Here is a 576716-nt window from a genome sequence, read left to right as displayed (position 1 = left end):
GGGCAGGTCCCCTGAGGTCAGGAGATTGAGACCAGCCTGGGCAACATGGTGAAACTCCGTCTCTACTAAAAATACAAAAATTAGCCAGCCATGGTGGCGGGCACCTGTAATCCCAGCTACTCGGGAGGCTGAGGCACAAAAATCGCTTGAGCCCAGGAGATGGAGGTTGTAGTGAGCCAGGACTGCACCACTGCACTCCAGCCTGGGCAACAGAGTGAGACTCGGAAAGAAGGAAGGAAGGAAGGAAGGAAGGAAGGAAGGAAGGAAGGAAGGAAGAAAGGGAGGGAGGGAGGGAGGGAGGGAGGGAGGCAGGGAGGGAGGGAAGGAAGGAGGAAGAAAGAAAGAAAGAAAGAAAGAAGGAAGGTAGGAGAAAGAAAGAGAGAGAGAGAGAGAAAGAAAGAGAGAGAGAGAAAGAGAAAAGAGAAAGAAAAAGAAAAGAAAGAAAGAAAGAAAGAAGGAAGGAAGGAGAAAGAAAGAAAGAAACAAACAAACAAACAAAGAAAATAAATAATCAGGAGTTAGAGACTGTGTAGCCGACACCATACTCATCCCTAATATCCCCAGATCGGGAGAAGAGACCAGCTACCAACTGTTATGCACTCTGGGAATTGTCTGGTTCCCAATCAACACAAAAATTAGTCCTGCTGCTGCCGTGTTCAATTTCTCACCTCCAAGGACAGATCTGTTTCTCCTCTGTCCACCTTTGCATGTCCCTGTGATGGCTTCCATTCATGTCAGAGATGGAAAAGTGGCAAGCCCTGTGTGTTAAGGATTTCAGCCGCTTAAGAACTACTGGAGAGCGCAAAGGTCAGAAGTGGGACTCCAGAAACCATGAGGCCTTCCAGCATGACAGCAGCCAGCTTAACCGGGGCATGGACCTGAAACCTCCCTGTTTCCTGGATGATTGCTCTATAGAACACCCAAACTTCCCACTCAGAGTTCCTGGGTTTTATGAGCCATCTGTTGTATGGAGTATGCAGCGGTTCTTTCTCTGGGGAGACAAGAAGAGGAAGCAGATAGAGTTTAACCTTGGTACTAGTTGCACAATCTGGACAAGCTGCTTAGGCCCTTGGGGTTTCAGCCCTCCCCTCTGCCAATTGAGGTGGCTTCCTCTTGGGGCAACTGAGAAGAAGGAGTGACGTCATATGAGTGAAAGTGCTTCCAAAGGGCAAACCATTGAACAGGTGGTTGCAGTTGGTTCCATCAAATTGGAGACTTCTGGACACCAAGACTAGGAAACGCTGGCCCTTCCCCCACTCCTGAGTGTAAAGGACTGCATGGTATAAGTCCCCTCCAGGAGGAATGCCTCTGCATTGGGAACCCCCAGTTTGGGTGTTACAGCTGATCCCTGGTATACTTTAACCAAGATATAGTCACTGAGAACACCCAAGTCCTTCCAAGCATTCCCTAACTACAGAGTTTGTGCAACCGAGAAAATGGTAGCTTTCAGATGTGAAAGTGCATACAGGCACCGAAGAATGTTATCTACTGGGGGCCAATAACCAATAAAAATGAAGTGATTTGTTTTCTCGTAACTTGAAAAATCCCACTAAGTGTGGGCCAGATGTGGTGGCTCACGCCTGTAATACCAGCACTTTGGGAGGCTGAGGCGGGTGGATCACCTGAGGCCGGGAGTTCGAGACCAGCGTGACCAACATGGTGAAACCCCGTCTCTACTAAAAATATAAAAATTAGCTGGTCGTGGTGGCGCATGCCTGTAATCCCAGCTACTCAGGAAAATGAGGCAGGAGAATTGCTTGAACCCAGGAGGTGGAGGTTGCAGTGAGCCAAGATCACACCACTGCACTCCAGCCTGGGTGACAGAGTGAGACTCCATCTCAAAAAAAAAAAAAAAAAAAAAATCGTAAATCAGGAGGACAACAGAAGAGAGAGTGGAAAGAACAGCTCAGGACCGGGACTCTACAAATAAGAGTAGGAGGATTTCTCTTTTAAGTAAAATAATAAAAACAAATAAGACAGGCCATGGAGAGACCATGTTGTCTAGACTAGCAGTGCAACTCTGAAAATAAACATCCCTACGCTAGCCTGGGCAACATAGCGAGATCCCATCTCCATTTTTTTTAATTGTTTTTAATTAGCCAGGCATGGTGGTGTGCACCTGTAGTCCCAGCTACCCAGGAGGCTGAGGTAGAAGGATCACTTGAGCCCCAGAGTTTGAGACTGCAGTGAGCTATGATTGCACCACTGCACACCAGCCTGGGTGACAGGGTGAGGCCCTGCCTCCTAAATAAATAAATAAAAGTTAAAAATCATAAAAATAAATAACACGAAAACAAACATCCCCAGCAAAACTTTCCCTCAAGGTTTTTACTCTGTTTCTCTGAAATAAGTCAATCCAGTAATCATGGGTCACCAAGGATGGAGTCTAGGTTGGTGGGATACGGAGGAATGGAACCCTGTACTCAGTGAGCTTAAAATGAGAGAAGAACATTCTGAGAAGCATTGCAAACACTGCGGAAGACAGGCAGAGGGTGCTCATGGGGTTATTGGGGTTAGAAGCAGCTTCAAACAGTCTGGGGAACTTGAACTAGACCATGAACTGGGGGTCTATAGGGATTCTATCCAAATAGACCCAACACATGCCAGAGAACAGGAATATGAGCTGCAACCAGGCTCTTATCCTTAACTCTATAATGTAGGTCTTCACAAAACACTTGAATGGAATCTTAAGGTCAATGCACAATTTTTGGAAGATGAAATGTTTTGAGTGATTTATGCAAGGGCAATATGTAAAGTAAAATTTACTACAAAGGCTAGAACCTGGGAGAATATTCAGAATATCATCCACCAAATAGAACACACACTGGACCAGTCATGATGGATGCCAGTACAAGTACATCAGACATGCAAATATATATGAGAAAAGTGTAATGATAGAATTCTGGGACATCCAAGATGGAGAGTATCGTACAGATCTTTCCCTAAATCACCCTTTGGAGGGCTCCCATTTTCCCAGGGTTTTATCCACCCCATGCATTATGTCTGCCCAGAAGTTCAGCTCACCAGGTTTTCTTTTGTTGCAATGGAAAGATTTTTGTGTTTTGCCCATGGGCAATGAGTTAATACTATTAGTAAACATAATTACACAGAAGCGTTTTGTTCTAAAATCTATTTATTGAAAGCAAGCTGATCTGAGTCTCCTTCCAAGGATGAATTATGATGCCAGACACTGAAACTTATAATATCTCTATTGAATGGGAAAGCCGGCCTAGGGTTTTGTGATTGAGATGTATGGTTCTGTTGGAGATGATCCCCAATCAGAGGGTCTCCAGGGTTTCTGTGCTGGACTTTGGGGTTGAGATTCTAGGGTTCCATTAAAAAATGACTATAGCAAGAGCATGTAATATTGACCTGGCTGGGAAACTGGGGCATGAATTTTGGACCTGGAAAGATGCCATTATCCCAGGGTGCCAGTGAGGACTTGGATCCAGGGGAGTAGGTGCGGCTGAGAACACTTCCCAAATGCTCATTGCAGATCAATGTGAATCTAGCCCTGCCTTCAGACTTTGAAAGCTAAAGGCACATGGAATTGGATACCAGGCCACAAACCCAGGAAACCAAACATCTCAGGGCAGATGCCTACCACTGCTCCCAGAGAGCAGGTGTTGAGTGATGGCTTCTTGCTGTGGAAGATCAAGACTCCATCCTCCTCATTCAGGTCCTATTTATCTGACAGTGGCCAAGTCTCCTAGTTGCCCTGACCCCATTCCATATTAATGCATTCATCCAAGCCCCCTGCCACCCATTCAGACAGGAATAAATCTTGATTCTCATTATCCACTGGATGTACTACTTAGTATGGACTGCTGAAGACAGCCAAGATGGTCTCAAAGCACTCCAAATGTGCTTGCAGTGTGATCAGAGAAAGAGGACGTGGACTGTGGAGGGCTGGGATTATTAAGAAGAAAGCATTTTATTTTTATTTATTTATTTATTTATTTGAGACAGGGTCTCACTCTGTCTCCCAGGCTGGATTGCTGTGGTGTGATCATGGCTCACTACAACCTGGAACCTCCTGGGCTCAAGCAATTCTCCCACCTCAGCCTCCCAAAGCACTGGGACTACAGGCACGAGCCACCATGCCCACCCTAAGAAAGCTCTGTTTTTTGTTTATTGTTTTTTGTTTTTTGTTTTCTGAGACGGAGTCTTGCTCTATCTTTCAGGCTGGAGTGCACAGTCTCAGCTCACTACAACCTCTGCCTCCCGGGTTCAAGCGATTCTCCTTCCTCAGCCTCCTGAGTAGCTGGGATTACAGGCACATGCCACCAGGTCTAGCTAATTTTTTTATTTTATTTTTTATTGTTTTTTTTTTTTATTTTTATTTTTTAGTAGAGATGGGGTTTCACCGTGTTGGTCAGGCTGGTCTCAAACTCCTGACCTTATGATCCACCTGCTTCAGCCTCCCAACATGCTGGGATTACAAGTGTGAGCCACCGCGCCCAGCCAAGAAAGCATTTTTAACCTAGTGAATTGCTTAAGTGGAGTTCCCTTGAATATGGCCAAAACATAATAACGTCCACATCGTACAGAAATAAATACACTAAAGTCAGTGAGGCTGCCTTGAATTCAGAAGTAAGATAATTATATCAACACAGACTGGGAGAGGTCCATCCTCTGTCAAATTGCCTGGAAATGGGAAGCTGATGGATGACTGATTTGGGATCTATCAACAGAAAAGCACTCCAGGAAAGGGTTCAGCCTTCAGGAAGCCAGTTGACTACAGAAATAATGCAAAGGTTCAGAAATGGTTTAGACACATTGTGAGAGATAAGAGGAATAAGGTCAGGTGTGATGGAAATGAAGCAAGGAAAGGAAGTTAAGGGCCAGACCATCTCCTGGAGAAAATAAGGAGAGATAAGGAAGAGGGTCTTCAGAGCAGCTGTTATACTGGCGTGGAGGTGGCCTCTTGCGGGCAAAGAGGGGCAGGCCACTGCCATATACCTACCCAGCATGGAAGTCAGAAAAGCTACTCCAAACTGAAATACAAATAATGTCTCTGAATCCAAATGTACCAGAACAGTTCGGGTCTCTGTGCAAGCTGTCCATCACATCTGGCTATAAGCATGTTTACAGCAGGATGTAAACTGATGTTCAATTACCCACGGAACTTCATCATTAAAACAGAACTTTAAAATATGCATGTAGATTTAAAAAAAAATAGCTTGCGCTCACGAAGCCAATTTTTAAAAGTCTGAAACGGGGCTTTGCCAGGTTTTCAAAGCCATCTGTTTTCAAAGCCTACCTTCTTCCTTGTTTACTGCAGTCTGTCTGCTGTTTTAACAACCTCCAGTGGGATTTCACACGCCTCATTATGCAAAATCACTGCTTATGTATTCATTCTGCCACTTGCCTAACTAATCTCAACTCATAACATCGTTCTGAGGAAGATTCCCCAGTCTGGAGTTCTCCTACAGGGCCGTAGATCAAGAACAGTGGTAGAGCGTCAGAGCAAGATAAAACGCAACCCCCAGTGTATTCTTGTTAGGAGACAGGCTTGATCTGAGACCCTACTTGAGGTGAGAAACAAAAAATGCAATAATGATTATAACATACATTCAAAATCCATTTTTTCCACCTCCACAAATGAAGATCTTGCATCGAGTATGAGTCAGAAAGGCAGGTTTACTCCCTTTCTTGTCTATTATTTCCCTGCTATCAATGATCTATTCAAATATTTTTAATTTTTCCCCTTGTATAAAGCTTTGGATCTACCATTCTTTGGTTCAGAAAAGTCAGGAGCCTAGATCCAAACCCCAGCACTCCTGGATGACCTTAGGCAAGATACTGAGACCACTAGATCAAAGCCTGGATTTCCCAAAGGTTAGATCAGAGCATCCAAATCCATGATAGTGGTGATTCCTCAAAGATCTAAAGCCAGAAATGTCATTTGACTCAGCGATCCCATTACTGAGTATATACCAGTGCTATCACTGGTGCCTATCTGCCTGGTTCACCATTTAGACAATGACTGAATGGATCTTGTTTTTTTTTCCTTCAACTTTTGTTTCAACTTCTGGGGCACATAGGCAGCATGTGCAGGTTTGTTACATAGGCAAACGTGTGCCATGGTGGTTTGCTACACAGATCAATCCATCACCTTGGTATTAAGCCCAGCACCTATTAGCTATTCTTCCTGATGCTCTCCCTCCCCACTCCCAACAGGTCCCAGTGTGTGTTGTTCCCCTAAATGTATCCATGTGTTCTCATTGTTCAGCTCCCACTTATAAGTAAGAACATGCAGCGTTTGGTTTTCTGTTCCTGCATTAGTTTGCTAAGGATAACGGCTTCCAGCTCCATCCATGTCCCTGCAAAGGGCATAATCTTGTTCCTTTTTATGGCTGCATAGTATTCCATGGTGTATATGTACCACATTTTCTTTACCCAGTCTATTATCATTGACGGGCATTTGAGTTGATTCTGTGTCTTTGCTATTGTGAACACTGCTGCAATGAACATACATGTGCATGTGTCTTTGTAATAGAATGATTTATATTCCTTTGGGTATAAACCCAGCAATGGGATTGCTGAGTCAAATGATATTTCTGGCTCTAGATCTTTGAGGAATCACCATGCTGTCTTCCACAATGGTTAAATGAATTTACACTTCCACCAACAGTGTAAAAGTGTTCCTTTTTCTTTGCAACCTCACCAGCATCTGTTGTTTCTGGACTTTTATATAATCACCATTTTGACTGGCTTGAGATGGTATCTCATTACGGTTTTGATTTGCATTTCTCTAATGATCAGTGATGTTGAGCTTTTGTTTCATCTGTTTCTTGGCTACATGAATGTCTTCTTTTGAGAAGTGTCTGGACTGAACAGATCTTACTCATTCTCAGTATCTTGCCTGTAATCCCAGCACTTTGGGAGGGTGAGGCGGGCAGATCACCCAAGGTCAGGAGTTCAAGACCAGCCTGGCTAACATGGTGAAACCCCATCTCTACTAAAAATACAAAAATTAGCCGGGCATGGTAGTGGGTGCCTGTAATCCCAGCTATTCGGGAGACTGAGGCAGGAGAATCGCTTGAACCTGGGAGGCAGAGTTTACAGTGAGCTGAGATGGAGCCATTGCACTCCAGCCTGGGCAAAAAGAGTGAGACTTTGTCACACACACACAAAAAAAGAATCACCAGGGAAGCCAGACAGGTACCTTCACTCAAGCTTCAGTGTAGCACCCACATTGTCATTCAGTTAGTCTAAGGTGAGGCCTGAGTCAATATATATTTGATACCTGGTCTCACTCAGTTACCCAAGCTGGCATGCAGTGGTGTGATCTCAGCTCACTGCAACCTCAGCCCCCTAGGCTCAAGCAATCCTCCCACCTCAGCCTCCTGTAGCTGGGATGACAGACGTGTACCATCAAGCCCAGCTATTTTGTTTTGTTTTGTTTTGTTTTGTAGAGACAGAGTCTCATGTTGTCCAGGCTGGTCTCAAACTCCTGAGCTCAAGCAGTCTGCCTGCCTTGGCCTCCCAAAATGCTGGGATCACAGGTGTGAGCCACCACACCGGGCCCATTTTGGATTTTCTAGTGGATTTCTCTACTGAAGAATAGTATAATGCAATAAATTACACAAATCTTCAATGTGCTGCTCAATCAGGAGTTTTAGATAGTAAAAATACCCAGGAGGGCATTGCCCAAAACAAGATACAGAACATTACCATCATTCCAAAAGCTTCCCTCCTGCCATTTTCTCCATCCTTAATCCCCATCCCTAAGGTAACCATGACTCAGGCTGTAGTGCAGTGGGGTGATCTCAGCTCACTGCAACCTCCGCCTCCTGGGTTCAAGCAATTCTCATGCCTCAGCCTCCTGAGTAGCTGGGATTACAGGCACCCACCACCAAGCCTGGCTAATTTTTATATTTTTAATAGAGACGGGGTTTCACCACGTTGGCCAGGCTGGTCTCAAACTCCTGACCTCATGATCCGCCCACCTTGGCTTCCCAAAGTGCCGGGATTACAGGCATGAGCCACCATACCCGGCCATGACTCTGACTTCTATCACCCTAAAACTACCTGCTGTCCAACTTTGTATAAACGCAGTCATTCCATATGTTTTCCTTTTTTTGTCTGACCTCTTTTTGCTTAGCATGTGTCTGTGATATTCATCCTGAGTCATGGTGGATAGCAATAATTGCTAAGATAGCATTGCATTCTCTGTATGTACCACAACTCATCCATTCTCCTGATGATGAATTGTTGGTTTGTTTACAGTTTGGGGCTACCATCAATAATGTTGCTATGAACATTTCTGTACGTGTTGTTTGGTGCTCATGTAGATGCATTTCTCTTCCTGGATTCCTCAAAGGGTCCATAAGAAAATGGTGACCAACATTAGAGAAATGCAAATCAAAACCACAATGAGATACCATCTCACACCAGTTAGAATGGTGATCATTAAGAAGTCAGTAAACAGGCCGGGCACAGTGGCTTACACCTGTAATCCCAGCACTTTGGGAGGCCAAGGCGGGAGGATCACGAGGTCAGGAGATCGAGACCATCCTGGCTAACATGGTGAAACCCCATCTCTACTAAAAATACAAAAAATTAGCCGGGCGTGGTGGTGGGCGCCTGTAGTCCCAGCTACTTGGGAGGCTGAGGCAGGAGAATGGCATGAACCCGGGAGGTGAGCTTGCAGTGAGCGGAGGCCGCGCCACTGCACTCCAGCCTGGGTGACAGAGCGAGACTCCATCTCATTAAAAAAAAAAAAAAAAGTCAGTAAACAACAGATGCTGGAGAGGATGTGGAGAAATACGAATGCTTTTACACTGTTGGTGGGAGTGTAAATTAATTCAACCATTGTGGAAGACAGTGTGGTGATTCCTCAGGAATCTAGGACCAGAAATATCATTTGACCCAGCCATCCCATTATTGGGCATATACCCAAAGGATTATAAATCATTCTACCATAAAGACACATGTACACGTATGTTTATTGCAGCATTGTTCACAATAGCAAAGACTTGGAACCAACCCAAATGCCCATCAATTATAGACTGGATAAAGAAAATGTGGCACACATATATACTGTGGAATACTATGCAGCCATAAAAAAGGATGAGTTCATGTCCTTTGCAGGGATGTGGTTGAAGCTGGAAACCATCATTCTCAGCAAACTAACACAGAAACAGAAAACCAAATACCGTATGTTCTCACTCATAAGTGGGAGCTGAACAATGAGAACATATGGGCACAGGGAGAGGAATATCACACACTGGGGCCTGTCGGGGGGTGGGGGGCTAGGGGAGGGATAACATTAGGAGAAATACCTAATGTAGATGACAGGTTGATGGGTGCAGCAAACCACCATGGCACGTGTATACCTGTGTAACAAACCTGCATGTTCTGAACATGTATCCCAGAACTTAAAAGTATATAAAAAGAAAAGAAAACGGTGACCAAGGCACAAGCTCCAGACCCAGGAGATGCTCAGTGGTACAGCAGGTAAACACTCTTCAACCTTGCCCAGGAGCAACTAAGCAGCTTTGCGGAAAGAGAAGGAGTTGCATCCCAACTCAGGAATCTTGTTTCTTCTAATGATTGGTTCATGTGAGCTCAGTGAAGAACCGCTCCCTTCTCCCAAGAGGGAGGTTAAGATACTTGCCCAGTGTCACCAACAACCTTGCGTCAGGGCCAAGCCATAATGAATTTCAGGGAAAACAAGTTCCCAAAGGTGGCCATGTTTCTGAGCCTTTCGAATAAAGCCTCTGTTCTCAGAGGAGCGACTTTCCTTGCCAAGGCCCACTCGGGAGACTTTAGTAATTAATTACTAGTTGCAAACTAGTAAATTGGAGTTAATTATCTGGACAGATCTAATTGCAACTACAACTTTGTTGAAATTAAATAAAACACCACTTTAAAGTGCATAGAGCCTTTAAAGACATTACTTAAGGGTGTCTGAACATGTCCAGCCGTGACCGTGAGCTTGCTGGAATGAGGAAGCTGGAGAATTGTGCTGTAGATGCTCCATTTCTTCATGGAACAACCTCCCTCCACCTCACCTGCCCTCCAGCATTCCCAAGGTCCCAGGAAGGAGGGATATGGCCCCTCCTTCCTGCCGTCTATCCCATAATATGCCTGATTCAGCTCAAGGGACTGGCGTAGCCTGCTGATTTCTCCCTTGTTGTTCCTATGTCAGGCTCTCCTTGAACATCACCTTGTTGTGGGGCCAGATCCAGGGACATTGGGTCTTACTCCAACAGAACCTCTGCAGGAGGGGCAACTACCTGAACAGCCTCAGGAATTCAGAGACAACAGCTTCCAGGAGGAGACACTGAACCCGGCTGATGCCTGGAGGAAGGCTCAATGTTAGCCAGACAGAAGAGATAAGGAATCCTCACAGAGGAAACAGGATGTGCAGAGGGCTGAAGGCAAAAAAAAGTCTGGGAAAGATGAGAACCTGCTATGACAGGGGTCACCAACACCCAAGCCATGGACCTGTTTCTGGCCTGTTACGAACTGGGCTACACAGTAGGAGGTGAGCGGCAGGCAAGTTAATGAAGCTTCTTCTGTATTTGCAGCTGCTCCTCATCGCTTGTGTTACAGCCTGAGTTCCACCTCCTGTCAGATCAGTGGCAGCATTAGATTCTCATAGGAGCTCAAACCCTATTGTGAACTGTGCATGTGAGGGATCTAGGCTGTGTGCCCCTTAAGAGATTCTAATGGCTGCTGATCTGTCACTGTCTCCCATCACCCCCAGATGGGACTGTCTAGTTGCAGGAAAACAAGCTCAGAGCTCCCGCTGATTCTACATTATGGTGAGTTGTAGAATTATTTCATATATTACAATGTAATAATAATAGAAATAAAGTACACAATAAATGGAATGAACTTGAATCAACCCAAAACCATCCCCCAACCCCATCCTTGGAAAAATTGTCTTCCATGAAACCAGTCTCAGGTGCCAGAAAGGTTGGGGACCTGCTGTGCTACGAGTTCAATGTGGATGGAGAGTGAGTGAGCTGTGGGTTGACCAGGAGCAGGGCGAACCTTTTAGGTCATTGTAAAGACTTAAGACTGCACCCCAAAGAACATTCTCACTGTTGAGATGTATTTAAGGAAGGCAAGGTCGGAGGACTTCCCACTGGAAGAAAAAGTTGTGCAATTGAAAAACTTTTGAATGAAGAACCAGGACTTCTGGATTCTTGTCTTCTGTGAGTTGGTGAAGCGGCTGCATCATTTCTCTATTCTTAATTTCCTCATAAAATGGGAACAAGTCAGGCATGGTATGGCTCACACCAGTAATCCCAAAGCTTTGGGAGGACAAGGTGGGAGGACTGCTTGAGGCCAGGAGTTTGAGACTAGCCCGGGCAACTTAGTGAGACCTCATCTCTGCAAAAAAGTTAAAAATTAGCCAGGTGTGATGGTGCCTGCTTATACTCAGGAAACTGGGGCAGGAGGATCACTTGAGCCCAGGAGTTAGAGGCTGCAGGTGACAGAGTGAGACCTTATCTCTAAAAATAATAATAGTAATAATTTAGAAATAAAATGGGAACAGGCTGGGCACGGGGGCTCACACCTTGGCTCACACCTGTAATCCCAGGACTTTGGAAGGCCAAGACGGGCAGATCACTTGAGGTCAGGAGTTCAAGACCAGCCTGGCCAACATGGCCAGGCTTTCTCTACTAAAAATACAAAAAAAAATTAGCCAGGTGTAGTGGTGAGCACCTGTAATCCCATTTACTCAGGAGGCTGAGGCACAAGAATCGCTTGAACCTGGGAGGCAGAGGTTGCAGTGAGCCGAGATCATGCCACTGCACTCCAGCCTGGGCTACAGAGTGAGAAACTGTTCAATGACACAGTAAGCAAATGCTCTCTATTTTCACCCAGGAACATCTATGATGAGGTCATGCATACAAACCTGAAAGCCGTGAAGAACTACCCAGCCTGATAAGGATTGCAAATAGCTTGCATTTGAAGGCGTAGACCACCAGGTACACACGACTTACCACGGCCGTAACCCAGAAGGCCATCCAGCTCTGAAGCTCACCCGAGCAGAGGATGGAGAATATCACAGCGTGGACCTCACCGTCCGGTCAGGTGTGGAAATCGCTCTGTGGCTGTGTCTCTCCAGATGATGGTGGAGTCCACACCTACCCATTCCTCCTCCTGCTTCCACACCACTGAGTTGGCCCACACCGGATAACTTCTAGATGCCACCTCTCTCTAAAACTCTGATTTGTCACTGAGGTTGCAGCCTGCGAAACCACAGCCCACTTGCCGGGGCCATGGCATCATTTCTAGCTCTGTCTTTCCCGTCCCTTGAAAACAATTCAAACCAGACACCACACACAGGGCAAATAGGATTGTCCTTTGCCAAGAAGGATGCAGGGCTGACCTCTCCCCAGAGGCCAAAGCATGCAAGGGTTAGTTCAGCCCATCTGGTGATAAGTGCCAAACTCAGATGACCAGGGAGGCTGAGAGGCAAGAAGGGACAGTGGGTCTGAGGGGCAGAATTCCTGGGTTCAGTGACTTTGAGCAAGACACTTAACTTGTCTGAACTCCCATTTTCCAGCCTTCCCAGTGGAGCTTTTTAGCTTAAATTTTCCTGAACTCATTTAGTAGTTTGATGATGTTCACCCAAAAAGAATAAAGATACACTGGGCATGGTGGCTCATGCCTGTAATCCCAGCACTTTGGGAGGCCAAGGCAGGTGGATCACAAGGTCAGGAGTTCAAGACCAGCCTGGCCAGCATGGTGAAACCCCATCTCTACTAAAAATACAAAAATTAGCCAGGCATAGTGGCGGGCGCCTGTAATCCCAGCTACTCAGGAGGCTGAGGCAGGAGAATCTCTTGAACCAAGGAGGCAGAGGTTGCAGTGAACCAAGATCGCACCATTGCACTCCAGCCTGCGTGACACAACCAGGCTCCATCTCAAAAAAAAAAAAAAAAAAAAAAGAACAAAGATGCACAGCAGAGCCGAGAGAATCTTGAGGTCCAGATTCACCTTTAATTGCTCTGAGCAGAGGTTGTCTTATGTGGACAGAGACCAGCAGCTGTGCAATTCCAGTGCTAGCAAGGTCACGACACCTTGCAGCTGACACCCACCTACCTCCCAATGGCAATGCTGCCACCATCTGCATTCATCTCTGAGCACCCAATGTCCTAAACACCAGCACCATGCAGAAAGAAGGAACCCTGGCCTGGACCACAGCATGCTCCAGACTTTTCCAGTCCTCCCACACTGGCTTTGTGATTTTGTAAAAAGTTCCCCTCTGAGAATGTCAGTTTCCTCAGTGATGAACTTAAGGATTTGAACTCTTCTTTCCAGCCCTGTCTAGCTCTGAAATGCTACAAATTGATGACACAAGGAAAGGCAATAATGAGCCAGGCATGGTGGCTCATGCCTGTAATCCCAGCACTTTGGGAGGCCGAAGCAAGAAGATTGCTTGAGATCAGCCTGGGCAACATAATGATACCCTACCTCTATTTTAAAAAGAAAGAAAGGAAAGAAAAGAAAGAAAGAAAGAGAGAGAGAGATAAAGAGACAAAGGGAGAAAGGGTGAAAGAGGAAGGAAGGAATGAAGGAAGGAAGGAAGGAAGGAAGGAAGGAAGGAAAGAAGGAAGGAAGGAAGGAGGGAAGAAAGGAGGGAAGGAAGGAGGGAAGGAAGGAGGGAAGGAAGGAAGGAAGAAAAATGAAGGAAGGAAGGAAAAGGAAGGAAGGAAGGGAGCGAGGAAGGAGGGAAGGAAGCAAAGGGAAAGAAGGGAAAGGAAAGAAAGGAAGACAGAAAACAAAGGCAATAACACAGCTAACTTGGAGTGCTTACTCTGTGTTAGACACTGAGCACACTGCACATATAAGCTTAATCAACCTTATAGTGACCACAGAAGCGAGACACTGTGTTTACACCATTTTAGACATAAGGAAATAGGCACAGAGCAATTAATTGCCTGCCAAGTTCTCACAGCAATGAGTGCCAGCCTCTCTCTCCAGCTGCGAGCCTCACTCACCATCCCACACTGCAGTAGGTCACCGTTCCCAGCACTCCTTTCTCCCCAGGCCGTCCAGGCGTGTGGCTTCCTACATCCGGGCACCAGCAGAGGATGTGCCATCTTTGAAAAACACCAGCTGGAAATATAACGTGGTCTTGAAATTCAATAAGCTTCAGAAAGAAACTTTAGATAGGGAAGAAGACACCCCCTAGAGAAACTGCTTGTGGTTAGCAAGAATTCAGAAAGCTGAATTTACAAGTCCCCAGCAGCCTTTCAGGACTGTGGGAATAATTGGAGTGAATCAAATCTAGCAACAGAATGTGAATAAGACCAAGAACTAGAAGCCTGACCAAGAGCAAGAACAGCCCCTGTGAGTGTGCCTGGGAAACCCAGGAGAGGATGGGTGCATCGGATGGGACCCTGCCTGGGCTGGCGGGTCCCTCCTTCCTGCCACCACCGACAAGGCAGCTATTACAAGTTGTCCCTGTGCCAGGCACTGGGGCTGCATCAGGCAGATAGGGCAGGTGTGAATGCAACAGTCTAGGAGCGAAGGCGAGAGCCAGCAGAATGAGCAGAGGGTTGAGGATGCTTCAAGCTGGAGAAACTAATTCCACCTGCCAGGGTTGGAAAGACTGCCGAGAGGAAGTGGCTTCTGAGCAGATAATAGGATTTTACAAGGCGATAAAGAGCATTTCAAACTGAAAAGAAAGAAGACGGAAAAAGTTGCAAAGATGTGGACGGAGGCATTCAGAGAAGATGTTACGGGGGGAGGAGGTGACCCACTGGGGCTGGAGCTGGATCTTACCTTGCACTGAAGAGACAGAAGGTCAGTGAGGTAGTAAATGACACGTGCAAGACTGTGGACTCTCATTCCTCCTTTAAAGGTTGTAAACAGAAGAGTGTGTTGAGGGCAGCCAACCAAGCAGCAGAGAGCAGAGTGGAGAGTGATTAGGGCAGGAATGGCTGGAGGCAGGGAGATCACTGGCCAGGACATTTGCAGGCAGGAGGCCATGGATCCAAGAAGCAACTCAGAGGCCAAGTTGTCAGGACTCGCTGTTGGTCACACTGGTGTCAGGCAGTGGACAGAGGAGTTGACTGCGAGTTTTCTCGATGCCCGGCTATGCACAGCAAGGTAGCCATGCTGTGGGTGCAGAAGGGCACGGCCAGCCTGGGGCTGAAATGCAAGGGAGGTGGCTGCTCACTTAGCTTCTCCTGTGACTTGCTGCTGCCACTCAAGGCAGCTCAAAACTGGCACTCAAAGATCTGGGACTGGCTGCCTAGCAACCTGGCTTCTCATTACTGGTCTGCACACACACACACTCACACAGTCACCCACGCACACACACGCACACTCACATGCACTCGCACACATGCTCACCGCATGCACACCCAGGCTGCCCCTCCCTCCAGGCAGGTTCAAGTCTTCTGGCCTTTGCCCACCCAGGGTCCTTCCCTCATCCCTTCCTGCAAAGCCCACGGCCCACCTTGACTCACCCCAACCTCCCCTTCTCTGAAAAGTCACCCCTGACTGCACCATGCTCACTACTCACCCTTGGGACCCCGTGATTTTAGACAACTGTAGAATGAGTAATGAGGGGAGTGAGAACTGAGGGATCCAGGGAGGAAAATGAATGTTGTGTGGGGCCAGGGGAGACGGCAGGGTGGAGGGATGTGCCCCCAGGAAGAAAAGATTCTATTCCATTTGCTGGGGTTTGGATACAGGCTGGTCAAAGGGTGCACAGAGCAGTCCCTGCCCAGATCTCTTGTGCTTAGAAGGTTCGCAGGCCAGCAGGAGAGACATGAACAAGAAATGGAAGAAGGTAGGAGGGACCCTCAAGAGCTCCATGACAAAGGAGGCCAGCAAGGAAGTTTCCCAAGAATAGCTCAAGGGGATAGAAACCCTGGAGCCTTCCCTTCAGGAAGCCCCACAGACACAGGGACTCAGTGCTTTGCGGGATCCCCCTAGGCTCCCAGAACTAGGTCAACCTGGGTGCCATGGCTCATGCCTATAATCCCAACATTTTAGGAGGCTGAGGTGGGAGGACAGTTTGAGGCCAAGAGTTTGAAACCAGCCTGGGCAACATAGCAAGACCCCATCTCTAAAAAAAATGTAATAATAATAATAATTAGCCAGGCATAGTGGTGTATGCCTGTAGTCCAAGCTCCTTTGGAGGTTGAGGAGGGAGGATCACTTGAGTCCAGGAATTCAAGGCTGCAGTGAGCTAGGATAGCACTACTGCACTCCAGCCTGGGCAACAGAGCAAGACACTGCCTCTTAGAAAAAAAAAAAAAACTAGGTCAGAGAAGTACTCCTCAGCCAGAAGCCCAGGCCCAACCTAGGGCAGCTCAGCTCCAGGGCAGCCTGCCTCCAGAGCAGGGGTTGAGACCACCACCCTGGGCTGCCCAGGATCTGGATTCAGATGCCCAGAGCAATATCAGTCACATGAAGCAAGAGAGAGGTGGAGATGTAGAATGTCCCAGGCCCAGGGAGGAAATGTTGAGAGTGACAGTGGCCACAGCAGGGGCAGAGGTGTCCAAGTGAGCAGAGAGGGGACGAAGCAGCTAAGGTATCAGCCAAGGCGAGGCAGCCACTTGGGAACACGGCAGGAGGTAGAAAGGGCTTGAACAAGGGGCCCAGGGTCGTCGATTCAGCAGGTAGGGCTAGAGGCAGTCAGTCTCACCTTCTTGCTGTCACAGGGACTCATGTGACTGCATCCTCAGAATGCATCTGTTCTTCCTCCACAACTTCTGCAGAGCCCTTTGGTGTGCCTGCTACCCCACCGAGCCTCTGCCTGGAAGAGCTGACAAGCCCCCTAACGCCGAGTGTATCAAGATGGTGCTGCGAAGATGATGGCCACATGAAGGCAGCAAAAATATCCATGCTACTTTCAAAGATAAACAAAAGACAAACAGATTTTCAGAGAAGTGGAGGTGGAGCTAAAGGTATTTCTGTTTCTTCCTTTAGCTCCACCAAGCTAAAGGAAGAAACAGAAGTAAAAAAAGAAGCACCTCTATAATTTAGAAGATGCTTGGGATGACATCATTCTTGCAGATGACGATGGCTTAATGATACCTTATCAAATTGGTAATGTTTTCATTAGTCATTCTCAAGAAGAAACATAAGAAGGATGGGTGCAGTGGCTCATGCCTGTAATCCTAGCACTTTGGGAGGCTGAGGCAGGAGGATCACTTGAGACCAAGAGTTCAAGATCAGCCAGGGCAACATAGCGAGGCCATATCTCTACAAAATACCAAAAATCAGCAGGGCATGGTGGCATGCATCTGTAGTCCCAGCTACTTGGGAGGCTGAGAAGGGAGCATCAGTTGAGCCCAGGAGTTCAAGGCTGCAGTGAGCTATGATTGTGCCACTGCAGCCTGGGCAACAAAGCAAGACCTTCTTGTTGAAGAAGAGGAAGAGGAAGGAGAAGGAGGAGGAGGAGGAGGAGGAGGAGGAGGAGGAGGAGGAGGAGGAGGACGGGAGGAGGAGGAGGAGGAGGGGGGGAGGAGGAGGAGGGGGGGAGGAGGAGGAGGGGGGGAGGAGGAGGAGGAGGGGGGAAGGAGGAGGGGGGGAGGAGGAGGAGGGGGGGAGGAGGAGGAGGGGGGGAGGAGGAGGAGGGGGGGAGGAGGAGGAGGGGGGGAGGAGGAGGAGGAGGGGGGAGGAGGAGGAGGAGGAGGAGGAGGAGGAGGAGGAGGAGGAGAAGAAGAAGAAGAAGAAGAAGAAGGAGGGGAGGAAGAGGAAGAAGAAGAAGGAGGGGAGGAAGAGGAAGAGGAGGAAGGGGAAGGGGAGGAGGAGGAGGAGGGAGGAGGAGGAGGAGAAAAGAAACACAAAATATGTTAGAAGAAGCAAAGAAAAGAAAAAATTGCAAGAAGAAATTGACGCCTCAGTGTCCAGAGTAGGATCAATTCAATGGGTGTCAGCAGATTTAAGAGTTCAGTTCTATGTAAAATGTAGGAGCAACATAAATGCTGAAGCTGATGAAAGTTAAACATTTTTAAAAACTTTTAGAAATGTGTTTAATACACTTGAATATTGTTTTTTTGTTTTTGTTTTTGTTTTTTTGAGATGGAGTCTCACTCTGTCACCAGGCTGGAGTGCAGTGGCTCAATCTCAGCTCACTGCAACCTCCGCCTCCTGGGTTCACGCCATTCTCCTGCCTCAGCCTCCCGAGTAGCTGAGACTACAGGCACCCGCCACCGCGCCCGGCTAATTTTTTGTATTTTTAGTAGAGACGAGGCTTCACTGTGTTAGCCAGGATGGTCTCAATCTCCTGACTTCATGATCCGCCTGCCTCAGCCTCCCAAAGTGCTGGGATTACAGGTGTGAGTCACCTCGCCTGGCCTGAATATTGTTTTTATTAAGTGGATATTGCAAAGCCAAGAGCAATTTTGCAGGCTGGTTTGATTTGTCCTTGGTACTTCCATTCTGAGTCCTTCTAGATTAAAGACAGCGTCACTTGGCTTCATCCAGTCTTCCCTACCCTGATTATGAGCAACTAGAATCAGCCCAGGTGGTCCAGGAGCCCCTGGTTGACAGCAGTACTATGTTTATCAGCCAATTCCCAAAGCCCAGGGCACTTGCCTCCTCCCAAGATCGTTGAACCATTCATTACAGGGGCTTTTTTCTGAGAGGGGAATTAGCTTACAGGGTGTGGAGTTCCTGGAGAGCCTCCTCTTTTCCTCGTTGCTATAAAGATGGTCTTGGGGACCAGGCACGGTGGCTCATGCCTGTAATCCCAGCACTTTGGGAGGCCGAGGTGGGTGGATCACGAGGTCAGGTGATCGAGACCATCCTGGCTAACACGGTGAAACCCCGTCTCTTCTAAAAATACAAAAAAAAAAAAAAAATTAGCCAGGCGTGGTGGCGGGCGCCTGTACTCCCAGCTACTCGGGAGGCTGAGGCAGGAGAATGGCGTGAACCCGGGAGACAGAGCTTGCAGTGAACCCGGGAGACAGAGCTTGCAGTGAGCCGAGATCGCGCCACTGCACTCCAGCCTGGGTGACAGAGCGAGACTCCATCTCAAAAAAATAATAATAATAATAATAAATAAATAAATAAAAGATGGTCTTGCAGTGAAGTGGTAGTGAAGAATCAGAGGAGCTTTTATCTCAGCTCTGCCACTTCCTGGCTGTGCAACCTGGAGGAGGCTGCATAACCTCTCTGAATCTGAATTTCCTCATCTATAAAATAGGGCTAAAAGTAGTAGGACAATCAGGATGAGAAGAGATAATGATGGGAAGAGCTTAGACCTGTGCCTAACCTGTGTCAGGCACTCACTAAAGATGACCTCTCTTCCTCCCTTACCCTAGTCTTGCTGCTGGTAAACTCAGGGCAGCTAGGCATGAAGAAAATGTCCTATCAAGCGGCACTTCCCTGGGTTCAACCCTAGCTCTGCCATTTGCAAATCATCCTAGCTGCCAGAGCCTCAACTTCAGCAACAGTAAAATGGGAATAATAATGGAGAAACCACAGAGCTGGCATAAGAATTAAATATAAGGATCCTAAAACCAGGCCAGGAGCATACAAGCACCGTGCCCCATCTGGGGAAAGTAAGACAATAACCATAAGAGTGGGCTCTTTAGACCTGGTACGGTGGCTCACACCTGTAATCCGAGCACTTTGGGAGGCCGAGGCAGGAGGATCATTTGGGGTAAGGAGTTCAAAACCAGCCTGGCCAACATGGTGAAATCCTGTCTCTACTAAAATTTAAAAATAAAAAAAAAATAGCTGGGCGTGATGGCACACACCTGTAATCCCAGCTATTCAGGAGGCTGAGGCAGGAGTATCGAATGAACCTGGGAGACGGAGTTTGCAGTGAGCCAAGATCACGCCACTGCACTCCAGCCTGGGTGACAGAGTGAGTAAGACTCCGTCTCAAAAGAAAAAAAAAAAAAAGAGTGGCTCCTCTCCGTGTCAAGAACACAGTTCTGAACCCCAGGATTTCCTGGCAGTTGCCTCCCTTGCAAGGACGGAAGCAAGTCTCACCAGGAGTTCTCTCCATTCTGTCCTAGAAACTTGTCCACCTTCTACCTCCAACAGCTTGATCCAGCCCTCCATCCCCTCCATGAATTCTAGTAAAAATATAATGATGAGGCATTGCTAATATTAGCAATAAAATGCTTATGATGTGGGATTCCTAATGGACAATTTGTAAGTGCTTCCACTAAGAGGCTATAGACAAAACCAGTCCTTGCAATTTTCAGCCTGTGAAATCCGTCTTTAACAGCTATTGTCTTTGGAGTACTTGCACCCTGTTCGGTGTGAAGCAGATTCATTGCAAAAAGTGGCTGCCGTTTGCAATGTGACTTCCATCAAGAGGTAGAATCCATGCTGCAATCCCATGAATGACTTGCTTTGGCCAAGAGAGCATGGTAGAAGGGATGCAGTGCCAGTTTGAAAAGCTGTACACACTTCTGCTGCTCTTTGAGCCTCTGCCATGTGAAGCAGCTCAAGCTAGCCTGCTGGTGGCTGACAGACATGTGGTCCAATAACTCCAGCTGCCTCCCAGCCCACTGCCAGACATGCAAATGAGGCCATCCTAGATAGCCAACCCTCAGCCCACCCATCAGCTCAGCACAAGCTCATGAACAAGCCCAGCCAAGATCAGCCAAGCCTAGCCCAAGCTAGCAGAATTCTCAGCTGACACATACACATGTAAGAGACCATAAATGCTTCATGATTTTAGCTTCTGAGTTTGGGCTGCTTTGTGACCTAGTCACAGCTAACCAATCCACCATGCTAAGTCCCTTGAGTACACTATCTCACTTTATAAGAACGCTATGAGCTGGGAATATTTATCCCAATTGTACAATGCAGCAAACTGGAGTCCAAAAGGCTTTAGCAACTTGCAGAAGTTGTCACAGCTAGAAATTAGTAGAGCCAGGAATAAATCTCAGGTCCTACTTGACTCAATAAGGGACACTCTCCTCCAGCAACTTCTCTCTTTCCCCGAGGTAAGAATAACAGATGACTACTTAAAAGGAGGATTGCAGAAGCCCAGACCAGGGCAATCTTCCTCATGAGGGAACAAATCATCCTACATAGCTGATGTTCCTGGCCCTACTTTAAAAGCATCTTGGAATTTGGGGGACAGGTGTTTTTTATGTATCTTTAAATGTGATTTGCTTTTAAGAATCTCAGTCCCGGCCAGGCACGGTGGTTCATGCCTGTAATCCCAGCACTTTAGGAGGTCGACGCAGGCAGATCACCTGAGGTCAGGAGTTCGAGACCAGCCTGGCCAAAATGGTGAAACCCTGCCTCTACTAAAAATACAAAAATTAGCTGGGCATGGTGGCAGGCACCTATAATCTCAGCTACTCAGGGGGCTGAGGCAGGAGAATGGCTTGAACCAGGCAGGCGGAGGTTGCAGTGAGCTGAGATTGTGCCACCGCACTCCAGCCTGGGCGACAGGAGCAAAACTTCATCTCAACAACAACAAAAAGAATCTCAGTCCTTTTCAGCAAGTCTAAAAGCTGTAGCTTTGACCTTTCCTTGCCTGTTAATTAGGGTATTGGAGGGGAAACAGAAAAGCCACGTGGATGGGCAGAAGAGGAGATTGCAAAAATAAGTATTCCTTAGGACCACTCGACTGAAAAATTTCATTAATTCATTAATTAAGATATCCAGCATGAGAATTCCAGGGGAAAGAACAAATACCATCTGTACTGTGGAGGGGCCAAATTTTTCTTTTAGCCTCTAAGACCCAGTAATGAGCACATGTTCTGAATTATTCTTCAAATTAACTGCTTCATGGGAGAAGAGCAGCATTGACAAATCAATGAGATATCAGACAGTGCTCAGAAAGCCACATCTGTGAGGCTTCCAAGTGATCTTCTTGTGCCTTAGGCATGGGGAGGCGGGTTACAGCTCAACACAAGAAGCTTCCTTCCAAAAGTCAGAGGTATCTTGAGAAGAAATGAGTTGCTTCACAAGGTAATGAGCTCAACATCACCAGGAGTATGCAAGTAAAGCCTGAGTCTGGCTGGAGGAATTGCTGTTTTGTGTAGGAAGTTGGAGTCTCCACTAAATAATCACTTGGCACCCTTCCAATTGTGAGATTTTATTATTATTATTATTATTTTATTCTTTGTAGAGATGGGGTCTCACTATGTTGCCCAGGCTGATCTAAACTCCTGGGCTCAAGTGATTCCTCCTGCCTCAACCTCCCAAAGCGCTGAGGTTACAGGTGTGAGCCACCGTGCTCAGCCAAGATTCTATCTAATGTCTTCTAAAAGGTGAGCCCTTAACTCATAGAGAATTATTTCTCTGACTAGCTGATTAGCAGCATATCAGTGCTCACGTGGTCTCAGATACTGAACAGCTACAGTGGCCGTCACGGTGAACATCTGACAGGGAACATCTTCATTGGCCATGGCACTGCTGTTATCAGACACTGCAGATGACTTTAGAGCAGGACACTGGGTTCGATGAATCATTAAAGTCAGAAGCATTTTCTCACTTGGTTTAAAATTTCCAGCTTTGATAGCTCAAACTGGGGGCCCAGCAGGAGACATTTCAAAAGCAAATTGTAAATGATGATATTATTTTGGCCTCATTTGGGCTGGCACAGTTTGGGTGACCATGAGGCATCAGGCAAGAAACCTCTTTGGACACCTTACAAAATGTTTAGATTACTCAAATTTTAAGGCCAGATCCTGCATGGGGAGGACGGAGTGTGCAGGAGTGGCTGGAATATTTTACCACATCTGAGTTGATCACAGAGGACGATGTGTTTGCTTTTTGTAGCATCCATGAATATTGAGTCAGACAAATGTTGCATTGGTATGTTTAATTGGTTAAAAAATACCCTCATTAGATCTTTAATAGATGGCTTCTGACAGCATAAACAACAAAGATGACTGATTTTTCTCGCAAAATCTTCGGAGGGGAAAATCTCCTGCTATCAAATTTGTTTAGAAGCCATTTCTCTGAAGCCCCTTCAGTTAACGTTTGGGCTGTAGCAAACCTCTCCTGTGCAGAGTGTGTTTCAAATATTAATGGAGGTCTAAATCTGTGCTCTTTCTCAACTCAACCTTTTGCACTCAAAATTCATGAGTGTATATTGATTTAGGCAGCCTTCCCAGGACCCTGGTACCACCGGGCTCTTTTGTTCAGTGTTAATTTGCTGCCCCAACTTATCAATTATTAACTTGCTAAATGAAAGCAATATAAATCTAGCATTCTGAGCAAAAAGAACTGTTCTTTTCATTCCCTAAAAATACGATGGCAGCAGAGGCTGGTGACTTAGCCAAACTAAGGCTTGATTTAGTGGCTAACAATGCCTGTGGGTCTCATTGTGTTCTCTTCTGTTGGAGATGCAAATCCAAGAACACCGGAGTAAACTGAAATTAGCAAATAGACACTTCTAAGACAGGGTTTGTGCATCATACTTGGAGGGGAAAGAATGAAAGAATGAGAAAGGAAGATTAGCATCAAGATTTAATTTATACAGCAGATGGGCATGGTTGTTCATGCCTGTAATCCCAACACTTTGGGAGGCTGAGGTGGGCAGATCACTTGAGGTCAGGGGTTCAAGACCAGGCTGGTCAACATGGTAAAACCCGATCTCTACCAAAAATACAAAAATTAGCTGGCGTGTTGGTGTACGCCTGTAATCTCAACCTCAGGGGGGAGCTGAGGTAGGAGAAATCATTGAACCCAGAGGGCGGAGATTGCAGTGAGCCGAGATGGTGCCACTGCACTCCAGCCTGGGCAACAGAGTGAGACTCTGTCTCAAAAAATAAAAAATAAAAATAAAGATAAATTTGGCCAGGCGCGGTGGCTCACACCTATAATCCCAACACTTTGGGAGGCCGAGACGTGCAGATCAAGAGGTCAGGAGATAGAGACCATCCTGGCTAACACATTGAAACCCCGTCTCTACTAAAAATACAAAAGAAAAGATTAGCTGGGCGTAGTGGCGGGCACCTGTAGTCCCAGCTACTCGGGAGGCTGAGGCAGGAGAATGGCGTGAACCCAGGAGGCAGAGCTTGCAGTGAGCTGAGATCGTGCCACTGCACTCCAGCCTGGGCAACTGAGCAAGACTCCGTCTCCAAAAAAAATAAAAAATAAAAAATAAAACATAAATTTAATATAAAGGGAAATGTCAGGGATTATCGTAAATTGAAGGCCTCTGCCAGGTCTTTATCATAGCTCATCTCTGCTCCCCTAACAAGGCCATGGGCCTTGCCAATGATAGTCATCAAGCCAGATTTCATACAGAATCCATCTGTGGTCCCCCCTCCAAGGTAAGCAGTGCTACATTTTGCAGATGAAGAAGCTGAGATGTAAAGATGAAGAATTGTTCGCTCAAGAGCACACAACCCAGAAAATGGTAAAGTGAGAATTTGAACCCAGGATGGTTTGCTCAGGGTACATTCATTCAATGACCCTCAGCTTCGTCAAGGTCGCCAGCAAGTTGGGGTGAGGATCAGAGCTTATTAAAGGGGGAACACTCTAGTCTAAAACCTCCACTTGACTTGACACTAGCTTTGATATCTATGGGGAGGCTAAAGCAACTTCATCTTGGATGTAAATCTGCCATGTTGATTTCTGATTAATCTCAGTTCCAAGAACGTTCTAAGATTTCTACTTTATCTTAGAACATAAGTAAGAGCACGTGCTTGCCATAAATTCTGCTCCTAGGCAAATTCTTGCCTTTCCTTGAGAAGTCAACTTCAATTGTTCAACACATTTCTTCTAAAGCAAGATACCTTTTCCCTATGGTACATAAGCCCCAGATCTTGGGGGTAACAGTGGCCACCCAAGACATGACTTCTGTTTATAAGTCCCTATGGAATGTTTCTTTCAGAGAAACTGCATTTGTCCGCCACTTTCCTCCACCTCTCAGCACCCTTGGCCTTTGGGGGTAGGTTTGCAAAGACCTGTTCATTGTGGAGTAATATCCCAGAGATGCCTCTAAGAATATTTCATGTTCTCAAGCAGCAAAGCAATATTCTGTAATGGCTAAGATACTTCTCAATTTTCTTATCTATAAAATGGGATAGTAATGTTAGCCTTACACCATAGTTACAAGAATTAAATCAGACAATAAGATTCATGTAAAGTCCCGAACTCACCTTAGACCTTTCATAAAAGCTAGTTCCACTTCCTTTCCGCCTTGACTCCTTACCCTTCCTAACCTTGGTAGGAAAGGGAACTTAGATATGCTGGCATATTCACAGCATGCCTTGGAATTACAACGGGTTTCTAGCTAATTAACTTTCAGTTAATCAGATAATTAAATTAGCAACAACACCCCCTTCCCCTGAGCAATTAGTTAATTGAAGTTTTATTATATACAAAGAATTACAGAGCGGCTACTTATACAAGAACACTACTTATTGAAGAAATGGAAGCAAGAAAGGAATTTCATGTAAGAAATGGCAGATCATGTCATCTTTGGGGCAGCCTGCTCGCTGGCCATCTCTTTCCCTTTGTCTCTCTTTCCCTCTCCTGCCCTTTCTCTTCCCAAATTCTGTCATCCCCTCCATTTGCTGGCTTAGTGAGTCCTCTGACTCAACTCATGCAGATGCTGTGGTCAACAGTCTCACAGCCCCTGTTCTTCCCAACAAGGGCTGCAATGAGATCTTCACCTTGAAACCACCTTTGCAAAATTGTGACAGTAAGACAAATCTGATATAGTTGACTCCATCTTGTTTTTAATGTCCAAGCCGTCGTTGGTCATTCCTAGGCATAGGCCAAACTAACTTTGGGAGAAATTTATAGTTCATACTTAAAGTAAGTATGATAATAGCCCTTCCCCAAACTAAAGCACCTTTGTAAAACTAATGAAAGTCCACAAGGTTAGGATTATGAGAGGGGCCTGAATTCTACTAAGATGCAGATGTAGTTAAATGATGGCCAGCCATTGTTTGGAAGGTTACGAGATTTGTAACCTCTCCAATGATTCCTATAGATAACATCACTATTGTAGAACCTGAGATTGACCTTTTGAGATGTCTTTTCAGACTTTTACATTGCTGATGACCCCAGCTGACTTCACCCAGAGCCTGTGACTCATAACTCAGTTGGTCCTGTGGCTTCTATATAATCATATGATAAGTTTGTTTACAAGGACTTATTCCATTACATTTAACTCATTGGTTGACTGATTGATTTAATAGTTTACCTGGATTATTTATTTACAAAAACTGTGATAGTCATTCTTTAAGTTGCTTTCCTGTTAATTTTTTTTTTTTTTTTTTTTTTTTGGAGACAGAATCTCACTCTGTTGCCCAGCCCAGAATACAGTGGCGTGATCTTGGCTCACTGCAACCTCTGCCTCCCAGGTTCAAGTGATTCTTGTGCCTCAGCCTCGTAAGTAGCTGGAATTACAGACACACACCACCACACTCACTGATTTTATTTTTGTATTTTTAATGGAGACTGGGTTTCGCCATGTTGGCCAGGCTGCTCTTGAACTCCTGACCTCAGGTAATCTGCCCGTCTCATTCTCCTAAAGTTCCGGGATTATAGGTGTGAGCCACCTTGCCCAGCATGTTAACCATTTTTATAGCTATGAATTTCAGGTGTTTACTTAAGCAAGAAAACTTATAGTTAAATATAAGAGTATTTTTACCAATAACTCATGATTTAGCGGTTTTCATTAAACCAACAATATTCCAAAGATCATTCTATCTTGGGCTGGGTTTTATAACCCTTATGGCTAATCTTATGGTATTCCGCAGGAATAAGGTCAGAGGCTGACTCAGCACACAAAAACTCTTTTCCACATCCCTGTGATTTAGTCCCCAACCAACCAGCATTCCCCATTCCTTAGCCCCCTGTCCACCAAACTATTTTTGAGAAACCCTAACCTCCAAGCCTTCAGGAAGATTGATTTGAGTAATAACTCCACCTTCTGCATGGCCAGCCTCACACCAGTTAAACTCTTTCTTTACTGCAGTATCACGATCTCTATGAATTGCTTTTGTCTGCACACTAGGCAGAAAGAACCTGTTGGGAGATTACAACCTCAAACCCCACTCCTGGAGCACCCACCACCACCGACCACCACTTTTCTATTCACATGCTTCAGGGCAATGTGGTAGCCACTAGTAGGGGCTACTGATAGCAGTAGCTGCTATTCCTAACTCATCCCCTGTATTAGTCCATTCTCACAGTGCTATAAAGAAATACCTGACACTTCAGGAGGCCGAGGCAGGTGGATCACTTGAGGTCAGGAGTATGAGATGAGCCTGGCCATCATGGTGAAAGCCCAACTCTACTAAAAATACAAAAATTAGCCAGGCATAGTGGTGCATGCCTGTAATCCCTGCTTCTCAGGAGGCTGAGGCAGGAGAATCACTTGAACCCAGAAGGCAGACATTGCAGTGAGCCAAGATCATGCCATTGCACTCCAGCCTGGGAGACAAGAGTGAAACTGTCTCAAAAAAAAAAAAGAAAGAACTGAAACTGGGTAATTTATAAAGCAAAGAGGTTTCATTGGCTCATGGTACTGCAAGCTGTACGAGAAGCATGGCTGGGAGACCTCAGGAAACTTACAATCATGGTGAAGGGTGAAGGGGAAGCAGGCACATCTTACATGACCAGAGCTGGAGGAAGAGGGAAAGTGGGGGAGGTGATATACATTTTTAAACAACCAAATCTCATGAGAACTCTATCATGAGAACAGCACTAGGGGGATGGTGCTAAACCATTAGAAACCCTCCCCATGAGCCAGTCGCCTCCCCCAGGACCCCACCTCCAACATCAGGGATTACAATTCAAGATGAGATTTGGGTAGGGATACAGGTCCAAACCATATCACACTCTTCATCTCCTCGGCTTACTACCCAATTATTACTCTTCCACATTTCTTTACTCCTAAAAACTCCTCTCTCTCAAGACACATCATTGAAAAGGGAGGATGCATCCAAGATAAAGAGCTGTATCATTGGCTCTTCATTCATCCCAATGTAAACCAAACTAAAATTCTAAGCCCCCACAACCGAGCAGACCTCTCCTCTCAGCCAACGGCATTCGAAAGTTTATTCAGGCACAGCTGACCAGCATTCACATTAAAACAGAGACCTTAAGACTGACAAAAGACTCTTTGTAGCAATAAGATACCAACATGAGGCTGGGAGCGGTGGCTCATGCCTGTAATCCCAGCACTTTGGGAGGCCGAGGCAGGCAGATCACTTGAGATCAGGGGTTTGAAACCAGCCTGGCCAACACGGGGAAACCCCATCTCTACTAAAAATACAAAAATTAGCTGGGCGTGGTGGCACATGCCTGTAATCCCAGCTACTCAGGAGGCTGAGGCAGGAGAATAGCTTGAACTCGGAAGGTGGAGGTTGCAGTGAGCTGAGATTGTGCCGTTGCACTCCAGCGTGGATGACAGAGCAAGACTCCATCTCAAATAAAATAAAATAAATAATATGGCTGGGCGCGGTGGCTCACACCTGTAATCCCAGCACTTTGGGAGGCCGAGGCGGGTGGATCATTTGAGGTCAGGAGTTCGAGACCAGCCTGGCCAACATGGTGAAACCCCGTCTTTACTAAAAATACAAAAATGAGCCGGGCATGGTGGCACATGCCTGTAATCCCAGCTACTGAGGAGGGCAAGGCACGAGAATTGCTTCAACCTGGAAGGCGCAAGTTGCAGTGAGCCAAACTGCACTCCATCCTGGGCAACAGAGTGAGACTTTGTCTCAAAAAAGAATTTTTTTAATTAAAAATAATAATAATAATTAATTAAATGTTCATTCACCCTCCATTGTATTGCTATAAAGATTGAATAAGATGATGTCTGCACTCACTTAGCATGATGTAAGCCCTCAATCAATGACTTTCCTTCCCTCCCCTTCCTTTCTTTCTTACTTTCAATTCAGAGAATTTTCTTTGTTCTTGAAAGTTACCTTCTCCATCTGTACTCAAAACCACATCTATCTTATCCTATTTTGATCTACACTCCTTGATTATTTTCTTTTTCAACATCTTTTTTCCCTTCCTTTCAACAAGTTCCCTCCTCTGTTACAAATATGATCAATGCTTCCCACTTTCAAGGTAAGTCATATTAATTAAGACCTGCTGTGCACCATGCTAGGCCAAAGAGGCTTTCATATACCGTCATGCACCACTTAATACCAGGGATAGATTCTGAGAAATGCATTGTTAGGTGATTTCATCATTGTGCAAATGTCAGAAAGTGTACATCCACAAACCTAGTGGTCTAGTCTACTACACACTGTGAAAGGAAAATAAATAAAATAAATCTTGGGGCCCCCAAATCATTAAGCTAAAAGGAAAAGTCAACCTGGGAACTGCTTACGGGCCAACCTGCCTCCCATTCTATTCAAAGTCATTCCTCTGCTCACTGACATAAATGCATATCTGATTGCCTTCTTTGGAAAGGTTAATCAGAAACTCAAAAGAATATAACCATGTGTCTCTCACCTACCTGTGACCTGGAAACCCTCTGCTTGCTTGAGTTGTCTCACCTTTCTGGAAGGAACCAATGTACTTCTTACATGTATTGATTGATGTCTCATGTCTCCCTAAAATGTATAAAGCCAAGCTGTGCCCTGATGACCTTAGGCACACGTGGTCAGGACCTCCTGAGGCTGTCACGGACATGCGTCCTCAACCATGGCTAAAAAAACTTTCTAAATTAGGCCTGGCATGGTGGCTCACGCCTGTAATCCCAGCAATTTGGAGGGCCAAGGCAGGTGGATTACCTGAAGTCAGGAGCCTGGACAACATGGTGAAACCCCGTCTCTACTAAAAATACAAAAATTAGCCGGGCATGGTGGTGCACACCTGTAATCCCAGGTACTTGGGAGGGTGAGGCAGGAGAATTGCTTGAACCTGGGAGGCGGAGGTTGCAGTGAGCAAAGATCATGCCACTGCACTCCAGCCTGGCTGACAGAGTGAGACTCTGTCTCCAAAAAATAAAAATAACAGTAAAAAAATAAACTTTCTAAATTAACTGAAACCTGTCTCAGATAGTCAAGGTTCACACTGCTTAGACTAGATGGTATAGCCTATTGGTCCTAGCCTACAAACCTGAACAGCATTTACTGTACTGAATACTGGAGACACTGGTAACACAATGGTAAGTATTTGTGTACCTAAACATATCTAAACATAAAAAAGGTACAGTAAAATCTGACATAAAAGGTTGAGATTGAAAATGTTACGCCTGTATAGGGCAATTACCATAAATGGAGCTTGCAGGATTGGAGGTTGCTCTGGGTGAGTCAGTGGTAAGTGGTGAGTGAATGTGAAAGGCTAGAACATGACTATACACACTATTGTAGTGTTTATAAACTCTGCGCACTTAGGCTACACTAAATTTATTCAAATTTTTTTCTCTCTTCAATGATAAATTAACCTTAGCTTATTCTAACATTTTTACTTTATAAAGTTTTAATGGTTTTTTTTTTTTTTTTTTTTGAGATGGAGTCTTGCTCTGTCACCCAGGCTGGAGGGCACTGGCGCGATCTCAGCTCACTGCAAGCTCTGCCTCCTAGGTTCATGCCATTCTCCTGCCTCAGCCTCCCGAGCTGGGACTACAGGTGCCCGCCACCACACCCGGCTAATTTTTCTATTTTTAGTAGAGACGGGGTTTCACCATGTTGGCCAGGCTGGTCTCGATCTCCTGATCTCATGATCTGCCTGCCTTGGCCTCCCAAAGTGCTGGGATTACAGGCGTGAGCCACCACGCCCGGCCTAATTGTTTTAACTCTTTTTTGAGTCAAAATCTCATTGTCACCCTGGTTGAGAGCAGTGGTGTGATCATCGCTCACTGCAGCCTCGACCTCCAGGGCTCAAAAAATCCTCCTACCTCAGCCTCCAGAGTAGCCAGAACTATAGGTGCACACCACCACACTAGCTAATTTTTTTATCTTTTGCCATAACAGAGTCTCACTATGTTGTCCAGGCTGGTCTCAAACTCCTGGACACAAGTGATCCTCCCACCTCAGCCTCCAGAGTAGCTGGAACTATAGGTACACACCACCACATCCAGCTAATTTTTTATCTTTTGTAGAGACAGAGTCTCACTGTGTTGCCCAGGCTGGTCTCAAATTCCTGGACACAAGAGATCCTCCCACTTCAGCCTCCCAAAGTGCTGGGATTATAGGTGTGAGCCACCAGACCCAGCCTGTTTTTTTGTTTGTTTTTTTCTTTTTTTTTGTTTTGTTTTTTTGGGTTTTTTTTTTTTTACTTTTTGAGTAAACACATTGTACAGCAGTACAAAAACATTTTCTTTCTTTATATCCATATCCTATAAACTTTTATCTATTTGTAAAACTTTTTTTTCTTTAAATTTTTGTTAAACATGAAAACATACACTAGCCTAGGCCTATACAGGGTCAGGATCATCAATATCACTCTCTTCCACCTCCACATCTTGTCCCACTTGGAGGTCTTCAGGGGCAGTAAGACGCATGAAGCCTCTCCTGTGATAACAATGCCTCTTCTGGAATACCCCCGAGGGACCTGTCTGAGGCTGTTTTATTGTTAACTTTTCTTAATAAGTAAAAGTATCATTATTTTAATATCTAAAATATTTAAAATGTTTTACTATCTTACTAAAAATTACTAAATATAAATTAAATTTAGTAATATAAATTACTAAAACATTTTAGTATCATTATTTTAATAGCTAAGATAATGATTAAAAGCATACTGTAGTAGGTCAGGTGCAGTGGCTCACGCCTGTAATCCCAGCACTTTGGGAGGCCGAGGTGGGCAGATCACTTGAGGTTAAGAGTTCAAGACCAGCCTGGCCAACATGGTGAAGCCCTGTCTCTACTAAAAATACAAAAATTAGCCAGTGTGGTGGTATATCCCTGTAGTGCCAGCTACTCAGGAGGCTGAGGCAGGAGAATCGCTTGAACTTGGGAGGCAGAGGTTGCAGTGAGCCAAGATCACACCACTGCACTCCAGCCTGGGCAATAGAGCAAGACTCTGTCACAAAAAAAAATGTGCATGTGTGTATACATATATATATATAAAAAATATTTATGAATGTATTTACTACATAAATATACTGTATAAATATTATATATAAATACTATAGTATAATGTCTGTATAGGTATAGCATATAGTATATATAGTATTTGTGTATTATAGGATATAGTATATAGTGTATATAGTATTTATATATTATATAGTATATAGTATATATAGTATTTATATATTATATAGTATATAGTATATATAGTATTTATATATTATATAGTATATATAAATATACTAAATAAGGATATAGTATATATAGTATTTCTATTATATAGTATATATGAATATACTACATAAATACTATATATAAATACTATAAATACTATAGTATTATATATACCATATACTATATGTAATATAATATATAGTATTTGTATAAATATTATATTTACATATATAAATATATGTGCATATATAAATATATATGTAGTGTAGTAAATACATGAACCAGTAACATAAGCTGTTTATCATCATTATCAAGTATTATGTACTATACATAAGTATAGTACAAGTATTATGTACTCTACATAATTGGCTGTGCTATATTTTCATACAATTGGAAGCACAGTGGGTTTGTTTGCACCAGGATCACCATAAACACATGAGTAATGCATTGCACTACGTTGCAACAGCTAAGATCGATGTCACTAGATAACAGGAATTTTTTAACTCCATTACCATCTTATGGGACCACTGTTGTAGATGTGGTTCATCATTAACCAAAAGATCTTTATGTGGTACAGGAGTATACGTTATCTCACATGGACTTTTGGAAAATCGCCTTTCCCTTGACTCTGCTCCACTTCTGGTTCTTAGCCAATCATCTTCCTCCACTCACTGCAAAATACTTCGAATCTGTTGTCAATTTCTTTATGTTTGCTTTCCTCCCACTTCTGAACTCCCCATCACATGCCTTCTAGACAAATAATAGTCTTACGAAATGTTCTCTTAGAGGTTGTCAAGGATACCTTGCAAATGACTTCATGAGCTCTCAACATAGTTGACAGAGCAGGAGCATCACCATCTTGGACAAACACCACCATTTTAAGTTCTCCTTAATGAAAAAACTGCCTGAATCCAGCCCCAAAACATCAGCCTAATGACTAATGTCAGCATAACCAGAAACATTCCAACCCTAAGACAAATCCCCCTCCGACCAGAAATATGCCAATTAGAGATAGCCTCTCCTCTGACCAGAGACATTCCAATCCCACAGTAAACTTCCTCTCACATAGAAACATTCTGAACCTGTGATAAACTGCCCCCTTCCTAAACCCTTAAATACCCTTAGTCTGTAAGGAGAGAATGCTCCTGACCGAAATCGGAGAGAAGCCCCTCTCAGGTTTCTTCTCCACAATAAACCTGTCTTTGACTGTTGAACTGCTTTGCATGTTTCTTTCCTTTCTTTAACTCTTAGACTAGTAAACCTCTCTAGCATCTGACACTTTGACTATTCCCTCATTCTAGAAAATGAGCATTTTATTCACTTAGTGGAAATGTTACTTAACTTACCTAATGCTCAAATTTTCTGGGAAAATTGTGTTGTTTTCTAAGAAAAATAAAATGGTGGAGGATCCAGCAGGGTGGTGAGTGTGAAAGATTTAGCTCTGTGTGAAGCCCACAGCAAACGCCCCATGGTTTACCTGTCATTATCACTAAGGAAAATAATAACAGGAGAGGCCTCAGGTGTTTGCAGATAGCACATGCCATCTTCATTTCCAAAAACTAAAAAACAGATTCTCCAAACTCCAGAAAAATTGAGCTAACATGGATCCCAGGAGAAATTATAGAAAATAATTTGTGTGCCCAAGCCACGGCATTTTGCAGATCCCCACCTTTTACAGAGTGGAAAATTCCACCAGGGCCCGGACAGTGAGAAACATCCTGTTGGACAGGTCCTAGGCCTAACCCCTGACCCAGTAAATTCCTTCCTTAACAGCAGCCCAGCACACTGCCCCACCTCATTCTGCAACAATCCCAGAACCCTCCAGCCAGGACCTATTACTGCCCCAGCCTGTAAGCAAGAAAGGGGGTTCTGGCACTTGCTGGCTGGTGCTCCCCCTCCACAGGTCTTTGTCAAATAAACCTGTGTTGCTGTCAAGCCACTCTCCTTACCTCTGTCTCTTTTCTCCATCCTAACGTTTGGTGCCAAAACCTGGGACAGGGATTGGGTTCTAAATAGGTGAATCTACTCTTGCAGACTCACAGTGGACAGTGGCAGCTCATCATGGGCTAACTTCCAGACCTTGAGTGGACCACCTGTTCCCAGCCCTGTTCCTCTTTTCTTCTTATTTTGCCCTCCTTCTACACAGGTGAATTATTTATTGCAACCTGGAGAGCAGCGGGCAGCAGCAGCTCATCCAGAGCTAACCTCCAGATCCTGATCGAATGAACACAATTCAGTCAAGATGGTAGTTTGTAGGGACTTAGAAAAAGAAATCCCTAGGAAAAAATAAGCAGAGGGCCCTTGCAGAGAAATCATGTCAGACTTTCCACATTTCCCTTTTAACTACATTACCAGACTAGCTAATGGGGAAATTGCATGGTGTCTCCATGGGAGGAAGACATTGGAAAATGGCCCTCATCATTTTGTCGTTAATGATTTGGGCACAGGAAGCGTTCCTGTGACTTGCCACAAAGTTAGTTTCTTTCTTTCTTTCTTTCTTTCTTTCTCTCTCTTTCTTTCTTTCCTTCCTTCCTTCTTTCCTTTTTTCCTTCTTTCTTTCTTTTTCTTCATTTCTTACTTTCTCTTTTCCTTTCTCTTTCTCTCTTTTCTTTCTTCTTTCTTTCTTTCTCTCTCTTTCTCTATTTCTTCTTTTTTCTTCCTTCCTTTCTTCCTTCCTTCTTTCTTTCTTTCCTTCCTTCCTTCCTTCTTTCTGAGATAGGGTCTTGCTCTGTCACCCATGCCAGAGTGCAGTGGTACAATCTCAGCTCAATGCAACCTCTAACTCCTGGGATCAAACACTCCTCCCACCTCAGCCTCCTAAGTAGCTGAGACCAAAGGCATGTGCCACCATACCTGGCTATTTTTTTAAAACTAATACATCTTGTTTCAAACCCAGATCACAGAGCTCCAAACAGTAGTTCTCAAAGTGTGGTCCCCAGTGTGGCATGTGGTCCCCATAGTAGAGACAGGGTCCCACTATGTTGCCAATACTGGTGTCCAACTCCTGGGCTCAAGTAGTCATCCTGCCTTGGCCTCCCAAAGTACTGGGATTACAGGTGTGAGCCATCATGCTCAGCCTCCACAAAGCTTTTCACTATGTAGTGTTCACATCACTGAACTTTGCAGCTGTAAAATTTGCATCCGTATTTATGGATGACCTGAGGAAGAAAGACCCAGAATGACGTCAATAGGCTGGAACTAGAAAGGTCTGAAGAGGCTGGAAATATAAATAAATCACACCATGATGCAACTGAGTAGGAATAAATGTTAACTCTCTCATTTGATTTCAAAAGTTGACTTCACAAATGCAGAGTGAATGTGGCACAGCACAGAAATGATGGAAAAGCCTGGGGTTACAGCCGTAAGGACCAGCCAGGGGCATACTCCTCAATAAGCAGGGAGAGCCTATCTGAAAACAGGCCTCATCTGGAGGAAGCAGAAAGGCCACGACAAGAGAGAGATGCTGGGACTGGGCACAGTGGCTCACGCCTGTAATTGCAGCACTTTGGGAGGCTGAGATGGGAGGATCCCTTCAGACCAGGAGTTTGAGACCAGCTTAGGTAACATAGCGAGACTCTGTCCCAACTATTTTTGGAAAAAAATGACATTTTGAGCTGGATGATTTAAAAAAGCAAGAAAAAAATAAGATGATGTCTTCTAGAGAATCCAACAGGATGCCTTGATGGTTGCCTACACTCAATCTCCAGCTGCCCAGCAAGCAGGGCAAGGAGCTGTCTGCAGATAAGGGGCAGACCAGATCACAGCTGTGTCCACACTTATCTGACACCCCATGGCTTCCCCTCACATGCTGCTCTGGTGCATCGAGGCTTCCACTGGTCTTACTTAATGTGTGTGATATTATCATGTTAACACCTGAAATGACACTCAAGACAAGGGAAAAGATACCAGGCATGGTGGCTCACGCCTGTAATCCCAGCACTTTGGGAGGCGGAGGTGGGGGATCACTTGAGCCTAGGAGTTTGAGACCAGTCTGGGCAACATAGGGAGACCTCATGTCTACATGGTCACTCTTTACAAATTATCCAGTCTCAGGTATTTCTTTATAGCAATGCAAGAATGGCCTAGCAACTGTTCTAATCTGTTCAGGCTTGAGAACTGCAGGCCTTGGGATGTGCCCGGGCTTTTCTTCCACCCAGATATCTGTGGCCAGTTGCTTAGTTCTGTCCTTTTCACCATCGCTATGAATGCATCTTCTCTGCATAAAGGCCTTTTCTCATTGCAATGCTTCTGCCAGCCCCATCATTTCTGCACGGTGTTGCTCTGCACGAGAAAGGCAATAATATACTCTCTATCATTAGGTTCAGGAGCTCTCCTGCTCTGCTTCATAACTTTGGAGAAAGGAGGCAGTCATACCCCTACCCCAAAAGGTCTGTTCAAGTCTCATTTGAACAAGCTCCCAGCCGGGCACAGTGGCTCATGCCTGTAATCCTAGCACTTTGGGAGGCTGAGGCGTGTGGATCATTTGAGGTCAGCAGTTTGAGACCAGCTTGGCCAACATGGTGAAACCCTGTCTCTACTAAAAATACAAAAATTAGATGGGCTTGATGGTGTGCACCTGTAATCCCACCCACTTAGGGGGCTGAGGCAGGAGAATCGCTTGAATCTGGGAGGCAGAGGTTGTGGTGAGCCGAAATCATGCTGCTACACTCCAGCCTGGGTGACTCCATCTCAAACAACACCACCACCACCAAAAAAAAAAACAAGCTCCCCACATGCTGGCCTGAGAATCACTGGTAGTGTTTCAGAACATTTATTTACAAGTCAAATGTCCTGGGTTTGAATCCCAGCACTTTCAACCTCCCAGCTTTGTAACCTTGGGGCAACTCAACCAAATCTTTCTAAGCCTCAATTCTTTATTATATTAGAATATATTAATTAGCTAGTTTGTTTGTTTGTTTGTTTGTTTGAGACAGAGTCTCTCTCTGTCGCCACGCTGGAGTGCAGTGGTGCGATCTCGACTAACTGCAACCTCTGCCTCCCAGGTTGAAGCTATTCTCCTGCCTAAACCTCCCTAGTGGCTGAGATTACAGGCACCCACCACCACCATTTCGACGTGGCTTAGAAGGGGAGCTCTGTCTGAGCCAGAGGCTGGAGCATGGTGCAAATCCCTCTGCTCTCTCTCTGTTACTAAGAGTGACCACCATTCACTATTTTTTTTTTTGAGACAGAGTCTTACTCTATTGCCCAGGCTGGAGTGCTGTAATGTGATCTCAGCTCACTGCAACCTCCACCTCCTGGGTTCAAGAGATTCTCGTGCCTCAGCCTCCCAAGTAGCTGGGATTACAGGTGTGCACCACCACATCTGGCTAATTTTTGTATTTTTAGTGGAGACAGGATTTCTCCATATTGGTCAGGCTGATCTTGAACTCCTGACCTCATGATCCACCTGCCTTGGCCTCCCAAAGTGCTGGGATTACAGGTGTGAGCCATCGTGCCCAGCGAGAATATATTTTCCTATTGTCATATGTCACAAATCACCACACACTTTGCAGCTTGAGACAACATCTGTTTATTGCCTTGCAGCCCGGTAGATCAGAAGTCCAGACAGTGTGGCTGGCCTCTCTGCCTGGGATCTCACAAAGCCAACATCAAGGGGTTGACAGCTGTACCATCATCTGGAGCTCTAGGTCCTCATCCAAGCTCATTTAGATTGTTGACAAATTTAGTTCCTGGCCACTGTAGCACTGAGGTCCCTGTCTTCCTCCCAGCTCCCATCCAGGAGTCTCTCTCAGCTGCAAGAGGATGCTCTCAGATTCTTGCCATGTGCCCTGCCCCATCTTCAAAGCCAGCAGAAGAATTTTCCTCACGTCCACCTCCTCTCACACTTTGCATTTATGAATTCCCCAGTCTGACATCTAGACCCAAATGTTTATGTTTAAACAAAAATGCTTGAGGTAGGCACGGTGGCCCATGCCTGTAGTCTAAGCACTTTTGGGAGGCCGAGGTGGAAGGATCGCTTGAACCCAGGAATTCAAGACCAGCCTGGGCAACACGTTGAAACCCCAGGTGTAGTGGTGTGTGCTTGTGGTCCCAGCTACTCAGGAGGCTGAGGTAGGAGGATCGCTTGAGCGCAGGCATTCAAGGCTGCAGTGAGCCAAGATCACACCACTGCCCACCAGCCTGGGCAACAGAGCAAGACCCCCATCTCAAACACAAACAAATAAATAAAATGTGCTCATGTGATTAGGTTAGACCCACCCTGATAAGCTCACTTCCTTAAAGTCTACTGTGCCATAAACACATCTAATCATGGAAATAAAATCCATCATACTCACACTCCCAAATATTATACCGGGGGATGTACAGAAGGGAGCAGGGATCTTGGGGCGATCTTAGCATTTTGCTTGCGCCAGGGGATCATAACGCTTAGCTTGCAGGATTGTGGTGGGAAATAAGACCCTGCATGGCAAGCCCTAAGCACAATACCTGTCACATGGAAAGCACTTTATATATTCCATGTTGCTTTTCTTGGCAGCCCTGTGAATCCAAGATGTCCTGATCCCTAGAATTCCTTTTCAGAGACAGCCTTTGTGGGCCTCCTTCAGCTGAAATCCTCCCTCTTCCTACAACAGAGCTCAGCCCTTCACCCGCCACATTCCATTCTGCCATGTTACAAGGGACACGGACGTGCAGGAAGCACCAATGGGTGGAACATCCACTTTGGAAGCGCAGAATGTTTCTCCTGGAAAGCCCAAACAGAAATGCCTGCCAGTCTCCTCTGAAATCACCACCATGCTTGTGGAGATTATGTTGATAGATCAGGAGAACTCCCTCTGACGCCTTCAGAAGCTCAATGTGAATACTGGAGCTGTCAGTTTTAATAACACACTACAATCCTGTTCTTTAAAAGAAAAGAAAAACCAGCTTCTAAAGGCAGATAAAGAAAAGCTAATTGAAGTCATCACATGCAATCTTCTCTAAGTAGCAGCTACAACATCAATATTTAGTAAAAAATAAAAACCCCTGTTTTGTTGTATCACCCTCCCCCTCAATTATTTACAGGAAAACAGAGAAATGTCTGCTACTTCCGGCTTGATGAAGTTTGTTTTTTTGTTTTTTGTTTTTTGTTTAAAAAAAAAAAAAAAAAAAACACTCCAGCCTGGCGACAGAGCAAGACTCCGTCTCAAAAAAAAAAAAAAATACAGATGATGTTGAGGTTTTCGGGGAATCAGAGAGAAATATGTGGGAGGAGGAATAGCATCAGGAAGAATAGCTAATGGATGCTGGACTTAATACCTAGGTGATGAGATGATCTTTGCAGCAAACCACTGTAGCACACGTTTACCTATGGAACAAACCTGCACATTCTGCCCATGGGCCCCTGAACTTAAAATAAAAGTTGGAAATTTTAAAAAATAGGAAAATGTACCTCATTCTCCATTTATCATTTGAGAAAATGCAATCTGGTGTATTCACTGATGTTATATAGTAAAGTAATAATAATAAAATATCTTTTCGTATTATAAAAATAAAGAGGGGCTGGCCAGATTGGTCAACTGGTTAAAAATGTAGCCTGCTCTCCTTTCCCCCTCAAAGATTCATCTTTAGGGATTTTCTCTCCTAAAAGTTCATCTCTGTAAGCCCGTAGCAAAACAAGGAGCAATGCGAATCTAGCAAATGACTGCATTATACATTTCAAAGAGAATTGTCTGCCTCTGATCATTCAACAGGAACGTGGAAAAGGTAGAACATTCCTTTTAGATGGTAGCTGGGAGATGATGGCGCAGTATCACAGCAGACACTGTGAGTCCCCTGTGCCCTGATGAAGGACCTTCTGAGCATGTCTGTAAGTTATCAGGTGCACAGCCCTGCAGCCCTGGAGCACCCAGATTAAAGAACAGACCTCTCACTTTGGGAGGCCGAAGCAGGCAGATCACTTGAGGTCAGGAGTTCGAGACCAGCCTGGTCAATATGGCGAAATCCCTTCTCTACTAAAAATACAAAAAATTAGCAGGGGTGGTGGCAGACGCCTGTAGTCCCAGCTACTCGGGAGGCTGAGGCAGGAGAATCACTTGAACCTGGGAGGCGGAGGTTGCAGTGAGCCAAGACTGCAACACTGTACTCCAGCCTGGGTGACAGAGTGAGACTCCATCTCAAAAAAAAACCCAAAAACAAGCAAATAAAAAAACGGAACAGATGTCTTTCCTCACTGAAGATTTTCTTCTTCAGCTGAGCCAGCATCTTCAAGAGCTGCATGCAGGAAACAGGAGGAAAGAAGGAAGTTCACAGGTCAAGCCAACAGAAGGAACTTGCCAGTCACTGCCCAAGCACGCTCACCTGGAGTCTCTGAGCCCAGCAGCTCCCCTGCAGTGAAAGCCTTGGTTTGGATGGAGAAAAACAGTCAGAGCCAAAGGCTTGAATTGAACCAGAAATGAGAACCCAGCATCCTTTGAAGTTCATTTACTCTCCAGAGAGGTAAATCAAGAGGAAGGTTAGGGCCTTGCAGAATGATATAACAACATCACCAGAAACAAATAAATAATAAAAATCAATCAGAAAACCAGCCTATAAAGCCTCATCTTTAAAGATGTCTCAAATGCATGGCATTGTGCCGGTTTTCCATGATGACCCGGAACTACACGTTAATTGAAAGAACACCCACAAAGTGGATCACCATAAAGCAACAACCCTTCTCTCCTGGTAATTATGTGATCAAATTATGAAGCCCTCTGAGCCAACACATCCCAGCTTTTATGATGCAGTTGAAGACCTGTTGCTACCTGCAGGAGAGAGGAAGAAAGGGACCCTGGGCCAACATCTCCCGGCTCCCATCTGAAAGGGATGTCCTTCTCCCTTTTCCACGTTCCCTTTGAATGATCAGAGGCAGGCAACTCCCTTGGACACGTATATTGCAGGCGTTTGGTGGATTCACGTTGCCACTTGTTTTGCTGCAGGCTTACACAGATGAACCTTTGGGAAAGAAAACCCCTAGTTATAGGTTCTCTTTCTTATGTTCATTCAACATTTACAATATAGAATGTGTCTGGTTCTGGTGTGAGTTATTCCATATTTATGGATATATTTAGATCCCCAACATCTATAAGCTGAGGTCACATTTTTCCATTAATAATAATGGTGCAGAGCTTTATCTGCCCATGCAGGGACTTAGGGGCCCCCTTTGAGAACCCCCGAGTGTGCTTTTTTTTTTTTTTTTGACGGAGTCTCGCTCTGTCTCCCAGGCTGGAGTGCAGTGGCATGATCTCGGCTCACTGCAAGCTCCGCTTTCCGGGTTCACGCCATTCTCTTGTCTCAGCCTCCCGAGGAGCTGGGACTACAGGTGCCTGCCACCACGCCCAGCTAATTTTTTTGTATTTTTTTTAGTAGAGACGGGGTTTCACTATGTTAGCCAGGATGGTCTCGATCTCCTGGCCTCGTGATCCGCCCACCTTGGCCTCCTAAAGTGCTGGGATTACAGGCGTTAGCCACTGCGCCCGGCCAAGAACCCCCTGAGTATTCTTGAGAGACCCATGATGACTGGAGGGAGCCTGTTCAGGTTCTTCTACCCAGATGTCTGAATCAGGCACTCCTTTCTGCTGCCTCTACTGAGAAAGCTTCCTTGAGAAGGCCAGCTCCAGTTTTCCCAAGACTAGGATCCAAGAAGAACAGCTGCCTTGATAACTGCAAACCTCACTCTGTCATTTGGCCTCTGAAGCAGAATGACTCACCTAGAATCTCACACAACCCCTCATGAAAGCTGTCCTCAGCTTCTAGGTCCCATGGATAGGCATGAGTCAAGCCTCTCCCATCCATCCCTCTCCACCCCATCCCCGTACCTAAAATCTCCTATGTCTTTTCATGAGAAAACATGATTATTTGAGTATAAATACAGCTCAAACCCTGCTTACAGATGCAACAGTTCTCTGCAGGACAAAACCTAGAGCAGTGCACCTCCCATTATGACACCTGCACACCTTTCCCAATCACCTAGAGCAGCTGAGGTCCAAAGAAGCCAGATGGTCTCAAGCCTCTGTATGCCCCAAAAAGGTTTTATGCTGCATCTATACCTAACCTAAAGCCACTTCTTTTTGTTTTGGGGTTTTTGTTTGTTTGTTGTTTTGAGACGGAGTCTTGCTCTGTCGCCCGGCTAATTTTTGTATTTTTAGTAGAGACGGGGTTTCACCATGTTGGCCAGGCTGGTCTCGAGCTCCTGACCTCAAGTGATCCACCCTCCTCAGCCTCCCAAAGAGCTGGGATTACAGGTGTGAGCCACCACATCTGGCCTAAAGCCACACATTGATGGGTTTGCTTGAGCAAAGGATCGTCTAGACCCAAAAGATGACTGAAGACACCTTTGGAAAAATCAATCATGAAGTCAGTACTCCTCCAATTTTAACATACATCTCTCTAGCTCTCAGATGTGCCTATTGCTTCCCTGTGTTGGTTTCAGTCTTAAGCTTCACTCAGTGGCAAGATGTCAGCCAAAGCTCCACGGCCTTGTCTTCCTAGGGTCAGGCCCACGGATGAGAGTGTGTCTCCGCTCCCATCTCATTCACTCTGACTGGATTCCAGGACTTTCAATGTGTCAATCACTACCACCAGGAAAATGCAATACTCCAATTATGCAAGCGTTGGTCGTATGTCTGTGCTGAAATGAATGTGCAGTCAGTTGCACCTGAAGCACATGGGCTAACAGTGGTAGAGAGAATTTTTTTTAGTGGAAAAGTAAGGTACCATTACCCAGAAAAGGTGAGTAGAGTCTGGACAACAACGGAAACAAAACATGACAAAACAAAACAGATGTCTACTATAGCTTTATTGCTTCCAATGTTTCTAACCTTTATCTTCTCCCATCCATCCTGTACCAGGGCTCACAGACTATAGATCTCAGGCCAAATCCAGCCTGTAGCCTATTTTTTATAAATAAAGCTTTATTGAAACACAGCCACACCCATTCATTTACATATTGTCTATGGCTGCTTTCATGCTATAACAGCGTAGAAGAGGAGGTGTGACAGAGACTGTGTATATTAATCTGTTCTTACACTGCTATAAAGAACTAATTGAAACTGGGTAACTTATGAAGAAAAGAGGTTTCATTGACTCACAGTTCTGCAGGCTGTGCAGGAAGCACGGCTAAGAGGCCTCAGGAAACTTACAATCATGGCGGAAGGTGAAGGGGAAGCAGGCGCATCTTCACATGGTGACAGGAGAGAGAGAGAGAGAGAGAAAGAGAGGAAGGGAGAAGTGCTACACACTTTCAAACAGCTGGATATCATGAGAACCCACTCACTATCACTAGAAGAGAAAAGAGGAGATCCGCTCCCATGATCCAGTCATCTCCCACCAGGTCCCTCCCCCAACTTTGGAAACTACAATTTGACATGAGATTTGGGTGGGGACACAGAGCAAAGCATATCAGATCATATGCCTGGAAAGGTGAAAACATTTACAATGGGACCCTTGACAAAAAAAAAAAAAAAACTCTTGCTGACCCTTGAGCCTTGCTCTAAGTGACCATCAGAATTCTTTGTTATATAATTCTGTCACTGCTGTCCTTTAAAATCTTCAATGGTTTTCCATCTGCTACAAGATAAACTCTAAATTTCCTGGGATAGCAGCATTCCTGTTGACAGTGAAAACTGTGCTTCGATCTCTACTTCAGTCACAGGGGTAGCAGAAAATCCCATGAGCTGCTCTTGGGAATCTGTGTGATTCCAGTGACAAGCAAGTAAATAAGTCTCTTGGGTATCAAATCTAACCTCCTTGGGGTCAACCAGTTAAGTGTCATTGTCCAATAAGAAAGGTAGAAATAGTCTGGCTGAGATGGCTCATGCCTGTAATCCCAACACTCTGGGAAGGTGAGGCAGGAGGATTGCTTGACACTAGGAGTTTGAGACCAGCCTGGGCAACATAGCTGGTCTTTGGTAGAAAAAGCTGGTCTTTGGTAGAGAAGACCACATCTCTACCAAAAAATACAAAAATTAGCCAGGCATGGTGGCGTGTGCCTGTAATCCCAGCCAATTGAAAGGCTGAAGTGGAAGAATTGTTTGAGCCCTAAAGTGCAAGGTTACAATGAGCTATGATTGTGCCACTGCACTCCAGCCTGGACCACAGAGAAAGATCCTGTCTCCAAAAAAAATAAGGAAGGAAGGAAGGAAGGAAGGAAGGTAGGAAGGAAGGAAGGAAGGAAGGAAGGGACTTTTGAATTTAAAAACTGAAATGAGGAGCTGCCCTCTGGATGTGTCCTTTCATTCAAACATAGTATGTGTAAAGAGGCCACTATGTTTTGAAGGTCTAGGTCGCCAACCAGAGGCAAACAAGTTCTTTTGTTTGGTAAAGAACCTGAAATGAGCCTCTTCAGGTTCAAGAGCCTCTGAGGAAGGAAAGTGGTTAGCAGGGAGGGAGGATGGGGGCCAGAGTTTGTTAACGTAGCAGAAATCCAACCCATGCAGATCCTACATTGTGTCATCTGCAAGTGGCCCATAAGGAGCTGGGGCCCAGATTCAGAGGGAAAAGAATATGCTACGTAGCCTTATGCTTATGCCCAGAATAGAAGTCAGAAACAAAGGGCCAAGCCAATACCATGCTCAAGGACATACTTGTGCAGGTGAGCACCTGTATCTCCACCAGAGTTCCTCTGGAAGGAGGTATTGTCCAATAAACTCCTTGGCCATGATGGGAGTCAGCATTTCAGCCAGATGTGCACTTTGAAGACACTGTGCATTGATTTCCCTGGTTGTTTGTTGGGTTGGGTGCAGGAGTTCAAGTTCTGTACTGTTGGAATATTCTAAAATGTGCTGGTAAACACTGCGCTGAAAGATAGGAATGGACGCCACTGTCACATGAATGTAACACAGCAAGCCTTTTTACCACATGACCATTGCTACTTCACAGCCAGGACTAATGCTACCTACTCTCTTTGCTCTAGGCTTACCCTTAACTCACTCACTATTCCCCAGACAAACCACACCCTTCCCAAGCCTGCACTTCCCTCTGCTTGAACGGTCCTTTCCCCTCTCCACTAAGTGAAAGTATACTCATCCTCAAGACCCAGCTTAGATGTCGCCTCCTCTGTGGCATCTCCCAGGTAGGTTGAGTTTAGTTAAGATGATGTTGACCAGCACAGGTTCATTTACAGAAGGGAAGGCACCGATACAGATGGCGAAGTGGGAGGTACAGGAGGCAGGATGGAAGGGTGGCGGGATGGACCAGATTAAACAGAAGAGAATGAAACAGGGCGCAGGTGCAGTCATAGGATGCTTCCAAGAATGTTTTTAAGGGTTATTAAAAAAACAAAAAGTCCAGGTGCAGTGGCTCATGCCTCTAATCCCAGCACCTTCGGAAGCCGAGGTGGGCGGATCACTTGAGGTCAGGAATTCAAGACCAGTCTGGCTGACATGATGAAACCCTGTCTCTACTAAAAATACAAAAAATCAGCCTGGCATGGTGGCAGGCACCTGTAGTCCCAGCTACTCGGGAGGCTGAGACAAGGGACTCACTTGAACCTGGGAAGCAGAGGTTGCAGTGAGCTGAGATTGTGCCACTGCATTCTAGCCTGGGCAACAGTGCAAGACTCTGTGTCAAAAAAAAAAAAAAAAAAAGATTACAAAGATATCACCCTTTGTTAACTTTCTGTTCCTGGTGGATTCAGAAACCTTCACCTCCAATGCAATCTCAAATGCACTTACACCCCGGTGCCCAGAACACCTCAAAGTTTTCAGAGTCTCTCTCCAACCCCTCCACGTCCCCACTAAAAAGAGTCATTCCATACCAGTCTCCATGTGCCTCCCCCATGTCCAACCTGCCCCGTCTCCACCTTTCATATTCTCTCATTGTTGGGTGATTTTTCACCTCATCTTGACCTTTAAGCCCCATGTGTGCTTTTGACCTTGATTTGCCTTCCTGCCACGGTTTCGTTGGGTTTATTTCTCTCCTCTTTGGTTCAAAATGTTTATAGACTTTTTTTCTTTTTTTATTGTGATAAAAATGTGCATAACATAAAATGTGCCATTGCAATCATTTAAAAGTGTAGAAGTCAGCGGTACTAAGTACGTCTGCAGTGTTGTGTAACCATCGCCGAGAACATTTTCATTACCCCAAATGGAAACCTTATGCCTATTACACAATCACTTCCTATGCTCCCTCCCCCAGTTCCTGGCAACCACTAATCTGCTTTCTGTCTCTCTGGATTAATATTTCTTATTAAGTGAATCACACAATGTGTGGCCTTTTGTGTTTGGCTTCTTTCACTTAGCATAATGTTTTCAAGGTAGCATGTGAAGGTAGATGTAGCATGTGAGGGCACTTCATTGTTTGTTATGGATGTGCAGTATCTGTTGTACTCATTCATTCATTGATTGACATTCAGGTTGTTTCAACTTTTTGGCTAACATGAGTAGTGCCACTATGGATAGTTTTGGGCACGTTTTCATATGAACATCCAGTTTTCATTTCTTTTGGTTATATACCTGGGAATGAGATAGCCGGGTCAGATGGTAATTCTATGTTTAATTAATTGAGGAGCTGCCAAAATGTTTTTGTGGGTAAGTTGTCAGTAACTCCTTTCCTGCTCAATCCACTCCATAGAATCCCCCTTCCCTTTGAAGACTCAAGGGCAGGACCTGGAAATTAGAGAAAAAAAAACTAAGATTTGCCCTGATTTTTTGGGAGGAACTCTTGGATTTTGCCCTAATCATTCTGCTTTTGGGTGGGAAAGAGCCAGATTATGCCAATCTGTATGTGGTTCAGGTTCCCCATTGCGGGGGCAGAGAGAGTTGGAGGGTTGTGCAGGTTTTACAAGCCAAGACTAGAAGGGCTACTTGACTTCTTCCCAAATCCTCGTGGGCCAGAACTCGATCACGTGATCTCAACCTACCAGCAAAGATCTCAACCTACCTACTACAAATCCTGCTGGGTTAGAACTCAGTCACATGATCTTAACCTACCAGCAAGTCAGGAAAGTGTTCTCCTGCCTGTTGGGGAAGAGCAAAAGAAATCAGGATTTGGTGAATACCACTTGTCTGTGCAGAAAGGCCTGAGACTATCAATTTTGTGAGGCGTGGAGTATCTTGGAAAAGAGGCATTGGAGCCTGAAAGTGGGAGGCAGGAGAATAGATGTGGATGGCCACCACAGTGAAAAAGTGAATGGTGGCCGGGCACAGTGGCTCACACCTGTAATCCCAGCACTTTGGGAGGCCGAGGCGAGTGGATCACTTGAGGTCAGGAGTTCAAGACCGGCCTGGCCAATATGGTGAAACCTCATCTTTACTAAAAAATACAAAAATTAACCAGATGTGGTGATGCACACCTGCAATCCCAGCTACTTGAGAGGCTGAGGCACAAAAATCTCTTGAACCCAGGAGGCGGAGGTTGCAGTGAGCTGAGATCATGCTATTGCACTCCAGCCTGGACAACAGAACAAGACTCTGTCTCAAAAAAAAAAAAAAAGAAGAAGAAGAAGTGAATGGCGGTCACTCTTAGTAACAGAGAGAGAGCAGAGGGGTTTGCACGATGCTCTAGCCTCCGGCTCAGACAGAGCACCCCTTCCAAGCCACGTCCAAACCCATGGTGACTTCTTGGTGTTTTAGAGCTGGAAAGAGGCAGAAACATCATCTTGTTGAATCCGGCCATTTTGCAGAAGAGGAAAATGAGTCCCAAAATGGGGAAGTGGCATGCCCACCGTCAAGGCACAGGCAACACACTTTGCTGGACACCATCTCACTGGGAAGAATTGCATTTCCCCCAGAAACAAGCCACTTCTGTTCTCACAGATGGACTGGAAGTTACTCCAGGCCACCTCTGCTGACACTTAAACACATTCCCGTGCAATACGCAGTGAGACCAATTACTCTCTTATCATCCCCAGGAGCCGGGCGGCATTTGAAACTCTTGCGCTGTCATGGGAGACCACAATCCCACATCCACTGATTTCTCTCATGATTCATGTCCAGTCTTCACTTCAATCATGTTGACAGCCCCTCTCTCTGACAGCACCCCAGGTATCCCATATGGTGGAAGGAAGGCGTCAAGTTCAGTAAAAACTAACCTGACAAGCTGAAATGAAAACAAGACTCATAGAATGATGGCCAAAGTCTTGTGCATATTTAAAGTGGTTCAATAATGTATATTATTCTTAATCCTAAGAAGCCATCGCATATGATAGGACAATCATGACAAAACCGACTGTCATCACTGATCACTGAATCCTACAACAGAAGAACCTGACAGACACAGGAAACTCTTGGATTCAAGTTTGGTGCTGATTTGCCAAACACCCAATTTCAGATCCCCTTAAACTTCTCATTAGGTGTGATTTCAGGTTGATCTATCTTTCATCCCAGACAGTAACCTTTAATGGAGTTAATTAAAGTTACATTTTAAAAGTCCGCCTGTAGCTTTTTTGATTACAGTTATAAAATAGACCATAGTAACCTTTCCCGCTTTTGTAATTACAGGTTTGTGAAATTTCCAGTTATCTCTCCTTTATGAACAATCACCCTTAAAGAAAGTTTCCCTGGTCATTGTTAGGCAGCTTTTGGTTTGATACCAGAAATTATAAACCACTACAGCCCACTATTACAGGCCATAAAATCCGTGTCATGTAATGTGGCGTGTAATTACAAGCTGCCTGAAATTGTTCATCTTCCTATTGTCAGCCTGCATTGTGATTCTCTGTTTACACGTCGGTTTCTTCCACTAGATTCTGAAAGGTTCAAGTGCTGGCACCTGCAATATGTAATTCTTCTCTGTACCCCTAGTACCAAACATAAAGCCTACCCCGCAGGTTCTTATTTCCTGAGTAGATAAGTGGTTGGGTGGGAATCAGAGATACTATTTGGAACGCTTCCCTTCTTTTGCTCAATCAAAAAGCACTTCTGGCCGGGTGCGGTGGCTTACCCCCGTAATCCCAGCACTTTGGGAGGCCGAGGCGGGCGGATCACTTGAGGTCAGGAGTTCAAGACCAGCCTGGCCAACATGGTGAAACCCCATCTCTACAAAAAAATACAAAAATTAGCTGGGCGTGGTGGCAGGCACCTGTAATCCCAGCTACCTGGGAGGCTGAAGCACAACAATCGCTTGAATCCAGGAGGTGGAGGTTGCAGTGAGCCAAGATCATACCATTGCACTCCAGCCTGGATGACAGAGCAAGACTCCATCACAAAAAAAAAAAAAAAAAAAAAAAGCACTTACTCCTTTAGGTAGCTAATCTACGCATAATACTGATTTGTTTGATGTCTTTTTCTTTAAACCCAATATGAAGGAAACAATCCTAAATAATAAAAATTTTAATCTTGGGCCAGGCTGAGTGGTTCATGCCTGTAATCTCAGCACTTTGGGAGGCTAAGGCAGGATTACTTGAGCTCAGGAGTTCGAAATCAGCATGGGCAACATAACAAGACCCCATCACTACAAAAAAAAAATTTCTTTTTTAATTAGCTGGGCATGGTGTTGCATGTCTGTAGTCCCAGCCACTCAGGAGGCTGAGGTGGGAGGATCATGTGAGCCTGGGAGGTGGAGGCTGCAGTGAGTTGTGATTGCACCACTCCAGCCTGGGAGACAGAGTAAAACCATGTCTTAAAAAAAAAAAAAGAAAGAAGAAAGAAAAAAAATCATAATACATGACTTACAGTTTCTTCTTTTTTTTTTTAGACACAGTCTCATTCTCTCGCCCAGGCTGGAATGCAGTGGTGTGATCTCAGCTCATTGCATGCAACCTCCACCTTCCGGGTTCAAGCAATTCTCCTGCCTAAGCCTCCCGGGTAGCTGGGAAGACAGGCGCCCACCAACACATTTTTTAGTAGAGATAGGGTTTCACCATGTTGGCCAGACTGGTCGCAAACTCCTGGCCTCAAGTGATCCACCCATCTCAGCCTCCCAAAGTGCTAGGATTACAGGCGTGAGCCACTGTGCCCTACCTATAGTTTCTTCTTTATGCTGTTTTGTATTTTCCAAATTATCTTCAATTAATATATATTTCTTTACAATCTGAGCTATTTAATAAATGGAGCCTCTAGATTTTAACGAAATAAGTCTGATCTTAAAAATATGTATGCACACCTACTGTGTGCAAAGCCCAGCGAGTGGGGCCCAGTACACACTGCGCTCTGCATGGGAGGTGGTATTTACAAGCTCAATATCACTCTCCTTTATTGCTCTTTGTGTCACCCTTAGCTAGTCACAGAAGAGCTCTGGCCCAGTTTTCTTATTTACAAAAGCAAAGGGGTAAGTAGATGCCAGGATCTCCAAGGCTCCTATAGATCCCCAATTATATAATCAAAATAACTAATTTTTCCTAAGAAATAATCCAAATCATTAGTAAGACACATAGAATGATCTGGGAATGCCAGTGAGCATGAGATGACTTTTAGTCGGGGGATAAAAACCAGTTTCATGAAGAAAGAGATGATAGAGTTAGGTTTGGAAAAATAGGATGTTAGCCTGCACGTAGGACTGGGGGAAGGCAGTGTAGAAGGAAGCTGTGGCTGGGAGCAATGGCTCATGCCTGTAACCCCAACACTTTGAGAGGTCGAGGCTGGAGGATTGCTTGAGGCCAGGAGTTCGAGAGCAGCCTGGGCAACATAGTGAGACTACATCTCTACAAAAAAAAAAAAAAAAAAAATAGTCATTGTAGTGCATGCCTATAGTTCCAGTTACTTGGGAGGCTAAGGCAGGAGGACAGCTTGAGCCCAGGAGTTTGAGGCTGCAGTCAGCTATGCATTGTAGTGCATGCCTATAGTTCCAGTTACTTGGGAGGCTAAGGCAGGAGGACAGCTTGAGCCCAGGAGTTTGAGGCTGCAGTCAGCTATGATCATACCACTGCACTCCAGCCCAGGCAATAGAGCAAGTCTCTGTCTCCAAAAAAAGAAAGAAAGAAGAGGGCTAGGCACAGTGGTTCACGCCTGTAATCCTAGCACTTTGGGAGTCTGAGGCGGGTGGATCACCTGAGGTCAGGAGTTCAAGACCAGCCTGGCCAACGTGGTGAAACCCCATCGCTACTAAAAATGCAAAATTTAGCTTGGCATGTTGGTGCGTGCCTGTCATCCCAGGTACTCGGAAGGCCGAGGCAGGAGAATCACTTGAACCCAGGGGTGGAGTTCGTGGTGAGCCAAGATTGCACCATCGCATTCCAGCCTGGGCAACAAAAGCAAAACTCTGTCTCAAAAATGAAAGAAAGAAAGAAACAGAGAAAGAAAGAAGGAGAGAAAGAAAGGGAAGGGAAGGGAAGAAGGAAGGAATGAAGGAAGGAAAGAAGGAAGGAAAAGAAAAGAAGGAGAAAGAGAAAGAAAAAGGAAAGAAAGAAGAAAGAGAGAAAGAGAGAAAGAAAGAAAGAAAGAAAGAAAGAGAAAGAAAGAAAGAAAAAGAAAGAAAGGAAGAAAGAAAGAAGGAAAGAAAGAAGCAGTGTGAGCAAAGGCATGAAAGGCATGGTAGAAGTTGGGGCTGGGGCATAAGAGGAAAGCAAACTGGGGCACAACTAAAGGAAGAAGTGGATGGGGGAAGCTAAAATGTCAGTATGATGGTTAATCCTATGTGTCATCTAGGTTAGGCTGTGATACCCAAATATTTGGTCAAACACTAGTCTAGATGTTGCCGTGAAGGTATTTTTAGATGAGATTAACATTGAACTCTAGTAGGCCGTGAGTAAGGCAAATTGCCCTCTATGACTTTGGTGGGCCTCATCCAATCCATTGAAGGCTTTAAGAGAAAAAAAAAAATATTGTCCTACCCAGAGAAACAGGGAATTCTGCCTCCAGACTGTCTTTGAACTTGAGCTGCAATATCAACCCTTTCCGGAGTCTCAAGTCTGCCAACCTACCCTACAGATTTTAGACTTGCCAGCCTCCGCAATCCATGGGCCAAATTACTTAAAATAAATCTCTCGATAGATAAATAGATAGATAGATACACACACACATACATACATACATAAATGGATAGATAATTGATATATAGATAGATACATAGATACATAGATGAATGGATGATAGATTGATAGAGAAGATAGATACATAGATGATAGAGAGATAATAGTGATGATTGATAGAGATGATAGATTAGATAGATAGATGATAGAGATGACAGATTAGCTAGATAGATGATAGAGGTGACAGATAGAGTAGATAGATGATAGACAGATGATAGATATGATAGATTAGGTGATAGATAATAGAGATGATTAATAAATAGATAAGTGATAGAGATGATAGACAGATAGGATAGATAGATTAGATAGATGATAGAGATGATAGGTAAATAGATAGATAATAGATACATAGATACATAGAGATGATAGGTAGATTAGATAGATAATAGAGATGATAGATAATAGATGATGGACAGATAGATAGATAGATAGATAGATAGATATGATAAGTAGATAGGGAGAGAGATAGATGATAGGCAGACAGATGATAGATAATCACACACACATACATCCTATTGGTTCTGTTTCTCTGGTCTCAGGCTGAACCATGTGGTTGACAAGTAGAAACTCTCGGGATGACAGAGCTAAGACTATGTGGCTAGATCTTTAGCTAAGCAAAACTGTGTGTCCCTGAAATGATTGGCCCACACAAGTTACAGTAAAAGCCTCTTGGCCAGCAAGATTGGGACTGATGGCCCACCATTAGCAAAAGTGGGTGAGAGTGTGGAGTCATAAAAAGATGATAAAAGCACACCTGCAATTTCATACATTAGCTTAACATGTATAAATATGCATCCATTCTTTGAGTACTTGAAGTTCTGCCTTATTTTAAAATCTTCTGTTTTATTAACTTGAAATGGAGAAAGATCTCAAAGTCACTTATAGCAACTGAAGCCCAGAATCCTCCCAGGTTTATATAATCATTCCCAAAATTTTACAGTTGCTTTGCCTGCACTCAATTTGACAGCAGTTGTTAAGTAATTTGCCTTTATTAAGTCTTTCCCAAGCATTCAACTTAATTTTCCTAGAAATGACAACTCTATTACTTTTATACACTCCATCAGTACTGCAATATTTACCTAATTCTGTAATTGCCATAAGAAATATATTTGCACGAACAGGTTTGGGGACAAGTGTAATTGACTCTTGATAAGCATGCAGTCTCCCTGATTGGAACAGCTGTGAACGTCGGAGGGACGAAGGCATTGGTCAGGGGTGTTTACAGAGGAAAATAAGAGCACTGGTTAGCAGACAAAGGTGGTTAAGTGGAGGTTAGTTAGAAGCAGTGGTGTGCTGGTAACTGTTTAACACCTGACTCTGGGCAGGTGGCTGATTCCTGGCATTTGCAGATTTCTGTGGTGCCAATATTCCCACTCCCTAAATGACGTTACTGAAGGTGGAGTTGGAAATAGATGTGTACAACTGGCTCTAGTGATCAATAGAAGCCAGCTGCGGTGCACCCTGGTTAGGAGCACGCCTTTGGCCATGACAATGATCAGTCTCTCCAAGTGTACTACGTAGCAAGCAAGAAGGCTCTCAAGAATTTTCAGATTGATGTTTTTCAAATAGGTTACGTTGAAAAGAAGAAGTAAAAGGCCAGGTGTATGGTGGCTCACACCAGAGGATCACTTGAGGCCAGGAGTTCAAGACCAGCCTGGGCAACATAGCAAGATCCCCTCTCTATAAAAGAATTTAAAACTTAGCCAGGCATGGTGGCCCACACCTGTAGTCCCAGCTACTTGGGAGATTGAGATGGGAGGATCACTTGAGCCCAGGAGTTCAAGGCTGCAGTGAGCTATGATCACACCACTGCACCCTAACCTGGACAACAGAGTAAGATCTTGTCCTTTAAAAACAAAAAAAGGAAAATGGCTGGGTGTTGTGGCTTATGCCTATAATCCCAGCACTTTGGGAGGCCAAGGCAGGAAGATCACTTGAGGTCAGGAGCTTGAGACCAGCCTGGCAAATATGGCAAAACCCTGTCTCTACTAAAAATGCAAAAATTAGCCAGCGTGGTGGCGAGCACCTGTAATCCTAGCTACTTGGGAGACTGAGGCAGGAGAATTGCTTGAACCCAGGAAGTGGAGGCTGCAGTGAGCTGAGATTGGTGCCAGTGGACCCCAGCCTGGGCAACAGAGCAAGACTCTGCCTCAAAATAAATAAATAAATAAATGTAAAATAATAATAAATAATAAATTAATTTAAAAATTAAAAAAATAAATTGTGTCTTCCCAAAAATTCATATGCAGAAGCTCTAACTTCCCAGTGTGATGGTATTTGGAGATGGGGTCTTTGGGAGTAATTAGGTTTAGATGAGGTCATGAGGGTGGGACCCTCATGATGGGGTTAGTGCCCTTATACGAAGAGGCACCCGACAGCTTGATCTCTCTCTCTCTCTCTCTCTCTCTCTCTCTCTCTACCATGGGAGGATACAGAGAGAAGACAGCCATGTGCAATTCAGGAAGACAGCTCTCACCAGAAATCAACAGTGCTAGCATTCTCATCTTGCTCTTCCAGCTTCTACAACTGTGAGGCTGGAAAACTTCTCTATCTCTCTCTCATAGATAGATAGATAGATAGATAGATAGATAGATAGATAGATAGATAGATAGATAGATGATATATAGATATAGATTATATATAGAGATATAGATTACATATATGTGTGTGTGCACATATATGTGAAAGAAAGAGAGAGATTGAGAGAGAAAGGTCTTGCTCTGTAACCCAGGCTGGAGTGCAGCGGCATTATCATAACTCACTGCAACCTCAAACTCCTGGGCTCAGGCAATCCTCCTGCCTCAGCCTCCCAAGTAGCTGGGACTACAGGTGTTCACCACCACACCCAGCTACTTTTTAATTTTTTTTTTTTTGGTAGAGATAGAGTCTAACTATATTGCCCAGGCTGGTGTCAAACTCCTGACCTCCAGTGATCCTCCTGCCTTGGCCTCCCCAAGTGCTGGGATTACAGGCATGAGCCACTGCACCTGGCCCTGTTTTAACATTTAAATTACAGTTTTACATTTACAGAAAGATTGCAAACATAGTACAGAATTCCCACATGCCACACTCAAATTCCCCCATCATTAACATCTTACGTTCCCTTGGCACATCTGCCGTAATTCATGAACTAATACCAAGACGTTATTATTAGCTTAAGTCCATACTGTATTCACAGGTCTTTAGCTTTTAATTAATGCCCTTTTCCTGTTTCAGGATCTCACCCAGGACACCCCATGACGTTCAGCCTTCATGACTCCTTGGGCTCCTCCTGGCTGCAACAGTTTCTCAGACTTTCCTGGTGTTTGGTGTTCCCTTTGCTAGATAAATGTTGATTGAAGGACAATAGACACACAGAAAACCAGTCAGATCACAAGGGTACCGCTTGGTGAATGCTCTCAAGGGGAGCTCACCCACGTAAGCGGCACACAGATTACGAACAAGAGCACCATCAGCATTTGGTGCCCCTGGTCCCTTCCAGTTCGCTACCTACCTCTGAAGAGCCATCCCTATCCTTGGATTAATTAGCATGGTTTTTGAACTTTGGATACACAAAATCATGCCATACATGTCTCCTGCATCCACCTTCATCTGCTCAGAGCTTCCTTTCCTTTAGTTTCCTGAGAATGGCTCTTTTCATAGCAGAAACATTCCACTCTCTGAACTCAGGTTCCTGGAGCCAAAAATGTCAGAGGAAAGCCAGCTTCCAGGAGCACAGGCTCCTGTGGCTGTCAGGGAACCACTCAAGCCTCCATGAATGAAAATAGGATCTCAGGACCCCAAGCTCACTATGCCAAAGGGAAAGTTCAGCTTGGGAACTGAGCCACACAACACTGCCTTCCTTTTAGTTTCCAAACAGACAACTGTCATTTGACAATCCTGTGTCATAGCCTCATCCAAAAGCCAGGTTCTGATAATAATCAAAGGCCACATATCTCCCCAGATGGCCTCCCTCACATATTGTGAGGAATATTCCTTGTGAGCCCCTAAATCTTGCAAAACACATATCTCCCCATAAGTTCTAAACCTGAGCTCTGTTGAATTGTCACACAATTACCAACTTATCTTTACAGAACAAGGAGAAGACCAGAAATTTTCTCTCCATCTACCCTAAAACAAATGCATCATTGCTTTTTGTTTTTTGGGGTTTTTTGTTTGTTTGTTTGAGATGGAGTCACGCTCTGTCGCTCAGGCTGGAGTACAGGGGCACGATCTCGGCTCACTGCAATCTCCGCCCTCCTGGGTTCAAGCGATTCGCCTGCCTCAGCCTCCCGAGTAGCTGGGACTACAGGAGCCCACCACCACGCCCAGCTAATTTTTGTATTTTTTGGCGAGGTTTCACCATGTTGGCCAAGCTGGTCTCAAACTCCTGACTTTAGGTGATCATCCACCTTGGCCTCCCAAAGCACTGGGATTACAGGCTTGAGCCACCGCGCCTGGCCCACAAATGCATAATTGACTTTATTTCTCTACTCTCTCTTTTCACAGCTTACTGTATTGTACGTAAGTATAGATTTACTGAGTGTGAGGCAAGGCACAATTGACTTGTTCTTGTACTCCCTCTTTTCAAATGTAAAATGTAGATTTACAGAGGTTAATCGGAACTTCATGAGAATGCAACCATTTACCACATGGCCTGCCCTCCCTCCCCTTTTTCCTTCCTGCTTGTCTTTTTCCCTTTAAATACTGAAGTTCTACCATTTGATCCAGCAATCCCACTACTGGGTGTCTACCCAAAGGAAAAGAAGTCATTATATGAAAAAGATACATACCCACACATGTCTATAGAAGCATGATTTGCAATTGCAAGGAAATGGAACCAACCCAAATGCCCATCAACCAAGGAGTGGATAAAGAAAATGTGGTATATATACACCATGGAATACTACTCAGCCATAAAAAAGTACAAAATAATGTTTTTTGCAGCAACTTAGATGGAGCTGCAGGCCATTATTCTAAGTGAAATAATGGAACGGAATGGAATGGAAAATCAAATGTACTCACTTATAAGTGGGAGCTAAGCTACAAGGATGCAAAGGCCTAAGAATGATATAATGAACTTTGGGGACTCATTTGGGAGGAAGCGTGGCAGGGGGTGACGGATAAAAGACTACATATTGGGTACAGCGCACACTGCTCTGGTGATCTCAGAAATCACCACTAAACCACTTATCCATGTTCCCCAAAACTATCAAAATAAAAAATAGGCCAGGCATGGTAGCCCATGCCTATAATCCCAGCACTTTGGGAGGCCAAGGCGGGTGGATTGCTTCAGCCCAGGAGTTCGAGACCAGCCCGGGCAACATGTGAAACCCCGTCTCTACTAAAAACACAAAAATTAGCCGGGCATGCTGGTGGGTGCCTGTAATCCCAGCTACTTGGGAGGCTGAGGCAGGAGAATCACTTGAACCTGGGAGGCGGATGTTGCAGTGAGCCAAGATTGTCTCACTGCGCTCCAGGCTGGGCGACAGAGTAAGACTCGGTCTCAAAAACAATTAAAATAAAATTAAAAATTAAAAATTAAAAGATAAGGAAATCACACTTTAAAACAGATAAATAAATAAATACTGAAGTTCCCTGAATCCTTTTGGAAAAAGCACAGGTCACCAGTGTTCTTGTGACATGTAATGTTTTCCCCAGTTGCATCCTCAATCTTAGCTAAATAAACCTCTATTGATTGAGACCCGCCTCAGGTCACAGGCTTTTTGGCTAACATCTCATTGCTACTCAAAGTACAGGCTTTCCTCGGCTGCAGGCTCCTCTCTCTCTCCTTCCCCTGGAAGCTGCCATGCCACCATATCCCAAAGACTGGCCCCTGTGGTTCCCAGCTCTTCTTTTTCTTGCCCCCAAAAAAAGTCCAAAAATCTTGCCTATGTTTAGGGTTTCATTAGCAGTCACTTCAGGAATACACACAGAGGGAAATAAAAATCAACATGGACATGTGAACATGTTTCTAGAAACTTTTTGTCTGGCCTTTGGTCAGTAGCTCTCTCTAAGAAGGTACCAAGTCCCAATGGATGTCTCCATTCTGGCTCTGGATGGTGAAACTCACCCAGTCTGCTTCTTCTTATTAGCCCATGACAAGTGGCACAGCTTATCCTTGCATTCTAGTTCCAAGCCAGCCAGTGGCACAGTCCTGGGTGGAGGGCAGTGGCCAGTGACAAAGACTGCTTGACCAAATTCCCTTTGGCCAGGCTCCTCTGAGCCCTCTTCTCAACCAGGCCTCATTCTTGACCTATAATGTCAGAGGCATGTGAACCAGAGAAACTCCATCTTGAATAGGGGTTGGGTAAAATGAGGCTGAGACCTACTGGGCTGCATTCCCAGGAGGTTGAGGCATTCTCAGTCACAGGGTGAGATAGGAGGTCGGCACAAGACACAGGTCACAAAGACCTTACTGATAAAATAGCTTGCAGTAAAGAAGCCGGCCAAAACCCACCAACACCAAGTTGGTGACGAGAGTGACCTCTGGTCATCCTCGCTGCTCATTATACTCTAATTATAATACATTAACACACTAAAAGACACTCCCATCCACACCATGACAGTTTACAGATGCCATAGCAACATCCAAAGTTACCCTATATGGTCTAAAATTGGGAGGAACCCTTAGTTCCAGGAATTGCCCCCCAACTTTCCTGGGAAACTCATGAATAATCTACCCCTTTTTAACATATAATCAAGAATAACCATAAAAATGGGCAACCAGCAGCCCTCAAGGTTGCTCTGTCTATGGAGTAGCCATTCTTTTATTCCTTTACTTTCTTAATAAACTTGCTTTCACCTTACTGTATGGATTCACCCCAAATTCTTTCCTGCGCGAGATCCAAGAACCCTCTCTTGGAGTCTGGATGGGGATCCTTTTCCGGTAACAATATGTCCAGCCACTGTGGAAAGCACTTAGGTGATTTCTCAAAGAACTTAAACAGAAATACCATCGACCCAGTGATCCCATTATTGGTATATGCCCAAGGGAATATGAATTGCTATTCCAGAAAGACACATGCACACATTTATTCATTGCAGTGTTATTTACAATAGCAAAGACACGGAATCAACCTAAATGCCCATCAATGTTAGACTGGATAAATAAAATGTGGTACATATACAACACAGAATACTATGCAGCCATAAAAAAGAATGAGATCATGTCCTTTGCAGGAACATGGATGAAGCTGGAGACCATTATCCTAAGTGAACTAATGCAGGAAGAGAACACCAAATTCTGCATGTTCTCATTTATAAGTGGGAGTTAACCATTGAGTACACATGGACACAAAAAGGGGAACAACAGACACCAGGGCGTACTTGAGGGTGGAGGGTGGAGGGTGGAGGGTGGAGGGTGGAGGGTGGGAGGAGGGTGAGGATCAAAAAAACTACATATTGGGTACTATGCTTATGATTAATACCTGGGTGATGAAATAGTCTGTATACCAAACCCCCATGACATGCAATTTACCTTTATAACAAACCTGTGCCCCTGAAACTAAAATGAAAGTTAACAAAAAAGAATGATAAACTCTTCATATAAATAATTTCATCTACTCCTACCCCAGGCACACACACATATACTAAGGGATTTTTTTAAAACTCTAGTGTTTTTCCAAGCAGCTCAAGGACATGTCCCTGGGATGACCCACCCCCCTCTAAAGGCCTGCCTGAGAAAGCTCACTGCTGCCAAAATAATTTACCATTTCTTCCAGCCAAACCCTGACTCTAGGCCCCTGACCTCCCTTTTCCCAGAGCATTTACTTTAGAAAACTTGGCAGTTGTAAAACTTTTCTCCATCCCTTTGAGACATAAGTCTCCTACAATGCAGAAATGTTCCCTGGAGGATCTGGGAGACATCTCTTTGAAATGCAAACATCTAGGGTGATGGCTCTTCTGTCTCCCTGTTCCTAGTCAGAGGCTAAGAGCCTAACTTCCTGGGTGCCTTTTCCAACGAGCAAATCTACCTCCTGTCCTAAAGATATGAGGAGTTTACTTCTCCAGATAAGCAACAATTAATGAACTCAGATGGCCTAATCATATAGACCCATCCCTTAGCATCCTTTGATACCTTTCCTTGAGTCTACCCAGCATTGAAAAGTACCTTTTGTCCTGGCAGACTCTGTTTACACTAAAGTCTCTCTTCCCTACTGCAATAGTCTTGTTCCCAGACCAAAAGGATCAGGCTGCTATTCTTGTGGCCCAATAATGAGATGCAGATGAATTGTGAAAGAAGAGAGTTTATTTCTGTAACTGGGTACAAGGAATAGGCTGGGAAAATACCTCCAGACCAGCTCAAAATTACAAAGTTTTCCAGAGCTTATATACCTTCTAAGCTGTATGTTTACATGTAAGTGTGTATGCCTCTAAAGACATAAGTAATTAACTTATTCTAATCTATAACTAAAGTCTGAGTCCCAAAGACCTTCCTCTGGAGCTTCAGTAAATTTACTTAATGTAGACGGGCCCAGGTGCCAGGGGTGATTATCCTTATCTTGTCTTCTGCTAAATCATGGAGGTTTGGGGAGTTCCTCCAGACCCCCAATAAAACTTGTTTGTGGAGGTCTGGAGAGTTTCTTCAGACCCCCAGTAAAAACCTGTTTAATCCTAAATGGATCCTGTTAACAATTCCTTTATTATCTTGTCGTGCTTCGAGGCCCAGGAAAGGCCTAAGCAAAACTCTTGGTGGGCTTTTGTTAAATTCCAGCCTTTGTATAAGGGCATCGGCTCTTTCAGCTTTTAATATTTAACTTAACCATTCAGTCAGTGCTGAAACAGTGGTTACGGAGACCTGGCCTGCCACAGTCTGAATAAAACCCATCGGATGTCCTTTAACAAGTCTCGAGCTTTGTGTCTCTCTTTTTTTTTTTTTTTCTTGAGACGGAGTCCTGCTCTGTCACCAGGCTGGAGTGCAGTTGGCGCAAACTTGGCTCACTGCAACCTCCGCCTCCTGGGTTCAAGCGATTCTCCTGCCTCAGCCTCCCGAGTAGCTGGGACTACAGGCATGTGCCACCACGCCCAGCTAATTTTCTTTTTTTTTTTTGTATTTTTAGCAGAGATGGGGTTTCACCATGTTGGCCAGGATAGTCTCAATCTCTTGACCTCATGATCCGCCCGGTTCAACCTCCCAAAGTGCTGGGATTACAGGCACAAGCCACCGTTCCTGGCTGAGCTTTGTGTCTCTTTAATAGCAGGTGACGTGGGCAGAAACCAAGGGAGGTGGCCACGGGGAAGGCCACCTGGTTTCCTCATTTGCATGAACCCATTGCCAGGGCTAAGTGTCCAAGGTGCACACAGCCTGCCTAGGGTAATTGGGGAAGAGATTCTGAACCTCCTCTGTGGAGTGGTTTTCCTTCTTATGGCAACAGAGACCATTAACAACACATTTCTTACCAAACAACCCATGTCAGAGGTCCCATGGAGGAGGACTGAATAATGTATGTGAATCTCCCTTTTGAAGTTCTTTTCCTGGGGCCTCTACTGGTCCCCCTCCTTCTCCCTAACTCTTTGGAAAGAGTTTAGTTCCTTTCTTTCAACATTTGCCAGAGACTTGGCCCCCAGTGAGAGGTAATGGGATTAAACCCCAGGGAAGCTGGGAGCAGATCTCATGCTGAACCACAGCATTTTGTTTTCTGGAGAAGTCAGAGGAAGTGGACCTGCCAGGTGCCGGAGTGAATGGCATGAAATGGAAGGCCCCCTCAGCTCAAATCTACATGGCACCCCTTCATCGCACTTCCTTCACCCCCAACGGGAGGAAGCAATCCTGGAGGAGACCAACACACACCCCAAAGATTGGAGTTTTAACTTCCACCATCAGAGGTCTGAAAATAACGCTGCTGGAAGGGTAGCTGAGGGTGTCAATGAAAAACTCTGTAAAATATTTGAAGAGATTTTTTCTGAGCCAAATAATAGTGACCATGGTCCATGACACAGCCCTCAGGAAGTCCTGAGAACATGTGCCCAAGGTGATCAGGGTACAGCTTGGTTTTATACATTTTAGGGAGGCATGAGACATCAATCAAATACATTTAAGAAATGCATTGGTTTGGTCCAGAAAAGCGGGACAACTTGAAGTAGGGTTGGGGGGCTTCCAGGCTATAGGTAAATTTAAACATTTTCTGATTGACAATTGGTTGAGTTTGTCTAAAGACCTGGGATCAATAGAAAAGAAACGTTCAGGTTAAAAGATTGTGGAGACCAAGGTTCTTCTGAAGTCTCACAGTGGCTGCCCTTAGAGATAATAGAGATGACAAATGTTTCCTATTCAGATCTTTAAAAGGTGCTAGACTTTTAGTCAATCTCTAGAATTGGTAGGGCCTGGAAGAAAAAGATCTAGCTATGTGAATAGAGATCCTGTACAGACGCAAATTTTCCCCCACAAAGGACAGCCTTGCAGGGCCATTTCAAGATATGGCAAAGAAACATGTTTGGGGTAAAATATTTTGACTTTCTTCTGTGTCTTGTAATGTTATGCCAGGGTCAGGTTGGAAAGAAAGTCACGATATATAGGGTTAAATAAAACCCATCTGATGCGAATTTATGGTTTGTAGGGCATGACTCCCCAGATGCCTTAGATAGGAATTTGGACAAGATTAAAAAAAATCAGAGCTTAGTCTTCAAAGGATAACATTTGGTGAGGAATAAAAAGGCCTGAAAAAAGACTGTGCCTGGGGTAGCCTCTTGGTGGCCTGAGATTTCACTCATTGTGAGGAAAAGCATCCAAGCGTAGTCACACTCAGTTTGGACAGATTCCTAAAACAGGTGTCACCATTGCTCAGGACTCTGCGGGGCAGGTTGAGGCAAACGATGGGGTGTCCAGGGGGTCTTGGGTGCTAGGGGAGGTGGTGCTCCAGAGTCTGAGAACGTCTTAAGCTGGAGGTCCTTGGAGAGTCTTGGGCTTAGGGGAAGAATCCTTGGGGGTGAACCTGCTGGCTCTCTGACAATCTCCTGCTCCAGAATGGTCCTTCGAGTCTTTACTTCCATTATCACCTCTTCAGAACGGCCTTCCCTGACCCAGCCAATCTAAATCAGATCCCCACTTCATTCGTCATTTATTTCTCCTATCAATTTTCTTTTATGATTTATAATGATACTTTTTTTGTTTTCTGTTTTGAAAGAGTTTCACTCCTGTCACCCAGGTTGGAGTGCAATGGTGTGATCTTGGCTCATTGCAACCTCTGCCTCCCAGGTTCAACTGCTTATCCTGCCTCAGCCTCCCCAGTAGCTGGGATTACAGGCACCTGCCACCATACCTGGCTAATTTTTGTATTTTTAGTAGAGGTAGGGTTTTGCCATGTTGGCCAGGCTGGTCTCAAACTCCTGACCTCAAGTGATCCACCCACCTTGGCCTCCCAATATGCTGGGATTACAGGCATGAGCCACCGTGCCCAGCCTGATATATGTATTGATGTGCTTATTTATTTAATGCATATCTCTACTTGTGGTCTAGGATAGCCTTGAGAGCAGAAATTGTGTCTGCAGAGCTCACTGCTGGGATACTGTACACAATCAACTTGGTGAATGAATGCATGAATGAATGACTTTCCCCATCATGACGCTTCATGAAGCTGAACACTGTGAATCCCTACATTCTACCTGATCCAGTGGACACCCCACTCCTGAAATCACCTTTGCAAAATGGTAACTGAGGAAATTATGACAGTGAAAGAGATCAGACCTAGCCAACACCACCTTGCTTCTAACCTTTAAGCTGTCCTTGTTCATCCCTGGGCATAGGCCGAACTACCTTTGGGAAGGAATTCAGTTCATGGTTTGACTCTGAAACAAAATTGATAACAGTCCTTTCCCGAAAAGACCCCCTTCTTGCCTGGGGAACAGTCTGCCTTTGCAGGACTAACAAATTAGCTACAAGATTAGAAATTGCAGTTTAGGGGCCATGCAGCCTCTGGCTCCAAGAGTCTGAACCTGCCCCAGTTGCTTCTGGGGATAACATCACTATTCTAAAACCTAAGATCAGTGCTTGAGATATTTTGTTGACCCTGCACTGGATGGATCAGCTGACACCACTCAGACAGGTAATCTGGCTCAACCAGTTCTGCCATCGCACCAAGGAACAGAAGACAGTAAGAAAAACTCACTTCGACCCCTTACGATTCCATCTCCAACCTGACCAATCAACACTCCCCACTTCCCAAGCCCTGCCTGCCAAATTATCTTTAAGAACTCTGATTCCTGAATGCTTGGGAGACTGATTTGAGTAATAATAAAACTCCCGTCTCCCACACAACTGGCTCTGCACAAATTACTCTTTCTCCAACGCAAGTCCCCTGTGTTGATAAATCGGCTCTGTCTAGACAGCGGGCAAGGTGAACCCACTGGGCGATTACACTTCCGGGCAGCTTGCTGGGCCTCTCATCACCCCTCTTCCTACCCTGTCCCAAGTCTAAACCCTGATATCATTATTTGAATCTCTTCTTTCTTTCTGGGTTCCAAGACAGGACAGTGACTGAACAAGGAAACCGAAGAAAGGATTCCTGGAGCACCACGGCACTTCCTCCTGCTGAAACTCATTCATTCCACTGGCAAGTATTTTGTATGTAATAATAAGGTTTCAGACACAATTCTAGGTGCTGATGTTACTGGAAAGGAGTCCTGATCCAGACCCCAAGAGAGTGTTCTTGGATCTTGCCCAAAAAAGAATTCGAATTACTCCATAAAGTAAAGGCGAGTCTATTAGAGAAGTAAAGAAACAAAAGAATGGCTACTCCATAGGCAGAGCAGTAGTGTGGGCTCCTCATTGGCTCTTTCATGGTTATTTCTTGATTATATGCTACACAAGTGATGAAGTATTCATGAGTTTTCCAGGAAAGCCAACTCCCAGAACTGAGGGTTCCTCCCCTTTCTAGACCATATAGGGTAACTTCCTCATGTTGCCATGGCATTTGTAAACTGTCATGGTGTGGGTGGGAGTGTCTCTTAGCATGCTAATGCATTATAATTCGTGTATAATGAGCAGTGAGAATGACCACAGGTCACTTTCGTCACCATCTTGGTTTTGGTGGGATTTGGCAGGCTTCTTTACTGCGTCCTGTTTTATCAGCAGGGTCTTTGTAACCTGTATCTTGTGCCAACCTCAAATCTCATCCTGTGACTAAGAATGCCTAACCTCCTAGGAATGCAGCCCAGTAGGTCTCAGCCTCATTTTACCCAGCCCCTATTCAAGATGGAGTCACTCTGGTTCAACCGTCTCTGACACTGAGATACAGAGAGATATATAGCACAGCGTCCACTCTTAAGAACTTTATAAACATGAAAGACAAGTAAACAAATTGTTTCTAAAAGCCCTAAGTGCTATCAGGCAAAGCATGTTGTGGAATTAAAAGAAAGGAGTCATGGCCTGGTGCCGTGGTTCTGGCCTGTAATCCCAGCACTTTGGGAGGCTGAGATGGGAGGGTCACTTGTGCCCAGGAATTTGAGACCAGCCTGGACAATACAGTGAGACCCCATCTTTACAAAAAATTTAAAAATTATTTGGGCATAGTGGTATGCACCTGTATTCCCAGCTACTTGCAGGCTAAGGTGGAAGAATTGCTTGAGCCCAGGAGGTAAAGACTGCAGTGAACTGTAATCGTACCACTGCACTCCAGCCTGGGAAAAAAGGGAGACTTTACCTCAAAATTTTTTTTAAAAAAAGAGGAAGGAATCCTTAAGTTTGTCTGGGTGTTTAAGACATCTCCAGAGAAACTGAGCCAATAGGATACGTACGCAGAAAATCAATTATTTTAAAAAATATGCTCACGTGATCATGGAGGCTGACAAGTCCAAAATCTGTAGGGTAGGCCAGCAGGCTGGACACCTTAATACATTAAGTGTATTAGAAAGAGCTGATGTTTCAGTTTAAGTTCAAAGGCCATCTGCTGGCAGAATTCCTTCTTGCCTGGGAGAGATCTTTTGTTTTATTCAGGCCTTCAATTGATTGGATGAGGCCCAGCTACGTTACACAGGGTCTTCTTCTTCCTTCAAGGTCCACCAATTTAAATGTTAATCTCATCCAAGGAAAACACATCACAGAAACATCCAGAATGATGCCTGAGCAAATATCTGGGTCCTATGACCCAGCCAAGTTGACCCATAAAATTAACCATCACGGCTGGGTGTGGCAGTGCATGCCTGGAATCCCAGCACTTTGGGAGGCTGAGGCAGGCAGATCACCTGAGGTCGGGAGTTCAAGAGCAGCCTGATCAACATGGAGAAATCCCATCTCTACTAAAAAGAAATACAAAATTAGCCAGGCATGATGGCGCATGCCTGTAATCCCAGCTATTCAGGAGGCTGAGGCAGGAGAATTGCTTGAACCCGGGAGGCGGAGGTTGCAGTGAGCCGAGATTGTACCACTGCACTCCAGCCTGGGCAACAAGACTGAGATTCCGTCTCAAAAAAAAAAAAAAAAAAAAAAAATTAACCATCACACTGCAAGGTATAGAGATGGCAGCCAGAGAGAGGTGAGATTTGAGCTAAATCTCAATTAAGGCTGTGAACCCTGAAAATCTGAGACAGGTCTCAGTCAATTTAGAAAGTTTATTTTGCCACGGTTGAAGACGCACGCCCAGGACACAGCCTCAGGGGTCCTGACAACATGCACCCAAGGTGGTCAGAGCACAGTTTGGTTTTATACATTCTATGGAGACATGAGACATCGATCAACATATGCAAGATGAATATTGGTTCAGTCTGGAAAGGCGGGACAACTTGAAGCGAAGGTACAAAGGCTCAAAGTGGGGAGGGGGCTTCCAGGTCATAGGTAGATAAGAGACAAATGGTTGCATTCTTTTGAGTTTCTGATTAGCCTCTCCAAATGAGACAAACAGATATGCATTGATCTCAGTGAGCAGAGGGGTGACTTTGAGTAGAATGGGAAGCAGATTGGCCCTGAGCAGTTCCCAGGTTGATTTTTCCCGTTAGCTTAGTGATTTGGGGGGCCCAAGATTTATTTTCCTTTCACAAGGCATTGAGTGAAGATGACAGGGATCAAAAGGAATTCATGAGACTGAGAATTTGAGAGGGTAGAGAGGCATCCCTGAGAGAAGAAACTATATGTGCTCAACCAGAAGTGGGAAGCAAATGAGGGGCTTTAGGGCAGCTGTGAGCAGATCAGAGTGTGTGCCTCAGGGGTTTGGTGGCAGGAGGTTGATTTCAGCCTTTGTAGCAGTCAAGGAATTCCTTCTTGAGCCTCCATGCCCCTGCCAGGCTCTGATCATGGGTGAGCTTCATGGGTAGGTGCCCAGGATGCTGGGCATCCTATCATCTGGGATGGCAGTCACTGAAGGATTTTTCCAAGGCTTCTGTAGCATCCAAGACACAAAATCTGTCCCATGGGCTCAAAGTCATGTGTAAACAGGAGGCAACTTAATCCACAGCTTCAGAAACCCCAGACACTAAAATACACAGCTAAGCAGCCCTCTGGTTTCCAGTGTCTCCAAATGTATCTCCAGCTTGTGAGCAGATGCCTCAAATCCCACTCACTGCTCATTTAGCTATGAAAATGACATATTAGGAATACATGTGAATTTTCTTGGAAACAGGAACAAAGAGACTAAGGAGTAAGTGGCTGATGTGAAGCAAATAAAGGTGTTTAGAAGAGGATCTGTATTATTAGCCAGGTGTGGTGGCGTATGCCTGTAGTCCCAGCTAATTGGGAGACCTCATAATCTGCCTGCCTTGGCCTCCCAAAGTGCTGGGATGACAGGCGTGAGTCACTGCGCCCGGCCACTTTTTGCATTTTTAGTAGAGTGGGGTTTCACCATGTTGGCCAGGCTGGTCTCAAACTCCTGACCTCAGGTAATCCACCTGTCTCACCCTCCCAAAGTGCTAGGATTATGGGCATGAGCCGCCGTGCCTGGTGTGGGGTATACAATTGAATTATATACAAGGATTGATAACAAATACCATGGACATTCAGAGAAATTAGACATCACTCATGGGGTCCATATGGAGAAAACTGGACTGGAGGAGGGGGCAGAATGAAACACCACTTACCATTCTCACATTCTCAGGTTCTAGTGATTTAGGTCAGCTGTGCAGGGAGTGTCCAATATAACTACAATCAAAGACAAAATTCAAGCTCATGAGAGACACATACACAAAATATAATTAAAGCCCAAGGTGGCTGAGCAAAAGACTACGGCTTGATCATTTTGTTTCGGCAAACAGCTGCAGTGAGAAAAGAGAAGCATCACAGCATAGGGGAAGATAGAGAGGAAGGAAAGCATGTCCCAGGAAAAACACAGAACCTGGTTTGGTTGGGTTGGTCAATTAAGTTTAGCCTAAAGCTGCCCCTCGATATATTTTAAGTTCCACCTAACTGTTTCTCTGTCCGTAGTGAACTGTTAACCTAACTTGATGTGTAAACAGACTGTAACTTACTTTCGTGCCAATCACCAGGTTTCAGCCAATCAAAGTTTGTTCAAACTGTGTTCAAATAAGGCAAATGCTGAGCTGTGACCAATCAGCTATTTCTGTACTTCACTTTCGTTTTCTGTGTGTCATTTTCTTTTTTTCTGTCCATAAATCTTCTCCCACCACGTGGCTGCACCAGAGACTCTCTGAACTGATGCTGGCTTGGGAGGCTGCCCAATTTATGAATTCTTCTTTGCTCAGTTAAACGCTGTTAAATTTAATTTGTCTAAGGTTTTTCTTTTAAGGCAATCATAGAGTTCACATCACAGAGCCTTAGGGGGGAACATGATAAAGTGGCAATATTTGCGAGGGCCTTGGATGCCAGTCTGGAACATTTATTTTTATTTTTTCTTTCTTTCTTTTTTTTGCTTTTGTTTTTTTTTTTTACACAGAGTCTTGCTGTTGCCCAGGCTGGAGTGCAGTGGCACAATCTCAGCTGACTGCAACCTCCACTTCCTAGGTTCAAGCAATCCTCCCACCTCAGCCTCCCAAGTAGCTGGCTGGGACTGCGGGTACATGCCACCATGCCTGGCTACTTTTTGTTTGTAGAGATGAGTTTTCGCCATGTTGCCCAGGCTGTTCTCAAGACTCCTGAGTTCAAGTGATCTGCCTGCCTCGACTTCCCAAAGTGCTGGGATTACAAGCATGAGCCACCACACCCAGCCTCAGTCTGAAACATTTCTGAATCAATGTCCCTGCATTCATTTCTCATAAAGACTGGAAAATACGACTATTATCTCTTTCTCCATTCTCCTACCTTCCCTTAAAGACGCGTCCTTTAGCTTAATTATTCATCGCAAAAAACAACCTTCTTCCCTTCTATACTTTTTACTAGAATTTTCAATAGGAAACTTATGTATGGTCAATTAGCGCTCCAAGAACACACTCAACTCTGATGGATGAGCCATCAGATGAGACATCTGATGGATGATGTCTTGGTTAAGACACTGCTCGGTATGTGTGTCTATGATTGTGTGTCACTGCAGAAAAATGGCAATTAGTCCAGAAAACTAATCACTGGCTAGGCGTGGTGGCTCATACCTGTAATCCCAGCACTTTGGGAGGCCGAGGCAGGCAGATTGCCTGAGCTCAGGAGTTCAAGACCAGCCTGGGCAACATGGTGAAACCCTGTCTCTACTAAAATACAAAAGAAATTAGCTGGGCATGGTGGCACATGCCCAGCTGAGGTAGGAGAATTGTTTGAACCTGGGAGGCGGAGGTTGCAGTGAGCCGAGATAGCGCCACTGCACTCCAGCCTGGGCGACAGAGCAAGACTCTCTCTCTACAACAACAGCAAAAAAAAAAAAAAAAAAAAAAACTAATCACCTCCTTCAAACAACAGCAACCAGAAATTATCTATTATGTACATTTACACTTGGCGAATCATTTGTCAACCACAGGGCTTTGGAGGGAAGCATTTAAACAAATCTCTCTCCTTGGCCAATCAAAATTTGTTCAAACTGTGTTCAAATACGGCAAACGCTGAGCTGTAACCAATCAGCTACTTCTGTACCTCACTTCCTCTTTATTATTATTATTTTTATTTTTATTTGGAGATAGGGCCTTGCTCTGTCATCCAGGCTGGAGTATAGCGGTGTAATCATAGCTCACTGCAGCCTCAAACTCCTGGGCTTAAGTTATCCTCCTGTCTCAGCCTCCCAAGTAGCTAGGATTGCAGGCATGCACCACCACACCCAGCTATTTTTTTAATTTTTTTTGGAGACACGGTCTTGCTCTGTTGCCCAGGCTGGAGTGCAATAGTGCAATCACAGCTCACTGCAGCCTCAACCTCCTGGACTCAAGCAATCTTCCCACCTCAGTCCTCTGAGTAGCTGGCACTACAGGTGCATTCCAACACAATTGGCTAAATTTTTTTAGTATTTTGTAGATCCAGGGTCTTGCTGTGTTGCCCAGGCTGGTCTGGAACTCCTGGCCTCAAGCAATCCTCTTGCCTCGGCCTCTCAAAGCACTGGAGTCAGAGGTATGCGCCTCCATGCCCACCGTATATCCTTTACTTACCTTGGCACTATCTCCCTTGCCCTCCAAATCGGGATCCTCAGTTTATCAAGATCATCTGTCTCTGAAATAATCATTATCATTCATTGCATTTGTGTCACGCTCCACTGTTCCCGATGATACCAATTACCTCATTGGATTCTCACAGAAACCTGGCGATGGAAGCGGGGTAGGGACTATTATCTTTGGCAATGAGGGGATTAAATGGGGCTAAGTGACCAGATCAGCTTGGAACTGGCACAACTTGGGACCAGACACAAGGCTCCTAATTCCAAGACCACGTTTCTCAAACCTGAGCCTGCATCCGAATCACCTAGCCTGGAAGCCTCGTTAAAATGCAAATTGCTGGGCCCCCACCCCACATTAGGTCTGGAGGGAGCCCTCAGACTTTGCTTTGCTGACAGGCCAGGCACGGTGGCTCACGCCTGTAATCCCAGCACTTTGGAAGGCTGAGGTGGGCAGATCACTTGAGGTCAGGAGTTCGAGACCAGCCTGGCCAACATGGCAAAACCCCATCTCTATTAAAAATACGAAAGCTAGCTGGGCGTGGTGGTGTGTGCCTGTAATCCCAGCTACTCAGGAGGCTGAGGCACAAGAGTCACTTGAGCCCAGGAGGCAGAAGCTACAGTGAGCCAAGATCGCCCTCCAGCCTAGGTGACAAAGTGAGGCTCCGTGTCAAAAAAGAAAAAAGAAGAAAGAAATTTGCTTTGCTGAGCAATCCTGGAATAGAGGGTATTCCAGATGGTGACGGTCCCTGGCCTGCATTTTGAGACCCACTGTCTTCAATGTACCCCCAGGGAAGCTCATGGGGTCCTCCCCGAGTGCACGAAGCTGTCTTTTCAGCATTATCCAAGCCTAACAGAAAAGGAGTCTTTATTCATCAAGCAGATTGTCACATACTTGCAAAGAATGGTCAGCAACAACAGGCCGTTTTTTGCTGGGACCTGTCCCCTGACTGCAAGCAACACCTCCCCGCCGCAGACTCTCACTGTTTCCCTGCTCGGCTTCCCCCTGTGGAGCTCCCTTAACCTCAGTTTGTTTTGTCTCTTAACATCTTCTGACATTTTCCTGCTATTACATCTGACACCTCAGAGGTAATGGGACTGAATATCACTCATAATTCATAGTTTCCTCTCAATGACTATCACACTCCTTAATGTTATCTCCGTATGTGGAATCCCCACTGGGGCAATATTGCCTTTTTGCCATCGTCAGTTAATTTGTTCATTTCCATGTACGTTATTGAAAGCACTCTGAGTCTTAATTAGTCCTCTTTAGCTGCTTTTCCCCGCAGCCCCGTGTCACAGAACCAAAGGCACCGAAGCACTGTGAGGAACAGGCCTAATTAACAGGCCCATGATTGAAACTTTGAACAGATAGAATCTGCAGAAGATGGAGATGATTCATCTAGAAAATAGGGGAGCTGACGCAGGGATGGGGGAAGGGAGCGGTTAGGAAGAGCAGCTGGGTTTGGCCAAAGCTATCTGTTGTTTGGGGCTGCCTTGCATCTCCTTTGTTTCCAGAAACTCACCCCCTGCCCCAGTTGGAAATGGCTCTGGAGAGGCTGTCAATTGCAGAGTCAAGACTCCACCCTTGGCTGAGCAGTGGGTACCTGACTAGGGTCTGGCCATTCGGAAGGCACCATCCTTCTGGCCACAGGGATCCGTTAAGGCATGAACACAGATTTCTAGTTGAGCCACTCAGAGCTCCTTGCCAGGATTTTTCTGCTGGGGATAGCTGGGAGACCTGCCCGTGGGATTTGGGATTATAGGGTTGGAAGAATGTGATGCTCTAACTGCCAGGAGTCATCTCTCCCCACGGCATGAAAGAAGCCCATCTGTGGCAAAAGAGGATGAAACCAGGGTACAGAAAGCAGCCATGCCCGGAGGTGGAGGGAGATCAGAGAGCCCCACAGACAGAGTTTGAGCCCTGGCATTGTGATGCCAATGCTACCCCTCGTAAGCACATCAGACAAGAACCTCCTTGTTTGGGTCACGTGCCGCTAAGACTTCAGCAAGCTCCTTCTGATCAGTTTTACCTGCTGCTTCAGCCTGGTTGCAATCGTGGGGGCCTGACCTTGAGTTGGTCCCAGTCAGGTCAACCAGTGCTAGCATAGTGATGTAACATTCTTGGGGGGCATGACCTTGAGTTGGTCCCAACCAGGTCAAGAAAGTGACCATAAAGACACTTTCATTTTCCCCACACTTTTTTGGTCCTCTCCAAGGAACTGTGTTTCTGCCTCGTTTAATCCCACAAGACCAGTTTTCCTAAGTACCTGGAGCCTGTTCCCTGTACTAGGATGCCAGCCACGGGATGTCATATCGCTTCAAATACTGTGGAGTGCATGGCTGGCCACCCCACTTGGGGGACATCCTTACATAGGCAGTGACTACTAAGCTGGTTCCAGATGTGCACCAACCTCAGCCCTTTTCCCTGGACTCATGCCACAGGAAATACATATTGGGTACCTACTACGTGCTTGGCACATCTGGGAATAAAAGAGACATGCTTTCTTCCTTAAGGAACTCACAGTCCAGCAAGGTATGGGAGTTCCTGGAACCTGAGCCTGTCCAGTGAAGGCAATTTCTCTGTCTCATCTACACAAAGCAAGGTGTATACTCAACATCCAGTCCACAACCCCTTGATTCTCATCCTGCAGTGACCACAGCCTCCGCTGAAGCTTCAAAGTTGGGAGCTGAGCCTCAGTTTAGGTATCAATAAAAGAACCATCAGAGACCTAGGAAGTTTCAGCGATCGCTGTGGCAAAGACCCAACGGGGACTCTGTGTGGCTGCAAAACGGACCTGCAAATTACACGTGCACCTTGGCAGGGTGAGAGAGAGCATGCCAGGTGAGTCTCCACATGTGACTGAGGTGTTAGGTTGAAGCCCAAGCCCCTGGCGTGGTATTCAAGGCCCTTCCCCATCTGGCCTCACCCTGCTCTTTTGAGCTCATCTACATCCAAGGCACTTCCCCATAATTCCCGAATCTGAGCACCACAGAGTCATGCTTCCACCCCTCAGCCTTTCACATGTTGCTTTTTCTGTTCGGGATCCACCTCCCCACTCGACCAAACCCTACACTTCACTGGAGCTCCGGCTCCCACTCACCTTCCCTGTGAAGCCTTCATGGTTCTTTCAGCCCACACACCCCATGAGATTAGTATCCACTGCCTTCCTAGTGTATCCATAGTTCTTTATGCATAATTTAGTATTCCTGCTACCACTATTATCATATTCACTATTATACATAACTGTTTATGCCGTGCCCAAAATGGGCCCAGCTCTTAGAATCAAATGTAAATAATGTAGACAGAGTCCTTGCCCTCAGATACATTACAGAATAGTAGGGGATAAAGACAAGTAAGCCATTGAATAACAATGTCCCAAGGATACATGGGAAGAGTACTTATCCCAGACATGAGGAATCAGAGGACACTTCCCAGCAGAAATAGGATATCTGAAATTGAAATATGAACAGGAGTCAGAAGAAGAGATGAAGGAAAGTATTCTAGACCGAGGAACAACAATGTATTTAACAAATATCTATATAGATCTTTACTTAACGTTATTCTGTTGAATCTCTGTAAACACTTTATGATATGGTTTGGCTGTGTCCCCACACAAATCTCATCTTGAATTGTAGTTTCCATAATCCCCACGTGCCATAGGAGGGACCCAGTGGAAGGTAATTGAATCATGGGGGCAGGTTTTTCCCATGCTGTTCTCGTGATAATGAATAAGTCTCACAAGATCTGATAGTTTTATAAAGGGCAGTTCCCCTACGCACGCTCTCGTGCCTGCCACCATGTTAGATGTAACTTTGCTCCTCCTTCACCTTCCACCATGATTGTGAGGCCTCCCCAGTCATGTGAAACTGCCAGTCCATTAAACCTCTTTCCTTTATAAATTACCCAGTCTCAGGTATGTCTTTATTAGCAGCATGAGAATGAACTAATACACTTTATGAGGTGGATATTATATTCATGCTTGTTTTACATACAGGAAAATTGAGGCCCAGTGAGATTAGGTAACTTGCTCAGGGTCACATCGTTCTAAGAAGTGGAACTGGGATGTGAAGCCAGCAGTTTTCAGTCCAAACTTTTAACCTCTCTGTTACGCTGCATGTGGAAAGCCTTAGAAGGAGGAGATAACCCAAAGAGCGTGAGTCCAAAGGAGATTAGAGTGCCTGGACCAAAAAGTATGGCCAGGGCCAGGTGTGGTGGCTCACTCCTGTAACCTCAGCATTTTGGGAGGCTTAGGTGGGTGGATTGCTTGAGCCCAGGAGTTCAAGACCAGCCTGGGCAACTTGGCAAAACCCTGTCTTTACTAAAAATACGAAAAATTAGCCAGGCATTGTGGTGCACCCCTGCAGTCCCAGCTACCCAGGAGGCTGAGATTAGAGAATCATCTGAACCCAGGAAGTCAAGGCTGCAGTGAGCCATGATCGTGCCACTGCACTCCAGCCTGGGTGACAGGAGTGAGATGCTATCTAAAAAAAAAAAAAAAAAAAAAAATTGTGGGCAAGTTGAGATGAAGTTGAGGGGAGCAGCACCTTGAAGATGAAGACAGGGACTTCCAGATATGTCGTGAGACTTGCTCACAACAGTGGAGGCATCCACAGACTACAGCAAAGTCTTGCCTTAGAGCAGGGAATGGACCGGAGAGAGCAAGAGAGGAGGTGATGCAAGCAGTTGAGGCTGCTGCAGTCTTTCCTGCAGAAGAGGGTGGTGCCTTGCACCAGAAACAATGGAGATTGAGAAAAGCAAATAAATTTGAGGGATAATTAAGAGATCAAAGAAACAAATTTGGTAATTGGGCGTAGAGTGAGGGGGAAATAAGTGGCTAGGAGGACGCTTGTTTCTGGCATCCAGTTGGGAAGTACGAGGTTGGTGTTTCCATTTTTTGCTATAGAGAGTACAGGATAAGGCCAGGCACAGTGGCTCATGCCTGTAACCCCAGCACTTTAGGTGGCCAAGGTGGGCAGATCACCTGAGGTCAAGAGTTTGAGACCAGCCTGGCCAACATGGTAAAACCCCATCTCTACTAAAAATACAAAAATTAGCTGGGCATGGTGGCAGGTGCCTATAATCCCAGCTACTTGAGAGGCTGAAACAGGAGAATCGCTTGAACCCAGGAGGTGGAGGTTGCAGTAAGCCGAGACCGTGCCATTGCACTCCAGCCTGGGTGACCAGAGTGAAACTGCATCTCAAAACAAAACAAAAAAAAAAACAGTGCAAAGTAAGTGTTACATTCTCTCCAATGCACCACAATATAGCCATCTCTCATTGTTTGAGGTACACCCAGCATTCTTTGCCCCAAGACCAAGAAGATTAAGGAGCATGGACAACAAGGGTGAGGCTGGAGCAAGAGTTTAATTAGCGAAAGAAGAAAGATCTCTGCCATGAAGAGGGATCCCAAAAAAGGGTTGCCATTTTCACAGTTGAATACAAAGGCTTTTATAAGAAACTGATGAGGCCTGGGCATCTCATTTGCATAAGGTGCAAATTTTTGGTAGCTCCACCCCATCCTCCTAGTGTGCATGTAGGCCCTTAGCTTGAGTTACTCCCTGTTGCTTTGTTCCCCTTACTGCACATGTGTCAGGGAATGGAATTTTGCATCGCAGGTACGTTGGGCAAGTCTCCTATGTAGCCTTTCTTATGTGACTCTGGGCATGCTTTAGGCAAGCCCCTCTGGTCAAGTTCCCTCATCTGTGCCTGCACCTTGATTTTTTTAGGCTGTTCTTTTCTTTGAAAGAATTTAACCAAGGACCCACCCTAACTGACTGCCTGACTGGTTTCTTCCTTTCTCCTCTCTCAGAAGCAGCCTTGAGAAAGAATATAGTGAGTTCAACATTGGGTACAGGGGATATAAATGTTATACATTTATACCACAGATGTGTGCTGCAGGTAATCGGATATATAGATTTTCAGCTTAGGTGAGAGTGCTGGGGTAATGATGTGGGAATGATCAACATATAGATGGTGTAAAGGGGTGAATGAGATTACCCAGGGAAACCAGGTCATACTGGATAGAAGTGCCAGACACCCACATTCAAGAAGAGAGAAGTCAAAGGGAAAAATACAAACAAGGTAATTACAGCAAACAATTATTTAGCACATATTTTGTAACAGGCATGGATCCAAGTGTTTTATATGTGTTACAATTTAATCCTCATAATAGTTCTAAGAGTCAGAGGCACAGAGAGTTTATGGAACTTGTCCAATGGCACACAGCTAGTAAGTAAGTGCTGGAACCAGGATTTGAACACAGGCAGTCGACTCTGAAGTCTATGCTCTTCACATGCTATGTAACTACAGCCATCAACGGGAAACATAGAAACAGGCTGTTCCAGGTAGGATGGAGTAGTCCACAGTGTCAAATGCTTCTGAAAGTTCCATGAAGAAAGACTGAGAAGGACCCATTGGATTTAGCATGAAGCCAGCCATTCGTGATGTTGGCTAGTGCGGTTTCTCCTGGGTGCCAGGGTGCAAACCAGATTGCAGTGACTTGAAAAGAAAAGGAGGCCCGGTGTGGTGGCTCCCATCTGTAATCCCAGACTTTGGGGGGCTGAGGTGGGTGGATCACTTGAGGTCAGGAGTTTGAGATCAGCCTGGTCAATATAGAGAAACCCCATCTGTACTAAAAATACAAAAATTAGCTGGGTGTGGTGGTGGATGCCTGTAATCCCAGCTACTCAAGCATAGGCTTTAGATATGATTGCCTGTGTTCAAGAATCCAGGCTGAGGCAGGAAAATCACTTGAACATAGGAGGCAGAGTTTGCAGTGAGCTGAGATTGTGCCACTGCACTACAGCCTGGGCCACAGAACAAGACTTCATCTCAAAAATAAAAATAAAAATAAAAATAAAAAAATAAAATAAAATAAAATAAAAATAATAAAATAAAATAATAATAATAAAATAAAAATAAACATATAAGAAAAGAAGAAAGGGTAGATAATTAGTCCAAGCAATTCTTTCAAGAATCTTGGCAATGAATAGAAAGAAAAAGTACAGGAAGCAGAGCAGGCAACTGAAATGGGATCAGGGAAACTTTCTGATTTTTAATGTAGGAGAAATTTGGGCATGTTGAGTTGATGTGGAGAAGCAGAGCAGGAGAGAGTAAAAGAGGCTTTCCCTGCCGGGCACAGTGGCTCACGCCTATAATCTCAGCACTTTGGGAGGCCGAGGCAGGTGGATCACGAGGTCAGGAGTTTGAGACCAGCCTGGCCAACATAATGAAACCCTGTCTCTACTAAAAATACAAAAATTAGCTGGACATGGTGGTACGCGCCTGTAGTCCCAGCTACTCGGGAGGCTGGGGCAGGAAAATTGCTTGAACTCAGGAGGCGGAGGATGTGGTGAGCCAAGATCATGCCACTGCACTCCAGCCTGGGCAACAGAGCGAGACTCCATCTCAATAAATAAACAAATAAATATATATATATATATTTTAAAAAAGAGTCTTTCCCATGAGCAAGTTCCCAAGTAAGTGGAAGATATGGGATCCAGGGTAGAGTTGGAGATGTTAACTCTAGAGACAGAGATGTTAGCTTGGAAGAGGGACACTTTTACCACAGAACAAGAGAAAAGGAGGAAATAATGGCTCAGAAGGAGATGATGTTATAAGATTGCGGAGGGGGATTTGAAGGAGGTTGCATCTGACAATTTTTATTCTCTCTGATATGTCACGTGAGAACATCTATTGAGCAGAAAGGTGGAAGCGATGGGTACGTATGTTCGAGGAATGTCTGAGTGTTTCCCCTTCTTGGAGTTAGGGAACACGGATGATATCCTTCATGCCTAGCCCAATGTTGAGACAGAATAGATGCTCAACAAGTGTTTGTAAATTGCATGTAGCATTGCACTGGGTTGGAATCTTCTCAGAATCCCAAGGTGGGACCCTAATGGGCTGAGAACGATCTGCCCTTGTCACAGCAAAGTTTTGCCTGGGGTAAATTTGAGACTGGACAGTTGAGATGGATAAATCCTACCAAGTGACCAAAGCCTCCCCTTCCAGCTAGGATTCTAAGGCAGGACGAAGGAACTTAGGCTCTCCTTAGGCATCAACAGATTATAACAAAGCCTTGCCTTAGAGCAGGGAATGGACTGGACAGAGCAAGAGAGGAGGTAATGCAAGCAGTTGAGGCTGCTGCAGTCTTTCCTGCAGAAGAGGGTGGTGCCTTGCACCAGCAACAGTTGAGATGGAGAAAAGCAAATAAATTTGAGAGATAATTAGGAGATCAAAGAGACAAATTTGGTAATTGATTGGGTGTAGAGTGAGGGGAAATAAGTGGCTAGGAGGACACTTGTTTCTGGCATCCAGTTGGGAAGTACAAGGTTAGTGTTTCCATTTTTTGCTATAGAGAGTGCAGGATAAGGCCAGGCATGGTGGCTCATGCCTGTAACCCCAGCACTTTAGGAGGCCGAGGTGGGAGTATCACCTGAGGTCAGGAGTTTGAGGAACTCTAGCTCTGCTAGAGTAACCGTGCAGAGAGTAGTTGGACAAGGGCCACCCTTTGTCAGGAAGGAAAGCTGGAGTGGCAATCCTTTCAAGGGTGAATAGCAGCTACCAGGGTTGCCCTAACAAACTAGGGACTTTGTTATTTGGAAACTTGTGCAACATTTAGTCAACCATCGATTTGTAAGCCATATTTGCAAGTCATATTTAATTGTCTAATTTATTGCTCAGGTACTGACCCTGTAGCTTGAATGAAACGTATCCAGTTTTCATAGATGAAATGCACCCCCTTCACAAAATTAAAAGCCCACGGGCTTACAGGGTCCCTCTTTTAGAAGTTTCCATCAGTCCTCCTCCCAACAACTCACTAGACTGAAACACTCAGCCCAACTTTTTCATGAAGAGTAAATTTTAGGTCCACTGGTTACATGACTGATTTCAGCTCTATGCTGTTTCTTGTTATTGATAAGTTGACTAGGAAGATTGTTCAATTGAAGCACTCTAAATTAATCCATCATCAGCATTTTATTTTACAAGCCAAAGCCACAGTTGTCTCAAGCTATGCAGACATTACCAAAATCCAATATTACTGTTACCCCGCTGGGTGTGAACCACAGCATCACAGCTGGATTCCAGTGGAGAGAAACACAACCTGCTTGGTGAATGTGCATTAATGGTAAGCTCTCTCTTGGACTTAGACCTAAATACATACTTATTTCAACATTAGGTAATCATGATGCATGCTCTCCTAGCAAAGCAATAAGGATATCCATCCTTCTTCATCACAAAGGGCATGGATTTATCACTTCAGACCACAAAGGCCATCTAGAAGCAGCTGAAATTGTTGCAAAATTGACATCCAAAGAATAGTTCATGGTAACTCTGCAAAGCAAAATGGGTTGGCCTAAACAATTCCATCCAACAAGCCAATTCACTTGGTTATCTGGCACTACAACATACAACTCACCCCTTCTGGGGCCCCAACCAAAAAGCCAGCTTGCTAAAAATTACACACTTGGCAGAAGTCATGTTCCTTTTTTGACACAAGTGACTGGCAATATCTACCCTGAAATGTTTCAGACCAAAACCACCCCATAGGATTCTCTGAAGTCATCCAGACACTTACACTGGCCCTACGAACGGCATAAACCTCTTTGAGAAAAAAATAAATATTTGCACAGTTCACTGCTACTCCTAGGAAGAGAGGAGAAGCAAGTGAACTGCACAAAGATTTCTTTTTCTTATAGGATGAGAGAGACGGCTGCTCTCAAGATGAGAACAGTTAGGCTGCTTTCATAAATAAACAACAGCCTTTAATCCCAGCACTTTGAGAGGCCGAGGAGGGTGGATCTGAAGTTGGGAGTTCAAGACCAGCCTGGCCAATATGGCAAAACCCCGTCTCTACCAAAAAATACAAAAAAAAACTAGCCAGGTATGGTGGCACGCACCTATAATCCCAGCTACTCAGGAGGCTGAGGCGCAAGAATTGCTTGAGCCTGGGAGACAAAGTTTGCAGGGAGCCGAGATTGAGCCACTGCACTCCAGCCTGGGTGACAAAGAAAGACTCTGTCTCAAAACTAACTAAATAAATAAACATCAATTTTACAGCCTGCATGTCTAGTATCTACCGTAGAATTGTTTGATCTATTTTAGGTCTTGGAATTCTTTGAGAATCCGAAAAAATCCACGAACCCATGACCATCCAACTCTTCCCAATCTCCCCAAATGCACATAAGTATACAAACATAAAATTTTGCATTACAAAAGATGGATGGACTCCCTGAAGCTCTTCTATAAACCCCTGGAATGGCTTATCCAAGAAAGGGGAAATCTTCTGCTATTATGAAGCATATGAATTTTGTTTTCATGAACAGAATTAACACCCACATTCTAAGCACTTACTAGAGAATTCAGTCAGTGAGTTGATCAGTGTGAGAAATGCACCTAGATATGACCAGCTTTTGCTAGATTTCACGGTGGTAACTAGCAACTCTGGATGGCTCAGTGGCTTTTGACAATGCAAGATTCTCCCATGTTTGTGTTAACTGTCCTTTATGGATCAGTTACTCTTCTGCTCCTCATCTGGGTCATCCCGGGGCTCAGACTGAAGGTGCCACCCCTTCAGATCTTATTGCAAAAGTAAGAGGACATGTTCCAGATCTTGAAGTGTTCTTTAACGTTTCTGCAAGGATGCAGCATCCTCCACTCCTGTTCATATTCCATGGCCCGTAACAGGGAACATGGCCAGGTCTCAATGAGATATGGACTAGCTCCTCTCACAGGGCATGGGGGTCGGGGGAACCATGGAATGTAACCCTGTAGGGTTGGGCCTGATACAGAGGGACAGTAAATGCTTTGAAGGAATTGTACAGGCTACTGTGATGGTTAATATCGAGTGTCAACTTGATTGGATTGAAGGATGCAAAGTATTGTTCTGGGTATTGCCAAAGGAGATTAACATTTGAGTCAGTGGACTGGGAGAGGCAGACCCACCCTCAATCTGGGTGGGCACCAGCTAGTTAGCTGTCAGTGCAGCTAGAACATAAAGCAAGCAGAAAAACATGAAAAGACTAGACTGTCCTAGCCTCCCAGCCTACATCTTTCTCCCCTGCTGAATGCTTCCTGCCCTCAAACATCGGACTCCAAGTTCTTCAGTTTTGGGATTCGGACTGACTTCCTTGCTCCTCGGCTTGCAGACAGTCTATTGTAGGACCTGACCTTGTGACTGTGTGAGTCAATACTCCTTCATAAACTCCCCTTTGTATATACATCTATCCTGTTAGTTCTTTCTCTCTAGAGAACTCTAACTGATACAGCTACCATACTTAGGGGCCTGTCAATCAATTGCACAGGTTCCCAAGTTCCAACCTTGATCAAGGGAGGGAACAGAAAGCAAGAAATTCCTACTACAATAATTGACACCTATCAAATTACTTTCCTTGAAAGGGGATTTTATATCACGGCCCTTGAGTCTGGAGCTGAATGTCTGGGAGAGGAAGAAACTTTGACTATTGAAGACCTTGTCTATTAGCCATTTAATGTCCCTGAGAAAGTGATCTATTGGCCTGAAAAATTCCTCTTACAGTTTACGACTGGGATAAAAGTTGGGGCTTCTTAGAGAACTGATTTGCTTCTTTCTATCACATCATGAGGCTGACACATTACTTCAGATTTTTATCTGACCTCAGTTACCAAAAAGTTTAGAGTTAAATTTCATACACAAGAGCAATAAACATGTAGTCTTTTATTTCAAGTTAAATTATAGCTTCCCATTTTCTTTTTTTTCTTTTTAACTTTTAAGTGCAGAGTTACATGTGCAGGTTTGCTACATAGGTAAGCCCATGTCATAGGGGTTTGTTATGCAGAATTATTTCATCACCCAGGTATTAAGCCTAGTACTCAACAGTCATTTTTCCCGATCTTCTTCTTTTCCCCACCCTCCACTCTCCAATAGGCCCCATGTGTGTTGTTCCCCTCTATGTGTCCATGAGTTCCCATCATTTAGCTCCCACTTATAAATGAGAACATGTGGTATTTGGTTTTCTGTTCCCGTGTTAGTTTGCTAAGAATAATGGCCTTCAACTCCATCCATGTTCCTGCAGAGGACATGATCTTGTTCTTTTTTATGGCTGCATAGTATTCCATGCTGTATATATACCACATTTTCTTTATCCAGTCTACCATTGATGGGCATTTAGGTTGATTCCATGTCTTTGCCATTGTTAATAATGCTGCAGGGAACATATGCCTTCATATGTCTTTATGACAGAATAATTTATATTCCTTTGGGTATATACCCAGTAATGGGATTGCTGGGTCCAATGGTCATTCTGTTTTTGGCTCATTGAGGAATCACCACACTACTTTCCACAATAATTTACACTCCCACCAACAGTGTGTCAATCTTCCTTTTTCTCCACAACCTTGCCAGCATCTGTTATTTTTGATTTTCTAATTATAACCATTCTGACATTGCTATAACATGGTGTCTCACTGTGGTTTTCATTTGCATTTCCTTAACAATCAGTGATGTTGAGCTTTTTTCATATGCTTTTTGGCCACATGTATGCCATTTTCTATATGGCTTCTTCTTTGCCCTTTATGATTTCATTTTTAAAAATAATAATTCAGAATTTTTTTTCTAGTTGGAAAAGTAAACATACTTAACACAGAAATTTAGGAAAACAACAGAAAGCAAAAAGAAGAAAAAGTTATCATAATGCTACCTCTCCTCCACCCCAAAAATCAGCCCTGATAACATTTTTGTATATTCCTTCCAATATTATATCTATTTACATAAAAATGTATATGATATATTTATATTATTTATACTTACATGTTGGATTTGGTTGGCTAGTATTTTGTTGACAAATTCTGCATCTAAGTTCATCTGGGATATGGTTCTGTAATTTTCTTTTTTTTTTTTTGAGACAGTCTTGCTGTGTCATCAGGCAGGGATGCAGTGTGCAGTGGCATGATCTCGGCTCACTGCAATCTCCGCCTCCCGAGTTCAAGCCATTCTCCTGCCTCAGCCTCCCAAGTAGCTGGGATTGCTGGCACACACCACCACACCTACCTATTTTTCGTATTTTTAATAGAGATAGAGTTTCACCATGTTGGCCAGGATGGTCTTGATCTCTTGACCTTGTGATCCACCCTCCTTGGCCTCCCAAAGTGCTGGGATTACAAACGTGAGCCACTGCACCCGTCCAGTCCTGTAATTTTCTTTTCTTCTAGTGTCTTTATCTGGCTTTGGTATGAGGATAATGCTGGCCTTGTAAAATGCGTTTGAAAGTTTTCCCGCCCCTTCAATTTTTTTGGAAGAGTTTGAGAAAGTTTAGCATTAACTCTTCTTTAAGATGTTTGGTGGAATTCACCCATGAAGCCATCAGTCCTGGGCTTTTCTTTCCCTTGAGGTTTTCAATTACTGTTTCTATCGCCTTCCTTGCTATTGATCCATTCATACCTATTTCTTCACAACTCAATCTTGGTCTTTGATTGGCTATTTCCATGGCTGGGGAAGTAGCCACTCAGTGGTACATTGAAGATGCTTTTTATGTACTTTTGAATTATTCAGTCTTAAAGTAGTGTTTTTACCATATTAATAAGGCCTCACTTTATATACAATACACGCCTGCCGAAGCTGAAAAATAGTGTCATCGAGAATTACATAAGTTCACCTGGAGGCTGAGGTTGCCGTGAGCCAAGATTGCGCCACTGCACTCCAGCCTGGGTGACAGAGTGAGACTCTTTCTTGAAAAAAAGAAAAAAAAAAGAATTGTATAAGTTCAAAGCTGGTAAGCAGAATAGGAAAAGTCACACTCACCCATCTGTGGGGAGTGCCACATAACCCAAACCACAATGTGTGTCCATGAGAACTTCCACGTGTGAGTTTGACAGCTGTGATACCATTATTTCAACATTTACTAGTGTTGTCATTTACAATGTCACTCAAGCATTCATAAGTCAGGATGTAAGTGCCAGGGCTAAAAAACACATCCCCAAATCAAAAACTCAGCGGCAGAAGTTAGAAGTAATAAACCCACAGGGTGTGCTGCACGAATGGTTTAGGAGATGCACTCAGCAGAGGTGCTGGCGTGTGTGTACCAAGAGACGAAAACCAGAGAGCTCATAATGGGAATGTTTGTCATAGCCAAACATTGGACTCAGCCTAAGAGTCCATCAACAGTCAAATGGATAACTAAATTACAGTATCCGCAACAGAGCGCCGTGCAGCAACACAGGCAAATGGACTCAAAGTACATGTTTGAATGGTATGGATGGATGAATGTTACAGACACACTTTGAGTAAAACAACATGGATGAATGGTACAGACACAACTTTGAGCAAAAGAAGCTGGGCCCACAAATAATACATCCTGTAGGACTTCGGTGCAAGAACCAGGACACACTCGAACTCAAGTTTGAGAATGCATGTTTAGGTGGTGAATGATGAAGAAAAGCAAATAAGCAATTCCCAATAAAAGTCAGGGTGGAGGAAGGTGTGGTGCTTGGGAAGGGGCCCATGGGGGACTCAGCACTGACCAAGTTCTGTCTCTTGGCTGGGCAGTGGTTACACGGGTGTTTGCTTTGTGATAAATCATTAAGTTGTGTATCTTTGTTTTGTGCACTTGTTACATGTGTATTATATTCCACAGTATAAAAGGCCATAGAGGCCAGGCACGGTGGCTCATGCCTGTAATTCCAGCACTTTGGGAGGCTGAGGCAGGTGGATCATTTGAGGTCAGGAATTCGAGACCAGCCTGGCCAATGTGGCGAAACCTCGTCTCTACTAAAAATACAAAAATTAGCTGGGTGTGATGGCATGTGCCTGTAATCCCAGCTACTCAGGAGGCTGAGGTGGGAGGATCACTTGAACCTGGGAGGCGGAGGTTGCAGTGAGCCAAGATCGCACTACTGCACTCCAGCCTGGGTGACAGAGTGAGACTCTGTCTCAAAAAATAAATAAATAAATAGGTACAGTGTGACAGGGTTATAGAATCCAGTATGACAATTTGCATGATCTTGAATTGTGAGTCTTGTTCTCCTTTTGTCCCTTCTCTTGCTTTTACCCTGAGGGGCATCCTACCTCCTGCAGCCTGTCATAAGTGAGAGCACAGATTCTCAAAGTGCCAGAGGAAGATGATGGAGCATTATTAAGACCAGTGTTTCCCCTTGCAGAGACCAAATAAAGTTGAACTTGGGGGAGGAGAGGAAGAAGTATGTGGGAATCAGAGGAAGATGGCAGGAGGAGATGAAGATGAGACTTTCCTCAACAAAGACCAAGACACAAAATAGAGAGACCTGGTCTGCTCTTGGAGTAGCCCTCCCTGTGCACACAACTCACACCAACAGACTCACCCCTATAAACACCCTGCCTGAAACAGTCCACGATTTTGTTTTTTGTTCTGTTTTTGTGTGTTTTTTTTTTTTAATGAGACAGTCTCCCTCTGTCACCGAGGCTGGAGTGCAGTGGCGTGATCTCAGCTCACTGCAACCTCCACCTCCCCAGTTCAAGCAATTCTCCTGCCTCAGCCACGGCCCCCTCCTCCCTGAGCCTGCCACCGACTAGCTGGGATTACAGGGCTATACCACCATGCCTGGCTAATTTTTACATTTCTTTCCTTTTTCTTTTTCTTTTTTTTTTTTTTTTTGAGACGGAGTCTCGCTCTCTCACCCAGGCTGGAGTGCAGTGGCGTGATCTCAGCTCACTGCAACCTCCGCCTTCTGGGTTCAAATGATTCTCCTGCCTCAGCCTCCCGAGCAGCTGGGACTACAGCCATGTGCCACCATGCCCGGTTAATTTTTTGTATTTTTGGTAGAGACAGGGTTTCACCATGTTGCCCAGGCTGGTCTCAAACTCCTGACCTCAGGTGACCCACCTGCCTCGGCCTCCCAAAGTGCTAGGATTTCAAGTGTGAGCCACTGTGCCCAGCCAACAGTCAATGATTCTTGTCCATCCCATCCCACTTCCCCCAACAGAGGGGAGGACACCTGGAATCAATCTGTGGACATGAGGGCTGTGATCTGAGAGACCAAAACAGATTCTCCTTTATGGACCCTAAAGTTAAGGAAACAAAAGTTACCTAAAGACCCAGGGCTCAGGATTCGATTGGCATAGCAACTCCCTAAAATTCCTACAACTACAGGAAAAACTACAGTCTTGAGCATTTCTCTAACAATCGGATTTAACAGACTAAATAAATGTCAGACCCTCCCTAACTCTGATTTAAGACCCAGACCACTGCAACTGTGATGGGACCCAGGACCGGCCTTACAAACATTCTTTCCTGATAAACAACTGTAAACCCCAAGCCACTTTCAGCCAGCGTATAGAGACTGCACACAAACTCCCATTGTGTTCTGTCATTCGCTTTTTGATGTAAAGAGCCCAATTCCACCTCATTTTAATGCTGAAACCCTGCCCCACAGTGAACACGGGATGTATGTTACATGTATATTTACCCATTGTACAAGCACTGTACTCCCCTCATAAATATGTATACTTTCCCCCAAACCTGCTGAATATGTATGACTCTATTGTGTAACCCAGACCCTATGAGGCATAAAAGCCAACTTCTCTTTTCCTTCTTTGGAGAGAGAGCGTCTTCGGTTCAGGCCAGAGACTGTCTCTTCCCAGGTTGGGAAGTGACATCACCAATAAAACTCTTCTTTCTACTTTTTAGCCCTCCTGGTAGTCCTTTGAAGGACAGGGCAGAAAGAGAGACCCTTGGCCACAGATCAAGGCAGACCTAAACAGAACGGCAGGGGATTCCCATCACTATTACAGAATTTTAGCCCCATGAAGGTCAAGAATGACATTGCTGTAAGCTGGGGAGAGGAGAAGTGTATTCCCTTCCCCATGGCTTCCGTAGGCACGATGGGAAACTTTCAACCTATTTTTTTGTTTGTTTGTTTTGAGACGGAGTCTTGCTCTGTTGCCCAGGCTGGAGTGCAGTGGCATGATCTCGGCTCACTGCAACCTCTGCCTCCCGGGTTCAAGAGATTCTCCTGCCTCAGCCTCCCAAGTAGCCGCGATTACAGGTGCCCACCACCACACCTGGCTAATTTTTGTATTTTTAGGAGAAACGGGGCTTCACCATGTTGGCCTGGCTGGTCTCAAACTCCTGACCTCAAGTGATCCTCCTGCCTTGGCCTCCCAAAATCCTGAGATTACAGGTGTGAGCCATCACTTGCAGCTGTCTCTGTAATTCTAATTACTCAAGTTGTCATACAAGTGTCTGCATAGAACTTCTATGCTTATGTCGTCCTGGGTCCCAGGACCGTGGCTCTTTTCTGCTTCCATCCCGAACTCATTACCTCATTCTTGCTTCCCCAATAAGAGCCATTCCTGGAGCATGTGCACCTGGGGAACAGATAGAGCTCCCCGAGTCCTCCCACACTTCAGGCTCGACTCACTGGACTGGGTTTCCTGGGACTTATCCTTGCCTGAATGTTGCTGGATTGCTCTACCCTTTTGCAAGGTTGTAGGCTGGGGGCCTAACCCCTGCTCGCTGCCCTGGTCAGCAGCTTGGCCTGATCTTGGCCCTCCCTCTCTTCCTGCTTGCCTGGTGTTACAGCCCGATTTTTTTGTTTGTTTGCTTGTTTTGTTTTGTTTTGAGACAGAGTCTCGCTCTCTCTCCCAGGCTGGAGTGCAGTGGCACAGTCTCAGCTCACTGCAGCCTCCGCCTCCCAGGTTCAAGCGATTCTCCTGTCTCAGCCTCTCAAGTACCTAAATTATTTTTAACATCTTCTTCTCTTCTGAGAACTAATGCTTACTGTGTATTCTATGTTCAAAACATATTTACAACAGTTATTTAAACTGAATCCTGTGTTTTAGTCGGTGCTTGCTGTCATTTTCATGCTGCCCAGGTTGGTTATTTGTGAATTCTTTACCATGATTCATCCTTCAGGTGGCTGGCACGTTTCTTTGCTAACTTCCTGAGTGTAGGTTGGTGGGTGGGGTTGAAGCCGAGCTGTTGCCTCTCAGAGGATAGCTTCCTTGTTCTTTCACACAGGAGTGGGATCATGTACGACGACTCCTTTTACCTTCAAAACTGTCGTTGCTTGTCCATCTTGTGCCCTATTAAATGCTGTGAAAGACAAGCCAAGGTAAGCCCGACTTGTATTCTGAGTCTGTTCTTTCTGGCGTATGTGCTGGATGATTATTTATTTGCCCTTGAAGTTTAAGAATTCCACTGGAGCATTCCTAGGTGTTGATCTGTTTTTCTTCTTTTTGACTGGCACCTGGTGTGCACGTTTGATCTGCAGGTGTAGGTCTTTCTCTAGCTCAGAACTGCTGTCTCTGAATGCTGCTCCTATTCTCTGTGCTCTGATCTCTTGCTCAGTGACATGGGTTTTCAGCGCACGGAGGCTCCATTATCTGTCCCCTAGATCTTTCCTCGACTCTCTGACTGCTCACCTCTGATCACTTTGTCCTTTTCTCAGCAGACTGCTCAAGTTTACATCCATTCAGGGGCCTGTAAATGGGGCGTTTATTCAAATAGGTCACTATTCGATCTATCTCCTCCCTGCCAGCTCGTGTAGATTGACTTTCTTCTATGTAATTTTTGTCCAAGGTAACTTCCACCCACCTGGCCCTGAAACAAAAGGAGAGGTGTTTTTACTTTTGGCCTCAAGTACAGGAGCAATACATGATCATCCATAGCTGGGCAGACTGTCAGAGGCTCCTAGAACAGTCCACATCCTAGGACTTTTGCATGTTCATGGTACATTTGGCATCTGACCTGCCAAGCCCAGCCAAGGAAACAAAATCAGAAGCTGATTCTCTGCTGAAGGGATATCAGCTGGGTGTGGTCGTTCATGCCCATAATCGCAGCACTTTGGGAGGCTGAGGTGGGAGGCTTACTCAAGCTGTGGATGTGGAGACCAGCCTGGACAGCAAAGTGAGACCCCAAACACATTTCTACAAAAAAAAAATCAAAAAATTAGCCAAGCATGGTGGCATGTGTCTGTGGTCCCAGCTACTTTGGAGTCTGAGTTGAGGGGATTGCTTGAGCCCAGTGGTTGAGGCTACAGTGAGCCATGATCGTGCCACTGCACTCTAGCCTGGGTGATAGAGCAAAACCTTGTCAAAAAAAGAAAAAAGAAAGAAAGAAGAAAGAAAGAGAGAGAGAAAGAAAGAAAGAAAGAAAGAAAGAAAGAAAGAAAGAAAGGAAAGAAAGAAAGAGAGAAAGAAAAAAGAAAGAAATATGGAGATGCCATTTCTAATATTAGAATTACAACCAGTTAATTTGTGGGAGCCAAGATGGGGAAGGCCCTGACCACTTTCCCATCGGTCATCCTAGCAAGTGATACAATTGTCCTTCCTATTACTTGCAAGCAGGAGATGAGTGATGGTCGGCTCTGGCTGGATTTTAGCCTGACCTCCTAATCATAATCACATTAGAGTGAGTCCAGGGAGCTGAAATTACATCTGTCATCCCAGTTACAGGAAAGGTTTAGAGGAAAGTGTGTTCCTAACTTATATCATTTGCTGAGACACCGCACAGTTGTGCCTTTAATGCTTTCGTTTCTAAGAGTTCCCTGGTTACGGATCTCCAATCATTGGGTAGAGTCATCACCCAATGCACTGAACATGGCTAATGCCAGGCTTTATGTGTGGTGTTGGTCGTAAGTCTTGCATATTTAATGATTTTTTTTTTTTTTTTGAGACGGAGTCTCGCTCTGTCACCTAGGCTGGAGTACAGTGGCACGATCTTGGCTCACTGCAACCTCCACTTCCTGGGTTCTCCTGCCTCAGCCTCCTGAGCAGCTGAAACTACAGGAGCCCGCCACCACGCCAGGCTAATTTTTTGTATTTTTAGTAGAGACGGGGTTTCACCATGTTAGCCAGGATGGTCTCGATCTCCTGACCTCATGATCCACACGCCCTGGCCTCCCAAAATGCTCAGATGACAGGCATGAGCCACTGCACCTGGCCAATTTAAATGATTCTTAACTGCCCTCTTCATCTAAAAAGACATCTCATAGCCTCTTTGGTAAAGGATATGGTATAAATTATAAAGACCCCTGCAACCGAAATGGCCTTGGTTTCACAAGCTTGTCAATACAAATGTCCTCACGTTAATGTCAACACTTATCTTAGGACTTAAATCTTGCTGTATTGAGTTAAGCTCTCACCCACTCGTGGAAAATCAAGTCTCTCAATGAACTTAGCCAGGTGTTTTAGCCTGTGCTCTCCCAAAAGGAAGAGCTACAGGCAAGGGCTTATGTACACGTATTTTATTTGCAGAAGTCTTCTCAAGAAATAAGAATATAGTCTGGGGTGAATGAAATTGAGGGGTGCAAAGCCCAATCTATGGCTGCAATATTAAGCTGGTCACCACTTCAGGAAACTGGATTCCTGACCCCCAGAACACAGCCATGTAGAATCACTTTAGAATTGTTTGTCTTAGGATGGAAAGGTTAATATTTAAATCTCAGCTTCCATTTCCCATCGGTCAAGATTTGCCCGCCCCACCCCTCCCTGCCCAGTGTTGATTCCCTCCTACTTCTGCAAGAATCCTGAAGGGCATATGTTAGAATGGTAGAGTGGTTCCTGCAGACATTCCAAAAGAGAGAAACTTCAGACAGAAGGCAAGAAAAGCCTGGTACAGCTGAGGAAAGGTTATACCTGCAGACAGGTGCCAAGTTCCACCAACAGACAGCTGGTTACCATAGCAACAGCCAGACCATTAGGTAGGCTGAGAGAATGCAAAGTAGAGGATGTGTCCTCTGCACCGGGCATCTGCAAGGAGTGGGTCTTCTGTGTGTCTTTTCAACGTTTACTATTGTAACTGGCAGAGCAAGTGTTCTGTGTTCACAGGCTACCAAAGAGAACACACCACTCTGCGTACCTGAGAAAAGACGGAGATGAGAGAGCGAGACAAAGAGAGAGAGCACACCAGACAGCCAGAGATCCAGACAGAAAAATAGGGAGATGATAAAGGTGACAGAGATAGAGATGATAGAGATAGATAGACAGGCAGAGAAAGAGACAGAGAGAAAGAGACAGAGTATGAGGCCCTCTAGTTAACAAAATTAAATAAATGCAACATTTTCAAAATAAACATAAATTTAATATAAATATAAAAGTACATTGCTGGGCACTTGTACACCCACAAATTCTTTTAGCTCTCACTGAAAACATGAGAAGTAGGCATTATCTTTTTTTTTTTTTTGGAGATGGAATTTCGCTCTTGTTGCCCAGGCTGGAGTGAAATGGCACAATCTCGGCTCACTGCAACCTCTGCCTCCCAGGTCCAAGCGATTCTCCCGCCTCAGCCTCCCAAGTGGCTGGGATTACAGGCATGCACCACCACGCCCAGCTAATTTTGTATTTTTAGTAGAGACGGGGTTTCACCATGTTGGCCAGGCTGGTCTCGAAATGCTGACCTCAGGTGATCAGCCCGCCTCAGCCTCCCAAAGATTATCTTTATTCCATAAGTTAGAAAGGTGAGTTTCAGAGAAGTAATGTCCCAAGATTATACCACTAGTGAGTACCCACACCACAGTTTGGATTCAAGACTAACACAAAAACAACTGTATCACATAGTACTCAAAATGCTCAATATTTTGGATTTTAACTTGTATTTTTTTTTTAAATCTTTTAAGAGACAAGGTCTTGGCCAGGCACAGTGGCTCGTGCCTGTAATCCTAGCACTTTGGGAGGCAGAGGCAGGCAGATTATGAAGTAAAAAGTTCGAGACCCCGTCTCTACTAAAAATACAAAAATAAGCCAGACATAGTGGCGCATGCCTGTAATCCCAGCTACTCGGGAGGCTGAGGCAAGAGAATCACTTGAATCCGGGAGGCAGAGGTTGCAGTGAGCTGACATCACGCCACTGCACTCCAGCCTGGGTGACAGAGCAAGACTCCATCTCAAAAAAAAAAAAAAAAAAAAAAAAAAGAATAAGAAGAAAAGAAAAAAAGACAAGGTTTCACTCTGTGCCCAGACTGGAGTGCAGTGGTGCAATCATAACTCACTGCAGTCTCAAACTCCTGGGCTAAAGGGATCCTCCTGCCTCAGCCTCCCGAGTAGCTGGGACTACAGGCAGGCATCACCATGCCCAGCTTTTTTTAAAAAATTTTTTTTGTAGAGATAGAGTCTCACTATGTTGGCTAGAGTGGACTTGAACTCCTGGCCTCAAGGGATCTTCCTGTTTCAGCTTCCCAAAGCTCTGGGATTACAGACATGAGACACTATGCCCAGCCCAGGATTTTAACTTTTATAAAAATCTATCAATTTCTTTACTTTAACCAACAAACTGGCTTGAACATTTTTTCTTGTTTGTTTGCTTGGTTGGTTGGTTGTTTGGTTTTATTTTAACTTTTGTGAAAGCTTCAGGCTCTGTTTCCAAGTACCTGGTGATTAATGCTGTGTTGGTAATCTGCAAATGAAAATGTAAACACGACCAAGATGGCTTTGGCAATAGGCACATGGAGCTGACACAGGCCAGCCCCACCCTTGCCAAAACAAATAGACACTTTGGATGCAATCTAACTTCAAAACCGTGTAATGCAGAGGTGAGTTCAAAACCAAGAAGGCAAAATCCTCAATCGCCAAATGCAATAAGAAAAATTAATAACAGAATGGAAAACCAAGTTGACTTCATGGGGAGCCACTTGGCTTTTTTCCCAGAATATAGGTCCCAGTGGCTTGGCTTCTAAATCCTCCATGGGGTAAGGAAATGTGGGCTTGGGGCTGAGAAAAGTAGGGGATTGAAACTAAATTATTTGCATGACGTTCAGTGATTTCAAGGACTGTTTCATCCTTAAACAGGAAATCGATCATTTCCATCTGTCAGAGGCATTTGGACCAGAGCAACTCCATCCTGAATAGAAGCTAGGCAAAATGAGGCTGAGACCTGCTGGGCTGTGTTCCCAGACGATTAAGGCATTCTAAGTCACAAGATGAGATAGGAGGTCAGCACAAGATACGGGTCATAAAGACCTTGCTGATAAAACAGGTTGCAGTAAAGAAGCCGGCCAAAACCCACCAAAAACAAGATGGCGTGTCCTCACTGCTACACTCCCACCAGCGCCACGACAGTTTACAAATACCATGGCAATGTCAGGAAGTCACCCTATATGGCCTAAAATAAGGGGAGGCATGAATAATCCACCCTTTGTTTAGCATATAATCAAGAAATAACCATAAAAATGGGCAACCATTTTATAGTTGCTGCTCTGTCTATGGAATAGCCATTGTTTTATTCCTTTAGTTTCATAATAAACTTGCTTTCACTTTGCTCTATGGACTTGCCTTAAATTCTTTCTTGCAGGAGATCCAAGAAGCCTCTCTTGGCGGGGGAGGGCCCTTTTATGTAACACATCTACCTTCCTATAAGAGGCTAAAGGAAGTTTACTGTCTATCAAAGCTTTTAGAAAGAGAATTATCTACAAAATATCCAAGTTTCAGGCAAGTTTCATGAAGGTATGAAGTCCAAATTACATTATTTGAGAAATAAAGGAACTACACACCAAATGTTTCACATCCTTTGCAGGTCAGTGGAGCCCCCAAATGGCATCAACAAAAAGAATATATAACTGCTCCAAATAAAAGTGTACAAGCCAGACACAAAGGCTCCCCCGAAAAAGAAGTAATTCCTGAATAATATGAATGTATGGTACAAAACTGCCAAAATATAAGAAAAATGAACCACACTGAAGAAGAATGAGCAGATACTACAAACACATTTGGCTCCTAAAAAACTGCATATAAAGGAATGATAAGAAAGAAAACGTGAGATAGATAGATGTAAAATTACTGAAGTGTTAACAGTTTACAAAGAAAGCTTGAAGAAGAACAGATCTATATGAAAAAGGAAGAGGCAGATTTGAAAAGGAGCTAATAGGACTTCCTAGAAATGCAAGAAAAAAAACCATAAGCATCTAAAACTCAGTGGTTAGCTTAAACACGGGATCAAAAAAAAATGTTTAACTGTAGCAAGAATTGGTGAACTGGAAGATAGATTTGGGGAAATCATTGGCATGTACCTATAAAACAGAGAGATGAAAAATATGAAAGATAAAGAGTGATAGAGGATGGCATAAAAGAAATGACAGCTAACAAACATTAACAAACATTTGTAACCACCCAGTGGGTTACAAATTCTAGGCACCTTGCCCACTGCCTAGACAGAGCCAATTTATCAAGACAGGGGAATTGCAATGGAGAAAGAGTAATACACACAGAGCTGGCCGTGCAGGAGAACCGGAATTTTATTATTACTCAAATCAGTCTCCCCAAGCATTCAAGGATCAAAGTTTTTAAAGACAATTTGGCAGGTAGGGGCTTGGGAAGTGGGCAGTGCTGATTGATCAAGTAGGAGATGGAATCATAGAGGGTTGAAGTGAGTTTTTCTTGCTGTCTTCTGTTCCTGTGTGGGATTGCAGAACTGGTTGAGCCAGATTACCTGTCTAGGTAGTGTCAGCTGATCCATCCAGTGCAGGGTCTGTACAATATCTCAAGCACTGATCTTAGGTTTTACAATAGTGATGTTATTCCCAGGAATAATTTGAGGAGGTTCAGACTCTTGGAGGCAGGGGGTGCTGCATGGCCCCTAAACTGTAATTTCTCATCTTGTAGCTAATTTGTTAGTCCTGCAAAGGCAGACTGGTTCCCAGGCAAGAAGGGGATTTTTTGAGAAAGGGCTATTATCAATTTTTTTCAGAGTTTAAACTATAAATTTCTTCCCAAGGCTAATTCAGCCTATGCCTAGGAATGAACAAAGAGAGTTTAGAGGTTAGAAGCAAGATGGGGGTCGGTTAGGTCTGATCTCTTTCACTGTCATAATTTCCTCAGTTATGATTTTTGCAAAGGTGCTTTGGAGTTCTAGAAGGCAAAAACGAGAAGTGGAAGGCAACATTAAAAAGATTTACAATTGAAAATGTTCTAGAATTGAACGAAGACATGAGGGGGTTCAGTGTATACTGCTCAGGTGATGGGTGAACCAAAATCTCACAAATCACCACTAAAGAACTTACTCGTGTAACAAAATACCACCTGTTCCCCAATAACCTATGGAAATAAAAATTTTATTTTATTTTTCCATAAGTTATTGGGGTACGGGTGGTATTTGGTTATATGAGTAAGTTTTTTAATGGTGATTTGTGAGACTTTAGCCCACTCATCACCCGAGCAGTATACACTGCACCATATTTGTTGTCTTTTATCCTTTACCCCCTCCCACTCTTCCCCCCAAGTCCCCAAAGTCCATTGTATCATTCTTATGCTTTGCATCCTCAGAGCTTAGCTCCCACATATCAGTGAGAACATATGACAAAACAAGGCTCGTCAACACCCCCCAAAAATCACACTAGTTCACCAGCTATGGATCCAAACCAAGAAGAAATCCCCAATTTACCTGAAAAAGAATTCAGGAGGTTAGTTATTAAGCTAATCAGGGAGGGACCAGAGAAAGGCAAAGCTCAATGCAAGGAAATTCAAAAAATGATACAAGAAGTGAAGGGAAAAATATTCAAGGAAATAGATAGCTTAAAGAAAAAACAATCAAAAATTCAGGCAACTTTGGACACACTTTTAGAAACGTGAAATGCCCTGGAAAGTCTCAGCGATAGAATTGAACAAGTAGAAGAAAGAAATTCAGAGCTCAAAGACAAGGTCTTTGAATTAACCCAATCAAACAAAGACAAAGAAAAAATAATAAGAAAACAGGAACCAAGCTTCCAAGAAGTTTGGGATTATGTTAAACGACCAAACCTAAGAAAAATTGGTGTTCCTGAGGAAGACAATTCTAAAAGCTTGGAAAACATATTTGGAGAATAATCGAGGAAAATTTCCCCGGCCTTGCTAGACACCTAGACATCCAAATACGAGAAGCATGAAGAACACCTGGGAAATTCATCTCAAAAAGATCTTTGCCTAGGCACATTGTCATTAGGTTAAAAAAAATTTTTTTAAAGAAAAATCACAAATCCCAACATCCAGATAGATTTAAACAAAAATCAAATGCATCTAAAGAAGAAAAAAAACCTAAAAGTGATTTAAAAGGAAAACTATACTGAATTATAAATAGTTCAGTCTTCTCATTAACATATAGCAGAAAACCATGGAGTAGTAGTTTGAAAATGCTGAGGGATTCCAGACCAGCCTGGCCGCAATGATGAAACCTCATCTCTACTAAAAATACAAAAATTAGCCGGGTGTGGTGGTGCGCGCCTGTAATCCCAGCTATTGGGGAGGCTGAGGGAGGATAATTGCTTGAACCCAGGAGGCAGAGATTGCAGTGAGCCAAGATCACGCCATTGCACTCCAGCCTGGACAACAAGAGTAAGACTCTGTCTCAAAAACAAAAAAAGAGAAAAGAAAAGAGAATGCTGAGGGAAAAATAACTGTTGGCCTAGAAGTCTGCATCCAGATGAACTATTTTTAAGAATGAAGAGAACAGAAAGACGTTTACCAATAGAATCAGATTTATATATATATATACACACACACACACACGTATATATGTATATATGCGTATATATGTATATATGCGTGTATATATGTATATATGCGTGTATATATATATATATATTTTTTTTTTTTTTTGAGACAGAGTTTTACTCTTGTTGCCCAGGTTGGAGTGCAATAGCACAGTCTCGGCTCACTGCAACTGCTGCCTCCGGGGTTCAAGCAATTCTCGTACCTCAGCCCCCCAAGTAGCTGCGACTACAGGTGCCCACCAACACGCCCAGCTAATTTTTGTATTTTTAGTAGAAACAGGGTTTCACCATGTTGGCCAGGCTGGTATCAAACTCCTGACCTCAGGCGATCCACCCACCTCGGCCTCCCAAAATGCTGGAATTACAGGTGTAAGCCACCACACCCAGGCTAGATCCCACACCCTCATCGAAAGAACTACAAAAAAATGTACTTTAGTAAAAATGAAATTGAACTCAGAAGGAAGGTATGAGGTAAAAGAAGAAATAATAAGTTTTCCCCCATACACACAAACACGAAGGTAGATATGTTGATGTCTAAGTATTTACAGTAATAAAAAATAATAATGTTTAAAATGGGGATGAGTTTAAAGCAATGTGGAACAAAAATACTTGATAATTAAATAGAAGTAAAAATGAGGGAGAATGGATTTCAAGTTAAAAAAAACTTTGCAGGTCAGTGGATCCCCTAAATGGTATCAACAAAAGTTTTAAATATCTTGTACTTTTTGGAAGCAGAACAAAAATATTGATTAACTTTACACTCTATTAGATATGCCTATTAAAAACTTTTGGAGGCTGGACACGGTGGCTCACACCCATAATCCCAGCACTTTGGGAAGCCGAGGCGGGTGGATCACCTGAGATCAGGAGTTCAAGACCAGTCTGGCTAACATGGTGAAACCCCATCTCTACTAAAAATACAAAAATTAGCCGGGCATGGTGGGGGCTGCCTGTAATCCCAGCTAGTCAGGAGGCTGAGGCAGGAGAATTGCTCGAACCCGGGTGGCGGAGGTTGCAGTGAGCTGAGATCGTGCCATTGCACTCCGGCCTGGATGACAGAGCAAGACTCCATCTCAAAAACAAACAAACAAGAAAACTTTTGGAGTAACTTCTTCCAGATCAGAAAAAATATATATATATAATTTCCATAGCAATAGCAGGAAAGGAGGTGACGATTTATTAGATGTCCAACTGAGGTCAAATCCAAGAAAATAAATAAAGTTATTAACTGATATATGATTTCTGAGCCATTGGACAGAATGTGATCAGGCAAGTTGTAAGTAAGTGTAGATAGAAAAGGGAAGACATCTGAAGAGGGAAGCCTGGGGCTCTGAAACAGCAAAAGATTGGCCAAAGGAATCCAGTCCTGCAGTGGAGGTGGGGGAGGAGGAAACAGTGAGACAGAGAAAACCAGGAGATTTCTGGGTCACGGAATCCAAATGAGAAAAGGGCCTCAAGAAGGAGGCGGGGATTAACTGTGTCACTTGTTCTTTATACATTAAGAAGGGACACAGTGGGAATTGCCCAGTAGATTTGGTAATGCAGAGGTCCTAGTCAAGATATTGAAATGCTTTTTGGTTTTTGTTTTGAGACCAACGCCCAGGCTGGAGTGCACTGGTGCGATCTCGGCTCACTGCAACCTCTGCCTCCTGGATTCAAGTGATTCTCCTGCCTCAGCCTCCCAGGTAGCTGGGATTACAGGCATGCACCACCACACCCAGCTAATATTTTAGTTTTTTTAGTAGAGACAGGGTTTCACCATATTGGCCACGCTGCTCTCGATCTCCTGACCTCATGATCTACCTGCCTCGGCCTCCCAAAGTGCTGGGATTATAGGCATGAGCCACCACGCCTGGCCTGAATTTTTTTTTTTTTTTAAATGGAGTTTTGTTCTTTTCACCCAGGCTGGAGTGCAGTGGCGCGACCTTGGCTCACTGTAACCTCCGCCTCCAGGGTTCAAGTGATTCCCCTGCCTCACTCAGCCGCTGGAGGAACTGGGATTACAGATGCCCACAGCCATATATGGCTAATTTTTTGTTTTTTTCATAGAGACAGGGTTTCACCATGTTGGTCAGGCTGGTCTCGAACTCCTGACCTCAGGTGATCCACCTGCCTCTGCCTCCCAAAGTGCTGGGATTACAGGCAGGAGCCACCGCACCTAGCCCTGAAATGTTTTTAAAAACTACTTATTAGGGCTGGGCAAGGTAGCTCGTGCCTGTAATCCCAGCCCTTTGGAAGGCCGAGGCAGGTGGATCACCGGAGCTCAAGAGTTTGAAAGCACCCTAGGCAACATGAGGAGACCCCATCTCTACAAAAATTACAAAAATTAGCAAGGCATGGTAGCATGTACCTCTGGTTCCAGGTACTTGGGAGGCTGAGGTGGGAGGATTGCCTGAGGCTAGGAGTTTGAGGCTACAGCGAGCTATGACTGCACCACTGCACTCCAGCCTGAGTGACAGAGCAACATACTGTCACAAAAAAGTATTTACTGGGATACAAAATATGGATACATAAATAGGCAAATCGCTCATAAACACAGCCCTGCTTCAAGAAGAGCTTGTCATAGGGCACAATTTGCATCATAAAACAGCAAGGGAAAGAAATACTATTGTTGGGCCGGGCGCGGTGGCTCACGCCTGTAATCCCAGCACTTTGGGAGGCCAAGGCAGGTGGATCACGAGGTCAGGAGATCGAGACCATCCTGGCTAAAACAGTGAAACCCCGTCTCTACTGAAAATACAAAAAATTAGCTGAGCGTGGTGGCGGGCGCCTGTAGTCCCAGCTACTCGGGAGGCTGAAGCAGGAGAATGGCGTGAATCCGGGAGGCAGAGCTTGCAGTGAGCCGAGATTGTGCCACTGCACTCCAGTCTGGGCGAAAGAGCGAGACTCTGTCTCAAAAAAAAAAAAAAAAAAAAAAAAAAAACAAAGGAATACCATTGTTATTCACATAAATGGAAAATAAAAATAATCTTTTTAAAAATTATATGTCTTAAGGGTAGGAAAGGATTTCTTCATTAGTCTCAAAAGGCAAAAATCACAAGCTAAATCTTTGATAGATTTGATCTCGTTAATGCTTCAAACTTCCTTCTAAGACATGAAAAGCAAAACAGGAACGTTAACCAGCAAAGCAGAAGATATTAGCGACAAAGATACAAAAGATTGTAAAGATTATGTAAATAAGTTCCAAAAATCAATAGTAAAAATATAATTAACCCAATATGGATGGATAGTTCCCAAAAGAAGAAAAGCCACATGGCTCATAAATATGAAAAAAATAGAGTGCTTAGACCTGCTAGTCATCAGGGAATCGCAAATGAAAATAATAATAGGAGGCCGGGCGCAGTGGCTCATGCCTGTAATCCTAGCACTTGGGGTGGCCAAGGTGGGCTGATCACCTGAGGTCAGGGGTTTGAGACCAGCGTGGCCAACATGGTGAAACCCTCTCTCTACTAAAAATACAAAAATTAGCTGGGCGTAGTGGTGCATGCCTCTAATCCCAGCTACTCAGGAGGCTGAGGCAGGAGAGGTGCTTGAACCCGGGAGGCAGAAGTTGCAGTGAGCCAAGATTGTGCCACTAAACTCCAGCCTGAGTGACAGAGCAAGACTCTATCTCAAAAGAAACAAAACAAAGAAACAAACAAAAAGGCAGGTGCGGTGGCTCACGCCTGTAGTCCCAGCACTTTGGGAGGCTGAGGTGGGTGGATCACTTGAGATCAGGAGTTCGAGACCAACCTGGCCAATATGGTGAAACCCTGTCTCTACTAAAAATACAAAAAATTAGCCAGGCATGGTAGCGGGCACCTGTAATCCCAGCTACTCAGGAGGCTGAGGTAGGCGAATCGTTTGAACCCGGGAGGCGGAGGTTGCAGTGAGCCGAGATCATGCCATTGCACTCCAGCCTGGGAAACAAGAGCAAAACTCTGCTTCAAAAGAAAAAAAAAGAAAGAAATAGGATACAACTTCACACCTAGTGATCTGACAAAGACGAAAGTAGGAAAACTGAGAAAAAGGTATTCTCAAAACCACTAGTGAAGTGTTAACTGGCACAGCCACTTCGGTGGTACCCACTAAAGTTGAAGATTGGTGATCCGTACAATACCATACCACCATCTGTAAGTGTATTTTTCAGAAGAATTCTCACACACAGGCATAAAGAAATGAAGGTATTTTCATATATCAACTTATATGAAAATGAGACTTTTGAAATAAACACTCACCAATAGGGGAACGGTGAATTAAAATTTATTTTAGTGATAGGGGAATAGGTAAACTAACTAAAATTTATTGTAGAATAGAATATCATACAGAGATTAACACATAAGCTGCAACTAGACAAATCAACCTGGAAAAATCTAAAAACGTAACATTGGATGGGCAAGGCATGGTGGCTCACGTGTGTAATCTCAGCACTTTGGGAGGCTGAGGCGGGTGGATCACTTGAGGTCAGGAGTTCAAGACCAGCCTGGCCAACATGGTCTCTTCTAAAAATACAAAAATTAGCCAGGTGTGCTGGTGTGCACCTGTAATCCCAGCTACTTGGGAGGCTGAGGCAGGAGAACTGCTTGAATCCAGGAGGCAGAGGCTGCAGTGAGCCAAGGTCGTGCCACTGCACTCCAGCCTGAGTGACAGAGGGAGACTCTGTCTCAAAAAAAGAAAAAAAAAAAAGCACCATAATCACTACATCCTTTTCAATCTCACACAGAAGCTCCCCACTGTGGGTTTTATATGGTGGCTTCCGGAGCTGTGGTCCTCACTGCCGGAGTTCTTTCTATGGGTTTTAATGGAAAATGGCTTTCAATTTGACAGACACTCATTTTTATATACATGGGAAGTCTACTTTCTAGATACTTATCTCTGAAGATAATTTTGATGTTTGTCACAAATAAGTTGTAAACTAAAATTAGTTCAAAATATTGACATTTTCTGAGGATTCTAATTCAGTACTCTATCAGAAAATGTGTTTGCCATTCAAACCAGTACAACACTGCAAAGCTTCTAATATGAATGTGTTCCAAATTACCCCCAAATTTAGTGGCTTAAAGCAAATGACAACCCTTATTTTGCTCACAACTCTGTAATTTAGGCAGGACTAAGTGGGATTAGCTTGCCTCTGCTCCACTCAGAATCAGCAGGGGTGGCTTGGAGACTGGTGGCTGGAATTATCTAAATACCTGTTCACTCATATGTCTGGTAACTGATGCTGGCTCCTGGCTGAGACCTCAGCCGGAGCTTCTGGCTGGAATATCTCCACGCAGCATCTCCTTGTTGCCTGGGGGCTTCCTTCATAGCACGGTAGCTGGGTTCCAGGGGCAAGAATGCTGAGAGAGAGAGCCAGGCTCACATCATCTTTTATGACCTAATCTTGGAAGTCACATAACAAACATCGTTTCTCCCACCTTCTTTTTTTTGAGATGGGAGTCTCACTCTGTCACTTAGCCTTGAGTGCAGTGGCACCATCTCAGCTCACTGCAACCTCTTCCTCCCGGGTTCAAGTGATTCTCCTGCCTCAGCCTCCCAAGGAGCTGGGATTACAGGTGCCTGCCACCATGCCCAGCTAATTTTTGTATTTTAATAGAGATGAAATTTCACCGTGTTGGCCAGGTTGGTCTTGAACTCCTGACTTCAGGTGATTTGCCCGCCTCCGCCTCCCAAGGTGCTGGGATTACAGGCATGAGCCACCGCACCCAGCCCATTTCTCCCACATTCTATTGGGGTTTCCTGGGCAAGAATCCTGAGAGAAGACAGCCAGGCTCATACCACCTTTTATGACCTAATCTTGGAAGTCCCATAACATAATTTCTCCCACATTGTATTGGTCAAGCAGTTGCAGCGTTCAGGGATCAGAAATATTGCAGTGTGCTTTTTGGAAAATACAACATCTTCAGACACACAGAGTGGTGGTGAGCCATCCATCCATTCTCCTCCAACCTAACAATTTTAGGAAAGGAGCTTTGAGTGTGTGCGTGTGTGTGTGCGTGTGTGTTTCTGTGTGACCATAATCCTCTTTTGAGTTAATTGTAGTTTTCAGTTGCTGCTATTTTTTAAATTCTAAATCATAATTTTATACATTACCCACATTAGTGTGGGTCCATAGTTATCAGTTTAGTTTGCTGAAGGTTAACTCTGAAGCCCATGCTGGTTAGTCATGAATATTTATATTAGTAATATTAGGTATATAAATATATAATAATTGGAAATTAAGATGTGTCTACAAGGTATTTCGAATATAAAGAGTATTTTGAATATAAAGCATCAGTAGATGTGTGGATAATCACCCTGAATGAATGTACTCATACAATGACTGATGTGCTATCCATGAATTCATGCTCTTTTTTTTTTTCTGAGACAGAGTCTCGCTTTGTCACCCAGACTGGAGTGCAGTGGTGTGATTTCTGCTCACCACAACCTCCCCCTCCAGGCTTCAAGAGATTCTCCTACCTCAGACTCCCGAGTAGCTAGGAGTACAGGCACGCACCACTGTGCCCAGCTAATTTTCATATTTTTAGTAGAGACGGGGTTTCACCATGTTGGCCAGGGTGGTCTTGAACACCTGACCTCAGGTGATCTACCCGCCGCGGCCTCCCAAAGTGCTGGGATTAAACAGGTGAGCCACCGCACCCAGCTGAATTCATGCTATTTAAGTAACTTGCAATCCATTATGAAGGTAAGTGTAATGAAAGTACTTTTAAGTTTATAAGGCATTTTATAAAGTAAATGTATACGTTCATGTATTTATTTAGCTTTTTGAATAATTGTTAAATTATTTTCTTATTTGAAACAAGAATGAGAGGAACTGAGATAGTGTCTTTCTACCCAAGGGGCCCCAGGTGCTTAATAAAGTCTGCTAAACTGGACCAAAATTGAATAACTCATTCATTCATTCATTCATTCATTCACTCCTGTATTCACACAACACACTGACTGAATTGTTGAGGAAGGTGAAAGCGAGGAGGGAACCAAGGATGACCTCAAGGTTTCAGGCTTGGGCGACTGAGTCACTAGTGGTGTTTATTCTAAGATGGAGAACATAGGAGGAGGGTTAGATATTAACCTCTCCAGGAGTGTGACCTCACTATCTGTATAATGGAAACACATTCTATTGGGGTTCCAGGGGCAATAATCCTGAGAGAAAGAGCCAGGCTCACACCACCTTTTATGACCTAGTCTTGGAAGTCCCATAACATCATTTCTCCCACATTCTATCAGCCAAGGCAGTTGCAAAGTGCAGGGACAAGAAATACTGCAGGGTGCATTTTTGGAAAAAGCACAGATACACAGAATTGTGACCTATACATTCCCCTCCAACACAACACTTTTATGAAAGGATCTTTGAGTGTGTGTGTGTGTGTGTCTGTATGTGCACACATGTCTATGTGCCCTACCACCCTTCCCCTCAGGGTTGCCGTTTAGATCTTAAGATCTTCCTATGCTGATGAGGCGCCAACACTTGTGATACTTTAGATGAGTCCATCCCTCCCTACACTGGGCTTGGATTATAGCTAACACGCTTCCTTTATCAATCAGTGCTATGCAACAGGGAATCATAAGAAGAGCATGGAGAAAACCAATGATTCTCCACTTAACCCAACAAAAATAAACCTTTTAAAAACACATCTACATGATAGCATATACTATTGCTGGATTTGGTGAATGGCATGTGTGATTTTTTTCTTTTTTTTTTTTTTTCTCAGGCTGGAGTGCAATGGCACAATCTCGGCTCACTGCAACCTCTACCTCCCAGGTTCTAGCGATTCTCCTGCCTCAGCCTCCCTACGAGGGGTGCTCACTACCACGCCCAGCTAATTTTTGTATTTTTAGTAGAGATGGAGTTTCACCATGTTGGCCAGGCTGGTCTCTAACTCCTGACCTCAGATTATCCACCCACCTCGGCCTCCCAAATGGTTGGGATTACAGGCGTGAACCACCACGCCCAGCAGGCATGTGTGTGATTTGACTTTACTTCGTAATAGTAAGAATGGGCTTCACTGATCCATCCTCTTGTCCATTTATTCACCCGAGGTATGTAAATATTGTAAAACCAAGAAGGAAAGGGCATGGCTGGATTAAGAAAATGTGACCACGTATTTCAAATCAGTGCTCAACACAGACCAACAATCCTGCCTATATCCTATCAATTCCCCCTTCTCACTTTCTGAGATGCCATCACGACTCCTTCTTTGTCAAACCTCCAAAATACCTCCTACCACCTGGGCTGACTGCATCACTTTGTGGTTTTTGCTAAATAGGAACTATCAGATAAGAACAACTTCCCTCTTCCACGATCAAGTCCAGCTGTCTCCTGAAACTCATGCCCATATATTCTGCCACTCATTCGGTGACAGGGGATGAATTGTCGCTGATGCTATCAAAAGCCACTTGAGCCCTACATTCCCTTCCCTTTCAGCCACTCAATGACTTTATTACTACAGTCACTGATATAGTTTGGACGCTTGTCCCCACCCAAATCTCATGTTGAATTGTAATCCCCAGTGTTGGAGGTGGGACCTGGTAGGAGGTGTTAGATCATGAGGTTGGATTGCTCATGAATGGCATGGGCCATCTGCTTGGTGATAAGTGAGTTCTGGCCGGGCACAGTGGCTCATACCTGTAATCCTAGCACTTAGTGGGGGCTGAGGCGGGTGAAGCACCTGAAGTCAGGAGTTTGAGACCAGCCTGGCCAACATGGCGAAACCCCACCTCTACTAAATACACAAAAACTAGCTGGGCATGGTGGCAGGCACCTGTAATCCCAGCTACTCAGGAGGCTGAGGCAGGAGGCTGAGATGAGATAATGCCATTGCACTCCAGCCTGGACAACAGAGCAAGACTCCATCTCAAAAAAATAATAAAAAAATAAAATAAAAGTGTGGGGCACCCCCACCTCTCTGTCTCTCTCCCTCTCTCTGTCTCTCTCTCTCTCTTCTGCCTTCACCATGTGATGTACCTGCTCCACCTTTGCCTTCTGCAATAACTGGAAACTTCTTGAGGTCTCCCAGACACAGATGCCTCTATGTTTCCGGTACAGCCCGCAGAACCATGAGCCAATGAAACCTCTTTTCTTTATAAGTTACCCAGTCTCAGGTATTTCTTTATACCAATGCAGGAACAGGCTAATACAGTTACCCTCTATCTTCTGTAGCTTCAATTATATCTCTGTCCTAAATCATAGAAACATGTTTCATTATCTTCAATTTAAAGATACCCTATCCTGATTCCACATTTCCCACCAACTCTTGGCCCATTCTCAGCTACTCTTCATGATAAAATCTGACTGAGCACAGTGGCTTATGCCTGTAATCCCAGCAGTTTGGGAGGTAGAGGCGGGCAGATCACCTGAGGTCAGGAGTTTGAGACCAGCCTGACCAACATGGCAAAAACCCGTCTCTACTAAAAATACAAAAATTAGCTGGGTTTGAGGGCCGGGAGCGGTGGCTCACACCTGTAATCCCAGCACTTTGGGAGGCTGAGACAGGCACATCACGATGTCAGGAGATTGAGGCCATCCTGGCTAACACGGTGAAACCCTGTCTCTACTAAAAATACAAAAAATTAGCCAGGCATTGTAATGGGCACCTGTAGTCCCAGCTACTTGGGAGGCTGAGGCAGGAGAATGGCGTGAACCCGGGAGGCAGAGTTTGCAGTGAGCCGAGATCGCGCCACTGCACTCCAGCCTGGGTGACAGAGCGAGACTCCATCTCAAAAAAAAAAAAAAAAAAATTAGCTGGGTGTGGTGGTGCGTGCCTGTAGTCCCAGCTACTGGGGAGGCTGAAGCAGAAGAATCACTTGAATTTGGGAGGCGGAGATTGCAGTGAGCAGAGATGGCACCACTGTACTCCAGTCTGAGCAACAGAGTGAGAACCTGTCTCAAGAAAAAAAAAAAAACCTTCATACTGGCTGGCTCTTCCTCCTCACCTCTCATTCTTTCCTAAGTCAGTCAAAATGATCTTCAGGTAATTCAGCCCCATGTTGTTTTGTAGGTCAAGAGACTGAGACCCATTCATTAATCCTTGTGCAGGATTCCCACAGCTCATCTGTGGCAAAGTGAAGCCCAGAACTCCTGAAGCTGAATTCCTATTTCTTTCAAGATGTTCTCTACCCGCCTCCAACATCTTTGATCTCACCCTTATCCTGCTGATTTCACTTAATCAAAACTGACCTTAGAAGAGCTTCCCAACTCATATTTCCCTAAAGTAAACCCCAGGTGAGCCAATTCCTGCCATCTTCAGCTCCTCCCCAATCCACGCCCAAGTTCAGATGTTTCATCTTCTCCACACCAGTTCCTCAGGTATCTGGACACAAGACAGGCAGAAACGTGAGTGTGCCAGTCACATTATCTTCAACATCCCTTGTTTCCTCAAGCTCCAATTGAGTAAATCATATCTGCAATTTAACTCTTAATCAAGAGGCCCTTGAGTCTGACTTCAGAGATTTATTTTATGGCTCTTCGTATGTCAGGTATGAAAATGAAGGATGTCTTACTTGCTTCACTGGGATGCTCCCACACAGCAAATTACAGGGGCATGGCAGTGAAAGGAGACTGTGTTTTAGGAAATGAAAGGCATAGGGAAGGACCTGGCTTATTGGAGGCAGGGAGAGAAGAGGGAACAGAAGGCAAAGGCCAGAAGCTCAGGTGTTTGCAAAACGTGCTGCTGGAATCCAGGCTGACACCGGGGAAAGAGGCATTTCATGCTTGATGTTTACTCACTGACAGTCCTGGGGCAAATGAGTGCAGCTTTTACAGGCCAGGAACTCTCCAATTAGAGAAGAGAGGCCTCAACTCCACAAACCAGAGGCAAGAATCTAGCTGACTCCTGCCCATTTCAGTCTGGTAAGCCCATTTATTATGGTATCATTCATACATTTAAGATTACCTTGATTAGGTTTTTTTATCTTAATTGTCTTGAGACAGGGTGTTACTCTGTTGCCTAGGCTGAAGTGCAGTGGTGCTATGATGGCTGACTGTAACCTCCACCTCCTGGACTCAAGCAATCCTCCCACTTCAGCCTCTCGAGTAGCTGGGGCCACAGGCACACACCTCCACTCCTGGATAATTTTTTTTTTTTTTTTTTTGGTAGAGATGGGAGTCTTGCTATGTTGCCCAGGCTGGTCTCGAACTCCTAGACTCAAGCCATCTTCCCACTTCAGCCTCCCAACGTGCTGGGATGACTGGCATAAGACACTGCACACGGCCAATGTAGGTAATTTTAGATGAACTTATCCCTCCCTACACTGAGCTTGGGTTATCCATAGCTAAGATGCTTCCTTTATCAATCAGTGGCATGGACCACGGAATCATAAGAAGGGCTTGAAGAAAATATAGGTAAAAATGTAGATTCAAGGTATCCCCCAAGGTAGCTTAGTCTGCCTCCTAACTCCTCATCATGAATTGCTTCTGCCTTTTTTCCCCCCTGTTGATTACTAGAATTAAGTAACTCACTTTCTGATCATTGTCTTTCTGCTCAACCCTAAAAGCCCTTTAGATTTTTTTTTTTTTTTTTTTTTTGAAATGGAGTCTCCTTCTGTTGCCCAGGCTGGAGTGCAGTGGCACAATCTTGGCTCACTGCAACCTCCGCCTCCCGGGTTCAAGCAATTCTCCTGCCTCAGCCTCCCTAGTAGTTGGGACTACAGGTGTGCACCACCACGCCCAGCTAATTTGTGTATTTTTAATAGAGACGGGGTTTCACCATGTTGGCCAAGCTGGTTTCGAACTCTTGACCTCAGGTGATCAGTCCTCCTTGGCCTCCCAAAGTGCTGGGATTACAGGCATGAGCCACCATGTCCAGCCACCCTTTTTAGATTTTATTGATCAACCCAGAAAGCCTCTCTGTCTTTTTTGGGTCCTCAGAGCGCCCAGTCTCCTTTTCTTTGTCCTAATTAGTGGAGAGATGGGAGAAAGTGCTCCTATAGAAGCTTCTTCAGGGAAAACTATTTTTTTAATTAACCAGTCTTTCAGTTAGGAATAATACTGGTTGCATGCAACAGAGACCCAACCTATACAGGCAGAACAAAATTACATTTTCTTTTTCTCATACAACTAGGAGTGAAGAGGTAGGCTTTCTGGGGCTGGTGCTATAGCTCCATGATTCCATCAGAGGCCTTAGTTTCTGCTTACCTTTCTGCTCAGTCATGCCTTAGTGAGTGCTTCTTGCCTCATGGACACAATATGGCTGCTGTACCTCCTACATCACCTCTAAGTTTCAGGAAGGCACAACAAAGTTCTTCTGGTCTTGAATGAGCTCTGAGTTCAACTGGCTGATGATGGTCTCACTCCCATGCCTGACAATTGGCTGGCTATCAGCTGAGGTGACCAGGGTTACAGCGCTATGTGTCTCTCATGATCCAACAGGCTAACCTGGGCTATTTCACATGCTAGTAGTCACATTTTCCCAAGAGAGGACAATCTCCAATGTGCAAGCCCTATTCAAGCTTCTGCTTGCATCTCATTAGCCAACATCCCATTGGCCAAAGCCAATCACGGTATCGATGTGAGGATGACATAGATGCAGGGATGAGAAGAATTTGTAGCCATTTTTGCAATCTACTGCACTATCTTGAAGAAATTTACATCATAACCATCTATACCTAATGTAGCCTACTTTGTTCTACAGAAATAAACTAGTAATAAGAAAAATCCTAATTTTAAATATTTTATTTACTTATACACATCTTTCTTTGCAAATGCATTCTCTTTATTCTAAGATAAAACACATAATGAGAGTAATAATAGAGCTTTGTGGGGAAAAAACATGATGTTGTCCCTATCTAAACACAAATTTTGGAAGAATTAAGCAGATTTTGTCAAAGCATGTCCCAGTTTGTGCAATTCTTATAAACACTTTTGTGTCTCATGTCAGGTTCCAAAGAGATAACACCTTTTAATTTCATACTTTGTGAAAATGCTAAGATTTTCATTATCAAAGACTAAGAACACACTCAATTCTTACAGTCATGTGCCTGTGTTGGCATGGTGCCTACACAATCACAGATGCTGGTGCCTGCCAGAGAGGTCACAGAAAAATCACACCCAATGGACTCTTGGGGAAGTATGTTTAATCAGTTTAATCTGTTTATATGGCTCAATGAGGACTTTTGGAAGTGGTGGGCAGTGACACAGGGAAGCTGATGAGGAGTTTGAGTTAACGTGAATAAGCTTATAGCCTGGCAGGTAGCCCGGGATGCCCAAGGTTTCCATGGCAGCCCCCTGGGAAGGTGATATGTCCAGTGTCATCTGTACATCCGGGCCTTTAGTTCACTTGGTGAATTAGTCTGTTTTCATACTGCTAATAAAGACATGCCGGGTAATTTATAAAGGAAAGAGGTTCAGTGGACTCACACTTGGCTGGGGAGGCCTCACAATCATGGTGGAAGGTGAAGGTGAAGCAAGACATGTCTTACATGGTGGCAGGCAAGAGGGCGTGTGCAGGAGAACTGCCCTTTTATAAAACCATCAGCTCTCCTGAGACTTATTTACTATCACAAGAACAGCTGGGGAAAAACCTGCACCCATGTTCAATTACCTCCCACAGATCCCTCCCATGACATGTGGGGATTATTACAATTCAAGATGAGATTTGGGGACACAGAGCCAAACCATATCACCTGGTCTAGGTAGATGGCGATGGTGAGTGCACTGGGAGTTACCATCTTGTTCTGGCCAGTGATATTCCTGGGCCTGTCAATGTCCCTGAGGATTAGCATGCATTTTTTTTTTTTTCTGCATAGTCAGGAAGGAGTCCTGCCCTCTGACTCGACCAAAGATGGCCATGGCTAAAGAGGGGAGGAGGCCAGGCACGGTGGCTGACACCTGTAATCTCAGCACTTCGGGAAGCCAAGGCAGGCAGATCACTTGAGGTCAGGAGTTTGAGAACAGCCTAGGCAACATGGTGAAACCCCATGTGTAACTAAAAATACAAAAATTAGCCAAGTGTGGCGCACACCTGTAATCCCAGCTACTCAGGAGGCTAAGGCACGAGAATTGCTTGAATCCGGGAGATGGAGGTTGTAGTGAGCTGAGATCACGCCCCTGCACTCCAGCCTGGGTGACAGAGTGAGACTCTGTCTCCAAATAAATAGATAAATAAATAAATAATAAAAATAAAGAGGGGGAAGAGTAGGTGCAGTGAGGGAGGGAAAACTCAGAGGGTCCTACTGGGGGCTGCCACCACTCCAGAAAGGTCCCTCCTGCCTGACCATTTATTCCTTTAAGAAATCTCTTGGAGCCAGGCACGGTGACTCATGTCTGTAATCCCAGCACTTGGGGAGGCTGAGGCAGAAGAATCATTTGAACCCAGGAGTTCGAGACCAGGCTGGGAAACATAGTGAGACCCTCAACTCTACAAAAAAAAAAAAAAAAACCGGGTTGTAGTGGTGCATGCCTGTAGTTCTAGCTACTTGAGAAGCTGAGGTAGGAGGACGGCTTGAGCCCAGGAAATCGAGGCTACAATGAGCTGAGACCATGCCACTGCGCTCCAGCCCAGGTGACAGAGCAAGACCCTGTCTCAAAAAATAATAATAATAATAAAATAAATAAAAAAGAAATCTCCTGGGAAAGAAAATGTAGCCACAAATTTACCCCTCACACCACTTTCTTCCAAGTTAACACTTCAGGCAGGGTTGATGCTCAAAATATTAACCACTTATCAGGAGGGATTCCCAACCAAGCTCATCAGGGAGTGGCAGTGGAGCTATAGGTGTGTATCTGACTGAGCACTAGCCTTGCCTGCAGGCAAGGATAGTGACTGAGGAAAACCACAATGGAGGTCTACCCTGTAAGGGGTGGGAGAGCAGATCCACGTTGCCCAACACCCCAAAGCCCCACGGCCTCACAGCGAGTTTACAGCTAAATATCTCTGACCTCTGGCAGCCTCAGCAGCCTTCTTCAGCCTCCAAGCTGTCTCATGGACCAGTTTGCAGGTCACCTGTGGTAGCAGACAGCCTGTCCTTGTGACCTTGGGCAAGTCACACAAATCTCCAAGCTTCTGATTTTTAGATGTAAAGTAATAACTCGACATTATCACCTTATAAGACTGTTGAGAAGATCTGGGAAGCTTAGAGCCATAAACCAGGTGTCAGCAATTTTTTTCTATGAAGAGTCAGGTAGTCAATATTTTAGTGGATACTTGTAAAGCAGCCCTAGACATCCATCTTCATTTGCGTATTTGTAAATGAAGAGGCGTAATGTAAGTATGTTCCACCCAACTGTGAGTATCTAATCCCCTACACTGCTCCTGTGTTGTCAGTGACCCTTCTGAGATGGATGAACACAGTTGACCTCCCCAGTACTGTGGCCTCAGGAGTGGTGAGATTGCCCCTTCCATTTTGACACTTTCTCCAGCATGTAGGAGAGCTTTTACAGAATTCTTCAAAGTAAAGCTGAGACTAGGCCTTTCTGAGACTCTGAGGAAGGTTTGGGGAAAATATACAGGGAAAGCAACACAGATAATAGCTTACTGTGAGTATCCAAAACCATCCTGACTTGTCCGTAGTTTGCTATCCTGTGACCAGAGCACTCGGCCCCATCAATAGAAATACATCCAGAGTCCCCAAGCCCTGGAGCTCAGGTGAAGCTCATTTCTTTTCTTTCCTTCTTTCTTTCTTTTTTTTGTTTGTTTGTTTGGAGATGGAGTCTTGTTCTGTTGCCCATGCTGGAGTGCAGTGGTGCGATCTTGGCTCACTGCAACCTCCACCTCCCAGGTTCAAGTGATTCTCCTGCCTCAGCCTCCCAAGTAACTGGAATTACAGGTGCCTGCTAAAATTAGCCAGGCCTGGCTAATTTTTTTTTTTTTTTTTTTTTTTTTTTTAGTAGAGGTGGGGTTTTGCCAGGTTGGCCAGGCTTGTCTTGAACTCCTGGCCTCAATTGATCTGCCCGCCTTGACCTCCCAAAGTGCTAGGATTACAGGCATGAGCCACTGTACCCAGCCTCCAGGCTCATTTCTCTCCCTAGAGCAAGGCAGACACTTTCTCCCTTAAATCGGGGGTCTGCTTTCTGATTCCTCCCTTCTTGCCATAGAGCTGATCTCTTCCCAGGATGATTGAAGGTTCGATCCTCTGCTCCCTTCAAAGGAAATTCAACTCCCATCCACTAGACAATGGTCTGACTGGCCCTAAGGCCCTGGTGAGAAAAATCACACCCCAGTGCTATATCAGTTCAATTTCAAAAATTTGGGTCATTTGTTCTGAGTTTGGAGAGCAACAGGTAGCTATAGCAGGCTCAGTCTACTTCCTATTCAAATTATCTTCATTAAGGTTCAAAAAGCCTTAGGGGTGCTCCAATGTTGCCTGTTCTTTACCTCCTTATCCCATGCTCCCTTATCCAATTCTCAGACTCTGTTTCCAGTTACCCAATACATCCAAGTCCAGAGCCTCATGATTTCATGCTTTAGAACCTATGAACCCCACCCAGTAGTTTTCACCCTGCCCTGTCACAAGCCAGGAGTCATGGACATGTTTGTGATCTGCAGGTGCTTACTCTGCAGCCTCTGTGAACCAGATGATTAGAAAAGTGAGGGCTAAAACTCAACCAAACATATTGTGGGGGAGTGAAAATTTGAGTCACCAAAGATGGTCCAAAGTAACTGGCGGGGCAGGAGGGTGAGCAAATGCAGCATCTCCTGGGTCCCAGTTAACAGTTGTCTGCAAATCCAAAGGTATCAACTGATCAATAGAAAACAGGAAGAAAATGATAGACATCCGGCACTCTGGCTTCCAGCAACCACACTCCTGACTGCAGACCCTCCTTAAAAGACCACCAGAATTACCTGTTGATGAAGCAAAACTAGGTTTATTGATCTGTTGCAGTCAGAGAGAGCATCATCTTAGCAGAGAGTCTCAGAAGCATCACAAAAGTCAGAAGCAGATATTTATAAGACTCAGGGGTCTAGGCTTAAGAGACTTCAGGTGGGCCTTTCAAGGTGGCAATCTTACTGGCATTGGGAAAAAATTCATGTTGTAATAATTTAGAATTGATGGGCACAGAGAGTCTGGATAAGTATACAGTTATTTGATCACTGAGCTTGTATTAGTTGTTTTGACATGGCTATAAAGATACTACCCAAGACTGGGTAGTTTATAAAGGAAAGAGATTTAATTGACTCACATTTCTGCATGGCTGGTGAAGCCTCAGAAAACTTACGATTATGGTGGACGGGGAAGCAGGCACTTCTTCACAAGGCAGCAGGAGAGAGAAGAGACAGCATGTACAGGAGGAAATATCAAACACTTATAAAACCATCAGATCTCATGAAAACTCCCTCACCATCACAAGGACAGCATGGGGGAAACTGCCCCCATGATCCAATCACCTCCTACAAGGTCTCTCCCTCAACACCCGGGGATTACAATTCGAGATGAGATTTGGGTGGGGACACAAAGCCAAACCATATCAGAGCTGTTTTGCCCCAAGGGGAAAACTATTGCTTCAATAAATTGGTTTTCAGAAATGTTCTGATATGAGCAGAGAAGACATTTATTGGTTTATGGTCTTATCTTTCTTAGCAAGAATTTCCTGGACCAGTTTAATAAAGTCATATTGACACACAGATGGTCTCAGTTCTCAGTACAGACAGTTCAGCTTTGTGTATGCAGGTGGTCTCAATTCTCAACACTCAACCAGAATATAGCCCTGCCCCAAGGGTGAATAGAGGCCTACATGTGTCCTGAGAACACAAGACTGGTTGAGAGTCCTTCATATTCGCCAGGCTTTGAACAAAGCAGGCCTAAATATGTGCAGAGAGTGCAGTAAGCTCTCTCAGAAAAAACAAAAACAAAAACAAAAAAAAAACACTGTTTGGTTGCCTGAGAGACAACCAGGCCTGGCATCCTGAAGACAAGTGGTGACCTAGGGCACTCTGCTATACCCCAGTCTTGATCCAAGACTTGCAGGGAAATAAATGTTGGCAGTGACTGCCTAAGCTCTGTCCAGAGGAAGGGATGCCTTATCACATGGGTTTTGAATGTGATGGTCCCACTGGCAAAAGAGGCCCCTTACAGACATGACTCAGCAAGCTGTCAGACCCTGAAGCCATTAAACTTTCAAGATCACATAATTAAAAACCTCTTTGTTTAGGTTCCATGCTCCACGGGAGACCTCCCAATGGTTATATGGCTCCTCACCGAGCTTGCCTTCAGGGAGAGAATGTGATGCAGGAAGTCTCTTAAGTGTCCAATTTCTCAACAGTTGTAGTTCCCACAGTGAACTTTAAAACTGGCATTCTGGTTTTACACTTCAGATTCTGCTGTCTGAGTGAGTCTCTTTCTAAGAGATGGATCTGCAATTGGTGTGCAAATAAATTGCATTTCTGGACCTGAAAGACTGCAAGCTAGATTTTGAATGGTGTAGAATGCATCCTGAAGCTACCTGGATTTCTCCTAATGAAACTCAAACCTTGAAGCTCACCTGTCCAAGCAGTGAAGCTTACACTGTCATTCATTAATCACCATATCCCTTTCCTTAAATGGGAAAATATATGCTAACTTCAAAACTGGTAACATACAAAGGAATATTTAGGGCACAACCCCATGTGCAACTTGGAAATTACTGATAAAGAAATGGACGAGATTCCAGGTCAAGATGGCAGACTGCACGAATGCATGAAGGCTTCCTCCCTCTCAAACCACATAGGAATACTGCATAATGTACATGGTTTTTACAAAATTCGAAATGCATAGCTAAGCCCAAAAGCAAGAATGAGAACCCACAGGTACCAGAAACATTGCAATGAGTAGAAGTTGAAACTGTTTGGCCACGTGAGTAACTAAACAAGATATATGCCTGTGTGGGTAGAGGTTTTAAAGCCTCCATGGAGGATGGAGTTGAAGCCAAGTCTCCACATTTGGCACAGGAGCAGAAACTGAACCCCTTAGCAGAAGGCAGGCACCAGTAAATGTCTTTCCTGTCCTTGAAATGGAATTAGAAGAACTTTATCACTGACTCAAACCCATAGTCTTTAAGAAATAGAACCCCTCTTGGCCAGGCGCGGTGGCTCACGCCTGTAATCCCAGCACTTTGGGAGGCAGAGGCGGGTGGATCACGAGGTCAGGAGATTGAGACCATCCTGGCTAACCCGGTGAAACCCCATCTCTACTAAAAATACAAAAAATTAGCCAGGCGTGGTGGTGGGCGCCTTTAGTCCCAGCTGCTGGGAAGGCCGAGGCAGGAGAATGGCATAAACCCAGGAGGTGGAGCTTGCAGTGAGCTGAGATCGCGCCACTGCACTCCAGCCTGTATGACAGAGCAAGACTCTGTCTCAAAAAAAAAAAAAAAAAGAAAAGAAATGGAACCCCTCAACCTCTCAACTGGCCCTGCCTGAGACTGTGAGATCAGAATTCTTAACCTGACTGCCTACAAGGTGCAAAAACAATGAGCCTAGATACAAATGCAAAACTTTGGCCCTGAGATTTTCTTTGTAGCCCCAATAGAGGCAATTATGAAAATTCCCATGGAAGAGTCTCTGCAAGCCATAATATGTGCCACAGGTTTAAAACATGGTTCTTGCTGAAGATACAGTCCAGACAGCATTTGAAAACATCAAATGCTATAGGACATCATCAGCAAACAATAAATGGCCATGCCCAAGAAACCATAAATAATAAATCAATATGAGTGGAACTTTAAAATAAGTTTACTTGAAATATACACATATGGAGAAAGAGAGTCTATCAAGCATGAAAAAGATATAATGAAAACAAAAAAGGTAGATTAGAAAAAGGAACTACTGGAAATTATAAAAGTAACAACAAAATACAGTGATTTGAGAAAAATATGCAATGGAGAGTTTAAACAGACGACTAGAGCTAGCCAAAGAGAGAATTGGTGAAATGAAGTACACAGATGGGAATTCTCCCAAAATAAGGCTTATATATCTATATATATATACACACATACAAGCTGTTTTGACCTTAGCTATACAATTTGAATTTTGTGAAAACCATATACATTATGCAGTATATATGCATACACACACAAATAGAAAAGAAAAATGGAAAAAAAGAGCTATAAGATCCAAGATACATAAAAGGAGAATTCTAAAAGGAGTGGGGAGAGAGAGTAAGTGTAGCAATTGGAAGGTGTTAGGCTACAAGTAATAGAAAGTCCAACCAACAGTGACTTACAGAAGAGGATTATTTCTGACCCACAGCAAGAAGTCTTGGGGAAGAGGCTGTCCAGAGCTAGAGCAGCAGCTCACCCCATGCCAAAAATAAACAAACAAATAAATAAGCAAATAAATTCTGGGTAGATTAAAGATATAAACATGAGAGATAAACCTGAAAGTAATTACAAGAAAATATTGGAAAATAATTCTATGACCTACAGTAGAGATTTCTATATATTTTTAAACAGAAAAAAGAAACATAGCTTAAATAGATCAAAAATTAATTTTTTTGAATCCTATTTCAGGCAAAATTAAAAGCAACAGATTTGGGGTAAATGTTCACAGTCCATGTAACCAACAAAAATTAGTATCCAGAGTTTCTGTAGATTATAAAGGTAAAAATAAACAAAGCAAATACAAATAGGAACAAAAGATAGGAAAATGCAATCCAGAAAGGAGGGATGACTCTGAGTGGGTAATAAACAAATAAAGCAGTATTCATCCTCGTGTCACTGGTGGTCAGGGAAGCACAAATTAAAACTAAGAGATAAAATCGCACAATATCAAATGTTGATGAGAATGTGATGAAACGTGAAGTGGAAACTTTAAGCCTCGCTAGAGCAGAGGGGCTGTAATATAATACATCCCCTTGGGAGAGCAATCTGGCAAAGTCTGCTAAAACCTAAACTTTAATACTTGTATGCTTATGCTAAAGAGATTTTCTCATGAGCACTCAAAGGTTATATATTTATAAGAAATTTTTTAGCAGCCTTGTTAATAGTAGCAATAAATTAGAAAGAATAATTTTTATCAAAAATAAAAATTTAAATAAATTTCAGTATATCCAAACATAAAATTGTTAATTGTTAAATTAATTAAATTGAGGTGCATCAAGTGGATAGCTACCATAAATCAAACCATGAATGAAAAAGAGTTGCAGGGCCAAGCACAGTCACTCATGTCTGTAAATCCCAGCACTTTGGGAGGGTGAGGCGGGAGGATCACTTGAGCCCAGGAGTTTGAGACCAGCCTGGGCAACATGGAGAAGCCTCATCTCTACTAAAAAATATAAAAATTAGCTGGGCGTGGTGGCACATGCTTGTAATCCCAGCACTTTGGAAATTTGGAAGGTTGAGGCAGGCAGATCACTTGAGGTCAGGAGTTCGAGACCAGCCTGGCCAACATGGTGAATCCTGTCTCTACTAAAAATACAAAAATTAGCCGGGCGTTGTGGCACAGGCCTGTAATTCCAGTTACTCGGGAGGCTGAATCAGCGGAATTGCTTGAACCTAGGAGGCAGAGGTTGCAGTGAGTCGAGATTATACCACTACACTCCAGCCTGGGCAACAGAGTAAGACTCCCAAAAACAAACAAACAAACAAACTATATATATATATATATATGAGACAGATATATATATATATATGAGACAGATATATATATATATGAGACATATATATATGAGATAATGTTTACTCCTGGAGAAAAAGGGTAATGATATTAAGAAGGCATAAATATGGAACTTCAAATTTACCTTTCATTTCATTTTTTAAAATATCTAAAACCATTATGCTAAGACCTCTAGTTGTTCATTGTGGGTGCTAGGGGCATTATAATTTTTTAAATTATTCTCTATAGTTTCTCAATTTTCAGTCTTTCTAGACTGAAAAAAAAATAGCAGGAAAGTTTTAAAAACACATTTGCCTATTTTTTTCTATTTTTTATAGAGATGGGGATCCTGCTAAGTTGCCCAGGCTAGTCTCAAACTCCTGGGATCAAGCAGTCTGCTTAGGTTGGCCTCCGAAAATGCCAGGATTACAGGCCTGAGCCACTGCACCTGGCAGGCTATTTTTTTATGTACTTTTTTAAAAATTTTGCTTTTGAAGGTTCACAGACAAAGAATTAAGTACAAAGATGCCAAAGAAGCGAAGTCCTCCTGTAACTATCAAATATCTGTTCCGTCATTTGTTATATAAAAATAAATCATGTGGTTCAATCTTTCTTGTTGGGAATTCAGAACGTTGCCTGAGAAATCTCTCCCCACCCCTCAAAAAAGTGATTTATTTTATTAAGTAAAAACCGAGCATATGAGAGAAGACAGAATGTGACTAGGGAAAGGAGAAGTTCCAACATACTGATGAATTGCCGTTTCCTCTTGGTGAGCTCACTCTACTCTTGTTTTTGTGCTAGAAAGGGGTTTCCAATAAATTATTGAGGCTAAAGCGTCTTTCCTTTCTGAAAGGGCTGCATGTTGGAACCAGTCCCATATCCATAATCATAGATAGCCTTATGCAAGCGGCATCAGAGTCAACATCTAATTGGTGCCTTGACCAGGCCTGGGGCAAAAAGCCTGTTTAAATACAATCAATATTCACAAGGTAAGACGACAAGGTTTGCACAGAGCAGAATTAGGCAAGATATAGATTTCCACTTACAAGACAGCATGCAGCTAATAATTCACCCCAGATCGACCTGTTGAGAGTGAAGCATATCCTGGAATTCTCACTAGCCTGTCACATGCAATGCACACTGAAGGGGACGGTGGAAGAGAAAACTGTCCCAAACAACCCAAGAAGACACTGATCTGGGGCTGAGCTGATGTCATCAATTCACATAGGTCTACAGAGGAAAGAACCTGTCAATGTTGGAACCAAATAGAAAATCTAGTGGATTTTTTTGTTGTTGTTGTTTTGTTTTGTTTTTTTTAAATCGATACACAGGAAGATTTATCTGCAGTTTGTCTATCCCTGCAAATCGCTAACAGTGAGGTCTCGAAGGCATTTCCAAACCTTGAGAATCTTGTAAAATTGAGATGACATGTCAGAAGCCCTGTGCCATCTGTGTTGCTGGCCTAAGATTTAGGAGATCTGAATTTTAGTCCCAGCTCTGATACTAATAAGGGAATATTCCCTCAGCTGAGACCTCTAGGACTCAGTCTTCCCGTGAGTGGAATGGGATAATAATACCCACTCAGATTTCACTACTGTGGTTTCAGGACCATTTACTCAATATATTAATATTAAAGGGCTTTTAAATGATCTGAAGCCAAATACAGTGCAACAAGTATTTTTTAAAAAAACTAAAAATACCAATGAAACATGTTCTTCTTGCTTTAAAAGTCTGGAGGGTTGAAGCACACACATAGACACAAAATGTTCTCTCAAAAAATAATGCTTTTAAGTATAAGCCACCTGACTAGCCAAGTCAAAGATCTATGATCAAATGCTTTTCTCAAACAAGAAATTGGTGTGACTTGGGAAGTGAGGTTTGCACAAAATCAAACGGCATCTTCTTAAACCTGGTTTTTGACAAGTGGTGATCATTACTGCATAACTTTTAAAAAGTCCAAGCTGTTACAACTGAGAACAAAACTGAAACACTCACAACCATTTTTAACTCACTATAGAAAAATTGAATTGCTTAAATATGTAACTGGTTGAACTGTTATAAAGTTGCATCATAAATACTGGCCAAATTAATGAATTTTACCATTCAGGAATGCATACGGATGTAGATAATGAACTCAAAATCATCAGGGATGTCAGAAGCGTCAATGAAACAATAGGATACTTTTTTTTTTTTCTACCTGACTATGGTCCTTACCAAATCTAATGCAGTGATTATTTCCTGAATATTAATTTATACTTGAGATTAGAAGGCACTACACAAAATACACACTCAAAACAGGACCATATTAAATCAATTTTGTCCCCGTCTCCAGCCTCCTCTAACTTCATGTTTGTATTTGGTCAACAAGATTAGAGACTTCATCTCTATAGCTTGCCCCCAAAAAGATATATCCATATCTTATTCCCCAGAACCTGTGAATATTATCTCATATTGCAAAAGAGTGAATATTATCTCCTGTGGCAAAAGATGTAATGAAGGATCTCAACAGAAGTTATCCTGGATTATTGAGTGGGATAATCAACTTTGCATGTAACTTTGAATGTAACAAAGTTTGCATGTTCTCATTCCTTTGTAGGAGCTAAAAATTAAAATAATCAAACTTCCAGAGATAGTAGAATGCTGGTTACCTGAGTCTGAGAAGGGTAGTTACGGAGTTAGGAAGGGTGTGGGGATAGTTAATGGGTACAAAAATATAGCTAGATAGAATAAATAAGATCTAGTTTGTGATAGCACAACAGAGTGACTACAGTCAACAGTAATTTAATTGTACATTTTGGAATAACTAAAAGGGTATGATTGGATTGTTTGTAATACAAAGGATAAATGCTTGAAGCAATGCATACCTCATTTACTCTGATGTGATTATTTGACATTGCATGCATTTACACTGATGTGATTACTTCACATTGTAAAATATCTCATGTACCCTATAAATATAGACACCTACAATGTAACCACAAAAAAAAAAAAAGATTAAAGGAAAGAGGCAAAGGGAATTAGTTTTGAGAGACACACACAACAGGAGGCCATGTGACTGCAGAGGCAGGGATTGGAGTGATGTGGCCACAAGTCAAGGAACACCTGGAGCAACCAGAATCTGACAGAGACAAGAAGGGATTCTCTCCTAGAGCCTTTGGAGGAGTGCGGTCCTGCTGACACCTTGATATCAGACTTCTAACCTCCAGAACCATGAGAGAAAAAACTCCTGATGTTTGGCAAAGCAGGAGCACTGTCATCTCAGACAAACACCGCCACTTTAAGTTCCAGCTCCCTTTCTAGCCTCATGCATTTCAAGGAAATCACTTCTTTTCTAACTACAAGCAGCCAGATAGAGCAGACAGTAAAACACAGATAAGACAGCTCGGGCACAGAGGGAGGTGGGAGGAAAGTCTCTTGGGTAACTGCCAAATTTCACCCTCATACATTGGGCCCCAGTGAAACAGTGGGCCTTAATAAGCACATTCCTTTCCCTTCAAGTCCACTAAGATAGAAAAGCAAAAAGCAGACTGGAGGGATATGCCTGCAGCTGCAGAAAGATGTATGAGAACAGACATACAAAAGACACACAAAGAGACACAGAAGCAGTCCAAGCCTCTGATAAACTTTTCCACCCTAAATCCTTAAAAACTCTTAGTCTGTAAGAGAGTGTGCCTCTGAACTAACATGGCCAGACACCCCTCTCAGGATTGTTTTCTCTAAAATAAGCCTGTCTTAACCATCAAGCCACCTTTTGTGTTTCTTTCCTCTTTAATTCTTACAGTGTTTAAGTTCCTCGTTTGTGGTGATGTATCACAGCAGCCACAGGAAATTACTACATTCTCCTTTCACTAACCTGCTTTTCCCCTACCTGTGTCCAGTAGCTTGGCTGCAAAGTCCTGTCTTGTCTGCAGGTCAGGGACAGTTGTCCCTGCACACACAATCTGTGGACACGTTATAGCATGCTGCTTTGACTTGTTGACCTAGCAAACCCTTGCATCCACCTTAACACATCTTGTCCCCGAGCATCTTCAGATGCACTCATCTGTTGCCTCCAGATACTTTCAAGGCAAAAAGACAAGTAAAGCTAAAACTCTGAATGGGTGGTGCCTATGTGTCAGGTCTCTACTGCTGTAGCAGGAACTCCAGGTACCACGACTCCTATCATTTGGAGTTCTGTGGGAGGAAATATTGGCTCTGCTGGGGTGACAGTGTTGTCTGTCTGTCTATCATCTCAGCCCTTTCTTTCTTGAGTGGAGTGTAAAGCTCAGGACTCCCACAAGACTGAAACACAAATGCTCCAAGCACAACACCTGAGTAACAACATTCTCTGAGAATGGATGTCTGCAAGGAAAAGATGCTTGTCCATAGACCCCACATAACAGTGACTTTAATCAAATGCTAGCCATGGCTACAAAACAGCTTACTGAATCCCAAACTGAAGTCTATTTCAGGTATCTGGCAAACAGGATGGAAGGCCCAGCCTACTGCCTTCTAATGACACAGATCTATTCTCTCAACACACAACGAGCACTTATGGGTGGCAGCCATCTTGAGCATGTGCAAGTAGCAGCCATCTTGAGCATGCACGGGGGCAGCCATCTTGTGAAGAACAAACCAGAGTTTGTTGATTTTACAGAGTCAGAACTTGATGCATAAAATATTGTATACTGGGATTTGCTTATTTATATAAGACATTTTAAAAGAGTATAAAAATAATGCCAAATGGAAAAAAGGAATAAATATAAACAAGGGATACAGTGAACATAAAGTTGAAAACATCAAAATTGTTCACGTCAACATTTACTACCATGAGCCAACTGTCATAAATATTGTGAAAGAAGACACCTTAGCAGTTAACAATGTCCATAAAATGAAAAAAAAATTACTGAGAAAAGGATATGTTTATTTATACTACAGTGAGGGGGACAGTATGTTATGTAATGAAATAGCAACAGCTTCTCTCTAGTGGACACTCGTAAGATCTATGGGGTACTTTATTCTCCTGACAATGGGCAGAGCTCCTTGGGATCTCACTGAGGGTAAATTCAGTTCATGGGGGCAACACGGGGACAATATGGTGAGGGGGAAGTCAAAGTAAGAAGAGAAGTTTCTGATCTCCCAGTCCAGTGTTCTTCCCAAGTTGCTATCAAGGCTAGGATGAGGTGAAGCAAGACAAGGGAAATATTTCTTTAAGGACAATGAATTTCTCACAACGACCAGCCAAAGTCTGAGGATGAGGGAGGTGGAGGGTGGTTAAAAATTCACCCCAGACAGATCACCTGAAATCAGGAATTCAAGACCAGCCTGGCCAACACAGTGAAACCCTGTCTGTACTAAAAATACAAAACTTAGCCGGGCTTGGTGGCACACACCTGTAATCCCAGCTACTTGGGAGGCTGAGGCAGGAGAATCGCTTGAACCCAAAATGCAGAGGTTGCAGCGAGCTGAGATCATGCCACTGCACTCCAGTCTGGGCAACAGAGTGAGACTCCATCTCAAAAAACAAAAAAAAATTCAACCTAGATATCAAAGCTATGAAAGTCAAGGAAAGACTGAGGAAGAACCATTCCAAACTGAAGGTGACTAAAGAGACCTCACATTTCAATGCAACGCAGGATTCTGGCTGGGAAAAAAAACATGATTGAGACAATCAACAAAGCTGAGCATGTTCGGAGGATTAGATGATAGACATGCATCAATGTTAACTTTCTGATTGTGACGGTTCTGTTGTGATTCTGTAGGAGAATGTACTTGTTTGTAGGAATGACACACAAAAATATTCAGGAATGACAGAGCATCAGGTAGATAATTTATTCTCCATTGTTTCAGAACAAAAAAAAAAGTCATTTTAGTTGAAACTTCAACATATAAGTTTGATTGTTTCAAAATTTAAAAATAAATTTTAAAAATTCAGCTCATAAAACTTTCATGGTATGAATAAACTCAACCTTGTACAGACATGGCCAAGAGAAAATACCATTTGACAGTTAGTGCAGGTGATGGAGGAGAAGGATGGGGAACATTGAAGGTGAAATTCTGCTCACGGAAGCTGGTTTTAATCATCTAAAGGAGGATGAAGGCAGGAAGCCAGTGCTATTTTCCATTTTGATAACAAATCTTGGGCTTAACAAATTTAAAGTGGATCAGTGACTGCAAAGTAAGGAGCATTTTATCCCCAGACCTCAGGGATTTAGGCAAGGTTAAAAACAGACATTCCAGCAAAAGGCTACCCAAATTATTCCAATGTCCAGCATTATATATACAATTCTGAAGCTGTCCACACTGTCATTATGGCCTGCCTATCACCACAGCCTGTTCTTCCTTGGGCAGTGAGGCAGAAGAGGCAACTCATTTGTAGAGGCAGAATTTTACATTGTCTCTAAAATATAAAAGAAGGATTCCAGCTTGAGCCTCAGCATCTAGACATCCAATGTGTAGAAGATTAGTGGATTGACCTTCTAATGGTCAATTGAATAAAGAAGCCACCTGGGAAAGAACTGCAAAATCTGATTCCAGGGCAATGATCAACTCAGAAGAAATATTCTGAGCAGAGCCAGCTGCCTGTCATGACGATGGGCCCTTGGCCCACCTCTCCACAGGAACCTCTTGCCTCTGTCCTAAGGAGGGGATATTGCAGTCAAAAGGCCAATAAACACTAGCCAGCCTGGCTTTGTTTGGCACAGGAAAGACCACTTGCCCCTGACCAGGTCACAGTACCCTCTCCACCTACTTGCCATCACATAGCCAACAAAGCCATTCCACCTTTCCCCAAATTAATATGCAAGGTATGCATAATGCTAGGTATTTTCTGATTATAGCTGCTGGCCATAGAGAAGGACACAAACATGCAGCTGTCAAGCTGAGGGTCTTGTGATCCAACAACTTTCAAGGAGAAGAGAGAGAGCCTGCCCACAACAGGCATATCTGAGTTCAAAGTCAACTTTGGCCTTGGAAGTCCTCTTGCAGATGTCAGCAGCCATTTGTTTTCAATGACCACAAGTTGGGTCACTTAAAATAACACCCTTCTGGCCTCCAGTTCTGGAGGTCAGAAATCAAAAATCTATGTCACTTGACCAAAATCAAGGTGTTGGCAGAGACACACTCCCTCTAAAGGTTCTAAGAAAGAATCCATTTCTCACATTTTCCAACTTCTGATGGCTGCTGGCATTCCTTAGCTTGTGCCCACATCACTCCAATCTTTAAGAACAGCATCTTCAAATCTCTGTCTCTGCTCCATCTTCTTGTAGCCTTCTCCTCTGCATGTGTTAAATTTCCCTCTCCCTCCCTCTTATAAGGATACATGTGGCCAGGTGCGGTGGTTCACGTCGGTAATCCCAGCACTTTGGGAGGCTGAGGTGGGTGGATCACCTGAGGTCAGGAGTTCAAGACCAGCCTTGCCATCACAGCGAAACACCGTCTCTACTAAAAATACAAAAGTTAGCCGGGCGTGGTTGTGCAAGCCTGTAATCCTAGCTACTCAGGAGGCTGAGGCACAAGAATCACTTGAACCCAGGAGGTGGCAGTTGCAGTAAGCCGAGATCATGCCACTGCACTCCAGCCTGGTTGACAGAGCGAGACTCTGTCTCAAAAAAAAAAAAAAAAGATATGTGTGATTGCATATAGGGTCCACCTACATAATCATCTCCCCATTTCAAAATCCTTAACTTGATTGCATCTGCAAAGACTCTTTCTCTGAATAAGGTAAACTTTTAAGTTTACAGGTTCCAGAGATTGAGACCTGGTAACAGCATTCCCTGAGAATGGATGTCTGCAAGGAAAAGATCACTTGGGGGATCATTGTTCAGCTGACTGCAATGGGTAACAGTAAGCATTTATACCCTAAACTTTGATGTGGACACACTCAACCACTAGACAGTAGCCAGAGAGAAGCCTTTGGCCAGCATCAGCCTTAGATGTGCCAAATTAGACATGAATAAGTCCCACAGATGTGTGCACAGCCCACTGAAACAGGAAGAAGGAAACTAGCAGGTAGCTTGTGTTACTCATAGACCAAAGACAACCTCTGCATTTTCACGCTTCTACTCAGGAGCAACTTAAGAGCTACAGTTTAAGAGCTATAGATTTCCTGCATGGGGGTGGGTGATGACAGAGAATGATTGTTTGGGAATTCTTGTCAGCATCACCATCTTTGTAACACCTAGAAAGGACTCAAGTAAGGACAGTTTAAGATCCAAATGAAGTAAAGCCTCTGATCTTTTCATTTGTCAATTTTTAAATTCCTGGAGAGATCAGCAATCTGCCATTCTCAGGTGGTTGATCAATAACATACCTTTAGGTTTCAGCCCCCTCTTCCCTAAATGAGCAGATAGCAGAATATTCTAGAACTTCATTTTTCATGCTCAGTTAAAATCTGCAAATTTTTCTGGAGCCTGCATATTGCTGCCAACTCTTCCTTGGGCCAAGTAACAGGCAATATCACCATCATTGCATAAAAGTAAAGCTTTTTAGCCCTTAAATTGTAGGAAAGATAAAGTCTCTGAATAAAAGAGCCCTTTCCAAACATGAACCCCCAACAAATGTACAAGGTGAGGCAAACAGATGTTGTAGAAGGGCTCGGTGATGGAGGAGAAGTTTGTGGCATTTGTTAGTTTAGGTCTACAAGAGGCAGGTGGCAGAAGCAGAGTGGTGGTGGCTGAGGGGCTGATGGAGAGACTTCTTTCCCAGCGAAAAGGGTACGGAGAAGTTACCTTGGTTACCAGAGGAAAGCCAAACAAGTCCCAGTCACCAAAAGAGGTTATCTGTGCCCCTTGAAAGCTGAGTCCTCCCATCCTCATTTCATCCCCTTTTTCCTTTACCACATGCCCCCCTCCCTCAAGATATGGAACCTCCTAGGGATGGACACCAGTTCTACCTTGCCAGAGAAGAGGTATGCAATCAGCCTGTTCGTTAAAGGCCTGAAATAATTCCCAGATCCCCAGGTAGATGGCGTGTGAGGAAAATGGTCAAGGCTCTGGATCATGAGATGGTGGAGCCCCCACTCCCCATCCCATCTTCTCCCCATGTCTTGACTCAGCTTGGACCATGGGAGGTAGTGATGCAAGTGAACAGATACAGAACTTCTGCAAACAAGCATCACATTGGTGCCCAGGGCAGAAGTTAAAATAGGGAACCCAGCACCACATTCCCCAATAAGGAGGCATACCAGGCAGGGATTCTGCTGCGGCATGATACACCCCTCACTGCTGTCTCTGGTTTCTATAGAAAGCAGAAACTGTAAGCCTGACCTCCAAACTCTCGGGACGATCTGAGACATACTAGACCCAAAGAAGCATATGTAACCCTGTTATTAGGGTTGGTAGTTGCTGGGCTAAAAAGCAAAAATCAGTGTGAAACAGGAAATCTTTTTGAGGATCACTGTACATGACAACTCATTTCTATTTTGCTACTATCACGATTCTCTTTTCCTTCCACAGTTTGATTATGTGTCTTGCTGTGGAACTCTGTAAGTTTATCACAATTAAAGTTCACTGACAGACGGGATGGAGATGGGAAGAGAAAGGAGAGTCCACTGTTCGTGCATAATGTGATATGTAGTATATTGCACAATGCCATGTAATATTATGGCTAACATGCATTAAGGTTATTTTTCTTTTGGCATGACTTTTTTTTTTTTTTTTTTTTTCTGAGACAGAGTCTCACTCTGTCGCCCAGGCTGGAGTGCAGTGGCATGATCTTGGCTCACTGCAAGCTCCACTTCCCAGGTTGATGCCATTCTCCTGCCTCAGCCTCCCAAGTAGCTGGGACCACAGGCACCCACCACCACGCCTGGCTAACTTCTTGTATTTTCAGTAGAGAGGGGATTTCACCATGTTAGCCAGGATGGTCTCGATCTCCTGACCTTGTGATGCGCCTGCCTCGGCCTCCCAAAGTGTTGGGATTACAGGCGTGAGCCACCGCACCCGGCCGACTGTTTTTTTTTTTTAAAGTGCCCAGTGATGGACATTTAGGAACAATCAAACTAATAATTCCTCTTCTTCTCTCCCTATGTCACAGTGTGATCATATACATCCTTCCCTTGGCAAGATCAAGGCTGCATCTGATTAAGCCAATTTGGGCAGGCTGTTTATAGTCACCGCCTAATCATTGAGAGAGTTTACACCCTGAATGGGATCATCGGCCACCCATTCGACATGAGACTGCCATTGGATATTTACATCATTTCAGCCAAAGCACCTTGTGGATCTCAATTTCTTCTCCTCTCCCTCCTCCTAGGATGATTGGCAGATGCCATGCAGGACTCCCCCACTCTTGGCTGACACCCTCCAAGGTAACTGCCAGATCAAAGTTTGATTAGTTAGAGGGCACATCCCTGACTGCCACAGCAGAAACTAATGATTCCACAGCAAGAGAGCCATGCCCTGATGTCACTGCCTAGCTGGTGCAGATGTTGAAAGCAGAGTTCCTTCATCTCCCAACCAGCTGCCCTCCCCAAGCCTCTCTGCCTTGGGTCTATTCTCTGCACTCCGCTCTGATAATCATTGGATAGCTTTCCACACAAGGTCAAAATCCTTTACAACCTGACCCCAGCCTTTTATCTCTGACCACCCTGTACATTACACCCTTTACTCCAACCATCGGCAACCAACATCCATTTCCTGAAACGCAACCCACTCTTAAGTCTGGTGACCTTTGCACATACTGTCTCTTCTGACTAAAATGTTTTTCCCTTTGACTGACACCAATCCAACCTATAAGACCTTGTCCAAATAGCATCTCCTCCATGCTACCCCCCGTCTGGGTTCCAACTTCACAACATACATGCTTCTAGTGCAACACTAATCTCATTTGCTATGGTTTGGATATTTGTCCCCTCCAAACCTTATATTGAAATTTGATCCCCAGTGTTGGAAGTGGGGCTTAATGAGAGGTGTTTGGGTCACGGAGGTAGATTCCTCATGAATACATTAATGCCCTGAATTGGGGGAATGAGAGAGTTATTACTCTATTAGCTCCCTCAAGAGCTGGTTGTTTAATAGACCCTGGCACCTCTTCCCACCTTGCTTTCTCTCTAGCCATGTGATCTCTGGACACACTGGCTCCCATTTGCCTTCCGCCATAGTGGAAGCAGCCTGAGGCCCTCAGATGCAGATGCTGGTGCCATGTTTCTCGTACAGTCTTGAGTTACCATGAGCCAAATAAACCTCTTTTCTTTATAAGTTACCCAGTTGTCACTAAGACAACTAAGTGTTGTCTTAGTCTGTGTTGTGTTGCTATACAGGGATGCTTTATAGCAACACAACACAGACTAAGGCAACACTGTTATAAATTCATTCTGCTGTGTTATAAATTAATTCTCTGTCAGTTCCTGAACTCCTCAAGGTCAGGAATATGTCTTGTGTTTCTAATTTCGGCAGGAAATCCTGCAGGAATGAGGTTCAGTGTAAATCCACTGAACAAATACCTTTAAATAAACTGGGCTTTGAGGAGCACATTGTGACTTACAAAGGGCTACTCCACCCAGTCTCTAATGTTTTATACTTGCAGAGGGCACCTATCCTTGTGTTTCCAGTCCTAAGAGTCCCTTTCTGGTTTCAGTGAAGTTTAGAGGACCCACATCATTCCACTGATCAATAAACGCCATATCTACTTTACCCTGCTATGTGCTTAGAATTAGACTAGTTAGTGTGGGGAATTCAAAAGCAAGGCCTTGTCTTTGAAAGATTTGCATTCTAGGACTCACATAAGCAAAACAGTGACAGAAAAGTACTTGGAAAATCACTTGAGTTTAAAAAAAAAAAAAGTAGGAGCAGTGGTTTGAAAATTTCAAGTCCTATTACATCAGTGGGTTGCAATCAGTTTGGTGAATCATGACTAACATTTTTAAATGAAATGGAATGGAAATGTGATGAGATAGGACAAGATAGGCTAGCATAGCATTACATTGCATAGAATAGAAAATAGACCTGTGCATCAGAGGTAGCAAGAGTAAGTATTGTATAAATGTTTTGAGTCATGGTATGCTATGCTTCTTACCATAGGTCATGGCCAAAACTACTGTGTTAGAACTCGGAAGTCAGTAGGGAATGGGCAATAAGAGAAATAGCCAAAATGCCTTATATAAGAAATTTGATCCTGAAAAGAATAAAGAAGAAAGGGGCAAAAAAAAATTAAAATAGCAAGTAATCTATAATCAAAGGTTAGCAAAAGTCCCCTAGTGATGGATCACCAAAGTCGTTTTAAGAATTGTGAAATACCTAATGTTTAATTAAAGGCTGTTTTGCAGAGACAAGAAAGACTGCTAAAGTCTGCTAACAAAAACTCTGCCCTTCCTTGACCAAAACACACAGCATAACCTCATTCTGCAAAGAATGTAGTTTGTCTGTTTAAGCAACACTACCATTGATTCAAGCTAATTATGTGTGGAATGAAGACAGCAAGACAGCTTAGAAGATGGTCCAACCACTGTGTGAAGGAAGAGGGCCTCACAGCCAGTAGAGAGCAAAACTCAGTAACATAGTAAGCCTCTAGGAATTTGCAAAAGTCTTAGCAAGGACTTCATACAGTCAGAGGGGCAGATGGGGATTTAAGCCAATCTTCTCTAGGTCTCAAGGGACTGGAGACCCCAGCCAACATCACAGTCTTCTGTAAATGTTCACACTGCCTTATGGTGAGGAGTGTCACAATTAGGTTACAAAGACAGACTGACATGTCACCCAGTCCAGCCAGTTATACCACTATCTTCTCTCCTAGGAGCTAGAAACAAATGCAGAGAGGGAGATGATGCTGTTTCCTGCAGCTACTATCTCCCCATCAGTGATAGCCCTGAGATGGTACAAAATATGTCTGATAGGATATCCCCTCTGAATTCTAAGTGCCTATTCTCGGTTCCCTGTTCTGAGCCTTCTTCTCCCCTGACCTAATAGCCACAAATCATTCCCAAGCTTTTCTGAGGACTTGGCTTTCATTCCCCCCACCAGCTGGTCACCATCATCCAAAAACACCCCACTTCATTCCTGGTTCCTCTGCAGCATGATAGCACTCCAGTTATAAGTGGCTGCACACAGGAGCCAGGAGCCTCAGCCACCCTTTCTTTGGATGCTATATTTGTATTAAGGCAGTCTGAGGTCCCAGGAAAATAATCATGGCTGTTGACAGTCAATGAGTTTGTCTAATTAAGCTCGTAGGAATTGAGAGGATTGTGCGCATCCTGTCCAGCTGCCCCATGGCTTTCAAAGCACAAGTTCTTCTAGCTAATTCGATATAAAGAGTCTGTGTTTCCTCTACAGAGCCTAAGAACAGAAAATGTGATTTCCTGCCGCTTATTCATAATAGAGTTCCACCACATCAAAACAACTCAATGTTCCTGTGGTTATAATAGTGTTTTTGCTATTTTTGCCCAATAAGTAGTCTCATGGAACTTTCACCCTGGTCCAGATTTTTGAAATTGTGATATTGATTGATACTCAGCTTGGTGTACCAGAAAGAGAACAGAGAGTAAATGAGGCTGCCTAGGCTTAGAGCTGGGCTCCATCACGAATCAGCTCTGTGACTTTTGCAAGTGTCTTCACCTTGACCTTGACTTACAGTGCCTCAGTTTCTCCATCTATAAAGGAAGGGTAATAAAAGTACCCATTGACTGTTGGGAGGTTTGAGCATGGTCATCCATATGAAATGATTGACACAGGGCCTGGCAGCTGTCAAGTGTCCAATAAGCAGAGTGATCATTTACTCTCTTGTCCTAATTGGGGTAATTCAAAAGCAATAAGAAACACTACTAAAAATTATATAGAGACACAACGTAAACTTGGATGCATGGCCTCCTGTCAATGTGCATCAGCCTTGATGATGAGGAGGAGGAGGAAGATATGATGACAATGATAATGATGATGACGATGATAATGATGATGACGATGATAATGATGATGATGACAATAATGATGATTATGATGACATTATACTTACCTGAGTCCTCATTTCCCATTCTACAAAAGAAAGATAATACCGCTAACATTATAGAATGACTGAAAGGATTAGAAGCAATCCAATCTACATAAATTGCCTAACATAGAGCAGTTATTCAATAAACATTGGGTTTTCTTAGGTTATTTTTGTGGCTTCCAGCCCAAAGTTCATTTCCTTGATGGTTTGCCCCTTCTGACATCATAAATAGGGAGGAAATCCTGCTTCCCACGGCTTTACATCCAAGTAAAACCAATTAATAACTGAAGAGGAAGGAACGGCCATGCAGGGAGAGGCAATCTGAGCCCTTTCTTGGCTGCAGCTGATGAATATAAACGATTTGAAAATTAAAAAACCATTAGGCTATTAAAAATAGCTTCTAAGAACAATCCCTCAATAAATTATTTTCATGCTTAAAAACCCAACTGGAAAGAATATAAATGGTAATACAGGCCATCTGAAAAGTCAATAACCAGATATAATGGTCAATTTCTTTGATATTATTGTCTAATTAAGCAATTTAGCATTCGTTGAAATTGCATTTAACTGAGTCAGTATCGTCTAAAAGTGATGTAGAACCAATTTCTTTAGCCCTAAAGAGAAAAAAAATAAAACTTTAATACAAGGAAGAACAGATTCTAATTGATGTTTTTGACTCAACTGGCTGGATTTCCAAAATGCAATTCAACAGCTAAAAAAGGGAAACCATTGAATGAGCCACTGCTTACAGCTGAGACGCACAGACCCCATCCTTCAGAGGGCGGTAGCCCTCTACACATTTGTGTACCTGGGAGATGGGAAATGCTCCATCTTCACAGCCTCTTGCCCACAGAAGCAAGAAGTTCTAAGTGGTTCTCTCTCAGTTCAGTGATTCTCAAGCTTTTTGGAAGCTTTGTAAATTTCATTGCCCAAACTACTCTCCAGACCAATCAATTCAGAATTACTGGTTCTGGGACACTAGCTTCCATATTTTTTAAAGTCCCCCAAGAGATTCCTCTGTGCACCCAAAGTTGAGAGCCGCTGTTAGGGATGATCCCTGAGACATCTATAAGCTCCAGTCAGGTAGTCAAAAAATTCCTTAAGAACATTAAGAACACAACCCTTCTAGTTTTCAGCCTCAATGCTCTGAAAAACAAAATCAGTTGGTAGGTTGTCTTTACATTTGCACTGACACCCCAAACGACCCTGGAGGAATACATCCAGCAAGAAAACTGTAGCATGAAAGGTGAACAGTCCTTGTGCTGAGAGCAAAACTCACTTTGTTGTGTGTGCTCCTGACAGCTGCTGCCCCCAAGTACTCACCTCCCTAGAAACTGCAACCTTCCCCGGAACCAGTGACATAACTAGCAATGGGTGAAATGCATTGCTTATTTAGTGGCTGAGGCAGTAGGATCACTTGAGGCCAGGAGTTCAAAACCAGCCTGGGCAACCTAGAAAGATCCCGTCTCTACAAAAACTTAAAAAATTAGCTGGACTTGGTCACGTGCCTGTAGTCCCAGCTACTCAAGATGCTGAGGTGGGAGGGTCACTTGAGCCCAGGAGCTGGAGACTGCAGTGAGCCACGATGGCACCACTGCACTCCAGCCTAGGTAAAAAGACCCTGTCTGAAAATAATAATAATGATTATTATTGTTATTATTATTTTGCTGTGTGGAATGCAGCTTCCAAAGTAGCCCAAGACAACTCTCCCTTCCTGATGTTCATACCTCTGTGTAGTCTCCTCTGACACTGTATCAGGCTGATCTGTGTGACCAGTAGCATAAGGCAGACCTGACGGTATTTCACTACCAAGGCCAGGTCCTAACAGAGAGGGTAGCTTCTTCTGCCTTTCTCTCTCTTGAATCAGTTGCTCTGGAAGAAGCCAACTGCATGTCACAAAGAGACTCAAGCAGCCCTACGCAGAGGTGCATGCGGCTAGGAACCAATACCTCAATCCAACACACAGCCAGGGGCTCAACCTCCTGCCAATAGCCACGTGAGTCTGTTTAAACATGGATCCTCCATCCCAGTTAAGCCTTCAGACGATCATAGCCCCAGTCTATATCTTGACTGCAACCTCACAGGAGATGCTGAGCCAGATCACTCAGCTAAGCTGCTGCTGAATTTCTGGCCCACAGTAACCAGGAGACAATTAATGTTTGTTGTTTTAAGCCACTAAGTATCAGGGTAATTTGTTACTAGGAAAGACAAAGCTAACACAGCATGTAAACTTGAAGTCCAGGCTGGGCACAGAGGTTCATGCCTGTAATCCCAGCACTTTGGGAGGCCAAGGTGGGAGGATCCCTTGAGTCCAGGAGTTCAAATCCAGCCTGGGCAACATAGCAAGACTCTGTCTCTACAGAAAATTTAAAAATTAGCTGAGCATGGTGGTATGCATCTGTAGTCCCATCCACTTGAGAGGCCGAAGTGGGAGAATGGCTTGAACCCAGGAGGTGGAGATTGCAGTGAGCCAAGATCACACCACTGAATTCCAGCCTGGGAGATAAAGTAAGACTCTGTCCCCCAACCAAAAAAAAAAGGTGTACTTCAATAATCTTCTGACTCATCTCCCTGCTCCTGCTCTTATATCCCTCCCACCCATTGTCCATACACCAGTCAGAAGGAATTTTCTAGAATCAACATTATGTCAGAAGTTCCCAAACTTTCTCAGTTCATGTCATTCTAAGTAACTTAGCATTTTTTTTTTTTGAGACAGAGTCTCACTCTGTCGCCCAGGCTGGAGTGCAGTGGTGGGATCTCAGTTCACTGCACCCTCTACCTCCCAGGTTCAAGTGATTCTCCTGCTTCAGCCTCCTAAGTAGCTGGGACTACGGGCGCACTCACCATGCCCAGCTAATTTTTGTATTATTAGTAGAGACAGGGTTTCACCATGTTAGCCAGGCTGGTCTCGAACTCCTGACCTCATGATCTGCCCACCTGGGCCTTCCAAAGTGCTAGGATTACAGGCGTGAGCCACCGCACCCGGCCTGCAATTTTTTTACAGCATCCAAAAGGAATACCAACAGTCCTTTTTGCTTAGGTCCACACAGCTGAATATGTATTTTTGTCTTAACAATTTAGTAGCCATTTGAAAAAATAATGCACATATGTTGGAAGAAAAAATATTTTTGTATTATTCTTAAGTAACACAATTTCTTGCCAGTGAGATGTGTGCCCTGTTGGACGCTCAAACCTTGGAATCAGATTGGACCCTGCCACCCTCATGTCCTGTTTCACATTGATTTTTGCTTTTTAGCACAGCAACTACCAACCCTAATAACAGGGTTACATATGCTTCTTTGGGTCTAGTCACACTACTCAAAGTTTTATAGTGAATAATATTTACATAATCATACAATTGTAAATGCTGTCTGTTAGTTCTAAGTCTTTTTCCACCAACCAATAATCAATGCCTAGAGGACCTATTTTTATGGTTTAAGAAGAGAACGTAAGTGTTTTAAATCCACAAATACAAAAGAGATGGGAGGGGAGGCAGCAATATTAACCAACAAAATTTATGGGTCAAAAGTTAGTTGTAGAGTCTTTCATTCAGGTTTATGGTGGTAACTGAGAGAAGAGCTACAAAGTGAAATTCAGTTGAGTCTACACTGTGAGCCTAAGGATGGAGGTGGGAAAGAGTTTCATTTTTCATTTCTGAGCACTCTTCCTTTTATATTCTCTGGAACCACTTTTTTTAAAACTGTATTACTTTTATAATAAAAATAAAATCATATTAGGCTGGTGGTTGGTGCAAAAGTAATTGTGGTTTTTGTCATTAGTTTTTTGTTTTTTGTTTTTTGTTTTTTGAGACGGAGTCTCACTCTGTCACCCAGGCTGGAGTGCAATGGCGCGATCTCAGCTCACTGCAACCTCTACCTCCCAGGTTCAAGCAATTCTCCCGCCTCCGCCACCCGAGTAGCTGGGACTACCAGCACGCGCCAACACGTCTGGCTAATTTTTGTATTTTTAATAGAGACTGGGTTTCGCCATTTTGGCCAGGCTGGGCTCGAACTCCTGACCTCAGGTGATCCATCCGCCTTGGCCTCCCAAAATGCTGGGATTACAGGCATAAGCCACTGCGCCTGGCCTTTCATTACTTTTTAATGGCAGAAACCACAATTACTTTTGTACCAACCTAATATCTTTATTTCCAGGTGGTGTATTAACACCTTCTCTTCCAGAAGTCTCCCATCCACCATCTTTCTCCTAACAAACTGGTTTAGAGTGACTTTCCAGCTATGTGCCAGGTTATGTGTTCAACTGCCAGGTCCCGCTGAAGTTCCATATCCCAACGCTTTTCCACCGCTGGTGCCATTTCTCAAATGGTTCCTTCATACCAGACTCTGCCAACATGATATCCTCATCCAACTCTTCTTTCCAACCCGTTACCTTTCAGAAGACAAACACTATGTCCTAAGTCTTATTTATATGTGCATCCCCTCTGTGTGCCCGGGTTAGGACCACACAGAGAAGATGCTCTACAAATACTTGCTTTCTGATTCCAAGGCCCTTAGGCTACCAAAAAAAGAAGTTGAATATTAGCCTCAAAAGAATACAGCATTTACTTATGTGAATTATCTACTGGACTCATTTTTCCTGCAGGGCAGTGCTTGATTTTTACACATTCTCAAGCCATTAGAGACCAACAGATGCTAACAGACAAAAGCCACTCAATACCTGTCTGTGAAATGAATAAATTGATGAATGAGTAAATTCAGCAAATTGGAAGAACAGCCACTTAGAATTGTGTGTGTGTGTGTGTGTGTGTGTGTGTATGTGTGTTTGTGTGGGTGTATGTGGAGACGGTGTCTGACTATGTTGCCCGGGCTGGTCTTCAACTCCTGGACTCAAGTGACCCTCCCACCTTAGCCCCCGAAAGTGTCGGAATTCATCTAGAATTAAAATTCTTCACTACTGCAGAAATTATCCAGTAGCACTCTTGCCTTCAAATTATATTTTTCATTAACTTTGACATTAAACATTGAAGTGTTTCATCTGCATCTGTCATTTTCAAAAACTATGGTATTTAAAAGAGATCTTTGCTAGAGACGTCTACCGTGCATTTATTAAAGTCCTCATTTGGATCTGGATTTGTCTAAAAAGGGAAAAAGAGTCCTAGATTTGTTTTGTTTTGTTTTTGCTTTTTTTTTTTTTTAACTTGCTTCAATTAATAACACCAACAATATCAAGAGCAGCCAGGATGGCTCTCTCTGTCTCTCTCTCTCTGTCTCTCTCTCTCTCTCTCTGTCTCTCTCTCACACACACACACACATGCACATGCACACATATACACACACGCGCACACACACACACACACACACTGTCCATCACTCAGCCTCTTGAATCCCATTGAAAGCCCTGAGGATCCATCAGGCCTCATGAAAGATTTCCTTTGTGCAATTCATCTTTGAGGTTTTCTCTGAGATGACTCTAAACCCTTGAAATACTTCAGGCTAATAGCTATTACCTGTGTTAAGTACAGCACTAACTACATCTTAAAGGCCTTTGATGTTCCAAGAAGGAGTATTACACATCGCCTTTGGAGCTAGGATAACCCCCAATTACTGGCAGACGCTATGAGAATATGACAATGAAAACATACTAGCAGCTTCTACTGTATTCGCTCAAATATATTTCCTCTGCCAGGCCCAGAGCTTGCAACAACATCCCACAGTGAATCTCTCCGATATCGCTTTTTCATAACCTCAGCAAAAAGGCTGATAGGCTGGTGTGATGGTTAATACTGAGTGTCAACTTGATTGAATTAAAGGATGCAAGGTATGGTTCCTGGGTGTGTCTGTGAGGGTGTTGCCAGAGGAGATTAACATTTGAGCCAGTGGACTGGGAGAGGCAGACCCATCCTCAATCTGGGTGGGCACCATCTAATCAGCTGCCAGCGTAGCTAGGATACAAGCAGGCAGAGGAACGTGGAAGGACTAGACTTTGCTGAGTCCTCCAGCCTTCATCTTTCTCCCATACTGAATACTTCCTGCCTTCAAACATCAGACTCCAAGTTCTTCCTCTTTTGGACTCTTGGACTTACACCAGTGGTTTGCCAGGGGCTCTCGGGCCTTTGGCCATGGACTGAAGGCTGCACGGTCGGCTCCCCTGCTTGTGAGGTTTTGGGACTTGACTTGGAATCGCTTCCTTGCTCCTCAACTTCCAGACGGCCTATTGTGGAACTTCTCCTTGGGAACATGTGAGGCAATACTCCTTAATAAACTCCCCTTCATATATACATCTATTCATCCCTCTAGAGAACCCTGGCTAGTACAGATGGTCATTGGTTCTCGCCATTTATCAAATATTTATTCTGGGTCCAGAGCTGTACTGAACATATAAGGAACTTAAGACAGTGCCCACACACAGCAAACGTCACCCCTAAACCAGAGATGACCCCATTGATGAGTGTGTGGATGGAATACTGGAACACGGGATGCCTGTCAGCTGGCCGCTGGGTCTGTGGTGGCTCTGTCCACCTGCTTGTGTTTGACACTGGAAGAATCAGGTGTCCGGTTCCCAGCATCTGTTCATGATCTGGACTGAAGGGCAGGGTTGAGGATGTGGAGGAGGGAAGGTATCCTCCCTCAATGGCAAATAAATGGGTATGGATATGAAAGAAAGATAAATCAGGTTCAGCTCTTCTCCACTGCAGTTTCAAGCAATGAAGTCCAATTCATATAAAGTCCCTGTGCAACGAGGAATCAGACATGTAGGGAAGTTACCACTCTAGTTTACTTGTTCCCAGGGCCTCTCCTCTGCAGACTCTCAGGGTACCTCCAATGGCCACGTGGACCAGCAGAGTTGACCCTCCATGCTCCAGAGCCCTCCTGCTTTCCCTCCCTTCCCTCCTCTCCCCCAACACTTTCCATTTTTTTTTTCTTCCATGGATGTCATCACTTTTGTTCTGCTTGATAAAGAGAGGAGAGCATTGGAGGCCTGGGAGAGGAAAGAGGAAGGAAGAGAAGAACCTCTGTGGTCTCCTCTGGTTGAACCTTCAGATTCAATACCTTTGGGAAAAAAATACTCAAAATCTGATAAACTGTCTTGTAAAAGTTTATCTTTTTGTCAGAGTCCTCCAAAAAAACCCCACAATTAATAGAAGATATAGATAGATAATAGATAGATAAGATAGATAGATGATTAGCTAGATAGATAGATAGAAGACAGATGATAGATACATAGATGATAGATACATAGATAGATAATAGATAGAAGATAGAGAGAGAGAGATAGATAGATGATAGATAGATAGATAGATAGATAGATAGATAGATAGATAGATAGATAGATAGATAGGAAAATAGGGAATTAGGGTAACCAAGGGTAAAGGTACAAGCAAAAGAATAGCAGGTGCAGCCACTTCTAGGCAAGACGAGGCAGCAAACAGGCAACATCCTCACTCCTGTGATAACAAGACAAGTCTCCACTTCAGCCTCTGATTGACTGCGGTATGGGTAGTGAAAGTACCCATATGTCCCTATAAATAGTTTTTAGGTTTTCATCTGGCTCAAGTGGGTTCCTACTAGCTGCAACCAAAGAGATCTACAAAATGCAGTGGCCAATACGTATACACATATACGCAATGGCTATTGTGGCTCAGTGCTGTAGATGTGTGTTACCTCCAAGACGTGGTGGACAGAGTACAGGCACCAAGGATGTACAGACGACAAGAGATCCCTCAACCTGATAGCAGAGGGAGGCTTTTCATAGACATTGGCTTTGCAGGGTGCCCAGGAATTGTCCAGCAGAGGAAGTAGTCCAGGCAGCAGGAACCACATTTTAGATTCTGTGTTTCTGCAAGATTAACACCAAGCTAACTGTCACCATTCTTGGGCCAAAAAACAGCCAACTTGGAAACAACACCTCTGCCCAGTTGCCATGTTAAATGGAGCCAGGCGTTTAGAGATTGAGCTGTCCTGGATCCTCCCGTTTCCAAAAGGAAGCCTCAAATTATCTGCCAGTGGAAACCACATCTATTGATTCCCAAAGCAAATCGATTCCCCTAACTGTGTATTGCCATTCAGACACAGACACTGAGAAATACTACCTCCTAATTACAAGAGCAACATTCAAGCTGCACAAATATTTGCTTTGTTTCTCCACACTTCACCAATTAAGCTAAAGTATAGAGTAAAATTGCATTACAGCAGATTGAACAAACAAAATGCTATGGGTAGCGGGCACCTCAAGGGATGCATGGAAATAGGAGATAGGTCTCGTGGCTTGACAATAGGTCTTTCCCTTGAAGCCCAGGATAGGTTAATGCAGGATATGTCTTTTAAATTAATGTGTACATTTAAGTCAATGTATATCTTTTAAGTCAATGTATATCAGTGTCTATGTTGCAGGCATATACAACTGCATGCAACAGCAATTGACGTACCTTTGTTTGTTTCTTTGTTTGTTTTCAGACAACGTCTCACTCTGTCACCCAGGGTGGAGTTCAGTGGTGCCATCTCTGCTCACTGCAACCTCCGCCTGCCAGGTTCAAGCAATTCTCCTGACTCAGCCTCCCGAGTAGCTGGGACTACAGGTGTCCGCCACCGCACCCAGCTAATTTTTTTGTTTTTTTTTAGTAGAGACGGGATTTCACCATATTGGCCATGCTGGTCTTGAACTCCTGAACTTAAGTGATCTGCCAGCCTCAGCCTCCCAAAGTACTGGGATTACAGGTGTGAGCCACCATGCCTGGCCAATTGGCTGTTGATTTGATACAGGTGTCCCATAAATAAGCATCCTTCTCTTAGCCTGGGTCCAGAATCCTTCAAACCATTGTGTTCTGCTCTCAAGCTATTTCTCTTCAGCATTTCCACTGCTTCCTATTCATTCATCTCTGTTTTTCTTTTTTTTCTCTTGCTCCATCTTAGCTGGGGGGTCTTGTGGGAGAGAAGCCTCCTGCAAAAACAAGAAAGGAAAAAAATAAAAGCATTTTCCATGTGCTGGTGACACTGGGGGAAGAAAAGGTTTCTAAAAAATTGTCACATGGTTTAATTTTATTCTACAGTCTCTCTTGCTGCTGAGTGTCCTCCTGGCCCCAAGGCCAGTGAGTTTTGTGTCCTCACCATGCTGGGAAAGGCATAATAAGCGGATTAAGAGCCCAGCCTGGGACAGTGCTGCTCAGGCAGTCTGGCGGCTTTCATTAGTGTCAAACTGCAGGAAAATGACCTGGTCTCCCCTTGTACATAACCAGGAATCTTGAGAAATTCTAATCAGAAAGAAGAGAAGGAGGAATGGTACAGGAAATGACTGCTGCCTGCACCAGGATGCCTCTGTAGTATCACAGAGCTCTGGTGATGGCCAGGTGGTCCCCAGTGATTCACTGGCATTATTCATTGGCATCTGTGCTAGGCCTAAGAGCTGTAGAGATGAACAAGACACATATCAGGCTTTGGGGATGCTTCAGGTCTGGACACAGCCTTGCAGACTGGGTTCCTGTGAGGCTGCACAAAGCAGGCAGAACACATCGTACCACACTAGAGTTAGCCTGGAAGACCCTTGGGGGTGAAGCAGGTCAGCAAGGAGAGAAACGATTTCAGGAAAAAGAAGAGCTTGAGAAAGTGAAGAGGCATGAATACAACATGGTGTGCTGGAAGAAAGCAAGAGGATCCAAGATTATCGTCAGACCCAATGACACTGAAATAGATTGGCCTGGAAGAGAATGGAGTTGACTTCGTATACTTACAGTACCTTGTCTCCTACGTGTGAACGTGTCTTTGACTTTGACTAGGGTTTGTTTTTGTTTTGTTTTGTTTTTTGAGATGGAGTCTCACTCTGTCACCCAGGCTGGAGTGCAATGGTGCAACCTCGGCTCACTGCAACCTCCGCCTCCCGGGTTCAAGCAATTCTCCTGCCTCAGCCTCCTGAGTAGCTTGGACTACAGGCGTGTGCCACCACACCCGGCTAATTTTTGTATTTTTAGTAGAGATGGGGTTTCACCGTGTTAGCCAGGATGGTCTCGATCTCCTGACCTTGTGATCCGCCCACCTCGGCCTCCTAAAGTGCTGGGATTATAGGCGTGAGCCACGGCACCGGCCTGTTTTTGTTTTTGTTTTTGTTTTGCTCAGGCCTTGCAAGAGCTGGGCATACAGCAATGACTAAGACACGGTCCCTGCCTTCAAGGGTCTCTGTCTAGTAAGAGAGACCCTGTGCTCATGCCAGATCTGACACTGACATTGCTCCAGAGATTCAGAACAGAAAGAGATCCCTGAAGACTGGAATGCTCATTGACTGTGGGATGCAACCCTCCAGGGGAGGAACAGTGAGAGTAAAACAGGCAGAACCAGGAAGCAAGATGTGAAGCAGTTGGTGATAAGACAAGCCCAGCCTCGTATATGCCAATCAGTGAAGCTTGGACTTCAAGAGATTAAAATGGGCAGTATGCGGTGGCTCACGCCTAGAATCCCAACACTTTGGGAGGCTGAGGCAGATGGCTCACTTGAGGTCAGGAGTTTGAGACGAGCCTGGCTAACATGGCAAAACCCCATCTCTACTACAAATACAAAAATTAGCCGGGCATGGTGGCGGGCACCTGTAATCCCAGCTACTTGGGGAAGCTGAGGCAGGAGAATCACTTGAGCCCAGAGGCAAAAGTTGCAGTGAGCCAAGACTGTGCTACTGCACCCCAGCCTGGGCAACAGAGCAAGACTGTCTCAATAAATAAATAAATAAATAAATAAATAAAAAGGTTAAAATGATGCAAAGGCTCTGGCCAAAGCCGAGTGATGTTGGCTCCATCCCTAACCCTTATGCAGGTTTCAGATGCTTCAGGGAACACACAAGTCAACTTATGAAACCCTCCCACTTGTGCACAGTATGAGATGACAGGAAGGGCCTCCCAGGATTTGGAGAGCTTGGTTAATAAAATTAAGACATGGCAGATGAGATTGGATATGTATAAAATCATCTCAAGAGACAGACCGAGGCAGAAGACAAGAAAAAGATGGCTTATCTGAGGCCCAATCAATGACATTTGCAATATCCTAAGAAGAAATAGGTCAAGGAAATTGATAGCCAGCATGGATCTAGGTTACCTTGCTCACTGACCTGTCCACTGGGAGGAATTCTCAGAGCCCAGGGTGCAATTAACATGATGAGATGGTTTAGGGGATGTTATTTCCAAGAGTAGAGCTGGATGCATCAGGCTGTCATGCTCTGACAGCATCAGCTGTAGAGATGTTCTTGCCAAATCCCTCAAAAGGAGATGGTTTTCTGTTTGGATCAGTTAAGACGTTTTTATTTCCCATGACAGAAAACCCAGCGCAAACTGGCTGAAGCAGAAAAAGAGCAATTTGTTGGCTGAAAGACTGAGGTGTGCAGGACAGGACCAGCCTCGGGCAGTCCTGTGCGAGGACACAGGGCTGTTATCAGGAACTGGCCTAGTAGGTGCCACATGCTGTGCTAAGTACTGAGGATTTAGGAGGAATTAAAAGAAGCTCAGTCCCCTCGTTAGCAGAGCTTGATTCTTACTCGTCACCTCTTCCAGCAGCTATGTCCATGGCAGACTTTGCTTTTTTTTAATGAGACAGGGTCTTGCTCTGTTGCCCAGGCTGGAATGCAGTGGTGCCATCAAAGCTCACTGCAGCCTCAACCTCCTGGGCTCAAGCCATTCTCCTGCCTCAGCCTCCCGAGTATCTGGGACTACAAATGCATGCCACCATGCCTGGCTACTTTTTAAATTAGAGAGAGAGTCTCACTATGTTGCCCAGGCTGGTCTTGAACTCCTGGCCTCAAGTGATCCCCCAACTTCAGCCTCCCTAGTAGCTTAGATTACAGGCATGCACCACCATGCCTGGCTAAATTTTTTTTTAATTTTTTGTGGAGACAGGGTCTTACTATGTTGCCCAGACTGATCTCAAACACCTGGCCTCAAGCAATCTTCCTGCCCAGCCTCCCAAGTAGCTGGGACTACTGGCATACACCACCATGCCCAGCTATTTTTCAGACACAAGGTTTTACCATGTAGCCCAGGCTAGTCTTGAACTCCTGGCCTCAGCCTCCCAAAGTGCTGGGATTACAGGCATGAGTCACCATGCCTGGCCCGTGGCAGACATTGCCCATTGATCCCTGCACTCTATGCTGAGCTCAGCCTGGGTCTTTTGGTCTGTCTTCACATCGTGCCCCAGAAAAGCACTATTGATTGGCTAAAATTGGTTCATGAAATAAAACTACCTGTCATCCTTCCCCTAGAGCCTAGCAGCATTAAGTACAGCCAACACTTACAGGGTGCTTGTATAAGCCCATTTTCACACTGCTGATAAAGGCATACCTGAGACTGGGCAATTTAAAAAAAGAAAGAGGTTTAATGGACTTACAGTTCCACATGGCCAAGGAGGCCTCAGAATCATGGTGGAAGGTGAAGGCACGTTTCACATGGTGGCAGACAAGAGAAGACAGCTTGTGCAGGGAAACTCCCCTTTTTACAACCATCAGATCTTGTGAGACTTATTCACTATCATGAGAACAGCATAGGAAAGACCCGCCCCCATGAGTCAATCACCTCCCACCAGGCTCCTCGCACGACATGTGGGAATTATGGGAGCTACAATTCAAGATGAGATTTGGGTGGGGACACAGCCAAACCATATCAGTGCTCACTGTGTGTTCCTGGGGTGTTAGCTATGCTAACTCATTTAATCCTCAAAATGGCCCCGTGAAGTGGGAACTCTGTCACTAACCCCATTTTACAGATAAGAAAACAAAGGCACAGAGAGATTAAGTACCTGTCCAAGTTACAACTAGCAGATTGGGTTTTTCGTTTTGCTTTGTTTTTCAACATCTATTTTAGATTTGGAGGTACATGTGCCTTGGAGGAGATGTGCAGGTTTGTAACCTGGGTATACTGTGTGATACTGAGGTTTGGGACTGTGACCCTAAATCAGGGCCTACATCACTTGGGGACCTCCCTGATGGCCACTAATGCTAGTACCAGAAAAGCCTCAAAACTTGGACAGTCTCATGGGATCTGTGATGGCCCAGGGCCTCCACATGGTACACAAATCAGAAGGAAAACCAAAATCATACCTCAAAGAAAAAAAAAAGATCCCATCACCCAGGTAGTGAGCATAGCACCCAACAGGCAGTTTTTCAATCCTTGCCCCTATCCCTTTCTACCCCCTTTTATAGTCCACAGCATCTATTATTCCCATCTTTGTGTCCGTGCATGCCCAATGTCTAGCTCCCACTTATAAGTGAGAACATGCAGTATTTGGTTTTCTGTTCCTGCATTAATTGGCTTAGGATAATGACCTCCAGCTGCATCCATGGTACTGCAAAGGGCATGATTTCTTTCTTTTTCATGGCTGCGTAGTATTCCGTGGTGTGCATACACCACATTGTCTTTATCCAATCCATCACTGATGGAAACCTGGGTTGATTCCATATCTTTGCTCTTGTGAATAGTGCTGCGACAAACATACACATGCATGTCAATGAAGCTTGGCCTTACCAGGTATACATTCAAAGGGAAATAAATTGTTCTGTTTTTAGTAGAACAATTTATTTCCCTTTGAATATATACCCAGTAATGGAATTGCTGGGTTGAATGGTATCTCAACTCTTCCGTTGAGAAATCTCCAAACTGCTCTCCACAATGGCTGGGCTAATTTACATTCCCACCAACAGTGTATATATGTCCCCTTTTCTCCCAGCCTTGCCAATATCTGTTATTTTTTTACTTGTTAACAATAGCCATTCTGACTGGTATGAGATGGTATCTCATTGTGGCTTTGATTTGCATTTCTCTGATGATTAGTGACGCTGGGCATTTTTCCATATATTTGTCGGTTGCTTGTGTGCCTTCTTTTGAGAAGTGTCTGTTCGTGTCCTTTGCCCACTTTTTAATGGGGTTGTTTATTTTTTGCTTGTTGATTTAAGTTCCTTATAGATTCTAGACATTAGTTCTTCGTCAGATGCAGAGTTTGTGAATATTCTTTCCCATTCTGTAGGTTGTCTGCTTACTCCCTTAATAGTGTATCTTGCTGTGCAGAAGCTCTTTAGTTTAATTAGGTCCCACTTGTCAATTATTGTTTTTGTTGCAATTCTAGCAGATTGATGAAGCTGGATTTGAACACAGGCTTCCGGATTACCCTGAGGGATGCTGCCTAGGGAGCCAGCCAAGTACCCTGTCGAATCTCCATCCTGTCTTCAAATCACCACAGAAATATGAAACCCAATGACAGGATTTTAGAGAAAATTACAGCATTTTCTAAAGTGCTTTAGCTTTTTATCCAAATTCAAAGAGAGGAGCTAAAATGAATTAAATTATAATTGGATACTATGGGTTTTCTGACTTGTAATTGTCATAATTAATTTACCATCAATATAATGCAAGGAGTTAAAAATAATGGATTGGAAATGGTTGGAAACCCACTGAAAATGTAATATGTACAAGAGAAATACTCATCCTACATATAAAGTACTTAACCAAATATGACATCCTCTAATAAATCTCTCTGTTATTCATTATGGGCTGCCTATGTTACAGTTCACAGTCGAGCTTATCAGTCGCACATAAGAGCTGGTGCAATTGCCTTTTATACGTATGCATTTTTTTTTTTTGAGATAGAGTTTCACTCTTGTTATCTGGGCTGGAGTTCAATGGTGCAATCTCGGCTCACTGCAACCTCCACCTCCCGGGTTCAAGCAATTCTCCCGCCTCAGCCTCCAGAGTAGTTGGGATTACAGGCACCCGCCACCATGCCCAGCTAATTTTTTTTTTTTTTTTTTTTTTTTGTATTTTTGTATTTTTAGTAGAGACAGGGTTTTGCCATGTTGGCCAGGCTGGTCTCAAACTCCTGACGTCGGGTGATCTGCCTGCCTCGGCCTCTCAAAATCCTGGAATTACAGGCATGAGCCACCACGCCCAGCCACAATTGCTTTTTAAGTCTCTCTCAAACCCCCTTTTGGTATCAGAATAAACTTCAAGACAGTTCACTCTTTTAAAGCCTCTGCTTTTGGGGCTTGGGTACTCATTCTCGCAAGAGTCCTGTGTGCAGGGCCCAGAGCCAGAGGCAGCATCAAAGATCCTGGAAACATCAGCTCTGGTAGCAGAGTAGAGAATCAGCAAGAAGAAAGGCACTGTTCTGACATCAGGCAGAGCTGGGTTCAAATCTCGCTTGGCCACTCTGAGCCAAGTGACTTCTAACCTCTCCACACAACAGTTTCTTGATTTTTAAATCGTGGATAAGCATATCACCTTCTCAAAGGGTAGCTGTGAGAACTTAGAGTAAATTACAGGTAATGCATTGACATGGTGCTTGTCATATAAGACACACTGTTATTTATTTTAAATGTTTTCTTAATATTATAATCTACATAAGTATACACTAGAACCAAATGCAAAATCTTTGTGCATTTGTAGCAAACATGCTACCTTCCTTCTCTCCCCAAAGGCCACTTTTCAAGTACCCACACATAGATTGGGCTAGTGGCCAGGTACAGTGGCTGACACCTGTAATCCTAGCTCTTTGAGAGGCCAAAGTAGAAGGACTGCTCAAGACCAGGAGTTCAGGACCAGCCTGGGCAACATAGCAAGATCCCCATGTCTATAAAAAAAAAAAAATGAATTAGCCAGATGTGGTGGCAAGTGCCTATAGTCCCAGCTACTCCAGAGGCTGAGATGGGAGATCTCTTGAGCCCAGGAGGTCAAGGCTGCAGTGAGCTCTGACCGCACCACTGCACTCCAGCCTGGGTGACAGAGCAAGACCCTGTCTCTAAAAAATAAAAAATAAAAATAAATTGGACTAGTCATAGGGAGATCACATGCCTATTGATAGGATTACAATTATCACTGAATATTCATGATGCCCTTCCAGGTGCCAGGAGTTGTGCTGGGGACCCACACAAAGCAATGTATAAAACAAGGTTCTTGCCTTCAAAGAGCTCATAGTTTAGCATGGGACAGAAAACTAACGGGCTTCAAGAACTGCAGGGAGATGAATGTGTGTAGTAGTGTCTGCTGGAAAATCGGAGCTGCTTCAGGTAAAAGCCCTATGCCCCAACAATCATGCCCTGCGCCCGACCTTCTAGCCCAGTGCGACCACCAGAGGAAGCTGGATTGATAGCATAGGTGCTGGAATGAGCAAGCTACAGCTTCAGAGAAGCCACAGAGCAGGCTGGTTTGGGAACTGGAAAGCATCCAGAACCCTCAGGGTCTGGATGGACCCGGACCCCAGGCAAATTGAAATCAACATTTGGTGGGGAGAGGAAAGTTGGAGCTGAAAGGGAAAGCCATTCCTGAATTCCAGGCCCTCCAGAAACAAGGCTGATAGCAGCTAAACTAGCTTCAGGCCCCACCTGCTGGTGCAGCTCAAATATCACCAAAATGAAAGTCACAGCAAGATGCACTTACTGCTGCCAATGCCCAAAATAAATCAACTTCCTCCAGATGGGAATTGCAGAAGGGAAAGCCTAGTTTTGTGCTAGGAAGGAAGAAAGGAGAAGGGGAGGAAGGAAGGAAGAAAGGAAGGAACAAAGGAGGGAGGGAGGGAGGGAAGAAGGGAGGAATGGAGGGATGGAGGGAGGGAGGGAGGGAGGGAGGAAGAACAACAGGAGGAAAAAGAAGAAGAAAGGAAAAGGGGAGAAAGGAAGAAAGGAAGGAAGAAGGGAAAAAGGAAGAGAGAGGGAGGAAGTGGGGAGGGAGGGAGGAAAGAAGGAAGGAAGGAAGAAAGGGAGGGAGGAAGGGAGGGAAAAAGGAAAGGAGATAGGGAGGGAGGAAGGGAGGGAGGGAAAAAAGGAGGAAGGAAGAAAAGGAGAGTGGGAGGGAGGGAGGGAAAGGAAAGAAAAATTCAGGGCTGTCTCCAGAACCCATGAGGACAACACGCCAAGGGAGCTGTGCAGATGAGGCTGCCAGGGCTGCTGGAGGTGGCAGCTGCTGCTTGTTATTTCAGTTTTGCCACCAGTCTGGGAGATGCTGCTTTGCTCTGAACAAATCCGCATTAAGATGAGAGAGATGTCTAGACACATTTAATCCAGAAAATCCCTCTTTCTGAAAGGAAATCACTCTCTACTTGGTAGAGATATCAAGAGGGAGTTGTAAAGGGATATAAAAAGCATGGATTTGGGCATCAGACAGATCTATGTTCAAAACCCAAGACTCACACTAGATATCTTTGCTCCTGGGCAAGTCAGAATCTCTCGGAGTCAGATTTTCTGATTACAAATGGAAAGAAATCATGCTGACCTCACATGACTGTTGTCAGGGTTATCATTTCATACAATATTCACTGAGAGCCTTCTAGGTGCTAGGAACTGTGCTGGGATCTACACAAGCCAATGAATAAGGCAAGGTTCTTGGCTAGGAGCAGTGGCTCATGCCTGTAATCCCAACATTTTGGGAGGCTGAGGCAGGCGGATCACGAGGTCAGGAGTTCGAGATCAGCCTAACCAACATAGTGAAACCCATCTCTACTAATAATACAAAAATTAGCTAGGCGTGGTGGTGGGCACCTGTAGTCCCAGCTACTCAGGAGGCTGAGGCAAGAGAATCACTTGATCCCAGGAGGCGGAGGTTGCAGTGAGCCGAGATTGTGCCATTGAACTCCAGCCTGGGTAACAGAGTAACACTCTGTCTCACAAAAAAAAAAAAAAAAAAAAAGGTTCTTGCCATCAGAGAGCCCATAGTCTACTGTGGGTGGATAGCTAAGAACCATAGGCTCTCGTGGGTAGCTGTGTCTACTTGTACAATGGAGAGTCTAAAACACAGGAGGGAAGAGGAGAGAAGGGAAGAGTCCCTGGAAGAAACAGAATAGGGTGTCTCAAAGGCTGAGTTTGAGCTTTCTCGTAGATAAGATGTCTCTGGCATTCCACGAAATGGAGCCTGCCTGAGCCAAAGGCACAAGGATAGAACCAAAAGGTGAAAAGAGAAAAACAGCAAGAAGGGGACAGCAGAGGTGAATGGGGTGGATGGAGGCCCAGCTGAGGAGGGGCTCACATAGTGAACTAAGGAGTTTGTGCATCCTTGTGCCAGCGCAATGCTTTAGCTCCAGCCTGGCCTGCTCCTTGGCTTTGAAGAAGCCAAGACTGAACTTCATCCAAAAGTCATTGAAAACTTTAACTTAAAGAAACAGCATGATTGCTGGGCACAGTGGCTCATGCCTGTAATCCCAGCACTTTGGAAGGCTGAGGCAGTTGGATCACTTGAGGCCAGGAGTCTGAGATCAGCCTGGTCAATGTGGTGAAACCCCACCTCTACTAAAAATATGAAAATTAGCTGGGCGTGGTGGCGGGCACCTGTAATCCCAGCTACTCGGGAGGCTGAGGCAGGAGAATCACTTGAACCTGGAAGGTGGAGGTTGCAGTGAGTTCGAGCCACTGCATTCCAGCATGGGTGGCAGAATGAGACTGTCTCAAAAGAAAAAAGAAAGAAAAGAAAAAGAGAGAAATGGTGTGATTAATCCTAAGTGTCTTATTCCTTTTTGTGCTGATATAAAGGAAGACTGGGTGACATAAAGAAAAGAGGTTTGTTTGCCTAATGGTTCTGCCGGTTGTACAAAAAGCATGATGCCAGCATCTGCTTCAGGTGAGGCCTCAGGGAGCTTCCACTCATGGTGAAAGGCGAAGGGGATCCAGCATCACATGATGAGAAAGGGGGGGGAAAAGAAAGGGGCGACCGGGCGCAGTGGCTCATGCCTGTAATCGCAGCACTTTGGGAAGCCAAGGTGGGTGGATCACCTGAGGTCAGGAGTTCAAGACCAGCCTGACCAACATGGTGAAACCCCATCTCTACTAAAATTACAAAATTAGCTGGGCATGGTGGCAGGCACCTATAATCCCAGCTACTCGGGAGGCTGAGGCAGAAGAATCTCTGGAACTTGGAAGGCGGAGGTTGCAGTGAGCCAAGATCACGCCACTGCGCTCCAGCCTCAGTGACAGAGCGAGACTCTGTCTCAAAAAAAAAAAAAAAAGAGAGGGGTGCCATGCTTTTTTTTAAAAAAGCCAGCTCTCTCATGAACTAATACAGGGAGAACTCACTCATTACCGCAGACAGTGCCAAGCCATCATGAGGTCTCCACACCTGTGACCCAAACACCTCTCACCAGGCCCCACCTCCAAATTCAGGAATCACATTTCAACATGAGATCTGGAGGACACTCATATCTAAACTACATCAATAAGATCTGCCAAAATGTCTGACACCAGTAAGTGATCCGTACATCCTGGTTTCCTTCTATGCACTGAGATGGGAAGCATTTCATTATCAGGATGCTTCCATCTTCCAGGTATGTATCTAGTGTTTTATTGCCCCGATGTCATCTGGGGGGTGGGGGGAACCAGATCGGTTTCATAGAGGAAAAGGAGTGAAGTTGTCTCAAAGGAGACCAAGCAAGCTGCTCTGCAAAGAAACCCTAGTATGCTGTGGCTTCGACAGGAGAGGAGCGCATTTCTCTTCTCCATACCCTTTCAGAATGGGCAGGCAGGATCTGTGCCAGGGAGTCCAGGAGGGACCTAGGCCTTATCTGTGTCCTTGGGTTTGGAGTTGGTACATGACCACATCTGCGTTTCAGCCACACGACATGGAAACAGGTACTTCCACTTGCATCCTATTCACCTGGACTCGGTTCTATAACCACGTAGACGTTGAGTTTGAGATGCTACCAGGTTGTCCAAGAGACAGCTAGGAATGCAGAACTTGAGTCTAAGAATGGGCAGGAGCCGGGCGCAGTGGCTCATGCCTGTCATCTCAGCACTTTGGGAGGCGGAGGCAGGAAGATCACTTCAGGTCAGGAGATCGAGACAGGTCTGGGCAACATAGCAAGACCCTATCTCAATCAGTCAATCAATATGAATAAGTCATAAATAAACCTGGTGACATGCCAAGCACAGGACCTGGGTCTCTAATCAAAATTCCTGTCTTGCTGGGTCCAGTGGCTCATGCCTGTAATCCCAGCACTTTGGGAGGCTTAGGCAGGAGGATCACTTGCACCCAGGAGTTCGAGACCAGCCTGGGCAACACAGCAAGACCCCATTGCCAAAAAACTTAAAAATTATCTGGCATGGTGGCATGTGCTTGGAATCCCAGCTACTCAGGAGGCTGAGGTGAGAGGATTGCTTGAATTCAGGAGGTTGAGGTTGCAGTGAGCTGTGATCGTGCCGTGCCACTGCACTCCAGCCTGGGTGACAGAGTGAACCCCGGCATAAAAACAAAAAAAGTGCAGGGGTCAGAGGCGATTCTCTTGAATGTATTGAGCCTGGAGTCCCTTATCTTACAAAATGTGATATTGGCTGCTGAAGGCCATGGTGTCAAAAAATAATAAGGTGGCCGTAATTTAGTCTCTGGCTGCTTGCTCACTGCAATCATTTGGACAAGTTACTCACTGAACTTCTCTGAGACTATTTTTTCATCTGTAAAAATTGGTTGTGATGATGATGATAGAAATCTAAATGAAATAAAATACAGAAAGTGCCTGGTTCGTGGTAGGTCTATTGAATGCTGTCTTTCCTTTCTTGTGAACAATGCTAATTGACATGGAATTTCTGAGTGAGACTAAAGTGCATTCAAAAGGTTTAGGGCGGGGGGTGGGGGCACTGGAGTCTTTCTATCCAAGAGAATATCATTAAAGCTGGAAGCTACAGTAGAAGGTCAAAATAATAGGCAGTCAGAAGTCACAGAAGGGCCGGGTGCAGTGGCTCATGCCTGTAATCCCAGCACTTTGGGAGGCTGAGGCAGGAGGATCACTTGAGGCCAGGAGTTTGGGACCGGCTTGGGTAACATAGCGAGACCTCATCTCTGCAATTTTTTTTTTACATAGCCAAGCATGGTGGCATGAACCTGTAGTCCCAGCTAGTTGGGAGGTTGTGGGGAGGAGGCAGGCAGGAGGATTGCTTGAGTTCAGGGGGTAGAAGCTATAGTTGCAGTGAGCTATGCACTCTGCACTCCAGCCTCTGATACAGTGAGACCCTGTCACACACACACACACACACACACACACACAAAAGAGGAAGTCACAGAAGTGAAGAAGACACTTGTCTTTCAGCCAACATCATTAAGTATCAGTAAGTGCTAGACCTGGGCTCAGCTCAGGAGACACATGGCCTGGTTGGCAAAGGGGTGGCTTTGGAGGCGACAGTTTGAGATTCACTTCCAACTCCGCCATCTAATGATCGAGTGACCTTGGGAAAGACATTGCATCATTTCACTTTGTTCATTCATAAAATATTACCTTGCTAGGATATTGGACAAGCTGCTGAAAAGGTAAGTGATGTGGCTAAGTTGGAACCAGCACTTAGTAGGCTGGAGTGCAGTGGCTTGATCACAGTTCACTGCAGCCTCAAACTCCTGGGCTCAAATGATCCTCCCGCCTCAGCATCCCAAGTAGTTGGGACTAAAGGCGTGCACCACCACACCTAGCTAATTTTTTTAAAATTTTCTTTTGTAGAGATGGGGTCTCACTATGTTGCCCAGCCTGGTTTCAAACACCTGACCTCAAGTGATCCTCCTGCCTTAGCCTCCCAAAGTGCTGGGATTACAAACACAAGACAGTATCATCATTTTGATCATGTAACCTCTGCCCTAAAGAAGCTCGCAGTCTGCAGGGGAAACAGATGTTTGGGGCATAACATCTAACAGATGTTAGAAGCATGCCAAGTATTTCAGCCACCCTGGGAAAGTTCAGCAATAAAGGGATCCTCCTCTTGGAATAAAGCTGAGCTCACACCAAAAGCCAGTTAAGCTCTTCTCCTGCACCACGCATCGGGAGGGGCAGCCCAGCCTGGAGCCGGGGGCTCTCGCACAGGTGGTGGAGCGGAGGAATGTATCCGGCCCCTCCAACCTCGCAGCTAGCTGAGTACAAGTCTCCATACACACAGGAGACGCGCAAACACAGGCTGCCTCCCTCCCAAGTTGTGGTACACGACGCCACCCTTCTGCGTGCACAAGCTGTCCTGGTAGCTGATGCCAGCATCTCCGTGGCAATAGAAATGTGTTCGGTTCCTCCTCCCCCTACCCCACTATGCCTGGCAAAAAGTTAACGGCGCTATACTTCTCTTTGAGTCCATATGCCGCCTCAATTTCTGATCAGAGATGTTACAAATTACAGTCTGTCTCTGCAGAAAATTAAAGTAGGCTCATTTCTCTTTCTGCATCAACACATTAGTTTCAATTGTTTGAGAGAATGTGCTAGATGGTGTTCTCTTCGTTTGAAGATAATTTTCTTTTCTCCGCTCTCCAATGACAGAATTCCTGGTTAAGACACTTCCCTCCCCTCCCCTTCCTCTTGCCCCGCCCCCCCCCCCCACCTGATTTAATCTGCCTGGGGCAGCCAGGTTGTTTTGCAATCAAAGTTTGCAATCTAACAATTGGAAAACAGATTAATTAAGGAAGAAAGGATTTTCTCTCTTTCTTTCTTGTGGGTTCAAAGGCTTCTTTAATAAGAGGAATCAATGGAAATGGAAATAAAAGAGCGGGAACTAGGTCCCTGAAGCCTCCTCCTTCCCCCCTAGGTCTCTGCCATCCGCCCCCAATGCACAAGGGTATTTGACAGCCTTTTCTTGTACCCCTCCATCTCAGATGCCCTCTGAGAAATCAATCACGTGCCCCTGCGGGGAGGGATGAGATGGACAGGGAGAAGTTTAAATGGGATTTTTATAAATTTCATCAATACTCGCACAAAACAGAAGCGGGACAGCTTTATTGATTTAAACATTAAAATAACATGTGCTTTCTCTGCATTTTCCCAGAGGTGATAATGTTTCTTATTTCTAATCTAGATTGAAATCTCGGAGACTTTCCACAAGCCCCTTGTGGTGATTACCAAAGATTAGTAATAACATGTCTAATTAGTGTAGAAAGACAGAAAAATCGATGGCAGTGTGGGATGCTACACTGACTGACGGAGTTCGGAGGAGAGGCTGGGTGCCTCTCCAGAGATGGGAAATGCCCGGTGGGCTCTGCTCAGCACAGGGCCCTGGGAGTCGGCTTACACCTGTCAGATGACGCTTTCCAAGTTCCCTGATCTTCTTTCTTTGAGCTTTTGATGTCTTTGTTGGAGGAAATGGTAAAAAGAAGAGAGCAGGATTCATTGGCGGGGGAACCAAGTCAATCCAGCAAATGCCCAGATGATCTGTTTTGCTTTTCTGTCCAGTATTTCCCAAGGACTGGCAGGGAACAAATGCTAGGCCAGGCACTAGAGGGACAGGAAGGAAAACCCAGCCCCTGGTCTCCAGAGACCCTGTCTACTGATCAACAGAGTTGGGTCAATGGTGGAGCCTTTAGAGCCTCATCTCCAAAGTTAATTCCCAATGATGTGTTTGGTTCCATCTGGGTGGGAAGGGAGGGTTCCATTGAGGGCTTCATCCCTTACAAGACAGCCAAGTCTCTGCCCACTGTCCAAGGGCCTTATGGGTGGCCAGTACTAACCCTTTCCCTTCCCTTCACCCACTTTCAGATCCCCCTTGCCTCCTTATCTTTCTCTCTCTCTCTCTCTTCCCCAAGTCTCACGGTGACCCAGTACTGACAACAGAAAACAGCCCTGCAAACTCTCCTGAGACCCTTCCTCCCATACCCAAGAAGTTTCTTGGGGCCTCTTTTTCTTTCTTAGGGCTTCTGTTTCTGCTTAATTATATGGGAGGAGGGGACAAGGAAGGGAGCTCGGAGAGTCGGAAAGAGGCAGATAAAAGGAGCGAACTACATGGGGACACACAGATATAAATATATAGATGACGCCAGGCACAGTGGCTCACGCCCGTAACCCCAGCACTTTGGAAGGCCAAGGCTGGAAGATTGCTTGAGCCTAGGAGTTTGGGACCAGCCTGGGCCATCTAGGGAGATCCCAGACCAGCCTGGGCAACCTAGGGAGATCCCATCTCCATGAAAAATTTTAAACATTAGCCCAGTGTCGTGGTGTGTGCTTCTAGTCCCAGCTACTCAGAAGGGTAAAGAAAGAGGATGGCTTGAGCCCGGGAGGTCGAGGCTGCAGTGAGCCATGATTGCGCCACTGCAGTCCAGCCTGGGTGACACAGCAAGACCCCATCTCCAAATAAATAAATAAATATATAAATATAAAGAGTGTAGGTTACATATAAATATAGCTTACCTTACAGGTTATGTAGACCAAAAAAAAAAAAACACTGTGTCCTAAGAGATATAGTGAATTATCTTAGCAATGCAGATAAAGGAAGAATTAAGTCTTCCCCAGAGGCGAGATACAGAGAGAGGGACAGCTTGGAGCTGGCTCTGGAAGGATACAAAGGCGGGAAATAGGGAGAGAGCTCGGGAGGTGGGGTAAGGACTGAGGGACCCATGGTGCTAGAGCAGTGACTGTCTCCTCTCTCCCACCCTTCACCCCATTGCGATCTCGCTCTGACCCCACCTCTCCACCAGTGCTGCTTCTGCCACCACCAAAGCCCAGACAGTCAAACCCAAGGGACAGGATCCAGTCTTTGTTTGGCTGAATCTGGCTGCTGCATTTGACCTTGTGGACTACTCATTCCTAGAAACATCTTCTTTGATTTCTGTAATTCACGGCCTCTTGGTTTCTGCGACTTCTGTCAGTCTACTTTGCTGGGTTTTTCTTTCTCTTCTCTGTTGATAACCCTGTGGCTCCATCCAGAGTTAACGCACTGGGCATTCTCCCTTGGGATGGCGCCATCCACACCCACGGCATTACCTCCATCTTTATCTTGGTAAGTCCCAAATCTCCTTGACCAGCCCCTATCTTCCTTTTCATCTCCAAACCCACAGGTCCTATGCTGTGCATAGAATTTCATCCGGGATGTCGCACACCCAGGCACCACCCATTTAAAGTGTTCAAATTCAAACTCTTCTCTCCTCCAAGAATGGCTGGGCCATCTGGGTGGGTGGCGCCATCTTGTCGGGGCCATGTTTGTTCTCCCAGCTACCTCCATAGTACCTGTCCTTCTCTTCAGCCCCCTCACAGCCTAGAAGTCCTGAGCCTGGAAGATCATCCCTTCTACACCTAGTAGTCACAGCAATCTGTAAAGAATCGCTCTCCCTTCTCTGCAAAGTATGCATCTAATTCTTTACTCATGTATGCCAGTGTAGACACCTGGATATTGATTTTTTATTCAGTGTGTTATAATCCATGACTATCATTGTTTTTGAGACAGGTTCTCGCTCTGTTGTTCAGGCTGGAGTGCAGTGGTGCAATCACAGCTCACTGCAGCCTCCACCTCCCAGGCTCAAGCGATCTTCCTGCCTCAGCCTCCTGGTAGAATGTGCAGAAGAAACCAGTGAAGAAGAGTACCTCTGAAACAATGAATAAGATCATTCCATATGGAAGACCTTTTGGATGATTGATGTATGGTGGCCTTGGAATGTGCCTTCTCAGATAATATCACATCATCATTGATATGTTATTAATACATATATGATATATATTGGTTAGTAGGCCTAGAGTCAAGAGGATAGCAGGGTTAGAACGAAATCATATGGCTAGGCTGGATGTTATTAGTAGTGCTGAAACAGCTCCCGTTAGTGGTCAGGGGCTAGGGTTGGCCCATCTGATAGGCATGAGTTTGGGGGTCATTATGTGTTTGTCGTGGAAGTAGAGGCTTACTAGTAGCGTAAAGACGTAGGCCTGAAAAAGGGCTACAGCCAATTCGAGGGTGGTTAATAAAACTAGAATAATGAATGTACTTGAAGCTGTGGGTAAATTAATAGTTGATAATATTAGTATAGCTCCTCCAATTAAGTGTATTAGTAAGTGGCCAGCTGTAACAAGAACTAAAGGTGTGGGCCACCACATCCAGTTAATTTTTGTATTTTTTTGTGGAGATGGGATTTCACTGTGTTGCCCAGGCTGGTCTCAAACTCCTGGGCTCAAGCAATCTGTCCGCCTCGGCCTCTCAGTAGCTGGGACCACAAGCGTGCACCACCACGCAGGGCTAATTTTTGTATTTTTTCTTTTTTTTTCCTTTTTTTTTTTTTTTTTTTTTGTAGAGATGGGGTCTCACCATGTTGCCCAGGCTGGTCTCAAACTCCTAGGCTCAAGCGATCTGCCTGTCTCGGTCTCTCAAAGTGCTGGGATCACAGACACGAGCCACCACGTCCGGCCCATTATTTTACTTTGTTGCTCAACTTGTCCCAAATTTGGTCACTGGGAGCTCCTTCAGGCTGGTTCCTGTGTCCTTCTGACATGCTCCCATACTTTTGTTTTCTCAAATAGTTTCTTACTTTTTGACATCAGAAGGTCTTCTAGGCTCAGGACCTTTTTGTCATTTGCCCAAATCTCAGCAAAAGCCTCCTGCTGTTCTCACTGCCTCTCCCCTTAACCCCTCTCAGGTAGCCTCCAGGCTGCAGCAGAGCTAGCCTTCAAGACAAATGCAATTGCCTTATTCTTCTGGTCAATAGATTCCGAGGCTCCCCATTGGCTTCAAGATGAAGCAAAAGCTCCTCCCAGGCTCAGCACACAAGGTTCTATGTGACCCACCTTTTGTCAGACTCTATAGCCTTGGAAGTTGCTGCTCCCCTAAACATCACCCCAGCCAGATGGAGCCACAGCTTGCATTGCCACTAACTAATACATTAAGCTGTTTCATTAATTGATCACTTTTTTAAAGCTAAGACTCTACCTGGTCCTAGGCACTGGACCATACATCAATCATCCAACCTTGTCAACATTGAAAACAAGGTGCCCGCCCACTCAGAGCTCATAGACCAGTGTGGAGAGGCAGAAGAACAAAACAGAAAATAAAACAGAGGCCAGGCGTGGTAGCTCATACCTATAATCCCAGCACTTTGGGAGGCCGAGGCAGGAGGATCACTTGAGCCCAGAAGTTCGAGACCAGCCTGGGCAACATAGTAAGACCCCATCTCTACAAAAAAATAAAAATAAAAATAAGCTGGACGAGAGCCAGGCACTGTGGCTGATGCCTGTGATCCCAGCACTTTGGGAGGCTGAGGCAGGCAGATCATTTGATGTCAGTAGTTTGAGACCAACCTGGCCAGCATGGCAAAACCCTGCCTCCACTGAAAATACAAAAATTAGCCAGGTGTGGTGGTGCACACCTGTGGTCCCAGCTACTCGGGAGGCTGAGACAGGAGAACCACTTGAATCCGGGAGGCAGAGGTTGCAGTGAGCTGAGGTCACATCGCTGCACTCCAGCCTGGGTGACAGAGCGAGACTTCATCTCAAAAAAAAAAAAAAAAAAAATTAGCCAGACACGATGGTGCACATCTGTGGTCCCAGCTACTCAGAAGGCTGAGGCAGGAGGATTGCTTAAGCCCAAGGAGGTCTAGGCTGCAGTGAGCTATGACTGCACCACTGCACTCTAGCCTGGGCAACAGAGCAAGAAGCTGTCTCAAAAAAAAAAAAGGAACGAGAATAAGGTCAAATGCATTAAAGGAGCACTAAAGGAGACAGTTGTAGGAACACATTAGGGTGTCTTCATTCAGACTCGGGGTCTGAATATTTGCTGCTCCCGCAGAGAAAAATGTCCTTCTTCCTCTTGTATATCAGCTGGTACTTTTCTTCTTCCAGGATTCAATTCAAGTGCCAGTTTCCACGGTTAGACCTGGTGAGCAAGGTTTTCCCGTCAGGTACCCACAGCACCCCATCCTTACAGAGTCTTAACTCTTGATTTGTTTCATGACGTCTGCCTTTAGATTTACAGCCAAGATCTTTTTATTAATCCCTAGAACAGAGAGCCCAGCCCAAAGCGGACACTTGATAAATATTTTTTGTAGAAAGTGAATAAATGAAGTGCTCAAATTTTTGAGCTCATGTCTAATGAGAGAGGGCACAGAAAGTCATACTGAGCTTGCTCCTCCCTCCCAGAGAAGCAAGTGTAGACACCTTGGAATTCCTGAAGGAGTGTCCCTTAGAGGGCTGCATCCCTACAGTCTCCCCCGGGAGCAGGACAGAGGAGCTAGGGTGTCTGTAGCGTCTTGAAGATGTGCAATTCGTGGGGGAAGACGGAGGGTTCAAGGGCTGGGAGAGGCAGCACACCAGTGCCCAGCCAGTCGATTTCCAGGGTGAGCTGGTCCATCAGAGGAGGCTCTGGATGTGAACTGAAAGGGCTGAGCCCTGAGAACGACGACCCCGGAGGATTCAAGCCTAGAGCGCCTTCGCCAAGCTCGGGATTGGGGGCGTGGCTCATCCGTGCCTATTCCAGGGGCCTCTGCAGGGAGCTGGATCTGCCAGGCCTGCAAGATGAGGCAGGACAGAGTGCCAACAGCGACACCATGTGGCCATGAGGAGCCATAGCAAGATCTGATCAAATCAGTGGATGGAGGGATGAAACCAACTGTTTTGGATTGAGATGCTTGAAAAAGTCAAGAGAGGGATGAGCTTCAAGAAGGAGATACTAACTTCTTAAAAATAAGGCATAGTTTTAATTTATTTTTTAACTTTTTATGCTTTGGGGGATGGGACAGGGTCTCACTATGTTGCCCAGGCTGGAGTGCAGTGCCACCATCACAGCTCACTGCAGCCTCCACCTCCCAGGCTCAAGCAATCCTCCCATCTCAGCCTCCCTAGTAGCTGGGACTACAGGCTTAAGCCACCACACCTGGCTAATAATCTTCTTTTTTTTATAGAGGGGGGCTTTACCAACTGCCATGTTGGTCTCAAACTCCTTTGAAATAAATTCAAATTTATTTTTTAAAGTTGCACCCACAATACAAGTAATTCTCATAAACCCTTAGCAACTTTCTCGAAATATTAATGCATTTTACACAGGCACAATGCAATCATCTACATTAGTCAAAGTTGATGAGATACTATAAATTAACCTACACACCTTTCTCACACTTCTCCAATTGTTCCACGAACAGCCTTTATCTGATCCAAGACCCTATCTAGGATCTGATGTTGCCTTCATTTGTTGGATCTCTTTAAACATCCCCCTGTCTAGAATAGTTCTCAGTCTGTTCTTTCATGATCTTGCCATTTTTGAAGAGTACTAGCCAGTTAGTTTCTAGAATGTCCCAAAGTTTGGATCAATCTGAGATCTCCTCATATCTAAATTCAGTATTTGAAGGCAAAAGCACCACAGATGTGAGGCTGTCCCCTTCTCAGTGTGTCAGGCCAGCAGGCTCATGATGTCACTGTGTCTTCTCTCTATTGGGTGAGACTCTCTCATCTGAAAATCCAAAATCTGTGAGGCTTGATGCTCCAAAACCCAAAACTTTTAGAGTGCAGGTGGAAAATTCCACACCTGACTCATGTGATGGGTCACAGTTAAAACACAGTCAAAACTTTTTTTTCATGCACAAAATGTTTAGAAATATTGTATAAAATTACCTTCAGGCTATGTGTGTAAGATGTAAATAAAACATAAATGAATTTTGTCTTTAGACTTGGGTGTCATCCCCAAGATATCCTATTATGGACAGGCAGATATTCCAAAATCCAGAAACATCCAAAATCCAAAACACTTCTGGACCCAAGCACTTGCAATAAGGGATACTCGACCCATGGTGATCTTTAAATTTGATCACTTGATACAATTGGGATTGCTGGGCTCTCTACTGTAAAGTTACCATTTTTCTCTTTGTAACTAATAAGTATCAAAGGGGATGTACTTTGAGATTATGTGAATATCACTTTTCTCACCACGCTTCTGCCCACTCATTTCAGCATCCATTGATTTTTGCCTGAAGCACTTACTACTCTGGTGTTTGCCTATTTCCATCATCCCTTCTACATTTACTGATCAGAATTCTACTGTAAAGAAGTGCTTTCCCCACTCTTCAATTTATGTATGTAATTATTTACTCATGCATGCCAGTGTGGACTCCCGGATACTGATTTTTTATTCTATGCGTTGTAATGCATTACTATCATTATTTATTTTGTTGCCCAACTTGGCCCAGATTTGGCCACCGAGGGCTCCTTCAGGCTGGTCCTATGTCCTTCCGGCATGCCCTTCATCTTCCCCCCAGCCAAGTAATTTACTTTTTGGCATCACAAGATCATCCAGGTTTATCCCATGCTTTCTCTGCCCCAGCCTTGGAATTGGACATTGACAAATGCTTCAACACCCAATAACCAGTCATCCCAACTACTGTGGAAGCGCTCTAAAACCGTGCCCTGTGGTAGATGTGATCATTGCTCCCTCTGCACAAGGCCCAGCATTTGATCATTTATTTGCTCAATAAATTACTGATTATTCGCTGAAAGAGATTTGTGGCATTTATTCATTGGTTCCACAAGAACGCACCAAGTGCTTACCATGAGCTAGACCCAGGCTGCTTGTTGAAGATAGAAATTAATCAAACCTGAACCTCACCTCCAAGAGCTTAGAAGCAAGTGGGAAGGAAGACAGGCCAGTCGATATAGTCAGAGCATCGCATGAGGCTGAAACAAAGGCACTAAAGACAATAGTCATCACATTCCAAAAGAGATCCAAGACATGCACAAATGACATAACCAAAGAGCTGTCTGAATTATAGCTTAATAACTCCTAAACCTCTCACCCATACCAAGGGTTAAGAGTTGGAGATCGGGGAGGCCAGGCGCGGTGGCTCACGCCTGTAATCCCAGCACTTTGGGAGGCTGAGGTGGGAGGATCATGGGGTCAGGAGTTCGAGACCAGCCTGGCCAACATGGTGAAACCCAGTCTCTACTAAAAATACAAAAAATTAGCCAGGCATGGTGGCGCGCACCTGCAATCCCAGCTACTCCAGAGGCTGAGGCAGGAGAATCGCTTGAACCTAGGAAGCAGAGGTTTCAGTGAGCCAGGATTGTGCCACTGCACTCCGGCCTGGGCAATGAGAGCAAAACTCCGTCTCAAAAAAAAAAAGAGTTGGAGATTGGGGATGATTTTTACAGACAGCTTCTTTGAAGAAAGCTGTACTTAGTCCCAACCTCACCCCAATCCCCACCTCCAAATAGAAGACACACTTCTGCCTGACCCAGGCTTGGCATCAGAGACTTCAAGGAAAGGAGATAGGAAAGAGTTTTAGGACTAGCTGTTGATGTACTGTAAATCTTACTTCCTATCAAGGGTGAGGGCTGCTGGGTGCCTGCTCTTCTCCTTGAGCCCAGAGAAGGGCGCTTTGGGGCTTCAACAGAAACCCCCAAATATATGTTTACTATATATCCCCTCTATTGGAAGACAAAAGGGTTTGGTCTATTTCCTACCCAAGAAACATGAAGGTGAGAGATGGGTTAGCTAGTTGCCAGGAGACAAAACCCCAGAAGAGATGCTTGCATTTGAAGTCTTCCTATTCCAGAGCATGTCAGGACAAAGCATCCATGTGTGTCTCCCATGGACCAAGTGTGGTTTTACACCTCATCCAGGAGGGCTGCAGGGAGAGGCAGTGGACTTCAGCAGAGAGAAGCCAGAGGCATCCCTGGAAGTGAAGCAGCATCGTTGTCCAGGGTAAATACCCAAGGTTCATTTTCTAACGGCCACAGAAAACTAGGAAGTGCACACACCAGAGTGAGGTTAAGAACAGAAGTTTAATAGGCAAAAGAAAGAGATGAGCTCTCTCTGTTGCAGAGAGAGGGGTCCTGGGGATATGGGTTGCCACTTCTGCAGTGGAATCCAAGGGGGTTTATAGATGAACTTGAGGTGGTGTCTGATTTACATAGGGCACCAAAGATTGGTTGGACCAGATGTGCCATTTGCATAGGGCAGGAAAAACCTGGCTGCCCCCACCCTAATCTTTTACTATGCAGATGAGCTCTTTGCCTGGCCGGCACCATGTTGCCTGTTCCTTACTGTACATGTGGTGACAAAGAAAAGGAAAGATAAAGCCTCCATGTCGAACATACCTGGCCCCAGGTAGCCCTTTTCTATGGGCACAGCTGCCAGCATTCGCCTGTGCAAGCTTCCAGCTTGCTTATTTATGTTTGCAGCTTGATTTTTCAGGCTGCTTTTTGTTAGAAAAGAAATGATTTGGGGGTGGCTTTTTTTGTTAAAAGGGAAATTGCACCGAGGACTCTGTTGCCCTTACTATCTGCCTAAATAATTTCTTTCTATCTCCTGTATCAGAAGTTTAGGGGCCAGATAGAGTGAGAAATGGATCCAAGGAAAATGTACCCTTTGCACTAAGGGAACTGCAGGTGGGAAGCCTCAGAAATGAAAGAAGGGTCTCCAAAGAATCAAAGCATCCACAGAAGTGCCCCCAAAAGGGGGCATCCGAGGCAGAGTGTCACCTGATGGTTGTCAAGTTCCAGACACACAGATGGTTGCTTCCACTTCACCTCCTCTCGCTCTTCATAACCGCTTCCCATCAGGGTCAGAAGGTCCAGGTAGAAAGATCAGAGAGGAGGAGGAAGAGAAGCAAGAAGAAAAGACAGGGGACAAAAAACAGCCCCGTGCCTGAATTTTCTCTCTGCACCAGCACAACAGGGAAGCATGAGGCAAAATCAGCTTTAAATGAGGTTGAGAATGTTGGTTATCACATGAGACTGGGACTCTGTTTTATAACTTAGATTGGCTATAGGAGTTTTCCTTCCCTACAAGTGACCAGAGGAGTCTGGAGGCTTGCCCCTGGCCATGAAAAAACAATCCCCATGTAACTGCCCAGACAGAGCCTGTTCATCTTGCCCGATGCCCAGACAGAGCCAATTTATCAAGACAGGGGAATTGCAGTGGAGAAAGAGTAATTTACACAGAGCCAGCCATGCGGGAAACCAGAGTTTTATTATTAAATCAGTCTCCCCGAAAACTCAGGGATCAGAGTTTTTAAAGATAATTTGTCAGGTGTGGGCTTGGGAAGTGGGGAGTGTATGATTCCATCTATAGGGGGTCAAAGTGAGTTTTTCTTGCTGTCTTCTGTTCTGGGTGCGATGGCGGAACTGGTTGAGCCAGATTACCTGTCTGGGTGATGTCAGCTGATCCATCCAGTGCAGAGTGTACAAAATATCTCAAGCACTGATCTTAAGTTTTACAATAGTGATGTTATCCCCAGGAGCAATTAGGAGAGGTTTAGACTCATAGAGCCCGAGGCTGCATGAACCCTAAACTGTTATTTCTAATCTTGTAGCTAATTTGTTAGTCCTGCAAAGGCAGACTGGTCCCCGGGCAAGAAGGGGGTCTTTTCGGGAAAAGGCTGTTATCAATTTTGTTTCAGAGTCAAACCATGAACGGAATTCCTTCCCAAAGTTAGTTCGGCCTATGCCCAGGAATGAACAAGGACAGCTTAAAGGTTAGAAGCAAGATGGAGTAGGTTAGGTCTGATCTCTTTCACTGTCATAATTTCCTCAGTTATTATTTTGCAAAGGCGGTTTCACCCACAGGAGGAGACTTAAGGGGACAGTGAGAGACACATATAGATTTGCTTTATGGTGACAGCCCATGCTTTGTGTTACTTAAACAAATGCTGCATGAGCAAAGCCATGTAAAACCCCAAGGGGGGAAGCTTTACACAAACTTCTTGATTTCCTGGTGCCTCTGTACCCTAATCTGAAAGCAGAAAGAAAGGAAGAATTTAGGATCTGGCTCTTTTTGAGAGTTTTAAGAAGACAATGAAGAATTTGGAAGGCCGAGGTGGGCAGACCACTCAAGTCCAGGCCAGGAGTTCAAAACCAGCCTGGCCAACATGGTGAAATCCCATCTCTATTAAAAATACAAAAAAATTAGCTGGTCATGGTAGCCCACACCTGTAATTCCAGCTACTAGGGAGGCTGAGGCAGGAGAATTGCTTGAACCCATGGGGCGGAGATTGCAGTGAGCTGAGATCGCGCCACTGCATTCCAGCCTGCACAACAGAGTGAGACTCCATCTCAAAAAACAACAACAACAAAAAAGAAGATAATGAAGAAGGAGGGATATCTATATCTAGACCGTGGGCTAAGCCTCTTTCCCATGCTGGAATATTTAATCGGTGCCTAAAACAGAGAAATGCGGTGAGATGTCAGATACAATCAGATGAAAGAAAAGCATCTTTGTCTCAATGGATGCCCTCAGACTAGAAATCTTCATTTATTGCTCGGCTGATAGGGAAGGAAGAACAAAAGGGCCAGACAGAACTCCTGGATTCAATCAGCTCTCTCTTTTATATTATTTTCTTTTTCTTCAGAAGCACTTTTCACCACCTGGCAATATTTCCCCTTTTAAGCCAGGATTTGTGCTTTTAAAGCTTTATAAAATGTGCAGTTCAGGCTTCATTTTCCTGGCAGGCAGAACTATTCTGTATTCCCAGGGTCCCCCCCTCCCCCCTGTCCCCGGCAGCAGTTCTCTCTGGCTGATGTCACCGTGCGGAGAGGCAGCGCCGTCACCTGCCCAGAACACATTCCCTGCAAACCAAGCCAGCAAAAGGCTCGTGGTGAGCAGATGTTTCTGTTTAAGGCTGATAGGAAGTGCAGGGACCATTTTTCTCCCCGTCAGTTTTCAAGTGCAAGAAGCAGCTGTGTGCCAGGAACACAGACCTGGATTCTAACGAGGTTCGGGGCTGAGCTGGGCCCCCTGAGACAGAGGCCCGACCAATAGTAGTAGGATGAGGTTATTCACCAAACCCAGGAGAAAGCAGGTGACGGGCAATTTAAAAAGAGTCTGGAGGAGGAATGTCTTGTTTTCTGGGATGAGGCTGGATATTTTTTTGCAAGCATAATCAGTGGGAATGGTTGACTTAAAGTAATCTCTGCTAGGGATTGTTGTGCAGAGGAAAGGAGGGGCTGCTGATTTTTCCATGAATTGTTTGCCGCCCAGAGCACACTCTTGCATTGAACACAGCCCACATTTCCATTTCCAGAGCCCTAACCTACAGCTTTTCAGAGATTGTGCAGGCAGGTTGGTGCAAAGTGGCCTGACAGTCAGCTCATGTAATATCGACGAGCTCAGGTTAGCACTCACTGCATTCTGTTATAACCTTGGAACAAACCAGGAGCCCTCACGCCTCCACCTGTGAAAACACTCCTTCCGACGAAGTGTTTCCCAAGCCCCTTGAATTGGCAGAATCAACACAGGCTTTGCAGAAACACCGGTGGATCCAAACAACCAAATATGACTTTGCAAACTCAGATTCTAGCTCATAGGAGTTTCTGCTATGATTGTTATGGTAGCAGGAAAACAAGTTTCTGATGTGGTTTTAGAGTGAGAAGATTAAAATGGAGAAAATTCCTAGCCATCGACTTCAATTTTTCTACAAATTGGAAAAAGACTGCAATTATTTTTTAAATAGAAGGTTATAGAAACAAATCTTTCATTTTATAACGAAAACCCCACAGACGTAGAATAAAATCCATCTGGGGAAAAAAAAGACATTCATTTAAATTCACTGTAAAATATAACTGCTTAATATTAGAAACTCTCTTACGTGCACACGTGATAAGGGAGGGAGAGTGTACCAGAGAAAATAAAAGACATTGCATTTAGTGAGTGATTAGTATGGATCAGAAAGCTTTCATACATATTATCCCATTTCATCTGCACTACAATTCTAAGAGGTAGATATTATTATGCAAATTTTGCAGATGCAAAAACTTAGGCTCAGAGAGTTTCAGTAACTTGCCTAAGATAATAAAGCTACTAGGGCTGGGCACGGTGGCTCATGCCTATAATCCTAGCACTTGGGGAGGCTGAGGCCCGTGGATTACCTGAGGTCAGGAGTTCGAGACCAGCCTGACCAACATGTAGAAACCCCATCTCTACTAAAAATGCAAAATTAGCTGGGCATGGTGGTGCATGCCTGTAATCCCAGCTACTTGGGAGGCTGAGGCAGGAGAATCGCTTGAACCCAGGAGACGGAGGTTGCAGTGAGCCGAGATCGTACCACTGCACTCCAGCCTGGATGACAGAGCAAAACTCCTTCTCGGGAAACAAAACAAAACAAACCAAAAACAAGACAAAAAATACAGCTAGTAATAGTGAGGTCTGGAGAGTTTTTCAATTAAATAACTTTATAAATCTGCTTACATGAGTCATATAATGGGAAATCTGCTTCCATGAGTAATATAATAATAGGAAAGGAAACCCTGTATGTATTAGGCAGTATCATGTCTATATCACACATTATATTAGATTTCATACAATACTTTGTGTTATATAAAATATATTTGTGTGTGTGTGAGAAGGAAATAAAGGTTTCCTGCAATACTCAAAGATAACTACCTTTCTTCTGTGTATATATGTGTGTGTGTACACACATTTAAAATGGAATTGTTAGGCCGGGTGCAGTGGCTCACACTTGTAATCCCAGCATTTTGGGGGGCTGAGGCGAGTGGATCATGAGGTCAGGAGTTCGAGACCAGCCTGGCCAACATAGTGAAACCCCATCTCTACTTAAAAAAAAAAAAAATACAAATTTAGCCAGGCGTGGTGGCAGGCGCCTGTAGTCCCAGCTACTCGGGAGGCTGAGGCAGGAGAATCGCTTGAACCCAGGAGGCAGAGGTTGCAGTGAGCCAAGATCACACCATTGCACTCCAGCCTGGGTGACAGTGCAAGACTCCGTCTCAAAAAAAAAAAAAAATGGAATTGTTACGGGTGCTGAATCCATATAGGTCTGCAACAATCTGAATTCTTGCCTCTTCTGAAGAAAGAATTCAACCAAGGGGCATAAGGGACAGGGAGGGACTCAGGTAAGTTTTAGAGAAGGAGTGAAACTCTGTTAAAAAGTTTTAGAGCAAGAATGAAAGGAAGTACAGTTCCCTTGTAAGAGGACAAAGCGGGTGACTTGAGAGATCAAGTGCAGTTTGACCTCGGACTTGGGGTTTTCTAGGTTGTTCTGCTTCCAAAGGGTTGCGTCCCTTCTCGTCTGATTCTTCCCATGGGGTGGGCTGTCCACGTGTACAGTGGCCTTCCAGCATCTGGGAGGGGCCGCATGCACAATGTGTTTCCTGAAATTGTACGCATGCTCACTTGAGGCATTCTTCCCTTACTAGTCAAGTGTTGCTAGAGGAAGATCATATACCAGTGAAACTCCACCATTTTGCCTCTTAATGTGCATGCTTGAGCCCACTTGCCCAACTCCTAAGGTCTTACTGGGAAGCTGATCACCAGTTTCAGATTTTTCTATCTATTGAGAGACTGCCTTTCCTTGGTGCAGGCTGCAACCGATTATTATTTTAGAGAGTTTAACAACCACCTGACCACCACCTGATGGTCGCCTGACATTCCTGGTGGGGTCAGGGCACTCTCCTGCCCTTCTCACGTCTGTCTGATTACCTACTGGAACAGAATCATATTGTACATACTATTATATCATCTGCATTTTCATTTTACATGCTCTGGTCATGACCCTCCATCTTCCTCACTGTTTTTCATTGTCCCATTACACTCCATTGCATTCTTGTACCAAATTACTTTTAACCATTCCTCTACCGGATAGATTGTTTCTGATTTCTGTTATAAACAATGATGTAATGAATATCTTGGAAATAAACCTTTGCCTATACCCAGAGTTACTCTTTAGAATAAATTGCTACAAATGAAATTTCTAACTGAAAGAATAAGAACATTTTAAGATTTTTTTGATAGGTATATTGTAAAATCATACGTCAAAAAATTGTGCCAGGTTAAATCAGTGTGTACAAGTTCCCATTTCCTTAAACTCTTACCAACACTGGCATTGCCTTTCCAAAAAAAATATCATTTTTTTTTTCCTTTGAGATGGAGTCTCACTCTATTGCCCAGGCTGGAGTGCAATGGAGTGATCTCGGCTCACTGCAACCTCCATCTCCCGGGTTCAAGCAATTCTCCTGCCTCAGCCTCCTGAGTAGCTGGGACCACAGGTGCGCACCACCATGCTCGGCTAGCCTTTGTATTTCTAGTAGAGACAGGGTTTCACCATGTTGGCCAGGTGGATCTTGAACCCCTGACTTTGTGATCCGCCCACCTCGGCCTCCCAAAGTGCTGGGATTACAGGAGTGAGCCACCACGCCCAGCCCAAAAATGTTAATTTTATAGTAAAAATATACATCTAGTTGTTTAAATTTATTTATTTCCTAGTAATACTGAGCTATTTTGATGTTTCTTGGCAATTTGCATATCGTCTTTTGGGAATTACCATTTATGTCTTTTGCTGATTTTTTTAACTAGGTCAATCATCTTCTATTTTATTGATTTGTAAACTTTCTCAATATATTAAGATCATCACACTTTTTTCCGTAATATATGCTGCAAATAGATGTTCCACCTCATATTAAGCCATTTTTCTGTTTTACCGTGGTAATTTTCCAAACTGCAACTTTAAATGTTTAGTTTGTCAAATGTATCAATCAACCTTTAAATTTCCGTCGTTGACTGGAACATTCAAATCAACGCATGTATTATCCTACCACTCTTATGAGTTTTTCAAATCTTTAATGCATTCTGAAATTTAATTTTCAAACAGTAATGTATTGACTAAAATCATTTATCTCACTTTATTAATACATTAGGTTATTACATATACTTAGGTCTATTTGTGCGTTTTAGACTCTTCCTTTGATTTACTTGGATCTGAGCCAGGGCCACTGGCTCGAATCATTGTAGGTTTACAGGATGTTTTCATATCTAGTCACTGGAAGCTACTTCTTTCTAGCTGCAAAGCCTATGTTTTTCCAGTAGAGCCTATCGGAGGATTTGGGGAGAAGGCTGTTACCACAATGGAAGTTATGAAGAGAAACTCTTATTTTGAAATTACTTCAACTCTTATTATGAAATTACTTCATAATTTTCACCAGAGCTGGTCCTGCCCAGGAAAGTGAAACTAACAGAAGATTGACTGAACTGCAGATACCAAACTGAGACTATCTTTATGGAGTTGCAAAAGATTCATTCCATCTTGACAATATTAATGGAAATTAATGGAGGACTAGTATTGTGTGCAGAGAACTGTGCTAAATAGTGGAGACATGCGGATGAACAAGACAGAATATGTGAAGCCAGGTGTGGTGGCTCACGCCTGTAATCCCAGCACTTTGGGAGGCTGAGGCAGGCAGATCACTTGAGGTCAGGAGTTCGAGACCAGCCTGGCCAACACAGCGAAACCACCTTGCTACTAAAAATACAAAAATTATCCAGGCGTGATGGCACATGCCTGTAGTCCCAGCTACTTGGGGGGCTTAAGGCAGGAGAATAGCTTGAACCCAGGGCAGGGAGGTTGCAGTGAGCTGAGATCGCACCACTGCACTCCAGCCTGGGTGACAGAGCAAGACTGCATCTCAAAAAAAAAAAAAAAAGTCACGATATGTGGTTTCAAAAAAGTCACAGACAAGTGACATGTATATGAAACCAGACACGTGTGTATCTGTACATTTTGGTGTCTCTCCAGGCAGCAGAAAGAAGTATACTTTATTTTAACATGGACAGTATTTTCTTTACAGGAATAGCCCATGCCCAGCAATATCCATCCTTGGCTTGATCTTGTCATGTTGCTGAGACAAGTTCTGGGTCCCACATCTGTGTCCATTGCTTCCAACCTCATCTCAGTGGCCATTGCTCTCCCCAGTAACTCCCAGCTGGGACCACCATCCCAGGGCTCAAGACCAGTCCTGCCTTGACTTCTGATGAGAGAAACATTATCCAAGCTGACCATCCTTCCCTCCTGTGGGGTTGCTATTAAATCAGATTCCCTAGGGCTTTCCCCAGGAAGAAACAATGCCCCTTTCCTGAAGGCTGAGTCTCTGAACAGTGCTGATCTATCCTGAGGCCAAACGTCACCACAACAGACCTTGCCATGTCAAGATCCAGGTCCTGCAGCTGAGGACCTCCAGGTCATCTCATGTATAAAATGCAATTTCCAGACTTTTTTCTTTGGTTCTCATACAGACATCATTGGTTGACTGAACCAACCTCCTGTAATTCTGTCCCAAGTCACTTTCTCATTGATGGATCAATGTGGGATTCTCTGACCCAGTGTTGTTGTCAGTGAGTGACAGATCCAGGAAATAAGGATCCAGGACCTTATTTGAAAGGTCCAACTCAGGCCAGGCACGGTGGTTTGCACCTGTAATCCCAGCACTTTCGAAGACCTAGGCAAGTGGATCACTTGAGGTCAGGAGTTCAAGACCAGCCTGGTCAACATAGTGAAACCCCATCTCTACTAAAAATACAAAAATTAGCTGGGCATGGTGGTATGCACCTGTAGTCCCAGCTACTCAGGAGGCTGAGGCAGGAGAAACACTTGAACCCACGAGGCAGAGGTTGTGGTGAGCCAAGATCGCACCACTGCACTCCAGCCTGGGTGACACAGCAACAGAGTGAGACTCCATCTCAAAAAAAAAAAAAAACCAGAAAAAAAAAAGGTCTAACTGGAAATGCTCCTACAGTTCTTTACAACTTTCCCTTCTTCCTGCCTGGAACCTAGATATGGTGGCTGGAATGGTAGCAACTATTTTGTGATGATGAGGCAAGAGGAATGAGTACAAAAGTATACATACTAAGAACAGTAGAGATGAGTAAGAGCTTGGATCCCCAATATCATTGTCAGGGTCATTATGAGTCATCCACCCCAGACTTCTGAGTGGAGAATATAAACCCCCATTTATTTAAGCTATCGTTAATATAATTTATATTAATATTATGTGTACAGCCAAACCCATTCCTGATATGATCCTCCTTTTAGGATTCAGTAACATGACTGCTTTCTCAATGTATCTGCCCATCTCCCAGTGCAGGCTAGAGTCTGTCCTACACATTTTTAAATTAAGGTAAAATTCCCATAATATAAAATTAATCATTATTCATTTGAACGTGTATAATTCCTTGCCATTTAGCACATTCACAAAGGTGTGCAAACATCGTATCTATCTAGTTCCCAAATATCTACACCATCCAAAAAGGAAATCCTGTACCCACTGCAGTCACTCCTCACATCCCCCATCCCCAGCCCCTGAAAACCACTAGTCTATTTTCGGACTCTGTGGACTTGCCTATTCTGGACATTTCACATAAATAGAATCATATAATGGTGGGCTTTTGTGTCTAGCTTCTTTCACTTAGCATAATGTTTCAAGGTTTATCCACATTGTGGAATGTGTCAGTACTGCATTACTTTTAACGACTGAATAATATTCCATTTTATGGGTATGCCATGTTGTAGGTCTCCATTCACCCGCTGATGGACACTGGGGTTGTTTCCAACTTTTGGCTATTGTGAATAACTCTGCTATACATATTTGTATACATGTTTTTATTTGAACCCCTGTTTTCAGTTATTTGGGGTATGTATTTAGGAGCAGAATTGTTGGGTCATGTGGTAATTCTATGCCTAGGTTTTTGAGAATCTGTAGCCTAACTCTTGGCAGCTCATTTCCTTATAATCCTGGAGTGTATCCCCTGAATGCCAGGTCACAAACAAGGGCTCTGCTCCGCAGGGACCAGCCTTCTCAAGGGCTGTGTGTGCTGTTCAGCTAGATATATCTACCTCTCACTGTGCGCCATCCACAAGTGGTCCACCCAGAACTTCAGCTTCAAGCCCAGAGCTGGCCACAGGCCAGTCTCTTGAGAAGTGGTCCCTGTTCCTTTGGACCCCAGTGTCCTACCCCAGGCTATCTATCCCACTCCCTAGGGTACTGGAGGAAGAGGACCTCAGACAGGAGGAAAACCAGAGGCAGATGAATGGATGCTCCAAGCCCTCATGGGTAAGTGGACTCTGGAGGAGATTTAGGAGCCAGAGTGAGGGTTGGGGAAGGTAAAACTGGAAGACTGTGGAGTCAAGGGAGGGGAAGGGCAGATCCAGGATAAAGCCAAAATGATGAACCAGGTAGAACACCCAGCCAAAGTACCAGACACACCCTACCCAGTGGAAACAAGCAAGGAAGAGGCAGAAGGGAGACGGTGGGAGACGCCAGAACTATGTGTCAGAAACTGAACAGATTCCCCAAGGCACTGCAGCCTTTTAGGATTTCTAAGACCCCTAGAGTGGAGTTCACTGCCAGAGGCACCAAAGCAGTCAGACAGCATGCCTCTGTCATGCCCAGAAAAGTGTGCATCTGAAACTGAAACCATCCTTCAATCCTCTACCTGCACTTAGTCCTTATTAAATTGTGTTAGAGACTGTAAGAAAGTCCAAATCCCAGTCCATCTTTTCAATGAAAGGCACCCATAAAAGCAGTAATATGTTCCTGCTGTGAGTGGATACGCCAGCACATTTCTTATATTATAGATACAAGACTTCCAGGCATAGATCTTTGCTTTCTGCGATCCGTAAGTGCTCAGAGTGCTAAAATCTAGAAAAGGTTACACACATTGATGTATTATCTCAAAGTGGTGGAAAATGAAAAATCCAAAGTTTCATCTTCTCATTGTTTCCAAGGAGACTCACAGTTTCGATATCCCAGGATTCTGTTACTCTTTAAGAGAAACAGACACACACTTCCCCCTCCCCCATAAAGAAATACAGCTCATCCCCATATGGAAGAGGATTTGAGGGCTACGTGCTCCATTTCTTGGAGTAACAGAATCACAGAGCAGAAAGCACTCAGGTAGGCAACGTGGTCCATCAACCCACTTCGCAAATTGGAAAGCCAGCCCTGCAAAGTTAGATGACTGTCAACATTGGGCATGGATGACAGCTTGGGTCTTATCACACCATGGTGTCTCCCTCCTTGCAGTTCCCAAAGACAGAAATTGATCATTGCACACCAATCAACCACAGGATCCCACTTTTGCCTTTGTTTGCAAGACAGCTGCCAAAATGGTTTGACAGTTCCACACAGAGAGCTCATGTCTCCCCGTGGGAGCTCTGATTTTCTTCCTCACAGTATAATGACACATCTTATTCAGAGCTGTCCATCTGCCTGTGGGTGCTTGTGAGAACGTGGGAGACCAGCCACTCCAATTCTGAGGCTTAAAGCCCATAGGTTGAGGCTGTAACAAAAATAATACAAATAGCTACTATTTGGAGAGTGCTGGCCTTGTGCCTGGCAAGTTACAGAAACTGACTTCTATAAATCTTCACAATGACCCTGGCAGTAGATATGACCATTAGTCTCACTTGTTGTCTGAAGAAACTGAGGCACAGAGGCAGAAACGCTTGCTCTGTGCTACGTTATTAACAAACAGCAGAACCCTCTGGTCTCCAGAACCCATGTCCTCAGACACTGCAGAACCTGGTTCCTATCCTGGGGCAGATACAGAGGGGAGTGGGTGTTTAAAAGAGGTAAGGTTGGGCCAGACGCGGTGGCTCACGCCCACAATCTCAACACTTTGGAAGGCCGAGGCGGGCCAATCATGAGGTCAGGAGTTCGAGACCAGCCTGGTCAACATGGTGAAACCCCATCTCTACTAAAAATACAAAAAAATTAGCTGAGCATACTGGCGGGCGCCTGCAATCCCAGCTACTCGGGAGGCTGAGGCAGGAGAATTGCTTGAACCTGGGAGGCAGAAGTTGCAGTGAGCTAAGATCGCACCACTGCACTCCAGCCTGGGTGACAAAAGAAGACTCCGTCTCAAAAAAAAACAAAAGATAAGGTTAGCAGTGAATGAATGAACCACATGTGGAATGAGAGCTACACTTAATGCTAAGTTCAAGGCCAAAACACACTTAACATTAAGTTAAAGATGTGTACAGGTCTCCAGGCCAATCTTCCCCTCTCCCTTCCCCTTTGCGACTTCCAAGTGCCTGACTGAGTAGAAGAGTCGGAGGGTTTTTTAAATTTAAGGAGCCCCATGTGGTTTGTGGGTACCCTACGTTTTCTTGCTAACCTTCGATAGTATTACAGTCCACTCCGAAGCCTTTTTTTTTTGAGATGGAGTCTCGCTCTGTTGCCCAGGCTGGAGAGCAGTGGCGCCATCTTGGCTCAGTGCAGCCTCTGCCTCCCAGGTTCAAGTGATTCTCCTGCCTCAGCCTCCCGAGTAGCTGGGACTACAGGCGCACACCACCACACCTGGCTAATTTTTGTCAAACTCCCAACCTCGTGATCTGCCGGTCTTGGCCTCACACACTCCAAAGCCTTTTAAGCGACTTCCTGTAACAGGAAGTCTCATCTTAGGAAAATCTAGATGCAAATACAACCAGATATTAAGAAAAAACAGGCTGCATGCTGCATGGAGTGAGATTCTGACATTATCTTCCAATTCTCTCTCAGTTGAGAAGACATGAAAACTCCCCGGTGGCTTACACCTGTAATCCCAGCACTTTGGGAGGCTGAGGCAGGCAGATCACGAGGTCAGGAGATCGAGACCATCCTGGCTAACACGGTGAAACCCCGTCTCTACTAAAAATACAAAAAATTAGCAGGGCGTGGTGGTGGGCGCCTGTAGTCCCAGCTACTCGGGAAGGCTGAGGCGGGAGAATGGCGTGAACCCCGGAGGTGGAGCTTGCAGTGAGCTGAGATCACGCCACTGCACTCCAGCCTGGGCGACAGAGCGAGACTCCGTCTCAAAAAAGAAAAAAAAGAAAGAAAGAAAGTCCCAGCTAACTGGAGACAGGAAAGTATCGTCTTCTCTCTGCCTCTTTCCCTTGCGTTATCTTCTTCTGTGACTTCTTTACAAGCTGTCTCACACTGTCCTTATTCTAAGCAGGCTCAAGCTGTGGGCTCCTTTCTTTTGTCAGGAATTTGTGATGTTTTGCAGAATCATCTTACCTCTTTGCTGACCTCCAGGTTCAAAATAAATGCCAAGTACAGACTTCTTAGCTAAAGGATTGCTAAGAAAACTGCTTCTGCCCAAAGCAGTCTAAGAAATGCCCTCTACTCATCACTTTTTCTGCAGGAGTGACTTTTCTCTGGGTGTAAAACCCTCCCCTTGCTGGCTGGCTGGCTGCCACTCTGTGCTATGCCTTTGTATGCCACAAGGGACATTTTCTTCTGATATCCTGATTGGAAGGTCCAAAACAGATTTTCAGCACTGCGTAGAAAGGTGGACATGGTGGGTTTTTTGTTTGTTCGTTTTGTTTTGTTTTTTTAAGATGGAGTCTCACTCTGTTGCCCGGGCTGGAGTACAGTGGCATGATCTTGGCTCACCGCAACCTCCACCTCCCAGGTTCAAATGATTCTCCTGCCTCAGCCTCCCGAGTAGCTGGAATTACAGGCCCCACCACTACACCCAGCTAATTTTTTGTATTTTTAGTAGAGACAGGGTTTCACCACGATGGCCAGGCTGGTCTCGAACTCCTGACCTCGTGATTCACCCGCCTCGGCCTCCCAAAGTGCTGGGATTACAGGCATGAGCCACTGTGCCCTTTTACCCATCACTCCCCAGAAAATCTGCTCAGGAGATGAAAATGCTGAACCGTGTCATGCCCTTACTCTGTGAACTCCCACAGATGCCCACACACACTTGCATACGCAAAGAGTCCCTGAGCTTCTGTGGTTGAGAATTCAAGAGAGTCAAACTGGCATCTGATGCAAAGACTTTCTCTACATGTATCTGAGACAAATATCAGGTGTTAAAATAAGAGGTTTTTGCATGTCATATAAATTTGACAATGAATAAAACAATGATTGAACGTAGAATCTCAAATTAATGGTTTGGGATGTGGACTGTGTATATTCTGACAATAATGGGTCAGATATCCTGCCCCAGGCTCCGTAAATGCAGTGGCGGCATTGAGAATGCAATTCCTGGTTATTTTCTGTTTCGTCTGCAGAGCATTTAAGTATTAAGGAGGTTCACACCGGCAATTCCATTTCCCTTTGGAAGAGAATTGCAAGCCAGTCTGGGTTGTGGGTTCCTTTCTTGTTTCAGGAATTCGTGATGATTTGCAGAATCATCTGACATCTTTACTTACCTATGGGCTCAAAATAAACTCACTGTCCTTGCTCTTACGATCAGCCCTCCCTCCCCAATATCACTCCTCTCTCCCTTTCTGCAGGTTATTTTTCCTTCAGCATATTAAGATGCTCCCATCTCTCTCATCCTAAAAAATATAAATAATGCCTCCCTTAATCTTAATTAACTGTTAAGTTCAATCAACACTAACCAATCCAGACTCAGCCAAGGGATAGCAGAAACCAGCTTCATGGATTCTCTCATGATTCCTTTCAGCCACTCTCTGGAACCTCCCTGTCCAGGAGAATTTTCTGCAGGGTGGAAACGTTCTATGTCTACACTGGCCAGCAGGGTAGCCACTAGCCATCTATAACTTTCAAGCACTTAACATGCGGCTGATGAGACACAGAACCTGAGTCTTTCATTGTATTTGATTTCCACTAATTTAAATTTAAATAGTCCCATGTGGCTTGTGGCTACCGTCTGGGTCCTTGCCAACCTGGATGTCACTGCAGTCCCCTCCATGGCCTTACTTCCATCACTTCTGGTAGCTGGAAGTCTTGTCTTGGGAATTAAAATGTCTTGGATGGGGAACGGTGGCTCATGCCTGTAATCTCAGCACTTTGGGAGGCAAAGGCAGGTGGATCACCTAAGGTCAGGAGTTCGAGACCAGCCTGGCCAACATAGCAAAATCCTTTCTCTACTAAAAATACAAAAATTAGCCAGGCATGGTGGCAGGCATCTGTAATCCCAGCTACTCAGGAGGCTGAGGCAGGAGACTCATTTGAACCCTGGAGATGGAGGTTGCAGTGAGCCGAGATTGCACCACTACACTCCAGCCTAGGCGACAAAGTGAGACTCCATCTCAAGAAAAAATAAAAAATAAGGAATTAAAGTGTCTTGTCTAATGGCCAGTCACATAATTGCAGTCAGGTCTGGGGTGATCACAACACTCTGCAATGTTACCCACTTAGAATCTCTCCTCTCTGCCCACGCAGGCAGTTTTCTGGAGTGAGTGGAGTGTATTTAGGTGGCAGTGAGGGGCATTTTCTTCTTATCTTCTATTCCACCTCCTTCTCTCTTTTCCGGCTTTGCTTCTCATCCTTCCAGGGTCGGCACAGTGCAGGAAGGAGAGGCCTGCCATCCCAGGTTCCTATGGACCACTGCAATGGTGACCCGGTCTCAGGCCGTTTAGATCAGGGGACACATCCCCCAGAAGACTCCCTGACACCTGGTGTAGGTTCCCAGGTTCAGAAATAAGAACATGCCTGTTGTAAAGGGCACCTGATGCCACCCCACAGCCTTTGGGTGCTGAAGCCTGGAAGTGGAACCATGGTCAGAGCCAAGACCAGTAAGTGCCAATGCATGGCACAGCCCAGGGGTGATGGTGGACCATTGGTCGCCCAGATCCCTGAACTCAACTTATCTTGTGTCAGATAGGAGGGAGCGTCACCCCAAATCATCATGGCAACACCAACATGACAGCCCAAACCTCATGAAAGAAACTCTGGACCAACTAGCAAGAGTGATCTGTGTGCCAGGCTGCCCCCTGGGCCTGGCCACAGGACCTCAGAGTCACAACATAGGTACAATTCTTTGAGCTACTCCAGGCATCTGGTCAACCCCATGTGTGAAATAGAGGGTCAAAAGCATCCTAAGGAGAAGAAACAGGGTCTGGAATCCATGTAAGACCCAGTCTGAACTTTGATGTCCCACCTGGATGGCACTGCTGGCCTTGGCCAGGCCCAACCACAGAAAAGAGGCTTAGAAAATGTCCAGTAAGACTCTTTCCACGGCTGGAATCACTGGAACCAGGTCTGGGCTCAAGGCACCTTGCTCAAAGGGCACAGCTAGCTCCATACAGACCCTGGTACTGGAGAGACTTCGGAAATTTTGAGGCTTGCTCTCTGAAGCTTGAGGTCCTCTGAGACATGGGGCTCAGGACAGGGAGCTGGCTCACCTGGGTCTGAAGGCAGTGTTGCTCTCTGCCCTGGAGGAGCCCTAAACAACAGGGTGCAGGGAACAGCACGGGGAAGAGAGATGTTGGAGAAAAGTGAGAGGCCCATTCCACTCACAGGCTGCTGCTATTGGGCTGGAAAGATGAATGAGAAGGAAAGACACAAAGGTTAATTAAGGACCTCAATAAAGCTCCTGGCTGTGCCTTCTGTCATGACTGGGGTCCACTTGGTGGATCCCCTTCTGGCAGTCACTTTTGTGAGTTCTTCAGAGACTTCCAATGGAGATCTCCAAGGTTTCTCCCTTCGCTGATGGAGGCCACCCACTTCCCTGCCAGCCTTTTGTTTCTGCCCTTCTGCCCGTGCTCTGGTGGGGCTTTTGTGCTCTTTTCCCTGGGATCTCTTTGCCCAAGCAGGTGGTTGTCTTACCTCAAATCCTTTCAAGATAGTGCCAGCCCAGCTATCATCTCCAAGTCCACTTGGCTCGTAGGGAGCATGTACCTTTGTCCTGCAGCTAATAGGCAGCTTGCACCAACTGTACCCTTTGTGTCTCACTGCATTTCCATCCTCCTGAAAATCTGGGGGACACTGTTTCCCCATACTTTTCTGCTCTGTTCTTGAAGCACTTGGAGAAGCTCTCAGCCAGAGAGTCAGGTGGCAGTCTCCCCATGTAGCAATTACCCCACTCTCTGTAGGGGGTGATCTCAGGGATACTCACAGGCCTTAAATGTAGATGTGGGGATGAGAGGAGCACACCCTGCAAAAGTTGAAAAAAAGCCAGCCCAAGAGCACTGTATCCCAAGATGGGTGATGGTCTTATAATAACCATCTTCTTCTTGCCCACTGCACAGGTACAGCCAATTCACTGAGACAGCAGTGTTGCAGTAGAGAAAAGGTTTAATAAATGCAGAGCTAGCCAAGGGGAGGACAAGAGTTTATTACTCAAATCAGCTTCCCAAAACATTTGGAGACTAGGGAGTTTTTTAAGGATAATTTGGCAGGCAGGGTGTTAGGAAATTGGGAATGCTGATTGGTTGGGTCAGGGATGAAATCATAGGAGGTTGGAACTGTCTTCTTGTACTGAGTCATTGCCCGGGTGGGATCCCATGGCCAGTTGAGCCAGTTTCCTGGTATGGGCCACCAGTCCAGGTGATGCCAGCTGATCTATCAGAATGGAGGGTCTGAAAAATACCTTAAACACCAATGTTAGGTTTCACAGTAGTGTTGTTATCTGTAAGAGCAATTTGTGGAGATTATGAGTCTTGTGACCTCTGGTTCCATGACTCCTGAGCCATAATTCTAATCTTGTGGCTAATTTGTTAGTTTTACAAAGGCATTTTCAGTCCCCAAGCAAGGAAGGGGTTTGTTTCAGGAAGGGGTTGTTATCATCTTTGTTTTAAAATGAAACTGAAAACTAAATTCCTCCCATAGTTAGCTTGGCGTTCACCCAGGAATAAGCAAGGGTATCTGGGAGGTTAAAAGCAAGATGGAGTCAGTTAGGTCAGATTTCTTTCACTGTCATAATTTTTGCAAAGGTAGTTTCAGTCTCAAAGCCTTGGAGCCTGTCTGGACCACCATTCACACCTCCTGCAGAGGCAGCTCCAGCAGTTCTATTCAGAGGCATTGTTCAAGGTCTGTACTGACTCCCCTCCTTCCCCAGACTTTTAATAATTGTACACACTTATTGAGTACCTGCTAACCAAATGTCCCTTGCGGAATGCTTTGTAAAGATTGCCCCATTCAATGCTTCTTTTGGCCCTCGAGATAGATATTGCTGCAGACTCCTTTACAGATGACCATAGACTATTCCAAGGGGTTGCACAGCTAATAAAAGCCTGAGCCCAGCACTCTATGCCCTCAAACCACTGCACTCAGCTTCTTGGAGGAGGCTCCCTTTGCCCCCTAGGAGTCAAATAATTAATCGTACAGTAAATGGTTCAATACCCCCTCTTCCCCTCCTCTCCCTCATCGTCAACAGCCTCTTATTCACTGCTCAACTTTCCATGTCTACTAGCATACTGCTTACATGGTAAATGATCAGTAAGTATTTATGGAATTAATGAATGGAGAATTTCTAAGGAAAATGGGAGAGAAGCTTGGCTTTGCCTTGAACCATCCCCACACAGTTAAATGGGCCAATTATCTCAGTTATAAGAATTTATAGCCTAGAGTCAACTGGGCACAGTTCAAAAAAGAGGAAACTCAGAAAAATGAAATGTGAAGACTCCTGTCTTACAAATGGCATCTGTCATTGTCTCCATTCTAAATTGCTGTGTGACTTCTTGGCAAGTCAGCTACCCTCTCTGTTCCTGAATTTTCTAATCTGTAAAATGCATGGGTTATTCTGATTATATCAAAAGACTCTCTCAGCCCTGAAAATGCTATGAATTCGTAATAGTGTGGTTCTAATACGAATCAGATTCATGTCTAGTCTGACATGTAGGCGAAATTGATAACAGCCTATGTGACCAACGAGGTCTCTCAAGCATGCAATATGACCACCCCTTAAAGATCTCTATCTATTCTCTTCCATTCCTCCACAATCTAGCCTAACTTAGCTCTGGGAGCTCACGGTTGAAGGCTCAGGACTCAACGCTGCTCTCTTGATAGGAATCTGTGAGTTCCTAAGGTTGTCAGAGGAGAAGTGCCTGGCCAGGCAAGTGGAATGATGTGGCCAGAGCATTGGAGTGAACAAAGGGCCTTTCAAGGTGTCGTAGGGATGTGGCTCATAGGAAATGGGGCTTCATTCTCTTTAATCTTCCTGCTTCTTTCCCAGAAAGGTAGTGCCTTTCAGAGGCTCAGAAATGTGTTTCGTATAATAAAATCTGTCTAATAACATGCTACTTTCCTCAAAAACTATCATCATTAAAAGCAACAGCATTGATTCAACATGGTTTTTATGAAACATGGCTGAAAATAGGAAAAGTAATGTCAGATCAATCCCATCCAAGCAGCCTGAAGATTTTGCCGTGTATTTCGCAAATTAGTGCAAAAGCAGAAGAGTTTAGACTGCGACTACACAGAGACCCATTGTCCTGGCTAAAACCCAGGGGCTTGAGTCAGGAGCAGGGGCTCACGCCTGTAATCCCAGAACTTTGGGAGGCTGTGGTGGGCAGATTGCTTGAGCTCAAGAGTTCGAGCCCAGCCTGGGCAACATTGAGAAACCCTCTCTTTACAAAAAATATAAAAAATTAGCCGGGCGTGGTGGCATGCACCTGTAGCTCCAGCTACTCAAGAGGATGAGGCAGAAGGATCACTTGAGCCCAGGAGGTCAAGGCTACAGTGAGCTGTGATCGCATCACTGCACTCTAGCCTGAGCAATAGAGTGAGACCGTGTCTAAAAAAAAAAAACAAAAAACAACCCAGGGGCTTCAGCTAATTTGAGAGGAGCTACTGCCTGCCGGGTGTATCACATGCCTTCCCCATTTATCTCCACCAAGGCATTCAGCTCCTGTTTCAGAGTGCAACAGGCTTCCTGCACTGCTGCAAGAAAATAACCACAACCTTGTCCCATTGCCCATGGCCTGATGGCAATGAACGCTTCCTTCGGCTTTACCCATTTTCACTTTGGCTTTGTTCAGAACATCAAATCATTGTGTCTTACTTATTCCAAGCCTTGTATTAATAATAAGGAATGATGACCCAGCAAAAATGAAGCACTCATTTCTTCCCTTAGGTCTGTGATGACCTTGGGTCTGGAATCGCAATGGTCAGCCACTTGTCCCCAGAGTTTGGAGATAGATATGCTCACAAAAATTGCAGCCCTACTCAATAAGAGTGAGTAAAACAACTTCTGCATAGTCTTGCGGGAACATAGGAGAGTTAGCAACTGATCCTGCACCAGGGAGAACAGAGAAGTCTCCCTGGAGGAGGAGACATCTGGGCAGTGTCCTGATGTGGACAGGGTGGGAAAGGTTATTCTGGGAGAAGGACACAGCTTAGAGAGAAGCACAGAGGCATCACAGCAGGAGGTTCATCAGAAGAGACACAAGTGGTTCCTGTGTGGCTAGATCAGGGAGAGATGGAAGAGAACAGATAGAGATCTTTAAGGGGGTGGGCATATTATGTAGTTGAGGGATCTCACTGGTCACAGGAAAAGTTATCAATACTGCCTCCATGTCATGCTAGATATAAATCTGATTCCTATTAGAACTACACTATTATGAATTTATAGCATTCTTAGGGCTGAGATAGTTTTTTTGATAGAAACGGAACAACCCACGCATTTTACAAATTAGGAAATTTAGGAATAGAGAGGGTAAGCGACTTGCCAAGAGGTCACCCAGCAATTTAGGATGGAGCCAGTGATCTTGAGTTGGTGGCTTAGTAACTTGGAGTTCACAGAGCAGAAACACATGTAGGTCAGTTCCTTAATTATAAGATGGTTGGGCATAAAAGTTATGCTCCCAAATATAAACTGAACTGTGGTATCTCTGAGTGGCATCATTATGACTGGTTTTTATCATATTTTTATACTTCTCTGTATTTGCCAAAAAGTCATACAATGAGTATGCATTACTTCTATAACCAAAAAGTACATGATTATAAGAGAAGAAAATAAGTTTCGTTAGTACTGTAGCCAGTAAGAGCAATGTGAACCAGTGGAGAAGAGAAAACACGTTTAGTCAACAGGCTTCCATGAGGCAGGATCACAGTTAGGGAACAAGGAGGGAAGTGCGCTAAGAAGGAAATCATGGCTTCTTCCAAATTTGCCTGATACTATCCAGCCATGCATCTTTTACGTGGATGTGAGCACCCTGGGGGTACATATTTGCAGTCTGCTTTTTTCACTTACCATAAACATTTGGAGTGTTATGGATTCTCCAAGGCAACCTTTCAAAGGGTTCCTTGCTACCCGTGAGCAGGCGACACATGCCTTCCTTAAATATTCTTCCATATTGGACTTGTCACCTGCTTCAAATGTAGTGAAAATAAGACTTCCATGAACCTCTTTATAGGTCAACGTAATTCTTTGGAATCAGGTAGTAGAAGTGAGAATTTGTACTGAGGATAAATAGAATCAACCCCAAAGGAGGTAGAGAATGGATGTTTTTAACACTCTTCATACCTGTCGCCAAATTGCTTTTGTGCACAGAGTGTTTCCCTGGGGAATGTGGTTTGAACTGCTGCTCTTTTTCATGGCAGCTGGCCTGGATTTCAGTTCTAGCTCTGTCATCCCGGACAGAGTGCCCTTTCTTCTACATCCCTCAATTTCCAAGAAGAGGGGGGTGGTTTTGCAGTTACAATGTTTGTTTCTATGCTCTTTGACTAATAAATCTGGGATCAAAAGAGTCCATGCTATTATTTTGAGTGATTACACTTGAAAACAGGATTTATTTTCAGCCTCCCTTCTCTGGTTTCCTTTTTTCAAGGTGAAACCAGGCAGGAGACAAATCTATGCAGCTTGTCTCCCTCACATCCACACACAAATTTCATTTTCTGCCAGATTTCAAATGCAATAGTTACAGAGTGGTGCCTATTACTCGAGTCAATGTGATGTCCTCACCCAGACGTCTGGTCACCATTATATATAATTTATGAATCCAACCCAGAAACAAGACAAAGGGAAAATGAACATGGACTTGAAGTGTCTGTGGTCATGAAATCGCTTTTCAGTTTGATGTCCCTTCGAGTTCATGCTCATTTTCATTTCTCTATTTCTTCCTAAATTTGCTACCCCGGTGACTGACGCTCCAATTACGATTTCCTTCCCCGGCTTGCTCCCATGCTATCCAATAAATGTCATGGCCTTTCGCTGCACCGTGCATTTATTTTCCAATTACTGTGGGTAAACAGGGATGTTCAAGCAATTGAATTGAAGCTTTTAACTCATTTGATTTGGTCCCAAGCAAAATTTCAGAGATTGAGACATAAACATCAAAGCTATTCTCTACAGAAATGACAAGGGTTGGGAGAAACTGCCTGAATAATCCCCCTTTTGCAAAGAGCGAAAAGATGTCTGCTGGGACATCTTTACCCCAAAGTGACTTCATGTTCCAAAAAGACATGTTTCCAGGTCTGTCTGAGTAATTCTCTCATCTGTTACAATTCTGAGCCAGCACCCATCAGCCTCTTTCAATCTCCATTAGCAGGTTGGAAGTTTATTTAGAAAGCCGACAGGTACTATTTGGGGGATTAATGACCACTGATTTATGAATATTGAGTAGCATTTCAATAATCGGAGGCAGAGTAATCACTTGTGGCTGCAGCCAGCTCTCCTTGCCATTACAGCCTACAGCAATCACTCAAAGCCAGTTAAATGATTCTGATTTATGACCTTAACCTTCAGGGTCCACTCCATTTGCTCTCTTGGTGTGTAAATTCTAAAAATGCAATTCCCTCCACCTCCAGAGAGCCAATTTAAGTCAACATTATGCATGAGCCGAGAATGCGGGAATTCTCAGATCTCTTATTTCACTCATTAAATTTACACCGAACATCTTGCAATTAAAATTTCATATAGATTTCTTCTTATGACTGACATTTGGCCTTGATGAAATGGGTTCAAAATTTGGACTCTCAGAAGACATAGAAGGAGTGAGATGTGGGTCTGGGCATTGTTTGGAGAAAGATGATGATCAGGCACTAATACTTTGATTAGCATTTTGAACAGACTCGTCGGTGAAGGGCTGGCTCTACCCCACAATGAAAGACATTGGGGATCCAAGCCAGGAATGAGAAGCAAACCCAATCTGCTTTGAAAACTCTGCTCATTTAGTTTGTCAATAACAAAAGCAGAAACTCGTGGACTGTTAGAGCAAGAAGAAGCCTTGCAGATCTCATAGATCAAAGCCTCTGTGTTTCAGCCATAGAATCAAGTATCTAGAAGGAAAAGGACTTTCCCAACACAGCAGAGATGTGGGTACTCACCAATCTCTTCTTCCTTCCTTACACTACTGCCTTGCAGTTTGGCCATGTGACCAAATTCTGGTTAATGGAGTATTAAAGAAAGTAACGACTGTCATATCCAGGCTAGCTCATCAAACCTTTCCACACCCAGTCCTCACTCAATTTCCCCATCCAACTGCATGGACAGCCATATGAGTGAGAAATAAACATGTTAAGGTTCACCAATGAAGTTGAGGGTTGCTTTAGCAATTAAACCACTCTAACACACCCAAGATCACGCTGTGGGTTAGTAAGCCAGCCCTTGAGCAATCCATCCAAGGGCACACAGTGTGTCAGGTGGCCCACTTTTGACACCCAATAACACACAGTGGGTCTAATATACTCAAGGACACACAGTGGGACAGTTGACCCACTCTTGACTAATACATCTAAGGGCACACAGTGGGTCAGTTGGCCTGCTCTTGACTAATACACCCAAGAATACACAGTGGGTCTAATATACCCAAGAACACACAGTGGGTCTAACATACCCAAGGACATACAGTGGGTCTAATGTCCCCAAGGACACACACTGGGTCTAATATACCCAAGGACATACAGTGGGACAGTTAACCCACTCTTGACTAATACATCTAAGGGCACACAGTAGGCCAATTGGCCAACCCTTGACTAATACATCCGAGGGCACACAGTGGGTCAGTTGATCCACTCTTGACTAATACACTCAAGAAGGCACAGTGGGTCAATTGGCCCACCCTTGAATAATACACTCAAGGGCACACAGTAGGTCCGTTGGCCCAACCTTGACTAATAAACCCAAGGGCACACAGAAGATTAATTGGTTTACCCTTGACTAATACACCTAAGAGCCTAAGAGCACACAGGAGATGAATTGGCCTGCTCTTAAATAATACATCCAAGGACACACAGTGGGCCAGTTGCCCCAGACTTGACTAGCAAACCCAAGAGCACACAGCGAGTTAGTTGTCCCAGACTTGACTAATAAACCCAGGGGCAAAACACAATGTGTAAGTTGGTTCACCCTTTACTAACACACCCATGGGCACACAGTGGGTCACTGAAGGAGTCATAACTGAAGCCCAAGCTTCAAGATTAGAGACCCAGTGCCTTCTACTCCATTCAAAGTGCCTTGGTTTTGGAGCATTTTTGAGAAATCAAAGTAAAAAAGGTACACATCTAACTAGGTGTCAAGACTAGTCCCCCATGGCCGGGTGCAGTGGCTCACACCTGTAATCCCAGCATTTTGGGAGGCCGAGGTGGGTGGATCATGAGGTCAAGAGATCGAGACCATCCTGGCCAACACGGTGAAACCCCATCTCTACTAAAGATACAAAAACTAGCTGGGCGTGGTAGCACGCACCTATAATCCCAGGTACTTGGGAGGCTGAGGCAGGAGAATCACTTGAACCTAGGAGGTGGAGGTTGCAGTGAGCTGAGATTGGGCCACTGCACTCCAGCCTGGCAACAGAGTGAGACTACATCTCAAAAAAAAAAAAAAAAAAGACTAGTCCTGAGGTAGGATTTATAAAAGTAACTCCCCTGTCCCATGTATCTATTCAAGTAGGTTAATACACACCAGCACCATTGCTTCGTTGTGTTGTGTTTTTGTTTGTTTTATTTGGGGCAGGGAATATTTTGACATAAGGAGGATAAAGGAGCTTAGTGGTACAAGTTGTTTTTCTGGATGGGGCCTGAGAAAGAAAGAGAAGAAAGATAGAAGTGCTGACATGTTGCCCATCTCTGCAAAGAATCAGAGGCACTGAACCGAGCCCCATAGCTGAAGGAGTGGGGTTGATGGAAGGCTACATGAGACTCCAGACACCCCAGGCCCAGGGCAGAAAATGCAACAGAGAGGAGGCAGTGGTGTGTAAATTTTCAGGAGCAGGCTGGTGCAGAGGGGTTCTTGATAGGTAACAGCTGCCTGTTTCCATGGTGTAAATACTCCCATCATAGTCAATTTCAAGCTATCCACATGATGTCATTAACCTCAGAGATGGGATGAGATGCACACAATTGACTCTGAAAAGCCAGTAGTGAGGTAGGAGGCAGGACTCAACTCAGGAGGTAGGGCTTGGATACTGGACCATATTGAGGACTGGCTAAAACAGGGATGAGGTGGAAGCAGCTTTCCATAAAACATACCCACAATGTGCCATGTCAGTTTTCCATTGCCATGGCAACACTTGGAAGTTACTGCCCCTTTCTATGGCAATGACTTGATGACCCAGAAGTTACCACCCTTTCCCTAGAAATGTCTGCATAATCCACCCCTTCATTTGAATGTAATTAAAAGGGGGTATAATTGTGTGAGTGTGGCACTGCCTCTGAGCTGCTACTCCGGGCACACTGCCTATGGGGTAGCCCTGCTCTGCAAGAAGCATTATCTCTGTTGCCGCAGTGCACCATGGCTTCAATAAAAGTTGTAGTCTAACACAACTGGCTGGCCTTTGAATTCTTTCCTAGGCAAAGCCAAGGACCCTCCCAGGATAAGCCCCAATTTGGGGGCTCACCTGCCCTGCCTCAGTAGAAACCAGCTCCAGCGCACCACCAGGAGGGACCATGTCTCCCCTACTATGCCACAATAACTCAGTACAGCTTCAGCATCCCGCAGATTCCAGAGGGCTCCAAGAACAGCAGAGCACAAGGAAAAACTGCAGAGTCCCATGGGAGCAGACTTGTATGAAAGACACCAGCAACAGGGTTGGGAGTGGCCCCTCTCATAGGTGACCTGTGCACAGCAGACTGCAGGCTGGGAAGGGGAGATAGCAGAAAACACACAGGTGCATTCTTAGGCACAGAGACCTTGTTAGAAATAGGGGTACGTTCAATACTGCAGAGTTGGTATTTCATGGATTGGGGAGAGAAGGTAGCACGGTTTCCACACCCCCGTGAACACATCTTCATCTTCACTGATAGGCTAGTGAGACCCGGACCATTTCAGATACACAAGACAGACAGTGCTGATGGTTGGAACAAGAGAATTGCTCAGCCTAGAAGTCTCTAAAATCTACCTGATATTTGGGAAAAAAAAAAAAAAAAAGAAGAAGAAAGAAAGAAAAGAAATAGTGCACAAAGCATATTGCTAGAAAGTGTACTAGAATTTGAGTGAAAATATCCAATTCTGGTCTCAGTCCTATCACTTCACATCTCAAATTTAGTTTCTTCAACTGTAAAATAGGAATGAAACTCCCTGCGTTTCACAGGTTTCCTGGAAGAGTTCAATGAGCTAGAACGTGTGACTGTGCCTCTCACCCAGGAGCGATCTCACCATCACTCAGAGAACACGAGTTGAATCTGATTCAGAACCAGAACAACAATTGCCTCTCATCTGGACTAAAGACTGGCCTAGGATGGCTCTCCTGACCTCAGAGGCAAGTTGCAGGCAAAACAGAATTTGACTTATCCACCTTCCCCTTGATTGGCCCAAACCCAACCAAAACCGTCCTTTAGAGAGCATTTCATCGTTAGCCAGTCAGCTTCACCGATTCACGGCCAACTGTTGTTTATAGTGTTGGTTCCAAATGCCAGGCAGCACTGCACCGAGGACATGGGCAGAACTTCAACAGGCAAAGACCCATCAGGCAGACAAACGTGTTCAAAAGACTCTCCAGCACGGCAGGTGGAGCCCCGCTCCCTGGGAAGCCAGTCCTCCACCTGGCACAGGAAACTCAAGTCTATCTATCCAGCCTGTAGCAAAGCCAGCCCCAGGCAAGTCTGAAAAATAGCAATGCATTCCCTTGGAGCATTTCTTCTCAATGTCTAATGCTTCTCTCAGGATATCACCCCATCTCCCACCTCACCAAGCAAAAGTGGACATAGCAATGGAGCAGAGGAGGGTTGATACGAATAGATGTAAGACCTGGCATCCTGCACAGCACATGTCAATCATTTCTTTCATTTGCTCATTACTAAGTGAGCATTTGGTAAATGTCTGGGTCCCAAGCACTGACCTAGAAACAGTGGACACAGGCACAGAGCTAGGAACAGTGGACACAGACACAGGGCTAGGAATAGGGGACACAGGCACAGAGCTAGGAACTGGGGACACAGGCACAGAGCTAGGAACAGTGGACCAGGACATATGAGACAAGGTCTCTGCAACTCAGTAGCTCAATTTGGGAGGAGTAGGGGGACACGAAGACAGACCTTTTTATTTGTTCGTTTGTTTGAGACAGTCTTGCTCTGCCCCCAAGCACAATCACGGCTCACTGCAGCCTCAACCTTCTGCACTCTAGTGATCCTCCCACCTCAGTCCCCACGAGTAGCTGGGACTACAGCTGTGCACCATCACACCTGGCTAGTTTTTGTTTGTTTGCTATTGTAGAGACGGGGTCTTGCCATGCTCCCCAGGCTGATTTCAAACTCCTGGGCTCAAACGATCCTCGTATGTTGGCCTCTTAAAGTGCTTGCATTACAAGACAGACGTTTAAATACATCAGAGCAATAATATATTACAGATGCTAACACATTGTCTAGACAGAGCCTCATGAGGACCCAGAAGGGACCCAGTGGGGAGAGTAGTGTTCAGTCTCACCCATTAGAGCTCCCTATGACGTGCATCCCTTAAGCAGAGCGGGTATTCATGAAGCAGCCCTGGGGAAAGGGCTCAGGGCAGCCTCAACCAATCAATGCTCAAAGGCACTGATACATGACATAGGACGGCAGTTTGCGGAGTTGCTGGTAACAATTCAGTTAGACCAGAGTTCTGAGAGCAAAAGGAGCTGCCATTAGTGATAAGGCAGGAGAGGTAAGCAGAGGACAGATTGGGGCTAGCCTCACTTTGACCCCGACTGGCAGAGGCACCCCATATTCCTGCAACCAGCACAGCTTTCAGCCCTTTCTCTGTTTATGGACATGGCTTGAGAAACAGGAGAATCGGGAAGGAGGCAGGAAAGAGGGGGACATGCTTCTCTAGGCATAGGGTCACGCAAGGATGCTGGACTTTGCAAATCCACTCTATCCTTACGTGGAGAGAAGGTACAAACAAAGTACACACTCCAGGAGCCGATGACTCAGACCACGCTGCTGTCTGTAACATGATATGGTAACAAACATGGCTCCAGCTCCTGGTTGCACCTACAGGGCAGCACTAGCTATTGGCTTGCAGGAAACGGCGTAGATAATCACAGCCCTTCAGCCTCCAACAGCACTGTCTGTAAAGTCATGTTGTCAATGACATCAATCATTTTTTATTTGTCCACCAGTGTTATCCACTTTGCGGGATTCAGTAGTGCCTCTGAAATGCTTCCCTGCATTGCATAGTCCTCTCCCATGCTCTAGAGAGCTGCACCTGCCGTCCTCCCAATAAGGATGGTATGGGGAGAATGATAATGTTTGTTGAGACAGGGTCTCGCTCTGCCTGGAGTGCAGTGGCATCATCATGGCTCACTGCAGCCTCGACTTCCTGGGCTGAAGTGATCATCCTGCCTCAGCCTCCCAAAGTGCTGGGACTAATTACAGGCGTCAGCCACCACACCCAACAGAAAATAGTAATTAAAATGATGATACTATTACTCTGCATTCAGGCACCACTTTAGACTCCTGAAACACTTTTCTGCAAGCTCCTTCGGTTAGTCTACCTTCTGGGTGACCAGTTGACACCTGCTCAAGTCTGAATCTTTGCAGTCAGAATCTTTGCGGTCGGAACCCTGGTGGTCTTCCTAGTCCACCTTTCTGTACATTGCAGACATATCTCTTCCCCACTTGAGTTTAGTGCTTGGCATATAGCATGTTGCCATTTTATAGATAAGTACCACTCTAAGGATAATCACAGAAATAACATCCAGTGTTAATTAGGGCACTGGGCTAAGCCTGTGAAATGAGGTAGGCATCCTTGTTATTTCCCATTTTACAGAAGAGGAATCCGAGGCTGAGAGAGGCAGATTGCCCAAGGCTCACAGTGAGCAAGTTTGGAAGCATAGACTCAACCCAGTTTTCTGGAACATCATCTCTTAATAAATAAGCAATTGGTGATGATTGCTAAATACATCATTGCTGGCTCTCAAATAGAAGCATTGCATAGCTGCCTCCCCAGTGTAGTCCCCTTATAAATAAATGCCTGGGCTGAGAGACTCTAAAGAGAACACACCAGCCCTGTGAGTGCTTTTATGCAGGGCTGAGCTAAGCCACCAAGACCACCAAGGAGAAGATTATTAAACAACTTTTTCAAAGTCCAATAAACTTCCCTATCTGGAAGTTCTTTATGGACTCAGAGAAGAAGGGTGTGTGTGTGTGTGTGTGTGTGTGTGTGTGTGTGTGTGTGACAGACAGAGAGAGAAACAGAGAGACAGAGAGACAGAGGGAGCCCCAGACAAATCAAGAGAGACAGAGGGCAACATCTCCAGTTACAAACTAATATTTGGGACTCACTTTTAAGAATTGCAACATACCTTCCTCGAGCAGCAAAATATTGGAGCATCTCAGAAACACTGTGATTAGCCTCCTCATTCTAATTCTCATGACACATTTTATTGGGGTTACAGCTCTAACTGTATTCAGATCACATCATGTACAGCTATGTCAGCATAGCCGGTGGGTAGAGCAATTCTAAGCTTGTTCACAAAGGACAAGGGTTCTGCCTTGTACAACACCCTACCCATAATGCCAAGTATATAATAGCTGTTTGACAAATATTTGTTGGCCGAAAAGATCACATTCCAGAAGGGAAATCTAGCATTCAAGCAAACAGGTTTTGATACGGCATAGTCACCACTGTAACAGAAGCAACAACAATGCATAAAAGTTGATCAGACAGATACTTGTACACCTGTGTTCACGGCAGCATTAGGCACAAAAGCCAAAAGGTAGAAACAACCCAGGTGCCACCAATAGATGAATGAATAAACAAAAGGTGACATATCCCTACAGTAGACTATGATTCAACATGTACAAACCTTGAAAACATTATGCCATACAAGATAAGCCAGTTCTAAAAGGACAGACGTTGTATTAGTTCACATAATGAAATATCTAGAAAAGGCAAATTCATAGAGACAGAAGGTAAATTAGAAGTTACCATGGGCCGGGCGCGGTGGCTCATGCCTATAATCTCAGCACTTTGGGAGGCCGAGGGGGGCGGATCACTTGAAGCCAGGAGTTTGAAACCAGCCTGGCCAACATGGTGAAACCCTGTCTCTATTAAAAATACAAAAATTAGCCAGGCATGGTGGCAAGCACCTGTAATCCCAGCTACTTGGGAGGCTGAGGTGGGAGAATCACTTGAACCCAGGAGGCGGAGGTTGCAGTGAGCGGAGAAGGCGTCATTGCACTCCAGCCTGGGTGACAGCACAAGACTCCATCTCAAAAAAAAAAAAAAAAAAAAAAAGTTACCAGAGGCTGGGATAAGGAGGAATGGGAAGTTATCCTTTTTTCACCTCCATCTCCCAGGTTCAAGGATTCTCCTCCCAAGTAGCTGGGACTAAAGGCATGAGCCACCACACCCAGCTAATTTTTTGTATTTTTAGTAGAGATGGGGTTTCACCACATTAGCCAGGCTGGTCTCAAACTCTTGACCTCAAGCGATCCACCCCCCTCAGCCTCCCGAACTGCTGGAATTACAGGCGTGAGCCACAGCGCCTGGCCTGGAAAGTTATCCTTAACAGGTGTGGAGTTTCGTTTGGAGCGATTAAAAGATTTCAAAGCTAGATAAGGGTGATAGAGAACGGGAGGAGAGAGAGAATCAAGAAAAATAACTAATGGGTACTAGGCTTAATACCTGAGGAATGAAATAATCTGTACTACAAGCCCCCATGACACAAGTTTACCTATATAACAAACCTACACCTGTACCCGTGAACTTAATAAAAGTTAAAAATAGTGATAGGTACAATGGTGATTGTAATAAATGTCACTAAATTTTACACTTACAAATAGTTAATAGGATTTTATCATAATCTTTTCTGCATCTATTGAAATAATCATATGATTTTTGTTCTTAATTCTCTTTATGTGGTAAATCACATTTGTCGATTTCTGTATGTTGAACTATGCTTGCATCCCAGCAATAAGGCCTAATTTACTTGTGATGAGTTAACTTTTTGATATGCCCATCAACAGTGGATCGGATAAAAAAATGAGATATATATATACAGTGGAATACTATGTAGCCATGAAAAAGACCAAAATCATGTTCTTTGCAGCAACATAGATGTGGCTGGTGGCCATCATCCTAACCGAATTAATGCAGAAACAGAAAATCAAACACAACATATTCTCACTTATAAGTGGAAGCTAAATATTGGGTACATACACAAGCACATAAAGATGGGAGCAAGAGACACGGGGGAATACACGAGTAGGGAGAGAAAGGAGGGAGCAACTATTGAAAAACTACCTATTGGGTACTATGCTCACTTCCTGGATGATGCGTTCAATCGTACTTTAAATCTCAGCCACAATATACCTTTGTAACAAACCTGCACATGTACCCACAAAATCTAAAATTTGAAAACAAATAAATAAACAAAATAAAATAAAATATGTTGTTTTATTTTTCCATACTGTAAATAAATGTATAAACATTAAAATAATTCGTGAATAGGGCAAATGTTATTTGCACACACAGACACACACATACATATGTATAAAGTCACCAAAAAAAGGCCAAAAAAAGTAATCAGGGATTGGTTGATGGATGACATTGGCAATTGTAGCATCTAAGTGCTGAGCATTTAAAAGAAAAGAAAGAGAAAAGTAAAAAAGTGGACAAGCGTTCATTCATTTCAGGGCATCAGAGAGGGCTTCTGGGAGGAGGTGATAACTGAATGTGCTGTCAAAAGCATTAGTTTGTGCAAACAGTAGTCATTCCAAGAGCAGAAAAAGCACATGAAAAGTGATGCCTCTTTCAATTCTTGGCAGAACCAAATGAGATCTATCACCCGCACAGAGGGATTTTTTCTCTCGGTCCCAGGAGAAGGCCCATCCACACCCACAAGGGAATCTACTCTCCCCTCTCAACACCCACTCAGAATATGCAAGATTCAGCTCAACTCCTCCACCATGAAACCTCTCCATATTCCCAGCCAAAACAGACTCCCGGCTCTGAATTCTGTTGTGTTCCCAAGCTGTTCCACACATCCTAAGAACTTAATTACACACGGCTTTGTATTGCTTCCTAATTCAGGGTCCCCCAAGCCATTCTGTCATTTACTAATCCCCTGAAATGCTCTGTGAACAAGAGTTTCCATGGTCAAATAATTCTGGGAAACGTAGTCAACAATATCTGCCTTTTGAACATCGCAATGCATGTGAGCTCATTGAAGACTCCGAGAAGCCCAGCAATTTTTAATTTTGTTTTGCCCAGTATGCTCTGCAAAATCATTTGTCCTTGTTCCCACGACTCTGTGTTTTTTATTATTATCACCAGTGAATATCTTGCAGTACTCATGTACTCCTGCCCCTTAGGGAGGGAAACGCTGACCTAACAGATTTACAAACCAAAGCCTTGTCTCCCCAAGAAGAATGTACGCTTGTGGAGGGTAGGGTGTGCATTTGCAATTTCTGTTATCCCATCCCCTCATAGTGCCAAGCGCAGCACCTGACGATGCATCCTAATGGATCCTGTTGCCTTGACGACCAGCTTGGAATTGCTATTTCAGGACTTTCTCTCCATCTTTGGAGCCCCAGGAAAGCAGCAAATGCCATAAGGCATTAGTCTGAGTGTGCTGCATTTTCAGCAAAGTGGCGTTAATAATGTTCCATGCATCTCATCAGCCAGGGCTCCGCAAAACAGGCAGTATGCGAGGCTGCCGGTGACATGTCACCGAAGCCACCCTCTCAAGCGCCCACTGCTCACAGTAACACTCCATTCTTTTTTTTTTTCCAGCTAATTTGGTAGGTGGGAAGTGGCACTGCATTGTTTACAGCCCCTCGTTCTTGGAGGTAATATGACCCCTCCAGTGAGAACCTCCCATCTGGGTAGTGCCATCTGTTTTTGTCACCGTGAACAGCTCCTCTGTGCTTGTGGAGCACTTTACAGGGACGTCAAAGCCCAGGGGTAGTCTCCGTGCCTCTAATCATAAGAGCACAATTGCTACCTGGTACCGGGGAAGAGAAGCACAGATGAGGCTTCCTCCCTCCTCAGCTAAGTACCAGTAGCAGCTCCCGCTACCAGGAATCCCATCTGTCTCCCTTCTGGTCTGTCGTGAGTCCATGGGCCCTGCCTGGGATTGAGAGAAGCCCAAAGCTCTTCCCTAATAGCACCAATCTGCCAACAAAGCTGAAAGAGGCAGACTTGGCCTATGAGCGAAGGAGGGATCTATGGGCTGGTTGAGTTGAAACAAAGGAAGAGCTACACTGGGCACAGCAATGTCTGTGACTGACTTCCATCATGGGTTGTGTTTACTTCTTCAGTGACCTTCCTGGTGTCTAGTTCACTGTTGGTGCCACTGTGTACACTTGTTCTAGTTAACTTTTACTCCATAACAAACTATTCCAAAACAGAGAGGCTTTAAACAACAATAATTTGCTTTGCTCACTAATGTTCAATGTGGGCAGGGCTCAGAGGGGATGGCTCATCTTGGTTCCAGGAAGCATAAGGTGAAGCAGCTCCACTGGGGCTGGAGGATTCAAGATGGTGCACTCACTTGGCTGGCAAGATGGTGCTGGTTGTTGGCTGGTAGCTCAGCTAGGGCTTTCATCTGAGGGCCTTGGTTCCTTTCCACATGGGCCTCACAGCTTCCTCATAGCATGGCAGCTCAGGACAGTCCAAGTATTCCAAGAGCAAGGAATGAAAATTGCTATTCTCTTAAGACCTGGGCCTGGAAACTGGCACAGCATCACGTCCACATATTCCATTGTTCAACCAATCACATAGCCTTCCCAGATACAAGGGGAGGTGTCACAGACCCCAACTCTTAATGGGAAGAATTTCAAAGAATTGTTGTCATCTCTAATTTACTTCAGTGCTTCACACTGTCAGGTGACTTATAACAAACTCTTGCTTTGGTTCATGTGACCTGGTACAAACCAAAGCTGTGTTGTTGGTTCTTAGCACAAATCTCCACCTCTCAGCAGGAAGGAAGGAAGGAAGGAAGGAAGGAAGGAAGGAGGGAGGGAGGGAGGGAAGGAAGGAAGGAAGGGAGGGAGGGAAAGAAGGAAGGAAGGAAGGGAGGGAAAGAAGCAAGGAAGGAAGGAAAGGAGGGAAAGAAGGAAGGAAGGAAGGAAGGAAGGAAAGGAGGGAAAGAAGGAAGGAAGGAAGGAAGGAACTATTATGTATGAAGAATCCATCATGAACCATTCACCATGATCAGGTCTTCCAAAACATCTTCTCATATATTTCTCACAATGACCCTGGCAGTAGAGATCTGCTCTCTCATTCTACAGATAAGAAGAATGGGCTCAGACAAGTTAAAACATTTCCAAGGTCACACAGCTAGGAATGTGTAGTCAGGATTTAAACCCAGATCTGTTTGGCTCCCAAGGCTGTGCTTATCCTACTTTGTCAGGGACTTCTTAAGCCTACCTGAGCCATAACATCAGTTGGGTTCATGTTGGGGCTCTCTACCATGGACCATCCATCAGTGCATCTCTGAGAGGTGGCTTGGTCCACACAAGGAGTGCCGGGGCCTCTCCTTGGCTCCTCTCCTCAGCTCCTTCTTGCTATTCATTGTTCTAGGGACACCTGTTGCTCGTGTTCTGTGGTGAAGGTAGTTGCCACAATTTCACTGCTGGCCTGGCATCTGGTATGCATGGGGTATGCTTTCCATGCCCTTAGAGCGCACTTTCTCCCCACCACCCCATAGATGGGTCTGGTATCTGCTTCAAGGTCCCCACTTACCCCTTGAGTTCTAGTTCTCAGACTGAAGCCCTTCACTGCCCTCGAACCTTCCTGCCCAGATCTTCCCAGCATCCTCCCAGCTACGCTGCCCATACTTTTAGCACCTGGCTGGGCCCAATGGACAAGGCACTCACAAAACCTACAATGATGCCTGGAGACCTGGCATGCTACATGCTGCTTGAAGTCTCCTGACCTTCAGACTCACTACTAGCTTATAGCCTACTCCACAGTTCTCTGCATCTGCCCCAGCTATATCTGACCTCTCTATATTACACCTGACCTCCCTCTACCCACACCTGCCACTCCAACCCATGCACAAGATCCTCTGTCCAGCCTCCTCTGCAAAGTCTGCCAAATGCTCCCAGTCCCCAGCCAACCTGGCCACCCAGCCTAGTCTCAGCATTCCACATGGAAACGGAAAATGGCAGAGGTGGGGGAGCAAATATATCAAACTCGTCAAAGCATTTCTGAGCTGCAAACTCGTAACTCCCAGCCCCCACCCCACTGGATGACCCCCCACAGAGATTCTGACAGCCCCCTCATTCTACCAATTGCTTCCCCCTCTCCTGGGCTTTCCCCCTTTCCAAATTCTTTATGGCCCATCCTACTTGATCTGCCGGTCTCTCCCATCCTACAGTCTCTTCCTTCAACTACATAGCCTATAGTTTTTTCTTCTGAGCCAAAATTGCAGAAACATTCTCTGTGCTGTGTCTCTAGTTGCCAATTTTGTATCTACTCCCAAATCCACTTCAGTCTATCTCCCTTCCCTTTACTGAAATCACTCCTGTCAAATCATTAATGTCCATGTACTGCTAAATCCAAAAGATGCTTCTCTCTCTGTCTTTCTAGAACTCGTATGCAATGATGATTCTCCCTTCTTCTCTGCACCTCTCCTTCCTTGACTGCTGGGATGTGACAACCTCACCTCAGTTTCACCACTCTCTTTCTCTCTCTCCGTCCTCTTCCTTTGCCCAACCTCAAGTGCCCTTTTCCCAGTATCCACTCCTCAACCTCTCTTTCTTCTCACTCTATGCACTTACCCTTCCCAAATCCTGAGTGATGACATCTCGCAACTCCACATCCCCAGCCCTGATCACTCTGCTGAGCTCCAAAACCAGGTAGCCATATCACCAAGTCCCCTTAGAGTCAACACTTGTCCCTGTCTCTGGATATGCCCCATAATCTATCTGACTGCCCAAGCCAGAGTCCTTAACTCCTCCCTCTCCATCAACCCCACATCTCACTAGGTACCAAGTCCAGCCAATGCTACTTCCTCTCTAGAATTGTAACCGTCCAATGGGTTCACCTTGCCTGCTGCCTAGACAAAGCTGGTTTTTATCAAGACAGGGGAATTGCAATAGAGAAAGAGTAATTTACACAGAGCTGGCTGTGCAGGAGATCAGAGTTTATCACTACTCAAATCAGTCTCCCCGAGAATTCAAGAATCAGAGATTTTAAAGATAATTTGGCAGGTAGGGGCTTGGGAAGTGGGGAGTGCTGATTGGTCAGATTGGAGGTGGAATCATAGTGGATCGAAGTGAGTTTTTCTTGCTGTCTTCTGTTCCTAGGTGGGATGGCAGAACTGGTTGAGCCAGATTACCTGTCTGGGTGGTGTCAGCTGATCCATCCAGTGCAGGGTCTGTACAATATCTCAAGCACCGATCTTAGGTTTTATGATAGTGATGTTGTCCCCACGAGCAATTTGGGGAGGTTCAGACTCTTGCAGCCAGAGGTTGCATGGCCCCTAAATGGTCATTTCTAATCTTGTAGCTAATTGGTTAGTCCTGCAGCAGCTAATTTGTTAGTCCTGCAAAGGCAGACTGGTCCCTAGGCAAGAAGGGGGTCTTTTCAGGAAAGGGCTATTATCAACTTTGTTTCAGAGTCAAATCATGAGCTGAACTACTTCCCAAAGCTAGTTCCGCCTATATCCAGGAATGAACAAGGACAGTTTAAAGGTTAGAAGCAAGATGGAGTCGGTTAGGTCTGATCTCTTTCACTGTCATAATTTTTTCAGTTATAATTTTTACAAAGGCGGTTTCAGAATCAGACCTCCAGATTCCATCTCCACGGCCACTACCTTTGTTCTCAAGTCTTGTCATCTTTGGAGCAAGTTCCTATAAAAACCCTCACAGTGTTCCCTCTCCACCACTGTCAGGGACCTCTCGCTAAAAAGGCCAATATGATCATCCCACTCCCAACTTAAATCCATCAACAGCTCTGTTACAGGAAAGAGTCCCAATCCAGACCCCAAGAGAGGGTTCTCGGATCTGATGCAAGAAAGAATTCAGGGTGAGCCCACAGAGTAAAGTGAGAGGAAGTTTATTAGGAAAGTAAAGGAATAAAAGAATGGCTACTCCACAGATAGAGCAGCCCCAAGGGCTGCTGGTTGCCCATTTTCATGGTTATTTATTAATGACGTGCTAAACAAGGGGTGGATTATTCATGTCTCCCCTTTTTAGACCATATAGGGTAACTTCCTCATGTTGTCATGCCACTTGTAAACTGTCATGGTGCTGGTGGGAATGTAGCAGTGAGGACGACCAGAGGTCACTCTCATCACCATCTTGGTTTTGGTGGGTTTTGCCTGACTTCTTACTGCAACCTGTCTTATCAGCAAGGTCTTTATGACCTGTATCTTGTGCCGACCTCCTATCTCACCCTGTGACTTAGAATGCTTTAACTGTCTGGGAATGCAGCCCAGTAGGTCTCAGCCTCATTTTAGCTCCTATTCAAGATGGAGTTGCTCTGGTTCAAATGCTTCTGACAGCTGCATGACAGGTTTAAGGAAAAATTCCAAAATCTCCATGACCTGGACCTTGAATGTCTCTCCAGCCTCCTGATCCCCTCACTAATTGCTCAGTGTGTCCACCCCACCTTTATCTTGCAGTGGCTTTTGCCAGAAATGTCTTCCTCTGTCTCCTCCAACTCCTTTCCCCTTGCCTCCACCTGCTTTATTGTTAATCATTTTCTCAGATTGTAACAAAAAGAGTAGCTCCTCCAGAAAGGCTTGCAGGCTGTCTGCATTTCCTCTGTTCGGGCTCAGTTATGCTGAGTGACCATCTGCTTAGGTATGCATCTCCCAAAGGAGACTGAGTCCCTGAGAGCAGAAACTACCCATTGCATAGTATTGCACTCACAGATGTTCAGTGAGGGTCAGAAGTATGAATGAAGGGATACAGGAGCACAAGAAATCACATGCAATCCTGCAATGCAAAAGGGACCTTGCCAGGAAGACTCAGCAACCTGTATTAAACTGCCTTAGCCAACATTATAACAGCGAGAAAATTACGGCAGTGAAAGAGATCTGATTTAACACACCCCCATCTTGGCTTTTTCTTTATTATTTTGGGGCTTTTAGGCCTAGCTGACTTTGAAAGACATTGAGGTTGAAGTTTAAATGGTAATAGGCCTTCCCCCAAACTCAACTGCCTCTGTAAAGCTAATGAAAAGCCACCAGGCTAGGGTGGAGGAGAGGAGCCCGAATTCTGCTAAGACGTAGACATAGGTTGCCAGACTTTTCCTGCAGATAACACCACTGTTGTAGATTGGCCTTTTGAGATAGCTTTTGAGGTTTTTTGCATGTCTGACACTATGGCTCCACTTGGAATCAATGACTCCTGTGGCTCCACATGGGAGCAACTCAACTCAAAAAGACAGTTTCAACCCCCTGTGATTTCATCTCCACCCCAACCAATCAGCAGAAAGCACCTATTTCCTAGCTACCCCCGCTCCTTCCCCCAAACTGCCTTTGAAAAACTCCTAATTATGAGCCTTCAGGGAGATTGATTTGAGTAGTAACCAGTCTCTCATGTGGTGTGGCTGGCCTTTTGTCAATTAAACTCTTTCTTTACAGCAATGTCATGGTCTTTATTTGTGCAGCAGGCAGGAAGAACCTAGCACACAGTTACATGTAGAAGTAAAGTTGCTAATGCCTCCTCCAATTCCAGTAACCTTGTGAAGATTCTCCCTTGTTTTTAGCTCTTGTCTCATTGTTATTTCTCCTGGCCGCTATTACAGGCTGGGAAGGGATGGAGAGGAAAACATAGCAGAAAGTGTCAGTCACTCCTCTCCTCTGGAGACATTTGCTGCAAAATGGCATTGTCACTCCCAATTTGAGCTGTTTGCCCTAGTTCAGCATGTCTAGGGGCAGTAGCCCTGAAAGGAAGCCCAAGAGGCAGATAAATACAAGTCCTTCTTCCCAGAGATGCTCTAAACAAAAGCATCTCTCTCCCTTTCAATCTCTCTCGCTCTTTCTCTTTTTCCTCCTGTCTACTCTAAATGGGAACCAAGAATTCCCTTCTGGTCTATCCCTGGCCCTATTAGAGGCAGGAAGCCCATATTTGTTTTGCACTTCCATGAACAGGCACCCAAATAGGCATGTCTGTACCCTGAGTCATTTCTCTTCACAGGATACTTTTTTTTTGTAAGACAGGGTCTCACTTTGTCACCCAGGCTAGAGTGCAGTGGAATGATCATAATTCATTGCAGCCTCCAACTCCTAGTCTTAAGGGACACTCCCACCTCAGCCTCCCAGGTAGTTGGGACTACAGGCATGCACTACCATGCTGGGTTAATTTATTTTTTTAGATATGGAGTCTTGCTATGTTGCTCAGGATGGTCTCAAACTCCTAGCCTCAAACAATCCTACTGCCTCAGCTGCCTTCACAGGATTCTTAAGAAGCAGGGATCCTTAGGCCCATTTGAGAGTTGAGCTGAGTTTCAGACAGATTGTGTTATCTTGTCCAAAGTCATAAGGTTACAGGGTAGCAGGCCAGGCCCAAGAGCCCAAGTTAATCTTCTTCTCAAGCCTACACTCTCCATTTCACCTCCTAAGTCATACTTCATGTAACTGAACCATCTCAGGCCTTTTCAACCTCTGAGTTCACTGAAGTCACTTTAATTTTTTTTTTTTTTTTTTGAGACGGAGTTTCGTTCTTTCACCCAGGCTGGAGTGTAGTGGTGTGATCTTGGCTCGCTGCGACCTCTGCTTTTTGGTTTCAAGCAATTCTCTTGCCTCAGCCTCCCAAGCAGCTGGGATTATAGGTGCCCGCCATCAAGCCCGGCTAATTTTTGTATTTTTAGTAGAGATGGGGTTTCACCATGTTGACCAGGCTGGTCTCGAACTCCTGACCTCGTGATCCGCCCACATCAGCCTCCCAAAGTTCTGGGATTACAGGCGTGAGCCACTGTGCCTGGCCCAGTCACTTTAATATTAATGCCAAAACACTACTTCTCTTAATCTCCACTGGCATTCATGGTATCCCAGAGCTGACCTCCTAACAATCTTTGCAAAATAAGTCTGAAGTTTCCCACGGGATTGGGGGGTGTTATAAGCACATTACCACCAACATCCAAATGCATGATACTGCCACATCCAACTGTTTAAACATGGTGCCATCATCCTACAGGCCAACGTGGATCTCTGGACAATCCTCCAAATCTGGGAGGCTTGGCTGGTGGGCAGGGGAGGTTAAAATAAGTCAGACAGGTATTTGAATTCCAATTCCAGCTGTTCTCAGGTGCAAATCACAGAGGCTCATTGGGCCTTAACTTCCTCTTCTACACAGTGGTTGTGGCAGAGGTGTTCTAACCAGAGTGACTCCATCTTGAGTGAGGGCTAGGAAAATGAGGCTGGGACCTGCTGGGCCGCATTCTCAGAAAGTCAAGCATTCCTAGCCTCTAGATGTTTATGGTTAAGGAAACAAATTCATAATGTTTACTAAACAGACCCAAACTTGGGAGTGTCCAGATATCCTGATATCTGGAAAACAAAGGCATTCCTAATTTTGCTTTAAAGATAATAATATTAATTCTGGAAAAATATAGTAATTAAGAAAATTTATCCTTTATCACAAACCCTTATAGCAGAGAACATCTCCCCATACATACGAGTATTGTACCTAGGGTGGACGCATTCCTCCTCTTACTTTCAGGAACACCCTACTCTGTCTATGGAGTAGCTGTATTTTCACCACTTTACTTTCTTAATAAACTTGCTTTTACTTTGCACTGCAAACTCACTCTGAATTATTTCTTGTGTGAGATCCAAGAACCCTCTCTTGAGGTCTGGATTGGGACTCCTTTCCTGTAACAGTTGGGTGTGGGAGCAATAATAGCACCTCCTTCTAGTTTACAAAAGACTAGTACTGTGCCTAGAATATGGTACAGACTAAGTAAATAGGAACCCTTATTTTAATTATTATTACCTTCATTGCTTCTATTAAATTACAGGAAAACAGGCAGAGGTACTAAGGCTGTTTTTAATATATAAAGTAATCGGCCCAGATGCAACAATGCTTTGGATATGGCTATGGACTGAGTGCATTCCTCCAAAATTCATGTGTTGGAAACTTGGTTGGGATCCCACAGCAGTGTTGAGAGGTAAGACCTTCGGCAGGTGAATAGGACACGCATACAGGCAGAACTCTCATGAATAGATTAATGCATTCATGAATTAAGAAATTAATAGGTTAATGGGTTATCAAAAGAGTGAGTTACTTGTCCCAAGAGTGGGTCTATTATAAAAGTCACTTTAGTCCTCTTTTGTGAGCCCCCTAATCTTGTGATGCCTTGTGCTGCTTTGGAACTCGGCAGAGAGTCCACACCAGCAAGAAGTTTCTCACAAGATGAAGTCACTCATCCTTGGACTTCCCAGCCCCGAGAACTGTAAGAAATAAATTTCTGGCTGGGTGTGATGGCTCATCATTTAAACATGGTGCCATCATTCTACAGGCTAACATGGACCTCTGGATAATCTTCCAAATCTGGGAGACCTTGGTGGTGGGAAGGGGAGGTTGAAGTAAGTCAGAGAGGTATTTGAATTCCAATTCCGGCTGTTCTCAGGTGCAAATCACAGAGGCTCACTGTAATCCCAGTGCTTTGGGAGTCTGAGTTAGGAGCATCACTTGAGGTCAGGAGTTCCAGACCAGCCTGGAAAACATGGTGAGACCTCATAACTACAAAAAAGTTAAAAACGAAAAAACTAGCCAGATATAGTGGCATACATCTGTATTCCCAGCTACTTGGCAGGCTGAGGCGGGAGGATCGCTTGAGCCCAGAAGTTCAAGGGTGGAGAGAGCTATGATCATACCACTGCACTCTAGCCTGGGCAACAGAGAAAGACTGCATCTTAAAAAAAAAAAAAAAGGAAGAAATAAATTTATTTTCTTCATAAATTAGCTAGTCTCAGGTGTTCAGTTATAGCAACAGAAAACAGACTAAGATGGATATCAAGCCATTACCAAAATATCCTGCACTGATCGGCTGCCCCTTGTTAAAATAGCATTTTTCAGAAGCAGGCAGAAGCAGGAGGGGGTGGCTTACTGGTCAGTTAGGATTTGTAAATACATTGAGCTGTTCCCACTGCTCACTTTGCTGAAATTCAATGCCTGAAAGTATAGGTATAAGTTGCTGGCATTGCAGCTGTACTCAGTCCTTCCAAGTCTGTAGCGATGACCTCCAGATTTGATAACCACCAATTTCCAGCTCATCCCTGCCTTGGACTTCTCTCTAGTGCAACCAATAACCACAACTCACAGTTCTGATTCTTCCTTCCTTGGGGGACTGTCTATTGATTGCCCTTCTTTGCTTATGCCAGTCTCCCCTCTGCTTCCAGTATCCCCATTCTCCAGGGATCTAATTCACCTAAGGAACATAAAGAATGAAGAATACCCCTAATATGAACTGAATCAGTCTCATTAGATGGACTCCAGGATCTAGTCTCAAGAAGTCCTTAGCCTATCAAAGTTTAGGGGCCACATTTAAAAACCCAGTCCATCTTTCAAGAACCAGTTGAAGTCTCACCTCTTTCAGGAAGCCCTCCCTGATTGCAGTAGGCTGTCTCTTTTTTGCATCAGAGAACAGGTAGTTGTATTAGTCTATTCTCACATTGCTATAAAAAACTACCTGAAACTGGGTAATTTTTTTTTTTTTTTAAGACAGTCTGTCTCTGTCGCCCAAAGGCTGGACAGCAATGGCACGATCTCGGCTCACTAAAACCTCTGCCTCCAGGGTTCAAGCAATTCTCCTGCCTCAGCCTCCCAAGTAGCTGAGACTACAGGTGCACGCCACCATGCCCAGCTCAATTTTTGTATTTTTAGTAGAGATGGGGTTTCACCATTTTGGCCAGGATGCTTTCAATCTCTTGACCTCATGATCCGCCTGCCTCAGCCTCCCAAAGTGCTGGAATTGCAGGAGTGAGCCACCACGCCCGGCCAAAACTGGGTAATTTATAAAGAAAAGAGATTTAATTGACTCACAGTTCCACAGGACGTACAGGAAGCATGGCTGAGGAGGCCTCAGGAAACTTTTAATCATGGCATAAGGCAAAGAGGAAGCAGACATGTCTTACATGGCTAGAGCAGGAGGAAGAGAGAGCAAAAGTTGGTGGCGGGGCAGGTGTTACACACTTTTAAACAACCACATTTCATGAGAACTCACTCACAAGAACAGCGAGGGGGAAATTCGTTCCCATGATCCAATCAGCCCCCACCAGGCCCCTCCTCCAACACTGGGGATTATGACTGGGCATGAGATTTGGGCAGGGACACAAATCCAAACATATCAGTAGTCATAGAACGAAACAATGCCATAATCATTACTTATGTCTGCCATGAGAGAAGAAATAGGGGAATAATGTCTTTCATATCAAGCATCTGTTATTCCTGGGCTAGGTGATCACTATGGATCTTTCGTGGGGGGTGTGTGTGTGTGTGTGTGTGAAAGAGAGAGAGAGAGACAGAGAAAGAGAGGGACCACTACTTTATCTTCCCTATTAAATACAGCATGAACCCTGCCTCAAAATATTTCAGCTGCCATCTATCATTGTAGTCTTATTTCTTCTTGTCTTACAAACTTTTGGTCTTCTTGAATCCTAGACTACAATACGAAAATCCCCAATAGGTGTCATAATCTGACCTTTTCTCAGTTAATGCCAAATATACTCAGTTAAGTGAGGGCCTCTCAACTCATTAGCATATTGCTATGGACTGAATTATCTCCCCACCACCCCCAAAAAATTCCTATGCTGAAACTCAAATCCCCAGTGTGACTGTATATGGAGATGAGGCTTTTAGGGGGTAATTAAGATTAAGTGAGGTCATAAGGGCACAATTCTAATCCTATAGGGTTAGTGATTTTATTAAAAGAAAAAGAGAGAGCTCGTTATCTCTTCTCTCTCTCTCTCTCTCTCTCTCCACTAGGTAAAGACATAGCAAGAAGGCAGCTGTCTGCAAGCCAGGAAAAGAGCCCTCACAAGAACCTAACCATACTGAGAAACCTCATCTGTCTTCCAGCCTCCAGAATTGAAAAAAAAAAAAAAGATGACTTCCTATTGTATAAGCCACCCCATTTATGGTATATTTTATGCCAGTCTGAACTGCCGTAAAATATGTTTATACATTATAAACATCTTTTTTTCATTGGTATGGAAACTCCTCTGCCAAGACCCCTTCTTTCCCTGAGTTGTAGACTGCTCTTTTCATATAATGTCATTTAATTTTATAGTTTTTGATTCGGCTTCATCTAATAAAACAACCTTGTTCATGTTTTCAGGTGGTCCTATTTGTTCTACAATTTTAACCTTGTATTTGATGCTAAACTGTTTCTCTCCCCTCTTGGTGCCAGCTGGACTGGAGACTAAGAGTTTTGGGGTGGCAGGGGTTCTGTTCTCTCAGATGGGCCACAATCTAGCCTCTTTCTGCTGGAGTTTTCTTGTCCTTAGGTAGCCCCAGAGGATGTTGGTATTACCATGATATCTTACCCTTGACTATGGAGGAAACTCATCCCTGCCAGGCCAAATGGCAAGACTGCCGCCGCCCTCCACACCCTTCCTCCGGGTGCTCCCTGCTCTTCTGCTTTCTTGACTTCTTCTCTCTCCTTGTCCCACCACACCAGGAGGTTCTACCAGTCAGCAGGTGGGCAGGTAAGAGATAGGTTCTAGGCTCTGTCTGAATGGTGGGAGGTAGTTCATACACCCAAATCACACAGCAAGCAAGATAAAGGGCAAGCCCATGGGAAAGTGACTGCTCCTTCCCCCAAAACTTTCTGTTCTACCAAAAGATTCCATCCTCATGGCAGTGGCTGGGGCCTTCACAGTGTTGGGAAGCCAGAGGCTCTGCAGGAGGCCAGTACCCTGTCCCACTCCATTCCCGAATCAGAGTGTCTCTGGGTCTTCTGGCTAGAGTGGCCTTGAGTATGTGTAATAAAGAAACTTAAATTTGGCTGGGCACAGTGGATCCTACCTGTAATTCAAACACCTTGGGAGGCCAAGGCAGGAGGATCACTTGAGGCCAAGAATTCAAGACCAGCCTGGGCAACATAGCGAGACCTCATCTCTACTAAAAATAAAATAAAAATTAGCTGGGCATGGTGGCATGAGACTGTTGTCCCAGCTACTCAGGAGGCTGAGGCAATGGGATCACTTGAGCCCAGAAGATCAAGTCTGTGGTGAGTTATGATCTCACCACTGCACTTTGGCCTGGGCAATACAGCAAGACCTTGTCTCGAAAAATAAATAAAGCCAAAAACCTTGCAAGAAAATCTAGAAGACCCAATGTACAATTTGGAAGTTAACCTAGACTGGAAATGCAAAAGCTATAAAATAAAGACATACATATTTAACTATGTAAAACTTAGAACTTAAATGTGCAAGAAGAACCATAAATTAAGTCAAGAGACGATAGATCTGGAGAAGCACTTTCCCGATGTGACACAAAGGATTAATATCTGTAACATACAAAGAACTCTTGGGGATTTACAAGAAAAGATAAACACAGTAGTATAAAAATGGAGCCAACCATACATGCATAGACAATTCATATAAGAGCAAATCTACATGGCTGTAAATGTATGAAAAGATGCTCACATTGGCTGCTAGTCAGAGATATGCAAATTAAAGTCACAGTGAGATATCACTTTATGCCCCTCAGAGTGGAAAACCCCAGAAAGGGCGACAGCACCTACTACTGAGAGAAGGCATCACCTTTAACATGAGAAAAGCAATCCGGTAATATTTATTACAAAATTAATTTATTTATTTGTTTATTTATTTATTTTGAGATGGAGTCTCACTCTGTCACCCCGGCTGGAGTGCAGTGGTGCAATCTCGGCTCACTGCAACCTCTGCCTCCCGGGTTCAAGCAATTCCCCTGCCTCAGCCTCCCAAGTAACTGGGATTACAGGCATGTGCCACCACATCCGGCTAATTTTTTGTATTTTTAGTAGAGATGGGGTTTCACCATGTTGGCCAGGCTGGTCACAAAGTCCTGGCTTCAAGTGGTCTGCTTTCTTCGGCCTCCCAAAGTATGGGGATTACAGGCATGAGCCACTGCGACTGGCCTATTGCAAAATTTAAAATCAGGTATCTGGTGATCAAGATTTCTACTCTGAAAATCTATGCCAGATAAACGGAAGCAACAATCAGTCAACTGCAGCCTTCTTCATATGACAAAAAGCTGGACATAGAATGGATGTCCACAAACGCAAGGACAGCTGAATAAATGATGGTCCATCTACACCACAGAATAGTATGCAACCATTAAAAAGAGAAGATCAGACCAGGCGTGTGGTTTATGCCTGTAATCTCAGCACTTTTTGAGGTTGAGGCAGGAGGATCACTTGAGGCCAGGAGTTTGAGACCAGCTTGGGCAACATAGCAAAACTCCATTTTTATCAAAAAAAAAAAAAAAGTTAAAAATTAACCAGGCTCAGTGGTGCATGCCTGCAGTCCCAGCTACTCAGAAGGCTAAGGTAGGAGGATTGCTTGAGTCGAGGAGGTCAAAGCTGCAGTGAGCCGTGATCATCCCACTGCACTGCAGCCTGGGCAAGAGAGAAACAACTGCCTCTGAAAATAATAAAGAGAGAAAAGATCAGAGTCATAGCAGATGACTTAAAGCAGTTTTCCTGAATCTTTTCATAGTCATCCCCTCCATGAAATTTTAATCCCACAGATACACTGCACATCTGTTTATTTCCTCAAATGGAATTGAGCCTTGAAAGACCACAGGCCATTATAAAACTTCTTTCACCTCCCAGGAACCAATTATCATAACCTTAGGGTCAATGTTGCCCCCACTGAGAAAGCATGTTTTAGAGGATTTCCACAAGGCTCTGTAGAGTGAGACTGAAAATCACTTACAAAAAGACATCAATGGCCAGGCGTGGTGGCTCATGCCTGTAATCCCAGCACTTTGGGAGGCCGAGGCAGGCGGATCACGAGGTCAGGAGTTTGAGACCAGACTGACCAAGATGGTGAAACACCATCTCTACTAAAAATACAAAAATTAGCCGGGCATGATGGTGCATGCCTATAGTTCCAGCTTCTCGGGGGACTCAGGCAGGAGAATCACTTGAACCCAGGAGGCAGAGGTTGCAGTGAGCCGAGATTGCACCACTACATTCCAGCCGGGGTGACTGATGGGTGACTGAGTGAAACTCTGTCCCAAAAATAAATAAACAAATAAATAAATAAATCATTATTTGTAAAATAGTGATTTGAAAAACCTGTAGAAGTTTGTGTGTAAATCATTTGTATAAAATTAGATAAATACAGAGACCCTTGGGAGACCACATGTGGGTTAGTAATGTCAGGGCTGTAAGAATTAAAGAGGAAAGAAACATGAAAGGTGGCTCACCAGTCAAGACAGGTTTATTTTAGAGAAAACAAACCTGAGATGAGCTTCTGGCCAAGTTAGGTCAGAGGCACACTTTCTTACAGACAGAGTTTTTAAGGATTCAAGGCAGGAGAGTTTATTAGTGGCTTGGATTGCTTCTGTGTCTCTTTTTGTGCTTATTTTGGGAGGTGCAGTTGTGTGTCTGTTTCCATACATTTTCCTGCAGCTGCAGGCATAGCCCCAAGTCTGCTTTTAGCTTCCCTATCTTAGTGCACCTGAAGGGAAAGGAATGGGCTTATTAAGACCCACTATTTCACTGGGGCCCATTGTATGAGGGTGAAGTTTGGCAGTTACCCAAGATACTTCCTCCTGACTCTCCTCTGTGCCTGAGCTGTCTTATCTGTGTTTTACTGTCTGCTTTTTCTGGCTGCTTGTAGTTAGAAGAGAAGTGATTTCCTTGAAATGCATGAGGCTACATTTTTTTTTTATTTTACTTTAAGTTCTGGGATACACGTGCAGAATGTGAGGTTTGTTACATAGATATACATGTGCCATGGTGATTTGCTGCACCTATCAACCTATCATCTAGGTTTTATGCCCTGCATGCATTAGGTATTTGGCCTAATGCTCTCCCTCCCCTTGCTCCCACCCCCTGACTGGCCCTGGTGTGTGATGTTCCCCTCCTTGTGTCCATGTGTTCTCATTGTAGCCTTGAGCATTCTTTAGAAAAATTGCCCATGTAGCTAACTTGAAGTTACCTATGGTCCAACTATATCTTTATCTCTCTGAAAAGAAAGAGGAAAGAAACACAAAAGGTGGTTCACCAGTTAAGACACGTTTATTTTACAGAAAACAAACCTGAGAGGAGCTTCTGGCCAAGTTAGGTCAGAGGCACACTTTCTTAGTCTACTCTTTGCTAAATAGCCTACTCTTGAATAGTCTATTCTTTCCAGAACTCCATGCCTTTATGCACCCTGTTTCCTTGCCTCGGAGGCTGTGATGGTTGAACTGTGTCCTGCAAAATGTATATGCGGAAGACCTACAAATGACTTAATTTGGAGAAATTTCTTTGCAGAGGTAATCAAGATAAAATGAGGTCAGTAGGATGTGTCCCAGTCCAATACGACTAATGTGCTTATAGAAAGGCAAAATTTGGACACAGAGATAGGTGCAAATTCAGGGAAAATGATGTGAAGACAGAGGGAGGATCCCTAGTAAAGAATGAAGTTCTGCTACCACAGCCCAGGAAGGAATTAACTGCAGCCAGGAGAGATCCCTGGACCACCATATCCCTCCAGCCCGGTGCCTTCAGAGGGAGCACAGCCCTGCCACCATACTTAATCTTAGACTTCTAGATGCCAGAACTGTGAAACGATCAATTACTCTTTTTTTTTTTTTTTTCCAAAGACAAAGTCTCACTCTGTTGCCCAGGCTGGAGTGCAGTAGTGCAATCACAGCTCACTGGAGCCTCGAACTCCTGGACTCAGGTGATCCTCCTGTCTCAGCTTCCTGAGTAGCTAGGACTACAGGCACACACCATCATGCCCAGCTAATTTTTTTTTTTTTTTTGAGACAGAGCCTCACTCTGTCACCCAGGCTTGAGTGCAGTGGTGCAATCTCAGCTCACCACAACCTCTGCCTCCCAGGTTCAAGCAATTCTCCTGCCTCAGCCTCTCCAGTAGCTAAGATTATGGGCATGTGTCACCATGTCTGGCTAATTTTTCTGTTTTTAGTAGAGACAGGGTTCCACCGTGTTGATCAGGCTGGCCTCAAACTCCTGACCTTAGGTGATCCACCTGCCTTAGCCTCCCAAAGTGCTATCACTACAGGCACAAGCCAACATGCCTGGCCTCATGCCCAACTAATTTTAAAAATTTTTTTGTAGAGGTGGTATCTCACAATGTTGCCCAGGCTGGTCTCAAACTCCTAGACTCAAGGGATCCTCGTGCCTCAACTTCTCAAACTGCTGGGCTTACAGGCATCAGCCACCGTGCCCAACCACAAGACCATACATTTCTGTTGTTTAAGCCACTAGTTTGTGAGACTTTATTACATCTCTATGAAACGAATACCCTTTCCTTCTTATCTGGCTGGCAAATACCTATGCATCCTATAAGACCTATGTAAAATTTCATAACCTTGCAAAGACTTCCTGATATGGTTTGGCGCTGTGTCCGCACCCAAATCTCATCTCGAATTGTAATCCTCAGGTGTTGAGGGAAGGACTGGTGGGAGGCAATTAGATCATGGGGGTAGTTTCCCCCATGCTGTTCTCATAATAGTGAGTGAGTTCTCACAAGATCTGGTGGTTTAAAAGTTCTCTCTCTCCTTCCACCATGTAAGAAATACCTTACTGTCCCTTCATCTTCTGCCACGATTGACGCCTCACCAACCATGTTGAACTGTAAGTCAATTAACTCTCTTTCCTTTATAAATTACCCAGTCTCGGGTATGGCTTTATAGCAGTGTGAGAACAGGCTAATATGCTTCCCAAACTAACCACTCCCTCATCTTCTGTGTTTGGATATTTTGTTCATGCCCAGACTCCAGTACTTACATCTCTGATTTATTCCTTTCATTTTATCCCTTTTCTATCAGTTCTTGACCCCCTTGAAGGCAAGGACCACATCTGACTTACCTTCACATCCTCCATACCCTCAGCACTGAGCACAACGTAAGTGGTTCACAAATATTTGCTAAATGAATGAAAAAAACACATCTAAAATAGACCTTTCAACTTCATCAACTCAAAGCAGGAGGAGTCAACAGTGACCGCAGGAAGGTCTTTGGACAATAACTTTTCTGTCTTGGCAAAGCTCTTCAATGCTAACAAATTGACTTAATAGTGAAAATGTCTTTAATGGGGGCAATATGGCAAAAAGTAATTAACTCTCTAATTGAAATCTAGAACTTAGAAAGTAATTAATGGAAGGCCAAATTGTCCTTCACAGCAAGAGTGCTGGAATAAGCCAGCCAGCAGTGGCTCTGCAGCAGGGCTGGAGGAAGGTGTCATCTGAGAAAACCACATCACATCAGAGGGCAGGGCACGCACATTCGGACGATGAGTGTTCCCCTTAATCAAGGCGGAGATGCCATCAACCAGGGCTGGCAGGTGCCACTTTGCTCTGTAAGAAGGAACATTTTTTTTTTAATAGGCAGAAATTTCTGCCTATTAAAAAAAAATAGGTACTGTTTTGTACTGGTGCTCCGGACTTACAGGAAGGGGGAGGAGACCCTCTTTCTGAGTCAATGAGCATGACGCAAGTGCCTGGCTAGTCAAGAATCACAGAGTCTTGGAATTCTGGCAAACTTCCATCATCTTGAGGCCCTGAAGTCCCACCCGACTATAGGATTCTTCCCTGGCTTCTCACTGACTGAAGGCTGTATGGAGGGTGTGCCTCCCCCTCGAGTCTCTGCAACCTCTCCTCCTTGCATAGAAGGAGGTAATTGTTAAGTGGGTGATCAGTGATAACATATTGCCTGGCAGCAGATGGCATCTATATTTAGAGGCCCTTCTGAGGAAGGATTAATGCCATTAAGAACACATCACAAGCCAAGAAAATGAGAATCGAGTGTTTCAAATGACTCCTGAAAATAAAAAATTTTTAAAAAGCACCTCCATTTGCCCCCTGTTATGGGCTTCATTGTGACACCCCCCCACCCAGACCCCACGCCAAAAATAATTCATATGTTGGAGTCCTAACGCCCAGTCCTTCAGAGGGATAACAGATCACATATTGGGTACAGTGTATACTGCTCTCAGGTGATGGATTCACCAAAATCTCAGAAATGACCACTGAAGAACTTATCCTTGTAGCCAAAAACCACCTCTTTTCCAAAAACTATTGAAATTAAAATAAAAGAAAAAAAATGTGACTGTATGTGAAGATCGGGTCTTTAAAGAGATGATGAAGGTAGAAGGAGGTCGTGGGGTGGGCACAAATCTAATGTGGCTGGTGTCCTTATGAGAAGAGATTAGGACAGAGACACACATAGCGGGTGACCGTGGGAGGACACAGGGAGAAGACGGCCATCGACAAACCAAGGAGAGGACTTAGGGGAAACCAACCCTGCTGACACCTTGACATTGACCTTGACCTTGACATTGACATTGAGTCCTCCAGAAGTATGAGAAAACCAGTGTCTGTTGTTTAAGCAGCCCAGTCTGCCATATTTTGTTATGGCAGCCAGAGCACACTAATACATCTCCCTGCTCATAGGACAAGGTACCATCTCCTTAGCATGGTACACATCGCCCTTGGCCAGCTGACCCCACCTACATTCTCAGGCCCCCTTCCCACTGTCAATCCCCTCCTCCAGACATGTGACCCCAAACACACCATGAGCTTTCATGCCACAGGACCTCAGTACATGACCTTCTCTCCACAGGGATCACTCTCTTCACCCTCGTAGTCCTCTTGGGATGTCCTGTTCACCTTCCAGGCTCAATTTAAATGCCTCATCCTCAGAAAGAATCTCCCCAAACCTCTCACCCCTCCCCACACTAGAATTCTTGTTCTGTGTTCCCCTCACATTCTCCTGTTACCTCCAATCTAGCCGGAGGTCCTTGGGGGTCCAGACTGTGTCTTTCTCAGCTTTGAAGTCCCACACATAACAGTCACTCAAGAAAGGTCTGCGAAATGAGGGAATTAACATGATATCTTACAAAAGAGTCATGGAGTGAGAAAGAGGAATCCACCAAGTGGCCAACCAGTCTCTACTGCCTGAAGAAGCCCCATAGATGTAACTAACAGAACAACTGATGCAGAAGCAAAGAAAAAGGTCTGGGCTCAGAATTAGGAATCCTGTGTTCTAGTCCTGCTTACTTCTGGCGCTGATTCACCACGTGACATTGATTAAGTCACCTAATCTCTCTCTCAGTCTGAAGTTGGACCAGTTCATCTTTAGTTCTGAAAAAAAAAAAAAAAAAAAAAAAAAAAACTGAGTTTGTGACTCCATAGCATTGGACAAAATAAACTAAAAAGACCTTTTGCTCTTCCACCCATATATTTATTCATGCATTAATGTATCACACATTTCTTAAGCACCTATAACTTGCCAGGAGAGTGAGAGCCTGCTTCCAGAGGAAGCAACATTTGAGCAGGATCTTGCAGAGGACTTGGAAATGAGAAAATAGCATTTCCATAGAACTTGAATTTCCCAACTTCAAAGAATCCTTCCAACTCTTACAAATGTTATGCTGTGCCATTCCAGAAACAGAAAAGTACTTCTGTTAAGCATGAGTGGGTGGGAGGAGGAGGGAGTAAGATCATTCTGGCACTGGGAACATGATGGACAAGGGTCGAGGTGGGAGAGCAATGGGGCGCTCAGGGAGCAGAGAGAGGCCATGTCCTGGAAATGGGAGGTATCTGCAGTGGATGACGAAGATGACATGTTTTGGTAGTGGATGCGCTTGGAAGAGGGTTTTGTTCACCTGGAGTCTCATCTGAATTCAGTAGCAATAAGAAGCCCACAAGTGTCAGAGGCGTGTGAACCAGAGCAACTTCATCTTGAATAGGAGTTGGGTAAAATAAGGCTGAAACCTACTCAGCTGCATTCCCAGACTGTTAAGGCCGTCTAAGTTACAGGATGATATAGGAGGTCAGCACAAGATACAGGTCATAAACACCTTGCTGATAAAACAGATTGCAGTAAAGAAGCCGGCTAAAACCCACCAAAACCAAGATGGTGACAAGAGTGACCTCTGGTTGTCCTCACTGCTACACTCCCACCAGCGCCATGACAGTTTACAAATGCCATGGCAACGTCAGGAAGTTATCCTACATGGTCTAAAAGGGGTAGGCATGAATAATCCACCCCTTGTTTAGCATATTATCAAGAAATAACCATAAAAATGGGCAACCAGCATCCCTCGGGTCTGCTCTGTCTATGGAATAGCCAGTCTTCATTCCTTTACTTTCTGAATTAACTTGCTTTCCCTTCACTCTATGGACTCGCCCTGAATTCTTTCTTGCATGAGATCCAAGAACCCTCTCTTGGGGTCCGGATCTAGGACCCTTTCAGGTAAGACACAAGGGTGTGTGTCTGAGAAGAGAAGTGACCGAGCAGATTTGCATGTTAAAAAAAAAATACTTGTTGACAGGTGCTTGGAAGTGGGGTGGAGATGGCGACACTAGAGGTGAGAACCTGTTAGGAAGCCCAGAAATGGCTCAGAGACCTGTGATGAACCCTGTGGCCAGCACAGGGTGGAATTGAGAGAGGGCGGTAGAGGTTTGCCCAGGATTGCTCAGCTATCCAAGGCCCCAAGTCTCTATCTATATTGGAAATCATGGCATGTTGGGCCCAGTAGAAATGAAAATTTCATCAGATCTCAGATCCCCAGTAGAAACGAAAGAGCTTTAAATTCAATCATCAGTTGGAATGCATCTCTTCTCATCAACCTCAATCCATTATCCCCACCGTGCGAGTGAGTGCAAGCGCACACGTGCACACGTGCGCACACACACACGCCTTTGTCTTTTCATGGGAAGCCAACGAGTTGTGTAGCCTATTATTTAGTTTAGAGAAGATCTCTGTGGTTTAAATTGGAGGCTTCAGACAAATTGCATTTGAAATTGAAAAGGGGTGAAGTAGCCAGATGTATCATCAATTTAGGAAGATAACTAGTGTATTTGATTGCTACCAGAGCCCATTTATCCCACTGTTACTTAAAATAAAAGACCACGAGCTGGGCAACTCTAAATTTCTCAATCTGGGCCTTTGACAGGAAACTGAAGGATTCATCCGTAGAATTCTTTATTTCTCATTAAGACCCAGGCCTTTTCTTTCCCAATGAATGAAGATGATGTGTCTGAATCACATGCTGGACCTCATTCTTTCCTACCCTCTCAGCGGAGTCTATTGGGAAAACAGGCTGGTTAATTAGGTTTAGACGAGTTGGGGAGGCTGGGTTGGGGAAGGAGGGGAGGCCTGTGATGGACCAGAATTTCTGAGAACAGCAGGTATAGAAGAGTTCTAGGAGACAGCCCTGATCTTCCTAAAAAAGGAAAATAAAATATCTGGGAATCTAAATGAAGGAAATAATGTATACAGTAGTTCATTTCCAAGACAAAATGCCTTAAACCAGCTTAGGTCACCAAACTACAGAAGGAACAGGATATACTAGGCCCCTGCTTGGATAGGCAAGGCCTGCTTGTCGCCTCCCCCGGCTTAGCTGCCCTCATCCAAACCAAAGTTGTTTAGTCTAAGATAAAAGTTTACTAGCCCGCAAAATAGCTCACTTTGTCTGTTCTTACCAGTCTGCCCAGCTACAAAGGTCATAAGTCAAAGACTTAAAGAGCCCCTGAGCTAACTAGGATTCAATGCATTGTGGGCTGCAACAAAATGCAGCAAGATAACCCTAGAGAAAACACCTGAAGCCCCCTACCCAACAACCAACAGGTGACGTCTGGGAAGATTGTAACCCCATAGTACTCAGCCTATGAGGAACCAGGAGAGGGACCTGCACACTAGGGGATAAATTGCTTGTTGAAACTGTGCTGGGTGTGCCTGCCTATCAGATACCCAATCTTGCAAGACTGTCATTAAAAGTCTCACATTTGCTGTTCTCCAGGTCTCTGAGTCCATTCTTTGGGTTCGGATGGGTGAGTTTGTTTCTCACATTAAGAAAGCACTGGACTCTTGGAGCTCCTTGATTCAAGGACTGCCTCTTAATGTCCTTTAATATCTGTAAAAGCATCTTAGAAGCTGTCAAACCATATACAGTATTATAAGGCATGCTGTACTATTATGAAAATTTAGGAAGGGACCCCTCAGAATGATAGGGCCTGAATTTTGCCCAAAAACTGAACAAAACGGGACTCCCCTCTCTGAAATGTCACCATTTAAACTTCTACTTCTATACAACCTGAATTTCAGATCTCCCCATATGTAAGATGTTGAAGTCTGAACTGTAGATTCATGCAACACCGGGCTGGAATTCCGGCTGCAACACTTAGGAACTGCATGACCTTGGCCAGGGGAAGCACCTTTCTGAGACATGAGTTCCTCCTTTATTAATTGCAATAATAACGGCATCTCCATCCTCACACTGTTGTTTTGATAATTAAATGAGATGGTGAATGTAAAATGTTGAACATAGCTCCTAGTATATATATATATATATAAAAATATATATAAATCATAGCTCAATAAATCATAGCTATTACTGTCATAGCTATCTCCTTTTATTAAATTTGGAAAAACCAATTCAGAATCTCACCCTAGTCTCTAAAAAAAAAAAAAAAAAAAAAGCTGGAGATAGTCCTGCTTTCAGTTCTAAGTGTTTAAAAATATTTCAAATGAAAGGCAGACGGGTTGGAAAGGGAGAGGGAAGACTGCGGTATCTGGGAAGGGAAGACATCACAGATGGGCCATCAGGAACTTCACAGAGTGTCACATCCAGAGGTACCTGCCAGCTCACCCAGGGCTGAATCTTCTATGAGGACCAGATGCTACTAATTGGCGAGGAATCCTGTGGCTGCCACCCAAAGAAGGGAACGAATTCTTTGTCACCACATGGTTGTTTTTCCCTTCCAAGTGGAATGTGTTAACTCTTTCAAATAGTAGTACCAGCTTCAGTCTCCAAAAATGCATGTCTACATTTAAGAAATTCTTGAGAAAGATATTGAGGCATTTGTTTCATTTACTCTGATTCTCTGCCCAATGGCAATGCTTGGTTCTATCTGGTCATTGTGTCTCTGGGCCAGCAAGAACCATGGAAGAGGTCAGGCATGGTGGCTCATGCCTGTAATCCCAGCACTTTGGGAGGCTGAGGCAGGAGGATCACTTGAACCCAGGAGTGTGAGACCAGCCTGGGCAACATGGTGAGACCCTGTCTCTACAAAAAATACAAAAATTAGCTGGGTGTGGTGGCACACACCTGTAGTCTCAGCTACTCAGGAGGCTGAGGTGGGAGGATCGCTTGAGCCAGGGAGGTTGACGCTGAAGTGAGCCAAGATCACTCCACTGCACTCCAGCCTGGGTGACAGAGTGAGGCCCCGTCTCATAAAAAATAATAACAATAAAGCACCATAAATGATACCCTATGATGGGACTTCGCTTAAAGTGTTCTCATATCAGACTCAGAACTTCACTGCCTCCACACTCTGTGCACTCTTACCCTTTTACCATTTCTTTCCAGGTCTCTCTCTTCCTTCCAAATTGTCACCTCTTTCAAAGACAAGCACTGATCTTCACCTTCTACTGGGTGCTCTCAAAGCCTAGAAAAGACCTTGATCCATGGTAGAGCTTTGCTCAACAAGCAGACCCATGATGACTCAGGCCCCAAATACATGCTCAGCATCTTCTGTTCCCTCAATTCCCAGACCTCAGATTAGCACCATCTGCTCCCATCTCCTCAAATTCCTCTCCATCTCTTGAAGCCATCGTAGGCTCCCACACATCCACATCCTCTTACATGTTTTTCTTTCCATCTAGAGTCCTCTCCAGGTTTGCACCAGACCCCATAAAAGGAGGCGATTTAGAGCAGGGGCTGTCAAAACTCTAGCCTGGGACAACGGCCCACTGCCTGCTTTTGTAAATAACATTTTACTGGAATACATCGATGTCCATTTGTTTATGCATTGCAATGGCGGCTTCAGCACTATTATGACAGGGGTGAAGAATTACTGCAAAGATTTGATAGCCTGCCAAGCATAAAGCATTCTCTTCCTGGCCCTTTGCAAAAAAAGTTACTAACCTCTGTTTAAAAGGCAAAAGCACAGCCTGAAGAGTGAGACAGACTTCAATTTGCGTTGTTTTGTTGGCTTTTGTTTTGTTTTTATTTTTATTTTTTATTGATACATAATATTTGTACATATTTACGGGGCATGTGTAGTATTTTTTCATATGCATAGAATGTGTGATGATCAAGTCAGGGTATTTATGATATCTATAACCTCAAGTATTTATCATTTCTATGTTTATTTCCAGTCCTCTCTTCTAGCTATTTTCAAATATACAGTGCATTATGGTTAACGATAACCACCCTACTCTACTATTGAACATTAAAACTTATTCCTGGCCAGGCGCAGTGGCTCACGCCTGTAATCTCAGCACTTTGGGAGGCCAAGGTGGGAGGATCATAAGGTCAAGAGTTTGAGACCACCCTGGCCAATATGGTGAAACCCCGTCTCTACTAAAAAATACAAAAATTAGCCAGGCGTGGTGGCGGGGGCCTGTAGTCCCAGCTACTCAGGAGGCTAAGGCAGGAGAATCGCTTGAACCTGAGAGGCAGAGGTTACAGTGAGCTGACATAGCACCACTGCACTCCAGCCTGGGTGACAGAGAGAGACTCTCAAAAAAAAAAAACACATTCCTTCTACCTAACTGTATTTTTGTCCCCATTAATGAGCCTCTCATCCACTACCTCCCACCCTTCCCAGCCTCTGGTAACTGTCATCCTCCTCTCTATTGTCCTGAGATCAAATTTTTTAGCTCCCACATATGAGTGAGAACATGCAGGATTTGTCTTTCTGTGCCTGGTTTATTTCACTTAACATAATGACCTCCAGTTCCATCTATGCTGAATTCTGGCTCTACAATGATCATTAAGTAGCCATGGGAAAGTTTCTTCACTCCTCTGAATTGCTGAGGGTGTTTTCCTCTCCAAAAATGAGATACTAAAACCTATTTTAGACAAGGTAACTGTAAAGGCAGAATCAAATCTACAAAAAATATCCTAGAGGCCAGGTGTGGTGGTTTATGCTCACAATACCAGTGCTTTGGGAGATCAAGGCAGGAGAAGCATTTGAGCCCAGGAGTTTGAGACCAATCTGGACAGCATAGCCAGGCCCTTTCTCTTAAAAAAATGTTTTAATTTACCCAGGTGTGATGGTGTCTACCTATAGCCCCAGCTATTTAAAAGGCCGAGGTGGGTGGATCACTTGGGCCCAGGATTTTGAGGCTGCAGTGAGCTAGGATCATGCCACTATACTCCAGCCTGGACAACAGAGTTAGACTCTGCTTCTAAAATTAAAAATAAAGAAAAATATCCTAGTGCCCGTAGCCTGCAAATAGGATAGATGCTCAACAAACATTTCTTTTCTCTTCCTTTTTCTCTGTCATCTTCTTCATTCACTTTCCTTTTTCGCCTCCAAGTTTCTTGGAAATCCACCAGCGTTAGGCTGTGTTACGGGTCCCAGTTCTTCACACTTCCTTATTTATATCCACTGTCTTTGCCATGTAATTTTGTATGTCCCCTCAGGAAAATGGCAGAGCACACTTCCCTATCCCTTGACTTTGGGTTCAACCACGTGACTTGCTTTGGCTCAACAGAATGAGGTGGAAGTGGTAGGGCCCCAGGTCCAAGCCTAGGCTTTAAGAGGTCTCAGAAATTCCCACGTGCCCTCTTGTGTCTTTGTGATCACCATAAGAGCACACAGTAGACCAACCTGCTGGTCCATAAAAAAGACACACCTTACTTGAATCCAGCCTCGATCAGCCAGTCCCCAACCACCACCAGGGAGCCTAACTGAGCCCAGCCAAGATCAGTCCATGTCAGCCAACCCCAAGCAGATCCACAGGTCTATGAGAATAAATTTTGATTTAATGAGAGGCTGTGGGTGGCCTGTTACTCAGCAATTCTGTGTCAGAAACTAGCTGGTACACATCACTCGTTCTTCAAGATACAACTCAAGTACCACTTCATTCGGGTTAAAATCCAAGCTTTCCCTCTTCCTGGCTATGTTGCTTTGGGCAAGTGAATTAGCCTCAGTTTACTTCCCTCCAAAATGGAGATAATAACACCATAGTTATTGTTCTGAAACTTAGGGAAGATGACCATGGTAGATATTCAATAATTGTTTATTTCCGGCCGGGCTCAGTGGCTCAGGTCTGTAATCCCAGCACTTCGGGAGGCTGAGGCAGGTGGATCACTTGAGATCAGGAGTTTCAGACCAGCTTGGCCAACATGGCAAAACACTGTCTCTACTAAAAACATGAAAATTAGCCGGACGTGGTGGTCCATGCCTGTAATTCCAGCTATTCCGGAGACTGATACACGAGAATTGCTTGAACCCAGGAGGCAGACATTGCAGTGAGCCGAGATCGCACCATAGCACTCCAGCCTGAGCTACAGAGCAAGACTCTGTCCCAATTTAAGAGGTAATAATAATAATAACTGTTTATTTCCTTTTCCTCATACTCCAGGAAGCCTTTCCAGAAATGCTGGGACAGAAGCAGTCACCTCTTTGTACACGGTATTTCTTGCCTCCCTCTGTGCATAACACTTACTTCCAGGTCTGCTCCTGTCACTAGTCTGTGAAGGGATTCCCAAAAAGTGGTATCCATCAGAATCACCTGGACACAATTTTAAGCACACCAGTGAACAATCTTTGCACCAGTCCTGTTAAATATTTATGTTTGTGAATAGATCGATAGATATTAGATGGATGTGCTACCAGAAAGGGGTCCTGATCCAGACTCCGAGAGAGGGTTCTTGGATCTCCCACAAGAAATAATTCAGGGCGAGTCCACAGTGCAAAGCAAAGCAAAACAAAAGTGGTGAAAGAACAAAGAGCTACTCTATAGACAGAGTAGGGTGTTCCCAAAAGTAAGAGGAGGAACATGTCCACCCTAGGTACAATACTTGTTTATATATAGGATAAAAATAGACGATGGGTAGATGTGCTCTGCTACAAGGGTTTGTGATAAAGGATTAATTTTCTTAATGACTATATTTTGCAAGAATCGATATTATTATCTTTAAAGCAAAATTAGGAATGCGTCTGTTCTCAAGATATCGGGGTATCAGGACACTCCTAAGTCTGGGTCTGTTTAGTCAACATTACCAATCTGTTCTCTTAACCATAGACATCTAGAGGCTAGGAATGCCAGACTTTCTGGGAATGGAGCCCAGCAGGTCCCAGCCTCATTTTCCTAGCCCTCACTCAAGATGGAGTCACTCTGGTTCGAATGTCTCTAACATATTCATAGATAGGTAGATAGAGAGAGAGAGAGATAAAGAGAGAGATGATAGACAGATAGATAGATCATAGACAGATAAAGAGATAAAGAGAGATGATAGATAGATCATAGATAGATAGATACATAAAGAGATAGAGAAAGATGATAGATAAAAAGATAGGAAAGATGAGAGATAAAGAGAGAGATGATAGATACATAAATAGATAGATAATGGATAGATAGATTGATTGATTGATAGATGCCTCCGCCTACAGAGTCATTTTCCAGCCTCAGAATATAGGTGCAGCCATGTGACCATGTCTGGACAACAGGATGTCAGAAGTGATGGAAGTGATGGCCACCATGTCTAGTCTTGGCAGTTGAAAACCTTACTCAGCATTCTCTACCTGTCACTGTGATTATGAAGACCAGGCATCCCGGATGGCATAGCTACCTGGATCCCGAACAAGGCAGAGACATGTGCTGGAGAAGTGCAAGACCCACATCAGATGACATCAAGAGCAGAAATAAACATTAATTTTGTTGAGCCACTGAGATTGCAGGGCTTGTTTGTTACTGCAGCATGACATAGCCTCTCTTGTCCAAGGCAACTCCCAATCACAGCAAAAACAGACCCACAAATTCAGCTCAATTCCACTTTGTAGGTACTCCGTTCCTTGAACATTGATATTGAATCAGTTATTTCACAAGTCATAGTAATGGGCACATGGTTCACCAAAGAAAATGTTACAGTCCAACAAAAGGGAAAAGACAAGCAAATATCTACAATAGACAACAAAGTAGAATAACTGCCCTAAGGGAGAGAAAAAGGTGCTATTAGCAGACTTCTGGCAATGGTATGGACTAGACTGAGCAAAACCTAACCACTGTAAAATGCCTAAAATGTTGGATAAAAGAAGAAAAATCTTCAATGCATAGTCTAGTAGTCCAGAAAGTAAACAAAATATCTCAAAACCAGACATGAGGCCAGGTGCAGTGGCTCACGCTTATAACCCCAGCACTTTGGGAAGCCAAGGCAAGCAGATCACTTGAGTTTGAGGAGTTCGAGACCAGCCTGGCCAACATGGCAAAACCCTGTCTCTACTAAACATACAGAAATTTAGCTGGGTATGGTGGCACATACCTGTAGTCCCAGCTACTTGGGAAATTGAGACATCAACCCACATCTCAATGAATGAGTCATTCGTTGAGACATGAATTGCTTGAACCCAAGAAGCAGAGGATGCAGTGAGCCAAGATCATGCCATTGCACTCCAGCCTGGGCAATAGAGCAAGATATTCTCTCAAAAAAAAAAAAAAATTAGCCAGGCATGGTGGCACATGCCTGTAATCCTAGCTACTCAGGAAGCTGAGACAGGAGAATCGCTTGAACCCAGGAGGCAAAGGTTGCAGTGAGCCGAGATCACACCACTGCACTCCAGCCTGGGTGACAGAGTGAGACCTCATCTCAAAAAAAAAAAAAAGAGAAAAGAAAAGAAAAGAAACAGCTAAAGAAATACTCAGCACATTGGAAGGTAAATTTGAACACATTACCAAAATGTTGCCTAGAGAAGCTAAAATGTGGCTTAAATGACATGGGATAAAGCCCTAAAAGACAGACTGGGCTTGGTTGGAAAAGGAGTCTGAACTCACTTGATGGCAATGGGAAGGCATTGAACATCCCAGTAAGAAGACATAGTGATCAGAGCTGGGCTTTAGGAAGACAGAGGTGGCATGAATGGAAATGCGGAGATTTACATGAATGGAAATGCAAGGAGACCCCAACCACTTACCTTGGGTGTTTCTGACAAGCACACAGAGAGAAAACAGAATGTCCCAGACTAGAATCAAGTAGCAGACAGAGGTTTCCATGAGAAAGTGCCCCAGATCAAATGGAGCATTTTATTTCCAGAGCATAAAGGGAGGGTTGATGAGAGGCTGGACTTCTGCATCCTTCCTGGATAGTAAAGTCTTCCGCCACTCTGAGCAAGGGCTTCTGTATGGTACATTCACCCTATTGAGTTTTCTTTCCTTCTTTTTTAAAATTTAATTGATGCATGACAGATGTACACAGTTTCAGGGTGCACAGGATAACTTAATGCATTCATATAATTTGTAAAGATCAAATCAGTACATTGTGATATCCATCATTGTGTTAGTCTGTTTTTATGCTGCTAATAAAGGTATACCCAAGACTGGGTAATTTATAAAGGAAAGAAGTTTAATTGACTCACAGTCCCATGTGGTTGGGGAAGCCTCACAGTTATGGTGGAAGAAAAGGAGGAGCAAAGGCATATCTTACATGGTGGCAAGCAAGAGAGCTTGTATATGGGAACTCCCGTTTATAAAACCATCAGATCTTGTGAGATTTATTCACTATCATGAGAACAGGGCAGAGGAAAGACCCAGCCCCATGATTCAATTATCTCCCACCAGGTCCCTCTCACAGCACATGGGAATTATGTGAGCTACAATTCAAGATGAGATTTGGGTGGGGACACAGCCAAACCATATCAATCACCTTAAATATTTGTCTTTTTTTATGGTAGAAACATTCAAATTATTCTTTTCTGGCTATTTTGAAATGTACAACACATTATTGTAAACTACAGTCACCCTACTGATCTATCAAACACTAGATCTTATTTTTCTCTATCAATCCGTATATTTGTACACATTAATCAATTCCTCCTCATTCTCCCTCCTATTAGTAAGGCTCTGTCAGTGTCTTCAATGAGAGATTTTCTAAACATGCAGAATGTGCTATAGGAATATCATACCCATGGCAATCCCAGGAGACAAGGAGGAGGTTCAATACAGGAACCGAGTGTGAGGGTTGAAAAGGAAGTGCCCAGAAATGGGCCAGAGGTCTGAAGTAGTGTCCCTAGTGGTAGTAGGAGTATCCCCTGTAGCAAAAGAATATCAGAAAGGTGGCAGCAGTATCTGGAGGATGGCCCCATCCATAAGAAGGAAGAGCTCACTCACAAGTTGTCAGGTGCACAGAGCCACAGAGAGAGGTCAACGCCTGCCCTTGGTCAACCACTGTCTTTGGTCCAGAGCAAAAGGGATGTGGGCTGCTCCAACCGGCACTGGTCTGTTCATCCTCCCCTGTGGCACCAAAAACAGGGAGGACAGAGAAATGCAGCCCACCAACAACTCAGTGGAAATGAATGAATATCAACAAACTCACTTTTATTGACTTTGGGTAGAACATCAACTTGGAACTGTAAAAGAAATAAGGTTAGCGAATGATGAGAATGAATTAGCCAAACTCTTTCAAACTGAAAGGAGAGAGAAAAAGATATTTGAGTTGCAAAGTGGCTAAGATCTAGAGTAAATAGTCAGCTTCACAAAATTAGCCCTTTCAGTTTTAATCTTTTGTGCTTTAATCATTCTCAGCCGTGGACACAGTTCTTACCATGAAGACAAGGGCTCAGAATGAACGCAAGTATAATGAATGTGAAATACTATTATATTTAATACTATAATATCATTAATGCAACTGTAGTCAGAGATCAAGGACTTCTCAAATTAATTATTTCTTGTTCCAACACACACCATGAAATGGGCTTTCTAAATCAGAATGACATATCCCAACCTTTTCTCTATTAAGATAATTCTATTTTATTTCTTGGATCTTTGCAGCCTAAGCCAGTTTTAGAAATATTTAAAAGAAAAATTAGGAGGAAAAATACTGGATAATGCATGAATAGCAATCAGTTGACTGATAAAGAGCTACATTGAGAACCAGCTTTAGAATCTTCCTGCCTTTAGTACACAAATTCTGCACATCTTTTGCAGGAGGATTAGCAACCTAGTAAGTGCACTGAGAACCTCTATGTTCTTTTTGATATGCATTTTCCATTTTATTGCCAGGTTAAGGAGAGAAAGTTGCTGCCTGAAATATGCTCATTAAGTTCCCTCCAAATTGAGTCTTTATGCTCAGCAGTAAAAATTAGGTAAAATATTGATAACTTGCCTATTAATGGTCTCTCCAGGGTGGGCCCCTGATTGCTTGAGTGGCTAATCATCTGCAGAAACTACTTTCAACCCCCGTTTTCGCCTCCAAAGAAATCTCTAAGAATGCATGAGGATAGAGTTCCTTGAAAATATCTGAGGCACTCATTACCTGTCCACACAAAGCGACCCATGTGGTGTGGCAGGGGGTCGATTCCATTATGAGAGTGACATCCGCCTTAGTGGCTTGTAGAGCATTTTATATGAGCGCATTTGCTGAATTCCAAGAAGACACCATCAGCCTCCCGCACCAAGGTATTTCTGCTGTCCGTGTGGTTGGACAGCTTCTTCAAGGGAAATACTTTCTGTGAAATGCCTCCCCAGTTGATGCTTCACAGTTGACTAATTGCCAGGATAATCGGTTCTAACTATTTGCCTTCTGAAAGCATCACTCTTGACCATTTAATTCTCAAAACGCCTTTGACTGACGGGAAAGTGTGCTATTTTACTTGCAAAGCTGATTGCAAATTATTTTCTGATTGCAAATTTATTTTGTTTGTGACAAAATGTTTCCCACTAATTGCTAAAATAATCTTGTAGGAACTTGCCTTTGAACATCTCATTTATTAACCCACTGTGGTTTCTTCCTAATCCCTGTTTTCATCTTTTTATTTATTTTAAACACCTATTTACAGGATCATTAATCCTCATCAATATTATCTGGAACCCTCAACAGCTACCAGAGCTGTTTCTGTAAAAGAAAACCACACAGTCAGTGAAACTCAGCACTAAACTCTCTGCCCTACTCCCCAGCCTTTCTTCTGGGAGATGAGGGGAAAGAGAAAAGCCCTGACGATAGGCAATGGAAAGCAATAGAAGTGAATCTTGTTGGCCAATAGAGAAATATACATTCTTCATTTGCCTCTGGCCAGCCAGATAATTAAAATTTTCCAGGAGCAGTGGCTCACACCTGTAATCCCAGCACTTTGGGAGGCCGAGGTGGGTGGATCACGAGGTCAGGAGATCGAGACCATCCTGACTAACATGGTGAAACCCCAACTCTACTAAAAATAAAAAAAAATTAGCCGGGCGAGGTGGCAGGTACCTATAGTCCCAGCTACTTGGGAGACTGAGGCAGGAGAACGGTGTGAACCTGGGAGGCAGAGCTTGCAGGGAGCCGAGATCGTGCCACTGCACTCCAACCTGGGCAACAGAGCGACACTCCATCTCAAAAAAAAAAAAAAAATTCCAGATTCTCTTCTTTGAACAGCCACAGGTAAACAGAACAGTAAGACACTGTTTAGAAAATATTCACAGCCTGGGAAACATAGCAACCCCATCTCTACAAAAAATACAAATATTAGCCACACACGGTAGTGTGCGCCTGGGGTCCCACCTACGTGGGAGGCTGATGCAGCAGGATTGCCTGAGCCCGGGAGTTGAAGGTTACAACGAACTATGATTGTGCCACTGCACTCCAGCCTGGGCAACAGAGTGAGATCCTGTTGAAAGACAGAAGAAAGGAGAGAAAAAGAGAGAAACGAGAGAGAGAGAGAAAGAGAGAGAGAGAGAGAAAGAAAGAGAGAAAGAAAGAAAGAAAGACGGAAAGAAGGAAGGAAGGAAGGAGAAAGAAGGAAGAAAGAAGAGAGAGAGGAAGGAAGGAAGGAAAGAAGGAAGGAAGGAGGGAGGGAGGGAAGGAGGGAGAAAGGAAAGAAAGAAGAAAAATATTCATTAAATTTCAACAACATCCTCATCTGGATAGCATGTTTTAAAGATATTTGGACCTAATATTAAGCAGGAAGAAGATAAATTTGGACTTATCAGACCAGAAAGCATGAGTGACAACAGTGCCTGTTGCACTTTTGGCTGACAAAAGTGAACCTGTTACAGCTCACTCATTATACAAGTGAGGAAACTGAGGCACGGAGCAATTGAGTTAGAACTGGGATTCGTGGAAAGAAGCCCACTGCAGTGCCGTTATTTGGATTAGGGCTCTATCCTCAAGGTTTTCTCTGGATTATTGTGCATTTGAGATGGAAGGAAGTAGTATTGCATATAAATTTCATTTTTCTAGGAGCTCATGCCCAATTACAGAAAATAATTGAGTTTCCCTAAATGCCCACAGTGGAAACGACAACGTTTTATTTCTTTAAATGCTGCTGAGGGTTAAAGCACCTCATGCTGGAACCCAAAGACCGATCTTGTAGGCTCTCTTTTATGGACAGATTATGACAAATGTCACTCTATGCCAAGCACCAGAGAACCTTTTCAAACACTGCCTGTCTTCAACTCAAAGCTCAGCAGACAGAAGGCATTCAGATTTTTGGTTGAATAAATGACTGCATGACAATTTCTCTGGGCTTTGTTATGAGGCAGTAATTCTCAAGAAAGGACTTTAATCTGACTCTAATTTTTTCAGCTCTGCTTGGCCAAAGTTCATGTCAAGTTGACCTTAATTCATTCACCTTCTTGGATATGCTTCAAGCTCGGCTACATTAATCCTTCCTTCCTGGTGGGCTCCTGCACTCATTGAAAACCCCTTTTTCTGGATCTGGCAGGGAATTGCCTATAATTACCCTTAATGTACTCCTGGAGCAAAGATATGCATGTTAAGAGCCAAAATAGAAGGTTAACTACAAACTGTGCAGTAATGCAATTACCTCTCAATTATCCCTTTCAACGCTTAGGGAATGAATAGGAGACGTTACGCCCAAACGTGCAGTAGAGTCCCTGGTTATTGGAGGCGCGGTGGAGGTAGGGAGAGGCAGAAAAATAAGGAAGGCTGCTTTGGGTAGAGAATGACAGAGAAGGCCGATGACTCCTTACTGGAATTACTCCTGTTGATATCGGAATTTCTTTCCAATTCTGATTGCTGTACTCTGCAGAAGGTGGGCTGGATTAGTGAGTATCCCATGTCTATTTGATTAAGACCTTCTACTCAGCAATGGCTTTCTGTAGAATTCTCTGTATAAAGGGGTGCATTGCCCCCCCTCCCCCACCACAGAAATACATATCTGGGGTTAGCGGAGACTTTTCAGACAAGCAGGTCAGCAGACATTGGGCCAGTCGCTAACTTTTGGCTGCAATACATAGGGTGCTATCCTACAAACCCTGTACAGGATAGGCACTCTATTTATCCCACCCATTTGCAGAGGGTCCTGCAAAACAAGAGAGACTGGAAAAAGGTGTTTAATCAAAGCAGACTAATTTTGAAGCCAAGAGGAAAGACCGCAGTGCAAAGAGAGATGGGGCAAGCACTTAGAACTGAGCCTATCTAAGCCTGGCGCGGTGGCTCATGGCTGTAATCCCAGCACTTTGGGGAGCCAAGACCGGCAGATCACGAGGTCAGGAGTTCGAGACCACCCTGAAAAACACAATGAAACCCCATCTCTACTAAAAATACAAAAATTGGCCAGGTGTGTTGGCGTGTGCCTGTAATCCCAGCTGCTCAGGAGGCTGAGGCAGGAGAATTGCAGGAACCCAGGAGGCAGAGGTTGCAGTGAACCAAGATTGTACCACTGCACTCCAGCGTGGACGACAGAGCAAGACCCTGTCTAAAAAAAATAAAAAGAAAAAAAAGAACTAAGCCCATCCAGGGAATGCTGGCATTCCGCTTGGGCCAGAGCATGATACAGGAGCTTGGAGATAACTCAAAGGAACAATAAGAGTCAGGGAGTTGAGGTCATCTGTGTGCCAGCTTCACAAGCATTCATTCACATCCGCTGATGCCACACATGAGGTCACTCTTTATCAAGCAAGACTTTATCAGCTGCTGTGAGCAAACCAGTATCCAAGACATCACCCTCACTTCTTCAATTCCCTCTTGTTCTTTTTCATCCAATTAACAGACTGCTTTTAATCTAAATTATATCTTCTGTGATCACATTGGTTGATGTGGTTATCTGTTGCTGTGTAACAAACCATCCCAAAACTTAGGGGCTTCTAACAGCAACTCTTTAGTTTATCTCATGGTTCTGAGGATTGAGTGGGAGCAGAGCTGGTTGCGTCTCTCTCAGAGTGTTTATGTAATTGCAGTCGAACGTCAGCTGGGAGTGTCATCATCCATAAGCTGTCCTGAGCATCGTATCTAAGGTGATCTGTTCATGTGGCTATTGATCGGGAGCTCAGCCTGGACTGTGGACCAGGGTACCTATATGTGACCTCTCCATTAGCTTGGGCTTATCCCAGCCTGGCAGCTAGGTTCTGAGAGGCAATGTTCCAAAATAAACATTCCAAGGGGCCCAGGCAAAACCCACACCATTTGACCTAGCCACAGAAATCCCAAAACATTGCTTTTGCCACATTCTATTGGTCCAACAAACCACTAAAGCCAGCCCAGATTCAAGAGGAGGATAATTACACTCTAGCTCTTGCTGTAAGGAGCACCATCTGTATACAGAGAAGGAAAGACTTGGTGGTGGCAATCTTCAGCCATAGCAAAACCCAAAATCATAGTGCCTTTAACACAATGGAAGTTGATTTCTCATGTAAAATTTGTCCAGTGGGGGAAAGCGCTGGGCAGATTTTTATGAGCCCTGCTTCACAAAGTCCCCAAGGATCTTGGATGCTTTTATTAAATTGGTGCAAAAATAATTGCTGTTTTTGCCATTAAAAGTAACAGCAAAAAAACTTCAGTTACTTTTGCACCAACCTAATAGTTCAACCCTCAGCCATCTCTAGGGCATGACCCTCATCCTCAAGGTCATAGACAATGACCCTCATCCTCAAGGTCATAGACAGCAGCACCTGCATGCCAAGCAGAAAGATGGAGAAGGAAGTAAAGAAAAGAGGGAGTCAAGGTCTAATGCCAGCTTCTGTTACAGCAAGTTCCTATAACATGTCATGCAACTCTTGTGCTCGCATCCCATTGGCCAGAACCTAGTCACATGGTCAGACCCAGTTGCAAGGGAAGCTGGGAAAAGTAACCTTTATTCTGAGCCGCCGTGTCCCAGGTGAAAGTTCAGGGGCTTGTGTTCCAAAGGAAGCAAGAAATATTGACTGTAACGGGTCCATTAGCTCTCTTTGGATAAATCCACCTCTTTCTAAGTAATCATGAAAATCACACATTTGATATTTCCCCTAATATTCTGATACAGTTCCTGGAGGGAGCTCCTCCCACTTCCTCGAGAATCTCTGCCCCTCCCGTATCCCTATCCAAGACGTTTTGGTCGAACTTAACTACCCGTAGTTTCTATTAAGAAAGTAATAGGCATTTTGTGTTACCAACTATAAAATTATATCGTAATATTTAATGTGTCTTCCAACTGTTTCTTCCCTCTCAGATATTCTTATGAACCTGGCCACTGCTTCCAATACACACACAGTCCTGATTGAAAGGCATTTCTTTAGGCCAAATATAGCAACAGATTTCCATCTGACGGCCAACTCAGATGGGAAGTGGCTGCCTGGGTGGTGAGACTACTGCATCTGGATTCAAAGAAGGCCTTTGGGTTCCTGGGTGACATCCAGTTCCTCCCACTAGAAGAGAATGTCTATGACGAACAGTCATTAATGGGGCTGAGGCCATAACATTATACTTCACAACTGTTCCTCCCTGTCCCATAGCAACCCAAGTGTACCAAGTCCTATTGGTATTGTGCATTCAACTTCTGACCAGTTCCTTTGAGGTCAGCCCCGCAGCCAAGTCAGGTTCCCAGATTCCCAGTCCATACCCTGCCTGATTTCCAAGCTTCTTCCTCTTCATTTCCTCCTAAGAAGCTGAGTTCCCAACATGCCTTGCCATGCAGCACTCAGGAGGAATGGTCCCTAAGGGTGAGGTTTTATGAAAATAATGATTCAAATAGAAATCCTGGCCAGGCACAGTGGCTCATACCTGTAATGCCAACACTTTGGGAGTCCTAGGCAGGCGGATTACCTGAGGTCAGGAGTTCAAGACCAGCCTGGCCAAAATGGTGAAACCCCATCTCTACTAAAAATACAAAAATTAACCGGGTGTGGTGGTGTACACTTGTAGTCCCAGCTACTCAGGAGGTGAGGCTGAAGCACAAGAATCACTTAAACCCGGGAGGCAGGGGTTGCAATGAGCCAAGATCGTGCCACTGCCTGGGCAACAGAGCAAAACTCTGTCTCAAAAAAAAAAAAAAAATAGAAACCCTGAAAAGACTTATCAGTGCAACTGAGACTTCTCAACTCCCTTCAGAGGGGAAGGCAGATTATGGGTGGGGAGTAAAGTGATTACCCAAAGAGATCAGTAATTGACAGATAGGGAGTGTGACTGGATCCAAAGGAAGATGCTAGAGAAGTTATATCAATTGTTAGGGGTCGCAAATAGAAGACAAAACCTGTAAGTTAGAAGCCAGGTAAGTGCCAGACTGATGGGAGGTGAGGAGCAAAGGTGGGAGTTGACATTAGGGGATCACTCCTGATGTGGACGGGACTAGGGCATCTGAAATGCCCTCCCCTGTGGCACTGAGCATGGGACAAGGGGATGTTCACCCTTGTCAAAGGGCAGGGATCAGGACAGACTGTATTCCACCAGGGCCTGACTGGGAAGCAGAAGAGAAGAGTTTATTCCAAATGAGCCTCCACTAACTTTGAAGAGCGGAGACAGCCGGCAGCCGCGTTCCCACTTGAGATGGAAAGCTGCCCAGACAGCATCGAGTGCTTTTTCCAAGTGCAGCCCCGGGAAGCCACGGCTGCGGCTGTAACAAAGCCAGCCGTGCCCCCAGATAAGCCTTTTATAAGGCCGGTTGCTCCATTTTTGTTTCACATAATTTATTGCTCAGTACATATCGATAATACAATTGTCAGCCCAGCAGACATGTTCCATTTTAATAGTTCGCATGAGATACATTATTGATCCTATGCCACTAAATAAAAAACTCGTTTGTCAGGGGAACACAAAATGGCTTTTAATGGACACAGCCAAACACCTGCTACTAGTTAGGGAAGAAAAATAACCACCCTGCCACAAGGACGTTTGGAAGCTGCCCTGAAATGCTTTGGTTTAGGGATTAGCAGGTCTCTTGGAAAACAGGGGGTTGCCTGATCCAAATATCCTAAAGCTGAGATTCTCATTGATGGTAGAAAAAGCTGACATTGGCCAGAGATCTACTGTGTGACAGGCATTTTTATTTTCTATAACTTTTTTTTTTTGAGATGGAGCCTCACTCTATCACCCAAGCTGGAGTGCAGTGGCATGATATCAGTTCACTGCAACCTGCACCTCCTGGGTTCAAGTGATTCTCATGCCTCAGCTTCCTGAGTAGTTGGGACCACAGGCACATGTCACCACACCTGGCTAATTTTTGTATTTTTTAGTAGAGACAGGTTTTTACCATGCTGGCCAGGCTGGTCTTGAACTCCTGACCTCAGGTGATCTGCCCACCTCAGCCTCCCAAAGTGCTGGGATTACAGGCATGAGCCACTGTGCCTGGCCAGGATTTCTATTTGAATCATTATTTCCATAAGACCTAGGCTACGGAGGGGAAGGGAGGAAGGAAGGAAGAGAGGGAGGGAGGGAGGGGAGGGGGAGGAAGGAAGGAAGAGAGGGAGGGAGGAGAGGGGAGGGGAGGAGAGAGGAGGGGAAGGGAAGACACATCCATGATCTCAAAAGCTTCTTAGTGCTTCTGTGTTAATTCCTCCCTCATATTCCCTTCTTTACCCAGGCAACTATGGATGTGCTTTTTGTCCCTACCAGTTAGTTTTGCGTCTTCTAAGCTTCACATAAGCAGAATTATACAATGTGTGTTCCTTTTTGTATGGCTTCTTTCACTTAGCATGATTATCTTGAGATTCATCTGTGTTGGTGCAGAAACTTCCAACACTTCCTTCCTCTTTCTTGCTGAGTAGTAGTCTAATGAATGGTGCTATGGTCTGAATGTCCACGTCCCACCAAATTAATGTGTTGTAACCTAACTCCAAGGTGATGGCGTTAGGAGGTGGGAACTTTGGGAGGCGATTAGGTCATGGGGGCTCCACCCTCAGGAATGGGATCAGTGCCCTTACAAAAGTACCAGAGGGAGCTTGCTTGCCCCTTCCACCCCTTTCACCATGTGAGGACACATAGAAAGTAGCATCTGTAAGGAACAGGCCTTCACCAGACACCGAATCTGCTGGCACCTTGATCTTGGACTTTCCAGCCTCCAGAACCATGAGCAATAATTATGGTTAGAAATGACCTAGTGTAAGTAAATAGAAATAGTAAATACCTAAGGTCTTTTGTTATAACAACTCAAAAGACTAAGATGAGTGGTTCTGCCAGGATGCCAGTAGACACCATAGACAGTGGAGGATAGGAGTGGACCAACTGAGGCATGCTGGGTCCGAGAAGCTGACCTTCAAGTCACCCAATCTCATGGAAGTATTCAGGAATATGCATGAGTGGTCATTGCTTTGTATCCTTTTTTTTTTTTTTTTTTTTTTTGGTACCAGCTAAGCAGGCAGGCATTTGGCCAGAGTCACCAAAACTTGAGCGGAGCAGAGAGGGAAGGTGGCCAAAATGATACTAAGAACTCTCGGAGCCCCTCTGGCAGAGGCAAGTTTCTTGTGCCTTGAAGAATATTCATGCCACACAGATGAAATCAGCAGCAGCTGCACATGTCCATGAGGGCTGAAGGCTTAGGAAGCTCAGACCTCCATCTGGAAGCTTGCTGTGTTGTCTCCTGCTTCACAAAACCATCTCCATAAGCCCCTATCTTTTTTGTCATTAAAGAAATAGTACATGTGGCCAGGCTTGGTGGCTCATGCCTGTAATCTCAGCACTTTGGGAGGCCAAGGTGGGAAGATTGCTTGAGCCCAGGAGCCCAAGACCAGCCTGAGCAACATGGTGAAACCCAGTCTCTACCAAAAAAAAAAATAATAAATTAAAAAAAAAAATATATATATATACATACACACAAAAATTAGCCAGGCATGGTGGCACATGCCTGTAGTCCCAGCTACTTGGGAGGCTGAAGTGGGAGGGTTGCTTGATCCCAGGAGGCAGAGGCTGCAGTGAGCAATGATTGCACAACCACACTCCAACCCGGGCAACAGAGGGAGACCTTGTCCCTGCCAAGAAAAAAAAAGAAAATGTTGAAAACAAAATTTGAACCAAAGTGTATCTGACACTAAACCTGCAACTCTCATGCCTCCCTTTACCAAAAAAAAAAAAAAAAACTTTGAGTGAGTGAGTGTGTATATAGGTGGGAGGGGGTTTATGTTAGACTGTTCTCATGCTGCTGATAAAGACATACCCAAGACTGGGTAATTTATAAACAAAAAGATGTTTGATGGAGTCACAGTTCCACGTGGCTGGTGAGGCCTCACAATTATGGTGGAAGGCAAAGAAGGAGCCAAGATACGCCATACATGGCAACAGGCAAGAGGGCTTGTGCAGGGGAACTCCCATTTATAAAACCAGATCTCGTGAGACTTACTCACTTTCACGAGAACAGCATGGAAAAGACCCGTCCCCATGATTCAATTACCTCCCACCGGGTCCTTCCCACGATACATGGGAATTATGGGAGCTACAATTCAAGATAAGATTTGGGGCTGGGCAGGTAGCTCACAGCTGTAATCCCAGCACTTTGAGAGGCCAAGGAGGGTGGATCACTTGAGGTCAGGAGTTCGAGACCAGCCTGGCCAACATCATGAAGCCACATCTCTACTAAAAATACAAAAATTAGCTGGGCGTAGTGGCAGGTGTCTGTAATCCCAGCTACTTGGGAGGCTGAAGCAGGAGAATCACTTGAACCCAGGAGGAAGAGGTTGCAGTGAGCCAAGATCATGCCACTGCACTCCAACCTGGGCAACAGAGTGAGACTATCTTAAAAGAAAAAAAGATAAGACTTGGGTGGGGACACAGCCAGATCATATCAGGGTTTATATCTCACAGTTCTTCACAAAATGGTCCTTCTCATTGCCTCTTTAGAATCGTGGGGTAAACGCTTCCTGAGGCAATGAAAGGAGACATAAGTGAGACCAATCTGGAGCACAAATGGTGCTGGTTCAGACCAGGTAGACCAGATGCCTGGCACAAGGTCATGGCCAAGCAAGGTCTGAGCCTCCTTGGATGAGATATATAAGCAGCCTTTATATGCGCTGCATGCACAGCCCAAGGACAAGCCCTGGCAAAGGAAGGTACCCACCTCCTTTATTAAGTCATTTAAAGTGTAATTACATTCAGCATGTAACCAGGGAGAAGGAAGCACTGCCCTTCCCTGTGATTCTGGGCCCTTGACAGTGATGAAATGTTCAACCTGCAAGCAATTACTTAAATAGTCAGCACTTTGCATGCATGACTGGATCAGGACTGTAATCAGAATCACAGCAACATGAAATTTTGGAATCAGGGGGACTTTAGAGGCCATGTCATTCAACCCCTTGATTTTTACAGACAAGGAAATGGAAGCCCAGAAGAGAGGTTATCTTCTTTTCCTAAGGGAGAGAATGCAGTGCTTCTAATTCCTGGAACTGTATAATTTTAAAGAACAGAGCTTGGAGAGCTAACTCTCTGCTGCCGGGTCACTGTTTGACCTTATGCAATCATCTTATAATTGAATGCAAACATAGATTTGCCACATAGATGTCCACACCATGAGTTACACAGCCATGATTCTACACTTCAGAATTTATAAAATACCCCAAGGATGACGTCTATAACCATGGAACCACGGAATGCTTAATTTTTACAAAATTTTAGCTACCTGGAATATGTAACAAAATGTAAACAGTTCATATGCCTTTATGTTTCACAGAAACTTATGTCTTCATATCACAATAAATTATTCCTTTCCATTTCTCTATATTTCTGTTCTCATGACATCTGGCTCGCATGCGTTGGGGAGGGTGCTGGTTGAAATTCAGTAGATATAACCATGACAAAGAAGAACAGGACAGCCAAGTACAATGGTTCATGCCTATAATCCCAGCATTTTGGGAGGATGAGGTGGGAGGATCACATGAAGCCAGGAGTTCAAGACAAGCCTGGGCAACAAGGTGAGATCCCATCTCCACAAAAATTAGAAATTAAAAAAATTAACCTACCATGGTGGCATGCATCTGTAGTCCAAGCTATTTGGGAGGCTGAGACAAGAGGATTTCTTGAGCCCAGGAGGCTGAGGCCATAGTGAGCTATCTATGATCAAGCCACTACACTCCAGCCTGGGTGACAGAATGAGACTCTATCTGAAAAAAGAATTTTAAAAGGAAGAAGAAGAGGAAAAAGAACACTCATCATTTATCAATGATTCTTAGCTCATAAACACACAAAATTTTCCTGGGATAAGGTCGTACGTTATGTTCAAAAATAGACATGTAGACTTAATTAAATTAATCAGGCAAGAACACTGATTTATTTCAGCAGATGTGCATCAGCTCTGCCTTAAAAGGTGCCAAAACGTCTTTTTTCAAATAGTAGTACACTGTGTTATTCAGAGTGTGGTCAAATGGACATGCTCTATTCTGCTAATGAAGGTAAAAGTTGGGAGTTGGGTGTGGTGGTGAGCACCTGTAGTCCCAGCTAGTCAGGAGGCTGAGGCAGGAGGATTGCCTGAGCCTAGGAGTTTAAGACCAGGCTGAGCAATATAGCAAGACCCTATCTCTACAAAAAATTAAAAAATGTAACTGGGTGTGGTGGCACATGCCTGTAATCCCAGCTACTAAGGAGGCTGAGGCAGGACGATTGCTTAAGCCCAGGACTTCAAGACCAGGCTGGGCAACATAGCAAGACCCTATCTCTACAAAAACATTAAAAATTTTAGCTGGGTTTGGCGGTGCACACCTGTAGTCCCAGCTACTCAGGAGACTGGAGCAGGAGGATCGCTTAAGCCCAGGAGTTCAAGAACAGGCTGGGAAATATAGCAAGATCCTATCTCAAAGATAATAATAATAAAAATAAATTTTAAAAAGAAAGGTACGTTGGCAAGCCTACAACAATATACTATTACTGGAGTAGGCTCCATCAAGGAAGACCTGTTGGAAGAGGTGGACTTGAATCCATGACCCAAAGAAGATGAAGGAGATGCAACTGTAGTCCCAGTTTCTCAGAAGGCTGAGATAGTAGGATCTCTTGAGCCTAGGAGTTGGAGGCTGCAGTGAGCTATGATCACACCACTGCACTCCAGCCTAGGTAAGAGAGCCAGTCTAGGCACTCAGTCTAGGTGACAGAGCCAGACTCCTTCTCTTAAAAAAAAAGAATGTGGTAGCAGAACAATGACTTCCAAAGATGCCCATGTCCTAATGCCTCAAACCTGTAAGTGTTACCTTCAGTGGAAAAGAGGCTTCACGAATGTGATTTGCTCTCGATTGTACGGATGGGCCCAGTGTGAACATCAGGGTCCTTCAATGATGGAAAAGGGAGACAGAAAGTCTGAGTCAGATGGAGATGCGAACCTGCCGTACCGCTTTCTCTTGAAGGAGAGAGGGAGGACCAAGGTCAAAATGGAGGGAGGTAGAGGCCTTTAGCAAAAAGAGATTGCTCGATTCCCCTCCCTCCAACTTCAAAGTCAGCGGTACAGCAGCTTCGCATCTCCATCTGGCTCAGACTTTCTGCCTCCCTCTTCCATCATTGAAGGACCTTTATGTTCACACTGGGCCCATATATACAATCCAGAGCTAATCACATCTGTGAAGCCTCTTTTCCACTGAAGGTAACACTCACAGGTTCGAGGCATTAGGACATAGGCATCTTTGGAAGTCATTATTCTGCTATCATATTTTTTTTTTAAGAGAAGGAGTCTGGCTCTGTCATCTAGAATGAGTGCCTAGACTGGCTCTGTCACCTAGGCTTGAGTGCAGTGGTGTGATCACGGATCACTGCAGCCTCCAACTCCTAGGCTCAAGAGATCCTACTATCTCAGCCATCTGAGTAGCTGGGACTACAGGTGCACACACCCTGCCTGGCTTTTTAAATTTTTTTAGAGACGGGGGCATCTCACTATGTTGCTTAGGCTGTTACCACAATTTATAATCAACCATGTCTCCATTTCTTCATCTGTCGCATGGATTTGGTAATACGGTATCTACTTCATAGCGTTGTCATGAGGATAAAATGACCTAGTACTTCTCAAGTGCTTAGAATAGTGCCTGGCACATGGTAAAAACTCATAATTGTGGCTACTTCTATGCACCCATCTAAAAAGACTGGAAGAATTCCTTCCTCCACTCCTGGATTTCTTGGGATAGTGGTTTTCCAATATTCCTGGTAGTAAGTCACAATAAAAAACACACTTGAGGCAAGGTGTGGTGGCTCGTGCTTGTAATCCCAGCACTTTGGGAGGCCAAGGCAGGCAGATCACTTGGGGTCAGGAGTTTGAGACCAGCCTGGCCAACATAGACCCCTGTCTCTACTAAAACTACAAAAATTACTTGGGCATGGTGGCCAGTGCCTGTAATCCCAACTACTCGGGAGGCTGAGGCAGGAGAATCGCTTGAACCAGGGAGGCAGAGGTTGCAGTGAGCCGAGATGGCACCATTGCATGCCAGCCTGGCTGACAGAGCGGGACTCCATCTAAAACACACACACACACAGACACACACACGAAAGCACGATCCAGTACACCCAATGATTTATACATTTACATAACTAAAATAAATGTTGCACAAGCAAAACTTCACTGTTTAATGCATTTTGATATATTTCTTTTTATTCTATTTCTTTCTTTTTTTTTTTTTTGAAATGGAGTCTTGCTCTGTTGCCCAGGCTCACATGCAATGGTGAGATCTTAGCTCACAGCAACCTCCACCTCCCAGGTTCAAGCAATTCTCCTGCCTCAGCCTCCCGAGTACCTGGGATTACACGTGCCTGCCACCACGCCTGGCTAATTTTTGTATTTTTAGTAGAGATGGGGTTTCACCATGTTGGCCAGGCTGGTCTCCAACTCCTGACCTCAGATGATTCACCTGCCTCGGCCTCCCAAAGTGCTGGTATTATAGGCATGAACCACCACACCCGGCCCTCTATTTCAATTTTTTAACTCAATGAAATAAGCCAATGGTGGCTGAGTTAAAACTTAAACCCTGATATCCAAATTCAACCTCTTTTCTTTTTTTTTTCTACTTGATGCAACCAACAATTGGCAAACGTTATGCCAGACAGCAGAGAGCTTGCAATTTATCCAGTCGGCCCTGTTTCACTGAGATGAGTGTGATCAACTGAAAGAAGGAAAGGAGGAGACACTTTGGGAAGCCAAGGTGGGTGCATTATCTCAGGTTAAGAGTCCAAGACCAGCCTGGCCAACAAGGTAAAACCCCGTCTCTACTAAAAATACAAAAAAATTAGCTAGGCATGGTGGCATGCACTTGTAATCCCAGCTACTTGGGAGGCTGAGGCAGGAGAATCGCTTGAACCTGGGAGGCAGAGGTTACAGTGAGCTGACATCATGCCACCGCACTCCAGCCTGGGTGACAGAGTGAGACCTTGTCTCAAAAAAAAAAGAAAGAAAGAAAAAGAAAAAGAAGGAAAGGAGGAGAAACTAGGAGCTGTAACTCCTGCTGCAGAATTCTGCCTTCGTATGTCAGCACTTAAATTTTTTTGGTCATTGAGTGGCCTTAAGGTTGCTGACAAGATTTAATTTGTAAACCTTCTTGTATTAATGATGCAGAGCATCTAATTGCCCTGTTCTCCTTATTCACACCATCTGAGTAAGGTGAAGATGCCCCTGGCTCATCAGCATCCACAAGGTTTCCATGACAACTTCTCTTGTCCACGCATAACCAAATCTGGAGAGACTGTCATTCAGTTTGACAAACTGACAAGACAGGGCTGTCAGTCTCTCAGACGGGTGAGGAACTACAATGACTGACACAATCTAAGGGTCACTATGAATCTGATCGTGACTGTCTTCAGCTGCTGACAGCTGAGAAAGCTCTCCTCGGATGGTTCAAAGCCTACACATTTTTCACCTCAAGTGGCCTGAGAAATATGGGAAGGTAACTGACACACGTATGTATTTCACTCGGATGTGACAGGCCCAGCAGAGGCTTTTGAAGAGTCTTCCTTCTGCCACTGATGAGGTGGCCAGAGGTATCACCACTGAAGCTTGCTTCTGGCTCCCCAGTGGCTTGAGGAAATCCGTGACCTGCCCTGAGTCACAGACGCATTGGACGATATATCTAAGATGGCCCTTAGATACCCTTTAACCCAACTCCAGAAAGGAAGAGTAACACTCAAGAATATTCAAGAGTAGAGACTACAGAGTGAAAGACACAATTAACAATAATCCCAAATTATTTTTTTTTATTTTTATTTTTTAAGACAGAGTCTTGCTGTCACCCAGGCTGGAGTACAGTGGTGGGATCTCGGCTCACCGCAACCTCTGTCTATAGCTGGGATTACAGGCATGCACCACCATGCTCGGCTAATTTTTGTATTTTTAGTAGAGATGGGATTTCACCATGTTGGCCAGGCTGGTCTTGAACTCTGGGCCTCAAGTGATTCACCCGCCTCGGCTTCCCAAAGTGCTGGGATTACAGGCATAAGCCACCACACCCAGCCCTGGATTATTGTTTCATTTCATAATCATAATCATTTTCAGTTGCATCACGTCAACAGTGGTCATTCTTGACTCTGGCCATGCACCAAGAATCCCCTGGGAGCTTTTAAGAAGTTTCCAAGCCTGGGTTCATCACCTGGAGATGCTGATTCTGTTGGTCTGGGGTGGGGTGTGGAATCCAGTATTGTTTTAATAGCTCCTAGTGGATTAAGTAACATGGGCAGGATTAAGAAGTCCCTGTAGGCTGAATGCAGTGGCTCAGTCTTATAATCCCAGCACTTTTGGAGGCCAAGGCAGGTGAACCACTTGAGCCCAGGAGTTCGAGAGCAGCCTGGGCAACATGGCAAAACCCCATCTCTTTTTTTTTTTTTTTTTATTTTTTTTTATTTTTTTTTCTTTTATTGTAATTATTATTATTATTATTATTATTATTATACTTTAGGTTTTATGGTACATGTGCCCAATGTGCAGGTAAGTTACATATGTATACATGTGCCATGCTGGTGCACTGCACCCACCAACTCGTCATCTAGCATTAGGTATATCTCCCAATGTTATCCCTCCCCCCTCCCCCCAACCCACAACAGTCCCTGAAGTGTGATGTTCCCCTTCCTGTGTCCATGTGTTCTCGTTGTTCAATTCCCACCTATGAGTGAGAATATGCGGTGGGCAAAACCCCATCTCTACAAAAAAAAAAAAAAATTAGCTAGGCGTGGTGGCGCACACCTGTAGTCCCAGCTACTCAGGAGGCTGAGGTGGGAGGATCACCTGAGCCCAGGGAGGTTGAAGCTGCAGTGAGCCGTGATTGCGCCACTGCACTCCAGCCTGGGCGACAGAGTGAGACCCTGTCTCAAAAAAAAAATAAAAAGTCCCTGGTGTATGAGAGCATAGGTCCCAATCCAGACACCATCATTTACTGCCCGGGTAACCTTGGGTACATTACTTAATTTTTCTGGGCCTCTGTTTCCTCGTCTGTAAAACTGGGACTGGCGATAATAATACCGACCTTGTAGGATTCTTAGAGGCTTAAAGGAGTTATTACACAGAAGGCTTTTAATACATTGCCTGATACAGAGTACGTGATGAATAGATGTTACTATTTCTGTTATTTAAGGATCTGTGGTATTTATAAAAGGCTCAAAGAGGAGGTTTGATGAAATCATGTAGCATTGAGCTTTCCCTCGGGGTCTTTTTTCTAATATGGGGTGTGAGAGAGAGAAGTAAAAAAAATAACTCTAATGTTTTGGGTCTAAGCAACTGCAAGAATGTTTTATTCTACTGCATTTTGTCCTGTTGTTTAATCCTTGCAACATCCCCATTATACGGATTTTAAAAACTGAGGCTCAGAGAAGTTCAATCATCTGCCCAAGATCAGGAGATCCAGGGAAACAGCCAACTCAAGAGTCTAATTCCCACGTTCATGCTTTCTTCCCTCTGTCTTGCATTGAGTCCCCAGAAGAATTTGAGTATGATCTTTTTTTTTTTTTTTTTTTTTTTTTTGAGTCACATTTTTGCTCTTGTTGCCCAGGCTGGAGTGCAATGGTATGATCTCGGCTCACTAAAACCTCCACCTTCCAGGTCCAAGCAATTCTCCTGCCTCAGCCTCCCAAGTAGCTGGGATTACAGGCACCCGCCACCATGCTTAGCTAATTTTCGTATTTTTAGTAGAGACGGGGTTTCACCATGTTAGTCAGCTGGTCTCGAACCCCTGACCTCACGTGATCCGCCCACCTTGGCCTCCCAAACTGCTGGGATTACAGGCATGAGCCACCATGCCTGGCCTGAGTATCATCTTAAAGGAAGTAATGAATATGGATGACAGGTGGTGAAAGAGAGAAGACACCACGTGGCTGGGAGTTATAGATGTGAGAAGGTGACTCTAGGTCCTTTGTGCCTGAAAAGTCTATGATTTTGTTAAGGAGATGTTGCTGTACCAGGACAACATGCAGACTGGCCTGGCTAGAATAGAGGGGACTCACGCATGCAGGGCCCCAGTGCTAGCACACAAGGAGCCCGCATGGTACACAGTAAAGAAACAAATGTGTATCTCCGTTGAAAACCCTTATGAATCCTGTTTAAGTGTGTTGTCTGAAATGATGCAAACTGCAAAGCCACAATATGAAAGACTATACAGCATGCAGGTTCCATTTTCTTCAACAAATAAGTTACAAGAAGAACAAAAAGAAGGTGGAGAAATTTTAGAAAAAATATCACATGTTATGCGTGGACTTTTATTTTTGTAATGCATGGATATCCTGATTCAAACAAACTAAAACACATGCACACACACACATACACACACACACACACACACACACACACACACACACACACACACACACACACAAGAAATAATCTGGGAAAGGCCAGGCATGGTGGCTCACATCTGTAATCCCAACACTTTGGGAGGTCGAGGTGGGCATGTCACCTGAGGTCAGGGGTTCAAGACCAGCCTGGCCAACATGGAGAAACCCCGTCTTTACTAAAAATACAAAAAATTAGCCGTGCACGGTGGCGCAAGCCTGTAATCCAAGTTACTCAGGAGGCTGAGGCAGGAGGATCGCTTGAACCTGGGAGGCAGAGGTTGCAGTGAGTCAAAATCGCGCCACTGCACTCCAGCCTGGGCAACCAGAGCAAAACTTTGTCTCAAAAAAAAAAAAAAAGTAAAAGAAATAATCTGGGAAATGGGGATGCTCACTAACTGGATATTTGATGAACTAATAAATTCTTTCTTTGAGTACACTGTAGACTAATATGCAGATATAAGAAGATAAGTCATATATCTGAATTATAAATTATAAGACAAAAAAGGTAAGGAGTAATAAGAGTTCCAAGGAGAAACATATTAAAATGCTGCGATGGTTCTGAAGAGGGAGTGGGTATCAGTGCAAGGAATTAGGAGGCTCAAGTTTGATGAGTAGCTACTGAGCAAAGAGTGCGCCAGGCCCCGCCCCGAGGCCTTTTATAATCAGCACTGGCTTTCAAACTGTGATTGGCCAAATCCTGGGGCTTCTTGGAAACCTCCCCAGGGTTGACTTGATGGGGCAGAGGTATACATATTGGAGAGTTAGTTGAATGGTATGATGCCTTCTTTACCTAGAACATATCAGCTTTTTAAGTGTCCAGGGAAGATTTCAACTGGAGAAAGTACAACTGAAAAGAACCTTGAAAACCCCTGATCTGTGGCTTTCCCGGTCATCTCCCCTCGGTGAACTGTCTTTACTCTTTCAGATGGTCAATTTTACCAGTAAGGACTTTGCTGAAAGTAGAAGAAATTCTGCTTTTTTGTGAGCTGAGCACAGATAGCTGTGCTCAACCGCAGTTGGGTCAAAGTCCTGATTTAAGTCACGCAAAACACATAAAACTAGAGTTGTGCTATCTCCTTTGCCTTGTTAAAAAGGACACTGGAGCAGATAAATTTTATTGCAATAAATCTCACCATTAACAAATGGCAGTCATATATCTACATGATAAACCTGATGATTATAGATTGTTTCTACTATTTATTGGACCAATGAGAAAGACGTGTTTCAGAACCAAGAGGTGCAGCCAGATGTGTATGAAGGAAAGTCCTGCAATCTTGTCTTTAAATGGAAGAGTCCTGCTAAGGAAATGGGAATTTCCTTAAAGAAACTGTAAACAGACTGGGCGCCTTGGCTCACGCCTGTAATCCCAGCACTTTGGGAGGCCGAGGCGGGCAGATCATGAGGTCAGGAGATCAAGACCATCCTGGCTAACACGGTGAAACCCCGTCTCTACTAAAAATACAACCCCGTCTCTACTAAAAATACAAAAAATTAGCCAGGTGTGGTGGCGGGTGCCTGTAGTCCCAGCTACTTAGGAGGCTGAGGCAGGAGAATGGCGTGAACCCGGGAGGCAGAGCTTGCAGTGAGCTGAGATGGCGCCACTGCACTCTAGCCTGGGTGACAGAGCGAGACTGTCTCAAAAAAAAAAAAGAAACTGTAAACAAACTGGGAAATTTATAAAGAAAAGAGGTTTCATTGGCTCACAGTTTCGCAGGCTGTATCCCAGAAGCATGGCTGAGGAGGCCTCAGGAAACTTTCAGTCATGACGAATGGCGAAGGGGAAGCAGGCACATCTTACGTGGCCTGAGCAGGAGGAAGAAAGTGGGGGTGGCAGTGCCACACACTTTTAAACAACCAGATCTCATGAGAGCTCACTCACTATCACAAGAACAGCAAGGGGAAAATCCACCCCCATGATCCACTTACCTCCCTCCAGGCCCCACTTCCAACATTGGGGATTACAATTCGACATGAAATATGGGTGGGGACACAAATCCAAATGTATCAGCTACCTATAATGTATCCCCATTTAAAAAAACATAGCTCCTTTGCTCTGTATAATGGACATATTGTTTCATCTCCCAAGTCCAGGCTAACAGTCCAGTATATCTAATCTCTAGATTAGCAATATTTCTAAAGAAGAAACCAGAATAAGTAGAGGAAAAGAAAAAATCAATAGTTTAATAGAAGACAATTTTCCTGGGCTGGAAAAAAAAAAGCACATGAGTGTGCAAATCAAAAACACTCAATGTTTTTTTGTTTTGTTTTGTTTTTTTGTTTTCTTTTGTTGAGACAGAGTTTCGCTCTTGTTGCCCAGGCTGGAGTGCAGTGGAGTGACCTTGGCTCACCACAAACTCCGCTTCCAGGGTTCAAGCGATTCTCCTGCCTCAGCCTCCCAAGTAGCTGGGAGTACAGGCGCCTGCCACCACCCCTGGCTAATTTTGTATTTTTAGTAAAGATGGGGTTTCACCATGTTGGCCAGGCTGGTCTCGAACTCTTGACCTCAGGTGATCCACCTGCCTCAGCCTCCCAAAGTGCTGAGATTACAGGCACGAGCCACCACGCCCGACCTAGACTCACTGTTTTAAGTAAATTTATAAAAAGAGACACAGTAGATATATTTCAGTGACATTTTCAATATCAAGGTTGGAGAAACTGCCACTAAGCTAGGAAAAATTAAACTATAATGACAAGTTGTGACAGAAGAACTAAAATTCAGCTAACCCTAGATTCTATCACTGCAAACACAGAAGAAAATGCAGTAATGTCTGTAGTGTTTAAGGGAGACATCTGTGACCCAAGAATTCTTTGCCTAACCAAGATGCTGTTCATGAGCCAAGGCTAAGGAAAGATAGTCTGAGACAGGTTATGCCATAGAATATCCTATGACTGAGGCACTCCTCCTCAAAATCTTAACCAAAGTTTTAATCAAAACCTAGCGGATGCACCAAAAATAAGTGCTCAAGATCCGAGAAATTATAAAATCAGGTATGGACACTGTTAACCAGAGATTGTCTAAATAATTGGCATAAACTGGTAATTAAAGGAATGCCCAAGTCAACAGAGATTCCTGAGATGAGTTATTGTAAAAAATGCCAATATTAATAAAAACGTGCATCCTACAATGTATGCTGCAGATTCTACTTGCATGGCCAAGAAAGTTGAACAAAAAGAGTTAAGACACATCTTGAATTCCCCATTTCAAAAAGAAAAGTCAAAAGTTTTTGTATTAATTTTGTATTTAATAGTTATAGATATTGCCCAAGCAAAGCTATTTTTGAAAAATGTAAAATTAACATTTATTAAAATTAAATATTGGCTACCCATTATTGAGTCACAAGGGAAAAGCAAAGAAAGCATGGTCTATAAGGCAAAATAATGAAATATGAATGACAGAATGCATGAAATAATATAATTAAAAGTAATTATATTATGATAATAAATAAAAATGGGTTAAATTTCTAATACAAAAAAGTACAGGTCCAGTTTAATTAGCATTGCGCTGAAGGTCCCCAAGTTCTCAAGAATGTGTGCACTAGCCAGACATTTATTAATAAATGTTTTGTACCTATTTAGATATCATAAATAAAAGAGGGCTAGCTTGTATACAATATACATAAATAACATTTATTTTAAATGCTTAATAATTTAGGCCGAGTGCAGTGGCTCACACCATAATCCCAGCACTTTGAGAGGCCAAGGCAGGCAGATCACTTGAGGTCAGGAGGTTGAGACTAGCCTGGCCAACATGGGGAAACTCCATCTCTGGAAAAATACAAAAATTTGCTGGCCGCGGTGGCAGTCGCCTGTAGTCCCAGCTTCTTGGGAGGCTGAGGCAGGAGAATTGCTTGAACCCAGGAGGTGGAGGTTGCAGTGAGCAGAGATTGTGCCATTGCATTCCAGACTGGGCAACAGAACAAGACTCTGTCTCAAAAAAAAAAAAAAAAAAGTATCCACCTGAGGTATCCCCTGTTGTTGTATCAGCTGCCTCCCTCCCAGTGTGCAGATCTAGCACACAGTCCTTAAGCTATGTGTTTACCCATCTGCATGCATCTATTAAAATCAGCACATATACACCATGGAATACTATGCAGCCATTAAAAAAGAATGAGTTCATGTCCTTTACAGAGACATGGATGAAGCTGGAAACCATCATCCTCAGCAAACTAACACAGAAACAGAAAACCAAACAGCACATGTTCTCACTCATAAGTGGGAGTTGAACAATGAGAACACATGGACACAGGGAGGGGAACATCACACACCAGGGCCTGTCAGGGGGTGGGAGGAAAGGGGAGGGAGAGCATTAGGACAAATACCTAATGCATGTGGGGCTTAAAACCTAGATGATGGGTTGATAGGTGCAGCAAATCACCATGGCAGATGTATACCTGTGTAACAAACCTGCACATTCTGCACATGTATCCCAGAACTGAAAGTAAAATAAATACAGTAAAATAAATAAAGTAAAATAAAAATAAATAAATAAAAATTATAAAAATATTTAACATAAAAATTTCCCTACCTAAAATTTCTATTCTCATCCCAGGATGGCCACTGTTGAGGAATATATATATATATATATATACATATATATATATATATACACACACACACACACACACACATATATATGCCACTGCACTCTGCCTAAATTATTAAATATTTTAAATAAATGTTATTTATATATATTGTGTACAAGCTAGCCCTCTTTTATTTCTATTTTTATTGTTTAATATATTTTATTTTTATTATTACTATTTTTAAATAGAAACAAATATATATATATGTCTATGTATATATTCTTCTGGTATTCCAGTATTTTTAAAAATGCATATTATAAAATAAAAAAACATTTTTCTCAAAAAAAAAGTCACAGGTTCTGGGCTAGAGGGGTGCAGACTATAACTCGTGTAAGTTGAACTTGGTAAGAGAAGAAACATTCATAAATATTTCAATTTGGAGGTTTGAAAAAAAAATAAAAGAATGAGGAGGACCACCAGCGGCTGTCCCTGGAATCCTGAATTGTTAGCGAGAAGCCTGGCATCAAGAAGTGAGAAAATGCCGACAAAACACCAGGCGGAGCGCAAACACACTTGTCAAATTCACAGAGCCAGAAAAAGCGATTCCTGCAGTTTATCTACCCCAAGTGAATTCAATCTAGCAGAGAGGTGGAGATTTTGTGGCATTTACAATTTTCGTTGTTAAGTTTGAAAAAAAAAAGGAGAAACACGGGGAAAAGAAAATGAAGAGCAAAGTAGGAGGTGGGAAGCAGAAAAGCAGCTTAGAGAGTAGGTCAAAGTCCTCCTTTAAGAAGGGAAGAAACTAATGCCTAAATAAGTAACATGACTCACCCCAAAGTCCTTAAAAAAAGTTTTTTAAGGGTACATGGATGTGATTAGTAACAGACATTGGGAAAGGGAAATGGGGAAATTGTTCAAAGGCAAATCTCACAAGATGTCTCGCCCCAACGGCATTAAGTTTCAAGGCTTTGAAACAATTCTTTGTGCTTTATGGCTCCAGACTCTCAGCTTATGGCTCTACCATTATTCGGCCTACCATAGGGTCGTTGATAATTTTGAAGACTGCAAAGAGGCCGGACATGGTGGCTCACACCTGTAATCCCAGCACTTCGAGAGGCCAACATGGGCAGATCACCTGAGCTCAGGAGTTCAAGACCAGCCTGGCCAACATGGTGAAACCCCGTCTCTACTAAAATTAGCTGGGCACGGTGGCAGGCACCTGTAATCCCAGTTACTCGGGAGGCTGAGGCAGGAGAATCACTGAAACTCGGGAGGCAGAGATTACAGTGAGCCAAGGTTGAGCCACTGCACTCCAGCCTGGGTGACACAGCAAGACTCCATCTCAAAAAAAAAAAAAAAGAAACAAAAAAAATGCAAAGGGGAAGCCAAGTTTTAGAATTGCTTCATTAAATCAGATGTGATCAGAGATCAGTAGTTAGGGGTGAAATAGAGGGGAGAGAAGGTTGATTCCAAACATATTATATTAGTCCATTTTCATGCTGCCGATAAAGACATACCCAAGACTGGATAATTTATAAAGAAAAGAGGTTTAATGGACTCACAGTTTCACGTGGCTGGGGAGGCCTCACAATCTTGGCAGAAGGCAAGGAAAGAACAAAGACACGTCTTTCATGGGTGGCAGCAGGCAAAGAGAGAACGAGAGCCCAGCAAAAGGGGAAACTCCTTATAAAATTATCAGATCTCATGAGACTTATTTACTACCACAAGAACAGTATGGGGGGAAACAACCCCAATGATTCAATTATCTCCCACTGGGTCCTTCCCACAACACATGGGAATTATGGGAATTATGGGAGCTATATTAAAGATGAGATTTGGGTGGGGACACAGCCAAACCATATCACATATCTTTCCCCATAATCTGCCAATGACATAGTCTCTTACTCTCTTTTGATTTTTGTTCCAATTATTCTTGCCATATAACAACCCATCCCAAAATGTAGAGACTCAAAACGGCAGTCATTTCTTTTGCTCATGGATCTGCAACTTGGGCAGGACTTAATGGGGACAACTCATCTCTATTCCATGATATCTAGGGCATAGCAAATAAGCCTCAGCCACCGGGGGATCTGAAGGCTTGTTTACTAACATCGGTGGTTGATGCTGTCTGTCACTGGGACCTCAGCTAGGGCTGTTGGCTGGAGCACCCACACGTGGTCTCTCCCTGTGGCCTGGCCTTCCTTGCTGCATGGTGGTTGGGCTCCAAGACTGAATATTACAACAGGACAAGGCTGGAACTTTATTGCCTTTTATGACTTAGCACCAGAAGTCACATAGTGTCACTTTTTCCATAATGACAGGTGACACAGATTCCATTGATATGACTGTAGACCTCACCTCTCAGTGAGTCACATTGATGTTAAAGGATTGTTAAAAGAACATTTGGAATGGGAGAGATTATTGACACCATCTTGGAAAACATATTCTACCACAACTGAGACAGGGATTCTTAACTTAGGATTGGGTGGAAAGAGAAGTCTAACCCTTTTTTAGGCTACTTTGAGGTTGTAGGGGCTGAGTTTGAAAAAGCATAGTAAAAAATGTATAATATTATTCATATTTATAGTATTTTCACAACAAAGGCTTCAGAAAATAAAGCTTAACAGGCTTTTCTTGACTAGTAGGCATATTCAGATAATATTATGGCTCCCCTTGAAGGAACCATATCAGAATGGAAGATCAAGACTTTTATGTTCAGAAAAGAGAGGCCATGCATTTGAAAGTTTTGAAATTTGCTGGCTGAAGACTTTGTCTTGCAATAAAAGTAGAACCTTCCAGAAAGGCTGGTACATTTGCCTGACTTTGAGTTCATCAAAGTGGGGCACAGTGGCTCACACCTGTAATCCCAGCATTTTGGGAGGCCAAAGCGTGTAGATCGCTTGAGCTCAGGAGTTTGAGACCAGCCTGGGCAACATGGCAAAACCCTTTCTCTTAAAAAAAATACAAAAATTAGCCAGGTGTGATGGCATGCACCTATAGTCCCAGCTACTCAGGAGGCTGAGGTGGGAGAATCACTTGAGCCTATGAAGTGGAGGTTGCAGTGAGCCAAGATCACACCACTGCACTTCAGCCTGGGTGACAGAGTTAGGCACTGTCTCAAAAAATAAAATAGAATAAAAAATGAGTTTCTCATATACTTTTATAAAATGAGATTTCAGTGGGGGTGGCAAAACATGCCAGGGTCCTAAAATTGTGGGTGGAAGAGACACCACCGAAATTTGAATAATAGCAAAAAATATAACTCTCTCATCACTTTTTTCAGGATCAGCTCTGCCTAAAAGGCCACTGGTCCTAGTTGAAACTGCACAGCTTTTTCTTGTGATATTAACTAGTCCTTCCAGAATGTTCTGAGAACATTCAGCATATGCTGAGAATATTCGTGGAGTCAGAGACCCACAAAGCTGGAGGGGTCTTTATGGATGGATGATACAGGAATGGTAACCATGCCTGCGTCCCTTCAGGGCCACAGCAGACATTACTAACTGATCAAAGCACTCTCCCTGCCAAGACCACAGCAGACATTACTAAGTCATTGAAGCACCCTTCCAGCTGAATCCAGACAACCTCAGGATCCTTCTCAACAGCTCTCCTGGCACCCAGTCTCTAATGCATCTGATCTAATGTAGCAGTTCTCAAACTTGTGTCCAGGATTCCTTTGCATTCTTAAAAATTAAGGACCCCATGGTTGGCAGAATAAAGGTGGCCAAAAGCCCAGAGGACAGAGCCACAAACCACAAAAAATTGTTTCCAAACCTTGAAAATTAATGGTGATTGCCTGGTTGGATTTCAAAATTGCTTAGGATCAGTGATTCCATTTTTCCTTCCACTTTCTCCCTTTGGAATGAGAATGTCTATAACTGTTGTCCCACGCCCATTCCACCATTGTATTTTGGAAGCAGACAACTTGTTTTCTAATTTCCCAGGTCCACAGATGGAGAGGAGTGATGCTCCAGGAAGAACCGTACTCAGGATTTCACCCACACTTGATTTAGAGGGAGAAATTTGAAACTTTGGAGTTGATGAGATTTAGATGACATTTTTAGACTTTGAGTTGATGTTGTAATGGTTTGAGACTTCGAGGAACATTGGGATGAAATTAATGTAATTTGCTTTGTGAGACAGAAGTCAATCTTTAAGGGCCAGTGGGTAGACTGTAGTGGACAGAATAATTAAACCTCAAAGAAGTTAACACCCTTATCCCCCAAACCTATGATTATGTTACTTTTCATGGCCAAAGGGAATTTGCACATGTGCTTAAAGGTAAGAAAATGGGGAGATTCTCGTAGATTATCCAGGTGGGCCCAATCTAATCACATAAATCTTATCCATCTGGGATCAGATTGGGAGCTGTGATTAAGGGGAGATGGTCAAAGAAATGCATCATTGCTGACTTTGGAAATGGAGGAAGGGGCCACGAACTAGAGAATGGAGGTGGCCTCTACAAGCCAGAAAAAGCAAGGAAACAGATTCTCCCCAAAAACCACCAGAAGGAATGCAGCTCTGCCCCCATCTTGATTTCAGCTCAGGGAGACCTATGTCAGAAATCTAACCTACAGAATTATTAAATAATAAATTTGTGTTGTTTTAAGTCACTATATTTGTGATCATTTGTTACAGTGGCAATAGAAAACTAATACAAACTTCAAGGAAGTCTTATATGTATTTATCTATTAATATTTATTATGTTGGAAATTATACTCAAAATATCTTCAAATGTTTACTTATTTAAAATCAGAATAACAAATCAATTATGTATTCTCATGGATAACATATTTTTATTTAAAATACAAGTATTTTCTAAACAATCGCAATAAGAATGGCATTGTCGTACATTTTTATAAATCTCTGTATTATCAGGCTTAATATAAGATAACTAGATTCTCATACCTGCTTCTGCATTCGGAAGAATTGAGATATGTTGTTTTGGTCAAAGTACGTAAAGAAAATCCAGCCTCACACAAAAATGTAGTTGAAAAGGAAATGGAAAATTTAATAACAGATAATTGTGAATATTATTTGATACTATAATCAAAATGCAACATTAGGTGGGTTTTTTGGTTTTTTTGGGGGGACAGGGTCTTACTCTGTCACCCAGGCTGGAGTACAGTGGGGCAGTCATGGCTCACTGCAGCTTCGACCTTCCAGGTTCAAGTGATCCTCCTGTCTCAGCCTCCTGAGTGGCATGTGCCACCACAGGCACTACGGGCAGGTGCCACTACACTAAGCTAATGATATGGTTTGGCTGTGTCCCCAGCAAATCTCAACTTGAATTGTATCTTTCAGAATTCCCATGTGTTGTGAGAGGGACCCAGAGGGTGGTAATTGAATCATGGGGGCCCGTCTTTCCTGTGCTATTCTTGTGATAGTGAATAAGTCTCATGAGATCTGATGGGTTTATCAGGGGTTTCTGCTTTTTCTTCTTCCTCATTCTCTCTTACCACTGCCATGTAAGAAGTGCCTTTCACCTTCCACCATGATTCTGAAGCCTCCCCAGCCATGTGGAACTGTAAGTCCAATTAAACCTCTTTTTCCTTCCAAATCTCATGTATGTCTTTGTCAGCAGCATGAAAATGGACTAATACAATAAATTGGTACCGGGAGTGGGGCATTGCTGAAAAGATATCCGAAAATGTGGAAGCAACTCTGGAACTGGGTAACAAGCAGAAATTGGAAGTTTGGAGGGCTCAGAAGAAGAAAGGAAAAATGTGGGAAAGTTTGGAACTTCCTAGAGACTTGTTGAATGGCTTTGCCCAAAAGGCTGATAGCGATATGGAAAATAAGATCCAGGCTGAGATAGTCTCAGAGGGAGATGAGAAACTTGTTGGGAAATAGAGTAAAGGTGACTCTTGTTATGTTTTAACAAAGAGACTGGTGGCATTTTGTCCCTGCCCTAGAGATTTTTAAAACTTTGAACTTGAGAAAGATGATTTAGGGTATCTAGTGGAAGAAATTTCTAAGCAGCAAAATATGCAAGAGGTGACTTGGGTACTGTTGAAGGCATTCACCTTTACAAGGGAAGCAGAGCATAAAAGTTTGGAAAAATTTGCAGCTTGACTATGCAACAGGAAAGAAAAACCCATTGTCTGGGGAGAAATTCAAACCAGCTATAGAAATTTGCGTAAGTGGCAAGGAGCCTAATGTTAATCCCCAAGACCAGGGGGAAAATGTCTCCAGGCCATGTCAGAGACCTTCACAGCAGCCCCTCCCATCACAGGCCCAGAAGCTCAGGAGAAAAAGATGGTTTCGTGGGTCGGGCCCAGGATCCCCATGTTGTGTGCAGCCTAGGGACTTGGTGCCCTTTGTCCCAGCTGCTCCAGCCATGGCTGAAAGGGGCCAACGTACAGCTCGGGCTGTGGCTTCAGAGGGTGGAAGCCCCAGGCCTTGGCAGCTTCCACATGGTGTTGAGCCTGAAGGTGCACAGAAGTCAAGAATTGAGGTTTGGGAACCTCTGCCCAGATTTCAGAAGATGTATAGAAATGCCTAGATGCCCAGGCAGAAGTTTGCTACAGGGGTAGTGCCCTCGTGGAGAACCTCTGCTAGGGCAGTGCGGAAGGGAAATGTGGGGTCGGAGCCCCCACACAGAGTCTCTACTGGGGCACTGCCTAGTGGAGCTGTGAGAGGAGGGCACCCGTTCTCCAGACCCCAGAATTGTAGGTCCACCAACAGCTTGCACCGTGCGCCTGGAAAAGCCACAGACACTCAATGTCAGCCCATGAAAGCAGCTGGGAGGGACCCTGTACCCTGCAAAGCCACAGGGGCAGAGCTGCCCAAGACCATGGGAACCCACCTCTTGCCTCAGCGTGACCTGGATGTGAGACCTGGAATCAAAGGAGACCATTTTGGAGTTTTAAAATTTAACTGCCCTGCTGAATTTTGGACTTGCACGGGCCCTGTAACCCCTTTGTTTTGGCTGATTTCTCCCATTGGGAAAGGCTGTATTCACCCCATGTCTGTACCCTCCCCCCTTGTATCTAGGAAGTAACTAGCTTGCTTTTGATTTTACAGGCTTATAGGCAGAAGGGACTTGCCTTGTCTCAGATGAGACTTTGGACTGTGGACTTTTGGGTTAATGCTGAAATGAGTTAAGACTTTGGGGGACTGTTGGGAAGGCATGATTGGTTTTGAAATGTGAAAACATGAGATTTGGAGGCGCCAGGAGTGGAATGATATGGTTTGGCTGTGTCCCCACCAAATCTCAACTTGAATCGTATCTTCTAGAATTCCCACGTGTTGTGGGATGGACACAGGGGGAGGTAATTGTATCAAGGGGGCCAGTCTTTCCCATGCTATTCTTGTGATAGTGAGTAAGTCTCATGAGGTCTGATGGGTTTATCAGGGGTTTCCACTTTTGCTTCTTCGTCATTCTGTCTTGGCACTGCCATTTCAGAAGTGCCTTTTACCTCCCACTGTGATTCTGAGGCTTCCCCTGCCATGTGGAACTGTAAGTCCAATTAAACCTCTTTTTCTTCCCAGTCTTGGATATGTCTTTATCAGCAGCATGAAAACAGACTAATACAGCTAATTTTTTTATTTTTTATAGAGATGAGGTTTTGCCACGTTGCTCAGGCTAGTCTCACTCTTGACCTCAAGGAGTCCTACCACCTTGGCCTCCCAAAGTGCTGAAATTATAGGTGTGAGCCACTGCACCTGGCCACATGAGGTGGTTTTTTAAAAGGTTGAATACAATGTAGAATCTGAAACATACGAATGAAGTTTTTATAATCTATTCCATTAAAACCCATTGATCTACCTGCACTTTGGCTCTCTTACTGGAACATGAGTTTGTCACATCATGCTTTGGTCATTGGAAATATGCTACTTCACTGAGTTACATGGGTCTTCAAGATGTAGACACACTATATGATACAACATCAAAACAAATAGCATATTTGTCAATATCTTCGTCTATCTCAGAAAAGTAATTAAGTATTGGGAAGCTGTCAAGCTCATGGTAACAGATACAAGTTTTCCAAACATCTAACATTCACTTAAAAGCTAGAGTTTTATCCTTGGTAATAAATACTGTGAGTTGTTAAACTTGAAGTGACAGGCTCACTTTGTTAATTTCCAAGAAAATGTGCGTCATAGCTTGTCTGTCAATTGTTACTTCGATTAAAAATGTGTTCCATGAAAAAACCGACTAGTTCAACTTACATCTCCAACTATCCCACCTGAGGTTCTTCTCAAGACAACCACTGTACTTTATTATGCATTTGGACCATTGGAATAGTAGAAGGAGGTGTACTCAAGGGTGGAGATTTAATAAAATCAGTAACTTTTACTGCTTCGTCAAGGACATTCTCAAGTGAAACTTGCTTTTTTTTTTTTTTAACTGTGCATACATGCTGGTAAAGAATGTCATGAGACTAGCACAGTTTGGGGCCACCGCCAAGGCACAATTGTTTGCACACTCAGTGCAAATGTCAACTCAGTGAACACAGCAAACCACACCTTAATATTCTTGTAGAGATGGGATTTCACCATATTGGCCAGGTTGGTCTCAAACTCCTGACCTCGTAATCCACCCGCCTCAGTCTCCCAAAGTACTGTTAAGCTGGGCATGCCTGTAATCCTAGCACTTTGGGAGACCAAAGCGGGCGAATTGCTTGAACTCAGGAGTTCGAGATCAGCCTGGGCAAAAAACGGTTTTGACTTCATGCATGTCCTGATAGTGTCTCAGGCACCGTCAGGGGTCCATGGGCCACACACTTTGAGAACCGCTCCTCTAATGTACCATTTTCATTTTGTATATGGAGAAACTGAGGCCCAGAGAGGGAATAAATGACTCCTGGCGTCAGCATTGTCTCACTGCGTTGTCACAGGTTGGATTCCCCAGCAAGCTGACTCTGAGATGGAGTTGATGTACAGGAAATTGTTAAGGGTAGGGGGAAAAGGAGGTTCTCCTTTCTATACCTGTAAAGAGCTAGGATGTAAGCAACAGTGGCTACTTCCACTGTCCCAATGACAGCCTTGTTACCTGAAAGGAGCCCTGATCCAGACTCCAAGAGAGGGCTCTTGGACCTCACACAAGAAAGAATTCAGAGCAAGTCCATAAAGTGAAAGCAAGTTTATTAAGAAATAAAGAATGGCTATTCCATAGGCAGAGCAGCAGCTTGGGTTCTCGACTGATAATACTTACAGTTATTTCTTGATTATATGCTAAACAATGGGTGGATTACTCATTAATTTTTCAAGAAATGAGTGGGCGATTCCTGGAACTGAGGGTTCTTCCCCTTTTTAACGATCTAGGGTAACATACGGGCATTGCCATGGCATTTGTAAGCTGTCATGGTGCTGGTGGGAGTGACTTTTAGCATGCTAATGCATTATAATTTGCACATAATGAGCAGTGAGGACGACCAGAGGTCACTTTTGTTGACATCTTGGTTTTGGTGGGTTTTGGCCAGCTGCTTCACTGCAACCTGTTTTATCAGGAAGGTCTTTATGACCTGTGTCTTGTGCTGACCTCCTATCTCATCCTGTGATGGAATAGCTAACCTCCTGGGAATGTGGCCCAGTAGGTCTCAGCCTTATTTTACCTAGCCCCTATTCAAGATGGAGTCACTCTGGTTCAAATGTCTCTGACAGCCTCAGTCAACCATCTGAAGTTAGAACCACCTTTCAGAATTGCCCCGAGTTGCCCTTACCTCCCATCTTGATTTCCTCATTAATAAATTATTTCTGAAAGTGGTTCAAGGATTAAATCAGTTAGCACATCAAAGTCTAACATGGCCTCATTATCATTAGATTCTGGCCTCCTCACGGTCACACATTGATACTGGGAACGTGCAGGTCCTTGAACCCAGGTGCCCTGTTTTCCAGCCACTTTGCCTCTCTCTGTTTCCCTGTCCTTTCCATACTGCCCTAAAAAATAAGGACTGAGAAACAGCCCTGTGTCTCCAGGCAGGATCACTCTCCAAGGCTTCTTGCTGAAAGTTTATTTGCACTGAAAATGGTCTGTCCTTGAAACTGACAGGCTGTGATTTTCAACAGATCTGTCCTACTCAGAGGCTTAAGGGTTTCATTTGATTCCACTTCAAAGCCATCTCATGCTCCCAAGGTGTCCCCAGGCTCCCTGGGACCTGGGTAAATATTCTATTTGCTTGCACAAAGGCCTCTGAGAATGCCTCATTACTCAACACAATAGGTGACTTAATCTGTGGGTCATGGTTAAGTGACTGCACCACTTTGCAACACAATGCAGACTGCATAATCTCCCGGGGTGCTCAAGTCAGACAAGAGGCTGAGGGCAGCTCTGCAAGGCACCAGATTGCACGCTCAGTGCTGGGGTGCACCAGCAAACGCAGCTGCTTCCAGGCATTGCTCCCCTGCCCACACCTGCAACCTGCACAATAGCCGCCAAGTCAACCTTCAAGATACTCATCGGAGGTCATTCCACCTCTGAAACTTTCTGCATCTCTTGGTAGGCTACCACACTGAGCTCAACCTCCTGTCCCCTTCTCAAGGCCTGTCATCACCCCTTTGTAGCAGGACAAGCTGCAGACAAAACCCCTCAGACACCGAGTTAAAGAAGGAAGGGCTTTATTCGGCCGGGAGCTTCGGCAAGACTCATGTCTCCAACAACCAAGCTCCCCGAGTGAGCAATTCCTGTCCCTCTTAAGGGCTTACAACTCTAAAGGGGTCCACATGAGAGGGTCGTGATCAATTGAGCAAGCAGGGGGTACATGACTGGGGGCTGCATGCACCTGTAATTAGAACGGAACAGAACAGGACAGGGATTTTCACAGTGCTTTTCTATACAATGTGACTTTTGAACAGATCTGTCTATAGATAATATAACCAATTAGGTCAGGGGTCGCTCTTTAACTACCAGGCCCACAGTGTGGCGCTGGGCTGTCTGCCTGTGAATTTCATTTCTGCCTTTTAGTTTTTACTTCTTCTTTCTTTGGAGGCAGAAATTGGGCATAAGACGATATGAGGGGTGGTCTCCTCCCTTACCCTCACCTCTAACACACACATCCTGCTCCAACAAAACTGGCCCCTTTCTACTGCCTCCAGCACATTGCAGTCACACTGACCACATTGCCTCCCAACCCAGAAATTGTCCTCATTTCCCCATGGACCTTTTTAAAGCAGGTCCATCCTTCAAGGAACAGCTCAGTTCACCTCCTCCAGAGAGCTCTGCTGATGATTCCAGCCCTATCGTTTGGACTACTTCTATTCAAATTATCTGTCCCATACAATGTGGAACTTGATCATATTATCAGAGGTGTTTGAACCAGAGTCCATCTCGAATAGAGGCTGGGTAAAAGAAGGCTGAGACCAACTGGGCTGCATTCCCAGGAGGTTAGGCCTTCTAAGTCACAGGATGAGATACAGGTTATAAAGACCTTGCTGATAAAACAGTCTGTGGTAAAGAAGCCAGCCAAAACCCACCAAAACCAAGACGGTGACCAAAGTAACCTCTGGTCATCCTCACTGCTCACCATACACTAATTATAATACATTAGCATGCTAAAAAAACATGCCCACCTGTGCCATGACAGTTTACAAATGCCATGGCAACGTCTGAAAGTTACCAGTATGCTCTAAAAATGGGAGAAACCCTTAGTTCCAGGAATTATCCACCACTTTCCCAAAAACCTCATGAGTAATCCACCCCCATTTAGCATATAATCAAGAAATAACTGTAAAAGTGGGCAACCAGCAGCACTTGGGGCTGCTCTGTTTATGGAGTAGCCATTCTTTTATTCCTTTACTTTCCTAATAAACCTGCCTTCACTGCACTCTATGGACTTGCCCCAAATTCTTTGTTAGGCAAGATTCAAGAATCCAAAAAACAAAATGAAACAAAAGATTCCAGAACCCTTTCTCGGGGTCTGCATTCAGACCCCTTTCTGGTAACAATATGCCATCTCGATGTTCACCTTTGTCTCTTGGCTTATAATCAACTCAGAGCAATTCACTGAGGTATTACTACATTCCATGGTCTGAGCTGAACAGATGCAAAGATGAACCGAGCATCTGCCCTGTCCTGAAGGAGCTGAGGTTGGAGCCGCACCCACCACAGCTGTGCAATGAAACAGGCTGTTGCTATCTTCTGAAGAGTCCCCTAGCACCCAGCCCAAGGAGGTAGCACTGGGCAGTGGGAAGCTTCAGTTTTGGAGTCAGCAGATCCGGGATACATGCCCTTCCACCTGTTAGCTTACAACTACTCTCTAACAAGCCTTAAACAGGTCTGGACCCCTTCCCAGTTTAGTACCAAAAAGCAGGCACCTCCTCTACCTATGGATAACTCACAGCTGAACATAGAGATAAATAATAATATAGTATGTGCTGAGCACATTAAGTGGATTAACACACTTAATCTTCTTAACTCTATGAAGTAGCTACACCTATTACCCACAATTTATGCTTGGGGAGGTAATGACTAGTCCAAGATCACACAACTAATAAATACGGTAGCCAAGAGCGGAACTCAAGTGGGTCTCATTCCAGAGCCCCAACTCTCAAAAACAATAATTATCTTCAGAATAGCAGCCAATGTTTCTGAGCTTAATATATGGGCACTGTGCCAAGTATATTACCTGGATTAGCTCATTAATCCCCTCAAATTGAGTTACTGGAGACATTTCACAAATGAGAAATAAACTCTTGTGTTGCAGATAGTGACTATCTGAGGCCAGTGTTGTGTGGGCAGTAAGAGAACCTCCAAAGACAGTCACAAGTAAACAAAAGCAGATTTATTAGAGAAAGTATGAAAATACATAATGGGCAGGTCAGCAAGATGGGGGCTGACTGCAAAGAGATGACAAAGGCTTGCTGACGATTTTATGGAATGGTGCTTGTGCTGTGTGGTGAAGAGGGCTTTGTACAGTCTGATAATGCCAAGGCTGCAGTGAATTAACTTGCACTTTTCTATCAGCCAAGGGTCTGGTGATAGCTGGGTGCAGGAGGATTGTGGGTTATTTGCACAGCAGGCCTATGTGTTCTGGACCATGAAGAAAGGCAGACTTATAGCTTATGGGCTTTCTCTTTTTGCTTTCCCTTGGTCCTGGCAGCCCAACTCCCCCTCCCTAATTAGGACTCCACATCTTGAAGAGGTTTACTTGCTCAAGATGTCACAGCTAAGTAGAGTAAAATCCCAGGCAGCCTAAGGCCAGAAACAACATGTTTAATTCACCTGCAATGATGCCTTCATCTCAGCTATCTGGAATCCAGACACTGGCGTAGCTGCCTCTTAACAGAGTCATCTGTGACCCAGCGTGAGATCCTGATCAACTACCACCCTGGTTCACGCCCTTCTTCTGTTTTCACAGAAAGTGACCATATTGCCCTGATGAGAGTGAAACAGCAGGGATCCCCTTTTCTTTTAGGAGCCTGCAGACCTCAAGCATGGAGATAAAGGAAAATCCTGAAGTTCTCTCAAGGGAAATTCCAGGCACCTTGCTAGCCCCAGAAGTAAATAAGTAACTAGTTAAATAAGAAGGTAATAGTAGCCTAAACCAATATAACCAAGGAAGTTGAAGTTCTACAGATGTTTGCATTCCCTATGGAAACTGTAAACCAAAAGTATCTGAGATGAGTCTCAATCAATTTGGAAGTTAATTTTGCCAAGGTTAAGGACATGCCCATAACACAGCCTCAGGAGGTCCTGATGACATGTCCCAAGGTGGTTGGGTTACAGCTTGGTTTAATACATTTAGGGAGACATAAGACCCCAATCAATACATGTAACATGTACCTTGGTTTGGTCCAGAAAGGCAGGACAACTGGAAGCAGGAGCTTTCATGTCATAGGCAGATTCAAAGATTTTCTGATTGGCAATGAGTTGAGTTCATATCCAAAGACCTGGAATCAATAGAAAGGAATGTCTGAGTTACAGTAAGGAGTTGTGGAGACCAAGGTTTTATCACATAGATGAAGCCTCCAGGTAGCAGGCTTCAGAGAGAACAGATTGTAAATGTTCCTTATCCAACTTAAAAAGTCTGTTCTATCAGTCTTAAGGCCTTTGTGTTGATGTTAACACTGGTCAGCCGTGTGTAAATTCTAAAAAAGAGGAAGATATAATGAGTCATGTTAAGCTCCCCATTCCCACAATAGCCTGAACTAGTTTTTCAGGTTAACTTTGGAATGACCTTGGCTGAAAGGAGGGGTTCATTCAGATAGTTGGTGGTGCTTAGAATTTTATTTTTGATTTAAAAAAGTAAAGATAATGTTACAGGAAAGGGGTCTCGATCCAGACCCCAAAAGAGGGTTCTTGGATCTCACGCAAGAAAGAATTCAGGGCGTGTCCATAGAGTAAAGTGAAAGCAAGTTTATCAGGAAAGTAAAGGAATAAAAGAACAGTTACTCCATAGACAGAGCAGCCCTGAAGGCTGCTGGTTGCCCATTTTTATAGTTATTTCTTGATTATATGCTAAACAAAGGATGGATTATTTGTGCCTCCCTTTTTTAGACCATATAAGGGAACTTCCTGACATTTCCATGGCATTTGTAAACTGTCATGGTGCTGTTGGGAGTGTAGCTGTGAGGATGGCCAGAGGTCACCCTCATGGCCATCTTGATTTTGGTGGGTTTTAGCCAGCTTCTTTACTGCAACCTGTTTTATCAGCAAGGTCTTTATGACCTGTATCTTGTGGTGAACTTCTGTCTCATCCTGTGACTTAGAATGCCTTAACTGTCTGGGAATGCAGCCCAGTAGGTCTCAGCTTCATTTTACCCAGCTCCATTCAAGATGGAGTTGCTGGCCGGGCGAGGTGGCTCACACCTGTAATCCCAGCACTTTGGGAGGCCAAGGCAGGTGGATCATGAGGTCAGGAGATCGAGACCATCCTGGCTGACAAGATGAAACCCCGTCTCTACTAAAAATACAGAAAATTAGCCGGGCGTGGTAGCAGGCGCCTGTGGTCCCAGCTACTCGGGAGGCTGAGGCAGAAGAATAGTGTGAACCCAGGAGGCGGAGCTTGCAGTGAGCCGAGATTGCACCATTGCATTCCAGCCTGGGTGACAGAGTGAGACTCCATCTCAAAAAAAAAAAAAAAAAAAAAAGATGGAGTTACTCTGGTTTACACACCTCTGACAATAACATCTTAATATATGTCCCTGAGTTGATTTTCAGTGGCTTGGATCCCCACTAGAGAACCCTGTGGAACAGATCAGCTGGCACTAGACCCCAGATAAGGGGAAAGTGAAGACTAAACTTTAACTATCACTCTTTATTATAAGTTTCTTCCTGAGGGGCTTGAGGAAAGTCAATCCCCCTTGACAGCTAACTTTCTTTTTTCTGTCGACTTTAAATTTTTAAACAAAGCTTCTCTATCTTAACCAATTGAAAATCAGAAAATCTTTGAGTCTATCTACAACCTGCAAGCCCCCGCTTCAAGATATCCCACACTTTTAAGCTTAAACCAATGTGTAACCTCCATGTATTGATTTATGATTTTGCCTGTAGCTTCTACTTTCCTAAAATTTACCCCTGCCTTTAATAACTCTTGCCTGCAAGCCATTGGGGAGGTCAGGTCTTAAGTATGAGCTACCCAATTCTCCTTGCTTGGTGTCTTGCAATATGTGCTTTCCTTTCAATTGTTGATGAAAAAAGCCAAACTCTGTAAAATATTTAAAGAGGTTTACTCTGAGCCAAATATGAGTGATTATGGCCTGGAACACAGTCTCAAGAGGTACTGAGAACATGTGCTCAAGATGGTGGGGTTACAACTTGGTTTTATACATTTTAGGGAGAGAGAAGCTACAGGCAAAGACATAAATCAATACATGGAAAGTATATATTGGTGTGGGCTGGAAAAGCAGGATATCTTGAGGGTGTGGAGCAGGGCTTCCAGGTCATAAGTGGATTCAGAGATTTCCTAATTGGCAATTGGTTGAAAGAGTTAAGCTTTGTCTAAGAGTTGAAGTCAGCATAAAGAAATGCTTGAGTTAAGATAACAGGGGTTATGGAAGCCAAAGTTCTTGTTACGCAGATGATGCCTCTAAGTAACAGGCTTCAGAGAAAATAGATGGTAAATGTCTCTTTTCAGATCTTAAAAGGTGTCAGACTCTTAACTAAATATCTCCTTGATCAGAAAAAAGACCTAGAAAAGGAAGCAGATTCTTTTTTTTTTTTTTTTTTTTTTTTTTGAGACAGAGTCTCACTCTGTCCCCCAGGCTGGAGTACAGTGGCGCAATCTTGGCTCACTGCAAGCTCCGCCTCCCAGGTTCACGCCATTCTCCTGCCTCAGCCTCCCGAGTAGCTGGGACTACAGGTACCCACCACCACACCCGGCTAATTTTTTGTATTTTTAGTAGAGACGGGGTTTCACCGTGTTAGCCAGGATGGTCTTGATCTCTTGACCTCGTGATCCGCCGGCCTCGGCCTCCCAAAGTGCTGGGATTACAGGCGTGAGCCACCGCGCCCGGCCCAGGAAGCAGATTCTTTACAGAATGCAGACTTCCCCCACTAGAGATTGCTTTGCAGAACCATTTCAAAATATGTTAAAGAAGTATATTTGATTTCCTTTAGGGCCTGCTATTTGTCATGTGATGCTATACCAGGGTCAGATTGGAATTTGGTATCTTATTGCCACAGAGTCTGTTTTGTGGTTTCATTATCTCTATTTTAATGTTAGTGCTGGTCAGTTGTGCCTAAACCCCAAAGGGAGGGGGTGTAACAGTACATAACGGACCTCCCCTTCACCTCATGGGCTGAACTAGTTTTTTGGGTTTTCTTAGGATCCCCTCAGCCAGGAGGGGGTTCTTTCAGTTGGTTGGGGGACTCAGAATTGTATTTCTAGTTTACACTATTGCTGCAAAAACCTCAGTGTGGATATCTAGTTTCACTGCACCAGGTAAGTGAACCCCAGTTCAGTCCTATCACAAGAGTCCAGTTCTGTGGCTAGTGGGCCACCTGACTGCAAAAGCCAGCCCCAGACAGAACCAAAAGATGATGTCCACAAAGCCCCTCCTAGGAATCTGCAGGCTGCCCCACGCGACCCAGGTCCCTCAGCTCAGCAACACCGTGAGGCAAGACTATGGGACATCTGATTTCTGTGCAACCCTGGCTTTGCTGTCTCTCCTCAAGTGAAAGTTCTTTTTTGAGAGGCAGGGAGGCCTTGGGCAAATTCCTCCCCTCTCTGGCTCGCTGTTCCTTTGTCACTGAGATCAAATGAGAATGGGTTTGGCCTTTCTAGAAACTCAGGAAACAGGAGTTATAATTAGTGACAATTGTTACCGGCTCTGTGCCAGGCTGCCTGAATGGTCCCTGCTTCCTCTGGGATCGAGGGGCCCAACTCAGGGAGGGCCTGGATGGATGCACCCAAATCTCAGTCCTTCCAGCTCCCTGCTCCTCCATCACCTCCATCTTGAGACTGAATTTCCATCTAGAAAGAGCAACCTCAATCTCGGTCCCTGCTTCCCATGCATCCCTGGAGTCGTCTCTAGGATGTCAGCTGGACATAACCAGTGTGCTAAGTGTAGGCAGAGAATCATGCTCTGTTACAGCCTTTCCATGTACCCCATTTATCCTAATGTAAAACTAATATGATATTTTAAAAGTTAAAATTGTGATACGTATCTCAATTAGCTACCCACGGCCCATCTAAGCAGAGGCAGTAGGCTGGGTGCAAGGGAGCCGTGGGGCCCACAGTGAGAGATGGGAACCCACAGACATCCTATCAGGTGGGCCAGAAGTTAGGGAAGCCCAGCTCTGGTCTGAAGTGCCCATGAGAGCGGCTCCAGGACTTTCCCACATTGAAGACTCCTGGCTTCATTACACTGACAACATGGCCTCAAATCTTCCTGTCCTCGTGGGAAATGCATTTCTTAGGAAATTGTTCTATAGCCAGTGTTTCTCAAAATTGCATTTGAATACCAGAGATGTTCAAAGCAGGGCAGAGGATGCAGCAATGCCCACTGGGGCCCGTCGAGGGGGTTCTGGGTTAGTTTCTGGTGTTGCACTAGGGAGGCGGGAAAGCGGGCATGCTGGTTTATGAAAAGGGCCATGAAAAGTGTTTCTCTCCTGTTGAAATGTACACACATATTATTGCCTTTTTTTCCCCAAATCACTCACTCAAACCAAAGCCTTATTACTTAAAAAAAAATGCTAGAGCATCCTAACAACAGTCCATAATTACTTTGCAAATGATTCTCTGGAGTAATTATGCCATTAGTCCAAGTGCCTTCTTCCACTTCAAAGATTTCTCTCTCTCTCCTTGGTGTCATCTATTTGGCTTAGGGAATGAGAGGGAGCTCCCAGGAGCCTCAGTGATAGGAACCCAGGCTGTAGGCACAGGATTCAGAGATGCTTCTCTTAGTGTGTCTATTGTCAAACCAATTATTCCTGCAAATGACACCTTAGCAGACCACTAAGGCAGTCTTCCCAAGGGAAAAAGATTAACCATCAGCCTTACAAAATTCAGGCAGCTGCCTTGAAGGATTTCTGGCCACACTAGATAGAGGAAGGGGCCTTAGAACCATCTTTGGCTTTACTGATCGGTTTGGATTGACATGCTGTGACCATGTGAAGGTCATCCCCTACCCATAATTAATATATCCAAATGGGGTTGTTACAGGGAAGGGGTCCCGAACCAGACCCCAAGAGAAGGTTCTTGGATCTCACGCAAGAAAGAATTCATGGCAAGTCCATAGAGTAAAGTGAAAGCAAGTTTATTAAGGACATGAACAGACACTTCTCAAAAGAAGACATTTATGCAGCCAAAAAACACATGAAAAAATGCTCACCATCACTGGCCATCAGAGAAATGCAAATCAAAACCACAATGAGATACCATCTCACACCAGTTAGAATGGCAATCATTAAAAAGTCAGGAAACAACAGGTGCTGGAGAGGATGTGGAGAAATAGGAACACTTTTACACTGTTGGTGGAACTGTAAACTAGTTCAACCGTTGTGTAAGTCAGTGTGGCGATTCCTCAGGGATCTAGAACTAGAAATACCATTTGATCCAGCCATCCCATTACTGCGTATATACCCAAAGGACTTTAAATCATGCTGCTATAAAGACACATGCACACGTATGTTTATTGCGGCACTATTCACAATAGCAAAGACTTGGAACCAACCCAAATGTCCAACAATGATAGACTGGATTAAGAAAATGTGGCACATATACACCATGGAATACTATGCAGCCATAAAAAAGGATGAGTTCATGTCCTTTGTAGGGACATGGATGAAATTGGAAATCATCATTCTCAGTAAACTATCACAAGAACAAAAAACGAAACACCACATATTCTCACTCATAGGTGGGAATTGAACAATGAGAACACATGGACACAGGAAGGGGAACATCACACTCTGGGGACTGTTGTGGGGTGGGGGGAGGGGGGAGGGATAGCATTAGGAGATATACCTAATGCTAAATGACAAGTTAATGGGTGCAGCACACCAGCATGGCACATGTATACATATGTAATTAACCTGCACATTGTGCACATGTACCCTAAAACTTAAAGTATAATAATAATAAAATAAAATAAAATAAAAAAAGAAAGTAAAGGAATAAAAGAATAGCTACTCCATAGACAGAGCAGCCCTGTGGGCTGCCGGTTGCCCATTTTTATGGTTAATTCTTGATGGTATGCTAATTAAGGAGTGGATTATTCATGCCTCCCCTTTTTAGACCATATAAGGTAACTTCCTGATGTTGCCATGGCATTTGTACACTGTCATGGCGCTGGTGGGAGTGTAGCAGTGAGGACGACCAGAGGTTACTCCCGTTGCCATCTTGGTTTTGGTGGGTTTTGGCCGGCTTCTTTACTGCAACCTGTTTTATCAGCAAGGTCTTTATGACCTGTATCTTGTGCTGACCTCCTATCTCATCCTGTGACTTGAAATGCTTTAACCATCTGGGAGTGCAGCCAAGTAGGTATCAGCCCCATTTTACCCAGCTCCTATTCAAGATGGAGTTGCTCTGGTTCACACGCCTCTGATGGGGTGATCTTCTGTGGTTCCTGTAAATCCTGAAGGGAGGACAAAGTAGCACAGACCACCTTTTCCCACGTGCCTGTCCTGTGTTGTGCTCATGGTCTGGGCACTTCACTCATATTAGGTAGTAAGTAATCTGTGCTATATTTATTGCCCCCATTTTACAGACGAGAAACTAAGGCTTAAAAAAATGAACTCACACAAGAGTGAAACTCCATCACACACACACAAAAAAATTAACTCACTGCCCAAGGTCACACAATTGGGAAGCACCAGTGCCAAGATTAACACACAAATCTGTCAACCTGCAAACTCAGTGTTCTTTTCTTTACAACACTCTGCGCTATCATTCTAGCTTCAAGAAAACGGGTTGGTCCTGGGTTCAATGCATCACGCAACAACATGATGTTGTGTGAGTAGTAAATTCGCTTCCCTGAGCTTCGGTTTCTCACCTGCAAAATGGAGCCGATGATACTTCCAGAATAAAGGACTACATTAGGAATAGGTTAAAGATGAATGTGGAATGCACCATGATGGAAGAACTAAGGAAACCTTGCTGGTAATCATTTGAGTTTGTGTATCTGAAATTGAACCAGAGGCTCTAAGCCAGGAAAAGCAATACCAAGGCTTTAACGAGCTCAAAGCAGTTTATGCCAAGCTTATTATAACCATCACTAAACCATGGCCACAATCATGACAGGTACCATTCAGTAAATGCTTACAAGGGGCTGCGCACTGTGTAAAGTGTTTGCATTTATTTGATTGTTTCTGACTAATATGCCAGCAACAGAGACCTGAAGAAACACTGGCTCATAAACAAAATCGGGATTTTTCTTTTTCTCCTATAAAAAAGTCCAAAGGAAGGCAGTCTATGGCAGTTGTGATGATTCCATAAAATCATCCAAGCCTAGCCTTCTTCTCCAGTGTTCCTGTCCCAGCATCTTCAGCGAATGGCTTTTATCCTGGAGATTATCCCATAGTCAGAAATGGCTGCAGGAGCTCCAGGCATCATGCCCGTGCTTCAGGCAGGAAGAAAGAGGATGAGGTGGTGGGGAAGCAAAAGACTCCCTTTAAAGAGCTTTTCCAAATTCCCACCTGATAATTTCTGATTCAATCTCATTGGAAATCCCATCACCAGGGAGACGGAGAAATAAGAATTTTTAGCCAAGCAAGACCTACCTTCGAAAATATAGGGCTCTGGCTGGACACAGTGGCTCACGCCTGTAATCCCAACACTTTGGGAGGCCAAGGCAGGTAAATTGTCTGAGGTCAGGAGTTCGAGACCAGCCTGGCCAACATGGTGAAACTCTGTCTCTACCAAAAATACAAAAATTAGCTGGGCATGGTGGCAGATGGCTATAATCCCAGCTACTCAGGAGGCTGAGGCAGGAGAATCACTTGAACCTGGCTGGCAGAGGTTGCAGGGAGCCAAGATCACACCACTGCACTCTAGCCTGGGTGGCAGAGTGAGACTCCATCTCAAAAATAAAATAAAATAAATATAGCTCTGTAACTAAAGAAGAAGAGATTGGACATTGGGTAGTAGCTTAGTCCATTTGTGCAGCTATAACAAATTACCAAAGGCTGGGTTGCTTAAACAACAAATATTTATTTCTCACAGTTCTGGAGGCTGGGAAGTCCAAGATCACAGTGCCAGCAGGTTGGTGTCTGGTGAGGGCCCAGTTCCTGGTTTGCAAATGGCTGCCTTTTCCTTATATCCTCACACAACAGAAAGAGAGCTAGAGAGCTCTCTGGGGTCCTTCTTATAAGTGCACAACTCCCCCTTCACCCTCATGACCTAATCACCTCCTGTAGTAAATTCCTATCATTTTATGTTGCATCCGTATCCATTCTGAATATGTTTAACTTTTTCAAACCTGAAGCAGGACTCACTCCCCCTTGACATGGTTTCTAGATCTACACCTCCTTCCATTTCCTCCATGTGGTCAATCCAGATATCTACGTGTAATGAGAATGATATAACAAAGGTTCCTGCCTAGGCCTTAGAGGTAGAAAATCATACTCAAATGGCCCAAGGCAGATAACCTGAGGCGGGCAGATAACCTGAGGTCAGGAGTTCGAGATCAGCCTGGCCAACATGGTGAAACCCGTCTCTACTAAAAATATAAAAATGAACTGGGCATGGTGGCAGGCACCTGTAATCCCAGCTACTCAGGAGGCTGAGGCAGGAGAATCACTTGAACCCAGGAGGCGGAAGTTGCAGTGAGCCGAGGTTGTGCCACTGCACTCCAGCCTGGACGAAAGAGCAAGCCTCCGTGCCAAAAAAAGAAAAAAAAAAAAAAAAAAGGCTTGTCCCACCTCTCCAGGCTCCATGCCTCTGGCTTCTCATTCTCGTACCCACCCTGCACAGCACAGCTTCCCAAAGTGCTATCTGAGAGCCCCTACAACTAAATAGGCTGAAATGCTTGTTAAAAATGTAGATTCCAGCCAGGCACAGTGGCTCATACCTGCAATCTCAGTGCTTTGGGAGGCCAAGGCACAAGAATCCCTTGAGCTCAGGAGTTCTAGACCAGCCTGGGCAACAAGGTGAAACCCAGTGTCCACAAAAAACACAAAAAATTAACCAGACATGGTGGCAAATGCCTGTCGTCCCAGCTATTAATACTCAGGAGGCTGAGGCAGGAGGATTGCTTGAGCCCAGGAGTTTGAGGCTGCAATGAGCTGTGATTGCACCACTGCACTCATCCTGTACACAGAGTGAGACCCTGTCTCAAAAAAAAAAAAAAAAAATGCAGATTCTGACCAGGCATGTGGCTCATACCTGGAATCTCAGCATTTCGGGACGTTGAGGTAGGAAGGATGTTTCAGTTTCAATATCCACTTCTGTGTCCAAATCTCCCCCTTTTTTGAGAGATGGGGTCTCGCTATGTCACCTAGGCTGGAGTGCAGTGGCGCCATCATAGCTCATTGCAACCTCAAACTCCTCTGCTCAAGTGACCCTCCCTCCTCAGCCTCCCAAGTAGCTGAGATTACAGGCATGCACCACCATGCTTGGCTATTTTTTATTTTTATTTTTTGTAAAGACCACATCATGCCATGTTCCCCAGGCTGGTCTTGAACTCCTGGCCACAAGTGATCTTTTCACCTTGGCCTCCCAAAGTGCTGGGAATACAGGCATGAACCACTATGCTGAGCCCCATATGGCCCTTTTGTAAGGACTCCAGTCATGCTGGATTAGGGCCCACCCTAATGACCTTCTCTTAACTTGAGCACATCTGCAAAGACCCTATTTGCAAATAAGGTCACATTCTAAGATACTAGAGGTTAGGGCGTCAACATATCTTTTGCGGGCAGGCACAATTCAATCCACAAGAGTTACCAAATCTCGGAAGTGACATCCCATCATTTTTGCCATATTCTGTTTATTAGAAGCAAGTCATAGGTCCAGCCCTGACTCAAGGGCAGGGGATCACACGTGGGCATGGATGTCAGGAGGTAGACAGCATCAAGAGCCACTTTAGAAGCTGTCTCCATGACCCATATCCAAAAACAGGGCTTGAATGAGCAGTCTGTTATCTCTTGTACTTCTACTGCAATTGTTTGTGCATTTATTTCTACGTCCTCCAGACTGTGGGCTTCCCGGAAGCAGGGCCCATGTCAAATCCATTACTGAAACATTCCTAATACCTAACGCTAGACTCGGCACATGGTGTGGTAGGTGCCCAGTCAATATTTATTGAATAAACAAATAAATAAGTAAATGAATGAGAAGCAGATAATGTTTCTCTCTGTCAAAGGGAAAAATTACTCCTAAAATCTTAGCAGGGGAGCATTGCAATAGGCCGTTTGCCATTCTGTGCCTGTGATTAAACGGATTCTTCTCCAGCCAGCCCAATCTTAACTATTGATCAGCAAACTAAACACTTGTTTATTTAAGGGGAGAAAGGCAGCGTTGTCTGCATACAAAGAATTCATGGAACAAGTCAGATGCCTGATGAGTAATTTTCCCTGCCGTTTAATAAGACCCACGAGGTACATCTGTTTCAATCACTTTGATTGGAACTAAAAACAAGCTCAAACAAGCTGCCTAATGCAGCCTCTACCTGACAGGTGTAGAGGGAGCGATTATATTGTCTCTTTCGATCCCTGGAAGCAATGAATGAAAGCCCACATGACTGGCAGCTTCTGGAAGGAGGCAGGGAAAGGAGCAGATCAGAGAAAACTGATTCCACGGGGCAGGCTGTGAATGGTGTGTGAAGAGCTCAGCTGGAGTTCCTGACGGGAGGAGAATGAGGGCTGAGGCCAGGGCATTAATTGGGATCTTGTACTCAGAAGAGGAATTAGACAAAGAGATCTGCCAGCTCTTGACAGTCACGTGAAACACAGCAGATTAATACTAGTAAGCCAATCTGTCACAATCAGTATCCTCAGAGCATATGTGGGAAATGGTGTCTATTATTCTGGAAGGAATAGTGAACTGGAATTCAGGAGGTGTTGGTTGGAATCCTGTCTCTGTCCCTTGCCAGCTCTGTAAACCAAAAGGTGTCTGAGACAAATCTCCATCAATTTAGAGGTTTATTTTGCCACAGTTGAGGACACACCCAGGAAAAACAGACAAAAGTTACAGTAGGATCTGTGGCCTGTGCATTCTTCAAATAGGATTTTGAGGACCTTAATAGTTAAAGGGGGCTGGGAGTAGCTCATGCCTGTAATCTCAGGACTTTGGGAGGCTGAGAAGGGTGGATCCCCTGAGGTCAGGAGTTTGAGACCACCCTGGCCAACATGGTGAAACCCCATCTTTACTAAAAATACAAAAATTAACCAGGCATGGTGGCAGGCACCTGTAATCTCAGTTACTGGGGAGGCTAAGGCAGGAGAATCACTTGAACCCGGGAGGTAGAGGTTGCAGTGAGGCAAGATCGCACCATTGCAATCCAGCCTGGGCAACCCAGCAAGACTCCGTCTCAAAAAAAAAAAAAATTAAAGAGGAAAGAGCAGGCAGGAAGGGAAGGAGGAAAGAAGAAAAGGGGAGGGCAGATGGGGGTAACAGGTGGCAATATTCCTGTGAGGCTTTGATCAGCACTTGCTGAATTTACATATTACATGTGAAAAGAGACAACAGGGTCAGGGGGTCAATTACGCATTCATCTAGCTCTGAGTAGATCTACATTTTATACAAGATAAAGTGAGCATGTGAAATTACAGCTCTGTGAACAAAGGGAAGGCTGTGTTTGCATGACTCAGTTTCCCAAGCTTAACTTTCCCTTTGGCATAGTGAGTTTGGGGTCCCGAGATTTTATATTCCTTTCACAGTTCCATGACCTAAGGACACTGGCCTGAGCCCTCAGTCTCTCCAACTATAAAATGGAAATAATGGTTCTCATGGAGAAATGACATTGCGGATGTTTGCATATTATAATGTCTGTGAAAGGGCCCACTCAACACAGAGCCCAGCTCAGAAATGCTTCTCAAGACATATTCAGCCAATCTTAGCTTCGTGTTGCCTTAGTCAAGCTGAGCCTCCATCATTTGGAATGAAGTTTAACAAGGATTTCTATTTCCTTTTTTTCTTTTTTCTTTTTTTTTTTTTTTGTTTTTTTTGAGACAAGAGTCTCACTCCATCACCCAAGCTAGAGTGCAGTGGCGCAATCTCAGCTCACTGCAAACTTCACTTCCTGAGTTCAAGTGATTCTCCTGCCTCAGCCTCCCAAGTAGTTGGGATTACAGGCATGTGCCACCATGCCTGGCTAATTTTTATATTTTTAATAGAGATGGGGTTTCACCATATTGGCCAGGCTGGTCTTGAACTCCTAACCTCAGGTGATCCACCCTCCTTGGCCTCCCAAAATGCTGGGACTACAGGCATGAGCCACTGCATCCAGCCTGGATTTCTACAAAATAATTCTTTTGGGCTGAAGGACTAGGGGGAAATCAGTGTGTCTTCTGCAGAGCTGCATCATTAGCCCTTGCTTCTGTGGCTTTGTGGTTTTGTCCTTGTATTAGTCAGTTCTTGCATTGCTATAAAGAGATATCTGAGACAGGGTAATTTGTAAAGAAAGGAGGTTTAATTGGCTCACAGTTCTGCAGGCTGTACAGAAGGCATGGCGCTGGCATCTGCTCGGCTTCTGGGGAAGCCTCAGGAAACTTACAATCATGGCAGAAGGTGAAGAAGAAAAGCAGACTCATCGTACATGGCCAGAGCAGAAGGAAGAGGCGGGGGGAAGATGCTACACACTTTTAAACAACCAGATCTCATGAGAGTTCACTCTCTATCACGACACAGTACCAAGCAGGAAATCCACCCGCATGATTCAATCACCTCCCACCAGGCCCTACCTCCAACGTTGAGGATTACAACTGGACGTGAGATTTGGGCAGGGACACAGATCCAAGCCATATCAGTCCTTTTATCATAACTGTGTGCTTGCATACGGGTGCATGTGTACATGTGTGTGTGCATGTATGTGTATGTGTTCACATTCATAGTTCCACATACATGTGTGTACTCAGTATCTGGGTCTCCAGCAATTACTTGTGCTGTCTAAGACTTCAATAATAGCAGGTTCCCATTCATATGCTTAAAAAGTCAATCTCATGGAGGCAGAAAGTAGAGTGATGATTCCCAGAGACTGAGAAGGGTGGAAGGACAGGGATGAGAGGTTAATAGGTACAAAAATACAGTTACAGAAGGAATAAGTGCTAGTCTTTGATAGCACGGTAGAGTGACTACCGTTAACAATAATTCATTGTATATTTCAAAATAGCTAGAAGAGAAGAACCGGAAAGTTCCCAAAACAAAGACATGATAAATGTTTGAGGTGATGGGTATTCTAATTACCCTGATTTGATCATTACACATTATACAATATATCAAATGTCACATGTAGCCCATAAATATGTATAATTATTACAGAGCAATAAAAAAGACTTCTGATGGCCAGGCGCGGTAGCTCATGCCTGTAATCCCAGCACTTTGAAGGCCGAGTCAGGTGGATCATGAGGTCAGGAGTTCGAGACCAGCCTGACCAACATGGTGAAACCCTGTCTCTACTAAAAATACAAAAATTAGTCAGGCGTGGTGGTGCGTGCCTGTAATCCTAGCTACATGGGAGGCTGAGGCAGGAGAATCACTTGAACCCAGGAGGCAGAGGTTGCAGTGAGCTGAGATCATGCCACTGCACTCCAGCCTGGGCAACAGAGCAAGACTCCATCTCAAAAAAAAAAAAAGAAGAGTTTTGATAATGGGTATGCATTAAGTACTAACAAAAGCAGGGTGATGATAGCCCATTTCTGGGGGTTGTGTTGACCCCATCACATGGAAAATCATCTGTCTACATCCACCACTTAGGTAAGATATCATGTCATGTTTAAGAGCACAGGGCCTGAGTTCAAATGTCTGCTCTACCCTCTCGTGGTGATTCAGAACATAGAAAGAAATTATTTAGGCAGATACTGATGGTAAGAGTCCTTGGAGGAATTTCTCTTTTAACAAAAACAAAGCAGCCCCCAAATCATTTCTTTTCTACCAAAGAACAGCCTGTAAAATCAAGCTGCAGACATAGAAAAGCAAGCTGGAAGCTTGCACAGGTGAATGCCAGCAGCTGTGCCAATAGAAAAGGGCTACCTGGGGGCCAGGCATGTTCAACATGGAAGCTCCATCTTCCCTTTTCTTCGTCACCATGCGTACAGTAAAGAAACGGGCAACATGATGCCGGCCAGGTAGATAACCCATCTGCATAAAAAAAGATTCGGGACAGTACCAAGCGGGAAATCCACCCCCATGATTCTATCACCTCCCACCAGGCCCCACCTCCAACGTTGGGGATTACAATTGAATGTGCGATTTGGGCAGGGACACAGACCCAAACCATATCATATGAGAAATTCACACCCTATGCAGATGGCACACCTAGCACTAACCAGTTTTTCATGCTGTATGCAAATGACACACTGGTCCAACCAATCTCTCGTGCCCTATGTAAATCAGACACCGCCTCCTCAAGCTCACCTATAAAACCTCCTGCATTTCACCCTGGAAGCAGCAACCCACTTCTCAGGGATCCCTCTCTACCGCAGAGATCTCTTCTCTTTATTTTGCCTATTAAACTTTCACTCTGAACCTCACCCTCTGTGTGTCCACGTCCTAGTTTTCCATAGCCATGAGACAACGAATCTCAGGTATCTACCCCAGACAACGATGCTGCTTCAATGGGACTTTGAGCCAGTTTCCTACCCTCTGCCTTAGTTTCCACATCTGCAAACCAGAGGTAGTCATGGACCCACCTCATAGAGTTGTGATGCGGATTAAATGAATTAGGCTTAGTTCAGCATCACAGCCCACACAGCAGGCCTCCTGGTCCTAACATGGCTATGGTCTGCATTGCTTGGATGACTCTGGGAGGCAGATCACTGTCCTTCGTTTCAATGTGCACCCTGAGGAGAGCTGCTTTATCTAGTACATGCAATCCATGCAGGTTCAGCAGATGAAAATGAATGAATGAGTAAATGCAAAGAAATGCACCTGCTGAGTCTGCTGAGAAAGGGAAAACCCAGTCTCTGTGTTAAATCTTCTACAAAGCAGTATACGTACATTTGTCTATCACTCAACAGGGATAATACTAATTACTCTTCCACCTTTTTGTGTCCTACTCATTACTTTGCACTTTCCCTACATTATTTCAAACAATCATCTAATAATATTGACAAACCAGATGTGGTGGTGTGCGCCTATAGTCCCAGCTACTCAGGAGGCTGAGGTGGGAGGATTGATTGAACCCAGGAGTTTGAGGCTACAGTGAGCTATGATTGAGCCACTGCACTCCAGCCTGGGCAACAGAGCAAGACTCCATCTCTAAAAATAAATAAATATATAGATACAAATGAATATATCAGTGATTATTATCTTTCCTTTACAGACATAAAAAAAACTATAGAAATTAAGACTTTTCCAGGGACAGTGAAGGAAGGCACTGACCAGTATTTTAGATTCAAGGGCTACCTTGGTAGTAAAGGTGACGTGAACCTAAGTATGAGTGATAAATAGGACATAGGCACAGATGCGGTGTCAAACAGCTGCCACTCCAGTGGGGACCACTGGGGCATATTGCCTTTTCCTTCCAAAGCAGAACTGGGCTGACAGTAAAAGCCAGAACATGGCAGAAAGAAGCTTAGGTAGCATCAGGGTGGGTGTAACACCAAGGCCTTGCCTACGTGGGAAATTAGGATCTCATCAAGCTGAGAAGTTCAGGAGCAGCCAAGTTATCAAGGAATTCAAAAATCAGATTGGCCAAACCCAACCCTCTGTGCAACCCATGAACCACCCTTTCATGGTAAAAAAAAGCACATAAAGATAGCACTACTATGTCCTGGAGCATGTACCTGACACCAAGGGTCCAGAGATCCATGAGAAATGGCCCCCTCTCCTTTCACAGAGTCCTTGGTCTGGGCCCAATCAGCAGAGCACAGAGAAGTGCAATAGGATGAGAACATGCAGAGATAGGGTCAGCACAAGGAGCTACGGGATCTTAGAGGAAAGTGCCCACCCAGCCAGGGAACAGAGGAACAGCAGTTCCATTATTTAACAAGCCATCTCATTGAATTGTTTGTGTGCATTCCTTGTTTCTCCATCACTACTCACTATGGCTTAAATGTGTTCCCTCCAATATTCATGTGTTGAAACTTAATCTCCATTGTAGTGGTACCAAGAGGTGTTCAAGTGCCCACCTTCCCCAGGAAGCCCCTCTTATTGGGCCAGCTCTCAATGATCTCTCAAAATCATTGAGGAAGTGATTAATCACTGGGGAAGTGATTAAGTCATGAGAGCTCTGCCCTCATGAATGGATTATTATAAAAGGACTCAAGGTTAAAGGGAGCACTCTCCCGCCCTTCTGCCATGTGGGAACACAGTGTTTCTCCCCTCCTGGGGATGCAGCCACCAGGTGCTCTCTTGGAAATGGAAACCAATTCCTCACCAGACACTAAACCTGCCAGCATCTTGGTCTTGGACTTCCCAGCCTCCAGAACCATGAGAAATAAATTTCCATTCTTTGTAAATTACCCAGTCTGTGGTATTTTATCATAGCAGCACAAATGAACTAAGACACTTCTGTTGTGTCCGCAAGGCCTGATGCAAGCAGAAACAAAATAAGTGCTCAGGGCTTGTTGTTAAATGAAGAGAAGAATCCAACAAGAAAACAGATTCTGATTCAACTAATTTTGAGCTCTTACAAATTATTTCATCTAACCCCCTCTCCCAAGCAACCCCATAGGTAATATAATTGTCTCCATTAACAGATGAATCAGCTGAAGCTCAGAGAGGCTACATGACGTGCCCAAGTTTGCACAAACAGTACATGGAAGAGCCTATGAGAAAACTAAAAACAAAACCAATTTAGTTCTCCCATGCACCCTCCACCAAGCCAGGCAGCTTGTTTTTCCTTCTTTCTTTTTTCTTTTCTTTTTTTTTTTTTTTTCTTGAGACGGGAGTCTCGCTCTGTAGCCCAGGCTGGAGTGCAGTGGCTGCAATCTGGGCTCACTGCAAGCTCCACCTCCCGGGTTCACACCATTCTCCTGCCTCAGCCTCCCGAGTAGCTGGTACTACAGGCGCCCGCCACCACATCCAGCTAATTTTTTGTATTTTTAGTAGAGACGGGGTTTCACTGTGTTAGCCAGGATGTTCTCAATCTCCTGACCTCATGATCCACCCGTCTCGGCCTCCCAAATTGCTGGGATTACAGGCGTGAGCCACCACACCCGGCCCCAGGCAGCTTGTTAAATACATGCATATTGCACACTTTGTTTTGCCCTCTCCTCATGCCATCTAAAGGTTATTTTGTAGGAGGAAACTAAAGGAAATGTATCCCCTCTGTCTTTTGGCTGGGGAATAGAATGTTCTTGTGATTGAGCAGGACTGGACAGTTTATGGGGTGAGGAGAAGGGCTGGCCTGGGCAGCTAATGGAAGCCCAACCATGAACCAGCATCCCCATGACAGCAAAGACATGTCTACTCTCAACATGACACTCATATGGCCCAAAGCCCTGGGGCAGCCATTCCCTTCTGGCCATCCCCAGTGCAAGACTCTTTGAAAATGTCCCTTTCCTCATCTTGTCAAAATCCACCTCCTGCATAACTGGGAAGCTGTCAGTGTGATCTATAACCCCCAGGCAGGCCTGGAATATGAGCTAAATTGCCTGAGTCACTAGCAATGATAGAGTCATTCTGCAGGAAATTGGAAATCAATTCTTGTCATCACTGTACAGAACTCCTTTATCAAGAGTTCCAGCTCACCGTATAATGCAACCAAGAACTTGAAGGCCAATACAAACAACAAGAGAAAGTACTGTGTGTGTGTGTGTGTGTGTGTGTGTGTGTAAGAAAGAGAGAGTATTATCCAAAAACATATCAACATCCAAAGACCAAGTTAAGGCCCCTCCAGCTGATAGAAGACCCCAGTATCCAGAGGATGGAGATGTATTCAAGGGAAGCAACCTTCCCTTGTAACCATGTAAGCCATGCACCCACCATACAGTCAACTTGACCATGACCTCTGCCTGTGCTGAGTTATTGCAAAACGAAGAACAGTAATAATAACCCTCCACCTTTGCATAGCACTCTGACATTATCAAGGAATTTTCTGGTGTGTTTCCCCAATTCTTAGCTTGAAGGGTTTTGGTTTGCTTTTGGGTTGTGATGCACTTTTCTTGCATTGTATGAGTCCTTGTTTTGTAGTTTGAGAGGCAACAAGATTCTAGGAGATATCTAAAAGAGCTGAGTTCAGGTTATCACTCTTAGTTATGCACATTTATACCCACATACACACACGCACACAATCTTAGAAAAAGTGCCAAATTTTCGTGAACCTCATTTTTTAAAATATTTTCCATAAAATACAAAAAGTAGCACACACTGGTTGGGGCACGGTGGCTCACACCTATAATCCCACCACTTTGGGAGGCGGAGACAGGCAGATCACTTGAGGTCAGGAGTTCGAGACCAGCCTGGCCAACATGGTGAAACCCCGTCTCTACTTTAAAAAATACAAAAATTATCCAGGCGTGGTGGCAGGTGCCTATAATCCCAGTGACTCAGGAGGCTGAGGCTTGAGAATCGCTTGAACCTAGGAGGTGGAGGTTGCAGTGAGCTGAGATCGTGCCACTGCACTCCAGCCTGGGTGACAGAGAAAGACCTTGTCTCAAAAAAAAAAAAAAAAAAAAAAAAAGAGTACACACCAGAGTTATGATGAGTAAGCAAAACAAGCTTGTATGTACAAGGAGAACTGTCTTGTCAATTTGCAATGATATACAATGATTAGTTGCTGATATGCATATAGCCACTGACTCATTAGGCAAATGGGTAAACTAAGCCCCAAAGAACTGAAATGAGCCATCTAAAACTAGTTCATGTGGAAAATATGAGAAAGAACTTAACATTTATGTTAGGTTTATAAGAAAGAACTTAACATTTATGTTAGGTTTATAAAACAGTTACTTGTCTCTTATGCATTTTGGATAAGGGCCTAAGAAAACATTCTCCTCCTTCTGCTAAGGAAGACGTTTGAAGACCTTGGAGAAGAGCTCACAAAATAGGAATCAGCAGTCTTAGTCCTATTCTCTACCCTTCTTAGTGGTTCTAATAAGCTCTCCCATGAGAAGAATCATTCTAGAGATTTATTTATTTATTTATTTATTTATTTATTTATTTAGGTATAGGGTCTCACTCTGTCACCCAGGCTGGAGAGAAATGATGCCTTCATAGCTCACTGCAGCCTCGATCTCCCAATCTCAAGAGATCCTCTTGCTTCTGCCTTCTGAGTAGCTGGGGCCACAGGTGTGCACCACCACATCAGGCTAATTTTTTTTTTTTTTAGCAGAGATGGAATCTCGCTATGTTGCCCTCACTGGTCTCAAACTCCTAAGCTCATGTGATCCTCCCACCTCGGCCTTCCAAAGTGCTGGAATTATAGGCATGAGCCACACTGCACCTGGCCAAGAATTCTGAATATTACAGGCTCATACCATCAAACTCCCCTCCATGATCACTAACAGGAGCGTACACATGGGAAAGAAGGCATCTAACAGCTGCTGTCACACACGTACTTATCAATATCTCACCCTCCCACGGCTTGGCTCAAGTGCCCATCTCTCCCAGGAAGCCTCTCTTATTGTGCCAACCCTCAACGATCTCTTGAAATCATTACTTTGTCCCAGTTATTTGGTACCTATTTCCTGCTTTTTTTCCATATTTCTTTGCACATGCAAATCTTGCCTCCCAATCTGACCATAAGTCCCTTCAGGGAGGGGACCCCACCTATCTCCTTGAGAGTCCAGGCTATGCTATGGATTAGGGTTGCCAAGAGATGTATAGGAAATCTCTGATGAGGATGAGGGTAATGAAGTATTTCCATTTCTCTCTGGGCATAAACAGCTGTAGGTCTCGTGGAGGGGCCAGGGCTAAAAGTCACAGAGGTAGCAGATTACCGCCCCCATGATCACAGTCCTTTACGTAGGTATTCACCCCAAGAGCTTTGGCCACATGGGGTTCTGCATTATGCTGGGGTCTCACAACACAGTTGGAAGAAAAGGAGAAGAGTCAAATCAGTTGTAGAATGACTGGCTCTGGGAGAGTTAACCTGGGTTCAGTAGACAGGGCCCAGGACCATGGTGAACTAAAACATAGTTCAGGAGTGCATGGAGGTCCAAGGAAGCCCATGCAGGGGGCAGAACAGTGATGAGTAGCAGATGACACTCGGTGTTGACAGGGAGCAACTTCACAGTCCCAGGCATCAGGACACAGACCGGGTACGTGAGGGAAGCCCAAGGGAGAGGACTGGTGTAATCAAGCCTGACTCCACTTTTAATGTTTGACTGATGATAGGTTTCAAGTCTCACTATGTCTCCTTCCCCTTCTGCCCACATCTCAGCAAGATGATGAGAAAGTTTGGGCTCTCCCTGCATTGGCATAGGTGGGAAGTTTAAGTCATACAAGCCTCCACTCCCATGTGCATGGGAACTCTCACTCTGGGCCCTGACCTCTAGACCACCTGCTATGAACCGAATTCTGCCCTCCAAAATCCATATGTCGAAGGCGTAACTTCCAATGGGATGGTATTTGGAGATGGGGGTGTTTGGGAGATGATTACATTTAGATGAGGTCATAAGGATGGGGTCCCCATGATAAGATTAGTGTCTTTATAAGAAGACACCACAGGGCTTGCTTGCTCCCTGTCTCTCTCTCTGTCTTATGAGGACACAGCAGGAAGGTGGCTGCCCACAAGCCAAGAAGAGAGCCCTCACCAGAATCTGGCCATGCTAACACCCTGATCTTGGACTTCCCAGGCTCCAGAACTATGTAAATTTTTATTGTTTAAGCCACTCAGTCTATGATATCCTATTATGGCTGCCTGAGCTGACTATGACACTACCATAACACCCCAAGACAGTCTTCTCTCCTTGCTCTCTCATGCCATTGCCAGACCAGCTTGAGAGCACACCCTGTTCCCTCCGGAAAGCCTTATTACCTGAGTAATAAATCCTCTCATACTCTCTTAGTGTGTGAGTGGCATCATCAGCCTTGATAATATATAAGCCAAATTTTGGGGGCAGGGAGTAGCCATCTCACCTTTGCAAGGTGACCACAGCAACTAGCAAGCCCCAAAGAGGACTTCTGCCTGCCACAGTCAAACAAGTCAGTGATCCTAGCTGGACTGACATGGATCAGAGGTCAAGAAACACTAAACTTGAGAAGATCCATGCAACCTTAAGCTCCCACGAGACCAGTGGTGGGACACTCGGGTGCTCTGGGGCTGATTCAAGTAACTGCAGGGCTGAGCCTACAAATAGAGGCAGGCAGATTGCCACCTGGGAGGGGCTGAGGGAGCAGGGGTTTTATTTAGTACAATATGGTTATGTAGAGGGATTCTCTCTCTAGGGAGAATTATGGCACAGCCCTAGCCATGCCCGCCAGTAACGTTTGGAGCAAAGCATTTAAGTCAAAAGCTGAGAAAAGGCCATTGCAGCAGCTCACGCCTGTAATCCCATCAATTTGGGAGGCTGAAGCAGGTGGATCACTTGAGGTCAGGAGTTTGAGACTAGCCCAGCCAACGTGGTGAAACCCCAACTCTACTAAAAATTAACCGGGCGTGGTGGCAGGTGCCTGTAATCCCAGCTACTCAGGAGGCTGAGGCAGGAGAATCACTTGAACCTGGGAGGTGGAGATTTTAGTGAGCCGAGATCGTGTCACTGCACTCCAGCCTGGGTGTCAGAGTGAGACTCTGACTCAAAAAAAAAAAAAAAAACCTAAGGGAAAACTATAGATTGCCTTCCCCAACTATTTCAAGCCCTGTGTTTCTCCCCTTCTTCTATTTAGGAAAACTAAAATATGCAATCTCCCGTCTCCTTTTCAGTTAGGAATGACAGAGTTTTGGACAAGGAGATATAAACAGAAATTTAGTAGAGAAACCAACCCTTTCAGATTGAAAAGGCAAAGCCCAGCAAGGAGAAATTCCTTTGTCTGTTCCTCCTTCTTCCTGCCTGGAATGCAGGTGCAAAGCAGTGCAGTGCAGCAGCTACTTTGTGACCCTGAGGATGGAAGACACATGCTGAGGAAGATGGAGCAGAATTAGAGAACAACCTGAACCAGCCACGGATTGCTCGCTCATGAGTTTCTGGTTATGTGGGGAAAACAAACTCGTGCTTGGTTAAGCTATTGTAGTGGATTTTTCTCTTACTGACAGACAAACATCTTGTCAACTGGCACATCAGCAATGCAAGAAGAGAACCTTACAGATGGCTGGTGGATAATCCCCACCTCTGACTTCTTGCAAACTGGGTGGACTTGGGCAAGTTACTTATCTTTCTAACCCTTAGTTTCTTTATCTGAAAAACAAATATGACAATAGTAACCCTTGCAAAGAGTGGACATCAGACTTACATGCAAACCTCTCCGTGCAGGGGTCTGGCACAGAAGAAGCCCTCAATAAATGTATGATATTTCTATTAAACTGGGTGTTTCAACAAAGTCTATGCTCCATTTTCCTTAAAAGAACAATTCTGGATAAACTAATTATACCTTTTTTTTCTTTTACTTTCAACCATTTAGAGGCTTTTGTGCTACCATGATATTCTTGTTTTGGGATCAGTAGATCACACAAATGAATCCTAAAGACTCACTTAGACAGACACTGAAATTGTCAACTATTACCCCATTCTTAAAATTGACAGCAGTCTTTTTTTAAGTTTTATTTTAGGTTCAGGGAGTATACGTGCAGGTTTGTCATATGGGTAAATTGCGTGTTATGGAAGTTTGGTACAAAGATTATTTTGTCACCCAGGTAATACACATAGTATTCAATGGGTATTCTTTTCATCCTCACCCTTCTCCCACCCTCCACCCTCAAGTAGGCCCCAGTGTCTGTTGTTCTTTTCTTTGTGTCTATGTGTACTCGATGTTTAGCTCCCACTTATAAGACAGAACATGTGGTATTTGGTTTTTTGTTCTTGCATTAGTTCACTTAGGATAATGGCCTCCAGCTCCATCCATATTCCTGCAAAGGACGTGATCTCCTTATTTTTTATGGCTGCATAGTATTCTATGATTTATATGGACCACATTTTCTTTATCCAGTCTATCATTAATGGGCATTTACACTGATTCCGTGTCTTGACTTCTGTGAATAGTGCTGCGATGAACATCCACGCACATGTGTCTTTACGGTAGAATGACTTAGACACCTTTGGGTATATACCCAGTAATGGGATTTCTGAATCGAATAGTAGTTCTATTTTAAATTATTTAATAAATCATCAAACTGTTTTATACCATGGCTGAACCAATTTACATTCCTACCAGCAGCGTATACACGTTCCCTTCTCTCGACAGCCTCACCAACATGCTTTTTTTTATTTTATTTTTTTATTTTTATTTTTATTTTTTTTGAGACGGAGTCTCGCTCTGTCACCCAGGTTAGAGTGCAGTGGCGCGATCTCGGCTCACTGCAACCTCCACCTCCTGGGTTCATGCCATTCTCCTGACTCAGCCTCCCAAGTAGCTGGGACTACAGGCGCCCGCCAGCACGCCAGGCTAATTTTTTTGTATTTTTAGTAGAGAGGGGGTTTCACCATGTTAGCCAGGATGATCTCGATCTTCTGACCTCGTGATCCACCCGCCTCGGCCTCCCAAAGTGCTGGGATTACAGGCATGAGCCACCGCACCCGGCTGTTTTCTGTTTTTGAGACGGAGTTTCGCTCTTGTTGCCCAGGCTGGAGTGCAGTGGCGCGATCCCGGCTCACCACAACCTCTGCCTCCCAGGTTCAAGCAATTCTCCTGCCTCAGCCTCCCGAGTAGCTGTGATTACAGGCACCCGCCACCACACCTGGCTAATTTTTTGTATTTTTAGTAGAGACGGGGTTTCGCCATGTTGGGCAGGCTGGTCTCGAACTCCTGACCTCAGGTGATCCGCCTGCCTCGGCCTCCCAAAGTGCTGGGATTACAGGCGTGAGCCACTGCACCTGATCCAACATGTTATTTTTCCAGTTTTGTTTTGCTTTTTGTTTTTTGTTTTTTTGGTTTGTTTGTTTTTTTTTTTTTTTTTTTGAGACAGGGTCTCACTTTGTTGCCCAGACTGGAGTACAGTGACACAGTCACAGCTCACTGCAGCTTTGACCTCCCAGTGTCAAACAATCCTCCCACCTCAGCCTCCGAAGTAGCTGGGATCATGTGCCACCGCACCTGGCTAATTTTTATATTTTTGGTAGAGACAAGGTTTCACACCATGTTGCCCAGGCTGGTCTCGAACTCCTGGGCTCAAACCATTCTCTTGCCTTGGCCTCCCAAAGTACTGGAATTACAGGTGTGAGCCAAGGCACCTGGCCTTGACTTTTCAATAACAGTCATTCTGACTGGTGTGAGATGGTATCTCATTGTGGTTTTGGTTTGCATTTATCTACTGGTTAGTGATGTTCAGCATTTTTGCTGTGTTTGTTGGCCGCATGTATATCTTCTTTTGAAAAGTGTCTGTTCGTGTCCTTTGCCCACTTTTTAATGGGGTTGTTTGTTTTTTGAAAAGCAGTCTTTAAAAGGGTATTGAGCGGGTCACAAGAGGAGTGTCAGGATCAAGCCCTTGCGTTCTTAGGGACAGTGGATGGGGCTGGTTTTCCATTAAGGAAGCAGAGAGGGCAATTTAGGGAGCAAAATATCAAAGATGTCAGGAAATCCTTCCTGCTGCCGTCTCTCAATAAAATCTTTCTAAAGGGTAATTGAAGCTTTATTTCCGCAATTAACATCCAGCTTTAAACGCAAATCCACTGGGGACACGAGAAGAATGAACCCAAATTCTCTTTAAAGTATAGATGACTAGCACTGAAGTCTTTCTGGAAATCAGAGTTTCAATGCAGTGGAGGGAAGTAGAAAATGTGACTGCAGGGAGAGGCAGCCAGGAGCCCAGTGACACACTTTTCAGTGTTCACAAATTTTGCCAGAAATTGGTCCTCAGTTTTAATCCACTAAAAAATCATGAGAAACAAGTTCTGTCCTTGTAGCATTTTCTGGGCCCGAGACTTAATGGTTCTCCCCACACAGAGATCACATCCAATCGGGAGCCAAAAATAGCTGTAGGCACTATTCACAATAGCAAAGACATGGAACCAACTCAAATGCCCATCAGTGATAGACTGGATAAAGAAAATGTGGTACATATATACCATGGAATACTATGCAGCCATAAAAAAGGAATGAGATCATGTCCTTCGCAGGTACATAGATGAAGCTGGAAGCCATTATCCTCAGCAAACTAACACAGGAACAGAAAACCAAGCACCGTATGTTCTCATAAGTAGGAGCTGAACGATGAGAACACACGGACACAGGGAGGGGAACATCACACTCCAGGGTGTGTCGGTGGGGGACAAGGGGAAGGAGAGCATCAGGACCAATAGCTAATGCATGCAGGGCTTAAAACCTACGTAATGGGTTGATAGGTACCGCAAACCACCATGGCACATGCACACCTATGTAATACACCTGCACGTTCTGCACATGGATCCCAGAACTTAAAATAAAATTTTTAAAAAGCTGTAGAACACATGCTAGGCAAGTGCCCAGTCACCTCCAAGACACAGGGGAGCAGGGAGCCTTCCACCTTCCACCTTGGGATCATCACACGAAGGCTTGCTACGGTCTGCAGACCCCACATCCTAGGGGTCTCACAGCCGGCTATGTGATGCTGTCCACTAGGGCTGGCAGGATCCATCCAGATGGTGGGGCTAGAGCAGAGAATGCACACAGCACTCACATACTCGCTGAGAAACCTCCACGCATGGCTGCCAGGCTCTGACCCAGCTGACAAGCCTCCCCTCTCCCTTGAGAGGAAGTCAGTTCCTGGGGAAAACAGAAATCCTCCCTCTTTATTTATTTATTTTTTAGAGACAGGGTCTTGCTCTGTCAACCAGGCTGGAGTGCAGTGACACCATCATAGCTCACTGCAACCTCAGTCTCCTCGCTTCAAGCCATCCTCTGCCTCAAACTCCCAAAGTGTTGGGATTACAGGCAAGCACCACCATGCCTAGCTAATTTTTTTTAAGAGATGGGGTCTTGCTATGTTGCCCAGGCAGGTCTCAAACTCCTGGCCTTGAGTGATCCTCCTGCCTCAGATTCCCAAAGTGCTGAGATTAGAGGCACGAGCCACTGTGCCCAGCCAATCCTCTCTTTAAAGCAAGAATGTGAATACACACATACACATATACACCCACACACACATACACTCACACCCATATTCCAACACAATCTTTGATCTTCTCAACGGCCCTGTGAAACAGTCTGGGCAAATATTATCCCAATTAATGGGTGATAAAAGTGAGGCTCGGCAAGCTCAACTAACTCAGCCAACTCAATCCAACGAGTAACTGCAGGCCCAGGCTCCTGGGATGTCACCACCCTCCGCCTTTCTGCGTAATTGCCCTAAATAACTCCCTTATGCTCAGTGCAGAGGATCGCGAAGCCAACTTGCCCCTCAATGGCAGCAGGGAGGTTTTAAATTTTTATGTTTTTAAATGAGGAGATGTTTTCAATTGTTCCCGCCTCTGTAAGCCTTCTCCTCTGGATGAAAAAGAATCTGGCTGGCAAGCCTGCCCTGCAGATGGCCACAGCCAAATGCCTAACAGCTTCAGTGCTGCATTTGATTGCGAGCGATGAAGAAAAACAAAGAAATACTTAAAACTGTGAAGGGGCCCGCCTGGCTTCAGGACATTCTCTGGTGCCTATATTCAAGATGTGTGCGATGCCGCCTTTCAATAAGTTTTAGTGCATTCTTCTCTAGGATCTTTGAAGTTTCTCTGATGGAGAAAACATTTTCTTTAGTTATTGGCTTTTGTAAAAAGCAAAATATATGAGCCTTACGATCTTCAGTCTCACAGCTCATAAATACTTGTGCAGAAGCACAGCCAGGCCCGCAAGGACTTTTCCCTGTTTTCCAGGCGAAATCAAAGAAATGTGTGGCCCAGCTACCACAGTCCCCTTAGTCAGAGGGAGAAGGGAACGTGCTGTCTTTGGGGTCTCCAGTTCCCTCCCAGAGATCAACAAGAAGGAGGCTAAGGACAAGGCCACTTTTCTATGTCAGTAAGCTCAGGACTCATGAGAGAATCAACACAGCACACAAAATTTCTTCTTTTTTTTTTTTTTTGAGACGGAGTCTCACTCTGTCACCCAGGCTGGAGTGCAGTGGCGCGATCTCTGCTCACTGCAACCTCCACCTCCCGGGTTCAAGCAATTCTCCTGCCTCAGCCTCCCGAGTAGCCGGGATTACAGGCGCCCACCACCACGCCTGGCTAATTTTTGTATTTTTAGTAGAGACGGGGTTTCACCATGTTGGCCAGGCTGGTCTTGAATTCCTGATCTCAAATGATGCACTGCCTCAGCCTCCCAAAGTGCTGGGATTACAGGCATGAGCCATCGCACCTGGCCCAGAATTTCCTCTTAACACATCTCCCTGCCCTTTCCTTTCGCTGAAGCACTGCCTTGCACCCAATGGCAAATGACAATCTTTCTCAAATGTCATTTCTGACCCAGCACTTTCTTTTCAGGAACCTTCCCGGGCTCCCTGAAACCCAGCCCGTTGTATCAAATCAAAACTCCCTAGTCCCAGACCCAAGTGCCTACCTCTCACCTCCCTTCTCAACCTACCCACTGTGGCAGCTCCGTGGGGGTCCCCTCTCAACTGACCTCCATGCCTTTGTCTAAATGCTTCCTCCTTCTGTCATACTCAGTGAATGACTCATGTCCCCAAGCCTTCCTTGTCCTGGGTCCTTCAAGGTCTTCCTCCATCATGGTGTTTGTGAAAATGTCATCTTTGCCTTGAGAATCAGGAAGACCTGAGTTCAAATCCCATCTCTGCCACTTAATGGTTGTTCGAACTTTTTGGATAACGTGACAATGAGAACTAAAGTCAACAGGATGACACACATGCAGCTTCATGCCTGGCACAGAGGAGACATTTTGCCTCGTCTGGGTAGAGACACTTACTAAAAAAAAAAAAAAAAAAAAAAAAAGTTTTGACAAATTACATTAAACAGAGTTTTTTGGGTTTTGGTTTTCTTGAGACGGAGTCTCGCTCTGTCACCCAGGCTGGAGTGCAGTGGCGCAATCTCAGCTCACTGCAACCTCTGCCTCCTGGGTTCAAGCGATTCTCCTGCCTCAGCCTCCTGAGTAACTCGGATTACAGGTCCACGCCACCACGCCCAGCTAATTTTTTTTTTTTTTTTTTTTGTATTTTTAGTAGAGACAGGGTTTCACCATGTTGATCAGGCTGGTCTCGAAAAGACGGGGTTTCACCATGTTGATCAGGCTGGTCTTGAACTCCTGACCTCATGATCCACCCTCCTCAGCCTCCCAAAGTGCTGGGATTACAGGCCTGAGCCACCACACCCCGTCTAAATAGAGTTTAATCAAGCAAAGAACGATTGCAAATCCAGCAGCTCCCCTGATCAGCCACGTGGCAGGAAAAGATTTATGGACAGAAAAAGGAAAGTGAGGTCTCAAAAACGGAAGTGAGGTGCAGAAACAGCTGATTGGTAACAACTCGGGGTTTGCCCTATTAGAACCTGGTTTGAACAGGTGGCCACCTCTGATTGGCCAAAACTCAGCGATTGACAAAGAGTAAGTGTCTGTTTACACATCCAAGTAGGTTAGTTCACTGTGGACAGAGAAACATTTAGGTCAGGGGTGTCCAATCTTTTGGCTTCCCTCTGCCACACTGGAAGAAGGAGGATTGTCTTGGGCCACACATAAAATACATTAACACTAACAATAGGTACTGAGCTAAAAAAAAAAATTAAAAATTGCAAAGAAAAACCTCATAATGTTTTAAGAAAGTTGATGAATTTGTGTTGGGCCACATTCAAAGCCATCCTGGGCCTCATATGACCTGTGGGCCACAAGGGTGCGCAAGTTTGCTTTACACAGAACTTAAAATATGTCAGGAGGAGCCAGAAGCAGTGGTTCACACCTATAACCCTAACACTTTGGGAGGCCGAGACAAGCGGATCACTTGAACTAAAGAGTTTGAGACCAGCCTGGCCAACACGGCAAGACCTTGTCTCTACTAAAAATACAAAAATGAGCTGGGCGTGGTGGCAGGTACCTGTAATCCCAGCTACTCCGGAGGCTGAGTGAGGAAAATCACTTGAACCTGGGAGGCAGAGGTTGCAGTGAGCCAAGATCACGCCACTGCACTCCAGCCTGGGCAACAGTGCAAGACTCCAAATTAAAAAAAAAAAAAAAAAAAAAAAAAGTTGTCAGAGGGCTAAACTTAAGATACCCAAGCACTTTCAACTACGCAGCTGGAGAGAGTCAAAGAATTAGAGTTTTAGGTGCATTGACAGAAAGCCTCTTCCTTTCAATAAGACACTAAATGCATGTAATGTATGTATTGTTAAGATTCCCAAGAGAGCCCTTTTCCCAAAGATCCTGTCCTAATTTACCTGACATTTCCCAATATCCCTTTCTTTCTTCCTATTGAGACCACCGAATTGGGGGCTTGGTGTGCTTTCTTGCCGATTCTTTCCTGGTCGAGTCTTCACTTCTTTTGCATTCCCCATGCGCTGCTAATCCTCATCCTAAAACAGGGCAGTTTACATCAGGGCACACAGGACCAAGGTCATGCTGATCAGAGGAGAGGAAGAAGAAAGGAAGAGTGTGAGCGGGGATTAGGGCAGGCCCAGGGTTCCGGAACCTCATCACAGAGGTTGGTCTCGGTGGCGGAGCAGCCCAAGAGCTAAGATCCAAAAAGTCATCAGGAAGTCTGGCTTGTCCCCAGTGGGGCCATGCCATCTGGCAGGCTGGCAGGGCCCAGGGATAATCCCTGCTTGGAAAAACAAGCAAATGCAGGAACAAACGAGTAGATGGCCAAGTTCTGGATCTTCCAGAGCAGAGCCACTTCCTGCTTCTGAACAGCACAGGGATACATTCAAGGAACCAGATGTTACCCAGGTGCTTTAAAAAGTGAAGGACCGGGCTGGGCACAGTGGCTCACGCCTGTAATCCCAGCACTTTGGGAGGCTGAGGCAGGTGGATCATCTGAGATCAAGAGTCTGAGACCAGCCTGAACCAATATGGTGAAACTCTGTCTCTACTAAAAATATAGAAATTAGCCGGGTGTGGTGGCGTGTGCCTGTAATCCCAGCTACTCGAGAGGCGCTTGAACCCGTGAGGCGAGTGGAGGTTGCAGTGAGCTGAGATTGTGCCACTGCACTCCAGCCTAGGCGACACAGTGAGACTCTGTCTCAAAAAAAAAAAAGAAAGAAAGAAAAGAAAAGAAAAAAAGAACTGGTTTGTTAAATGACCGTCTCCCTGATAATGTACGGCTGGAAGTAGTCTCACTTGCTGGACAGACTCAGGGGATAATGGAGTTGGGAGAGTGGCAGAGTAAGGGTGACAGACACAAGCGGCCAATAATCATGTGAAAAAATCTCAACATCACTGATCATTAGAGAAATGCACATCAAAACCACAATGAGATACCATCTCATACCAGTCAAGACTGGCTATTACTAAAAAGTCAAAATATAACAGATGCTGGTGAGGTTGTGGAGAAAAAGGAATGCTTATACACCGTTGGTGGGAGTGTAAATTAGTTTAACCATTGCGGACAGTGTGGTGATTCCTCAAAGACCTAAAGACAGAAATACTATTGGACCCAGTAATCTCATTACTAGGTATATACCCGAAGGATTTATATACCTAGTAATGATTTATAAATCATTCTACCATAAAGACACATGCACACGTATGTTCATTGCAGCACTATTCACAATAGCAAAGACATGGAATCAACCCATCAATGATAGACTGGATAAAGAAAATGTGGTACATATACATCATGGAATACTATGCAACCATAAAACAGAACGAGATCATGTCCTTTGCAGGAACATGGATGGAGCTGGAGGCCATTATCCTTAGCAAACTAACACAAGAACAGAAAACGAAATACTGCATGTTCTCACTTATAAGTGGGAACTAAATGATGAGAACACATGGACATATATAGAGGGGAACAACACACACTGAGGCCTACTGGAGGGTGGAGGGTGGGAGGAGGGAGAGGATCAGGAAAAACAACTAATGTATACTAGGCTTAATACCTGGGTGATGAAATAATCTGTACAACAAACCCCCATAACACAAGTTTACCTATGTAACAAATCTGCACTTGTACCCCTAAACTTAAAAGTTAAAAAAAATAAAAAAGAGTAACAGCTATGAAGGGCACCTAGAGGAGAAGCCGGGAAGCTAGGAGATTAAGATTCTCCCCACTCCACCAGGAGCCCACAGTCCATGTGACCAGCTCCATGGGGTGCAGCAAGCTCAGACCCCGTGGGATGAGGCTGGTGTTGGCATTCAAAGGATGCACAGTGTAGTTAGAGAGCTTGTCTTACTCAGCCCAGGCTGCCCTAACAAAATACCACAGGCTGCCTAATTTGTAAATTTCCAGATTGGGTGGCTGAAACAACAGACATTCATTTCTCATAGCTCTGGAGGCTGGGAAGTTCAAGTTCAGTGGTCAACAGTGGGTTCAGGTGAAGGCTCTCTTCCTGGCTTTGTAGATGGCCACCTTCTCACTGTGTCCTCACATGGCAGAGAGAGAAGGCTCTGGGTCTCTTCCTATTCTTATAAAGACACTAACTCCATCATGAGAGCCCCACCCTCAAGACCTCATCTGAACCTAAGGTCTCCCAAAAGGTCTATGTGCAAATACCGTGACATTGGGAGTTAAGGCTTCAACATATGGGTTTTGGAGGAACATAAACCTGCAGTCCATAACAAGGGTTAAATAGGGAGCTGATGTTCAAAAATCATCCAGAATTAGCACCATCCGTACGACAATCTAGTTTTAGACTACTCCGTTGGCAGGGAAGGTGTATGCAATGTACTGTGTAGACCAGTTTAGCAGATGGTGGTAGCTGCAGGGTTTTTTTTAATTATGCTTTCTTCTGATAATAGAATATATCCTGCTTTCAAAGATGCACCCATGAGGCCAGGCACAGTGGCTCACACCTGTAATCCCAGCACTTTCAGAGGCTGAGGCGGGTGGATCACTTGAGGTCAGGAGTTCAAGACCAGCCTGGCCAACATGGTGAAACCCCATCTCTACTAAAAATAAAATTAAAAAATTAGCTGGACATAGCAGCAGTCACCTGTAATCCCAGGTACTCGGGAGGCTGAGGCAGGAGAATCGCCGGAACCCAGGAGGTGGAGATTGCAGTGAGCAGAGACCACACCATTGTACTCCAGCCTGGGTGACAGAAAGAAACTCCATTTCAAAAAAAAAGAAGCACCCAGATGGGACAGATCCCATCTGCATATTTAGGGACAGTTATGAGATTTGGATCTACATAATTAGACTACTCCATCTCCTTGCTGCAATAATTGGTCAGTGGAGGGTCGCATGAACCAAGCTGAACCAATGAGAGCCATTCCTGGGATTTTGGCTAGAGCTGTTGATGGGGGTGGTGGGGTATATTAGTCCATTCCCATATTGCTATAAATACCTGAGACTGAGTGATTTATAAAGAAAAGGGGTTTAATTGGTTCACAGTTCTGCAGGCTGTACAGGAAACATGATGCTGGCATCTGCTCAGTTTCCGGAAGGTCTCACTGAACTTACAATCATGGCTGAAGTCAAAGGGGGAGCCATGATGTCACATGGCTGGAGCAGCCAGGTTGGGAGGAGAAGGTGCTACACACTTTTAAACAACCAGATCTCATGAAAACTCACTCACTCCCTATCACAAGAACAGCACCGAGGATGGTGCCAACCCATTCATGAGAAACCCACCCCTCTGATCCAGTCACCTCCCACCAGGCCTCACCTCCAGCACTAGGGATTACATTTCAACATGAGATTAGGGTGGGGACACAGATCCAAACCATATCAAGAGGGGGGTGCGCTCTTTCACTGGGATTACCCAGCTTTAAGGACGATGTAGGTCAATAGCTGTTGGAGGTCATTCTTGCCAATGCATGGGGAGAAAGTCTGTCTGAGAATGAAAACCACCCAGAGAAAAAGAACCAGGAAATGAAAAAGAAAGTCCTGATGATTAGTCGATGAAACCCTAGATCGAACCGTACCTGAAAACCATATTCCTCTCCCTTGAGCTTCCCTAGGGCATGAGCCAGTCACTATCTCTTTTTCTTTCAATTCAGGTCTCCATGACTTATAACCAAAATCGTTCTGACACACACCACATGTGACTCAATGCCTCAGGAATGGGCTGAAGTCCATTCTTCTGGTGTCTTGCCATCATTCCTGGGTGCTAGGCAGGACTGGGACAGACAGGGGCCATGTCTGGAGAGCAGCAATGTACAGAAGCCCCAGCCCCACAAAGGCAAGATGAAAAGCTCATGGCACCTCCCAGGGTACACCCTCTTGGCACAATTTTAAAAACACCCAGAATTTGGCACCAGGCAAACTGTATTCAAGTCTTCATCCTTCCATTTACCAGCTATATGACCTGAGCTGGCTACTTCATCACTCTGGGCCTTCATTTCTCCATCTTTTAAAAAAAAATGATAACATCTACCTCGTAGGCTTTTTGTGAAGTTTTAATGAGTTCGGGAATATAAAGGACTTGATCCCATGTCTGGCACACGGCAGGTGTTTGATAAATGGCAGCAATTTCATGTCGCCGTGGTATACCTGTCCTTGCATGTTCAGCATGGGGAACAGGGGCAGCATAGATTATTGAAATGTTACATAAGACCCTCAAAAGAACATTTCCATCAAATGTTTCCATCTTTCCCCAGGACTCTGTTTTGTTTTTTTTTTTTTCTTTTTTAATCAAAGGTGCCAACTGTCAATCAAATCCCCCTGAGATAGGAAAGGAAGAGAAAAATCACAGGGTTGGAGCCTCTGGGTGGTGAGGACTGGACCCAAGGCGGCATCCACAGCTACCAGCTTCTCTTTTTTGTGGTGGAGAATTGGGCATCGGAGACTCTGCCTCATCCCCGAAGTGAGTCCTTACTCTTTGCATGTGACACCTGCAAAGTCTGAGTGTCACCTCTGGCCCTCCTATGCCACCCTGTCCCATCCTGTCCTGTGCAGAAGTTTCTTTTGGGTAGCGCTGGTCTGGACAAGCCTTGCTTCTCCAAGCAGAGTCCGTACCTCATCTCCGGTCCAGTGCAGAGGCAGCGTGGAATAGCAGCACCCACCCTTGATGAGGAATCTGGAAATTCAAGTTCTATGCTGGGAGCAGGTGGCACCTTTCACCACCACCTTTCACACAAACTACTCTTGGCTGGACCTCAGTTTCCCCATCTGTAAACTGGGAATGCAAACCAGATGGCCTCGAAGGTCCTTTCCTGCTAGGTCTGTGAGTTTACAGAGACCAGCCTTAATTAGCACTCTCTCTACTTTACTTCAAAATAATGGTCCTTCCTGAACCTTCCACAAACTCTTCCTCAGTGGACTCCAGCTCATATCCTGTTGTTAGAGGTAAGTTCATATCAAACCATAATTTTGTCCTCCTACAGCTAGTATTCAGGTGTGTTTAGGGATGGGGAGATTACCAGGTGACATGGTTCTCAGACCCACAGCATCAGCATCACCTGGGAACCCATTAGAGATGCAAATTCTGGCCACCCATAATCCCAGCACTTTGGGAGGCCAAGGCAGGAAGATAACTTGAGGCCAGGAGTTTAAGACCAACCTGGGCAACAAAGTGAGACCCAGTCTCTACAAAATAAAAATGTTAAAAACAAAAAACAACAACAAAAAAAGGTAGCCAGGTGTGGTGGTGCACGCCTGTAGTTCCAGCTGCTCAGGAGGCCCAGGCGGGAGAATTACTTGAGCCCAGGAATTTGAGGCTGCAGTGAGCCATGATCATTCCAGCTGCACTCCAGCCCGGGCAACAGAGTAAGATCCCATCTCCAAACAAAAAATAAAAATTTAAACTAAAAAAAAAGAGAGAGATGCAAATTCTTAGACCCCGATTCAGACCTCCTGGGGATGGAGCCCAGGAGTCTGTGTTTTTTTGTTGTTTGTTTTGATTTGTTCTGCTTTGAGACGGAGTTTCACTCTTGTTGCCCACGCTGGAGTACAATGGCGCGATCTCAGCTCATCACAACCTCCGCCTCCCGGGTTCAAGTGATTCTCCTGCCTCTGCCTCCCAAGTAGCCAGGATTACAGACATGCGCCACCAGGCCAGGCTAATTTTGTATTTTTAGTAGAAACAGGATTTCTCCATTTTGGTCAGGCTGGTCTCAACTCCCACCCTCAGGTGATCCACCCAGCTAAGCCTCCCAAAGTGCTGGGATTACAGGTGTGAGCCACCACACCCAGCCCAAGTCTGTGTTTTAGGAAGCCTTCTAGGTGATTCTGACACGTGCTAAAGTTTGAGAATCACTAGAAAGTCTAGAGCTGTACTGTCCAATAAGACAGCTGCTGTGTGTGGCTATTTAAATTTAAATTAGTAAAGAGTAAACAAAACTTGAAAGTCAGCTCCTCAGCCTCACTAGCCTCATCTCAATGCTCCAGAGCCCCGTGTGGCTAGCGGCTACAATATTGGACAGGGCAGAAATGGAATATTCCCATCATTGCAGAAAGTTCTTTTGGGTAGCGCTGGTCTAAACAAGCCTTGCTTCTCCAAGTGGGGTCTGTAGGCCAACAGCTTTGGCCTCACTAGGAGCTTGTTGAAAATGCAGGCTCTCCCACATTATGCTAGACCTGCTGAATAAGAAGCTACAACTTAATAAGATTTCCAGGTCACTGGAACGCATCTTCAAGTATGAGAATGGCCAAGTACTCATGCCTGTACTCCCAGCACTTTGGGAGACAGAGGCAGGAGGGTCGCTTGAGGCCAGGAATTTGAAATCAGTCTGGGCAACATAGCAAGACCTCGTCTCTACAAAAAATTTTTTAATTAGCCGGCTGTGGTGGCATGACCTGTAGTCCCAGCTACTCGAGAGGCTGAGGCAGGAGGATCCCTTGAGCCCAGGAGATGGAGGCTGCAGTGAACTATGATGGTGCCACCGTACTCCAGCCTGAGCAATAGAGCCTGTCTCTAAAATTTAAAATTAAAAAATTCTGAGAAGCAGTAGATTGTACTATTCAGACAGAACTGGAATGACTTCCCTAACACCGCTAACACAGAGTATAACAACATAATATTTGCCACGATGTTATCAGAGCCCACCAGCGTTAGGACACAACATCACAGCCTCTATAAAAGCCGACATTGCAATGATGGCACACTCAAACAACACAACAATTTCCAGCATCTCAGCATTACAATCAACATAAGTCACAGGCATCGCGGCCTCCATAAATGACAACCACGTCACTATGACCATGCAAACAAGGTCACGGCCATCACACCATACGGTAACACGCCATCACACGCCATATGGCAACACGCCATCACCATGCCATACGGCAACACGCCATCACACGCCATACGGCAACACGCCATCACACCATACGGTAACACGCCATCACACGCCAGACGGCAACACGCCCTCACACGCCATACGGCAACACGCCATCACACGCCACATGGCAACACGCCATCACACGCCACACGGCAACACGCCATCACACGCCATATGGTAACACACCATAGCCATTGCCAGAATTACATTATTGCTTTATGCATGCTAGCATCCTCTTGTCCGCTACCCCATGACTGGGGGTCCACAAAGGACTTGGGAAAGATGGCTTATCCAGGAACCTATACTACAGGACTCACTGCCACAAAGCTCTCAATGGACGTAGGGTTTGTGAAGGCTGTCTGTGGTTTCTGATTCCCAAGGATGCTGAAATTGACATTGAGAATCAGGCTTCCTGTGTTGCCAAGGTAAGTCTCCTCGTCAACTATTCCCAAGCCCAGAATGAGATATCAGTGTTCATCTCAGAGGAGAGGCATCTACCAGCTTCTTATCCACACCCGCGGAGGAGAGGCTGTGGCCCTCCAACCGGGAAATGCTGGTCATCCGGAAAATCCACTTGGATGAGAACATCCTACTGTCAAGACCATCTCCAGGTTGCCAGACCACAAGATGATTAGTCAGTCTCAGGGAGGCTCCTAAAAGGGGTGTCAATGGCTCAGACAAATGGATAGCAATGATGATTTTTACAAGACCACTAATAAGATAGAAGCAATGTTGTGGTTTGTTTGATTTTACCTGCTCTCGTGGCCTCTTAGCCTCACCCTCAAATATGGCCCGTTGTGAAGATAATAGCATCAATTAACCCTGGCCTAATAGCTGTGATTAGACCAAGACTCTTCTAGAGCTAGAAGCTAGTAGGTTTGCAGGGATAGGTGGGCAGCTTTCAGACGGTCCTGCCACTAGCAGATGCTCATGAGGCTGCCAGTCTCAAAATAGTAATTATAAGTTTCCCTGGACCATAAGCCCAAACTATAAGCTCCACTCCTGGCCAGGCGTGGTGGCTTATGCCTATAATCCTAGCACTTTGGGAGGCTGAGGTGGGAGGATTGATTGAGGCCAGGAGTTCAAGACCAGCCTGGGCAACACAGCGAGATATCATCTCTACCAAAAAATATACATATATACAAAAATTAGTGGGGCATAGTGGTGTGCACGTGTAGTCCCAGCTACTCAGAAGGCTTATGCAGGCGGATCACTTGAGTCCAGGTGTTGAAGGCTGCAGTGAGCTAGGATCACACCATTGCCCTCCAGCCTGGGTGACAGAGCAACACCTTGTCTCTAAAAAAAATAAATAAAAGCTCAGATAGATCCCAAAGCCTGCATTCCTGTTTTGCTGATATATGAACAAAAGCAAAGATGTCCCCCAGCCTCAAGTGACCCCTGAATGGAATCCACCATGTCTTTTCCTCAGCCTGGCAATTAAAGCCAACATCAGGACATGCACAGGACTCTGGAAAATACACTGGGCTGGAAGTCAAAGAGGAATCCGAGGGCCAGCCCAACTGCTTGCAAAGCCTCAGTTTTCTCACCTAGAAGAAATGGGAGGGGGATAATGAAGTTTTGCAGTTACGGCTATATCATGAATCACTCCAAACTGAGCAGTGTAAAACACCCTTTTCTTAGGCTCACAGATTCTGTGGGTCAGGAATTAAGACAGAGCAGAAGGGGAATGGCTTATATCTGCCTCATGGTGTCTGGGGCCTTAGCTGGAGGATTTTAACAGCTGAGGCTAGAACAGGTGGGGCTTCTCCAGCAGATTGCCCTGCCTCTACACGGTCTCTCCTTGTGGCCCCTTCTGCATGGAGGCTTCTTAGTGTTTCAAAGACACGTGTCCTGACAGAGAGGCTGAGGAAGCTTCACCACCGTAGGTGACACAGCCTCAGAAATCACACTGCAGCTGGACACAGTAGCTCACGCCTGTAATCCCAGCACTTTGGGAGGCCAAAGTGGGTGGATCACCTGAGGTCATGAGTTCGAGACCAGCCTGGCCAACATGGTGAAACCTCATCCCTACTTAAAAAAAAAATACCACAAAGAAAATAGCCGGGCATGGTGGTATGAGCCTGGAATCCCAGCTACTTGGGAGGCTGAGGCGCGAGAATCACTTGAACCCGGGAGGTATAGATTGCAGTGAGCAGAGATTGTGCTGCACTCCAGCCTGGGCAACAGAGTGAGACTCCATCTCAAAAAAAAGAAATCACACTGCATTCGTTTTGCAGCTTTCTATTAACTAGGCCATTAAAAAGTCCATCCAGGCCAGGTGCAGTGGCTTATGCCTGTAATCCCAGCACTTTGTGAGGCAGAGGCAGGGGGATCACTTGAGCTCAGGAGTTCCAGACCAGCCTGGGCAACATGATGAAACTCCGTCTCTACAAAAAAAAAAAAAAAAAATTAGCCAGAAGTGGTGGCACGTGCCTGTAGTCCCAGCTACTCGGGAGACTGAAGTAGGAGGATCACTTGAGCCCAGGAGGTCCAGGCCGCAGTGAGCTGTGATCGTGCCACTGCACTTCAGCCTGGGCAACAGAGTGAAAGACTGTCTCAAGAAAAAAAAAAAAAAAATTGCCCGTTCATATTCAAAGGAAGGAAATGTAGACGCCCACCTCTCAATGGAGAATGTCAGTGTCACATCGTAAGAAGAGCATGGGATGGGGTAAGATCAGTGTGGCCATTTTTGGAAAATACAATATGCCCCAATAATATCTTCCTTAAAGAGCCCGCGCAAGGGTTAAGCGCCGTGTGGCTGTAAACTCACTCGGGTGATGTAAAGTGTTGCCCTCACATAGCCCATCTAGTTGAAAGAGGCAGTGTGTACCTAAATCACTCTAATTCAAGAAAGCACGTGAAAGAGATGAGTTGCTACAGACGGGAAATTAATAAGGATGTAATGTAATTAGGAAGAATGAACAGGTAGACAGACCAGGATGAATGAGAGAAAGTCCTCTGCAAATAGTCAAGGGCTTGGTATTTCAGTGATTGCATAATGATGGCTGTAATCTGGAGAGAAATATAGGAAGACACATGAATTGCCCAACTTTTTCACTCTTGGAAAAAAACATCGCTTCCCCATCCCAAATCTAACATGCGTTTTTTCCATTCAATCAATCATTCATCCAACAACTATTAATGGAGGGTCTAGTACCTGCCAGGCATGATGGAAAACTGGAAGATGAACAAGACTTGGTGTCAGCTCTCAAGGGGATATGAAATACACATTTTAAATGACTGGTCCAATGTGGGTACAGATGGAGAAAGTTGGCAAATGACACATGTATACGCTGCACCCCGCTGCACCCTGCTATTTTCCCCAGGTTGAATTCGACTCTGGAAAACGAATCCCCACCAGCTAGGGCTCTTGTCCTTGCTCAGCCTCCACCAGAGAAGGACACTAGTCCCCAGTCACAGCTAGGTTGCCCTGCAGTTTCCTTTTCTCGCTCCTTGTTGGCACTTCTCTAGCTCCTGCCCTTCCTCTAGGACTGGCCTCCGCGGTCAGGATCCCCAGGTCCGCCTCCAGTCCCTGCTTCCCCACCCAAATGGGGGTTAACATTTTCTAATGTTCCCTGCAGGGTTTGAAGTGCAGCTGTTACTGCCATTTGGAAATGGCTTTTTCAAAAAAAAAAAAAAAAAAAAAAAAAAAAGCTCAGCTCCTTCTTGGAAACACCCACAGTGCCATCCTCTGGCAAAAGTCGGGAATTCCACCTGCTGCAAGCTTCACACTGCAATTAGGGGATGGCCTTTAAATGTCTCCTTGGAGATACTTGGAAAGAACTCCCCGCTCCGCATGTGACCTCGCTATCTCCTGCAGCAGAAGTCTGGAGGTTGGTTCTGCTTCCCATGTGGAAATTCTAGGAATTGAAAGCAAGTCACCAGGGAGCCTGGGTCCTCAAGAAAAAAAAGGAGGAAGGGATGTTACAGCCCCAGGATATGAGAATGAAACTCTGCATTCTCTCTTTTGGTCAGCAGGCGAGAGGTTGTTTGTTTTTTGTTTTTTGAGACAGAGTCTCACTCTGTCACCCAGGCTGGAGTGCAGTGGCGCGATCACAGCTCACTGCAACCTCCATCTCCCGGGTTCAAGTGATTCTCCTGCCTGCCTTAGCCTCCAAGTGGCTGAGATTACAGGCATGCGCCACCATGCCTAACTAATTTTTGTAATTTTAGTAGAAATGGGGTTTCATCATGTTGGCCAGGCAGGTCTCGAACTCCCGACCTCAGGCAATCTACCCGCCTTGGCCTCCCAAAGTGCTGGGATTACAGATATGAGCCACTGCACCTGGCCAGCAGGTGAATTTATTCTGCAAAATAAGAGTGGAGTGAGTTGGAGGACTCTCTCCCCAGACGTGGGTTCACTGGCAGGGGAGTGTTGCTTGGAGAGACAAAAAGGCAGTGAGGCCAGTACCCCTATTGGAACTCAGTCTGCATTGGAGCTTTCTGCCCAAGAAAAAAAAGGAATTAAGAAACCTTAGGCCTCCCAAAGGCCAAGAGGGGACGATAACTTGAGGCCAGGAGTTCAAGACCAATCTGGGAAACATAGCAAGACCCCAACTTTAGTTAAAAAAAACAACAGCAGATGTTTACATGTAGGTCATACTTGTTTGTATCTGGTATTTTCTCCATAAGTAAATTTAGATTCACCTATTCATTTGTCTAGATTCATTTGTTCCTTCAACAGATAGTTTTTGGTGCCTGGCACTAACCCAGTGCTAAGAATACCAAATACACAAAAGTTCCTGTGTTTGTGGAGGAAAAAGAGACACAGAATTAAAAAAAATATGTAAGTAAACCACATAGGATATTAAGAAGGTGCTAAGTAAAACAGCCACAGCCACAAAAAGTGACAAGGAGTGATGGGGTGGTGATGGGGGAAGACCTGGAGATGGTGAGGAATAACCTTTGGCTTCTGGAGGACAGAGGGAACTCCAGGCAGAGGGAACAGCCAGCACTAAATCCCTGAGGTGGGAGGGTGCTCGCCATGCTTGAGAAACCACCAAGGAGCCAATATGGCGGCAAGAGAGCAAGTGAGAAGAGTAGATGAAGAAAACGCAGAGAGATCTCTGGGTCCAGATTCTATAGGAACTTGCAGGCCATTACAGATGTTGACTTTTCCTCTGATGAAAGGGGACCCTTGCAGGGTTTTGAGGACCTGGTCTGACTTCTATGTTAACCTCTGCACACACTCTGCTGCACACTGAGGATGAAAGGAAGGGCACGGCGGTAGAAATGGTACAACAGTTGGGAGGCTGTTACAGTAATCCAAGCAAAAAGAAGAGTGTGGATTGGACCAGGGTGGTGAGAAACGGCTGGATTCAGGACACAGTAGTTCCTGGTTTCAGTTACCTGCAGTCAACTGTGATCCGAAAACAGTAAATGGAAAATTCCAGAAGTCGACAATTCATAAGTTTCAAATTGCATGCTGTTCCGAGTGGCGTGACGAATTCTCTCACCATTCTGCTCTGTCACACCCAAGATGCGAATCATCCTTTTGTCCAGTGGATCTACGCTGTCTACACCACCCACCCAATAGTTACTTAGTAGCTGTCTCAATTATTAGATGGACTGTCAAGGTATCACAGCATTGGTGTTCAAGGTCAATAGCAACCTAATGCTATGTCATGATGCCTGATCATCCACATCACTTCTTCTCAAGATGTAGGTGTTTTATCATCTGGTATCATCACAAGAAGGAAAGGTACAGTACAATAAGATATTTCATGAGAGAGAGACATCACACTCACATTACTTTTACTAAAGTGTATTATTATAAGTTGGGTGCAGTGGCTCACACCTGTAATCCCAACACTTTAGGAGGCCAATGATGGTGGATCGCTTCAGCCCAGGAGTTAGAGACCAGTCAGGGCAACCTAGCGAGACCCTCATCTCTACCAAAAAAATTGAAAAACAGCAAGCGTGATAGCACGTGCCTGAAGTTCCCAGCTATTCAGGAGACTGAGGTGGGAGGATCACTTGAGCCCAGGAGGTGGAGGTTACAGTGAGCAGTCATGGCACCCCTGCACTCTACAGCCTTGGTGACAGAGTGAGACCCTGTCTCCAAAAAAAGGATATTATTATAATTGTTCTGTTTCCTTATTATTGTTGCTAATCTCTTACTGTGCCTAATTTATAAATTAAACTCTATCATAGGCATGTAGGAAAAAGCATAGTATCTATAGGATTTGACACTACCCATAGTTTCAAGCATCCACTGGGGGTCTATCCCCCGTGGATAAGCAGGAAATACCACATGTTGTGATGGTGGAACCAAGTATGGATAATGCTGTAAGGTCAGATGTGCTGCAAACAGAAAGAAGGTAGCCAAGGAGGACTCCAGGGTTTTTAGGCTGAGCAGCTGCAAGGCCTCCATTGCCATTAAGTGAAATGCGGACGGCTGCAGGAGGAGTAGGTTTGGGAGAAAGATAAAAAGTCCAACATTGAAGTGTTAACATCTCCAGCAGATGCCAATGTAACTATGCAGAACCGCTCGATCGGAGTATCTTCCCCCATTCAGGCACTACATAAACACTGGCCAGGAAGATACGGTGCTAACTGGTTTCAAAAAGTTAGGCTGGGGTGTAGTGGCTTGCGGCTGTAATCCCAGTACTTTGAGAAGCCAAGGCAGGAGGATCTCTTGAGCTCAGGAGTTCGAGACCAGCCCGGGCAACATAGAGAGACCTTATCTCTACAAAAATTTAAAAATTAGCCAGGTGTCGTGGTGCATGCTTGTGGTCCCAGCTATTTGGAGGCTGAGGTGGGAGGATCGCTTGGGCCTGGGGGCTTGAGGCTGCAATGAGCCATGATCACACCACTGCACTCCAGCCTGGGCAACAGAGCGAGACTGTCTCAAAAAAAAGGAAGAAAGAAAGAAAGGAAAGAGGCTGTATGGGATAAGAAAACAGGCCACCCTGCAAAGGCTAGCCAAGAGCTGAATCTCTGATGGGGAGAAGGTTGTATAATGTCGGCAAGTTCAGACATAGCAGGAGAAAAGGCCAGGAAGCTAAGACTAGGGGCAGCTTCAGAAACACCCCATAATCCCTTAGAGAGGACAAAAGCCACCCTGGACCCAAAGGCAAAAAAGAATAGGTTTGAGGAGCACATTGGATGAGGCTTGTATGATGCATATTTTGGAATGCTTGCCCCAGCCAGGCCTCCTTCTCAATGAATCTTTCCTCACCTAGAGTCCCTGACACTCTAAACATGTTTTATTCCAAGAGGCCTAAGGTCTCCCCACCTTCGTTCCATCTACTTCCCAATGGACACAGTCAGTTGAACCAGAAATGTGGTGGATACTGACACAAGGTCTGCAAATCCTTGGTATGTCAAAGACCCATCAAATTCCCTCCTGAAACTCTGAAATAAGAGACAAAGACATTTGATGGTCAATGGCAGGCACCAGAATGGAAAGGTTATCAAGTAGAGAAAGAACGTGATGAGCAGCCTGGGGGTCATGTGCAAGAGAGTACACAGAGGAATATGAATGAGAAAGAGGAATGGGGCAGACACAAAGATGAGCAGAAATAAGAGTAATAACCTCACACCTGATAGATGGAGAAAGAGGCCTCAGTCCTTGGCTCTCCCAACCTCTATATTCAATGCCACCATGTTGTACAAGTCCAGAGATCACTATGTACCTCATGGTCCATGCAAATAATACCTTTGGAATTGTGCAGTGCACAGCTTGTGCAACTGAACATGGCAATACTGTCTCTAGCTATATTTTATTCCTGTGACCATGACATTGCCTATTGTGTCCTCATAGTAATCCTTTTCCATGAGCTAGCACAACGGGTTTCTGTTTCTCTCCAGCAAGAGTTTTGACCAAGCACAGATTCAGGAGGCAAAGACCATTATGCTGGATTCCTACTCCCTTGACCGACTGGATCTAAGATCATCAGTATCTCTGTGTTGTAGATTTCCAGGAAGTGTCATTCACCTAGGGACACTGGACCTAACTGTTTGAGGACCTGAAAAGCAAGTACACATAATCTGCTACTGCTGGGAGAAACGGCCACCTTCTTCTTTAATGGAATTTGTGATCACGGTCTCTTTGGTATGTCTGTAGTGTGTTGGCACGTAGACCTATAAAGATAAGACTAAGAGAGCTGATGGCCAGAAACACTGGGAAACTAGTTTGGTAAAGACCGGAGTTTTATCCAGGTTAGAAAACTTTGATCCAGTGCTGAGTGGCTGGCAGATTCCATATCCAGGATTGCCTAATTCCTGTATAAAATTCTCATCCCTCTTAAGCAAATTCAGCTACATGCATATTGCCTCTCCTCAGGTCCTCACCACCTTTGCCTGGAAGAGAAGCACATAATACACAAGAAAGCCTACAGGCACCTAAGCAGAGGGAGACAGGTGATCAAGGATGTTTGAAAATCATTTTCCTGGCCGGGCACCGTGGCTCACACCTGTAATCCCAGCACTTTGGGAGGCCAAGGCGAGCAGATTGCTTCACCTCAGGAGTTCAAGACCAGCCTGGGCAACATGGCAAAACCCTGTCTCTACCAAAAAATACAAAAAATTAGCTGGGCGTGGTGGCACACACCTGTGGTCCCAGCTACTCGGGAGGCTGAAATGGGATGTTGCCTTCAGCCCGGGAAGCAGGAAGCGGAGGGTGAGGTGAGCTGAGATTGCGTCACTGCACTCCATCCTGGGCAACAGAGTGAGACCCGTCTTTAAAAAAGAAAGAAGAGAAAATTATTTTCCTCTTCCCATCTTCTTCCCTCTCCAGCTGTCTGGAGTCTGAGGTCCCCTGCACTTAAATCTCTAATTTATCTATGTTGTAGCTCATGAAAAGAAATTTTTAACAGCAAGCCTTCTATTCATTCATATTTCATGCACCTTCCTGTGTTAGACAAAGTACATTCCTCAAAAGAAATTCCTCCACTTATTCTAAGCACATTGCAAAGCCCACTCTTTGCATATGCGTTGGTTTTGTGACTATCAGAGTCTCCTCCCCCCACCCCAGGCTGCCACTAATAAATCAAGTCACTTAATGCTGTTTTGAATAAATGGAAAGATCAGAGTGCAATTCTAATGCTGTGGTGTTAGGCATTTGTTTGATGGAGGTAACATTTTTCACAACAAGATACATTTCTGTTTCCTCGAGTTATCATTAAAAACAGAAATTGAGCCATATATTGATGTACTCAAACTACAGTGCATACATTTTGTGGATTCTAAAAACAAACAACCAAAAAAAAAAAAAATGATGGAAAGACTGAAAGGCAGCCTGAGTGTTGCCTGGTATTCTGGTGCATGAGGTCTCAAACAGCAGTTCTCAGAGCAGGCCCCAGCCCAGCCACAGCAACAACCCCTGGGAACTTGTGGGAAGTGAACATATGTGAGTCTCACCCCAAACCTACTGACTAGGCATGCTGGGTTCTGAGTTGTTTTTTTTGTTGTCCTTTTTTTTTTTTGAGACAGAGCCTTGCTCTGTCACCCAGGCTGGAGTGCAATGGCATAATCTCTGCTCACTGCAACCTCTGCCTCCTGGGTTCAAGTGATTCTTCTGCCTCAGCCTCCCCAGTAGCTGAGATTACATGCATGCGCCACCACACCTGGCAAATTTTTGGATTTTTAGTAGAGACAGAGTTTCACCATGCTGGCCAGGCTGGTCACCTGACCTCAGGTGATCTGCTCGCCTGAGCCTCCCAAAGTGCTGGGATTACAGGTGTGAGCCACCATGCCCAGGTGGGTTCTGGGCTTTAAACTAGGGTTTTAACAAGCCTTCTAGGTAATTCCAATGAATGATCAAGTTTGAGAACTAAAGAGTTCTGGTTATTGGAGTTGGTTAAAAGGAGATCATTATCCTTAGCAAACTAACACAGAAAGAGAAAACCAAATACCTCATGTCCTCACTTATAAGTGGGAGCTAAAGGGCCAGGCGTGATGACTCACGCCTGTAATCCCAGCACTTTGGGAGGCTGAAGCAAGCGGATCACTTCAGGCCAGGAGTTCAAGACCAGCCCGGTTAATATGGTGAAACCGTATCTTTACTAAAAACACCAAAATTAGCCAGGCATGGTGGTGCACACCTGTAATCCCAGCTAATTGAGAGGCTGAGGCACAAGAATCGCTTGAACCCAGGAGGCGGAGGTTGCAGTGAGCCAAGATCATACCACTGCACTCCAGCCTGGGCAACAGAGTGAGACCCAGTCTCCAAAAATAAAGAAAAGGAAAAAAAAAAAAAAAAGCGGGAACTAAAGGATGAGAACACTTGGACACACAGAGGGGAACAACAGACACTGGAGCCTATTGGAGGGTGGAAGGTGGAGGGTGGGAGGACGGAGAGGATCAGAAAAAATTACTAATGAGTACTAGGCTTAGTACCCAGGTGATGAAATAATCTGTACAACAAACTCCTATGACACAAGTTTACCTATGTAATAAACCTGCACTTGAACCCCTGAACTTAAAATAAAAGTTATCTAAAAAGTGGCAATGAGTTATTGGTTCAAGAAGACAAATCCTTTGGGAGGCTGAGGCGGACGGATCACGAGGTCGAGAGATCAAGACCATCCTGGCTAACACGGTGAAACCCCATCTCTATTATAAATACAAAAAATTAGCCGGGCATGGTGGCGGGCGTCTGTAGTCCCAGCTACTCAGGAGGCTGAGGCAGGAGAATGGCGTGAACCCGGGAGGCGGAGCTTGCGGTGAGCCGAGATTGCGCCACTGCACTCCAGCCTGGGCGACAGAGCAAGACTCCGTCTCAAAAAAAAAAAAAAAAAAAGAAAACAAATCAAATAGAGATTAGAGAGAGAGAGAGAGAGATGTTCCCAAGCAACAGTACCGGATAGCAGTAAAGCCCTCACCCCATTGTTTTTCCGTAAAACCCTAACTATAGGTTTAGGGCTTCACTGCTATCAGGTACTGCTGCTAGGGTTAGGGTTTGACAGGGTCATTCATTTAAAAACATCAATAAGGCTGGGCGCAGTGGCTCACGCCTGTAATCCCAGCACTTTGGGAGGCTGAGGAGGGTGGAACATTTGAAGTCAGGAATTCAAGATCAGCCTGGCCAACATGGTGAAACCCCATCTCTACTAAAAATACAAAACTTAGCCAGGCATGGTGGCACATGTCTGTAATCCCAGCTACTCAGGAGGCTAAGGCAGGAGAATCACTTGACCCTGGAAGGAGGAGGTTAACAGTGAGCCGAGATCACACCACTGCACTACAGCCTGGGCGACAGAGTGAGAACCTGTCTCAAAAAATAAAAATAAATAAAAACATCGATGTAGCAGTCACAGTGGCTCATGCCTATAATCCCAGCACTTTGGGATACAAAGGATGGAGAAACACTTGAGGCCAGGAATTCAAGATCAGGCTGGGCAATATAGCAAGACCCTGTCTCTATAAAAAAAATAAATAAACAAAAATTAGCTGGGCATAATGGCACTCACCTGTAGTCCCAGCAACTCAGGAGGCTAAGACAGGAGGATTGCTTGATGAACCCAAGAGTTCAAGGCTTCAGTGAGGTATGATGGCACCACTGCACTCCAGCCTGGGCAACAGAACAAGACTCCTGTCTCTAAAAAAATAAAATAAAAACACTGATGAAGTTCCTACACTGTGTGAGGAAGTAAGGATTTGGAGCAGAATAAGAGATAGTCGCTGCCTATAGTTTTCTGAGACAGAGAGGTAGAAAATCCTAAAGATAATTACATGTCATAGGTGTTAACTCAGATACATGGGCCAAGGGTGGGGTGAGCACAAAAGGAGCCCTCACTCTGGCTGGAGTAATAAAAGAGATATCCACAGGGGAGAAAACCCTTAAACTTGACTTGAAAGAGCAGGGGGAGTGTGTAGGAAGGAGTGAGAACTACGCATTAAACAGGGAGAGCTACATGTGAAAAAAAAAAAAAAAGAGCGAGATTATTAAGGGACCTGGATGTGCCCAGGGAACTCGGATACGTATGTGGGAGGTTTGGGTTGCTTGAAGATCATGCTTCATTCTCCAGGGCCAGCAAAGATGCCAATTTGTGCAGAAAATATATGCCAGGTGGTTCAGAGTTACATTCAAAACCAGTACGCAGACCGGCTGTAACCCCGCCTGCTCCCTGCCTCAGAAGGATTTTTAAAAGTCAGCTCCTCATCAAACGCTGGAGAATATATATATATATATTTTTTTTTTGAGATAAGGTCTTGCTCTGTTGCCCAGGCTGGAGGGTAGGGTGCAATCACAGCTCATTTGGGCCTCAAACTCCTGGGCTCAAGCCATCCTTCCACCTCAGCCTCCCAAGTAGCTGGGGCTACAGGCATGCATCTTCATGTCCCATTAATTTTTTGGGTTTTTTTGGCTTTTTTTTTTTTGGTAGAGATGGGGGTCTCACTATTTTACCCAGGCTGGTCTCGAACTCCTGGCCTCAAGTGATCCTCTCACTTTGGAATCCCAAAGTGCTGGGATTACAGGCATGAGACACGGTGCCCAGCCTGGAATTTTTTTTTATTTTATATATATATATATATATATATTTTTTTTTTTTTTTTTTTTTTGAGACGAAGTTTTGCTCTTGTCACCTAGGCCGGAGTGCAATGGGGCGACCTTGGCTCACTGCAACCACTGCAACCTCCGCAACCTCCGCCTCCCAGGTTCAAGCGATTCTCCTGCCTCAGCCTCTCGAGTAACTGGGATTACAGGCATGCACCACCATGCCTGGCTGATTTTTGTATTTTTAGTAGACACGGTGTTTCACCATGTTAGCCAGGCTGGTCTCGAACTCCTGAGCTCAGGTGATCCACCCACCTCAGCCTCCCAAACTGCTGGGATTACAGGTATGAGCCACCGCACCCAGCCTTCTTTTATAATATCTTACAGTCATTTTCCACTTCAGGCAAGACAGGTGCTTACTGTCTCCCAGGGAGGCACATACCGTCTTAGAACAGTCTCAGAGAGAACATTTTCTGTTTTACTCTATTGCCCTGTCATTTCAGTCCCCTGAACCTAGAACTGCCTCCTGTATGACTCTTCAAAATCTGCTGTTTCCCACACAAATGCCCATGAATAGGTGAGTAAGCACAGGAACTGGAGCATCCGACACTGGAACATTAGAAGGAATAAGCTGCTGATACACTCCACTCCACAGTGCAAAGGAATCTCAGTCATTGTGATGCACCAGAGAGACCAGACACAATGGACTGCACGCTACCCAGTGTAAATGCCATTGACACGAAACTCTAGGACTGGCAAAAAGACACCAGAATGTCTGTTGCTGGGGGCCCGGGATGGAGCACAGGAAGCTCGCAGAGTTTGAAGGAAATGTTCTAGATCTTGACTGTGCTTGTGGTGACACAGGTTCACACATTTGTTACAGCTCACCCACCTGTCTGCTTTCGAGGGGTGCATGTGACTTGTGCAAATGAAACCTCCACAAAGTTGATTTTAAAACTGTTTTTTAATGTGTTATTTTGAATTGACATCAGAACTTCAAGATTTAAGGTTGGTGCATGGGGCAAGATCTTAAAGTAAATACTCCCTCCAATGTCAAATTCTTTATCTTTGTGCAGTTAAGCATGTCGATGCTTAGGGTAAAGTCTACGCATGTACAAATGGAACCCGCTGTCTTAATGGAAAGTTCCACAGGGATGCCTGCAAACCTCTCCATATCAAACCAGTTCCTAGTGCTTCTGCATTCAGAAAGCCAGACACATGCTGGGCAGGGGCCCTCATAGAAGGTGGCAGGAGTAGGATCATGAGAGAAAGAATGAAACCCAGAAACCATGGCCAACATCCCATACTGGGCAGGAAGTCTTCCCAGCACACCCACCAGATGGCCAGCCATTTCCACCTTCTGCTGGCTAAGCAACTTTGGGTCAGTTATGTAAACTTTCTCTGCCTCTGTTTTTTCAGCTGTAAAATGGGCATAGTAATATGCCCTAATTTATAGGGTCATTATGAGGATTACAAGAGTTAATATAGAGAAAGTACATAGGATAGTGCCAGCAATTAGTAAACATTTTACATGTGTTAGCTATTATCACCATCATCATCACTATCACCATCATTACCATCACCATCATAATTATCACCATCATTATCACCATCATCACCATCATCACCACCATCATCACCATCATCACACTATTATCATCACCATCATCATCATGACTATCATCATCACCATCATCACCACCACCATCATCACCATTATCATCATCATCACCATCACCATCATCATCACCACCATCATCACCACCATCATCACCATCATCATCACCACCATTATCATCACCATTATCATCATCATCACCACCATCATCATCACCACCATTACCATCACCATCATCACCATCATCACCATCACCATCATCACCATCCTCATCACCACCATCACAACCACCATCATCACCACCATTACATCACCATCACCACCATCACCACCACCATTACCATCACCATCACCACCACCACCATCATCACCATCACCACCATTATCATCACCATCATCATCACCATCCTCATCACCACTATCATCACCACTACCATCATCATCACCATTACATCACCACCACCATCATCATCATCACCATCACCATCATATCATCACCATCATCACCACCATCATCACCACCACCATCACCACCACCATCATCATCACCATTATCATCACCACCATTATCATCATGACTATCATCATCATCACCATCATCACCACCACAATCATCATCACCATCATCACCACCATCATCACCACCACCATCACCACCACCATCATCACCACCATTATCATCATCATTATCATCATGACTATCATCATTATCACCATCATCACCACCACCATCACCATCACCATCATCATCACTTTTATCATCATCATCACCATCACCACCATCACCACCATCACCATCATCACCATCATCATCACTTTTATCATCATCATCACTATGACCATCATCATCACCATCACTATCAACATCACCATCACCATCATAACCACCACTATCATCATCACCACCATTATCATCACCATCAACATCATGACTATCATCATCACCATCATCACCACCACCATCATCACCACCATCATCACCAACACCGTCATCATCACTTTTATCATCATCAACACTATGACCATCATCATCACCATCACCATCATCACCACCATCATAACCACCACTATTATCACCACCATTATCATCACCATCATCATCATGACTATCATCATCATCATCACCACCACCATCACCACTACCATCATCACCACCATCATCACCAACACCATCATCACCATCACCACCACCATCACCATCATCATCACCACCATCACTATCATCACCACCACCATCATCACCACCATTATGATCACCATTATCATCATCATCACCATCACCATCATCACCATCACCACCACCATCATCATCACAATCATCACTATTATCATTGTCATCACTATAACCATCATCACCATCACCATCATCGTCACTACCATCACCACTATCACCATCATTACCATCACCATCATCACTACCATCATCACAAGCATCACCACCATCATCATTACCATCATCATCGTTATGACCACCATTATCATCACTATCATTGTCACTACCATTATCATCACCATCATTACTATCACCATCACTACCACCATCAGTATCATCATCACTATCATCACCACCATCAGCACCACCACCATCATCATCCAGTCTCTGCTCAATCCCAGAGCCTAATAATTGGAGATGGGAACACCAGGCTAATGTTATGACAATAGCTATTCACAGGCAACTAATAAATATAACTAAATATATTTCCTTTTCCTCAAGCCAATCCCATTGAAGCTTGACTGCTCTCTACAACATCTCCACAAAGCAGTTGCCAACCCATGTTTGTCCACCTATCCTGGTGGGCAGCTGAAGGCCTTCCCAGGCAACTCATTCCAACTGCAAGATCCAACACATTGGCTCTAGGGCTTTAATATTTCTGCAATCTCAAGAACATCCATACTATCCTACTGTAAGATTACTTTGGTTGGTTAGAAAAAAATTAGAAAATAGGCCTTTATTTGTGACACCCCTATCCTCTTTTATGTCCAGGGAAACTTTTTTGTAACTCTTCCCATTGAAAGGTGGATTCTACTTCCCCTCCCCTTGGATCTGAACTGGCCTTAGTAACTTGCTTGATCAGTTAAATGTGGCAGAAGTGGCTTCCTCCAAGGACTCTTGAAACACTCTTGGAATGCAGCCACCACCCTACCAGAAAGCCCAAGAAGCCCTGTGAGACTCCCATGCGGAGAGGAGCTGAGACCCCCCAGACAACAGTTTCCAGCCAACAGCCAGCCAGCACCAGCTTGCCAGCCATGTGAGTGCACCATCTTGGAAGTGGATATTCCAGCTGATCCACTCAGTCCATCTTCCCAGCTAATGCCATATGAAGCAGATATAGCTGTCTCCATTAAGTCCTGCTCAAACTTCAAACTCATGAGCAAACTAAATCATTATTATCATTTTAAGCTTTTAAGTTTAGGGGTGATTTATTATACTGCAATAATAACAAACATCCTGACTCATCTCCCATAACTGAGAAGCACCCTTAGGTTCCTTTGAACAAAAGCATTTAGGAGAGCCACCAACAACTGATCATGAATGTGAACAGAAGCACTGTGTGGTTTTAAGGAAACGCAGTGAAGGGGGACATGTGTTCTGCTCGGTGGGGGACGACAGTGAGCTGACTCCAAAGGGATGAAAAGAATTTCCCAGATGGAGAAGAGGAAGGCAATGGAATAAGGGCATGGAGGTTGAAAGGTTGAAGGGGCCTGCCAATTTCAGGGATCAGTTAGGAGACCTGAGTGGCAAGGAGAGCAAAGGGCGTGAGGCAAAGGATGGAAAGATGGGGCTGAGAAACTCAGTTGGGTTAGATTGAGAAGGACTTTGTAAACCAGGTTGAGTTTGGATTCCATCTTGAAAGCAATGGAGAGCCATGAAGGGGTTTTAAGTAAGGGTATTGCAGGAGATTTGCATTTCAGAAAGAATGGTCTGGCTGTAGCGATAAGCTCAAATTGAAAGAGGGAAAACCGGGAATCTTTTCAATAGCCCGGTCAGGAGATGAGAGTTTCCTGAAATAAAGCAATGGAGATGTAGAAGACATTTCTTAAGACCATTTAAAAGATGCAGTTGGAGATCAATTGGGTGGGGCAGAGAAATCAAACAAGGATGATCCCAGATTTCTGGCTTGGGGAGGTGCCATTCAGCCAACTACAACTAACAATTATAGTAGGCAGACAGAGGTGGGGGAGCATGGCATGCAACACACCCCTTTTTGCACGCTCCTGCTCCAATTCAGGAGTTTGAGACCAGCCTGGGCAACACAACAAAACCTCATCTCCACAAAACATTTAAAATTAGCCAGGCATGGTGGCAAGCGCCTTTAGTCACAGCTACTTGGGAGGCTGAGGCAGGAGGATGGCTTATGCTCAGGAGTTTGAGGTTTCAGTGAGCTATGATCATGCCACCATACTCCAGCCTGGGTGACAATGTGAGACCCTGTCTCTTAAAAAATAGAAACAGGCTGGGCACGGTGGCTCACGCCTGTAATCTCAACACTTTGGGAGGCCGAGGCAGGTGGATCACCTGAAGTCAGGAGTTGGAGACCAGCCTGACCAACAAGATGAAACCTTGTCTCTACTACAAAAAATTAGCCAGGTGTGGTGGCACACACCTGTAATCCCAGCTACTCAGGAGGCTGAGGCAGGAGAATTGCTTGAACCTGGAAGGTGAAGGATGCAGTGAGCCGAGATCATGCCACTACACTCCAGCCTGGGTGACAGAGTGAAACTCCACCTCAAAAAAATAAAAAAAAAAAAAAAGAGAGAGAAAAGAAAAGAACAAAACAAAAAAAGACCCCTTTGATCTCTTTGGGGCAGCTCTGACCTAGCCCTTGGGACATCCCAAACCCTGATTCCATTTCAGATATCCAAAGACAGTCATAATGTCTCAAGCTTCTTGTGTGGTTATTTGCTTGTGCCCAGTAACCCTGGTCCTCTTGTTCCTTCATTCCTAATAGAACAAACATGTGCATATGACTCATGGGGTGAATCTCATTTCCTGAACTCCATGCCAGGAAAAGACTGACCTTGTTAAGGTTTTAAGTTTTTTGTTTTTTTTTTTTAGTGACAAGGTCTCTGTCACCCCGGCTGGAGTGCAATGGCGCAATCACAGCTCACTGCAGCCTCAACCTTGCAGGCTCAAACAATCCTCCAATTTCAGCCTCCCAAGTAGCTAGTACCACAGGTGTGCACCACCATGCCGAGTTAATTTTTGTATTTTTTGTAGTGACAGGGTTTTGCCATGTTGCCCAGGCTGGTCTCAAACTCCTGAGCTCATTCTCAAGCAATCTCCCCACCTCGGTCTCCCAAAGTCCTGGGATTACAGGCGTGAGCCATGGCACCCAGCCTAAATATCTTTTTTAATGTCTTTTTTTAATAGACTATAACCTCAGCATATGGTGTTGAAAATGTTTGAATGTACATAAAAGTGTAACAAATAACATTTTAAAAACCACTCATAATCCTGTTTCTTAGAAATTATTAATATTTGAGAATATTTCTATTTTTCTTCTATTCATATATATGTGTTTTATGTGCTTAATTTTGTAGTATGAGCATTTTTCTAGGTCTCTCATATTTCCTGGAAAATATGCTTTTTAAATGGCTAAGCAGAGTTCAACATGAGTGTACTTACATTAAGTTTGTCCCTATAATTGTATATTTAATATGTTTCTGTGTCTGTATGTGTGCATGTGTATACTGTTTTGTTGTTTTTGCTATGATAAAACCCTGTGCCGAGTATGTTTCCGTATAAATCTTGGGTAATCTTTTATAATTTTTGTTTTTGAGACAGGGTCTTGCTCTATCAACCAGGCTGGAGTATAGTGGCATGATCATAGCTCACTGCAGCTCACTAGCTCAGGCGATCCTCCTACCTCAGCCACCCAAGTACCTAGGTACAGGTACATGCCACCACACCTGGCCAATTTTTTTATTTTTTGCAGAGACGAGGTCTGTCTGTGTTGCCCAGGCTGGTCTCGAACTCTTGGGCTCAAGCAATACACCCACCCTGGCCTCCCAAAGTGCTGGGATTGCAGGTGTGAGCCACCATCCCCAGCCTCTAATTATTTCTTTAAGACAAATTACTGGCATGGTCCAAGGATTAAAAGACTTAGCTGAAGCCGGGCGCAGTAGCTCATGCCTGTAATTCCAGCACTTTGGGAGGCCAAGGCAGGTGGAACACTTGAGGTCAGAAGTTCGAGACCAGCCTGGCCAACATAGCAAAACCCCATCTCTACTAAAAATACAAAAATGAGCCAGGCATGGTGACAAGCACCTGTAATCCCAGCTACTCAAGAGGCTGAGGCAGGAGAATCACTTGAACCCAGGAGGCAGAGGTTGCAGTGAGCCGACATTATGCCACTGCATTCCAGCCTGGGTGACAAAGCAAGATTCAAAAAAAAAAAAGGCCAAGCACAGTGGCTCATGCCTGTAATCCCAGCATTTCAGGAGGCCGAGGCAGGCAGATCACGAGCTCAGGAGATTGAGTCCATCCTGGCTAACATGGTGAAACCCTGTCTCTACTAAAAATACAAAAAATTAGCCGGGCATGGTGTTGGGCGCCTGTAGTCCCAGCTACTCAGGAGGCTAAGGCAGGAGAATAGCGTGAACCTGGGAGGCGGAGCTTGCAGTGAGTCGAGATCATGCCACTGCACTCCAGCCTGGACAACAGAGCGAGACTCCGTCTCAAAAAAAAAAAAAAAAAACAAACTTATTTTAACAAGTTTAAGGGTGTTACTTAAAACAAACTTCTTCCTAAAAGACAATGGGATGATTTTATCAGGTCCTTTTACTTTTGGCCTTTCTCTGGTTGGCTGCGGGGGAAAGCACATGGCCACACTTCTCACAGCCTGGGGTTTCTGAAAGACATTGACAGATTCTTTCTTGGTGGAAATTTGAAACTCTTTTCTCCTCCTGGAATGGGCAACCCCTGTGACTTACAACCAGCCTGCGCCGGCTCAGTGGCTGCAAGTGCTGTCATCACAGCCCATCAAGCAAATGGAAAGAAACTGCCTGGGTCACTCAGGCTCTCAGCAAACACCAGGGAACAGTGGCTGCTCTCTTCTGTTTTCAAAGGAACATGCTGTTTTAATCACACCCAGGAATGCTTTCCCAAAGTCTTTCTACTCCCCAGAATCTTCCTGTCAAGCCTGGGGCCTGACCTGCTTATTTTCTGAGTCTGTCTTTCCACTCCCCAGAATCTTCCTGTCAAGCCTGGGGCCTGCCCTGCTTATTCTCTGAGTCTGTCTTTCCTGAAATGCAATGGCTGGCCAGGCGAGTCCCCCGCTGCCTCCCCAACCCTGAGCAAGGATCGTGGGGCATGGTAACTGACCAGCGTTCAAGGAATGTGAACACCACGTCTTGGCCCAGATTATGAGCTCCGGGTCCAAGGGCTGGACGAGCTTCAGGGGGCTGTGTGCAAATCAGCCCACTCTAGTTCTTTCTGCAAAATACACGGGATGTCCTTCTCAAAACTGGACTTATGGTCAGGCACGGTGGCTCACGCCTGTAATCCCAGCACTTTGGGAGGTCAAGGCAGGCAGATCACTGGAGGTCAGGAGTTCGAGACCAGCCTGGTCCACAGGGTGAAACCCCATCTCTACTAACATTACAAAAATTAGCTGGGCATGGTGGTGCGTGCCTGTAATCTCAGCTACTTGGCAGGCTGAGGCAGGAGAATTGCTTGAGCCCGGGAGGCAGAGGTTGAAGTGAGGCAAGATCACACCACTGCACTCCAGCCTGGGCGACAGAGTGAGACTCTGTCTCAAACAAAACAAAACAAACAAAACAGAAAACTGGCTTACTGATTAGTAGGGCCCGGGGAGCAAAGATGCAGCAAGGTTTTAATCCCACCCAAGTGTAAACCACTCTAGAACACTCATGTCCAGACCCCAGAAGAAGAGGTCTGCTCCAGGCATGCTCAGAGCCCTGCACCAAAGGGAAGGAGGAGGCATAGGGAGGAGCCACACATACCCTACCTCATGGCAGATGTAGCCCCAGGAAGGGTGGCTAGAAGATGATGGCAAAACTAAGTGGAAATATGCAATGCATTTGGTGGGTTGCGGGGGATGGTGCACAAATCTGTGCTGAAGACAAGAGACAGAAGACAAGGGAAAAATGCTTTCATCCCAAGTTTTGGTCCAAGCTGGGCACACAGATGGTGTTTTCTTTTAGGAGGGTCAGTCTGGTGCAATAAGGATAGTTGCAGAAGAGTCTGAGACTGTAGGATGTTAGAAACATGCTACAATTGTCCGGCCAGGCACGGCGGCTCATGCCTGTAATCCCAGCACTTTGGGAGGCTGAGGCGGGTGAATCTCCTGAGCTCAGGAGTTCGAGAACACCTTGGGCAACATGGTGAAACCCCATCTCTACTAAAATACAAAAAAAATTAGCTGGGCGTGGTGGCACGTGCCTGTAGTCCCAGCTACTCAGGAGGCTGAGGCAGGAGAGTCACTTGAACCCCAGAGCCAGAGGCTGCAGTGAGCTGAGATAGTGCCATGGTACTCCAGCCTGGGCTACAGAGTGAGACAAGGAAAGGAAAGGGGAGGAGAGGGGAGGGAAGGGAAGACAGTGGGGAGGGGAGGGGGAGGAGGAGGGGGGAGGGGAGGGGGAGGAGGAAGGGAAGAGGGGACGGGGAGGAGGAAGGGAGGAGGGAGGGGGAGGGGAAGGAGGAAGGGACGGGGAGGGGAGGGGGAGGGGAGGGGGAGGGGAGGGGGAGGGGGAGGGGAGGGGGAGGGGAGGGGAGGGGGAGGGGAGGGGAGGGGAGGGGAGGGGAGGGGGAGGGGAGGGGAGGGGAGGGGGAGGGGAGGGGAGGGGGAGGGGGAGGGGAGGGGAGGGGGAGGGGGAGGGGAGGGGAGGGGGAGGGGGAGGGGAGGGGAGGGGGAGGGGGAGGGGGAGGGGGAGGGGAGGGGGAGGGGAGGGGAGGGGAGTGGGAGGGGAGGGGGAGGTGAGGGGAGGGGGAGGGGAGGGGAGGGGGAGGGGAGGGGAGGGGAGGGGAGGGGAGGGGAGGGGGAGGGGAGGGGGAGGGGAGGGGAGGGGGAGGGGAGGGGGAGGGGAGGGGAGGGGGAGGGGAGAGGGAGGGGAGGGGAGGGGGAGGGGAGAGGGAGGGGAGGGGAGGGGGAGGGGAGGGGAGGGGGAGGGGAGGGGGAGGAAAGGGGGAGGGGGAGGGGAGTGGGAGGGGGAGGAAAGGGGGAGGGGGAGGGGAGTGGGAGGGGAAGGAGGAAGGGAGGGGGAGGGGAGGGAGAGGGGAGGGGGAGGGGGAGGGGAGTGGGAGGGGAAGGAGGAAGGGAGGGGGAGGGGAGGGGAGGGAGAGGGGAGGGGGAGGGGGGAAGGAGGAAGGCAGAGGGAGGGGAGGGGGGAAGGAGGAAGGGAGGGGGAGGGAAGACAGTGGGGAGGGGAGGGGAGAGGGAGGGGAGGGGGAGGGGGAGAGGAGAGGGAGGGGGAGGGGGAGGGGAGGAGAGGGGGAGGGGGAGGGGAGGAGAGGGGGAGGAGGAAGGGAGGGGGAGGGGAGGGGAGGGAGAGGGGAGGGGGAGGGGGGAAGGAGGAAGGCAGAGGGAGGGGAGGGGGGAAGGAGGAAGGGAGGGGGAGGGAAGACAGTGGGGAGGGGAGGGGAGAGGGAGGGGAGGGGGAGGGGGAGAGGAGAGGGAGGGGGAGGGGGAGGGGAGGGGAGGGGGAGGGGAGGGGAAGGGGGAGGGGAGGGGGAGGGAAGACAGTGGGGAGGGGAGGGGGAGGGGAGGGAGAGGGAGGGGAGGGGGAGGGGGGAAGGGAGGGGGAGGGAAGACAGGGGGGAGGCGAGGGGAGGGAGGAAGGAAGGAAGGAAGGAAAGGGAAGGGAGAGAGGGATGCTACAGTTGTCAAGGAGAGAGGTATTGGAGTCCAAACCACAGATGGGGCAGATGGAGATGGGAAGAAGGAGAACTCAGGAGATATGAAGGAAGTGGAAGTGATAGGTCTTGATTTGTAGAACATTCAGGTGAGGGCATCGAAGAGACTCCACTTTCCTTAAATAACAATGACAATAATAATAAGTGCTACAAAGGGGTTCATGGATCAAGTTAAATGACACATACAAAGTGCTGAGAACAGTACCTGGCTGAATTAGGCTCATTGAAGATCAGGTCCTAAAATGAGTACAACTTAGACCAATATCACTATTATATAAGCTTGCAGATCAAGGTCAGAAATATAGAGTCAGAATCAACAAGTGGATGTCAGTTCAAGGCATCAAAGTGGACCTGATTGCCCAAAGCACACATGCACAGTTAGGAGACTGGAGAGCAGGGAGTCAAAACGGGGCACCCATGCTAAGGAGCTGCTAGAGAGGAATTGGTGGAAGAGTGAGAAAAAATAGCTTAGCTTGAACCAGGTAAGAACACATCACAGAAGCCAAGAAGGAAAAGTGTGTTGAGAAGGAAAAAGTGCTCGGCGCTGCAGACGGATCAAGCGGGATGAACATGGACAAAGGCCTATTGGATTTGGCCACAAAGAAGTCACAAGGCAGAATGTTTTAAGGCAGCAGTCCCCAAGCTTTTTGACACCAGGGACCAGCTTCGTGGAAGACAATTTTCCCAAGGACTAATTCAGTGGGGTGGTGGGGGGAGATGGTTTGGGGATGACTCAAGTGCATTACATTTATTGTGCATTTTATTTCTATTATTATTACATTGTAATATGTAATGAAATAATTCTACAACTCACCATCATGTAGAATCAGTGGGAGTGCTGAGCTTGTTTTCCTGCAACTAGACAGTCCCATCCGGGGGTGATGGGAGACAGTAACAGATCACCAGGCGTTAGATTTTCATAAGGAGCATGCAACCCAGATCTCTCACACATGTGCAGTTCACAATAGGGTTCATGCTCAGATGAGACTCAAATGCTGCCACTAATCTGATAGGAGGTGAAGCTCAGGCAGTAATGAGAATGATGGGAAGCAGCTGCAAATACAGATGAAGCTTTGCTCACTTGCCTGCCGCTCACCTCCTGCTGTGCACCCAGTTTCTAACAGGCCACAGGTCAGTACCAACCCGTGGCTCAGGGATTGAGGATGTCTGTTTTAAGGAGGGAAAGCGAGATTGCAGTGAATGGAAAGGACAATGGCATTCATGGAAGATGTTCTTCACCACATTATAAATCATGGAGGAAAAGGTGCACGATCTAAGTGCCCAACAAAAGGGGATTAAATATTTTATGTACAACTATGTTGTACTTTTCTTCATGTCATTATATAAAAATACGTTTAAAACGATTGTTATTACATAGCAGAGTTCTAAAAGAGAGATGGAGCCTGGGCTCACACCTGTAATCCCAGCACTTTGGGAGACCGAGGTGAGCAGATCACTAGAGGCCAGGAATTTGAGACCATCATGGCCAACATGGTGAAACCCCATCTCCACTAAAAATACAAAAATTAGCTGGGCATGGTGCCCAGTGCCTGTAATCCCAGCTGCTCAGGAGGCTGAAGCACTAGAATCACTTGAACCTGGGAGGCGGAGGTTGCAGCGAGCCGAGATCGCCCCACTGCACTTCAGCCTGGGCAACAGACTGAAACTGTGTCTCAAAATATAAAGAAAAGAGAAGGAGAGAGAGATGGATTAGTGAACAAAGAAAGCAAAAAGACACAGCTTTCAAAGTAAGGCAGAAAGCCTTTTTTAAAGCCTATTATGATACAAAGGAAAAACAGGCAAGTGGAAAGTGACTGAGTCCTCAGCTTGAGAGATGTGTTGACTCTAGAGAATCTGACAAGAGCAATAAAGACAACTCAAGGGCTGGCAAGTATCTGAGAAAACAAGTAAGAGTAGGATATGGTCCAAAACAATAAATGGTGTAGAATGCAGCTTCATGACTTTGCACCAAGGGTAATGAGAAAACCTGGGAAATGTAAATTCTTATGGAGACTCTATATTATAACTTCGTTCAATTCCCCAGTAGGTAGGCAGCTCCATGAGGACTGGGGCTTTCCTCTCTTCCTCTCTTTGTGATTCCCAGTTCTTAGCACACTGCCTAATAGACCTAAAGATAAGAAGTGTGTAAGAAAACGCAAAAGACTGTCATTAATACAAAGATTAAGTAAAAAAATCAAAATACTTGCAATATAGTATCTAAGTTCAAGTGGCCACTATTCTAAAAGTGTGCACAGGAAAAAAATGATATAAACATTTTAAGAGTGTATTAGAGTCTGGGATTGTGAATGTGAAATTTTTTCTTTTCTTTCTTTCCATAACTCTTCATACTGGATTTATAATATGCTTAATTGTTAAAACATATGCAAATACCAGAGACAAGGAGGAAGGAAGGAAGGAAGGAAGGAAAGAGGGAGGGGGGAGGGAAGGAGGGAAAAAGGAAGGAAGGAAGGAAGGAAAGAATGAGGGAAGGATGGAAAAAGGAAGGAAGGGAGGAAGGAAGGAGGGAGGAAGGAGGGAAGAAGGAGGGAGGGACGAAGGAATGAAGAAGGAAGGAAGGAGGGAAGAAGGAGGGAGGGAGGGAAAAAGGGAGGGAGGGGAGGGGGAGGGGAGAGAGGGGAGGGGGAGGGGAGAGAGGGAGGAAGGAAGGAAGGAAAAGGGAGGAAGAGGGAGAAAAGAAGGAAAGGAAAGGAAATGAAACACAAAGTGTGAAACTTGGAGCCAGATGACTTGGTTTAGATCCCAGCCATGCCACTTACTAACTGTGTGACATGAAATGAGTTCCTTAACCACTCCATACGTCAGTTTCCTTATCTATAAAATGGATCTAATATCTGAGGGTTTTCTAAGGAAGCAACCCAACAATTTGTGTTAGCTCATCCTTACTCACTGTGGGCTTCTGGGTCCCAGTCTATCCATTAATACATTGATGCTGTGAGGTTTGAGTGGCATTGCACTTATCCTCAAGCTCTTAAAATCAGTTGGAGCTTTCCTTTTTGTGCAAATGTCCAGTTTGGTTTTTTCCCCCAAAGTTCCCCCAGCTCTGACCCAAAGGACCTCACTTATAGACACACTGTTGTTCTTTGGAACAGTAAAAGCCAGGAACAGCATGCGTCACCAAAAGCAGTTAGCAACTAGCAGACATTGGAGGCTGTAATCCTCTATCCTGCTGAGCCAAGTATCCATCTTTGACCTCAGGATGCTGTACACATTAACAAACAGGGAATAAGGTCTCCTTCCCAGTATTCTGCAACAACACCATTTTTACCCCCTAGAAAGTCTGAAAACTCTTGTCAGAGTCATCTCAGATTTCCTGCCATGGCATGGAGAAAAACACAAAGATATCATTTATGATGATCCAAAGTGGCATGTGGCAATTCCCCTGCTCTGCTGGTTGGTATCAGAAATTGCCTTTTTCCTCTTAAGGAGTAGCAGAGGGGTATGCTACACAACCCACGGGGTCCTTAAGTCCTCCAAAAAGGAGTGGACCCAACATATTCTCCATCCCTGGACTCAATCCTGAACCCCTCTCCTTGACTCTCACATTTTAACCTCCAGCTCTAACAAATCCCAGCCACCACCTCTAACTACTTCCTCCTTTCCTCTTTCTCTTTGCCCTCCAGATATGGCACATGAGTAATGTTCCCCCAGAGCCCATGGGGAGCTTTTTCGAAAAATCAATGCCTGGGCCATGCTCCAGCTGTTGCTGCTGTAGCTACGGCAGAAGACCATGGGGTAGGTGGGTGGGAAGGGAAGATGAACATAAAGTAGAAAAGAGCAAAAACAATCTGCAACCCACAAGGATAGGCGGGACCATGCACTGGTGTCTCATCATCTCTAAGTCTCCACCTTCAATAATGGGGCGATCAAAGGAGAAATAAACAAGTGTCCTTCCTTATGAAGCCAATTGCACACCTGGCCCAGGAATCAGAGAGGCTGAAGCCAATTAGGTGAAGCACAGATCAGTGCCAGCCCACATGAGCTGCAACAGAGTCCCATGCCTGCACTCACCTTCCAAGTGAATCAAGAATATGGCTGCTGTTTCACATCCACCTCCCAAATATTATGTACAATGTCCCTTACAGCCCACGTTAAGCCAGAACTAAGCAGGGAAGGTGTCTTAGTTTGTTTTCTGTTGCTATAACAGAATTCCCAAGACTAAGTAATTTTAAAAGGAAAGAGGTTTATTTTGGCTTGGCTTCTGGAGGTTGGAAAGTCCAAGATCCAGCAGATACATCTGGCCGGCTTCTGAGGAATGCCCCGTGCTGCAACATAACATGGCAGAAGGCAACACAGAGTGAGAAGGGGTCACAAGAGACAGCCAACATGGCTTTTTATAACAGACCTACCCTCATGATAACTAACCCACTCCCTTGATAATCCATTAATGTATTAATCTGTTCATGAAGGCAGAGTCCTCATGACCCAATCACCTCCCAAAGGTCTCACCTCTCAATGCTGTTGCACTGGGGACCAACTTTCCAATACATGAACTTTTGGGGGACACATTCAAACCATAACAGAAGGGGATTCCAAGAAACATAAATCCACCTTAGCTAAATAGACACATTATGAATCTACTATACCTCCCCTCTTTCTTTCTCTCTCTTCAACTTTCCCTCTCCTTTCTCTTTTCCTTTTTCACTGCAAATATCTCAAAGCATTTTCAGTCATGATGGTTTGCTCCTATGTAAATCTAAATATTAAGAGACTATGTGTGTTCAACTTTATTGAACCCTCATGAATGGGATTAGTGCCCTTAAAAATGAAACCCCAGGGAGCTCTGTGCTCCCTGTCATGCACAGAAGGCAGTCATCTGTGAACCAGAAACCAGGCCTTCACCAGACACTGAATCTGCCAGCAATTTCTAGTCTCCAGAGCTGTGAGAAATGAATGGCTTTTTGTTTAAGCCACTTCATCTATGGTATTTTTGTATTGTCCATTAGCAGCACAAATGGACTAGGATGAAGGAGATGGGGGGAAAAAAAGAAATAAGGAAATAAAACTATCTGGTAAAGTTAGTGGAGGAAAAACCCACAGTGGAAGTCAAGTCTTCACCTACCACCCAGGCCAAAGGTGCTACAGGGGTCCACATTGGCCCACCTCTGTTGGCTGAGCCCCTCAGGGTCAGAATCCAGGAACCTCATCACTGCTCAGTGTATCTATGGGTTGCCCTGACAAAGGCCTATGCAAATAAGAGTTGTCCTTGGGTCTTGCAAAAACTGTGACATTGTCCCTGGATTCTTTGTGTTTAGAAAGGCTGGTCCCCACTGCTCCCAGCAATGCTTATCTCTGAGAAAACTGAAAATTATACACCCAATGAGCATCAGACCTTGAAAAGATACTAGCATCATAAGTTACAAACGAAATGGAGGTGCTGGAGAGTCAAATAACCTGTCCAAGATCACTCAGCCAGGAAGCAACAGGTTCATGCTTCCAAAGCAAGTTTCCTGACTCCTGGCCAAGGAAGTCTTTATCCTCTGTCAAGCTCCTTTGTGAAATAAAGACTCAGAAAGTCACCGGATTTGGCCCCAAAGGGAAGGGCTTAGTCAGCTAAGGCTTACAGAGGAAGCTTCCTAAAGTGGTGTTGCTAGTAAAGCTTGAGTCTACGAAAGGTGGTAGGGTCCCCTTCAGTAAGGTCAAAGTTCCGTTAGCTGGAGAAGAACCACAGACACTGACCCAAAGATCTGACTTAACCCAATAAAACAGTCTTCCCTCCAGTTGAAAGATTTTTCCTAACTAAGGCCCACCAAACCAGGTATTCCTCCATGAGATCCAGAGCGGACCTTTCTTTGAAGTGAGAGTAATGCCTCAGGGAAATAAAAATCCATCTGCTCAGAAGGGATCATTTGGAACTGGGGCCCTCTTGTAGAATCTGCTGGCCTTTTAGCTGAAGCAGTTAACACGTGCTCTGCTGTCTCTTAGAGGGCTCAGAGATGAAACACAGCCAGCTGCCACACTTCCCAGCACAGCTAAAAACAGTCTGCAGGGGCCCATCTGGAGCAAATCAGTCTCACTGGAGTGAAAAATAGCAGATGTCGGAGTGCGCCAGCAGCCCCGGGAAACCCCAGCCCTGCTGCCCTCCGCTCTGCCCTCACAAATCATCCTTGCACAGATCGCTCATTCACACAAGGCAGCCTCTTGGCTCCCAGCTTCTCTGCTGCCCTGGAGGCCCATCTGTGGCCGAAAAACAGGTTTGCAAGCTGGAAAGGAACCCTGGCATCTCCTTAGGGGACATGATCCAAGAGATTTCTGGACTCTGAAGTCAAAAAGGCTCATAGGACGTTTGAGCTCAAATGGACCTTCAGGGTCACTGGGTCCAACCCCACCACTTTACAGATGAGAAGGCTGAGGTCCTGACTCAGCAAGTCAGCCCTGAGAAGTTGACAATGACTGTTGCTAAAGCCAGCCTTGGAAAAACCAAGCATTCAGGAGGTTTTCATTGAGCACCTACTGTGTGCTGGGTTCTGTGGCACCCTAAAGGCATTCATGGAATAGTGATGGAAACATACACAGATCATTTCCATCTCTGGCCAGTTTTAAGAAAGGAGGCTATGGAAAGAAAGGGAGGGGCACTTAGCACAGCCTGGAATTCAGTTTCCTAAACAAGCCCCGTGCACCAGTATGAAACCACCAGGTAACCAACAGGACATGCAGGTGCAATTAAGCACTTCTCCCTACAGAGCAGCCAAGTCTTCCAGCCAAAGTGTCTGTCCAGGTTCTGGTACTTCACATCCTCTTCCCACGATCTTTTCTGTGGGCTTCCTGGCCCACCAGGACCAGTACTTTCTTTCTTTCTTTCTTTTTTTTGTTTTGTTTTGTTTTGAGACAGAGTCTCGCTGTCGCCCAGGCTGAAGTGCAATGGTGCGATCTCTGCTAACTGCAACCTCCGCCTCCAGGGTTCAAGCAATTCTCCTGCTTCAGCCTCCCGAGTAGCTGGGACTACAGGCATCCGCCATCACACCCAGCTAATTTTTGTATTTTTAGTAGAGACGGAGTTTCACCATGTTTGTCAGGCTGGTCTCGAACTCCTGACCTCAGGTGATCTGCCCGCCTCGGCCTCCCAAAGTACTGGGATTACAGGCGTGAGCCCCCACACAGGCCTACGACCAGTACTTTCTGAAGGCAATTAAGTCTCCAGAAACCAGGTTGGGCTCCCCAGACTGCTTCATTTTCTTAAGAGTTACCTGCTTCAGCTGTCTCCTCCTGGGGCACGTCTCTTTCTGCCTTTTCACATCTGTGCACATTACGCTGCTGAACATGGAGTTGTTCCCCATCAGGAAAGCCCAGCTCTCCTTTCCTGCTATTGCACTCGGCTTTGGGACTCTGCATTCTCTGTATCGAGCTCCATTTCCCTGCGTTCTAATAACCTGGGATGCCTTCTTAGATTCCACCTCTCAAAGCTGCACTCTTGCACAGTGTGGTAGCTCACACCTGTAATCCCAGCACTTTGGGAGGCCAAGGCGTGTGGACTGCTTGATCTCAGGAGTTCGGGACCAGCCTGGGAAACATGCCAAAACCTTATCTCTACAAAATATACAAAAATTAGCCAAGCGTGGTGGCATATGCCTGCAGTCCCAACTACTGGGGAAACTGAGGTGGGAGGATCACTTAAGCCTGGAGGTTGAGGCTGCAGTGAGCTATGACTCTGGCACTGTATTCAAACCTAGGCAACAGAGCAAGACCCTGTCAAAAAAAAAAAAAAAAAAAAAAAAAAAAAAAAAAAAAAAACTGCACTCTTGTTCTTTGGCCACCTGCCTTTAGGGGTAAAATTCAAAAAGTCACCACCCAAACCTCAATAGAGACAAGCGGCACTATCGAGGTTAGGGTGATGACTTTTTGAAATTTACCCCTCCATGGCACAAGCTTGTGGACCCCTCTGGTTACATGAGCCCTGTGGTCAGTCTTGAGCTCACCTGGCTGCACATCTTTCTGATTTCTTCACTTCCGACACCTTCAGCAGGTTAATCCTCAAGGAATCTTGTAACGTTCCTCTCTGACCCCTTACCAGCCCCACTGTTGCCCTGAGGAATGTGAAAGTTCTCTCTCTTCCTTTCACCTTCTTCAATGAGATCTGAATGGCAACCCTCCCCTAGGGGTAGAACTTTAGACTCAAACATCTCATCAATGTCTGATGATCTCCAATCCCTTCCTGGTGTGCTGGCCTAAAACACCGGAAATGTTACCTGCCTAAGGCCGCAACTGGTCAGTTTCAGGCAGGTCAAGCCTTGCAGGTGAAATGCAAGGAACACTAGGGGTGGAAGGAGGCAGGAAATTGGCTTATTCAATTAGCCACAGATTGAGTGCTTTTTCTGCATCAGGGCCCTGGGGATTCTGGAGCAAATAAGACAGACTCTCTGCTCTCAAAAATATTTTATTTTAGTGGAGAGAAATAAACACATACATAAATAAAAACGCAATTTCAGAACACCACAAGGACCATGAAGAAGGACGGACCAGACAGCAGAACGGAAAGGGATGGGGTAAGGAGGGAGCACTAACTACCAAGCTGAAGTCAGGGTGGAGAGAAGCAAGCCACTGGGCAGAGATCTGGGGGAGAGATTTGCTGGGAGGAGGGAGCGTCTCTGCAAAGCCCTGGGGGCAGGGGTGGGGAGGTAAGGTCATTGTGTAGCTGGGACAGAAAGAAGGCCAGAGAACAGCCGGGCGCAGTGGCTCATGCTTGTAATCCCAGCACTTTGGGAGGCCAAGGTGAGTGGATCACGAGGTCAGGAGATCGAGACCATCCTGGCCAACATGGTGAAACCCTGTCTCTACTAAAAATACAACCAAAAAAAATTAGCTGGACGTGGTGGCATGCGCCTGTAGTCCCAGCTACTCAGGAGGCTGAGGCAGGAGAATCACTTGAACCCAGGAGGCAGAGGTTACAGTGAGCCGAGATTGAGCCACTGCACTCCATCCTGGGCAACAGAGGGAGACTCCGTTTCCAAAAAAAAAAAAAAAAACTAAAGGGCTTTTAGGGTTGAGCAGAAAGACAATGATCAGAAAGTGAGTTACTTAATTCTACTAACCAACATGGTGAAACCCCGTCTCTACTAAAAACACACACACAAAAAATTAGCCGGGCGTGGTGGCGTTTGCCTATAGTCCCAGCTACTCAGGAGGCTGAGGCAGGAGAATCACTTGAACCCAGGAGGTGGAGGTTGCAGTGAGCTGAGATCACACCAGTGCACACCAGCCTGGGTGACAAAGTGAGACTCTGTCAAAAAAAAAAAAAAAAAGGTCAGAGAACAGTAGCTAGAGAAGAGTAGAGTGGGTAAAAGTGGAGAATGGGCTAGGCAGGAGGATGAGGGGGAACAAGTGGGAAATTTGGGTATTTGTGTACCTCCTGAAGAGGGACTGGAATTGTTTTGCCAACATTTGCAGCCTCCTGTTTGCTTCTACCAGCAAGCTGGTAATACAGGAGGGGGGCAAGGAAGTGCTGGGTAGAGAATGTTGCATTTTCCAAGACCACCCTGGCCCACCACACCCCCATCTTGTGCCTATAAAAAACCCGAGACCCTAGTGGGCACAGACACAAGCGGCTGGACGTCGAGAGGAACACACTGGCAGAAGAACACACCAACAGATACCAGCCAACACCAGCTGGTCATCTACGGTGGAAAGACATGGAGTTCAGCCGAGGGCAGTCAGAGGAGAGTCCGGCCACTGAGCTGCCCAACTCCAGGGGAAAACCACCATCCCACTCCATCCCCCTTCTGGCTCCCCATCCATCTGCTGAGAGCTACTTCCACCACTCAATAAAACCTTGCGCTCATTCTCCGAGCCCACATATGATCCAGTTTTTCTGGTCCACTAGGGCAAGAACCTGGGATATAGAAAGCCCTCTGTCCTTGCAATAAGGCAGAGGGTCTAACTGAGCTGATTAACACAAGCCGCCTGTGGACGGCTAAACTAAAAGAATGCACCGTAACACACGCCCACTGGGGCTTCAGGAGTTGTAAGCATTCACCCATAGACACTGTGGTGGAGCTAGATCCCTACAACCTGCCCATCTGCAGGCTCCCCTAGAGATTTGAGCAGCGGGGAACTGAAGAAGTGAGCCACACCCCCATCACAGGCCCTACTGGGGAGATAAGGGAACTTTTCCCATTTCACTGGTAACTATCCCACCCGGGCAAGAACCCCTGTGCCAGACTGTATTTTTCAAAAATAGCCACAACCATGTTTCTGCTCCCACATGCTCTTTGAGGCCCTCGTCAATTGCCCAATCAAGAGGTAGAGTCTACATCCTCCCCACCCCTCGAAACTAGGTGGCCCCACAAGACTTCCCCAACTAAGAAAATGCAGCAGAACTGACCCTATGGGACTTCCAAGGCCAGGTCATAAATGGGGATACAGCTTTCATGGGGCTCCAGTGTAACTGCCCAGTGGGTTCACCTTGCTCGCTGCCTAGAAAGAGCCGATTTATCAAGACAGGGGAACTGCAATGGAGAAGGAGTAATTCACACAGAGCTGACTGTGCAGGAGACCAGAGTTTTACTATTACTCAAATCAGTCTCCCTGAGCACGGGGGATAAGAGTTTTTAAAGAAATTTGGCGGGTAGGGGCTTGGGAAGTGGGGAGAACTGATTGGTCAGGTTGGAGATGGAATCATAGGGGGGTCAAACTGAGGTGTTTTTTTTTGTTTTTTTTGTTTTTTTTTTCCGAGATGTAGCCTCGCTCTGTCACCCAGGCTGGAAAGCAGTGGTAGCGTGATCTTGGCTCACAGCAACCTCTGCCTCCCAGGTTAAGGCAATCTCATGCCTCAGCCTCTCAAGTAGCTGGGATTACAGGTGCCCACCACCACGCCTGGCTAATTTTTTTGTGTATTTTTATTAGATAAGGGGTTTCACCATGTTGGTCAGGCTGGTGAACTCCTGACCTCTAGTGATCCGCCCACCTCTGCCTCCCAAAGTGCTGGGATTACAGGCATGAGCCACTATGTTTGGCCCAAAGTGATGTTTCCTTGCTGTCTTCTGTTTCTAGGTGGGATGGCAGAACTGGCTGAGCCAGATTTTTGGTCTGTGTGCTGTTAGCTGATCCACCCAGTGCAGGGTCTGCAAAATATCTGAAGCACTGATCTTAGGTTTTACAATACTGAAGTTATTCCCAGGAGCAGTTAGGGGAGGCTCAGACTCTTGGAGCCAGAGGCTGCATGAACCCTAAACTGTAATTTCTAATCTTGTAGCTAATTTGTTAGTCCTGCAAAGGTAGACAGGTCCCCAGGCAAGAAGGGGGTCTTTTTGGGAAAGGGCTGTTACCAATTTTGTTTCAGAGTCAAACCAAGAACGGAATTCCTTCCCAAAGTTAGTTCAGCCTACGCCCAGGGATGAACAAGGACAGCTTAAAGGTTAGAAGCAAGATGGAGTCGGTTAGGTCTGATCTCTTTCACTGTCATAATTTCCTCAGTTATCATTTTTGCAAAGGCAGTTTCACCAGGGCATGTAATAAATCCAGGGGTATCTTGGCAGAGTTGGCAGCTGTGATTTTCTCCTTCTGTTCCCTACTGTCCTGACATTGTAGGGTCCCCTTAGATAGGTTGGACTAACTCCCCAGAAGGTGTTTAGAAAGTAATTCTCATTAAGTCAATGATGGTAGAACCACAGGACATGTTTTATGCAGACATTAGGAAGGCTGCTCATTAAAAAGTATTTGAATGGTTTTTAATGATCTGGGAGAATTCTTTCGTATAATGTTGGGGTAAAATAATCAAAATGTACAGTCACATTCATAGAATAAGCATGACTTTTTTTAAGCATAGGAAAAAGACAGGAAATACCTCATGCAGTGGTTGTCAAACTTGTGTGGACCACAGCATTACCTGGAGGGCTGAGTAGCATCCTAGGGTCTCAGAGGTAGGAGGGAAAAGTTGGGGCCCAAGAATTTGCATTTCTGACAAGCTCCCAGGAGATGCTGCTACAACTATCCAGGAATCACATTCTGAGAACTGCTGTGCCAAAGGTTGGCAGCTTCTTTTGCTAATGTGCTTGTGCCTCGTTGCTATTTTCGTTGTTACGTTCTCTGAATTTTCCAAATTTTCTACAATGGTGGTCTGTTAGATGTGCAATCAGAAATGAAAACAAGGCCAGGCATGGTGTCTTACATCTGTAACCCCAGCACTTTGGGAGGCTAAGGAGAGAGGACTCCTTGAGGCCATGAGTTTAATACCAGCCTGGACAACATAGCAAGACTCCGTCTCAACAACAACAACAACGTTTTAGTTAACCAGGCATGGTGGCGTGTGCTTGCGGTCCCAGCCACTCAGGAGGCTGAGGCAGGAGGATGACTGGAGCCCAGGAGGTAGAGGCTACAGTGGGCTATGATCACACCGCTGCACTCCAGCTGCAGGGGCTGAATGAGATCCGGCCTCCAAAACAAAGACAATCAAAATTTTAGATGAAGTATCGAGGGTGGGGCCAGGGGAATGAATTAAGGGCACAAAAGGTTTGTGAAGTGTTTGGGCTGAGGTTCCCACTGCAGTCAGAAATCCTAAATGTGTGATGGAGGCAGTCAATCTGCTTTTGGCATTTCTCCCCTGCCTGTCACTGCAGCCCAGGAGTCTGTAGAGAATGAACAATTGTGAGTCAGAGTCTCTGTTAGGGAATACCAGGTAGACCCAGAAAACCCTCCTTCCAGCTGTCCTTTTGCCATCCAAAGGAGAAGGGAGTCATCTTGAGTTGCACTGGGGAGATAGCAATGAACAAGACAAACATTTGTACTTCCTGAAAGCCTTGGAGAGAAAATGCCACTCCCCCCCGCTTTTTTTTTTTTAAGACAAGGTCTTGCTCTGTTGCTCAGGTTGGAGTGCAGTGGTACGACCACAGCCCATTGCAGCCTCAACCTGGGGAAACTGGGGGTGCTGGTTCAAGAAGAGTTGCAGCGCCAGGCATGGTGGCTCACGCCTGTAATCCCAGCACTTTGGAGGGCCGAGGTGGGCAGATCATGAAGTCAGGAGTTCGAGACCAGCCTGGCTAACATGGTGAAACCCCATCTCTACTAAAAATACAAAAATTAGCTGGGCATGGTGGCGCACACCCGTAGTCCCAGCTATTCAGGAGGCTGAGGCAGGAGAATCGCTTGAACCCTAAAGGTGGAGGTTGTAGTGAGCCGAGATCACGCCACTCCACTCCAGCCTGGGTGACAGAGCAAGACTTTGTCTCTGAAAAAAAAAAATGAAAGAGAAAGACAGGAAGGAAGGAAGGAAGGAAGGAAGGAAACAGAAAGAGAGAGAAGGAAGAAAGGCAGGAAGGAAGGAAGGAGAGGGAAGGGGAGAGAGAGAGAGAAAGAGAAAGAAAGAGAAAGAAAGAAAGAAAGAAAGAAAGAAAGAAAGAAAGAAAGAAAGAAAGAAAGGGAAAGAAAGAAAGAAAGACGAAGGAGAGAAAGCAAGAAAGCAAGAAAGAGAGAAAGAGAGAGAGAAAGAGAAAGAAAGAGAGAAGAAAGAAAAAGAAAAAGAAAGAGGAAGGAGAGAAAGCAAGAAAGCAAGAAAGAGAGAGAAAGAGAAAGAGAGAAAAAAGAAAAAGAAAGAGAAAAAAGAAAGAAAGAAAAAGAAAGAAAGAAAGAAAGAAAGAAAGAAAAGAAAAGAAAAGAAAAGAAAAAAGAGAAAAGAAAATAAGAGTTGCAGCCAATGAGGTAGGGAAGGTTGGGCTGAGGACCCTAGAGCCTGAAGGGGCTAACACATCGAACAAGGAGGAAGACATCAGGTGTGCCGAAGTTCCAACAGAAGGCTCAGGGAAATATGGCAGGACAGAAGCTGTAAGGCCCCTACCCTTTCTCCATCCCTTCCTTTGGGCCTGCCCCCTTCCTTCCCCAAACCCCAATTCCAACCACCCCAGTGCTCCAGCAACTCCCTCCAGGGACATCCTAGCTGACAGCTGTTACCCTCTGAGGGCTTGACTACCAGTGGTTTCACAGCCTCCTACTCCATTTACTGAGTTTTATGGAGGCCATTGAGGCTTGGAGCTCCTGAGTCTTCAAGGGTGAGGACATCTGGAAGGAGGGGAAGGGAATAAGATGCCAGGAGAAGAGGCAACTGGCCCAGGGAGCTTAACTGCAGCAGCCATCCCAGATCCTTCCGCTTGTCCCTCACCACACCAAGGTGGATTTCAAGGTCTGCGTTTTACCCTGGGAGGCTTTGGGACAGGGCAAAAGAAGAAGTAAGGCAGTGGTTCCCCAACTGCACAGTGCAAAAGAATCCCCTGGAAGGCTTGTTAAATCCAGATCACTGCCCCTCCCCTAAGAGTTTCTGATTCAGTAGGTCTGGGGTGCAGCCTGAGAATCTGCATTCTAACAAGTTCCAGGTGACGCTGCAGCTGCTGGCCCTGCATTTAGGGAATGAGAGCTATAAAGACAGGCTGTTGGCCAAGTGCAGCAGCTCATGCCTATAATCCCAGGACTTTGGGGAAGCCAAGATGGGAGGATCACTTGAGGCCAGAAGTTCAAGACCAGCCTGGACAACATAGCGAGACCCTACCTCTTCAGAAAGTACAAAAATTAGCCGGGCATGGTGGTGCATGCCTGTAGTCTCAGCTACCAGGGAAGCTAAGGCAGGAGGGTCGCTTGAGCCCAAGAGGTTGAGGCTGCAATGAGCTGTGGTTGCAACACTATACTCCAGCCTGGGCAACAGAGCAAGACCTTGTCTCAAAACAAAACAAAAAACAAAAAAAAAGAGTGGTGGCTGTCCCTGGAGGAATTCTCTCTCCGAGGCTTCTTTCAGGAAGTGTGAATGTCTGTCTTGTTCATTGCTCTCTCCCGAGTGCCAGGTACACAGTCGGTCTTCAACAAAGATCTGTTGAATTGACACATTTCTATATAAGAAAATTCGGGCAACAAAGCTCAAGATGACCCACCCCCCTCCTTTGGATGGTAAAGGCAACTTGGAGGCAGAGGACCAGTCCCTCCACCCATTTTTATTCCTCAGCTGTGGTCACTAGGTTCAGCTCAAAGAAGATAACTGTCCCCACCCCAACCCCCTTCCTCCTTTTCTCCTCTGAGCCTGGAGCCGCCTCATTGACATGCGGCCAGCGCAGCTGCGGGGCTCACTTCTGGATCACTGAGAAACAGGTCCGATTTGAAAATGTCAGGATCTCGTTAGCAATTCCAATGGCCGCAGCGGTAATTACGCCTTTTCATGTTCCTGCGTGTTATACCGCATCAAAACTGACACAGACGCCTGGTTTTATAATATCATGGCCTGGAAATAAATGTCCAAAATGATATGAAAATGTACTAGGAAGAGATTAATAACTGTTCTTCCAGGAAGAAAGATAGCCCTTTTCAACTAGTATATTATATATTTTTTCCTCTGAAAAAAAGCCTCTCTGATAGCATCTCTCCTTGAGGGGAACTGAATTATATCATCACTCACAGGAGGTAATCAGGTCTGTCAGCTGCAGGGCTGAGCCTCTCAAGGCAGAAGAGGAGTGCGGAGGCGTTGGAGGGAGGGAGGTCCAGAAGGCGGCCCCTGAAAGAGCGCTTCTGACCTTATCCCATCCCCAACCCAGAGCTTTTTTCAGAGTAGGCAAAACCTGGATCTGCTGGTATATAAGCACCTTTTTGCGGCGCAGGGAGGTTAGATAGAAGCAAAGTGGTGTCTATAGTATGTACCTGGAAAGACCCTGGCTGGCCATGTGGGAAAGCTTTCCTCTCTATCACCACCAAGGACTGTCCCTCTGAAGAGTCAAGCCAGGCTGGGCACAGTGGCTCATTCCTGGAATCTCAGCCCTTTGGGAAGCTGAGGCGGGAGGATCGCTTAAGGCCAGGAGTTTGAGACCAGCCTGGGCAACATAGAAGACCCACCCAGCCCCACCCCTGCTGTCTCTTCAAAAAAAAAAATCATCAAACAGCAGAAGATGAATGAAAGTGGGCCCAACTCCTGCTATCAAGGGCAGCAAATGGCTCTGCCTGGGCAGTGGGTTGAGGTCAAGAAAGAAGGCTCTGAGCCTGATGACCAATGTGAAATGTCAGCCCAGCCCCTGGAGAACTGACTCTAAAGGTCCGAGCTCTCATAATACCTTCAATGTTTTTAACTCTCTGTGCATGCACCCCCACAAGCACCACAGAAAAGGAATCCCAATGTTTCCTCATTCTCCCAGCTTTGGCTCTGTATGAACACACACACACAAACACGCACATGAAAACATACACACAATCGCATACACACACACGCACACAATACACACATACATATATACACATCCACAGTCACACATGCATAGAAACACTTTCACACACAATACACACATACATGTATATACACACACATACACATACATACATGTACACACTCTCATATACACACATACATACACACAAGCACACAATACACACATACACATTCACACATATATACGTACACACACTCACAAATTTACATATACACACATGCATATATACACATTCACATACAATACACACATACACACATGCACACACATACACACTAATGAATTCACATATACACACATGCATATATACACTCACATACAATATACACATGCACACACATATACATACATACTCATGTATTCACACACACACATGCATATACACACATTCACACATAATACATATATACACACATGCATACATATATACATATGCACACATACATGCTCACATATTCACATATGCATACATGCAGATACACACATTCACACATAATATACATGCATATACACACTCTCACATACACATACACACATACGTGCACTCACTTGCACACACACGTGCAAACATATGCACACATACATACATGCACACATACAATGCACGCATATAAATATGCACTCATACACTCACAGGTACACATGCACACACGTGCACACACACAGATCTATACACACACAGACCTATCCACATACACAGAATCACACATACATACACATACATGGACACAGACACACAGTCCCCCTCCCAGAGTCCTCTCTCACACCCCATTTCCAGCCTCAACTTGTCCTGTGGGCCACACACTGACACCACCTCTATAGCCATGACTTTAGTGCCCCCTCACTTATACACTGATTTCTCAGCCTTTCCTCCAAGCTGCCTCAGACAACCCTCAATAAACACGATCTCTAAGTCATTCTGGCTCCAGAACGTGTTGCCTTAGGGCCTGGCCTCCCTGGGTACCATTTCTGGCCCCATTAGCAAAGCTCAGATTAAAAGGAGGCCAACATGGACCATGCTTGGTCCACTGCTTGGAGGCCCAGCTGGAAAGAGATTCTGGACAGCTCGGAATTCCAGGTGCAAAGCATTGGAGTGGAGAGGAGGCCCAAGATGAAATATTTAACTGATTGTTATCACTTAAATACACTTACACTTGGCTCCTGGGGGGGCCAAGGTGTACATGGGTGAAGCTCTGTGCCCCTGACTTCATGCTCTGTAACCTCAGAGCACAGCCACAGCCCAGAAGCAAGTCCCCACCTCCTCCCCTAGACAGAGGCACCTTCCCCAACACCAGACCTCAGACAAGGTGACCGGCACCAGGGTATTGACCAGTCCTCAGGCTCTTGACCACATTTTTGCGGCAGAATCGGGAAGTACAATGGAGAGATGAAAAAAGCACTGAACAGAGGATCGTTTCTAAAGCAAACCAGCAATCTTCAAAAGATGGGAATCGGCAAGACTAATGAGGCTGATTACTGCCAGCTGCTTAAAGGAACTTGAAGGCTTTCGATGTCAGTACATTTATGATGACAGAGTAATTAGAGCTAATTAAGAAAAAATGAAGCTGAGAGCAGCGCAGTCAGATCATTCTGGCTGAGTCTCAAGGTACCTCAGACTCTCTCTGGAGACTCTGGAAAAACTCTCAGGTGAGCAACCTGTGGCCACTGGTCCCCTCTGTTTGGCCTCTAGAAATACAGGATCAACTAAGGGCAGGGAGATAGGGAGGCAGGCTCAGGGTAGCTCACCCAACCCAACAAGTTTTGTAGGATACATTGTGGGGAAGGAAGCCTAGTTCAATCCAAAAATCAAGAATCTGGTTTGTAATCCCAGCATTTTGGGAGGCCGAGGCAGGCGGCTTACCTGAGATCAGAAGTTCGAGACCAGCCTGGCCAACATGGTGAAACCCTGTCTCTACTAAAAATACAAAAATTAGCTGAGTATGGTGGCACGTGCCTGTAATCTCAGCTACTTGGGAGGCTGAGGTAGGAGAATGGCTTGAACCCGGGAGGCGAAGGTTGCAGTGAGCCAAAATCACGCCACTGCACTCTAGCCTGGGCAACAGAGTGAGACTCCATCTCAAAAAAAAAAAAAAAAAAGAATCTGGGGGCCAGGCACGTTAGCTCACACCTGTAATCCCAGCACTTTGGGAGGCCAAGGTGGAAGGATGGCTTGATCCCAGGATTTGGAAACCAGCCTGAGCAACATGGTGAGACCCCCATCTCTACAAACAATAATAACGTTTAAAAATAAGCCAGGTGTGATGGTGCATCCCTGTAACCCCAGCAACACAAGAGGCTGATACAGGAGTCGCCTGAGCCCAAGAGGTTGAGGCTGCAGTGAGCCACAGTCACACCCTGCACTCCAGCTGGGTGACGGAGAAGACCCTGTCTCTAAAAAAAACAAAAAAGATTCTGTTTTGTCTATGTGAGAACTAGTAACTGTTCCAAAAAATTTCTCTTTCAATCAAGTATGCAGGAGTCACACAAAGTTCGCTAAGAGGGAGAGCCCTTGTTAGATTTTGTCCAACAAAGATTTACATAAAAGCTGCATCTTCATTGGACAGACGCATCCCAAGGCATAAACTGATGCACGATGCTGCTTTTTACTGTGGTCACATGACCAGTAGGTTTTCTAATGGGTGGATGTGTCTTAAGCCATCCATGCTCCTCACTCCAGCCTCCATTGCACAGACTTGCAAGGAGGCCAAACCCCAACTGGGCAGAAGTTGCTGGTCTGCAACAGAAAGGAGGTAACTGCTCTATCCCAAACTCAAGATGCTGGAAAGCAGATGGATTGACAGCTTGGGAGCAGCTCATGACCCTTGGTTTATCTGCCACCTTCTCGCCTGATCTTCCTAGAGCTGTTCAAGAAAGCTTTTTGCTGTGGCTTGAATGTTTTTCCCCTCCAAAACTCATGCTGAAATTTAATCCCCAGTGCACCAGTATTGAGAGGTGGAGCTTTAAGAGATGATTGGGATGCAGTGGCTCAGGCCTGTTAATCTCAGCACTTTCGGAGACCGAGGCATGCAGATCGCTTGAGCCCAGGGGTTCAAGACCAGCTTGGGCAACATGGCAAAACCTGGTCTCTACAAAACCTACAAAAAATAGCCGGGCATGGTGGCTCGGGCCTATAATCCTAGCTGCTTGGGAGGCTGAGGTGGGACGATCACTTGAGCCCAGGAGGTCGAGGATGCAGTGAGACAAGATCACACCACTGCACTCCAGCCTGGGCAACACAGCAAGACCCCGTCTCCCCCCGACAAAAAAAAAAGAGGTGATTAGGTCATGAGGCCTCTGCCCTCATGAATAGATTAATTCATTCATGGGTTAATAGAGTTATGGGTTAGTAGATTACAAGGTTATCTTGGGAGTGGGACTAGTGGCTTTACAAGAAAAGGAAGAGAGAACTGAGCTAGCATGCTCAGCCCCCTCGCCAAGTGATGCCCTGGGCTGCCTGGGAACTCTGCAGAGTCTCCACCAGCAAGAAGATCCTCACCAGATGCAGTCCCTTCACCTTGGACTTCTCAGCCTCCATCACTGTAAGAAATAAATTCCTTTTCCCTATACATTGCCCAATTTCAGGTATTCCAGTATAAGCAACAGAAAATGGACTAAGACACCATGTCCATGGCTTATTCAGAAATTAGTCTTGAGATATCAACACAGAAAGATCAGGGAAGCCCTGGAGAGCTCCCAGACCCCACACCCACCATTGGCTTTCTCATCCCTGAACCTTGCAACCATGAACCAAACCCTTTAACCCCACCCAGGGATAACCCAGCTCAAAATGCAAATTCCTCCAGGCATGAGTCATAAGCACCAAAGTTCTAACTCAAAAGTAAATGACTGACTCCTCCCATTGAGCCAACGTGCAGGAAACCCAGACCGGGTCCAGCCATTCCCTTCATCCGCCACCTCCCCACCCAAAGCAGACCCTGATGGGCCAACAGCATGGCAGGGTTCTGCAGGGGTGGAAGCGGAGCAGATTTTCATCACTATAGAAATAAAAACGAACAATAAAGTCTGAAGTTCGTCTTTGAAAGACCCACCCCCACCAGATGGAAGTAATATGCACTTCTCAACCATTTAGTATGGTCGGCCTATAGGCTCAGAGACCTTTAAGGTAAAGGCAGAGTGGGAAAAAGAAACACAAGTTCATAAATGAAGCAGTCAGATTCTTCTCCAACAGGCTGAGAAAACCAAAGCGCATGTGCTAATCCCAATGCCTGCCCTCACCAGCTGCTCCCAGCGGCCAATGTACTCATCTGCAAAGTGACTGAGAGAAGACACATGACTTTTCCATGCTCCTCAATGGGTCTAAGTTTCTGCACCCATCTCTGATTCTTAAGGACTATTGCTTAAGTGGAATCACAGGAAGGGGGCGGAAAACCTCTATAAGAACCAGTGGATGTATTTCTTGGCTAAAATAAAATGAACTACATCCCTGATACGGGCATTAAATCAAGAAGCATCCTGAAACCATATGGTCAGGGCATAAGAGACATGTGAATCCAATTAAAGTATTTAAGCTCATTCTCTTTCTTCAGAGGATCACAAAGTTTAACTACCTACACATGTCTGGCATTTTTCTGAGGCTCGTGATGAGGTTTTCGCCTGCCTTGTTTGGGGTTTGGATTTTAGTGGATCAATACCAGGTGTGGGTCACGTAACAAGAAAAAAAAAGTAGAAAAAAAAATCTGGTATGCTTTTAATTCCTAATGGTTTCTATGCTTTCTTTGATTTCTTTAGCCATTTTAAACATATTGTATTTGTTTTGTCATCTCTGTCAGCCTGTTGTTTTGCTATCTCAAGTGCTCTTGTTCTTTTTATTAGAGATAGAGATCTTTGTTGGGTATTAAGTTTCCTGCTTTATCTCCATGACATCAAGGCGAGTGACCAGGAATGCTATTGGATGAGGAGCTCACGGGCTCTCCTGGAGAAATCGTGATGAGGACCAAGTAAGTACAAGATTGAGACTCCCTTTGTATTGAAGACGGAGAGTATCCTTCTAAAGAAAAGATGGAGATTAATATATAAAAGAGTTAAAGGCTCCTGTGTCTAGCCAGGTGAGGTGGTTCACGCCTGTAATCCCAGCACTTTGAGAGGCTGAGGTGGGAAGATTGCTCGCAGTCCAGGAGTTCGAGACCAGCATGGCCAACATAGGGCGAGTCCGTCTCTACAAAAAAAATTAAAATTAGCTGGGCATTTTGGTGGTGCCCACCTGTAGTCCCAGCTGCTTGGGAGGTTGAGCAGTGAGCTGTGATCGTGCCACTGCACACCAGCCAGGGCAAAAAAAAAATAAAAATAAAAATAAAAAAGTATTTAAAAAGCTCCTGCATCTTATACTGAGAAACTAATTCATTGAACACAACGGCTTAAACAAGTTAAAAGCATATTTATCTGTCATTTAACAATCCTGAGACATCTCAGGGATAGAAGAGCAGTTCTGCTGTCCTCAACATGCAGCTTCTGTCTCTGGGTCCAAAGTGGCTGCTTCAGCTCCTGCCATTACATCTGCATCTGAGCCAGTGCAGAGGAGGAAAGTCTAAAGCAAGTGCATGCCCATTTCTTTTAAGATTATGTGTGGTAGAGGCTGCTAACTATGCATCAAAAGCTGTTGTCCCCTTCAAGGGATGCTACATTTGTCAGCCCTCTTGCACTTGGTTATGATCATATGACAAAATTTTCTCCAATAAAATGTAAGAAGCAGGGGATTAGTGGAGAGGATCCTACAGGCATACATTAATTACACCCCCTTTCATTGGCTGGAGCTCTGTCCCATGGCCCCAGCTACCTGCAAAGGAGGCTGGGAGATGCCTATTCTCATGTCCTGCCTTCATCATTAAAATGTCCCCGTATTAGTCCATTCTCAAGCTGCTAATAAAGACATACCCAAGACTGGTAATTTATATAAAGGAAAGAGGTTTAATTGACTCACAGTTCTGCAGGGCTGAGGAGGCCTCAGGAAACTTACAATCATGGCAAAGGGGAAACAAACATGTCCTTTTTCACATAGCGGCAGCAAAGAGAAGTTCAGGGGAACTGCCCTTTATAAAACCATCAGATCTCATGAGAATTATTCACTATCCCAAGAACAGCATGGGAAAACCCGCCTCCATAATTCAGTTACCTCCCACCGGGTCCCTCCCACGATACGTAGGGATTATGGGAGCTACAATTCAAGATGAGATTTGAGGGGGGCAAGCCAAACCACATCAGTCCCATGCAAATGAAAGAGAACCTGTGCTCATGGTGCAGACACCATGGATCAGTAGCTGTGCTGGGTCCATTGTAAATATTTGCTTAGTTAATTCTTTGTAGTAAGAATAAAAATTTTCACTTAGCAAATGAGGCTCGAGAAATTTGCTCAAAGTCATACAACAAAGTAAGGCCACAATACAGACACAGGTACTTCTCCTCAATCCTTGCATTTCCCTGCACCCCAGGATATTTCTGGGTTCTTCCCCTGCTAAACACCTTGGGTCTTCCCCATAGAATGGGCTTCTTTGACTTTTTTTTTCTTTTTTTTTTTTTTGAGACAGAGTTTCACTCTTGTTGCCCAGGCTGGAGTGCAGTGGCGCAATCTCAGCTCACTGCAACCTCTGCCTCCTGGGTTCAAGCAATTCTCCTGCCTCAGCCTCTTAGTAGCTGGAATTACAGGGATGCACCACCACACCCCGTCAATTTTTTGTATTTAGTAGAGATGGGATTTTACCAAGTTGATCAGCCTGGTCTCGAACTCCTGACCTCAGGTGAACCACCCGCCTCAGCCTCCCAAAGTACTGGGATTACAGATGTGAGCCACTGCACCTGGCCCCACTTTGTTATATTCTTATCAGAGAATAGATGAGGTCTTCCTTCTAGAGTCCTAGATGAGCAAGGGAAAGCTGTGATTGAAGGTCGCCACTGCCATCATCTCAGATCTCAGGGCCCTCCCCTGGGAAAGCCAGGCCGAGCTCACAGAGTTTGCCCAGAAACAAAACTCTCTCTCTCTTTGTCCCCCTCCCCTATTCATTTAGGGGAAACATTCGTCCAGCAAAGGACCAATAGACCATGGAGACTATTGCCTTATTTCATAATATTATCTTGAGTAGAAAAATAAAAGGGCCTTTGTTTAAAATCCCTTCAGTCTCATGTCTAAGCCTTAGTTCAGAATCTTTGGTTCACTGCATTAGAAAACGAATCAAGACACCAATTAGGGCTAACAAAGCAATCGGGCCTCCCCTGATCTCTGGCTGGAATGACCGAAAGAGTATTGAATGCTTTGGGAGGAGGCAGGTGTTTCAAAAGAGCTGGAGCACAGACAGTCAGCAGGAGTGAGGATGGGCCTGCGATGAGGTCACCAAGCAATAAGGGAGAAAGAAAAAGGAAAGGAAAGGCAGGAAAGCTTGCAGCCTCAAACTCCTGGGCTCAAGGGATCTTCCTGCCTCAGCCTCCAGAGTAGCTGGGACTACAGGCATGCAGCACCATGCCTGGCTAATTTTTTAAAATTTTTTTTGTAGAGATAGGGTCTCACTATGTTGCCCAGAATGGCCTCAAACTCCTGGCCTCAAGTGGCCCTCCTCCCTCAGCCTCCCAAAGTGCTAGGATTACAGGCATGAGCCACCAGGCATGGCCTGGGAGCTGACTTTTGAACTCAATCTGTTCTGGAGCTTGTGCTATACTGTCTCCTAATAAAATGAATAAATGAATGATTCCAATTCGGGAAAGAAAATGAGTAAGTAGGAATATTGGTGAAAGGAGAACTAAGATTGGAAATAAAGAAGGAAGATAAAAGGGGTGGCAGAGCTGGGATTTTTTTTCCCAAGCATCCTCAGAAGAAGCTAAGGAAGTTTCCTCCCAGCTAGGGTGTGGAGAGGGCCAAGGCAGCACACCAGTGCGTCGTGCTTTCTTCCACTGGGCTCAAAGAGTAACAGTAAACCTGACCAACATCAATAAAGACATCAGTTCTTACGAATAATAGAAGCCTGGGCATTGGCAGTTCCAAGTTGAATGCAGTGGCTCGACCATATCATAAAAGACATAGGCTCCTTCTGTCTTCCTGCAGGACCATCCCCAGGGTGTGGGCTTTCTGTCCTTAGACTTGTCACCTCATGATCACAAAAGGGCTGCTGAAGCACCATAGAACCACATTCAAGATGGGAAGATGGGAAAGTTCAGGAAAGGAGCTTTGATTCTGTAGCATCCTCTTCTGTTAGAGAAAGACATCTTTCCCAGGAGCCCCCCAAAACTTGTATCCTGTCTTATTGGCTGGAATAGGTCTCATGGCCACCCCTAAAGCAATCACTGGCAAAGAGGAAGTGGATTATCATGACTGATCTGGGAAATTTAAGGTTCATTCTCTGGGTTGAGGGCAGGTTTACCTTCACTGAGCACATTGCTGCCTGAAAATAGAATAAAACTAGGATATCCTGGGACAGAAGGAGGAAGTATGGATGACTGTTGAGTAGGCCAAGCTCTAACATGGAGTGTTCCTGCCTAGAACTAATGCTTCAAATCCTTGGGCATTGCAGGGATTAGAAGAGCCATCCTCTGGCCGGGCACAGTGGCTCACGCCTGTAATCCTAACACTTTGGGGAGGCCAAGGTGGGTGGATCACCTGAGGCCAGGAGTTCAAGACCAGCATGGCCAACATGGCGAAACCCTGGCTCTACTAAAAATACAAAAATTAGCCAGACGTGGTAGCGCACACCTGTAATCCCAGCTACTCGGGAGGCGGAAGCACGAGAATCGCTTTACTCCCGGAAGCAGAGGTTGCAGTGAGCCGAGATAGTGCCACTGCACTCCAGCTTGGGCTACAAAGTGATATTCCATCTCAAAAAAAAAAAAAGAAAGAAAAGAAAAGAAGGCAAGAAAGGGATCTAGAGCTTGGCAGAGAATTCCCAGCCAGCTCAACCTCCCAGAACCATGTTTGGTTGCTTGAGTTTTCTTTTGTTCTTGTTATTTTATTTTTATTTTTAAATAATACTTATCATCTCATCATTTTTAAATATGTAGTTCAGTCATGTTAAGTACATTCACTTGCAGCCAATCTCTGGGACTCTTTTCATCTTGCAAAACTGAAACTATTAATATATATCCATTAAGCAACAACTCCCAATTCCTCCCTCCTCTAACCCCTGCATCTGTAGTCCCATCTGCTCGGCAGACCGAGCAGAGAGGATCCCTTGAGCACTGGTGTTCAAGGCTGCAGTGAGCTAACATTGCTCCAGCCTGGGCAACAGAGCAAGACCTGTCTCTTCAAAAAAAAAAAACTCAGCTCCCCGCAACTTACCAGATGTGGGAACTTGGGCAAACCAGTTCATCTAACCAAGCCTAAGTTTCCTCCAAAAATTAAAAATAGAATTACCAAAAGATCCAGCAATTTCCGTATCTGGATGTGTATGCAAAAGAATTGAAATTAGGGTCTCAAAGAGATATTTGTATATCCATGTTCATAGCAGCATTATTCTGTGTTCAAATTTCCTCTCTTTTTTAAAAAATATTTCTTATAGGCCAGACACAGAGGTTCGCGCCTGTAATCCCAGCACTTTGGGAGGCTAAGGTGGGCGGACCAAGAGATCAAGAGATGGAGACCATCCTGGCCAACATGGTGAAACCCCATCTCTACTAAAAATACAAAAATTAGCTGGGTGTGGTGGTGCGCTCCTATAGTCCCAGCTACTCGGAAGGCAAGAGAATCACTTGAACCCGGGAGGCAAAGGTTGCAGTGAGCCAAGATCGCACCACTGCATTCCAGCCTGGTGACAGAGCAAGACTCCATCTCAAAAAAAAAAAAAAAAAATTTCTAGAGATAGGATCTCATTGTGTTGGCCAGGCTGGTTTCAAACTCCTGGCCTCAAGTGATCCTTCCCACCTCAGCCTCCCGAAGTGCTGGGATTACAGATATGAGCCATTACACCCAGCCAAATTTCCTCTTCCTATAAAGACAACAGTCAAATGGGATTAGGGTTTGCCCTAAAGACCTCTTTTTAACTTAATTATCTCTTTAAAGAACTTATGGCCAAATGCAATCACATTCTGAGATACTAAGGGTTCGGACTTTGTCTCTTAGCTTATTTTCTGTTGCTTATGACAGAATACCCAAAACTGGGTAATTTACAAAAATAAAATAATCTCTTTTTTTTTTTTTTTTTTTTTTTTTGAGACAGAGTCTTGCTCTGTAGCCCAGGCTGGAGTGTAGTGGCACGATCTCAGCTCACTGCAAACCTCCACCTCCCAGGTTCAAGCAACTCTCCTGACTCAGCCTCCCTAGTAGCTGATACTGCAGGCACTCACCACCATGCCCAGCTAATTTTTATATTTTTAGTAGAGATGGAGTTTCACCATGCTGGCCATAAATTCCATTTTTAGGCCACCATTCCCAAACTAAAAAAGGAATTTATTTCTTACAGTTATGGAGGCTGAGAAGTCCAAGGTCGGGGCACTGTGTCTGGTGAGGACCTTCTTGCTGATGGGGATTTTCTACAGGGTCCTGAAGTGGTGCAGAGCATCACATGGCGAGGGGGTGAGCATGTAACATGCTCATTCAGGTCTTCCTTCCTCTTCTTATAAAGCCACCAGTCCCATTCCCATGAAAAGCGATTCATCCATTAATCCAGGAATAGCTCTGCCCTCATGACTCAGTCACCTCTTAAAAGTCCCACCTCTCCATACTGCCACATTAGGAATTAAGTTTCAGCATAAGTTTTGGAGAAGACAAACATTCAAATCATAGCAGATTTCAACGTGGTGGGCGCTGGGGGAACAGGACATAATTTAGCTTATCACAGGGGTTAAGAAGACAGACTCTGGGACCCAAATGCTTGAGCACCAGCTGTGGCAAGTTATTTTATCTATGGCAAGTTACTTAACTACCCTGTGCCCTAATTTCCACATGCATAAAATGAGCTTAATAATAGTGACTACTTTGAGAGGCTGTTTTAAGAGTAAATGAGTTAAATATTAAAATCTTTAGAATAGCCTCTGGCACAGACGAAGTGCTATATAAATGTTAGCTATTATTATTATTATTGCTACAACTACATCATGTCTGGATTTTACTTTTATGGAATCACCTTTTCCAAGCTGAAATTTTACAAAGTAATGAAAATGAAAGCAATAACACTGCTACCAAGTATTGCTCTCAATAAGCATCAGGCAGAGGCCAAGTGCTTTACAAATTTCATCACCTTGGATCTCGAGAGATACTGTGGTTTCAAAGTGGTCTCAGTTTTTAAAAGGCCAAGAGTGACCAAGTATGGTGGCTCACACCCAGCACTTTGGGAAGCCAAGGCGGGCAGATTACTTGAGGTCAGGAGTTCAAGACCAGCCTGGCCAACATGGCAAAACCCCGTCTCTACTAAAAATACAAAAGTTAGCTGGACGTGGTGGTGCACATCTGTAACCCCAGCTACTCGGGAGGCTGAGGCATAAGAATCTCTTGAACCCAGGAGGCAGAGGTTGCAGTGAGCTGAGATCATGCCACTGCACTCCAGCCTGGGTTACAGAGCAAGACTTTATCTCAAAAAAATACAAAATTTAAAAAAAAAAAAAAAAAAGGCCAAGAGGATTTTGGGGTCAGGTCCCAACTAGACTTGTAAATAAAATCTAGATAAAATCAAAATCAAAAGTTGATGCTTGACCATCATTAGGATTGGTGGTAATTATGGTCTGTCTTACTCTATTTGGGCTGCCATGACAAAATACCATAGACAGGATAGCTTATAAACAACAGAAAGGTAGCTGAGTACAGTGGCTCACACCGGTAATCCCAGCTCCATGGGAAGCTGAGACAGGAGGATCACTTGAGGCCAAGAGTTCGAGATCAGCCTGGGCAACCTAGCAAGACCCTGTCTCTAAAAATAAAAATTAAAAAATTAGCCAGGTGTGGTGGTACACACCTGTAGTCCCAGCTACTCGGGAAGTTGAGGTGGGAGGATCGCTTGAGCCCAGGAGTATGAGGCTGCAGTGAGCCATGATCATGCCACTGTACTCTACCCTGGGTGACATTAGCCTACCACAGTGCCTGGCTAATTTTTGTATTTTTAGTAGAGACAGAGTTTCACCATCTTGGCCAGGCTGGACTCGCACTCCTGACCTCGTGATCCACCCGCCTCGGCCTCTCAAAGTGCTAGGATTACAGACGTGAGCCACGGCAGCCGGCCTGAAAATTTTTAAAATAATAATAAATAAAATAAATAAATAAACAACAGAAATTTATTTCTCACAGTTCAGGAGGCTGGGGAAGTCGCAGGAGCAAGTCGCTGACAGATTCAGCATCTGGTGAGGGTACATTTTGTCACTGAGAGCATCTTTTTACTTTAACCTCATGTGGCAGAAAGGTCTCTCTTGGGCCTCTTTCATAAGGACCATTCATGAAGGCTTCACCTCCCCTTGACCTAATCACCTCTCAAAAGCTCCACCACCACCTAATACCATCATCTTGGAGATGTGAAAGGAAAATAACTCTTGGGGCGGCCAAATCACTAAGCTAAAGGAAAAAGTCAAGCTGGGACCTGCTTAGCACAAACCTGCCTCCCATTCTATTCAAAGTCATCCCCCTCCTCACTGAGATAAATGCATATCTGATTGCCTCCTTTGGAAAGGCTAATCAGAAACTCAAAAGAAAGCAACCATGTGTCTCTCACCTACCTGTGACCTGGAAGCCTCCTCCCTGCTTCAAATTGTCCCACCTTTCTGGAGGGAACCAATGTACATCTTACACATATTGATCAATGTCTCATGTCTCCCTAAAATGTATAAAAACAAGCTGTGCCCCGACCACCTTCGGCACGTGTCATCAGGACCTCCTGAGGCTGTGTCACGGGCGCACGTCCTCAACCTTGGCAAAATAAATTTTCTAAATTAACCGAGACCTGTCTCAGATATCTGGGGTACACAGAGGTGAGGGTTTCAACGTATGAATTTGGGCAGGACATAAACATTCTGATCATAGCATGGTCTTAGGATCAGTGTTAATTACTTGGAAGGGGGTAGCATGGGCTAGAGGCCAGAGCATGGCTTGGAGACAGACTTCTGTGGTCTCTGGCCCACTTCTGACCAGCTCTCAGCTGCCCACAGTAGGGCCAGGGAGGGAGAGACCCCCTGGAGACACTGTTGTCTCTTGCTATAGAGGTGAAACCAGCCTCTCAACTTTCCACCATTCATGCTCAGGACATCAAGACCAGCCATTCATGCCCCACTGTGTTCCTAAAACCATTCTATCCACAAGAGGTATTGTTCCATCAGCGCTTAACATGATGTTTTTCTTTCTTAAACCACATTTGCATGTAATGAGTTTCCTTTGGAGCTGAGCACACAGTAGGCATCCAAGAGGGATCTAAGGCTCAGTAAAGGAGAAGGGGCCAGGCTGAGAGGACAACAAAACATAAACAGAAGGCCTTAGCCATCATCCCCCACCAGCCCACATAAGCCTAACAAGTCTTATAGCCTCAGAAAGAGACATCTTTAACCCAATTATGTCAAACCCCACTGGATACATTTGATCCGGGAAAAATATCATCTCTGGCAATCATAAAGAATATTAAGGTATTAGCAGCCGTCGTTTCAGAATTGCATTGGAAAGAGAGCTGGAAATAATTGCACATCAGTTGCTCAAAAATCAGCAGTAAAAGAAATTTACATTAGTGTATAAATTACCCTTCTAGCAATATAAATTAGGATTTTATGTCTCCTAATGACAACAGTACAGGCCCTGGCTGTGCTAAGCAGAGATTTCCTGGAGAAAGGAGCGGCTGTGCTCTGAATCCAGCAGGCACCTGGGCCCAAGTGCTGAGCTGGGGAGCAGTAGTGATTTGAATCTAACTGTCGCCCGCCTGGAAGCCGACCCTGCTGGAAGATTCCCCAAATCTGCCGAGCACCAGGGAGGCAGAAAAACCTCTTCAAAGCCCAGCTCAGGCTCTGCAGAGAACAAAAGTAATTTGCCTCGCTCACCTACCCCCCGCCCCCCAACAACGGCACACACAGCCCTCCTCAGCCCTCCCTTGGAAACAGAAGCTCTGGATTTACTTGCAAAGCTGTTATATTATGAGCACTTTTGCTATACACGGTTGGCGGCTAGAGCTGCAGTTTTTCAGGTTTGAGTCAGGGCAGCCTAAGCTATCTAGAATCATGGACTATCTTTGCTGGAACAGAAAATGTCTAGCAACCCCTTAGTGGGGAGATAGAGCAGGGGCCAAAGATCAGGGCAAGGAGAGTGAGGGTAAGACGAGGGCTTCTCCTGGGTCAGGTGACAGAAGCTAGAGGCAACTTCATTCCACAAGGCAGGTAAATGAAAGGTTGCCACTAGCTACAAGGATAGAGAGTCCCTCAAATAATGGTATCTCTCTCTCTCTCTCTTTCTCCCTCTCTCTCCCCGTATGCCTTTGTGTGTTGGCTTCTCTCCCCCTATATAGACTGACTTTTTCCATTCATCCAAGAAGATGACTGCCAACACCTTGTACTCACTGCCTCCCAGATTAACAACTCCTGACAAACAATGAAAAAAAAAGCAAAGCAAACACACAAAGAATAAACAGAGCAGCTTTCTCAGCTCAGCCTGAGGGAGGCACTCTGATTGGCTCTTCTTGGTTACACACCCACCTCCTAGACCAATCACTGTTGAGAGGGGATGGAGTATTATGATTAGCTAGGTTTGGGTCACATGTTCACCATTAAGCCTCACTCATGGACCCTCTAGTTTGGATGGGCAGCAGTATTGGTGGTAAGGATGGGGGTCCCACCAAAACTATGAAGAAAGGGAGAACAGTTCTCCCAAAGGAAACAGAGTTACTGGGTCCTCTAGTGAGTGGCTGGTTCAAGGGACCCAAGAAATTCAATGATGAAGCCAGAACCACCACACCTAGCTAATTTGTTTTATTTTATTTTTTCTAGAAATGAGGTCTTGCTATGTTGCAATGCATTGAGATCACTTGGGGAGCTGTTTAAAATCATAGATGCACAGGGCTGTATTTCATGGCCTACGGCGCCCAGAGTAATACCCGGACCGTTGTCTCTAAATGCCTGTGAGACAAGCAGGTTGGGGTGGCCTCTTTCTTAGATCAGCCTCTGCTCCAAACCTTAGAGTGTTCCACTGGGCACATGGCCCAGAGAAAGTGCCGAGGACCACCAAGAGGGGATGGAGGTCCTGGTTTTGGCTTCATAATCGATTTTCTTGGGTCCCTTGAACCAGCCACTCACTAGAGGATCCAGTAACCCTGTTTCCTTTGGGAGAACTGTTCTTCTCTCTTTCTCCACGGTTTTGGTGGGACCCCATCCTTACCACCAAGACCACTGCCCATCCAAACTAGAGGGTCCATGAGTGAGGCTTAATGGTGAACATATGACCCAAACCTAGCCAATCACAATACTCCATCCCCTCTCAACAGTGATTGGTCCAGGAGGTGGGTCTGTAACCAAGAGCCTTCAATGCTGGGTATGCACTGAGATCACTTGAGGAGCTGTTTAAAATCATAGATGGTGTCCAGAACAGCCCTGTTCAAATTGCAAATTGCAAACGGACGGAACAGAGTAAGATGTCAGGGCCACACTACACAAGCAAGTGGCCCCACATATGCCTGGAGACTGGTTGTGTTGTGGGGTCTCCAGTGAGATCGGTGGTACTAATGGGCGAACCCCTAGAATCACAGACTCACAGCCTCTTCCAGGAAGAGGATACTTGGTGGCCAATCCCAGTTTAGAGGTCCTGAGATGAGGAAGTTTCCAGCTAAGTTCCATGCCAAGGTCATGGCTGAAGTGGGAATAGAACCCACACATCTACACTCCCTCTCCGGTGTGTTTCCAACAAAGACTGCACTGCCTCATTTCCTTCCCCTCCTTACACCGGTAGTCTGTTCCCAATTTAACCTGGGGCCTTCCTTCCCCTTCACTCTGGGGCCCAGTGATAATCCGGGGCCCTGACTGTTTCTGCTGTGTTGGGGTCTTGCATGCCAATTGGACTGGAAGCCCCGTAAGGGACCCAGAGGGCCTGTGGGATTATGGAGAAAGTGTGCTCCCAGTAAAGAAGAAGAAGAGGGTTTGGTACCTTCCTTGCTGTTTACAAGCTGTGTAAGAGCACTCTAATTTTCTTTTTTTTTTTTTTTTTTTTTTTTTTTGAGACAGGATCTCACTCCGTCACCCAGACTGGAGTGCAGTGGTATGATCATAGCTCACGGCAGCCTCCACCTCCTGGGCTCAAGTGATCCTCCCGCCTCAGCCTCCTGAGTAGCTGGGACTGCAGGAACTGCAGGAACGCACCATCACACCTAGCTAATTTGTTTTATTTTATTTTTTTTTTAGAGATGAGGACTTGCTACGTTGCCCAGGCTGGTCTCAGATTCCTGGGCTCAAACAATCTTCCTGCCTTGACCTCCCAAAGTACTGGAATTACAGGTATGAGCCACCACACCCAACCAGCACCCTAATTTCTGAGGACTCCAGAGCCTCAGTCATCCTCATCCAGATAATGGAAGCAATAGTACCTCTCTCCCCAAACAGAGGTGAGGAGTGAGAGAAGTGAATAAAGAGATTACTTCTATAAAAATCTAGCACAGCACCAGCCTCTCCAAAGGCCTCAAGCAAACGGGAAGCCAACCACTTCCTACCTCTCCTGGAGGTTGAGGCCAACTCCTGCCCTCTCTGAATCCCCTATGGGCCAAGAACCAGGCCCTGATTGATTGGTCGATTAATTAATGTGAAGACCAGGTCTCCACGAGGAAGTTTTCCAATGACAAAAAAATCTCTGGAGAATGAAATATTATGTGTCACTTGTCAACAAAACCCAGCATTTTTCAGTGAAATAAGCATCAGATTCTGGAAAAACTTAATTAAAACTGCTGTTGGCGTTCAAGTGATTTATGCCATCATTCCCAGCCTTCGCCCAGCAATTCCCTGGAGAGACACCAATTATCTCCTGGGGATGTTGTGAAATTCTCAAAATACTCCTCTAAACAACATGAATCTTTAATACATTTTAACTTTTAAAAAAATCAGATCATGCAGCACTTTTTTCCAGAAAAAAAAAAAAAAAAGCTCCAAAGTTTGGAGTGAAGAGAAATCTAACAGAAATGGAAGGTCAGCTGGGGGCAGTGGCTCACACCTGTAATCCTCCACAATTTGGGAGGCTGAGGCGGGAGGACTGCTTGAGATTATAAGTTCGAGACCAGCCTGGGCAATACATGGAGACCCTGTCTCTAAAAAATAAAATAAAATAAAACAAAATTAGCTAGATATGCTGGCACTTACCTGTAGTCCCAGCTACTCAGGAGGCTGAGGCTGGAGGATCACTTAAGCCCAGGATTTCAAGGCTGCAGTGAGCTATGATCATGCCACTGCTATCCAGCGTGGGCAACAGAGCAAGACCCTGTCTCAAAAAAGAAAAAAAAAAAAAGGAATGAAAAAAGAAATGGAAGGCTCTTGCAAACAGACCCTGGCAGGCATGGATTTTAACTCCAGGATTTGCTGATCACAGCCCACTGTGTGCTAGTCACTGGGCAATATCCCAAGCCTGCTCACTTCCCCTTTGACTGGAGAAGAAACGGGCTTTGTAAATACAGGTGGAGAAATCAGACTTTCAGTTTCTCTGTCTCCAGCAGCAAAGCCTGAATTAATCAGCCTCTTGCATGAACCCAGAACTGGCAAAAAAACAAACAAACAACAAAAAAAAACACACCTGAGAGGCCAGGCAAGGTGGCTCATGCCTATAATCCCAGCACTTGGGGAGGCGAAGGCAGGCAGATTACCTGAGGTCAGGAGTTTGAGACCAGCCTGGCCAACATGGTGAAACCCCGTCTCTACTAAAGTTACAAAAAATTAGAGGCATGGTGGCACGTGCCTGTAATCCCAGCTACTCAGGAGGTTGATGCACGAGAATCGCTTGAACTCAGGAGGAAGAGGTTGCAGTGAGCCAAGATCACGCCACTGCACTCCAGCCTGGGTGACAGAGTGAAACTCCAACTCAAAAAAAAAAAAAAAGAAAACCCTGAGAAAAAGCAGCTTTGGATCATCAGCTCACCTCTGCAGTCTCTCCAGAACCTCAGTCCCTCTGGTCCCACAGTCCCCGTGGTCTTCCACAGTTGCCTTCCCTTGAAATGGACAGGTTTTGTATTTTTTCTAATTGTTCTTGTCCTTAGCAAGACTACTGACCTGTCATATACTATTCCACCCTTTCAGATGTGCAGATTCAAAACTGTGTATTTGTGCCCATGAAATACATTCTTGAATTTAGCTGGAATCAATTCATTCATCCATTCATTCAACAAGTGTTTATGACGTGATTGTTGATCTCTCTGGCTCATTACTTTGCAGGAAAAAGGATGTCTCCCCATGAAAGAATGAACACTGAGCCCTTCTCACAATTGTAGAACCAGTCACCCTACACATTTCCAGCTTTCAGATGGCATTTTGCCCTCTGTGACGCTAGTTTTTGTTTTGTTTTGTTTGAGACGGAGTCTCACTCTGTCACCCAGGCTGGAGTGCAGTGGCGCGATCTTGGCTTACTGCAGCCTCTGCCTCCCGGGTTCAAGTGATTCTCAAGCCTCAGCCTCCCGAGTAGCTGGGACTACAGGCACCCGCCACCATTCCCGGCTACTTTTTTGTATTTTTAGCAGAAATGGGGTTTCACCATGTTGGCCAGGCTGGTCTAGAACTCCTGACCTCAGGTGATTAACCCACCTTGGCCTCCCAAAGTGCTGGGATTACAAGAGTGAGCCACCGCACCCAGCCTCTTTTTTTCTTTTTTTAGACAATCTCGCTCTGTTGCCCAGGCTGAAGTACAGTGGCTCAGTCACAGCTCACTGCAGCCTCCACCTCTTGGGCTTGAGCAATCTTCCCACCTCATAGCCTCCTGAGTAATTGGGACCACAGGTGTGCAACACCAAACCTGGCTAATTTTTTTAATTTTTTGTAGAGACAAGGTTGCTCAGGCTGGTCTTGAACTTCTGGTCTCAAGCCATCCTCCTGCCTCAGCCTCCCAAAATGTTGAGATTATAGGCATGACCCACTGCACCTGGCCCCTAGTTCTTTTCTAATTTGCTTTCAAGGCTCTTCATGACCCAGTTACATCTGGATAAATAAGGCTTTGTGTAGCAATGGTAAATGCCTGCCTGACATACATGTCATTGTATCTTTCTGTACCATGGAAGGCATCACTAATCAATCATGGAAATTTTTCCCTCTGAACAAAGATCTGGTCTCAGAATCACTTTGAGCACAGAGTTCCAATCAGCCACTATCCACCTATCCCAGAGAGCAAGCAAGCTGAAACATGCTTGCCGCCCTGAGTTAAACAGAGAGTCCCAGGCCAGGCACAGTGGCTCACGCAGTGGCTCATGCCTGTCATTCCAGTACCTTGGGAGGCCGAGGCAGGTGAATCACTTGCGTTCACGGGTTCAAAACAAGCCTGGGTAGTATGGCGAGACCCCATCTCTACAAAAAAATAATAAGAAGAATATAAAAATTAGCCAGGCATGGTGGTGCACACCTGTGGTCCCAGCTACTTGGGAGGCAGAGGTGCGAGGATGGCTTGATCATAGGAGGTAGACGTTGTAGTGAGCCAAGATGGTGCCACTGCACTCCAGCCTGGACAACAAAACTAGACTCTGTCTCAGAAAAAAAGAAAGAAAGGAAAGAAAAGAAAGGAAAGGGGGAGGGGAGGGGAGGGGAGGGGAGGGAAGGGAAGGGGAGGGAAGGGAAGGGAAGGGAAGGGAAGGGAGAGTCATCGTCCCACCCATGCCCTAAGGTACCATCCAGGCTCCATACCAGACCCTTGTTCCTTCCCTGTGGTACGGGAACTTCTGTTCCTGGTTTTGACCCTGCCGACTCTGACATTTCATATGCTTTGTGCTACAGCTGCAGACAGCATCCAAATGCTCAACCTTCAATCGTTTGTATCCCAGTTTTAGTCCAGGTTCACCCTGCCCTGGAGACAGTCCTCATCCTGTACGCCCAGCCAAGCTCATTCCCAGCTTCTCACCCCCCTGCTCTCTTCCCAGTGGTCGCTGCACTTCCTTGAAGACTATGTTATAACCCAGAGCTTCAGACTGGTCATATTTGAACCATGGATCAGGAGGCCTGACTTCTAGTCCCAGCTTCGCCTCCAGCTGTGTGACCTCAGATAAGCACTCTCCCTCTCTAGGTCTGTATAGCCTCATGCAGAAACTGAAGGGCTTAAACTACATCCAGGATGGAAAATACCTGGCAAACATGCCGCCTCTTCCTGTTTCTGAGTCAGTGGCAGACATCACTAATCAATCTTGATTCTCCTTCCCACTAAATTCAGACCTACCAACCCAGAGTTCCAAGAGACCACTCTAAATAACAGGACTAGGCACACAGGATAAAATTTACTTTTCATCCTTATGCTGTTTGACAGAGCAGGGGCATCACCATCTTGGACAAGCCCCTCATTCTTAAGTTCACCTTAATCAAAAACTGCCTAAATCCAAACGGCATCAGCCTAATGGCTAAGGTCAGCACAACCATAAACCACAAATAACATCTTCAACCAAAAACATTCCAAACTGCTCCCTGACCAAGGACAGGCCAGCCCCAAGATAACCCCTCTGTGGCCAGAAAGATGTCAGCACCAAGATAACCTCCCCTCTGCCCAAAGACATTCCAACCCCACCATAAAACTCCCCCACACAGAATCATTCCAAGCTTGTGATAAGCCCCTCACCCAAAAACTAATATATATTCTTAGTCTGTAAGAGACAGTGCTCCTGACCAAAATCAGCCAGAAGCCCCTCTCTGTTTTATTTTCTCTAAAATAAATCTGTCTTTAACTGTGTTTCTTTCCTCTTTCTTTAACTCTTACACTATTAATATCCTAATTGTTTTCCCCATGGCAGGTGTTTGAAACTTTTCCCAGCCTCTTTAAAACCTCATCTCAGGCTGGGCATGGTAACTCATGCCTATAATCCCAGCACTTTGGGAGGCTGAAGTGGGCAGATACTTGAGGCCAGGAATTGGAGACCTGCCTGGGCAACATGGCAAAACCCCATCTCTACTAAAAATACAAAAAGATAAGCCAGGCATGGTGGCAAGTGCCTGTAGTTCCAGCTACTCGGGAGGCTGAGGCATGAGACTCCTTTGAACTTGGGAGGTGGAAGTTGCAGTGAGCCGAGATCCTGCCACTGCACTCCAGCCTGGGAGACAGAGCAAGACTCTGTCTCAAAATAAATAAATAAATAAAAATAAAACCTCAGCTCTAGCCCTTCCCATTTGTGGTCAGCAGAATAATGGCCCCACATACTTATCCCTAGAACCTGTGACTTATAAGGGAGAAGGGACTTTGCAGATATGATTAAACTAAGGATCATGTGATGGGGAATTATCATGGATTATCTGGGTGGGTTCAATGTAATCACAGGGTCCTTGTAAGAGGGAGGCAGGAAGAACAAAAAACCAGGGACAGAAGATGTGAGAGCAGAAGCAGAGATCAGAAAGGACAGAAAATGCTTCACAGCTGGCTTTGAAGACGGAGGAAGGGGCCACAAGCCAAGGAATATAGGTGGCCTCTAGAAACTAGAAAAAGCCAATAAATGATTTTCCCCTAAGCCTCCAGAATGGACTGCCAATGCCTTAATTTTAGACTTCTGACCTCCAAAACTGGAAGAGAATAAATGTATGTTGCTTTAAGCTACTAAATGGTTGTTTCTTACAGCAGCAAAAAGAAACTAATACAGCTTCCTACTGTAACTAAGCAATTAATTGTTACAGCAGCAAAAAGAAACTAATACAGTCTCCTACTGCAACCTCCCCACCTCTGGAGCTCTGTGCTGTGAGTCTCTCTTTCCTGGCTCCCTCTGTAGCAAGAGCTCAGTAAGTCTGTTTGGAGAGCACATGTTCTCCTGCCTTATTTCATAGATATCCAGGTTTGTGCTTTACCAGGACCACCAACAGACTTATATAAGCCCCACAGGGAAACGTGCAAACCCTCGTGTGTCCACACTGCCTGGCAACAGGGAGAAACCCATAGAGACTGGCTTTGCACATATCTGGGTTTGAAACCTGGCTGCACCCCCTCTTCTGTGTCACTTTGGAGATTCTGCTTCCACATCTGTAAAATGAGCTGAGTAACAGCACCCATAGGGATACGCTGAAGGTTTAATGCAATGATATTCAGCAGCAGCCCCAAGGATCCACAACTCAAGAAAATGTGTAATTTTCCTGAGCCACTGATTTGAGTCACTCATACCACAAGGTCCAATGTTCTGCCCAGCAGGGCCTTACTATATATATATATATTTTTTTTTTTTTTTTGAGACAGGGTCTTGCTCTATCACCCAGGTTGAAGTGCAGTGGCAAGATCTGGGCTCACTGTAACCTCCATCTGCTAGACTCAAGCAATCCTCCCACCTCAGCCTCCTGAGTAGCTGGGATTATAGGCACTTGCCACCACACCCAGCTAATTTTTGTATTTTTAGTAGAGACAGGATTTCACCATGTCGGCCAGGCTGGTCTCAAGCTCCTGACCTCAAATGATCCACCTACCTCGGCCTCCCAAAGTGCTGGGATTACAGGCATGAGCCACTGCGCCTGGCCATATTTCTTTTTTTAAGAGATAGGGTCTTGCTCTATCACCCAGGCTGGAGTGCAGTAGTACAATCATAGCTCACTGCAGCCTCAAACTCCTGTGCTCAAGCCATCCTCCTGCCTCAGCCTCCCAAGTAGCTAGGACTGCAGATGCATGCCACCACGCCCAGCTAATTTTTTTAATTTTTGTAGAGATGAGGTCTCACTATGTTGCCCAGGCTGGTCTCGAACTCCTGGGCTCAAGAGATCCTCCTGCCTCAGCCTCCCAAAGAGCTTGATCCTCTCAATGAGATTGTGAGGTAGACATTAGTAATCCCATTTGGTGGGAATGAAAACTCAGGAAATTACTCATGACCTTGAGCATACAGTCTCAAGACTGTATAAGGAAGTGGTTTCAATCCCAGACACTAATGCCAGACTGTCCGGATTCAAATCCCAGCTTCACTACCTATTAGTTATAAAACCTTGGGCAAATCACTTACACTCTTTGTGTCTCACTATCCCCTTCTTTAAAACAGGAATAATAGTACTCTCAACCTGATAGCATAGTTGTGAGAATTCAGTGAGTGTATACACAGGAAGCACAGAGAACAGCAAGCACTCTACACATGATTAGGTCCCAGCAGTCATTGTATTGATCCATCTAATGACAGATGTCCTCCAGCCCCTAAATCCTGGGATTCTGTGCACATCCTAATCTGCTTAATACCTAGCCATTTCTAACAGTGATGAACACAGGGTTAGCTGAGCTCCACAGACTCATCAAAGTCCACTCTGGACCTCAGCTGCAAGGAAGACAAGAGGCCTGAACCTCCTCTCTATATTCCCACCCACCTCAGGCCCCAGCTGGTATTCTCATCTGTGAGGCTACATTTTCTTCATTGCTCAAAGTGTCATCTTGGAGCCAGGCTGTCAGCTGCAGACAGCTAATAAAATCCTCCCCGATATGTGGTGGAGTGTCTTTGCCAGGATTTCATATACCAGCCAAGGTCCCTGAGCCAACACCACTGGAGATCTCCTGCCTGTAGCTTTCAGCACCGACCTTGGTGGGGGACGGGGTACTTTCCACTGCTCCTTACCTGGAACCCAGTGCCTGGAATTAGTGGGGCCAGAAAAAGCCTCTCCCATAGCTGCCTCCCGTAACTCAGGGCATGATGGATATGAGCAATCACCCAGGGAGACACAGAGAAGTGGCCTCTCATAGCAGGACCCGAATGTTCTGAGGGCAAAATTGTGCAGCAGACATCTGCTCTAAAGCTGAAAGGGTCTTACCTCCCCTCCTGGGCTTTGATCTGTGAGAGAGCAGGGTACTTTCTGCTCCTCCTTCATGTTACAGTAAACATGGAGACTGCTGTACACAAGGAGCTCAATAAATACTGGATGGATGGATAAATGAATGGGAGGATGGATGGATAAGTGGATGGATACTTGGGTGGATGGATGGATGATAAATGGATGGAGGGAGGGATGGATGGATAAATGGATGGATGGAGGGATGGATAAATGGATGGATGGAGGGATGGATAAATCGATGGATGGATGGAGGGATGGATAAATGGATGGATGGAGGGATGGATAAATCGATGGATGGATGGATGGATGGAGGGATGGATAAATGGATGGATGGAGGGATGGATAAATCGATGGATGGATAGATGGATAAATGGATGGATGGATGGATGGATGGATGGACGGATGGATAACTGGATGGATGGATGGATGGATGGACAAATGGATGTATAGATAGATGGGAGAATGGTTAGGTGGACGTATGGATGAGTTAATAGGTGAGTGAACAAATAAATGAGGGAATAAATGAAATGTCTGTTTTCAGACATTTGTCTTTGAGTATCAATGGGCTTTCTGCCCTCTTTCAGTCTGACCTCCTAGAGAATAAAACATTTCAGATCCAGATAAAAGGTGTTTGAGGCTTCAAGGAACTGGCATGTGAGCTGTTTGCACTTGGGGGATAGATAGAACAGGAGATAGGACCCAAACTCCTAAATCCCATTATGAGATCTATGCTGTCCTTGAGGATGACATGAGCCCTGAGTCTGACGCTGCCTGTGTCCTGAGCAGCTGTTAACTCCATCAGCGACCTTTTGGTTGCCACCCAGATTCTCAGAGAAAAAGGCCTGAGTCCCCAGAAGCAGGAGCCTCAAAGCCATGACTCATTCAGAACCCCAGGTCAGCCTCAGTCTAGAGCTCCCTCATCCACCAAAACAACTTGAAGAGCCAAAAGCATTCTATCCCCAGACTGAGGAGACATTCTTACTCACATCTCTAGTCCTGCTTCATCCATAGCTCAGCCATCTATGCAGGATTAAAAACGTGAATCCAGAAAAAAAAAAAAAAACATGTAAAGTATCCCTTTAAAGAACTTCAGGCCGGCGCAGTAGCTCACACCTGTAACCCCAGCACTTGGAAAGCTGAGGCGGGAGGATCACTTGAGCTCAAGAGTTCAAGACTAGCCTTGGAAACATAGCAAAACCCCATCTCTAAAAAAAAATCAAAAAAAATTAGCCAGGTGTGGTGGCACATGCCTGTAGTCCCAGCTATTTGGGAGGCTAAGGTGGGAGGACTTCTTGAGCCCAGAAGGTGGAGGCTGCAGTGAGCTATGATTGCATCACTGTATTCCAGCCTGAGTGACAGAGCAAGACCCTGTCTCTAAATAATAAATAAATAAATGAACTCCAATCACCCTTGAAAGAGAAAGTGGGAAACAGATTCTACAGAGATAAAGAATTTAAGCTCTGGACTCAAAATGACCTTACCTAGCTCTGTCTCTCACTGGCTGTGTGATCTTGGTAAAATAATTGTTCCTCAATTTCCCTATCCATGAAATGAGTTTAATTCCCACCTCACAAGGCCACTTTAGGGATTAAATGGCAGTGTCTGCAAAGCCCCACACAGAAGCACCTGCACATAGTGGGCCTTCACAAATGGTGGCTGCAGTGACAGTGGTGATGATATGAAGACACTGACAGTGAAGATGAATGTTCTAATGGAGACAATCACGCCTGAACCAAATCACCATGACACAAGAAAGAATGTGATACCTGACTATGGTATAATCAAATATGTATTTGGTCTTTGTTCCTAGTTCCTGGCACAAGGCTTCAAAAGCCCTCAGAATTGGCCAGCCGCGCTGGCTGATGCCTGTAATCTCAGCACTTTGGGAGGCCAAGGTGGGCGGATCACGAGGTCAAGAGATCGAGACCAACGTGGCCAACATGGTGAAACCTTGTCTTTACTAAAAATACAAAAATTAGCTGGGCGTGGTGACACACTCCTATAGTCCCAGTTACTGAGGAGGCTGAGGCAGGAGAATCGCTTGAACCCAGGAGGCGGAGGTTGCAGTGAGCTGAGATCACACCACTGCACTCCAGCCTGGATGAGATTAAAGGGTTGGAATTTTCAGCCTCACTCCTGACCTCTGGGGAGAGGTGAGGGACTGGGGATTGAGTTCAACAATGTGGCCTATTATGTAATCAATCATGCTACTTAAGTTTGTTTTCATGCTGCTGATAAAGACATACCCAAGACTGGGCAGTTTACAAAAGAAAGAAGTTTAATGGACTCACAGTTCCACGTGGCTGGGGAGGCCTCACGATCATGGCAGAAGGTGAAAGGCACGTCTCACATGGCAACAGACAAGAGAAGAGTAAAGAGCCAAGTGAAAGGGATTTCCCCTTATAAAACCATCAGATCAGGCTGGGCATGGTGGCTCATGCCTGTAATCCCAGCACTTTGGGAGGCTGAGGCGGGTGGATTGCCTGAGGTCAGGAGTTCAAGACCAGCCTGGCCAACATAGTGAAATCCCATCTCTACTAAAATTACAAAAATTAACTGGGCGTAGTGGCAGGCACCTGTAATCCCAGCTACTCAGGAGGCTGAGGCAGGAGAATCACTTCAACCTGGGAGGCAGAGGTTACAGTGAGCTGAGATCGCACCATTGCACTCCAGCCTGGGGACTAAAAGTGAAACTCCATCTCAAAAAAAAAAAAAAAAAAAAAAAAAAAATCAGATCTTGCAAGACTTATTTGCTACTATGACAACAGTATGGGAGAAACTGCCCCCATAATTCAGTTATCTCCCACTGGGTCCCTCCCACAACACAAGGGAATTATAGGAACTACAATTAGAGATGAGATTTGGGTGGGGACAGAGCCAAACCATATCACATGCCTACAGAATGGAGCCCCAAATAAAAACTCAGGAACTACGAGGCTCAGGGAGCTTCCAGCTTAGTGAACATCCCATGTGCTAGGAAGACGGCACTGCAGGAGAAGGCACAGAAGTTCTATGCCCCCTCCCTTGCCTCTGCATCTCTTCCATTTGCCTGTTCCTGAGCTGTATCTTTCATTATAAAACTGTAATCATAAGCATAGTGCATTCCTGAGTTCCACAGCCATTTTAACAAATTATCAACCCTAAGAAGGAGTTGTAGGAACCTTAAATTTGTATCTGGCCAGGCAGAAGTAGGAGTCGCTTGGGGGTGCCCAAGACTTGCAGCTGATTTCTGACATGGGGGCAGTCACGTGGGCTGAGCCCTTTATTTGGGGGTTCTGTGCTGACTCCAGGTAGTCAATGTCAGGATTGAACTGAATTGTAGGTCACACCGCTGGTATCTGAGAGTCTGCGTCTAAGTCTGGTGACATGGACAGGGAGCAAAAAGGGAGCTTGTGGGGGTGGAAAGAGAGTGACTGGCAGGTCCAGGTGGGAATGGAGGAGAGACAGCTCCTAGCTGAAGCTGTTAAATATCTCCTCCTTCTCTCCCCTTGCTTTTCCTCCCCAGCCTCCCCTGCTCCACCTTCACTAAGTCCTAGGAAACAGAAAGAGGAATGTGAGGAGGAGATGGGGTCATGGCCAGGGTTGATTAGCGAGGGAGAACCTCGGGCCCTTTTGCCCATCCCAAGTTGAAGACACGTCCCCCTGGCATCCTGCCTCATGTTTCTGCTCTGTCTGCAGCAGTTCTTTGTTCAACCTGCAGACTGGTGACTCCATGGAAAGAGCACATGGGGCCCCAGACAGAGGAGGAGAGCCGAGCCAGGGAAGACAAATAGCTGAAGAGTGGCGTGTACCCTCCCAGCAACGTGGCAGCGCAGGGGAAGAAGATCTATTCCAGGGAAGATCTGCTTCATAACAAATATCCCCCCAGAGTAAAACTCTCTTAAAGTGCTAATAGCAGAATTCATAGGAAGAAAAGTTTCCCGTGAACAGAGCATATTCCTGAGGGGCCACTTTGCTTCTTGCTGTGTAGTTATGACCCTCCAAGGAAGACTGTCTTCCTATCAATTGCTTGTTTCAAGAGAGCAGAGGGCCTGAGTTTGACAGAACAGGACAAACATCTTTCAGCCAGGCAGGCAGTAGGGAAAAGGGGTGGGGGCGGAGGAGCCAGTAGTCAGAACAATGCAATGCAAAGTGGATCTGGGAGGCCTGGGTTGAAAACCTCAATCCATTCTCTGCCAGTTATGTGACCTTAAGCAAGTCAGCCCTTCCCTCTTCCTTGCCCGCCTCTGTTTCCAACTGGGAGCAGCAGCATCCACTCGTAGGGTTGTTTGAAGATAAAATAAAAGGATGCCTATTGTGGCTGCGTACGGTGGCTCACACCTATAATCCCAGCACTTTGGGAGGCCGAGGTGGGTGGGTTGCCTGAGCTCAGGAGTTCAAGACCAGCCTAGGCAACATAGTGAAATCCTGTCTCTACAAAAAGTACAAAAATTAGCTGGGTGCAGTGGCGGGCACCTGCAGTCCCAGCTACTTAGGAGGCTAAGGCGGGAGGATCACTTGAGCCCGGGAGGTGGAGGTTGCGGTGAGCCAAGATTGTAACACTGCACTCCAGCCTGAGTGACAGAGCGAGACCCGTGTCAAAAAAAAAAAAGAAAAAAGAAAAAAAAAAGATGTATGTTGAGATTCCCGGCCCAGAGGAGATAACCAACCACACATGTTGACTCCCATATTGCATCTAGCTAGCTGCTGTTCCAACCAAGCCCCACATCAGAAACACCAGGAAATACTCTGAAAATGCAGATGCCTGGCCATGCCCCAGTCTCACATATTCTGAGAATATATTCTGAGAATATGTCGCTTTGGGAGGCCGAGGCGGGCGAATCACAAGGTCAGGGTTCATCAGCCTGGCCAACATGATGAAACCCCATCTCTACTAAAAATAACAAAAAAATTAGCTGGGCATGGTGGCGCGTGCCTGTAATCCCAGCTACTCGGGAGGCTGAGGCAGGAGAATTGCTTGAACCAGGACCCGGGAGGTGGAGGTTGCAGTGAGCCAAGATCATGCCACTGCACTCCAGCCTGGGCTACAGAGCAAGACTCCATCTCAACAACAAAAAAAAAAAAGGGAAAGGAAGGGAAGGGAGGGGAGGGGAGGGGAGGCAGAGGGGGAGGAGGAGGGAGAAGGGGAAGGGGAAGGGAAAAAGAAAGAAAGAAAACTGTCCTTGTTTGCAGAAAATTGTCTGTGAAGAAAATCCTAAGCAATATACCAAAATTTAAAAAAAAAAAAAAAAACACCACCCAGAACTAATGACTTCAGCAAGGACATAGAATATATAATCAACATACAGATAGTAGTTATATTTCTATATACTAACCATGAACACATGGAAACTGAAATTAAGCATACAATACCATTTACAATTTGCTCCCAAAAGTGATATACTTAAATATAAATCTGAAAGATGTACAGAACTTTTATGCAAAAAACTGCAAAATGTTGATGAAAGAAACAAAAGAAAATATAAATAAATGGAAAGATGTGTTTATGGATTGGGAGACTCAACACAGTAAAGATATTAGTTCTCCCCAAATTTATTTAGACATTTAATGCAATTCTTATCAAGACCCAGCAGGGTTTCTTACAGATAAAGACAAGCTTATTATAAAGTATACATGGACCGGGCATGGGGGCTCATACCTGTAATCCCAGCACTTTAAGGGGCCAAGGTGGTGAATCAGTTGAGGTCAGGAGTTTGAGACCAGCCTGGACAACATGGTGAAACCCCATCTCTACTAAAAATACAAAAATTAGCCAGGTGTGATGGCATGCACCTGTAATCTCCACTACTCGGGAGGCTGAGGCATGAGAATTGTTTGAACCCAGGGAGCAGAGGTTGCAGTGAGCCAAGATCACGCCACTGCACTCCAACCTGGACGACTGAGTGAGACTCTTGTCTCAAAACAAAAAATAAAAATAAAAAAAAATAAAGTATACATGGAAATACAAAGGAATTAGAATAGCTCAAATAACTTTGAGAAAGAAAAATAAAATGGGAGGATTCAGTCTACCTAATTTCCAGACTTCTTCTATGGCTATAATGATCAAGACTGTGATACTGGGGGAGGACAGATTCATAAATCAATGGAACAGAACACAGAATTCAGAAACAGAGCTACATAAGTACGGCCCACTGATTTTTGACAAAGATGTAAAAGCCATTCAATGGAGGAAGGATAATCTCTTCAACAAATGGTGCTGGAGATATTGGATTTCCATCAGCAAAAAAAATAAACCTTAACCTAAATCTCACATCTGATTTAAAAAAACTCAAAATAGATTAAAGACTTAAATGTAAAACACAAAGTTCTAAAACTTGTAGGAGAAAAGAAAGGAGAAAATCTTCAGGGGGCTATGAAGAGAGGTTGATTAATGGGTCCAAATATATGGTTTGATAGAAAAAATAAGACCTAGCATCTGAAAGATGATAAGTATGACCATTGTATACAATCATCTATTTTATATTTCAAAATAACTAGAAGAGAATAATTTAAGTATTTCTAGCATAAAGACAAATATTTAAGGTGATGAACATCCCAATTACACTGATTTGATTTTTACAAATTATATGAATGTATTAAATTATCATATATACCCTGAAAATTTTTAAAAATGTATTTTTAAAAAGTAGGAATAAAAACTTTGAAAAAAAGTCTTCAGGACACAGGGCTTGGTGAAGAGTTCTTAGCATGATCTATAAAAGAAAAAACATGGATAAATTGGACTTCGTCAAAATTAAAAACATTTGCTTTGCAAAAGACCATGTCAAGAAAATCCGGCTGAGTGCAGTGGCTGCTCATGCCTATAATCCCAGCACTTTGGGAGGCTGAGGTGGGTGGATCACTTGAGGTCAGGAGTTGGAGACCAGCCTGCCCAAGACGGCGAAATCCTGTCTCTACAAAAAATATAAAAACTAACTGGACATGGTGGCGTGTGCTTGTAATACCAGCTACTCGGGAGGCTGAGGCAGGAGGATCTCTTGAACCTGGGAGGTGGAGGCTGCAGTGAGCCGAGATGGTGCCACTCCACTGAAGCCTGCAACAGAGTGAGACTCCTTCCTGGTCCATGGACCATACTTTCAGTAGCAGGGTTCCAATAGTATTTCCTGGCCGAGCCCGGTGGCTCATGCCTGTAATCCCAGCACTTTGGAAGGTGGCAGGCAGATCACCTGAGGTCAGGAGTTTGAGACCAGCCTGGCCAACATGGTGAAACCCCATCTCTACTAAAAATACAAAAATCAGCTGGGCATGGGGGTGCACACCTATAATTCCAGCTACTCCAGAGTCTGAGGCAGGAGAATCGCTTGAATCCTGGAGGTGGAGGTTGCAGTGAGCCAAGATCATGTCACTGCACTCCAGCCTGGGTGACAGAGTGGGACTGCGTCAAGAAAGAAAGAGAGGGAGGGAGGGAGGGAGGGAGAGAGGAAGGGAGGGAGGAAGGGAGGGAGGGAGGGAGGGAGGAAGGAAGGAAGGAAAGAAGGAAGGAAGGAAGGAAGGAAGGAAGGAAGGAAAGAAGGAAGGAAAGAAAGAAGGCAGGAAGGCAGGCAGGCAGGCAGGCAGGAAACATAAGCTACAGACTGGGAAATAGGGGAATTGAGGGGGCTTGGTCAGCCAGAGGGCCAGGGCCTAAGAGATGGGGAGAGGCACCTAGGAGGTGGCAAGAGAGCCCTGAAGACAAAATCCCATTGCTACACCTTTGCCGAACGTGAGTTTTGGGCGCTTACAGGGTTTATGGTCAAGAAAGTGGCTTCTGCCAGCCTTTTCCTCTCTTCACAAATGCTGAAAAGCTTTGATTTATGTTAAAGCTGTCTCCTGGGGGGACCTAAAACACATAAAAACTTCAGCACCTACAACAGATGCTACCGGTCTGCCAAGAGGCACATGTGGCCCTATAAATATCTGGATTAACAGGGAAAGGGTGAGTCAGGGTCTGCAGTCCATGGTTCCAGCTCAGCTCTCCTGCCAGGGTGGGATGTGGGGTGAACCTAGGTACCTCTAGGAGCCTCAGTTCCACTAAGTGAAAAATACAGGTCAATACATCTCCAACAAAGTTCTTTTTTTTTTTTTTTTTTTTTTTTTTTGAGATGGAGTCTCTCTCTGTCACCCAGGCTGGAATGCAGTGGTGCGATCTCAGCTCACTGCAACCTCCACCTCCTGGTTTCAAGCAATTCTTCTGCCTCAGTATCCCAAGTAGCTGGGACTACAGGCATGCGCCACCACACCTGGCTAATTTTTGTATTTTTAGTAGAGACAGTATTTTACCATCTTGGCCAGGCTGGCCTTGAACTCCTGACCTCAAGTGATCCTCCCGCCTCGGCCTCTCAAAGTGCTGGGATTTACAGGCTTGAGCCACCACACCCAGCTGTACTTTTTCTAATTCTCACAGATGACTGACACGGTCCTACTTAAAGCAGTTTATCCTCCTCTGTAAGTATCACTTTCCACATCTGCAATATGACAATGTTTCATTTAGATGACTTTCAGACCCCTGTGAAATTCTCTGACTTCAATGAATCACTTTGTGGGCTCACCAGGGTACTGCTCCAAGCCCTCTTGACCGTAGGCTGCTTTTAAAAGCACTGGACCTGGCTTTCTTGAACTAAATCGTCAATAATCTGCTCTCCTCTCATTCCTGAGAGCTCCAACCGAAGCTGTGAATTTTGATCACATCGCTTTCTTCTGGTCATTTCTCCCTGGCTTTCATTATTTGGCTCATTGCCACAGATGTGCACCGAACACAAGCACACAAAGCCTCCCACTGGCACGGAAAACAGAAGCATCTGCCGGAATCCATGGGCAGCTGGCTGTGGGTGTCCAATGACAGAGACACCTGCATTGAATCAGATCCCACTAGGATCTGCACACAGCTCTGCAAGCCATCAACCTTCCATACGGGGCAGCTGCAGGCTCTAGGAGAGTGTTGGCTGGGCTTCAAAGAACATTATGCACAGGAAGAAACGGCTTGGAGTAAAAACACCCCAGATACATTATTGCCTTCCTTGCTCTTCTCCTTGATGGACATCCTCAGTTTCTAGCTAGCACAGGCTGATTTTAGCAATTCCTTCCTTTTTTCTGTTCTATAAGCATTTCCCCAACACGTCCCCCATGCCAGGCACTGGGGTCAGCCTACACTTACTACCAAGGATTCCAGGGCTCATTCTAGAGCAGGGGGGTCCCCAACCCCCAGGCTATGGACCAGTACTGAGTCTGTGGCCTGATAGGAGCTGGGCTGCACAGCAGGAGGTGAGCAGCCAGTGAGCAAGCAAAGCTTCACCTGTATTTACAGCCACTCCCCATCGCTCACTTTACCGCCTGAGCTCCACCTCCTGTCAGATCAGCGGTACTGTTAGATTCTCATAGGAGCACGAACCCTATAGTGAACTGTGTATGTGAGGGATCTACGTTGCATGCTCCTTATGAGAATCTAATGCCTAATGATCTGTCACTATCTCCCATCACCCCCAGATGGGACTGTCTAGTTGTAGGAAAACAAACTCAGGGCTCCCCACTGATTCTACATGGTGGAGAGTTGTAGAATTATTTCATTATATATTACAGTCTAATAATAAGAGAAATAAAGTGCACAATAAATGGAATGCACGTGAATCATCCCAAAACCATCCCCCTCCCAGTCTGTAGGAAAATTGTCTTCCACGAAATTAGTCCCTGGTGCCAGAAAGGTTGGGGACCATTGTTCTAGAGTAGCCCACACCGTAGCAGGTTAGAGGCATGTAATCAATTAGTTGCCATATAGTTTGGAGGGTTGCTGTAAGTTTCACAACCACCAAGTAGTACCAGTGTTGGACACATGGCCTGTAGAAGGCTGGAGGATGGATCAGAAAGAACATGGGTTGTGGAGTCCGGCACCACTGACTTCAGACACCCACTCCACTGTTGCCATTTTTCATTATTTTTGCTTTTTTAGAAACGGAGTCTTGCTATGTTGCCCAGGCTGATCTCAAACTCCTGGCCTCAAGCAATCCTCCCACTTCAGCCTTCCCAGTAGCTGAGACTACAGGCGTGTGCCACCATGCCTGGCTATTTTTTTATTATTATTTTTTGTAGAAATGGGGTCGCACTATGTTGCCCGAGCTGGTCTTGAACTCCTGACACCAAGTGATACTCCTGCCTCAGCCTCCTAAAGTGCTGGGATTACAGATGTGAGCCACTTCACCTGGCTGTTTTTGTGTGTGTTTGTAAAGATGGTGTCTCACTACATTGTCCAAGCTGTTCTTGAACTTTTGGCCTCAAGTGACCCTCCCAACTCATTTCCCAAGAGGATCATTTTTCATTTCTAAAATGGAGATACTAACACCCCCTCACAGGTTCTGAGCCATCCTGGCTTATGGAAATCTCTTGCTATTTCCTTTTTGTTGTTGTTGTTGTTGTTTGTTTTTTGGAGATGAAGTCTCACTCTGTCATCCAGGCTGGAGTACAGTAGCATGATCTTAACTTACAGCAACCTCCGCCTCCTGGGTTCAAGTGATTCTCCTGCCGCAGCCTCCTGAGTAGCTGGGATTACAGGTGTATGCCACTGTGTCCGGCTAATTTTTGTATTATTAGTAGAGATGGGGGTTCACCATGTTGGCCAGGCTACTCTCGAACTCCTGACCTCAAGAGCTCTGCCCACCTCTGCCTCCCAAAGTGCTGGAATTACAAGTGTGAGCCAACGCATCCAGCCAAAATCTCTTTTTTAATTAATTTTTTTTTTAATTTTTTGAGAAGGAGTCTCACTTTATTGCCCAGGCTGGAGTGCAGTGGTGCAATCTGGGCTCACTACAACCTCTGCCTCCTATGTTCAAGCAATTCTCCTGCCTCAACGTCTCGAGTAGCTGGGATTATAGGCACCTGCCACCACACCTGGCTAATTTTTACATTTTTTGTAGAGACAGGGGTCTCACCATGTTGGCCAGGCTAGTCTCGAACTCCTGATCTCTAGTGATCTGCCCACCTCGGCCTCTCAAAGTGCTGGGATTACGGCAGCCCGCCACCATGCCCAGCTAATTTTTGTATTTTTAGTAGGGACGGGTTTTCACCATGTTGGCCAGGCTGGTCTCGAACTCCTGACCTCAGGTGATTCACCCGCCTTGGCCTCCCAAAGTTCTGAGATTATAGGCGTGAGCCACCGCGCCCAGCCACCCTCCTGCCATTTCTGCCACTGGTTGACAACTCTCAAACCTAACTATGCCGCACTCCCCCACCCTCATGTCTCTCATAATCCCAAAAGACACAATCAAATCCCCAATGTTGACCTTCAGAAAAATCAAAATCCCTAACATCTAAAATCCCAAAAATCACAATCCTGAAGCAATAAAATCCCAAATGTTGAAATCCTGAAATTCGAATGCTGAGGAAGGTTTTAGTGTGTTTGGGGTCGTATGGAGAATAGTAGCATCATGTTAGTTGCATCAAGTTAGGCTGAACTAGGACCTTGTGATTGTCTTTCTTCGAAAATTAACTATGGTTTAAGAAGATGTAATCACAGCATGTTGGGAGGCCAAGGGGGGTGGATCACGAGGTCAGGAGTATTAGACCAGCCTGACTAACATGGTGAAACCCCATCTCTACTAAAAATACAAATATTAGCCAGGCATGGTGGCAGGTGCCTGTAATCCCAGCTACTCAGGAGGCTGAGGCAGGAGAATCACTTGAGCCTGGAAGATGGAGGTTGCAGTGAGCCAAGATCATGCCACTGTACTCCAGCCTGGGCAACAGAGCAAGACTTGGTCTCATTAAAAAAAAAAAAAAAAAAAAGAGGAAGAAGAAGACAGGTCCGGGTCTCAAGTTGACAAGGAGTGGGGACCTACTTCTAGACGTCAGGTTGGCTAGATGGGGAAATAGCTAGAAACCTGGTAAGGCATCACTGGGGTGTGTTGGTGAGGATGTTTCCAGAGATTAGTGTGTAGTGTGAGTGGACTAGATGAGGAAGATCTGCCCTTGATATTGGCAGATACATTTATTTATTTCTCAAATAAACACCTTTTTTAAAATGTAAATCTTTTAAGTAATTTTTTTATTCTTTTTCCAAGAATTATATTTTCAGGATTTTCATCTTTGGAGATTGTGATTTTTAGGATTGAAGACTTCAAGGATGTTGAGCTTTTAGGAGTTTGACATTTGAGATTATGGAGTAGTTTGGGATTGTGTCTTTTGGGTTTATGGCCCAAGTCTCCCACCCCCTAACCAATTTCTTTTTTTTTTTTTGAGACGGAGTCTTGCTCTGTCACCCAGATTGGAGTGCAGTGATGCGATCTCTGCTCACTGCAACCTCTGGCTCTTGGGTTCAAGAGATTCTCCTGCCTCAGGCTCCTAAGTAGCTGGGATTACAGGCACCCGCCACCGTGCCTGGCTAATTTTTGTATTTTTAGTAGAGACAGGGTTTCACCATGTTGGCCAGGCTGGTCTCGAACTCCTGATCTCAAACGATCTGCCCACCTTAGTCTCCCAAAGTGCTGGGATTACAGGCATGAGCCACCGCGCCCAGCCCCTCTAACCACTTTTTACCAAGTTTATCAGCAGAACTCAGACAGACATAACCAACCACTCAAATTATTGCCTGATGCTTCCAGCTAAGCTGAGCTCGAGAGCCCTTCTGAAGTTTGTGGCCGGCTGTTTCTGCCATTCTCTACGTCTTTGCCAACCTTGACCACAGCCCACATGCCAGCCTCCCCCACCACCCACCCCTACCCAGGGTCCCTCTCCTAATGACCCACCTCCCAATCTCTGGAGTTTTTGTGATGAGAAAAATTTGCTTCCCTAGACCCTCTGTTACTTCACAAAATGCCGTTTCCCTCTTCCCCAAACTTTAACCCCGGGTGCTGGAAAGAGTTTCCATAATGGAGTGGCCAGTGGTATCAAATGGTCCCAAGAGACTAAAGAAGATAAGGACAGAACATTACTCTTGGGATTTAACAATAACAAGGCCATTGGAGGTCTCGGTGGAGACACTCTTGGTAGGTCATAGTAAGAAGAAACCAGACTGTAGTGAGCTGAGTTGTGGGTGGGAGACGAGAAAAAGAGGGGAAGTGTGGACAATGCTTTCCAGAAGTTTAATGAGAAGGAAGGAGAGAAAGGGTGACAGATGGAGGGACCAAAGAGCCTAGCAGAAGACACAGATGGAAAGCCACCTTAGAGAGACCTCTGTACCTTGAGAAATGTGCTCTCTAACCCTGAACAATTTAATCTATTGGTGCATAGACTGGCATATGCTACACATTATTACTTAAAGAAACCTTATCTGTCGGCCAGGTGTGGTGGCTCACGCCTGTAATCCCAGCATTTTGGGAGGCCGAGGCGGGTGGATTACCTGAGGTCAGGAGTTCGAGACCAGCCTGACCAACATGGTGAAACCCCATCTCTACTAAAAATACAAAAGTTAGCCAAGCGTGGTGGCGCATGTGTGTAATCCCAGCTACTCAGGAGGCTGAGGCAGGAGAATCGCTTGAACCTTGGAGGCGGAGGTTGCAGTGATGGCGCCATTGCATTCCAGCCTGGGTGACAGAGTGAGACTCCGTCTCAAAAAATAAAAAATAAAAATAAAAAGAAACCTTATCTATCTAGCCTAGCATACTCACTTTACAGATGAACAAACTCAAGACCAGAGAGGTCAACTATCCTGCCCAAGGTCACCCAGCATCTGAGTGGCAAAATCAAGAATGGGTTCCCCGGTCTTTTCCCCCTCTGAACTTGGTTATGCTCCAAGTGCAGTGCAAATCAAATTCCCCGACGTAAGACAGTATTATGCGTGTCTAGGGCATCGTTAACATGGGTAGGACTGCCAAGGCCCTATTTGCACTGGGAGAGGAATGCTCCCAGCACAATGAGCTTCAGTCTGCAGAAGGAAGCCATAACTCAGAGGGTGGCATGGTGGCAGTGTGACACAGAACCCAGCTGGTCCCGCAAAGTCACATCTGAGTCTTCTGCAGGCAAAGAAGCTCTCCATAAAACCCAAATGAGTTGTTACTGTGAAATTCTGCTATGACCTTGGAGCACCAGCCTCATCTTATGGTGACCCTCACCCACTACCAGAGGGTCACAAAGAAATTAGGGGGTGTTCTGCAACCCTCACCACACCTCATGACATCCCACTGCTCTGGGCCATGGGGCAAGAGGCAGAGCAGGGTGGAGTTGCACGGCCGGCTATTGATGGGGAAGGCACAGAGCCTGCGGAGCCTCTATGCCCAGCAGGTCTCAGCAGGGATGTATCCCAGACAACGTGGCAGTGCCCAGCGAGGAACAGTGAGCAGTGGCCAGGCCTGTCAAGACCATATTTATGAGCCCATATGAGACACCCCTGAGGGCTCCAGAACCACATGGGGACAAGTTCTTTGCAGGGAACTTGGGCTCCCACATCTGCAGGTCATACACCAGCAAGAGCTGGGGACATTTTGAAAGCCAGAAGAGCTGTGGAAACTCAGGTTGCAAGTAAAAGGTTGATGGAAAAATTATCTCCCTATATCTATGGACATGTCCATTTTCACTATGTCCACACAGTTACTTGTGCAATTCCCGGAACACCCCTCTTCTCTCCTTCCAGCTATCCGCAGCCTCTCGTTGCCAAGGCCAAGCCAAGTCCCCCCACAAGAACTCCTGTCCCCATGTCTCTCTCCTTCTTCTGAGGTCTTGAACTCACAGCATCACCCAGAGGACCTGCCTTAGCCAGTTCACACTGCTGTAACAAGAACATCACAGACTAGGTGGCTTATAAACAACAGAGATGTGTTTCTCACAGTCCTGAAGGCTGGAAGTCCAGGATCAGAAGGCTAGCATGGCCATGTTCTGATGAGGACTCTCTTCCCAGTTGCAGATAGGGTAGATCTCTGGCTGTTTCTTATAAGGGCACTAATCCCATTTGTGAGGGCTCCATCCTCATGACCTAATCACCTGCCAAAGTCTCTGCCTCCTAATACCATCACATCAGGGTTAGGGTTTCAATATATACATTTTGGGAAAACACAAACATTTAGTCAATAATAGGAGTCTTTTCTTTCTTTTTTGAGACAGTCTGCTCTGTCACCCAGGCTGGAGTGCAGTGGTGCAATCTTGGGTCACTACAACCTCCGCCTCCTGGGTTCAAACAATTATCCTGCCTCAGCCTCCCAAGTAGCTAGGATTACAGATGAGTACCACAATGCTGGCTAATTTTAATATTTTTAGTAGAGATGGGGTTTCACCATGTTGGCCAGGCTGGTCTCGAACTCCTGACCTCAGGTGATCTGCCCACCTCAGTCTCCCAAAGTGCTGGGATTACAGGCATGAGCCACTGCGCCCGGCCAATAGGAGCCTTTTCCTGGTCTCTCGCTTTGGTGGTGAGATTTCCTTCTCCCGCTAGCTGGAAAAGCCAGGACATCCTCCTCTGCCCCTAACACAGTGTCAGGCATCCAAGGACTCTCCATGAGCCCACTCTGGTCCACCTGCTTCACCAGGGCAAGCCACCAAGGAAGGTGCCACTTAAAATATAGCCAATTAAGAAGAAGCTGTGAGTCTCCATGGAGACAATTTCTGCCAGCCTGTCATTGCACAAAGAGGTTTCCCATAGCCACTTCTGAGTGTGAAATCAAACCCTGGTCTATGCCCTGCTGGGACAAGAAGTTCAGCTGTCATTAAATTGTCAGGGTCTCTGTGGCTTCTTCTTGTCGTCTCTCTCCCAACAGTGCTGTTATGGGCCAAATTCTGTGCACCCCACCACCAACAATGCACAGGTTGAAATCTAAACCCCAAGTACCTCAAAATGTGACTATGTTTGGAGATAGGGTCTTTAAAGAGCTAATTAAGTTAAAATGAGGTAATTGGTGATTGAGTTAAAATAAGGTCCCTATAAGAAGAGGAAATTTGAAACCACAATGAGAAACCATCTCATACCAGTCAGAATGGCTATTATTAAAGTGTCAAAAAATGACAGACGCTGGTGAGGTTGCTGATACATTGCTGGTGGGAGTGTTAATTAGTTCAACCACTGTGGAATGCAGTGTGGTGATTCCTCAAAGAGCTAAAAACAGAACTGCCATTTGACCCAGCAATCCCATTACTGGGTATACACCCAAAGAAGTATAAATCGTTCTATTATAAAGACACATGCACACATATGTTTGTTGCAGCACTACTGACAATAGCAAAGACATGGAATCAACCTAAATGCCCATCAGTGACAGGATAAAGAAAGAAAATGTGGTACATACATACCATGAAATACTATGCAGCCATAAAAAAGAATGAGATCATGTCCTTTACAGGAACATGGATGGAGCTGCAGGCCATCATCGTTAGCAAACTAATGCAGGAACAGAAAACCAAATACCACGTTCTCACTTATAAGTGAGAGCTAAACAATGAGAACACATGGGCACAAAGAGGGGAACAACAGGCACTGGGGCCTACTCTAGGGTGGAGGGTGACCAGAGGAAGAGGATCAGAAAAAAACAACTATTGGGTACTAGGCTTATACCTGGGTGATGAAATAATCTGTACAACAAACTCCTATGACATGAGTTTACCTATATAACAAACCCTGAGCCTAAAATAAAAGTTAAAAAAAAATCAATGTTAGAAAAAAAAGAAGAGGAAATTTGGACATAGAACAATACACAGGGAAGACCACATGAGACAAAACAAAACCAACCCTGCTGATGTCTTGGTCTCAGACTTTCAGCCTCCAAAACTAAAAGAAAATAAATTTCTGTTGCTTAAGCCATCCAGTCTGTGGCACTTTGTTGCAATGGCCTGAATGTTTGTGTCACCCCCAGAATTCATGTTGAAATTTGCACCCCAAGGTGACAGTATTAGGAGATGAGGCCTTTGGGAGGTGATTAGGTCACGGGGGTGGGGGCTTCATGAATGGGATTACGGCCTTTATAAAAGAGACCTGAGAGAGAACCCTTGCCTTTTTCATTATGTGAGGACACAGCAAGAATTTGCTGTCTATGAACCGGAAAGCCGTCCCTCACCAGATGCTAAATCTATTGGTGCCTTGCTCTTGGACTTCCCAGCCTCCAGAACCATGAGAAATAAATTTCTGGCATTTGTAAGCCACCTAGTCTATGGCATTTTTGTTATTGCACCCCAAATGGACTAAGACACTTGTAATGGCAGCCCCAGCAAACTAACACACTGGCTGTGTTGCCTCTGAGTGGCTTTTCCATTCCAGGTCGTAAATGAAAATGGCTATTTGCAAAGGGCCTTTATTCTCCTCTCTTGCTCTAGGTCCCAGAATGGGGGCATTGCTTTCCCTGCTTGGATTTTTATTCTTTTTTATTTTAATTTTTTTTCTGAGATGGAGTTTTGCTCCTATCGTCCAAGCTGGAGTGCAATGGAGCTATCTCAGCTCACTGCAACCTCTGCCTCCCGGGTTCAAGTGATTCTCCAGCCTCTGCCTCCCGAGTAGCTGGGATTACAGGTGCCCACTACCATGCCCAGCTAATTTTTGTATTTTTAGTAGAGATGGGGTTTCACCATGTTGACCAAGCTACTCTCAAACTCCAGACCTCAGGTAAGCCACCCGCCTCGGCCTCCCAAAGTGCTGGGATTACAGGGGTGAGCCACCACACCCAGCCAGTATTTTTATTCTTGAAGGTATGCATCATTCTCAGCCTGAATACACGGTCCCAGAAAAGGAGTATTGGGATGAGGGACATGAATGTGCAGATCTCTAAAAGCTACTTACCCCCGTTCCACCCGCCCCTTAGAATCACACACGAGCCAGCCCCACCTGTCTGCTCCGCCTGCCACAGGTCCCACTTAGACCAGGTATACTAAATCACAAAACTTCCTTCTTCTCTCCTGCATCCCCTAGCCTCTCTCTGTTGCATTCTGAATTCTCTCCGGGAGCCTAAGTACGAACGAGTAGGAAGGATCAAGAGCAATTCACCAGGAAATCTACAAGGGATTCTCTATGAAGCTGCGGCTCATCCACTGTGTTGAACTTTGATTTATTATCATTTTAATATCTCAGCAAGTGAAGGGCACCCTCATAAAGCATTATCACAGCCTTTAAATGGAGAGAAATTGTTTCCCTTGTGCCAGGGCAATGAAACTCTGGTATCGTGATCTGCAGTCCAAGAGGAAATCTTCAGCAGAGGTTAAGAGCATAAATACAAATTGAGTAAGGTTCTTTTCTAGCCTACTGAGCACACCACTTCACGGCCATTAACATGGCAATATTTAAATAAACTTGCCTTCCATTGAGAGAGGGGGCTGGAGAGAGTATCTGCTTGCAGCAGGTGAGTGGATGGGATTGTGGGATAAGGAGGTAATGCCATGCAGGTGTTTCCAAGGAGCCCTGGCTGCAGGCTATGCAGGGTCCACATTGCCATTCAACGTCTGTCTCTGCCCACAGCTGCTTCTTCCCCATTCCTCTTGCACAGGTGTGATCCCTATAAACATTTTGCACTCCAAATTCCATCTTATCATCTGCTCCTGCAAAATGAGACAGGTTGAGAATGCCACGAAGGAGCTGGGAGCCACAGATGGCCCTGCCCAGCTCAGGCTTGGGGATGGGGTATATTCAGGGAAGTGAGTCTGATCTGCCCTGGAGGGGGTCAACACCTTGCCTATACTTGAATGACACTAAGAAATGCCCACAACATATAAGCCTTACCAATAGAGAGGAGTGTCTGAACTTCACACGAGCTGTTGACCATCCCACATCAGATGTTGGGAGTGAGAAAGAGAGATGACAAATCAGAATTGCCAGAAGAAAAGCTGGCTGGGAGGGGAAGGAGGTGAATTCAGTTCTGACTATATTGATTCCAGTGAGATCTGAATTGGAGGGAAGAGAGAAGAGCAAACGTCTAGGAGGTGGACAATAAATGGACCCAGAACTCTGAGCAGCAATCTGTCCCAGAGATATACACCTGGCAGCCATTAGCACATTCATGACGGAGCTGAGAACATCTGCACCCAGGTGTTCAGGGAGTTTGCAGGAGAGAAGGGGAGCCCCAAAGATAGGGCACAAAGAATAAGGATAAATTGCTTCCAACCATGAGGCTATGGAAACATGGAGAAGAAAGAAATCCCTATGGATGGGAGTGGTTATCCAAGAGTTCCCCAAAGAGATGGACCTTGAGATGAGCCTGGAGGAAGAGGTAGGCAGAGACCACGGTTACATGATAACAAAGCAGATGTAGTCAAGGGATGACTTCCCTGCAGATTGTTTTATGGATTCGAGGTAATAAGAGGAAAGTGTTTGACACAGTGTCTGTCACCTGGTAGGTTCTAAACAAGCCATAATTATTTTTTATGAATGAGGATATCCTGCCTGTTACAATGCAGCAGCAGATACAGTGGCTTCTTGTTAAAAAAGAATTTTCCAGGTGGGGCACGGTGACTCACACCTGTAATCCCAGCACTTTGGAAGGCCGAGGCGGGTGGATCACAAGGTCAGGAGTTCGAGACCAGCCTGACCAACATGGTGAAACCCCGTCTCTACTAAAAATACAAAAATTAGCCGGGCGTGGTGGTGTGCGCCTGTAATCCCAGCTTCTCAGGAGGCTGAGGCAGGAAAATTGCTTGAACCCAGGAGGTGAAGGTTTCAGTGAACCGAGATCGTGCCACTGCACTCCAGTCTAGGCAACAGAGCGAGACTTCGTCTCAAAAAAAAAAGAAGAATTTTCCAAGAACAGAACTATGACTCACCATATCAGCTTAAACCTTTTGAGTTGGCAATCTCTCGAAAGCACGATCTGAAGTGCATTCAGATGTTTAAGGGACTGTGATTTGATCTGTGAGACATGCAGACAGATTAATAAAGCAATGGCCACATAAAGGGACTGCTCCAGTGCTACTGTGTGACAAACACCACCCACCATCTGCAGCCCACAGAGGGAGCACACCATCTCAGAAGGCAAGACTCACGTATGCAAGGTTACGGGGTGCCAGATGCCTCTAATTTTGTATTTCATTTTGTTCTCGAGATACCCTTGCTGAGCAACTGACATCCTTCTTGTTTCTACAGATGAGCAAATTGGAGCTCAGAGACATTAAAAACTCTGCCCAGGGGTCACACAGCAGCAGGGGGTGGGACTGGACTTGAACTCGCCTGTCTGAACTTGGGGCTCTGACATTCCACCCCCTGCAAGGTTTTCCAAACTCTCTGCCACTTGTCTTGCAATGACCACAGTATACTAAGCCCTTCCCCTTCCTTGCTTGCTTTCCTTCTGTATTAGCCAGGGTTCTCTAGAGGGACAGAACTAATAGGATATATGTATATATAAAAAGGGAGTTTACTAAGGAGTATTGACTCTCACGATCACAGGGTGAGGTCCCACAATAAGCCATCTGCAAGCTGAGGAGCAAGGAAGCCAGTCCGAGTCCCAAAGCTGAAGAACTTGGAGTCTGATGTTCAAGGGCAGGAAGCATCCAGCATGGGAGAAAGATGTAGGCGAGAAGACTAAGCCAGTCTAGTCTTTCCACCTTCCTTCTTTTTTTTTTTTTTTGAGATGGAGTCTTACTCTATTGCCCAGGCAGGAGTGCAGTGGTGCAATCTTGGCTCACTGCAACCTCCACCTCCTGAGTTCAAGCAATTCTCCTGCCTCAGCCTCCTGAGTAGTTGGTATTACAGATGCCTGCCACCACACTCAGCTAATTTTTGTATTTTTAGTAGAGATGGACTTTCACCATGTTGGCCAGGCTGGTCTCGAACTCCTGACCTCACGTGATCCACCCCCCCTCGGCCTCCCAAAGTGCTAGGATTACAAGCATGAGCCACCGCGCCCGGCCTGTCTTTCCACCTTCTTCTGCCTGCTTTTTTGCAGGCCCCGCTGGCTTCTGATTAGATGGTGCCCACCCAGATTGAGGGTGGATCTGCCTTTCCCAGCCCACTGACTCAAATGTTAATCTCCTTTGGCAATACCCTCACAGACACACCCAGGAACAATATTTCATATCCTTCAATCCAATCAAGTTGACACTCAGTATTAACCATCACACCTTCCCAGAAACACTTCATCATCTCCCTTCTGTCTCAGTTGGTTCAGGTGTTATGACAAAAATACCATAGACTTGGTAGATTATAAACAATATGAATGTGTTGCTCATGGTTCTAGAGGCTAGCAAGTCCAAGATCAAGACACCAGCAGATTTGGTGTCGGGTGAGGGCCCAATTCCTAGTTCCTAGATGGTACCTCCTTGCTGTGTCCTCAAAAGGGGCAAAGCAGCTCTCTGGGGACTGTTTTAGAAGGGCACTCATCCCATTCATGAGGGTTCCACCCTCATGACCTAATCACCTCCCAGAAGCCTTGCCTCCTAAATACCATCACATTGGAGATTAGGTTTCAACATATACAATTTGGGGGAACAAACATGTTCAGTCCATAACACCTTCTTCCCCTGAGTCCCTTTCCCAACCTCTCCCACTGAGTCCTCAAAGTCCCCTGAATCCTCCTCTTCCGGTTGCTCTGAAGCCGCACGGCCTTGCTGTGACCCATCATGACCCTCTGGCATGACCAGACAATTCCAGGTATGGGCTCCAAGGGATGCAGCATGCATAACTGTGACCAAGGCAGGACCACAGGTAGTCCATAGGGTGCAACCCTGGTGTTTTGGGAGACTACGGCAGGATAGCTTGATGCCAGTAGTTCAAGACTAACTCGGACAACATAATGGGACCCCATCTCTTAAAAAATAAAAAAATTAGTGGGACATGGTGGTGCATACCTATAGTCACAGCTACTTGGGAGGCTGAGGCAGGAGGGTTGCTTGAGACCAGGAGGTCAAGGCTGCAATGAGCTATGACTGCACCACCATACTCCAGCTTGGCCTTAGAGTGAGACTCTAAGACTCTATCTGGAAAGAGGTGGGGAGAGGAAGGAAGGAAAGAAGGAAGGAAGGGAGGGAGGGAGGGAGGGAGAGAAGAGGGAGGGAGGAGAGAAATAGAGAAGAAAGAAAAGAAAAAAGAAAGAGAGAAGAAGAAAAGAAGAAAGAAAGAGAGAAAGAAAGAGAGAGAGAGAGGGAGGGACGGAGGGAGGGAGGAAGGAGGGAGGGAGGGAAGGAGAGAAAGAGAGAGGTGGCTCTCAGCTGGGCGCAGTGGCTCACACCTGTAATCCCAGCACTTTGGGAGGCCAAGGCAGGTGGATCATCTGAGGTCAGGAGCCTGACCAACATGGTGAAACCCCATCTCTACTAAATAGAAAAAATTAGCTGGGCATGTGGTGGCGGGCACCTGTAATCCCAGCTGCTTGGGAGGTTGAGGTGGGAGAATTGCTTGAATCTGGGAGGTGGAGATTGCAGTGAGCCAAGATTGTGCCATTGTACTCCAGCCTGGGCAACAAGAGTGAAACTCCCATCTCAAAAAAAAAGCAAGAAAGAGAGAAAGTAAGTAAAAGAAAAAGGTGGATCTCAGGACAGACATGGCCCCCATGAGGGTTCATGCTTTCCAGTTTCTGTGTCCCCACCCTTGGCAGGGCGCTTGCACTAAGGAATGAGTGACTGGTCTTAAGAGGCATTGTCAGGCCCTCTCTCCACGCCCTTGACCTTCAGAGGTTCCAGTCAGAGACCCCACAACACTGTCTCCAGGGGGAAAAGAAAAGGTAAGGTTTCAGGGAAGAGATTAATCAATCTTAAAATCCAAAAGCAGACAGTCAAGGCAGCAAAACAAAACAGAAAAAAAAAATGAATATTTGGGCTAGAAGCCTATTCCTCAGCACCAGAAAAAGAATTAACTCTTCCAAGCCCCAACTGACAAGGAAATAGAGTGAAAGAGAGCCAGTCCACATCTGAAGTAATCACCACATAAATCCCCACATAAGAGCTGTCGGGTGTAAAGGTTAAGAATCATTTACTGCCAGAGAACGAGAAAAACTCTTACACTTTGGGACATTGACTTCTCCCTGGAACATCGTGATGACAGGAACGTGGCTAGGTAGGTTCCCAACACGAACACACCTTGAAGCTTTCCCACTAACTCTGGCAGGTCAAAGAACTGTCCTCTATCTCCCTGTCCCCCAGACCACACTTTGTGGTTATTAAAAAGAGCTGGGTACAGTGATATACTTTGGATATTTGTCCCCACCCAAATCTCATGTTGAGTCATAATCCCCAGTGTTGGAGGTGGGGCCTGGTGGGAGGTGATTGGATCATGTGGGTGGATTTCTCATGAATGGTTTAGCACCATCCCCTTGGTGCTGCCTTCATGATAATGAGTGAGTTCTTGCAAGATCTGGTCATTTAAAAGTGTGTGACACCTTGCCCCTCCTCTCTTGCTTTTGCTCCTACTATGTGAGATGTCTGCTTCTGCTTCAGCTTCTGCCATGACTGGAAGCTTCCTGAGGCCTCCCCAGAAGCTGATGCCAGAGCTATGTTTCCAGTACAGCCTGCAGAACCATGAATCAATTAAACCTCTTTTATTTGTAAATTACTGAATCTCGAGCATTTATTTAAAAACAATGCAAGAATAGTCTAACACAGCACTGTATTGAAAGAGACATCTGGCCATTTAAATGTCTCTTGCAGGAGCAAAGTCATTCCAAGGTTCTGGCACAGAGAGTGTATCAGTCAGTGTCAGGTAGGTTATGCCGCAGTAACAAACAACCCCCAAATCTCAGTGGCACAAAACAACAAACACTTGTTCTCTTTCTTGCTACACATTTAGCCAGGGTCAGCTATGTCACACTGCTTCCAGGCCCCAGGCCAATGGGGTAGCCAGCATTTCAAGCATTGCTTGTCACTGTGGCAGAGAAAAAGAAGTGGGCAACACAGACGCTGGCTCTTAAAGCGTCTGCACACAAAACATTCACTCCCACTCCACTGGCCAAAACAAAACACATAAGCAAACCTCATTTCAAACAGGAGCAAAAGTGCAGAGGAGAGAGAGCCATTTATGAACAGCCCTGATGCCTAGAGGGAGGGAAAATGATGAAAGAAAAAGACAGGGGGCGGGGGGAGAGAGGGGAGGGAACACAGAAGAGGGAAGTGGGAGGGAGGGGAGGAAGGATGAGGAAAGGGAGACAGGAGGGACACTCAGAGGAGGGGAGAGGAGAGGAATGCCCAGTTGCCTGAGGCTAAGGTGTCCTCTAGAAAGCCCCTGAATGCTTGAGAACATGTTTGGCTTCTTTGATTAGAGAAAGGGCTTTAGGAAGGTTCTTCTGTCTTCCCTCTTTCTGAGGAGGGAGGGTCCCCCGCCACAGGCTGCCACCCCGATCATTCTGTCTGATTCACCTTGCCTGTCTCCTCTCTCTCTCCCCAGAGGCCCCTTTAGCCCACTGAATGGCTTTCTGGGAAATCTCATTTCGCACCCTGGCAGCATGCTCAATTCTTCCTGTCAGATCCTGGAGGCAGCCCTATAAATAAGGCCCGAATTCTTTATTGCTGGAGCCGGCAGAAGGCTTGCACATGGGATGTCCTCACTCGCACGACAGTCGTATTTTCATAAAACCTATGCAGAGAGCTTTGTATGAAAAGGGATGGGTCGGGAGAGTGAAAACTCAAGCCTGTCTTTGCAGCCAAGGCCCCTCTCCCTTCGGGAAAGTCTCAGGCTAGCACAGAAGACTGGCAATAAAAAGAATTGTCAGTGACCTTGCCCACTTTCAGACAGATGGTTAAACAGTTGATGAATTCTAGGGCCTTCTCTGACATGTCTGGCCTTGTCTCCTGGTGAGCCAGCCCTTGTAGAAGTGTTCTTGCTTAAGCAGGACCACCTAGGGCTAAACTACTAACCCAGCCAAGCTTCTTCTAAATCTCCCACTTTCTCTGGCCCAGGGCCATCTTCTCACATGCTTCCAAAGAGGCAGGCAAAGTGCCATTGAATTCTTCATCTATTCAAAGCCAAGGCATGGGGAAAAACAAGAGTAAAGCTCCCCAGACTCAACTCTACTGCTGGAGCAAGAACTGGGCTCCACAGAGCAGGAAGAAAAATGGGTGTGTACAAGTGGCAGCAGGTTGCAGGGAGTGTAAGGGAGATCTGTGGAGCTGGAGGAAAGGCGTCCTCCAGGTTATAAGTCTTTGAAGACATCACTGTAAAGACATTGCACCAATTTGCATACTTCTCCTATCCTCAAGGTAGATGGATGATTACGCTTCTCAGTTCCCTTGCAGTTAAGTAGGTCCATGTTCTAGGGACTGATTCTAGACAGTGAGTTTGAAAAGAAGTAATATGTATTGCTTTCAGGCCAAGACATAACCCCCTAACTATCTCCTGGCTCCCATTCCCATCACTGGATCACAAAGGGGACCTCATGTTGAGATGGTGCCACAAGATCAAAGGAACCTGGATCCCTGAATCACCGCACGGAGAAGAGTTGACCTGCAGAGTCCACAAATTCTCAGTGGACTTAGAGTAAGCAAGAAATAAATCTCTGTGGGTTAAGCCACTGAGACGTTGGGGTTGTTACTAACTTAACCTGTGTCAACTGATATTGTCTTTCCATGTCTGCCCTAACCTCTTCTGTGAGATGGGCACCATCTTGACCATTGGTCAAGTCACCTCCCCTTTGGTAGAAAAGAGGTATCCCAGCTGTGAATCACATCTTTAGAATCAAAGGCCAAGACTGAACATGAAAAAAAGTCTTAAACAAAAACTATGCCAAACTATGCTTTCTTGTAAATCTGAGTGTGTCTTAATTGACATTCTCTCTGTGTGTTGGGTAGATCTACTGTGGTATCCAAGATTAGATTTTGTTTGTTCAGCAGGTGACTGCAGCAGGGACAAGCCAAAATTGTACAGTCTGGTTATCTTTTCTTCACTCTTTTTCCGCTGACTGGCACCTCTCTACCACTCCCACTCCCACTCCAGAGAAGTTTTTAACTCCAGGCCATGACCACTTTGTGGGTCAAAAAATCAATTTAGTGGTCTTATCCAGCACTGTGTGGAAATGAACAGATCAAATAGTCTTTCACATGCAGGAAAGCTACACATTTGTGGAATGTTTGTGTAGTTTAATATGTGTTTATATGTGCATGTGAGCATATAAATGTAAAATGTATTTCTTGTACTTTGAATCATGGTCAAAATGGCTCCAGGAAACAACTCATACATTCACTGACAGTTGAGTACATAAACAAAATGTGGTACATCCAGTCAATGGATGCTATTCAGCAAAAAAATGAATGGCCTACTGATACAATTCACAGTAGAAATGAATCTCAAGGCTGGGCGCAGTGGCTCACGCCTGTAATCCCAGCACTTTGGGAGGCCAAGGCAGGCAGATCACAAAGTCAGGAGTTCGAGACCAGCCTGGCCAGCATGGTGAAACCCTGTCCCTACTAAAAATACAAAAAATTAGCTGGGCATGGTGGTGCATGCCTGTAATCCCAGCTACTCGGGAGGCTGAGGCAGGAGAATTGCTTGACTCCAGGAGGCGGAGGTTACAGTGAGCTGAGATTGCGCCACTGCACTCCAGCCTGGGCGACAGAGCAAGACTCCATCTCAAAAAAAAAAAAAAAAAAAACTCAAAAACATCACAGACTAAGCAAAGGAAACAGACACAAGAGAATGTATACTGTATGATCCCATTTATATGAAACTCTAGAACTGGCAAACTAATCTAGGTTTACTGAAAGCACTTCTGTGATTGCCTGGGGTGAGGGTGGGATGTTAGTTCTGTGTTGTGAATTGAACTGTGTTCCCCCTTCATATTTATATGTTGAAATCCTAATGCCCAATACCTCAGAACATGACCTTATGTGGAGATTGAGCCTTTATAGGAGTAATCAAGTTAAAATGAGGTCATGGTGGTGGATGCTAATCCAATATGACTGGTGTCCTTACAAAAAGGAGAAATTTGGACACAGAGACCCAACCAGAAGGACGATGACATGAAGAGACGTAGATAGAAGACAATCATCTACAAGCCAAGGAAGGAAGCCTGGAACAGATCCCTCCCTCACAGCCTTCAGAAGGAGCCAACCCTGCCTACATCTTGATCTCAGACTTCTAGTTTCCAGACCTGTGAGACAATAAATTTCTGCTGTTTAATGCACTCCATTTGTGGTACTTTTGTTACAGCAGCCCTGGAAAATGAATATAGACTGTAAAGATGCATGAAGGAACTTTCTGGGTTAAGAAATGTTCTACACCTTGATTGCAGCAGTAGTTACATGGATGTGCATGTTTGTCAAATCTCATCAAACTGTATACTTAGAATAAGTGCACTTTATTATATATGTGTATACCTCAATAAAGCTGATTGTAAAGAATTTTTAATAAAGAACTTGAGGACCTCTAAAACAAGTCACATAGAGAAGCAAGAAGAATCCCCCATCACCACCCACTCACCCACCAGCACTGAGCTGTGTGCCTCAAATACATCATCACTCTTAACCTTCACAGCAACCCTTTCATGGAGGTGTTATCTTTCCTGTTTTAGAGATAAAGAAACTGAGGCTCAGAACGGTCACTTAATCCAGATCACACAAGTTGTGCAGGGCAAAGTCAGCATTTGAACCCAGTCTGTCTGCCTCTCTGCTGGCCTCGGAACAGCCTGCAAAACACAGATTTCTTGACACTCAAGCAGTAGCAGGTTTGCTGCAATCTTATTCCTCACCCAATATCATGAACGTTCACAGGCTCCTATAAATAAGGATAGCTCCTAGGCTTTTAGCTCTGCAGATAAACAGGCTTTTGATGGCCTCTTCTTCACCGTGGTAAAAAAGTTTATGGTACTGAAAATAAAATTCCTTGGAAGAAAGCCACCGCCAGCCTCCCAGCTGCAGTTGTAATTCAAAGAAAAATACCTCCATCTTCTAGTGAACTCCCCTGTGTATCAGAATAAGAAGTGCCCCAGCAGGAAAATTAAGTAGAGACACTACGTGTGGACCATGGAGAAATAACCAAAAGAAGATGAATGAAAAGTAGGAAGGAAATGAAAGATACTGCAAGAAAAGATCCATAGTAAATTGGTCATTCTGTCAGTTTCTTAAGTAAGGATTTTTTTTTGCTTTGGTTTGAACGTTTGTCCCCTCCAAAACTTGTGTTGAAATTTAGTTGCCACTGTAACAACATTAAAAGGTGGGACCTTAGCCAGATGTGGTGACTCACACCTGTAATCCCAGCACTTTGGGAGGCTAAGGCAGATGGATCACCTAAGGTCAGGAGTTTGAGACCAGCCTGACCAACATGGCGAAACTGTCTCTACCAAAAATACAAAAATTAGCCAGACATGACAGCAGGCACCTGTAATCCCAGCGACTCAGGAGGCTGAGGCAAGAGAATCACTTGAACCTGGGAGGCAGAGGTTGCAGTGAGCTGAGATTAAACCACTGCACTCCAGCCTGGGTGACAGAGCAAGTCTCTGTCTCAAAAAAAAAAAAAAAAGAGCTAGGACCTTTTAAGAGTCAAGAGGACTCCACCCTAATGGGTGGACTAATGCTGGTATCATGGCAGTGGGTTCTCAGTTGTGGGAGTGGGTTCACCCACTCTTGTTTATTTCCTCTTTGCCCTTCCACCATGTGATGACACAGCAAGAAGGCCCCCGCCAGATGCAGCCCCTTGATCTTGGACTTCTCAGACTCTAGAACCATTAGCCAATAAATTTCTGTCACTATAAATTACCCAGTCTGTGCTATTCTGTTATAGCAGCTTAAAATGGACTAAGACAATTACTAGATGGTGTTCATTCCAATTCAGGGATTTACCAAAAGCACATGTTTCCATGAGACTTACAACTTCCCAATATTGTCTCAGAAGTTTCAGCCCTGTCTTATATGAAAAGACATTTTCTTATGCAAGGAATGTCTGGATGCCAGACCCTTGGGTGGAGTGGAGAATGTCTAGACACAGTCCCTGGTACTGGCTGCCAAGAGCTGGTGGGACTGCTGACTCAAGGTCACACAGAGGGAGAAGACTGCAGAGCCTTAGCTCAACTGCAAAGGGTGCTTATCTTGGGTGCTCAGAACTGAAAGGAAGCCATAAGCCATAGTTGTCTTAGTTTTAATCCCTCAGAAGAAGAGCCTGAGACAAAGATTAGAAAGCAAGTAGCTTATCTGGGAGGTGATCTGCTATGATCTAAATGTTGGTGTTCCCCAAAAATTCACATGTTGGAGCTTAATCCCCAATGTGATAGTATTAAGAGGTAATTAGGAGGTAACATGGTCATGAGGGCTCCACCCTCATGAATGGAACTCATGCTCTTATGAAAGAGGTTGAAGGGAGCTGTCTTTCCCTTTCTGCCATGGGAGGACACAGCAAAAAGGAGCCGTCTATGAGGAACAGGCCCTCACCAGACACAGAATCTGCTGCTGCCTGGATCTTGGACTTCCCAGCCTCAAGAACTGTGAGCAATAAATTCCTGTTTATAAATTACTAAGTCTAAGGTATTCTCATTTCAGTAGAAGGAACTGACTAAGATGTGATTCTAGGAAACTCTGGTAGGGAGTGGGGAAGCAAGACAGGGAAGAGAAGGAAGCCACTGAACGGTGAGTCATCATGCAGGTTTCCAGCATGAGCAATTGAGTTCCATCTTCCTGGGGGCCTTTGGGAGACACTGTAGAGTATACATATCTCAGAGCTTCCTGGCAGAGGGGTAAGGAAGCAGGGGTACTTTTTCCTCCACCTCCTGCCATCACTGGTGAAGGCTGCTGAAGGGCTTGGGGGGTAATATTCTAGCACATATGGCCTGTTGGACCCGACCAGAGAAAGTCCTCAGACAAAAAGATAATGCTGGCAGTCAGAAGTCCCGGTGGTACATGGAAAATATCTCAGCATATAGGAGAGATACTGTATGTGTTTTAAGGGCTGCCATAATAAAGTTGTACAGATTGGGAAGCTTGAACAACACTTTTTTTGAAGTAGAGTCTTACTCTGTTGCCCAGGCTGGAGTGCAATGGCGTGATCATAGCTCGCTATAAAACTCCTGAGCTCAAGGAATCCTCCCTGCCTCAGACTCTTGAGTAGATGGGACTATGGGCACGCACCACCATGCCTGATTACTTTTTTTATTTTATATATGTATTTATTTATTTTAGAGACAGGGTCTCACTTTGTTTCCCAGGCTGGTCTTGAACTCCTGGCCTCAAGCAATCCTCCCACCTCAGCCTCCCATGTGCTGGGATTACAGACATGTGCCACCACACCCAGTCAACAGCAGACATTTATTTTTTCACAATTCTAGAGGCTGGAAGTCTGAGATCAAAGAGTTAGCAGGGCTGGTTTCCTCTGAGGCCTCTCTCTTTGGATTGCTGATAACCATCTTCTCCCTCTGTCTTCACATGGTTTTCCCTCTGTGTGTGTCTGCATTCAAATTCCCTCTTCGTATAAAGATATTGGTCATATTGTATTAGGGCCCACCCTAATGACCTCACTTCAAAGATGTTATCTGTTATAGCAGCATGAAATGGACTAAAGCAAATAACAGCAAAATTCTGTTATAGCAGCATAAAATGCACTAAGACAATTTCTAGGTGATGTTTATTCTAGTTCAGAGATTTACCAAAAGCAGTCACATTCTGAGGTGCTAGGGATTAAAGCTTCAATATATGAATTTGAGGGAGACACAATTCAGCCCATAAAAGATGCCAGTAGCTCCTGCTACAATACTCAACAAGAGGTGTCCAGGTCACAATTTAGAAAATTGGGTTGAGCGTCAGGTTTCAAAGTGAACCACTGTAACAGTGAACATGACATAAGTCACAATCTAGGAGGATCAGAGAGAGGTTGAGAGTCATGTCAGGTAGGAACTAGAGCTGCAAAGAATGAAATATGTTGGAAAGTTTCTTTATGTGATGCTAGCTATGTGCTGTTGAGGTGACCAGCATCTATCTGACTCCTTGGCTTCCAAGACTGGAAGTGGTGGACTCCAGGCCCCTGTCATTCCACCGCAGACTTATCAAGTAGTGATGGGATAGGTCATTTTTACTAATGATACCGATGGAATGGGAGCGGTCCACAGGGCCCAGGTATTAGCATTAAGGCAACCTGGGCTTGGATTTCCTCTTTTCCATTTACTCACTACAAGAAATGAGGTGAGTCCCTTCACCCATCTTAGCCTCTGTCTCCTGAAGTGTACATTGAGACAGAAAAAAAAAAAAACCTGCAACAGTCATAGAACCACTCTTAGCATCACGAAATATCAATTTCATTTCATATACCATTGGTAGGAGTCAAAATGGGTTCGACCACTTTGCAAAACAGTTGGACAATATCTCCTACAGCAAAAAATACGCCTTCCCTGAGGCTCAGCAATTTTACTCCTAGGTACAGTCCCAGTAGAAATGATTGCAGGTTTCCACGCCAAAAAAAGGTACTGGCTGGGCACGGTAGCTCACACCTGTAATTCCAACACTTTGAGAGGCTGAGGCAGGCGGATCACCCAAAGTCAGGAGTTTGAGACTAACCTGGCCAACATGGTGAAACCCCATCTCTACTAAAAAGACAAAAATTAGTCGGGCATGGTGGCACACACCTGTAATCCCAGCTACTTGGGAGGCTGAGGCATGAGAATTGCCTGAACCCAGCAGGTGGAGGTTGCAGTGTGCTGAGATCATGCCACGGCACTCCAGCCTGGGTGACAGAGAGCGACTCCATCTTGGGAAAAAAAAAAAAGTACATACCAACTTTATTCACCATAACCAAAAATGGGAAACATCCAATGTCCATCAACAGGAGAATGGATACCTAAAGTGTGGTGCGTTCATACAACAGAATGCTATTGATCACATGGACGACACGCACATGTAGCCACATGAATGAGCACCACAGAACAGTGCACTGTGTGAATGCTGAGATCTCTCAAGAGGGTGAAGTTTTCACTGTGCTATGTATATACAATGGAATACTACTCAGCCATAAAAAGGAATGAATTAATGGCATTCGCAGCAACCTGGATGAGACTGGAGACCATTGTTCTAGGTGAAGTAACTCGGGAACGGAAAATCAAACATTGTTATGTTCTCATTCATAAGTGGGAGCTAAGTTATGAGAATGCAAAGGCATAAGAATGACACAATGGACTTTGGGGACTCAGGGGGAAAGGGTGGGAAGGGGGTAAGGGATAAAAGATGACACACTGGGTGTAGTGTATACTGCTTGGGTGATGGGTGTGCCAAAATCTCACAAATCACCACTAAAGAACTTACTCATGTAACCAAACACCACCTGCTCCAAAATAACCAATAGAAATAAAAATTTAAAAAAAAAAAAACAGTGTGAAGTTTTCGAAGTCCAAGGACTGGGCTTTATTCATCCCAGTATTTCAGTGCCCTGTACAAAGTAGGTGCCCAGGGCAGGCCTCATGGTGCAACGGTAGTGTGTCTGACTCCAGATCAGAAGGTTGTATGTTCAAATCACGTAGGGGTCAAATCAGACATTGTTTTCCCTGATCAAAACAGGTGCCCAGTAAACGTTTTTCTGAAACAACAAGTGTGTGTGTGTGTGTGTGTGTGTATGTGTGTGTGTGTGTAGGGAAGTTCTGGAGCTGGGAGGCTGCCTACATTCAAAGCCTGATCATCCAGCCAGATTACTGCCAGGTGCCACATAGCCCGGGTTCTGAGACGGGGCTGCAAGCTAGGTGTGTAGCCAGTAAGCCAACACGAGGAATTTTCACAGTCCACCCCATCCCAGCCTAAGGCAGCCGGCAAACCCTCATAACCCAGCATACCCATGGAGGCTGAAGGGCCTCCGCGGAAGAAGTCCTCTTGCTCCTTTACTCCTCCATCAGCTCCATGGCTCTCCAAGCTCTAATTCACCCTACAATCGCTAGAGGTTGAACCGGCTTGTAACAGATTTGTTACATCTGGAAGCTGACCCCAGCGCAGCATGCACCGCTGCAGGTCTCTGCGCTCGGCCTGCGTCAGGGCAGATGGATTAGCAGCAAGAGAGTGCCCTTTGGCAGTGCCGCGTGGAGCCGGCTCACCCCAAGACCCCCACAGCATTGTGTTTGGATTTCTCTTAAAGTCTTTTTCATGCTGTGCCCCCCATGACAATGTGACAGGAGCAAGATTTATTAACAGGTGAGATTTCTCCTACCTCCCTCATCTCACTCCCTCTCCCTCGTCCTGCTTTTAAAAAAATAAATCTCAGACTGGGCACAGCGGCTTATGCCTGTAATCCTAGCATTTTGGGAGGCTGAGGCAGGAGGGTTACTTGAGCCCAGGAGTTCAAGACCAGCCTGGGCAACATAGGGAGACCCCGTCTCTACAAAAAAATACAAAAATTAGCCTGGCATGGTGAGACATGCCTGTAGTTCCTGTTTCTTGGGAGCTGGAGGCTGGAGGATCACTTGAGTCCAGGAGTTTGAGGCTGCAGTGAGCTATGATGGGGCCACTGCACTCCTGCCTGGATGACAGAGCTTATTTTTATGTCTCAAAAATAAAATTAAAATTAAATGATAATAAATAAAACTCAATCTAGTCCCTGGGTTCTAGAATGCTTCATGAGGCCAAGTGAGATCTGAGAGGCTTGGGATTGGAGGCCTTCGTAAAAGAAGTTAAATTGATTGGCATCATAAAAAGCTGTGGAAAAAGGAGAGGCTGCAGTGGAGTCACTAACAGCAGGACTGCCGTGATCTGAATGTTTGTGCCCCCCCAAAATACATATGTCCAAATCTAATACCCAATGTGATGCTGTTAGGAGGTGGGGCCTTTGGGAGGTGATTAGGTCTATGAGGGTTGGGCCCTTATGAATGGGATAAGTGTCCTTATAAAAGGGACCCCAGAGAGCTAGCTCACCCCTTCTAACATGTGAAGACACAGCTAGGAGACACCATCTATGAACCAGAAAGCATCACTTACCAGACCTTAACCCTGCTGGCACCTTGACTGTAGACTTTCCAGCCTCCAAAACTGTGAGAAATAAATTTCCGTCATTTAAAAGCTACCCAGTTGGCTGGGCGTGGTGGCTCATGCTTGTAATCCTAGTACTTTGGGAGGCGGAGGCAGGTGGATCACCTGAGGTCAGGAGTTTGAGACCAGCCTGGCCAACGTGGTGAAACCCTGTCTCTACTAAAAATACAAAAGTTAGCTGGGTGTAGTGGTGGGTGCCTGTAATCCCAGCTACTTGGGAGACTGAGGCAGGAGAATCGCTTGAACCCAGGAGGCAGAGGTTTCAGTGAGCCAAGATTAAGCCACTGCACTCCAGCCTGGGCAACAGAGTGAGACTCCTTCTCCAAAAAAAAAAAAAAAAAAAAAGTTACCCAGTTTATTATATTTGGTTATAGCAGCCCACACAGACTGAAACAAAGGCTAAGGAGGAGAAAGCCTGGGTTTGGCAGGGACTGGTTTGTGGATCTGCCATGGAAAATGGAAACAAGGGTGGGAAAAGGGTTTCGAAAAGTGTGACTAAGGATTATAAATTGAGACCTTGTTGGTATTCTTCGGGACACATAAAGTGGCATTTTTTAAAATAATTACCACCTAAGGGTCTAGATTCCGCATAAATCCTTAGTGTCATCACTGCCCGCTTCTATTTGGTAGATGGTTCTTGGTGTCACTGACTGCTTCTCATGCCAGACATTGAGTTCTCATTCAAACGCAAGCCCTGTTGCATGTGCTCAGTCCCTGAGAGCAGGCCAGGTCGGGATGGTGGGTGCCTGTGACTGCATTCGGTGCCACCCCAAAAGCTGGTGCACATCTACCTACATGCCTCATGGGAATCAGCAGAGGGACAAAATGACCAATCCTGGCCCTGGTAGGAGCTGATAGCTTTCTTAGGACTGTCCTTTTTTTTGAGACAGAGTCCCATTCCGTAGCCCAGGCTGGAATGCAATGGCACTGTCTGGGCTCACTGCAACCTCCATTTCCCAGGTTCAAGCAACTCTCCTGCGTCAGCCTCCTGAGCAGCTAAGACTACAGGCGCCTGCCACCACGCCCAGCTAATTTTTGTATTTTTAGTGGAGATGGGGTTTCGCCATGTTGGCCAGGCCAGTCTCGAACCCCTGACCTCAGATGATCTACCCACCTCGACTCCCAAAGTGCTGGGATTACAGGCGTGAGCCATTGCTCCCAGCCTGGACTGTCAAATTTTTTTAACTATGGATTACTAAAGAGAGACTTCTTATTTGAAAAGATTATTGCAGGTGGAGGGAAAGGGGCTATCATAATAGGAGAGGAAGCTATTGGAAAAAGAAAAGCACTGTGACAACGAACTCTGTAGATGTCTCAACAGTTAGGCAAAAAGAAAGCCAGCATGGTGGCTGACCCCTGGAATCCCAGTGCTTTGGAAGACTGAGACAGGGAGATCACTTGAGGTCAGGAGTTCAAGACCAGCCTGGGCAACATAGCGAGACCCCATCACTACAAAAGATTTTTTAAAATTAGCCAGGCATGGTGGCACGTGTCTATAGTCCCAGCTACTCAGGAGGCTGAGGCAGGAGGATCACTTAAGCCCAGGAGTTGGAAGCTGCAGTCAGCTATGATCAGCCCGACTGTACTGCAGCCTGGGCAATAGAATGAGACACTATCTAAAAAATAAATAAATAAATGAGAATTAGGCCAAAAGAGATTTTCTCTTATAGAAAGGGATAAGCAAGGCTGGAAAGAACGAGGTGTGGGAAGTGAGATGAAAGGGGGTGTGATCAGATAGCAGGTCAGGGCATGTTTTACCCCGAAGGCAGCCCGTTCCCAAGAGGGGCTGTCTGCCATCAGGCTGCTGGCTGGCCACAGTTCAGGGGCCTGGGGGAAGGAGGGAAGCCAGACCAATATTCAATTAACAAGCATTTTATTCCCACTGATCAGTGGAGACAAGTATCTCAGCTAATTACTTCTAATTACTCATTTTCTTTCTTTTTTTTTTTTTTTTTTGAGACAGACTCTTACTCTATAGCTTAGGCTGGAGTACAATGGCACGATCTCAGCTCACTGCAACCTCTGCCTCCTAGGCTCAAGCAATTCTCCCGCCTTAGCCTCCCGAGTAGCTGGGACCACAGATGTGCGCCACCACACCCAGCCAATTTTTATATTTTTAGTAGAGATGGGGTTTCATCATGTTGGCCAGGCTGGTCTCAAACTCATGAACTCAAGTGATCCGCCCACCTCGGCCTCCCAAAGTGCTGGGATTACAGGCATAAGCCACCGCGCCTGGCCTCAGCTAATCACTTATGAAGCAAAGAATGGGAATTTAGAGGGTCCTCATCTAGCCTTGTCATCTGTAACAATGCGAGCATCTGAGAGTCTTAGGTATATGGGAAAAGGAGAATAATATGGTTTGGATGTGTGTCTCCTCCAAATCTCATGTTGAAATGTGACCTCTAATGTTGGAGGTGGGGCTTGGTGGGGGATTTTTTGGTAGATCCTTCGTGAATGGCTTGGTGCCCTCCCCATGGTAATGAGTTCATTCAAGAGCTGCTTGTTTAAAGGGCCTGGCATGTCAGCTGGGCATGGTGGCTCACACCTATAATCCCAGCACTTTAGGAGGCCAAAGAGGGCAGATCACTTGAGCCCAGGAGTTCAAGGCCAGCCTGGGCAACATGACAAAATCCCATCTCTACAAAATATACAAAAATTAGCTGGGCGTGGCGGCGGGTGCCTGTGGTCCCAGCTACTTGGGAGGCTGAGGCAGGAAAATGGCTTGAGCCTGAGAGTCAAAGGTTGCAGTGAGTCAAGATTGCACCACTGCGCTCCAGCCTGGGCAACAGAGTGAGACCCTGTCTCAAAAAAAAAAAAAAAAGTGACACCCATTTCTCGTCATGTGACACACCTGCTCCCCACTCACCTTCTGCCATGATTAGAAGCTTCCTGAGGCCTCACCAGAAGCAGATGCTGACACCATTCTTGTACAGCCTGCAGGACCATGAGCCAAATAAACTTCCTTTTTTAATACATGACCCAGTCTCAAGTATTCTGTTATAGCAATGCAAAATAGACTAATATAGGGGATTTTTATCCAGAACACAAAAGGATGAGGGGGTTTCTTAATGAGGGCTAAACTTCAACATTGCCAGAATACACCTGAGCTTTGAGTCTGTCCGTGCTCTTTTCCTGAAAGAGGACAGTTGTGGAACCAGTTGGGCTATGCTGGTGAGGGGCTCAGAAGGGTACCCTTTGCCAAAAAGCATCCAAGAAACACATCAGAGCGTGGTGGCCTAGTAGAGGATGGCGTGCTCAGGACACACCCCCAGTCCAGCAAGGGATGTTCCACACGTACTTACAAGGACGGATGAACCCCCTGCTGGAGGAGCATCCTTGCACTTTGTTCAGTGCATAAACCACACAACCATCCATGGCACGCCTGCCCATTTCTTCCTCCAACCAGCATTTCCAGAGTCTGACCTGCCTCCACAGGGCATATCCAGCCCACAAATAACCCTCCTGTTTGACCTTTCTCAAGTTTCTGCCGCCCCTAAACTGGGCTATGCTCTACTCAACTGGGCTATCCTCTATATGCTGCAGGGAGCTCTCGGCTCAGCCTTCAGCTTCCACATCCCCATCTCAGGCTGCTCTGCAACCCCCTGCATAGGCCCAGAGGAAGCAGGCTGGACTGCTGAGGTGCTGGTTGGAGGAAGAAATGGGCAGGCCTGCCACGGATGGTTGCGTGGTTTGTGCACTGAACAAAGGCAACAAGTGGAAGTGGGAGGTGGGGTGGAATTCCAGTGTGTAGTTTGCTGGCCAAGCCACGTGGCATGACACAGATTTCCTTCTCCCTTTTAGGACTCCTTACAGAACTCTTCACAGCTCCCTCCAACGCATGGAAGAGCCACTGGGCCACTTGATTTGAACATCTTTCATGGAGAGAGACATACTCTTACCATCGAAGCTTTGCCAACACATAGTCACAAGGTGATAAATTCTTGTAACTTGCACAGGGCCAAGCCTGGCAAGACTTGCCGACTGCACTTGGTGAATCTGTTTGCACGAATTAAGTAGCTCAGTCACTAATCATCTCAAAATATAAATGATTTAAATGTCCATCTATTTGAAGACCATGAAATATTTGTATTTTGCTAACAAAATGACCAGTGTTTCAGCCCTGAAGAAGGGCATGGTATACCAGAAAGCCAGAGCCCTGAAAATCACTTTGCCAGTCATGCTTCAAGGTGGTCTTGATGCTGACTCAGAGGAGGAGAGTCACTGGCACTCCAGGAGAATAATGCATTGTGCAGACCCCGGGATGTGGACCATCTCCACCCTCAGCTCCCAGAGCTCAAGTACTTTGGCCCACAAGCCCTGGATCCTGCAAACCTATGCAGTAACCTCATGCAAACGAGCAGATACAACACTATGCATGCATAGCCTGGTGAGAGAAGGCATCTTTGTACAAAGGAACAAGCATCTTTTCCTCTGGGTAGAAGCAAGCCTATGTAATGCCACATGGCTTGGCCAGCAAAACACATACTGGAATTCAGCCCCACCTATACCTTCCATCTGTTGCCTTTGTTCAGTGCACAAACCACACAACCATCCACGGCAGGCCTGCCCATTTCTTCCTCCAACCAGCAGCTCCAGAGTCTGACCTGCCTCCACAGGGCGTATCCAGCCAACAAATAGCCCTCCTATTGGATCTTTCTCAAGTTTCTGCTGCCCCTAAGCTGGCATTTTCTCCTGTTAAATCCACTGGTTCAAATTGTCTGGCCCCCAATAGGAAGTCTATACACCCATTCCCACCATTGCCACCACCACCATCCAAAATTCTTCCATAGTTTGCAGTGTATGAAACAAACAACCAACAGATCGACATTCAAACCTAAGTACAGAGGTTCAAGTACCTTCCACTTTCCTATGCAGACTTCCTTTGTCCTCAGGACTTTTCCTCCCTGGGGAACCCCTGGGAAGGACATGGTGATTTTGAAGCGGCCTCACTGTCTGGGGTGATACCTGATATTCATCGTCTCATGCCGAGGAAATCAAGATCGCAGGCACACAAGGAGTGAGGTTAAGCATGGAGATTTAATAGGCAAAAGAAAGAGAAGCGCTCTCTCCTGCAGAGAGAGGGGTCCTGAACGGGTTTCCCACTTCTGTAACGCACGCAGAAGGTTTTATAGATGAGCTTGAGGATGCGGTGTCTGATTTACATAGAGCACAAATGATTGGTCGGACCACGTATGCCATTTGCATAGGACAGGAAAAACCGGTTAGGGCTAGGTGTGCCATTTGCATGGGGAGCAAAAAGCTGGCCGCCCCACCATAATCTTCCATTATACAGATGGGTTCTCTATCTGGCTGGAGCCAAGCTGCCTGATTCTTTTTTTTTTTTTTGAAATGGAGTCTTGCTCTGTCGCCCAGGCTGGAGTGCAGTGGCGCGATCTCGGCTCACTGCAAGCTCCGCCTCCCGGGTTCACGCTGTTCTCCTGCCTCAGCCTCCCAAGTAGCTGGGACTACAGGCACCCGCCACCATGCCCTGCTAATTTTTGTATTTTTAGTAGAGACGGGGTTTCACCATGTTGGCCAGGATGGTCTCGATCTCCTGACCTCGTGTTCTGCCCGCCTCGGCCCCCCAAAATGCTGGGATTACAGGCGTGAGCCACCGCGCCTGGCTGCCTGGTTCTTTACTGTACATGTGGTGACAAAGAAAAGGGAAGATGGCCGGGGGCGGTGGCTAAATAATTTCTGCCTAAATAATTTCTATGTCCTGTATCAATTTCTCTCTTCCTAGCATCCTTCCACCCACAGGATCACCCAGCATCATCAGAAAATGCCTCATTCCCAAGACCCCACATATCGCTTCTGATACTGTGTAAAGTATTTGGAGCAAGAAAAACTAAGACCCATTTCCCAATGCTAAATGGAAGAGAACAATTTTGGCTGGAATTATTGAGCTAAAATGAAGTGTCTACACTGGCTGACCCCACCAGGGTCAGTCTCCCCTTTCAATTTCTTACCTCAGTGGAAACATCATTTTCACGGAGGAAAAGAAATCCAAGCTGTCGTGGTGGTTCACGCCCGTAATTCCAGCACTTCAGGAGGCCAAGGTGGGAGGATCACTTGAGGCCAGGAGTTTGAGACCAGCCTGGGCAACATGGCAAAACTCTGTCTCTACACAAAACAATTAAAAGTAGCCGGGCGTGGTGATGCACACCTGTAGTCCCAGCTACTCGGGAGGCTGAGGCAGGAGAATCACTTGAAGCCAGGAGCTGGAGGCTGCAGCAAGCTATGATGATACCAATGCACTCCAGCCTGGGCAACAGAGCAAGACCCTATCTCAAAAAAAAATGTTTTTTTAAGAAATCCTTTCCCATCTGTTTTGAAGAAAGGAAATAGAGAAAGAAAATAAATAATTTTGCTAACCTGTTAATGATTTCATGGCCTCCAAAAAAATAAAAGAGAATTACAGAATTTTGCTTTTCTGTCCTGGCTTTTCAAGACTGAGCTGAAATTCGCCTGCTATGAAATGCTGCAGCCCTGTCATTGCCCCTGAAAGAGAAGACATCACCATGATCCCAGGCTCCTGTCCCCCTTCTCGCCGGAAGAGGGATCAATGTCACCGCTAAAGTTTACATGTCATCGAGTTGGCAGTTACCACCGAGCGCACGGCAGAGAGGCGGCCGTCCCACTGACAGCATCAGCTGTTGTTTCGCGTGTTCCCAGTCGGGATGTCACGTACGACAGAAGGAGGCGGCAGGGAAGAGCTTCAAACAAGCAAGAAGTGTCACGCAGAGAGTTAACTCAAGCCCATCCCTCTGCCTCTCACCTCCTGTTGACAGCAGAGATGCCCAGACCCCTTCGCCCGCTCCTTCAACACACACAAATGGAAATCTAACTCCGCCTTTGAGCCACCTCGTTTACCATTCATTCACTACTTACGGAGTTCTGTTGTTACGGGCTGACTGGGTCCCCTCAAAATCTATATGCTGACGCCCTAACCCCCAGTACCTCCAAATGGGACTGTCTTTGGAGACAGGGTCTTTTAAGAGGTGGTTAGGGGCTGGGCATAGTTGCAGGTAACAGAAAACTCAGCTAATGTTCCTTTAAGCAAAAGGACACATGGCCGCATAGGTAGCAAGAAGTCTGGACTTCCAGCTGGGCACAGTGGTTCACGCCTGTAATCCCAGCACTTTGGAAGGCTGAGGCAGGCAGATCACCTGATGTCAGGAGTTCTAGGCCAGCCTGGCCAACATGGCGAAACCCCGTTTCTACAAAAAAATAATGCCTCCACCTCCCAGGTTCAAGCGATTCTCCTGCCTCAGTCTCCCAAGTAGCTGGGATTACAGTCATGCACCATCACACCCAGCTAATTTTTTGAGTTTTTAGTAGAGACAGGGTTTCTCCATGTTGGTCAGGCTGGTCTCGAAGTCCTGACCTCAGGTGATCCGCCCACCTCGGCCTCCCAAAGTGCTGGGATTACAGGCCTCCGGCATCTTTTAAACACACTAGACTCCCAGAAATCCCTCCAGGGGCTGAACTGGCCCCAAGCCAGAGATGGTGGTTGCAGAATCCACCTGCCACATGGACAGGATAATTCCGAAGGCTTCCATGTGGGTCTGGTCATTGGTAGCCCCGGAAGCCAGCAGGCCCCTCTCCCCACAACTGTCCCAAGTTACAGCCCAGTGTCACACCCTCCAATGCCACCAGCACTAGGACTGGAGTGGGAAAGGGAGAAGGTGGTGTCTGCAGAGCCAGGAGCTGTGCTGTGGGAAGGGGAGGGGGATTACTCAGCTTGCCAGATTACCAGAAAGGGACCCCCAGGTCTGTGCTGGGGTCACGGAAAGAAAAGGAGCACCAGCAGAGACTAGGGATAGAAAGGAAACGAGGGGAGGGGCAGAGAGTGATGGACAGTTTAGAAGCTGCAATAGACAGGGTGCTCCCAGCATAAAGAGGAGGTCACTGAGGACTAAGCTGGCATCATGGATGGAACATGACCTTTTTTTTTTTTTTGAGATAAGAGTCTCCCTCTGTTGCCCAGGCTGGGGTGCAGTGGCGTGATCTCAGCTCACTGCAACCTCTGCCTCCCGGGCTCAATTGATTCTCCTGCCTCAGCTTCTCGAGTAGCTGGGACTACAGGCAGGTGCCACCACGCCCACCTAATTTTTTGCATTTTTAGTAGAGACAGAGTTTCACCATGTTAGCCAGGATGGTCTCGATCTCCTGACCTTGTGATACACCCACCTCGGCCTCCCAGAGTGCTAGGATTACAGGCGTGAGCCACCCCGCCTGGCCTGGAACATGACCACTTCTACAGATGCTTCCAAAAGCAGTCAGAGAAGAATAACAGCTTCTCTCTTGCAATCCTGCATTCTGATTTCCTGTTGCCTCCTCTGGGCAGAGACATCAAGAAGCCAGAGGGTGGGAAATGAGTTGTGCAGATGCACACCCCAGTGTGAGAGAGCAGGGCACGGAAGGGCAGAGTGGGGCATCTAGAAGGTGGGGCTGATAGCAGCCCCTCAACAGGCCCAGCCCATTCCATGCAAAGCCAGCCACAGTGCACACAGAGCTGCCAGCAAGCCTGGGCTCTTCCCCCAGTGCCCACTTGTCCTACCCCAGCACCAGGATGCCAGGCACCACACTGGTGTCAGCTACAGCTTATGCACATGCGGTATTGAGCCACAAAGGACCCTGTGGGCCATCAGGTCTAACACGCCCCTGATACAGACATGACAACTGAGGGCCGGGTGTGGTGACTCCCACCTGTAATCCCAGCACCTTGGGAGGCTGAGGCAGGCGGATCACTTGAGGTCAGGAGTTTGAGACCAGCCTGGCCAACACGGTGGAACCCCATCTCTATTTTAAAAATACAAAAATTAGCCAGGCTTGGTAGTGGGTGCCTGTAATCCCAGCTACTCAGGAGGCCAAGGCAGGAGAATTTCTTGAACCCGGCAGGCGGAGGTTGCAGTGAGCCCCAAGATCACGCCACTACACCCCAGCCTGGGCAACAGAGGGAGACTCTATCTAAAAAAAAAAAAAAAAAAAAAAATGCAACCACTGAAACCCAGAGAGGTGAAGTGATCTGCCCAATGTACACAGCTGGGTAAGGGACCATCAAAACCTCTCTCCAGTGAGGATGAGCCTCGGACATCTCTTTGACCAGATCGGAGTATTCTATTGATTCCTGCTCTGGAAAATTCCACCTCTCTGTGCAGCTAGACCTTGCAAAGCCATGACCTCAAAAGTCAGCCAGCATAATGTGCATGGGGCATGGGGCAAAGACCAGGAGGAGACAGCTGTCGGTCAGGGTCTCTGCCCTTACACTGCCCGGGGCCATCCATGGCCTCTAACAGGGGCAGACAAGCTTGTGTTCAGGGCAGAGTATCTGGCAGCTGCCTGTCTACATCCATGGTGAGACAGCACTGAGCACACTCCCAGCAAAGGGGCCGGACAGAAGGCACTTCCCACACGGTAACATGGCATCTTAGCAATTAGAGTCATTTACAGGCACTTTGTCAGCACTCCGCCCGTAACAAGAATAGAGGCTCCCAACCTATTATTATATGGGGAAGAAAAAAATAGGTGACCAGGCAAATGTTCATGGCAATTTCTGCTTTGCACACAGTTTTGCCCTCAGTGAGCTTCTACGGATAAGGCTCCCTGCAAAAGGGAACTGTGGGCCCGGGTGCGGTGGTTCACACCTGTAATCCCAGCACTTTAGGAGGCCAAGGTGGGAGGATCGCTTGAGGCTAGGAGTTCGAGAACAGCCTGGACAACATGGTGAAACCCCATCTCTACTAAAATTACAAAAATTGACTGGGTGTGGTGGCATGCGCCTGTAATCCTAGCTACTCGGGAGGCTGAGGTAGGAAAATTGCTTGAACCTGGGAGGCAGAGGTTGCAGAGAGCCGAGATCGCACCACTGCACTCCAGCCTGGGAGACAGAAAAAGAAAAATCAAAAAAAAAAAAAAAGGCAACTGTGTGATCAATGGGCACTTGTTTGCCTGAGGGTTGGTTGCCAAGGAAGGATTCGCTTTCTGCTTCCTGTGGGTTTCCCAGTGCGAGCCAGCTAGAGCCCTGGCAATGAGGCCGACCTCTAATCCACATTTTCCATTCCCTCCCCAGCCTCTCCTTTTCTGTATCTCCCTCTCCAGTTCCTCTTTCTCTACCACATCCTTGCTCTGTCTCCCTCCCCTCTCTTGATATCTCTCTCTCTGTCCTACTGCCATTTATTTCATCTTTCTCCTTTTGCCATGTCTAAGCCATCATCCCTCCTTTTATTTATTTATTTATTATGTGAGACAGGGCCTTGCTGTGTTGCCCAGGCTGAAGTGCAGTGGTGTGATCATAGCTCACTGCAGCCTCCAACTCCTGGGTTCAAGCGATACTCCTGCCTCAGCCTCCCAAGTAGCTGAGACTACAGGTGCACACCATGACATCCAGCTAACTTTTATTATTTGTAGAAACAGGATCTTGCTGTGTTGCCCAGGCTGGTCTTGAACTCCTGGGCTCAAGCAATCCTCCCTCCTCAGCCTCCCAAGCAGCTGGGACTACAGGTGCACACCACCATGCCTAGCTAATTTTTATTATTTGTAGAGACAAGGTCTTGCTGTGTTGCCCAGGCTGGCCTTGAACTCCTGGGCTCAAGCTATCCTCCCATCTCAGCCTCCCAAGTAGCTGGGACTACAGGTGCACACCACCACGCCCAGCTAATTTTATTATTTGTAGAGGCAAGGTCTTGCTGTGTTGCCCAGGCTAGTCTTGAGCTCCTGGGCTCAAGCAGTGCTCCCATCTCAGCCTCCCAAGTAGCTGGAACTACAGACATGCACCACCACATCCAGTTGATTTTTAAATTTTTGTAGAGATGGGATCTCACTATGTTGCCCAGGCTGGTCTCAAACTCCTGCGTCAAGCAATCCTCCCACCTCAGCCTCCCAAAGCACTGATTACAGACATGAGCCTCCACACCTGACCTCACCTCCTTTTTCTTTTTCTGTGATTGAATTCTAGCTCTGGCAATTCCTCTGGGACCAAGGGTCTCAGCTATTTAATCTCTCCACTCCTTCATCCATAAATGAGGTATGTCACTGTGTCCCAGATGCTGTGGCCTATTCACTTACTGTTCCTCAAGTAGACCAAGCATGTTCCCACCGCAGGGACTTTGCACCTGCTCCTCTCTCATTTCATGCTGCAAGCACCCTGTCTATTGCAGCTCTTCAACTGTCCATCACTCTCTGGCCTTCCCCTTGTTTCCTTTCTATCCTGAGTACTAACCCCTGCCTGAGGGTATATTTCATATTTATTGTTCAGCCTTCTGTTGCCTGTCTCCCAACTAGAAGGTAGATTCCAAAGGGCAGGGACTTTGTTTTGTCCATTGCTGTATCCTAAACACCTCAAACAGTCCCAGATGCATAGTAGGCACTCAACAGGTATTGGCTGGGTGCGGTGGCTCACACTTGTAATCCCAGCACTTTGGGAGGCCGAGGCAGGTAGATCACTTGAGGTCAGGAGTTTGAGACCAGCCTGGCCAACATAGTGAAACCATGTCTTTACCAAAAATATAAAAAATTAGCTGGGTGTGGGCCGGGTGCGGTGGCTCACGTCTGTAATCCCAGCACTTTGGGAGGCCGAGGCGGGCGGATCACGAGATCAGGAGATCGAGACCATCCTGGCTAACCCGGTGAAACCCTGTCTCTACTAGAAATACAAAAAAAATTAGCCAGGCATGGTGGCGGGCACCTGTAGTCCCAGCTACTCGGGAGGCTGAGACAGGAGAATGGCGTGAGCCCGGGAGGCAGAGCTTGCAGTGAGCGGAGATCGCGCCACTGCACTCCAGCCTGGACAACAGAGAGAGACTCTGTCTAAAAAAAAAAAAAAAAAAATTAGCTCGGTGTGGTGGCAGGCGCCTGTAATCCCAGCTACTCAGGAGGCTGAGGCAGGAGAATGGCTTGAACCCCGGAAATGCAGGTTGCAGTGAGCTGAGATCGTGCCACTGCACTCCAGCCTGGGTGACAGAGCAAGACTCTGTCTCAAAAAAAAAAAAAATGACCATTGAATGACTGAATTATGCCTGCAAGCTGCCTAGCACAGTGCTGAGAACAAAGTGTTTAGTAAAGTTAGAGATGATGATGATAATGATCCACATTCAACAAAAACTAGGCCAAGCACGGTGGCTTATGCCTGTAATTCCAGTGCTGTGGGAGGGGCTGAGGCACGAGGATAGCTTGAGGCCAGGAATTCGAGATCAGCCTGGGAAACATAGTGAGACTTCATCTCTACTAAAAACTTAAAAAATTAGCCAGGCATGGTGGTGCATGATTGTAGTCCCAGCTACTCAGGAAGCTGAAGTGAGAGGATCCTTTGAGCCCAATAGTTCAAGGCTGTAGTGAGCTATGATCACACCACTGTACTCCAGACAGGGCAACAGAGTGAGACCCAGTCTCTTAAAAACAAGTTAGGCTGGGCGCTATGGCTCATGCGTGTAATCCCAGCATTTTGGGAGGCCGAGGCAGGCAGATCACCTGAGGTGAGGAGTTCAAGATCAACCTGGCCACCATGGTGAAACCCCGTCTCCACTAAAAAATACAAAATTAGCCAGGTGTGGTGGTGCATGCCTATAATTCCAGCTACTCAGGAGGCTGAGGCAGGAGAATCCCTTGAATCCGGGAGGCGGAGGTTGCAGTGAGCCGAGATCGCGCCACTGCACTCCAGCCTGAGCGATAGAGCAAGACTCTGTCTCAAAAAAAAAAAAATTAAATTAAATTAAATTAAATTTTAAAATAAAAAATTCAACAAAACCTAAAGGGCCTGGGGGCATTCCCAAATGACAGTGTCCTCCCTGCACATGAGTAAGGAGGAGATCTTAAAATTCCTAGCCTAGAACTTGCCAAACCGAGACCTTGAAAGAATCACTCCAGGGCCGGGCGTGGTGGCTCACGCCTGTAATCCCAGCACTTTGGGAGGCCGAGGCAGGCGGATCACGAGGTCAGGAGATCAAGACCATCCTGGCTAACACGGTGAAATCCCGTCTCTACTAAAAATACAAAAAATTAGCCGGGCCTGGTGGCGAGCTCCTGTAGTCCCAGCCACTCGGGAGGCTGAGGCAGGAGAATGGCGTGAAACCAGGAGGCAGAGCTTGTTGTGAGCTGAGATCACACCACTGCACTCCAGCCTGGGCGACAGAGCAAGACTCTGCCTCAAAAAAAAAAGAAAATGTAAGCCGGGTGGGGCACGGTGGCTCACGCCTGTAATCCCATCACTTTGGGAGACTGAGGCGGGAGGATCAAGAGGTCAGGAGATCGAGACCATCCTGGCTAACACGGTGAAACCCCATCTCTACTGAAAATACAAAAATTAGCAAGGCATGGTGGCGGGCGCCTGTAGTCCCAGCTACTCGGGAGGCTGAGGCAGGAGAATGGCATGAACTCGGGAGGCAGAGCTTGCAGTGAGCGGAGATTGCACCATTGTAGTCCAGCCTGGGCAACAGAGCCAGACTCCGTCTCAAAAAAAAAAAAAAAAAAAATCACTCCAAAGTGTGCGCGTTCAATACTAAAGAGTGACATTCAGGTATAAACTGCATCTTGAGACGCAGAACCAGCAAAGAACACAAGCTGAGTTTGGCTGAAATCTCAGGATGAAAAATCACCATGCTGGAAACATTTGGGGACACCGACCCCCACCCCCCACCCCAGCCAGCCTCCTTTCTGCCCCTGGGCTGGTCCTCCACTGGCCACCACCTCTGGTCCAATAGCTTGCGCTGAGAAAATTTCAGCTTGGCCTCTGCAGTTGAAGGCAAGTGGCTGACCAGCTGGGAGTCACTTGGGATCTGTTGGTCACAGGTAATAATAGGAAGTTCTTAAAATCAAGAGTCTGGCCAGGCGCGGTGGCTCACACCTATAATCCCAGCACTTTGGAAGACCGAGGTGGGCAGATCGCTTGAAGTCAGGAGTTTGAGACCAGCCTGGCCAACATGGTGAAACCCCATTTCTACTAAAAATACAAAAATTAGCCAGGTGTGGTGGCACACACCTGTGGTCCCAGCTACTCGGGAGCCTGAAGCAGGAGAATCGTTTGAACCCTGGGAGGCAGAGATTGCAGTAAGCTGAGCCACTACACCCCAGCCTGGGCGACAGAGCCAAACTCCATCTCAATAAACAAAACAAACAAACAAACAAAAAACAAGAGTCTTTCTTTCTTGGGCATTCTTAAAAACCAAGAGACTTGCTTCTGCTGAGTGTCCTTATGGGCCACCTAAATCCTCTCAACTGCCAGCCACATACACCTAACAGTATTTCCTTCTTGCTTTGTGATCAAAGAACTGGCTGGTACACATACACCTCCCATCTTGCTTTGGGATATTAACAGCCAAATTGGCAGCATCTCCACCTGTAGTAATACTGTAATACTATCAGAATTTCTACCTTATATCCATATATATATATATATATATATATATCCATATATATATATATCCATATATATATATCCATATATATATATATATCCATATATATATATATCCATATATATATCCATATATATCCATATATATATCCATATATATCCATATATATATATCCATACATATATATATACACACATATATACACATATATATACATATATACATATATACATATATACACATATATACATATATACACATATATACATATATACACTATATATATACATATATACGCTATATATATATACACATATATATATATATACATATATATATGAATATTACCATTTTCATTCTACCTTCATCTTTTTTGGTTGGGGGGATGGAGTCTCACTCTGTCACCCAGGCAGGAGTGCAGTGGCACAATCTCGGCTCACTGCAACTTCTGCCTCCTGGCTTCAAGTGATTCTCCTGGCTCAGCCTCCTGAGTAGCTGGGATTACAGGCACGTGTCACCATATATGCCTAATTTTTTGTATTTTTAGTAGATGTGCGGTTTCACCATGTTGGCTAGGCTGGTCTCAAACTCCTGACCTCAAGTCATCCACCTACCTTGGCCTCCCAAAGTGATGGGATTACAGGTGTGACCACCACGCCGGGCCTCTGCCTTCATCTTTCTCTTCCACTTTTAACTTTCCTTTAACCTGATCAATTTTTCTCTTTATTCTTTGTTTTTAATGTGTTGTTTGTTTGTTTGTTGAGATAGGGTCTCACTCTATTACCCAGGCTGGAGTGCAGTGGTGCAATCATAGCTCACTGCGGCCTCCAACTCTTGGGCTCAAGCAATCCTCCCACCTCAGTCTCCCAAACAGCTGGGATTAGAGGCATGAGCTACCACACCCAGCCTGTGTTGTTTCAGTTTTATAAGCTGCCTCAGATATTTTTGGAATAGATAGGGAATTTTAAAAACCAGTAAATAGGCCGGGCGCGGTGGCTCATGCCTGTCATCCCAGCACTTTGGGAGGCCAAGGCGGGTGGATCATTTGAAGTCAGGAGTTCAAGACCAGCCCGGCCAACATGGTGAAATCCTGTCTCTACTAAAAATAAAAATAAAAATATATATTAGCCAGGTGTTGTAATCCCAGCTACTGGAGAGGCTGAGGCACGAGAATCGCTTGAACCCAGGAGGCGGAGGTTGCAGTGAGCTGAGATCGCACCACTGCACTCCAGCCTGGGCGACAGAGCAAGACTCCACCTAAAAAAAATAAATAAATAAATAAATAATAGCTAATAATAATAGCACTCACTGAGTCTTTTACTATGGGGAGACACTGAACTGAGCCATCTCATGCAGCACCTCATTTAATCTTCCAAAGACTCATACAACAGACATGATATGGAAACTAGGATTGAAACCATTTTTTTTTTTTTTTTTGACATGGAGACTCGCTCTGTCACCCAGGCTGGAGTGCACTGGCACGCAATCTCGGCTCACTGCAACCTCCGCCTCCCGGGTTCAAGCGATTCTCCTGCCTCAGCCTCCCAAGTAGCTGGGACTACAGGCGCGTGCCACCACGCCCGGCTAATTTTTTGCATTTTTAGTAGAGATGGGGTTTCACTGTGTTAGCCAGGATGGTCTCGATCTCCTGACCTCGTGATCCGCCCGCCTCGGCCTCCCAAAGTACTGGGATTACAGATGTGAGCCACCGCGCCCAGCCGAAACAATTTTATAGATCAAGAAACTATAGCATAGCGAGACTACGGAATCTAAGTAATGTACATGACAGGTCCTGGCTTCCTTATAGACAGGCAACTCCAAGTAGGGCCCCCCAGCACCAAGCTGACTGCCAGTCCCCAACCCTCCAGAAACACAGAAATGTAAACAGCAGTTCTTCAGCTCCTGTCTTTTTCCTCCACTGTTTATTGAGCTAACTTCGAAGAAACTGTTTCCCAAGTATTCAGAGCAGGTAGTTGGGAGGAAAAGTAGTAACCAATGAAAGTTTGCGCTAGCCAATGTCACATTAGCCATAGATGAAAGTACATTTGTGAGATTCAGATGCTGCAAAATAAACCACCGCGAGTGAGAATATTAACATTTACTATCACAAGCATATTGCAAATCGTGTCTGCAGAAAACTAATTTAGCCGTGTTCTGATTTCCATACAATCATGTTTGCATTATCCGAGAGGCACGCTACGGTCCTGCCTCTGACAAGCAAAGGTCTCCTGTCTGGCTTGATGTAAAATAACTATAGCTGCCTCCAGGAGTCCTTGTCTCAGTAACCTTTGCACTTCTGGCCCCCTACCTTCCATGTGCCATGCCAGCCAGTGCCTCAAACGTAACAGAGCAGGCACCAGAAAGGGGCAGGAACTACTGGGCTGGCACCCAGGACTTCTGCACTTCTTAATTCGCAATGCCGGGAACAAGATGATCACATGCCACTCATCCCAGACAAACTAATGCTTCTAAACCCCTAAGGAAATGCAAAATGCCTTTCAAGTGTCTGATTTCAAGGGCCAAGCTCCATTTCTTGGACAGAAAAAATGGAAAATGGCCTCCCATCCAAATTGAAGCCACCTAGGGACTGGATGCAAGGAACAGAATCTGCCTGAGACGGCCCTGGAGAGCTCAGACTGAGTCTGCAGGTGCCCCGAGTTCTCCACGCTCTCTCAGGAGGCCCACCCCACCTCCATCTCAAATCATATGTGCACATGCATGTACACAGATATGCACAGCATACACACACACATATACCCACCATGTGCCACGTGTACACATGCACACACATACAGCATGCACACATGTGTGCACACACAACATGCACACACCATGCACCACATGTACTTATGCACACATGCACATGTGCAGACTATGGACCACAATGTACAATGTACAAACATAAATCATGCATATATGCATGCACACACATGCACACACCATGCATCACATGTACATATGTACAAACATACATCATGCATACGTGTGTGCACACATGGCACACCATGTGCCACATGTACTCATGTACAAACATCGTGCATACACGCATATATGCATGCACACACCATGTACCACATGTACACAGGTACAAACATAAATCACACATACATGCATGCATACACATGCAAACAATATACACGTGTACCTATGTACAAACATACATCATGCATACATGCATGCACACACATGCACATACCATGTACCACATTTATGCATGCACAAATATATCACACATACATGCATTCACATGCATGCATACACCATGAACATGTACATATGTACAAACATACATCGTGCATACATGCATACACGCATGCACATACCATATACCACATGTACATGTGTACAAAGATAAAGCATGCATATATGCATGCACACGCCATGCACCACACATACATATGTACAAATATAAACACATGCATGCAGGCACACGCATGCACACACATGCACATTCACACAGCATGCACTACATGTACACGTGCACATACATATATCATGCACACAGAGAATGCACAGACCATGTACCGTACATACACATGTGCACATGCATAGACATACATCATGCACACATGCATGCACACACCATGTGCACATATCCACACATACGTACACACACACACATGCAATCCACACACACTTTCACCTTTGACTCTCTCCAAGCAGCTGAACCATCTATCCACAAAGGCTCTGTAAAGTACAAATTACTAACTGGCCTGCCCACATTCACGGTGAAGAGCTCAGGCTGTATGGAAATCAGGCTGAACCCTGGAAGACATGTAGGGAAAATACACATAGGTCATGTCTACACGGTATTAGAAACCAATCTCTCTAGTACATGGATTTTTTTAGCCAGAAACAGGTCAGAAATAAACAATGCTGGTAGCAAGAGAGTTCCAGATACACTCAAATCCCTTCCAGCTGGCGTGCAGATGTGAGCGGCACCCAGATCTGCAGAAAAGTGGGGTTCCTTTACCCCAAGTGTGGACTGTGACACTGAATTAGAGGGGTAGAGAGAGAAGGAGTCAGACCTAGGAAAGTCCTCAGCTATTTTTCAGCTATTTTTTCAGACCAACTGGCTCTTTTTACAGACGTGAAACTGAGTCTCAGAGGTCCATTGTTCACCATCTACCAGTTTGGCAGGCTGCTGTCTCCCGGCACCCAGGATCCCCACACCTCTGGGGTCTTCCAGAAGCTTCTTTCAGCCTGAGAGACCCTAGGTTCCCTCCTCATCTTTCCCCTTCTTCTCTGTATATTCAAGCCACAGAACTGACAGCCCCATAGGAGCAAAGAATAAACATCTTCTCCAAGAGCGAAGAGCCCTGGCCCAGGCACTGCACCTCCATCTCTGGGCCTCAGTTTCCATGTGTGAAATGGGACGATGGGACTCAGCTCCCTTCTATCTCTGTTGCTCCATGTCCCTATGTTACCGCTAATCCAGCAAAACAGTGATGCTCATGAAGTTTGCCCTTTGTGGTCCTTCATATCCCTGAACTTTTCAGGACTCGCTTCCCTGTCCTGCCCTGGCCTCAGTACAAAGGCTTGAAGTTGGCCGGGCACGGTGGCTCACCCGTGTATTCCCAGCACTTTGGGAGGCCAAGACGGGCAGATCACCTGAGGTCAGGAGTTCGAGACCAGCCTGACCAACATGGAGAAACCCCGTCTCTCCTAAAAATACAAAATTAGCCGGGCGTGGTGGTGGGCGCTGTAATCCCAGATACTCAGGAGGCTGAGGCAGCAGAATTGCTTGAACCCAGAAGGCGGAGGTTGCAGTGAGCCAAGATCACGCCATTGCACTCCAGCCTGGGCAACAAGAGTGAAACTCTGTCTCCAAAAAAAAAAAGCCTGAAGTTCTCATATTATCCCAGTTTCTCGGGACAGGGAGAAAAGCTCATTAGGAAAAATTATTCACAATGAAGTATTTTAGCCCGAAATAGATCAGAAATAAACAACACTGGTAGCAAGAAAGTTCCAGATACACTCAAATCCCTTTCAGCTGGTGTGCAGATGTGAACAGCAGCCAGACCTACAGAAAAGTGGGGTTTCTGAAGAGGACAACACTGAACCCAACAGTGATAGGAACAGGCTGAGTGCAACCCTAAAACTTGTCATCTGACACCCAGGGCACCTCCTTGACTCTGGATGTACCAGAAAGACCTGTGTCTTGCAAAGGTCGTCATGTTCCCAGCTGAGGCCGGGATACACCTCTCCAGGCCTCTGCAGCTTTGAGGTCCTGGGACGATCATTGTTCTACCCACGACTCCATGAATGCAGCCTTGACACTGTGCCAGGACCACAGTCGCCTTTCATCCTCCCTCGAATCCTGGCAGTGGGAATCAAGGCAGAGGGCACGAGGCCAGCTGCCCAGGCTGAAACAGAGAGAGGCTGGAGCGAAAGAGACTAATGTTCCTCCCCGGCTTGGGGTCTCCGAGTTGAGCCACCTAAGGTGTGTGGCGGCTCCCAGCTAGACCATGCACTGGGTCTCCCAGGCCTTTAGCCCCCCTGGGGACTGCCAAGTTACAGGCCCCAGAGACCCAGAACGTGGGGCCTGCAAGCATCTTTCATGAATCAAGAGCGACCCCTGGTGGCTGCCATGAGTACTCCTCCCACTGCTCCACCTACTCACAAGCAAGCCTGTGGTCACCCTAGCCCAGCTGCTCCTGTGCGCCCAGCCTCATGCCTTACGGGGCTCCCTTCTCCTCCCTGAGGCCAGCTGTCTTCCAAAAGGAACTGTTCAAGAGTCCCGCAGGCTAGGATCTCAGCCCTGGTGTCCTCAGGCTTTCCAAAAGGTGCCCCTGCACCAGGAGGGGCTCTGGGGCCTCTCAGAAGCCCTACCTTGGGCTCAGAAGGCCCTCCAAGCTCTCTACCCAAGCCCCCACTACCTTGGGTTCAACCTACAAGTCAAGGACCACCTCCCAGGAACCCTTCCCCAGAACCGTTCCCTAGAAATTTATCTCTCTTTGGGATCACACTGTCCCAACCAAATTGTGGGATCCAAGGTCTGATAAGGTACATGGGTTTTTTTTGTTTCATTTTGTTTTTTGAGACGGAGTCCCGCTGTGTCGCCCAGGCTGGAGTGCAGTGGTGCGATCTCAGTTCACTGCAACCTCTGCCTCCTGGGTTCAAGCGATTCTCCTGCCTCAGCCTCCCGAGTAGCTGGGATTACAGGTGCCCACCACCACACCCGGCTAATTTTTGTATTTTTAGTAGAGACGGGGTTTCACTATGTTGGCCAGGCTGTTCTCAAACTCCTGACCTCAGGTGATCCACCTGCCTTGGCTACCCAAAGTGCTGGGATTACAGACATGAGCCACTGTGTCTGGCCTCATTTTCCTTTTTTTTTTTTTTTTGCCACAGGGTCTTGCTCTGTTCCCCAAGCCAGACAGAGTACAGTGGCACAATTATAGCTCACTGCAGCCTCCAATTATTCAGTCCAAGCAATCCTCCCCTCTCAGCCTCCTGAGCTGGGACTGCGGGTGCATACCACCATGCCCAGCTGATTTTTTTTTTTTTTTTTTTTTTTTTTACTTTTTGTAGAGACAGGAGTCTCACAATGCTGCCCAGGCTGGTCTCAAACTCCTGGCCTCAATTGCTCCTCCCAAGTTGGCCTCCCAAAGTGCTGGGATTATAGGCATGAACCTCTATGCCTTGTTACATACTTGGTTGTTTGTTTGTTTGTCGTTTTTGTTTTCTGAGATGGAGTCTCACTCTGTTGCCCAGACTAGAGTGCAGTGGCATGATCTCAGCTCACTGCAACCTCTGCCTCCCGAGATCAAGCAATTCTCCTGCCTCAGCCTCCCAAGTAGCTAAAATTACAGGCATGTGCCACCATGTCTAGCTAATTTTTGTATTTTCAGTAGAGACGAGTTTTCACCATGTTTTTGCCCAGGCTGGTCTTGAACTCCTGACCTCAGGTGATCTGCCCACCTCAGCCCCTCAAAATGCTGGGATTATAGGCATTAGCCACCACGCCCAGCCACATACTTTGTTCTTAATCTTTGACTGCACTGAAACATTTTTAACTTCTCCCAGCATTGTCTGAAACTGAATTAAATTTTTTTTTCAGTGAATGAAGGTTTTTAATGCATTCATGTGAATGGTGGGTTCTTAGAGGGATATTTTTAGATGTAAGAAATTTTCTCAATTGTGGCTGAATATATATATAACATAAAATGTGTCATTTTCAGCATTTCTAAGGACAGAGTTTGGTGGTCTTAAATACATTCCCATTATCATGCAACCTTCACTGTCATCCATCTCCAGAACTTTCTCATCTTCCCAAACTGAAACCCTATCCCCATGAAACACTCACTCCCCATTTCTCCCTCCCACCAGCCCCTGCCAACCATCATCCTTCTCTCTGCCTCTGTGAATTTGACGATTGCAACAGTGAATTAATGATGTTAACACCATTTAAATCTTCACCTGTCTGTGTTCATTTTCTCCTCCCCAATGTGTGGGAATGAGGACGTGTTTGGGTCTTTCCAGGCCCCTCATAACACACACACACCATTCCCAGGACACGGCTATGCCTGGCCCATGATGAGAGTGAACTCAATGAGAAGCTCATTCACGCACGCATTTTATAAACATTCCCGTTTTACAAACACTCGTGCATTTTACAAACATTCCACATGCTCATTGTACACACATTCCTTGATCCTCTGTGGGGTCCAGGCTCATGTTTTGTGCCTGAGACACACCTGTGAAGAAGACAGCCATGTACTGGGAGGCTGGTATTGGGGCCAGGGGTGGTGGTACTGAGGCAGGATGTGGTGACTCAGGCCTGTCATCCCAGCACTTTGGGAGGCCAAGGAGGGAAGATCACTTGAGGCCAGGAGTTGGAGACTAGCCTGACCAACATGGCAAAACCCTGTCTCTACCAAAAATACAAAAATTAGCCAAGTGTGGTGGTACACGCCTGTAATCCCAGCTACTAAGGTGGCTAAGGCAGGGACAATCTCCTGAACCCAGGAGGCAGAGGTTGCAGTGAGTCGAGATCACACGGCACTCCAGCCTGGGTGGCAGAGCAAGACTCTGTCTTGGAAAAAAGAAAAAAAAAAAGAACTGGTATTGGAACCAGGGAAATAAGCACCAACCAGGCATGACACAAATGTTGACATGATTCTACAATTGCGCTGTTGCTCTTTGAAACCATTCTGGGAGCTAAAAGGGCATCTCTAGTCAGGCAACAGAGGGGGGGCTTCCCTGAGAAAGCTGCATTTCACCTGAGATCACCAGAAAAGGAGATCATCAGATGAGGGAATGGGGAAAAACGAGGAAATGAGAAGTATTAGGAGGTATTAGCTTCCTATGGCTGCTGTAACAAATAGCCACCAACTCAGTGGCTTAAAACAGCACAAATCTATTCTCTAACTGTTCTGGGGGTCAGAAGTCTTGAAATCAAGATGTTGAGAGCTTGCAACATACAACTCCTGGGCTCAAGCCGTACTCCCACCTCACCCTCCCAGTTAACGGGGACTACAGGTACGCACCACCATGCCCGGCTAATTGTTTTACATTTTTTTTGTAGAGACAGGGGTCTCGCTGTGTTGCCCAGACAGGTATTGAACTCCTGGTCTCAAACAGCTGTGTTCCTTCTGGAGGCTTTGCAGGGAAATCTGTTTCTTTGTCTGCAACAACTTTTAGAGGCTTCCTGTATTCCTTGGCTGGTGGACCCTTCCTCTAACTTCAAAGCCTACAGCATAACATCTTCACAGTCTCTGTGTGTGTGTGTGTGTGTGTGTGTGTGTGTGTGTGTGTGTTTCTATCTCTGTCTCTGTCTCTCTTCCTCTACTCTCTCCCTCTGTGTCTCTCTTTCTCTCCCTCTCCTCTATTTCTCTGTGTCTCTCTCTCTCTCCCTCTCCTCTATTTCTCTCTGTGTCTGTCTCTGTGTCTCTCTTTCCCTCTCCATTTCTGTCTGTCTCTGTCTCTCTCTCTCTCTTTCCTCTACTCTCTCTTTCCCTCTTCTCTATTTCTCTGTCTGTCTTTCTGTCTCTCTTCCTCTACTCTCCCTGTCTCTGTCTATCTCTCCCTGTCTGTCTGTCTACTCTCCCTGTCTCTCTGTTTCTCTCCCTCTCCTCTCCCTATTTCTCTCTGTCTCTCTCCTTTTCCTTTCTCTTTCTCTTTGTGTCTCCCCTACGCTTTCATCCATCCTCACATCCCTCTCTCTCTCTAATTCTCCTGCCTCCTTCTTTCCTTTGTAAGAACCTTCACGACCACATTGGACCCCTGTGGATAATCCAAGACAGTATCTCCATCCCCAGATCCTTAACATAATCACAACTGGAAAATGTCTTCTGCCATATAAGCTACCCTGTCCACAAGTTCTAGGGATGAGAATGAAGACATCCTTGGGAGCACGTTATTGTACCTACTACACAACAAATACAGTGATTTCCTTTTTCAAGAACAAGAACACTTTTCTGGGAATGCAGATACACTGTTGGTGGGAATGTACATTAATTCAGCCATTGTGGAAAGCAGTGTGGCGATTCCTCAAAGGGCTAAAAGCAGAACTACCATTCAACCCAGCAATCCCATTACTGGGTATCTACCCAAAGGAATATAAATCATTCTATCATAAAGACACATGCATAGCTGGGCACAGTGGCTCACACCTGTGATCCCAACACTTTGGGAGGCCAAGGCAGGCAGATCACCTGAGGTTGGGAGTTCGAGACCAGCCTGACCAACGTGGAGAAACCTGTCACTACTAAAAATACAAAATTAGCTGGCCATGGTGGTACATGCCTGTAATCCCAGCTACTCGGGAGGCTGAGGCAGGAGAATCGCTTGAACCCAGGAGGCAGAGGTTGCGGTGAGCCCAGATCACGCCATTGCACTCCAGCCTGGGCAACAAGAGCAAAACTCCGTCTCAAAAGAAAAAAAAAAAAGACACATGCATGTTAATGTTAATTGCAGCACTATTCAAAATAGTAAAGACAAATGTGGTACATATACACCATGGACTACTATGCAGCCATAAAAAAGGATGAGTTCATGTCCTTTGCAGGGACATGGATGAAGCTGGAAACCATCATTCTCAGCAAACTATCACAAGGACAGAAAACCAAACACCACATGTTCTCACTCACAGGTGGGAATTGAACAATGAGAACACCTGGACACAGGGTGGGGAACATCACACACCAAGGCCTGTCAGGGGTTAGGGGGCAGGGGGAGGGATAGCATTAGAAGAAATACCTAATGTAAATGTTGAGTTGATGGCAGTTCAGCAAACCAACATGGCACATGTATAACTATGTAACAAACCTGCACGTTGTGCACATGTACCCTAGAACTTAAAGCATAATAAAAAAAAAAAAAAACAGTAAAGACGTGGAATAAACCCAAATGCTCATCAATGACAGATTGAATAAAGAAAATGTGGTACAGATACACCATGGAATACTATGCAGCCATCAAAAAGAGCAAGATCATGTCTTTTGCAGGGACATGGATGGAGCTGGAGGCCATCATCCTTAGCAAACTAGTGCAAGAACAGGAATACTGAAATACAAAATACTAAAAATACAAAAATTAGCCAGACATGGTGGCACACACCTGTGATCTCAGCTACTCGGGAGGCTGAGGCAGGAGAATTGCTTGAACCACGTGTTCTCACTTATAAGTGGGAGTTAAATGTTGACAACTTATGAACACAAAGAAGGAAGCAACAGACATTGGGATCTACATGAGGGTGGAGGGTAAGGGAGCGGGAGGAGCAGAAAAGATGACTAGTGGGTACTGGGCTTTAATACCTGGGTGATGAAATAACCTGTACAACAAACCCCCATGATATGAGTTTACCTGTGTCACAAACTTTCACATGTACCCCAAACCTAAAATAAAAGTTAAGACCCAGTGCGTTGGCTCACACCTGTAATCCCAGCACTTTGGGAGACTGAGGCAGGCGGATCAAGAGATCAGGAGTTCAAGACCAGCCTGGCCAATATGGTGAAACCCTGTCTCTACTAAAAATATAAAAATTAGCCGGGTGTGGTGGTGCCCGCCTGTAGTCCTAGCTACTTGGGAGGCTGAGGCAGGAGAATCACTCGAACCTGGGAGGCAGAGGTTGCAGTGAGCCAAGATTGCACTATTGCACTCCAGCCTGGGCAACAGAGCGAGACTCCGACAAAACAAAACAAAAAAAAAGAGATTCACCTGCCTCAGCCTCCCTAGTAGTGGGAATTACAGGTGTATGCCACCACATCCAGCTAATTTTTGTATTTTTAGTAGAGATAGGGTTTTACCATGTTGGTCAGGCTGGTCTCAAACTCCTGACCTCAAGTGAGCCACCCACCTCAGCCTCCCAAAGTGCTGGGATTACAGGTGTGAGCCACTGAGCCCGGCCTGCAACCTAATAGCTTTTTTCCCCCAGGCAAAGCCAGGAAAAATCCCCCTCGCTCCTGCCTTCCATGTAAGATTTCATCAGAATGAAAACATCCTATAATTAGATAGTGGTGATGGACCGGGTGCGGTGGCTCACGTCTGTAATCCCAGCATCTGGGGAGGCCGAGACAGGCAGAACACCTGAGGTCAGGAGTTTGAGGCCAGCCTGGCCAACATGGCAAAACCCTGTGTCTACTAAAAATACAAAAATTAGCCAGTCATTGTGGTGCACCCCTGTAGTCCCAGATACTCAGGAGGCTGAGGCAGGAGAATCACTTGAACTCAGGAGGCGGAGGTTGCAGTGAGCCGAGATCGCTGCCACTGCACTCCAGCCTGAGTGACAGAGTGGGACTCCAACTCAAAAAAAAAAAAACCATAGTGGTGACGGCTGCAGTCTTGTGAATACCCTAAAAATCACTGTACGCGTTTAAAGGGTGGATTTTATAGTATGTGACGTCTACTTCAATTTTTTTAAGTCGGGGGCAAAGGATCTTATCAGAAGAAAGGATTTCAAGGCTAAAAAGAGCATAAATATGCTAAGCTGGCTGATGTCAAGGCCCCTGCACCTGGACTGGTGGCCTCTGAGGCCGACAGGCTGCTCTAGGTTATTAGTAGGGAACCAGTGCCACCTAGTGTTCAAAGTATGAACAGCAAGAACATAACGAGGTCAGGGAAGAGACCGCAGCCGGGGACTGCTCAGGACAGGGGCAGACACAGCGCCAGAAAACGTTCCCATGTTCCCATCTCCCTGAATTACACACCAGCAGGGTGCAGTTGCTCAAACACAGCCAATGCCCCATTTCTTGTCAAGTGTTAATAAAACATGGTAAGATGTGAACCTAACCGCTTGTAATTGCTCCGACAAAATGAGGACAAGTCTGGCCTCTGAGGGTGACCACAGCTCACTCCTGGCCCTCTCTGGGTCTTCTAGATCGTTGCCTCAACTGAAAAACGAAGGAAGGCCAGGCGCGGTGGCTCATGCTTGTAATCCCAACATTTGGGAGGCTGAAGACAGGAGGATGGCTTGAGGTCCAGAGTTCAAAACCAGCCTGGACAGCACAGTGAGACCCCAACTCTATAAAAAAAAATTTTTTTTAATTAGCCAGGCATGGTGGTGGGTGCCTGTAGTCCCAGTTACTTAGTAAGCTGAGGCAAAGGATCACTTGCACCCAGAAGTTTAGAGCTGCAGTGAGCTGTGTTTGCACCACTGCACTCCAGCCTGGGCAACAGAGGGAGACCCTACCTCTGAAAAATTAAAAAATAACAACAAATAAATAAATAAATGGGAGATCCAGCAAAAGTTGTACACTCAGTGCCTACCTGGCCAGGTGGGCTCCCCTAGATGACTGAGGGGTAGGCAAAGGGAGCGGATGACACCCTAGTACTCCCACCGCCATCTCAGGCACCCACTGTCCAGCTCCAACTGGCCGTTCCCTGCAGGAGCCTAGCCCAGGGGGCCACAGTGTAGCTATCTGTTCATGAGAGGATCCAGAAACCAAGACAATATGTAAAATCTCTCAGGTTTTAATATTGGCAACTGGTTCCACTTTTTTTCAAAGACTCGGAGCAGAAGACACAACATCACTTAGGAATTACTCCTGCCAAAAATGCGTAGCCCATTTGGAAAACCTCAGACAAATCCAAATTGAAGGACGTTCTGCAGAACAACTGGCTTGCACTTTTTAAAAATATCAAGATAAAGAAAGACAAAGGAAGACCGAGTGACTATTTCAGAAGAAAGGAAAGGAGAGAGTCAAGATAGCTAAATGCAGCTCATGATCTTAGAGGGGATTCTAGATCAAGTGGGGGGAAGGACTATTCAGAAAGGGCAGTACTGGGAACAATTGTCAAAATGTGCATATGCTCTTTTTTTTTTTTTTTGAGAGAGAGTCTCGCTTTCTCGCCCAGGCTGGAGTGCAGTGGCGCGATCTCGGCTCACTGCAAACTCCGCCTCCCAGGTTCACGCCATTCTCCTGCCTCAGCCTCCCGAGTAGCTGGGACTACAGGCGCCTGCCACCACGCCTGGCTAATTTTTTCTATTTTTAGTAGAGACGGGGTTTCACCGTGTTAGCCAGGATGGTCTCAATCTCCTGACCTCATGATCTGCCTGCCTCAGCCTCCCAAAGTGCTGGGATTACAGGCGTGAGCCCCCGTGCCCGGCCGCATATGTTCTATATATTAGATACTAGTATTATATAAGCTGAATTTCCTGAATTGGGTAAGTGCACCTTGGTCTTATAAAATAATGTCCTTACCGGGCGCGGTGGCTCACGCCTCTAATCCTAGCACTTTGGGAGGCCGAGGCGGGTGGATCACCTGAGGTCAGGAGTTCAAGAACAGCCTGGCCAACATGGTGAAACCTCATCTCTACTAAAATACAAAAATTAGCCCAGCATGATGGCCGTTGCCTATAATCCCAGCTACTCCGGAGGCTGAGATGGGAGAATCGCTTGAACCTGGGAGACGGTGGTTGCAGTGAGCCGAGATTGTACCACTCCACTCCAGCCTGGGAGGCTGAGTAAGACTCCATCTCAAAAATAAATAAATAAAATAATAATAATAATTTCCTTATTCTTTTTTGGGGAGTGGGGGAATGAAGTCTCACTCTGTCACCAGGCTGGAGTGCAGTGGCACGATCTCAGCTCACTGCAACCTCCGCCTCCCGGGTTCAAGCGATTCTCCTGCCTCAGCCTCCCTAGTAGCTGGGATTACAGGCACACGCCACCACACCCAGCTAATTTTTGTATTTTTAGTAGAGACGAGGTTTCACCGTGTTGGCCAGGATGATCTCAATATCTTGATTTCGTGATCCACCCACGTCAGCCTCCCACAGTGCTGGGATTACGGGCGTGAGCCACTGGGCTCAGCAAGTTCTTAAGACATACACACTCAAGTATGTAGGTGTGACAGGCGTGACATCTATAACTCTCAAATGGTTAAGGGGGAAAATATGTACATATAGAAAGCAAAATGGGCTGGGCATGGTGGCTCATGCCTATAATCCCAGCACTTTGGGAGTCTGAGGCAGGTGGATCACTTGAGGTAAAGAGTTTGAGACCAGCCTGGCCAACATGATGAAATCCCATCTCTACTAAAACTACAAAAATTAGCTGGGTGTGGTGGCAGTCACCTGTAATCCCAGCTACTTGGGAGGCTGAGGCAGGAGAACTGCTTGAACCCGGGAGGTGGAGACTGCAGTGAGCTGAGATCGCACCACTGCACTCCAGCCTGGGTGACAGAGGGAGACTCTGTCTTGAAAGAAAGAAAAGGAAGGAAGGAAGGAAGGAAAGAAGGAAAAGAAGAGGAGAGGGGAGGGGAGGAGAGGGGAGGGGAGGGGGGAGGGGAGGAGAGGGGAGGGGAGGGGAGGGGAGGGGGGAGGGGAGGGGAGGAGAGGGGGAGGGGAGGAGAGGGGGAGGGGAGGAGAGGGGGAGGGGAGGAGAGGGGAGGGGAGGGGGGAGGAGAGGGGAGGGGAGGGGGGAGGGGAGGGGAGGGGGGAGGGGAGGGGAGGGGAGGGGGGAGGGGAGGGGAGGGGAGGGGAGGGGGGAGGGGAGGGGAGGGGAGGGGGGAGGGGAGGGGAGGGGAGGGGAGAGGGGAGGGGAGGGGGGAGGGGAGGGGAGGGGAGGGGGGAGGGGAGGGGAGGGGGGAGGGGAGGGGAGGGGGGAGGGGAGGGGAGGGGATGGGGGAGGGGAGGGGAGGGGGGAGGGGAGGGGAGGGGAGGGGGGAGGGGAGGGGAGGGGAGGGGAGGGGGGAGGGGAGGGGGGGAGGGGAGGGGGGAGGGGAGGGGAGGGGAGGGGAGGGGGGAGGGGAGGGGAGGGGAGGGGAGGGGGGAGGGGAGGGAGGGGAGGGGAGGGGGGAGGGGGGAGGGGAGGGAGGGGAGGGGAGGGGGGAGGGGGGAGGGGAGGGGAGAGGGGAGAGGGGAGGGGGAGGGGAGGGGAGTGGGGAGGGGAGGGGAGGGGAGTGGGGAGGGGAGGGGAGGGGAGGGGAGGGGAGGGGGGGAGGGGAGGGGAGGGGAGGGGAGGGGAGGGGGGGAGGGGAGGGGAGGGGGGAGGGGAGGGGAGGGCAGGCGAGGGGGGAGGGGAGGGGAGGGGGAGGGGAGGGGGGAGGGGAGGGGAGTGGGGAGGGGAGGGGAGGGGAGTGGGGAGGGGAGGGGAGGGGGGAGGGGAGGGGAGGGGAGGGGGGAGGGGAGGGGAGGGCAGGGGAGGGGAAGGCAGGGGAGGGAGAGAAAGGAAGGGAGAGAAAAAGATGTGGCAAAATGTCAATAATGGGTTTTTATAGTATTCTTACAATTCTTCGTCTTTATACTCTTGATGTTGTATTGTTGTATACTTTATACTATTGTTGCACACAGTGGTTTATACTACTGTTGTAGCAATATGTTTGAAATTACTTCTAATTTGTTTAATAAAGAAGCTGAACAGGGTCTGGCCTGGGACCACAGTTTCCACCCTCAGGATTGGACACCCTCCAAGGGGCTTGCAGATCTGACACTGAGTGGCATTGCCCAGGCTGGCAGAGCCAAGTGGTGGAGAAGCCCCAGCTGTTCTCACCCTTCCTCTGCTCCTTGCCAGCCCTTCCCCTCTCTCAGTGGGAGTGTGGCCTCCTCTTGCCCATGATCGGCTTTAGTTCTGGGTGCGTTCCCAGCCCAGCTGTGCCTCCAGCTTCTTGGGTGACCCTACGTGAGTTGCTGAACCTCTCTGATTCCCAGTTTCCTTACTGGTAAGATAAGACAGCACTTCTAACAAGGTGTCATCCAGGAATGACGGGCAAGGACAAGGAGTGGCAAGGGGAGGGCACCTGGACAGAGAGGCCCTTGGAGGAACCCAAAGACCCAGACAGCAAACCTGGGAGGGCGGGGTAGAAAAAGTGAGGGAGGAAGAGAAGAACAGGAGGACACAGGCCAGGAAGATAATGGGACCCTTCCCAAGGCTCCCACCCACCCAGGAAAAGGGAAGAAACCTCAGGGCCCCAGGTTCTGCAGCCAGAGCTCACCCAGGAATTACCAGGGGTTAATGTTTTCCATGTAGGTTAATTATCATCCTCAGTCCACAGAACGCCCAGATGGCTTGCCTTGCCACACAGCAAGAAGAGTTCTTGATGCTAATGCCCTGGGGGTTGGAGGGGCTCCACAAAAACTTACCTAGGAAGGGCTATGCAATAGCAGCCACCTCTGCTGGGAGTCTTAAAAGACACCAGGTTTAATGCCCCAGTGTCATTTCTATGTCTCCCATGGTTGATGCCTTGGGGCCTGGCACATAGAAAAAGCTGTTTTAGTGGTTGATGACTGAGCGATTAATAAACATGTCACTTGCCTCTAAAAATGGGATAGCCAACACAGCCTAGAAGTGACGAGCCCTGACCCCGGAGCCCACATGCCCAGATTTAAATCCAGGCTCTGCTACTCTAGCTGGGTGGCCTCATTGGTGAGCCTGATTGCCCCCATGTCTTAATCAGCTCTGGCTGCTATAACACATACCATAGACTGGGTGATTTCCCAAGAAACATTTATTCCTCATGATTCTGGAGGCTGGGAAGTCCAAGATCAAGGTGCCAGCAAATCTTGTGTCTGGTGAGGGCTCACTTCCTGGTTTATAGCTGCAACCTTCCCATTGTGCCTTCACTTGGGAGAGAGTGGAGAGGAATCATCTCCTTCCATCTCCCTTGTGTCTCTCTTTTTTTTTTTTTAAGAGACAGGGTCTGTCTCTTCCCAGGCTCGAGTGCAGTGGTGCAATCATAGCCCACTGCAGCCTTGAACTCCTGGGCTCAAGCGATCCTCCTGCCTCAGCCTCCTTAGGAGCTGGGGCTATAAGTGCATGCCACCACACCTAGCTAATTTTTTAAATTTTTTATAGAGATAGGGTCTCACTATGTTGCCCAGTCTGGTCCAGAAATCTTGGTCTCAAGTAATCCTCCCGCTCTGCCCAACCAAAGCGCTGAGACTACAGGCATGAGCCACCATGCCCAGCTAAAATATCTATTTCTCACAGTTCTGGAGGCTGGGAAGTCCAAGAGCAAGGTGCTGGCAAGCCCTGTGTCTGGTGAGAGCCCATTCCCTGAGTTGTAGATGGCAGCCTTCTCATTGAGAAAGTAGATAGCAATCCTCTCCTTCCACCTCTCTTGTGTCTTTCCTTATAAGGGCACTAACGGCACTAATCCTATTTGTAGGGTTTCATCCTCGTGACCTAATGACCTCCCCAGTGCCCCACCTCCAAATATCATCACTTCAGGGATTTAGGCTTCAACATATGAATTCTGCAGGGGACACATTCAGTCCATAGCAACCCTTCTCTCAAAGTTACAGGGAAGACTAAATGATTCTTTGTGACGTGTTTGGAATAAATGAAATGCTGAGGGCAGCCCCTGCCTGTCTCCTGTGTCGATGAGAAGAATTGCCAACCTTGAATAAGTGGATAAGTCTCCCATGGCTGTATTAGACCCCAGAGTCCTCAGAAGGTTGACCCCCACATCCCAACACATCTTACCAAGCTCTGGTTCATCCCAGCCACATCTAAACAGTCTTAAAGTTGGAGAACACACACCAGTCACTTTCCCAGGATGTGACAGCAAACAGAAACATAAAGATAGAGATCCCAATCCGCCCAGAAGGCATTCCTCCTGCGTTCTCCCTGTTTGAATGCTGCTCTCTCAAAGTCTCTTTTTTAAAAAATTTATTTCAATATTTGGGGGGTACAAGTGTTTTTTTGTTACATGGATGAATTCTGAGCTTTTAGTGCACCTGTCACTCAAGTAGTATACCTTATACTTCAGAGGCAATTTTTTATCCCTAACTCCCCTCCCATTCTTCCCCCTTCTGAGTCTCTAAAGTTCATTATACTATTCTGTTTGCCTTTGCATGCCTGTAGCTTTTTTTGTTGTTGTTTTTTGCGATGGAGTCTCACTCTGTTTCCCAGGCTGCAGTGCAGTGGCAGAATCTTGGCTCACTGCAACCTCTGCCTCCCAGGTTCAAGTGATTCTCCTGCCTCACCCTCCCGAGTAGCTGGGATTATAGGCGTGTGCCACCACACCTGGCTAATTTTTATTTTTTTTTAGTGGAGACAGGGTTTCACCCTGTTAGCCAGGCTAGTCTCGAACTCCTGACCTCAAGTGATCCATCCGTCTCAGCCTCCCGAAGTGCTGGGATTACAGGCGTGAGCCACCGTGCCTGGCCTTAGCTCCCACTTGTAAGTGAGAACATAAGGTTTTTGGTTTTTCCCCCGAGTTACTTCACTTCAGTTGATCCATCAATCACTCTGCCTCATCCCTTCTGACCCCCGCTTAACCCCCACAGGTGATATCTGTGGCCAAAGATCTGTGGCCAGATGTTCCCTTCCCTTTGCGCCTTCTCATCCTCTGTTACTGCAATAACTATTTGTAAAACTCAAATCAGGACAGCTACTTTAAAATATTTATTTATTTATTTTTAGAGACAGGATCTCGCTCATTGGCCCAGGCTGGGGTGCCATGGTGCAAACTGCATAGCTCACTGCAGCCTTGAACTACTGGTCTCAAGTGATCCTCCCACCTCAGCCTCCCAAGGAGCTGGGACCACAGGCACGTGTCACCATGCCAGGCTAATTTTAATTTTATTTTTTGTAGAGCCGGGGTCTCACTATGTTGTCTGGGCTAGTCTCAAACTCCTGACTTCAAGAGATCCTCCCACTTCGGCTCCCAAAGTGCTGGGATTACGGGCATGAGCCATTGTTCCTGGCCAGTCTCATTTTTAAATGTGTATATTTATTTCTATGGAGAAAAACCTCTTAAAAAGTTATAATAATAAAACCTACGGAACTATGTATTATCATCTATTATTCTTTGTTGAAAGAATAAAGTTATACAAAAAGACAAAGACTGCATAATTCCACTTAGATGAGGTAGTTAGAGGAGTCAAATTCATACAGACAGAAAGCAGAAGGGTGGTTGCCGGGGATTGAGGGAAGGGAGGAACGAGGAGTTAAGTGTTTAACAGGGACAGGGTTTCAATTTTTTTACAAGATGGAAAGCATTCTGGAGACAGACGGTGGGGATGTTTGCACAAAATTATGCATGCATTTCATACCACTGAGGTGTACATTTAAAATGGTTAAGATAGTAAATTTTATGTTATGTGTATTTTATCACAATAAAAAAATTGGGGGAAAAGAGAATAAAGTTATGTAAAATTAGGTCCCCCTGGCAACTGCTAGATTTGTCCACCAGTGACAGTTTTTAGAATAACACAACTTTCATGAACCCATCAGCTCCATCTGCCCCTAAAAACCATCAGAAATTAAAACCACCTGCCAGGGCTTTGGCCTGGTTAGGCACAGTTGTTAATGCATTGGGGGGTACTTTTTTTTTTTTTTTTTTTTTTTTTTTTTGAGGCAGAGTCTTGCTCTGTCGCCCAGGCTGGAGTGCAGTGGTGCGATCTCGGCTTACCGCTGCCTCCACCTCCCAGGTTCAAGCAATTCTTCTGCCTCAGTCTCCCGACTACCTGGGATTACAGGCGCCTGCCACCAGGCCCGGCTAATTTTTCTATTTTTAGTAGAGACAGGGTTTTGCCATGTTGGCCAGGCTGGTCTCAAACTCCTGACCTCAAGTGATCCACTCACCTTGACCTCCCAAAGTGCTGGGATTACAGGCGTGAGCCACTGCACCCAGCCAGAAATATTACAATTATTCGTCTGCATTTTCCCAACCAAAAACATGGCATTTCCCTCCATTTATTCACAATTTCTAAGGGGGGGGGGGTGTGTGTGTTTAGAGACACGGACCCACTCTGTTACCTGGGCTGGAGTACAGTGGCGCTGAGAGGTGACAACGTGCTGGCGGCCCTCGCTCGCTCTCAGTGCCTTCTTGGCCTCGGCGTCCGCTCTGGCCACGCTTGAGGAGCCCTTAAGCCCGCCGCTGCACCGTGAGAGCCCCTCTCTGGGCTGGCCGAGGCTGGAACCTGCTGCTCTGCTTGCAGGGAGGTGTGGAGGGAGAGGCGCGGGCGGGAACCGGGGCTGCGCGCGGCGCTCGCGGGCCAGCGCGAGTTCCCGGTGGGCGTGGGCTCGGCGGGCTCCGCACTCGAAGCGGCCAGCAGGCGCCGCTGGCCCCAGGCAGTGAGGGGCTTAGCAACCGGGCCAGCAGCTGTGGAGGGGGCGCCAGGGCCCCCAGTATTGCCGGCCCGCCCGCGCCATGCTCCAATTCTCGCCCGGCCTCAGCCACCTCCCCGCGGGGCAGGGCTCGGGACCTGCAGCCCGCCATGCCCGAGCCCCCCGCGGTGGGCTCCCCGGCAGCCCGAGACTCCTCGAAGGGCGCCGCCCCCTGCGCCCGGTCCCATCGACCGCCCAAGAGCTGAGGAGTGCAGGCGCGCAGCAGCGCAGGACTGGCGGGCAGCTCCGCCCTCGGCCCTGGCGCGTGATCCACTAGGGGAAGCCAGCTGGACTCCTGAGTTGGGCGGGGGGGCGGGCCTTGGAGAACCTTTATGTCTAGCTAAAGGATTGTAAATGCACCAATCAGCACTCTGTGTCTAGCTAAAGGTTTGTAAACACACCCATCAGTGCTCTGCCTCTAGCTGGGGGTTTGTGGATGCACCAATCAGCACTCTGTATCTAGCTAATCTGGTGAGGACTTGGAGAACCTTTATGTCTAGCTGAAGGACTGTAAATAAACCAATCAGCACTCTGTGTCTAGCTCAAGGTTTGTAAACACACCAATCAGCACCCTGTGTCAGCTCAAGGTTTGTAAATGCACCAGTGTTCTGTGTCTAGCTAATCTAGTGGGGACTTGGAGAACCTTTATGTTTAGCTAAAGGATTGTAAATACACCAATCAGCACTCTGTGTGTAGCTCAAGGTTTGTAAATGCACCAGTCAGCACCCTGTGTCTAGCTCCAGGTTTGTAAACACACCAATCAGTATTCTGTATCTAGCTAATCTGGTGAGGACTTGGAGAACTTTTATGTCTAGCTAGAGGATTGTAAATGCACCAATTAGCACTCTCTGTCTAGTTCAAGGATTGTAAACACACCGATCAGCAACCTGTCAAAACGGACCAATCAGCTCTCTGTAAAATGGACCAATCAGCAGGATGTGGGTGGGGCCAGATAAGAGAATAAAAGCAGGCCGCTGGAGCCAGCAGCAGCAATCTGCTTTGGTCCCCTTCCATAGTGTGGAAGCTTTGTTTTTTCACTCTTTGAAATAAATCTTGCTGCTGCTCACTCTTTGGGTCCATACTGCCTTTATGAGCTGTAACAGTCACCGCGAAGGTCTGCAGCTTCACTTTTGAGGCCAGCGAGACCACAAACCCACCGAGAGGAATGAACAATTCTGGTTGGGAGGAATGAACAACTCTGGACGGAAGGAACGAACAACTCCAGACATGCCGCCTTAAGAGTTGTAACACTCACAGCAAAGGTCTGCAGTTTCGCTCCTGAAGCCAGTGAGACCACAAACCCACCAGAAGGAAGAAACTCTGACCACGTCCGAACATCAGAAGGAACAAACTGTGGACACACCATCTTTGAGAACTGTAACACTCACCGCGAGGGTCTGTGGCTTCATTGTTGAAGTCAGTAAGACCAAGAGCCCACCAGTTCTGGACACAGCACAATCATAGCTCACTGCAGCCTTAAACTCCTAAGGTCAAGCAATCCTCCTGCCACAGCCTCCTAAGTAATTGGGACTACAAGCACAGACCACCATGTCCAGCTAATTTTTGTATTTTTTATAGAGATGAGGTCTCACTATGTTGCCCAAGCTGGTCTCAAACTCCTGGCTTTCAGCCATCCTCCTTCCTCGTCCTCCCAAAATGCTAGGATTATAGGTATAAGCCATTGTGCCCAATCTAATTTGTGGTCTTTTCCCAAATACCCTCCCCCTCTCACATTCCATGTGTGTGTGTGACCATCATAAATACTGTCATTTTTTTCCCAAGTGGATGAAAGAGCTCGATACAAATACATCATATAATAGACGGAAAAAATAAAAAATAAAATTGGGTAGTTTTCACTTCGTTGATGGTATTATTATTTTCCAAGCTTTGAAGCAACCACAAATGAGAAGATCTTCATTTGAAAACACATAAAAGTCCTGAAAATAGTACGATTAAAATGAAAAGGAAATTACCAGAGTAAATAATTGCTTTCAATATGACCCACAAAGTGTTAATTTCCAAGTCTTTGGAAAGTCTAATATATGTCTGGGGTGGGGAGGGGAGCCAAAGAATGTGGAAGGAATGTTCCTCAAAAGAAGAAACACAATTCACACAAAAGGGAATGCTTATTTTTAAATGGTTCAACCTCACAGTAATCAAAGAAATGCAAATTAAAAGTACAATAAGAAATCATTTATCCATTGTAAATGAGCTGGGAAATCTTTTTCTCATAATGTTGCTTGTTAGTGAGTTGCAGTAGGAAAGAAAGAATCTCACTGAAACAATATACATGAGGACTACTGGAAACAAGCCCTTTGCAAAGCATTTTGCCAAAGGGTATCAAGAGGCTCAACAATGCTCGTACTCTTTGACCCAAGAATCCCACACCTAAGAAGAACATGACCAAAGGAAACGATTCTAAAGAGGAAAGAAAGTTATTTTAAAATCTTAGCTCAGGCTGGGCGCACGCCTGTAATCCCAGCACCTTGGGAGGCTGAGGCAGATGGATCACGAGGTCAGGAGTTCGAGACCAGCCTGGCCAACATGATGAAACCCCGTTTCTACTAAAAATATAAAAAATTAGCCAGGTGTAGTAGCACACGCCGTTATCCCAGCTACTCGGGAAACTGAGGCAGGAGAGTCAGTTGAACCCGGGAGGCAGAGGTTGCAGTGAGCTGAGATCACGCCATTGCACTCCAGCTTGGGCAACACGAGCGAAACTCCATCTAAAAAAAAAAAAAATTAGCTGCAATTTTTTTTGGTTTTCTTTTCTTTTTTTTTTTTTTAAGACACAGTCTCACTCTGTCACCCAGGCTGGAGTGCAGTGATGCAATCTCAGCTCACTGCAACCTCCACCTCCCAGGTTCAAGACATTCTCCTGTCTCAGCCTCCTGAGTAGCTGGGACTACAAGCATGAGTCAATTTTTGTATTTTTAGTAGAGAAGGGGTTTCATCATGTTGGCCAGGCTGGTCTGGAACTTCTGACCTCAAGCGATCTGCCCGCCTCGACCTCCCAAAGTGCTGGGATTACAGGTGTAAGCCACCACACCTGGCCTAATTTTTGTGTTTTTAGTAGAGGCAGTGGTTTCACCATGTTGGCCAGGCTGGTCTCGAACTCCTGACCTCAGGTGATCCACCCACCTCGGCCTCCCAAAGTGCTGGGATTACAGGCGTGAGCCACCGTGCCCAGCCCACTGCAGTTTTATTTGTAAAATCTGGAAAGCAATATAGTATAGTGGAAAGAGTGTTACCAGAAAGGGGTCCCCATCTAGACCCCAAGAGTGGGTTCTCAGACCTCACACAAGAAGGAATTCAGGGTGAATCCATACAGTAATGTGAAAACTAGTTATATTAAGAAAGTAAAGGAATAAATAATGGCTACTCCATAGGCATAGCAGCAGCTTGGGATGCTTGATTGATAATACTTAGTTACTTCTTGATTATATGCTAACAAGAGGTGGACTGTTGATGAGTTTTCCAGGAAAGAGGTGGGCAATTATTGGAACTGAGAGTCCCCTCCCCCTTTCTAGGCCATTTAGGATGACTTCTGTAAAATGTCATGGCACTGGCGGGAGTGTCTCTTAGTATGCTAATGCATTATAATGAAGCAGCATCATCTGTCTGGGGTAATACCAGAGGTTTGTTGCCCCACACCTGGGGAAATTGAGGATGCAGACACACACAAGGAGTGAGGTTAAGAGTGGAGGTTTAATAGACAAAAGAAAGAGTAAAGCTCTTTCTGCTGCAGAGAGAGAGGGGCTCTTAAGTTGGTCTTCTGGTCTCGTGGTGAAATGCAGGGGGTTTTCATAGACAAGCTTAAGGAGGTGGTGTCTGATTTACGTAGGGCCCAAGAGATTGTGGACTAAGTGTGCCATTTGCATAGCATGCAAAGAAGCTGGCCATCCCACCCTAATCTCTTTTCATTTCTTTTTTTTTTTTTCGAGACAGGGTCTCACTCTCTCGCCCAGACTGGAGTGCAGTGGCGCAATCTCAGCTAACCACAACCTCTGCCTCCCAAGCTCAAGCGATTCTCTTGCCTCAGCCTCCTGAGTAGCTAGGATTACAGGTGTGGGCCACTACCACCCAGCTAATTTTTGTATTTTTAGTAGAGACGGGGATTCACCATGTTGGCCAGGCTGGTCTGGAACTCCTGACCTCAGGTGATCCACCTGCCTCGGCCTCCCAAAGTGCTGGGATTACAGGTGTGAGCCACCGTGCCCAGCCCCACCCTAATCTTTTATGATGCAAATGGAGTCTCTACCTGGCCGTCGCCATGTTGCTTGCCTTTTTACTGCACACGTGGCGACAAAGAAAAGGGAAGAGGGAACGTCCATGTTGAATATACCTGGCTTCTAGGTATCCCTTTTCTATTGGCACAGCTGTCGGCATTTACCTATGCAAGCTTTTAGCTTGCTTATCTATGTTTGCAGCTTGATTTTTCAGGCTGCTTTCTGTTAGAAAAGAAATTACTTGGGGGCTGCTTTTTATTAAAAGGTAACCTTACCGAAGACACTCTTACCCTCATTATCTGCCTAAATAATTTCTTTCTAGCTCCTGTATCAATAATTAGCATATAATGAGCCATGAGGACAACCAGAGGTCACTCTCATCGCCATGTTGGTTTTGGCGACTTTTGACCGGCACCCTGTTTTATCAGCAAGGTCTTTGTGACCTGTATCTTGTGCTGACCTCTTATCTCAACCTGTGACTAAGAATACCTAACCTCCTGGGAATGCAGCCCAGCAGGTCTCAGCCTTATTTCACCCAGCCCCTATTCAAAATGGAGTCACTCTGGTTCGAATGCCTCTAACAAGAGTAAAGAGTTTCATTTCAAAAAAAGAATGGACTCAAATTCTGTTTGTCTCCTGATCCTTCCTTTGTCACCTTATGACTTCTTCATTTCCACCTTGTAATCTCCTGTAATAGTGAAGTACATTCACTTTGCAAGACTGAACAAAAGGTATGTACACAACTGTGTTGTAACTGACTATAAAAGATAATTTTATTATTTTGATCATCAAAAGGAAGACATGGGAACAGCCCATACTGCCAACAATAAGAAAAATTTAAGTCACTTATAATACAACCACTCCTGTGGAAAATCGTAGCCATTAGGGGCTATAATTATGAAGATAATGGATCAATCCAGAAAAAAAAAAAAAAAACACACTCCTGATTCTTTCAGGCAGAAAACAAAATGATATAATAATGTAAAAACTAGGCCATGAACGAGAACAGGAAAGAAAGATAGAATAAAATGAGGACAGCTTCTGCATTTGGGAGGTAGTATTGCAGGCAGTCTTTATTTCTCTTATAATCACTATGATTTGTTTGTACAATAAATAAGAGTTAGACTTGGGGAGAATCGCTACTGAATTTTATCAAATGCCTCATCCTATCTACTGAGATAACAGTTTCATTACTTTTCCCATAGATTGTGGTGATAGCTTTCCTTCCTATACCCCATCCTCAGTCTCCTAGGTAAACATCTACCAGATCCTAGTGCATTCCATTTAATTCAAGCCTGAGAACTTTTACTGAGCAACTACTTTGTACCAAGTTCTGCAGCTAAGAGAGGAAGAGGTCGATGGGGGATATTACCTTGGTGAAGGTCCAATCCAGGACCCCTGGACCAGAGAGGGCCCACAGGGGAAAGAGAGGGGCTGGGGCCTTCACAGAAGGCAAGTAGAATGGACAGAGTGAGGCCATGAGGGGGAGCACTTTGCCATGAATGTCACAGCTTAGCATGGGGCTTGGCACATAGTGAGTGCCCAATAAACATTTGATGAATTGAACTGAACTGTATTACATGGGGGAGTCTCGCTCCCATCCCCAACCTCTCCTATTCCAGGCCAGCATCAGGGACAAGCCCTTGCCCTCCCAGCAACTGAAACCACCTTTGCAAAATTATGACTGAGACAGTGAAAGAGATCTAACTTCACTGACTCCATCTTGTTTCTAACCTCCAAGCTGTCCTTGTTCATTCCTGGGCATAGGCTGAACTAACTTTGGGAGAAACTTAGTTTATAGTTTAAACAAAAGTGACTAGATTGCCTCTGTAGGACTAACATTAGCCACAAGATTCGAAATTACAGTTTAGGAGTCATGCAGCTGGAGGCTATAAGATTCTGACTCTCCCTAAACTGCTCCTAAGACCAGTGCTTGAGATATTTTGCAGACCCTGCATTTGATGGAGCAGCTGGCACCACCCAGACTGATAAACTGGGTCATCTAATCTTGTGGGTCCTCCCACCCAGGAACTGACTCAGGGCAAGAAGACAGCGTGTACCCACTACGATTTTATCTCTGACCAATCAGCACTCCCAGGTCACTGGCTCCACCCACCCACCAAGTAGTCCTTAAAAACTCTGCTCTCCTTGACTGGGCGTGGTGGCTCATGCCTGTAATCCCATAATCCTGGCATTTTGGGAGGCCGAGGCAGGCAGATCACGAGGTCAAGAGATTGAGACCATCCTGGCTAACATGGTGAAACCTTGTCTCTACTAAAAATACAAAAATTAGCTGGGCGTGGTGGCACACTCGTGTAATCCCAGCTACTCAGGAGGCTGAGGCAGGAGAATCGCTTGAACCCGAGAGGCGGAGGTTGCAGTGAGCCGAGATCGTGCCACTGCACTCCAGCCTGACAGAGTGAGACTCTGTCTCAAAAAAAAAAAAAAAACAAAAACAAACAAACAAAAAAAAAAACTCTGCTCCCCAAATGCTCCAGGGGACTGCTTTGAGTAATAATAGAACTCCAGTCTCCCACACAGCCAGCTCTGCATGAATTACTCCTTCTCTATTGCAATTCCCCTTTCATGAAAAATTGGCCCAGTCTAGACAGCAGGCAAGGTGAACCCACTGGGCAGTTACAGAATCCCCTCACCTTTCTCCCCATGGTCTCCTTCTCCAAAGCCTAGTCCAAGCCAGTGAGAGAGGAGGAAGGAAGAAACCAGTCAGGCAGGCAGTTAGGGTGGGTCCTCAGTTGAGTTCTTTCAAACAAAAGAACAGCCTGCAGGCACAGACAAGGGAACTTGCACAAGTGGGTTGTCTAAGACGTGCCTACAGCTGCATAGACCCAGCACTTTGGGATGCTCAGGTGGGTGGATCACCTGAGGTCCAGAGTTCGAAACTAGCCTGGCCAACATGGTGAAACCCCATCTCTACTAAAAATACAAAATTAGCCAGGGGTGGTGGCACGCGCCAGTAATCCCAGCTATTCAGGAGCCTGAGGCAGGAGAATCACTTGAACCTGGGAGGTGGAGATTCCAGCAAGCAGAGATCACACCACTGCACTCCAGTCTAGGCAACAGAGTGAGACTCTGTCTCAAAAAAGAAGAAAAAAGAAAAAAATCCACACAGGAGACTTGCCCAGACATACCTGCAATGGAAAATTCAATTCCCTGACACATGCGCAGTATGGGGAACAAAGCAATATGGAGTAACTCAAGCTGAGGGCCTGCATGCACAATAGGAGGACAAGGACCAGAAATTTATGCCTTATGCAAATGAGACACCTATCCCTCATCAGTTTCTTAAAAAAGCCTCTATGTTCAACTGTGAAACAGCGACCCTTTTTCAAGACCCCTCTCTGTGGCACAGAACTATCTCTCTCTCTTTCACTTATTAAACTCCTGCTCTAATCTCACCCTGGGAGAGTTCATGCCCTTGATTTCTTCGGCCGTGAGACAGAGAACTTCAGGTGGCACCCTAGACAATGAGGCCATTTCACCAAAGCTCTGGTCCTAGTGGTTTATTTTTGTTTTTTGAGACAGGGTCTTGCTCTGTCACCCAGGCTGGAGTGCAGTGGTGTGATCATCGCTTACTGCAGCCTCAAACTCCTAGACTCAAGCAGTCCTCCCACCTCAGCCTCCCAAGCAGCTGGGACTACAGGTGCGCCCCACTATGCCTATTTTTTTTTTTTTTTTGACAGAATCTCGCTCTTTCGCCCAGGCTGGAGTGCAGTGGTGCAATCTCAGCTCACTGCAACCTCCGCCTCCAGAGTTCAAGCAATTCTCCTGCCTCAGCCTCCCAAGTAGCTGGGATTATAGGCATGTGCCACCATGCCCAGCTAATTTTTTGTATTTTTAGTAGAGATGAGGTTTTGCCATGTTGGCCAGGCTGGTCTCGAACTCCTGACCTCGGGTGATCCACCTGCTTCTGCCTCCCAAAGTACTGGGATTATAGGCGTGAGCCACTGCACCTGGCCCTGACAAATTACTTTTAATTTCTTTGTAGAGATGAGGTCTTGCTATGTTGTCCAGGCTGGTCTCAAACTCCTGGCTTCAAGTGGTCTTCCCACTGAAGTGTTGGGATTACAAGCGTGAGCCATCATGCCCAGCCCTGGCCTTTGGTTCTTTGCTCCTACAAAGTGCTAGAAAAAAAGCCCTGCCTGGTCCCTAAACAGATGTCTAGGGACCATATTTGATCAACGAAAACTCCATACCTGGGGTATACTGACAAGGAACATTTTCCAATTTGTAGTTACTTGTTTAACAAGCAAAACAAAATACATCCTGCAAAGAAACAAGAAACCATCACAGCTAGGTTTAGATTTAATGAATTACTTTTATTGAAAATAACAAAACTACGTGAGAAGAATACAAAACTCTGGTGTGGAAAAAAAAAAAAAACAGCAAGCGTATCTATCTTTTTTTTTTCTTAGGCAGCGTTTTGCTCTGTTGCCCAGGCTGGAGTGCAGTGGCACGATCTCGCCTCACTGCAAGCTCTGCCTCTCGGATTCACGCCATTCTCCTGCCTCAGCCTCCCCAGTAGCTGGGACTACAGGCGCCCGCCACCACATCCAGCTAATATTTTGTATTTTTAGTAGAGACGGGGTTCCACTGTGTTGGCCAGAATGGTCTCGATCTCCTGACCTCATAATCTGCCTGCCTTGGCCTCCCAAAGTGCTGGGATTACAGGTGTGAGCCGCTATCTTTTCTTTTTTCTTTTTCTTTTTTTTTTTTTTCTTTTTTTTTGAGACAGAGTCTTGCTCTGTCATCAGGCTGGAGTGCAGTGGTGTGATCTTGGCTCACGGCAACCTCCGCCTCCCGGATTCAAGTGATTCCCCTGCTTCAGCCTCCCAAGTAGCTGGGATTACAGACATGTGCCACCACGTTTCTGCAAAAATACAATAATTTTCGTATTTTAGTAAAGACAGGGTTTCACCATGTTGGCCAAGATGGTCTCGATCTCCTGACCTTGTGATCTGCCCGCCTTGGCCTCCCAAAGTGCTGGGATTACAGGAGTGAGCCGCTGCGCCCGGCCTAAGCGCATCTATCTTTTCTCCTCTGTCATTCACCTTCTGCAGAAGATGAAGATGCATCGTTCTTCTCCTCTTTGTCTGAAGGGCCCATCACGATCCATAATTCCTATTTCTCTTAATATTTTCAAATATCTCTTGGGCAAGCCATCAAGCAAACTGCTTGGCCCATAAGTGATTTTCCAGTCCTTTATTTTATTTTATTTTATTTTATTTTATTTATTTTATTTTTGAGACAGAGTGTCACTCTGTCTTCCAGGCTGAAGTGCAGTAGTGTGATCTCAGCTCACTGCAACCTCCACCTCCCAGGTTCAAGTGATTCTTCTGCCTCAGCCTCCCGAGTAGCTGGGATTACAGGTGCCCGCCACCACACCTGGCCAATTTTTGTATTTTTAGTAGAGATGACTTTTCACCATGTTGGCCAGGCTGATCTGGAACTCCTGACCTCAGGTGATCTGCCTGCATCGGCCTCCCAAAGTGCTGGGATTACAGGCATGAGCCACCGGGCCCGGCCGATTTTCCAGCAGCATTGTTGTGAGCAGAAGCTGTCCCCCTCCTTGACTGTGTGAAAATATTTAACTGGGAATTGTCACCTGTAAAAAAAAAAAAAAATTCCTCTCGCACAGCAAGTCTTGCCATCAGTTTTCTTTTCCTGACCTGGTTATTTATTTTTATTCTGAAATAAACGTTATAGCTAAGGAATTTCAAGCATACTTCAAGGAACATCACATTACAGGGCAGAAGGAGCAAGCTGCCCAGCGGAAAGGGGCCACCAGCGTCCCCTCAAACCTGGTGGCAGCCGCATGATTGCTGGGGTTTATGTGCTAGAGCCTTGTTCCCCACATTTACTACTCAAAAATGCACCCCTGGGTGAGTGCAGTGTTTCACACCTGTAATCCCAGCACTTTGGAAGGCCGAGGCAGGCTGATTACCTGAGTTCAGGTGTTCAAGAGCAGCCTGGTCAACATGGTGACACCCCATCTCTACTAAAAATACAAAAATTAGCCAGTCATGGTGGTGGACACCTGTAGTCCCAGCTACTCTGGAGGCTGAGGCGGCAGAATCGCTTGAACCCGGGAGGCAGAGGCTGTAGTGAGCTGAGATCGTGCCACTGCACTCCAGACTGGGCGACAGAGTGAAACTCTGTCTCAAAAAATAAAAATTAAAAAAAACACACACACACACAAAATGCACCCCTTTGGCCAGGCACAGTGGCTCACACCTGTAATCCTAGCACTTTGGGAAGCCAAAGCAGAAGGATTCCTTGAGCCCAGGAATTCAAGACCAGCCTAGGCAACATACCAAGACCCCGCCCCTACAAAAAAATAAAATTAGCTGGACATGGTGGTGCATGCCTGTAGGCTTAGCTACTCGGGTGACTGAGGTGGGAAGATCACTTGAGCCCAGGAGTTGGAGGCCACAGTGAGCTATGATCATGACACTGCACTCCAGTCTGCATGACAGTGTGAGACCCTGTCTCAAAACAAACAAACAAACAAGAGACCCTGGAGATGGCCTGAACTAATATTTGACCTGATCATGCCATTTGACAAAGGCTGGAAGCCGGTTTGTTTTTTTGTTTTTGTTTTTTTTTTTTTTTTGAGACAGAGTCATCATTCTATTACTCAGGCTGCAATGCAGTGGCTTGATCTCAGTTCACTGCAACTTCCACCTCTCGGGTTCAAGTGATTCTCCTGCCTCAGCCTCCCAAGTAGCTGGGATTATAGGCACATGCCACCACACCTGGCTAATTTTTGTATTTTTAGTAGAGATGGGGTTTCACCATGTTGGCCAGGCTGGTCTCGAACTCCTGACCTCGTGATCTGCCTGCCTTGGCCTCCCAAAGTGCTGGGATTACAGGCGTGAGCCACCTCGCCTGGCCTGGAAGCCAGTATTACTGGAGGAGGTGCAGGATGGAATTCAATTTCCTTTAGGGACCTCAGGCAGGTCACTAGCTCTTCATGGTACTCAGTCTCTCATCCCCTCAAGGGCTGCCCGACAGCCTCTTGCAGCCCTGACATTTGTGATTCCAGTGTCTGTTGTGAGAGTGGGTGCTGGTAACAGCCCTGTGCACTCTTATCTCAGGAAAGATTCCATTTAGATTCCTTGTTAAAAAACATGTTGGCTTTCTCGTGAAAGGTGATATATGCTGAAAGTCGCCTCAGCAGTAGGAAGCTGAGATTTCCCTCCCTGCCCCATTTTTTTCCCAACTCCTCCAGACTCATTTGGCCTGAGTGCAACAGAATGAAAGAGGGAAGTTTAATATCAGCTTCACCGGGTTCATTTTGCAAACCTCACTTAGATTTAGCATTAGGTTTAGGGCTAGGGTAGGGCTTGTGATAAGACTTAGGATTGAGGCTGTGGCTGTTTCTAGGACTGGGATTTGGTTTAGGAATAGGGTTAGGGCTAGGACTAGAGTTAGGTTAGGGTTAAGTGATGGCTACGGCTAGGATTCAGGCTAGGTTTAGGTTATGAGCAGGGTTAGTCTTAGGGTTAGGGATAGGGGTAGGGCTAAAACCAGGGCTAGGATTAGAGATATTTGTAGGCGTGATTTTGTATATATATATATATATATATATATATATATATATATATATATAATTTTGTGTATATATATATAATTTTGTATATATATATAATTTTGTGTGTGTGTATATATATATATATATTTTTTTTTTTTTTTTGAGACAAAGTCTTGCTCTGTTGCCCAAGCTGGAGTGCAGTGGCTCAATTTTGGCTCACTACAAGCTCCACTTCCCGGGTTTAAACAATTCTTGTGCCTCAACCACCCGAGTAGCTGGGACTACAGGCATGCTCCATCATGCCCCGCTAATTTTCGTATTTTTAGTAAAGATGGGGTTTCTCCATATTGGCCAAGCTGGTCTCAAACTCCTGGCCTCAAGTGATCCACCTGCCTTGGTCTCCCAATGTGCTGGGATTGCAGGTGTGAGTCACTGCACCTGGCCAGTAGGCTTAATTAATTTTAGGATTAAAAGTGATGGATTTGCTTGGTCAGGGATCCATCATCTCCTTGTGCTGTTTCTTCCTTCTGACTCTTTGGCAGTCTTCTGTACCCTGCAAAGCCACAGGGGCAGAGTTGCCCAAGGCCATGGGAGCCCACCTCTTGCACCAGCATGACCTGGATGTGAGACATGGAGTCAAAGGAGATCATTTCAGAACTTTAAGATTTGACTGCTGGCCGGGCATGGTGGCTTACACCTGTAATCCCAGCACTTTGGGAGGCCAAGGCGGGTGGATCATGAGGTCAGGAGATTGAAGCCATCCTGGCCAACATGGTGAAGCCCCGTCTCTACTAAAAATACAAAAAAAAAAAAAAAAATTAGCCAGGCGTGGTGTCGTGCACCTGTAGTCCCAGCTACTCAGGAGGCTGAGGCAGGGGAATTGCTTGAACCCAGGAGGCGGAGGTTGCAGTGAGCCAAGATCATGCCACTGCACTCCAGCCTGGTGACAGAGAGAGACACTGTCTCAAAAAAAAGAAAAAAAAAAAGATTTGACTGCCCTGCTGGATTTCAGACTTGCAAGGAATCGGTAGCCCCTTTGTTTCGGCCAATTTTCTCCCATTTGGAATGGGTATATTTACCCAATGCCTGTCCCCTCCTTCTATCTAGGAAGTAACTAACTTGCTTTTGATTTTACAGGCTCATAGGCAGAAGGAACTTGCTTTGTCTCAGATGAGACTTTGGGCTTGGACTTTCGGGTTAACGCTGGAATGAATTAAGACTTAGGGGGACTGTTGGGAAGACATGATTGGTTTTGAAATGTGGAAGAAACATGAGATTTGTGAGGGGCCAAGGGTGGAATGATATGATTAGGCTTTGTGTCCCCACCCAAATCTCATCTTGAATTATAATCCCCTAAATCCCCATAACCCCCACATGTCAAGGGAGACACCAGGTGGAGGTAAGTGAATCGTGGGGGCGGTTTCCCCCATGCTGTTCTCATGATAGTGAGTGAGTTCTCACAAGATCTGATGGCTTTATAAGGGCCTCTTCTCCCTTTGCTCAGCACTTCTCCTTCCTGCCACCTTGTGAAGAAGGTGTCTCGCTTTCCCCTTCGTCTTCCGCCATGATTGTAAGTTTCCTGAGGCCTCCCCAGCCATGCTGAACTGTGAGTCAATTAAACCTCTTTTCTTTATAAAGAAGAGTAACTCTCATTCAAGTTACTTGATTATCTTTCATATTCCAGCATATTGTGTTAGTTACTGACTTTTATTTTTCAGAGATAATTTACTCATAGCCAAATGCACAGATCTTACCTGTGTCATTCAATCGGTTTTGACAAATCAAATTCCCACGTAACCAGCACCTCTGTCAAGACACAGAACATTTTATCACCCCAGAATGTTGCCTATATAGCTTTTCCCTAGAAGCTACCACTGATCTGATTTCTTTCTTTTTTTTTTTTTTTTTTAATATGGAGTCTCACTCTGTTGCCCAGGCTGGAGTGCAGTGATACAATCTCAGCTCACTGCTGCAACCTCTGCCTCCCGGGTTCAAGCGATTCTCCTGCCTCAGTCTCCCGAGCAGCTGGTACTACAGATGCCTGCCACTACGCCCAGCTAATTTTTTGTATTTTTAGTAGAGACGGGGTTTCACCGTGTTAGCCAAGATGGTCTCGATCTCCTGACCTCGTGATCCACCCACTTCGGCCTCCCAAAGTGCTGGGATTACAGGCGTGAGCCACTGTGCCCGGCCCTCTGATCTGATTTCTGTGGCTACAGGTTGGTTTTACTAGTTCCAGAACTTAAATGAAATTATACATTATAGACTGTTTGATCTAGGATTTTTTTTGTCGTTGTTTTTATAGAGACAAGGTCTTGCTCTGTCGCCCAGGATGGAGTGCAGTGAAGTGATCATAGCTCACTGCAGCCTCAAATTCCTGTGTTCAAGTGATCCTCCTGCCACAGCCTCACAAGTAGCTGGGACTACAGGTGCACACCACTGTATCTGGCAAATTTTCTAAATTTTTGTAAAGATGGGGTGTCACTGTGTTGCCTAGGCTAATCCCAAACTCCTGGGCTCGAGCAATCTGCCTGCCTTGGCTTCCCAGACTGCTAGGATTACAGGCATGAGCCACCATGCCCAGCCTAATTATTTTTTAAGCAGCACAATATTTTTCAGGTTTATTTATGTTGTTTGTGTTCTGCTGACTTTTTTAGTACAAGATTTATATTCTGATATTTTTAGTACCAAGTACTTTTTCACTATCTGCCCAAAGCCTGTCATAATTAATGTATAAACCTACCCTGTCTACAGTGTTAGCTGTGACCTCGGTTCTCATACAAAGTGCTCTGCTGACCCATCTGTTTCAGATGATTTCTACACTTAAATTTGCTTTGATTAAATAAAATAAGGACCCATAATTTATTCCAAGTGAGATGTCATACCTCACATGTCAGCACCTTCTTCATTAACCCATCCAATTTGCACCGAGAAGACTTGGAATAGAATGTGTGTGGCAGGTAATGGAGGTATGGCGGGGGGTGGAGGGTGGAGAAAGCACTTCTCCAATAAGGGTGGGGAGTGATATCTTTCTGGAAGCAGAGAACCTGGTCAGAGGTGGCTTGGCTTAATGAAGAGACGGCCACATATAGAGCTGGGAGAAGGCTGGGTGTAGTGGCTTATGCTCGTAATACCAACGTTTTGGGAGGCCAAGACAGGAGGATTACTTGAGGCCAAGAGTTTGAGACCAACCTGGGAAACATAGTGACACCCTATCTCTTAAAAAAAAATTTTTTTTTTGAGAGGGAGTCTCATTCTGTCACCCAGGCTGGAGTGCAGTGGCGCAATCTCAGCTCACCGCAACCTCCACCTCCCGGGTTCAAGCGATTCTCCTGCCTCAGCCTCCTGAGTTGCTGGGATTACAGGCACCCACCACCACACCTAGCTAATTTTTGTATTTTAGTAGAGTTGGGGTTTCACCATGTTGGCCAGGCTAATCTCGAACTCCTGACCTCAGGCGATGCGCCCGCCTCGGCCTTCCAAAGTGCTGGGATTATAGGCATGAGACACCGCACCTGGCCATCTTAAAAAAATTTTTTTTAATTAGCTGAGCATGGTGATACCTGCCTGTAGTCCCAGCTACTTGGAAGGCTGAGGCAGTAGGATGACTTGAGCCCACAAGTTCAAGGCAGCAGTGAGCTGTGATCATGCCACTGCACTCCAGCCTGGGTGACAGAGCAAGACCCTGTTTCTAAAAACAAATAAATAAAAAGTTGGATTAAAAATGAGTTTTAGATCCAGCTCGGTCACTTGGCTTCACAACTTTTGGCCAATCACCTAAGGTCACCTCCTTTATAAAATGAGAATGACGTAATTGCCATTGCAATAATAACTAGCATTCGGATATTGCCTTAGACAGCAAATGAGACCCTGAAAAATAGCAGACACCCGCTAAAAGTTAAATGAATGTAATCAAAAGTGCCTTGTAGGCTGGGCGCGGTGTCTCACACCTATAACCCCAGTACTTTGGGAGGTTGAGGCAGGCACATCGCTTGAGGTCAGGAGTTCGAGACCAGCCTGGCCAACGTGTTGAAACCCCATCTCTATTAAAAAAAAAAAAAAAAATTTAAATTAGCTGGGTGTTATGGCTTACACCTGTAGTCCCAGCTACTCGGGAGGCTGAGGCAGGAGAAGTGCTTGAGCCTGGGAGGTGGAGGTTGCAGTGAGCCCAGATTGTGCCACTGCACTCCAGCCTGTGTGACAGAGTGAGTCCCTGACTCGACAAAATTAAAAAATAAAGTTCATTGTAAACTGTAAAATGGGTGTTGAAGCCTCCGCCCATGGGCTGCAGGGACAGGGACAGGTCACACGGTCACTCCTCAGGAATCTTGCAAAGTTGGCTTCACAGAATGATTCACCCACAGACAAAAAACAAGAGTTTTTCCAAAACCCAGCCTCGCTGCAGAGCCGTCCATTCAGAATCTCCAGGCCGGGCCCCAGAGCTGACTGTTTTTAGCTTTCCTGGGTGATCTGGTTGTCCCATCGGGGGACAGCACTGAGGGGTGGCTGCTCCTTTTTGGGGAATGGACCTTATGGAGGCAGTATGAGAAGAGTAATTCCCCAGAGAGTAGACACCCTTGGGCCTGCTTTTTTTTTAATAGAGAAAGAGTCTCACTCTGTCTCCCAGGTTGGAGTGCAGTGGTGCAATCATAGCTCACTGCAGCCTCCAACTCCTGGCCTCAGGCAATCCTCCCAGCTCAGCCTCCCAAGTAGCTGGCACTACAGGCACATATCACCACACCTGGCTTTTTTTTTTTTTTTTTAAGACATAGGGTCTCACTATGTTGCCCAGGCTGGTCTCAAACTCCTGGCCTCAAGCAGTCCTCCCACCTCAGCCTCCCAGAGTGCTAAGATTACAAGCGCGAGCCACAGTGCCCAGTCTAAGATTTTTTTTTTAAGCAGCATAATGTTTTTCAGGTTTACTTATGTTGTTTGTGATCTACTGACGTTTTTAGTAGAAGACTTATATTCTGACTTTTTTACTGCCCGATACTTTTAGACAGGGTCTCACTCTGTCTCCCAGGCTGGAGTGCACTGGTGCAATCATGGCTAACTGCAGCCTCCAACTCCTGGTCCCAAGCCATGCTCCCGAGTAGCTGGGACTGCAGGTATACGCCACTACACCTGGGTAAGTTTTTTATTTTTTTCTTTTCTTTCTTGCTTTCTTTATTTTTTGAGACAGAGTCTCGCTCTGTCACCCAGGCTGGAGTGCAGTGGCGCAATCTCGGCTCACTGCAACCTTTGCCTCCCAGGTTCAGGCAATTCTCCTACCTCAGCCTCCCAAATTGCTGGGACTATAGGTGTGTGCCACCACGCCCGGCTAATTTTTTGTATTGTTAGTAAAGACGGGGTTTCACCGTGTTAGCCAGGATGGTCTTGATCCCCTGACCTCATGATCCTCCCGCCTCGGCATCGCAAAGTGCTGGGATTACAGGTGTGAGCCACCGTGTCCGGCCTTATTTCTTTATTTTTTTAGTATAGGATCTTGCTATGCTGCCCAGGCTGGTCTTGAACTCCCAGCCTCAAGTAATCCTTCTGCCTGAGGCTCCCAGAGTACTGACATTAGAGGTGTGAGACACCATGCCTGGCTTGCTTTTATATCAATGCATGTCACTACCTTCCATAGGCGGGCTGACTCCTGGAAGCCAGACGGTGGACACCAGCCCACAGCAAGGTACTAATGAAGAGGGTGTCCACCGTGGCCACATGCTGCCACCTCCCAAAACGCCAGGGAAACCTGAGGGGGAGCTGCTGTGCAGACAAGTTCATGCTCACCAAGTGTGCCCTCTGTACCCCAATCATCCCCTGCCTTCCTTACAAACCACCTGAAAACGTGTAACCGGTTTAGACCGATGGACTGTGTGAACTTGTAAAATATATATTTAGTTTTCATCGGCTTTCCTGGCACACGACTCCCAACAGCCTTAGAATCCTTAAAGTGATCATCTTCTTGTATGTTAATGAGTAGCTTCAGGATAGGGGCTGGTCACCCAAAGACCAAAGAAGGATTAGAGGGTTGGGACTTTCAGCCCCACCCCTAACCTCCAGGGAGGACAGATGGGCTCAACGGTGACCTGAATCACCAACAGTCAGTCACTTAATCAATCATGCCCTATGTAATGATTCTATAAAAACCCTAATGGACTGTGTTCAGGGGGCTTCCAGAAGGCTGAACACGTGGAGTTTCCTGGTGGGAGGGGGCTGTTGCATCCAGGGATGGCATGGAATCTCTCCATCCCTTCCTCCGTACCTCGCCCTATGCACCTGTGAAAGGAAAATATCTTGGGCTCCTTCAAACTGGGATCTGCTCAGGGCAAATCTGCCTCCCATTCTATCCGAAGTCATCCCTCAGCTCACTGAGATAGATGCATATCTGACTGCCTCCTTTGGAAAGGCTACTCAGAAGCTCAGAAGAATGCAACCATTCCTCTCTCACCTATCTATGACTGGGAAGCCCCATCCCTGCTTGCAGTCTTCCAGCCTTTGCTTCAAGTTGTCCTGTCTTTCCAGACCAATTCAATGTACTTCTTACATATATTGATTGATGTCTCATGTCTCCCTAAAATGCATAAAACCAAGCTGTGCCCCGACCACCTTGGGCACATGCCGTCAGCACTTCCTGAGGCAGTGTCATGGGTGTGCATCCTCAACCTTGGTAAAATAAGCTTTCTAAATTTACTGAGACCTGTCTCAAATGTTCGGGGTTCACATTCCTCTTCCTCTGTAGCCTTTGGAACATCTTTTATAATAAACCAGTAAATGTAAGTGTTTCCCTGAGTTCTGTGAGCCACTCCAGCAAATTAAGCAAACCCAAAGAGGGGGTTGTGGGAACCCTGATTTATAGTCACCAGTCAGAAGCACAGATAAAACAACCTGGAGCTTGTGATTGGCATCAAAGTAGGGAGTAGTCTTGGGGGCTGATTTCTCAACCTATGAGATCAGATGCTATCTCCAAGGAGAGGATGCCCAGCTAGTATCTGCTGCAGAATGAATTACGTGTTTGCTAGTGGGGAGAAATCCCTAAACATTTGGACATAGAAGTCTTCCATGTTGGTCGTTGTGGGGTGAGAGTAGAGAAAAACCAGGTTGTGGCTGAGTGGGGTGGCTCATGCTTGTAATCCCAGCACTTTGGGAGGCCGAGTTGGGCAGATCACTTGAGGTCAGGAGTTTGAGACCAGCCTGGCCAACATGGTGAAACCCTGTCTCTACTAAAAATACAAAAATGAGCTGGGTGTGGTGACACACAGTTGTAATCCCAGCTACTTGGGAGGCTGAGGTGAGAGGATTTCTTGAACCTAAGAGGCGGAGGTTGCAGTGAGCCGAGATCGTGCCACTGCACCCCAGTCTGGGCAATAGAGTGAGCCTCAAAAAAAAAGTGTTTTTACCACACAGAGATGTTGCAGTCTCCCCAATGCACCACAATGTAGCAGTCTCTCATTGTGAGGTGTCAGCCGGAGTTCTTTGTCTCATGACCAAGAGAATTAAGGAGCATGGACACATAGGGTGAGGTTGGAGTAAAAGTTTAATAAGTGAAAGAAAGCTCTCTGCAGCAGAGAGGGAGCCCAAATGGGTTGCTGTTTTTACAGTTGAATGCAAAGGCTTTTATAAGAAACTGATGAGGGCTGGGCATCTCATTTTCATAAAGGCACAAACTTCTAGTAGCTCCCCACCCCATTCTCCTAATGCACATGCAACCACTTAGCTTGAGTTCTCTATATTGCTTTGTTCCCCTTACTGCACATTTGTCAGGAGATGGACTTTTCCATTGTGGGCATGTCTAGGCAAGTCGCCTTTGTAGGCTTTTTCTATCTGTGGAGCTGTGGGCATATCTCAGGCAAGCCCCGCTGTGCAAGTTCCCTTATCTGTGCCTGCAGCTTGATTTTTCAGGCTGTTCTTTTGTTTGAAAGAATTCAACTGAGGACCCACCCTAACTGCCTGCCTGTCCAGTTTCTTTCTCCTCTCTCAGAGACTGTGACAAAAATGACATGTGTTACCTCCAGGTCAAGGTAGTTAAGGCCAGCATGCTTCATCCATTCCTCTCCTCCTTCCATAGAGATCTCAAAGATAACATGTCTTCTGTAATGTCTCCTCTAGCCTGGGGCCCTGAGTGACTATATGGAGCAGAGAGAGGCTCCTGTTGGCTCTCACTGGAGATGCAGCATGAGCAAGGAATAAGCCTGTGTTGTGTAAACCAGTGGTGATTTCAGGCTATTTTGTTGCAGCAACTAGTAACGGTAATCCTGTCTAATGCAATTGTATATCAGGTGGTTTCTACTTACTCTCCCAGAAACTAGAATGCTCTGAATGTTAGTAGAAGAAACTAAGGACATTAGCAGATTTAATAACCACCAGCAAGAATTCCCAAATGATGGCCGGGTGTGCTGGTGGCTCACGTCTGTAATCCCAGTGCTTTGGGAGGCCGAGATGGAAAGATCACTTGAGCCCAGAAGTTTAAGACTAACCTGAGCAATATAGTGAAACTCTGTCTCTACAAAAAGAGAAAACTTTTAATCAGCCACACCTGTAGTCCCAGCTAATCTGAAGGCTGAGGTGGGAGGATCACGTCAGCCTAGTAGTTTGAGGCTGCAGTGAGCTATGATTGCACCACTGCACTCCAATCTGAGTGACGGAGCAAGATTTTGTCTCTAAAATTACAAAAAAACAAAGAAAGACTTCCCAAGTGAACAAGTCTACCTCCTAAACACCTTGGAACAGTTCTAAAAGAAGTCGATCTGAACACACAACATCAGAAATTCTTAAGACATCGCCCTGGCTAGGGACGCCCCAGGTGTTACCTGTGGCCAAAAGCCAAGCGCTGGCCACCCATTCAGCCCCTTTGGTTACGCCTCATAAACATTTTATGGACCCTGTTCAATTGCAAAGCGATTCACACTATTAACTCCCATCAGGGTTTTATTGTGGAAAGATGTTGCAAGCTTGGTCCACGCAAGCGGAGCCATGCGCCAGTTCAGGAATCACGGCTGCCAAAGCCCAGCTGGAGCAGGTGCAGATGCAGATCGGCAATTCGTGGCTAATGGACACTCGTGGCTAATGGACTGCTCCCAATCTCACCCCCAGCCAGCTGGCACTGAGCCCTGAGGCTTCATCCTCCCAGCAAAGGTCCTGGAAATGGCTGGACTGAATTAGTCCCCCATATAACATGGGATGATGTTGCATTCACCCCAGTGGGATGTATGATCATAAAAATCTGTTCTATCAGCCTTCCTGCCTTCATCCTGCACCCAGGACAGACCCACATCCTATTACTGCCAATGCAGTTTCACATCAGACATCTATAGGGTGATATCTATTCAGGAATGACAGAGAGAGTGAGAGAGAAGGAAGACTTGGGCCCTTGACATGCTGAGCATGAGAAGAGGAGTGAGGGGTAAGCAGTCTGGCTGATTCCCCTCCCCAGCCCGGGATAATTTGCATAAAGCCGCAATTTCCCCAGCAACAGTCTCTGATTGGTCCCTGTCTGTCCATTAGCTGACTCCAGTCCTGACCAGCCTGTTTGTTCTCAGTCCCCCTGCCAGGACACATTCTGAAGAGAGTGGGAGATTCAGCTCAGCCTCACTCCTCCCCTTTAACCCCCAGAGCTAGATTACAACCTTTTGAGGCTCTAAGCATTGACCATGGCGATGCCCCCAGCCACTGTCCCAGCCCCTCACTGTGCAATTCACAACAAAACAGTATTTTGCAGAATGACACAAAACTGACATTGATGCTGGAATTCAAACAGCCTTTTTCTGGATTTTCAGATTGCAAAATCCTGTATAAGCTTGTCAAGAATGAGCGCCTCTCTGTCTCTTCGGGTGTGTGTTCTTGTGTGAGTGTGTGCCTGGATGTGGGCGTGGGTGACTCTGGTGTGAGTCTGGATTCAGGGGTGTGAATGTGTGTGTTTCCTGGCTTTTTATTTTTTGGGGGGCAGAGTCTCGCTCTATCACCCAGGCTGGAGTGCAGTGGCACGATCTCAGCTCACTGCAAATTCCTCCTCCTGGGTTCAAGCGATTCTCGTGCCTCAGCCTCCCAAGTAACTGGTACCATAGTCGTGCACCACCACGCCTGGCTAATTTTTGTATTTCTAGTAGAGACAGGGTTTCATCATGTTGGCCAGGTTGGTCTTGAACTTCTGACATTAAGCGTTCCACCCACCTCAGCTTCCCAAAGTGCTGAGATTACAGGCGTGAGCCACCACACCCAGCTTTTTGTTTTTTTGTTTTTTTGTTTTTTTTGAGATGGAGTCTCACTCTGTCGCCCAGGCTGGACTGCAGTGAAGCGATCTCGGCTCACTGGGTTCAAGCGATTCTCCTGTCTCAGCCTCCTGAGTAGCTGGGATTACAGGCATGCACCACCATGCTCGGTTAATTTTTGTATTTTTAGTAGAGATGAGGTTTCCCCATGTTGGCCAGGCTGGTCTCGAACTCCTGAACTCAGGTCATCTGCGACTCAGCCTCCCAAAGTGCTGGGATTACAGGCATGAGCCACCACACCCAGCCTGTTTCCTGACTTTGGCCTGAGTCTGTCTCCTCATCCCTTCTTCAGCGTTTATCTCCTTCACAGCTTCTCTGTCTATGGAGGGCCCCAGACAGGCTTTGCTTCCCAAAGGAAACCAGGCCAAGTGGTTTTGGGATGTGAATGGAGGGCCAGGATCATGCCAGGAAGAGAGAGCAGAGGGGCAGGACGTGGAGGCAGGTGCTCAAAGGATCTGGACACAAGGAGGGAGGGCTTGAGGCCTATCAAGTGGGGGTACTTCCCTGGATGCCCACCCATCCAGATCAGAGGGACAGAGGGACAGGCTGAGCCCAAGGCCCTGTGGCCAGTGCCACCCCCATCACCATAATAAGCTCCTACTATGTGCCTTGCCTTGCACTAGGTGGTTTGCATACACTGTCCCATTGAATCCTCACAACAATCCCAATGCACCCCCTTTTTCTTTTTTTTTTTTTTTTGAGACAGAGTCTCGCTCTGTCACCCAGGCTGGAGTGCCGTGCTGTGATCTCGACTCACTGCAACCTCTGCCTCCCACATTCAGGCAATTCTGCCTCAGTCTCCCAAGTAGCTGGGATTACAGGCACCTGCCACCACACCCAGCTAATTATTGCATTTTTACCAAAGAGGGGTTTCGTCATGTTGGCCAGGCTGGTCTCAAGCTCCTGACCTCAGGTGATCTGCCCACCTCAGCCTCTCGAAGTGCTAGGATTACAGGCGTGAGCCACCGCGCCTAGCCCCTATGTACTCTTGTTCCCAATTTTACAAATGAGGACTGGAAACTCAGAGAGGTTAAGTGACTTTCCCAGGATCACACAGCTGGTAAATGGGGAGCTAGGTTTCAAACCTAGTGTGCCTCGCGCTAAAGGCTGTGCTCTTTCTGCTAAGTCACGCTACCTCCAGGGAGGAACACATCAGGTATTAGAAGTAGCAGGACTAAGCAGAGGCCAGAGCCAAAGAGACCCATGTGGATAGGCAACGAGGATACAAGAAAGTGGGAAAGTCTAGGATAAAGACACCCCAGGCCAGGCACAGCGGCTTACGCCTGTGATTCCAGCATTTTGGGAGGCCGAAGCAGGAGGATCACCTGTGGTCAGGAGTTCAAGACCAGCCTGGCCAATGCAGTGAAATACAAAAATGAGCCAGGCATGGTGGCGCATGCCTATAATCCCAGCTACTCAGGAGGCTGAGGTGGGAGGATCGCTTGAACCCAGGAGGCAGAGGTTGCAGTGAGCCAAGATCCCACTGCACTCCATCCTGGGCGACAGAGTGAGACTCCATCTAAAAAAAAAAAAAAAAAGTACCCCAAAGGCTCTTCTCTGGTCAGGCCAAGGGGTACCTTGGAGAGAGTGTGGGGGCCAAGCAAGAAACTCCTGTGATATGAGGTGGGGTGGGCAACTGTACCACCAGCTCCTTTTTTTTTTTTTTTTTTTTTTTTTGAGATAGTCATTCTCTGTCACCCAGCCTGTGGTACAGTGAAGCAATCATAGCTCACTGCATCCTCCAACTCCTGGGGTCAAGCGATCCTCCCGCCTCAGCCTCCCAAAGTGCTGAAATTATAGGCATGCATCACCATGCCTGGCTAATATTTTTATATTTTGTAGAAATGAGGGTCACACTATGTTACCCAGGCTGGTCTCGAACTCCTGGCGTCAAGTGATCCTTCCTACTCAGCCTCCGAAAGTGCTGGGATTACAGATATGAGCCACTGTGCCCCCAGCCTCACGGTCTCTTATGTAATTCCAGCACTTTGGGAGGCCGAGGCGGGCGGATCACGAGGTCAGGAGATCGAGACCATCGTGGCTAACAAGGTGAAACCCCGTCTCTACTAAAAATACAAAAAAATTAGCCTGGCGTCGTGGCGGGCGCCTGTAGTCCCAGCTACTCGGGAGGCTGAGACAGGAGAAAGGCGTGAACCCGGGAGGCGGAGCTTGCAGTGAGCCGAGATCGCGCCACTGCACTCCAGCCTGGGCCACAGAGCGAGACTCCGTCTCAAAAAAAAGAAAGAAAGAAAAACTATAAATTCCGGCAAAACAGAATCCTCCCTCTCACTGCATGTCCAAGGGAACCAGCTAACACTTCATAATCTTCCAAATTCCCCATCCCATAAAATAGTGGCAATGACCAACCCCGCCCCGCGACAAGGATCTGCCGCAATACAGTGACCTATTTCCTCAAGTCAGCAAAGACCTTCGAGCCCCCCAGGTGCTCTAAAAATACAGCTGCCTACATGGCCAGAGCAGCCGCAAAGATGCCGCCTGGGCTCAATGTGTTCATCAAGATGCACGCTTTGGAAAAATAACAAAGAGCAGTAGTTTTTCTATGGAGAGGAGGGCCGGACAGCAGGGTGGATGCTCAATGAGCTCTAAGGGACAGATCCTTCTGCAGTTCATCCTAATCGCACCTTGCCTTCTCCTTCCTTAGCAGTTTGCAATCATTCTGTTCAATTGCTTGTTGTGCTGACGTTTGGCATTGCCTTTATTTACTTTGTAAATGACCCATTCTCAGGCTGATGCGTTCAGATACTTCACTTCTCTCTCTGGGCATGACGGCCCAGCGCGGTGGCTCAACCTGTAGTAATCCCAGTGCTTTGGGAGGCGGAGGCAGGAGGATTGCTTGAGGTCAGGAATTCAAGACCAGCTTGGACAACAGAACAAGACCCTGTCTCTACAAAAAAAAATTAAAATTCGCCGAATGAGTGGTTCATGCCTGTAGTTCCAGCCACTCAGGAAGCTGAGGCAGGAGGATTGCTTCAGCCCAGAACTTCAAGGCCACAGTGAGCTATGACAGTGCCACTGCTCTCCAACTTAGGTGACAGAGTGAGACCCCATCTCTTTTTTTTTTTTTCTGAGTCAGAGTCTTGCTCTGTAGCCCAGGCTGGAGTGCAGTGGCGCGATCTCAGATCACTGCAAGCTCCGCCTCGTGGATTCACGCTATTCTCCTGCCTCAGCCTCCCGAGTAGCTGGGACTACAGGCGCTCGCCACCACGCCTGGCTAATTTTTTATGTTTTTAGTAGAGACGGGGTTTCATCGTGTTAACCAGGATGGTCTCGATCTCCTGACCTCGTGATCCGCCCGCCTCGGCCTCCCAAAGTGCTGGGATTACAGGTGTGAGCCACTGCGCCCGGCCGACCCCATCTCTTTAAAAACAAAAAAAAAAGTTTTTTTTTAATTCACTGGGCATTGTGATGCACGCCTGTAGTCCCAGCTACTCAGGAGGCTGAGGTAGGAGGATTGATTGAGCACAGACGCTCAAGGTTACAGTGAGCTACTATGGCACCATTGCGCTCCAGCCTGGGCAACAGAGCAAGATCTTGTCTCTAAAAATAAAGATAAAAATTAAAATCCAAGTAAAATAAATCTTTTAAAAAAAACAAAGTGCTTCTCAAACATTCAAGTACAGGGACATCGGGTAGACTGAAAAAAGGAGCCACTAGTGCCTTCCCTGGAAACAACTCATCCCCTACCCCCCAAAAAAGGCAGCCTGACCCAGAAAAGTAAGCCTTTTAAATTGTGGAGTCTGGGCTGGGCGCCGTGGCTCATGCCTGTAATCCTAGCACTTTGGGAGACTGAGGCGGGCAGGTCACTTGAGGTCAGGAGTTCGAGACCAAGCTGGCCAACATGATGAGACCTTGTCTCTACTAAAAATACAAAAATTAGCCAGGCGCAGTGGCTCATGCCTGTACTCATGCCTGTAGTACCAGCTACTTGGGAGGCTGAGACAGGAGAATCACTTGAACCCAAGGGGCAGAGTTTGCAGTGAGCTGAGATTGTGCCACTGCACTCAAGCCTGCGCTACAGGGTAGGACTCCTTCTTAAAAAAAAAAAAAAAAAAAAAAAAGATGGAGTCTGGGCTATAGGGCCCAAGGTTCTGAATTTCTAACAAGCTCCCGAGAATGCCCAAGTTCCTGGTCCATGGGCCACACTTTCAGTAGAAGGGTTCCAGTAGTATTTCCTGGCCGAAGCCGGTGGCTCATGCCTGTAATCCCAGCGCTTTGGAAGGCAGCAGGCAGATCACCTGAGGTCAGGAGATTGAGACCAGCCTGGCTAACATGGTGAAACCCCGTCTCTACTAAAAATACAAAAATCAGCTGGGCATGGTGGTGCATACTTGTAATCCCAGCTACTTGGGAGTCTGAGGCAGGAGAATCGCTTGAACCCGAGAGGGGGAGGTTGGAGTAAGCTGTGATCGCACCACTGCACTTCAACCTGGGTGACAGAGCAAGACCCTGTCTCAAAAAAATTAAAATACTGGCTGGGCGCAGTGGCTCATGCCTGTAATCCCAGCACTCTGGGAGGCTGAGGGAGTGGATCACCTGAGGTCAGGAGTTCAAGACCAGCCTGGCCAACATGGGGAAACCCTGTCTCTACTAAAAATACAAAAATTAGCCGGGCATGGTAGCAGGCACCTGTAATCCCAGGTACTCAGGAGGCTGTGGCAGGAGAATCGCTTGAACCCAGGAGGTGGAGGTTGCAGTGAGCCGAGATCACGCCACTGCACTGTAGTCTGGGCAACAAAAGGGAAACTCCGTCTCAAAAAAAAAAAGATGTTTATTTATTCAAATGAGGAATGCACACGTACAAAATTCCAAAGGTACAAAAGAGTAAGCTGTTAGACTTTCATGTTTCTCCCCTGTCTCACAGCCACGTTGGTTTGTTCTCCCGAGGGAACAGCTGTTTCCAATTTCTTGTGTGCATTTTCTGAAATGGTTATCCATATACATTCACATCTGGGTGTATATAATTTTTTTTTTTTTTTTTTGAGACAGAGTCTCGCTCTGTCGCCCAGGCTGGAGTGCAGTAGCATGATCTTGGCTCACTGCAAGCTCCGCCTCCCGGGTTCACGCCATTCTCCTGCCTCAGCCTCCCGAGTAGCTGGGACTACAGGCGCCCACCACCACACCCGGCTAATTTTTTGTATTTTTAGCAGGGATGGGGTTTCACCATGTTAGCCAGGATGGTCTTGATATCCTGACCTCGTGATCCGCCTGCCGCTGCCTCCCAAAGTGCTGGGATTACAGGTGTGAACCACCGCACCTGGCCATATAATTTGTTTTTACACAAACTGTATGCCATTTACACTGTTCAGCACCTCACTTTTCTCACTAATGATATATCTTGGAGATTGGCCTCTGTGGGTGCAGGAAGGCTTCCTCAATTTTCATGGCTGCAGAGTCTATGGTATGGAGGTCCACAGTTTATTTTTATTTTTATTTTTTTGGTTTTTTTTTTTGAGACAGGGTCTCACTCTGTCACCCAGGCTGGAGTGCAGGGGCACCATCTCGGCTCACTGCAACCTCCCGGGTTCAAGCTATCCCCCTGCCTCAGCCTCCCTAGTAGCTAGGATTACAGGTGCCCACCACCGTGCCTGGCTAATTTTTGTATTTTTAGTAGAGACGGGGTTTCACCATGTTGGCCAGGCTGTTCTCAAACTCCTGACCTCAGGTGATCTACCCACTTTGGCCTCCCAAAGTGCTGGGATTACAGGCGCAAGCCACCATGCCCGGCCATCATAGTTTATTATAGGTCTCTTCTTTAGGTGGAGATTTTTGTTTTCTTTTCTTTCTTTCTTTTTTTTTTTAACTATTATAGGCAATCCTGGAATAAATATTATTCTGCATTTTGTGATTTATTACATGATTCTGAATCTCAGTATTATAAAGCCTTAGACATCGAGCTACTGGGTCAAATAATGTGCACTTTCAATTTGAATGGATGCTATCAAATCGCCCGCCCTAGTCACTGTGGCAGTGTATGCTGGCATGAGAAAGCCTGACTCCCACGTCCGTAGGGCCAACCCAATGTGTCATCAAGTTCACTGGCTTTTGTCTAAAACACCAGATTTTCAGAACATCTCCAACACTGAGGAGCTACACACCACAGAAGCACCTGGACCCCCTTGTTGAACATCCCCAGGGCTCACCAGCTAGAGGATGACCCTGATGCTAGCCACCACCACCGGCCCTCTCCTATTAACCCAGTTGGCCCAGACAGACCAGTCTTTGAAGCCTCACAGTCTACCCTGACCCCAGGCTACAGAAGCTGGGTCCCAGCCAAAGCCTCAAGACACAACAAGAAGTGACATCAGCAAGATGATGGAATAGGAGGTCCTCTATTCATGTGCTCCCATAGCAACAATAATTTGGCAGTTATCCACAGACAAAGGTGCCTTTAAGATTCAGGTAGAAGGTTGCAAAACCCCAGTAGAGCCCAACACTAAAGATGGCCACAGGTCACACCCAGGTGGCAGGCTCACCAACCATGTTCCCAGCTACAGACCCAGAAATGGTCCCATCCTTGCTGTGAACACGGCTACAGCCCTGTTTGGCCTTTATCCTGCCACCAGCAGCAAAAGACCCAGGAAGAGTCACACCCGTCCATGCCTCAGGTAAGAAACTCCCTGGGAGTTCTCTAGTCACTGGGCACCTGGGGAAGGGGTGAGAGTGTGGGGAAACCAAGTATGATTCTAAAACCCATTCTGACAAACCTTTGGCATTCTCGGGAATCCACTTGATTATTTATGAGGCGTTTACTTTTCATAAATGCTGCCTTCATCAGGGGGTGGAGCAGTCCCCAGGGGGCCAGGAAATATTGTTTGGGAGCTTGATAAAGGCTTTCTGACTGCTTACAAAGCAGTCATGCCACCGCGAGAGTCTAGAATGATGTAGAGATATTCAGATGCCTGCAGACAGCATCTGCAGAAGGGATGTGTTCATTTCAGGCTCCTGTTGAATGGCAGGACCTACTTTCCAAGTCAATTCTTAGCTGCCACATGCAGAACAGTGAATGAGGGGGACACACTAGCAGGAAGTGTGGTTCCCAGGGGACCCCAAGGGAACACAGAGCCTTGTCCACTCAGCCTTGCCTCGTCTCCTGAAGCAGCCCTGACATGCTCCACTGGGGGTCTCAGTTTGAAAAGCACTAAACTAGGCTGGGTGCAGTAGCTCATGCCTATAATCCCAGGGAGGCCGAAGTGGGAGGATCGCTTGAGGCCAGGAGTTTGAGACCAGCCTGGCCAACATTGTGAAATCCCGTCTCTACAAAAATTAGCTGGGCGTGGTGGCGGGCACCTGTAATCCCAGCTACTCAGGAGGCTGAGGCGGGAGAATCGCTTGAACCTGGGAGGCAGAGGTTGCAGTGAGCTGAGATTGCGCCACTGCACTCCAGACTGGGTGACACAGTGAGACTCTATCTCAAAAAAAAAAAAAGAAAAGTATAAGAAACACAGATCACAGATACACACAGGATAATATGGCATGATGATGGAGGCGGAGATTGGAGTGATGCGTCTACAAGCCAAGGAATGCCAAACAGTGCTGGCAGCTGCCAGAAGCTAGAAAGAGGCAAAGAATGCTTCCCTAGAGTCTTCAGAAAGAGCTTGGCCTTGCCATATTACTGGATTTGGATCTCTAGCTCTCAGAACTTGAGAACACAAATTTCTGTTCGTTAAAGCCACCAAGCCTGTGGCAATTTGCTATGGCAGCCCCCAAGAAACTAACACAGCCCCCAAGATACACCCACCCCATGGTGTACAAGCTCCATATAATCTCAGTCACTCCCATGATGTTATATGGCACAGCTGACTAAGAAACAGAGTATCCTTGGTGGGCCTGACCTAATCAGGGGTGACGCTTAATTTTATGTGTCAGCTTGACTGGGATACAGGATAACCAGATAGCTGGTTAAACATTATTTCTGGGTATGTTTTTGGAGGTGTTTCCAGCAGAGATTAGCATTTGAATTGGTGGGCTGAGTAAAGTAGATGGTCCTCCCCAATGTAGGTGGGGATCCTTCAACCCACAGAGGGCACAGAGAACAAAAAGGTGGAGGAAGGTTGACCTCTTTCTCTGTGCTGGCCTGCTTGAGCTCGGGCACCAGTCTTCTCCTGCCTTTGGACTAGGACTTAACAGCATCACATTCCTGGTTCCCAGGCCTCTTTGCATTCACACTGAAATTTATACCACCAGTTTTCCTGGGTCTCCAGCTTGCAGATGGTGGATTGTGGGACTTCTCCACCTCTATAATTGTTTGAGCCAATTCCTTATAATAAATTTCATTTATTATATGAAATTTATATACTACATTTCACAAATATATTTATTATTTATTATATATTTTTATATTTTATTTATATTTGTATATATTAAATATATATTTGTACATTTATATTTTATTATTTTATTATATATTTTTATTAGCATATTTTCATATTATATATTTATTATATGAAATTTATATAATACATTTCATAAATATATATTTATGACATATATTTATGAAACACATATTTATCTATAAATATATAAATAAATAAATATTTATCTATTATCTTTTTCCATTCATGCTGTTATAGCAAAAATATCATAGACTGGGTAAGTTATAAATGACAGAAATTTCTTGCTTATGGTTCCAGAGGCTGGGAAATCCAAGATCAAGGTGCTGGCGGATCTGGCATCTGGTAAGGGCTCACTCTCTGCTTCACTGATGTCACCTTCTTGCTGCAGCCTTATGTGGTAGTGAGGAGAGAGGCCATTTTTCTTACCGTCTCCTGTCTCTGAAGAGAAGAAGGAAGTAAAAGCTGAAAAACAACAGGAATGAAGTCAGTGGCAAGACCAGCCGGTGCCACCGATGACCAGGCCTGAGGTTAAAAGATTAACCCCCTACTCTAACCACATGTGCTCTCAATCTATCACGACCCTTTCACATGGAACCCCTTAGAGTTGTAAGCCCTTAAAAGGGCCAGGAACTCTTTCTTCTGGGAACTCGGATCTTGACACGTGAGTCTGCCGAAGCTCCCAGCTGATTAAATCCACTTCCTTCTTTAACCTGGTGTCTGAGGGATTTTGTCCACAGCTCGTCCTGCTACCGTGGAAGGGGAGAAGCTACCCCGTGCCTCTTTTATAAGGGCACTAATCCCATTCATGGGGACTCCACCCTCGTGACCTAATTACCTTCTTAATATTGCTCACCTCTTAATATTGCTTTGGGGATAGTCCAACCTATGAATTTAAGGGGGATGCAAACATCTGGACACAAACATTGGATCATACTATCTATATCTGTCCTACTGGTTCTGTTTCTCAGGAGAACCGTGGTTAAGACAGAAGTCATGGTCAGGCGTGCTGACTCACACCTGTAATCCCAGCAGTTTGGGAGGCCAAGGTGGGAGGATCACTTGAGGTCAGGGGTTTGAGACCAGCCTGCCCAACATGGCAAAACCCTGTCTCTACAAAAAATACAAAAATTACGCTGGGTGTGGTGGCACACACCTGTAATCCCAGCTACTCGGGAGGTGGAAGCAGGAGAATCACGTATACCTGGAATGTGGAGGTTGCAGTGAGCCGAGATCACACCACTGCACTCCAGCCTGAGCGACAGAGCAAGGTTCTGTCTCAAAAAACAAACAAACAAAAAAAAGACTTCTTCTGTTGAAAGAGATCCAGACCTGGAACTGGGGCTCAGAGAGGAGAACTGTAAACCCAGAGACAGCTTCTCCAGCCCAGTGCCTGGGATTGCAAATAATCCGACTTGTAAATCACAACCCTCCCCACCCCACCACCACACCCCTTCCCTTCTCTCTGAAATATCAACCGGCACCACCAACTCCCCAGGCTCCTCCCAGGAATCACAGGATTGTCAGGAGGTCATGGGGCGCTCACACCTCAGGCCTCAGCAAATGTGAGCTCTGTGTTTCCATGACAGTCCTCTGCGGGCTTCTCTCCTGTTTTGAGCCATTTTTGTTGGTTTTTTATTGTCTTTATTCCTTTTAAAAATGGAGCTCGGAGGAGCTTTTCCAGTACCATTCACAAAAGGCCAGATATTCTGTTGCCACAGAAAGATGTGTAAGGAAGTTTACTAAGAGAATAGATTTTAGGTACTCTTACTAAACAGAAAGAAAAAGAGAAAGAGAGAGAAAGGAAGGAAGGAACGAAGGAAGAAGGAAAGAAGGAAGGATGGAAAGAAGGAAGGAAGGAGGGAGAGAGGGAGGGAAGAAGGAAGGAAGGAAGGGAGAGAGGGAGAGTGAGAGGGAGGGAAGGGAGGGAGGAAGGAAGGGAAGAAGGAAGGAAGGAAGGAAGCAAGGAAGGGAGGGAGGGAGGAAGGGAAAGAATGGAAAGAAAGAAAAAGAGAAAGAAAAGAGAGGGAGGGAGAGAGGAAAAAAGAGAGGGAGGGAGGGGGAGGGGGAGGGAGGAGGAAGAAAAGATGAAAGGGAAGGAAACTATGTTAGATGATAGATGTGTTAATTTTCCTGACTGTAGGAATCACTTCACTACGCATATGTATATCAAAACATCATGTTGTACATCTTAATATATATTATAAATAATAAATTTTTAGGCCAGGCACAGTCGCTCACGCCTGTAATCCCAGCACTTTGGGAGGCAGAGGCAGGCAGATCACGAGGTCAGGAGATCGAGACCATGCTGGCTAACATGGTGAAACCCCGTCTCTACTAAAAAATACAAAAAAATTTAGCTGGGTGTGGTGGCAGGCACCTGTAATCCCAGCTACTCAGGAGGCTAAGGCAGGAGAATGGCGTGAACCCGGGAGGCAGAGCTTGCAGTGAGCCGAGATAGCGCCACTGCACTACAGCCTGGGTGACAGAGCAAGACTCCATCTCAAAAAAAAAAAAAAAAGTTTTTAGGCTGGGCGTGGTTGCTCATGCCTGTAATCCTAGCACTTTGGGAGCCCAAGGGAGATGGGTTGCCTGAGCTCAGGAGTTCGAGACCAGCCTGGGCAACATGGTGAAACCCCATCTCTACTAAAATACAAAAACTTAGCTGGGCATGGTGTTGGGCCCCTGTAATCCCGCTACTCAGGAGGCTGAGGCAGAAGAATTGCTTGAAACCAGGAAGCAGAGGTTGCAGTGAGCCGAGTTCATGCCACTCCACTCCAGCCTGAACAACAGAGAGAGACTCTGTCTCAAAAAAGAAAAATGTTTTTAATTAGCCAGGTGTGATGGTGCATGCCCGTGTCCCAGCTACTTGGGAGGCTGAAGCAGGACGATTGCTTGAGCCTGGGAGGGAGGTCAAGGCTGCAGTGAGCTATGATCACACCCCTGCACTCCAGCCTGGGCAACGGAGGGAGACCCTGTCTGAAAATAAAAAAAGAGGTGGGGGCCTATGACCTCCCCCCTTTAATTTTGGCCCAACCTTAGTAACAGGATAGTCATTGAGTAGGGCCAAAGTGATGTTATGATGGTTTTCAGCCTCCAATTTACAGTCCAAAACATGTATGCGGTGGCCCTGAGCTGTTGTGTAAATGGACTCACTGCCCTGAGGCCACCATGCTGCAAGGAAGCCCAAGATAACCCTAGGATGTGCCCTGAAATGACATGAAGACACATCCCCAGCCAGCCTTCCACTACCCCATCCTTCACTGCCCCATTCTCACCCCCGCCTACCTCCTTACTCCCTCCACCCCTCCATCTGCCTCCAGCCAGAATTGCACAGCCAAGTACTTCCAGAATTACTGGTCCAGAGAAATCATGACAGGCACTAAGTTTGGGGCAATCCATTTAATGCTACTAAGTTGTGGGATGGTTTGTTTGAGCAGCCCCAGATAACAGAACATTCCTTAAGGTCACACGCTAACCAAGCTGTGATTCAAACACTGCCTCTCAAATTCACAAGCAAAAGAGGGGGAATTCCAGTTTAAAATGCCAAAAAGGGCCAGGCGCGGTGGCTCACACCTGTAATCCCAGCACTTTGGGAGGCCGAGGCGGGCGGATCACAAGGTCAGGAGATGGAGACAATCCTGGCTAACCCAGTGAAACCCTGTCTCTACTAAAAACACAAAAAATTAGCTGGGTGTGGTGGTGGGTGCCTGTAGTCCCAGCTACTCGGGAGGCTGAGGCAGGAGAATCGCTTGAACCCGGGAGGCGGAGCTTGCAGTGAGCCAAGATTGTGCCACTGTATTCCAGCCTGGGCGACAGAAGGAGACTCCGTCTCAAAAACAAAAAAAGAAGCCAAAAAGAACCCTTTCTTGCCTTTATTATTTTTCATTTATATATAATAATTGTACATTTATGTAATAATTGTAATAATTTATGGGGTACAGTGTGATATTTCAATATATGTATACAATGTGTAATGATCACATCAGGGTGATTAGAAGATTCATTTCCTCAAACAGTTATCATTTCTTTGTGTTGGGAACATTCAAAATCTGCTCTTCTACCTATTTGAATATAGAAAATAAATTGCTTTGTTTTGTTTTTGAGAAAGAGTCTCCCTCTATCACCCAGGCTGGAGTGCAGTGGTGTGATCTCAGCTCACTGCAACCTCCGCCTCCCGGGTTTAAGCAATTCTCCTGCCTCAGCCTCCCAAATAGATGAGATTACAGGTGCATGCCTCCACTCCAAACTAATTTTTGTATTTTTGGTAGAGATGGGATTTCACCCTGTTGGCCAGGCTTGTCTAGAACTCCTGACCTCAGGTGATCCGCCTGCATTGGCCTCCCAAAGTGCTGAGATTACACGCGTGAGCCACGGAACCTGGCCTCTCCTCTCTAATTCTATGAGATTAACTTTTTTAGCTGCCACATATTAACACAATCATGCGGCATTTGTCTTCTTTTTTTTCTTCATTGAGACAGGGTCTCTTTCTGTCACCCAGGCCGGAGTGCAGTGATGCAATCATAGCTCACTGCAGCCTCGAGCTTCTGGGCTCAAGTGATCCTCCTGCCTCAGCCTTCCTGGTAACTAGAACTATAGGTGCACACCATCACGCCTAGCTAATTTCTTATTTGTATTTTGTGTAGGCATGGGGTTTCGTTCTGTTACCAAAGCTGGTGTCGAACTCCTGGGCTCAAGCAATCCCCACACCTCCACAAAGTGCTGGGATTACAGACACGAGCCACCACACCCAGCCCATTTGTCTTGCTGTGCCTGACTTATTTCACTTAAATAATGGTCTCCAAGCTCACCCGTGTTCCTGCAAATGACAGAATTTCACTCTTCCAAAGAGAATTTTTTTTTTTTTTTTTGAGATGGAGTCTTGCTCTGTCACCCAGGCTGGACTTCAGTGGCACAGTCTCAGCTCACTGCACCCTCCACCTCCCAGGATCAAGCGATTCTCCTGCTTCAGCCTCCCGAGTAGCTGGGATTACAGACTTGCCCCACCAACCCCCACTAATTTTTGTATTTTGTAGAGACGGGTTTCACCACGTGGCCAGGCTAGTCTGAACTCCTGAGCTCAAGCAATCCGCCTGCCTCGGCCTCCCAAAGTGCCAGGATTACAGACGCGAGCCACCGTGTCCAGCCCCAGAGAGAATTTTTAAATCACATGGGCTGTGGGGTCATGTGCCTTGGAGAGAGAAAAACTCTCAGGAAAAAAGAGTAGAAAACCAAACAAACAAAAAAAATAGCAGGAAGACAAAGGGCATGCAGTGTGCTTTCGGTGAGGATTTACACAGGACAGAAACGGTGGGAATGGCTGTGTGGCTTTGGAATGAAAAGTAGATTAATAGAGCTGATCAATGCAAGGCGAGTCTGGATGCACGATGCCATGAAGGATGGCTGTTTTAATGAGGAGAGAGGCTGGGAGAAGTGCCGATAAGGAAACCCAGCTTTCGGGCCCAGACACTGGAGCAGCCTCCACGCTGCCATGATCTGGAAAAAGCTATGGCAGGGTCAAGATCTTTGACCTGTGTGCTCATCATCGGTGCCTCTGTTGGAAAGGCGGCTGCATGCTGCCAGGATAGTAGCAGGTGAGTGGCAGGCTCTGGGGTCTGCAGACCTGATTAGAAAGAGGACAGGGCAGGCCTGCTGGCTGTGCCGCGACAGAAGGCAAATTTATGACTCTGACCACAAAGGAGAGTCCCACGGGGCTGAAGCCTGCCAAGGACTGAGTTCATGAGATTCCCATTCAGCCAGCCCCATGGAGGGGAAGGAGGCGACGAGGGAGCCAGGGAGGGTCCTTGGCTTTTTCCCTTTTCCTTTGGGTCTGAGACTCAGCCTTCCTGGGACAGGCTGGGAGCTGGCCAGCTGGAATAACGTTCTCTCCAGGTCCAAGTGAGCTTAGTCAACTGAGAATGGATGAATGCAGGTGGAGTCCAGCCCCACATTCAAAGTTGAGTACTGGGCTGGGGGGGTCTCTGATTGGTTTAGTATCTGTATGAGTTCCCCATGGCTGCTATAAAAAATTACCACAAATTAAGCTGGGTGTGGTGCCTCACACCTATAATCCCAACAATTTGGGAGGCCAAAGTGGGAGGATTACCTGAGGTCAGGAGTTCAAGAAAAGCCTGGCCGACATGGCAAAACCCCATCTCTACTAAAAATACAAAAATTAGCTGGGTGTGGTGGCACATGCCTGTAATCCCAACTACTCAGGAAGCTGAGGCAGGAGAATTGCTTGAACCCAGAAGGTGGAGGTGGCAGTGAGCTGAGACTGGGCCACTGCACTCCAGCCTGGGCGACAGAGTGAAACTCTGTCTAAAAAAAAAAAATTACTACAAATTTAGTAGTTTATAACAACACAAGTTAGATTTGAAAGCTGGCCAAACACAGTGGTGCATGCCTGTAATCTCAGTGCTTTGTGAGGCCAACGTGGGAGGACCACTGGAAGCTAGGAGTTTGAGACCAGCCTGGGCAACATAGCAAGACCCTGTCTTTACAAAAAATGAAAAAGTTAGCCAGGCATGGTGGCTCACTCCTGTAGTCCCAGCTACTCTGAAGGCTGAAGCGGGAGGATCGATTAAGCCCAGGAGTTTGAGGCTGCAGTGAGCTGAGATCACACCACTGCACTCGAGCCTGGACAACAGAACAAGCCTCTGTCTCAAAAAAAAAAAAAAAAAATTAAGTAATTAATTAATTAAATAAAATTAAATTAAGATTTTAAAATGAGTCAGGCATGGTAATGTGCACCTGTAGTCCCAGCTACTCAGGAGGCTGCGATGGGAGGATTGGTTGAGCCCAGGAGCTGAAGACTGCAGTGAGCTATGGTCACACCACTGCCTTCCAGCCTGGGCAACAGAGTGAGACCCTGCCTCTAAAAAAAAGAAATGTTGAGCCAAAGGTCCCCAAGCAAGCAACAGAGTTTGAACATAAGGTCAGGCCAGCCTCAGGCAGTAGAGCAGGCCATGCACAAAGAACGTCTCATCAAAGGGGACCAATGGAATTTACATTCATGGGTCTGGTCTATTTAAAAGGACAGATTTACTCTACTGACCTCGAAATTATACCTTTGCACTTGCAGGTTCTCCACAGTTTCTTTCTTAGGGTGGGAATGGAGTTGGGTTAGAGGCATCTTTGAGATGCTGTATTAGTTTGCTCAGGCTGCTGTAACAAAATACCACAGACCAGGTGGCTTAAACAACAGAAATTTCTTTTCTCACAGCTCTGGAGGCTGGAAGTCCAAGATCAAGATGTTGGCAGGGGTGGTTTCTCCTGAAGCCTCTCTCCTTGGCTTGCAGATGGCCGCCTTCTTGCTGGCTTCTCACATGGTCTTTCCCCTGTGCACACACCCCTGGTGTCTCTATCTGAATGTCTCAATCTCCTCTTCTTTTTTTTTGAGATGGAGTCTCACTCTGCCACCCAGTCTGGAGTGCAGAGTGCAATGGCACAATCTCAGTTCACTGCAACCTCCGCCTCCCAGGTTCAAGCAATTCTCCTGCCTCAGCCTCCCGAGTAGCTGGGATTATAGACTTGCGCCACCATCCCCCAACTAATTTTTGTATTTTTAGTAGAGACGGGGTTTCACCATGTTGGCCAGGCTGGTCTCAAACTCCTGAGCTCAAGTGATCTGCCCACCTCGGCCTCCCAAAGAGCTGGGATTACAGGCGTGAGCACCGTGCCCACCCGTGCCTCCTCTTTTTTTTTAAGAGACAGAGTCTGACTCTGTCACCCAGGCTAGAGTGCAGTGGTGCAATCATAGCTCACTGCATCCTCGAACTCCTGGGCTCAAACAATCCTCCTGCCTCAGCCTCCTGCGTAGCTGAAACTACATGTGAATGCCACCACACCCAGCTAATTTTTTGTTTGTAGAGATGTAGAGACAAGGATCTTGCTATGTTGCTCAGGCTGGTCTTGAACACCCGACTTCCAGCCCTCCTCCTGCCTCAGCCTCTCAAATTGCTGGGATTACCAGAGTGAGCCACCTCACCCAGCCTCCAGACCTTTTTGAATTCCAGAATTGAAAAGCAATTTTAGATCTATAATATGGTTTTTAGAGGATTGTTGAGGGACTCAACAAGAAACAACAGTGGGGAGAGGAGAGCTTGAACTAACATTTACTGGAAGAAGACAAAGAAATCCTAGGCTGGGTACAGTGGCTCATGCCTGTAATCCCTGCACTTTGGGAGGCCGAGGCAGACAGATCACTTGAGGTCAACAGTTTGAGACCAGCCTGGCCAACATAGTGAAACTCCATCTCTCCTAAAAATACAAAAATTATCCAGGTATAGAAGCACATACCTTTAGTCCCAGCTACTTGGGACGCTGAGGCAGGAGAATTGCTTGAACCCAAGAGGTGGAGGCGGGTGGATCACTTGAAGTCAGGACTGGGAAACCAGCCTGGCCAACATAGTGAAACCTTGTCTCGACTATTTTTACAAAAGTTAATCAGAGGTACAGGCAGGTGCCTGTAGTCCCAGCTACTTGAGAGGCTGAGGCAGGAGAATTCGCTTGAATCCGGAGGTGAAAGTTACAGGGAGCCGAGGTTGTACCACTGCACTCCAGCCTGGGACACAGAGCGAGACTCTGTCTCCAAAGCAAACAAACAAAAAAACCCTGTAGCTTGGGATCAGCCTTCTCTTCTATTGTTTTTCTTTAAAAAATAAAAATTAAAAATAGATGTAGATGCTATGTTGCCTCAAGTGATCCTCCCGCCATGACCTCCAAAACTGCTGGGATTGTAGGTGTGAGCACTGCACTCAGCCTTATGTTTTTGTCTACATAAAAAAAAACACAGGATTATCTTCCAGAGCTAATAAAAATGTTCAAATAACTACAACCTCATTAAGGAAAAATGTCACTTGACAGCAAATAATCAATCCCGACCAATATGGTCACACTCACTGTGAAGGTGAGAAAAGTTCATCTTTATTACGTTTCCCCAAGAGACGCACTCTCTTGTTCTCTTGAAAACACACAGCTCATGCCCTCCTTTAGAACACACATCCTCTTTAAAGTAACATACAAACATGCCAATACAAGGTAAAAAATTACATCTGAATTCTCACATTTCAAACATACACTAAATATCAAATAAACATTTATTTTCACAAGAATTTAGGGGAACTACCACATAGCTATAAATGTAATATACATATGAACTAAGTATCATAGATAAAAAGTATGCTTCCTTCAGCAGCACGTGTAATAATAGATACAAAGATTGAAAGGTAAAAGATTTATGATAAAAAGAATCCACTCTTAAAAAGGAAAACAAAATTATATTTATGTGTATATAACAGTTCTAACACCCATCACATAACTTTATAGAAACAGCGTCTATTCAAAAATACCAGTATTTCCACAATATTTAAAATAATATTTAAAGAAATATTTAAATAAATATTTAATAAATAGTTAAATAAAATAATATTTAAATAATTCTTTGCCAATCTTTTTCAAAATAAACCAATAAAATAGATAGTATATATTAGACATGTTAGTATATATATCTAAGACATGTTAAAAATCACAACTGAATTCTCACAATTCAGTCACAAACCTAAACAGCAAATAAAAATTTCTATGACTAGAATTTAGGGGAACTACCAATAGCTATAAATAGAAGAAATTATTATGGAAGTATCATAGATAAAAAGAGTGCTCGCTTCAGGAGCACATATAATAATACAGAAAAAAATTTAAAGATAATAAAAGATTTAGGATAAAAAGAATTCTCTCTTAAAAATGAAAAGAAAATTATCTTTATGTATATATAATAGCTATAACTCTCATCAAAAAACTATACAGGAAGAGCATGTTTTCAAAAGTACAATTTCCTAACTATTTGAAATAAACCTATTAATAATTCAATGGCTAACATTTTCCAAACAAACCAATAAAATGCATAGTGTGCACGAAGCTATCCATTACAGTCTGTGGCACTCATATTTCATGAAGAATTCTGTGCCAATCTGAGTCCCTGCATTGTGTGTTCAAATCCTCCTGGACTGTGGCAACCAAGTCCCTAAGAAACAGGACCTCCAGGGAGGTTGGAATTCAGCAACATGAAAAGGGAGGTGGTGCCGCAGGAAAGGGTGGAACTGGAAACACTCCTGGTTTCTTACTTTTCTCCAAGGACTCCTAGAAGTACCCCACCCCCCACCCTCCACCCCTGCTCCTAGGAGGACAACGTGATCACTGTATTCAGCTCCATCAAGAACGGTCCAGGTTCTTCCAGATGATCTGCACAAACGGCTCCTCTCCTCCTTCCTGGTGTCTGCCATGAGCATTGGAATAAAGTTCCTGCGGAAAATCCACATCTCCCCTGGGCCCGGTGTTCTGGAAGTGAGAGAGACGCTGTCACACTTCAAGGAGGCAGCTCTCTAGACAGGAAGGTTATTCACATCCCATGTCAAGTCTAACTAGCGTTCAGAGCAATTTTATCTCCTGCCTTTCATTCTGTACCCTGCTTCTGAACCATCGTGTTCAACTGTGATACTCGCACTTCGGTGACCATGACTCCAAAACTCACTTAATACTCCCAAGGTCAGCCCCAGTGATCTGCTTCATAGCGAGGACTTTGGGTGGGTCTGCCCAGGGGGTAGGGCGCCCTCAGAGAATGTGGCTTTGGACTTCATCACAGCTGGGGCCTTTTGTGTCACTTAAGATCTAAACTTGTAACCATGCCAGATGTGTTTCTAATGTGACAACATCACGAACCACGAGTCCAGAAGCCTAATCCCTAATCCTACCTCCCCATGATGAAGTCTCATGCTCTGTGCTCAACGTGGTTAGCTGCACAAGACGTAAACCAAAGCTTCACTGAACCCTCGACCCAAATCGGAACTCAAGTGCATCAATCATAATGAACCTCCTCGAACTCAGTAATTATGATTATTTTTGAGGAAGGGTCTCACTCTGTCTCCTGGGCTGGAGTGCAGTGGCAGGATCAGGGCTCCATGCAGCCCTGACCTCCCAGGCTCCAGCCATCCTCCCGCCTCAGCCTCCTGAGTAGATGGGAGTAGAGATGCTTCCCACATCACCTGGCTAATTTTTGTATTTTTCTGGAGAGGGGATCTCGCCACGTTGCCAGGCTTGAAGCCGGATCAAGCAATTGGGTTCCTCGGATTTCCAAAATACACCCTAATATTCTGCCTTTACCCCGGAGGATGCAGATGTACCTTCTCTCAGGCCGATGACCTCAGGCCTCCACAGTCCCTGGAACTCTAGGAAAGGCGGGCGCGATCTCGCGTCCATACCCAGTGCTCTGGGTCATAAGCCTGGATCTGGAAAAACAAACGCCCTTTGAGAAGACAGGGACTCCCCGGGATACCCCTCTCTCCCCTTATCCAGCCTCCAGCCCACACAATTCCTCCCCACCTCCTCCACCTCCCCAGGCCCCACCCACCTCCTCCAACTCCTCCGGGGAAACCCAAGCCCTGCAGCGCATGGAACAGAAGAACTGGAACCGAAGCTTCTGGAACAAGGCTATCTGAGAGCGGTTCTTCCTGGCCCTCCAGTTCATGGAACGGCATAACCAGAACCGACGCTTATGGAGCAAGGGTATGTGAGAGCGGGTCTTCCCGTACAGGAAGTAAAAGATGTTTTCTTTGGGGGCCTCGTCGTCCTCCTCCATGTCATTGGCCAGATAGCTGAGGACAGAAATCAGGTTGCTGCTCAGGGGCACCACCAGGAGAGATCTCCGGCTGAGGTCAGCTTCCCAGAGAGGAAGGTAAGGGACCGTCCCTAGCTCAGGAGTGGCACCCACCCTGCAGAGAGCCACGCCTTCCTCAGGAGGGCTCTGCTGAACAGAGACCTGATCAAGGGCATCTCCCACCCCTTCAGGATGGAGACAAAAACCCAACTGGTGGCCGAGTGTGGTGGCTTATGCCTGGAATCCCAGCACATTGGGAGGCCGAAGCAGGATCACTTGAGGCCAGGAGTTTGAGATGGGCCTGGGCAACATAGCAAGACTCTCATCTCTATTAAAAATATAAGAAATATGCCAGACGCGATGGTTCATGCCTGTAATCCCAGCACTTTAGAAGGCTGAAGCAGGTGGATCGCTTGCGACCAGGAGTTGGAGACCAGCCTGGTCAACACGGAGAAACCCCATCTATACTAAAAATATGAAAATCGGCCTGGTGCGCTGGCATACGCGTTAGTCCTAGCTACTCAGGAGGCTGAAGCATAAGAATTGTGTGAACCCAGGAGGCGGAGGTTGCAGTGAGTCGAGATTGGGCCACTCCATTCCAGCCTGAGAGGCAGAGCAAGACTCTGTCTCAATAAACAAACAAACAAACAAACAAACTGTCCAGGTGTGGTGGCACAGCCCTGTAGTCGGAGCTAATCAAGAAGCTGAGGTGGGAGGATCACTTGAGCCCAGGATATGGAGGCTGCAGTGAGCTATGATCTCACCACTGCACTCCAGCTTGCGGGACAGGGCAAGTCTGTCTCAAAAAAATAAAAGAAATTGAATACATTGATATTTTGCCAGGACCCTGCCTTCTACAGGCATCTAGTCTAATGGGACTGGGAGTAATCAAGGCAGATGACCTAATCCCAGTGTCCAGGATGTAACTGGAGAGCTACGGGCATGCAGAAGTTGGAAGATGATGGAAGGCATCACAGAGGCTGTGGGGTGAATTGACTTCAAGGAATGAGTCCTTCCCTTCAGAACCACGTGTGCGAGACACCCACACAGAAAACACAAACACAAAGTCGAGTGGAGGGCATTTGGAAGGAGCAGTGAAGCCACGCCAGGAAACACCAAGATGGCGAGCCAGTGTGCTTGTAGAGATTGTAGAGAGGGTGGAATTGGCACTGTGGACCCTGGCCTCGATAGAGAAAGACATCAGCTAAGGAAGTTGTTCAGGTGGGCAGTGAGGTTGTCGTGCTTTGGAAAGATGCTCAGGCTGCACTAGGAAGCCCCCTGGCTTGGGGAGAGACTCAAGGAGACCCCAGCAGGGAGCATTTGACAGTGGATTCGAGTGATGCAAGGGGGACCTGAACTGTGGCCTCTGTCATGGGAACCCAGAGGAGGTCGACGGCATTTGCGGTTGATGTGGGAATGAGAGAGAGAAAGGAACCAGAAACGTCTGCTTGCTGGAGGAAGCGTCATGTCCGCTCCTCCACTCCTTTTCTTTTCCCCTTAGGAGCAGTTTATTGTTCCTTTTGTTTTATTCTTTTATTTGTACACTGGCATTGGAGTTTGGTTTTTTGGCTTTTTTTTTTTTTTTTTTTTTTTTGAGATGCAGTCTTGATCTGTCGCCCAGGCTGGAGTGCAGTGGCTCAACCTTAGCTCACTGCAGCCTCCACCTTCTGGGTCCAAAGGGTTCTCTTGCCTCAGCCTCCCGAGTAGCTGGGATTACAGGTGCACACCACCACGCCCAGCAATTTTTTCTATTTTTAGTAGAGACAGGGTTTGGCCACGTTGGCCAGGCTGGTCTCGAACTCCTGACCACAGGTGATCCGCTTGCCTCGGCCTCCCAAAGTGCTGGGATTACAGTCGTGAGCCAGCACGCCCAGCCTGAGTTTCTTTTTAGAAACAACAGTCTAAGAGAGTATAATCCTGTCTTTTCTGTACCCAGAGTAAAGAGGACAAACAGGTGAAAGAATAAAGGAAAGGCTGGAATCCAGTTTCCCCCGCTGTCCCAGGGCATTGGGTGTTGATGGCTAGGAGGCAGCAAACCACTCACAGAGCCAGGAAGAAGTGGATGCGTTGGTATTGCCCGGAGGGGAGGCCGGCCCGGCTAAAATACGCTATGACCATAGCCAGGAGATACTGATGGAGAGAAAGGAACAGAGAGAGGGAGAGGTCACATCTTGGAAGAGGAAGATTGTGGAGAGGGGAGATGAGGGTCTGGGGAGGGGCTGCCCGTCAGAGAAGGGACCTCAGTATTGGGGTGACTGTACACATTTGGAAATTGCGGGGTGGAGGGGTATTCGAAGGTCGGATGCAAATCCGAGAAGCCTGAGGAAGGGTTTTGGGTGATGCTCCCGGGATGGTGGGCTCCGATGGGATCTTTGGAGGGGGTGTGTCTAGGTTGGCTGGTCTCAGGAGGGCCTTTTGTGTGCCAGGCACAGAACTGTCCCAAAGAGCTGAGAGTAGAGGGGCCAGGCATTTCAGGGCTGCAGCCAGACTGTGGCCCAGAGCTCAGATCCCAAAGGACCCATAGGAGAGGCAGGGGCCATTCATTCACTCTGCAAGAGACCAGCAGAGTCCTGAGGGAGATGCTGACAAATCATAAAAGATCAAGAATGGCCGGGAGTGGCAGCTCAAGCCTCTGATCCCAGTACTTTGAGAGGTGGAGATAGGAGGATCACATGAGCCCGACAGTTGGAGAACAACTTGGGCAACATAGCAAGACCCTATTTCTACAAAGATTTCAAAAATTAGTTGAGCATGGTGGCATGTGCCTAGTCCCAGCTCCTCAGGAGGCTGAGGAAAGAGGATTGCTTGAGCCCAGGAATTAGAGGCTGCAATGAGCTATGATCATGCCACTGCACTCCATCCTGGGGAGCAGAGCTAGACTCTATCTCAGAAAAAAAATTTGTAGGTGCCAAGACTCAAGACCATGGCAGCTGGTCAGGCACAGTGGCTGATGTCTATAATCTCAGCACTTTGGGAGGCCAAGGCGGGTGGATCCCCTGAGGTCAGGTGTTCAGGACCAACCTGGCCAACATGGCAAAACCCCGTCTCTACTAAAAACACAAAAATTAGCCAGGCATGGTGGTTCATGTCTGTAACACCAGCTGCTTGGAGGCTGAGGTAGGAGAATCACTTGAAACTGGGAGGCGTCGGCTGCAGTGAGTCAAGATGGAGACACTGCCCTCCAGCCTGGGCAACAAGCAAGACTCTGTCTCACAAAAAAAAAAAAAAAAAAAAAAAAAGACTGGAGGAGCATCTGGTGGGAGGTGGTGGAGGGAGAACTGTGGGTTTGGAAGCTGAACCCTCTCCCCAGCCATGCATTGGAACAGGAACAGTTACATGGAGAACAAACTTACCTTGTCTGACACCCTCAGATCTTTGTCCCAGGCCAGGAATCTTTTAATGACAGGATCCTCTGTGATTAGAGAGCAGATGTCAGCGTGAGAAGCAGGACAGGGTTTCCGTGGGAGTAGCAGGGCAGCGAGGAGAAGTGTGCCTCCCGGGGGGAAGTCTCAGGATTGTGGCCACACGTGAGGTGGATGGGAGAGGGGGAGAATGACTTTCACTGGGCAAGGGAGAGAGGCTCCTGCTCTGAGACTCCCCTGAGAAGAGACCAAAGGAGGCCCTGGGTGTGAGAATCTACAGGAGGTAGAGCTGGGAATAAGCCAGGACCCCCTCCAGCAGACACGGAGGAACCACTGCAGAGTCATAAAGGAATTCCCATCATTTCCTCATGAGACAGTCACATCAGGGTGTGACCATGGCCTTGGTATCCCCCACTATGGATGGAGACACTTAGGTTTAGAAAAGTCAGTAAGAGACATTAAGTTTCAGAGGGCACAGCTGAAACCACTTTGTTTATTGATTTTGTTTTTATTTGATTTTTATTTTTATTTATTAATTTATTTTGAGACAGAGTCTCGCTATGTGGGCCAGGCTGGAATGCAGTGGTGCGATCTCAGCTCACTGCAACCTCTGCCTCCCGGGTTTAAGCGATTCTCTTGTCTCAGCCTCCCGAGTAGCTGGGACTACAGGCATGAGCTACTGTGCCCAGCCTTGGTTTTTCTTTTGAGACAGGGTTTTGCTCTGTCACCCAGGCTGGAGTGCAGTGGTGCAGTCATAGCTCACTGCAGCCTCAAAGTCCTGAGTTCAAGCAATCCTCTTGCCTCAGCCTCCCAATGTGCTGGGATCTCAGGTGGGAGCCACCGCACCTGGCTGAAACCAAGCTTTCTTATCCCAAGCGCTGACCTTTATCAAGTCTACCTAATCCTGTATCATCTCCTAAGTGTCCCTCATGAGTGATCACTTCTGAGTCCTCCCGCATGGAGAGCTCACCCACTGGGGCATATTTTTCCCATTGGAAAAGTGTGGTTATTGAGGTTTCCTCTTTTTAGAAAGAACAGGGTCGGAGGTGCTCTCTGGGGTGTCCTCCTACCAAGCAGCCTGTTGAAGGCCTCGTGGTGCTCAGGGAGCACGAGCGACACTCGCCGTCGCTTCAGCTTCATCTTAAGGCCACACAGTGTCTCCGCCACCCAGGTCTCCTCAGGCTCAGGGACGAGCTCCTTCTGTGGCTCCTCCGACGACGACTCCTCAGATTCGTCTGACCACTTCCTCTTCCTTTTCCAGCAAAAGGACCTACCTGGGGGGCTGTGATCTACCCCAGGGGCTGAGTAAAGAAACCAGGCCACCATGTAATGATTCTGCAACTGATCACCTTAGAGCCTGACCCCAAACCCCAAACCCCTCTCCATTCTCCCCAGCCTTGCAGACTGCTGGCTTCTCCAAGCCAGCTTTCTGACTTTCTCCTCTGCTCAACCCCATGTGCCGCTCCTTCCCCTCCCCATTCTTCCGTCTTTCTGTCCTCAGGACACTGCCTCATGTCTTTCCCTGGTCCCTGGCTCTCTCAGTCTCTCCTTTTTTTTTTTGTTTTGAGACAGAATCTTGCTTTGTCGCCCAGGCTAGTGTGTAGTGGTGCAATCTCAGCTCACTGCAACATCCATCTCCCGGATTCCAGTTATTCTCCTGCCTCAGCCTCTCAGGTAGCTGGGATTACAGGTGCCTGCCATAATGCCCAGATCCATTTTGTACTTTTAGTAGAGATGGGGTTTCACCATGTTGGCCAGCCTGGTCTCAAACTCCTGGCCTCAAGTGATCTGCCTGCCTTGGCTTCCCAAAGTGCTGGGATTACAGGGGAGAGCCACTGCACCCGGCCTGAATTTCTCCATTCTTCCCACACACCCTCCTCAGGTTCTCCTTCCTGACCTCTGACACTTTTTTTTTTTTTTAAGACAGTGTCTCACTCTCTCACCCAGACTGGAGTGCAGTAGCACGATCTCAGCTCACTGCAACCTCTTCCTCCCAGGCTCAAGCGATTCTCCTGTCTTAGCCTCACGATTAGCTGGGATTACAGGCACGCACCACTACTGCCTGGCTAATTTTTGTACTTTTAGTAGTGATGGGGTTTCACCATATTGGCCAGGCTGGTCTTGAACTCCTGACCTCAGGTGATCGGCCCACCTCGGCCTCCCAAAGTGTTGGGGTTACAGGTGTGAGCCACTGCACCCAGCCCCCTCCGTTCGTCTTAGTCAATCCTATCCCACCTCTTCTTCCTCCAGTCCCCTCACCTGATGGTCCTGACACTTCATCATCCACCACCTCCTGGAGGGGGTACCCCGAGGTGCTCCACTGGGGGCTCTGCTCATCCTGGGGGTGCGGTTGATGTCTGGCCGTGATCTTTCCCATAATCTGTCCCCTCTCATGGAAACTAGTCTCTGTTCTGTCCATGGCCTTCTTGTGGGCACTGCTAAGATCCAAAAGAGTGTGTTATCAATTCTCAAGGCTTGGAGAAGTCAGGGGTGGAAAACAGCTCTGAGAAGATGCTGTTGTCCACCTGAACTTCCAGGCGTCGACAGAGTCTGGTTCTTCCAATCAGGAAGGTCGGAATCTCTGATGTCATCGGTCATTCCTACCTGGCAACCAGTTTGAAGAAAAACACATGTAACTGCCAGGCTGATCTCTTGTTCTGGAGATCCTGAGTGAATGAATGGTATCTCCTGCCACTGTCCCAACCTCAGACCATTGTCCAAAAGCATCTTCGGGGTCTCCGCATCCCTCTGTTCCCTGTCCCAGCAGAGGCTGTGTCCTCTCCACTCAAAGCCTGAAGCATGTTGGGGTCTCCTCTTCTCTGTACATGCCCATTTCAGGGTCCAGTCTCGTGGGAGAGGGATCAGGATGGGAAAGAAAACTAGGGCAAGCAGAAACTAGGAAACCTTACAGGAGTGAGATTATCATGTACAAGAGTGAGATTATCATGTACAAGAGATCCCAGGAACACTGACTTGACAAAAAAGTCACATCAGAGCACTCAATTTGGCAGAGCTTTTCTGCCGAATGTTTACTGACATTCACTGTCCGTGAAGGCGGAGGTTGCAGGGAGGTGAGATCACACCACTGCACTGCAGCCTGGGCAATAGAGTGAGACTGTGTCTCAAAACAAAGAAAAATGATTTTGGGGGATGATGGGGTGTCACTATGTTGACCAGGCTTGTCTCAAACTCCTTGCCTCAAGCAATCCACCCACCTCAGCCTCCCAAGTAGCTGGAACTGCAGGCACATGCCCCCACACCTGCGCGTGCGTGTGTGCGTGAGTGCGTGCATGTGTGTGTTGAGAAACAGGGTCTTACTATGTTGCTTAAGCTGCTCTCAACCTCCTGGGCTCAAGTGATCCTCCCACCTCGGCCTCCCAAAGTGTTGGAATTACAGATGTGTGCCACCTCACTGAGCCCTCCACCTTTCAGCTGAACTCAGAAAAGTACAATCTTTTAACCCAAAGCATTCCTCACAGTTAGAGTCAGGAAGAGCCCTTCATGCTCTGGAGGCAACTACTAACCCTCTGCTGAACACTCTGACTTAGGGTGGGAATGGAGTTGGGTTAGAAGCATCTTTGAGATGCTGTATTAGTTTGCTCAGGCTGCTATAACAAAATACCACAGACCAGGTGGCTTAAACAACAGAAATTTCTTTTCTCACAGCTCTGGAGGCTGGAAGTCCAAGATCAAGATGTTGGCAGGGGTGGTTTCTCCTGAAGCCTAGATGGAGTCTCACTCTGCCACCCAGTCTGGAGTGCAGAGTGCAATGGCACAATCTCAGTTCACTGCAACCTCCGCCTCCCAGGTTCAAGCAATTCTCCTGCCTCAGCCTCCCGAGTAGCTGGGATTATAGACTTGCGCCACCATCCCCCAACTAATTTTTGTATTTTTAGTAGAGACGGGGTTTCACCATGTTGGCCAGGCTGGTCTCGGACTCCTGAGCTCAAGTGATCCACCCACCTCGGCCTCCCAAAGAGCTGGGATTACAGGCGTGAACACCGTGCCCACCCGTGCCTCCTCTTTTTTTTTAAGAGACAGAGTCTGACTCTGTCACCCAGGCTAGAGTGCAGTGGTGCAATCATAGCTCACTGCATCCTTGAACTCCTGGGCTCAAACAATCCTCCTGCCTCAGCCTCCTGCGTAGCTGAAACTACATGTGAATGCCACCACACCCAGCTAATTTTTTGTTTGTAGAGATGTAGAGACAAAGATCTTGCTATGTTGCTCAGGCTGGTCTTGAACACCCGACTTCCAGCCCTCCTCCTGCCTCAGCCTCCCAAACTGCTGGGATTACCAGAGTGAGCCACCTCGCCCAGCCTCCAGACCTTTTTGAGTCCCAGAATTGAAAAGCAATTTTAGATCTATAATATGGTTTTTAGAAGATTGCTGAGGGCCTTGATAAGAAACAACAGTGGGGAGAGGAGAACTTGAACTAACACTTACTGGAAGATGACAAAGAAATCCTAGGCCGGGCACAGTGGCTCACGCCTATAAACCCTGCAATTTGGGAGGCCGAGGCAGGCAGATCACTTGAGGTCAAGAGTTTGAGACCAGCCTGGCCAACATGGTGAAACTCCATCTCTCTTAAAAATATAAAATTATCCAGGTACAGTGGCATGTATCTGTAGTCAGGAGGCTGAGGCAGGAGAATTGCTTGCAACGAAGAGGTGGAGGTTGCAGTGAGCCAAGATCATGCCACTGCACTCCAGCCTGGGTGACAGAGTGGTATTTTGGCATTTTAGATACCAAAAAAATAAAATAAAAATGAAAAATAAGAACATAAAAATCTGCCCAGAGGCCAGGTGTGCTGGGTATGCCGGTAATCCCAGCATTTGGGGAGGCCAAGGCAGGAGAATCATTTGAGCCCAGGAGTTGGAGAGCAGCCTAGGCAACATTGCGAAACCTCATCTCTACAAAAAATACAAAAGTTAGCCAGGCATGGTGGCAGGCACCTGTAGTCCCAGCTACTCAGGAGGCTGAAGTGGGACGGTGCTTTGAGACCAGGAAGCAGAGGTTGCAGTGAGCCGAGATCTCACCACTGCACTCCAACCTGGGCAAGAGAGCCAGACTTCATCTCAAAAATAAATGAATACATATTAAAATAAATAAAATGTATTTTTAAAATGCCTACAACATTCTGTTCTTCTTCTTCTTTTTTTTTTTTGAGACGGAGTCTCACTCCGTCGCCCAGACTGGAGTGCAGTGGTGCAATCTCAGCTCACTGCAAGCTCTGCCTTCCAGGTTCAAGCGATTCTCCTGCCTCAGCTTCCTGAGTAGCTGGGATTACAGGTGCATGCCACCATGCTCAGCTAATTTTTTTATTTTTAGTAGAGCTAGGGTTTCACCATGTTGATCAGGCTGGTCTCAAACTCCTGACCTCGTGATCCACCCGCCTCGGCCTTCCAAAGTGCTGGGATTACAGGCATGAGCCACTGCACCTGGCAGGGTTTTGTTTTCTCATTTCTGTTGTGTTTGTTTTGTTTTTTTGAGATGGAGTCTCACTCTACTGCCAAGGCTGGAGTCAGTGGTGCAATCTCAGCTCACTGCAGCCTCTGACTCCTGGGTTCAAGCAATTCTTCTGCCTCAGCCTCCCAAGTACCTGAGATTACAGTCACTCACCACCATGCCCTGCTAATCTTTGTATTTTTAGTACAGACAGGGTTTCACCACGTTGACCAGGCTGGTCTCAAACTTCTGACCTCAGGTGATCCACCTGCCTCTGCCTCCCGAAGTGCTGTGATTACAGGTATGAGCGACTGTTGCTGGCCTGTTTTTGTTTGTCTTTTGAGACAGAGTCTAGCTGCTGAGGCTGGAGTGCAATGCCATGATCTCGGCTCACTGCAACCTCTGCTTCCCTGCTTCAAGAGATTCTTCTGCCTCAGCCCCCCTAAGTAGCTGGGATTACAGGTGCATGCCACAACACCCAGCTAATTTTTTTTTATTTTTATTTTTAGTAGAGATGGAGTTTTCACCATGTTGGCCAGACTGGTCTCAAGCTCCTGACCTCAAGTGATCTGCCTGTCTTGGCCTCCCAAAGTGCTTGGATTACAGGCATGAGCCATCATGCCTGGCCAGCAGGCAAGAAATAGGGTTTATTCAGGGGACTTAGAGGGTAGTCCAGACATGGCAGGGGGAACAGGAGAACCACACCTGCTTACAATAAGCATGCAGTTGGGCAGGGCGCGGTGGCTCATGCCTGTAATCCCAGCACGCTGGGAGGCCAAGGTGCACGGATCACAAGGTCAGATCGAGATCATCCTGGCTAACACGGTGAAACCCCGTCTCTACTAAAAATACAAAAAGTTAGCCGGGCGTGGTGGTGGGTGCCTGTAGTCCCAGCTACTCGGGAGACTGAGGCAGGATAATGGCATGAACCCGGGAGGCAGAGATTGCAGTGAGCCAAGATTGCACCACTGCACTCCAGCCTGGGCAACAGAGCAAGACTCTGTCTCAAAAAAAAAAAGCATGCAGTTCATAGAGCATTTCCACTTAGCACCCTCCCCCTAGCACCTTCCCTCTGGCAACCTTCACTGAACCCCAAACAAAGGCCATCATCCCCAAGATGGTCCAGGGGTTCAGATGTTCCTCACAGATAAGAAATGAATCTCCGGGTTGGCCACTCCTGGATTCCTTAGCTTAGAACTTTCAACACATACTCTTCTTAGACCATGGGGTCATTTTCAAGGTATGCTGATGTTACTGTTGCCAGGTGTGTTTGCCATGCATCATAGCTAACCACTAGGAAGTTCTATAAGTGAGGCAGGGCCTTAAGAACATACTCTGAGCTGGAAGTGTCAAGCTGGAGGCCCTTGACATTAGAAGCCAGAGACTGGGTACACCCACATAGTGAGAGAAGGTGAGGGCTGTGGGGATGTGTCAGCTATATCCATTGCTACCCAACAAACCATTCCACGTCTTAGTGGAGAAAAATAACTTTTTTTTGGTCAGAGGCAGGTTCTCACTCTGTCACCCAGGCTAGAATGCAATGGTTCAAACATGGCTCACTGCAGCCTCAACCTCCTGGGCTCAAGTGATCCCCCCACCTCAGCCTCCCAAGTAGCTGCAACTACAGGCGTGCATCACCATGCCCAGGTAATTTTTGGATTTTTTTGTAGAGAAGAGGTTTTGCCATGTTGCCCAGCCTGGTCTTGAAGTCCTGACCTCAAGGGCTCCACCCGCCTTGGCCTCCCAAAGTGCTGGGATTACAGCCATGGGCCATCACACCCAGCCTGATGTTACTACTATAACTGTTTTGGGGTACCACGAACCGTGCCCATATAAGATGGCAAACTTAACAAATGTTGTCTGTGTTCTGACTACTCTACCAACAAGAGTTTCCCTGTCTCTCTCTGTCTCCTCAGGCCTCCCTATTCATTCCTTGAGACACAAAAATATTGTAATTAGGTCAATTAATAACCCTCTTAAGTATCCAAATGAAAGGAACAGTCACATGTTTCTCATTTTAAATCAAAAGCTAGAAATGATTAAGCTTAGAGGTCAGGTGTGGTGGCTCACACCTATAATCCCAGCACTTTGGGTGGCCGAGGTGGGCAAATCACTTGAGGTCAGTTCGAGACCAGCCTGGCCAACATGGCGAAACCCCGTCTCTACTAAAAATAGAAAATCAGCCAGGCGCAGTGGCGGGCGCCTATAATCCCAGCTACTCAGGAGGCTGAGGCAGGAGAATCGCTTGAACCCAGGAGGCGGAGGTCGCAGTGAGCTGAGATCACGCCATTGCACTCTAGCCTGGGCAACAAAGCAAGACTCTGTCTCAAAAAAAAAAAAAAAAGAAAGAAATGATTAAGCTTAGTCGAAAGCCAAGACAGGCCAATCAATAGCTAGGCCTCTTGTGCCAAACAGCCAAGTTGTGAATGCAAAAGAACAATTCTTGAAAGAAAGTAAAAACACTACTCCAGTGAACACACAAAGGGTAAGAAAGTTAAACAGTCTTATTGCTGATATAGAGACAGTTCTGGTAGTCAGAGCAGAAGATCAAACCAGCCACAACATTCCCTTCGGCCAAAGCCCAATCCAGATCAATGTCCTAGCTGTCTTCCATTCTATGAAGGCTGAGCAAAGTAAGGAAGCCACAGAAGAAAAGTTTGAAGCTAGAAGTTAGTTCATGAGGTTTAAGGAAAGAAGCTCTCTCCATAACGTAAAAGTACAAGGTGAAGCAGCAAATACTGATAGAGAAGCAACAAGTTATCAAGAAAATCTAGCTAAGATCATTGATGAAGGTGGCTACACTAAACTATGAATTTTCAATGTGGACTAAACTGCCTTATATTAGAAAACGCCATCTAGGACTTTCACAGCTATTGAGGAGAAGTCAATCCCTGGCTTCAAAGCGTCAAAGGACAGCCTGACTCCTTGTTAGGGGCTAATGCAGTTGGTGACTTTACGTTGAAGCCAATACTCATTTACCATTTTTAAAATCCTAAGGCTCTTAAGAATTATGCTAAATCTACTCTGCCTATGCTCTATAAATGAAACAGCAAAGCCTAACTGATATCACATCTGCTCACAGCATGGTTTCCTGAATATTTCAAGCACATGGGTGAGACCTACTGCTCAGAAATCAAGATTCCTTTCAAAATATTACTGCTCAGTGACAATGCACCTGGTCACCCAAGAGCTCTGGTGAGGATGTACAAGGAAATCCATATTGCTTTTTTCATGCCCACTAACACAACATCCATTTTGCAGCCCATGGAACAAGGAGTAATTTCAACTTTCAAGTCTTCTTATTTCAGAAATACATCTCATAAGGCTACAGCTGCCACAGTGATTTCTCTGATGATTTGGGCAAAGTTCATTTAAAACGTCCTGGGGTTAGGCATGGTGGCTCATGCCTACAACCCCAACTTTTTGGGAGGCTGAGGTGGGAGGACTGATTAAGCCCAGGAGCTCAAGACTAGCCTGAGCAACACAGTGAGACCCCGTCTCTACAGAAACAAAACAAAAACTAGCCAGGTGTGGTATGCAATCTGTAGTCCCAGATGCTTGGGAGGATAAGGCAGGAACATCACTTGAGCAGAGGAGGTTGAGGGTGAAGTGAGCCATGACTGCACCAGTGCATTCCAGTCTAGGCAAAAGAACGAGACCCTGTCTTCAAAACAAAAAACAAAATCCAGAAACACCCAATCCCCCAATTGGGAAGGATTCACCATTTCATTTATTTCATTTCATTTCATTTCAGTTATCCCATTTCTTTCATTCATTTATTTCATTTCTATTTCATTTCATTATTTCATTTCATTTCATTTATTTTTGAGACAGAGTCTTACTCCGTAGCGCAGGCTACACTGCAGTGGTGCGATCTCGGCTCACTGCAATCTCTGCCTCCTGGGTTCAAGCAATTCTCCTGCTTCAGCCTCCCAAGTAGCTGGGATTACAAGCATGCACCACCACACCTGGCTAATTTTTGTATTTTTAGTAGAGATGGGTTTTTGCCATGTTGGCCAGGCTGGTCTCAAACTCCTGACCTCACCTGATCCACCTGCCTCGGCCTCCCAAAGTGCTGAGATTACAGGTGTGAGCCACTGTGCCTGGCCGGGATTCACCATTTTAAATGCCACAATGAACATTTGTGTTTCATGGGAGGAGGTCGAAATATCAACATTAACAAGACTTAAGTTGGTTCTAACCCTCCCGGATGACTTTGAGAGGTTTAAGACTTCAGTAGAGAAAGTAACTACAGATGCGGTGGAAATAGCAAGAGAACTAGAAGTAGAGACTGAAGATGTGGCTGAATTGCTGCAATTTCATGACCTTGAACAGATAAGGGATTGCTTCTTATGGATGAGCAAGGAAAGTGGTTTCCTCAAATGCAATCTATTCCTGGTGAAGAGGTTGTGAATATTGTTGAAATGACAACAAATAATTCAGACTATGACCTAAACTCAGCTGATAAAGCAGCACCAGGGTTTCAGAGAATTGACTCTTGAAAGAATTTCTATTGTGGGTAAAATGTCATCAAACATCATTTCATGTTACAGAGAAATCTTTTGTAAAAGGAAGAGTCAACAGATGCGGCAAACTTCACTGTTGTCTTACTTTAAGAAATTGCTACAGCCGCCCTACCCTTCAGCAACCACTACCCTGATTAGTCAGCAGCCATCAACATGGAAGCAAGACCCTCCACCAACAAAAAGATAGAACTCGCTGAAGGTTCAGATTGCCATTAGCATTTTTTAGCAATACAATATTTTTAAATTAAGGTACATACACTGTTTTTTAGACAATAGTCTTGCACACTTAACAGACTACAGTGTAAACATAACTTCCGTATGCAGAGAAATAAAAGTTTTGATTTTTTGACTGTGTGACTCACTGTACTTCAATATTCAGTTTACTGTGGTGCTCTAGAATTGAACCTGCAAGATCTTCCAAGTATGATGCCCGTATATGTTTCTAACAATTTGGAAAACAAATTTTTAGTAAGTGCAGTTTGTTTAATAGAAGTGGAACTAGCAAAAATGAGAAGAAAGGAATTAGATCAGTGGTTCTCAACTGAGGCTAATTTTGTTCCCCAGGGGAGATTTTGCAGCGTCTAAACATTTTTTTGGCTGCCACAACTTGGTGGGGGAGCAGGGTACTACCGGCATCTATCTAGTAGATAAAGGCCAGAGATGCTGCTAAACATCCTACCATGGCAGGACAGCCCCCAGTGCCCATAGTGCCATTGTTGAAAAATCCTGGGTCACATGAACAATAGATACCAAAGAACCAGATTTATAAGGAGAAAGGGAACATCCTTTAAGACAACAGACCCCACCTCTTCAATTACATAAGAACAACATATCATTTTCGACAGGACATACTTGAGTCTTTATGGCTGAAGTACCTATATTTCCATAATTTACAGTAACATGGCAAAAACAGGTGAAGCAAATACGTAAAATGTTTGGGAAAGGGAGACTGAGAAAAGGCTACTGGCTTTACGAATTAGGAAGTCATTGGTTTGGAAAGAACAGTTTCAAAGAAAAATGGGGAAATAAGCTAGCTAGCAAAAAGGATTCAGTTAGTTGGACATTAAGGAAGTAAGGAAATACTACCCTAAAAGGAAGGATGGAAAAAAGAGTAACTCACAGAGGAGCAGAGTGAAATAAAGATTCAAGAGCCTATATACATTTGTAAGTGGAGAGAAGAAAATAGTGGGGAGGAAGAAATTAAGGATAAAATGGGGGAATTATAACGATAATTGACTGAGCAAGAGCCCAGAGAAGCCAAAAAAAAAAAGGAAAAAGAAAAAGAAAAAGAAAGATTCGTGCCAGTGTACATAATTTAAAATCCAGGATAGATTAATACACATAAGCTTTTAAGATCAACCTGACAATGAAAAAGAACAAAAGAGAATGAGGGAAGTAGAAAGTTTCCTTCTCTAGTGATTTAGAATGGAAGAGATCTTTTGTGAGGGCTAGAGAAACAGCCAAATGATATGGTCAGTCATGCTGAGTCCTGCCAACCTCATAGGAGGGGTCTTAGACACTAACAGAAAGTGAGGAGAAAACATCAGTAGTGTTACTCTTACGACAGACCCAGCTGATTAAAGATTTCATCAGTGTCAAAGATTTTGCTACGGCTTATGCCCTCCAGTGGTCGTCTTTAAGATTACAAGGAAACCCAACGAGTATCTACTGTGTGCCAAGTGAGGCAATTTACTCATCATCTCATTTATTCTTCACAAAAAGGTAAGATTATCCCTTTTTCTAAAGAAAAGAAAACTGAAGACAGGTTACATAAGGCCATGGAGCTAGTGACTAAAGGGAACAGAATTTAAAGCCAGCAGTTCACTGGAAGGCCTGCGCTCTTTCCATTCCTGGAAAATTTGGCCTCCCTTGTCAATGGTTGGCTTTTAGTACTCCTGCAGTCACGCGCACACTGCACACTTGACAAGTAGGTCAAAACTTAATTCCTTGCATGACAGGCAGGTACAGCACTTAAACACTTCTGACAATGGGTGCTGACAAAGAAAACCTGAGCAAAAGTGGAATTCGAGAGAACTCTAAATTACACATTATTTATTGAGCCACAACCCAGAAACAAGATGAGCATGCAACGACCCCTTACAGGATGGGTCTATGAAACTATTGCCAGACTCCATTATTCATGATCTTGAAAGACTGCCCAGGGCCTGATAAGGGGGTCTGTGGCAGAAGTGGGTGCAAGTTGGGAAAAAGGGGAGGAAGAAGCAGGGAACACTGCTCACCTCTGCGTTTCTCCAACAGGCTCTCCAGCCACTTAGGTGCCCTCTGCCCTGGCCCCTTGTTTCTTTCAGCCTCATACTGATGCTCATTGTTATCTTGGTGCAGACTCAGCTGGAGGGCAACCCTTACCAGGGAGGTCATCAGTTTCACAGCTTTGAGTAAGGAAAAAGAGATGAAGAAATCATTATTTAGGTCAGAGGAGAGAGGATGAGTAGAAGGAAAAAAATAGAAGGAAAGAAGGGCAATGAAAATGAGAAGCCAGAGCTGGGTGACCCTAAAATCCTAAGACTCCCTCTCCTGGAGTGGACTGTCTCCTTCTAACTCTTGTGGTCTTCTTTTAACCATCAGCATACCCCTAGTGGTGAGCTCTGACAAAAATATTAAGCCTGGAAATTGTTGCTGTCATCTACCCCTTCTCAAAACTCCACTAGTGAGAAACTGGATTGAAGTTTAGGATAAAAGAGGCATGGCTTTGAAGTGAAGAGCCAAGATGCAGGTAGGAAAGAAGACCCTGAATCAGAGAACAGAGGAAAGTCCTACAAACCCCCAGGAGAATGTCCAGAGTGAAAATGAATGCTCACCAGCCAGGGTGCTAGTGTGACGGAAGGCGCGGACCTGTGAGTCTGACAGGCCAGTGAGCAGGGAGATGAGGCTGTCCACAGGGAAGCCAGCATGGAGGAGGCTGTACTGGCACCGACAGACCAATGTCCCCACAAACTCACAGAAGCTGCCCTGGAACTTCTTCCAGGATGGACCTGGAGCTGTCAGAGGATAGTCCCCTGAGTCCTACAAAAGGATGTATGAAAAGGATGGGAAAGTTATGACTAGGTCTATGAAGTCATAGGGGCTTGGATGTCAAAACCCAACAGTCTAGTAAAAATATCTCTGATATACTTCATTTCCTGGTAGTCTCCCCAGTTTGAGAGGCATATTCAGATCTCTTTTACCCCCAAGAGACTGAACTCCACCTTCTAAAAGCTACCCTATTTCACAGAATCAAAAAGAAGGGGATAATAGGCATTTTGTTTTGAAATAAGAGGGGTAAGAAGATCCTGGTCGTCTTCTTCCACCTCATTACACGCTGTGTCAGGTGCTGGATGATCTCTGAGTTGGACATCTTCTTGAACACCTCAGGGCTCACAGTGCCTAAAGAATGAAGGATATGAGGTGCTTACAAGGAAAATAACAGGATGCTGTGATCATTTACAGATATACCTGAAGATGAGCAAGGAAACATTCTGCAAAGAGCTTAGGTGGGGAATCAGAAGACCCCCTGGTCAACAGTCTGCCAACATCCAACTGTGTATCTGCTATACGGCAATCTCTCTAAAAACCCAAAGGAAGGGAGTCACAGGTTATGGTGCAGACATGGCCAAATCCAAGAACCACACCTCACACAACCAGGCTGAAAATTACACAGAAATGGCATCAAGAAACCCCAATCACAAAGATACAAATCTCTTAACGGGATGGACCCCAAGTTCCTGAGGAATATGTGCTTTGCCAAGAAGCACAAGGGCCTAAAGAAGATGCAGGCTGGCCGGGCACAGTCGGTCACGCCTGTAATCCCAGCACTTTGGGAGGCCGAGGCAGGCAAATCACAAGGTCAGGAATTCGAGACCAGCCTGGCCAACATGATGAAACCCAGTTCTCTACTAAAAATGGAAAAAACGAGCTGGGTGTAGTGGCGGGTGCCTGTAATCCCAGCTACTCGGGAGGCTGAGGCAGGAGAATTGCTTGAACCGGGAAGGCGGAGGTTGCAGTGAGCTGAGATCACACTACTGCACTCCAGCCTGGGCAACAAGTGAGACTCTGTCTCAAAAAAAAAAAAAGAAAAAAAGAAGATGCAGGGCAACAATGCCAGGGCCATGGGTGTACATGCCAAGGCCATCGAGCCCCTCGTAAAGCCCAAGGAGGTTAAGCCCACTTGCCTACACTGCCCGCCCCAAGCTTGAGAAGCATGCTTGTGCCCACAATGCCAAGGGGCTCAGGCCGTGCCAGCCAAAGGCCAAGGATCAAATGAAGGCCCAGGCTGCAGCTCCAGCTTCAGTTCCGGCTCAGGCTCCCAAAGGTGCCCAGGCCTATACAAAGGCTTCAGAGTAGAGATCTCTGTCTGCCAACGTGAGGACAGAAGGACTGGTGTCCCCTGCACTATTTGTACAAATAAACCTGAGGCAGGATTTGTATTAAAAAAAAAAGGAATCAAGCAGTGAAAAACTGTGCCCAAAAATAAACAACAAGAACAACAAAACAACAACAACAACAACAACAACAAAAAAGCCCAGGCGCAATGGCTCACGCCTGTAATCCCAACACTTTGGGAGGCAAAGGCAGGTGAATCACCTGAGGTCAGGAGTACAAGACCAGCCTGGCGAAACCCCATCTCTACTAAAAATACAAAAATTAGCCACATAGGCCGGGCACAGTGGCTCACGCCTGTAATCCCAGCACTTTGGGAGGGTGAGATGGGTGGATCACGAGGTCAGCAGTTCAAGACCAGCCTGGCCAATATGGTGAAACCCTGTCTCTACTAAAAATACAAAAATTAGCTAGGCATGGTGGTGCGCATCTGTAGTCCCAGCTACCCAGGAGGCTGAGGCAGAAGAATCACTTGGACCTGGGATGCGGAGGTTGCGGTGAGCCGAGATTGTGCCACTGGACTCCAGCCTGGGCAACAGAGCCAGACTCCATCTCAAAGAAAAAAAAAAAAAATTCGCCACATATGGTGGCACATGCTTGTAATCTCAGTCACTTGGGAGGCTGAGGCACGAGAATCCCTTAAACCCAGGATGTAGAGGTTGCAGTGAGCCCAGATCATGCCACTGCACTCCAGCCTGGACAATAGAGTGAGACCCTGTCTCAAAAACAAAAACAAAAACAAAACAAAACAAAACAAAAGAAAGTAATAAAACTAAGCCAGACGCTGATTTCTTATATAATACAACCTGACTGAGACCATCTTAATAAATTAAGCCATGGCAGTAAGAGTTCTGGGGGTACCACAGCTACAGAGGACAAATATGGGCAAAGTAGCTGAGAAATAAAGAGTAAGAAAATAACAGATTATTGCATCTAGAAAGACTAAAGGGTGTCTTCAAATCTGTGCCATAACATAAGCATGATTACTTCTTTTTCCCCAAAGTGTCTTGCCTCTAAACCAACATGGTTACCTACTGGATCACTTCCCGTATTTATCAACAAAAAATTTAGTTAAAGAAGTGAAACTTTTCCCTTTTTTTTTTTTTTTGTTTTTGTTTTTTTGAAGACAGTCTGGCTCTGTCGCCCAGGTTGGAGTGCAGTGGTGCTATCCCGGCTCACTATAACCTCCACCTCCTGGGTTCAAGCAATTCTACAGGCATGAGCCACCATACCCAGATAATTTTTTGTATTTAGTAGGGGTTTCACCATGTTGCCCAGGCTGGTCTTCAACTCCTGACCTCAAGTGATCCACCCGCCTCAGCTTCCCAAAGTGCTGGGATTACAGGTGTGAGTCACAGTGCCCGGCCTAAATAAGTAAAATTTTGCCAATGCTTTACTATCTTCCTTTATTTAGGAAATGTCTAATCCTACTTATCTAAATGGAGAAAGAATTTCATAACACAGGAACAAAAGGCTGGGAATTAGAAAGGGGGAGAAGTTTCCTCACCTTTATATCCACAAGTTCAGATGAAAAAGTTAACACGCTCCAGAAATCCTGCATCCTGGTCTTGCTTGTAGCTATCCAGCCACTCATCTACCAAAGACTAGGAAAAAAAAATGTAGATGACTTCTACTTCTGGCAATATGACAGAACAGAAATCCTATATGATCTTCCCAGTTAAACCATCTAAACTTCTGTAAAACATTTAAAACATCTTTCACAATGTACTGGTGAACTAGAATGAAAGGTAAAATTTCATATAGGCCAAAAATGAGGTGTAAGTAGCAACCCTGGGAGGTAAGCAAACTGACTTTTGCCCTAAAGGTTTCATGAATCCCTGGGGACCCTGACTTTGTATCCAGATGGCTGCATGGAGTGCAGAGCACAGGAGGTAGAGTCTAAGCTTCTTCCAAGACGAGTAGTCCAAGAGGAGGCACCTAAATAAAGCTGGGTCCTGCAAAGAATCACATCCTCAAGGAAGTGAGATTGAACACTAAACCTACAGGGCAGACGGCGACAGCAAGAAAACTAGCTTGTTATGACCTGAGGGTGCAGTGGAGGGAAAAAAAAATAACTCCTCCTTGAGAATCCAGAACCACAGTGAGCCCTCAGATCTGGATTTGCAGTCAAGATTCACACCACATACATTATCAGAATAATCTTTTTTATCTTTTCCTTTTTTTTTTTTTTTGAGACAGTCTCACTCTGTAGCCCAAGCTGAAGCGCAATGGCGAGATCTCAGCTCACTACAACCTCCACCTCCCAGGTTCAAGCATTCTCCTGCTTCAGCCTCCCGAGTAGCTGGGATTACAGGTGTGTGCCACCACGCCTGGCTAATGGCTAATTTTTGTATTTTTAGTAGAGACAGGGTTTCACCATATTGGCCAGGCTGGTCTTGAACTCCTGACCTCAAGTGAGGCCCACCTTAGCCTCCCAAAGTGCTGGGATTATAGGCACGAGCCACCACACCCAGCCCAGAATAATCATTCAGATAATTAAAAGTGATTCAGGCTGGGAGCAGTAACCCAAGTAAAGTGAAACTCATGTTGCCCAGGCTGCTCTACCAGAAACAGAATAATTAGGCATGGTGGCACATGCCTATAGTCCCAGCTATGCGAGAGGCTGAGATGGGAGGGTCACCCCCTCGCCACTGAGGGAGGTCAAACCAGCAGGGAGCCGTGATAGCACCACTGCACTCCAGCCTAGAAAGAACGAGACCCTGTCTCAAAAAAAAAAAAAAAAAAGTGATTCTGGAGTGTCCCCAGGCAACTGTCAAAGCAACAGCAGGTTCCTCTCTTAAAAACCCACCTTTGGGGCCGGGCGCGGTGATTCACGCCTGCAATCCCAGCACTTTGGGAGGCCGAGGTGGGCGGATCACGAGGTCAGGAGATCGAGACCATCCTGGCTAACATGGTGAAACCCTGTCTCTACTAAAAATACAAAAATTTAGCCGGCGTGGTTGCAGGCGCCTGTAGTCCCAGCTATTCGGGAGGCTGAGGCAGGAGAATGGCCTGAACCCAGGAGGCGGAGCTTGCAGTGAGCAGGGATCACGCCACTGCACTCCAGCCTGGGTGACAGACCGAGACTCCGTCTCAAAAAAAAAAAAAAACCCACCTTTGACCTAGGCCCCAAAGAATTCCAGCACATAAGAACTCCAGGGAAAATGAGTGGCTCACAGTAAACCTAGTAAAACATATAAAGAAACAAGGCACTGACAGAATTATATTCACAAAGACTTTAGATAATCATCTACCATAGATTATAAAATGACTATGTTTAATAAAATTTTAAAACTAAAAGAGGGAGAGAATGGGCTCAAAAAAAGAAATAAAAGGCCGGGCGTGGTGGCTCGCACCTGTAATCCCAGCACTTTGGAAGGCCGAGGAGGGCGGATCATGAGGTCAAGAGATCAAGACCATCCTGGCCAAAATGGTGAAACCCCGTCTCTGCTAAAAATACAAAAATTAGTTGGGTGTGGTGGCGTGCACCTGTAATCCAAGCTACTCGGGAGGCTGAGGCAGGAGAATCACGTGAACCCGGGAGGCAGAGGTTGCAGTGAGCCAGGATCGTGTCACTGCACTCCAGCCTGGGCGACAGAGTAAGACTCCGTCTCAAAAAAAAAAAAAAACTAACACACTGTACAACTGCATGTAAGGTGGAAAAGACAACTGGAATTGAAATGTGCTCAGGTCCTTGTAGAAGACAAGAAATCCAAAGGAAAGCAAGCAAAGGGAGAAAAAGAAACAGAAAAGATAAAACGAATGTACCAACTCAATCCTAGGCCGTAAGGCTAAGTCTCCATAAATTTCTTTCTTTTTTTTTTTTTTTGAGACAGAGTCTCACTCTGTCACCCAGGCTAGAGTGCCGTGGCACAATCTCAGCTCACTGCAACCTCCGCCTCCCGGGTTCAAGCAGTTCTCATGCCTCAGCCTCCCAAGTGGCTGGGATTACAGACAAACGCCACCACATGCAGCTAATTTTTGTATTTTTAGTAGAGATGGGGTTTCACCATGTTGGCCAGGCTGGTCTCGAACTCCTGGCCTCAAGTGATCTGCCTGCCTCAGCCTTCCCAAGTGCTGGGATCAAAGGTGTGAGCCACTGTGCCCAGACCCTACCTAAATTTCAAACACCACATTCCCTGAATACAACACAACAAAGTTAGAAATCAAATAACGAAAATATAACTAGCAAAATTCTGTATGTTTGAAAATTTTAAATATTTTCCCAGAAACTATAAAATTACACATTAATGTGGATAAATCTCAAACAATGTTAACTGAAATAATTAAATCACAGAAGCCTGAATAATGCATTCATTTACATAATTGAAGAACACATTCATAGTGGTAACACTGTAATGAAAGATGACAAATATTAACACAAAATTCACCCTAGTGTTTACCTGGGGGTAATAAGGGGACTGTGAGGTAGGGTAGAAAGAAGGTACACAAAGGATCTCTACAGCAATATTCATGTTTCACTTCTTGAGCTGGGGCTAGAGATCTGGGTAATCATTTTTATTTTTTAAACTACATAGAAGCTTTGTACACTTTTGGGTATTAAAACTTCAATAAAATTATAAAAACAAGAAACAAAGGGAAAAAATAAGTAAGTACAATTGTCAAGATGGAGCTAAAAAATAACATGGGTGAACAAGGTGACACCCACATCCAAGCTTCCTTCTCATGTCTTGCAATGCCTCTCGTCACCTGCTCCATCAATCAATAAAGGCATAATCACTCCTGTGATACCTTTAAGAAAAGAACACGCTTTAAGAAAAGAACACGCTCTCTCGAAGCCGGGTGCAGTGGCTCACGTCTGTAATCCCAGCACTTTGGGAGGCCGAGGCGGGCGGATCACCTGAAGTCAGAAGTTGGAGACCAGCGAAACCCCATCTCTACTAAAAATACAAAAATTAGCTGGGCGTGGTGGCATGTGCCTGTAATCCCAGCTACTTGGGAGGCTGAGGCACAAGAATCGCTTGAACCCAGGAGGCAGAGGCTGCAGTGAGCTGAGACTGTACCACTGCACTCCAGCCTGGGCGAAGAAAGCAACTCTGTCTCAAAAAAAAAAAAAAAAAAAGAACATGCTCTCTCATTCGAGGTTACCCTTCTATCACTCCAAGGATTCACCCCATAATCTTATCTTTCTTGATATGTTACACACACTAAAATGTTCACATCAAGTTTGTAGACACTTGTCCTTACCACCTTACCAAAGTGAGATGGTATCAACAGAGGTAAGACACTGCTTTACCTTCATGTCACTTTTGGTGGCTTTCACAGCATTGAAGAGATCATTGGCTGGTGGCTCTGACTGTTTCCGGCTATGACGATGTGCCACTCGGAACCTTCCTTTGGATGTTTGCCACCTAATATGTATAAAAAGATCAGAAATATGAAAAAAAGGTAACAGTGACATTAACACTTGGTCTCATCATTATCACACAAGTAGGCTTACGCTGCCAGTTCCACAGCAGAGTCTGAGTTAGACTCAGTACTGAAATAATTGATTTTTATACTGTTATGAAGTTTATTAACTTGTTTCCCTTAAAAAAAAAAAGTCCTTGAGTCCCCTTCCTGTATCTCTATATCCTAAAGTCCTTTTCTCTTCAAAATTTCTCTTGTTTCAATTTCCGTCACTTAATACTTTGTAAATCTTGTCCTTTTATGAACCGTATCACCTGAACCTCTTTTAAGTTTTCTTTTTTTCTTTTTTTTTTTTGAGACGGAGTCTCGCTCTGTCACCCAGGCTGGAGTGCAGTGGCGCGATCTCAGCTCACTACAAGCTCCGCCCCCGGGGTTCACGCCACTGTCCTGCCTCAGCCTCTTGAGTAGCTGGGCTGCTTCCCCCACAAGACTCAAAAACAAAAGAAAACTGGCTGACTCACCGGCGTTGTTTTTGGTGGTCCTTTTGCTTTCTTCTTCACATTGCAATAGAAGCTATCTTCAAAGTCACTGCCTTCATCAGCTAACAAAGAGTCAGTATTCCTGTGAGAAAGTACCGTTCTCTTTACATATAACCACCCTATTCCCTCCCTATTCTCTCATCGCACCCCATCTCCATGAGAAAAACATATTCAGATTTTAAGAAAAAATGAGCTTATTTTTAGTAGGAAGTTGGGACAAAGTCTTTTTTTTTTTTTTGAAACAGAGTTTTGCTCTCGTCACCCAGGCTGGAGTGCAATGGTGTGATCTCGGCTCACTAAAACCTCTGCCTCCCAGGTTCAAGTGATTCTCCTGCCTCAGTCTCCCGAGTAGCTGGGATTACAGGTGTTCCACTGTGTTGGCCAGGCTGGTCTCAAACTCCTGACCTCAGGTGATCCACCTGCCTCAGCCTCCCAAAGTGTTGGGATTACAGGCGTGAGCCACCACACCTGGCTGGGACAAGGTCTTAAAGGAAAACTTTCACATGAAAGCAATGGAGACGAAGAATGAGGAAATGAGGCAGGGGAAGGACAACCCTTCCCAGTATTCTCTCTGAAGAAGAGAATCAAATGCTACTCACTTAGCGGGTAGAGAGATCACTGCTCTTTGTAGAGAAAAATAATCATGGCTCAGGAAGTCATCTATCACTCATCCATAAACGGGAGACTAATATGGACCTAGAGTTAAATTCCACCCCCGTGAAACATCAACCACGTGTCTTATCAATTCAAGTTTATAACATTGATATAATCAGGTCCCCCACAGCAGCACTGACAGAAACAGAAATGATTCAGAGAAAGCCAATTAAAACAGCTAGGGGACAAAGCAGATCTGTATGACATTAGCTTTTTTCCTTCTGGAAAGATAAAAAACCAAGATATATTATTATAACCTACACACAATAAACTCATATGTGGTAATAAATAAGGATACACAGACCTGTTTACAAAATCCCCAAGTAGGAAAACTAGGGGATACCAGCTAAAAAGTATATACAATTTACCAGGCAACAAATAAAGAACTCTTTACTCCCCCATCTGCCACCTCCCAGCCCCCACCAGGGGTTGTACATGCCGAACACAGAAATGTGTTTAAGAGAGGTTTAGACACGATGGATGATGGATTAAAAACAGGATGTGCTTGGATCCGGAAGGCGGAGGTTGCAGTGAGCCAAGATCACGCCACTGCACTCCAGCCTGGGCGACAGGGTGAGACTCCATCTCAAAAAAACAAACAACCAACCAAAAAACAGGATGTACTACTATTTTGATGTCTACAACATCTAGGACCGCCAAAAAAAAAAACACCTGGAGCTGGAGGGAGGGTGTCACTGTGCTGAACGAGTACAGCACTTCTGGTGTTTTCACACAGTCCCACGCATATTATCATCAATGTGGGAAAACGAGAGGGGGAAGGCTGCCACGGACACAGGAAGTGGCCGCACAATGCAACATCTACTTACCCCCCTGAGGTATGGTTTGAGTCCCTGTCATCGAAGGGTAGACTGGCAGAGGAACTAGAAGATGCAGACAAGGCCCTCTTGGTATCTCCCGCAGCTCTCTGCAGTGGGGAAGACATGCTTGGAGAGGAGGAGCTATGGGGCCAGGAAGACGAGGACTGCAGGGTAGGTATGGTGATCCAGCTGGGGAAAGAAAGAGAAGAAAGGGCTCCTACCACAGCACTTCTCCATCCCCAGCCCTGACCAGTCCCTTTCTTTCCAAGGGAATGGTTCTAGAACTCTGGGATCAGGTGAGGGGGACCAAAAACTAAGACAAAGGCTGGGCACCGTGGCTCATGCCTATAATCCCAGCACTTTGGGAGGCCAGGGCAGGAGGATGGCTTGAGGCCAGGAGTTCAAGACCAGCCTGGGCTATACAGCAAGACCCCATTTCTACAAAAAATAATAATAATAATTAGCCAGGTGTGGCAGCGCAGGCCTGTATTCAGCTATTCAGGAGGCTGAGGTGGGAGGACTGCTTGAGTCCAGGAGTTCAAGGCTGCAGTGAGCTATGATCGCACCACTGTACTCCAGCCTGGGTGACAGAGTGAGACTCTGTCTCAAAAAAATAAAAATTAAAAAAAAATAAAAGACATTATGGGATGCAAGTCTGCAGAGCCTTAACTACAAACTAAAGAAACCAAAAGGAAAAAGACTTTCAAATACAGGAGTAGAACCATCTCGTTTTCCCCATAGTCCAATAGGTCCCTGAAATTGATCCCCAAACGCTTAAAACAAGGCCGGGTGCAGTGGCTCATGCCTGTAATCCCAGCACTTTGGGAGGCCCAGGGAGGTGAATCACTTCAGGTCAGGAGTTTGAGACCAGCCTGGCCAACATGGTGAAACCCCATCTCTACTAAAGTACAAAAATTATCCACGTGTGGTGTGAGTGCCTATAATCCCAGCTACTCGGGAGGCTGAGGCAGGAGAATCGCTTGAACTTGGGAGGCGGAGGTTGCAGTGAGCAGAGATTGTGCCACTGCACTCCAGCCTGGGCGACAAGAGCAAGACTCCGTCTCAAAAAAATAAAATCAGATATTGTCACTGTCTCCCCCTTGCTAACCTCCTAGGTGCTTAGGATAAAACGTCAAACATTTAACATGGCCTCACAGACATCTTGTATCATTTGGCCCCTGGCTACATTACCTCACCCAATTTCCTCCTTTGCTCTGTACTCTAGCTACACTGTCCTAGGAGTTCCTAAAACACCACGCTGGCTCCAAACACAGGATCTTCACATGTGCTGTTCCCTCTATCCAAATCACTCTTCCCTCTTCTCTTGTTTGCTTAACTCCTGTTTACCCCCGGGCTTAATCAGCACTTTCTCACCTCTCCTAGTCTGTTGCTCTTATTTAAGATCAAACAGCAGAGAAATGTGAAGTCCACTGACTTCCGGGTGGAACAGAGTTCAGTATGCCAATTAAATTATTGGGTGCTGGCTGGGCACGGTGGCTCACACCTGTAATCTCAGCACTTTGGAAGGGCAAGGTGGGTGGATCACTTGAGGTCAGAAGTTCGAGACGACAACACGATGAAACTCCATCTCTACTGAAACACAAAAATTAGCTGGGCTTGGTGGTGGACACCTGTAATCCCAGCTACTCAGGAGGCTGAAGCAGGAGAATCACTTGGACCCAGGAGGGGGAGGGTGCAGTGAGCCAAGAGCCCACCACTGTACTCTAGCCTGAACGACAGGGTGACTCCATCTCAGAAACAAAAAAGAACTAGGTGCTGACTGAAAATAAATTTGAAAGCAAGGTGTGTGACAGGGAAGGCTACAACCTGTGTAATATTCTGTTACTTAATGATTAGTCCTGAGTCATATTTCCAACCTCTCTTAACCAGCCTGTATTTGTACACTGTTTGTGTACAAGCTTGCTAATTTCCACAAATGGCAGTAGGTTGTCTGCTCCAATAGGGCCAAAAATGCAACTACTGGATTCAAAGATCAGTAAGGGCCAGGCGCAGTGGCTCACGCCTGTAATCTCAGCACTTTGGGAGGCCAAGGCGGGCAGATGACTTGAGGTCAGGAGTTCGAGACCAGCCTGGCCAACATGGTGAAACCCCGTCTCTACTAAAAATACAAAAAATTGGCTGGCCGTGGTGGTGGGCACCTGTAATCCCAGCTACTGGGGAGGCTGAGGCAGGAGAATTGCTTGAACCCGGGAGACGGCGGCTGCGGTGAGCCGAGATCATGACACTACATTCCAGCCTCGTCGACAGAGTGAGACTCCATCTCAAAAACAAAAAAAACTCAGTCAGGAATAAAGAATGTCTGAAGTACTATATGTGTAACGTGGCTTGTGATTTTTAAGCCTGAGTGCAACTTGAGCTATTCCTTCATGATCTGAGTAATACCAAAATGTTCAAGATCTGTTTTATGTCATTGGTGCCTTCTAATGTCGGGCTGTTGTTTTCCTTGCTGAGATTAGATTATGATGTGGTATATTGTTTTTATCAATTTGTTTTAATTTATATGTATTTATAAGCAGCTTATTCTTCATGTTGCTCTCATTTACCCTGGAGATGCTTGATTGCTTTTTTTTTTTTTTTTTTTTTGACACAGGGTTTCACTCTGTTGCCCATGCTGGAGTGCAGTGGCACGATCACAGCTCAATGCAGCCCTGACCTCCGGGGCTCAAGTGATGCTCCCACCTCAGCCTCCTGAATAGCTGGGACTACAGGCACATGCTACAACACCTGGCTAAGTTTTGTATTTTTTGTAAAAATGGGGTTTCACCATGTTGCCAAGATTGGTTTTGAACTCCTAGGTTCAAGTGGTCCACCTGCCTTGGTCTCCCAAAGTGCTGGGATTACAGACGGGAGCCACCACGCCTGGCCAAGATGTTTTATTGCTAATTATTCATCTGTCCACACTGTTATCATCTCCCAGAGAAATTGCTAGAAGAGTGAGATTATGTGTCCTCTAAGTTATAAGTTCACAAATAAAAGCCCAAAGGAAGTTAGGCAGCACACTTAAAAACGAAATTAAAAAGACCCTGCAAAACTTGGTCTTAAATGAAAGGTGACATCCTCCAACCTGGGTTGTCTTTCTGGTTTCATGGGACTGTGCAGTTGGAGGGTGACTGGGCCCTGTTTCCACGGCACTCTCTAGGTGCAGGGACCATTGAACCATGTCTGCTATTTCTGTCTTAGCTCTGGACTGAAATAACAGTGGTGTTACTGGGTTTCAAAAGAAAGTCCGTCCCTCTGGATCCAGGCAGAAAGCCATTAAAGAAAACAGAAGGATAACAAGCAGTGGGAAAACAGACCAGAAAAGTTACCGATTCACCCATCTTGTGTCAGAATCGACAAGCCTGTTTCTCCTGCTGGAAACCCAGGATGTACGTCTGCAATGAGAAAAGAGTGAAAGACTTGAGCAGGTACATTACAAAAGAGCAATCACAGCGGCCAGTGAATATGAAAAGGTCCTCAACTTAGAGAAGTCTGGAGAAATCCAAACTAACACTACCCTAGGATACCAGGCTACACCCACCAGCTTTAGGCAGGATGCAAACATCAGGAATTCTACCTCGCTGGGGAGTGGGAAGAGAGTGCACCAACCAGTCTAACAACCTTGGAAAACAATTTACTAGAGTGGAAAGCCAGGCGAGCCACTGAGCCAGCAGTCCCATTCGTTAGTACATACCCCATGCCTGCTCCTCTGTATAAGAGTATTCACTGCAGAGACCGGGCACAGTGGCTCACGCCTGTAATCCCAGCACTTTGGGAGGCCGAGGTGGGCGGATCACGAGGTTAGGGGATCGAGACCATCCTGGCTAACACGGTGAAACCCCATCTCTACTACAAATACAAAAAGTTAGCCGGGCATGGTGGCGGGTACCTGCAGTCCCAGCTACTCAGGAGGCTGAGGCAGGAGAATGGCGTGAACCCAGGAAGTGGAGGTTGCAGTGAGCCGAGATCGCGCCACTGTACTCCAAACTGGGCAACAGAGCGAGACTCCGTCTCCAAAAAAAAAAAAAGAATATTCACTGCAGAATTGTTCATAGCAGGTTAAAATGGAAAACAATCCAGTGTCCCTGAGCAAGTAGGATGGATAAATATATGTGGGAGAGTTATGCAATGGAACAGCATACTACAGAGAAAATGAATACCTCTGTTGTTACTCACAATAAAATGACTTCTAAAATAATGTCTACAAAAAAGAAGCCAGGGCTGGGCACCAGTGGCTCATATTTGTAATCCCAGCACTTTGGGAGGTCCAGGCGGGCAGATCGCTTGAGGTCAGGAGTTTGAGACCAGCCTGGCCAACATGGTGAAACCCCGTCTCTACAAAAAATAAAAACATTAGCCGGGTGCAGTGGACGGCGCCTGTAATCTCAGCTACTCAGGAGGCTGAGGCGGGAGAACTGCTTGAACCCGGGAGGCAGAGGTTGCAGGGAGCCGAGGTCACACCACTGCACTCCAGCCTGGATGACAGAGTGAGACTGTCTGAAAAAAACAAAAAAAAAACAAACAAAAACCCACACTGTATTGTTTAGGGATACTGTGTTAACAAAATAATAGACACAAGCAGGACATAATTATCATAAAAATCAGGACCTGCGGGGGGGTTGGGGGGGAAGGTTTAAGTGGAAAGAATGGAGCAGTGACATCGTGTGTCAACCTGGGAGGTGGTGACCCTAGGGTTCACTTTGTAATTCCTCAAAATGAGCATTTATGTGCTATTCACTTTTCAGAGGGTACAATCTCTGAACATGTTTAAGCAGCCATATGCAAAAAAAAAAAAAAAAAAGAAAAAATATGGATAGATTTTTATTTTAATTAAAATATTTAAAAAATAGAGACAAGGCGACCGGACCCAGTGGCTCACGACTGTAATCCCAGCACTTTGGGAGGCCGAGGCGGGCGGCTCACAAGGTCAGGAGAGCGAGCCCAACATGGCTAAGGCGGTGAAACCCGGTCTCTACTAAAAATACAAAAAAAAAATTAGCCGGGCGTGGTGGCGGGCACCTGCAGTCCCAGCTACTCGGGAGGCTGAGGCAGGAGAATGGCGTGAACCTGGGAGGCGGAGCTTGCAGTGAGCCGAGATCAGGCCACTGCATTCCAGCCTGGGCGACAGAGCTAGACTCCAACTCAAAAAAAAAAAAAAAAAAAAAAAATACAGACAAGGGTCTCACTATGTTGCTCAGGCTGGTCTCAAACTCTCAGGGCTGAAGCAATTCAAGCAATCCTCCCGCCTCGGTCTCCCAAAGCGCTAAGATTCCAGACGTGAACCACTGCGCCCGACCAGGAAAGATGTGTATATATATATCATATATATGATATGATATGATTGATGACATGATATCATATATATATCATATATGACATTATATATCATATATGACATTATATATCATATATGACATTATATATCATATATGACATTATATATCATATATGACATTATATATATCATATATGACATTATATATGATATCATATGTGACATTATATATGATATCATATCATATATATGCGATATATCATATCATATATGTGATATCATATATGAGATATGATATCATATATTATATATATTTTATATATTACATATATAAAAAATATTTTTGGTTTTTTGAGACACAGTTTCACTCTTGTTTCCCAGGCTCCAGTGCAATGGCTCGATCTCAGCTCACTGCAAACTCCGCCTCCAGGGTTCAAACGATTCTCCTGCCTCAGCCTCCCGAGTGGCTGTGATTACAGGCGCCCGCCACACGCCCGGCTAATTTTTGTATTTTTAATAGAGACGAGGTTTCAACATGTTGGCCAGGCTGGTCTCCAACTCCTGACCTCAGGTGACCCGCCTGCTTGGGCCTCCCAAAGTGCTGGGATTGCAGGTGTGAGCCATGGCGCCAGCCTAAGTAAATCTTTTAAAACATAAAGGTTTGGGTGAGTCCCTGGCCGGCGGGCACAGATGCCTGGGTGGGACCGCGAACTGGGTGGGACACATTCCTTCAGGCCCGGGGGGACTCGGGCCAACAGCGGGCCGCCGCGCGTGCGCACTGGGCGGGGGGGGGGGGTCGCGCTCCTACCCGCACGTGGCCAACGCAGGGCGCTGGGCCGCTACTCCCGCATTGCACGTTGGGGAGCCGGTACATGCAGGTGGGAAGTTCCAGACGGAGAAGCGCGCGGCGCCAGTGATAAGGCTTTACCTGGTCCATCGACTTGGCGGAACCAAAACAAGTGCGTGCCAGACACCAATGCTCGGAAGCCGTCGAAGACCACAACTGAGGGCGGCCATCTCCCTTCTAACCCTGCTGCGGTGGTTCGCAGAAAACGCAGTCCGGTGTGCTCTGATTGGCCCATGCTCTTTGACGTCACGGACTCGACGTTTGACAGAGCCAATAGGCGAAAAGGAGAGACGGGAAGTATTTTTTTCACCCCGCCCGGAAAGGGTGGAGCACAACGTCAAAAGCAGCCAATGGGAGCTCGGGAGGCGGGGCGCCTGTGGGAGTCTGGGAAGGGGAAGTTTCCCAGGCTCGGAGGCGGATCGGGTATTGAGTCCATGGAGCCAGCTGAGAGCTCGAGGTGAGCTGGACTCGCGGTCTCCACTCTTGCGCGCCCTCCTTGAGAACCACGGCGTTCCAACCTCCCTGGAAATGGGGAGAACATGGCCCAGGGGCGTGGCGAGGCTGCCGCGTGGAGGTCCCCGAGCGGCGTCCTCAGCGCCCCAGCGATCCGGTGCCCCTTGGGTGCGCCTTGAGGCCGAGGCAAGCTCCTTCGGGGTCCTGGGCTGCGGGCAAAGGATTCGGCCCTGTAAGGAGTTGGGTTCGGCCTGTCCCAGACAGGCCCTGCCCACATCCCATCACAGGGCAGTGGACTTGAAGCCGGAGCGTGAAATCCCCATAGACTGAATGCATTTCCTTTCTACCTGTTGTCTCTCCCATTTTATTTTTATTTTTATATTATTTAATTTTTTATTTTTTATTTTTGTAGAGACGGGGATTTCGCTATGTTGCCCAGGCTGATCTCGAACTCCTGAGCTCAAGCAATCCGCCCGCCTCGGCCCCCCAAGGTGCTGGAATTACAGGCGTGATGCACTGTGCCTGGCCTTTTTAAAAAATGGAGGTTATTTTGGGGAAGGTAGAGCGTCCAGACACATCCTAATTTGCATAGCTGCGCAGTTTTACAAAATGCAATGCATTTCTACCTGTTAGGGTATGTGATTTCTAGCTGGTAAGCTACACCGAATCTTGGCTAGCACAGTTGCATTCCGTGTCAGATTTGTAAACGCAGATTTGCTCTCTGCATTTAAATATATTAGATATATTTAAGTAACTACATTTAAATGTATTGAGACATTTAAACATATTTTCGGTCTGTATCTAAATGCGCTCCCTTCTGAAAATAAATATCTGAAGTGGGCCGGGCGCGGTGGCTCACACCTATAATCCCAGCACTTTGGGAGGCCAAGGCGGGTGGATCATGAGGTCAGGAGTTCATGCCTAGCCTGGCCAACAGGGTGAAATCCTGTTTCTACTAAAAATACAAAAATTAACTGGGCATGGTGGCGGGCGGCTGTAATCCCAGCTACTTGGGAGGCTGAGGCAGGAGAATCGCTGGAACCCAGGAGGCGGAGGCTGCAGTGAGCTGAGATCGTGCCACTGCAGTCAGGCCTGGGTGACACAGCAAGACTCCGTCTCAAAAAAAAAAAAAAAAAAATCAGAAGTGGACTGTAGTCTATAGTGTGTTGCCAAATAAACTTATTTTTAGAGATACTTCTTTCAATTTTCTGTGAGGTCATCTGCAGTTTCACGTGGTAGACAGACTTCGGTGAGATTCTTAGCAAGGTAGAATGAAGAGTAAAGAGGTTTGTTTATTTCACAAGGGTTTATTGAAGGCCTACGATGTGTTAAATGCTGTAGGAAATACCCAATGATTTCTCTTTCATGGAGGTTTCCTGCCTTCTCTTAACAAGTTATCAATTAAACTGTTTACTGGAAATTGCTAAGTTAATAAACACACGGGATACATTCTTTGGATGAGCAGACATTGGTTGGGCAGAGGAGGAAGAGGAGAGCGGTTTAGACAGAGACCTGCTTATACAGTGTAGTGTCTAAAAGAGCTTGTGATGTTCAGGAAACAATTGTTCACTGTGCTGCAATATAGGGCACGGCCGGTTGCGGCGGCTCACACCTGTAATCCTAGCGCTTTGGGAGGCCCAGGTGGGCAGATCACCTGAGGTCAGGAGTTCAAGACAAGCCTGCCCAACATGGTGAAACCCCATCTCTACTAAAAACACAAAAATTAGCCGGGTGTGATGGTGGGTGCCTGTAATCCCAGCTACTTGGGAGGCTGAGACAGGAGAATCGCTTGAACCTGGCAGGCAGAGGCTGCAGTGAGGTGAGATCATGCCATTGCACGCTAGCCTGGGCGACAGGGTGAGTACTCTCAAATAATAATAATCATAATAAATAATAATAATGATGATGCTGTAGGGGACTTGATGAAGGGAAAGGATTAGAGAGATTCTGAAAAGAAGGTAGTTTTGGGCCCAGTGATGACTAGATTTTCAATTTCATATAGCAGGAAGTGGGGCACTAGTAAATTTTTAAGCAGAAAAATTATTTGACCAGATTTGTGATTTCAAAAATAGCTCTGGTGATAGAGTGGAGGATGGCTTGGAGCAGGGAATAAGGGGAGATAAAACCGTTATAAAACTCTTAAAGCTAGTACAGCAAGAACTTTGAGGGTCTTTGCTAAGACAGCAGCTGGCAGCTTCAATTTGGAGTAGGGTATCAAAGGCAACTGTGTATAAGGAATAGTTATGTAACTGGTACCCAATTTCTGAGATGATTTTGACTTAAACATTATGTATTTTCCAGTATACTGTTGGTTTTTCTAATTATGTGGGAAATTATGTTGCTTTCACTTTTTTTTTTTTTTTTTTTTTTGCTCGTTGCCCAGGCTGGGGTGCAATGCTGCAATCTGAGCTCACTGCAACCTCCACCTTCCGGGTTTAAGTGATTCTCCTGCCTCAGCCTCCCGAGTAGCTGGGTTTATAGGCGCCCACCGTGATGCCTGCCTAATTTTTTGTATTTTTAGTAGAGACAGGGTTTGACCATGTTGGCCAGGATGGTCTCCAACTCCTGACCTCAAGTGATCCGCCTGCCTCTGCCTCCCAAAGTGCTGGGATTACAGGCATGAGCCACCCCACCAGGCCATGCTTTCAGTTTTCAAGAAAGAAGACACCATTGTTGCCAAAGATTTTGGTAATTTGAGAGACAAAATGTGTGTTTTCTCCATGTGGATCCTAGTATAATTAGATAGTAAGGATCTGTTGAATTTGAAGTATCTATCCAGAAGTATTTTGGGTACATGTTTAAGGATTGTAAAACAGTGTTTCTATTTCTGGATATAATAAATGTATTTGTTAATATAATAAATGAATAGATTAGCCCCATAAACTATTTACAGTGTTGAGTCATTTCCCACACTTAAAATCAGGATGAAAATATATAGCTGAATACTTGCTTTGTTTCTTGTAACATTTCTTTAGTACAGAACCTGCTAAGGCCATCAAACCTATTGATCGGAAGTCAGTCCATCAGATTTGCTCTGGGCCGGTGGTACTGAGTCTAAGCACTGCAGTGAAGGAGTTAGTAGAAAACAGTCTGGATGCTGGTGCCACTAATATTGGTAAGTCTGGGAGAGTTTTAAGCCACGAGAAATGATCAGTGTATGTTGTTGTAGTCAAGAAACATTTGTTATTGAAATAAGACTATCAAGTGTTGATGTAGTAATAAATGATTATTTTTAAGTTAAAGTTAGCACCTATTATGTGCCTAGTACTTAGCTAGGTAGTAATAATAATAACAGCTTTTATTGTGTTCTTATGGTGTGCGAGGCAGGTGTTATGCTAAGAATTGCACAGAAATATCTCATTTAATTTGCAGAATAGCTGGGCGTGGTGTTTCACGCCTGTAATCCTAGCCCTTTGAGAGGCCGAGGTGGGGGGATTGCTTGAGGCCAAGAGTTCAAGACCAACCTGGCCAACATGGTAAGACCTCATCTCTAGTAAAAAAGTAGGCCGGGTGTGGTGGCTCACACCTGTAATCCCAGCACTTTGGGAGGCCAAGGCGGGTGGATACCTGAGGCCAGCAGTTTGAGACCAGCCTGTCCAAAATGGTGAAACTCTGTCTCTACTAAAAATATAAAAATTAGCCGGACCTGGTGGCAGAAGCCTGTAATCCCAGCTACTTGGGAGGCTGAGGCATGAGAATTGCTTGAACCCGGGAGGCGGAGGTTGCAGTGAGCCGAGATCGTGCCACTGCACACCAGCCTGGGGACAGAGCAAGACTCCGTCTCAATAAAATAAAATGAAATAGGCCTGGAGTAGTGACTCACATCTATAATCCCAGCACTTTGGGAGGCAGAGCGGGGCTGATCATTCGAGGTCAGGAGTTCAAGACAAGCCTAACCAACATGGTAAAACCCTGTCTCTACTAAAAATACAAAAATTAGCCAGATGTGGTGGTGCAGGAGGCTGAGGGAGGAGAATTTCTTGAACCTGGGACGTGGAGGTTGTAGTGAGCCAAGCTCAGATGGTGCCACTGCATTCCAGCCTGGGTGACAAGAGCAAAACTCCATCTCAAAAAAAAAAAAAAGAAAAGAAAAAGAAAATAACAAAATAAAATAAGAAAACCTAAAAAATTATGAATCAGCCAAGTAACTTTATGAGATAGAACTTATTATCTCCATTTTATAGATGAGGAAATTAAGGAACAGGAAATTTCCTTTTTTTGAGATTATAAAGCTAATAAGATAGGATCCAGGAAGTCTGATTCCAGAACCAGTTGTCTTTTTTTTTTTTTTTGAGATGGAGTTTCGCTCTTGTTGCCCAGGCTATAGTGCCATGGCACGATCTCGGCTCACCGCAACCTCCACCTCCCGGGTTCAAGCAATTCTGCCTCAGCCTTACCAGTAGCTGGGATTACAGACATGCACCACCACACCTGGCTAATTTTGTATTTTTGGTGGAGACAGGGTTTCTCCACGTTGGTCAGGCTGGTCTGGAACTCCTGACCTCAGGTGATCCGCTCACTTTGGCCTCCCAAAGTGCTGGGATTACAGGCATGAACCACCGCGCCTGGCCCCCTTTCTCCTTACTGGGTATGTTAAAATTATTTCTTTCAAAAGAAAAGTCTGGTCAAAGTGCAACGGTGTTAACCACTAATTGATCACAACCAGTTACAGATTTTTTTGTTCCTTCTCCACTCCAACTGCATCACTTGACTAGCCTAGGGACAAAAAAAAAGAGGAAAGAAAGAAAAAGCTAAACTATTTAATCTGGGCTAGTAAATGGCCAGAAAGGACTTTATAAAAATGAAATATACAAAATGACACTAGTACGTTTAACTAAAGGTATAGTTATGACTCTTCAATTTGCATATGTTATAAATAATATCAATATAAAAACTTATAGCATGGGTCCTTTTTTTTTTTGAGATGGAGTCTCACTGTCTCCCAGGCTGGAGTGCAGTGGCGGGATCTCGGCTCACTGCAAGCTCCACCCCACGGGTTCACGCCATTCTAACATGGGTCCATTTTTAATAAATATGTAAATATTTAAACTTTCTAGATCTAAAGTTAAGGACTATGGAGTGGATCTCATTGAAGTTTCAGACAATGGATTTGGGGTAGAAGAAGAAAACTTTGAAGGCTTAAGTAAGTTGACTTTTTCTAATCCTATTATAAAATAATTGGGCCACATGTCTCAGAATTTTGAGTAACACTGTCTTGGGAAACGCAAAAACAGTTTTTTAAGCCAGTTACTAGATATCATGTATATCCATTGTTATAGCACTTGTGGTATCTTAATCTTTACTTTACAGTCTCTTTCAGCTCTGAAACATCACACATCTATGATTCAAGAGTTTGCTGACCTAACTGAGGTTGAAACTTTCGGCTTTCAGGGGGAAGCTCTGAGCTCGCTGTGTGCACTGAGGTGATACAATATTTTTATCCATTCATTTGACCCCTTAGAAAAACCTCTCTGAAAATTAATTGGAATCGTTATTATTTACAATTTTCTATCTCAGTATCTCAACTTCTAGCTTCTGAATTCTGTTTTGTCTCACTGCCAATCTAACTCCTAGTACTTCTGAAATGTGAGAAATAAATGAATGAAATGAAGCAAATAGTATTGTTAAAAAAAATGGTTACCCTTTTTAAAACAGTAACTTCTCAATTTTAACATAACATATAGATAATAAATGATAGTTACCATTGGTTTTCATCATCAAATTTTAGGGAAACATTTCACCAAAGCACTATTTAATTATAGCACAGATACTAAATCTTTATAATTATATGTAAATATATATATATATACACATATATATGTGTATATGTATATGTATTTTTAGACAGAGTCTCACTCTGTCACCCAGGCTGGAGTGCAGTGGCACAGTCTCAGCTCACTGCAATCTCTGCCTCCCAGGTTCAAGTGATTCTTGTGCCTCAGCCTCCTGAAGCGCTGGGACTAAGCGTGCACCACCACTCCTGGCTAATTTTTGAATTTTTAGTAGAGATGGGGTTTTGCCATGTTGCCCAGGCTGGTCTGGAACTCCAGGCCTCAAGTGATCTGCCCTCCTCGGCCTCCCAAAGTGCTGGAATTACAGGCATGAGCCACCACACCCTGCCTTACATATACATTTTAATTATATCTTTTGGATTCTTTAAATATTTGAAAAATATTTTTTTAATTCTTTAAAAAATTCTTTAAAAAAATTTTATTTGAAGAGTAATAACAAAACAAATCTCTATTTGTGAATAAATGAATCTTGAGATCATTTATGGTTTTGCAGTTCAACCTGAAAAATGAAATCAAAGCTTTAACCAAAGCAAAGCATGTTTAGTGCCCTCTGTCTCACTGTCTTTTAGATGCCAAACCTTAGATTTTATGATGACTCCTCAACCGTTTAGCTCTTGGTTATCTCAGAGGAATCATCAGCTTTTTAAGAAAGTTTTGAGAGAAAAGCAAGTGAAGAAAAGCATAGTCAGTGCCCAACATCACAGGTCTCTCACTGAACACGCCATGCCTGGTGTTCTCTCACAGCGATGTCACCATTTCTACCTGCCATGCATCGGCGAAGGTTGGGACTCGACAGGTGTTTGATCACAATGGGAAAATCATCCAGAAAACCCCCTATCCCCACCCCAGAGGGACCACAGTCAGCATGAAGCAGTTATTTTCTACGCTACCTGTGCGCCATAAGGAATTTCAAAGGAATATTAAGAAGGTACAGTAAATTAATCCTGGTTTTCAAGAGTATTGGTTAATGCACATGAGCAAAAGGTTTACTAAAGATGTTTATTCTTCAGCTGATTCTCTTACCGTAATCTATTGTGAAATGCTTTATTTGCATTTCTCGTTAAAGACTTAACATTAAAGACTTAACTTTAGGGTGATTTACTTTTTTCTTTTCATCACATAGTGTTTATTAGGACTCGGCAACACAGTGAAACTCTGTATCTATGAAAAATTAAAAAAAAAAATTGACTGGGCATGGTGGCATGCACCTGTAGTTCCAGCTACTTGGGAAGCTGAAGTGGGAGGATCACTTGAGCCCGGGAACTTGAGGCTGCAGTGAGCTATGATGGCACCACTGTATTTCAGACTGGGAGACAGAGTAAGACCCTGTCTGGAAAAATATATATACATATACATTTTTTATTTTTATTTTTTATTTTTATCTTTTTTTTTGAGATGCAGTCTCACTTTGGCGCCCTGGCTGGAGTGCAGTGGCGCGATCTCGATTCACTGCAACCTCCACCTCCCGAGTTCAAGCGATTCACCTGCCTCAACCTTCTGAATAGCTGGGATTACAGGCACTCACCACCACGCCTGGCTCATTTTTGTATTTTTAGCAGAGACGGGGTTTCACCATGTTGTCCAGGCTGGCCAGGCTGGTCTCGAATTCCTGACCTCAGGTGATCCGCCCACCTCGGCCTCTCAAAGTGCTGGGATTACAGGCGTGAGCTACCATGCCTGGCCTTATGTACTTATATTTTAATCAGACTATTTCTGTTGGTTTTCTGATAAATGAAGTACTGGAACCCTTATGAATCTGAATGCAAATGAAACAGCTAAATGTTATGTAATTGTTGTGTTTAAAAAGCAGATTATAAAACTGTATTATATGATTACAGTTTTACAAAAACAAAACAATGGCCTAAATGTGTATAGTATAAAGGCTGGAAGAGTCAGTACCTTCATGTTCTCAGCGGTTATCCTTGGATGTGAGATCTCATGCACTTTTTGCTCTCTTCTTTGTGCCTTTCCATTTGGTATGTGTATTTTTTATAATCTAAGAAGTTACTTAAATATATGCAGCTAAAAACATTTTTTAATTGTAAAGCATTTGGTGCTAATTTTAACTGTTCGTTTTTTAGACGGAGTCTTCTCACTCTGTCGCCCAGGCTGGAGTGCAGTGGTGTGATCTTGGCTCACTGCAACCTCCGCCTCCAGGGTTCAAGTGATTCTCCTGCCTCAGTCTCCCAAGTAGCTGGGATTATAGATATGTATCACCACGCCCAGCTAATTTTTGTATTTTTAGTAGAGATAGGGTTTCACCATGTTGGCCAGGCTGGTCTTGCACCCCTGACCTCAAGTGATCCGCCCGCCTCAGCCTCGCAAAGTGCTGGGATTACAGGCATGAGCCACCATGCCTGGCCTTTTTTTTCAAGCTTTTTTGTAAGTCAGCTAGCAAGAACACAGGAAGAAATACTCAGATCTCCCTTACGCAGCTGGGGGCTATGTCAGGTTTTATAAGCATAGGCTAATGAGGTGTGATTTGATTGGATCTTGCAATAAAGTAATGCTGGGAGGTGTGATCTGACTGGATCCTGCCATGGGGTGACACCAAAACTCAATCTGATTGGATCCTGGCTCTGCCTTGGGGTGTCCGATTCTTAAATCAGTCCCAGCTCTTCAGGCCGAGCTCTATGGTTCCACTCCGTGGTGGCGCTTGGTTAACCTGGGCATGCGCAGGGTACATGACCTTCAACCTGTGGGTCCATGGCACTTGAAAAACAACTGACAACCTCATTACATAAAAGTTGAACTGAGCCGGGTGCGGTGACTCACGCCTCTAATCCCAGCACTTTGGGAGGCCAAGGCAGGTGGAGGTCAGGAGTTCAAGACCAGCCTGGCCAAAATGGTGAAACCCTGTCTCTACTAAAAATATAAATATGAGCCAGGTGTGGCGGTGCACCCTTGTAATCCCAGCTATCTGGAGGTTGAGGCAGCAGAATCACTTGAACCTAGGAGGTGGAGGTTGCAGTGAGCTGAGCTCGTGCCATTGCACTCCAGCCTGGGTGACAAGAGCGAAACTCCGTCAAAAAAAAAAAAAAAGTTGAACTAGATTTGGTCTGATGCAGTTACAGATCTACAAACTGTGCCCCCACCCTCCTGCCAGCACCTTCTACTCCTCATTCTTGAGGGATTAGGGATGGAGGTCATGCTTCTGCATCGACTTCATGCTGACCAGGGGCACTGAGTCCCCTGAAATGAGAGGAATGAAACTCTTGGGCTTCTGAGTTCAAATGAGTTCTGGGGTCACCCGTGGTAGCTTGAAAGGCTGGTATTGTTGTAACACAAGCTGAAGGTGGCAGTGTTGGAGCCTGGAGGACAAACAGCTCACCATCCATTTAAATAAATAGGACCAAAAAGTAACAGAACAGTGGCCACGAGGGGCCCCAACAGAGGAAGAAACCAGGTGAGGTGTGGTATAGTGGACTTGACTGCCTTCTAAATCTCAGTGGTTGGCCGGGTGTGGTGGCTCATGCCTGTAATTCCAGCAAAAGAAAATCCGAGGCAGGGTGATCACGAGGTCAGGAGTTCAAGACCAGCCTGGCAAACATGGTGAAGCCCTGTCTCTACTAAAAATAGAAAAATTAGTTAGGTATGGTGGCATGTGCTGTAGTCCCAGCTACTTGGGAGGCTGAGGCAGGAGAATCGCTCAAACTCAGGAGGCAGAGGTTGCAGTGAGTCGAGATTGTGCCACTGCACTGCAGCGTAGGTAACAGAGCGGACTCCATCTCAGTCAATCAATCAGTCTCAGTGGTTGAACTACCCTTGACATGGTTCAGCTCTGTATCCGCACCCAAATCTCATGTCAAATTGCAATTTCCAGTGTTGTGGGAGGGACCTGGTGGGAGGTGATTGGCTCATGGGGGCCGACTTCCCCCTTGTTGTTCCCGTGATAGTGAGTGAGCGCTCGTGGGATCTGGTTATTTAAAAGCGTGCAGCACCTCCCACTTCACTCTCTCTGTCTCTCCTGCTCCAACATGGCCAGATGTGCCTGCTTCCCCTTCGCCTTCTGCCATGATTGTCAGTTTCCTGAGGCCTCCCCAGCCATGCTTCCTGTACAGCCTGCAGAACTGTGAGTCAATTAAACCTCTTTTCTTCATAAATTACCCAGTTTCTGGTAGTTCTTTATAGCAGTATGAAAACAGACTACTGGACCCTTCTGGTTGAAGGAATGCAGCCATTCTGCCTGTTTGACTATGTCCTTTCTATTCATCTCTATTTCCCGGGAGGTGTTTATCCAAGTGCAATAGGAGGTATTGGTGACCGCACAGTCCCCTCAGTGTTCTGCTAGTAAATAGTTGAAGGTTGATCATTGATCTCCTGCATTTTCAGTCTGGCATGGCAAAGACCCCGTGTAACTGGTAAAGGAATCAGTAAGCACCAGGAGGTATCTAAATCCGCCAGGAGCCATAGGCATCACGTTGACATCCATTTACCAGTCTTCCCTGGCAAGATTCTTCTGAATTGTACTGCCTTGGCCAAAAGGGGTATGGGAGGGGCTGGGCGCAGTGGCTCATGCCTGTAATCCCAACATTTTGGGAGAACAATTCAGGTGGATCATTAGAGGTCAGGGGTTCAAGACCATCCTGGCCAACATGGTGACATCCCATCTCTACTAAAAATACAATAAGTTAGCTGGGTTTGGTGTTGGGTGCCTGTAATCCCAGCTACTCGAGAGGCTGAGGCAGGATAATCGCTTGAACCTGGGAGGAGGAGGTGGCAGTGAGCTGAGATCGTGCCATTGCACTCCAGTGTGGGCAATAAGAGCGAAACATCATCTCGAAAAATAAAAAAAGAAGTCCGGGCGTGATGGCTCACACCTGTAATCCCAGCACTTTGGGAGGCCAAGACGGGTGGATCACGAGGTCAGGAGTTCAAGACCAGCCTGGCCTAGATGGTGAAACCCTGTCTCTACTAAAAATACAAATATTAGCTGGGCATGGTGGCATGCACCTGTAATCTCAGCTACTCAGAAGTCTGATGCAGGAGAATTGCTAAAACCCAGGAGGGAGAGGTTGCAGTGAGCCAAGATCGCGCCACTGCACTCTAGCCTGGGCGACAGAGCAAGACTCCATCTCGAAAGAAAGAAAGAAAAAGGAAATTCCCCAGGGAAGTACCTCGGCTTATTTCATAAAGAGGTACTGAAGGAAGCAGAGGCATGTGGAGGACTTCCCCACCTCGTGCAGCTTTTGGGCCATGGCGTCTGAAATTTATTATTTCAGAGTCACCCCTTTGATGACCTTGGCAGTGGACTGCAGTCATCTGTTTAGGTGTCTCCATGGCCCACATCAATGCCAGTATTTCTGTTAGTTGCACATTTGATTTCCTTGTTGTTGGCATTTAGAAGGCCCCCTGTTTCCCAGATCACACCACGGGCGTGGACCGCAGAGATTGCGTCTTGTGAGTCTGTAGAAACAGTCAAGGCCTTGTCCTCTCTTAGGTCCAGAGCTCAGGTTAATGCAGATTTTCCCGGCCGTCTGTGCTGAAGTCCCTGCGGGGAGGCTCCTGGCTGGTTTCCCATAGGTAGACCGCTACACATCCTTGCCCTTCATTGGCTTCTTTTCATGAAGCTCCTGCCATCTACAAAACATGTCTCCCTTTTCTTCTTGAACCACATCTCTGTTATTGAAACTCTAGAAGTCAACCGGGCATGGTGGCTATGCCTATAATCCCAGCACTTTGGGATGCCAAGGTGGGCGGATCACCTGAGGTCAGGAGTTCAAGACCAGCCTGGCCAACATGGCCAAACCCCATCTCTAATACAAATACTAAAGTTAGCCAAGCGTGGTGGCCACTGTCCTCCAGCCTGGGCGACAGAGCAAGACTCCGTCTCAAAAAAAAAAAAAAAAAAAAAAGAGAGAAAGAAAGTATCATGCTTTTCTAAGTTCTGTGAGTTGTTTTAGTGAATTATTAAACTTGAGGACATGGTGGGAACCTCCAAATTTGCAGCCAGTTGGTGAGAAGTACATGTGGTCTGAGGACACCCAAGCCTGCAGCTGTGTCTAAAGCGAGGGCAGCCTAGTCGGGGCTGGTGGCCTTAACCTGTGGTGTTGGAGGTAACATCAGGGAGTTGACATCAGAATTGCATCACACAGGCTGGGCGCGGTGCCTCACACCTGTAATCCTAGCACTTTGAGAGGCCGAGGCGGGCAGATCACGAGGTCAGGAGACTGAGACCATGCTGGCTAACACAGTGAAACCCTGTCTCTACTAAAAATACAAAAAATTAGCCGGGCATGGTGGCGGGTGCCTGTAGTCCCAGCTACTCGGGAGGCTGAGGCAGGAGAATGGCGTGAACCCAGGAGGCAGAGCTTGCAGTGAGCCAAGATCACGCCACCGCACTCCAGCCTGGGTGACAGAGCAAGACTCCATCTCAAAAACAAAACAAAACAAAAACAGAATTGTGTCACAAAGGCCAGATGCAGTGGCTCATGCTTATATTCCCAGTAATTTGAAAGGCAAGGTAAGAGGATCGCTTGAGCTTGAGTCTGAGGCCGCAGCAAGCTATGACCACACCACTGCACCCCAGTCTGGGTGACAGCGCAAGATCCCAACTCCAAAAATAAAAAAGAAAAATCAAAAAGAATTGCATGGCAGAGTGCCTGTCTTTCACAGCTTTAACTGCTGCAGGAACTTTCTTTTTTTTTTTGAAAGGCGGTAGGGAGACACAATCTCTGCTAGTGATTCTCCTGCCTCAGCCTCCCAAATAGCTGGGATTATAGGCGTGCGCCACCACGCCTGCCTAATTTTTGTATTTTTAGTAGAGACAGGGTTTCACCATGTTGGCCAGGCTGGTCTCAAACTCCTGCTGGGATCATGGGTGTGAGCCACCACGCCCGGCCTCCTTTAGAGTTTTCTTACCACCTGGTTTTCCTCTCTCAATATCTTTCTCTCATTTCCTGCCTTAAAACTCTAGCTTGGCGTCTGGGCGCAGTAGCTCATGCCTGGAATCCCAGCACTTTGGGAGGCCGAGGTGGGTGGATCACTTGAAGTCAGGAGTTCGAGACCAGCCTGGCCAACATGGTGAAACCTTGTCTCTACTATTTTTACAAAAGTTAGTCGGACGTACAGATGGGTGCCTGTAGTCCCGGCTACTTGGGAGGCTGAGGCAGGAGAATTCGCTTGAACCCGGAGGTGAAAGTTACAGGGAGCCAAGGCTGTACCACTGCACTCCAGCCTGGGAGAAAGACTCTTGCTCTGTCTCCAAAACAAACAAACAAACAAAAAAACCCGATAGCTTGAGATCAGCTTTCTCTTCTATTGTTTTTCTTTAAGAAAGAAAAATTAAAAACAGATCGAGGCTGGCCTCAAACTCCTGGCCTCAAGTGACCTCCCGCCATGACCTCCAAAACTGCTGGGATTGTAGGTGTGAGCACTGCACTCAGCCTTATGTTTTTTTCTACATAAAAAACAACACAGGATTATCTTCCAGAGCTAATAAATATGTTCAAATAACCACAACCCCTTTAAGGAAAAATATCACTTGGCAGCAAATAATCAATCCAGACCAATATGATCACAATCGCTGTGAAGGTGAGAAAAGTTCATCTTTATTATGTTTCCCCAAGAGATGAACTGCACTGTTCTCTTGAAAACACACAGCTCATGCCCTCCTTTAGAACACACATCCTCTTTAAAGTAACATACAAACATACCAATACAAGGTAAAAAATTACACCTGCACTCTCATATTTCAAACATACAGTAAATATCAAATAAAAATTTATTTTTACAAGAATTTAGGTGAACATAGCTCTAAATGTAATATGTATGTTAACTAAGTATCATAGATAAAAAGCATGCTCCCTTCAGCAGCACGTGTAATAATAGATACAAAGATTGAAAGGTAAAAGATTTCGGATAAAAAGAATCCTCTCTTAAAAAGGAAAACAAAATTATCTGTATGTGTATATAACAGTTATAACACCCATCACACAACTTTATAGAAACAACGTCTATTCAAAACTACCAGTATTTCCACAATATTTAAAATAATATTTAAAGTAATAAGAATATTTAAATAAATATCTTTAATAAACATATTTAATAAATATTTAAATAAATAAAATAATATTTAAATAATTCTATGCCCATGTTTTTCAAAATAAACCAATAAAATAGATAGTATACATTAGACATGTTAGTATATATATCTGAGACATGTTAAAAATCACGACTGAATTCTCACAATTCAGTCACAAACCTAAACAGCAAATAAAAATTTCTATGACCAGAATTTAGGGGAACTACCTAGTTATAAATAGAAGAGATTATTATGGAAGTATAGATAAAAAGAGTGCTTGCTTCAGGAGCACATATAATAATACAGAAAAAAATTTAAAGATAATAAAAGATTTAGGATAAAAAGAATTCTCTCTTAAAAATTAAAAGAAAATTATCTTTATATATATATGACAGCTATAACTCTTATGAAAAAACTACAGGAACAGCATGTTTTCAAAAGTACAACAATTTCCAAACTATTTGAAATAAATCTATTAATAATTCAATGGCCAAAATTTTCCAATCAAACCAATAAAATGCATAGTGTGCACGAAGCTATCCGTTACAGTCTGTGGCACTCATATTTCACAAAGAATTCTGTGCCAATCTGAGACCCTGCACTGTGCCTTCAAATGCTCCTGGACTGTGGCAACCAAGTCCCTAAGAAACAGGACCTCCAGGTTCTGCCCCAGGGAGGTTGGAATTCAGCAACATGAAAAGGGAGGTGGTGCCGCAGGAAAGGGTGGAACTGGAAACACTCCTGGTTTCTTACTTTTCTCCAAGGACTCCTAGAAGTACCCCACCCCCCACCCTCCACCCCTGCTCCTAGGAGGACAACGTGATCACTGTATTCAGCTCCATCAAGAACGGTCCAGGTTCTTCCAGATGATCTGCACAAACGGCTCCTCTCCTCCTTCCTGGTGTCTGCCATGAGCATTGGAATAAAGTTCCTGCGGAAAATCCACATCTCCCCTGGGCCCGGTGTTCTGGAAGTGAGAGAGACGCTGTCACACTTCAAGGAGGCAGCTCTCTAGACAGGAAGGTTATTCACGTCCCATGTCAAGTCTAACTAGAGTTCAGAGCAATTTTATCTCCTGCCTTTCATTCTGTACCCTGCTTCTGAACCATCGTGTTCAACTGTGATACTCGCACTTCGGTGACCATGACTCCAAAACTCACTTAATACTCCCAAGGTCAGCCCCAGTGATCTGCTTCATAGCGAGGACTTTGGGTGGGTCTGCCCAGGGAGTAGGGCGCCCTCAGAGAATGTGGCTTTGGACTTCATCACAGCTGGGGCCTTTTGTGTCACTTAAGATCTAAACTTGTAACCATGCTAGATGTGTTTCTAATGTGACAACATCACGAACCACGAGTCCAGAAGCCTAATCCCTAATCCTACCTCCTCATGATGAAGTCTCATGCTCTGTGCTCAACATGGTTAGCTGCACAAGATGTAAACCAAAGCTTCACTGAACCCTCGACCCAAATCGGTAACTCAAGTGCATCAATCATAATGAACCTCCTCGAACTCAGTAATTATGATTATTTTTGAGGCAGGGTCTCACTCTGTCTCCTGGGCTGGAGTGCAGTGGCAGGATCAGGGCTTCATGCAGCCCTGACCTCCCAGGCTCCAGCCATCCTCCCGCCTCAGCCTCCTGAGTAGTTGGGGGTAGAGATGCTTCCCACATCGCCTGGCTAATTTTTGTATTTTTGTGGAGAGGGGATCTCAGCACGTTGCTCAGGCTTGAAGCCGGATCAAGCAATTGGGTTCCTCGGATTTCCGAAATAGACCCTAATATTCTGCCTTTACCCCGGAGGATGCAGATGTACCTTCTCTCAGGCCGATGACCTCAGGCCTCCACGGTCCCTGGAGCTCTAGGAAAGGCGGGCGCGATCTCGCGCCCATACCCAATGCTCTGGGTCATAAGCCTGGATCTGGAAAAACAAACGCCCTTTGAGAAGACGGGGACTCCCCGGGATACCCCTCTCTCCCCTTATCCAGCCTCCAGCCCACACAATTCCTCCCCACCTCCTCCACCTCCCCAGGCCCCACCCACCTCCTCCAACTCCTCCGGGGAAACCCAAGCCCTGCAGCGCATGGAACAGAAGAACTGGAACCGAAGTTTCTGGAACAAGGCTATCTGAGAGCGGTTCTTCCTGGCCCTCCAGTTCATGGAACGGCATAACCGGAACCGACGCTTACGGAGCAAGGGTATGTGAGAGCGGGTCTTCCCGTACAGGAAGTAAAAGATGTTTTCTTTGGGTGCCTCGTCGTCCTCCTCCATGTCATTGGCCAGATAGCTGAGGACAGAAATCAGGTTGCTGCTCAGGGGCACCACCAGGAGAGACCTCCGGCTGAGGTCAGCTTCCCAGAGAGGAAGGTAAGGGACCGTCCCTAGCTCAGGAGTGGCACCCACCCTGCAGAGAGCCACGCCTTCCTCAGGAGGGCTCTGCTGAACAGAGACCTGATGAAGGGCGTCTCCCACCCCTTCAGGATGGAGACAAAAACCCAACTGGTGGCCGAGTGTGGTGGCTTACGCCTGGAATCACAGCACCTTGGGAGGCTGAAGCAGGAGGATCACTTGAGGCCAGGAGTTTGAGATGGGCCTGGGCAACATAGCAAGACCCTCGTCTCTATTAACAATATAAGAAATATGCCAGACGCCGTGGCTCATGCCTGCAATCCCAGCACTTCAGAAGGCTGAAGCAGGTGGATCGCTTGCGACCAGGAGTTGGAGACCAGCCTGGTCAACACGGAGAAACCCCATCTATACTAAAAATACGAAAATCGGCCTGGTGCGCTGGCATACCCGTTAGTCCTAGCTACTCAGGAGGCTGAAGCATAAGAATTGTGTGAACCCAGGAGGCGGAGGTTGCAGTGAGTCGAGATTGGGCCACTCCATTCCAGCCTGAGAGGCAGAGCAAGACTCTGTCTCAATAAACAAACAAACAAACAAACTGTCCAGGTGTGGTGGCACAGCCCTGTAGTCAGAGCTAATCAAGAAGCTGAGGTGGGAGGATCACTTGAGCCCAGGATATGGAGGCTGCAGTGAGCTATGATCTCACCACTGCACTCCAGCTTGCGGGACAGGGCAAGTCTGTCTCAAAGAAATAAAAGAAATTGAATACATTGATATTTTGCCAGGACCCTGCCTTCTACAGGCATCTAGTCTAATGGGACTGGGAGTAATCAAGGCAGATGACCTAATCCCAGTGTCCAGGATGTAACTGGAGAGCTACGGGCATGCAGAAGTTGGAAGATGATGGAAGGTATCACAGAGGCTGTGGGGTGAATTGACTTCAAGGAATGAGTCCTTCCCTTCAGAACTGCATGTGTGCGAGACACCCAGACAGAAAACACAAACGCAAAGTCGAGTGGACGGCATTTGGAAGGAGCAGTGAAGCCACGCCAGGAAACACCAAGATGGTGAGCCAGTGTGCTTGTAGAGATTGTAGAGAGGGTGGAATTGGCACTGTGGACCCTGGCCTCGATAGAGAAAGACATCAGCTAAGGAAGTTGTTCAGGTGGGCAGTGAGGTTGTCGTGCTTTGGAAAGATGCTCAGGCTGCACTAGGAAGCCCCCTGGCTTGGGGAGAGACTCCAGGAGACCCCAGCAGGGAGCATTTGACAGTGGATTCCAGGGATGCGAGGGGGGCCTGAACTGTGGCCTCTGTCATGGGAACCCAGAGGAGGTCGATGGCATTTGCGGTTGATGTGGGAATGAGAGAGAGAAAGGAACCAGAAACGTCTGCTTGCTGGAGGAAGCGTCATGTCCGCTCCTCCACTCCTTTTCTTTTCCCCTTAGGAGCAGTTTATTGTTCCTTTTGTTTTATTCTTTTATTTGTACACTGGCATTGGAGTTTGGTTTTTTGGCTTTTTTTTTTTTTTTTTTTTTTCAGATGGAGTCTTGCTCTGTCACCCAGGCTGGAGTGCAGTGGCTCAACCTTAGCTTACTGCAGCCTCCACCTCCTGGGTTCAAAGGTTCTCTTGCCTCAGCCTCCCGAGTAGCTGGGATTACAGGTGCACACAACCATGCCCAGCTAATTTTTCTATTTTTAGTAGAGACGGGGTTTGGCCACGGTGGCCAGGCTGGTCTCGAACTCCTGACCACAGGTGATCCGCTTGCCTCGGCCTCCCAAAGTGCTGGGATTACAGTTGTGAGCCAGCACGCCCAGCCTGAGTTTCTTTTTAGAAACAACAGTCTAAGAGAGTATAATCCTGTCTTTTCTGTACACAGAGTAAAGAGGACAAACAGGTGAACGAATAAAGGAAAGGCTGGAATCCCAATTCCCCCGCTGTCCCAGGGCATTGGGTGTTGATGGCTAGGAGGCAGCAAACCACTCACAGAGCCAGGAAGAAGTGGATGCGTTGGTATTGCCCGGAGGGGAGGCCGGCCCGGCTAAAATACGCTATGACCATAGCCAGGAGATACTGATGGAGAGAAAGGAACAGAGAGAGGGAGAGGTCACATCTTGGAAGAGGAAGATTGTGGAGAGGGGAGATGAGGGTCTGGGGAGGGGCTGCCCATCAGAGAAGGGACCTCAGTATTGGGGTGACTGTACTCATTTGGAAATTGCGGGGTGGAGGGGTATTCGAAGGTCGGATGCAAATCTGAGAACCCTGAGGAAGGGTTTTGGGTGATGCTCCCCGGATGGTGGGCTCCGATGGGATCTTTGGAGGGGGTGTGTCTAGGTCGGCTGGTGTCAGGAGGGCCTTTTGTGTGCCAGGCACAGAACTGTCCCAAAGAGCTGAGAGTAGAGGGGCCAGGCGTTTCAGGGCTGCAGCCAGACTGTGGCCCAGAGCTCAGATCCCAAAGGACCCATAGGAGAGGCAGGGGCCATTCATTCACTCTGCAAGAGACCAGCAGAGTCCTGAGGGAGATGCTGACAAATCATAGAAGACCAAGAATAGCCGGGAGTGGCAGCTCAAGCCTCTGATCCCAGTACTTTGAGAGGTGGAGATAGGAGGATCACATGAGCCCGACAGTTGGAGAACAACCTGGGCAACATAGCAAGACCCTGTTTCTACAAAGATTTCAAAAATTAGTTGAGCATGGTGGCATGGCATGGCAGCCCCTCAGGAGGCTGAGGAAAGAGGATTGCTTGAGCCCAGGAATTAGAGGCTGCAATGAGCTATGATCATGCCACTGCACTCCATCCTGGGGAGCAGAGCTAGACTCTGTCTCAGAAGAAAAAAATTTGTGGGTGCCAAGACTCAAGACCGTGGCAGCTGGTCAGGCACAGTGGCTGATGTCTATAATCTCAGCACTTTGGGAGGCCAAGGCGGGTGGATCCCCTGAGGTCAGGTGTTCAGGACCAACCTGGCCAACACGGCAAAACCCCGTCTCTACAAAAAACACAAAAATTAGCCAGTCATGGTGGTTTATGTCTGTAACACAAGCTGCTTGGAGGCTGAGGTAGGAGAATCGCTTGAAACTGGGAGGCGTCAGCTGCAGTGAGTCAAGATCGAGACACTGCCCTCCAGCCTGGGCAACAAGCAAGACTCTGTCTCACCAAAAAAAAAAAAAAAAAAAAAGACTGTAGGAGCATCTGGTGAGAGGTGGTGGAGGGAGAACTGTGGGTTTGGAAGCTGAACCCTCTCCCCAGGCATGCGTTGGAACAGGAACAGTTACATGGAGAACAACCTTACCTTGTCTGACACCCTCAGATCTTTGTCCCAGGCCAGGAATCTTTTAATGACAGGATCCTCTGTGATTAGAGAGCAGATGTCAGCGTGAGAAGCAGGACAGGGTTTCTGTGGGAGCAGCAGGGCAGCGAGGAGAAGTGTGCCTCCCGGGGGGAAGTCTCAGGATTGTGGCCACACGTGAGGTGGATGGGAGAGGGGAGAATGACTTTCACTGGGCAAGGGAGAGAGGCTCCTGCTCTGAGACTCCCCTGAGAAGAGACCAAAGGAGGCCCTGGGTGTGAAAATCTACAGGAGGTAGAGCTGGGAATAAGCCAGGTCCCCCTCCAGCAGACACGGAGGAACCACTGCAGAGTCATAAAGGAATTCCCATCATTTCCTCATGAGACAGTCACATCAGGGTGTGACCATGGCCTTGGTATCCCCCACTACGGATGGAGACACTTAAGTTTAGAAAAGTCAGTAAGAGACATTAAGTTTCAGAGGGCACAGCTGAAACCACTTTGTTTATTGATTTTGTTTTTCTTTATTTTATTTTTATTTTTATTTATTAATTTATTTTGAGACAGAGTCTCGCTGTGTGGACCAGGCTGGAATGCAGTGGTGCGATCTCAGCTCACTGCAACCTCTGCCTCCCGGGTTTAAGCGATTCTCTTGTCTCAGCCTCCTGAGTAGCTGGGACTACAGGCATGAGCTACTGTGCCCAGCCTTGGTTTTTCTTTTGAGACAGGGTTTTGCTCTGTCACCCAGGCTGGAGTGCAGTGGTGCAGTCATAGCTCACTGCAGCCTCAAAGTCCTGAGTTCAAGCAATCCTCTTGCCTCAGCCTCCCAATGTGCTGGGATCTCAGGTGGGAGCCACCGCACCTGGCTGAAACCAAGCTTTCTTATCCCAAGCGCTGACCTTTATCAAGTCTACCTAATCCTGTATCATCTCCTAAGTGTCCCTCATGAGTGATCACTTCTGAGTCCTCCCGCATGGAGAGCTCACCCACTGGGGCATATTTTTCCCATTGGAAAAGTGTGGTTATTGGAAGTTTCCTCTTTTTAGAAAGAACAGGGTCGGAGGTGCTCTCTGGGGTGTCCTCCTACCAAGCAGCCTGTTGAAGGCCTCATGGTGCTCAGGGAGCACGAGCGACACTCGCCGTCGCTTCAGCTTCATCTTAAGGCCACACAGTGTCTCCGCCACCCAGGTCTCCTCAGGCTCAGGGACGAGCTCCTTCTGTGGCTCCTCCAACGACGACTCCTCAGATTCGTCTGACAACTCCCTCTTCCTTTTCCAGCAAAAGGACCTACCTGGGGGGCTGTGATCTACCCCAGGGGCTGAGTAAAGAAACCAGGCCACCATGTAATGCTTCTGCAACTGATCACCTTAGAGCCTGACCCCAAACCCCAAACCCCTCTCCCTCCTCCCCAGCCTTGCAGACTGCTGGCTTCTCCAAGCCAGCTTTCCGACTTTCTCCTCTGCTTAACCCCACGTGCCGCTCCTTCCCCTCCCCATTCTTCCGTCTTTCTGTCCTCAGAACACTGCCTCATGTCTTTCCCTGGTCCCTGGCTCTCTCAGTCCCTCCTTTTTTTTTTTTTTTTGTTTCGAGACAGAATCTTGCTTTGTCGCCCAGGCTAGTGTGTAGTGGTGCAATCTCAGCTCACTGCAACATCCATCTCCCGGATTCCAGTTATTCTCCTGCCTCAGCCTCTCAGGTAGCTGGGATTACAGGTGCCTGCCATAATGCCCAGATCCATTTTGTACTTTTAGTAGAGACGGGGTTTCACCATGTTGGCCAGGCTGGTTGCAAACTCCTGGCCTCAAGTGATCTGCCTGCCTTGGCTTCCCAAAGTGCTGGGATTACAGGGGAGAGCCACTGCACCCGGCCTGAATTTCTCCATTCTTCCCACACACCCTCCTCAGGTTCTCCTTCCTGACCTCCGACCGCTTTTTTTTTTTTTAAGAGAGCGTCTCACTCTCTCACCCAGACTGGAGTGCAGTAGCACGATCTCAGCTCACTGCAACCTCTTCCTCCCAGGCTCAAGCGATTCTCCTGTCTTAGCCTCCTGATTAGCTGGGATTACAGGCGCGCACCACTACTGCCTGGCTAATTTTTGTACTTTTAGTAGTGATGGGGTTTCACCATATTGGCCAGGCTGGTCTTGAACTCCTGACCTCAGGTGATCAGCCCCCCTCGGCCTCCCAAAGTGTTGGGGTTACAGGTGTGAGCCACTGCACCCAGCCCCCTCCGTTCGTCTTAGTCAATCCTATCCCACCTCTTCTTCCTCCAGTCCCCTCACCTGATGGTCCCGACACTTCATCATCCACCACCTCCTGGAGGGGGCACCCCGAGGTGCTCCACTGGGGGCTCTGCTCATCCTGGGGGTGCGGTTGATGGCTGGCCGTGATCTTTCCCATAATCTGTCCCCTCTCATGGAAACTAGTCTCTGTTCTGTCCATGGCCTTCTTGTGGGCACTGCTAGGATCCAAAAGAGTGTGTTATCAATTCTCGAGGCTTGGAGAAGTCAGGGGTGGAAAACAGCTCTGAGAAGATGCTGTTGTCCACCTGAACTTCCAGGCGCCGACAGAGTCCGGTTCTTCCAATCAGGAAGGTCGGAATCTCTGATGTCATCGGTCATTCCTACCTGGCAACCAGTTTGAAGAAAAACACATGTAACTGCCAGGCTGATCTCTTGTTCTGGAGATCCTGAGTGAATGAATGGTATCTCCTGCCACTGTCCCAACCTCAGGCCATTGTCCAAAAGCATCTTCGGGGTCTCCGCATCCCTCTGTTCCCTGTCCCAGCAGAGGCTGTGTCCTCTCCACTCAAAGCCTGAAGCATGTTGGGGTCTCCTCTTCTCTGTACATGCCCATTTCAGGGTCCAGTCTGGTGGGAGAGGGATCAGGATGGGAAAGAAAACTAGGGCAAGCAGAAACTAGGAAACCTTACAGGAGTGAGATTGTCATGTACAGGAGTGAGATTATCATGTACAAGAGATCCCAGGAACACTGACTTGACAAAAAAGTCACATCAGAGAACTCAATTTGGCAGAGCTTTTCTGCCGAATGTTTACTGACATTCACTGTCCGTGAAGGCGGAGGTTGCAGGGAGGTGAGATCACACCACTGCACTGCAGCCTGGGCAATAGAGTGAGACTGTGTCTCAAAACAAAGAAAAATGATTTTGGGGGATGATGGGGTGTCACTATGTTGACCAGGCTTGTCTCAAACTCCTTGCCTCAAGCAATCCACCCACCTCAGCCTCCCAAGTAGCTGGAACTGCAGGCACATGCCCCCACAGCTGCGCGCGCGTGCGTGCGTGCGTGCGTGCATGTGTGTGTTGAGAAACAGGGTCTTACTATGTTGCTTAAGCTGCTCTCAACCTCCTGGGCTCAAGTGATCCTCCCACCTCGGCCTCCCAAAGTGTTGGAATTACAGATGTGTGCCACCTCACTGAGCCCTCCACCTTTCAGCTGAACTCAGAAAAGTACAATCTTTTAACCCAAAGCATTCCTCACAGTTAGAGTCAGGAAGAGCCCTTCATGCTCTGGAGGCAACTACTAACCCTCTGCTGAACACTCTGACTTAGGGTGGGAATGGAGTTGGGTTACAGGCATCTTTGAGATGCTGTATTAGTTTGCTCAGGCTGCTGTAACAAAATACCACAGACCAGGTGGCTTAAACAACAGAAATTTCTTTTCTCACAGCTCTGGAGGCTGGAAGTCCAAGATCAAGATGTTGGCAGGGGTGGTTTCTCCTGAAGCCTCTCTCCTTGGCTTGCAGATGGCCGCCTTCTTGCTGGCTTCTCACATGGTCTTTCCCCTGTGCACACACCCCTGGTGTCTCTATCTGAATGTCTCAATCTCCCCTTCTTTTTTTTTGAGATGGAGTCTCACTCTGCCACCCAGGCTGGAGTGCAGAGTGCAATGGCACAATCTCAGTTCACTGCAACCTCCACCTCCCAGATTCAACCAATTCTCCTGCCTCAGCCTCCCGAGTAGCTGGGATTATAGACTTGCGCCACCATCCCCCAACTAATTTTTGTATTTTTAGTAGAGACGGGGTTTCACCATGTTGGCCAGGCTGGTCTTGGACTCCTGAGCTCAAGTGATCCACCCACCTCGGCCTCCCAAAGAGCTGGGATTACAGGCGTGAGCACCGTGCCCACCCGTGCCTCCTCTTTTTTTTTAAGAGACAGAGTCTGACTCTGTCACCCAGGCTAGAGTGCAGTGGTGCAATCATAGCTCACTGCATCCTCGAACTCCTGGGCTCAAACAATCCTCCTGCCTCAGCCTCCTGCATAGCTGAAACTACATGTGAATGCCACCACACCCAGTTAATTTTTTGTTTGTAGAGATGTAGAGACAAGGATCTTGCTATGTTGCTCAGGCTGGTCTTGAACACCTGACTTCCAGCCCTCCTCCTGCCTCAGCCTCCCAAATTGCTGGGATTACCAGAGTGAGCCACCTCGCCCAGCCTCCAGATCTTTTTGAGTCCCAGAATTGAAAAGCAATTTTAGATCTATAATATGGTTTTTAGAAGATTGCTGAGGGCCTTGATAAGAAACAACAGTGGGGAGAGGAGAACTTGAACTAACACTTACTGGAAGACGACAAAGAAATCCTAGGCCGGGCACAGTGGCTCACGCCTATAAACCCTGCAATTTGGGAGGCCGAGGCAGGCAGATCACTTGAGGTCAAGAGTTTGAGACCAGCCTGGCCAACATGGTGAAACTCCATCTCTCTTAAAAATATAAAATTATCCAGGTACAGTGGCATGTATCTGTAGTCAGGAGGCTGAGGCAGGAGAATTGCTTGAAACGAAGAGGCGGAGGTTGCAGTGAGCCAAGATCATGCCACTGCACTCCAGCCTGGGTGACAGAGTGGTATTTTGGCATTTTAGATACCAAAAAAATAAAATAAAAATGAAAAATAAGAACATAAAAATCTGCCCAGAGGCCAGGTGTGCTGGGTACGCCGGTAATCCCAGCATTTGGGGAGGCCAAGGCAGGAGAATCATTTGAGCCCAGGAGTTGGAGAGCAGCCTAGGCAACATTGCGAAACCTCATCTCTACAAAAAATACAAAAGTTAGCCAGGCATGGTGGCAGGCACCTGTAGTCCCAGCTTCTCAGGAGGCTGAAGTGGGATGGTGCTTTGAGACCAGGAAGCAGAGGTTGCAGTGAGCCGAGATCTCACCACTGCACTCCAACCTGGGCAAGAGAGCCAGACTTCATCTCAAAAATAAATGAATACCTATTAAAATAAATAAAATGTATTTTTAAAATGCCTACAACATTCTGTTCTTCTTCTTCTTTTTTTTTTTTGAGACGGAGTCTCGCTCTGTCGCCCAGACTGGAGTGCAGTGGTGCAATCTCAGCTCACTGCAAGCTCTGCCTCCGAGGTTCAAGCGATTCTCCTGCCTCAGCTTCCTGAGTAGCTGGGATTACAGGCGCCTGCCACCATGCCCAGCTAATTTTTTTTATTTTTAGTAGAGCTAGGGTTTCACCATGTTGATCAGGCTGGTCTCAAACTCCTGACCTCGTGATCCACCCGCCTCGGCCTTCCAAAGTGCTGGGATTACAGGCATGAGCCACTGCACCTGGCAGGGTTTTGTTTTCTCGTTTCTGTTGTGTTTGTTTTGTTTTTTTGAGATGGAGTCTCACTCTACTGCCCAGGCTGGAGTCAGTGGTGCAATCTCAGCTCACTGCAGCCTCTGACTCCTGGGTTCAAGCAATTCTTCTGCCTCAGCCTCCCAAGTAGCTGAGATTACAGTCGCTCACCACCATGCCCTGCTAATCTTTGTATTTTTAGTACAGACAGGGTTTCACCACGTTGACCAGGCTGGTCTCAAACTTCTGACTTCAGGTGATCCACCTGCCTCTGCCTCCCGAAGTGCTGTGATTACAGGCATGAGCCACTGTGCCTGGCCTGTTTTTGTTTGTCTTTTGAGACAGAGTCTAGCTGCTGAGGCTGGAGTGCAATGCCATGATCTCGGCTCACTGCAACCTCTGCTTCCCCGCTTCAAGAGATTCTTCTGCCTCAGCCCCCCTAAGTAGTTGGGATTAGAGGTGCATGCCACAACACCCAGCTAATTTTTTTTTTTTTTTTTTTTTTTAGTAGAGATGGAGTTTTCACCATGTTGGCCAGACTGGTCTCAAGCTCCTGACCTCAAGTGATCTGCCTGTCTTGGCCTCGCAAAGTGCTTGGATTACAGGCATGAGCCATCATGCCTGGCCAGCAGGCAAGACATAGGGTTTATTCAGGGGAATTAGAGGGTAGTCCAGACATGGCAGGGGGAACAGGAGAACCACACCTGCTTACAATAAGCATGCAGTTGGGCAGGGCGCGGTGGCTCACGCCTGTAATCCCAGCACTTTGGGAGGCCAAGGTTCACGGATCACAAGGTCAGATCGAGATCATCCTGGCTAACACGGTGAAACCCCGTCTCTACTAAAAGTACAAAAAGTTAGCCGTGTGTGGTGGCGGGCACCTGTAGTCCCAGCTACTCGGGAGGCTGAGGCAGGAGAATGGCATGAACCTGGGAGGCAGAGCTTGCAGTGAGCCAAGATTGCGCCACTGTACTCCAGCCTGGGCGACAGAGCAAGACTCTGTCTCAAAAAAAAAAAAAAAAAAAGCATGCAGTTCATAGAGCATTTCCACTTAGCACCCTCCGCCTAGCACCTTCCCTCTGGCAACCTTCACTGAACCCCAAACAAAGGCCATCATCCCCAAGATGGTCCAGGGGTTCAGATGTTCCTCATAGATAAGAAATGAATCTCCGGGTTGGCCACTCCTGGATTCCTTAGCTTAGAACTTTCAACACATACTCTTCTTAGACCATGGGGTCATTTTCAAGGTATGCTGATGTTACTGTTGCCAGGTGTGTTTGCCATGCATCATAGCTAACCACTAGGAAGTTCTGTAAGTGAGGCAGGGACTTAAGAACATACTCTGAGCTGGAAGTGTCAAGCTGGAGGCCCTTGACATTAGAAGCCAGAGACTGGGTACACCCACATAGTGAGAGAAGGTGAGGGCTGTGGGGATGTGTCAGCTATATCCATTGCTACCCAACAAACCATTCCACGTCTTAGTGGAGAAAAATAACTTTTTTTTGGTCAGAGGCAGGTTCTCACTCTGTCACCCAGGCTGGAATGCAATGGTGCAAACATGGCTCACTGCAGCCTCAACCTCCTGGGCTCAAGTGTTCCCCCCACCTCAGCCTCCCAAGTAGCGGCAACTACAGGGGTGCATCACCATGCCCAGGTAATTTTTGGATTTTTTTGTAGAGAAGAGGTTTTGCCATGTTGCCCAGCCTGGTCTTGAAGTCCTGACCTCAAGGGCTCCACCCGCCTTGGCCTCCCAAAGTGCTGGGATTACAGGCATGGGCCATCACACCCAGCCTGATGTTACTACTATAACTGTTTTGGGGTACCATGAACCGTGCCCATATAAGATGGCAAACTTAACAAATGTTGTCTGTGTTCTGACTACTCTACCAACAAGAGTTTCCCTGTCTCTCTCTGTCTCCTCAGGCCTCCCTATTCATTCCTTGAGACACAAAAATATTGTAATTAGGTCAATTAATAACCCTCTTAAGTATCCAAATGAAAGGAACAGTCACATGTTTCTCATTTTAAATCAAAAGCTAGAAATGATTAAGCTTAGAGGTCAGGTGTGGTGGCTCACACCTATAATCCCAGCACTTTGGGTGGCCGAGGTGGGCAAATCACTTGAGGTCAGTTCAAGACCAGCCTGGCCAATATGGCGAAACCCCATCTCTACTAAAAATAGAAAATCAGCCAGGCGCAGTGGCGGGCGCCTATAATCCCAGCTACTCAGGAGGCTGAGGCAGGAGAATCGCTTGAACCCGGGAGGCGGAGGTCGCAGTGAGCCGAGATCACGCCATTGCACTCTAGCCTGGGCAACAAAGCAAGACTCTGTCTCAAAAAGAAAAAAAAAAAAGAAAGAAATGATTAAGCTTAGTCGAAAGCCAAGACAGGCCAATCAATAGCTAGGCCTCCTGTGCCAAACAGCCAAGTTGTGAATGCAAAAGAACAATTCTTGAAAGAAAGTAAAAACACTACTCCAGTGAACACACAAAGGGTAAGAAAGTTAAACAGTCTTATTGCTGATATAGAGACAGTTTTAGTAGTCGGAGCAGAAGATCAAACCAGCCACAACATTCCCTTCGGCCAAAGCCCAATCCAGATCAATGTCCTAGCTGTCTTCCATTCTATGAAGGCTGAGCAAAGTAAGGAAGCCACAGAAGAAAAGTTTGAAGCTAGAAGTTAGTTCATGAGGTTTAAGGAAAGAAGCTCTCTCCATAACGTAAAAGTACAAGGTGAAGCAGCAAATACTGATAGAGAAGCAACAAGTTATCAAGAAAATCTAGCTAAGATCATTGATGAGGGTGGCTACACTAAACTATGAATTTTCAATGTGGACTAAACTGCCTTATATTGGAAAACGCCATCTAGGACTTTCACAGCTATTGAGGAGAAGTCAATCCCTGGCTTGAAAGCGTCAAAGGACAGCCTGACTCCTTGTTAGGGGCTAATGCAGTTGGTGACTTTACGTTGAAGCCAATACTCATTTACCATTTTAAAAATCCTAAGGCTCTTAAGAATTATGCTAAATCTACTCTGCCTATGCTCTATAAATGAAACAGCAAAGCCTAACTGATATCACATCTGCTCACAGCATGGTTTCCTGAATATTTCAAGCACATGGGTGAGACCTACTGCTCAGAAAACAAGATTCCTTTCAAAATATTACTGCTCAGTGACAATGCACCTGGTCGCCCAAGAGCTCTGGTGAGGATGCACAAGGAAATCCATATTGCTTTTTTCATGCCCACTAACACAACATCCATTTTGCAGCCCATGGAACAAGGAGTAATTTCAACTTTCAAGTCTTCTTATTTCAGAAATACATGTCATAAGGCTATAGATGCCACAGTGATTTCTCTGATGATTTGGGCAAAGTTCATTTAAAACGTCCTGGGGTTAGGCATGGTGGCTCATGCCTACAACCCCAACTTTTTGGGAGGCTGAGGTGGGAAGACTGATTAAGCCCGGGAGTTCAAGACTAGCCTGAGCAACAGAGTGAGACCCCCATCTCTACAGAAACAAAACAAAAACTAGCCAGGTGTGGTATGCCATCTGTAGTCCCAGATGCTTGGGAGGATAAGGCAGGAACATCACTTGAGCAGAGGAGGTTGAGGCTGAAGTGAGCCATGACTGCACCAGTGCATTCCAGTCTAGGCAAAAGAACGAGACCCTGTCTTCAAAACAAAAAACAAAATCCAGAAAAACCCAATCCCCCAATTGGGAAGGATTCACCATTTCATTTATTTCATTTCCTTTCCTTTCATTTCAGTTATCCCATTTCTTTCATTCATTTCATTTATTTCATTTCTATTTCATTTCATTATTTCATTTCATTTATTTTGGAGACAGAGTCTTACTCCGTAGCGCAGGCTACACTGCAGTGGTGCGATCTCGGCTCACTGCAATCTCTGCCTCCTGGGTTCAAGCAATTCTCCTGCTTCAGCCTCCCAAGTAGCTGGGATTACAAGCATGCACCACCACACCTGACTAATTTTTGTATTTTTAGTAGAGATGGGTTTTTGCCACGTTGGCCAGGCTGGTCTCAAACTCCTGACCTCACCTGATCCACCTGCCTCGGCCTCCCAAAGTGCTGAGATTACAGGTGTGAGCCACTGTGCCTGGCCGGGATTCACCATTTTAAATGCCACAATGAACATTTGTGTTTCATGGGAGGAGGTCGAAATATCAACATTAACAAGAATTAAGTTGGTTCTAACCCTCCCGGATGACTTTGAGAGGTTTAAGGCTTCAGTAGAGAAAGTAACTACAGATGCGGTGGAAATAGCAAGAGAACTAGAAGTAGAGACTGAAGATGTGGCTGAATTGCTGCAATTTCATGACCTTGAACAGATAAGGAATTGCTTCTTATGGATGAGCAAGGAAAGTGGTTTCCTCAAATGCAATCTATTCCTGGTGAAGAGGTTGTGAATATTGTTGAAATGACAACAAATAATTCAGACTATGACCTAAACTCAGCTGATAAAGCAGCACCAGGGTTTCAGAGAATTGACTCTTGAAACAATTTCTATTGTGGGTAAAATGTCATCAAACAGCATTTCATGTTACAGAGAAATCTTCTGTAAAAGGAAGAGTCAACAGATGGAGCAAACTTCACTGTTGTCTTACTTTAAGAAATTGCTACAGCCGCCCTACCCTTCAGCAACCACTACCCTGACTAGTCAGCAGCCATCAACATGGAAGCAAGACCCTCCACCAACAAAAAGATAGAACTCGCTGAAGGTTCAGATTGCCATTAGCATTTTTTAGCAATAAAATATTGTTAAATTAAGGTACATACACTGTTTTTTAGACAATAATCTTGCACACGTAACAGACTACAGTGTAAACGTAACTTTCGTATGAGGAGAAATAAAAATTTTGATTTTTTGACTGTGTGACGCACTGTACTTCAATATTCACTTTATTGCGGTGGTCTAGAATTGAACCTGCAAGATCTTCCAAGTATGATGCCCGTATATGTTTCTAACAATTTGGAAAACAAATTTTTAGTAAGTACAGTTTGTTTAACAGAAGTGGAACTAGCAAAAATGAGAAGAAAGGAATTAGATCAGTGGTCCTCAACTGGGGCTAATTTTGTTCCCCAGGGGAGATTTAGCAGCGTCTAAACATTTTTTTGGCTGCCACAACTTGGTGGGGGAGCAGGGTACTACCGGCATCTATCTAGTAGATAAAGGCCAGAGATGCTGCTAAACATCCTACCATGGCAGGACAGCCCCCCAGTGCCCACAGTGCCATTGTTGAAAAATCCTGGATCACATGAACAATAGATACCAAAGAACCAGATTTATAAGGAGAAAGGGAACATCCTTTAAGACAACAGACCCCACCTCTTCAATTACGTAAGAACAACATATCATTTTTGACAGGACATACTTGAGTCTTTATGGCTGAAGTACCTATATTTCCATAATTTACAGTAACATGGCAAAAACAGGTGAAGCAAATACGTAAAATGTTTGGGAAAGGGAGACTGAGAAAAGGCTACTGGCTTTACGAATTAGGAAGTCATTGGTTTGGAAAGAACAGTTTCAAAGAAAAATGGGGAAATAAGCTAGCTAGCAAAGAGGATTCAGTTAGTTGGACATTAAGGAAGTAAGGAAATACTACCCTAAAAGGAAGGATGGAAAAAAGAGTAACTCACAGAGGAGCAGAGTGAAATAAAGATTCAAGAGCCTATATACATTTGTAAGTGGAGAGAAGAAAATAGTGGGGAGGAAGAAATTAAGGATAAAATGGGGGAATTATAATGATAATTGACTAAGCAAGAGCCCAGAGAAGCCAAAAAAAAAAAAAAAAGGAAAAAGAAAAAGAAAAAGAAAGATTCATGCCAGTGTACATAATTTAAAATCCAGGATAGATTAATACACATAAGCTTTTAAGATCAACCTGACAATGAAAAAGAACATAAGAGAATGAGGGAAGTAGAAAGTTTCCTTCTCTAGTGATTTAGAATGGAAGAGATCTTTTGTGAGGGCTAGAGAAACAGCCAAATGATATGGTCAGTCATGCTGAGTCCTGCCAACCTCATAGGAGGGGTCTTAGACACTAACAGAAAGTGAGGAGAAAACATCAGTAGTGTTACTCTTACGACAGACCCAGCTGATTAAAGATTTCATCAGTGTCAAAGATTTTGCTACGGCTTATGCCCTCCGGTCATCTTTAAGATTACAAGCAAACCCAACGAGTATCTACTGTGTGCCAAGTGAGGCAATTTACTCATCATCTCATTTATTCTTCACAAAAAGGTGAGATTATCCCTTTTTCTAAAGAAAAGAAAACTGAAGAGAGGTTACATAAGGTCATGGAGCTAGTGACTAAATGGAACAGAATTTAAAGCCAGCAGTTCACTGGAAGGCCTGCGCTCTTTCCATTCCTGGAAAATTTGGCCTCCCTTGTCAATGGTTGGCTTTTAGTACTCCTGCAGTCACGCGCACACTGCACACTTGACAAGTAGGTCAAAACTTAATTCCTTGCATGACAGGCAGGTACAGCACTTAAACACTTCTGACAATGGGTGCTGACAAAGAAAACCTGAGCAAAAGTGGAATTCGAGAGAACTCTAAATTACACATTATTTATTGAGCCACAACCCAGAAACGAGATGAGCATGCAACGACCCCTTACAGGATGGGTCTATGAAACTATTGCCAGACTCCATTATTCATGATCTTGAAAGACTGCCCAGGGCCTGATAAGGGGGTCTGTGGCAGAAGTGGGTGCAAGTTGGGAAAAAGGGGAGGAAGAAGCAGGGAACACTGCTCACCTCTGCGTTTCTCCAACAGGCTCTCCAGCCACTTACGTGCCCTCTGCCCTGGCCCCTTGTTTCTTTCAGCCTCATACTGATGCTCATTGTTATCTTGGTGCAGACTCAGCTGGAGGGCAACTCTTACCAGGGAGGTCATCAGTTTCACAGCTTTGAGTAAGGAAAAAGAGATGAAGAAATCATTATTTAGGTCAGAGGAGAGAGGATGAGTAGAAGGAAAAAAATAGAAGGAAAGAAGGGCAATGAAAATGAGAAGCCAGAGCTGGGTGACCCTAAAATCCTAAGACTCCCTCTCCTGGAGTGGACTGTCTCCCTCTAACTCTTGTGGTCTTCTTTTAACCATCAGCATACCCCTAGTGGTGAGCTCTGACAAAAATATTAAGCCTGGAAATTGTTGCTGTCATCTACCCCTTCTCAAAACTCCACTAGTGAGAAACTGGATTGAAGTTTAGGATAAAAGAGGCATGGCTTTGAAGTGAAGAGCCAAGATGCAGGTAGGAAAGAAGACCCTGAATCAGAGAACAGAGGAAAGTCCTACAAACCCCCAGGAGAATGTCCAGAGTGAAAATGAATGCTCACCAGCCAGGGTGCTAGTGTGACGGAAGGCGCGGACCTGTGAGTCTGACAGGCCAGTGAGCAGGGAGATGAGGCTGTCCACAGGGCAGCCAGCATGGAGGAGGCTGTACTGGCACCGACAGACCAATGTCCCCACAAACTCACAGAAGCTGCCCTGGAACTTCTTCCAGGATGGACCTGGAGCTGTCAGAGGATAGTCCCCTGAGTCCTACAAAAGGATGTATGAAAAGGATGGGAAAGTTATGACCAGGTCTATGAAGTCATAGGGGCTTGGATGTCAAAACCCAACAGTCTAGTAAAAATATCTCTGATATACTTCATTTCCTGGTAGTCTCCCCAGTTTGAGAGGCATATTCAGATCTCTTTTACCCCCAAGAGACTGAACTCCACCTTCTGAAAGCTACCCTATTTCACAGAATCAAAAAGAAGGGGATAATAGGCATTTTGTTTTGAAATAAGAGGGGTAAGAAGATCCTGGTCGTCTTCTTCCACCTCATTACACGCTGTGTCAGGTGCTGGATGATCTCTGAGTTGGACATCTTCTTGAACACCTCAGGGCTCACAGTGCCTAAAGAATGAAGGATATGAGGTGCTTACAAGGAAAATAACAGGATGCTGTGATCATTTACAGATATACCTGAAGATGAGCAAGGAAACATTCTGCAAAGAGCTTAGGTGGGGAATCAGAAGACCCCCTGGTCAACAGTCTGCCAACATCCAACTGTGTATCTGCTATAAGGCAATCTCTCTAAAAACCCAAAGGAAGGGAGTCACAGGTTATGGTGCAGACATGGCCAAATCCAAGAACCACACCTCACACAACCAGGCTGAAAATTACACAGAAATGGCATCAAGAAACCCCAATCACAAAGATACAAATCTCTTAACGGGATGGACCCCAAGTTCCTGAGGAATATGTGCTTTGCCAAGAAGCACAAGAAGGGCCTAAAGAAGATGCAGGCTGGCCGGGCACAGTCGGTCACGCCTGTAATCCCAGCACTTTGGGAGGCCGAGGCAGGCAAATCACAAGGTCAGGAATTCGAGACCAGCCTGGCCAACATGATGAAACCCAGTTCTCTACTAAAAATGGAAAAAACGAGCTGGGGGTAGTGGCGGGTGCCTGTAATCCCAGCTACTCGGGAGGCTGAGGCAGGAGAATTGCTTGAACCGGGAAGGCGGAGGTTGCAGTGAGCTGAGATCACACTACTGCACTCCAGCCTGGGCAACAAGTGAGACTCTGTCTCAAAAAAAAAAAAGAAAAAAAGAAGATGCAGGGCAACAATGCCAGGGCCATGGGTGTACATGCCGAGGCTATCGAGCCCCTTGTAAAGCCCAAGGAGGTTAAACCCACTTGCCTACACTGCCCGCCCCAAGCTTGAGAAGCATGCTTGTGCCCACAATGCCAAGGGGCTCAGGCCGTGCCAGCCAAAGGCCAAGGATCAAATGAAGGCCCAGGCTGCAGCTCCAGCTTCAGTTCCAGCTCAGGCTCCCAAAGGTGCCCAGGCCTGTACAAAGGCTTCAGAGTAGAGATCTCTGTCTGCCAACGTGAGGACAGAAGGACTGGTGTCCCCTGCACTATTTGTACAAATAAACCTGAGGCAGGATTTGTTTAAAAAAAAAAAAAAGGAATCAAGCAGTGAAAAACTGTGCCCAAAAATAAACAACAAGAACAACAAAACAACAACAACAACAAAAAAAAAAACAGGCCAGGCGCAATGGCTCATGCCTGTAATCCCAACACTTTGGGAGGCCGAGGCAGGTGAATCACCTGAGGTCAGGAGTACAAGACCAGCCTGGCGAAACCCCATCTCTACTAAAAATACAAAAATTAGCCACATAGGCCGGGCACAGTGGCTCACACCTGTAATCCCAGCACTTTGGGAGGGTGAGATGGGTGGATCACGAGGTCAGGAGTTCAAGACCAGCCTGGCCAATATGGTGAAACCCTGTCTCTACTAAAAATACAAAAATTAGCTAGGCATGGTGGTGCGCGTCTGTAGTCCCAGCTACCCAGGAGGCTGAGGCAGAAGAATCACTTGGACCTGGGATGCGGAGGTTGCGGTGAGCCGAGATTGTGCCACTGGACTCCAGCCTGGGCAACAGAGCCAGACTCCATCTCAAAGAAAAAAAAAAAAATTCGCCACATATGGTGGCACATGCTTGTAATCTCAGTCACTTGGGAGGCTGAGGCATGAGAATCCCTTAAACCCAGGATGTAGAGGTTGCAGTGAGCCCAGATCGTGCCACTGCACTCCAGCCTGGACAATAGAGTGAGACTCTGTCTCAAAAACAAAAACAAAAACAAAACAAAACAAAACAAAAGAGAGTAATAAAACTAAGCCAGACGCTGATTTCTTATATAATACAACCTGACTGAGACCATCTTAATAAATTAAGCCATGGCAGTAAGAGTTCTGGGGGTACCACAGCTACAGAGGACAAATATGGGCAAAGTAGCTGAGAAATAAAGAGTAAGAAAATAACAGATTATTGCATCTAGAAAGACTAAAGGGTGTCTTCAAATCTGTGCCATAACATAAGCATGATTACTTCTTTTTCCCCAAAGTGTCTTGCCTCTAAACCAACATGGTTACCTACTGGATCACTTCCCGTATTTATCAACAAAAAATTTAGTTAAAGAAGTGAAACTTTTCCCTTTTTTTTTTTTCTTTTTGTTTTTTTGAAGACCGTCTGGCTCTGTCGCCCAGGTTGGAGTGCAGTGGCGCTATCCCGGCTCACTATAACCTCCACCTCCTGGGTTCAAGCAATTCTACAGGCATGAGCCACCATACCCAGATAATTTTTTGTATTTAGTAGGGGTTTCACCATGTTGCCCAGGCTGGTCTTCAACTCCTGACCTCAAGTGATCCACCCGCCTCAGCTTCCCAAAGTGCTGGGATTACAGGTGTGAGTCACAGTGCCCGGCCTAAATAAGTAAAATTTTGCCAATGCTTTACTATCTTCCTTTATTTAGGAAATGTCTAATCCTACTTATCTAAATGGAGAAAGAATTTCATAACACAGGAACAAAAGGCTGGGAATTAGAAAGGGGGAGCAGTTTCCTCACCTTTACATCCACAAGTTCAGATGAAAAAGTTAACACGCTCCAGAAATCCTGCATCCTGGTCTTGCTTGTAGCTATCCAGCCACTCATCTACCAAAGACTAGGAAAAAAAAATGTAGATGACTTCTACTTCTGGCAATATGACAGAACAGAAATCCTATACGATCTTCCCAGTTGAACCATCTAAACTTCTGTAAAACATTTAAAACATCTTTCACAATGTACTGGTGAACTAGAATGAAAGGTAAAATTTCATATAGGCCAAAAATGAGGTGTAAGTAGCAACCCTGGGAGGTAAGCAAACTGACTTTTGCCCTAAAGGTTTCATGAATCCCTGGAGACCCTGACTTTGTATCCAGATGGCTGCATGGAGTGCAGAGCACAGGAGGTAGAGTCTAAGCTTCTTCCAAGACGAGTAGTCCAAGAGGAGGCACCTAAATAAAGCTGGGTCCTGCAAAGAATCACATCCTCAAGGAAGTGAGATTGAACACTAAACCTACAGGGCAGATGGCGACAGCAAGAAAACTAGCTTGTTATGACCTGAGGGTGCAGTGGAGAGGAAAAAAAATAACTCCTCCTTGAGAATCCACAACCATAGTGAGCCCTCAGATCTGGATTTGCAGTCAAGATTCACACCACATACATTATCAGAATAATCTTTTTTATCTTTTCCTTTTTTTTTTTTTTTTTGGAGACAGTCTCACTCTGTAGCCCAAGCTGAAGCGCAATGGCAAGATCTCAGCTCACTACAACCTCCACCTTCCAGGTTCAAGCATTCTCCTGCTTCAGCCTCCCGAGCAGCTGGGATTACAGGTGTGCGCCACCACGCCTGGCTAATGGCTAATTTTTGTATTTTTAGTAGAGACAGGGTTTCACCATATTGGCCAGGCTGGTCTTGAACTCCTGACCTCAAGTGAGGCCCACCTTAGCCTCCCAAAGTGCTGGGATTATAGGCACAAGCCACCACACCCAGCCCAGAATAATCATTCAGATAATTAAAAGTGATTCAGGCTGGGAGCAGTAACCCAAGTAAAGTGAAACTCATGTTGCCCAGGCTGCTCTACCAGAAACAGAATAATTAGGCATGGTGGCACATGCCTATAGTCCCAGCTATGCGAGAGGCTGAGATGGGAGGGTCACCCCCTCGCCACTGAGGGAGGTCAAACCAGCAGGGAGCCGTGATAGCACCACTGCACTCCAGCCTAGAAAGAACGAGACCCTGTCTCAAAAAAAAAAAAAAAAAAAAGTGATTCTGGAGTGTCCCCAGGCAACTGTCAAAGCAACAGCAGGTTCCTCTCTTAAAAACCCACCTTTGGGGCCGGGCGCGGTGATTCACGCCTGCAATCCCAGCACTTTGGGAGGCCGAGGCGGGCGGATCACGAGGTCAGGAGATCGAGACCATCCTGGCTAACATGGTGAAACCCTGTCTCTACTAAAAATACAAAAATTTAGCCGGCGTGGTTGCAGGCGCCTGTAGTCCCAGCTATTCGGGAGGCTGAGGCAGGAGAATGGCCTGAACCCAGGAGGCGGAGCTTGCAGTGAGCAGGGATCACGCCACTGCACTCCAGCCTGGGTGACAGACCGAGACTCCGTCTCAAAAAAAAAAAAAAACCCACCTTTGACCTAGGCCCCAAAGAATTCCAGCACATAAGAACTCCAGGGAAAATGAGTGGCTCACAGTAAACCTAGTAAAACATATAAAGAAACAAGGCACTGACAGAATTATATTCACAAAGACTTTAGATAATCATCTACCATAGATTATAAAATGACTATGTTTAATAAAATTTTAAAACTAAAAGAGGGAGAGAATGGGCTCAAAAAAAGAAATAAAAGGCCGGGCGTGGTGGCTCGCACCTGTAATCCCAGCACTTTGGAAGGCCGAGGAGGGCGGATCATGAGGTCAAGAGATCAAGACCATCCTGGCCAAAATGGTGAAACCCCGTCTCTGCTAAAAATACAAAAATTAGTTGGGTGTGGTGGCGTGCACCTGTAATCCAAGCTACTCGGGAGGCTGAGGCAGGAGAATCACGTGAACCCGGGAGGCAGAGGGTGCAGTGAGCCAAGATCGTGTCACTGCACTCCAGCCTGGGCGACAGAGTAAGACTCCGTCTCAAAAAAAAAAACAAAAAACTAACACACTGTACAACTGCATGTAAGGTGGAAAAGACAACTGGAATTGAAATGTGCTCAGGTCCTTGTAGAAGACAAGAAATCCAAAGGAAAGCAAGCAAAGGGAGAAAAAGAAACAGAAAAGATAAAACGAATGTACCAACTCAATCCTAGGCCGTAAGGCTAAGTCTCCATAAATTTCTTTCTTTTTTTTTTTTTTTGAGACAGAGTCTCACTCTGTCACCCAGGCTAGAGTGCCGTGGCACAATCTCAGCTCACTGCAACCTCCGCCTCCCGGGTTCAAGCAGTTCTCATGCCTCAGCCTCCCAAGTGGCTGGGATTACAGACAAACGCCACCACATGCAGCTAATTTTTGTATTTTTAGTAGAGATGGGGTTTCACCATGTTGGCCAGGCTGGTCTCGAACTCCTGGCCTCAAGTGATCTGCCTGCCTCAGCCTTCCCAAGTGCTGGGATCAAAGGTGTGAGCCACTGTGCCCAGACCCTACCTAAATTTCAAACACCACATTCCCTGAATACAACACAACAAAGTTAGAAATCAAATAATGAAAATATAACTAGCAAAATTCTGTATGTTTGAAAATTTTAAATATTTTCCCAGAAACTATAAAATTACACATTAATGTGGATAAATCTCAAACAATGTTAACTGAAATAATTAAATCACAGAAGCCTGAATAATGCATTCATTTACATAATTGAAGAACACATTCATAGTGGTAACACTGTAATGAAAGATGACAAATATTAACACAAAATTCACCCTAGTGTTTACCTGGGGGTAATAAGGGGACTGTGAGGTAGGGTAGAAAGAAGGTACACAAAGAATCTCTACAGCAATATTCATGTTTCACTTCTTGAGCTGGGGCTAGAGATCTGGGTAATCATTTTTATTTTTTAAACTACATAGAAGCTTTGTACACTTTTGGGTATTAAAACTTCAATAAAATTATAAAAACAAGAAACAAAGGGAAAAAATAAGTAAGTACAATTGTCAAGATGGAGCTAAAAAATAACATGGGTGAACAAGGTGACACCCACATCCAAGCTTCCTTCTCATGTCTTGCAATGCCTCTCGTCACCTGCTCCATCAATCAATAAAGGCATAATCACTCCTGTGATACCTTTAAGAAAAGAACACGCTTTAAGAAAAGAACACGCTCTCTCGAAGCCGGGTGCAGTGGCTCACGTCTGTAATCCCAGCACTTTGGGAGGCCGAGGCGGGCGGATCACCTGAAGTCAGAAGTTGGAGACCAGCGAAACCCCATCTCTACTAAAAATACAAAAATTAGCTGGGCGTGGTGGCATGTGCCTGTAATCCCAGCTACTTGGGAGGCTGAGGCACGAGAATCGCTTGAACCCAGGAGGCAGAGGCTGCAGTGAGCTGAGACTGTACCACTGCACTCCAGCCTGGGCGAAGAAAGCAACTCTGTCTCAAAAAAAAAAAAAAAAAAAAAGAACAGGCTCTCTCATTCGAGGTTACCCTTCTATCACTCCAAGGATTCACCCCATAATCTTATCTTTCTTGATATGTTACACACACTAAAATGTTCACATCAAGTTTGTAGACACTTGTCCTTACCACCTTACCAAAGTGAGATGGTATCAACAGAGGTAAGACACTGCTTTACCTTCATGTCACTTTTGGTGGCTTTCACAGCATTGAAAAGATCATTGGCTGGTGGCTCTGACTGTTTCCGGCTATGACGATGTGCCACTCGGAACCTTCCTTTGGATGTTTGCCACCTAATATGTATAAAAAGATCAGAAATATGAAAAAAAGGTAACAGTGACATTAACACTTGGTCTCATCATTATCACACAAGTAGGCTTACGCTGCCAGTTCCACAGCAGAGTCTGAGTTAGACTCAGTACTGAAATAATTGATTTTTATACTGTTATGAAGTTTATTAACTTGTTTCCCTTAAAAAACAAAAGTCCTTGAGTCCCCTTCCTGTATCTCTATATCCTAAAGTCCTTTTCTCTTCAAAATTTCTCTTGTTTCAATTTCCGTCACTTAATACTTTGTAAATCTTGTCCTTTTATGAACCGTATCACCTGAACCTCTTTTAAGTTTTCTTTTTTTCTTTTTTTTTTTTGAGACGGAGTCTCGCTCTGTCACCCAGGCTGGAGTGCAGTGGCGCGATCTCAGCTCACTACAAGCTCCGCCCCCGGGGTTCACGCCACTGTCCTGCCTCAGCCTCTTGAGTAGCTGGGCTGCTTCCCCCACAAGACTCAAAAACAAAAGAAAACTGGCTGACTCACCGGCATTGTTTTTGGTGGTCCTTTTGCTTTCTTCTTCACATTGCAATAGAAGCTATCTTCAAAGTCACTGCCTTCATCAGCTAACAAAGAGTCAGTATTCCTGTGAGAAAGTACCGTTCTCTTTACTTATAACCACCCTATTCCCTCCCTATTCTCTCATCGCACCCCATCTCCATGAGAAAAACATATTCAGATTTTAAGAAAAAATGAGCTTATTTTTAGTAGGAAGTTGGGACAAAGTCTTTTTTTTTTTTTTGAAACAGAGTTTTGCTCTCGTCACCCAGGCTGGAGTGCAATGGTGTGATCTCGGCTCACTAAAACCTCTGCCTCCCAGGTTCAAGTGATTCTCCTGCCTCAGTCTCCCGAGTAGCTGGGATTACAGGTGTTCCACTGTGTTGGCCAGGCTGGTCTCAAACTCCTGACCTCAGGTGATCCACCTGCCTCAGCCTCCCAAAGTGTTGGGATTACAGGCGTGAGCCACCACACCTGGCTGGGACAAGGTCTTAAAGGAAAACTTTCACATGAAAGCAATGGAGACGAAGAATGAGGAAATGAGGCAGGGGAAGGACAACCCTTCCCAGTATTCTCTCTGAAGAAGAGAATCAAATGCTACTCACTTAGCGGGTAGAGAGATCACTGCTCTTTGTAGAGAAAAATAATCATGGCTCAGGAAGTCATCTATCACTCATCCATAAACGGGAGACTAATATGGACCTAGAGTTAAATTCCACCCCCGTGAAACATCAACCACGTGTCTTATCAATTCAAGTTTATAACATTGATATAATCAGGTCCCCCACAGCAGCACTGACAGAAACAGAAATGATTCAGAGAAAGCCAATTAAAACAGCTAGGGGACAAAGCAGATCTGTATGACATTAGCTTTTTTCCTTCTGGAAAGATAAAAAACCAAGATATATTATTATAACCTACACACAATAAACTCATATGTGGTAATAAATAAGGATACACAGACCTGTTTACAAAATCCCCAAGTAGGAAAACTAGGGGATACCAGCTAAAAAGTATATACAATTTACCAGGCAACAAATAAAGAACTCTTTACTCCCCCATCTGCCACCTCCCAGCCCCCACCAGGGGTTGTACATGCCGAACACAGAAATGTGTTTAAGAGAGGTTTAGACACGATGGATGATGGATTAAAAACAGGATGTGCTTGGATCCGGAAGGCGGAGGTTGCAGTGAGCCAAGATCACGCCACTGCACTCCAGCCTGGGCGACAGGGTGAGACTCCATCTCAAAAAAACAAACAACCAACCAAAAAACAGGATGTACTACTATTTTGATGTCTACAACATCTAGGACCGCCAAAAAAAAAAACACCTGGAGCTGGAGGGAGGGTGTCACTGTGCCGAACGAGTACAGCACTTCTGGTGTTTTCACACAGTCCCACGCATATTATCATCAATGTGGGAAAACGAGAGGGGGAAGGCTGCCACGGACACAGGAAGTGGCCGCACAATGCAACATCTACTTACCCCCCTGAGGTATGGTTTGAGTCCCTGTCATCGAAGGGTAGACTGGCAGAGGAACTAGAAGATGCAGACAAGGCCCTCTTGGTATCTCCCGCAGCTCTCTGCAGTGGGGAAGACATGCTTGGAGAGGAGGAGCTATGGGGCCAGGAAGACGAGGACTGCAGGGTAGGTATGGTGATCCAGCTGGGGAAAGAAAGAGAAGAAAGGGCTCCTACCACAGCACTTCTCCATCCCCAGCCCTGACCAGTCCCTTTCTTTCCAAGGGAATGGTTCTAGAACTCTGGGATCAGGTGAGGGGGACCAAAAACTAAGACAAAGGCTGGGCACCGTGGCTCATGCCTATAATCCCAGCACTTTGGGAGGCCAGGGCAGGAGGATGGCTTGAGGCCAGGAGTTCAAGACCAGCCTGGGCTATACAGCAAGACCCCATTTCTACAAAAAATAATAATAATAATTAGCCAGGTGTGGCAGCGCAGGCCTGTATTCAGCTATTCAGGAGGCTGAGGTGGGAGGACTGCTTGAGTCCAGGAGTTCAAGGCTGCAGTGAGCTATGATCGCACCACTGTACTCCAGCCTGGGTGACAGAGTGAGACTCTGTCTCAAAAAAATAAAAATTAAAAAAAAATAAAAGACATTATGGGATGCAAGTCTGCAGAGCCTTAACTACAAACTAAAGAAACCAAAAGGAAAAAGACTTTCAAATACAGGAGTAGAACCATCTCGTTTTCCCCATAGTCCAATAGGTCCCTGAAATTGATCCCCAAACGCTTAAAACAAGGCCGGGTGCAGTGGCTCATGCCTGTAATCCCAGCACTTTGGGAGGCCCAGGGAGGTGAATCACTTCAGGTCAGGAGTTTGAGACCAGCCTGGCCAACATGGTGAAACCCCATCTCTACTAAAGTACAAAAATTATCCACGTGTGGTGTGAGTGCCTATAATCCCAGCTACTCGGGAGGCTGAGGCAGGAGAATCGCTTGAACTTGGGAGGCGGAGGTTGCAGTGAGCAGAGATTGTGCCACTGCACTCCAGCCTGGGCGACAAGAGCAAGACTCCGTCTCAAAAAAATAAAATCAGATATTGTCACTGTCTCCCCCTTGCTAACCTCCTAGGTGCTTAGGATAAAACGTCAAACATTTAACATGGCCTCACAGACATCTTATATCATTTGGCCCCTGGCTACATTACCTCACCCAATTTCCTCCTTTGCTCTGTACTCTAGCTACACTGTCCTAGGAGTTCCTAAAACACCACGCTGGCTCCAAACACAGGATCTTCACATGTGCTGTTCCCTCTATCCAAATCACTCTTCCCTCTTCTCTTGTTTGCTTAACTCCTGTTTACCCCCGGGCTTAATCAGCACTTTCTCACCTCTCCTAGTCTGTTGCTCTTATTTAAGATCAAACAGCAGAGAAATGTGAAGTCCACTGACTTCCGGGTGGAACAGAGTTCAGTATGCCAATTAAATTATTGGGTGCTGGCTGGGCACGGTGGCTCACACCTGTAATCTCAGCACTTTGGAAGGGCAAGGTGGGTGGATCACTTGAGGTCAGAAGTTCGAGACGACAACACGATGAAACTCCATCTCTACTGAAACACAAAAATTAGCTGGGCTTGGTGGTGGACACCTGTAATCCCAGCTACTCAGGAGGCTGAAGCAGGAGAATCACTTGGACCCAGGAGGGGGAGGGTGCAGTGAGCCAAGAGCCCACCACTGTACTCTAGCCTGAACGACAGGGTGACTCCATCTCAGAAACAAAAAAAAACTAGGTGCTGACTGAAAATAAATTTGAAAGCAAGGTGTGTGACAGGGAAGGCTACAACCTGTGTAATATTCTGTTACTTAATGATTAGTCCTGAGTCATATTTCCAACCTCTCTTAACCAGCCTGCATTTGTACACTGTTTGTGTACAAGCTTGCTAATTTCCACAAATGGCAGTAGGTTGTCTGCTCCAATAGGGCCAAAAATGCACCTACTGGATTCAAAGCTCAGTAAGGGCCAGGCGCAGTGGCTCACGCCTGTAATCTCAGCACTTTGGGAGGCCAAGGCGGGCAGATGACTTGAGGTCAGGAGTTCGAGACCAGCCTGGCCAACATGGTGAAACCCCGTCTCTACTAAAAATACAAAAAATTGGCTGGCCGTGGTGGTGGGCACCTGTAATCCCAGCTACTGGGGAGGCTGAGGCAGGAGAATTGCTTGAACCCGGGAGACGGCGGCTGCAGTGAGCCGAGATCATGACACTACATTCCAGCCTCGTCGACAGAGTGAGACTCCATCTCAAAAACAAAAAAAACTCAGTCAGGAATAAAGAATGTCTGAAGTACTATATGTGTAACGTGGCTTGTGATTTTTAAGCCTGAGTGCAACTTGAGCTATTCCTTCATGATCTGAGTAATACCAAAATGTTCAAGATCTGTTTTATGTCATTGGTGCCTTCTAATGTCGGGCTGTTGTTTTCCTTGCTGAGATTAGATTATGATGTGGTATATTGTTTTTATCAATTTGTTTTAATTTATATGTATTTATAAGCAGCTTATTCTTCATGTTGCTCTCATTTACCCTGGAGATGCTTGATTGCTTTTTTTTTTTTTTTTTTTGACACAGGGTTTCACTCTGTTGCCCATGCTGGAGTGCAGTGGCACGATCACAGCTCAATGCAGCCCTGACCTCCGGGGCTCAAGTGATGCTCCCACCTCAGCCTCCTGAATAGCTGGGACTACAGGCACATGCTACAACACCTGGCTAAGTTTTGTATTTTTTGTAAAAATGGGGTTTCACCATGTTGCCAAGATTGGTTTTGAACTCCTAGGTTCAAGTGGTCCTCCTGCCTTGGTCTCCCAAAGTGCTGGGATTACAGACGGGAGCCACCACGCCTGGCCAAGATGTTTTATTGCTAATTATTCATCTGTCCACACTGTTATCATCTCCCAGAGAAATTGCTAGAAGAGTGAGATTATGTGTCCTCTAAGTTATAAGTTCACAAATAAAAGCCCAAAGGAAGTTAGGCAGCACACTTAAAAACGAATTAAAAAGACCCTGCAAAACTTGGTCTTAAATGAAAGGTGACATCCTCCAACCTGGGTTGTCTTTCTGGTTTCATGGGACTGTGCAGTTGGAGGGTGACTGGGCCCTGTTTCCACGGCACTCTCTAGGTGCAGGGACCATTGAACCATGTCTGCTATTTCTGTCTTAGCTCTGGACTGAAATAACAGTGGTGTTACTGGGTTTCAAAAGAAAGTCCGTCCCTCTGGATCCAGGCAGAAAGCCATTAAAGAAAACAGAAGGATAACAAGCAGTGGGAAAACAGACCAGAAAAGTTACCGATTCACCCATCTTGTGTCAGAATCGACAAGCCTGTTTCTCCTGCTGGAAACCCAGGATGTACGTCTGCAATGAGAAAAGAGTGAAAGACTTGAGCAGGTACATTACAAAAGAGCAATCACAGCGGCCAGTGAATATGAAAAGGTCCTCAACTTAGAGAAGTCTGGAGAAATCCAAACTAACACTACCCTAGGATACCAGGCTACACCCGCCAGCTTTAGGCAGGATGCAAACATCAGGAATTCTACCTCGCTGGGGAGTGGGAAGAGAGTGCACCAACCAGTCTAACAACCTTGGAAAACAATTTACTAGAGTGGAAAGCCAGGCGAGCCACTGAGCCAGCAGTCCCATTCGTTAGTACATACCCCATGCCTGCTCCTCTGTATAACAGTATTCACTGCAGAGACCGGGCACAGTGGCTCATGCCTGTAATCCCAGCACTTTGGGAGGCCGAGGTGGGTGGATCACGAGGTTAGGGGATCGAGACCATCCTGGCTAACACGGTGAAACCCCATCTCTACTACAAATACAAAAAGTTAGCCGGGCATGGTGGCGGGTACCTGCAGTCCCAGCTACTCAGGAGGCTGAGGCAGGAGAATGGCGTGAACCCAGGAAGTGGAGGTTGCAGTGAGCCGAGATCGCGCCACTGTACTCCAAACTGGGCAACAGAGCGAGACTCCGTCTCCAAAAAAAAAAAAAAGAATATTCACTGCAGAATTGTTCATAGCAGGTTAAAATGGAAAACAATCCAGTGTCCCTGAGCAAGTAGGATGGATAAATATATGCGGGAGAGTTATGCAATGGAACAGCATACTACAGAGAAAATGAATACCTCTGTTGTTACTCACAATAAAATGACTTCTAAAATAATGTCTACAAAAAAGAAGCCAGGGCTGGGCACCAGTGGCTCATATTTGTAATCCCAGCACTTTGGGAGGTCCAGGCGGGCAGATCGCTTGAGGTCAGGAGTTTGAGACCAGCCTGGCCAACATGGTGAAACCCCGTCTCTACAAAAAATAAAAACATTAGCCGGGTGCAGTGGACGGCGCCTGTAATCTCAGCTACTCAGGAGGCTGAGGCGGGAGAACTGCTTGAACCCGGGAGGCAGAGGTTGCAGGGAGCCGAGGTCACACCACTGCACTCCAGCCTGGATGACAGAGTGAGACTGTCTGAAAAAAACAAAAAAAAAAACAAACAAAAACCCACACTGTATTGTTTAGGGATACTGTGTTAACAAAATAATAGACACAAGCAGGACATAATTATCATAAAAATCAGGACCTGCGGGGGGGTTGGGGGGGAAGGTTTAAGTGGAAAGAATGGAGCAGTGACATCGTGTGTCAACCTGGGAGGTGGTGACCCTAGGGTTCACTTTGTAATTCCTCAAAATGAGCATTTATGTGCTATTCACTTTTCAGAGGGTACAATCTCTGAACATGTTTAAGCAGCCATATGCAAAAAAAAAAAAAAAAAAGAAAAAATATGGATAGATTTTTATTTTAATTAAAATATTTAAAAAATAGAGACAAGGCGACCGGACCCAGTGGCTCACGACTGTAATCCCAGCACTTTGGGAGGCCGAGGCGGGCGGCTCACAAGGTCAGGAGAGCGAGCCCAACATGGCTAAGGCGGTGAAACCCGGTCTCTACTAAAAATACAAAAAAAAAATTAGCCGGGCGTGGTGGCGGGCACCTGCAGTCCCAGCTACTCGGGAGGCTGAGGCAGGAGAATGGCGTGAACCTGGGAGGCGGAGCTTGCAGTGAGCCGAGATCAGGCCACTGCATTCCAGCCTGGGCGACAGAGCTAGACTCCAACTCAAAAAAAAAAAAAAAAAAAAAAAATACAGACAAGGGTCTCACTATGTTGCTCAGGCTGGTCTCAAACTCTCAGGGCTGAAGCAATTCAAGCAATCCTCCCGCCTCGGTCTCCCAAAGCGCTAAGATTCCAGACGTGAACCACTGCGCCCGACCAGGAAAGATGTGTATATATATCATATATATGATATGATATGATTGATGACATGATATCATATATATATCATATATGACATTATATATATCATATATGACATTATATATCATATATGACATTATATATCATATATGACATTATATATGATATCATATATGACATTATATATGATATCATATCATATATATGCGATATATCATATCATATATGTGATATCATATATGAGATATGATATCATATATTATATATATTTTATATATTACATATATAAAAAATATTTTTGGTTTTTTGAGACACAGTTTCACTCTTGTTTCCCAGGCTCCAGTGCAATGGCTCGATCTCAGCTCACTGCAAACTCCGCCTCCAGGGTTCAAACGATTCTCCTGCCTCAGCCTCCCGAGTGGCTGTGATTACAGGCGCCCGCCACACGCCCGGCTAATTTTTGTATTTTTAATAGAGACGAGGTTTCAACATGTTGGCCAGGCTGGTCTCCAACTCCTGACCTCAGGTGACCCGCCTGCTTGGGCCTCCCAAAGTGCTGGGATTACAGGTGTGAGCCATGGCGCCAGCCTAAGTAAATCTTTTAAAACATAAAGGTTTGGGTGAGTCCCTGGCCGGCGGGCACAGATGCCTGGGTGGGACCGCGAACTGGGTGGGACACATTCCTTCAGGCCCGGGGGGACTCGGGCCAACAGCGGGCCGCCGCGCGTGCGCACTGGGCGGGGGGGGGGGGGGCCGCGCTCCTACCCGCACGTGGCCAACGCAGGGCGCTGGGCCGCTACTCCCGCATTGCACGTTGGGGAGCCGGTACATGCAGGTGGGAAGTTCCAGACGGAGAAGCGCGCGGCGCCAGTGATAAGGCTTTACCTGGTCCATCGACTTGGCGGAACCAAAACAAGTGCGTGCCAGACACCAATGCTCGGAAGCCGTCGAAGACCACAACTGAGGGCGGCCATCTCCCTTCTAACCCTGCTGCGGTGGTTCGCAGAAAACGCAGTCCGGTGTGCTCTGATTGGCCCATGCTCTTTGACGTCACGGACTCGACGTTTGACAGAGCCAATAGGCGAAAAGGAGAGACGGGAAGTATTTTTTTCACCCCGCCCGGAAAGGGTGGAGCACAACGTCAAAAGCAGCCAATGGGAGCTCGGGAGGCGGGGCGCCTGTGGGAGTCTGGGAAGGGGAAGTTTCCCAGGCTCGGAGGCGGATCGGGTGTTGAGTCCATGGAGCCAGCTGAGAGCTCGAGGTGAGCTGGACTCGCGGTCTCCACTCTTGCGCGCCCTCCTTGAGAACCACGGCGTTCCAACCTCCCTGGAAATGGGGAGAACATGGCCCAGGGGCGTGGCGAGGCCGCCGCGTGGAGGTCCCCGAGCGGCGTCCTCAGCGCCCCAGCGATCCGGTGCCCCTTGGGTGCGCCTTGAGGCCGAGGCAAGCTCCTTCGGGGTCCTGGGCTGCGGGCAAAGGATTCGGCCCTGTAAGGAGTTGGGTTCGGCCTGTCCCAGACAGGCCCTGCCCACATCCTATCACAGGGCAGTGGACTTGAAGCCGGAGCGTGAAATCCCCATAGACTGAATGCATTTCCTTTCTACCTGTTGTCTCTCCCATTTTATTTTTATTTTTATATTATTTAATTTTTAATTTTTTATTTTTGTAGAGACGGGGATTTCGCTATGTTGCCCAGGCTGATCTCGAACTCCTGAGCTCAAGCAATCCGCCCGCCTCGGCCCCCCAAGGTGCTGGAATTACAGGCGTGATGCACTGTGCCTGGCCTTTTTAAAAAATGGAGGTTATTTTGGGGAAGGTAGAGCGTCCAGACACATCCTAATTTGCATAGCTGCGCAGTTTTACAAAATGCAATGCATTTCTACCTGTTGTGATTTCTGGCTGGTAAGCTACACCGAATCTTGGCTAGCACAGTTGCATTCCGTGTCAGATTTGTAAACGCAGATTTGCTCTCTGCATTTAAATATATTAGATATATTTAAGTAACTACATTTAAATGTATTGAGACATTTAAACATATTTTCGGTCTGTATCTAAATGCGCTCCCTTCTGAAAATAAATATCTGAAGTGGGCCGGGCGCGGTGGCTCACACCTATAATCCCAGCACTTTGGGAGGCCAAGGCGGGTGGATCATGAGGTCAGGAGTTCATGCCTAGCCTGGCCAACAGGGTGAAATCCTGTTTCTACTAAAAATACAAAAATTAACTGGGCATGGTGGCGGGCGGCTGTAATCCCAGCTACTTGGGAGGCTGAGGCAGGAGAATCGCTGGAACCCAGGAGGCGGAGGCTGCAGTGAGCTGAGATCATGCCACTGCAGTCAGGCCTGGGTGACACAGCAAGACTCCGTCTCAAAAAAAAAAAAAAAAAAAAATCAGAAGTGGACTGTAGTCTATAGTGTGTTGCCAAATAAACTTATTTTTAGAGATACTTCTTTCAATTTTCTGTGAGGTCATCTGCAGTTTCACGTGGTAGACAGACTTCGGTGAGATTCTTAGCAAGGTAGAATGAAGAGTAAAGAGGTTTGTTTATTTCACAAGGGTTTATTGAAGGCCTACGATGTGTTAAATGCTGTAGGAAATACCCAATGATTTCTCTTTCATGGAGGTTTCCTGCCTTCTCTTAACAAGTTATCAATTAAACTGTTTACTGGAAATTGCTAAGTTAATGAACACACGGGATACATTCTTTGGATGAGCAGACATTGGTGGGGAAGAGGAGGAAGAGGAGAGCGGTTTAGACAGAGACCTGCTTATACAGTGTAGTGTCTAAAAGAGCTTGTGATGTTCAGGAAACAATTGTTCACTGTGCTGCAATATAGGGCACGGCCGGTTGCGGCGGCTCACACCTGTAATCCTAGCGCTTTGGGAGGCCGAGGTGGGCAGATCACCTGAGGTCAGGAGTTCAAGACAAGCCTGCCCAACATGGTGACACCCCATCTCTACTAAAAACACAAAAATTAGCCGGGTGTGATGCTGGGTGCCTGTAATCCCAGCTACTTGGGAGGCTGAGACAGGAGAATCGCTTGAACCTGGCAGGCGGAGCCTGCAGTGAGGTGAGATCATGCCATTGCACGCTAGCCTGGGCGACAGGGTGAGTACTCTCAAATAATAATAATCATAATAAATAATAATGATGATGATGCTGTAGGGGACTTGATGAAGGGAAAGGATTAGAGAGATTCTGAAAAGAAGGTAGTTTTGGGCCCAGTGATGACTAGATTTTCAATTTCATATAGCAGGAAGTGGGGCACTAGTAAATTTTTAAGCAGAAAAATTATTTGACCAGATTTGTGATTTCAAAAATAGCTCTGGTGATAGAGTGGAGGATGGCTTGGAGCAGGGAATAAGGGGAGATAAAACCGTTATAAAACTCTTAAAGCTAGTACAGCAAGAACTTTGAGGGTCTTTGCTAAGACAGCAGCTGGCAGCTTCAATTTGGAGTAGGGTATCAAAGGCAACTGTGTATAAGGAATAGTTATGTAACTGGTACCCAATTTCTGAGATGATTTTGACTTAAACATTGTGTATTTTCCAGTATACTGTTGGTTTTTCTAATTATGTGGGAAATTATGTTGCTTTCACTTTTTTTTTTTTTTTTTTTTTTGCTCGTTGCCCAGGCTGGGGTGCAATGCTGCAATCTGAGCTCACTGCAACCTCCACCTTCCGGGTTTAAGTGATTCTCCTGCCTCAGCCTCCCGAGTAGCTGGGTTTATAGGCGCCCACCATGATGCCTGCCTAATTTTTTGTATTTTTAGTAGAGACAGGGTTTGATCATGTTGGCCAGGATGGTCTCCAACTCCTGACCTCAAGTGATCCGCCTGCCTCTGCCTCCCAAAGTGCTGGGATTACAGGCATGAGCCACCCCACCAGGCCATGCTTTCAGTTTTCAAGAAAGAAGACACCATTGTTGCCAAAGATTTTGGTAATTTGAGAGACAAAATGTGTGTTTTCTCCATGTGGATCCTAGTATAATTAGATAGTAAGGATCTGTTGAATTTGAAGTATCTATCCAGAAGTATTTTGGGGACATATTTAAGGATTGTAAAACAGTGTTTCTATTTCTGGATATAATAAATGTATTTGTTAATATAATAAATGAATAGATTGTAAAACAGTGTTTCTATTTCTGGATATAATAAATGTATTTGTTAATGTAATAAATGAATAGATTAGCCCCATAAACTATTTACAGTGTTGAGTCATTTCCCACACTTAAAATCAGGATGAAAATATATAGCTGAATACTTGCTTTGTTTCTTGTAACATTTCTTTAGTACAGAACCTGCTAAGGCCATCAAACCTATTGATCGGAAGTCAGTCCATCAGATTTGCTCTGGGCCGGTGGTACTGAGTCTAAGCACTGCGGTGAAGGAGTTAGTAGAAAACAGTCTGGATGCTGGTGCCACTAATATTGGTAAGTCTGGGAGAGTTTTAAGCCACGAGAAATGATCAGTGTATGTTGTTGTAGTCAAGAAACATTTGTTATTGAAATAAGACTATCAAGTGTTGATGTAGTAATAAATGATTATTTTTAAGTTAAAGTTAGCACCTATTATGTGCCTAGTACTTAGCTAGGTAGTAATAATAATAACAGCTTTTATTGTGTTCTTATGGTGTGCAAGGCAGGTGTTATGCTAAGAATTGCACAGAAATATCTCATTTAATTTGCAGAATAGCTGGGCATGGTGTTTCACGCCTGTAATCCTAGCCCTTTGAGAGGCCGAGGTGGGGGGATTGCTTGAGGCCAAGAGTTCAAGACCAACCTGGCCAACATGGTAAGACCTCGTCTCTACTAAAAACATAAAGTAGGCCGGGTGTGGTGGCTCACACCTGTAATCCCAGCACTTTGGGAGGCCAAGGCGGGTAGATACCTGAGGTCAGCAGTTTGAGACCAGCCTGTCCAAAATGGTGAAACTCTGTCTCTACTAAAAATATAAAAATTAGCCGGACCTGGTGGCAGAAGCCTGTAATCCCAGCTACTTGGGAGGCTGAGGCATGAGAATTGCTTGAACCCGGGAGGCGGAGGTTGCAGTGAGCCGAGATCGTGCCACTGCACACCAGCCTGGGGACAGAGCAAGACTCCGTCTCAATAAAATAAAATGAAATAGGCCTGGAGTAGTGGCTCACATCTATAATCCCAGCACTTTGGGAGGCAGAGCGGGGCTGATCATTTGAGGTCAGGAGTTCAAGACCAGCCTAACCAACATGGTAAAACCCTGTCTCTACTAAAAATACAAAAATTAGCCAGATGTGGTGGTGCAGGAGGCTGAGGGAGGAGAATTTCTTGAACCTGGGACGTGGAGGTTGTAGTGAGCCAAGCTCAGATGGTGCCACTGCATTCCAGCCTGGGTGACAAGAGCAAAACTCCATCTCAAAAAAAAAAAAAAGAAAAGAAAAAGAAAATAACAAAATAAAATAAGAAAACCTAAAAAATTATGAATCAGCCAAGTAACTTTATGAGATAGAACTTATTATCTCCATTTTATAGATGAAGAAATTAAGGAACAGGAAATTTCCTTTTTTTGAGATTATAAAGCTAATAAAATAGGATCCAGGAAGTCTGATTCCAGAACCAGTTGTCTTTTTTTTTTTTTTGAGATGGAGTTTTCGCTCTTGTTGCCCAGGCTATAGTGCCATGGCACGATCTCAGCTCACCGCAACCTCCACCTCCCGGGTTCAAGCAATTCTGCCTCAGCCTTACCAGTAGCTGGGATTACAGACATGCACCACCACACCTGGCTAATTTTGTATTTTTGGTGGAGACAGGGTTTCTCCATGTTGGTCAGGCTGGTCTGGAACTCCTGACCTCAGGTGATCCGCTCACTTTGGCCTCCCAAAGTGCTGGGATTACAGGCATGAACCACCGCGCCTGGCCCCCTTTCTCCTTACTGGGTATGTTAAAATTATTTCTTTCAAAAGAAAAGTCTGGTCAAAGTGCAACGGTGTTAACCACTAATTGATCACAACCAGTTACAGATTTTTTTGTTCCTTCTCCACTCCAACTGCATCACTTGACTAGCCTAGGGACAAAAAAAAAGAGGAAAGAAAGAAAAAGCTAAACTATTTAATCTGGGCTAGTAAATGGCCAGAACGGACTTTATAAAAATGAAATATACAAAATGACACTAGTACGTTTAACTAAAGGTATAGTTATGACTCTTCAATTTGCATATGTTATAAATAATATCAATATAAAAACTTATAGCATGGGTCCTTTTTTTTTTTTTTTTTTTTGTTGAGATGGAGTCTCACTGTCTCCCAGGCTGGAGTGCAGTGGCGGGATCTCGGCTCACTGCAAGCTCCACCCCACGGGATCACACCATTCTAGCATGGGTCCATTTTTAATAAATATGTAAATATTTAAACTTTCTAGATCTAAAGTTAAGGACTATGGAGTGGATCTCATTGAAGTTTCAGACAATGGATTTGGGGTAGAAGAAGAAAACTTTGAAGGCTTAAGTAAGTTGACTTTTTCTAATCCTATTATAAAATAATTGGGCCACATGTCTCAGAATTTTGAGTAACACTGTCTTGGGAAACGCAAAAACAGTTTTTTAAGCCAGTTACTAGATATCATGTATATCCGTTGTTAATAGCACTTGTGGTATCTTAATCTTTACTTTACAGTCTCTTTCAGCTCTGAAACATCACACATCTAAGATTCAAGAGTTTGCTGACCTAACTGAGGTTGAAACTTTCGGCTTTCAGGGGGAAGCTCTGAGCTCGCTGTGTGCACTGAGGTGATACAATATTTTTATCCATTCATTTGACCCCTTAGAAAAACCTCTCTGAAAATTAATTGGAATCGTTATTATTTACAATTTTCTATCTCAGTATCTCAACTTCTAGCTTCTGAATTCTGTTTTGTCTCACTGCCAATCTAAGTCCTAGTACTTCTGAAATGTGAGAAATAAATGAATGAAATGAAGCAAATAGTATTGTTAAAAAAAAATGGTTACCCTTATTAAAACAGTAACTTCTCAATTTTAACATAACATATAGATAATAAATGATAGTTACCATTGGTTTTCATCATCAAATTTTAGGGAAACATTTCACCAAAGCACTATTTAATTATAGCACAGATACTAAATCTTTATAATTATATGTAAATATATATATATATATACACATATATATGTGTATATGTATACGTATTTTTAGACAGAGTCTCACTCTGTCACCCAGGCTGGAGTGCAGTGGCACAGTCTCAGCTCACTGCAATCTCTGCCTCCCAGGTTCAAGTGATTCTTGTGCCTCAGCCTCCTGAAGAGCTGGGACTAAGCGTGCACCACCACTCCTGGCTAATTTTTGAATTTTTAGTAGAGATGGGGTTTTGCCATGTTGCCCAGGCTGGTCTGGAACTCCAGGCCTCAAGTGATCTGCCCTCCTTGGCCTCCCAAAGTGCTGGAATTACAGGCATGAGCCACCGCACCCTGCCTTACATATACATTTTAATTATATCTTTTGGATTCTTTAAATATTTGAAAAATATTTTTTTAAATTCTTTAAAAAATTCTTTAAAAAAATTTTATTTGAAGAGTAATAACAAAACAAATCTCTATTTGTGAATAAATGAATCTTGAGATCATTTATGGTTTTGCAGTTCAACCTGAAAAATGAAATCAAAGCTCTAACCAAAGCAAAGCATGTTTAGTGCCCTCTGTCTCACTGTCTTTTAGATGCCAAACCTTAGATTTTATGATGACTCCTCAACCGTTTAGATCTTGGTTATCTCAGAGGAATCATCAGCTTTTTAAGAAAGTTTTGAGAGAAAAGCAAGTGAAGAAAAGCATAGTCAGTGCCCAACATCGCAGGTCTCTCACTGAACACGCCATGCCTGGTGTTCTCTCACAGCGATGTCACCATTTCTACCTGCCATGCATCGGCGAAGGTTGGGACTTGACTGGTGTTTGATCACAATGGGAAAATCATCCAGAAAACCCCCTACCCCCACCCCAGAGGGACCACAGTCAGCATGAAGCAGTTATTTTCTACGCTACCTGTGCGCCATAAGGAATTTCAAAGGAATATTAAGAAAGTACAGTAAATTAATCCTGGTTTTCAAGAGTATTGGTTAATGCACATGAGCAAAAGCTTTACTAAAGATGTTTATTCTTCAGCTGATTCTCTTCCCATAATCTATTGAGAAATGCTTTATTTGCATTTCTCGTTAAAGACTTAACATTAAAGACTTAACTTTAGGGTGATTTACTTTTTTCTTTTCATCACATAGTGTTTATTAGGACTGGGCAACACAGTGAAACTCTGTATCTATGAAAAATTAAAAAAAAAAATTGACTGGGCATGGTGGCATGCACCTGTATTTCCAGCTACTTGGGAAGCTGAAGTGGGAGGATCACTTGAGCCCGGGAACTTGAGGCTGCAGTGAGCTATGATGGCGCCACTGTATTTCAGACTGGGAGACAGAGTAAGACCCTGTCTGGAAAAATATATAATACATATATATTTTTTATTTTTATCTTTTTTTTTTGAGATGCAGTCTCACTTTGGCGCCCTGGCTGGAGTGCAGTGGCGCAATCTCGATTCACTGCAACCTCCACCTCCCGAGTTCAAGCGATTCACCTGCCTCAACCTTCTGAATAGCTGGGATTACAGGCACTCACCACCACGCCTGGCTCATTTTTGTATTTTTAGCAGAGACGGGGTTTCACCATGTTGTCCAGGCTGGCCAGGCTGGTCTCGAATTCCTGACCTCAGGTGATCCGCCCACCTCAGCCTCTCAAAGTGCTGGGATTACAGGCGTGAGCCACCATGCCTGGCCTTATGTACTTATATTTCAATGAGACTATTTCTCTTGGTTTTCTGATAAATGAAGTACTGGAACCCTTATGAATCTGAATGCAAATGAAACAGCTAAATGTTATGTAATTGTTGTGTTTAAAAAGCAGATTGTAAAACTGTATTATATGATTACAGTTTTATAAAAACAAAACAATGGCCTAAATGTGTATAGTATAAAGGCTGGAAGAGTCAGTACCTTCATGTTCTCAGCGGTTATCCTTGGATGTGAGATCTCATGCACTTTTTGCTCTCTTCTTTGTGCCTTTCCATTTGGTATGTGTATTTTTTACAATCAAAGAAGTTAAATATATGCAGCTAAAAACATTTTTTAATTGTAAAGCATTTGGTGCTAATTTTAACTGTTCTTTTTTTAGACGGAGTCTTCTCATTCTGTCGCCCAGGCTGGAGTGCAGTGGTGTGATCTTGGCTCACTGCAACCTCCGCCTCCTGGGTTCAAGTGATTCTCCTGCCTCAGTCTCCCAAGTAGCTGGGATTATAGGTATGTATCACCACGCCCAGCTAATTTTTGTATTTTTAGTAGAGATAGGGTTTCACCATGTTGGCCAGGCTGGTCTTGCACCCCTGACCTCAAGTGATCCGCCCGCCTCAGCCTCGCAAAGTGCTGGGATTACAGGCATGAGCCACCACGCCTGGCCTTTTTTTTAAAGCTTTTTTGTAAGTCAGCTAGCAAGAACACAGGAAGAAATACTCAGATCTCCCTTACACAGCTGGGGGCTATGTCAGGTTTTATAAGCATAGGCTAATGAGGTGTGATTTGATTGGATCTTGCAATAAAGTAATGCTGGGAGGTGTGATCTGACTGGATCCTGCCATGGGGTGACACCAAAACTCAATCTGATTGGATCTTGGCTCCTGCCTTGGGGTGTCCGGTTCTTAAATCAGTCCCAGCTCTTCAGGCCGAGCTCTATGGTTCCACTCCGTGGTGGCGCTTGGTTAACCTGGGCATGCGCAGGGTACATGACCTTCAACCTGCGGGTCCATGGCACTTGAAAAACAACTGACAACCTCATTACATAAAAGTTGAACTGAGCCGGGTGCGGTGACTCACGCCTCTAATCCCAGCACTTTGGGAGGCCAAGGCAGGTGGAGGTCAGGAGTTCAAGACCAGCCTGGCCAAAATGGTGAAACCCCGTCTCTACTAAAAATATAAATATAAGCCAGGTGTGGCGGTGCACCCTTGTAATCCCAGCTATCTGGAGGTTGAGGCAGCAGAATCACTTGAACCTAGGAGGTGGAGGTTGCAGTGAGCTGAGCTCGTGCCATTGCACTCCAGCCTGGGTGACAAGAGCGAAACTCCGTCAAAAAAAAAAAAAAAAAGTTGAACTAGATTTGGTCTGATGCAGTTACAGATCTACAAACCGTGCCCCCACCCTCCTGCCAGCACCTTCTACTCCTCATTCTTGAGGGATTAGGGATGGAGGTCATGCTTCTGCATCGACTTCATGCTGCCCAGGGGCACTGAGTCCCCTGAAATGAGAGGAATGAAACTCTTGGGCTTCTGAGTTCAAATGAGTTCTGGGGTCACCCGCAGTAGCTTGAAAGGCTGGTATTGTTGTAACACAAGCTGAAGGTGGCAGTGTTGGAGCCTGGAGGACAAACAGCTCACCATCCATTTAAATAAATAGGACCAAAAAGTAACAGAACAGTGGCCACGAGGGGCCCCAACAGAGGAAGAAACCAGGTGAGGTGTGGTATAGTGGACTTGACTGCCTTCTAAATCTCAGTGGTTGGCCGGGTGTGGTGGCTCATGCCTGTAATTCCAGCAAAAGAAAATCCGAGGCAGGGTGATCACGAGGTCAGGAGTTCAAGACCAGCCTGACAAACATGGTGAAGCCCTGTCTCTACTAAAAATACAAAAATTAGTTAGGTATGGTGGCATGTGCTGTAGTCCCAGCTACTTGGGAGGCTGAGGCAGGAGAATCGCTCGAACTCAGGAGGCGGAGGTTGCAGTGAGTCGAGATTGTGCCACTGCACTGCAGCGTAGGTAACAGAGCGGACTCCATCTCAGTCAATCAATCAATCTCAGTGGTTGAACTACCCTTGGCATGGTTCAGCTCTGTATCCGCACCCAAATCTCATGTCAAATTGCAATTTCCAGTGTTGTGGAAGGGACCTGGTGGGAGGTGATTGGCTCATGGGGGCCGACTTCCCCCTTGTTGTTCCCGTGATAGTGAGTGAGCGCTCGTGGGATCTGGTTATTTAAAAGCGTGCAGCATCTCCCACTTCACTCTCTCTGTCTCTCCTGCTCCAACATGGCCAGACGTGCCTGCTTCCCCTTCGCCTTCTGCCATGATTGTCAGTTTCCTGAGGCCTCCCCAGCCATGCTTCCTGTACAGCCTGCAGAACTGTGAGTCAATTAAACCTCTTTTCTTCATAAATTACCCAGTTTCTGGTAGTTCTTTATAGCAGTGTGAAAACAGACTACTGGACCCTTCTGGTTGAAGGAATGCAGCCATTCTGCCTGTTTGACTATGTCCTTTCTATTCATCTCTATTTCCCGGGAGGTGTTTATCCAAGTGCAATAGGAGGTATCGGTGACCGCACAGTCCCCTCAGTGTTCTGCTAGTAAATAGTTGAAGGTTGATCATTGATCTCCTGCATTTTCAGTCTGGCATGGCAAAGCCCCCGTGTAACTGGTAAAGGTATCAGTAAGCACCAGGAGGTATCTAAATCCACCAGGAGCCATAGGCATCACGTTGACGTCCATTTACCAGTCTTCCCTGGCAAGATTCTTCTGAATTGTACTGCCTTGGCCAAAAGGGGTATGGGAGGGGCTGGGCGCAGTGGCTCACGCCTGTAATCCCAACATTTTGGGAGACCAATTCAGGTGGATCATTAGAGGTCAGGGGTTCAAGACCATCCTGGCCAACATGGTGACATCCCATCTCTACTAGAAATACAATAAGTTAGCTGGGTTTGGTGTTGGGTGCCTGTAATCCCAGCTACTCGAGAGGCTGAGGCAGGATAATCGCTTGAACCTGGGAGGAGGAGGTGGCAGTGAGCTGAGATCGTGCCATTGCACTCCAGTGTGGGCAATAAGAGCGAAACGTCATCTCGAAAAATAAAAAAAGAAGTCCGGGCGTGATGGCTCACACCTGTAATCCCAGCACTTTGGGAGGCCAAGACGGGTGGATCACGAGGTCAGGAGTTCAAGACCAGCCTGGCCTAGATGGTGAAACCCTGTCTCTACTAAAAATACAAATATTAGCTGGGCATGGTGGCATGCACCTGTAATCTCAGCTACTCAGAAGTCTGATGCAGGAGAATTGCTAAAACCCAGGAGGGAGAGGTTGCAGTGAGCCAAGATCGCGCCACTGCACTCTAGCCTGGGTGACAGCAAGACTCCATCTCAAAAGAAAGAAAGAAAAAGGAAATTCCCCAGGGAAGTACCTCGGCTTATTTCATAAAGAGGTACTGAAGGAAGCAGAGGCATGTGGAGGACTTCCCCACCTCGTGCAGCTTTTGGGCCATGGCGTCTGAAATTTATTATTTCAGAGTCACCCCTTTGATGACCTTGGCAGTGGACTGCAGTCATCTGTTTAGGCGTCTCCATGGCCCACATCAATGCCAGTATTTCTGTTTGTTGCACATTTGATTTCCTTGTTGTTGGCATTTAGAAGGCCCCCTGTTTCCCAGATCACACCACGGGCGTGGATCGCAGAGATTGCGTCTTGTGAGTCTGTAGAAACAGTCAAGGCCTTGTCCTCTCTTAGGTCCAGAGCTCAGGTTAATGCAGATTTTCCCAGCCGTCTGTGCTGAAGTCCCTGCGGGGAGGCTCCTGGCTGGTTTCCCATAGGTAGACCGCTACACATCCTTGCCCTTCATTGGCTTCTTTTCATGAAGCTCCTGCCATCTACAAAACATGTCTCCCTTTTCTTCTTGAACCACATCTCTGTTATTGAAACTCTAGAAGTCAACCGGGCATGGTGGCTATGCCTATAATCCCAGCACTTTGGGATGCCAAGGTGGGCGGATCACCTGAGGTCAGGAGTTCAAGACCAGCCTGGCCAACATGGTGAAACCCCATCTCTAATACAAATACTAAAGTTAGCCAAGCGTGGTGGCCACTGTCCTCCAGCCTGGGCGACAGAGCAAGACTCCGTCTCAAAAAAAAAAAAAAGAGAGAGAAAGAAAGTATCATGCTTTTCTAAGTTCTGTGAGTTGTTTTAGTGAATTATTAAACTTGAGGACACGGTGGGAACCTCCAAATTTGCAGCCAGTTGGTGAGAAGTACATGTGGTCTGAGGACACCCAAGCCTGCAGCTGTGTCTAAAGCGAGGGCAGCCTAGTCGGGGCTGGTGGCCTTAACCTCTGGCGTTGGAGGTAACATCAGGGAGTTGACATCAGAATTGCATCACACAGGCCGGGCGCGGTGGCTCACACCTGTAATCCTAGCACTTTGAGAGGCCGAGGCGGGCAGATCACGAGGTCAGGAGACTGAGACCATGCTGGCTAACACAGTGAAACCCTGTCTCTACTAAAAATACAAAAAATTAGCCGGGCATGGTGGCGGGTGCCTGTAGTCCCAGCTACTCGGGAGGCTGAGGCAGGAGAATGGCGTGAACCCAGGAGGCAGAGCTTGCAGTGAGCCAAGATCATGCCACCGCACTCCAGACTGGGTGACAGAGCAAGACTCCATCTCAAAAACAAAACAAAACAAAAACAGAATTGTGTCACAAAGGCCAGATGCAGTGGCTCATGCTTATATTCCCAGCAATTTGAAAGGCAAGGTAAGAGGATCGCTTGAGCTTGAGTCTGAGGCCGCAGCGAGCTATGACCACACCACTGCACCCCAGTCTGGGTGACAGCGCAAGATCCCAACTCCAAAAATAAAAAAGAAAAATCAAAAAGAATTGCATGGCAGAGTGCCTGTCTTTCACAGCTTTAACTGCTGCAGGAACTTTCTTTTTTTTTTTTGAAAGGCGGTAGGGAGACACAATCTCTGCTAGTGATTCTCCTGCCTCAGCCTCCCAAATAGTTGGGATTATACGCGTGCACCACCACGCCTGCCTAATTTTTGTATTTTTAGTAGAGACAGGGTTTCACCATGTTGGCCAGGCTGGTCTCAAACTCCTGCTGGGATCATGGGCGTGAGCCACCACGCCCGGCCACCTTTAGAGTTTTCTTACCACCTGGTTTTCCTCTCTCAGTATCTTTCTCTCGTTTCCTGCCTTAAAACTCTAGCTTGGCGTCTGGGCACAGTAGCTCATGCCTGTAATCCCAGCACTTTGGGAGGCCGAGGTGGGTGGATCACTTGAAGTCAGGAGTTCGAGACCAGCCTGGCCAACATGGTGAAACCTTGTCTCTACTATTTTTACAAAAGTTAGTCGGACGTACAGATGGGTGCCTGTAGTCCTGGCTACTTGGGAGGCTGAGGCAGGAGAATTCGCTTGAACCCGGAGGTGAAAGTTACAGGGAGCCAAGGCTGTACCACTGCACTCCAGCCTGGGAGACAGAGTCTTGCTCTGTCTCCAAAGCAAACAAACAAACAAAAAAACCCGGTAGCTTGAGATCTATTCTCTTCTATTGTTTTTCTTTAAGAAAAACAATATTTAAGTTTTTCTTTAAGAAAGAAAAATTAAAAATAGATGTAGATGCTATGTTGCCGAGGCTGGCCTCAAACTCCTGGCCTTAAGTGATCCTCCCGCCACTACCTCCAAAACTGCTGAGATTGTAGGTGTGAGCACTGCACTCAGCCTTATGTTTTTTTCTGCATAAAAAACAACACAGGATTATCTTCCAGAGCTAATAAATATGTTCAAATAACCACAACCCCATTAAGGAAAAATATCACTTGGCAGCAAATAATCAATCCAGACCAATATGATCACAATCGCTGTGAAGGTGAGAAAAGTTCATCTTTATTACGTTTCCCCAAGAGATGCACTGCACTGTTCTCTTGAAAACACACAGCTCATGCCCTCCTTTAGAACACACATCCTCTTTAAAGTAACATACAAACATGCCAATACAAGGTAAAAAATTACATCTGCATTCTCATATTTCAAACATACACTAAATATCAAACAAACATTTATTTTCACAAGAATTTAGGGGAACTACCACATAGCTATAAATGTAATATACATATGAACTAAGTATCATAGATAAAAAGTATGCTTCCTTCAGCAGCACGTGTAATAATAGATACAAAGATTGAAAGGTAAAAGATTTATGATAAAAAGAATCCACTCTTAAAAAGGAAAACAAAATTATATTTATGTGTATATAACAGTTCTAACACCCATCACATAACTTTATAGAAACAGCGTCTATTCAAAAATACCAGTATTTCCACAATATTTAAAGTAATATTGAAATAAATATATTTAATATTTAATAAATAGTTAAATAAATAAAATAATAGTTAAATAATTCTTTGCCAATCTTTTTCAAAATAATCCAATAAAATAGATAGTATATATTAGACATGTTAGTATATATATCTAAGACATGTTAAAAATCACAACTGAATTCTCACAATTCAGTCACAAACCTAAACAGCAAATAAAAATTTCTATGACTAGAATTTAGGGGAACTACCAATAGCTATAAATAGAAGAGATTATTATGGAAGTATCATAGATAAAAAGAGTGCTCACTTCAGGAGCACATATAATAATTCAGAAAAAAATTTAAAGATAATAAAAGATTTAGGATAAAAGGAATTCTCTCTTAAAAATGAAAAGAAAATTATGTATATATAATAGCTATAACTCTCATCAAAAAACTATACAGGAAGAGCATGTTTTCAAAAGTACAATTTCCTAACTATTTGAAATAAACCTATTAATAATTCAATGGCTAACATTTTCCAGACAAACCAATAAAATGCATAGTGTGCACGAAGCTATCCGTTACAGTCTATGGCACTCATATTTCATGAAGAATTCTGTGCCAATCTGAGTCCCTGCACTGTGTGTTCAAATCCTCCTGGACTGTGGCAACCAAGTCCCTAAGAAACAGGACCTCCAGGGAGGTTGGAATTCAGCAACATGAAAAGGGAGGTGGTGCCGCAGGAAAGGGTGGAACTGGAAACACTCCTGGTTTCTTACTTTTCTCCAAGGACTCCTAGAAGTACCCCACCCCCCACCCTCCACCCCTGCTCCTAGGAGGACAACGTGATCACTGTATTCAGCTCCATCAAGAACGGTCCAGGTTCTTCCAGATGATCTACACAAACGGCTCCTCTCCTCCTTCCTGGTGTCTGCCATGAGCATTGGAATAAAGTTCCTGCGGAAAATCCACATCTCCCCTGGGCCCGGTGTTCTGGAAGTGAGAGAGACGCTGTCACACTTCAAGGAGGCAGCTCTCTAGACAGGAAGGTTATTCACGTCCCATGTCAAGTCTAACTAGAGTTCAGAGCAATTTTATCTCCTGCCTTTCATTCTGTACCCTGCTTCTGAACCATCGCGTTCAACTCTGATACTCGCACTTCGGTGACCATGACTCCAAAACTCACTTAATACTCCCAAGGTCAGCCCCAGTGACCTGCTTCACAGCGAGGACTTTGGGTGGGTCTGCCCAGGGAGTAGGGCGCCCTCAGAGAATGTGGCTTTGGACTTCATCACAGCTGGGGCCTTTTGTGTCACTTAAGATCTAAACTTGTAACCATGCTAGATGTGTTTCTAATGTGACAACATCACGAACCACGAGTCCAGAAGCCTAATCCCTAATCCTACGTCCTCATGATGAAGTCTCATGCTCTGTGCTCAACATGGTTAGCTGCACAAGATGTAAACCAAAGCTTCACTGAACCCTCGACCCAAATCGGTAACTCAAGTGCATCAATCATAATGAACCTCCTCGAACTCAGTATTTATGATTATTTTTGAGGCAGGGTCTCACTCTGTCTCCTGGGCTGGAGTGCAGTGGCAGGATCAGGGCTCCGTGCAGCCCTGACCTCCCAGGCTCCAGCCATCCTCCCGCCTCAGCCTCCTGAGTAGTTGGGAGTAGAGATGCTTCCCACATCGCCTGGCTAATTTTTGTATTTTTGTGGAGAGGGGATCTCGCCACGTTGCCCAGGCTTGAAGCCGGATCAAGCAATTGGGTTCCTCGGATTTCCAAAATAGACCCTAATATTCTGCCTTTACCCCGGAGGATGCAGATGTACCTTCTCTCAGGCCGATGACCTCAGGCCTCCACGGTCCCTGGAGCTCTAGGAAAGGCGGGCGCGATCTCGCGTCCATACCCAGTGCTCTGGGTCATAAGCCTGGATCTGGAAAAACAAACGCCCTTTGAGAAGACAGGGACTCCCCGGGATACCCCTCTCTCCCCTTATCCAGCCTCCAGCCCACACAATTCCTCCCCACCTCCTCCACCTCCCCAGGCCCCACCCACCTCCTCCAACTCCTCCGGGGAAACCCAAGCCCTGCAGCGCATGGAACAGAAGAACTGGAACCGAAGTTTCTGGAACAAGGCTATCTGAGAGCGGTTCTTCCTGGCCCTCCAGTTCATGGAACGGCATAACCGGAACCGACGCTTACGGAGCAAGGGTACGTGAGAGCGGGTCTTCCCATACAGGAAGTAAAAGATGTTTTCTTTGGGGGCCTCGTCGTCCTCCTCCATGTCATTGGCCAGATAGCTGAGGACAGAAATCAGGTTGCTGCTCAGGGGCACCACCAGGAGAGACCTCCGGCTGAGGTCAGCTTCCCAGAGAGGAAGGTAAGGGACTCTCCCTAGCTCAGGAGTGGCACCCACCCTGCAGAGAGCCACGCCTTCCTCAGGAGGGCTCTGCTGAACAGAGACCTGATCAAGGGCGTCTCTCACCCCTTCAGGATGGAGACAAAAACCCAACTGGTGGCCGAGTGTGGTGGCTTATGCCTGGAATCCCAGCACATTGGGAGGCCCAAGCAGGAGGATCACTTGAGGCCAGGAGTTTGAGATGGGCCTGGGCAACATAGCAAGACCCTCGTCTCTATTAACAATATAAGAAATATGCCAGACGCGGTGGCTCATGCCTGCAATCCCAGCACTTTAGAAGGCTGAAGCAGGTGGATCGCTTGCGACCAGGAGTTGGAGACCAGCCTGGTCAACACGGAGAAACCCCATCTATACTAAAAATACCAAAATCGGCTTGGTGCGCTGGCATACCCGTTAGTCCTAGCTACTCAGGAGGCTGAAGCATAAGAATTGTGTAAACCCAGGAGGCGGAGGTTGCAGTGAGTCGAGATTGGGCCATTCCATTCCAGCCTGAGAGGCAGAGCAAGACTCTGTCTCAATAAACAAACAAACAAACAAACTGTCCAGGTGTGGTGGCACAGCCCTGTAGTCAGAGCTAATCGAGAAGCTGAGGTGGGAGGGTCACTTGAGCCCAGGATATGGAGGCTGCAGTGAGCTATGATCTCACCACTGCACTCCAGCTTGCGGGACAGGGCAAGTCTGTCTCAAAAAAATAAAAGAAATTGAATACATTGATATTTTGCCAGGACCCTGCCTTCTACAGGCATCTAGTCTAATGGGACCGGGAGTAATCAAGGCAGATGACCTAATCCAAGTGTCCAGGATATAACTGGAGAGCTACGGGCATGCAGAAGTTGGAAGATGATGGAAGGCATCACAGAGGCTGTGGGGTGAATTGACTTCAAGGAATGAGTCCTTCCCTTCAGAACTGCGTGTGTGCGAGACACCCACACAGAAAACACAAACGCAAAGTCGAGTGGAGGGCATTTGGAAGGAGCAGTGAAGCCATGCCAGGAAACACCAAGATGGCGAGCCAGTGTGCTTGTAGAGATTGTAGAGAGGGTGGAATTGGCACTGTGGACCCTGGCCTCGATAGAGAAAGACATCAGCTAAGGAAGTTGTTCAGGTGGGCAGTGAGGTTGTCGTGCTTTGGAAGGATGCTCAGGCTGCACTAGGAAGCCCCCTGGCTTGGGGAGAGACTCCAGGAGACCCCAGCAGGGAGCATTTGACAGTGGATTCGAGTGATGCAAGGGGGACCTGAACTGTGGCCTCTGTCATGGGAACCCAGAGGAGGTCGATGGCATTTGCGGTTGATGTGGGAATGAGAGAGAGAAAGGAACCAGAAATGTCTGCTTGCTGGAGGAAGCGTCATGTCCGCTCCTCCACTCCTTTTCTTTTCCCCTTAGGAGCAGTTTATTGTTCCTTTTGTTTTATTCTTTTATTTGTATACTGGCATTGGAGTTTGTTTTTTGGCTGTTTTTTTTTTTTTTTTTGAGATGGAGTCTTGCTCTGTTGCCCAGGCTGGAGTGCAGTGGCTCAACCTTAGCTTACTGCAGCCTCCACCTCCTGGGTTCAAACGGTTCTCTTGCCTCAGCCTCCCGAGTAGCTGGGATTACAGGTGCACACCACCACGCCCAACTAATTTTTCTATTTTTAGTAGAGACGGGGTTTGGCCACGTTGGCCAGGCTGGTCTCGAACTCCTGACCACAAGTGATCCGCTTGCCTCGGCCTCCCAAAGTGCTGGGATTACAGTCGTGAGCCAGCATGCCCAGCCTGAGTTTCTTTTTAGAAACAACAGTCTAAGATAGTATAATCCTGTCTTTTCTGTACACAGAGTAAAGAGGACAAACAGGTGAAAGAATAAAGGAAAGGCTGGAATCCCAATTCCCCCGCTGTCCCAGGGCGTTGGGTGTTGACGGATAGGAGGCAGCAAACCACTCACAGAGCCAGGAAGAAGTGGATGCGTTGGTATTGCCCGGAGGGGAGGCCGGCCCGGCTAAAATACGCTATGACCATAGCCAGGAGATACTGATGGAGAGAAAGGAACAGAGAGAGGGAGAGGTCACATCTTGGAAGAGGAAGATTGTGGAGAGGGGAGATGAGGGTCTGGGGAGGGGCTGCCCATGAGAGAAGGGACCTCAGTATTGGGGTGACTGTAGTCATTTGGAAATTGCGGGGTGGAGGGGTATTCGAAGGTCGGATGCAAATCCGAGAAGCCTGAGGAAGGGTTTTGGGTGATGCTCCCGGGATGGTGGGCTCCGATGGGATCTTTGGAGGGGGTGTGTCTAGGTCGGCTGGTGTCAGGAGGGCCTTTTGTGTGCCAGGCACAGAACTGTCCCAAAGAGCTGAGAGTAGAGGGGCCAGGCGTTTCAGGACTGCAGCCAGACTGTGGCCCAGAGTTCAGATCCCAAAGGACCCATAGGAGAGGCAGGGGCCATTCATTCACTCTGCAAGAGACCAGCAGAGTCCTGAGGGAGATGCTGACAAATCATAAAAGACCAAGAATAGCCGGGAGTGGCAGCTGAAGCCTCTGATCCCAGTACTTTGAGAGGTGGAGATAGGAGGGTCACATGAGCCCGACAGTTGGAGAACAACCTGGGCAACATAGCAAGACCCTGTTTCTACAAAGATTTCAAAAATTAGTTGAGCATGGTGGCATGTGCATAGTCCCAGCTCCTCAGGAGGCTGAGGAAAGAAGATTGCTTGAGCCCAGGAATTAGAGGCTGCAATGAGCTATGATCATGCCACTGCACTCCATCCTGGGGAGCAGAGCTAGACTCTGTCTCAGAAGAAAAAAATTTGTGGGTGCCAAGACTCAAGACCGTGGCAGCTGGTCAGGCACAGTGGCTGATGTCTATAATCTCAGCACTTTGGAAGGCCAAGGCAGGTGGATCCCCTGAGGTCAGGTGTTCAGGACCAACCTGGCCAACATGGGAAAACCTTGTCTCTACTAAAAACACAAAAATTAGCCAGGCATGGTGGTTCATGTCTTTAATCCCAGCTGCTTGGAGGCTGAGGTGGGAGAATCGCTTGAACCTGGGAGGCGTCGGCTGCAGTGAGTCAAGATCAAGACACTGCCCTCCAGCCTGGGCAACAAGCAAGACTCTGTCTCACCAAAAAAAAAAAAAAAAAAAAAAGACTGTAGGAGCATCTGGTGGGAGGTGGTGGAGGGAGAACTGTGGGTTTGGAAGCTGAACCCTCTCCCCAGGCATGCGTTGGAACAGGAACAGTTACATGGAGAACAAACTTACCTTGTCTGACACCCTCAGATCTTTGTCCCAGGCCAGGAATCTTTTAATGACAGGATCCTCTGTGATTAGAGAGCAGATGTCAGCGTAAGAAGCAGGACAGGGTTTCTGTGGGAGCAGCAGGGCAGCGAGGAGAAGTGTGCCTCCCGGGGGGAAGTCTCAGGATTGTGGCCACACGTGAGGTGGATGGGAGAGGGGAGAATGACTTTCACTGGGCAAGGGAGAGAGGCTCCTGCTCTGAGACTCCCCTGAGAAGAGACCAAAGGAGGCCCTGGGTGTGAGAATCTACAGGAGGTAGAGCTGGGAATAAGCCAGGACCCCCTCCAGCAGACACGGAGGAACCACAGCAGAGTCATAAAGGAATTCCCATCATTTCCTCATGAGACAGTCATATCAGGGTGTGACCATGGCCTTGGTATCCCCCACTATGGATGGAGACACTTAGGTTTAGAAGAGTCAGTAAGAGACATTAAGTTTCAGAGGGCACAGCTGAAACCACTTTGTTTATTGATTTTGTTTTTCTTTATTTGATTTTTATTTTTATTTATTAATTCATTTTGAGACAAAGTCTCGCTATGTGGGCCAGGCTGGAATGCAGTGGTGCGATCTCAGCTCACTGCAACCTCTGCCTCCCGGGTTTAAGCGATTCTCTTGTCTCAGCCTCCTGAGTAGCTGGGACTACAGGCATGAGCTACTGTGCCCAGCCTTGGTTTTTCTTTTGAGACAGGGTTTTGCTCTGTCACCCAGGCTGGAGTGCAGTGGTGCAGTCATAGCTCACTGCAGCCTCAAAGTCCTGAGTTCAAGCAATCCTCTTGCCTCAGCCTCCCAATGTGCTGGGATCTCAGGTGGGAGCCACCGCACCTGGCTGAAACCAAGCTTTCTTATCCCAAGCGCTGACCTTTATCAAGTCTACCTAATCCTGTATCGTCTCCTAAGTGTCCCTCATGAGTGATCACTTCTGAGTCCTCCCGCATGGAGAGCTCACCCACTGGGGCATATTTTTCCCATTGGAAAAGTGTGGTTATTGGAAGTTTCCTCTTTTTAGAAAGAACAGGGTTGGAGGTGCTCTCTGGGGTGTCCTACCAAGCAGCCTGTTGAAGGCCTCGTGGTGCTCAGGGAGCACGAGCGACACTCGCCGTCGCTTCAGCTTCATCTTAAGGCCACACAGTGTCTCCGCCACCCAGGTCTCCTCAGGCTCAGGGGCGAGCTCCTTCTGTGGCTCCTCCAACGACGACTCCTCAGATTCGTCTGACCACTCCCTCTTCCTTTTCCAGTGAAAGGACCTATGCGGGGGGCTGTGATCTACCCCAGGGGCTGAGTAAAGAAACCAGGCCACCGTGTAATGCTTCTGCAGTTGATCACATTAGAGCCCGACCCAAAACCCCAAACCACTCTCCATCCTCCCCAGCCTTGCAGACTGCTGGATTTTCCAAGCCGTCTTTCCTTCTGTCTGTCTCCTCTGCTGAGCTCCATGTGCCGCTCCTTCTCCTCCCCATTCTCCCATTTCTCTGTCCTCAGAACACTTCCTCATATCTTTCCCTGGTCCCTGGCTCTCTGAGTCCCTTCTTTTTTTTTTTGTTTGTTTTGGAGAAACAGTCTTGCTTTGTGGCCTAGGCTGGAGTGTAGTGGTGCGATCTCGGCTCACTGGAACCTCCGCCTCCTGGGTTCCAGTGATTCTACTGCCTAAGCCTCCCAAGTAGCTGGGATTACAGGTGCCCACCAGAACGCCCAGCTCATTTTTGTACTTCTAGAAGAGACGGGGTTTCACCATGTTGGCCAGGCTGGTCTCCAACTCCTGGACTCAAGTGATCTGCCTGCCTGGCCTCCCAAAATGCTGGGATTACAGGTGTGAGCCACTGCACCCTGCCTCAGTACCTCCATTCTTCCCACACACCCTTCTCACGTGCTCCTTCCTGACTTCTGGGCCCTTCCTTCTTTTTTTTTTTTTTTTTTTGAGACAGCGTCTCACTCTCTCACCCAGAATAGAATGCAGTGGCGCTATCTTGGCTCAAAGCAACCTCTGCCACCTGGGTTCAAGCGACTCTCCTGTCTCAGCCTCCCAAGTAGCTGGGATAACAGGCATGCACCATCACGCCTGGCTAATTTTTGTATTGTTAGTATAAATGAGGTTTCGCTATATTGGTCTGGTTGGTCTCGAACAACTGACCTCAATTGATCCACCCATCTCAGCCTCCCAAAGTAATGGGATTACAGGCATGAGCTACCACACCTGGCCTTAGTTTTTCTTTTGACACAGGGTTTTGCTCTGTCACCCAGGCTGGAGTGCAGTGGTGCAGTCATAGCTCACTGCAGCCTCAAAGTTCTGAGTTCAAGCAATCCTCTTGCCACAGCCTCCCAACGTGCTAGGATCTCAGACGTGAGCCACCGCACCTGGCTGAAACCAAGCTTTCTTATCCCAAGCGCTGACCTTTATCAAGTCTACCTAATCCTGTATCGTCTCCTAAGTGTCCTTCATGAGTGATCACTTCTAAGTCCTCCTGCATGGAGAGCTCATCCACTGGGGGCATATCTTTCCCATTGGAAAAGTGTGGTTATTGGAAGTTTTCTCTTTTTAGAAAGAACAGGATTGGAGGTGCTCTCTGGGGTGTCCTCCTACCAAGCTGACTCTTGAAGTCCTTGTGGTGCTCAGGGAGCACGGGCAACACTCGCTTCAGCTTCATCTGGAGCCCACACAGCGTCTCCACCACCCAGGTCTCCTCAGGCTCAGGGGCGAGCTCCTTCTCTGGCTCCTCCTCAGATTCGTCTGACCACTCCCTCTTCCTTTTCCAGCAAAGGGACGTACATGGGAGGCTGTGATCTACCCCAGGGGCTGAGTAAAGAAACCAGGCCACCGTGTAATGCTTCTGCATCTGATCACCTTAGACCCCAACCCAAAACCCCAAACCACTCTCCATCCTCCGCAGACTCACAGACTGCTGGCTTCTCTAAGCCACCTTTCTGACTTTCTCCTCTGCTCAACCCCATGTGCCACTCCTTCCCCTCCCCATTCTTCCCTCCCTCTGTCCTCCAAACACTGCCTCATGTCCTTCCCTGGTCCCTGCCTCTCTGAGTCCCTCCTTTTTTGTTTTGTTTTGTTTTGAGACAGAATCTTGCTTTGTCGCCCAGGCTGGAGTGTAGTGGTGCAGTCTCAGCTCACTGTAACATCCATCTCCCGGATTCCAGTTATTCTCCTGCCTCAGCCTCTCAGGTAGCTGGGATTACAGGTGCCTGCCATAATGCCCAGTTCAATTTTGTACTTTTAGTAGAGACGGGGTTTCACCATGTTGGCCAGGCTGGTCTCAAACTTCTGGCCTCAAGTGATCCACCTGCCTTCGCCTCCCAAAGTTCTGGGATTACAGGTGTGAGCCACTGCACCCAGCCTGAATTTCTCCATTCTTCCCACACACCCTCCTCAGGTTCTCCTTCCTGACTGCTGACCCTTCTTTTTTTTTGTTTTTTGGAGTGCAGTAGCGCGATCTCAGCTCACCACAACCTCTTCCTCCCAGGCTCAAGTGATTCTCCTGTCTCAGCCTCCTGAGTAGCTGGGATTACAGGTGTGCACTACTACCACTTCGCTAATTTTTATACTTTTAGTAGAGATGGGGTTTCACCATGTTGGCCAGGCTGGCCTTGAGCTCCTGACCTCAGGTGATCCGCCCACCTCGGCCTCCCAACGTGCTGGAGTTACAGGCGTGAGCCACTGCACCCGGCCCCCTTCCTTCATCTTAGTCAATCCTATCCCAGCTCTTCTTCCTCCAGTCCCCTCACCTGATGGTCCCGACACTTCATCATCCACCACCTCCTGGAGGGGGTACCCCGAGGTGCTCCACTGGGGGCTCTGCTCATCCTGTGGGTGCGGTTGACGGCTGGTCGTGATCTTTCCCATAATCTGTCCCCTCTCACAGAACCTAGTCTCTGTTCTGTCCATGGCCTTCTTCTGGACACTGCTAGGATCCAGAAGAGTACGTTATTAATTCTCAAGGCTAGGAGAAGTCAGGAGTGGAGAACAGCTCTGAGAAGATACTGTTGTCCGCCTGAGCTCCAGGCGCCCACGGAGTCCAGTCCCTCCAATCAGGAAGGTCGGAATCTCTGATGTCATTGGTCATTCCAACCTGGCAACCAGTTTGAAGAAAAACACATGTAACTGCCAGGCTGATCTCTTGTCCTGGAGATCCTGAGTGAATAGTATCTCCTGCCACTGTCCCAACCTCAGACCATTGTCCAAAAGCATCTTCAGGAACTCTGAATCCCTCTGTTCCCTGTCCCAGCAGAGGCTGTGTCCTCTCCACTCAAAGCCTGAAGCATATTGGGG

At 45.8% G+C, this 576716-nt stretch overlaps 5 protein-coding genes, 2 long non-coding RNA genes and 1 pseudogene across 38 annotated transcripts; 4 read left to right on the top strand and 4 right to left on the bottom strand.

The window, feature by feature from the left end:
* Positions 1 to 139339: 139339 nt before the first annotated feature.
* On the bottom strand, positions 139340 to 431557 carry LOC134761751 (uncharacterized). 2 transcript variants are annotated; one of them, XR_010140828.1, is made up of 5 exons: positions 430948 to 431557; positions 311235 to 311362; positions 263745 to 263851; positions 226778 to 226900; positions 139340 to 141086 (listed from the first exon to the last, which is right to left on the bottom strand). It is a non-coding gene; the product is annotated as an uncharacterized LOC134761751 (long non-coding RNA). The 2 variants fall into 2 exon arrangements; XR_010140827.1 differs by lacking the exon at positions 226778 to 226900.
* Positions 431558 to 470589: 39032 nt separating this feature from the next.
* Positions 470590 to 544336, bottom strand: LOC100437158 (putative speedy protein E7). Of its 30 annotated transcripts, none has more exons than XM_063725969.1 (17): positions 504637 to 504783; positions 501751 to 501828; positions 499938 to 500026; positions 498443 to 498622; positions 496944 to 497043; positions 496310 to 496424; positions 492560 to 492656; positions 489495 to 490059; positions 488916 to 489065; positions 479306 to 479547; positions 478961 to 479139; positions 477772 to 478002; positions 476693 to 476751; positions 475384 to 475469; positions 473094 to 473337; positions 472867 to 472971; positions 471887 to 472024 (listed from the first exon to the last, which is right to left on the bottom strand). In XM_063725969.1, the coding sequence occupies exons 11-16, from the start codon at positions 479118 to 479120 to the stop codon at positions 472912 to 472914; spliced, it is 840 nt and encodes a 279-aa protein (XP_063582039.1). In that variant the 5' UTR covers positions 479121 to 479139; positions 479306 to 479547; positions 488916 to 489065; positions 489495 to 490059; positions 492560 to 492656; positions 496310 to 496424; positions 496944 to 497043; positions 498443 to 498622; positions 499938 to 500026; positions 501751 to 501828; positions 504637 to 504783; the 3' UTR covers positions 471887 to 472024; positions 472867 to 472911. The 30 variants fall into 30 exon arrangements, with proteins under 30 accessions (XP_063582011.1, XP_063582039.1, XP_063582033.1 ...); XM_063725963.1 differs by having other exon boundaries at positions 496944 to 497023; positions 499938 to 500023; XM_063725962.1 differs by lacking the exon at positions 499938 to 500026 and having other exon boundaries at positions 489495 to 489699; positions 489984 to 490059; positions 496944 to 497023.
* Positions 490057 to 491115, top strand: LOC129060612 (large ribosomal subunit protein eL29-like; annotated as a pseudogene).
* On the top strand, positions 504889 to 541153 carry LOC100450485 (DNA mismatch repair protein MutL-like). Its single transcript, XM_063725970.1, is given in 9 exon segments — positions 504889 to 505012; positions 507984 to 508123; positions 510066 to 510151; positions 510319 to 510431; positions 511545 to 511728; positions 538031 to 538226; positions 538229 to 538359; positions 538674 to 538747; positions 538749 to 541153. Coding segments are annotated over 6 exon segments (846 nt in total). The 5' UTR covers positions 504889 to 505012; positions 507984 to 508123; positions 510066 to 510151; positions 510319 to 510348; the 3' UTR covers positions 538927 to 541153.
* Positions 514795 to 526909, top strand: LOC134761749 (uncharacterized). The gene is made up of 2 exons (XR_010140825.1): positions 514795 to 514872; positions 523042 to 526909. It is a non-coding gene; the product is annotated as an uncharacterized LOC134761749 (long non-coding RNA).
* On the bottom strand, positions 518329 to 526890 carry LOC100450112 (putative speedy protein E7). The gene is made up of 7 exons (XM_054560431.1): positions 526731 to 526890; positions 525537 to 525767; positions 524454 to 524512; positions 523150 to 523235; positions 520862 to 521105; positions 520635 to 520739; positions 518329 to 519790 (listed from the first exon to the last, which is right to left on the bottom strand). Exons 1-6 carry the CDS (start codon positions 526888 to 526890, stop codon positions 520680 to 520682), a joined length of 840 nt encoding a protein of 279 aa, XP_054416406.1. The 3' UTR covers positions 518329 to 519790; positions 520635 to 520679.
* Positions 544299 to 567553, top strand: LOC100436789 (putative postmeiotic segregation increased 2-like protein 1). The gene is given in 9 exon segments (XM_054560121.2): positions 544299 to 544378; positions 546269 to 546521; positions 552275 to 552823; positions 552826 to 552890; positions 555922 to 556065; positions 558021 to 558106; positions 558276 to 558387; positions 559505 to 559688; positions 562734 to 567553. Coding segments are annotated over 9 exon segments (1506 nt in total). The 3' UTR covers positions 562767 to 567553.
* On the bottom strand, positions 566313 to 576457 carry LOC100443517 (putative speedy protein E7). 2 transcript variants are annotated; one of them, XM_024249536.2, is made up of 8 exons: positions 576173 to 576457; positions 575022 to 575234; positions 573488 to 573718; positions 572408 to 572466; positions 571099 to 571184; positions 568814 to 569057; positions 568587 to 568691; positions 566313 to 567742 (listed from the first exon to the last, which is right to left on the bottom strand). In XM_024249536.2, exons 1-7 carry the CDS (start codon positions 576330 to 576332, stop codon positions 568632 to 568634), a joined length of 1053 nt encoding a protein of 350 aa, XP_024105304.1. In that variant the 5' UTR covers positions 576333 to 576457; the 3' UTR covers positions 566313 to 567742; positions 568587 to 568631. The 2 variants fall into 2 exon arrangements, with proteins under 2 accessions (XP_024105304.1, XP_024105303.1); XM_024249535.2 differs by lacking the exon at positions 575022 to 575234.
* Between the last annotated feature and the right edge of the window lie 259 nt (positions 576458 to 576716).

Source organism: Pongo abelii, chromosome 6 (assembly GCF_028885655.2).
Source record: "Pongo abelii isolate AG06213 chromosome 6, NHGRI_mPonAbe1-v2.0_pri, whole genome shotgun sequence".
Classification (NCBI taxonomy): domain Eukaryota; kingdom Metazoa; phylum Chordata; class Mammalia; order Primates; family Hominidae; genus Pongo; species Pongo abelii.
This window is presented reverse-complemented; position numbering and strand designations above follow the sequence as displayed.

What these genes read in the sequence shown, in the direction of transcription:
- LOC100437158 (XM_024241673.3), bottom strand. Translation starts at nt 479,120, where the DNA reads ATGGACAGAACAGAGACTAGTTTCCATGAGAGGGGACAGATTATGGGA. An exon ending in TGAAGTGTCAGGACCATCAG is followed by an intron (nt 478,003 to 478,960) that starts GTGAGGGGACTG and finishes TTCTTTACTCAG; the next exon opens with CCCCTGGGGTAGATCACAGC. An exon ending in CCCCGGAGGAGTTGGAGGAG is followed by an intron (nt 472,972 to 473,093) that starts GTGGGTGGGGCC and finishes TTGTTTTTCCAG; the next exon opens with ATCCAGGCTTATGACCCAGA.
- LOC100450112 (XM_054560431.1), bottom strand. Translation starts at nt 526,890, where the DNA reads ATGGACAGAACAGAGACTAGTTTCCATGAGAGGGGACAGATTATGGGA. An exon ending in ATCCACTTCTTCCTGGCTCT is followed by an intron (nt 521,106 to 523,149) that starts GTGAGTGGTTTG and finishes TTCTGTCCTCAG; the next exon opens with CTATCTGGCCAATGACATGG. An exon ending in CCCCGGAGGAGTTGGAGGAG is followed by an intron (nt 520,740 to 520,861) that starts GTGGGTGGGGCC and finishes TTGTTTTTCCAG; the next exon opens with ATCCAGGCTTATGACCCAGA.
- LOC100443517 (XM_024249536.2), bottom strand. Translation starts at nt 576,332, where the DNA reads ATGGACAGAACAGAGACTAGGTTCTGTGAGAGGGGACAGATTATGGGA. An exon ending in GGACTTCAAGAGTCAGCTTG is followed by an intron (nt 573,719 to 575,021) that starts GTAGGAGGACAC and finishes TTCTTTACTCAG; the next exon opens with CCCCTGGGGTAGATCACAGC. An exon ending in GGCCTTCAACAGGCTGCTTG is followed by an intron (nt 572,467 to 573,487) that starts GTAGGACACCCC and finishes CTCTAATCACAG; the next exon opens with AGGATCCTGTCATTAAAAGA.